Below are 434,771 nucleotides of genomic sequence, written 5' to 3' on the forward strand. Positions count from 1 at the left end.
ACCAGCAAAGGTTGCCGACAATTAGGGAGGAAGAAAAGGTAAAAAGCGACCCCCAAATGAATTACGGAGAATACTGAAAATACACAGCACGTATAGAAGGAGGAAAGGAAAAGAAAGGTCCCCTTGCCCAAAATGGCTCTGTGTCTTCGTCTTAGGTTTCTGTGTTTGATGTATGTACTGTCACACCCTATCCGGTATTTGTGTGTACGTGAACGTCCAATTTATGTTTTCCCTCGGCTTGTGTTCTTATACGTAAACCTGACCCGTGTTGCTCTATGTTGTGTGTGCACCAAGTAGCCTATTATCGTACACGTTTGTCTCTCTCTCTCCCTCGTTTTATGTCGTTCGTGTACCAAATAGCCTACTTAATGCGCACGTCTCTCTCTCTCTCTCTCTTTCTTTCTTCCTCACTGAAGGCCCCTTACCCTCTTTTATATAAATAACGACACTGTACCTCCTCGGTATATGTATAATTGGCTTAAACTCGACAAGGGTTCGAACAAATTAACAGAAGCAAAACGACCGTATCTTGCCACACTACTACCTCTCCTTTCTGTAAAATGATGGAACTTAATTGGCTGAGAAAGAAAGGACAGGTAAGACGACTGATGTCCCCCAATCTGGCCCTTATTACGGGAACTATACGTCAGTGGTTTTTGTTGTTTTAGAGCTCTAACAACCCCACCTCCATCGTTCAGATCGCCCCGTCTAAACACCCCCGTTCCTCCAGAATAGTCCCAGTTCTGTACTAGCCATCCCTGGATATTTTAAGAAATAGCTGATGACCTTGTTTTTGAAGATGCATCGCTTAAAACTGATAGAGGTTAACCATTGTCTCCAGCAAGAAAAATGTTTAGCTTGTGTTCCTCCCCGAACAGATACTTGTGAGCCCATGACAATAGCACCTCGCACTTTTTCATAAACTTAGCAGTCCCTGGAGAAAAATATGAATCAACAGGACTTGTGTTAGAAAGACGAGTCTCTGCCGGAGAAGCCGGTTCGAATTTTGATAAGCCAGGTAGTTGATAGATGTCAGACTTCTTGCCACGTTTGTAAGGTACAGGAATCAACACCTAGCAGACCTGATGATGGAAATTTGCAGGAACACTCGCAAACCTGCACCACAGCAATGATTTATGAGTTAGTAGCATACACCGATGTAAGAGTTAATAGACATCCACCACAGAGTGACCGATAAACGTTTCCCCGACTACTTGGGGTTGGAAGAGAGAATGAAGTATGTAAACGTCTTCCCTACCAGTTCTCTAAGATTTGTTTTTTGTACTTATTCAAAGATAACATGCGGTCATCGGAGGAGAGGGGTCGGACGTGACGCACAGCCTGGCTGCGGATCATGGAACATCTATGGCCTCGACCAAGGGGGAGCCACGGAGCAAAGAGATGCGGGACGAGGCACCATTCTCAGCATGGAAAGTGATAGAAAGAAGGGCTATCCAGAAGCCCCCTGCTCATTGATCAGCTCGTGCCCGAAGTCCCAGCCCGTCGAGCCCGATTGATGGGCTCATTGCTAAAAGATTCTGCTCTCCTTGGTCCGCTTTTGATCCGATCCCACTCCACCCCCTCTTCCCTCGGCCTCCCAAAGCACGCCCCTATTCCCCCCCTTTTCATATGGGATTTTGAACTTGACTTGACGAAAGAAGAACGAAATGCGGGTACCCCGTCTAAAGGTACCTATGATACAATTTGTTAAGGAACAGGACAAAACAGGACTGTGATCCAAAAGCAAAGAGTGGTCACACCCTGCAACGTGAAAAATTGGGGTTGAGCTGGACCTTAGCTCCACCGCCGGTGCTCAACAGTGCCAACGAAAGAAGAAGAACGATGAGAGCCTACTAGTGATGGCTCGCTTTAATAAGGACACTGGAAAGAAGAACTCCCTTTTGGACATTACCCCCCCCCCCCCTCTGACTGCAACTCATGTTGAGTCGAATTCCTCTCCCAACCACTTTCATATTGACTATATCCCAATCGAGTTTGAGATATTATATCGGTCACTTCCAACTGTACGCATAACTTTGTATAATGACAATTGTATAACATCAGCCGTGCACCTGAATATGCTGTCTAGTTTGATCCACACGAGGTCTAGGCCTTAAGTAATGTACGTAATATCCCTTGTTCTGCCAGAACGTTTTACTATCATGTTTTTATTCAAGCGAGTTTCTCTCCTTCTACCTCAAGGTCTGACGTATGACGCAGCTGATGTAATTTTGTATGCGCTACCTCCTCGCCTCTCACATCAACTACATGTAATTATGTAAGATTATTTCTGTCTGTGCTAAGACTCTGTATTGAGAAGAAAGAACGCACCCCCAGAACCTGCAGTGGAGGTAAAAAGCCTAGGCATCCATGTGGATGATAAACTATCCATGCGGAAGCAAGTCACCACGGTGGTAGGAACCTGTGTCGGCCTTCTCCGACAACTTAGAAAAATTGCGCCATTATTGTCCTTCTCCACCTTGGCGGTGTCCGCAATGATATTATCAAGGTTGGATTATGGCAATTCGCTTTATCTTGGACTGCCCCAAAAACTCTTGGACAAACTTCAAGTGGTGATGAATGATGCCACCAGGCTCATTTTTAAGAAACCAAGGAGCTTGCATTCGTCCCCACTTATGCGCGAGCTACACTGGCTGCCAGTAAGGCAGAGGGTGCTCTTTAAAGGGCTCTGCATCGCACATAAATCGCTCTATGGAAAGGCGCCAAGATATATTAAGACCCGCCTGACTCCATACAAACCGGGTAGGTTGTTAAGATCTGCTGAAGCAACTTTTCTTACCCAACCACGCTTCAGATTGGCTACAGTGGGTGGCCGCGCCATCTCCAACACTCTCCCAGCAGTCTGGAATAATCTATCGGTGGATCTGTGGAAGGAATCTAATTTGATGTCCTTCCGGAAGAAGCTGAAAACTGTTCTTTTCCAGAAGGCCTGGGTTGGGCTATAATTCCTGGTAGGGCTTTTTAGGAATTTCTGCTGTGCTTACCTGACAAGCGCTTAGAGACCCCTGGGTTATAACGCGCTATATACATCGAATAAAATAAATAAATAAAATAAATAAATAAATCATTTACGATGTCGAGGTTAAAAATCTTAATGAAGATGGATGCCAGCTAGACAAGCTGGCTAGATATGTTGAAAAGGGAGGACTGTTAAAACCTGGTTTGTGATGTCAACATAATCGGCACCACCTTGTCCCCACTCAGGCCTGTACGCTCCTGTAAGCAGCAGCCATTTTTAAAGCCATGGCCCCTCTGCCCCTCACCGATCACCAGCGCGTTCCCCTAGCACTGCGAACACCCCCCCTCCCCCGCACTCTCTGACCACCCCCGCTCTCTCGTGCATGGACCATACACCCCCCAGCGCGACCCTACCTCGGAAGCGCATTCCACCCCCCCGACCAACACCTCGCCGTCCCTTGATGAACCCCCTTCCTCTGCCCTGCCCCGCTCCCAAGCCACCACCTGGTCCTACAGCTGCCATTTATTGGCCCCCTTACAGTAAGCAGCTGCCCCGATTCAAAGGATCCCTGACTAATCAAGGCCCCCCCCACCCCGTGCGATCCGATCAGATACACCCATTATGGGAATCGACAGGGTATCGTGCTGTGGAATAGCCATCACCTACTGTGACCGGGGTGGGGACCTCTACTGAAGATATGTGTGGGAACGGGTTCAAAGTGGGGATTCCAAGGATGTCTTTCCATACATCAAAGCCTTAACAAGAATGTGCCACATGTAATAAAGCTATAAACCTGTTTATAAAAGGCCAGGCCTCAGAGATGCAGTTAGTGCACCTCCCGAAGACATTCTGTGTGCGTGTCCGAAATGACAGGCTCTCCTCATGAGAAATAAACCCTGTTCTTGGGTTCCAGCTTCCAGCGCCTGTCTCTTTATTTGGTAACTATTTGCTATGGGAAATTAGAGGCGTCCTTGCGCCAACAGCCTGGGCATTCGACAGTAACTGGCTGCTTTTCCTCAAGGCAGGGGTCGCTCAAGGTCCCGGGAAGGAAACTCTGAGTTGGCCCTTCAGGCTCCGCACGCGGAGCCGCGGGAGGAGCACTGCCTTCATCCCTTGTTGCGTCAGTCGACCGAGGGGGAGAAGTCAAAGAGCGACGATGCTTCTTCGACTTCTTCTTGTGCTTCGACTTACCTGACCAGAGTGCGAAGACTTAGAAGACGAGTGGTGATGGATCCGCAACAGGTCCCTTGACCTCCCTCGTGACCTCGAACGGCGCAGAGCCGACTGCCCGCGCTCAAGAAGCTTTCGGGACTGCTCCTGCAAAGCCTTCGGAGCCATGGACCTGCAGTCCGCGAACGAATTGGGGTCGTGGGCGTGCTCCAGGCAAAAGAGGCACACACGGTACGGATCCGGCAGCGACATCAGTCGGGTACAGGAACCACAAGCCTTGAAGCCGGGCATTCCTATGTGCACCAGGAGTCGTTAGGACTCAAAAAGACCAACAAAAGTCGCTCAAAAAGTTCAGTCAAAAAGTGACTGGAGGTAACGCTCTCTGTGCTGGCTGGTGCGGAAAAAGAAAGAACTGAGGGCGGCGGCTAAGTAGCTACCGCGACATCATCCCGGCGACCACGACGCCAACGACGAACGCAGAACGACCAACACCACATTCCGGCGCGCAGAGGTACTGCTGACGAAAAACTTTCCGGATTCAGTCTGACACCTGGGGGTAATTCTGAGTTAAGGAATCTATAACTAACTGTTTTTTTCAGATAAAATAGATACCTGCGCTGAAGTACTTTCCTGTAAGAGATACCTACCACTTGTTAGATGGTATGCTGAAAGCATCTTTACAATCTTCAGAGTTAATGAAGAATGCTATTGACTTTTTAGTCCATTCTGGTGAACTGTTTTTTATGCGCTGGAACTAAAATGCAAATATTTCTCATTTTGGGCTTTCTGAGGCATCAACAAAAGAGTCATCCCAACTGTTTCACTTAGCTAGTTGTTCTTAGTCCTAGAGGCTGTGAATGCTATATTATCCACGTGGCAACCGTTTACAGAACTTTTGCTGAGTGATGATGCCAAAGGCAAGGAATGGGAGGATTGTGATTTGAAAAAAAGTACACTCGATTGCATTCTTAGATTTTTTTCAGGAAAGCATGGCTGCTGTAGTGGACAGAATAAAAAAAATAGTTTGAAAACAACCTTGTCTACCTAGTTTTCAGCATAATTGACGTAGATGTAAAACATCTCCTTGAGAGTAGGCTGGGCGGCACTTTTAGTGACTTTGACACAGCAGCATATTCCATGTTAGAGTGATTGCCACTTGGTAAGCAAAGAAATGTTGAGGAGCAATTCAGGAACTTTTATTTTACAATGTATGAGAAATAGCCATTCACCAACCATGGCATTTGAAGTCAATGAAGCCTCACTCTGCTACTCTGCACAAGTTATAGATCCCTTCCGTAAAGGGACATTTTCCCGAGGTTTCAAAAGTGCTGCCTCATTTTTGACCGCTTCACTAACACTGATGGCATAATCGCCCATGTTCAACGCATATGTTGCAGAACCTGTTGCAGAGAATCACAATCTTCAGGTGCACCAGTTTTGGAGTGGAAAGCTATGTCAGTGGCCAGAGTTAGCAAATTGTATACTGGGTATTTTGGCGTTGCATTTCTCAAGTGCCAATGTTGAGAGGGCCTTTTCACAGATAAAAGTATACATGGGAAGGAAAGAGCGAGCATGCATGACCAAAGACTCACTGAAGAAGCATTGTATGGTGTCCTACGATAAGTTTGATTTGAAAAAAATTATATGGACCTCATTTACACTGTATGTACACTGTCTATATACCATGCACTGTCAGTGCACAAAGCAAGCAATAATAAAAGCAAAAAGTACCATACACACCAGAAAAGCACTGATTCTGTTGTTTTTAAAGGCGCGAAAATGTGTAACCTTTGATAAACATTGTTTTTATAAGGTGTTGAAATCACTTGAAAATCCCCACCAGAATTTACCAAAAATAGAAACTGAAAACAGCAAAGCCTAGACATAATGTATGGCGAAGGAAAGAAAAGATGAGTAATACCCTTGAGAAACCTATGTACAATAGGAGACTTGGGGTCTTGAATAAAGAGGGCTGATCAGGAAACTACAAGAAAGCAGAAATGGCACATAGATAACACTTAATAATGCTCAGAGCAGAGGCCTGCTGAGCAAGAGAAAGAATGAAAAGCAGAACTTCAGAAAGAGGGGCAGAAAGGGGATCAACAGATTTTTCTGAACACAATGCCACAAATGTTTTCAACGGCAGGAGTACACTTTGGTGGAGGGATGCATAGCTGCGAAGATGACATTACAGACTTAATGAGGAAGGTCAAAAGGTGTCAACTGATGCCACTCAATCTTCACGCAAGAAGGCGGAGAGTGGACAGGTTCGGTTGGAGAACCCTACTCTGCTGCTGGGACAGAAGATCTTCCCGAAGGGGCAGCCCGATCGGAGGGTTGACGGCCATACTCAGTAGCTCAGGATACCAGACTCTCCGTGCCTCGTCCGGAGCCACAAGGATGACTTGGACCTGGTCATTCTTGCTCTTCTTGATAACTCTGGTCAAGAGTAGTATGGGTGGAAAAATGTACTGGAGGCCTGCACTCCAATCGTGACAAAATGAGTCTCCGTGCAAGTGCTGCTTTGGAAACTCCAGTGCTCAAAACTACTGTCATTGCCATTCTCGGCGGAGGCAAACAGATAACTAAGGCTCTCCCCACTACTGAAAGAGGACTTACACCTCTCTTGGTTGGAGACACCTTTTGTGACCAGCTAGGCATCTTCAGCTGAGTTTCTCTGCTCTGGTGTTCAGAAAACCTGCCAGGTGTTGAACCAGCAGGGATATATGCCCTGCTGGTCCAGCCATGTCCAGAGACGCAGGACCTCTTGACAAACGGTCCACAACCTCACCCTTCCCGGTTTGTTGCAGTACCACATGGCAGTGGCATTGTCTGTGAACAGTTGTACCTCCCCACCTTCATCTCCCCCCCCCCCCCACCCCCCCCCGACTGAGGGCAGAAAGGCTTTCAATGCCGGTGGGATCGCCCGGAGCTCCAGCAGGGTGATGCAGAGTCCGAATTTCCCAGAGACCAGAGTTCTCTGACCACCACCTCTCCCCGATGGTCGCCCCATCCCAAGAGTGATGCATCTGTCATTACTTTGAGATTTGGTTGGGGAAGGGAGAGAAGACTGCCTCTGACCCAATTGCGGTTCATTAGCCACCAATGCAGATTATTTGCAGTTCCCTCTGAGATCTGGACCATCTCAGAGTGGTTCCCCTGATGCTGCACCCCTGAGGGGCGCTGCTAAGACCAAAAGAAAGCAAAACTGCTGACATTGTGTGTTCTCAGCCGTGGCCAACAGATCTAACCAAGGCTCCCCACTGCTGAAAGAGGCCATGCACCACCTCTGGGTGGAAAAGCTATTTGTCATTCGGTAGGCATCTTCGGCTGAGTTTGTCCCCAGTAGTGTTCAGAGTGCCCGCTAGGTGTTGAGCCACCAGGGAATTGCTCTAGCATTCCAGACATAATAAGAGATGAAAAGCCTCTTGACAAAGGATCCACGACCCCACCTTGCCCTCTTTGCTGCAGTACCACATGGCAGTGGTGTTGTCCCTGAACACATGCACAAGCCTTCCCTTAATCGAAGAAAGGAAATCTTTCAAAGCCAAGCAAATCACCCAAACTTCCAACAAGTTGATAAAGAGTCCATAACCCTACCCCGCTCTGTTTGTTGCAGTACCACATGTCGGAGGTGTTGTCTGTGTACACTTGCACCAGATGCTCACTGATGGAGGGCAGAAAGGCTTTCAGATCGCATGGAGCTCCAGCAGGGTGATGTGGAGCCCAGGCCCCATGCCAGAGACAAGAGTCCTCTGACCTCCACCTCTCCCAGATGGCTGCCCCATTCCAGAAGTGACACACCTGTCAGTACAGTCAGCTTTGGCTGGAAAAGGGAAAGGAGTCTGACAATGACCCAATTGCGGTTCATCAGCCACCACTGCATTTCTTTTGCAGCTCCCTCTGAGATCTGGACCATGTTTGAGAAATTTCCCTGATGCTGCACCCACTGGGACTTCAGAGCCCATCGCATAACCTACATATACCAACAGGCATGGGTCATTCTTCGCCACCTTCTTCGAAGAAAAAATCACCAAGATTGACCTCTCAGTGGACATCAACCCCGTCTGCAAAAGCCTGCCCCAGTGACAGTAGATAGCACGATCAAGCACCCCACAAAAACCTGGAAGTCCTTCCACCCCATCCCGGAAACAGAGACCCTCAAACTGATCTCCACCTCCAAACCAGCCTCTCACGTTCTCGACCTGATACCAACCCAACTGACCAAAAAACTCTCCATAGCCCTGTTCTGGTGCAAGATCATAAATAGCTCCCTGAGAACTGGCATCATACCAGAATGCCTCAAGTTGGCCAAGTCACGCTACTACTAAAAAAAACCAGGCCTTGACTCCAAGGAACTGAATAACTTAAGTCCCGTCTCCAATCTCCCCCTCCTTTCCAAAATCCTTGACAAATGCGCCCTCCAACAACTGACTCTGCACATGGATAGCATCAACCTTCTTGACCCCCACCAATCAGGTTTCAGTAAAGGCTATAGCACCAAGACTGCGATCCTTAACATCACAGGCGACATCCACAAATTCCTCGATACCGACCAATGTTGCCTCCTCATTCTCCCTGACCGATCGTCAGCCTTTGACACGGTTGATCACCAACTTCTCATCAAGGCTTTGCAAGCGAGGGTAAGTGCTGATGAGGTGGTCCTACGCAGGTTCTCCTCCTTCTTACACAGCCGCTCACAAAGGATAATAATAAAAAACTTTACCTCCGACCTACACCCAGTCGACAGGGTTGTACCCTAAGGTTCAGTGCTCTCACCTCAACTGTTCAATATATAAAAGGAATCCCTCAGCACCCTACTCAAAAATGCTACCATCCCTTTCCACCTCTATGCAGACGACACCCAGATCTATCTAGAAACCTCCTCCATAGATGACATTCACAGACTAAATGTCACTCTAAAAGAAATCCAACATTGGCTGTCGCTTAACCACTTAAAACTCAACCAAGATAAAAACGAAAACCTCCTCCTCTCCAACAAAGAAGAGAACCCTCATATTTCAGAATGGCTAAAAGCTTTGGATGCTCTTGACGGCAATCACAGTCTGACCCACTCCGTAAAGTCATTAGGAATCACCTTAGACTAAAAACTCAACATGGCCAAACACATGTAGAACTCCGCAAAGAGTGCCTTCGTCAACCTGAAACTACTTAACAAAATAAAACCATTCATCCCAACCAACGACCTCAAACAAGCCACCCAATCACTAGACTCAACTATGGGAATGCCACCCTCATTGGTACACCAAAATCTCACCTAGCTCCCCTCAAAACTACTCTCTACGCAGCAGCTAGAATGGTCACTGGAATCAGGAAGTACGACCACATTTCACCAGCACTCAGAGAATTAAAATGTCTCCCAGTCGAATTGCGTGCCAGTTTCAGAACTGCCTACCTCACACGCAAAGCCCTGCACACAGGAAAACCTGAGTATTTGGCTGCTAAACTAAAGAGGGCTGGTCAAACAAGGAACCTCAGGAGCTCCAGCACCATACAACTCATCCCTATGAGAATACGCAAACAAAAAACTGCAGCACGGTCCTTCGCCAGAAACGCGCCCAAAATCTGGAACTCCATCCCATTCAGTATCAGGACTATCTCTTCCTTCACAAAATTAAAAAAACACCTAAAGTACAAGTTACTTACCTTCGGTAACAATGTATCTGGTAGAGACGATTCTAGCCGCAGATTCCTTAACGTAGAATTATCCCCAGGCGGAAGACCGGATCCGGAATTTTTTCTTTGCAACAGCATCTCTGTGCGCAGTGGGGCAGTACCACGTGACTCCGCCCTGACGCCGTACGCAGGCGTGACATCAGCAAGGTCACATAAGCCCCACCCCAACGCACCAGCGTCAGTTTTCTTCGGAGAGCTTTTCCGCGCCACATCACGGAGCCATCACAAACAAAAACTGTGAGAATATGGGAACAGTGTGCGAAAAAATCAGATAAACAGAAAGGAAAGAAACAAATGTTGAGGAAAAGCACCATCCGAGAGAGTGCCAGGCACGATGGCACCGAAAGTCATAGAAGGGAAGAGCAGAGCACGGCTACTGCGAAGCAATCCTGCAAGTAAATACAACATCCTCCCTGGGGGCAGAAAAACATGTGAAAACGTCACAGCAGACGAAAGGGGCCTGCAACCCCAGTTTATAAACAGTGAGGGAACAACAAGGCTAGAAGAGTATCGACAATTCACCCAAAGACAACACCAGCAAGGAGAGGGAAATTCCCTGTAAAGAGCTAAGGGCGAGGCACAGCCAAGAGACCCCAACTCAGAGGACTGCAGAGGAGTCATACATTTCAAGCAATGAAAAAGGGAGAAGAGCATGAGTAGGCCCCACACTGGAAGACCAAGGTGCAGGGACGCAGAAGTACCCATGAACCCACCAACCAATCATCAGAAAGGAAGGAATGGATCAAACAAACAGAACGAGTATCCCACTAGGGAGGAAGCAAATTAGGGCACTTGTAGAAGACAAAACCACCAGGTGGCAGGCAAGTACAGAAGACCAAGCTGAAGGTCCTCGCAGAACGGGGAGGAAGGGCGGATCGTGAAGGAATCTGCGGCTAGAATAGTCTCTACCAGATACATTGTTACCGAAGGTAAGTAACTCGTACATCTGATGTACTACTAGCCGCAGATTCCTTAACGTAGAATAGATACCCTAGCCATACCCAGAAGGGAGGAGGGCTTGCGCTGAGAGCCTTCCAGTAGGAAGAAACACAGGACCCCAGGAGGGGATGTGTAATGGGGACAAGAAGGACGGCCAATCCCCCACCAAGCAGAAGGAAGCAAGGACGAGGTGAAGGGAGGCCAGGATACCCTAAGCCCATCCCAGGTACCAGGGACATCCACCAGAAAGCCCCGGAGGGACAGACAACAGCAGAGGAGTACTGAGGAAGAAAAGAATCACCCCCAAACTCCAAGGAGAAGAGGTAGAAATAGAGGCAAAGCCCTCCACAGGAGAACACACACAGTGAAGGGAACAGCTGAACCAGCCTCAGCCTCGAGTCAGCGGACAAGGCAGGAACGGCTCCACAGCCAAGAAAGGCAGGCGTGAGAAGAAAGACGTAGTCTCGCATGGCTTCAGCAGAACAAGAGGCAGGAGCACAAGGGCACACGCCAGAGTCCCTGGCTGTGGACCAGAAAGATTAGGCGTGCGCAACCGGAAGCAGGCAAGTACCATGAAACCGAGCGCCCAGACCAAACCGAGCGCAAGAGGAAGGCAAGGGCCAGGGAGATCCAGAACAACCCCAGACATAAAAAGAAGCCAGAAGAGAAGAGGAGAAATACGTAGGACGGACTAAAGCCGTCAACAAGAACATAGGAAAATACCAGGAAATCCTATCCCCCCTGGAACACCAGGCAGAGGACCAGGTCGAAACGCCAGACAAAGAAAAGGGCCGAAACACCACAGCACAACCCCGCAGATGGCATGCCAAAGCTGGTCCAGCGATGCAGTGGATATTGACAATGACAGGACCTGGAGCAGCGCAAGCTACGCCCAGACAAAGACCAAAGAAACCGCAACAGCCGTATACAGCAACACCAGGAAAGGCGAGGAACCCGCAAAAGGGAGTCCACACCCTCCCAGCGTCGGACAGAGCTATACAATAGCTACAAGTACCCCACGTAGGGTATGACATATCCCAAAGACAACATGGGAACCACTCTTAGGGAAAAAATCCCACCTCAGAGAACAAGAACATAAGACCTGCTGTAGAAACAACAGACAGCTTAGCAATCGGCCAAAAAATACACACTTGCCAAAAGGGCTGAACCAGCAGCCAACAGAAGACAGGGGCCAACCAAGGGACCCCAAAGGCACGCCAAACCACACTGAACATACAAACGGGCCGCTCAAAACACCAGATTCCAGGAAGCAGGTGGGATAACGCCTCCCATCAAACCCCGGAGGATCAACAAGCCAGCCTACGGAGGGAGAGGAGGAGGGAGCCGCGCAATGAGACGCTGAATGGCGGAGTCCGCATGAGTGTTAAACAAAAGGACCCTATCAAAGGGCATGTTAACCAGACACTCCCTAATATTCTCAGGAAAAACAGCAACTGCAGCCAAGAATGGCAACAGAGAGCCACAGAACTGGCCATAGCACGGCAGAGAGCATCAGCAACATCCAAGGCCACACGGAGAATAAACGCTGCCAACTCCCGACCATCCAACACATGGTGTCGTAGATCAGCGCAGGCACCCTCATGGGAGACATGAGAAAGAAGGGACTTCACAGAATCTCACAGGCTGGAGGTAGCCCTGGCCAACACACAAAGTGTTGAGCGCCCGCAAAGCAGCACTGGGTGAAGCGAAGATGTTACTCCCCCCCCATGATTCCAACCACTGGGCCTCCCGAGAAGGAGGAAACAACACCACAGGCAAGGACGGAAAAGCAGTCCGCAGAAGAGAGCCCTGAGTAGAAGGGTGGAAGGAAAGGCAGACTGGGTCGTGCGGAGCAGGGCAGTGGCAAAGCAGTAGCGGCTGAGGCACCGGATCACCTGTGGCAGGACGCCCCCAAGCCCCAGAAGAGAGTTGTGGAGCGACGCTTCGAAAGGAAGGAACAGCTCCCGTTTACCAGAGCCCTGGTGGAAAACTTCCAAGAGATTATCCGTTGGGAATGGAGTGACTGGATCTCCCATTCGCAAAATGCCAGCTGCCGTAAAAATAGCCGAACAAAGGCAACACTGGCCTCCGTATGGTGCAGCTGGGAAAAAAGCAATTCCTCCGTGGAAGACGGCTGCAAACTGAGACGTCCGTCCCCAAGTCCAGCTAGAGGGGAAAGCGGCCAACCCCTGACTGGTGGGGGATCCACGGACGAGTGGGGAACCTGACGGACCCCCGGGGAAGGCGGAGAAGCCGGTGGAGGAACCAACCGCGAGCTGCGGAAAAGAGGGTCTGAGGTGAAAAATCAACGATGCGGCGTCCTGTCTCCGAAGAGGAAGAGACCAGGAGATGACAAACCTACGGAGAGGAAGGAACCTTTGGAGACGAATCAAGGACTCGACGCCGGCACGGCCCCGTAGACTCTGCCAAAGGCCCCGGCTTGACGATCGGTGCCGGAGTGGACATTGGTGGCGCAGTCGACCTCCAACACCACCTGCTCCCTAGGAGATTGAGGGGGGGGGCGGAGCCGCTTTGGCTAGGAAACGGCACCTGCTTCATCTCACACAGGACAGCCGCCCGCGTAGAGGACCGAGAGGGTCTCTGGAAAGCACCTCAGGACCCGGCTTTCACCCGTGGCACCGCCAGGGCCGGAGAGGAAACTCTGGGAAAAGCCCTGAGCCCCAGCGACCTCCTGCAATGCCACAGGGAGCCCCGTAGGGATTTGCGGCGAGGCAGGGACGCCATGTGTCGAAGAGGGGAGCCCCGAAGGACTACACCTAGACGATACCACCCTCCAACTACCTTAAGCCGAACCTTTGTCGCCGGGGCCAAAGCCACCGGTGACTCTGTGGCAGGCCCCATGTGAGGCAAGGGATCCGCGGACCCTCAGGAGGTGGAGGAGGGGCCAAAGAAGCCTGCAGAGCCGCAGCGTAGGCTGTCATTTGGGCCGCCTCAACGCCAGGAAACGGTGGGTAGGGTGGCGACAGACTAGGGCGCACGTCCCGATGTGAACCCGCGCCCTCCACCGAACGAGGACAGGGCCTCTGAGACAACTGCAGGACCTACCAGTTGGCGAGCGACGCCCTTGGAGCGGTGGCGAAGGGCGATGTCGCAGTCGGAATCGGTGGCTGCTGGCTTTCGAGGTAGGGGGTGGACGCTGGGATGACACTGACCTGGATAAGAGGGCCTACAGCAATTTCATCCGGCGCTCCCGCCGTGACTTCGGTTTGAGGTGCTGACAGGCGTTGCAGTCCGTCAAGTCATGGTGCTCGCCCAAACACCACATACAAATCTGGTGAGGGTCCGTCGCCGACATCTGATGTGCACAAGAGGTACACGCCTTGAAGCCCGAAGGCATTCGCACACTGTTCCTCAATGCAAAGTGTGAAAAAGAAGGCCTGAAAACAGGCCAGGACACGATCTGGATCCGCGCGGCACAAGGAAAAGAGAAAAAACTGACGTCGGCGTGCTGGGTGGGGCTTGTGTGACCTTGCTGCCGTCACGCCTGCGGACGACGACAGGGCGGAGTCACGTGGTACTGCCCCCGGCGCGCAGAGATGCTGTGGCAAAGAAAATTTGCCGTATCGAGTCTTACACCTGGGGATAATTCTATGTTAAGGAATTTGCGGCTAGTAGTCTCTATCAGATAGTCCTTTTTCTCAACCGCTCCCTCCCGAATGGATAGCAACCATCTAAACGCAAATCCCTGCTCTTCGTTTCTCAAAGACATTGTAGCTCAAAGACTTACCTCCTCGCTGCTATTTGACCCATAACTGCTCCCTCCGCCCCCAAGTGGTTCAACCCCAAGACAACGTGCACTCTATGAAGTTCTCAGGACTCATGGACTACTTCAATGCTGCTTAGCACCCGTGGACTTCCGAACCTATATGTAGAATACTGCTTTATTGTATGAATCTTGCTCAAAAACTGTTGTGATGCACTTCGATACCCTCGGGTCAGGCTAGTGTATATAAAACTCCTTAATAAATAAATAATAAATACATTCTCCCCAAAATCCAGAATAGAATTATCGTAGGTGGATTACCCTGGACTCACCACTCAGGAGAAAAGGCACAAAACTGCACTGTGTTCAGACCAGTTCAGATGAAAACAAGAGTCTGAGAGGGAGTCAGGTGTGACTTCGGACATTGATAGTGAACCCCAGTGAGTGCAGAAGGTTCACCGAAGTCTGGAAGCAGGAGATGACTGCCTGTAGTGAGCCAGCCTTCAACAGTCAATCATGAGGTGGGGAAAGTCTGGAAGCCCTGAGCTCTGAAGTTGAGCTGCCACCATCGCCATCACATTCTTGACCACCCGAGGGGTAAGGCTGAAGGAGAGTACGGCAAACTGAAAGTGCTCTTGGTCCATTGTGAACTGCATGTAATGTCTGTGGGCAGGCAAGACAAGTGTATGAAAATATGTGTCCAGCAAGTCCAATGCAACCATCGAGTCTACTGGGTCCAGAGCAGACAGAACTTGTGCAACCAAGAGCATTTTGAATTTCTCCTTTGTCGGGTAAAAATTGACAAGGCCAGGTCTAAGCTATGACAAAGGCCTCTGCTCTTCTTGGGTACTAGAAAGTACCAAGAACAGGAACTATGACCTACTTCAGATGCCAGCGCCCTCTTAAACGCACCCTTGGTTAAGAGAGCCTGCACTTCCTGACGGAGCAAGGAATGGTGGTCCTTCGTTAATGGGTTGAGGGATGGTAACAAAAGGGATGGAGTAGCCCCTTTCGACAATTTGTAAAACGTAACGATCCAATGTTACTGACAGCAAGTAGTGCAAGTGAGAGCATATCCTGCCTTCCATCTGTAGACATATGATGGTCAGAGGGCAAACTAATGGGGTTTGGAGGCTGCTGGGCAGCGTGGTAGACTGACTCTGCCTCTGGCTATCCGTCCCACAAGACCCTCTGCCACGAAAAGACTGGGTAGTCTGTTGGCCAAGGTGGATGGTAGTTTAAGGACGCAGTTGGAACCCCTTTCAGTGGCCGCAAAAGGGGCGGAAGACAGACTGAGATTGACAAGGGACTGTAGAGAAGCCCAAGGATCTGGCTATAGCTCTGCTGTCCTTAAAGTGGTCCAGCACGGAGTTAGTCTTCTCTACAAATAGGTGAGGGCCATCGGAGGGTAATGACACTCCCCAGCACACGTCGAATATGTGTAAAGCTTGTTATTTAACAATCCTCAATATCAGCCCAATTTATACAGAAAAAAAAAAAATCAAGATTCTTTTTCCCTTCTTTTGTTCTTTTATTTTGTTTGTCTTCAGACAGCCGACACGTGTTTCGTCGCATACAGGGGAAGTGGTCCCATGACTTTTTCAAGGCTGTATAGGTACAAACAAAAAAAACAAAAAACAATGTACTTCCTTAAAAAACCAGGAGTACAGAAACGTAATACATCTCAATTGTTGAGTCGACTCAGGGTGAAACCAATCAACATGCATAGGATGAACAAGTCTTTCCCTCAAAATTTGGCATGACCCTAAGGAAGGAACACTCACCGCTGCTGAGACCCTAGATCTGCTGCTGCTGCTGCTCATACCGCCACTGCCGCCTCTGTGACACTGCTCCGCCTCCCGCGAGGAGGGGACTGCCAGAGTGCTGGAATTCACTTTCAAGCATCCTCTGGGGGCAAGCGCACCAGAACCTGACGCTGCAGCGCATAGGAGGCGCATAAAACCTTATCAGTGCTCCAGCAGTGCAGGAGCTTTTGCCACAAAATTTGCCACGACCCTAAGGAAGGAACACTCACCGCTGCTGGGACCCTAGAGCTGCTGCTGCGCTCACCACCACTGCCGCCTCTGAGACGCGGCTCCTCCTCCCGCGAGGAGGGGGCTGCCAGAGTGTTGGACTTCACTTCCCAGCATCCTCTGGGGGCAAGAGCACTGGAACCTGACGCCGCAACGCCAAGGAGGCGCATAAAATCTAGTCAGCGCTCCGGCAGCGCGGGATGCGCGCAGGCGAAGCCCGGGCCCGTCCGAGATCATAAGAGGCCAGGCAGGGGCACCTTATTAACAATTTGTGCCTTAACCCCTTCCACGCTCATGACGAGCTGGGCTCGTCATGGCGTAGCCTCCTCGCACGCTGATGACGAGCCCAGCTCGTCACGTAAAGTGCGTTTTTGAATATCTCAGCGCAGGAGCAGAATTCTCCCAGCGCGGATGCGGTTAAAATGTATATGTCTACAGTCTGTTTTGGGGGTCCAGTGTCTCTGGGGCAGGGATCCTTAATGGTACAGCTATATAGCCGGTCTGACTAGCGGACTACCCTCTGATACAGGACAGGCTACTACACTTCTCTACTTTCACTTAGTTACATCAATAAGATGAACAAAAGAAAATCCCTCACAGGACAGGGAGTGGTGGGGACTCTTGATGCCTTCTTGCTTCGTACAGAGTCAGCTCTCATCCATGAAATTGCTCTAACAGAGAGAAGACTGTCCCTGGAATCTAAATCTTCCCAGGGGCGGTCTGACCAGATGGATGCCGCTAGTAATATCGATCACCAAGACTGTCCTTCCCCTACCAGGACAGAGAGAAGTCATATCACAGAATCAAACGACAATATCACTTCGAGGGCTGCAAACGCCAAATCTATAATAAACACCAGGGGCCAGAAAAGAAAGATCAACCAGGGGAATAACTCCCCCACCCTACCCAGAAAAAGAAAGGTGCAGGGCCAAAGTAAACCTACCCATCCAGCTCCACAGAAAAGTCATAAAAGCAAAACCACGAGGGAGGAGTTAGTGGAGGTGGTTGAGGGGCACTCATCCGCAGTTAGACCCGCTACAATAGCGCCTTCTACAAGTCCCCCAATAACTCCACTAGGCACTGACAATTCAGAGTTCTGGGCAAAAATTGGAGGGCTGATTACAATTCTATTAGAACCCCTACACCAAAAACGAAATCGCATTGAAATAAGCATAGAAAAACTTGAGTGGCTGCAGCAGCCTTTGCGGAGTCATTTAGGTCCCCACATTAGCCAGCCCCCATTGACGAACCGTCCCAACAGCCCCAGAGAACACACAAACAATAGGAGATGATAGGACCCTTCCTACACAAACAGGACTCTCAAACTCTGGCCCAACGACGGCACTGCAAACAGGCCAACTGGCTCCCCAAACTACGAGTCAGAAGATGGCAGGTATGTCTACTGAACTTTATAATCCGCAGGCCCTAAGTTCCGTGCAGGAACGCTTATTAAGAATCCAAAACGAGCCCTCTTCTGTTAGAGCAGGACGCGATTGTTCAAGGAAATTACAATCAAGAAATGTACATCACATGGCACCACACATAACTAGTGGACTATCTGACTCAAATACGTTACACCTTCCCCCAGAAGCCACTCCCTATACAATAGTGCTGGCCAATGTCCTATTGTTGCAAGACGGCACTACGGAACATTGGTCTTCACTTAAAAATAAGGCACTGTCTTTGCTAAACTCAATGTCTGGAATATCCTCCCCATTCTTCTCGTTTTCAAAATGGTTAGACGGGTTGGTTGGATAGGCAGATCAAAAAAGGGGGGGGGGGGGAGTCTGTGTGTTGCTTTCTTTTGGGTCACCCAACCTAGTACAAACAATCCTTGACAGGGCGGGAACTTGGTCAGTTGATCAAATAGGGATTCATATTTTACCTCTGGGGTTTTTCTATAAGCCACCCAGCCATAACCAGATGCTATATGGGATGGATGATGGTGGGGGATGGACACAACCCAGATATAACATCACAGTGAACAATTGATTTGCAGCTCTAGGTAACATGGATGATAATGATTGACTGAGGCCACTCAATGACCAGACATCCCACACTGTCGGCATTGCATTGCCTCATATGCAGGGTCTGGGTCTAGTAAAGATAGATGGAGTTAGAAGTGGAGAATGGTAGGAGGCAATGGGAGTTTCTGCTCCCAATAATAATATTGCGGAACCATTATTCGAAATTTATAACACACAACAGCTGGTGAACCTACCTCATACAACCACAGAAATAAATCAACGACTCAGTTAGGAGCGACCACTGCCCTTCGGACAAGGAGCTCGAAAACCATAGTAATCCCACAAACCCCTCACCGAAGCTCCAAATTCTATCGTGGAACGTTGCCGGTCTCCATATCAAAATTAATAACGCGGAGTGGGGTACCTTTATCCAAGATTTTGACATATGCCTGTTCCAGGAAACCTGGGAGAGAGGGAGACCTTAGAATGATTTAGTGCAAAGGGTAGGCGAATGATATGCTTATTTGCAATATCTATTTCTTTATTTACAGAGGTTTCTACAGAGAAGACATAGGTATTCATGGGGCCTTCACATATCATGGGCTATATAGGGATGACATACTATTCTTTCCACAGACACCACAGTGAATTTTAGTTTCGGTAGCCTCACCCACACCAATCATATGTTCTGATTCACTTACACTACGTTTTGTGACCCACATGACTTTTCTAATAATCACTTACGTGGAGATTTGGCTGCGCATCCAAATTGACGGTGTGTAGTGGGTTTCCCTACTCCATCTTCCTTTCGGGTTATTTTATTCTCATTACGTTTATGTTACTCGTTGGATTGGGACAACCTTCTGGTTTTAAGAGGAATTTCCATATGGTGCATGTTCATTGGTTTCAACCCAAGTCGACTCTCAACAATTGAGATGTATTAAGTTTGTGTACTCCTGGTTTGTAAGGGAGTACATTGGTTTGTTTTATTTGTTTGTACCTATACAGCCTTGAAAAAGTCGCGGGACAACTTCCCCTGTATGCGACGAAACACGTGTCGGCTGTCTGAAGACCTACAAAATAAAAGAACAAAAGAAGGGGAAAAGAGTCTTGATTTTTTTGTATAAATTGTGCTGATATTGTGCACTGTTAAATAACAAACTTTACGCGAACAGGGAAGCCGTGAAGCCACAAGCACACCGACAATGAAATTAATCTAGCCAGGGAGTTGGTCGTGTCCAGTCAACATCATATGGTGAACTCTCCCATCATCATTAGCTTGAGAGATTATGGCACGGGTCTCCTCTGAGACTACAGACAGCACTTGTCTAGCCGAATCCGAGATCGTATGGGAATATCAATATCGGTCCAAAAGGCACGCAAGTGTTTACCAACCGCAATGCAAGTCTGGTGGAAATGAACATTCTCTTGCAAAAGGTATCTAGCCTCTTTGATTCACTAACCAGTGGAGTGCTATGTTTGCGCCAGTGTTGACTCTAGAGGTGAAGGCTTGGACCACCAAGCTCAGTGTGGGTTGCTGGGCATGGAAACCGGGGTCCTCAGGAGCTGGCGATGGGTAATTGTCCTTGGACAGGAGCGCCCTGTGCAGGGCTTGGTCCAGGCCCGACTAGGGCATTGGTAAGGGTTTCATTAAAGGGGAAGAAAGTTTCAGAAGGGGCGACTCCTGGCTGAAGAACCTCAGTTAAGATGTTAGCCCCTTCGCTGCTCATGGCGAGCTCAGCTCGTCATGCAGTACACTGGTCGTGTGCTCATGACGAGCTGAACTCGTCACCAGGGGTGAATTCCCTTAGCATTGATGTGGTTAATCTTGATTTCCACTGTGGGTAACTGCAGGTCCAAGACCTCAGCCGTCCCATACACCACCATAGCGAAAGAGGCTCCCTCCTCTGTAGCCACTGAAGGAGGAGAGACCAAGTAAATGTCAGGTGAGGTGTCTAACCCACTGGCCGCCTTCCATTTATCTCCCTCTTTGGGCCTGTCAAAGGGAAAAGGAACTGGCTTTGATCCGGAAAGCATAGTCCCAGTTGGTGCTGTCCAGCACCATGCGTTGGGAGTCGGGAATGAAGATCGGGATGGTACTGCAGTAGGGTGTCTGCCGAAGAAGGTCTCTGTGTTGCCGGCAGCTTCACTCCGGATCCCTGGGGCCCAACTGGCACAGAGGGAGAACTTGCTGGTGAGGATCCAGTGGGAGGCCCCGCCCGATCCCATGGGGACCGAGGTGATTCAGAGGGGCTGGGCTGCCAAAATAGGAGGTGCATGGCCTAATAAAATTCTTTAAACTCGACGGGGTCGCTTTGGGTCCAAGAAAGTCAAGGAAGCACAGAGCGGAAACTGACTTAGGGTCGGTCAAAGAGCAAAGCTTGGAGTGCCGACGTTCCCACACCTCGTCAGAAGACTTGACTTCATCGGGTGCAGAGAAGTCAACTCTTTGACTTCTTAAGTTTGTGGGATGTACCGGACGACTTCGGTTGAGTCGGTCAACTGGTGTGGCTCTGCGAATGGTCCCGGTACCTTTTGCATGACCAGGATTTTGACAGTTGCGGGTTTGTCTGATGTCAGGCGATGAGGAGCTTGTGTGCTTGCTCCCCCTCAGCGCCTTCAGGTGCATGGAATGACAGTCCCCACAGGTCTTGGGCTCATGGTCCCTCTTTAAGCATCACAAACAAACCAAGCGTCCAACCAGAACATCTGCCTATGACAGGCACCACATGGTTTGAAACCAGCCAGTTTGTTTGGGGACATCTAGTCACAACAGGAGAGAAAATCTCTCAAAAAGGGTTTGACAAAAAGCCAGTCAAAAACAACTGAGGGTAGTTCTTCACAAATCAACACTATATGGTGTGGAGAGAACGGACGTCAGCATTTGGGGGAGGCGCCTATATAGGTACCGCACACGTGAGATCCAGTGAGGACATGAACAAAGCCACCAAACGGCGTGCAGGGTGTAGGAAGCTGGCACACTATGTATAAAGTCCAGGTGACGGGGCGTGGCTAGCCAGCCAACATGGCAGACGTGAGCTTGTAGTGCTCTGGCCGTTAATCCCGTTATCCGGCATAAATCCCCTTCCAGTGCGCCATCCACGCCTGCAACCCGAGGGATTAACCCGCCGGGGAGCAGAGGAACACAGCGGACCCCTCGCTGTGCTGTTTCTGTGGCTGAGGACGTAAATACAGGTGTGGCCCATGTGAGCCGAGGCCGTGCGGCGGAGAACCCTGCTGGGCGGTGGCCGCTCGAGCTTATCGACCGAAGCAGGAGCAGCGGCAGCTTCTGCGACTCCCCCGCCCTGCCTCGAGGAGCGGATCAGCATACCATGCCGCTCCGGGAGGTGGGGAACCTGGCGGAGCCGCCCCCAAACTGAAAATGCGGAGTGGTGCGGCCTAAGGACTGTCATAGCAAGGACGCATGGAGCATCCTAGCAGGTAAGGAGAGAGGGCGGCCTCCGGGAAGCGTGCGGACCCGGTCAAGACAACGGCCTGAGTGGGGGGCGAGGTGACTGGTCCGCTGCTGGAGGTCTGAGGGGTCCTGCAATACTGAGTCAGGCCTGGAGGGGGGCCTTGCAGAGAGCGCAACAACCAGAGACACTTTTTCAGGCGCCAGGACCCCACAAGTACACAAGTACCAGATCCCATAAGTCCACCCAGGCTCGGAGAGGGGCCTTTCACAGAGCACAACAACAAAGAGGCAGTGGTGACGGGGAGTAGTGCCTCCAGGCCTGACTGAACAGGGCGCGCAGAGGGGGGGGGTGCCCATGTGCAGACCTCTCTGTGGCACTCTCTCAGGCACTAGGATCCCACAAGTGTACCCCACAAACCTAAAAGTTTAGCCCAGGCCTGGATCCCACAAGACTAACCCAGGCCTGGAGAGGGGCCTCTCAGGGAGCATGGCAACAAGAAGGCAGTGGCGACGGGAAGCAGCGCCTCTGGGCCCCACAGAATTGAGCATGCTGGGGAGGGGGCCCCCATGCACAGACCTCCCGGTGGCACTTGCTCAGGCGCCAGGACTGCGGACCACCTGAGGCAGCGCGAGTAGCAGGCGAGTGGAGCTGACGGCTGTGCGCACTCGCAATCACACCAAGGATCACGGTGATGACCTAGCCGATCGGCCCACATGGTGGTTGCGGCGAAGACCCACCCGATAGGACGCGTATACGGAGGAACGAGTTGGGGAGACCCATGGTTCAAGCGCTTAGGAGAACGCTCTGGAGGCAAGGTGGACGGCAGCCTGGGAGGCCATACTGGTTTAGGCCTATCTGGAGTAGACTGCGCATGAGGACCGCATCCACTACGGCTTCACGGACTAGCGCTTCCCGCCCCCCCATGCACCAACCCTCACCTAGACCCTGCCAGCTGTGGGTTTCCACCTGTAGCGGGACGGATACCTCCAGTAACCTGAGGGGCACAATAGACATTTTGGCAATGATAACTGCTGCAAGCGGTCGACAGTTCCTCCTAACGCAACACACCGCCCGGGAGCAATAGTCGAAGGGGTGCTCTGAGAGTTGCCCGCACCGCCATTAAGTCAGTACGTAGCTTGTGCTCGGCGCGCACTGAACCGAGTGGCCGCAATCACAGGTGCAGGGTTCCAATTGAAATGAGATGAATCTACCAGGAACTTAGGAGATGAGAGAAGCGGCGGACAATTTGACGTTGAGCACATCAAGCAGCTAACAGTCCCTCAGTGTGCGCCTAGTTACCAGGGGATACTGGGCGCAGACACGCCTCTGGAGCCGCCTTCGCTAATCCAAGTTGTTGCTGCAGCAGGGTGCATCCAACGGGCACTACATCTGGGGACTCCCTAGCACGATTATACTGTTCACAGCGGACTTCGCCAAGCGCCAACTGTAAATGCCCTAGGCGCAAAAACTCGTGAACTGAACCCCCAACACGGTTGTACTGTTTGCTGCAGGTCCCCGCCAAGTGCCAGCCGTGAATGCCCATGGCGCAACAACTCTTGATGGGCCGCATGAGGGCCAAAATGCAGCAGGGACTGCTGCAAGCCGGCGCCCCGAACTCCCCACACATGGAGAGCGAAATGGAGCCAGCGTCTGCAGCACTGGTGGCCAAAATGGATTGCGTCCTAGCGGCAGTGGAGAAAATAGGAGCCGCACTAGAACATACCAGGCCGTCCTTGGAAACGAGGATTGACAAGGTCACGTCAGACTTCATGCTCTTACATGCAAACCACCGCAAACTAACTGACAGGGTTGCTGCTGAAGGTCAAGTGCTCCAAGATCTCCAACCGGTAACTAACAGACATGTACCTGCATTACCAGACATGTACCTGCATTACAAGAAATGATGGAGCGGATACATACCCTGGAAGACGCTGAAGGACACCCGCGTCATAACAACATTAGAGTAGTGGGATAACCGGAAGGGGAAGAAGGTAGGCACCCTGAACAGTACACAGAGAACTGGCTGCGAGAACTACTCCCACAGGGAACACCATCGAAGCAGTTTGCGGTAGAAAGAGCCCTTAGAGTACCATCCCAGAGGCCTCAACCAGGAGCCAGACCACGCCCGTTCCTGTTCAAACAACTCAACTACAGGGACAGGGACGCGGTGCTATGGGAGACCTGGAAATTGGAAGAACTGACAGTAGGTGGGAACCGCATCATGCTTTTCCTTGACTATACAGCCCTGGTGCAGCTCCGTAGAAACCACTATACATTGGTGAAGCGTCAACTCAGAGAGCTGGAACTTCCATTCTCCCTGTTGTTCCCCACCAGGCTGAGAGTGGAAGCGAAGGGTAAAACGCACTTCTCTGACACACCAGCGGAGACATGGGACTGGCTGTAAGGATCGGGCCTCTGGGCAGGTAAGAGGCCGTCAGAACCGGATGACGGTGAGGCCACAGGAAGGAGAAACAGACGTCGAGTGTGCTAGAGGGCAGCTCGCAGAGCAATGGCTGGAGCGGTGGCCCGAGCCCAGAGAGGATTAGAATGGAACGTCAAAATGCCTTGGAAGCATTCACAACTCTTGGCAGACCGAACAATCAAGCCTACTGGGAGCCTTCCATGCAGTGTACATTGGTGTCGAGTGGATCGTCGACAGTCGACTGAACTTTCCGAGGAACTCTGTATGCCGGTGGTCACTCCCCAGACTGCAGACTGTATCCTAGGATAAGAAGGCCGATAACATGAACATTGTAAAGGACTGCACATGCAAGTACCATGTGGTGGGCTGTGCTGGTTTATTTGTGATGTGGGAGGCGCGGGAGGGGACTGGCAAGGTATTATATGCGCCCTCTGATGGGCTGTTGCTTGGGCTCTACTGCACTAATGTAAATACACCAAGCGAGTCTCGGTATGGGTGGCCCTTGCGAACACATAGTCAATCCACGTGGACACTCGTGGGCTGCTGCCTTAGGTACTGAGATAATGGGTTCCCGGGTTACTCACCGCATGCGTGGGACACAAAGGGGGAAGGTGTTGACAGATTGCTTTCTGTGCATACACACCAGGCCACACACTGACCTAGTTCTACCCTAAGCATGGTCACAGAGTTTGGACGGAAAACCTTGTGAAGTTCAACCCACGTGTTCTGCTCTTCATAGTTCACAAGTTGTTATGGTTACCACAGACCAGTTTGCACGCAACTGGACACGTCCGGTGCCTACTAAGATGCACCCTACCCCTGGTCTCCCAGCAGAAGGTCTACCCCCGCAATGCCACGTGTTAATATAATCACATGGAACATATGAGGAATGTACACACCCTCACGCAGATACTCCATATTTGCTTATCTCCAAAAGAACTCGGTAGGCATCGCCCTGTTACAGGAAACACACCTAAAACAGCCAGAGCGCGACAGATTGTGTAGGTGATGGAGGGCAGGTGTATTGCACAGTGTACACTCATTTGGGTGAGAGCGGGCGTCCCATTTGTTAGCACAGACACTGTAGTAGACCCTAAGGCAGATACACCCTGGTGCGTGGGATGCTCAATGGTCAACACATATTGTTAGCTTCGATCTATGCTCCGAGTACTTATCAAACGCACTTCCTGACAAGGCTATCACAGGGGCTCATCTCCAAATTGCTGGCAGCGACTTCAACTCAGTACTCGACATCCATATGGATAGATCCCCCCCCCCCTTTCCGGGTTACGTCAGCAAGGTCCAACGCACAGGCGCTCACGGACAAGCTCACGCACTGGACATTGCTGGATGTGTGGCAGGTCCTCCACCCAGCTGACCGTGTTTATTCTTATTACTCTGCGACACACAACCTGCATGTTGACTCGACAGGGTGGTGGGATCCCAGTCTCTGCTGCCGTTAATCGAGACCTTAGAATACCTAGGCCGGGCGCATTCCGACCATAACCCTTTGCGGATTCAAATCAGTTGGGAAGCTGATCGACCCCCTATTCCCACATGGCGCCTTCAGCCCAACGCGCTGGAAGACTGATTTCCGCTCGTCACTAGGGCCAGCCATCCTGACATATTTCGAACTAAACGAAGGCACAGCGAGTAGCGCAATGGTAGAATGGGATGCCTTCAAAGCAACACTCAGAAGTCATTGCTTGGGTGCCACTTGGAAAGTACGGAAACAGCTGATGCTTGCCATTGCCCGCCTCGAATCCCAATTACTACAATACGAGCGTGAGGGAGAGAGAGGGGGCAGACATTCGAACCGCCTAGAGGACCATATGACGCAGCCAGCGGAGCTCTTAGAGAGGCTGCGGTGTCACAAATACGCAGCCCCCACAACATGCATGCACACCACAGCAGACAGGGCGGGCCGCTTGCTTGCCTGGCTGCTGAAGCAGGATAACGCTTGTGCCCGATCGCGGCGATACCTACATGGGAAGGAAACTTGGTGTACACACAGAGGGAGATCCACAAGGTCATGGTGGACCACTATGCGCATCTGTACCGCTCCAGAGTCCGCTGTTCGGATCCCAAGCTAGAGAGATTCCTGGAGCGGATCCAGTTGCCTGTGACTTCGGTCGAACACCAGGAGACGCTTAACTGACCCCTCACCCTGGAAGAGATAGGAGAGGCTGTCGCATCCCTAGCATCTGGAAGAACGCCAGGCCGGACGGCATACCGGCCTTATTCTATAAGGCCTACCGAGAGTCCTTAGTGCTGCAATTACATGCGCTCTACTAGAAAGCACTGGAGGAAAACACGCTTCCCCCTTCAATGCGCGAGGCGTACTTGGTGCCCTGCTGAAGCCAGATGGAGATCCAATGAATTTGGGATCCCATAGGCCGTTGGTGCTTCTAAATGCCTACTATAAAATACTTACCAAAGTCCTAGCGGAGCGTTTGGCGCCAGTGGTCTCAGTTCTAATCCACAGTGACCAAAACGGATTTGTGCCTAAGCGGAGCACGTCCCTGAATCTGCGGAGGTTCTTTAGAGTGGCGGCAGAAAGCATACAAAAAAGTGTCCAAGAACGGGTTGACTAATGTTGGACCTGGAAAAGGCCTTCGAGTGTTTGGAGTGAAGGTACTGGTCTACGGTGTTGCAGCGGTATGAACTAGGAGGAATTTTTACAAATGGTAGGCCTCTTGTATAGAAACCCCATGGTCTGGGTAAGGTTGGGCCAGTACATATCTGAAACAGTGCTGGTATGTAGGGGCACCAGGCAGGGGTGCCCACTGTCGCGTTGGCTATTGAGCCTCTTGCGGTGGCCGTTTGTGCACTGGTGGGGGAAGGTATACCGCTGGAGGACACAACACATCAGGTGTCATTATATATGGATGACCTGCTGGTGTACGTGAGGGACATGGAGAATATCCCGGCTCAGCTGGCCCATATCCTGCGGGATTTCGCAGATGTCTCGGGCCTACAAGTAAATGCCAGTAAATCCTGTCGTTATGCGTTCGGAGGGGGGGGGGGCACGATCCGGGATATACCCTTAGTGGAAAGAGGACACCTTCCGATACTTGGGAGTGCAGACATACCGTCAACCACTGGACCTTTTTTATGGAAATCTGGGCAGGGCTGTTACGGCTATTAAGTCGCAAATGCGTTTATGGGGCACATTGCTGCTGACAGTCACGGGCAGGGTGGCACTGTCCAAAATGGTGATCCTCCCTAGATTACTGTATTACTTTGCCAACTTGCCATTGTATATACCGGCGTCCTATTTCGCCACGCTCTCTAAGTTGCTCCGGGACTTCATCTGGGGGAGTAGTCAGCATAGGCTGTCACTAGCGAAATTGTATCTACCCACAGATCAGGGGGGACTGGCGGCGCCCTGCTTGGAACACTACTACTTAGCGGCACAGCTGCAACGGGTTGCCCGCTGGTTTGCGGATAAAGGCCGGGAAGACACGGCAACTATGCTGCTCCAATACTCACTGGAGCGGTTCCTCACATTTTTTCACCCGCCTTTCAAACGTGCGACACCAACACCAATCCTCCTGACGGTGGCGTACAAATGCTATTGAAGAAGCTTATTCATCACCAGAGCACTGGTTCCCTATGCACCTGCGTTACCATTAGAGGGCTCCCCTAGCGGGACGAGGACACTCACCTCTCTTGCTCTGGCACCTTGGCGAGATGCTGGCGTTCAGACCTTAGGAGACCTGTACCGGGATGGCTCGCTGGAGTCGTACGACTCGCTAGTGGAAGACGAGAGACTACCGCCTGAGCAATTCCTCATGCACCGCTCGTTAGTTGCAACCTTGGCAGCTGCATGGGGGACATGTCCACAGAACCCAAACAACACCTTACCATACAATATCTCCATGTTATAGGGCGAGGTAGACATTTGGTCTGCGGCATCCTTACGCACACATGCAGCGATCACACTGGAACCTCTCCGGCACAAGTGGGAAACAGATCTGGGGAGGCCATTAGAAGACAGAAAATAGGAACAGGTATTGAAGGGACCAGTGCACATCCCCAGGAACATGAGGCTCCGACAGATTCAGTTATTCATAGTACATAGGCCATACCTCACACTGGAGGCCATCAACAGGTATTTCCACCAGGGTGGATGCAGTGTGCCCCAGATGCGCCGAACCTGGGGTGGGTCTTGTCCACATGCTATGGAGCTGCCACAGATTACACACGTACTGGCGTATGATCAGCAAATTGCTACATAATAGTAAAGGTCGCAACTTGCCCTTTGAGTGGGAGGTATATATGCTGCACCTAGTCCGCAGAACGCCAGCTACGAAAGAAACATCCCGGTTTCTAGATCTAGGAATGGTGGTTGCCAAACGATTGCTTACCAAAAGATGGAAGGCGCAGGACCCACCCCACGTGCATGCATGGAAACACTCGCTCTGCGCATGGGCTAAAGTGGAGGGGACCGCCACCAGAAGGGAGGAAACGTTGGGATTAAGGAAGGAGCCAATAGCTGCCCAATGGGAAGGTTTACTCCAAGCACTCCAGAGAGCTGATGAGAAACACATGGGGGGGGACACCCTGAGGGGAGAGACGTAGGGCAAGGGTAGACGCTGGAATCTATAACCTGGTGCGACCACAATATTTCATGTATGTGTTATTTAGCATCATCATCAGTGGAGATAACGAGAAATGGTGCTGGAAGGGGATAATAATCAAACTGCAAGGCTAGCTGGGAAAGCCACAATGGGAGAGGGGGTGGGGGATACTGCTACTAGTGCCAGTCTGAGTTGGATTGTAGGATGTTAACTGTTTTTACTCTACAATGTCTGTTTAGCAGTCCATGAGGAAATAGCAGAAGGACTTTGTTAGATTTGGGGGTCTCTAGTTGGCACAGGTAGGTACTTGTGACAAATAGGGACCCTTGCCTCTAGTCGGGATAAGGGGATTACACCCCTAAAATAACCCCTGCTTACCCCCTTGGTAGCTTGGCACGAGCAGACAGGCTTATCTCAGAGGCAGTGTGTTAAGCATTTGTAACTACATACAGTAACCAAGTGACAACACTACAGATGGACACCACAAAAGGTTTTTATATAAAAAATAGGTATACTTTATATAGAGTTACCACAAGACCATAAACGACAAAAATACACAATACTATTAGTTTAAGATGGCAGATTAAGCTTAGTTCAGTTCAGTCCTTAGATGCGACACTTTGCGCCAATGTACCTTAGGTTGCATTGCGCTTCCAGGACAAGCAATGTCGCAGCGCTGGGAAATGCGGCAAAGCTCAGATACAAAAAAATAAAGCGGTGAAGATCTTCCAGATGCGCACTCTTCTCGGGTATGTGAGAAGTTCTCGGTTCGATGCGTGGACTGCAGTGGTGACACCCAGATGATGTGACTGCAGCAGCTTCAGTGGTGACACTCTTCTCCCACGATGCGTGAAGCTTCCGCGCGATGCAATAACTACAGCAATGACATCCAAGATGCGACTGGAGCAGCTCCGACGGCTGTGCGCTTCTCGGGGATGTGAGGTGCTCTTGATCAATGTGGTGCAGTGCGACATTTCCAGCTGTGACACCCTCCTTTGGAGTTGCGACGGCAGGCACATCGACGGAGACACGCTCCGACCTCGTTGCGAGATTCTTCTCCTGATGCGGTGCAGTGCGACAACTACAGTGGCGACACCCTCCTTCGGAGTTGCGCGGCAGGCACAGCGACGGCGATGCAGTTTTTCTTGAGTCGCGCTTCCAGCTCCTTGCGACACGCAGTCCCTCGGAATGCCCAAAACAGCAGCAGGCACTTCCAAATAACTCTGGGGAGCTCGGGGTTGAAGTCTGTTGTCCCTGAGACTTCAGCAGTAGGCATGCTCTTTTCCAAGCCCTTGGAGATCCTTCACAAGTTGAAAGCAAAGTACACAAAGTTCCTTTCTCCTTCCTTTGGCAGTAAGGCAACCACTGCAGGCCAATCCCCCAAGCAGCACTTCAGCTTGGGAATAGTCTCTCCTCAGTTTCCTCTCCTCAGTAAAGGTTTCTTCTTGTAGTCCAAAAGTGATCTAATTTCAGGGGATCAGAGTCCCAATATTTATACCCCAAAATCCTTCATCTCTGAGGGGAGAGGGGCTTTTGCCGAGTCCAAACCAGTTCTGAAGCACTCTGTTTACCAGGCTTCTCCTTTCCTTTCACAATGCAGGGCAGGCACATCAGACGCCCCACAGGAGGTGGAGCCAGCATTGTGGAAGGCAAGTACAGTCCTGGAACACTTTGTTTACAGGACTCCTTCTCTTCTTTAAGTGTACAGGGCAGAGACATCAGACGCATCACAGGGGGTGGAGCCAGCACTGTGGGGGGCGGGCACAGTCCTATTCAGGTCCCAGGTGCAACTCCTCCCTCCCATCTAGATGCAGATCTCTCTATTCACCACTGGGCGGACTCATTCTGTCTCCTGGAATCCCCCAGCCCTGCCACTCAAACTCCAGACAAAGGAATACACAACCAAGCAAATACCTACTTTCTAAAAGTGGTATTTGCAAAACAGAATATTAAAACCAACGTCACTAAAAGATGTATTTTATTATTCTGAGTTCAGGCATAATAAACTCGAATTTCTACCATGTTCTCTGAGTCCGTTAGGATTATAAAATGTAACACTTCCAACAGCCCATTCTGGCCTATGGAGAACAGGTTGCCATGCAATAGTGAAAAACGAAAATGGCTGTAATTCACTATTAGGACATGCCACACACATCAGGGCTTGTCCTACATCATATTTACAATGCACCCTGCCCTTGGGCCTACTATAGGGGGGACTGATATGTAGAAAAGGGAAGGTTTAGAAACTAGCAAGTGGGTGCACTTGCCCAGTCAGCATGACAGTACCAGACTGCACACAGGCTCTGCAATGGCAGACCGTAGACACATTTTACAAGGCTGCTTCTGTGGGTGGCACAACCAGTGCTGTAGGTCCACAAGCAGCATACAACAGGTCAGGAAAAATACAGGAGGAAGGCAAAACATTCAGGGATGACCCTGCAAAAAGTGCCAAGTCCAACACACTTTATATATTGGACTTTCGAAACTATGTAGTCGCTAAATAGCGAAACATCCTATACATGAACTGAGCTGAATGTTATTCTTGCAACTAACTTGGTGCGACAGGCGTGTCATGGACAGCTACGAGGCTTAACCTGTGTGCGACGAAAATCTGTATCTATCGCTATCAAGTGCCACCATGCATAGAGTGTACACAGCCTACGATGCCTTTCATATATCTGTAACTTTTAAAATTTCAATAAAACAGATTTAAACAAAAAAAATAGAAAGTCTGGGTGACCCGTATTGGCTGACAGGGCTTAAATTATTAATTCCAAATGTTTTGTGGTAGTGTCAGCGGGTAGTGTATGCTTATCAGAGGGTTGTGTTAAGCATTTGTTGTAAACACAGTGCAAATAAATAACACACTCTGAAGAAGAAACTGGAGACCTATTTAGAAAAATTATGAATAGTTTACTTAAGTTCAATAATGCCTTATCTGGTTGAGACAGGATCTAGCCTCAGATTCCTTACCTTTGAATTACCCCCAGGCGCCAGACTGGATCCGGAAAATTTTCTACAGCTGTACCTCTGCATGTTGGTAGAGGGCGGCACGCGACTCCGCAGCGATGCCGTCCACTGAATGAGACACTGACGTCCATATAAGCCCTCCCTAACGCACTGACATCAGTTTTTTCTGTGACTATTTTCTGCACTAAAAACGCAGATCCACTTATAGAAACTGCTATGGCAAAAGTCTGCCCAAAAAGAATCATCTTTTTGTAAAATGTTTTTTTTCTTTTAAACCCAATGAAAGGCACAAGAGTGCTCAGAAAGGGATTTGGTAGACAAACGCGGGGAGGATAAAGCGTTACCAAAGGTAAGTAACCTATTCATCTGATCCACAGATTCCTTACCTTTGCATTAGATACCAAAGCAATACCATCCCAGGAGGAGGGTCTGAAAACTAATCACACTAAAGATCCCCAACTGGGGGGAGAGAGAGAGGGAGCCATGCACACACATACACACTGGCTGTCAGTAAGGTAGGTGAGGAAGAAGACGTACCAGTAGAAATACTGTGGAAAACCCGTACAGAACCGAAGTCCTTAACCATGGTAAAACATGGGAAGACAAACAAGGCAGAAGTATCAACAAAAAAAAAGATGTTGAAATGATCACTTCAATATCCATAATACAACATTGCTCCTCCAATAGCAGCCGGACCATTAGTGGATGGGGCTGAAGGCCAAGAACAATAGCTAATACCACTGAGCCAGAGCTCCTTGCCATAAAAACAAGTGATGTATAGAGCACCAATCAATGCTTTAAGAAAAGCAGTGGGACAAATAACAACAACATGAGCATAGACTACTTGTGGTCAAAAGAAACACTTTGCGAGAGAATTAAGCCTCTCTGGGACTATTCAAAGTAGAACCCACCAAGGAGGAAAGATTAGCCATTGCACAGCAACTAACAAATAAACGTCCCTCTAGGCAGTCCACAGGTGGCGGTGTGAGTGTTGGACGCTGTTCTACTATTTTTACCTCTGCTGATGTGAGAGCATGTATGATGACATTTTAAAACTTGCTTCTTAATTTGCCTACTTGCACAATCGGTCCGCGGCTGATTTCAAAAGCGCGCCGGACAGATCATTTTTAATTGCCCATTCTTACCTGTACTTGTGTCCGACGCATTGCCTGCACTTCATTGCCCTCGTGGTCCCGTTCCGCCCCGTCTTGTGCCGTTTGTTGCGGAGGACCAGTCCGAGGTGCGCACTTCCTGGAGGCTGACACCACTTCCGCCCTGCGCTAGTCCTGGCAGGTGAGCGGTCTAGTGGTCCCTCACCCTTAGTACTTAATGGGGACATGGAGGAAGCGCAGCGGACGAGCGCAGCGGGAGCGCCGACTTCGCGCCGAAGTCGCGCACAAGTCAAGCCCGTCTGCGCCCGTCCGCGCCAGCACGTGCCCAGGGCCCTGTCCCGCTGCCACTACCTTATTCACTTATACCTGTACTGCTCTACTGCGGCTGCGTGGCCCCCCCTGTTCTTCGAACTCTGTTTTTAACTGCCACAATGCTCCAACCTCCTGTCCTTCCTGCAACCTCTCATTGGATTCTGTTACATCTCGGATAGACCTCAAATCTTCTACCTTTTGGAACACTCCCCCCCGGCGAAGCTCCCTTCCCTCCAAACTACCCAACCTTAGTCCCCCGTTGAAATTTATTAGTATTAATTGCCGTTCTCTCGCCAAACATAAGAGAGACATTTTTGACCTCTTACAGGCAGTCAGCCCAGCTGCCATGTTTTTAACAGAAACATGGTTAAATGAGAGCTCCGGCCCTGACATCGCCATGGCTCTCCCCACAGACTACACCTATGTTGGGCGAAACCGCCCTCTTAAAGATGGCGGGGGAATCGCTATCATTTTCAGGAGAGAATTCTCCTGTAAATGGGAAGACCTTGAGTTCCCTAACTGCGAAGCTGGTCTGTTTAAGCTACTACTTACCCCGCATTTCTCTCTTACCGGCACGCTGATCTATCGTCCGCCTGGATCAGCGAGTAGCTGGGCCTCCTCCCTCCCTGACCTCATTGCCCCACTCCTTTCACAATCAAATAACTTTATGGTCGTTGGCGATCTAAATATCCATTTTAACTCTGCTTCGTGTGTCATTGCCACCCGTCTTTTACAGGATCTTGGAGCTTTAGATCTCCACCTTCACAACTCTGATCCCACTCATAAGGCTGGCAACCTTTTGGACCCTATTATTTCTAACTTATCTACCATTTCGTACCAATCTTCATTGCAGGTCCCTTGGTCGGACCACTTTCTCGTAAATTTCTCTATTGAAGTGGCTTCTTCCAGCCCACCTGCTCCTACCCTCCCCCATAAAGCCAGCAGAAATTGGAAACGTCTGGATATCGCCAAACTAAACTTGTGTCTCATTAATTCAATGCCTCCTTTGTCTGGTAGTTTGTCTACCAGGGAACTACCCCCGGTTAAACGGTGGTTGACTAGTGCCTTAGATTTTTGTCTTCCACTGCAAAAAAACAAATCTCATATCCACCATCCACCAGCTCCCTGGTTTACGGACGCCCTCCGATTGGAAAAATCCAAATGTAAAAAATTGGAACGCTTATGGCGCTCACACTACGATGTGGGCCACAAAGCAGAGTATAAGGCCGCTCTTAAAACTTACCACACTTCGTGTGATTGTGCCAGAGCCTCCTTTGCGAATACCACACTCCTCACGGCACAGAACAGACCTAAGGCCCTGTTCAAAATGGTGAAAGAGTTGTCAGGTGCATCTTCCGCCCCTAAAGCCCCCTGTCTTGACACCCCCCAGTGTGAAGCTCTGGCCAAATTCTTTGTTGAAAAGATTGAGAAAATCTATGACACTTTCAACTCTCCTCCGGTGTCCCCTCACCCCGTCCCTACTTTAGGTACTTTATCACCTGGTACCCCCCCTTGCTCCACTTCCGTGCCTCCGCAACTCCTCGCTTGGGAGCCCATTTCTCCTCTGCTTTTAAAAAAGTATCTACAGGACATACAATCTGGGTCCCCCCTTGATCCATTGCCTCCCCAAATCCTGAGCTCTCTGGATCCAGCCATACTTCTGATTATTCTCAAGGTTTTGAATGCCTCCCTCACTGAAGCTAGCATTCCCAATGATTGGAAACACGCTATGGTGGTCCCATTATTAAAAAAGGCCAACTTAGATCCTAATAATCCATCCAATTTTCGACCTATTTCTTTACTTTCATGTTTTTCTAAAATCTTGGAGAAACACGTTAACTCGTTGCTTAGTTCTTATGTGGAAACTTCTAACCTTCTTCATGGCTCTCAATCCGGGTTCAGGGCCGGTTTCTCGACCGAAACCACTCTCCTTGGCGTGTCAGAATCCATCAGGCAAAGGGTGGACAACGGGGAGACCGTGGCACTCATTTTATTGGATCTGAGTGCCGCATTTGACACCGTCTCCCATTCCATCTTATTGTCCACCCTGAGAGAGGTGGGTATCGATGGCACCGCCCTGGCCTGGATCTCCGACTTTCTGTCCAATCGCACGTTTCAAGTTTTTTCCTCTACTTCTGTCTCTTCTACTTTTCCTTCCAATCACGGTGTTCCCCAAGGTTCTATTCTTAGCCCCCTGTTTTTTAATTTATATGTGAGACCTCTTGCTTTTTTGGCGGAACAGGCAGGTCTCTCTATTTACTCCTACGCTGATGACACTCAGGTCATCTACTCCCTTTCTACTAATAAGCATCTCCCCTCTTCCTCCCTTCAAGCTGGTCTTAAACAGATCTCGGCATGGATGTTGGAGCACAAATTAAAACTAAACGGGGAAAAAACTGAACTCCTCCTGTTTGGCCATGACATTCCACTCTGGGGCCCACAACATTGGCCACCGGAGATGGGCCCTCTCCCCACCCCAACCTCGTCTGCTCGTAATCTTGGCATCCTCCTGGACAACCAATTGTCCTTCAAGCAGCACGTCGTGAAAGTTTCCGCCACCTGTACCACCATCATCAGGTGGCTTAGGAAAATCTCGTGGATGCTGCCTGCCGACACCCTGAGAACTGTAGTCCAGGCTCTTGTCATCTCTCGCCTGGACTATGGCAACATCTTACTTTTGGGTGCCTGTAAGGAGGTAACGAAGAAGTACCAGGTAGTACAAAATATGGCCGTTCGCCTTATTTGTAATCTACCCGCCAGATCCTCAGCCTCGTCCCATATGCGTAAACTACATTGGCTGAAGATCGAGAGCAGGGTCAAATTTAAGGCACTATGCTTCATGCACAAAATAATGTCCGGAAAAGCTCCTCGCTACTTATCTGTTCTGGTTCAGCACTATCTCCCACCACGTACGCTTAGGTCCTCTACCCAGAACAAGTTCCGGATTCCGCGCATCAAGAGAGCAAAGATGGGAGGGCGCTCCTTCTCCTTCCTGGCTCCCTCTCTTTGGAACTCTCTACCCCCCCCTCTGCGCTCTGAAAAGTGCTTCCTTACCTTCCGCAAGGGAATTAAGACCTGGCTTTTCGATCTGTAAAACTGCTGACTGGACTCTCCCACATTTTGCATACTGCTATTACTCCCAGCGCCGGGAAACCTACGGGTAGCTGTGCGCTTAAGAAATGTAATAATAAATAAATAAATAAAATGATGAAAAACGCAGTAACGTAAGCAAAAACTCACTCTCACCTAAGAAAGGCAGGATAACAGGACTGTTTACAGAGAACATATATAAAAGGTTGACTAAAATATATATAAAGCTAAATATAATGGCTCAACATCGGTCATGGACTGGTCATGGACTGAAGATGTGACAAGGGCGAGCCAGCAAACAGCCACATGGTACCGTATAAAAGAACAGAGGAGTGGAAGATATCACACACCTCAGAAAAATAAAAGCAATCGGTCATAAAACAACACTACCGATTGAACGGTTACAATCAGGTGTATGAGAGATAACTGAAAAAGAAAACAGCAGGTAAAAAACAACCCTGCTAGAATACAGAAATTAAGACCACTATCTAGGACTGTAAAAGTAACAAGTTGAACAAGGCCAAAACATGGAAGACCTATTCAGATAATTAGGCCTCATCTTAAGAAAGAATACAACAGAAAAAGGAAACCTGGCTAAAGCAGCGGATAAAAGACAGAGTAAATAGCTGTGGAAGAGGAAATGCCAAAAGTAGAGGTCCAAAACGAAAGACCAGTATAAGGAACAGAATAACTGATGGAGTGGCAGTGCATACCAAACAACAAAAGAAGAGAGGTCTGGTCAGTCGCAAGGCTGCCAGGAATATGGAGCAAAGAGATAAGAGGGTTTTTTGGTACACAGTCACTCTGATTGAGTAGGAAAGCCCTCACACACCGACCTGGTCAGTGTCATGCTTCATCATCGGGCCCCACCGAAGAGACCGAGTGTCTCTTCGGTGTGCTGCGACGCCAGAAAGACTGCGGAGCTGGTCGTGTGGGGAGGACGTGTTGTGAAAAATACAAAATTAAAAGTGCCTAACAGGGTATCAAAAAAACTTTTAATGAGTGATCCCTAAGACACGTGTGGGTGGTATATGTGTCTGAATTTACGTGCCAAGGTTGTTAGGATTTGGTTAAATTCAGCTAAATACCACGAGTTTTAAAATAATCAGTCAACATGTTTCTGCCGTGCTTGTGGTATGTATTCACCAAGGCATTCTTCAGGACTATACCCCGGCGGTATGGACACTCTAATAGTCCACCCTGACCTGGGGACGTGAAAGTGAAAAAAAAGGAAAAGTGAAAAAGTGCTTAAAATTTAGAAGAACAAATGCTCATTCCAAAAAAGCCCCAAATTCAGGGGTGTATCAGCACTTTAAAACAGGGGGCTACTAGCACCATGGGTCTCGGGAGGAGGATTGGAGCGCGCTTGGCACATCGCCCTCAGCGCTCACAACCCGCAAGAATCCTCAAAACCGGACCCCGACTATGGCAGTGCATACAGCATAACAAGTGTGGAGGCCATATAAGAAATGTCTTAATAGGCAACACGACCCATAAAATGGCCGGAAGGTACAATATAAACACAGCAAGAATGCTTTAGTCTACCATGATCATGGAGGAGAAAGAACCCTACTTCTACCAAGGAAAGATAAAGGAGAGAAAGAAAAACCCACAAGCAAAAAGAAATCCCCAGATTCTACAGGACAACCAGTGTCCAGTCACAATTCCTGCGACATCATGGGTGAGAATACTGGCGCCATCCACGATCGGCACTTTTCATTCTCATTAGTTCAAGGGATAAATAACCTCCCAAGGGTTAGGAACCCTATTCGCATTCACGAGAAGTGAAGGAAATGCTCTGGAAAAGAATCCAAAAGGATCACCAAACCTCCTTAACACCAAACCAAAGAGAGAGAGATCAAGGAACACAAGTTCTAGAAAAAACATAAGATGACAAACAGCCATAAACCCCTAAGAGGGGGAGAAGACCACATCAGAAGAACTACCAGTTCAGTAGCTAAAAGTTGGGTATGGTATTAGAAGTGTAATGGAAATGTTTCCCACAAAGCACAAAAACATTTCCCAAAAGTGAAAAGCAACAACAGCTTCGCACATGGCCGAAGTAGATTAAAACAGTCCATGAAGTGGCATTGAAGAGAAAAAAATCAGCAGAGTAGTCCACCCATGCTAAAATGCGAACAAGGAAAGTCTACAAGAAACCTTGAGAGTAATAGACATGAAGAGTTCTTCTTGCCCGTGCATAGCGTGAGCTAGCACAAGAGAGACCAAAAAAGGAATACTGCGTAGGTCAGGATCAGACAATGTACGCACCCTAGGGAAAATACTATACCCTCTTCACTTGCGTCTGCTAGGAAAGAGGGCACCAGATAGAGTGTAAGGATAAAAACCTTGGCTAGTGAGGAGAATGCACTCAACAAAATGGGGGGGGGGGGGGAGCATCTAGTAGAACCCCCTTGCACCATCTTAACAAAGAACACAATTTGAAGTCCCCTATAAGAGGTACGAAAGTGCCAGAAACATAAGTAGGAATACCTGTAAGGCATACAGACGAAGTACCCTGTAGGACAGGTAACAAGGCTACAATGCATCCACACAATACAAGCAAAATACCCCAACCAGAACGTGGGTAGAAAAGCAAAAGAACACCTTGCATCAACAGGAATTGACCCCCAACAGGACATAAAACGATAAGCGTCCCAAATAACAGGGATCATAACCTCCTGTCATTGACAGTGAACGAAGTAATAACAAGCATTTGCAATGCAATAGGTCTCATATTACTGATAGTTTGAGGTATTGGTGTCGCAAATAATAATGCAACGCCAATAGCTCATACTTTTTAGTAAGGCGAGACCTAGTGCATTGCAAATGTTTGCATAGTAAGCAGTAACCAGCATTGTAGGTCTCAGAGCAGTAACGCAAGCTGCTCCTAGAGGTCCCTACTGAGAAAGGCACCAGCACTGTATGTCTTGGTGCAGTACCGCAAGCTGCTTCTAGAGGTCCCTAGTAAGCAAGGCACCAGCACTGCATATCGCAGTGCAGTACCGCAAGCTGCTCCTAGACGTCCCTAGTGAGCATCATAAACTACCTAAGCGAAACAGTACACAGCTGCTTGAAATATACGCAATTATATGTGTAAAGTCGTATGGCGGTGGTGACATCAATGGGCAGCAGACCATCCACTATAACAAAATAAGCACTCCTATGTCAAGGTAAAAGAAAAGCACGTCCGCCATTATCCCATATGAGGAGGTCGTGCTGCTTAAATTAAAAAAAAAAGCTTTGAGAGAGAGAGAGATAGAGAGAGAACGAGTGTGTCCTGCGTGCAACAGCAGGCAGAAGAAAGCCAATTAAGAAAATAGTGCTCCCAGGCTTTAATTAAAGCATACCTGTAACAAGCACATTAAAAGGGCCAGTTTTCATGGGAAGTTACAAATGAAGACAAGGCGGTACTAATGAGGGATTGACAAGCCTATGAACCAATCAGAATCCAGCATTTACGAAGGTCAATGACAAATATGGGCAGAGTGTGGGCGGAGCTTCAAGTACATCCTGTAATACAGCATGCAGCGCATGCGCGCAAACTCTAGGCTTGACCTAAAAAAAAACTGCAGGAGTACCTCACCTGGTGCCACCCGTAGGTGAAGTCTGAAAGAAAATGCCAGCGGGCACTGCCCTAGAACGGCTGATTCATGAAAGAAATCAAAGAGACCATACCATGTACAAGCTCAGTATGGGAGGAAGAAGAGAAGCAGACAATACTGTAAAATAGGGTCCAGAAGTCTTCTCCACCTGGACTGTCCCAAAAACAGGGCAAAGCAGAATCGGTGTGAGCTATTAGCAGATTTTGACCATCGAAAGGCATATTCACCAAGGCTGATTGAACAGCTTCCGAAAAACCAGAGGTGCAAAGCCAGGCACGCAGACAAAGTGTCACTGAAAAACCCATGACAGCCTGACATAATCTGTGTTATGCATGGCACACCGAATCAACAATCTAGTGTCAGCCATAATGAAGTAGCTGAGTAAGACCATTCCAGGACTCATTCGGGAACTGAGGGGTGAAGGCAAGAGACCGAATCCCACAACACATGAGAAAACTGGCTTTGAAATCGAAAGGTAGTAAGTGACCTCAAAGCGGGACTGATGGCATAAAAAATGAATCAAGCAAAAGTATCAAGAACCATAGAATCCCTGTCTGAAGGGACGTCAGGAAGGGCGCTGATGTCAGGGGAGGCTGCAGCAGCCTGAACCACAAAGCTGTGAGGAATAGGTTGCCAGAGGAGGCAGGCTGGGTCTCCAGGGACAGGACAGTACCTATGATGTATAGACTGACCCACGGGCCCCCCGAAACTGGTTTAGCCCAAGAGGCCAAAAAAATATTAAATAGGGCTTCACTGATGGGGAGCACAAGCTCAACCCCTGTTTGGCCCTGATGAGGCACCTCAATAAAGGGGTCAATGGCCACCTCCACAGAAGAGAGCTGCAACTTCGGAACCACAACTACCCTCCTCAGAAGCTCAGTGAAAGCACAGCGAGCTTGAGTGGTGAGGCCGGGAGAAGAAAACAAGCCAGAGGAAGGGTAAGACTCGAGGCCACTCGACTCACCCAGTTCGAATATCCAGTTAACCTCCAGAGGAGGTTGAGCAGTCTCAGCCATGGTTGGAAGAAACCCCATTTCATCTCCATTTCCACCAAAACACTGGTCTCCTGATGGAGTAACAGTAGGGGGCTCCTCCAAAGAAGGAGGGAGGTAGCCCAAGGCAAACCGCTCCGCAGACGCTGCCCGCAGTCGATGTGGCAGTGCCTCGGCATCGGAGGAGAGATATAATAGAGTCGATCTGCATCACTGAAGTTGAATCCGGCTGATCAGACACTGGCATTGCATGTAGGAACCCCAAAAGGCGTCGACACAAATTCAACTACGCATCCAGAGGGCCTCATTGACGCCTGAGGGGGACACCGCTGGTGTGGTTTCAGTCACGGCTCCTCGGTCATCCTTGGGGCTGAGAAGAGTATCAGCTGGAGGCAGAGAACAAAAGATAGCATGAAGGGAGTAATAATATTCCCTCATCTGGTCCAGAGTCGCCCTGGCCCCAGGGAATACCAGAAGGCGCAGGGTAGACTCTTGCTTTGATTCCTCTACCGGAGAACAGGGAGGAGCATCAGAGATGCTGCGCATACGCAGGGAAGGCTGTGACTGACCGATTACGACGCAACTTTCCCGTTGACATCGAGTTTGAAGGACGGTTGCGGGAAGGACTTCTGGAGCAGGCTCTCAAGCGGTCCTTGGAACGTGAAGGTGACCGCGAATGACGTGGAGACTGCGACAACCGTGCCACCAAGTTTCATGCAGCGCTCCCGCAGCACCTTCGGCTTAAGTTGGTAACGGGAGTTGCACTCTTCAAAGGCACGGTGTTCGCCAAAACACCACATACAGTATATTATGAGGGTCTGTAGCCGACATCTGCCGTCCACAGAACTCAGTGTTTGAACCCAGAGGACATCTAGAAAAAAGCACAGTTTCATCGACAAAATGTCTAGACCAGTCAAAAACGGTAGGAGGCAACACTCTCCAGATCCGCCTTATAAGGGCAGAAAGGAAGAAACGTTAGCGCATCGGGGAGAGCTTATATGGACTCTGTCGATATCACATCAGGTGGACGGCATTGCTACGGAGTCGCTTGACGCTCTCTACCGAAACACGGAGGTACTTCTGTACAAAATTTTCCAGATCCAGCCTGATGCCTGGGGATAATTCAAAGGAATCTGCGGCTAGATGGCTCTATTAGATATGGATTTTTTGAGAATCTTTAACACCAAGAACTTAATAATCGGGTAAGTACCTTTTGAGTATTCAATTTTTACAGTAAAGCAAAAAGGTCACACAAATGCGCTTTTACTCAATAATGCTTTGCTATGGAGAAAGAAACAACCTGCATACAATATTTCGGGGGTCCCCATCACGGTCACAAGATCCACCAGCAGTTCGGGTTTACCTGCCCCGGAATGTCCAGGTGCTGGACGGGTTAATAGCCATGAGCGCTACACGGTTGACAAAGGGGAGGCACCTAGAAATTGGCAGCCGAACGGGGGCTTGGGGATTAGTCGGTGCTCCCAATGGGGGCTCAGTTCGGGGGGGACTCTGGGAGAACGGGATACAGTCGGTGTTTGTGGACCCAGGCTGCGGAGCTCGGGGGCAGAGTGCTTGGGTCAGCAATTGAGCAGATACCTTGTTTTAGGGAAAGAACACTGGCAATTGGGACCTGGTTAACATGAACCCTGTGCACTTCAGTCAAAAATTATATAAAAATTAGCAGGCAAAATATAGGTATGGTCATGTCAAAAAGGGGCACTTTCCTACACAGGGATACTGCTCAACAACTTCTGGATCCAGCCTGACGCCTGATGAATATTTCAAGGTAAGGAGTCTGGGGGCTAGAAGTCTCTTTCAGATGTTGGCTCTCATCCATTCCTCCATTGTTTTAGAGCTAGCCACAAGCTTGCAACTGTATTCGTGAGAGTCTCCACAGTATCTTCTGTGTCAGAAACCCTCCATATCCTTCCTCGGTTACTGTGTACAACACCTTTCACAAGTCCTGTCTCAACAATGACATATCTACTGTGACTGCCCCTATTCTGGTTTCCAGTCCAATTCGGCTACTAATTGCTTGGAATAGAACTACTGAAGATGAGGAGGAATATTCTCATTCCTTCTCTTTCTTAGGGTGACAAACTCTTGGCAGTTGGAGCTCCTGTTACCTGATAAGCCTTGGTAAATTTATCTAGCTTAAGCTGGTGGTGGATGGCAGTGACAGACCTTGAAAACTGGTAATGTGTTCACCTACTCTAAATAGGGTGGAAGAGCACATGACCAAACCGCCGATGGCTCTTACTCCAGTATTCTCCACTGTCTACATATTGAAGTTCTGCCCGGCTCTAAGTGAGATGGGTGGATATTCGCTTTAGCGGAGAGGGTACTCAGTAGCAACAGCGATGGAGTACCCTCTCTGCCAAAGTCTGTACCAGGCCCCGTTATATAATATTTAAAAGTTCACATTGTTAAAAAAAATGCCCAAATCCCTTCAAAGAAATCTTGTCTGTTGCTAGTTGCAAAGGTTACTCTGGTTAGAGTGGCTAGTTTGGTAGATTCAGATGGTCAGTACTCTGTGAGTACACATCTTCCCCTTTCTGTAAAATGTATTTCCCATCTTTACTGCACTTTTGGATTCACAGTTCCATCTCCGGTGGGGGTGTAAGCTAAATCAAGTTAACTGCAATGAACAGTGACTTATCATTTGACATTTTTTGGCAATATGAATATTCCCACAGAATTCCAACGCAATCAAACCAACATACGAATCCATACAATCAGAATAAAACAGAGATATAATAAAAAGGAGCATGTACACATTTTATTAAATAAGCAACTTGCACTTTCTGTATCAAGATGATTTAGTTATAGGTGGCCAAGTAGTAGGAGCTGCAGGTTCAGTGCCTGTAGTGGTAACTTCAACATTGTAATAGAAAGAGTAGCTTTCCAGGTTCATTTGAATGTAGGTCCTTCAAGTCAATTATGGCGCAGGTGATGTAGAGTATCTTTTTAGCTTGTAAATAAGCGTATATGTGTTCCAATGATCACCGTATATAATGTTAATCCTGTGGCACAGAACCACTTACCCTATATCTGGAAAATAAAGACAATAATCAAGAAAAATATATTGACATCTGCCAAAGGCTACCTAATTTCGATGGACAGTTGAATCTAGGTTAATAATACTGAGCAAACAAAGGGGCAATACTTATTGTGCAACTTTTTTATTGTTTAGAACTGCAGATTTACATGTACCCAACCTGCAATATCAAGAGGGAAATAAGCAAGCTTTACTTCTTGAATGATGTTCCTTACATCTGGAGGGCTAACTTGAATGTACCATAGGGCAAAAAAAAAGTTAAAGCTAACTTGTTTTTAGGAGTTTGGTGGAGCAAGTGGATACTTTTCTGGGAGCACTTAAGATGTCCTGTGAAGAGATAGACACATTATCAAGTAAGTCTACAAATATTAAAATAAATGTTACAGGGATAATGGGGGTAGAAAGCACACATGATATCTTCAAAGAACACCTTGTCAGTTAGAGATTGTAGATCAAGTTATTACATTTAAAAATATAGATCGCTAACTCAATGAGAAGGTATTTAGTCACTGTTGTTTACTGGTGTCGGTGGTACAAATGGTGTGGGACTACATGTTGGTTTAAGTCAGCCTATGGGACTCTCTAAAATATAAACAATAGACATATACATGTTAATTTAGCACGCATAGAAATTTAACACACTAATCTGAAAACATTTTCCTAGTCTACGGTACAATATAAAAACGACAACACTGCTGCTCAACTACCATGCATAGATACCCATCACGTTCTGTAAATACCGAAATACCACTACAACATATTTACTCGAGACACATATTTTTTTGCAAGACATGTGTCACACACTAGCATGCAACATTGTATAAGATGAGTATTATTTATTTTATTGCTCCAATTCCCCTCTGTATGTCATAGTGATCCATTTAAAACTATTCCAAACCGTTCCTAACTTTCTAACCTCAGTAGCTGTACTTCTAAAGTCTACTCCAAACTGTTCCTTTGGAGAGGAAGAAAGAATAGCTTGGTAACACATTCCACACAGTTAAATGTTCATGTCTTCACGGTATTGTAAACACTAATTCTCACTCTTTGAAGAGACTTCCCATTGTGCAGAAAAGCCTTTGGAATAAAGCAATTAATGTTTTGAAGAACAAGTTATTAGCCTATGGTAGCATTCTCTCTGGGTGGACACTTTATTTAACCACAGACTTTGTTCCATCCCAGAAGGGACAAACTGAGCTCCAGATCTGCGCCATCCATGTGTACTAATAACCATTTCTTACTTCACTATGTCCACGTCCTCAGAAGAAGAGCGCAAAAACCAACCAGAGTACCAGTGTGCAGATCTCTATCTTGGGATACTTTTAGATGGAATTGAGAGACCATTCCACACACCATAAGTAGGAGAGCAGTGTGGAATCTGCGGCTAGATAGGGCAGCCACAAGAAAGATCATTACAGAAAGTAAATAACTTGTCATTCTGATGGATTCTAGCAGCAGATTACTTACCTTTAGAATAGATACCAAAACAGTAACTCCTGAGGTGGAGTGTCTGTGGAATGCGCTCGGACAAAAAATCCTGCAGGATTGTATGGGTGGAGGGTCTTTCCAATCAGACCTAGCTTCCAAGGTTGTAGTGCTTCTTGTACGTGTGTATGGATGCCCAAGTCGCAGCCTGACAAATGTCAATAAACAGCAACTCTGCTTGCCAATGCAGTGGTATCAGCCTTGGCTCAGGTAGAGTGAGCCCTCAATCATTAGCAAGGCTGCTTCTTGGACAGTACATAGCAGATCTTGAAGCAAAAGACAGGACTATACACCTTTCCTGCACAGACTTGTTTTTCTTTTCCCCAGAAAACCCCACAAAAAGCTGACTGCCCCCGATAGTCTTTGGTGTGATCAATGTGAAAGCTTAAGGCTCTTTTAGGATCCAGACAATGGATTCTCTACTCTTTCGAGGCCTTAAGCGGAGACGAAGTAATCGTAACAAGGGGCACAGACTTCAGAGTCAGAAGAGACAATGAACAGATGGGCATTAGCTCAGAGAAAGTACACATGAGGATAGTCAGGACCAACCTGAGATCCCACTACAGCATCAGAAGGGGTTGAGGGGGAATGTGCGTTAAGCCTTTGAAAAAATCTCATCAAAACAGGAGATTCAAACAAGGGTGGTTGGTCCGGGAATACTAAAAAGCCAAAAGAGTTAGCAAATAAACTTTAATGCCGTCCACTGCAAGTCCTTGCTGGGCCACAGACAGAACAAACAATAAGATACCTGACAGTTTGGCTTGTAATGTTGGGACACCACAACAAGCCACAAATGTGTCCCAGCACCCGGCGTAAACTGACTTAGTAGAGGGACACCATGCAGTGATGATAACATCCACAACCTCCGGAGGGAAATCAACTACCACCGCTTAATCTACAAGGCCCAGATGCAGAACCTTGCTGATCTGTTGCGAAAGAAGGCCCTCACGAAGACTGAGCCTGACTACAGGAGAGATGCTCCTGCCCAGACATTTGGAGCACCACATTCTCTTGGCCAAATCTGGACATAAATTACTTGGGCCCAGTCATTCCAGATCTCCAAAACTCGGGGCAGGTGGGATAGGGGTGGAAAGGCTCATTTGAGTGCTGTGTGCCACTCCAGCAAGAATGTGTCTCCCAGAGAGAGCATTCTTGGGAACCTGTGCATGCAAAGTGTAGACACTGTGCGTTTTGGCCAACTCCAGAAGCAGAGTCTCTTGACACAGAACCCAGGACACCACCCCATCTGCAGTGTTGCAGTAAAACATGACCATGTTGTTATCAGTGATGACCTGTACCACTCTCCCTTTGCTAGATGGAAGAAAGGTCTTCAGCGCCAGGTGAATGACCTGCAACTCCAACTTAAAGTTGATGTGAACTCAGGATTCCCCTAGTGACTAGAGTCCTCTGGTCTCCACCTTTCCCACAGCATTGACACATCCATCACCACGACAACTCTGGGTGGGGAAGGGGTCTGCTGATGGGAAGCCAACACTGCAGCTATTTTGCAGTCTCCTCTGAAATATGGATTGAAGCAAACACATTCCCTAGCTGCTGGGTCAACTAAGACTTTAGGTTCCACTGCAGAGCCGGTATATAGTACTTGGCATAGTTGACATAGAGGATGCAGGAGGCAAAGAATCTCACAGCCACTGAAACTAAAAAATGAGGATGAAACATTGGGATCATAGCCTGGATGTCCTGGACTTGTTGTGATGGAAACAAGGGACTAAAGTGCATCATATCCAAGATGTTCCAAAAAAGAGAGACTCTGCAAATGAGTCAGGTGTGACTTTGGCACATTGAGTACGAACCTCACCAATGTCAGGACGGTCGCTGTTGTCAGGAGGTGGTCTATGACTAACTGTGGCAAGCTCGCCTTCAGCAGCCAGTCATCGAGTTAGGAGATAAATGGTATTCCCAGTCTCCAAAGGTATGTCATGACCATTATCACTCAAGTAAACACCTGAGGCGTACTTGTGATGTTCCTGACGTACGTACAATCAGAGGTAACGCCAGTGGCACTGCAGGAGAGGTATGTAAACATATATATCCTGATAAACCAGACAGAACCTAGGCCTCGTGAGCAACTTGAATGTGTCCTTCCACAGGAAGGCTTTAAGAGGGCAGAGGAATAAAATAGGACAACCAGTCCCTATTTCCAATGCTAGTACCCTCTGTATGGCCCTTTGGACAAGAGAGCCTGCATCTCCTACATCAAAACGGTCAGTGGTTTTTTGAAAACTGCTTTGGCGTGAGTAGAAGATGAGGCGGTTTGGAAAGGAATGGAAGGACATAGATCTGTTGTACATTCTGGAGGACTCACCTCTCTAATCAGATTCTTAGCATCCCTTAGAGAAAGTGTTGGATCAGGACTCCCCCACAGGGTGGTTGTGTGCCACGGAGGGCAAGCTACCACTGCTTGGAGGCTGATGCAGCAGAGGTGGGTGCTAAAATGGTCACTGTCCCTAGTGACCCCTCACATTGTATGCCCATACCCGTCCTCGAAATGATTGGTGTGCCTGCTGCACAGGTGGGAGAGGACATTGCCTGTTCGCCAACAATCTCTAGTATCCTCAAAAGGGTTGAAATTGCCTCTTAACCCAAGCTAGTGAGACCCATCAAAAGGCTTCTCCTTAAGGGTTGCATGGACATCCCCAGAGAAGACTCATTCAAGCGTGGTGGCAGCGCACCAAACTGGTGCAGACTGCCTGCACCAAGCGCTCGGTTGTATCCAGGCCACACCTGATGATGTATATGACCGCATCCTGACTATGCTGAATGGTATGAGGCAGGGGGGCACACAAGACTTCAGGGACTACTGGCAAGATACTGATGACCACGAGCCAGAAGGCGCGAGTACACCGGCCAAGGAGGCAACTAGCATTGACGGAGCTCAAAGCAAAGCTGTTCGATGAGAACATCAGCTTTTCAAATTAATCAACTCTGTCTGGGGGTGGATGGAGTGTGGGGGATCTGTGGGACATTAATTGGGGTTCACCTTGCTGGTGCAATCTTGAACCGCCAGACTCGAGTCATATGTTAAATAACAAAAAAATGGGTTGCCAGGTGCCTGTCTACGACATCTGGCAATATGTGTGTTCAAGACAAGAGCAAGTCCTCATTCAAGTGCCCATCAGAGCATTAGTAAGGGCTTTATTGAATGGAAGCAAAAGCTCAATGGACGTCTGCAACGCCTCTGTGAGCACATTTGTTTTTACCGCCACTGAAGGGAGTCATAGGTTCAAAACATCACTGTATCAATGAAATTTGTTTACTTTATTCGGTTTCAATTAGGAGAAAACCCTAAAAGTACATAAATGTCATATTAATACATTTACCAGTAGGAAAACATGAATTATTTCTTAAAAATACATTAGGTTAAATACAGAATGGTTTAAAGTTCCGATATTTACATTAAAAAATATACAGCAAAGGATTAAAATGCATCAATCTTCAGTTATAAGTTAGTTCTGTGACGGATACAAAATTTGAAAAACCTGGCTATATTTAGAGCTAGAGAATCAGACTCCAGAAGTTGGAGGACCAGGAAAGCGGGACGACATTGGCGTAGCCCCAAGCTTTATAAAATTGGTGCTAGCCATCGCTTTCCAAGTTTAATGTAAAATTTACAAAAAAGGGTCAAATGTAAAAGAGATTGGGGGGAAATGCCATCACAAGGGTATTGACATAGCAGCTGTGACCAATCATGAACAGTTGGAAATGTAACAAATCGGTGGAAAGTATTGAGCCTAAACCGGGTCAACAGAAATCCGTCATAGCTGCTTAAATTCCAGGTTAAATAAGGCTGAATCTCCGAAGAGGTTTGGATCAACAAGGAATGCTGAGAAGAGATTTTATTGGCTTCAGCTACCAACCGGAGATCCGCTAAGTGGGTTAAACATTGATTTTTTAACATGTTCCTAGAGATCTGTTCCAATTCTGGTGGGTTGTGGTAAAATTTCTCTAGGCCCAGATCGTAAAAAAACTTCTTGACATATTGGAGCCAACCGTTATTACTGCCGTTTTCAAGCAGAAGACAAGATCTGTATCCTTATAATATCAATGATGTAGGGGAGGCCTAGTTCTAAGTGACAACTGAATGCTGATGTACCCTGGGGAAAAGCGAGGAGGAACCTCAAAAAGCTGTTCTCCACTTTTTGGAGAGCTCCCGCCTGAACGTAGCCCCACACCCAGGCCCCGTAAATGGCAGTACCGATACATTTTGCCTGATAGATGCGGATCATCTCCTCGGGCAGTCTTCTTCCCAATCTCTGAGTAAAGTGTACTAGGGCCATAGTTGATTTTAAGAACAGCAGTTTTCTGGCCTCAATAGCTTTCCTCCAAGTGCCCTTTTCATCAATTAAAACTCCAAGATAGGGATAATTAGGGGTGTTCTCCACCCTAGAGTTATTTATATATATGTCTCTCCCTTTTCTTTGATTTGGGCCACAATACATAGTAAAAGTTGTTTTAATATTAATTTTAAATCTAGATTTTACATAAATGAATTATATCGGGTCAATGAGCGCTGGAGTTCGAGGGGAGTGCGGGCAATGATCACGGCATCATCCGCGTAAAGGAGAGCGGGGATCGGGCGATTTTGGATTTGAGGTAGGTCCTGGCACCCCTCCAACATGGCTTCTTCTAGGCCATTTGTGTAGAGAGTAAAAAGGAAGGGGGCCAGTACACAGCCCTGTCTGACTTCTCGCTCAACCCTGAAAGGTGCTGTCAACTCACCCCCCAGGCCAAATCTCACTCTTGCTGTAGAGTTGGAGTAAATTTCTCGAAGAAAGTTAACTAGCAGAGGGTCAACTCCCATTTCTGTTAAGATATCCCAAAGCTTTGAATGACCTACGCAGTCAAACGCTGCAGTAAGATCTACGTAGGCCATGTGCAGGCTCCCACCTTTCGCGTCTACATATTTACACCCGTGAGTAAAGTCAAGTTTAGAACCTGCTCAATGGTGCCCTGGCCTTCCCTGAATCCATACTGAAGGTCAGATATAATCTTGTTATCTTCAGTCTAATGCTGTAGGCGTTCTAGAATGATACGACCCACAACTTTTCAGAAGGAGTCCAGTAATGAAATAGGACGATAAGTTGGACTGAATCGATCGCCCTTTTTAAAAACTGGAACCAAAATAGATTCTGACCAAGAGTCCAACAATCCAACTTTACAGGTTGCTTCTAGTACCCTAAGTAAAATTGGGGCCCAAAGATCTGTTTTAAATTTATAAAGATCGATCGACACCCCATCGGGGCCTGGAGCCTTACCCCCTTTACCGGCATTTAAGGCTTGCTCGACTTCAGCTAAAGTGAAATCTAAAGCAAGTGGAATGGAAGAGGGCCTGGTACTGTTGCTATTCATCCCTGAGTGGCACTGATCTAGGGGCGTATTAGCTGTTGCTCCAAATATTTGGAAAAAGTGTGCAATCCAAGACGGTTCGTCAATCGTAGCTTCTATTGTTCTAGTTTTCCTAGGGCCAGACAGAAATTGAGTGTTTAACACCTCCCAAAAAGTGGCACTGTCGTTCCTTAAACAACTTTTATGTACTTCTGCCCATAGTTCCTCTTTCAGTTCTGATTTCCTTTGTCGTAGGGCCTTGTGGTAGGTTTTCCTAAGTTGAGTGAAACCTTTCCTATCTCTACGGGGTTTATTAAGGGTGTTTTTAAGGTTTGAGTACGCTTTTGTACAGGTGGAATTTAACTAGCCGACCTTATTATTTCTTACCCCTTTGGGTTTAGTATTTAAAGCTTCTTTGACAGATTTGTTAACTACCAAAAAGATGTCAATAATCTCCTGCGGGGACGATAAGTCGGCCAGACAGGCACTAATTGCAGTCATGGAGTTCTTGACAACTTTTTCAGTAATCTTTACCGGGTCAACCTGGACCCACTTAAGAGTGTAACCGTTTAATCTGTTCATAAACAAACTTTCTTCCCCATAAAGATTCATCTGCTTGCTCTTTCCTCGTACCAACGGAAGGGAAAGGGTAATTGAGATAGGTAAGTGGTCACTAAATACACAATCATGAATTGTAAAGTTGGAAATAAGGGAAGAAGCCCTACTTGCCAGAAAGATGAAATCAATACAGCTAGAGGCAACTCTACCATTGAAAGTTGGAGTTAGAGGAACAGTGGATGATATTAATTTGTTTGCCAAGACCAATTGCAGGATCAAAATCGTCTCATTCAAACAGGCCCCACTCTGGGTAAGGATAAAGTGAGTCATGTTATCTTTCTCGTCTAGAAGGGCACATGTTATGTTATCGTTGTGTGCACAAAGAGATAGATTAAAGTCACCACCCCAAATGGTAGTAGGATTTTTCCCTTGATGATTACTATTAAAATCTAGGAGAAATGTACGGATTTCCTTCAGAGTGACAATTAACTGAGAGTGCTGTAGATTATGATAGAAGTTAACTATCACAGGGAGATCCAGATTGTTGATATCTATTGAGATTACCTGATAATTAGCCTCGATTTTTAGGGCAGTAATTTCCAGCACTTGAATTAAGTTGGAGATGTAGACCACTAGGCCTCCTTTTGTGCGCCCTGATGGAGATGGCGTTGCAGTGGAAAAAAAAGGTTTTATAACCATTTAGATGGATAGGTAGGACAGCCCACGTCTCTTGTACACAAATAATGCCATAAGTCCGCGCGAAGGTAAGCCACTCGCCTTGATTGACCTTGGAGCGAAGGCCAGCAATGTTAAAAGATAATGCTGAGTGGAACTCCTCTCGTTGAATTAGTATCAGAGGAAAGGGCTGTTACGGGGTCTCAACGTTCCTTTAGAGGAGTTCTATCAATTTGGGTACCCATAGCTAGATCTAGTCCATTTGTTGTGGACAGACTCTGAGGGATAGATCCATTGACAAGATTAACTAGCAGGGGTACTTGCTTCCGTTCAGATGGAACCGAGATGGATTTGGAAGTTAGAGGCAAGGAGTTTACTGCCCAGTCTGCTACCATAGGAGATATAGGGGAGGGAATTATTAACTGAACCACGCTACTTCTCTCATTCAAACGGGAAGTGGTCCCAGAAATACGGGTTGATTGTCAGTCTACTTCCTCTAGGGGGGATAACAGCTCAAACCTATTAGAGGTTATAACAGAGCCGTTCCCTTCTCCTCTGGGTCTTGCAATGGGTTTATAAAAGAAACCCAAAGGAAGGGCCGTGAAACTATTGTAAAGCGGGAGGTACCTCTTTGTGGTTTAAAATAGAACAAACCATTCGGGGCGTCCTAAAGTTTATGACTATGCAATCACCTTGAGTGAACTTTAGTGAGGTGCCAACCCACCCCACTCTACGAACCATAAGTATTTCATTTATGTGCTGGGGGTTAAAATGCTTGTTTTTCGTCAGCCAGTCCACCACTTTGTTACGAAGGGAAGGCCAAGATTCGATCTGTCCCTGTTTTAGTGCTGGAACACCCGTTAAAATTAGTACATAGGGACAGGATGCGGGTGGTAAATCTAAATTGTCTATATTGGGTTGGACACTAGAGTTGGTTTGATACTCCCTATTGTCTTGCCCTTGTCTACTTTTGCGCTCCACCCTGGCGTTTACCTTTAATTTTGGATCCTCTGCTGCGTGTCTTGTTAAAATTTCTGGTTGAGGTTCCCCTAAGGAACCGGACGTAATCTCCTGGGTGAATTGCCTGAGGCCGTCCTTTTGCGTGAGGGTAGGATCCCTGCTACTGTGGGTAGTTTTTGGATTTTCTAGTGAAACGCTGACTGTCTCTACAGCCTCTTTCAGTTGCTCAATCTTCCTCTCTATATGGCCAAATCTTTCCTCAATGAGTGCGCTCATCTGGGTCATCATGGCCCTGGTGTGTGTTTCTAACAGGCCTCTAACAAGGTCTTCAATAGGAACCTTGGGGCCTTGTGAGACATCTTTAAGATTAGAATTGGGTACTTCTGGTTGCGATTCGGGGTGGTTGTGAGTTACCTCTGTTTGGGTTTCTGCTGAAACTGTTCCTAAAGAGCTTGAACGATGATCTTTTTTCCTTCCATCCTGATGATACCAGTGCTAAGGAAGACCACATAAAAGAGTCAGTCATCAATGTTCTTACCGCGCCTCAAGGGTAAGTCCTCAGAGACAGCACCCAAGGGGGGTGGCCCTGCCCTGCCCCTTTCTGGCCCTGAAGGGCACAGACGGGCCCACCCTTGGCCCGGCGTGTGTCCCGTGGGAGAAACTGCTTGATTATATCCTCCTGGTGGCGTGGAGGGAGGGGCTGCAACTCAGCTCTGAGCTGCGCTGGTTCCTGAGGCGTGTGGTTCCGTTCAAACATGGCCCCCGCTGCAGAAGCTAAGCGTCTCTCGCGTAGCGGGAGGCGCGAGCAGTATTTCAAGCTCCTGGTGGCGTGGAGGGAGGGGCTCCATTCAGCTCCGAGCCCCGCTGGTTCCTGGGGCGTGTGGTACCGTTCAAACGCAGCCCCCGCTGCAGAAGCTAAGCATCTCCCGTGTAGCGGGAGGCGCGAGCAGTATTTCAAGCTCCTGGTGGCGTGGAGGGAGGGGCTGCAACTCAGCTCCGAGCCCTGCTGGTTCCTGGGGCGTGTGGTCCCGTTCAAACGCGGCCCCCACTGCAGAAGCGAAGCGTCTCCCGCGTAGCGGGAGACGCGAGCAGTATTTGAAGCTTCTTGTGGCGTGGAGGGAGGGGAATCAACTCAGCTCCGAGCCCCGCTCCAGGATGTGGTCCCGTTCAAACGCGGGCCACGCTGTATCAAAGGAGGCACCTTCCTCCGCCGATGGTCTGAGAAGTGTGTGCAGGGGAAAACCAACCTCTTACCAGAAGTGTCCAGTCTGCTGGCCTCCTCAAAGCCCATGTAAAGCAGGGTTCTCCAAAGAGTAGGTCATATGCTAGTGGCTCTCCAGGTATCTGCGAGTAGCTCTCCTATATGTAGCCCAACCTGGCAAATAAAAAGCTTTTCTTTGGTTGAATTAGGTATGATTCTGTTGGGTTATTTACTTTGTATGTGCCATCTTTTTTCACCGTTCTTTCGCTAATATGTTTTGAAGAGTGGATTCAGAAATTTTGGATGCATTTATACTTCATGGAATAAAACTAATTTATCGTTTTTTTGAGACTCTTCCTTTTAATTTTCAAATTTGAATAGGATGTTTTTAAAATTAAAATGTCTATCCTCAGATGTGATAAGCTGATGTTTGCAGAACAAAATATATTTAAGGCAGATAAATAAATGGTAATTCAGGTTGTATTGGGGACCATTATTACTGATGTTCTTTCTTAGATGCCAGGGTGGTTGTGTATATGACTGCTACGACACAAAGAGGCATTAAAAATTAAAATTGATAGCTTTTTTTTCTTTTTCTTAAATATTGCTGGCGACTGCCTGATGCACTGAGGTGGTCACTGCTAGTAATCTTAAATGCAATATTCTGTAAGGGAATCCTGTCGGAAGTGGTCATAATTGTAACCAACAATTTTTGTTAGTAGTACAGGATAATTGTTACTAAACACACGTCGACCTCTGATGTAAAGATTGTCATCCTCATATGGGGGAGAGACAAGTCAGTCCCATAACCCCCTTTGTCATCTTAAAAGGTTTTCTAACTCTGATCAGAGTCAAAACTAATAAGTTGGTGGAGCACCGGGGGGAAACTCCAGGGTAGAGGTAGGGTTAGTTCTTTCTAAATCTTAAAGAATGGTGACTGGGTAAGTCAAAGTGGATTTGAAACTTTACTTTGGTCAAAGGTGAGGTGTGCTTGACTCAGAATCGGACACAAGTATAGGTAGAGGGTACTTCCCGAGAGCTGCCATCATAAGCTGAAAGGACGGGCCCAGTTTTGGGTGTCAGCAGTGAATGTGCTGCAGAACCTGAAAAGGGTTAGAGAGGCACAGAGGGTGCAAAAGACAGGTGGACTGGTGTGTTGGCAGAAACAAGACTGAAGGCCACAGCACATTTATGGGGCTGGAAGACATGCCAGAGGGAACCGGAAGAGACCCACAGATGGCCTCCCTAAAAGCTTTGATTTGTTCCAGCAGAGCCGACTGCCTGGAAACTTAGGATACATCCGGACCAACTGTGTAACCAGCATGCTGACTCCCACACAACTTTTCTGGAAAGTTGCAGAATAGGGACGAGTTCAGCTTAACTTTTTTTCTGTTTCCTCTTTGACTTCAATTTGGACTTACCCAATGACTTTGAATGCAACCAGGATCTATTGTGGAATCAACCTTGGACACTAACAAATCTACATTCTTGATTTTGAACGGACTGGGAACTTGTCTGGTGTTTCCTGGTGTTCAGCAACGTACAGCTTTCCTTCACATTTGTGGATCGCCTTCAGATGACTGAGGGCATATTCCTCACATTAGTTAGAGTTAAATTCTGAGCTCAAACATCAAAGACATACCTGGGACAGGTCTGTCACAGGCATTTGTTTGTTTACATTTGTTTGTTTAACCCCTTCCATGCTGGTGACGAACCCCAGCCGTCACGCTCTGCGGCGCTCGTGTGCTGATGATGGCTGGGGTTCGTCACGGCCCCGCCCTGTTCTTTTGTTTACCGCACAGCGGCAGAAACGGCCCAGCATGGAAGGGGTTAAAGCCTGTAATTTCTGCAGGGGAAATAATTCCCTTGTTCACCGGAGGAATCCGCAGTTGAAAGTATATCAGAAAAATATTTTTTTCAAGTCCCTTTTCCATATTTTGATCTCAGGCTTGGAATCATAGGATCAAAGTACAAAATATAGTGCTCACTTCCTTAGGATGAGACTAGTTTTGAAATAGGGGTGTAGAAGCCAAACAACATCTATTTTATGCCCCAAAATTAAATGGTCCTAGGCACAGAAAGGGAGGTTCATAGGATTCTGCTCAAGAAGAGAAACCAATTGTTAAAATAAAATGTGGGTTACTAATCTAAAGTGACCTTGCACATGATATGGAAAATGTTACTTACCTTGTAAGTATCTGTTTGTGGCATGTATTGCTGTAGATGCATTTGATGTGCATACTCCGCCATTCAGTGTTGGCCTCGGATATTTGCAAGTTGTTTTTCTTCTAAGAAGTCTTTGAGTCACAAGATACCTATAATCCACCTATTGATACTAATGAGCATGGGCATTGGCTTCATTGTTAAGATTGTTTTTTCCGCACACAGGGCAAGGACACGGATGGAGCATAGAGATAGAGAAAGAGGACCATGCGAAGAAAAGATTAAAGATGAAAGTTAAGGAGAAAACATCTGCAACACTGAAACATGACCAGGTAGGAGGGTGGCCTCCAGTGAATCTCCAGCACTACATGTCATGAACAGATGCTTACAAGGTAAGTAGCCCAGTCGGGCTTACCTCCAGATCCTTGCACTGGCTTCCGGTCAGAAAACGTATTATTTTCAAGACCTACTGCAAAGGCCCTGATGCGTGGAGCCCCTTTATATATAAAGGACAAATTGAGTTACTACTGTCCTTCTAGAATGCTTAGATCAAGTGACAAGGCGATCTTGATTGTTACCCGCGTCCGCACCACCAGACTGGGCAGTGGAGCTCTTTCCTTTCTTGCCCCTTTAGCTTGGAACTAACTTCTATACCATCTGCACTGCTGTCGGACTTTACCAAGTTTAAAAAACTTTTGAATACTTGCCTATTCTAGCTGTTGTGGTGTTTTTGTGTCGGCACAGAGCAGAGATATACATTTGGGTATGACTCGTAGAAATTACATAACAAGTAACATTTTCCGTTCCTAACATCTGTAGCTGTAGATACACATGCTGTGCATAGTAAAGCAGTCCTCCCAAAAAGCGGTGGTTAACTTGAGGATGCTGCAGACTTGGAAGAGTTTGCATAAAAAGCCTGACCAACTTTGGCTTGTTGGCGTGCTCAGACATCCACACACTAATTTCTTGTGAACGTGTGGGGAGTAGCCCATGTAGCGGCTTTGCAGAAGTAAAGTATAGGAATATACCCAAGAAAGCAATGAATATGCTACTTACCAGTATGCATCTGTTCTTGGCATGTAGGGCTGCTAACATTCATATCTTAGCATTAGATCGCCACCTAGTGTTGGGTCCGGATGATCGCACATTGTTGTCCTGGAAGAGTCTTCGAAGTATCCTGAGATGGGTGGCTCCTCCCCTGGACTACAGTGCGCATGGGCATCGGCTCCATCCCCAGATTGTTTTTCGCCATTGTGGCAGAGGATGGAGTGAAAAGTGTAAAGGATGTCCATGCTAATGATTGAATACAATAGTATATCTGCAGCTGCGACAGGCACCGGGGAGGAGGGTGGGCGATATGAATGTTAGCAGCCCTACATGCCAAGAACAGATGCATACTGGTAAGTAGCATATTCAGTTCGAGGCATGTGGGCTGCTAAATTCATATCTTAGCATAGAATACATAGCAGTCCCTCCATCAGCGGCGGTTGCCCGTGCCAGCTGCAGAAACCTGAAAAAGTGTCTTGAGAACAGCCTGCCCTACAGCCGCTTGCTGTTTGGAATGTACGTCAACACAGTAGTGTTTTGTAAAGGTATGTGGTGTAATCCACGTGGCTGCTCTGCAAATGTCCTCTAGAGGAATGTTTCCTAGGAAAGCCATGGATGCCCCCAACTTGCGTGTGGAGTGTGCTTTTGGGGGTATTGTTAAAGTGCGCTTGGCTTTATGATAACAGATTTGAATGCACTTAACAATCCATCTGGCTATTCCAGCTTTGGAAATTGGGTTGCCTTTGTGTTGTGGTGAGAAGGCAACAAAGAGTTGTTTCGTCTTCCTAAAGTGTTGTGTCCTGTCTATGTAGTACATCAATGCCCTCCGTACGTCTAACGTATGGAGCATTCTTTCTGCCACCGTTTGTGGGTTCTGGAAGAATGCCGGCAAATCGATAGTTTGGTTGAGATGAAAATGTGACACCACCTTTGGAAGGAATTTGGGGTTAGTACGTAGCACTACCCTATTTGGATGAATCTGAATGAAAGGCTCTTGTATTGTGAGCGCTTGCAGCTCACTAACACGCCTTAGTGACGTAATAGCAATTAGGAAAGCAACTTTCCACGTTAGGAACTGCAGTTCACACGAGTGCATTGGCTCAAATGGTGGTCCCATCAGTCTGGTGAGGACCACATTGAGGTTCCACACCGGAGCTGGCGGTGTTCTTGGGGGAATGACTCGTTTCAGACCTTCAAGAAACGCTTTAATGGCAGGCACCCTGAAGACCGAGAGGTGCTGCCTATTTTGAAGGTAAGCTGCGATGGCGGATAGATGTATCCGAATAGAAGTGAACGCTAGCTTGCACTTATAAAGGTGTAACAGATAGCAAATGATGTTAGGGATAGATGCATCTAGCGGGTTTATGTCATTGTCTGCACAGTAAATGACAAAACGTTTCCATTTTGCGGCATAGCATGCCCTGGTTGACGGCTTCCTCGCCTCCTTGATGATGCTCATGCATTCAGGAGGTAGGTTGAGGTATCCAAACTCTAAGACTTCAGGAGCCAGATCGCTAGGTTGAGCTGTTGCGGATCTGGATGCTGAATTTCTCCATGGTTCTGCGTCAGAAGTCTGGGCGTGAGGCGCAGTCTTTGATGCGGCACCACTGAGAGTTCGAGGAACGTGGTGTACCAGGCTTGGCGCGCCCACGTTGGAGCAACTAGGATGAGTGTCATCGAGTGTTGCCTTAGTTTTCTCGCCACCAGTGGTATCAGAGGTGTCGGGGGAAAAGCGTAAGCAAATTTGCCTGACCAGTTCATCCATATCGCATTGCCCTGCGATTGGGGGTGTGGGAACCTGGCGGCGAAGCTTTGGCATTTTGCGTTCTCCCTTGTGGCGAACAGGTCTATGTCTGGACGACCCCACCTTTGGAAGTACGGCTGGAGTACCGATGGATGTATCTCCCACTCGTGCATTTGATGACTGTATCTGCTGAGCAGATCCGCCATCTGATTGTCCTTCCCTGGGAGGTGTTCTGCCATGAGGAAGATGTTCCTCTGAATGGCCCACTTCCACATGCTCTGAGCCAGGTGAGACAGCTGTGGTGAGTGGGTGCCTCCCTGCTTTTGGATGTAGTACATCGCGGTCATGTTGTCCGTCCGGACTAACACCACCTTGTTGCACAGATGTACAATGAAGGACTTGAGTGCCATGAAGATCGCCATCAGTTCTAGATAGTTGATGTGCATCTTCTGCTGCTGCGTCGTCCATAGTCCCTGCACCGTGTAAGTGAGCAGATGAGCTCCCCATCCCTGGAGAGATGCGTCCGTTGTCAGGATAACCTGTGGCACTGGCTCCTGGAACAGTCGGCCCTTGCAAAGGTTGTGTGGAGTCCACCAATGCAGAGAGTTGTATGCCCGACTGGTAACCAACACTAGGTCTGTTAATTGTCCCTGAGCCTGTGTCCACTGATTTGCTAAGCACTCCTGGAGCGGGCGCATATGCAACCGTGCGTGAGGGACTATGAAGATGCAGGAGGCCATCATGCCTATCAACTGCATGAACACTCTTGCTGGAAGTGAGTGTCCCGCTCTGAACTTTTGGATTAAAGACTGTATGCCGTCTATCCTGACCTGGTTTGGTTGCGCCTTGGCCGTCAGGGTATTGATTGTTGCACCCAGAAACTGCCGGACATGTGCCGGCTGAAGGTGTGATTTTGGGTAATTCAACGAGAAACCCAGGTCGTGAAGGAGGTGAATGGTAGTCGACATGTCCGCGGCGCACTGCTGTTCCGACCTGGCTTGAACGAGCCAGTCGTCGAGGTAGGGGTAGACATGGATGTTCTGCCTCCTGAGGTGCGCTGCTACTGTCGCCAGACACTTGGTAAACACCCTTGGGGCAGTTGTGACTCCGAAGGGTAGGACTTTGAACTGATAATGCGTGCCCTGGATAGTGAACCTGAGGTACTTTCTGTGGGACGGATGTAGCGGAATGTGGAAATAAGCATCCTTGAGATCTAAGGTTGCTAAGAAGTCTCCTTTGTTTAACATAGGAAGAATCTGTTGCAGTGTAAGCATGTGGAAATGCTCTGACAGTATGTACAGATTGAGGGGACGGAGATCCAGAATTGGTCTGAGAGATCCGTCCTTCTTTGGAATGAGGAAGTACAGGGAATAAACCCCTGTGCCTTCCTCCCCCACTGGCACGAGCTCGATTGCCCCTTTTTGCAGCATCACCAACACTTCCTGCTGCAATAAGTGCAAGTGGTCTGCGGACATAGGTCTTTGCCTTGGTGGAATGTTGGGTGGAGTGGATTTTAACTCTAGACAATAACCGTACTGGATAAGCTGTCGCACCCACCTGTCTGTGGTGATGTTGATCCAGACGGGCAGGAACTGCTGTATTCTCCCCCCGACAGGTGTTAAGTGGTCGGGGGGCAGTGACAGAGAGTCACTGGCTGCTTGTGGCAGAGGAGCGTGAATTGTTGCCTCCTTTGCCGCGTCCTTTGTTGCTGTTTCCCCTGTAGCCCCTCTTGTTTTGTTTGGGGTACGAGGATTGTGCTCCACCTCTAGGGAACTGTGATTGTTGACCCAACTGTCCTCTGGTGACTCCACGGGCACCTGAGCGATGAAAATTATTGCCACGAAACTGCTGTGATTGTAGGGCCCCCATAGATTTAGCAGTTTCAGTGTCTTTTTTAATTTTTTCCAGGGTGGTGTCAACATCTGGACCAAACAGTCTATCCGGATTGACTGGCTGATTAAGTATGGTTGTTTGAATGTCAGGTTTGAACCCCGATATGCGGAGCCAAGCCTGTCTTCTGAGCATGACACTGGTGTTAATGGCCCTAGCGGCCGTGTCCGCGGCATCAAGCGCACACTTTATGGCCGCGTTGGAGATCAGTTGTCCTTCTTGTATAATCATTTTGGTGCCCTCTTGAAACTGCGGAGGCAGGTGTTCCACAATCTGCTCTAGTGTGTCGTAATGTGATCTATCATAACGTGCCAGTAGTGCCTGTGTATTTGCAATACGCCAGAAATTGGCGGCCTGCGCAGCCACTCTTTTGCCTCCTGCCTCTAGCACCTTGGACTCCTTATCCGGGGGAGGAGCTTCACCCGTTGTTTGGGAGTTGGCCCTTTTGCGTGCGTTTGCTACCACCAGGGAGTCAAGCGGCAACTGTCCTCGAATGTATGCAGGGTCTGCAGGCGCTGGTCTGTACTTTTTTTCAATACGTGGGTTGACCACCCTCGCCCTGGTAGGCTCTTTAAAGATGTCCGCAGCATGCTTGAGGACCCCTTTGAGCATAGGCAGTGTCTTTACAGTTCTTTCCGAAACTGAAAAGGTGTCGAATAGAAAGTCTTCCTCAACTGGGTCAGCATGCATGTCCACATCATGATTAGCAGCTGCCCTCTCAATGAGTGCATGAAAACCTGCAGAATCCTCTGTAGGGGATGCACGTGTAGTGAAAGTCTGTGGGTCTTGTCCCACATCTTGGGTGCCTTGGTCCCCAATGGCATCATATGAATCTGGCTGTGCATCCGGTTCATTGACTGGGAACGTGTATTGTTTGTCTTCACCATAGCCCTCACTTTCAGAATGGTCTGGAGACGGTGTTGGGCTCCTTCCCAGAGGAGGCTGAATAGGTTCCAGGTGGCCTGAGGCGTCCTGTGGAAACTTTTTCTTCTTTAGGGGGATGACATAGGATTCCACTGGCTGCGAAGTGATTTTCCTTTTGTAAAGGGTTAACTTCCCTGTGTCCGCGTCTATGAAACACTCCGAATCCTCTTCTGGGTCGAGCACCTGACCCGAAGATGCCCCTGCCGTCGAAGATTCCGACTTCTTTGGCGTCGATTTCGATGAAAAGGCCTTCGGCACCACTTTTGGCGGTAGAAGGAAGAGGAGTTTACTAGCGGGCTTGACCGGGACGTCTGCCACCTTCTGCGTCGATGGCGTTGGCGTCGACGAAGAAAAAGCCTTCTCCCTAATTCTTTGTAGTGAAGAAGCAACGAGAGATGCGTCGGTGACCGATGTCTTTGGCACCGACGAGGTGGCCTTGCCTTCGGATGCGACGTTCCGTTGGTCTTTTGGAGGGATGGACGGCGCCGACCCCGAGTCCTTGGAGCGATGCGCAGATGTCCCCGTTGGAGCCGGGGCTGTGTCGCTTGCTTTGGCTGGCTTTGCCGGCGCCGGCGCGCTTGTCTTGTGCGTGCCACCCTTTTTAGAGGATCTCTCCTCCGGCGCCGATTTTGACCCTGTGGAATCGCCGTGTTTCTTCGACTTCTGCGGACCTGAGGTCGACGGAGTCGATGAGGCTGCCGGTTTATTTGTTTTTGCTGTTACGACCGCCATCTTAGGGACGATTGAGTCCTTAACTTTCGGTTTCGGTTTCGGGTCGGCCATTTTAGGTGCTGTCGAGACCGTTGCTTTCAGTTTCGGTTTCGAAACCCTCGGCGCAGCAAGTATGTCCGTGGCCGGGCCAACAGGCGGGGCCGTGGCTTGCGCTACAGGGTCTTGGGTAAGGCCGACAGGCGATCCCGCGACCCTCTCCTGATGTCCGTCAACTTCGGGGCATAGCTCGTCCCCTGAGCTATCTTCCGCGGCCCCATAAACCATATCGTCGTCTCCTACCTCGTCGACGTATTCAAGGCCTTGACCCACGACTCCGTCGTCGTCATATTCCGGATCAGCCTCGACCTCCGTCTCAGGCGGGGAGATTTGAAGATGATGGCTCTGGTCCTCCTCTTCTTGGTCGTCGAATATGTTTTCTGGATCCGGGGCCGCCTGTTTGGCCACAAGGCGCACCGCGCGCCGAATCGTGAGAGTCTTCTTCGACCTGAAACTTGCACAGGCCCTGCAACTTCCTTCGTCATGGTCTGGCGAAAGGCATTTATTACAGACCGGGTGCACGTCTATATGTGGGTATTTGGACCCACAGAGCGGACAAAGCTTAAACGGACTCCGCTCCATGTTGGGAACTTGGTGTCGAGTCGCGATGAGAAGGCCTCGATGTCCGAAGAGTAGTAAAAACTCCGACAGGCGATCCCGCGACCCTCTCCTGATGTCCGTCAACTTCGGGGCATAGCTCGTCCCCTGAGCTATCTTCCGCGGCCCCATAAACCATATCGTCGTCTCCTACCTCGTCGACGTATTCAAGGCCTTGACCCACGACTCCGTCGTCGTCATATTCCGGATCAGCCTCGACCTCCGTCTCAGGCGGGGAGATTTGAAGATGATGGCTCTGGTCCTCCTCTTCTTGGTCGTCGAATATGTTTTCTGGATCCGGGGCCGCCTGTTTGGCCACAAGGCGCACCGCGCGCCGAATCGTGAGAGTCTTCTTCGACCTGAAACTTGCACAGGCCCTGCAACTTCCTTCGTCATGGTCTGGCGAAAGGCATTTATTACAGACCGGGTGCACGTCTATATGTGGGTATTTGGACCCACAGAGCGGACAAAGCTTAAACGGACTCCGCTCCATGTTGGGAACTTGGTGTCGAGTCGCGATGAGAAGGCCTCGATGTCCGAAGAGTAGTAAAAACTCCGCTGATTCCGGCTCCGAGAGACGGAAGAACTCGAGACCGTACGCAAACAATACCGACGTAAAGAACCCAAAGCCTTTTGGCCGATAAGATCGATGTTTATTCGGTTCCGTCGGAGAGACGTCGAGACCGCATCCGAACCCAATGGCGGAAAAAAACAATCTGGGGATGGAGCCGATGCCCATGCGCACTGTAGTCCAGGGGAGGAGCCACCCATCTCAGGATACTTCGAAGACTCTTCCAGGACAACAATGTGCGATCATCCGGACCCAACACTAGGTGGCGATCTAATGCTAAGATATGAATTTAGCAGCCCACATGCCTCGAACTAGATGCTCCTTTCTTGCAGGTTTAGTGGGGTTTGGGAGGAACTGCAAAGGACGTTTGGCTTTGGCATATCAAGTTTGTATACATTTAACTTTCCAGCGAGCAATATCTGATTTGGAGATTGCACACACCTTATGTGGTGTGGAGAAAGAGACAAAAAGTTGTTGTGTTTTACAGAAATGCTTTGTTCTATCAATGTAATCATGAGCGCTCTTTTGAGATTTAGTGTATGGCGAGCTCTTTCTGCTACTGGCTGTATATGGAAAGAACACTGGAAGTTCGATGGTCTGATTGAGTTGGAAGCTAGACACCACCTTAGGTAGGAATTTAGGGTTTGTTCTGAAGATCACCTTATCGCGTACCTGGAAGAAAGGCCCTTCTCAGGTGAGCGGCTACCACTGCAAGAAACTTTGTAAAAATACTGGGAGCTGTGGTTCCTCCAAAAGGCAGCACTTTGAACTGATAATGCTGACCACTTACCACAAATCGGAAGAATCTTCGATGAGCAGGGTGGATGGGTATGTGGAAATAGGTGTCCTTTACGTCGAGAGCGGTCATGAAGTCGCCTTGCTGTGACAGTGGGATGACGTCTTGGAGTGTCACCATGTAAAAATGTTCAATAGTATGTACTTGTTGAGTGACCTGAGGTTGAGAATTGGGCTTAAGGAACTCCTTTTTTAGAGATGAGAAAGTCTGAAAAGTGCACCCCTTTGCATCTCAAATGGGGTGGTACAGTATCTAAAGCCACTTTGCTCAGTAATGCATGCATTTCCTCTTGGAGGAGACGCTGATGATCGGAGGATGCCTGTGTGCGGGAAGGAATGATTGGCAGAATTTGTGTGAGTTTTAGGAAATACCTCATCGATATATATTGTGTCCAAAACCCACTCATCCAAGGTGTTCGCTGCCCAACTGGGCAGAAACCTTTGCAATCTTCCCCCGAAAGGTGTTGAATGGTCAAGGGGTAAGAGTGAGGAAATCACAGTTTTGCAGGTGCCGTCCCTTTGGGCGATCCACCCTATTCTCTGCCACTACTTTTGCTACCTCTATATCCTCCCTTCTATTATCCTCAGAATGGTGGTTGCCATAATTGGTGCCCGAGGTAGGACACAGAGGCCTCAGGGGAGGTGGTTTTGTCTCTGCCACAATATAGTGTGTGGCAAAAGGAGCCCTGGGCAGCTGGTGTTTACAGAGCAACCATGGGATTGGCGGTCTCTGTGTTCGTTCTGATTTTCTTCAACATCTCATCAACCTGCCCTCCAAAAAGGTGTTCTCCATCGAAAGGCAAGATGAGATGTTATTGAACCTCTGGTTTAAAGCCCAAAAAGTACAGCCATGACATGTCTGCGGAGAAGGACCATAGTATTGACTGCATGCATCTAGGGCGCACCAGATATTGGTGTTAGAAATAGGTTTCTATTCTGCCACCAGCTCCTGGCCACATTTTCTTTATTGGTCAGGAAGATGCTAAACCAGATCTTCTATTTTGTCCTAGTGGGAGTAGTTGTAGCGAGAAAGCAGGTCCATTTAAATGGCGATCTGCCACCGTGTGGCAAACACATTGGTGACTGGGTAAATGTTCTTGCTCTCCTGGTCTGAAGGGGAGCACCTCCTGTACCCTGTGAATCAGCATGCTTGTGTACTGTGTGTACCACCAGAGAGTCTGGTAGGGGTGAGAGGGGAGGCTTTAAATTTTGTATCCACCCTGAGGGAAATAACACGCACATTCCTAGCTCTTTGAAGAGGTCATGTGTGGGTCGAAGCTTTCCCTTGAGCATAGGCAAATATTGATCTATGCGTGGAGGAGACGGTCTTCATGAGGACGTCTACCTCCTCAGGATAACACACACACTTCCACTCACTCGTACACTGCGCTCTTAAACCGTACACTCTTGTATTCAATCGATGTGTAGATGACTAAAACTAAATATATGCCCCAAATCGAGATGTAGCATTTAACATGGTTTTATTTTTTATATAAAAAACTCTGTGCTCCAAAGTGTTGATAAAACGTTAACACATACACATAAATCAAAAAAATTCACACATGATATGCAAGAAGACTCCTGACAATACAAAATAAAAGTTAAAATCTGACTAGCAAAAAAAGTATTTTCAATAGATCAAAACAACTATGCTAGAGGATACTTTTGGCACAGTTACACATGAGCTGTTGCATAAGCAGATCCAAAGTATGACATCAGGTTAAAAACACTGGTAGGAAAACTATGTATTACTTCCCAGGGTTCCTTGTAGTTGGATTCTAGTGGATAGGCGCCAATGCTTTTCAGTGGTGTACAAATGAATTTTTAGAACCACCTTCTTCAGGACATAGAAAATCCTAGGCCCATCTCTGCTCTTTCTTTTTCTACAGCCAGGAGTCTGGTCTCTAAGTCTAATCTTTTGGTCAGCCTGGCTAGCAGGATGCCCACCTCATTGATGCTGTCCTCAATGTCCTCAGTAGTACCTGATCCATCTGTGTGAGATCTGGGTACTGAGAGGGTGATTCTTGGAGTCAAGGGTACTAGGACCCTTTTCTCCCTAGGAAGTGGAGGGAGTTGATCTACCAGGTCATCCCCCTCCCCTCCTTTTCCATCTGACTGGTCTTCACCATTTTCAGATGGGTGGTCCTTAGCATACCCAACCAACAGCTCCTGGAGCTTTTGTTTGGTGGGAAGGGGACCCATGTCTATGTTATTGAGTTTACATTGGAACCTTAACTCCTTAAAAGACAAGTGCAGGTAAGGGGTGAGGTCGAGCTCCTCAACCAAGTCCTCTATGTCATTGCGGTTATTTTTTACTAACAGCTGGGTTATTCTTTTGAGACATTGTTAACGAACCTTCTAACCCTAACTCCAGTGACTTTTTATTTTTCTAAAATTCTACAGGGTCTTAACCAAGGCACTAACAAGACTTTTAGTAATGTTGCAAAAATGCCAATTTGAAAACATCAGAATTCTAAAGACAATTTAGGAGTTTTGTTGTGTGATCAGGTGGTAACCAAGTAGTCCAACAAATGCAAAGTTGTATATCCCACCGCTGCCAGCAATCTAGGAAGCTGGCTCTTTATATACTACACCAAGGTATAGTGTGCACAGAGTCCAGTGGATCCCCAAAGGTAGACAGAGGTAAAGTTAGATAGCACCTCATTCTCTAATTGTGGTAGTGTGGTCGAGCAGTAAGGCATTATCAGAGGACAGTGGTAAGCATTTGCTGTACACACCCAGTCAGCAAATGAATACACACACTCAAAGACTGAACTTCAGACCAATTGTTTTTGTATAAAAATATTCTTTTAGTTATTTTATTTTCTAGAACCAAGTAAGCCTGGCACAGGTAAGTTGATAAATACTTTGCAGTAAATATACAGTTTAAAATGCAATTGTAAATGTACTTTGAAATGGTTACAGTTTGAATTACTGGTAATGCAATACTATGAAATGTTGTACATATACTTTGCATCAACTTTACAATGAAGATTACAGGTAAGTTACTTTTATGTTACGTTTGAGATCACTTTTTCTACTCAGTGTGATATGCCTAGATAGCACACTGGTATATTTCCAAGAGAAAAGGTAAGTAACTTCAGTTTTGCACAATAGTTATTTTTCAGGTTTCATAGAAATCAACACCACACTTAGAACATTTTTCAGAGGAAAACAGTCAATGGATTCCTATGGAGAAAAATGAAGTTAACGGTTACCAGGTAAGTAATCGGTCTTTGGAGTTGAACTTCCGGGGTTAGAACAAGGGTTCCTGCACTCTCGTTACACCCTCAGCGGTACTAGGGCGGCCGGGTGCCGAGTGCTGAGGCTCAATTGTGAGAAAGTGCCCTCTTTCTTGCTTGGCAGTTCGGGCTGGACTGTTCCCATGAGGCACAGGGTCAGACTGATTTGCATATAGCCATGTCTGAACTGGGGTGGCAGAGTGGGATAAAGAACAGTGATGGATCTTTTGACTGGGTGTGAGTGTTTGATTGATTCAGATGCTCCGTCCATCACCACCCCCTTTTGTACCGCTTTTGGCCGTCATAAGTGTGACAGGGTATGCTCAGACGTGAGTCCATTGCTCACTTTGCCACTGGATTCAAGCAAGCCGGGCTGAAGACGGCTGGAATGCCGTAAAACGCTCCTCGGAAGCTTGTTTCCGGTCCAGGGAAGACATGGCTTGGCAGTTCGGGCTGGACTGTTCCCATGAGGCACAGGGTCAGACTGATTTGCATATAGCCATGTCTGAACTGGGGTGGCAGAGTGGGCTAAAGAACTGTGATGGATCAAACCCAGATCTTTTGACTGGGTGTGAGTGTTTGATCGATTCAGATGCTCTGTCCATCACCACCCCCTTTTGTACCGTTCTTTCTTGCATGGCATGCCTCCTCTTTTTGCTAAATTGCTGATGTTCTTTGACTGAGTGTGCCCAGGGCCCCTGCTAATCAGGTACCCAGGGCCTATGTTCCTTTCCTAAAATTGCATCGAAGCCGAAACCCAATTGGCATCTCTGGCCACATGTCAGCCCCTAGTAAATGGCACCACAGGTACCCAGGGCACTGTGACCAGTGAAGGCCTCAAAGGGTTGCAGCACTTATTGTGCTACCCTTAGGAGTCCTGGACCCTGACACATACACTGCCTTTGCAGGCTGCGTGTCTTGGTGCAGAACAATTTTAGGGAAATAGCATTGGCCCTGGGTACCTGATTAGCAGGAGCCCAGGGCACACTCAGTCAAAGCACATCAGCAATTCAGCAAAAAGTTGGGTCAGCCATGCAGAAAGAGCACACTTTCTCACACAGCATCAGACTGTCGATAGATTTTGTTCATGACAGGTACTCTGTCCCCAAAGTCCAGATCATGGGTACACCAGTTTGTCTGACCAGGGGTTAAGGAAAAGAGCTTAGCATACTGCTGCAAGACTTGCTTGCAGTCAGCCTGATCTGGGCACTGAGGGTGTCTGAATAGACAACGACAACCACTGACCCATCTTTGCGGCTGTAAGAGAGAGGGTCAGGGAGAGGCTCACTCTTTGTCGCCTGATCCTCATTAGTCACCATCAGCATGGTGATGTCAGGCCCTGTCATGAAAAAGTTTCAGGCGGTTCACATGGATCAGCCTTTTGGGGGTCCTGCTTGTGCCCAGGTCTACTAAGTAGGTGACCTCACTTTTCTTTTCTAAGATGGGGTAAGGGCCAAAAATCACACCCTTTGCCCTATTTGGAATTCCACCAGTGCAGCTTTTTGGTCATACCAGTGCTTCTGGAGCTCATGGCTGGCCTCAAGATTTTTGGAATCCTTTTCCATGTACTCTGCCATTCTATACCTTCGGCCTAGTACATAGTCCTTAAAACCCTTTTTGGGTTCTTGGAGAGGTTTCTCCCAACCCTCTTTAACAGGACAGAGTGGCCAAACAGAAGTTCTAAGGGGAAAACCCTACTCCCTTCGGAGTCACCTCTCTGTAGGCGAAAAGCAAGCATAGCAAGAGGACACCTTGTCTCCTTTTGAGTTTTTCAGGGAGCCCCATAATCATACCCTTCAATGTCTTGTTGAATCGTTCAACAAGACCATTGGTTTGTGGGTAATAGGATGCAGTAACCTTGTACTGCATTCCACACTCTTTCCACATGTTTTAGGTATGCAGACATGAAGTTTGACCCTCGGTCTGAAACCACCTCCTTAAGAAACCCTACCCTGGTGAAGACACAAATGAGGGCCTTGGCTACTGCAGGAGCTGTAGTAGTCCTAAGGGGAATTGCTTCAGGATACCTGGTGGCATGATCAACAACTACCAGTATGAATTTATTTCCTGATGCTGAGGGAGGTACAAGTGGACCCACTATGTCCACACCTACCCTTTCAAAGGGAACCCCAACCACTGGTAGTGGGATTAGGGGACGTTTGGGTGTCCACCGACTTGACAGGTGACACAGGAGCTGACAAACTCCTCTACATTCTGGGACATCTGGTGCCAGTAAAAGTGGCTGATTAGCCTTTCCCATGTTTTGGCTTGGCCAAGATGCCCAACTAGAAGGATGTCATGAGCCTAAGTGTGTAAGAACGAATAGTTTCTTACCTGTCTGTGTAGTTTTGCAGCTTGAAGATCTTTCTGGATTCACTATGCTGTGCATTATTCCGCGGTCTTGTGGTTGGGTCCGGAATCGTAGTCTTTTCTTTGTTTTTTTTTGGTTTTTTTGTAGCCCAGGTGGGTGTCGACGTCCCACCCTTTGGTGTATTTCCGGTGACGTCGGCACGCTTCCTGTGGAAGCACCCACTCTTGGGCGCCATCTTCGGATTCTTTTTTCTCGTGTTCGTTCTGTTACCGAAGTAATGGCAATGTTCTAGTAAGTCATTCACCGCTTTAACCTTCAAGGTTTGTTTGTTCAATTAGTTGTCCATGTTTTTAAACCCCCTTCCTCTCCAGCCTCATCTTTCTGGCGGAGTTGGGTGGGTTCGCTAGTGAATCCAGAAAGATCTTCAAGCTGCAAAACTACACCGACAGGTAAGAAACTATTCGTTTTGCAGCGTGAATCTTTCTGGATTCACTATGCTGTGCATAGACTTTGTAGCGGTTTCTCATTTTTGTGGCGGCTGGGTGGAAGATGAGCGTTGGTTATTGAATATGTGTTGAAGCACCTTTTGTCCGACTTGTGCTTCCTTGTTCATCTGTATATCCACGCAGTAGTGCTTCGTGAACGTGTGCACTGAAGCCCATGTTGCCGCCAGGCATATGTCCTGAATGGGTGTGTTGGCCAGGAAAGCTATTGTAGCTCCCTTTTTCCTGGTAGAATGGGGCCGTGTCTCCCCTGCCAGTTCTTCCCCTGCCTGTTTGTGGCAGAATTGTATCGTCTGTGCGATCCATCTCACAATTGTTCCTTTAGTTACTGGCTTTCCCATGAAGCTCTTTGCGAAGGAAACAAAGAATTGCTTTGTTTTCCTGTGATCCTTTGTCCTTTCAATGTAGTGCATAACAGCCCTTCTGGCGTCTAGGGTGTGAAGAGCTCGTTCAGCGCTTGTTGTCGGTTTCTGGAAGAAACTTGGTATTTGTATAGTTTGATTCATGTGGAACCCTGACACCACCTTCGGCATGAAGTGTGGGTCTGTTCTTATTACCACCCTATCATTGTGAATTTGGATGTAGGGTTCCTGTAATGTTAACGCCTGAAGTTCGCTTACCCTACGCAGCGAGGTGATTGCTACCAGGAAAGCTGATTTTATTGTTAGCCTCTCTAGGGATGCTTTGTGAATTGGTTCGAAAGGATGTTTCATCAGTTCTGTTAGCACCAGGTTAAGGTTCCATGCAGGTGGTGGCACCCTCTTTGGAGGTGCAATCCTCTTTGCTCCTTCTAGGAATCTTTTAACCACTTGTGAGGTGAAGAAACTCTTACACGTCTCCCCTCTTGTGTAAGCGACTATCGCTGCTAAGTGAACTCTCAAGGAGGATGAGCTTAGTTTCTTGTCTAGTAGGTGCGTGAGTTACCTAAGCACCGTTGAGTCCTTTTGCATCTTATTGTGTAGCTTCTCTCTCCTGCACCATAGAGTGAATCTCTTCCATTTTGATGCATAGCACTTTCGCGTGCTGGGCCTCCGAGCCTCCCGAAGTACCCTCAGGGTGCTCTCTGGTAGTTTCAGATGTGCAAATTCTATGTCCTCAGGAGCCACGCTACCAGGCTCAGGCTCTATGGCTCTGGGTGTAGCACCTGCCCGTTTTGCATGGTGATCAGGTCCATTCTCCTTCCGAATCTGTGGAGTGCGCTCTGTGCCATCTACATGATCTGTGAATACCATGTCTGCCTGGCCCACTGTGGTGCGACCAGTATCAGTGTCATGTTGCTCGCTCTGCTCTTGCTGAAAACCTTGTGCATCAGCGGTATTGGGAGAAAACCGTAAGCAAATGTCCTCGACCAGTCTATCCATAGGGCATTCCCCAGGGATCCTTCCCCGGCCGCCTGGATGCGAAGCTTCGGCATTTTGCATTTTGGCGTGTTGCAAATAGGTCCACCGATGGTGTCCCCCACCTGTCGAACAGCCTTTTTGTCTACTGTGCATTGAGCTCCCATTCGTGGGTTGCCGATGTCTGTCTGCTGAGCCAATCTGCTTCTACGTTGTCCTTTCCTGGCAGATGAATGGCTAGCCGGTCTATGTTGAGAGGGATGGCCCAAGTCCATATCTCCTGTGCCAGCTTCGAAAGCGTGGCCGATTGTGTTCCACCCTGCTTGTTGATGTAGAACATCGCTGTAGTGTTGTCTGTCTGGATCAACACCCTCTGGTTGTACAGTTTTGTCTGAAAGGCTTTTATAGCAAGGAAAACTGTCTTCAACTTCAGGAAGTTGATGTGCTTTATCGCATCTGCTGGTGTCCACAGACAGTTTCTCCATGTGAGCTCCCCATCCCTTCTGGGATGCATCTGTGGTGATGGTCACCGTTGACGGCGTTAGAGGCTTCCCCCTTGTCAGGTTCTCCATGTTCCACCATGCCATTTCTTTCTGCACTGCGTGCGTTACAACCACTAGATCCTCCCAACGCCCTGTTGCTTGTGACCATTGCCCTTGTAACCACTCCTGCAAGGGTCTCATGTGCAGCCGCACATTTGGCACTAGGTGAATGCATGATGCCATCATGCCCATGATCTTGCTCGCTGTTCTCACTGTCCGAGCTTGCCCCCTCTGGTAGAGCTTCATCTCCTTCACCAGTGCAACTGACCTCTTCTCGCTTGGGAACACCTTGCTCTGTACGGTGTCGATCTGAGCTCCCAGGAAGATCTTTATTTGTTCTGGTTCCATTGAGGATTTCCCCCAGTGTATGGAGAATCCCAGGTCCATCAGTGTTCTTGTCACTCTCTGTGCATGCTCCTTGCATATCTGGTATGACCTTGCTTTTATCAGCCAGTCGCCCAGGTAAGGTTATACGTGTATCCCCTCCCTTCTTAGGTGTGCTGCGACTGTTGCTAGGCACTTTGTGAAGACCCTTGGCGCCGACTTTAGACCGAACGCTGGGGTTGTGAACTGATAGTGGTGTTCCCCTATGGCGAATCTGAGCAGATGTTTGTGACTTCTGTTCATCGGTATGTGTAGGTAGGCATCCTTTAGGTCTATGGTGACCATGAAGTCTCCATTTTTGCAATTGAGGGAGCACCTCTTGCAGGGATGTCATTTTGAACTTTTGCGTTCTTATGAATTTGTTTAAGAACCTTAGGTCCAGGATGGGTCTCATTGTTTCGTCTACCTTTGGCACCAGGAAGTACGTAGAATACACTCCTCTGTTCCTTTCTCTGTAAGGTACTGGTTCTATGGCTTGTTTTTGCAGGAGCTCTCCCACTTCCTTTTGGAGTAGCTGCAGCTCTTTCTTTGCTAGTTGCCTTCTCTTTGGCTTTCTGCTTGTTGGTGTCTTTTCCAGCTCTATGTAGTATCCGAACTGCATGATGTTTAGAACCCATTTGTCTGAAGTTATTTTCTTCCACTCCTGGAAGTAATGTTTTAGACTTCCTCCCACTGGTCTCACATGGCCGCAGGTACTTAGTGCACCTGACCCCTGCATGCTGTCCTCGTGCCTCACCCTGGGAGTTCTTATTTGGGTGGGCACACGTTGGCTGACCAAGTCACTTGGTGGGGGGTTGCTGACCTCCCCTCCTATTCTGGCCCCGTCCATTGCCTCTCCCGCGAAAGGGCTGGCCCCTCTGCTGGTATTGCCAGGACTGCTTTTGTTGGCCTTGCTGTGTTTGGTTCTCCGCCTGGTGGGATTGTTGGAACGCCTGGTGCGATGTTCCTGGCTGGTTCCCACCCCTGCCGTTGGGCCTTCGTGATGGGGTGCCCCTTTTGGACCCTCTGAACTGCAATGCCCCCATGGACCTTGCTGTTTCATTGTCCTTTTTTAGTTGGCTGAGCTTTTCGTCTACTGGGGCCCCGAACAAGGTCTGTCCGTTGAACAGGGTGTTTAGTATGCTGTGTTGTACTTCTGGCTTGAAGCCTGACACCCTGAGCCAGGCTTGTCTTCTTTTTGTGATGCCCATCATCATGAGCCTACTGGAGGTGTCCGCTCCGTCCAGAGCTGTCTTGATGCAAGAGTTTGCCACATTCTTCCCTTCTTCGACTAGGTTTTCAGCTCTCTCTCTGAATTCCTGAGGCATATTTTTCATCAACTTGCCCAGTTCCTCCATGATTTGGTACTGATGTCTGTTTAGTAGTGCGTTGGAATTGGCCATTCGCCAGTGCATCGCAGCATTCCTCTCAATTCTTCTCCCAACCAAGTCCATCCTCTTGCTCTCCTTGTCTGGAGGAGGTCCTGAGGTAGTAGACATATTAGCCCTCTTATTGCTGTGGCAGCAATGATTGAGTCTGCTGACACCGTGCCCTGGATATAGGCGGGGTCCTTGGAAGAATGTTTGTACTTCTTTTCAGTCCTTGGGGTGACTGCCTTGCATGTAGCCGGCTCCCTGAAGGCTTCTTTCCCTTGTGCCATGACACTTTCTAGCATTGGCAGGTACTGGCTCTTGGTCTGTGTGGGGAACAATGTCTCGAGAAGAAAGTCAAAAGAAGAAAATTTACCTATGCCTCTATGTACATAGTTGCAACATTTAATGTAATTAAAGAGTAAACCACACTGTTAGTCAACTCAGACAAATGATTTATGTCAGTTATTTATCAAAACTCATAAATGATTCATACATTTGTGGCAAGAGAAAAACACATAGTCAACTTGACATTGAACACACAAAAAGATTTTTGCAAGGGATAAAGCGAAACAAACAATATATGAACAAAAATTGCGTGGATTATCGTGAACAAATCAACAACAAGTGCAAATACATTGTACACAGTGAGTAAATAGTGTCAAAACAACGAACAACAGTTTGTCAAAAGTTATATTGAATTCAGAAAAAGCTGCAGGGGTACGTCTTATTCAATGCTTGCCCCATTGCCTGTAACACTATGGATTATAAATGCTATATTGTGTACAGGACAAAAAAATTATAGAACCCAACATGAATTTGGACCAGCCCAGAGTTTTGGGCAAAACAATAATGATAAATGCCAACGCGTTTCGAATGCCGATGTATGGTTCATCGGATTCTCATCAGGGCGTGGATTGAATCCATTTGAAACTGTTGGGGAAGAAAGACAAGGGAATCAATTAAAAACTAGGATTTTGACTTGAAGAAGCTTATCCCATGTGAATGCTTCAACTGTTGTGACATACCTTATGCGACCAAAATGTTTAGGTCGATTGGGTCTTTATTTGTGGAGACAGTTATCCTAAGCCGTGGAAGTCAACCTGTAATTTTAGTGACATTGGCATGATCAGTAATTGTACCATGATGCACAGGCAGGCACTGGTGTGTGCATGCGTATGAGAAATTATTACCTCTATGCAAGGAGCAGCCGCTCCGAGGTTGAGGCTGAGAAGGCGCCGAAAATAATTCAATGATTTCCCTTTGAATATGATCTGCAAACACAAAGGGATTGTGTGTTTAGCGAGGGGAATAGAGTCTCGTGACATGTAGAGTTTGATCACAAAAATTCTCTTACTTGTGTCCTTGAGCAAAAAAACGAGCTCTTCGTCGAGTTCTGTAAAGGAACGGAAAAGAGCGGGGAGCTGATCAATGCCCTATGTTTGACTTTCCCAGTAACAGTAAAAAATGAAATAACATTGCACCGGTTGGCGTCTTACCGTGAACTTGGACCCTCAGAGCATCGGGTCACCCGTCTGTTAGGACGGAATCGTCTCTTATGAGAAATTAATTCTGAAAAAAGGACGGAAAACCGAGCGCGTTAGTGCCACGGTCATGCTAAAAAAAGCGCGTGTATGTGCGCTGGTGGCCCGAAAAGGGTCTTACCTGGATTGTTTGGAAACCGTGTCTTGTATTTGGGTTCTGGGAGGACACAACAGTTCGCCGCTGCGGGTAAATTGGACTAAGTTAGAAAAGTTTGTCACATGATGTCGGGAACCAATCGGCTCCGGGAGCCCTCTAGCTAAGGATTGTGGGACATGTAGTTCTACAGAAAAAAGTTAAATTCTAGTGACTTCGCTAAGGACGTTAAGTCCATTATTAACAGTGTTGAATTTCATAATGAGGTAGGCCTCCTTACGTAATAATGCTGCCTCAATGTCCTGTATGTACTGTCGGGGGTCCGCCCATGCAAGGACCGTCCATTTGAAATCAAGTTCCCCATGGTCATGGCTCATGAAATGTTCGACCATGGGTGCTGAGCATACCTTTTTCTTTATTCGGGATCGGTGTTGTGTAATGCGTGAATTGATAGGTTGACAGGTTTTGCCTATGTACACTTTGTCACAGGGACAAACCACGGCGTAGATAACATTTTTTGTGCGACAATTGGTGAAACTATCATGTTTCCAAGTGACCCCGTCATGGTCAAATGTATTACCTTCCAAGGTAGAGGAACACGAAATGCAATTGCCACACTTGTGGTGCCCGCTTATAGGTTTTAGTTTCCATTGTGAAAGTAAATCACTTTTGGGTTTCGGAATATAGCTGTCTGCTCGAATCAGTTGTTGACCAATGCTTTTGTTCTTGCGCATGGCAAAAATGGGCTTTTGTAATGGACTTGGTAAATCTTCCAACAAATGCCAATTGTTTAAAATGATGCGTTTGAACTGATTCGTGTGTGCTCCATAAGTTGTGACACACACCAACTCAGCCTGTTCATTTTTGACCTTTTTCGTCAGGAGGTTTTCCCTGGCAGTGCATCTGGCTCGTTTTTTTGAATGGTTAAGGAGTTTTTTAGGATAGCCCCTTTTGGCCATTTCTGCGCAAAAGTTTGTGGCATGTTGATCAAAATCCGATATCTCAGTGCAGTTTCTTCTTATTCGTAACAGTTGCCCAAAAGGGAGGTTTTCTTTCAGGCACTGTGGGTGAGAGCTTTTAAAGTGAAGAATGGTGTTTCTGTCAGTGAGTTTTTTGTGTAGGGTCGTGGTTAGAGTGTTTTCGCGGACCCCTACTGTGATGTCCAAAAAAGTCATTTTGCTTGTGCTGGATTCAATAGAGAAGCTGATGTCTCTGTGCCTGGAGTTGAGCCAATTGTAGAACTGGTCTAGTTCCGTCTGGCTCCCCTGCCACAGGAGCCAGACGTCATCAATGTATCTTAACCATTGGGTAATATGGCCAGTAAATGGATTATTCTCGAATATGAACCTTTGTTCATATTGTGCCATATACAATACCGCCATCTCAGGTGCATATGGGCAGCCCATAGCGATGCCCTTTACTTGGATAAAAAACGCATTCTCAAACTTGAAATAGTTGCTGCGTAGTGTGATTTCAGCCAATGACAGAATGAAGGAGGTGGGGACCCGGTGCGGTCTTTCGCGTTGTTCAAGATATATTTCCAAGACCTGCAATGCCTCGTCCTGAGGGATTTGGGTGTATAGTGAGGTGACATCTAGTGTCACCATCAACTGAGTTGTTTGATCAAATGATTGTCCCTCTATCTTGTTGATGAAATCCGTTGTATCTCTGAGATACGACTTAACCTGCGGTAGAAAGGGTTTGAGAAAAAAGTCAATGTATTTTGAGACCGGTTCCAGTGCGGAATCGCACCCCGACACAATGGGTCGGCCAGGCGGTGTTTTGTCATTTTTGTGTATTTTTGGTAAAAAATACAGGACAGGTGTCCTTGGTGTTTTTTTGTTTAAGAACTCAAATTCCTTAGGGCCTAGGAATCCCTCATCAAGTCCTGTCTTGGTTATGTTAGCAATTTTGCATTGTATTGCATGAACAGGATCCTCCTTGAGTGGTCTGTACCAGTCTGGATTGTTAACATGCGCTGTTCCTTCCTCTAAGTACATGGTGCGGGGCCAAATCACGACTGCCCCACCTTTGTCTGCTTGCTTTATTAAAATGGACGTGTCGGATTTAAGATTTTGAATAGCAGATGTTAAACCTTTTGACATGTTCTTATTGACAAAATGTTTTTGTTTCTCAAGTTTTGAGAGGGAGGAAAGAACGGCTTGTTCAAAGGCCACGACCTGTTTTGGAATGTTTTGGGTCGGAGTAAATCTGGATTTGACCCTAAGCCCAGTGGTTTCTGAATTAGACATCACTTCTGAGTCCGCGAAAAACACCTTCAACCTAATCTTGCGGCAAAAGTCTAATGCCTCTAATTTAAGTTGGGTGAAGTCTGTTCTTTTATTGGGGACAAACTTGAGGCCCAGGGATAGAAGTGTTGTTTCATCCTGAGTAAGTTGCTTATCTGAAAGATTAACTATGGCTGATTTCTCTAGCTCTTGTAAGTTTTGTTGCGCGTGCGCATCTCCCATGGCTGTTTGAAACGGACCCGTGACTGTCCGCCTCTGCCTAAAAAAGGAGTTGATGCAGCAGCCCCTCGTCTTTTTGGATTATCTTGTCGAGACTCAGATGACGAGTCAGACGATGTTGTGTCTGAGAAAGTGAGGAATCTGTTCCTAGATCTGCCTTGGAATGATGTTAACGCTCCTCTTGATTCACCTGACGTGTAAAAATCTTCCTTCAAGAATGGATAGACTTGTTCCAATTTGAAGGATTTCGAGTCCCTTTCAAATTGGGCTACTTTGGCGTTAAGTGTGTTGTCCTTAAAGAGTTGTATTTCTTTTTCAATCTTATCTAAAAGATTCTTAGCTTCAGTCACCGTTTGGTTGTCAGATATGGCCTTGATTAGCTCCTCTATTTCTTTTTCTTCTTGGCTGCAGATGCGTTGGGCTGTCTGTATAGTGTGGACCATGAGGTCCCGACTACATTTGGTATTGATCTGACTAAATCCCTTTTTGTAATCTGCGTCCTCGGTGAAAATCACCGGGATGTTCTTTACCTGGAGTCCCCAAGGAATAGTCCCAGCTTTCAGGTGTTTAAGTAAAAAGTGGCCATGTAGTTCGGTTCGGATGTGTTTCTTTTGGAGACGGGTCAATTTGTCTGCCTCATTTTGTTGTTTGGCTGAGGTACTCAATGTAATGTTGGAAAAAGGGGATGATTCAATGAGACTCGCAATGTGGCTCTCCGTAAAGGACAGCGTGTCTTTCTCTGCCATGCTATGCAGGAGACTTGTCCCCCGCACTGGAGTGAATCAGTTGTTGATAAGGATGACGGTCAACGTCAGCCCCTACCCACTCGGGTAAATACCCGCACTAATAATGAAAAACAAGGAGGGGTTTGGCCCAGTAGGGAAGAGGGTAGGTAGGGCCCATTAATAGCAAAAGAAGAAAATTTACCTATGCCTCTATGTACATAGTTGCAACATTTAATGTAATTAAAGAGTAAACCACACTGTTAGTCAACTCAGACAAATGATTTATGTCAGTTATTTATCAAAACTCATAAATGATTCATACATTTGTGGCAAGAGAAAAACACATAGTCAACTTGACATTGAACACACAAAAAGAGCCAGACGGAACTACACCAGTCCTACATTTGGCTCAACTCCAGGCACAGAGACATCAGCTTCTCTATTGAATCCAGCACAAGCAAAATGACTTTTTTGGACATCACAGTAGGGGTCCGCGAAAACACTCTAACCACGACCCTACACAAAAAACTCACTGACAGAAACACCATTCTTCACTTTAAAAGCTCTCACCCACAGTGCCTGAAAGAAAACCTCCCTTTTGGGCAACTGTTACGAATAAGAAGAAACTGCACTGAGATATCGGATTTTGATCAACATGCCACAAACTTTTGCGCAGAAATGGCCAAAAGGGGCTATCCTAAAAAACTCCTTAACCATTCAAAAAAACGAGCCAGATGCACTGCCAGGGAAAACCTCCTGACGAAAAAGGTCAAAAATGAACAGGCTGAGTTGGTGTGTGTCACAACTTATGGAGCACACACGAATCAGTTCAAACGCATCATTTTAAACAATTGGCATTTGTTGGAAGATTTACCAAGTCCATTACAAAAGCCCATTTTTGCCATGCGCAAGAACAAAAGCATTGGTCAACAACTGATTCGAGCAGACAGCTATATTCCGAAACCCAAAAGTGATTTACTTTCACAATGGAAACTAAAACCTATAAGCGGGCACCACAAGTGTGGCAATTGCATTTCGTGTTCCTCTACCTTGGAAGGTAATACATTTGACCATGACGGGGTCACTTGGAAACATGATAGTTTCACCAATTGTCGCACAAAAAATGTTATCTACGCCGTGGTTTGTCCCTGTGACAAAGTGTACATAGGCAAAACCTGTCAACCTATCAATTCACGCATTACACAACACCGATCCCGAATAAAGAAAAAGGTATGCTCAGCACCCATGGTCGAACATTTCATGAGCCATGACCATGGGGAACTTGATTTCAAATGGACGGTCCTTGCATGGGCGGACCCCCGACAGTACATACAGGACATTGAGGCAGCATTATTACGTAAGGAGGCCTACCTCATTATGAAATTCAACACTGTTAATAATGGACTTAACGTCCTTAGCGAAGTCACTAGAATTTAACTTTTTTCTGTAGAACTACATGTCCCACAATCCTTAGCTAGAGGGCTCCCGGAGCCGATTGGTTCCCGACATCATGTGACAAACTTTTCTAACTTAGTCCAATTTACCCGCAGCGGCGAACTGTTGTGTCCTCCCAGAACCCAAATACAAGACACGGTTTCCAAACAATCCAGGTAAGACCCTTTTCGGGCCACCAGCGCACATACACGCGCTTTTTTTAGCATGACCGTGGCACTAACGCGCTCGGTTTTCCGTCCTTTTTTCAGAATTAATTTCTCATAAGAGACGATTCCGTCCTAACAGACGGGTGACCCGATGCTCTGAGGGTCCAAGTTCACGGTAAGACGCCAACCGGTGCAATGTTATTTCATTTTTTACTGTTACTGGGAAAGTCAAACATAGGGCATTGATCAGCTCCCCGCTCTTTTCCGTTCCTTTACAGAACTCGACGAAGAGCTCGTTTTTTTGCTCAAGGACACAAGTAAGAGAATTTTTGTGATCAAACTCTACATGTCACGAGACTCTATTCCCCTCGCTAAACACACAATCCCTTTGTGTTTGCAGATCATATTCAAAGGGAAATCATTGAATTATTTTCGGCGCCTTCTCAGCCTCAACCTCGGAGCGGCTGCTCCTTGCATAGAGGTAATAATTTCTCATACGCATGCACACACCAGTGCCTGCCTGTGCATCATGGTACAATTACTGATCATGCCAATGTCACTAAAATTACAGGTTGACTTCCACGGCTTAGGATAACTGTCTCCACAAATAAAGACCCAATCGACCTAAACATTTTGGTCGCATAAGGTATGTCACAACAGTTGAAGCATTCACATGGGATAAGCTTCTTCAAGTCAAAATCCTAGTTTTTAATTGATTCCCTTGTCTTTCTTCCCCAACAGTTTCAAATGGATTCAATCCACGCCCTGATGAGAATCCGATGAACCATACATCGGCATTCGAAACGCGTTGGCATTTATCATTATTGTTTTGCCCAAAACTCTGGGCTGGTCCAAATTCATGTTGGGTTCTATAATTTTTTTGTCCTGTACACAATATAGCATTTATAATCCATAGTGTTACAGGCAATGGGGCAAGCATTGAATAAGACGTACCCCTGCAGCTTTTTCTGAATTCAATATAACTTTTGACAAACTGTTGTTCGTTGTTTTGACACTATTTACTCACTGTGTACAATGTATTTGCACTTGTTGTTGATTTGTTCACGATAATCCACGCAATTTTTGTTCATATATTGTTTGTTTCGCTTTATCCCTTGCAAAAATCTCTTTTTGTGTGTTCAATGTCAAGTTGACTATGTGTTTTTCTCTTGCCACAAATGTATGAATCATTTATGAGTTTTGATAAATAACTGACATAAATCATTTGTCTGAGTTGACTAACAGTGTGGTTTACTCTTTAATTACATTAAATGTTGCAACTATGTACATAGAGGCATAGGTAAATTTTCTTCTTTTGCTATTAATGGGCCCTACCTACCCTCTTCCCTACTGGGCCAAACCCCTCCTTGTTTTTCATTTTCGAGAAGAAAGTCAGCTTTCTGCTGCTCTTCGTTGAGTTTCACCTTGAAGACAGCCACTGCATTCCTGATGACCGTGTTGTACACGCCAATGTCATCTGGCGGCGAAGGCCTCGAAGGATAAGTGTCGACGCTTTCTTCTGGACTCTCTGTGTCGACATCTTGCCAGCCGATCTCCTGACTTTCCGAGGTGGCCGAACCCAGGAGCGTCCTCCGGTCGTCGTCCTCCTCATAGTAGTCGAAGGCCTCGTCTTCGTCCGATTCGTCAAATGTTTCGACATTCCCGACTGTTCCTTGACTTCATCCTCTTCCTCCTCGACCACCTCATGCACCTGTGGCTTGGGTTTCGTCGGGATTATGTAGTCTTTCATCCTGGCGTCGAAATCCTTCTTTCGTTGCAGGATGTTTTCCATTTTGGGTTCGAGACGCCTCTTCTTCTTCTACATTTCGGCAGCCAGATCTGCGTCTAATGGGTCGGCCGATCACTTCGGCGGTAAATTTTGAGCCGAACCAATTTTCGGCGTCGAAGGTTTCGGCGCCGAGCTTATCTTCGGCGTTGGAGCCTTTTTCGGGTCCTTCTCCCTCGGCGTCGGACGTTCCTTTTCGGAGACGTTTTTCGACGGCTTTAGCTGATCTTCAGCTCTCTGCGCCGGGGACTCCTTCTCAGAGGATCCGCTGGGCCTGGGTTTAGGTGCGGGCGCCGAAGCTTTCGGCGCCGGCGCTTTCGAGGATTTTCCCTCGATCTTTCTAGACTCCTGGTCTCTCGAGGCTTTAGGGGCTGTCGAGTCTCCTACCTTCTTTGGAGTCTTTGTAATATCGGTCTCTACGACCGTGTAGCCGTTGTCTTCGTCGGCGGCGTTGTTGTCTTCGTCGGCGGCGTTGTTGTCTTCTTCGTCTGAAGATAGGCCCAGGTCTCTAAGGGATGGAGGCTGGCCCTTGCCCTGCATCGTGGCGTTAGCTACTCTTTGTCTCGCTCGGCCTCGAAGAGTTTTCGGCGTAAATACGGAGCAGGCGTAGCAGTCGCTGCTCTCGTGGTCTACTGGTAGGCAGAGGTTGCAAACCGGGTGCTGGTCCTTCTGTGCGTACTTGTGGTGGCAATTCGCGCAGAACTTGAAAGGAGTCTTGTACATCTCTTGCGTTCAGGGGGCCCCCTGCGCTCGCATTCTTCGATAGAAAATCTAAGTTCTGGAACTTTCTTCCCTCTTTCGTCGATCTTCTCGATGATTTAGTCTCCTGAAGTCTTCTCCAATGTTTTTCGTCCAAAAACTGCGTCTTTTCTTCTTTTTCTCCAAAAATGTCTGGAGCCCTCTCGGGAACGATCCAGACCCAACCGCGGAAAAAAGAATCTGAAGATGGCGCCCAAGAGTGGGTGCTTCCACAGGAAGCGTGCCGACGCCACCGGAAATACACCAAAGGGTGGGACGTCTACGCCCACCTGGGCTACGAAAAAAAAAAACACAAAGAAAAGACTACGATTCCGGACCCAACCACAAGACCGCGCAATAATGCACAGCTTAGTGAATCCAGAAAGATTCACTCTGCAAAACTCCCTGTACATTTGAGGCACTACCACTCTCCTAGTGGCACCAGGGCTGGGGTTCCTGGTCTCAGTGTACAGTAGTCCCTCCTCCCAATAGGCACTGTGGGTACCACTGACATATCCCTTTTCCTGTGCACTAGCTTGCTGCCTCAGGCTTTCAAGAGTTGGACAGGTCTACTGTCCAAGGCACATCTTTTACCTACTGGGCCCCCCTAGGCCTAAGAGCTCATCCTGGTAAGGGTAAGTTCTATGGGCTCAGTCCCTTCTGGGGCTTCCAAGTCCTCTCCAGGAGGAGAGGGGGTCCTGATTTTTTGTCTGTTAAGAAGCTGGTTTCCCAGTCTTCCTACCTTTCCTCTTGGTAGGTTGGACCTTTCTTTCAGGCTCCACCACTTCTTTTTCACCCTGCTTTCGACTCTGTGCTCTAGTCCTGATGCACACAATCTCAGGGATGTCCAGCATTGCTGCATGGGGTTTCAATTCTACTATAGCCCATGCTGTGGTCACCAGGTCATTTCCAAGCAGACAGGCAGTTGGAAGCTTTGGAGAGACCACTACCTGTTTCAAGTCAGTAACTCCCCCTCTAATGTCACCATAGCCATGGCATGGTTAATAGTAACACTGTCAGCGTTGGTGGCTGGCTAAGATTTCCCTATCAGGTATTGCTCTGGGGAAACCAGTGCGTCTCTCCCCATAGTGACAATGGCACTTGAATTCCTTAGGGCTTCTATTCTAGTCCCAATTATCCAGGGATATTGCAAATACTTCTTTTAGTTGGGTGGCCGCACAGCTAAAGTGGCAAACTCAACTTCACCCTCAGCAACTAGAACTGCTTCAGTGTGAACCCTGATTTGCTCTTGGCAAACTGTTGATCCCTTCTGGAGACTGACTACACCAGTAGTAACTGGAGGAGGACTAGGGGGCGTCTTGCTAGGGCAAGTATCCCCTACAGTTAAGTGTCCCAACTTCTTACAGTTGAAACTCCTGGCCTTTAGGGGATCAAAGTTCTTCCCTTTGTACCTACCCCTGGACTGGGAAGAGTGTTGGGACCCAACTCCCGCTGCATAGGTTTTTGGGGCCCTTTAGAAGACGCTGCCTTTTTGTCTTTGGGGTTCTCACCCCTTTACTCTGGGATGTTTGATAACCCCCTTCTTTTGGTCACCCCCATTGGCTATTCTTGTTATCCTAGTCTTGACCCAGTGGTCTGCCTTCTTTCACAAATCTTGGGGAGAAATTAGACCTAGGTCTACCAAATGCTGATCTACCTTTCATTAGTACAATTACTCAAAATATGTTCTTTCACAAAAAGATTGCTAAGTCCATTAAAAGCATGCACATTATTTCCAGTTAACCATCCACCTAGTGTCTTAACTGAGTAGTCAATAAAGTCAATTCAGGATTGGGGTTTGGTTTTGTGAGCCCCCCTGTATCTAATTCTATATTCCTCCGTTGTGAGCCCAAAGCCCTCAATCAGAGTCTGCCCCCCCCCGCAGTTACCAGTGAACTTTTCCAAAAGAAGTGCCCCCCAGTGAGACTTTCTCACTTTTCTCATTTCACAAGCTCTCTCAAAAGCTGTAAACCATTTGGTGATATTGTCACTTTACTCAAATTTCGGGATAATCCCTTTGGGGGTTTTGGGATCATAAGATTGTTCTCTGTCCCTATTAAGTATATTGCTGCCACCATTGATGGGAGCTAAGCCCATCTCTGCTGTTTCTTTTTCCAGATCCAGGAGTCTGGTCTCTAGCTCTATTCGCCCTGTCAACATCACTAAGAGGATGTCCACAATGGTCTCAGAAGTACCTGATCCACCTATGTGGGATTAGGTGCTGCGAGTTGAGTCCTTGCTCAGATGGATGGCCCTTAGCATACCCTACCAACAGCTCCTGGAGCTTTTGTTTGGAGGGTTGGAACCCCATGTTAATGTTTTTAAGTTTATATAGAGACCGTAACTCCCTGAATTCGAAGTGGAGATAAGGGGTAAGTTCTAGCTCCTCAACCACATTTTATATGTCATTGGTATTTTCACTAATAGCTGGGTTCTTGTTAGAGACATTCTAACAAAACTTCCAACCCCTCTTACCCCTAACTAAAGTGAGTTTTTATTTTTCTAAAATTCTAAAGGGACTTAACCAAGGCCCTAACAAGACTTAATAATTTGCAAAATTTGTCAATTCAAATAATTCAGAATTCTAAAGACAATTTAAGAGTTCTGTTGTGTGATCATGTGTTCACCAAGTCAGTCCAACAAATGCAAAGTTGTAGACCCCACTGCTGATCCGCTAATTTAGGAAGCTGGCTTTGTATATACTATACCAAAGTGAGGTATAGTGTGCACAGAGTCCAGTGGGTCCCCAAAGGTAGGCAGAGGTAAAAGTAGATAATACCTTACTCTCCATTTGTGGTAGCATGGGCGTGCAGTAAGGCTTTATCAGAGGGTAGGGTTAAGCATTAATTGTACAAATGCATGCAAGAAATGATTTCACATACTCAAAGACTGAACAATTTTGTTTGTGTAAAAAAATATGGTTTAGTTGTATTTTATTTCTAGAACCATGCCAGTTTTGGTACAGGTAAGTGAAATAATACTTTGCAAGGTTTATGCAGTGAATTACAGTTGAATGCAGGTTCAAATGCAGGTGATTGATTTATAGGTAATTTTCAGTTACTTTATAGATTACTGTGAATTTTACTTCTTGGATTACTTTTTAAGTTACTTTTGCTAATCAGTGTGATATGCCTAGATATCACACTGAGACATTTCCTAGACAAAAGGTAAGTAACTAAATTTTTACACATATGCAGTTTTGCAAGGTTTCATACAAACCAACTCCATACTTAGAAAAGCAGTCAAAGCAATCCTATGGGAGGAAATTAAGTTATCGGTTTATAGCTAAGTACTTGTTTGTGGGAGTTGGGTTTCTGGGGTTAGAACACCAAGGGTCGAGGATGCACACTCCAAGCACCCTCAGGTGCACTAGGGCGGCCGGGTGCAGAGTGCTGAGGCCCAATGTTATTCAATGGGGGATCGGGGCCTCCGGTTGGTGGCTGCTGACAAGCAGGCCACAAAGTTATGGGAGCAAAGTTCCCGGTGTTAGGCTCAGGGCAATGGGGGATCGGGTTTAGCACACACAGTGCACCCACAGCGGCACAGGGGGGTCGGGTGCAGGGTGCTGGTTTGGCGTCCTGTTGATTTCAATGGAGATTCTCTGGTTGCAACAAACACTGCAGGCTTTAGGATGAAGATCATTTGGAGGCCAATACCAGTTGGAGAGGTAAATGGGGATGCTGGGACACCATTGGTTGGGTCACCCAAGGCTGTTACAGGCTCCGGTTGCGTTCGGGGGATCCTCCAGAAAGGGGCTGCAGGCGTCGATTGGAGATACGAGGCAGATCAAATCACCAGATCTCAGGTCAAGATCGCCGGGGTGATCTCCTTGTGTTGTTGGGCCACTCGAACTTGGGCCATGGGCGTCAGGTGCAGAGTGAAGCAGACTCGTGGATTTGGCCGGAGCCAGAGTCTGTGGGTGAGCAGATCTGGTGCTCACAGGAGACAAAGTCTTGGTTTTGGAAGGTAGGGCAGGCCCTCCGGGTTCTTGGGGGCTGCTAGCTGCAGAACACGCCGGGGTTTCTGTGGAGCAGGTTGGGACAGGCAGGTAATGCTGGGACCAAGTCAGTGGGCGTCCTCCTCTTCTTAGTTCAGCACAGCTTCTTCTGTACTTCTTCTCGTCTGCGGAGGTACGGTTCGGGGTTGCCCCTAAATACTAGATTATGGTGCGTTACAGGTTGGGACCAATGAGTCCCTTCCTTGGGGTGGGTACACACCCTATTATGCCACCCTCCAGTGGGAGGGGGTCATAAGCCTCACTCTGGTTGGCTGGGTCCCCCATCTACAAGAATGCTGGGACTGAGAGTTGTGCTTCACCTTGTCTCCCCCACCTGAGGGACGGGGTTGGCAAAGGTGGGCACACCTCTCCTCCTAGCTTGATTTACCCGCTGATTCTCCCGCCCAAAGTGGGGGTCAGAACTGGTAGGGGCCAGTTGCTGGGAGCAGCAAATGGCCGGGGTAGCTCACAAAGATGGCAAGCCTTTGAAGCATCCCCTTCGTGGACCCTGCCCATCCTGGGGAGGAGGCTTGGCACCTCGTGCCAGGATGTGCATTGTTACAGGACCCAGAGAGCGGAAGGCTCTCCACCCAGGGGTCTAGAAAGATATCTGGTAGTGGCAGCTGGCGAGCAGCCACATTGCCAGGACACTAGAGCTTGGTCATTTTTCAGGGGGCATCTCTAAGATACCCTTTGAGTGCATTTTTCATTAAATCCCACATTGGCATCAGTGTGGGTTTAATGCGTGCTGTGAAGTTTGATACCAAACTTCACAGTTTCCAGTAAAGCCATTATGGTGCTGTGGAGTTTATGATGACAAACTTCCGGCACCATATACTCTTTATGGCATTACTGCTCTTGTAATGTCCAAGAATTGACTTAGCTACATGTAGGGGTACAGGGCTCATGCACCTGTACTCTCACCACTGGTATAGTGCACCCAGGTAGAGGGATGCTTACCTATGCCAGGGCAGTGGGTTGTAGGCCTTGCACACATATCCCTGTGTGCCATGCAGACTCTAAACTTTGTTCTGCACCAACACACGCAGCCTGCAATGGCAGTGTGTGTGTGTGTGTGTAAAGGTAAAGAGCCTCTAAGGGTGGCACAATACGTATTGTAGCCCTTAGAGGCCTTCCTTGGTCACAGTGCTCTTGGTACCTATGGTACCTTCTACAAAGGACTTACATGTGGCCAGAGAGTTGCCAATTGGGTTTTGCAACAGTACAGTTTAGGGAAAGAACATAGGCACTGGGTACCTGGTTGCCAGGAACCCAGGGGTACACTCAGTCAAAATACATCAACAGTTTGGCAAAAAGTGGGGGCAACCATGCAAAAAGGGGCACTTTCCTACAGGGGGCAGATGCTCATGCACAATAGTTCAGTTTAGAAGTTTCTTCTAGCCCAACTACTAAGATGACAAGGGCACAGGGCTTGTTGACCTTTACAGCTGAGGCAGAGGAGGGAAGGTGTATAGGAGTGCCCAAGAACCACTCCATCTAAAATGCATTTCCTAAGGAGAGTGATCTCAAACAGGTAAAGGTTTAAACACTGCGTCTTTCTAATAATGGTGATAAGATCTATCCAGGGCTCTCCCTAGTGTCTGAAAAATTCCTATCCTACCTAAAGAAGCAGACTCCATTTGTGATCTGGCAGGCACTGCCGCTGACCTCATCCATCCAGAAGTTTAAAGATCCTGACAGGTGGTTCATGATCAGGGAGATGCCCTGATGCTCCGGCCAACTGCAAAGGAACATCACCTCTTGCCACTGGTGCCAAGATTAGAGTCTGCCCTACTGGTTGCAGTACCACATGGCAGTGGTGTTGTTCGTGAGAACTTGCGCTGCCTCCCCTTCATGAGCAGCAAGAAGACCTTCAGCGCCAGACAAACCATCAGCAACGCCAAATGACTGATATGGATCTGGGTTTATGCCAAAGGCCAGAATCTTTTGATCTCCACCTCTGCCAGTAGGCCTTCCCGACCCAGCAATGACCCATCCATTGCAGACTGTGTGTAGCCTCCTTCTAAACCTGGATGGAATCTCTGAGATTTGCTTGGTGCTTGGCCCATTAGGACATCAAATTCCATCACAGGCCCACGTTTCCCACTTGGAAAATTCGACAAGCAGGGTTCAGAAGGGTAAAAGGGCTCTGCGGTCATTGACTTTCAGCACCAATGCTGAAATATAGGACTCATAGCGTGAAAGTCCTGGACTCCAACAGAGGGAAGGTCATGAATTGTAAAGCATAAAGGACTGCCTCAATAATGACAGCCTCTATAAAGGAATCGGATGTGACTTCAGCTCATTGATCGAGAACCCAAATGATGCAAGAAGGATCACCGTTGTCTGGAGGTGGTCTGCTACTAACTGTACTGAGCTTATCTTCAACAGTCACCCATCGAGATCGGAGAAAACAGGTATCCCCAACCTCAGACGATAAATGGTGACCACAGCAATCATTTACATGAACATCCAAGGGGCACTAGGGAGGCTGATAGGCAGCACAACAAACTGAAAAAGCTCCTCCGATACCCTGAAATGTAGGTAACATATGCTGGACAGTTATTTGAAAATACAAATCCTGCAGGTCCAAGGATCCCATCCAGTCCAGATAAGACAGAATCTAGGTCAGTGTGAACATTCTGAATTATTGTTCAGTAGGAAGGCTTTCAGAGGGCAAAGATCTAAAAGAGGTCAAAGGCCTCCATCCTCCTTCAGCATGAGAAAATAGCGAGACTAACAAGGCACCCCTATTTACAAGTTCATAACCCTCTCGATGGCGTCTAGAGAGCAAAACTAGCACCTCTTGCATTAGAATGCACAGGTGCTCCCCTGAGAGCCGCTCAGATGTATGAGGAAAATGCAGGCGGGGAAAAAAAAGAAGTGTAGGGCACAGCCACGCTGAACGATTTGGAGAACCCATCTGTCCAATTTGATGGACCACCACTATGGGAGAAAGTGCTAGATCCTTTCTCCCACCATGGCTTGTTGAATGTCAATGATGGCAAGCTACAGTGGCTTGGAAGGGAAGGAGAGAGGAAGTCCTGGCCCCCTTGATGACCTGTGTGAATCGTTCCCGATTCACACCCCCAACCTCAAAAGGATTTGTGAGATTGAAGCACAGACTGGGGGGACTGGCACTGCCTCTATGTCAGTTCCCTAGAGTGACAATGAAGCGTCTTAAAGTGAAGCGTAAACGGCTTGGCAGAGGCCAAAAGCCAGAGTGCTGTAGCTCTACTCTCCATGAAACGTTCTAAGGCAGAATCGTCTTTCTCACAAAACAGACGAGAACAATCAAAATCATATGCATAAGGGATACCTGTAGGCCTTCAGAATATCCTGTGTAGCGCATTCATGCATGGTGGTGGAGGACCACACCGGTGACAACTGACTGCTGAGAAATCAGTTGTATGATGTCCAGCATAATTCACATATTTAGCTACATCTTACCCACCCTGAATGGCTTGAGCGGAAGAGGCCTGGAGGTCCAACAGGACCACTGGCAAGAACTCCAGTATATGTCCCACAGGAAAAGTGTATATCAGCCCAATAAACAAACTGAATTGACTGATCTCAATGCTAGCCTGACAGAAGAGAAAATCAGTTTCCTTAATGCCTCATTACTCCTAGGCTCCCTCTCCAGGGGAGTTGCAAGGAATTCATTTGGGTTCGCCTTGCTACTGCAATCTTGAACAGCTGGATTCTCTAGAGTAGGGTGTTTAGTGAGGAAGTCAAGTGTGCCAAGTTGTGATGCCTGGCCACCTGCCTATTTACCGCTGGGCAAGGACAGGGCTGTGATTAAGGGTCCACCAAAGTGTCAGTGAGAGCTTCACTAAATGGGAGCAAGGGCTCCACACTGGCTACGCCTAAAGAACTTCTGCAAGGACGTTCATCTTAACCTCAACAAAGGGCATTTGAAAGTCTAGGGTCTCAGCTGTCCGTTTAATTATGACTCTATATGAAGCACTCTGCTCCGCTGAAGGACCAAACATGTGAATTGAAATGGTTATCTGGTGTGTGTGTTTGTGTGTGTGTGTGGGGGGGGGGGGGGCGTGGGGGGAGGAAAGGGGTTAGAAAGCCCACTATAATCTTGTAAGTCCATGTAAAACCTGACAATGCAATGAAGGGTCCAATCAACTCTACCCTCACCATCATTGGGTGGTGGTAAGCTTTGGATTCTGAACAAAAAATCCAGAGTGCTTCTCCACAGGATAAGATTGAGACTGAATGGGGACCAGTTGCGCCTTGTGGATTCATAGCACAGCCTTGTTCGGCGTCATGTCGAAGCCACATCAGGGTTGGACAACAGAACTGCCGCTGGGTCCTCCTGTGAGGAAAGGACCAACAGTCTGCACTAGGGTCGTGCAGAGCCTGTGACTATTCCAAAGGGTTCAGATTGTGCCGAGGAAGTACCCATCACCTCTAGTCCGACTGAGGTCACCAGATACACAAGAAGGAGCTGGAAGAGTGCTAAATATACACTACATGGCCTCCTTAAAATACCTGACTGTAGGAAGTTGGCTTTTTATGAAGTGCACCAAAATGAGGTACACTATGTAGAAAATATAGGCGTCCCTTATTGGCTTACAGGGCTTAAACTAATATGACTATTCTGCCTTTGGTATGCGACCCAGGCTCCCCCCAACCAGGGGAAATGCCACCTCCTGCCCCGGACTCATTTGGCACCAGTACAGCTGAGAAAATTAGTATCAGGCAAGTTCCTTGCCTAAGGTGGGCTATCTGATGTGAACACGAGGAATAGAATTCTACCATCTTGGTTTTAGGTGGAATTACATTCACTGGGCCATGCTTCCACCCACCTGCAAGCGCTCGTATAGGGGGTGTAGTCACCCTAAAGGTGAGTAGCCCATTGGTTACCACCTGTCACTCCCCTTAATGCCCCTAGATTGAGTATTTAGGTGGCACCCCTGTAGCCAGGAACTTAAGATTCAACAGATCCAGACAAACAGGACAAAGAATAGCCATGACATAGAGTACTGAAGACTTGCTTTGGACTGTTTTCCGGTGCTAAACCCTGCTTGCCTGCACCAGTCTCGACAATTGTGAAGAAACCGACTCATCCTGCAGCAGAGCCTCTGCCAAGGACCTTGGTAGACTGCCAGTCCTTCGCAAATTGCCAGTAATTTCCCTTGGAGTGGAGGAGCTACTCCCCTGCAGTCTGCAGGCACCAAAGCAGCAAAGTCCTGTATACTGTGCTGCCACTCCCCAGTCAAAGACACAGCAGCTGCCCAGGAAGAGGTCACCGTGCTCCAGAAGGTTAGATCCATCTCCCCACAAAGTGAGAAGATGTTCGAACGAACCCGAGCCACACAGCACCCATACCCAGGGTTTCGGAACCATGCAGCAACCAAAGCTTGTTCGAGTCCAATTCAGACTCCAACACCACCAAGAAGCCGTTGAGGGAAGTCAGCACCACAGAGACCCACTTACAAAGTGGCCCAGCTGTCCTTATTTTTGTACCCTCAACCAGATAGACCGACAACCGCAAGGTCCTATGACACACCAGCTCAGCTGACCTAACCCCTCTGCACCTGAGCACCATGGTCCGGGTTCTCAACAACAGACTGTGCTACCTGGCTACCTGAGCCCCCTATTGGGAGCTCCCGGAATTGTTCCCAAGTCCCCCTCTGCAGCCTGTGTTTAGGTGGTCTCCCTCTCTCCTTTGGTGTAGTGTGTAAGGCTACCAACCTGACCACCTTCTTTGCACCCGGACGCCCCAGGGCAGGTATATTCTAACTGCTGTTGGTATTTGGACCTTAACCCCTCTACCACCTTAAGTCCTGAAGGGGACCCCTGGAAACCTATTAAAAGTACCTGTATGCCGTATAGGTCTGTTTCTTTGATAGGAAAGTATTACGCATGAAGATGCATTTAAGTGAACATTTTACTTACCTACGAAAGTCCATATTTTAAAGAGTACTTACTTACAACGTTCTTGCAATCAAAATGTATATAAAAATACACATTATTTTTCTAAATTGGTCTTGGATTTATTCTCGGAGTGTCCTGTTAAGATGACACTGCGAGGTAAGATTTTAAGCTTTTTATTCAGCTTAAAGGATAAACCACCAACTCCTGCTGCCAGCCTGCTGTTACTCCTGAAGCAAACTGTACAACAGAATGCTACCATGGAGATAGAATAAAACAGGCGCATGCAGCTCATTTCAAAAGATCACAACACATCCCTCTTACAGAGGAAACAATAAAAGAGAAGAAAAAAATTGAACAAAGAGAAACCGTGTAGGTAATTCATAAAATGGTTGTACATCTATCAGAACATTGCAAATTCAAATATAACTTCACAAAAAAAAATTAGGTGAAGAAATTAAGACATCTCATAATCATCATACCTTTTCGGAAGACGATGAGTTCTAAGAGGGTGAGATGGAGAATCTCTATTGGAAAGTGCCTCAGAAGTAGGTGAAATATCTGGACATGATGGAAACAAAGATTTATCACTTTGAAACTTCACCAATCGAGACATACTCCATTTACCACTATTATGTACAGTGACAACATTTTTGTATACTGCAACAATAACAAAAGATCCCATGTAATCAGTGACTCCTTTCCTGTGCCAGCGTGGTCTCTTGACTAGTACCCATTCTCCAACTTCCCATTTTACAACTTTGGTGGATTTTTTTTTCATCAAATCTTTGTTTATACGAGTCTTGATACGATTTGATTTTATCACCTCTTCTTCACACAAAACTGGATTTTCAATAGGGGGTAACCAGTTTGGGTTGAGTTTAGAGGAAGTAACCCTGCCACACAATATCTGGAATGGGGACCTTTGCAAAACACAGTCAACAGTGGTACGATGAGCCCACCATGTGTCTCTCAAAATTCCTTTCAAAGGAAGTCTCATCACAACAGCTCTCTGTACACACGCCTTGACCACTCTGTTCATGCGTTCAGCCAATCCATTGGCTTGAGGCGAATACAGAGCAGTTCTTTGATGCACTATGCCATACTCATTGAAAAATTCATGCATTTTCTGTGAGACAAATTGAAGACCATTGTCGGTGACAATGTGTTTGGGAACACCTTCAACAGCAAATTCATCTTTAAGAAAATCAATCACCACCCTTGTACTTACTGAGCTTGACACACCTGGTAGAAACCCATTTCGACGAATAATCCACCTAAAGAATCACAAACCTGTCTCCAGGGCCTAATAGCTCAAAAGGACCCATTAGATCTAAACCCAGTTTAACCCATGGTTCCTTGGGAACATCAACAGGAGAAAGTGGAGGATTATTGATGACTCGGAACTTGTCACAAGAGCAATACTCATGGCACTCATGTCCATCCATTCTTGGCCACCAATACCTTTCTCGTAAACGAGACTTAGTAAGACTATTTCCTAGATGTCCTTCATGGGCCAAACTAATTAGCTTGGGTCTCAGTCCTTCAGGAGGACCGAGATCCACGCATAAGCGGTCCATGAAAAGGAGTGAGTTCACACCGGACTGCCCAAAAGGGAAGTAAATCAGAGTCCATACTTTCGCAGGTCCCCCCCCCCCCCCCCCCCCCCCAACCCCCCCCTCCAGCCAACCTTCAATAACAAAATGTGTTAAAGTAGGAAACAAAGGATCTTCAAGCCTTGAACTTTCGGACGATTCACTTTCAGGAATAGTCGACTGTTTAACCCAAGAAACACAAATGGTATCATTGTCAAGAGAATTCTCAGTGTACTCAACAGGTAATCTTGACAAACAATCTGCCACCTTGTTAGCAGTGCCAGGGTGGTACTCCACAGAAAAGTTATACTCTTCAAGACCTTCACTCCAACGCTTCAGTCTCGGATTGAGTCTTTCACTTTCCATGGAAGAGAACACTTGCACTAAGGGCCGATGATCAGATCTAACTAAGAAGGGAATGCCCCCTGAATAAAACTTAATTGTTTTCTTCTTGGAGTCAAAATGACCCAAGGTTGGCATTTTCCCAATAGTTTGTTTGATAATATTGAAAGCAGAAGCACATTCAGGGGACCAAACAAAATGTACTCCTTTTCTTAGAACACTGATATGTTCAACAATGGAGGCAAAACCTTGGATGAATTTAGAATAAAATTCTGCGAGGCCCAGAAAGGACCTAACTTGCTCTTTGTCTGTTGGGGCAGGAGCATCAGCAATACTTTTCGCTAAGTCTAATTTTGGTTGAATGCCCTCCACCGATCTCACATGACCCAAATATGCTACAGAAGATACACCTATTTTACATTTCATACGATTGACAGTTAAACCATTGTCAGCCAGTCTACGAAGTGTGCCTCTCAAGGTTGTGTCATGTTCAAGATTATCCTTACCATAAATTAAAATGTCATCCTGGAAAAACAGGACATTGGGAACATCTTTCAAAACTAATTTCATTATCCGTTGAAAACATGCAGCCGCAGAGGCTAATCCGAATGGCATTCTGATAAATCGTAAGGCCCTCAGTGTTGTAACGAACGATGTGAGGTGTCTGGAATCGGGATGGAGAGGAACTTGATGGGACGCTGAAGATAAATCTAAGACACTAAAAACTTTTGCACCTTCAAGTAAGGTAATCGATTCAGAGATATTAGGAAGTGGTTGACGATCTACACATATCCATTTATTTAAGCTTCTCAAGTCAACACACATCCTAATACTCTTCCCTCCATCCTTATGGGCAAAAACCACTGGGGCCAACCATTCTGATGATTCAATTTCCTCAATGATATTGTGAGAAACTAATCTTTTGAGTTCACACTTAAGAGGTTCCAACATCATATTAGGAACCTTCCTGACTTTATGTACTACAGGCAGAGCCGTTTCCTTAAGTATAATTCGGTGCTCAAAATTTTTAAGTAGACCTAAATTATCAGAGAAAACTTGGAGAAACTCGTCAGAGAACTTATTCGACGACAAATTGTGATCCCCTAAAATGACTTGTTCTGAAGGACAGCGACCATTGGGGTTCAGAATTATGCCGAAGTCTCTTTGGTGCCTTCATCGTAGGAGGTTGACACCCAGTTTTGCCACATACATTTTTCCAATTGTCTCTCTTCCTATAAAAAGAATTTTCAAAATGTCATAACCTGTTACATCTATGTGTGAACCGCCATAACTTACAGGATTAATGTCAGAAGGAATAAGTTCGAGATCAGGAAAAGTCTTATCCCAAATTTAATTTCCAATCACAGTGAATGGGGAACCCGAATCAGCCAAAACAACAAACAATTTATCCCCAATCACAACGTCACATTCTGGCATGTGAATATGCTCAGCATCTACAGCACCATTATTACGTACACTTAACATAGTCGTTTTGGTTGAAACACTTGTTCCAACATTCTCATGCGTGACATCAACAGTGCGTACCCTTCCGCCAGACTTACATACTCAGGCATAATGGCCTTTGATTCCACATTTACGACGTGGTATTTCTAGCATAATATTGAGGATAATTGTATGAATGATTGTTACTACCACATCTGTAACATTTCATTTTCGAAAAGTCTGAATGTGTCTTGGGTATAGGACCGCGGACAACATTGTAGATGTTATCTACAAATTCTTGAGGACGACTGGGACCTGTTTTTTTTTGAGTCACTTCATGAATGCTACTAGGTGTAGGAGTATCATCAGAATTGTTTTTTTGAGCTTTCATTTCTTTGACCCAACCAGAGGTGTTCTCCATTCCTTCGACAATAGCTACAGCTTCTTCAAGCGATGGATTTTTTTAAAGAAGTTTTTTTTGCACTCTGGAGCTGTTAGTACATCTAACAAGCTGGTCACTAATTAATGAGTCAGTTAAATCACCAAATTCGCAAGTACGAGCAAGGGTTTTGAGAGATGCTACATAGTTGCCAACTTTTTCATTGTGTTCTTGGACTCTCATGCAATATTGTAGTCTTTCTAAAACAACATTTTTATGAGGTCCAAAATATTTTTCTAACATTTTCATGGATATATCAAACACATCCGAAAGGTCAACACTACCTTCACCAATAGGAATTACGTCAATGCTTTCATAAATATTACGTCCTTCAATCTCTAGGTTGTGGAGTAGAATTGCTTGTTTTCTGTAAGCTGAGAATTTCTCACCACCTATTGCAACTAGATAAGAATCGAATAACAATTTCCATCTTTTCCAGGGTAAAAGCGGTTCACCTTTTTCACAGAGAAAAGGAGGCGGTTGACTCATGCTAGTTGCAGACATGTCGAAAAGAATGTTCACTTGATTTGTAAGGTGACGAGAAAAGTATTGCAAAGTCAATTAAAGTATGCAGTTAAAAGAAGAGAAACTGCTAAGAAAAAAATGTATGGAAACAGTTTGCAGATTAGCCAATGTAGAAATCTATGTATAAAAGAAATAAGCAAAACACTTTCCCAGTTGGTCACTAGATGGCAGACTTGTCAAGCAAATAACTGAGAGTAGTTTGTTATTATTGGTTCCAAGAGGTCAGATTTAAAACAAGCATTTGCAATGCAATAGGTCTCGCATTAGGAAAGTTGAGGTATTGGTATTGTAAATGATAAATTTTTTATTCATGTGTTGGGTTTGATAATAGCGAAATTAATAGCTTTGTCATTTACAATGCCAATAGTGTTAACTTTCGCAAATGTGACACCTATAGCATTTGTAATGCAATATGTGTTGTATTTACATGGCTTGGATGTATTAATATTACAAATAACAATTTCTTTTATTTTTTTTAAATAATTTATACTTAAATAAAAGTTATTGTAATTTATAATGGCAATAGCTTAAAACTTTTGTAAATAACTTTTGGGAAGATTATGTTCAGTATATTTTATTGTGATGAAAATCCAAGAACAGAAGTGAAATATTAACACCTTTTTGTGACATTTGTAATAAATCTTGAAACATTGAGAGAACATATTAGAACCAGTTGTTGTTGAATGGTTGCACAGAGTGATGCTGTGGCCTTCAGTGGTGCTGAGTGATGCTGTAGCCTTCAGTGGTGCTGAGTGATGCTGTGGCCTTCAGTGGCGCTGAGTGATGCTGTGGCATTCAGTGGCGCTGAGTGATGCTGTGGCATTCAGTGGCGCTGAGTGATGCTGTGGCATTCAGTGGCGCTGAGTGATGCTGTGGCATTCAGTGGCGCTGAGTGATGCTGTGGCATTCAGTGGTGCTGTGGCGTGGAGTTGTGCTGTGGCATGGAGTGGTGCTGTGGCATGGAGTGGTGCTGTGGCATGGAGTGGTGCTGTGGCATGGAGTGGTGCTGTGGCATGGAGTGGTGCTGTGGCATGGAGTGATGCTGTGGCATGGAGTGATGCTGTGGCATGGAGTGATGCTGTGGCATGGAGTGATGCTGTGGCATGGAGTGATGCTGTGGCATGGAGTGATGTTGAGTAATGCTGTGACGTTGATTGATGCTGTGGTGTTGAGGGATGCTGTGCGCTGAGTGGTGCTGTGGCGTTGAGTGGTGCTGTGGCATTGAGTGGTGCTGTGGCATTGAGTGGTGCTGTGGCATTGAGTGGTGCTGTGGCATTGAGTGGTGCTGTGGCATTGAGTGGTGCTGTGGCGTTGTGGGGTGCTGTGGCGTTGTGGGGTGCTGTGGCGTTGAGTGGTGCTGTGGATTTGAGTGGTACTGAGGGATGCTGGTGCGTTGAGTGATGCTGGTGCGTTGAGTGATGCTGTGGCGTTGAGTGATGCTGTGGCATTGAGTGGTGCTGTGGCATTGAGTGGTGCTGTGGCATTGAGTGGTGCTGTGGCATTGAGTGGTGCTGTGGCATCGAGTGGTGCTGTGGCATCGAGTGGTGCTGTGGCATCGAGTGGTGCTGTGGCATTGAGTGGTGCTGTGGCATCGAGTGGTGCTGTGGCATTGAGTGGTGCTGTGGCATTCAGTGGTGCTGAATGATTTTGTGACGCTGAGTGATGCTGTTGCGTTGAGTGATGCTGTGGCATTGAGTAATGCTGTGGTGTTGAGGGATGCTGTGCGCTGAGTGGTGCTGTGGCATTGAGTGGTGCTGTGGCATTGAGTGGTGCTGTGGCATTGAGGGGTTGTGTTGGAGAGATGATTTGGAGGGTGGAGCTTGAGTTGGAGGGTGGAGTTGGAGGGTGGAGTTGGAGGGTGGATTTGGAGGGTGGATTTTGGAGGGTGGATTTGGATGTAGGATTTTGATTTGGATGGTGTAATTGGAGGGTGGAGTCGGAGGGTGGAGGCGGAGGGTGGTGTTGGAGGTTGGAGTTGGAGTTGTAGGGTGGAATTGTAGGGTGGAGTTGGAGTCCGTAGTTGTAGTTTGCGGGTGGATTTGGAGGGTGGTTTTGGAGGCTGGAGTTGTAGTTGTAGGGTGGATTTGTAGGGTGTATTTGGATGTTGGAGTTGGAGGGTGGAGTTGGATGGTGTTTTTGGAGGGTGGATTTGTAGTTGGAGGAAGGAGTTGGAGTGTGGATTTGGAGTGTTGAGTTGGAGCGTGTAGTTGGATGGTGGAGTTAGAGGGTGTATTTGGAGGGTGTAGTAGTGCTTGGATGGTGGATTTGGATGGTGGATTTTGAGGGTGGAGTTGGAGGGTAGAGTGGTGGGCGGGTAGAGTGGTGGTGCTAGAGTGTGGGCGCTAGAGTCTGGGCACTACGTCACCAGGCGAGTCAACAAAACTGCATAGCCTGGCTTGCTGTTTGGTAAAGGAAAGTGTACACGCATTTTTTCCTCAGCACAAAAGCACAGTTATTTATGGCTGCAGAGGAGGAAATAGATTATTAAACATTTTTATCCCGTTTCCGTTTGCACATACTCCTTTCGGAAGTAAGTCTTGGTTACAGTCATGACACGTTAACAATAAAGTCACACAGAATATTCACACAATTTATACACAATGAACACACTTAAAAACAGAAGTCTGGATTGAAATAGGTAACACCATGTGAAATCTTGTGGAGTAAAATGTTTTCTTTTAACAATTTAGACAGCTTCCTAAAGTGTGGGCAAGCAGTTAAGGCTTATCCGAGGGTAGTGTTAAGCTTTTGCTGTAGACACAGATTCAATGAATGAGACACACTCAAGAAGAAACTCGAGAGCAATTTAGAAAAATATCAGATTTTTGGGTACTTTTTGACACCAAGATTAGGAATCAGGTAAGGACTTTAGAAGTTATCAATTTTTACCGTAAAAATAGTAGAAACTTACAGCTGTCAGATATGAGGCACGAGTCATGAATGTGTTAATGTTATCCTAAGGGAGAAACATACACTGCATAGGTACACCTACAGATGACTTACAGAACTGTTCTTCTGGACTAAAGGCAAGTAGGGGCCATGGTCCAAGACAGCAGCAAGAGTGCCCGGGGGTGTACGTGTGCAGAGGTGCTTTCCTGGTGGCAGCCTCGAATGCTACATGCTTCAGTCAATGGGAAAAGTACCTGTAAGAAAGAAGCTGCAGGGGGGGACTGAAGGCCCAGTACTGCAGAACCCAAGGGAAGCCTCGGCTCTTGAGGGTCTCAGGACCACAGACACCGCTGGTTTACGTGAGCCCGTGCTTGGGAGCTCTGGTGAAGAGGTGTTTTGTCCAGCAGGACGATAAATTAGAGACTCCCGGTTCTTGGTGTACCTGCAGAAGAGGGAAAAGAAACGCAGCAGGGCCACTCTCCATGTGGAGCTGCCCTCTCTTCAAGTCCCTTGAGGTACAGGTAAGTTTTGGTGGGTGTGTTGTTCCGACTGAACACAAACAAGCCTTGCTCCTTGGAACAGGCTCCAGTACCTTGGGTATTGGTGCTGGGCGGCTCCTGGAGTCGCCAAACTTGGCAACAAGATAGATATGAACTCCTGAAGCAATGAATGCCTCTCTTTGAGGCGCTGCTCCCACGGTGGGCCTGGGGATCAACAGAATGCTGTACCAGGCAGATGCAGTCAGTGTCTGCTGGTGCAGGGAAGTGGCTCCTCCACTTCAAGGGAGATGTTGCTGGGTCGATGAAGTGCTGGACAGACCTCCAAGGGTTTGGGGAAGCCATTCCGCATGTGAATGAGTCGGTGTCAGCGATTGTTGGGATAGCAGCGGCCATGCAGGGTTTTGCACCATGTTAGGTGCTGGTCCACATTTCTGACATCTACAGCTCTTCTTTGTCCGTCATCTTCTTTCAGGCAGACTAATCTGACTTCCTGGTGTACTAAATTTAGGGGAGTGAAGGGTAGTAGCCAATGGGCAACTTACCCCTGGGGTCACTACAGCCCATATACGACCACTTCCTGTGGTGAGTGGGCATAATCTGTACCAGAGCTCCTAATTCCACCAAAATTAAGATGGCGGAACCCTTCTATTGTGGAGCACATCAGGTAGCCCACCTTAAGGGTGTGACTAGCCTGGTGATGCAACACGCCTACTTGCATAGCTTATTTCCTGCCTGTCCTGGTGCCACATGGGCCTCAGGGAAGGGGTGGCATCTCTCAGGTCTGGAGGAAGCTGGGGTCGCATACCAAAGGCAGCTGGGGCTTTGAAGCCCCTGGCTTTAATATGCTAAATCACTAGCCATCGAGCTGGAATAGGTGTGAACACCTTTCTCCGCAGCAAGCACTGTTTCTGACCTCAGAGAGCACAGGTTCACGCCTTCAGGGGATCAGAAACCTGTCTATGGTGGCAGGCTGGATGGTACCAATCACCCAGCACACTATATACTGGTAGGTTTTTCAGGAGGCTCCTCCAAGGTGTCCTCTGGGTGCATGTTATAATAAATCTAGCACTGGCAACAGTACAGATTTATTAAGACAATGTGTTTGAAACCGAACACCATAGGTTTCAGTGAAGCCATCATGTAGCTGGGAAACCTGTAATGACCAGTGCCAAGTACATATTCTTTAGGCTTCCATTTTCACTTGTCCCATCTAGTAACTGAACTAGACAGCACAGGGGCATAGCTGCTCATACAGATATTTCCTCACATGTAATATAATTATATAATGGCTAAAAGGCCAGCTGTAGTGGTGATTACATATATTATACGTAGTGACCTTGGCATTGCACACAGTGAGTGTGCCATGTCTTTTTTCCACTTTTGGTTTGCACCAGGTATCGCAGCCTGCAATGGGAGGCTGCATGCAATTTGGGGGTTCCTTAGGGTGCCAAAATACATACTGCAGTTCTTAGGGACCCTCTTTAGTACCCATGCTCTAGGTACCAGTAGTACCATTTACTAGCGACCTACAGGGGTGATAAAGTGTGTGCCAATTGTAACACAATATTTAGGGAAAGAGCACTGGCCCTGGGACCTGGTTGGCATGGACCCAGTGCACATCAGTTGAAAACATTACCACCAGTGGCAAAAAGTAGGGGTGACCATGACAAAAAGGGGAACTTTCCTACAATTGCCCTGCTGCTGAGCTACTGATGGCCCAGGACACATTAAGATCAACTGTGGAATCTGCACCTTAATTGGAGATGGGGAGCGAAATAAGAGTGTAACTTTGACACCCTCTTAACTTCTCCTTTGATAGAAAAAGGCTTCGTTTTCTTGTGTTTCCTCTAAGATTTTGACTGTGATTGAGACTGTGATTTTTCCATGTGGTCGTCAACATATTGCTTTGCTTCCTGGTCCCAAGTTGCCTTCAGGTGCATGAGAGTGCAAGCATTGCACAACTTGGAATTGTGCTCTGAGCCAAATACACACCGCATGCTAGTCCGTCACTGTTTTCTGCAGTAGCGCATAGTTTGAAACCTGTCATTTAAGGAAGGGGCATTGTTCCCTTAAATATAGTACTTAATTGTCACTGAAGACAAAGGGAGCGAAGATCCTGATTCGCATGTAAAGGAACTGCAAGAAATGCACCAACATTGGCGAACAGTGGTGGTGCTTATATGCAGCTCTACCCTATCACTCGAGGAGGCAGAACGAAGTCCACAAGGTGACACACAGCACCACCTAGCAGCGCAAAGGAGTACATCTATGAAAAGTTTCAGAATCCAATTTAGCACCTAGAGAGTACATGAAAGGTGAGCAATCTGCAGTTAGTGTCTATCAAAGGTTTGCCAAGGTGGCTGGACCTTCTCTTGCAAAGTTTCCATGATCTGAGACTCGCTTCCATTTGCTCTTAGTGAAATGACATGCTATCTGAAGTTCAGGAAAGAATTAAATACCTGATTTTTCAGCTTTGATTTGGGATGTTGCCATTGTCTTCAGTGCCCGATGCCAAAGAACACCTGCACGCTTTATAATACCAATACATAAAACAATTAAAATGAAGGCAGTTTGATGCCAGCCTTGAGGAACGTCCTCTAGGGTGCCCCCATCTCCATCTAAGACTCATACTAGGGTCAACCTATTTTATGAAACCAGATGTATCGCTCTCTATGAATCTCAACAGGTAGAGAAATCTGCTTATGGAGGTACGGTCCTATATTACAGTGACTTTTTTTTAAACTCAATGATAAACTACAAAGCAGTTGAACACACAGAACCTCCAAGAAGATGTGTCCTGATTGTCCAGTTACTCAAATTCGACTGGGTAGGAGAGTAGGGTCTGCTTCTTACAGTTACCCCCACTTTTTGCTGATGTTTCACTGTTTTCGACTAAGTCTGGGTGGGATCTTGCTATCCGGGATCCCAGCCTAGCTGCTTTCTCCTCTAAATTAATTGTGTGTACTTTAGGTACACTCCAGATTGGATTCTGGGGTACCCTGTAAGAAACTGGCTCTATATATACTGCACCAAAGTGAGGAACAGTGTGTATAGAGTTCAAGGGTCTTCAGAAGTTTGGCAGAGGCTAAAGTTAGATAGAACCATACTCTCTAAAGTGGTAGCTTGGTCGATCAGTAAGGCAGTATCGGAGAACAGTGTAAAGCAGTTGATGTACACACTCAGTCAGCAAATGATCTCACACACTCAAGAACTGAACTCTAGGCCAATTGTTTTGAATACAAAAATATACTGTTTTATTTCTAGAACCAAGCAAGTCTGGTGCAGTTAAGCATAAAAATACTTCTCTGTAGTAAATTAATTGTATGAACACAGATCAAAATAGCTGTATAACTTGTACTGGTTTTGATTACAGTATTAAGAAAACAGTTTGCAACACATTGCAGGTATAGTACATTCAATTGAATGGGCTTTTTAAGTAAAATGCAGTTAATTACTTTTCAGATTACTTTTGCTAACACAGGACTGAATCCTGAATTCAGTCCTGGGACATTTCCTGAAAACAGGTGAGTAAATGAGTTTTGGTTAAAGGTACGATTTTTTAGGAATATTATTGTATTTCAAAAGTTGACACTTAGAAACTTTTTCACATAGAATCACCAATGTTATCCTATGGGAGGAAATTCACTTAGCAGGTAAGTTAGGTTATCGTTACTTTTTCTTACTCAGTGCTGGATCCTGGAGTCAGCACTGGGACATTTCCTGAAAACAGTTGAGAAAATGCGTTTTGGTTATTCGGCTGATTTTTAACCCCTTAGCTGCGGCGGCTATTACGCTGCAGCGCTAAGGGGGAGGCGGGGTCGCGCGGCGCTCCCGTACTCATGTCGGAACCGCTCCGTCACGGCCCTCAGGTGGGCTGTGCTTGTGACGGAACGGTTCCGTCACGGCCCCGCCCGCTCTTTAGAACGTCAGCGCAGGCGCGGAATTCGCGCCGCGCAGGCGCGGCGAGTGGGCCGTGACGGAACCGTTCTGTCACCAGCACAGCCCACCCAAGGCTCGTGACGGAACGGTTCCGTCACGAGCACGGAAAGGGTTAAGGAATATTTGCAGTTTTCAAAAGTCGGCACCAAGAAACTTTTTGGAAGAAAAAGTGTCAAAGTTATCCAATGAGGAAAAAGTAGTTATCGGTTTCAAGGTAATCGGTCTATTGAGTTATGGTTCTGGGGTTCGACTCAGGGGAGTGTTGTTGCACCCTCAGCGGCACTCGGGCGGCCGGGTGCAGAGCGTTGAGACCCAATGTTATCCAATTGGGATAGGGGGACTCCGGTTGGTGGCGGCTGGCAAGCAGGCCACAGGATTGTGGGAGCAAAGCTCCTAGGGTTAAGCTCAAGGTATGTTGGGGACCAAGTTAGCACCAAAGTAGCACCCTCAGCGGCGCTAGGGCAGCCGGTTGCATGGTGCTGTTTTGGGGTCGGGTGATCTGTTGATTTCAATGGGAAGTCTCCGGGACAAAGAAACACTGCAGGCTAGGGGACGAGGATCTTCCAGGAGTGACCACCACTTCGAGGGGGAAGTTGGGATGTAGAGGGATAGTTAAGCACCGCTGGGTTGGGCGCACAAGGACGTGGGGCGTTGGGTGCAGGGGTGCATTTGGACGTCGGATTTTCTTACCCGTTCTGGTCGCGGTAGGTGGGGCCCTCTGGATTGAGGCTGCAGGCGTAGTCTGGAGGCTTGAGGCAGGTCAGGGGTCGCCGGACCTCCTTGTAGTGTGTGTTCACTCAAACATGGGCTGGGCTCGGCGGGTGCAGAGTGTGCTGGATTTGCGGTTTCTGGTTGGCACCAGAAGCTGCAGTTCAAACAAGTGCGGTGTTCACGGCAGAAGCAGCTTGGGAAGTGAATGCAGGCAGGTCCTCCGAGGTTTGTGAGGTTGCTGGCCGCTGGACATGCTGGGATTTCGCAGGAGCAGGTTCGAGGGGAGACAGGCTTGTAGGGCTGGGACCAAGTCAGTGGGCGTCGTCCTCTTGTTAGCTCTGCACTCCACCACTGGCATAGGGCACCCAGCTAGAGGGATGACTAATGTATGCCAGGGCAGTGTTTTGTAGGCATGGCACACAGGGATGTGTGCCATGTCGACTCTTTGTTTTGTTCTGCACCAAGACACGCAGCCTGCCAAGGCAGAGTGTGTGTGTCAGGGCACAGGGCCTCTAAGGGTGGCACAATAAGTGCTGCAGCCCTTAGGGGCCTTCTCTGGTCACAGTGCCCTGGGTAACCAGGGTACCATTTACCAGGGGCTGACATGTGGCCGGAGATGCCAATTGGGTTTAGGCTTCAATGTAGTTTTAGGGAAGTAACACAGGCCCTGGGTACCTGATTGGCAGGAGCCCAGGGCACACTCAGTCAAAGCACATCAGCAATTCTGCAAAAAGTGGGCGCTTACCACCTTGAAATCATACCTCCACACCAGTAACTGGTGTGGGAGGTATGATTCCACCCTCGTAGAGGGAGAAATATGACAACACCGGTACACCCGGTGAACAAGTTACTTACCTTCGGTAACGATATATCTGTAAGAAACATTAGTTAGTGTTAGATTCCTTACCTTAGAATATCCCCAGGCGTCAGTCTGGATCCGGAAACTTTTGCGTAGCAGTACCCTTGCGCGTCGGTAGGCGTCGTCTGCAGGCGTCCCCTGCGGCTCCTCGTCCGTCGTCGGCGTCGTGCGCCGTGATGACGTCGCTGGAGTACATAGACGCCGCCTCCGCGCGCGGACGTCAGTTCTTTGTACACAGCTTTTCCGCGCCAGAAGACGCAGAGCCATGAGAGAACCAACACTGGTGCCATTTGAAACTAGGGCCCTGAAAGGGATGTCCTTAACCCTAGGTATCAGTTCGCAGAACGGGGAGGATGGGTGGGTTCGGTAAGGAATCTAACACTAACTAATGTTTCTTACAGATATATCGTTACCGAAGGTAAGTAACTTGTTCATCTGAAAGAAACACGTTAGTGTTAGATTCCTTATCTTAGAATAGATACCCCAGCAATACCAACCCCGGTGGTGGGTCTGCGAACCAATACAATACTACACCAGAAAGTCCTGGAGGACTGAACGGCCAAAGAAGCCATCCCTCCGGACTTGACTGTCCAGGCAGTAGTGCCTCGCAAAGGTGTGCAGCGAGGCCCACGTAGCCGCTTGGCAAATGTCCTGCAAGGGGACTCCCCGGCCCAGGGCAGTAGTAGCCGCCGTGGCCCGAGTGGAATGGGCCCTCAGCCCAACAGGAGGCTCCTTCCGAGCCAAAGAGTAGCACGCTTTGATGCAGAGAACGACCCATCAAGAGATGGTCCGTTTACAGACCGACCTTCCCTTCTTCGCACCCACGTAGCCAACAAACAGTTGGTCATCCACCCGGAACTGGCGTGTGCGATCCATGTAAAATGAAAGCGCACGTTTTGGGTCCAGACGATGGAGCCGCTCTTCATCCTTTGAAGGATGCGGAGGCGGGAAGAAGGAAGGGAGGGTGATGGACTGCCCGATGTGGAAAGCAGAACCTACTTTGGGCAGGAAAGAAGGTCTAGTCCTCAGAACCACCTTGTCAGGATGGATGGACAAGAAAGGAGGTTGGACAGAGCCTGGAGCTCACTGACTCTCCTGGCAGAGGTGATGGCAACCAGGAAAGCCGTCTTCAAAGTCAGGAGACGAAGAGGACAAGAATGAAGGGGCTCAAAGGGAGCACACATCAGAAAGGTAAGAACCAGGTTCAAGTCCCACTGAGGCATCACAAACGGAACAGGTGGATACATGTGTGTGATGCCCTTCAAGAATCTCGTTACAATCGGGGACTTGAACAAAGAAGGCTGATCAGGAAGCCTTAGAATGGCTGAAAGGGCCGAAAGGTAGCCCTTGATAGTGCCCAGAGCAGAGCCCTGCTGGGCAAGAGAGAGAAGAAACAGAAGAACCTCGGAAAGAGGGGCAGAAAGAGGATCCACAGCCTTTGCTGTGCACCATGCCACAAATCTGTTCCACCGACAGGCGTATACCGACTTTGTGGAGGGACGCCTGGCTGCCAGAATTACATCACAGACTTCAGGAGGCAAGTCAAATGGCCTCAACTGCCGCCGCTCAATCTCCAAGCATGGAGGTGGAGACTGGACAGGTTCGGGTGGAGGACCGTCCCCTGCTGCTGCGACAGAAGGTCCTCCTGAAGGGGCAGGCGGATCAGGGGACCGACCGACATGCTGAGTAGCTCGGGATACCAGTACCTTCGAGCCCAGTCCGGAGCCACAAGGATAACTTGGGCCCGGTCGCGCCTGATCTTCTTCAGCACTCTGGGCAGAAGTGGTATAGGCGGAAAGGCGTATAACAGACCGCAACTCCACTCGCGCCGAAAGGCGTCGCCGTGCGAGTGCCGTCTTGGAAACTACAACGCGCAGAACTGATGACATTGCGCGTTCTCTTCTGTGGCGAATAGATCTAACCAAGGCTCTCCCCATTTCTGAAAGAGGCCTTGCGCCACGTCCGAGTTCAGACGCCATTCGTGATCCATCGAGCACCGATGGCTGAGTTCGTCCGCCCTGGCGTTCAGAGAACCTGTCAGGTGTTGAACCGTCAGTCACCCCCTGACGTTCCAGCCACTGCCAGAGGCGCAGAGCCTCCTGGCAAAGGGTCCACAACCCCACCCCGCCTTGTTTGTTGCAGTACCACATGGCGGTGGTGTTGTCTGTGAACACCTGCACTACACTCCCGTTGACAAAGGGGAGGAATGCCTTCAGTGCTAGACGAATCGCCCGCAGCTCCAACAGGTTGATATGGAGCCGGGACTCCGCCGGAGACCAGATGCCTCTGATCTCCGCCTCTCCCAAGTGGCCTCCCCAACCCTGGAGGGACGCGTCCGTCACAACAACGTGCTCCGGTTGGGGAAGGGAGAGGGATCTGCCTCTGACCCAATCGCGGTCCGTAAGCCACCACTGCAATTGTCTCGCAGTGCCCTCCGAGATCAAGACGTGGTCGGACAAGTTGCCCTGATGCTGGGCCCACCGAAACTTCAGGTCCCACTGCAGAGCCCGCATCCGCCACCGGGCGTGATGCACCAGAAGGATGCAGGAAGCCATCAGCCCCAGCAGCCGCAGCGTCAACCTGACCGAAACCCGGGATAGCGGCTGAAAGATGGGAATCAAAGCCTGAATATCCCGGACCCGCCGTTCCGGAGGATAAACCCGGAACTGCGCAGAGTCCAGAACCGCTCCGATGAAAAGGAGCTTTTGAGAGGGACACAGGTGTGATTTCGGCACATTGATGGAGAACCCCAAGCCGTGCAAGAGGTCTGCCGTCATCTGGAGGTGGTGGACGACTGTCTGGGGCGAGCCCGCCTTCAACAACCAGTCGTCTAGGTAGGGGAAGACTGAAACCCCTAACCTGCGCAGATGGGCTGCGACCACCGCCAACACCTTTGTGAACACCCGTGGGGCGCTGGTAAGGCCGAAGGGGAGCACGATAAACTGAAAGTGCTCCTGGCCTACCGTGAACCGCAGGTAACGCCGGTGGGCCGCAAGGACAGGGATGTGAAAATACGCATCCTGCAAGTCCAACACTACCATCCAGTCTTGCGGGTCTAGAGCAGCCAAGACCTGAGCCAAAGTCAACATCTTGAACTTCTCCTTCCGGAGGAAGCCGTTGACGTTCCTGAGATCCAAGATAGGACGTAGGCCCCCTTTGTCCTTCTTGGGTACCAGAAAGTAGTGGGAATAGCAACCACGTCCTACTTCTGGCCCAGGAACGCGCTCGATGGCCCCCTTGGCCAAGAGGGCCGTAACTTCCTCCTGCAGAAGCTGCAAGTGGTCCCCCGACACACTGTGGTTCTGCGGTGGCATGGCTGGAGGAGTGGTCTCGAAGGGGAGGGAGTAGCCCCTTCGGACGATTTGCAGCACCCACCTGTCCGATGTGATCGTGCACCAGCGGGCGTGGTGATGGCGAACCCTGCCATCCACTGGCGTCACGTGGGCCTGAAAGCACGGACTAGGAGGATTTTGAGGCAGGGGGGGGGGGGGATGTGGCCTGACCCCGCCGTTGACCCCGACCGCCCCCACGGCGGTTTCCACGGCCGCCACCGCGTTGAAATGATTGCTGCGGTGCGTGGCTGGTAGCACGTGTGGGGACGCCCCTTCCGTGGCCACGAAAGGAGCGAAACGAACCCGTTTGCTGGCGCTGGGTCGAGAGACCTAAGGACTTTGCTGTGACCCTGGAGTCCTTGAAGCGTTCCAGCGCGTGGTCCGCCTTGTCACCAAACAAGTGACAGCCAGCGAACGGCATGTCCATCAAAGTATTCTGGACATCTGCCGAAAAGTTGGCGGATCTCAACCAGGCGTGGCGACGAATCGCCACCATCGTGGACATCGCTCTGCCTAGCGAGTCGGTCGTATCAAGACCACATCGAATAGAATATCTAGCTGCATCTCGGCCCTCAGCTACAGCTTTGCCGAGTTTTGCCCGCACCTCCATGGGGCATTCTGGCAGCAGTTCCGCGACCGTATCCCACACAGAGTGGGTGTAGCAGCCCAAGAGGCAAGCAGTGTTGCAAGACCGCAGTCCTAAACTCAGGGACGAGAAGACCTTCTTGCCATACTGGTCATACCTCTTGGATTCCCGGTCGGGCGGGGCCGACGGGAATGCGGACTGGGAGGTAGAGGCCTGGATCACCAGACTCTCAGGGGTGGGGTGGGTGGACAGGAACTTGGGGTCGTCCGGACAAGGACGGTGGCGTCTGGCCACGTTCCGATCAACAGGCGCACCTGAAGAGGGCCTGGACCACGTGCCCAACAGAACGTCTGATAAGGCTTCGTTAAACGGCAGCAGAGGCTCCTGTGGGCATGACCGCGGTTTGAAGACCTCAGTGAGGATGTTAGGCCTCACGGCCGCGACGGGGAGCTCAAGGTTTAAGGCCTTGGCAGCCCTCATCAACACCACTGAATAAGCAGCTCCCTCCTCCGATGCCACGGAAGGAGGAGAGACAAAGCCAGGGTTAGGAGAGTCATCCAAACCACTGGCGTCCCCCAAATCACCTGTCCAGTCCATGTCATACTGGCACTCACGTGACAGAGGGTCCTCAGACCCCTCCCAGCCCTCACCGCACTCCACATCATCACCATAGTCGGTGTCAACCATGTAGACCGGCTCCATGGGGTCGACAGGCCCCATCGGCGTCGAGCGACGCCGGTCCGACTCCGCGTCCGGATTCGGTGAGGGTATGGGGACGGCGCCCCCCGGAGCCGGCGCCGGAGCCCCGGTGCCGCCCGAAGCCGGCACAGACGAACCGGCGTCGCGCGGGGACGGCGTCGGGGGCAACCCCGATGGAATCGGCGCCGGAGTGGTTGGACGTCCATCCGGCGTCGACCCTGAAGGCCCTAGCGGCGCCGGGATCGGCGCCGGGGCCCGAGCACCCGACGGCGTCGAGGCAGGGTCAGCTGAACCGCTAGGGCCCCCGGACGGGTTCACTGGGCCCGTAGGCGCCGTGGAACCCTCCGGAGAAGACAGGGCCCTCATGGCCATGAGGAACGCCTCTATCTCCTCAGGCGTCGCACCTTGCCCAGGGACCTGAGGGTATGGGGCAGGCCGCGCCGGCAACTCCCGCGGAGTCGTAGGGTCGGGGTCACCCGAACCCCCGGCCGCATCGCGCGAGCGTCGGGGGGAGTCGGGGGTACGATGACGACGCCCCGACTTCTTGTGTTTCTTACCTGACGAACTCGACGAGTGATGTCGACTTCCGGAGCGGCTCCGCGCGGCTCCGCGACTGCTCCCTCGAACGCTCCCTGGACCTCCGGCCGGCCCGAGACCGTTCTCAACGTGGGGCCGACACCCGGAGCTCGAGTAGCTTGCGGGACCGCTCCCGCCTAGCTTTGTTAGTCAGAGCCCGGCAATCGACACAGGAGTCGACGTCGTGGTCGGGGCCCAGGTGATGGTCCGTGACAGACATCGTGCGGTCACAACCGTCACAGTTTTTGAAACCTGGCATCCTACCAGGCACAAAAGATAGATATAAGTTGTAATAAACTTGGTCAAAAGACCGGGTACCGCTCTTCAGATCTGCGTCCACTGGCGCGGAAAAAAGAAGAACTGACGTCAGCGCGCGGAGGCGGCGTCTATGTACTCCAGCGACGTCATCACGGCGCACGACGCCGACGGGGACGCCTGCAGACGACGCCTACCGACGCGCAAGGGTACTGCTACGCAAAAGTTTCCGGATCCAGACTGACGCCTGGGGATATTCTAAGGTAAGGAATCTAACACTAACGTGTTTCTTTCAGATACCAGCTTTCTCGACGTTGGCATAACAAGATGGATCCTGTCAGCCACGGACATGAGGCCGGCCTCCTGCTGCTGGACGAATTTTCAGCAAGGGAAAGCTTGACAATAGGTTTCCTGTTACAGGGAGGTGTGACCACCTCCCAGACAGGCTGTAGTGTATTGGGGCTGGGTGGGTGCACTCAGAGCGCTTTGATGTCTGCACTGGGGGCACATTTGGTGTCCATGTGCATAATCCAGCTCAAACAGGTTGCAGGAGCAATTTGCTCCTGCTCTGGCGCGAAACTGGACAAAGGACATGGGTGTAGCCACCCCTCTGTCCTGATCCTCCCATAGGTGGGTCCCCAGAGTTTGTCCCACCCCTTCCTTGGGTATAAAGTAGGAACCCCTGACTACAGGACTTTAGATATTACCTGGACTAAACTCTGTTACAGAATCCAAGTACTTCGACGATCTGCACAACGTTGGACGACTGAAGAATCTCCCTTGGAGCAAAGGAGTTACTCCTCTGCTAAGCAGGCACCTAAACGCATCTGACCGGTTTGCATCTACGAAGCTCCTGAAGGACTCCAAAGGTTTCTAAAATACAGCAGGTGGGTTCCCGTTGTCTCGGAGGTTGATCTGCGCTCTCAGCTATTCTGAGGCCCTTATCCCTCATGGGGACCGTGCAACCCGAACCCCTGGGCACCGTGTACTTTTGCAGACGCATATGCTTTCCGGCGGCCCGAGGCTGTGCTTTGGGCTACTTGTAGTCCTGACCCCAAGCAGTGTTTCCACCGAAGATTTCCGGCCTACACTCCACGAGTGTTCCATGGGCTGATATTTTGTGATTCCTCTCGAGGTCCTGTCACAATCCCTGGCCTGTTGACTTGTGGGTCCCTGTGAAGGTAACTTTAACTTTCAGTGGGCTTTCCTGGTTGTTCCAGATGTGCCCTGAATCTCAGCCTTGCTGGTCCTCACAGAAGCATCTTTCCTCTGACAGTGTGGGTTGCAGTTGCCAAGGCTTGTTGGTGTTCAATCCGGACACTGACACCCCAGCAAGCGACATCCTTTGTGGGACAGCTCACCTCTGGACTTTGGTCATCGACTTCTCTTGTCCCCGTGGCTGCAAGGTCAAGCTTCACCTCTGCTCACCTGAAACACCAGACATCGGTGGGCATTCGGCTATCGTGCCCCTGGTCACTGAAGTGACCCAGACTCTGTCCCCTCTGCTTTCAGTTCTTCTCAGCTCCGATCCAGGCTTGGATCACAGTGGACACTATCTTCCCGACATGCAGCACTTCTTCGCATCAGGCCACTGAAATCAACAAGCGTTTCCGGCACCACTTGACCCATATGCACCCGGCTTCCCTGGGATAGGTAACACGGGTACCTCAGTACTCTGAAGGGTGCTGGCCTTAGAACCTTCTATGTCCCAAAGGGTTTGCTTGAAGTCCTCTCCTAAATGTCCTTAATTAAAAAAATTCCAACCGCGACTTTCCCATAGAGTTTTACGGAGCTCACGGCTGTGCTCTCACACTGCACCCGTCCTCCATGGGTCTCCTACGTCACTATCTTGGGTGGTTCCTTGGGGTTCCACCGATTCTACGTGCTCTAGGCACTGTGTCTAGTCAAGTAGTGGTTGTTATACCACTTTCTTAGTATATGGTTTGTTCTCCCCCTGGAGCCCGCTGTGTATTGTGCTATTTACTGTCATTCTAGAGCTTTAATATTGTGTGCCTTGTTCTCTAATCTCATAAAGAGGTTAATAGAGAGTGTTTAGTAATAACTACAAATATTTGATATATTCCTTGTGTGGTTCTCCTTTCATTTGGTCATTTAGGAGGTTATAATCTGGTAAACCAAGCTGCTTTCCATTCCTTCAAGACTTAGCCTGAAGGCTGCTCTCGATAGCTACCGCTGGGATAGCTTTCAATAAAGGTTGCCTTTAATCTAATCATCAATAAGGGTTGTTTGGACTAGTGCAAGGTTCCAACTTTAACTAGTGGACAGCATATACCAGGCCAACTTCTCACAGACTGCAACAAATATTTGAGAGCAATATGGAAGAGATAATGTAGAGCTTCAGGAATTTTAGGTAATGCCCTACTATCCGACATGGAGTATTACAAATTAAAAGACTACTACAATGAAGAAAATTTGTTTTTTAGAATCACTTCAGAAAGTCGATTGAAGTAAAAAAATCCAATATGAAAGGGACAGACTTTACAGCAAAGCAAGGAATAAAGTTGCCATGAAGATATGATTTGTCTAAAAAGAGATCTGATTTTTTTTGCTATCCTCTAGCGAAAACTGGAAGGTTTACATTCTAAATTATTGTGACTACCTTGCCAGTCCTTTGACTTGTTACTGTAAATTGTGGAGGTGAAAACCTCTAACTCTATACCCTATTAGGACTTTATTGGAGTTGTATGGTCTTAAAACAAGCTATTTGGTTACCTCCTCACACAGTTTAGAACTGTAAGGTGGCACTTTCTCAGACATTAAAATGAAGTAAATGCTTTCTAATGTCCCTGTAATTTTGGTGGAAGCAACAATAACACTTAATCATTATAGATACAAATTACATGTCTTGCAAATGAGTCAAAAATTCAAGGTATCGGTATTGATAATTTCCATGTTTGAATGACCTTATCACTTTGATTAAAGTGGGTGAATTGTAGAAGATGGAACCACAAGCATAAATCCACAATGGATCAGAAAGTAACTGTAGCCCATGGAAGAGACACAAGCTAATTCTTCTGTATGCCAGCAAGAGTTTACAAATATTAAGCAATATTTCACACAATACACTGGGGAAAAAAAAAATCATGAGGATAAATCTCCACCTAACCCTTCTTAAAATGCATCATATTCTCTCTGCAAGTCTATGCCACATTAACAGTACACCTAGGGCTTCTTAACTGGCACGAGTTGTGCCTTTTTTTGTGTGTTTTATTTGTGGGAGGGTCCACCCAGTGGTGGTAGACAGCAAAACAAGGTGAGCGGGGGTACATTTTGCTTCTTTGTGGGACTGGGAGCACCACTGCACTGAGCCTTACCAGTGAGTTACTTTGAAGTATACAGAGAAATATTTGCCCAGGAAAAATCTTGGTCAAGGGGTTTACAGTCTGGTATATGAAGAGTTGCTTACATGAGGGTGGCGTTTAGATTCATCAGATAACTTTTTGTCCAAAAGTAAGATCGCCAAAAAGAAGAAATTTGTTCACTACTTTGAGTGGACGGGACAGAGAAGAAGGCCAACAGAAAGAGGTATTTTAAAAAGACACAAGGGAAATGCAGCCAGATGTCTATGTAGCATATACCATGAATGATTTGAGTACCAGGCCCAGAATAGAACATTTTATCCTAATTCATCTTGACAGGATGTGCTGCAGACCATGCTTGGCATGTATTAGAGCCCAGAGGGCAAACATGAACATTAGTTTTCTGCACATTATTTTAATTTTGTCACCAAGTACAAAAATAGAAAATGGCCTATAGTAGACAGGGGAGTGAGAGATTATGGAAGAATAGGAAATACCTGAATACACACAAACTGGTTGCTTGAGTTTAGTAGTATTAGATGCTTTCCCAGTTGTCCACAGCAAGAAAGTGGATTATTATTTGGAGTGGGCCTTCGCTCACCTCAAGTAATAACAAGTATTTGCAATGCAATAGGTCTCGCAGTAGTAAAGGTTGGAGCTTTTGGTATTGGAAATAGTAGTGCAATGTAAGTATGTGTAATGTTTATGTTCTGAGAGGCAATGGGAAAGAGGAACAGGTTAAAGTAATGCAAGAGAAAAAAGAAAACTAATGAGGGAAGGATCTTGTTTATCCAGTTGTCCTACATAAAACGGTAGCGTCAGAAATGTTGGAGATACGGTGTACTGATGTAGCCTTGTTTATATGTGCAGTTAGTGGACCTCTTTATCCTGTTGCTAATAGATTTCTGGGAAATGTGGGCTGTGGTTGGTATTATTAATCTAATTGCTGAACTACGGGTATAGGTTGATTATGGGGATTTGGGGGCATATGTGCAATATTGTATGCTGTTTGCATTGTTACAATTGTAGAGAAGAAGACGCAAAAAAACGGCCCTTGGCAAGATGGTAAGCACTATATTATGCACGTAGCAGGCAAAACATTGCAAGTTTTGTGAAAACAATAAGAAACGAGTGTGTGGCGGGAGAACCGTGGGGCCTGTGTTAATGCATAGTGGATGTGCTTTATTTTCGGTGGTTTTGAAAGCGCTGTGGCAAAAGCGGTGTTTTCGAATGCTTGCTAAAGAAGCAGTATGGCTTAGGGCGGCGGTTTTATTGTGTAAGTAACATGCAAAGGAGGAAGATATTGCCAGGAAATTGTAGGGCTGTGCATAACTGCAATATGATACCCAGTTTGTATTGCTTGTGTTAATGTACAGTTATTTTTTTTTGTGTGGCGAAAGTGGTGTTGTGAAAGCGGTGTTTTTGTATGGCTTTGGAGAAGTGGCCCCGTTAGGGCGGTAGCTTGGAGTGTGGACGTAAGGTGCAAAGCTGGAAAAGCTCGCCGGCAGATTGGAGGGCTAGCAATGGAGTTTCTGGAGTTACCGTTGTTCGGCAGCAAGGACGCACTTTAACGGTAGACGTTTATCGCGTATGGTAAGTACTATGCTACTTAATAGAATATGTAGCATTCTGAATCATGTGAGCTGCGGCGGAGTGGAGTGAATGTTGTAAGTATTGTGTATAGAATATGTAGCATTCTGAATCATGTGAGCTGCGGCGGAGTGGAGTGAATGTTGTAAGTATTGTGTTTCTTTTTTTAAAAAAATAGCTATTATATCGACATATATGTTGGTGTTGGCGCTTTGTATAGATAATTGCGAGGTCAAATTATGTAATATTTACTAGCTTTTGCAATGGAATTATTGTTTGCTGGTTAGTGTATAATTTGGTGTTTGAGGAATGTTGTTTGAAGTGGGCATGAGACATGCATATATAGTGAGAGGAGACGTTGTGAGCTGCTGGTGAGGCTGTGTAGGGGCTGATAAGGGCATTGACAGTGTTGGCGTTAACAGGCAGTGTTTGTAGGGTGACAGTCAGACGTACCAAAGGCGCCTTTCAGTCTGCCTGTTTGTCTTGTGTTTGAAATTTGCATGGGGACTTTAATGGGGACGGGTAAAAGCGCAGCATGTGGTATTGGAACCACAACAAGCTGTTTTTAGCGACTGAGGATGCACAATAGATCGTGTGGTAGATTAGCTTAAACAAATTTTTTAGTAGACAGTAAACACGGCTGTAGGCAGAGTGCCTGGTTTTGGAGAAATCTCTAGGACCAAATACGTTACTATGCCTCCAAACCTTTTCCCTCCTTACACAGGTTGTACGATATATTTAGGAATAACAACATGTAAAATAATACTGGTTTTGTTTGCAGTGGTGTATTGCCGGGTTGCAAAATAATTATGGTAGCGCTGTGGGCATATGCATTTATTGTATGTATGCTATTATTGTATGTATGCTATGTATTTACATATACTGTTTTTTAGTTGTAGCGTAAAATGTATATAGCGTGTGTGTATAAGAGTTTTTTTTTTTTTTAGTAATGCAACACAATGAAAGGCGGAAAACAGGATGCGGGTAAAAAGGGAGCTACCTGAGGTAGAATTGAAATTGGTACAGAAAAAAGTTTCACAGTACACGTGCTTATGTTGTGTCCTTGGACTTGTGGTAAGTAATATAGAACATAAGCCGGTATGTGAGTGCGTGTGAAATTAGGAAGCAAAACAACAAATGTTGGTGTAGTAACTAATATGGATCAAAAGACGATGTGTCAGTATGGGTAAGGATGTGTGATTGTGGGTGAGGTGAGATAACTAATGTAAAGCAAAAGTCAATGTGGGAATGCAGCCTAAATTAGTATGCGAAGTAGCACAAATTTGGAGTTGTGGCAACAAATGTAGAAAAAACAGAAGGTGATGTGTAAATGCAGGAGAAATTAGTATGCGAAATACCCAAAAACTATCAAAGGACAAGTATATATTTGTAAAATTATGGGTGAGGGACGCCAGGGAGCCACCGAGCAGGGCTGGGATCACGCAATACAGCAGAGGCGTGGATGCGTTTTTATTTAAAAAAAAGTATCATAGAGCTCGTGCACTTGTGCTGTCCTTTCACTTGTGGTAATGTCCCTGTATGCGTATAAGCAAGAAAGCAGAACACGTGTGGCGTAAGCTGGCGCATGCATATCTCCTAATTTTGGTTTTGTCCAGCAAGGAAGCCCAAGCCGTGGTAACGCGCTGTAAGCTGCCGGGTACATATGTGCAATCCTCTGAGTTGTTCAGCAAGGAAGCAGGAAATGCAGGATAAATTAGCATGTAAAATACCAAACTAACTATCACAGGGCAAGAATACATTTGTAAAATAATGGGTAAAGGACGCCAGGGACACAGCCAGCAGGGCATGTGATCACGCCATGCACCGAAGGCGTGGAAGTGTTATTGAAAAAAAGTATCAGAGAGCACGTGCATTCATGCTTTCCTTCCAGTTATGGTAACGTCCCTGTATGCGTATAAACAAGGAAGCACGAGACATGTTAACGCGGTGTAAGCTGGTGCGTGCATATCTCTTGTCCTTGTTTAGCAAGGAAGCCCATGCTGTGGCAACGCGCCATAGGCTGTCGCGTACACATGTGAAGTCCTCTCACTTGTTCAGCAATGAAGCAGGAGGCGTATTAACATGGCACCAACCGTGCACATGTCCATCTCCTGTCTTGCGAGTTGTTGAGCAATGAAGTAGGAGGCGTATTAACGCGGCGCCAGCCGTACACGTGCACATGTCCTGTCCTGCAAGTTGTGCTAACGCCGCCATAAGCGTTCACAACTGCCTTCCTTTGTACGCATGCACATCTCCTGTCCCCCTTCCGAACCCAAGTCGACAACAATAGATCTCCCAAAGGCAGACGGCGCAAGCGCTGCATTGCTAGGGGAGACCAAAAAACGATAACAGACCGGACAGGCCTAACTTGGGGCAATGTGAAAAGTACTAAAACAGTAATAACATTCAAATATCAAACAATAAAAATACCAAAGTGAATTAGAAACAGAGTACATTTTAATAGAACAAATTAACCAAAACTACAAAAATCCAATTAGAGGAACTTGCAATAGGAACTTCTAAAGATTAAAGTGGAAATACCATGAACAAGCTCTAAGTGCCAATGATAGTTTATAGAAGCTGTAGACCGGGACCTAGTTGCGATTTCAAGTTGACAGTGGAGGAGCCCCCGCAGGTCCTTATATTTTAAGAATGAAGCACAACAGTCTTGCCATATTTATTCCCAATCTAGCCCCCGATTCTTATTCCCAACACGAGATATTAAATTATCAGTGAAAAGAGGTGTTGTCCACACAATAATATTGTGTCTTGCAAAAGTATTAGGTGACTTGCAGAAAGCATGCTGTTCTTTGTCTATGCCTTTAAATAGGAAATAGACTAGGCAAAGACTTCCCATTTCACATACTGAGGTCATTTAAAAGTGCATGTCTCTCTCACAAAGGTCACAAACAGTCACTGTACTGTATATAGGACAATCGTTATGGATAACTTTGGAGAGAAAATTACCCTCACATTCTACACCTCCATGCTTGGAGTTTTAGCCGCAGCAGCCGACTGCCTTTGATCTGCCACTCAAAGTTGTGGTTGGCATGCATGTTGCCATGCGTCCTACAACAAAGTCAGTATATGTCGGGCACTGGAATAAATTTGTGACCTGGTGTGGATTTCCCAAGAAAACCCCTTTACAAAGGAAACTGTCAAATGCTTTATTATTTTTGTTTTTGGCTGAGCAAGGTCGGAAAGTGAGTACTATTAAAGATGGTTAGCCCTTTTTGCGTTTCTCGGACCAACATTTCTGGTTTAAATTAGCGGGGGGCAGTAAACTCCGCTCCGCCAACAGAGTTCTTGGAGTTTTGCCCACTTTGCTTGGAGCACGGAGTTTGGCAAAAACTCTGTCAACTGCAGCGTGGCAGAGTTTTTCGCACATGCGGCTCACCAACATTAAGTTGGCAAGCGCGAACAAACTAGCGCTAGACGCTTCCCAGAGAGATTTCACAAAGCGGGCTGTCGCTGCCGCTCACATTGGGAAAGTTGCCGCTTGCTCTGCAAAAGCTGCAGCTTGAATAGAAAATCTACTGGAGCGGCAGAAAAATACAGCACCCTCTGGCGTGCCGCATGCTGCAGTTTGCACTGATTTTACAACGTGGGACAAGCTCCCAGCACTACAAATCAGTGCAGCAGAACGGGATCCCGCCACTCACTGAGCTCCGTGGAATCTCATAAAGTTTTTAGGTAACTCCGCCCACCCCTAGTTTAAATCACCTGTTGTCATGCAGGTTCTTAAAGGTTTGACACACATGCTCCCTCTTAAACTGTTTGTGATGCAGCAGAGGGACTTTAACTTGGTATAGAAGTTTCTCATGTGTACACCCTTGAAGCCAATGCACAGGTTATTGTTGCATTGTGCGTCTTCTGCCCTTAAAGACTAACTTCATCATTGTGATCACTTCAGGCACTATTGATGCCACTGCCCTACACTACCTTTTCCCCCGAAAAAAATGGTGCTGTGGACTCAGGTGCCCTTCTTGCCTAGAAGTTGACTTCTTTCCATGTGGACAATCCATCACTCTCCCAGCGTTCCCTAGCCCTGGTCAGCTCTTGAAAGAGGAGGAGAGACTCCATTTAGTTGACCCCAAAATGGCTCCTGCAAGACCTTTATGTCTGATCCTACTCCACATATGATTCAACTTTGGGAGGCACTGCTTTGGTAGCTATTTTAAAGGTGAGAAAGATACTGTTAGAAGTATTCATCAGAAGTTACTTACCTTCAGTCGCATTCTTTCTGGTGGATACTCACAGATTTCTCAATACCCTTCCATATCCCCGTTCATAGGTCTGGCCTCTTCAGGCCATCTCAAAGGTCCGCACTGGTACAAAATATTGTTTCATGTTCCGTGTCTGGGACCGTAGAAAGAGTCAAGCAGGAAATTGAAGTCAGTGCACAAAGTAAGAAACTGATGTCAGTGCACAGGGGTGACACTTTTTGAAGCAGGTGCATGTGTAACCAGGAACTCAGCACTTAAGCAATACAAGAGGCCATCATTCCAGGAAGTTTGATTCTCACTCTCAGAGGATGCAAAGTCTGGTAGAAGGGAAAATAGCCTTTGGAACACCATCACTCTCTCTCTCTCGACTGGGGTAGGTTTTGCCTGAATTAGGAAACCTTTGCATTTACTGCAGACAAAGATATGAATTCTTCACGTTGATGGTAAACCATAATTGATGAAGCAGTCAAACTGCTTATCAAATGTAGGCAAGGCACTGTGTCTGACTGTTCACCTTAACTAATCACACAAATTGATGAAACTGCAGCAGAGACATGCTAGTGAAGACCCATGGGTCTGTTGTGACATTGATATTGAATTAATAATGAAATCCACTTACCACAAAACTTGGGTACGGGTGGTGACCGGGATGAATGGGAATGGGGAAGTATGCAATCTTGAGAACGATGGTTGCCATGCAGTTCCCTTCTTAAAGAAGAGAAATGATGTTTTGGAGATTTGTCATTTTGAAGCGAACAGATATAATACAGTTGTTGTGTGCTCTGTAGTCAAGGATGAGCTGTGCAGTAGTATTTCCTTGGAATTAGAAATTTGTATCCCCTTTGAAGGAGCTCTTGTACTTCCTCTAACAGGAGTTTGCAATACACAGGAGTTATGCTGTACAGGAATGATGCGGCAGGTGCAGCCTTGATTGTCCCTCAACAGGAGTTGGATGCTCAAAAGGAATGACCAGTTGATCAGTGTTAGGCAGCAGGTGCCTCTAATCTGGGCACGTCTTGCCTTACAGTGTGTGTTTTTATGTACTATACCTTGCTGGTATTGTCCCTGCTTGGACTGATGACTTTACTGAAAGGATTGCTGCTAATCCCTTTGCTAATAGTTTTGGATGCCACATGGGTTTGTGATCATGGAAACCCACTTTTGGGCTGCATAGTTTCTGCTTTGTCTGTAGCCTCAATTGTTTTCAAACAATGTATCCACCTGAGGGCTGAAGGGATGCTTGCCATCAAAGGACAAAACAATGAGCCCTTGCTGCACCTTGCGGAGAAAGTCAGAGACCCTCAGCCAACCATGTTGGCGAGCTGAATACGGATATCAATTTGCCAAGAGGCAACCATTACACAACAAATGTTTGCATTAGAAATCATTTTGCCCTCCTTCACAACATCTATATTCCTTTTCCAGTAGATGTCAGAGGTGTTTTGCAACTCTTCCATATTGTCCCAATGATCCCTGTTGTGGTTAGCCAGTGCCAATGGAGTTAGCAATACACCATTCAATGACAGCCCCTAATGCAACTTGTTTCCACTACCATATAAATCTTTTCACTATTCTTGTCTAGAGATGTATCGCATGTGCCATGCACAAGAGCTCTCCTGTGCATATATTCGGCAGCAAAGCTCTGATAGGCTATTCCAAGGGTGTCCTCATGAGAATCCGTCACATAAGAATGCCACGCATCCTCCGGTTTATCAGTGGATGCTGGTTCCCCAAAAGCTGGTAATGGATCAAATGAAGGCTTCAGCTCACAATGTGAATGTTAATCATCTGTGGACACATGCAAAGGTGGAAGCAAGACTGTATCAGCTTTATTCCTGTTCCTCAGAAACAGCCACCTCAAATTTCAGCTTCCTTTACTTATGTGGAAAACGGAGGGGAGGAAGGGGACCTCACAAACATATGACCACTGATAGGACTGATATAGATGGTGCACTGACTGCTGTTCATCCTCTTCTAGGGGAGGGTGTAAAACACAGGGCATCAAGAGAGTGATGGATTTCGATGCCTGTTTTGGTGTTGAAGATATATCCGTATCCTCTTCAACTGGAGCATCTGAAACTCAGTCTCAGTGGTGTTCTGGCATCAAACATGCCTTTCAACAATAAATGGTCTCAACATTAGTTGGTGGTGAGGACTGTCCAGCCTTTTTTTAAGGGCTCAGTTGGTTGCTATGCCAACAAAAATCGAACACCAATACACATAAGTAAGGGATACAGTAATCACTAAATAATTAATGGTATAAAATGAAGGTGCTATTGTGGTACTGAATACCTGGTCACCTGGGGTATATGTCTGCCTTGGGGGAAACTGAACAAAGAATAGGTTTTGAAGCACACACAAGAAGTCCGTACAGTTAAGATAAATAAAAGCAGGTAAACTGGAGTGAATAAATCTGTAAGGTCCATAGCATTCTTCTTTACACATAAATGGTTCTATTCCTTTACATTCTCAATAGCTTGGTATGTAAAAAGACAGAAGCAGCCAATATGTTTCGTTCTTTGGACTTTTTTATGGCTAAATGTCTCGTCAAATTAGCGCATACACAAGGAACTGCCTTTGCTTACTTTACGGGCGTGACATACGTTCAAAGGCTTACCAAGGCTTTTTTCGCTTCTCAGAGAGACGGACTTGGCCGAACAGCATATGCCGCTGACTGTTCCCCTACGAACTACACTCGCTTCTCTCTACGCCACTTGTTTGGATTACATACTGGGATGCATTACTTGCAGCAGCTCAGTTTCGATGCCCCGCATCTTTGATCCTCACAGTGAGATGTTATTTTAGTGACGTATCTGTCTCTATGGCCAGGTTAGGAACCTCCTCTCTTTTTGGGATGCAACATGGACAAGACATTAAGCCTTGAAAAAGTCTAAAGTACGAAACACGTGTCGGCTGGTTCTGTCTGAATAAAACCATTTATGAGAAAAGAAGAATGCTATGGTCCTTACAAGTTTATTCACTCTAGATTACCTGCTATGATTTATCTTAACTAAACGGACTTCTTGTGTGTGCTTTGGTACCTATTCTTTGCTGATTTTGAGGCTCAGTTCAGACCTCAGGGTGCGCATCTTCGGTGAAGGGATGATCCTCAGTAGATTAATGAGCAGTGTCTGTCTGAGGCCCCCAAACCTTGGTAACAGGGATCAATATCAGAGTCTGGTGTGGATTTCATGAAGATCCCGGGAGACTCTACTGCAGTGTCAGTCATACAAGAACATCATTTGTATACTCTGTTCCTGTGTGACTTCAAGGATATAAGATGGGCCTCCCTGTTGTTGTCAGAGCTGATGCCTCAATACCTTTGGCAACCGCAGCAAACAGTGACTCAGTAGAGTTGCGGTGCTGACTTGTGGAAGAATATACCCAAGTCCGATCACATTGGTGCTGAATGGTTTTCTTTGATTTAATGAGTCACAAGCCCAACACACACCTTTGCTGCTGTCCCTCTGTAGACGGATGTGGCAGAAGCAATGATGATATGACCATGGGACTTTATCATTGCAGAAAGGGCAGAGTTTAAAAGGTTTTCTCTCCATAGCCCCCCCCCCAACCCTGCAACACAATTCTCGTATGACTTGGCCGAAGGCTCTTTAGATTATTTGGTCCCAAAGCGTCAATGTTTATGAGATGCACTTGCTGGTTTTCACCAATGAGTCCCTCAGTCTTTTGGCACTGAAATTTAGTATTTGGTGCACAGTACCCAGAAACATGGTTAAGAAAATGCTAGAGTCTGTGTCCAGGACTGTTATGGGTTATGGAGAGGTTTGAGGAAGTGGGTTTTAAAGAGTCACCGCAAAAATGAAACTCCTTCGAAGAAGTTGTAACATTCAGAGCCCAACACTAGACGTCAGAATTACGGAACTCATTTTATCTACTACAACCTATCAAGAAACATATGAATGATATTTTCTTCTGATGCATATTTTATCCAGTGGAGGACATTATATGCTCTTTAATATCAGGAACAGTGTGATTGTACTGTTTTGTTCACAGCTGCATCAATTCCTGTCCTGTTGGGACACATTCTTTTTAGTAAACACTCTTGCTGGCCCAGTCAAGAGTATAAAGTAACAACATTCGTTTTTGTAATTGGTTTTTCATGGATAACTACTAAAACAAGCATTGGCACAGCCAATAGGTTTCGCCTGGAGGACCTTATAAGTTGTTAGTGATGCAGCGAGGGTAGGAGAGAACAGGGGCAGTGCGCTCAGGTACTTTACTCTGGGAGGGTAGGAAAGAGGTAGATGAGCTCGTGAGCAGGAGCACGGATTCACATTGAGGGTACTGATGCAGTATGTTGGGGCTTGCGTAGATGGTAAGTAGGAGAGGAACTTTATGGAACACCTATGCTGCAGGACAAAAAAGCATTATTAAAGCCAACAGGCTCGTTGGTACACACTGACGTGCACTAACTTGCACGCAAGAACTGCTTTGCCAATGCTTGTGTCTAGCTACCAGCTGAGCTCCGATCATAGTTAACCAGGAAAAGAGTGTGATATTTATCAAACCAACATTCTGCTGGTTTATTTAGGAATTGTTTCCTGCTGTCACACCTGCCTCGAGAGTCCAGTCACATGCCCTCTGTTACCTAACTGCTTGAGTCAGGTGCCTTCGTGTTCATGTACATGAGTATTGATGTGTGTTGTGTTTGGGTTGTAGGGCCTGAGGTCGTACTCAATTCGGATACATGCCAACTGCCACTGGGAAGACAGGCATGTGTCCGATAATTTGGTAAATAGATTAGACCTGGCAATTTACTAAAAATATAATGAAGGAATATATGTCATAAACTTTCGAGCACTATCTTTGCCAGCTGTAATAATTGTAGTGTGTGGCAGATCTTAAACAACAGCCCCTGGCTTTGGCGATTAGAGCTTCTGCCACATTAAACAGAGTTTCTAAAAAAAATGCAGTAACGCCACGAAGGGATTAAACCACAGGCTTTCAGCCACTGTGTCCCAAACGTTAAACTGAGTAACACAAAGAACCCTTACTGTTTGAACTATTTGAAACTGAAATCCAGGCGCAAATCAAGTAAACATCTCTAACACAAAAAATGTGTTTCGGATTTCAGAGCAGCCTGTTCTCTTTTGGAAGAGATGCGAACGCAATTAATGAAAATAAAAACGGAACAATAGGACTTCAACAGCTCAGAGCTTAATTAAAGAGGATCCGCATGCGGTGCACTTGAACTCGAGACCACAAAAGGGAGTTGTACATGTACAGCGTTTACCTTGCGGGAGCGAGCAGCAGCGCCATCTGTTTCCAAAGCGCGAGCGCGATGATTGCAAACAGATGGTGCAGCTGCTCGCTCCCGCAATGTAAACGCCGTACATGCACGAGTGCTCATTGGAAACAGTGCAGAACATGCACGATTTTCCAAAAAAGTCCCGAGTGATTCCAAAAGGTCACTCCAAAGCAGCGCTTGTGCGCTGCGTAGGCAGGACCTAAAAACCATTTGGGAACATGCATTACAAGTCAGAACAAGCATTGGCATAGCCAATAGGTCTCACCTTTGGGACCTTATAAGTGTTTAGCCATGCAACCGTTGATGTTGCACCAAGGATATTGTGCTCGATAACTAAACACTTATACGGTCCCAAAGGCGAGACCTATTGCTATGCCAATGCTTGTTTCATGTTTCACAGTCTTGTATTTGGCTATGTTCAGAAATCAAACTTGGATTTTATTAAATTAAAGCATTTTCTATACACTAGAATTTTTTAAAGATTTTGGTACACAAAGATTTTAGAATAATGCTTGAAGAGTAAGATTAAATAAAATAAATTGCTCTAATAACAAGGCTATGGCGCAGTCATGAGAGTTTTGCATTTGTAAAGTGCTTGTGAAAGCTTGTTTGGGGATAAATTTTTTTCTCTTTTCCTTTAAAATGGAAATATGTATTTAATGAATGCGTTCTTTCACTCTGTATTGATTTTTTAATGCCTATTTTGAAAGGTTTTTGTTCATGAAACTGTACATTGTGTCGACTTTGGAAGCATGACCTGCAGAGTCAGCCATACTTTGTTGTAAAGTTCACCTGCAGGTTAGAAGTACATATCCGGATGGGGGCTATCTTGGCAGCCAGTTTAAGATGAGGCACATTAAAAGCGGAGAGATGTGAGTGGATCAGCCGTCTTACTGCCCCAGTAAGTATTGTCTGGACACCACAAATGACGCCAAGGCTGCTGGGGGGGGGGGGGTAGAAAGCCCGGGAGGGAAGAGCCAGTTTTTCTCAGTCTGATGTGACATTGTTTATCAAGGCTCTCTGAGAGCATTTGACTTCAGATTCCCGTGTATTTGGTGCTTCTCTTAAAGTGCAAATGTTATTGTAGACCAGTTCAGATTTTGTTGCAATAAAGTGTTAATGTGAAGTCCTTCCCGGAGAATCCCAGCTATTGCCAGAAGTGTGAAGCAAGCCTTCGATGTGTTCTCTTGTGAGGAGGAGAGCTGGCAAGAAAGTGAAAGTACTTGTGCATGTATGGCATCTACTTTGCAGCTCCATCTGTTTCCGATTAACAAGCGCATGCGCGATAATTGGAAACAGATGGCGCAGCTCCAAGGTGGATGCCTTACAAGCACGAGTACTCATTGGAAACAGTGCAGTACATGCACGAGTTTCCGAAAAAGTACAGACCGATTCCAAAAGGTCAGATCCTAAGCAGCGCTTTCGCGCTGATTAGGCTCGACCTAAAAATCTGAATGCTTCATAATATTTCTGGATAAATAACATTATAAACATGGCATATACTTCACTGCCATGCCAAAACAGAAAAAACTCCATCTGTTACTACTGAACAATAAGTTACCATGAATTAAAAGTTTACAAAACATAACTTTATCTAGTAAAAGCTGCAACTCTTGCAGTTTACTGGCATCAGAGAGCTTTTCAAATGATAGAACAGTAAGAAAAAGACTGCGATGAACATTTTCGGATGACTAATTTAAACTCCTTCACATGTGTTATGCTTTGATACACAAACTCCAGTCGCACCACTACTGAAGGACATCTTTAAACCACAGACAACAGCTGAAAGCATTCAGACATAAGAATTACTTGGCATATCTTTTATAGGGCAGAAACCTTTGAGCATGTCTTCTGGCTTCCATCATCTTCTGTTACACAGCACCTAAAAATACAAAGAAACATGTAAACAAGGAACTTTCATTTCCATTTGTTCAGAACTGCACTGTAGATGCACACTGAACTTAGCAGAACATTTCAGATCCCTTAGATAATGATGTTAATTCAGAATCCAGATAACATGAAAGGCTGTCTGACATTTCTCTTGAAAAAACTACTGTACACAATGTGGCATCTCTCTGTGGGGTGTCAGACACACCAGATTATTATGAATATATACCGGAGTGACTTCAGGTTTGAAAACACAGCTAGTCTACTAGTATGGCTCTACAGATAAGGATAAGTCCTTACAAATCATTTTGAAAAATCTTTGCTTTCTTGATTACATTTTAATACATAAGTTGCAAGATAAAGAAATATTAAAGCTTTGAATTAGGCAGCCAGTATGCCCCATCACCTGAGAGCACTGCTCGTCATCTCATCTGTTGTGTGGGGTAAATCCCACCAGCAGAAACGTCCATGGTTGTACTCAGGTTTCCTATCCCGGACTGCACTAAGTGTACACATTTGTCCCAATTATGTGCCTTTATGGATCGAAAAATACTATTCATCACTTTAAAAAGTTCTAAAAAATCTAAACCATTGTCTTTCACAATATGTCCATAAACTGTAAGCAAACACACCAAGTTTCCAGGTGATAAGCACAAGTGCACTTTTGCTGGTTCGTTTCCCTTCACACAAAAAAAATCCAGCGTGTATTCGATAAGATTACCAATATGGTTTAGAAAACAGAAGGGTTCCCTCTAAGTAAACATATTTTTCAACCATTTTGATTAAACTGGTTGCTTATGAGCTACACATACTGTCAGAAATAACCTTGTAAGGAAGGCGAAGAAGGTGTTGCAGCGAATCAGACCCATGGAGAAGGCGGTGGGTGGCCTGTGTCTCGCTTTCCTTTTTCTCTCTTAGCACCATCGAAGGAAAAGTAAGAAAACAGCATAAGCATTAGTTAGACACAAGGACTTCGCTATATTGATAACGGAAGCAAAAAGTAACAGTATTTTTTCTTAATGTAATCATCACTACCACTGCAAAGCAGACAGATAGCTGTATATACATGTTTTGCTCAAAATAAGACTAACTCTTGTTGCAACTTCAAGGAAATATGCTTTTTCTAAAACAGATGGCGACAGTCCTACAATACTAAGTGCTCAATAATTGCTGCTAAATTTCCCTCCAATCATACAGAACAAGATACTGAAGAGCAACTTACCTGTAACAACATTTCTGTCAATAAGTATCTTCATTAAATTCATAAACATTGAATGCATCTACCCAGGTGCAGTAATCTTGAACACTTAAAATGGAGAGAAACTATCCCTCCAAATAATGCAAAAACAATGCCCTTGGTAAGTAACATATACTTTTTATTTTTATCTTTTACTCCAAGTGTATATAATAAACAATAACAAAAAGAGTAAAAATTGGTCCAAAACATATGTAGATGCATTTCCCTCTTTTATGAGTGAAAAAATTACAGAAAATTGCGTCCTTGAGCAATTAAGGTCTGAAGACAATTCTGCACTTTCAATTCCTACATCCAAGAAAGTCTTCAATTCAAACACTCAGAATAATCAAAATTACCCATCGGTTCATTTTAGGTCTACTGAAGGATAAAGGCTCTAAAGTCCCAAAACCTGCTTACTTTCTCGAGCACCACTGGGAAGCATGGATTAATGTTTATGAATTTAATGAACAAATCCATTATAAAGAGCTGGCATTTTTAGTTAAGTAACTCTTCTCCCTCATGAGATCTTCAGTAATAACTGTGGACCCTAAGTAGCATAGCAAGATCACCCTAACCTAAAGGTGGGGACCAAAAGGCAGAGACGTAAACAATGGAAACTGAACATATGCCATCTGAGGTATATGCACTGCAAAAAGGACAAGACACAATGGTGCTGGTCTTTCAGTTGCAAATGAGGTAGAAAGGTGCACGAATGCTTACAAACTGCTATTTCATAGTTCTGATTCATTAAATATATCACTACTATTTGATTCTGGCTGGAGGGGAAAAACAAAAAAAAAATGGCTATCTGTACCCTAAAAATACCCCTGAAAGTGCATTGCATAATCATGCTTTAGGGGTCGGGTAAAAGAATAAGAAGCATGTGGACAGTACGCCTGACTGCAGTACAGTATTGTTTTGCATAAACTGTTGTACTTCTTCTGAAGTCACATTATTTCAAAACTGTTTCTTCTTGTACTTTGAGAAAAGATTGTTACTGACAGTTGACTTAACATTGCTTTAAGACAACTGAAAACACGAGACGTAAATTTAAGTTTACATTCAATTTCTATTTGCTCAGAGGGAGAGGTATCATTCCGATCTTTGAAAGGGGGATAATTAAACAACTTTGCAGATACAACTTACAAGGGATGAGACAGTGGCTGGTTGAAACTATGTGCAGAGAGGAAGAGACACAAAGTTATGCTTTGATAAGGTTGTTGGAATGTGTTAAATCTGTCAGTGTCATCCATTTCAGGATATAATCGAAAGCTTACTTTTGAATTCTTCACACACACTGTTAAAAAACGAAGAAAAAATGTGCCAACATGGCTAGGCAACGCCACTGAAAGTGATATGAAGATGATATTCATTCTGATGAACTGTGAGCCATCAGTCCATATTATCATCTTCATTGGATTCTAGCAAGGCTACCAAAAAGACTGCTTCATCTAGGGAATTTGGACTAAACTTGCAAGAAAGAACAGAATAAAAAGATACTCCCCAGAAAGATGGCTCAGGTCTGCCAAAGCCAATTGTATCTGCATTATTAAGTTCAGGAAGACAAAACAAGATGGGCGAGATTTTAGGGTCAGAGCAGCCCAGCTTTGGAATCAGTTACCTGCCTTCCTTAGATCCTTGGCTTTTTGCACTTTAGAAAAGTCCTGAAAACTTGGCTGTTCCCTAAATAACCCCCTTTTCACATTTTAGTGCTTTTTAGTTGCAGCAGCCTTCTTTTTTAGTCCCGGTAGAGGCTCGTAATGCCAGGATACCAGTATGGTGACAGTGCGGTCTACAAATGTTTTAAATATATAAAATAAATAAAGTGCCACTGTCACTATGATACCATTGCACTGATTATCACCAAGTCTGGAAATGGAAAATGACAGAGTGAGATGCAATGCCCTTTGAAGTATGAGACAGACCTAAGAAAGAAAAGGGATCTGTAATAACCCAAGCATTATTCCATAATTAGAATCTGCAAGAAGTAGAATACATTCATTTGCCTGATTGAGCTATCTCTCTGAAGGCAACAGGAGCTTGATATGTTAAAATAACCTTTCCAAGGAAGAGGTTCAATGAGTCCTTAGGGGTCCTAGCATGGAACAATTAAGTCTCCTCTGTATAGAGCTGAGAATATAATCATGGACGAAACAGTGATATTAGACATTATTGGACCTCCTTCTCAGTCTGTAGTCCATGCCCCAATAAAGGTCTTAACTGGACTGAGACTCCCTTATATTTTGAGACCACTGTGATCAGGTAGAGCCAAGAAGCATGACTGTAGATTAGCATTTAATGACTGCTCGCTTTTATTGGATTTGAGCACACCGTGGGTATCACGTGGGGCACACAAAAATTCACCAAGCCTCGCAACAGCCATATCTTCTCCAGACTCCTAGGGTTACCTGGTTTTTTGAGAACCCGAATGTCTCTAAGGCCCTTCATTGTGGTATGATGGTTTCTTGGCATGCAAAATGTTAGATGGCTAGTCTTTTGAAAGCTCATCCCACGACTCTGGGGCTGCTCTTAAGTCATTGCTTTCTACGGCCTCGTTTTATGTTGGACAGCATTCTGGCACTGACATTGTTTTATTTCATTATCATCTGGAATTTCTTTAGTGCTCTGTGACATATTTTCTAAAAACAAGGTTGTTCAATAATATAGCACATAGCTACATCCCAGCTAAGTGTTCTTCTGGAGATGCCGAACCCCTGATATATCCTGGTGATGGTCCGGAGAGGTGTTCCTTTGACAAGCCTACTTGTTCACGATAATGGTAACTACTTTTAAAGCAAAGGCCATCAGCTCTACATTGAAGCTGCTGACTGGCCAAGGAAATCTCTATTTAGAGCCCGGAATCTGCAACATAAGTCTCGATCAATGTTGAGGACCCTGCTGTGATGCTTATAAAAAGAGCATCAAAAAGCCTATGAAGATATGATTGAGGTATTGGAGCTGATGGAGGGTTCAGAGAAGTTACACGATCTAATGCCACCCTTGCTGCAGCTACTATTAACACTTGCAGGAGCCTTGTGTTTGTTGAGAAAACACCCTTTCTGCTCAACAAAGAATACCCAATCACAAATTGCAATTGTATTCCCCATCCTAGCCTGATCATATTGATCACAGTTGAAAGCAATTCAGTTTGGGGTAAAGATGTTGAGTGAAATATTTTTAAAAAAGTCAGACAAAAAGACATTCAACTAAGAGATACAGATAAAAGGGCAACATGCAATTCTCATAACTATGCATACTGGCTATGTTACACTACATACCCATTCAAGCATTTTCTTTTTTTCTCAAAAATGAAAAAGGAGCAATGCAGCTACATCGTGTTTAACCCCATTCTCTTTCCCTAATGGTGTTTTTCTCTCTAAATGTCCAATAAGAAATAAAAAAAGGAAAAAACATTTTGCCTCTAAACAGGCATTTCCTTCTTTACTTGGCTGTGCTAGATCTCTCTGTTTTTGAGTCCACACATGGACATATTCTTTCTTTATGAGTATTAATAAAGATCCGATGATAAAGAAGCTTGGTTTGTGAATAACTAAAAGGTTTTCAAAGTAACTAATAACTTCTGGACTGCACTGCCAACATAATAATAAATATATAAAGGTCTTTCAGGGTTTGTTTTGCTAAAATTGGGGAATTAGCATTTAATTAATTTAAAATAGTGCTGCTATGTAAATACAGGTATACAGATGATAACGGTTTTGGTAAAGAGCTTACAAAAGAAAAAGGGATCTTGCAACAATCTCTGAATTACCTGACTTACCCGCACTGCAGACAAAATATTTTAAAAATGGCTACAAATGCCTTGTTCACAAAAGACTTTATTATCTAATGATACATTTTGAAAACATACAGAACTCTGCATGGTCTACTTAACGTGCAGCAGAAAAACTTCACTTTACAGTAAGTGAGTGCCAACTGGTTTAGGCAAGAAACACTCTGAACTCACTTTCTTAAAGAAAAGCGCCATTTACAATATAAAATAAAGGTAAAGAAGCAATTACCGCTTATAAAAAAGCAGCTGCTTTGTTTCTGTGTGGAAGTTTTAGGCCTGTATTGAAAGACAACATGATCACAAATAATGAAAAACAAACAAAGCACTTTCACCAAAAAGCAGTACACTTTCAAAAAGTGACATACAAATAGTTAAACATTTTATTTGTTTTGCCTGTATATCACTGAAACAGAAGGACTTTCAGAGTCTAACCCCAAAACCTGTAATCTGAAACGAAGAAATGTTCTGTTATGTCCTTTTTCTGCCCCCATTTCACTGTATTCAACAAAACGTATACAAAGTCTATACAGGGAGTTTATTTAAAAAAGACGAAAAAGGTCATTAGAAACAGTACACTGAAGGCACGCTGTCCATCAGGTGAGCACACTGCAAATTTGTAAAGGTAATGAGCTGAGCTGAATTTAAAGCTGATGCTGTACAATTCCACAGGTTGCAAAGCAATAAAAATAAAACCAGATCCTTTATCAAGCATGCAGGGGTTTTCGGTCACAAATGCCATCAACTCATTTGCCATCTGTTCCAGGAGAAATAAAATCTTAAAGACCAGTGACGTCGATGGTTTAGCTTACCTTCAGTGTACTGAAAGCTGTACACAACCTGCTTTAAAAGATGAGATCATCCCTGCAGGCAGGCTCAAGAAGGAACAGACCCCTTTCGGCACTGACTACACCAAGGGCATGCTGCTGTGGCCTGCACACAACCTAGGGAAATGTGAATATAAACAGCATTTATGCTGGTCTATTTGCCTTTTTCTTTTTTTCTTTTTTAAAACCAAAAAAAGTAAGCCAAGTTTGTGGGGGGGAAAACAAATCAACCTGGCATTACCTCTCCTTTATACAACAGGTACTTATATGAACGGGAACTGCATTAGCTCTTGCACTTTAAGCAGTCTTGGCAATTAAAATAAGTCTACAGGGAAAATCTATTTACAAAAAGACAACAGCAGATTTACACTATCTTTTTCCAAATGGAAATACCAGCCTCAGCTGTTAATTGAAATATATCATGCTTCTTCAAATCTGAGCGGAAATATTTATAAGTTTATATACAATAATAAATTGCTGTGCAATTTCTTCAGTCTTTGTATCTTAATTACTCAAACCCTTTGAGCTTCTTCGCCGGAATTAGATTTTTTCCTGGATGAACGCATGTTGCAGGGCCTGGTTGATGCTAATTCGCTTGGCTGGGTCTAGCATGAGAATCTGGTCCAACAAGTCCTTAAGTTGGTGCACTTTTTTACGCTGCTCTTCTGGAAGCCGCTGGCACCCAATCAAGTCTGCTAGGAGGTCCTTGGTCGGATTAATGGTGCTCATGACCGTAACTTTCTCCTGAAGAGATAGAGGGGGAAAGAAAAAGCTTAAGGGTCAGCTGACGTCAACGTTTTTCACCATTTTCCCTCCTACAAAACACGAAGAAATGGTCTCTAGGCATACAAGGCAAAATGGGGTACAATCAATGTATTTGTTCTTATAACCTAAATTAAACTGGTATTTATCAGAGAAGGGGTTGGAGGAGTTAGGGTTTGGAGGAGTAATGGGTGGAGGGAGCGCTAAGCTCCACTGACTGCGAACCTGTGAAAAAAATATATCTCAAGAAAGACACCGAGCATGATTGTACACGATCTTGGGAGAGGTAACAGAGCAAAGTCCTTAAAAAGATGGCTTCCTTCACTCGCTTTTCATAATAGTGACCCATTGGGGATTGATAACAGAGTATTTCTCTGATTACTTTACAAGAGTCATTAATGCAATCTGCATTGACTATCACCTGCAAAATAAAAGATGATACATATAGGGAAGCAGAGTTCTAAAGGGTTGAACAGAGTTAATATGGAAAGAGTAAGAATGGACATAAGCACAAGTGGGGTTTCCAACTCAGGTCGAAGCAATGTTTTAATAGAGGCTTAATTGTATTATTGATGAAGAATATGCTGGCAAATGCTTGACAATGCCTCCAACTCCCTCCTCAAAGATGGAATGTTCTTTACACTGGTTTGCATCATGGAGCTCAAAGACAAATTTGAGTGGCACCTGTTCAATCTCCTTGGAGGCGGAGTGGTCAAGCCCTGCTGCCAGGACCTGCAAGGCAAGTAAGGCAAAGAGGTTCTAACTGGAATAAGTGTAGCAGTTGAGGGGGTGGCTCAGAAGTGGCTTGTGAAGAATGGGAGAGGATAAATAGCTCACTTCACAAACTTAAACACCTATGACTGGTTTTAAATCTACTCAACACACAACTGCCATAAACGATACATAAATCTGCAGAATCTCATTTACAAAGGAAAAAATTATTGGAGACCATTAAGCATTCACTAATGGAACAAAAGAAGACCCGTAATACACTGGCAGATGATGATGCAGTAAAACCCTAGTGCATGCGCTATATTCAAGGATCTCTTACAACTTGAGATCTCAAATCATTATCCGGTAAAGTTTCCAAATGACTACAAAATGATGACCAATTACAGATATTGGACTTCTTAATTCATATGAACATAGAATCAACCTCAAAGTACTTTAGCAATAATGCAACTTGATTTATACATTCAACTCAAACAATTTTCCAAAAATTGTGTAAATGTTCCACACACATCACTTCAGGCTGAACCTAAAAACACAACCCTAAAAACCGATCAGCTTTTGATATACGCAACATAATGGAGGACTTACCCAACAGCAATGGTCATATTACTTAGGATCTAGATGACGTGAAAAACTAATTTCATTCCTCGTGATGTACAATGACCATTCTTGGATAAGGACTATACTCCCAATGCCAGGATATTGGGAGCGATCTACTTTGAATGAGGGTAAAAAGAGGGTAAAAGCTGCTACCCCCTTTCTTAACGATAATCCCTCCCACCCTGTTTCACACTCCTCTCAAAGGGATCCAGAACATATCCACACATTCCTCTAGTCTAGTGAGTACAAAGGACTAAGAACATCCTTGCCATACATTAAGACATGATCAAATTCTGATACCGTAACACATGCACACAGTTTCCACCATCCTCACACCACCTCTCCCTTTTATAGAAACATCTACAAGCAAATCTAGAACAGAACACACTATACAGATCATGAGTGCAATATAGTCCAGATGGTCTTTAACACCACTCACTACCTAACAATTACTTCATTTGCATTCTGTATGTTATGTAATGTGCATGCCAAAGAACTTAGATGGAACCCAATTGATTCGGTAAGACCTCATGCCACACTCCCTAAACACAAAACTCAATACCTTTTTAACGATTAAGACACAGAAAATTAAGATATGAGACATAGTAAACTATCTACAAATACATCCTTTTTCCTTTTTACAGCTTCAGAAGCCAAATAAGACTCCAATCTACAATAGAATGCTCAAAATACAAGTTAGAAACTATTAGCATATTACCAGTGCAAGGCCATAGTAATGCCAGGAGTGCACATCATACAAAAGATCAGCATATAAGAAATAAAAGGCCAAAGCTAGAGACCAACACAGATGATACTTCAAAATGTGCAAAGCGTGTGGAATGTTGTATTTACCAGTGCTTTCATGTTTCCCTCATTGGAACTTATTAAGTTGTCATGGTGCTTCTAATGGTGTTCTAATTCCACTAGTTGTCAGTTGATGGTTCCCTGTGCCAGTGTATGGTGCGGTGGCTCGTTTCTCTGAGATTAAACTCTCAAACTACAACTATTCCTGTTTCCTGTGTGTTCTTCAACCCACAACCCACAACATTATTTTGGCGACGAGGCGACCTGTGAAGAGAAAAGCGAGCCACTGCTTCGAGTTGCTTTCAGAAGAAATGAAAAATGACTTTTTTCCACCAAGTCTGTACTTGAACCTTTTGACCCTACTCCCTTCTAAAGCGGCTGTTATTTCTAAGGGAATTAATTTTCCCCAGCGGCTGTATCGTCAGATATTTATTTAAGGTGAGGAGGTCGCAGTGTGGGTCATTGACTTCTTTGCCACAGTGATTTGTGACGCTAGACGCTGAAAGAAGAGCCTTTCCGAAACGCTTTTCTTTGCCGAGTGAGTGCCTGCCTGAAACGCTTTTGCTGATATGACTTTAATTATTCCACTATCTATTTAAAAGTGTCTGCATTTGCAACTCAGCAGCCTACCTCGCAGACGTTGACCGTTGATCAGTGTCTCCCAGCGAGATCGTCTCCTCTTGGCTTCTCCGGTGAAATGATGACGCTGTAGAACGTTCATCAGGGATTGGTGATTGCTCTACGCGTCACTGTCTGTGTCAGCGCCTACGCATTGGATGTCTTGACGTGCGCTCAGTGTGACGTGTCAGCAAGTTTTCGATCGGTTTGTGGTGGAGTGTCTTTCCGTTTCTTTCCTCACACAAGTGATATCTCTGCATTTTCGTTATTTCTTCTGTGTCAGCTGTTCCAGCGGAAGGAAAGGAGTACTTCACTTCGTCTCTTCTTCAAGAGTATTTTTTTTTTTTTTTTGTTGGAATAAAACATATTTCTTTTCCAGGTTTGCATCACGAATGTCTCCAAAACCACATCAGCAGTAAGACGTTGACATTTGACTTTTATCTTACTTTGACAACATTTTTGTTTGCTGTGAATAGAAAAGTTTTGGTTTCTTTCTCGATCTTGTTTTTTTAATCTGGGATTGTTTGTGTTAGAAAATGCAATCTGTAAATCAACCTCCCCCATTTCTAGAAAGTCCAGGTACTCCCCAAATTCAGTGGAGGCAATGGTTTGATGGCTTTGAAACCTATATTGGTGCCATTGGCGCTTCCAGGTATAGAGCTGAAAGGAAGAAATATTTACTTCTGAATTGTTTGGGGTTTGAGGGTAGGGAGGTCTACAAGCATTTGCCTGATTTGGTTCTTGCTGAGGGAGAGGTTATTGACGAATATCAAGAAACCATTAAAAAACTTGTTATCAAATTTGATGTTCAACCAAGTTTGGTTGTATTAAGGCACAAGTTTTTTAAAAGAGCACAATTACAGAGTGAAGATGTTGATTCCTATTTGAGTGCTTTACGCAAACTCTGTGCTGAATGCCAGTTCGGCGATTTTAAGGATCAGTTAGTGAGGGATCAATTCATCGCCCATTGTAGTGACAAACATATTCAACAGAAACTGCTCACCATGGGCAATCCTTCCTTAGAGGAAATTATTAAAGTGGCTAAGAGTCTTGAACTTGCCCAAACGTTTATTAAGGAGCTCTGTAAGACTGATTTGCATAAAGAGAATGTAAATGCTGTTGTGTCTCCCACTTCTAGGTTTAATCCTTTAAAAAAAGAAAAGTTCAATGAAAAAAATTATTTTAAGAAGAACATGTGCTATAGATGTGGTTATGCCCCACACTCTAAAGAAAACAGTTTTTGCCCAGGGAAAAATGCTAAGTGTTATAAATGTGGGAAGTTTGGGCATTTGGCTAAAGTTTGCCAAGCCAGTTTAAGTAAACCAGAAAAGGTCAGTTGTGTGTTGGAGAATGAACATGTGTCCGACAGCGAAATGGTGAATGAATTTAAGGATATGATCGTTACTGTCACAGATGATGGGGTTGTCATTGGTAATCCTGAAGAGTGTGTAGATCCTTATGTAGACATTTTTGTGGGTGGTGTGTGTTTGAAGCTTCTTGCAGATTCTGGTGCCAGGATAACCATGATTTCTCTGGAGTTGTTTAAGCAATCCTGGTCTGACAGGGAATTGTTTCCTCCTGACAGAGCACCTGTTTCCTATGAGGGTCGCAAAATAGTTTTGGAGGGTTTCATTGAAGACATTTTGCAATTTAAAGATAGGAAGATTCAAGGGAAGATATATGTGGCTGTGCGCGGATTGAATATTTTGGGATGGTACCATCAAGGTCTTTTTGGTATGTTGTTGCGACCCAGTGCGAAGGAGCAGGTACTTGTTGTCCTAGATATGCCCGATTCTTCATCTCTTGAGAAAGAGTTTCCCAGAGTTTTCTCAGACTCACTTGGTGAAATTGTGGGATTTAAGCATCGGATCAAAGTTAAGTGTGATGCCGTTCCTGTGAAGCATAAGGTTAGGTCTGTACCGTTCAGTTTGAGGACTGATCTTAAAACTGAGCTTGAGAGGCTAGAGAAGAATGGCATCATAGAACCTATTGAATCTAGTTTGTGGCTTAGTCCTTTGGTCGTAGCACACAAAAAAAATGGGGAAATTCGTCTTTGTTGTGATCTCAGGAGTCTTAATAAGGAAATTTGGGTGCTCAAGACAAAATGGCCTCCAGGTTCAATGACAAGAAATCCACTAAGAGTTTCAATATTTCTCCTGGAGATATGGTGCGTGTAAAAAATTATAGGTCTGTTAAAAAAGGTTCCGACTCTTTTGGTGAACCTGTTCGTGTTGAGAAGGTGTGTGGAAATGCTGTCATGGTGGAGGGTGGTCATTGGTGGAATCTGTGTAAAGTCATTAAGCTGAATGCGAGTGATGGTGCTCATGTGTCTCAACCAGATGCTACCTGTTCTGACGTGAGACCTGCTCCGCCCTCTCTGAGCTTAAATGCTGATGTGTCTCATCAGGGAGATTGTTCTGTAAGGAAGTCTACACGTGTAACCCGTCTTCCTTGGAAACTTCATTAGTTTGTTGAAGCTCACATGATTTAGCTGTTCTCCTTGTAATTTGGTGTATTGCATTCTTTGCCTCTTTGCTCCTTGCCTTGCATTCTTTGCCTCCTATTGTATTTTAGTTTCCTTTCCTTTCTTTTCCTTTTCCTTCTTTTTGCCTTGTGATTTCCTACTTTCCTTTGGAAAAAAAAAGATAATGTTGTATTTACCAGTGCTTTCATGTTTCCCTCATTGGAACTTATTAAGTTGTCATGGTGCTTCTAATGGTGTTCTAATTCCACTAGTTGTCAGTTGATGGTTCCCTGTGCCAGTGTATGGTGCGGTGGCTCGTTTCTCTGAGATTAAACTCTCAAACTACAACTATTCCTGTTTCCTGTGTGTTCTTCAACCCACAACCCACAACATTGTCTACACAATCGATGAACATAGCATTGTTATTCAATAATCTTGCATAGGTGCTGGTTTAAAACACATACTGACATTCAATTGGAAGGTTCTCTCCAAAAGACGCGCCCCCAATACAAATGGCTCACGATGGCCTTCAAGACTATTTACAGAAAATCCCCCTCATGAATCTAATTATTCATAATTTACTTTGCAAATCAGAAACATCTGCAATACCAATGCTACAGTGTATGTTCTTTAGAGAGCGATCCTCTGAATTGCTCATGCCCTGTTTATAGAATGTCCTTCATAACCAAATACGAGCTAGGTTATCCCATCCACAGTTTAATGGCATCAACAAATAATACTCATGTCTAGGGAACACAGTCGGGTATAAGGGTTATGGTGAGCACTCCCTCTGACTCATTCTCAGATCACAGTCACTGAGGCTCATTAAAATACTCAAATCATCAGTTATGCCCCAAACCTTTTATCTAAGTCTCTACCACAGGTAATCATTCCTCGTTCATGAAATCACCCAGATGCACGTTAATATGCACCACTGTGTGCGTACAGCATTTCTTTTAAGAACAATTTTATAAACAAATATCCCATGAACTCTAGTGCATTCTGGCAAACAAAGCCCAGAGGCAGCCAACCTAGTAGTATGTGTAGTTTATCAAGAGAACCTCACTGGACTATTAGAACATTCAACTTAACAAATATCCAACAAAATTACTTACTAAACATTTGCCCTACAACCAAACACACATCATTAAATGATGATTCCAAGGTGTACAAAAACCCATACCTTTGCAGGGAAGCACACAGATAGACCATACCATTAACAAGGCCAAACCACTAGCAGAAATACACTACACAAATTCCAGAGCTCAGTAGAAGAATGGTGCTCTGTTTTTTCTAAAGGCTTTTGGGAATTCAGCCTTGCAGTCTTCAGCTGTGGCATAGACTACAATGATTTTAACCAGTAACAGTACACTCCGTGCAAATGTAAAGGATTTGCCTCATCCTGCATGGGACTATGATTGCAGTAAAATGTCCTGCAGACCTCAGTGGTATCTCCTGGACCACCACATTTGTTGCCAAAGGTATGCCAGAATTTGCATAAGACCTGGTGGGGAGAAGTGGATTAAGCAGAACAACATCTTATATGATGAATATGTTAAACCTTCATTCAACTCTATTGAGACCATCATGTTTACCAAAGTTAAGTTCATTGCTATTGGAATTTCCCTTGGATTGGTGAAATAAAGCTGAAGAAAGTTGTGGATGAAAAAGTGTAAATGAAGGAGGGGGATCTGGGTACATTGATAGAATATCGATGTCAAAAATATCGAAAAAATATATAGACAACAAAAATATCGACTTCCACACCTAAACAGGTGAGTACAAAAATATCAAATGAAAAATATAAAAAATATAGATGTAAAAAATATCGATTTAAATATATATTAATATATTATTTACTTTTAACAAAAGTAATTAAATGTAATATACGTTTTTACGCAACATAACAAATTAACTTAATTTAAAAAACTAAACACAAATATAATGTGTACATATAGATTTACTTTAAAATAATTAAACTATATATATATATATATATATATATATGGAGGCACAGCTGGGGCCAATCGTAATTGCAATAAATCACGAGGGAAATGTGGCCGCAATGAATTGGTTTCCTGTTATGCGGCCTCTGATGAGAAGCGAAAATGCTTCGAAACGCCTACGGTCAAATGATGAAATACAGGACTTAAGCTGCATGTTTCTCATTAAAGGTTTTGGGAACCAACCTGCGAGTGGTGTGCGGCCTCATATCTGAAGCAATTTTGGTAATGTGTTTACACAGCGGCTTCGGCCGTGGAGGGATCGCACTGCCTAGAACAAACAAAGGACCGCAGGAGAGGTAGAGATCCTCTTTTGCAATGGCGCGGCAGGCAGAAGAATTGAACATGCAGTTTCGAATCCTGGAGCACACTGGAGGACTATGAATATATCCTGAATGGGCATACAGGAAACGAACCCATCGGAGCGTACAAAATGCTTAATTGGAATACATTTCCCAGCAGACAATGTTTTGAAATGGAGGCCCAGCTGGGGCCAATCGTAATTGCAATAAATCACGAGGGAAATGTGGCCGCAATGAATTGGTTTCCCGTTATGCGGCCTCTGATGAGAAGCGAAAATGCTTCAAAACGGGTAAGGCCAAAGGATGAAATATAGGACTTGTAAGCTGCATGTTTCTCATTAAAGGTTTTGGGAACCAACCTGCGAGTGGTGTGCGGCCTCATATCTGAAGCAATTTTGGTAATATATATATATATATATATATATATATATATATATATACATATACACACACACAATAATTTAAAATATAAAAAATTCAAAAATAAATGAAAACATTAAACAATACAAAATTAATTAAACTTAAAATGCCCTTGACAATCACTGTACCAGTAGGCAAAGTGTTGGATAGCAAAATAATAAAATGTACTCTACCAACTCCAGTGAGTGCAATTGTAATGAAAATGTTGGATAGCGGAGGGGTACAAATTACTATTCTCACTCCAAAGAGTGCAACAGTAGGGAAGGTGCTGGATAGCAGAGGGGAAAAAATAGTATTCCCACTCCGGTGAGTGCAACAGTAGGGAAAGTGTTGGATAGTAGAGGGGTAAAAGGTACTGTTCACACTCCAGTGAGAACAACAGTAGGGAAAGTGTTGGAGAGCAGAGGGGTAAACATTTGTATTTCAACTCCACTGAATGCAACAGTAGGATAAGTGTTGGATAGTAGACGGGTAAAAAAATGATTCCCACTCCAGTGAGTACAACTGTAGAGGAAATGTTGATAGCGGAGGGGTAAAAATTACTATTCCCACTCCAGTGAATGCAACAGTAGGGAAAGTGTTGGATAGCGGAGAAAAAAAAATACTGTTCACAAACACTTAAAAAATATATATTAACAATAAAAAAATATAATGAATAAACAATATTTTAAAAATAACAAATATACATATAAAAAAGAATACATATAATATTAAGAACGTATAACAGAAAACTATAAATATTATATAAAATACATTTACAAAAGTATAATTCTTTTAAACTAGAAAATATTTACAAACAAAAATGTACGAAAAAATAAATGTATTTATTTTATTTCCTATCCTATAACACCACACTAATAACAAAATACTTCCAACATTTTTAATTAAATAATGCACATATTTAACATAATTAATAAATAAAAAAAATATAAATACAAAATTAACATTAATTGACTACACCCACTTTAACACTATAATATCAACACACACCTAAACTAAAAACGATAAAATAATAAAACTGAATTAAAACTTCTTTTAAAATTAAAAACTATTACCATTAACAACTAATAATCAAATAATTAAAATTTACTTCCTACCCTTTACTCCTACTAATACCACAACACACACCTTCAATTAATTACCTAATTACTAAAAGTAATAACCAAGGAATTAAAATTAATTAACTACGAATTATTACATCATAAATTAAAAATAAATTACTTCCCTCCCTTTACACCTATAAACATCACAACACACCTAAAATCAATCACACAATTACCATAATTAATTATCAATTAGTTACAATTAACAACCAATTATCAATACATTACTTTACACATTAAACACTATAGTGTCTCAAATAAACAAATAATAATAAATAAATATTAATCAATACATTTATTATTAAATTACTTCCCACCCTATTCCCCTATAAATCCACAACCTGCTACGGAAATAACAAGAATGTACAATGCAATGGTCTCGACTTTGTTAAAGTTAGAGCTATTGGCATTGCTCATGACATTTTTTTTGTTTTGAAAACATAAATAAATGGCATTGTCATTTACAATGCCAATAGCTTAATCTCTCGCAAATGCGAGACCTATTGCATTTGCACCCACACAGAGCCACCCGCACCCACACATACAGAGCCACACGCACCCACCCACACGCAGAGCCACACACACACACGCAGAGCCACACACACACACGCAGAGCCACACACACACCCACACAGAGAGCCACACACAGACAGAGCCACACAGACAGAGCCACACACACATACAGAGCCACACAGACAGAAACACACACACACACACACACAGAGACAGACCCACACACACAGAACCACACACACACAGACAGAGCCACACAGACAGAGCCACACACACACTCACAGAGCCACACACAGACAGAGCCACACACAGACAGAGCCACACACACATACAGAGCCACACAGACAGAAACACACACAGACAGAAACACACACAGACACACACACAGAGACAGACCCACACACACAGAACCACACACACACAGACAGAGCCACACACACACAATACACACACAGACAGAGCCACACAGAGCCCAACACACACACACACACAAACCCACACACACACACACACACACAGCCACACACACAGAGCCACACACACAGAGCCACACACACACAGAGCCACACACACACACAGAGCCACACACACACAGAGCCACACACACACAGAGCCACACACAGAGCCACACACACACACCCTCACCCCGGGGAGTCTCTTTATTTACAAATGGGTTATTCGAGGCCCTTACCAACCCCCAGAGCTCTCCTGTTGCTTCCCTCAGTCTAGGTCAGCAATGGCCCCTCTCTGCCCAGTAACGCCCCAGGGAACAGAGGCAAGAAAAAACGATCACAAGAAGGGAACAGAGGCAAGAAAAAACGATCACAAGCAGGTAACAGAGGCAAGAAAAAACAATCACAACCAGGGAACAGAGGCAAGAAAAAATTATCACAACCAGGGAACAGAGGCAAAAAAAACGATCACAATCAGGGAATAGAGGCAAGAAAAATTGATCACAAGCAGGGGGCAGAGGCAAGAAAAAACTATCACAACCAGGGAACAGAGGCAAGATTAGCGAGCACAAGCAGGGAACAGAGGCAAGAAAAGCGAGCACAAGCAGAGAACAGAGGCAAGAAAAACAAGCACAACCAGGGGCAGAGGCATGAAAAGCGAGCACAAGCAGGGAACAGAGGCAAGAAAAGCGAGCACCAGCAGGGAACAGAGGCAAGAAAATCGAGCACAAGCAGGGAAAAGAGACAAGAAAAAATACTAGCACAAGCAGGGAACAGAGGCAAGAAAAGCGAGCACACCCTGGGAACAGAGGCAAGAAAAACAATCACAACCAGGGAACAGAGGCAAGAAAAACGATCACAACCAGGTAACAGAGGCAAGAAAAGCTAGCACATGCAGGGAACACAGGCCCAGGGAACAGAGGGAAGAAAAGCGAGCACAAGCAGGGAACAGAGGCAAGAAAATCGAGCACAAGCAGGGAACAGAGGCAAGAAAAGATACGGTGACAGTCTTCAGGGCTTTTGCACGTCGTGATCGCTGGCCACTCAAATGCAGGATTTACCTAATTTGCGGAGGCAGACCAGAACAAAAAAAACACCACACAGAGGCAGCGACGGGACAGAACACTGCCTTAAAAAATGGGCATAAGAAAGATAAAAAAAAGACACACTGCTCTCCTGCTGCTATTTACCATCTGGGACCCTGAATGGGGTGATGGGGCTGCATGCGACAGTCCCGCGGGGAGGGGTGCTGCGTATATTTAGCATTTTTGTTTGGAGAGGTCATGTGTCCGTTACCCCAGCCACCCACCACAGTGCAAAGCCTAACTGAATGACAAAGGAGCCCATCGCTGATGCAGCACAAACCAAGTGTGGGGGGTGGGGGAAGCCGAGCCCCCAGCAACAATATATACAGAGAAAAGGCAAAGAGGGTTTGTTTGGGTGTTCGCACATGCTCCTATTTCTGCTCACTTTCCTGTTGCGAAATGTTTCTATTTTAGAACATAGAATTCTGTTGAAGTGGAGGACAGACCCAGATCTCCCGACCTGGCATTTGGACAGTCTTTCCATCATTTCTGTCCCCCTGCCCGGGGTTCAATGGACGCAGGAAAGATAATAACAGCGGCATCAGCAGAGAAGGGCCTGGTCTGGTTTACGGACCAATTTGGATGTGGAGGGAGAAAATTCCCTAGCCGGAAAAAAAAACGGAATGCAGAACTTACTGAGGTGACGTATTGCCTACGTAGGGGAGGTTTGTGAAAGGCACAATAGTGAATGAGGATAGATTCAGAGGGTGGACAGGGAAGATCTTGTGGTTCGAACGGCTCAACAATGAATAATTCCTTCTGTGTGCAGGTCGTGAATATTTGGTCCTACTGCTTGTGGTGGAGGTTGTCCAATGGACCCAACAAGTAGTATACTGTGATCAGCAGCTTCCTTTTGTGTTCATACCCCCCCTCGCAGACCCAATAATCTGCCACCGTACTCTAGTTTGTGTTCACTGAAATTACTTCAAATGCACATCTTCTCCCAATAAAGGGCACTACAGACTCGGGTTTACATTTAAACCCAGACAGATCTTGACACGCCAGGCGAAGAGAGAACACAAAGCAACATGTCAGCAAGGAAACAGATGGACATGTTGTGAGCCGGTGTAAACTAGACGCACAGCTATTTCTTTCAGCTCTGTTTTGTCTTAGCTTGCTTGTTTTAAGTACTGGGGCACAATGTGGAAGTTCTCGTAAGGAAAATCTGGCTCTCGAGCCGAGCAGGGCGCCTGCTTGTTTGGTTGCGATTCATTGCTCTAGGAGTCTTCATTCACATGGCATCTTAGCATTCTCTGGCAGGTTCCAGTCTGCTTGTCGGGACCAGCGATGCATCGGTTCACTAGCAGCCCTGCTCCTAAAATCACCCCACTGTCACAGCTACAGAGGCAGGAACATTTAAAAAAATGCACGAAGTGCCAGTGTGTACCCGCTTCCCACATACACTTTAACAATGTGTGTACCCTCAAACATGCTGAAAGCAGCATTCCTACCCTCCAAAGTGGCTTATCCACTAAAACTCTTAGATTACTCACATTAGGTGGTGTTTTCAGCTGCACCAACTTTCGAGCATACCCTCGGCTCCCACGGCTGTAGCTGTGGCCTGGTCTGGAAAGTTTCCACTTTGGGCCTTTCCTCCTTTGCCCCTGCAGTAAGCTCGTTCAGAAAGCCATGTCTGACCAGTAAGCTGATCCGAAGTGACCTGGAAGTCACAGAGCAGCCGCGCACACGTACTACCCAAATATCTCACTGTTACACAGAGCCTGGAGGTTCAAGCGCCTCTCGGGTTGATACAGTCTGAAGCAGGGGGTAGCGCCGACGATTCGTAAACTCTCCAGGTGGCGGGGGCACACATTTGTACGGCAGAAACTGCACCAGCTAGCACTGGGGGTTTACAGAGTAAATTACCCTTAAAATCAGATTCCACACAGCTTCAACTTTATAACAAGGGGGAAAGGACCACCATGTTTCTCTGAGGTCCAGCAGAAATGCCTCAGAGAAACGCCCCGTGATTTTTGGACTGGGGGGCATGTTTTTGTTTCTCTCCTCTTCCCATTGGATGAATGTAAAATTCCAGCCAATGGGAAGAGGAGAGAAAGAACATGAAAAAACACGCCCCTCAATCCGAAAAAGATGGGGCTTAAATGGACAGACGCCCCTCTTCTCCAATGGCTGGCCTCCGTTTAGGTAGCCAGCCAATGGAGAAAAGGGGCGGGTTCAAGCCCACTCTGGAAGACATAAAATCTCGCCAGCGAGACTGCGTAAGCGCAGCCTACGCAGGCCGAGGCCTAAAAATGTAAAATTCAAATATATTTTTTTAAATAAATGTAATATAATTAAATTACTTCCCACCCCATTCCCCTATAAACCCACAACCTGCTACGAAACAAAAAAATCAAAATTCAAATAAAAAATAAAAATGAATTTAATATAATTAAATTACTTCCCACCCTATTCTATAAACCCACAACCCACTACGGAACTAAAAGCCTCTAACATGAGTTTGTTTTATTCAACCAAGGTGGAAATGGTCAAAGCAGTAGAGGCCCAGTAATTTCTCAAAAGCAAACCTTATGTGGAGTAATTGGGTTTTATGAAAGGTATGGAAAGACATGCCAGTTCAACAATTAGGTTACGCCTCAGAAGCACCTATGTATGAACTGGCAATGCACTCAGAGCTGGAACTTGAGAACATCCTGGAATAAGGTATTCCTGCAGTTAAGCTAGTTACAGAATCTCTCCAGAGACACAGGTTCACATGTTGATCAAGATACCTCCGGCCGGAGTGCTATAAAACGAAAGGACTACAAACCTGAGAAAACGTATCTCGCTTGTAACACCCAAATATTCAGTGGTGTGGCAAAACAATAAAGGGGTTATATTACAAAGCTCTGCAAGCACAAATTTAGAAAGTCTGCTTCAGAGCATGGGTTTTGAGAGGAATGGCATGGTTTAAATCTGATTGACAACTGCAGGTGCTAGAGCAAGGAAAAGCCTGGGGAATTACAATGGAGACTAGAAAAATTGCAAAAACGAAGAACCCTTAGGCTGTGCCTGAACGCCTTACGAAAGGAAATATATGTGCTAGCTGATTCAGGGGGTGGAGTGGCGGGCTGTGGGAGCTTGTCATGCACAAAGGCTTAATAACTAATCTGCATTCCTCGCCTTTTGCAAGAGATATCTAACTGTAGCATTCTATGTAGAACCGTAGAGCTGCACAGATGCCTAAAACCATGGTATTTCAAAGCATAGTAAGACGGCTATTGATTAATTTGTAAATGACAGACATTAAGTATTGCTGAAATATGATGGCTAAGAATTACAGTTACTTTTAAAAGTAAGTAGGTTTCAGAAGCCAAGACACATGGCTCAATTTACTAACATGATGAAGTAAATGTGGAATTTGAAAATGGAGTGTTTCAGACCACAAGCCACTGTGAAAGGCAGAAACAACATCAAAGAGCATGGCTTTGCTTTTCAGGTCCCATCCATGAGGAGTGAACTTCATGACGAGCAGTAGATAAAGAACTGTTTAGGGTATTACTAAATTTACTTCTTCCATTTGTCTCAAATATTCTGCTTACATAGAGCAGCCAATTTGGAGACAACTCACATTCTACAAAAAATATTATACATACATCATTAAGAATCAACTATCAACTCATTATCTAAAAGAGCACAGAGAGAAGTTCCAAATAATACCAATATACAGTTTGCAACTCTGCAGCGTACTTAGCAGAAGGCACGCAATTTTTCACTATACATTCAGAAACTCCAGATATATAAAGAGAGAAAATGTATTGGTAACTTACCCTTTCTGTCACTTTATCTACTTCAATATACATGAAGTTGAGATTTTGATCAAAGTGCTGATCTTTGAACACACCTTTTCGGATCATCTGGAATACAAAAGTTAACATATTGAACTCAAGCTTCACTTCCATCTAAGTAATGTACCCAAACAACAATATTGCTTAGGCATCTTTTCATTTTATCAGTGTATCTCAGTTTTACCTTTTTAATACATTCACATCCATGGAAATGATTAGGATGACAGAACACAATCCATGGCTCTTTAGCTAGGTGAAACGGACTCATACTAAATAGCCACTCCCTAGATTATCTCTCTCTAGACCTCTTAGGAAGAGCATAAAAGAAGAATTTACTCAGTAACACCTTTTCTGGTAAAGGTTATCTAAGCACCAATTCCTCACCTTAGAATATTCCCCAGGCACCAGAATGGATTCAGAAAATCTTGACCAGTTCCTCTGCATGCCGTTAGGTGGTGTAGTTCAGCTCTGCGTGGCGTTGTCTGTGTCAGAAGTGACATTGTGGTGCCTATATAGATGCCACCTGGGCGCACGGACATAAGTTTCCTTTGTGATTAGTTTAGCGACAAAAAACACAAAGCCATGTAAAAGACAGTGTTATTTTCATGACCAGTGTGCAGACTAAAGAGAGCTTTGTGGATAAAGAGCCCAGTTTATAGAGCAGGGAGGATGAGAGGGTCAGTGAGGAATCTGCAGTTAGATAAGAGTCTCTACCAGAAAAAACATTACCGAAGGTAAGTAACTTGTTCTTCTAATAGAGATTTATACCCGCACATTACTCATCTTAGAATAGATACTGGAGCAATACCTCCCTGGAGCAGGGATCTGCAAACTGGCTTAGGTCAAAAAGTCCTGGAGGACCGAATGGGCAAAATTCCCATCATGACAGACCTGCCTGTGCATGCAGTACTGCTTCCTGAACATATTGAGGGACCTCCATGTGGCAGCTTGGCAGATGTCCAGGACAGGTACCCCACCTGTTAATACAGTAATGGCAGGTTTTGTCCTGGTGGCGTGAGCCCGCAAGCCCTCAGAGATCTGCTTCTTTGCCAGTACGTAGCAGAATTTTGTGCAGAGTACTTTCTGCCCAGTCTTGCCCTCCTTCGCTCAGGTGAACACAATGAAGAGCTGATCATCCACTCGATGATCGTTGGTGAGGTCAATATTGAATGACATAGCTCTTTTAGTGTCCAAACGATGGACCTCTCCTCCTCCGTGGACGGAGGAAGTGGAGCATAGAATGCAGGCAGAGTAATGTTTTGGCCTATGTGAAAAGGGGTGACCGCCTTTGGAAGGAAAGAGGATCACGTCCGAGGACCACTTTGCTAAGGAAGAAGTTGGTATATTGAAGTTGGACAAACAGAGCCTGAAGCTCAATGACCCTCCTGGACGATGTAATGGTCACCACGAACACTGCTTTCAGAGTCAGGGGCTGCATAGGGCTGCTACGCAGAGACTCATAGGGAGAACACACAAGAAAAGCAAGATCACAAGAGGAGTAGGCAGGAAAAAATGTAAACTTTTGAAAACCGAGTCACAACGTGTGACAAACAGGGAGGGTTGATCTGGCAGGCACAAGAAAGCGGAAAATGGTTGACAAATAACCTTTAATGGTGCCCAGAGCAAGGCCTTGTCAGGCTAAAAAACAAGAACAAATAAGGAAAACTTAGCAAGAAGTGTTGTATGGGGTCCATTTGGTGTAAGGAATACTAAGACACAAACTTATTCCAACCGCAGGCATAGACCGTTTTTGTGGAAGGACACCTTGCTGCCAAGATAATATCACACACTTAGGGAGGGAGATCGAAAACCCCCAACTGTCGCTGCTCAATCTCCATGCATGGAGGTGGAATGCGCCCAGGTTCGGGTGCAGGACCTTCGGTTGCTGCAATAGGAGATTCTCCCAAAAGCACAGCCTGACCGGAGAAAAGATGCTTATGCTCAGGAGTTCGGATACCATACTCCCCAGGCCTAATCCATAGCGACTAGGATGACTTAGGCCTGGTCGGTGCTGATCTCCTTGAGAACTCTGGGCAGGAGCTGTATTGGTGGAAAGGGGTACAGGCGTCCAGCGTTCTACTCAAGAGTGAACACGCCTCAGAGTGAGATCCGCTTTGGAAACTGCAGTGCTGAAGTTCAGAAATTGTGCGTTCTGGGCAGAGGCAAATAAATCGAGTTCACCCTAATCTCGGTAGAGACCCTGCACCACCTCTGGATGCAGACACCATATGTGATCCATAAAGCATCAACGTCAAAGTTAGTCTGCCATGGCGTTCAGAGATCCAGTCAGGGGTTGTACTACCACTCACTTCCGGCAACATCCAGAGGCTCAGAGTCTCCTGGACAAGGATCCACGACCCCACCCAGTTTATTGCAGTATCACATGGCGATGGTGTTGTCCGTGAACATCTGAACCATTCTTCCTTGGATGAATGGAAGAAACACTTTCAATGCCTAACAAAATGTATGTATCCATCTGGAAAGCCATTGGTGCTCATGTAAAGCGCTTGGATACCTTCGGGTCAAAAATGCCAAGAGAAAAGCTCTCAACTAACCCAAGGCGGGTGGGGGGCAGGGGGAGTGGGTGGGGAGGGATCTTCCGCTGAACCAATCCCGGCTAGTCAGCCACCAGTGAAGATCTTTTCCAGTGGCCTCCGATATCTGGACCAGGTCAGAGATATTCCAATTATGCTGCACCCACTGGGACTTCAGGTCCCACTGCAGAGCCCATATATGCCACCGGGCATGTTGTACCAGCAGGATGCAAGAGGCCTGGACTAGCCGCTCTGAAGGACAGGCTCGAACCGCACTGTGTCTAGAATGGTTGCTAAAAGTGAGCATCTCGAGGGTATCAGATGTAACTTTGGCATGCCGATAGTGAAACCACGCATATGTAAAAGGTTGGCTGCAGTCTTGAGGTGAGACGCTACTGCCTGGGGTGAGCCAGTCTTCAACAGCCATCCAGGGGAAGACTGGAACCCCTAACCTCAGCAGATGGGCTGCAACCATTGCCTTCACTTTTGGGAACACTCGAGGGGCACTGGTGAGGCCAAAGAGGAGTACAGTGAACTGCAAATGCCCATATCTCACAGTGAACAGCAGAATACTCATGTGGTATTAGGTTTATCAAGGAGCATGCCAAAGTTCCATTATATTTGAATTGCTCAAATGCAGAGTCAGCCTTGTCCCCCAACAGCTTTTACGGCATGTGAATAAAGGATGCTTTCAAGCACATGGAAAAGCATATGGTGTGCATCCAAGGATGACACTGATTTACCACCCTGGTCCACTGTCTATTAAATGTATTTGGTCATATCAGGTTTATAGCAGACGATTTAGACAAAGCTGGCCAAAGGGACTGCAGGACTGCTTAGGGATGATAGGCAAATCTCCCTTGCCATGACCCATGCCAAATATGTCAATGCACTTTGATTCCTTGTAAGGTGGGACCGTAGAAAAGGCATTCAGATTACTCTTGCTGGCTGAAGCATCCCCCTTAAGGCTCTTCGATGTCAGGTGCTCAGTAAAAAGGCTAATTCCAGCAACAGGCTTAAGGTGCCGCACAAAGGGCAACTCACTTGTGAAGCTCAATACAGTTTCAATCTACTGTTGCCAAGGTCTCATAAAGACTTCACTTAAAGGCAGCAAGAGCTCTGCAAGAACCAGGCTTTAAGAGTTTTGTAAGCAGCTTTGGTCCCCACAGTAGGTAACTGCAGTTCCAGCACATCCCAGGCTATGTGGACCACCAGCACACAAGAAGCACTTACCTTAGTAAGACCCCATAATGAGCATCAGTGAGAAAATGGAGTGCATTATATGGTGCGATTGTGACATCTCACCGTTACATAAACCCCATTTCCTCACAGCATCCAATTACATTTCAGGGGGGAAGTATCAGGGCTTCTAACACTTTTGCAGTCCAACTATAGACTAGCATCAGTATGGTGAAAAGATAGCAGGTTGTCCACCTCCCTTTTGTCATGTGGAGCTCTATGATCACCCTGAATTGCATCTGAATCTGAACCAAAACTGGCCTTGAGTTATTGGCAGTATTAATGTTGAGGCAGATGTAAAGTTGCAGGCTTCTCACATCAAGGGAATATGCCTTCATAACATCACAGCGAAACATAAGCTGAGATGTAGCTGAACACAGGTCTGGATTGGAAAGAAGTGTTGGGATCGGATCCAGTGTAGTCTTCGGCAAAAGTGTAGCACCAGCAGGGAGCCAGTTGAAAGCCCACCAGGGCAGGTCTCATCAGTTAACCCCTTCCAAGCTCATGGAATGAGCACAGGAGGAGAATTCTCTGAGCGCGGATGCGGTTAAAGTCCAACACGGGTGCTGACTGATCCACGGGGCTCAATTGTGCTGAAAAAGAACGGAGCATTTTCCCGAAAATGTGCAGCATCAGCTTCTAAAAGGCCTTGAAATGCTGCAGTCTCAATGATGGCCAAGGAACTTTGGGGGAAATCAGCTGGGAAATGAGTTCGGAGCCGGATGGCAGATAAGGAGTTGGGCTCTTAGAGTGCCAAATATGAAATCTCTTCCGGGGGGGGGGGGGGGGGGGGGGGGGGGAGGGGACCTCGGAGGGAAGGGGAAAAAAAAGAGAGAGTGAAAGAGGGAGAAATATATATAAATATAAATAAATCCCGGTAGATTCCTGCTTCTTGTGCTGAGGCTTGTCGCTTGACTTCGACAAGGACTTACCCGAGGACAGTCTCAAATTACACACGCCGTCAGGGCTTCATTTGTGGTTCAGCTGACACCGACACAGCCTCCATCTGCAGACTATGAATACCCTGATGGAAGGTACTTATTAGTTGTCTAGGTGGTATCATGTTAGGACTGCAGCGTCAAGCATTTGCTAACAATATTCTGTGTGTGCACAACGCAGAGCGCAGCCCTGCACTCATAGTGAAGGTACTCTAGAAGTGCCCGACGACACTGCGCTGCTGCCCCTCGGAGTGGTGTGCAGTTGTAACCCAGAGTAAAGGGGCAAGCTGAACAAGACTGATTCACCTGTATAGGTGTAAGAGACTTGAAAATGAGAAAACATACTGTTTGGGGATGATTATGATGCATCTGTGCTAAATCCACACTACTCCTGTGTACCCCTAGAGATATAGGGGGCCCAAAAAGAATCTGCAAGAGAGCCTCTGGACACTCACTTTTTACCAGCAGATAATATAATTTTGAGTAACAATGGGTAATTAAAGAACTTTCTCTCTTGAAAAGGTAAACACTGTGCTAGGTATTCACTTTATTAGGTTGTTGACTGACTGTTGAGCTCAGGCACCCCCAACAGCACCTCCATGAGAAGCCTGCGATTGCTAGTCTTCACTACCCAGAGAGTCAAGAGCATAATGGGATGGGTCAAAGGACATCAGAAGCAAAACAACCAGCATTCATGGTTGAGTCCCAGTAGCCACTACTTACAGTTTATTTTATTATGCTAAATTAAAACCATTGCATACAAAAAGGTAAAATGTCTTACAGTATACGATAAAATCATTTTAAAAATTCCCAACTTTTTATCAGCAGCAATAATTAGAATAACATGTAGGATTTTACATCACGTTAAAAAAAGTGTCCAAATTATTAAAATTCTGCACGTTGGCATTATTGACTGTAAATGATATTTTGACTGTGGCCGTTCTTATAAAGTAAGTTCAAATCGGTTCTTGTAATGTGTAGTCGTTTGGCCGCTCGGACTGCTGCTTCATTCAGAGTGAGTCAGAGTCAAAAATACTTTATTCGATTAGTTAAAATCATAAAAGTATACTACAAACACATATGAAAACATATAAAAACATATAAAGGCATATAAAGGCATATAAAGAAATATAAAGGTGGGGATGGCATTTCGTTCATATTTCAACAAATACGGTACATGGATGTGGTTGTGGTATACATATAAAACAAATTTTTAAAAGAGACATTAAAAGAACATTTATGCAGGGAAAATCCGGGTCAGGTGTTACTTTTTACTTTTTACTTTCCTTTTTAGAATAGATCAACCCCTTGATAAAACATCACATTTATGTTCTATAAGTAGTTCATTGGCAAGTTCAAAAAACATTTAAAAAACTATATGGTGCAAGTTTTTTATACGAATCTACAGAAATAGCTTGTGTAATATACTACACCTATATTTACATAAATCAATCAGGTGTTGAGGAGTTCATTGATCTGAGGCGTTTAGCTCTCATAGCTGCTACCAAAAAACTTGCAACCCCGTACATCACAATAGGGGTCTCCATAATTTGTAAAAACAACAGTGCGGGTTTCACTTGCATAAATCCCCTGTTTCTCATTAGTGGTAGTATATATTTTTTTCTCCCCTCCGCAAAAAAGGGACAGAAAAATACAAAATGGGTCTGGTCTTGGTCGGAAAAGGAATCACATTTACATGGGACGTTATCCCTTGGTTTGTTCCATTTCGGGTAATCTCCCAGAAGGAGGTGCATCTGGTTGAAGCGAAATTTTGTGAGAAGCCACCGATGATAAGGCCTATTCACTACCCTTAAATAAGGCTGGATTGACATGGTAGATACAACAATATAGTGAGCCCTAACAGTGGTTTTCTCTAATTCTTGCGCTTCACGCTGCATGTTCCTAGACTCTAAAAATTGTGTTTTAATCCATGTAACATCTTCTTTGCACAGCCTCTCGGGGTTACTATACAAGTCAACACGGCCCAGTAGGGTAGCAGCAGACTTAATATAGCTCAGCCATTTGATATCATTAGCTCTGTCTCTCCCCATGCAATCGGTAATAATTTGACGATTTAACGTCAAGTTCGGGTTCAACCACATTTTCACCCAAAGAAGTAGTGGGGCCAGGTTAAGAGTATCTTCAATGTATCCTTGCCCTAATTCTATCAGGACGGAAAAGATGGGTGTGGACTGTGGTAGGCCTAATAGTGAACGCATGGACCTATTCTCCTCCTTCTGTATCAGGGCCAAATCCCTGAATCCCCAAATCCCAGCCCCGTATCTAGCCAGAGCCAGGGTTTTGGCTCTATACAGCTTGAGAATGGCTTCCGTTGGTTTACCCCCCAGTCTTTTAGCGAAGCTCTGTAATGCTCCAAATGACCGCCGAATAGCCAATGCTTTATTGACAACCTGTGGAGTCCAGGTGCCCATGTCATCAAAAATGACTCCAAGGTATGTAAATGTTTTAACTTTGGTTAAAATCACTCCATTAAATCGCAGGGTTTTAGTGGTGTTCTTTCCTTTCCCTATGGACATAACGTGCGATTTATCCATATTTACAACCAGGTCTAGTTTTTTCATAAAAGCTCCAAACGAGTCAAGGAGCAGCTGTAGACCATTAGGGGTTCTGGCTGCTTCATTCTTTTTGCAGTTATGTCAAGAAATGTAATTAGCCAACAATTTAACTGGACCAACTCAGGGTTAAAGCACAGCATTACCGCTTGTCTGCACGATCTGACTCCATACTGTTTGAACACTGGCTTTAACAGAGTGATTCTTCCGTCTTTTAACATATTACAGGTACATATGACGTGAATTGAGCCTTCAACGCCGCTGCCGCATAAACGACAGAGCTGGGTCCTCCCTTTCTCTCCCAAGGCGGCATGAATTAATTGAAGGGGCCAACCCCCAGTCGGAATCTTAAGAATTTCTCCTTGATATATAAGATGATTCACTGGGACGTCCCGCAGCTCTGTTAAACCTAGGTGTGTAATAGATTCCTGAAGATAGAGACTTGCTGGTGATTTTCCTGGGTGGGAAAGTTCCGCCCAGAGTTGTTCATTCAGGGTTCCTTTTTCATCGCCTTTGATCTTACACCAGCATTTCGCATATGCTCCCATGCGTTCAAGTTACTGTTTTTGTAGCCCAAATTCCAATCGTATTTGGCAGGGGAGACCATTCTGGGTAGTTGAAAGATTGCACGGTATGAGTTGGATATTATATTGTCAAGGGTTGTTGCATCTTTGCCCTTCAATGTTTCACTCCCGTAAGTAATTGTTGGCTGAAGTTTTGCTTGCAACACCCTTAACAAAGGGTCGAACGTCAAGTCCGGTTCTTTAGGGGCTTTATGGCTAAGTAGGTTGTTACCCCCTTTTTCTGCAAGGATTCTATTTGCGGTTTTGAGGAGTTATTTTGGTCCAGTATTACCCCTAGGTATTTGTAGTTTGCTCCTTGTTCCAAACGGTGACCGTCGAGAAACCAATTAAGGCGCTTCTTCTTGCGATAATTAACTGCCATTATTTTTGTTTTCTTGTAGTTTATTTTTAGAGCATTTTCTTGGGAAACTTTTTGAGTAACGTTCAGTAAGTGCTGGAGGCCAATTGGGGTCCTACTTATCAAAACTAGGTCATCCGCATATAGCAGGTTTGACAGAGTGGAGTTCCCTAGTTTAGGTGCGTGGGGTGAGCAGCTATTTAGCTTCTCCGGTAGGTCTGCTAGGAAGAGATTGAATAGCATAGGGGCTAAAACACACCCTTGTTTTAGCCCTTTTGTTGTGATATTTTTTGGGGATATTTGTAGACCTTCGCCGAGCTTTATTCTGACCCATGTTTTAGTGTGTAAGTTCCTTATTTGATGTAAAAGATTTGAAGGGATCCCCCAGCCATCCAGTTTTTGCCACAGTTTTGTACGGTCATCGTGGTCGAATGCTGCAAAGAAGTCTATAAAACAGAGAAAAAGCTGGTATTTACCCTGTTTGGCTGCATCCATGATCAAAGTCAGGGCCATTATGTTTGTTATTGTTCCTTGCCCTTTCCGAAATCCCGTTTGTGTTCGTGGTATTATATGGTTCTCTACAGCCCAGGTGGTTAGATTGTTTAGGAGGAGCCCTGCAAAGTATTTAGCCTCTATGTCAGTCAGAGTTATTAGGCGATAGGTTTTCGGCACAGACCTCGCTCCTTGTTTATAGATTGGGCTTATAATTGAGCCTCTCCACGACTCAGGAATTGTAGAATTTCTGACTGCATGCTTAAAAACAGGTTCAAGTCCATTGCTCCAGTAATCCGGGTCGTTTTTGAACAGCATTGGTGGGATGCCATTGGGACCAGGGGATCCTGCCAGTCGACCCCTTGCTATTGGTTTCATTATCTGTTGGGCTAATTGGGTGGTGTACCCCTCACCTAGTCTCCATGCAGCATTTTGTGCAGGGGTTACAGATGTTACCCGTTGTTGTTGGTTTGGCACTGTTCTTCCGCTTTCCTCAGAGGAGGGTAAACAGAGTAATGTTGGCTCCACTGCGGTCCTGCTGGAGCTCTCGGATCCTAAGTATTTGGGGTGTGTAACTGTTTGATCTGTGTCATTAAAATGATTGAATAGGAAGTCTGACCAGGCCTCTTCAGAAATATGAGAGTTGATTCCGTGGTGATTTGGCCGATACAATTTATTTATGGATTGCCAAAATTTGGAGCTGTTTTTCTGTTTTGCATAGAAAAGAAGTCTAGCCCAAAATTCATTATTCATGGACGTTTTCCTGATCCATCTTCTTCTCTTAAAAAGGGCCTTTGAATCACGAAGAGACTGCTGCAAACTTTGATTTTCCGGTGCTCTCCGAAGTTGTAGTAATAACGGATTTATTGTTAATTTCAGTTTCTTGGAGACTGGGCTCTTTACTACCGTCATTGGAGGATCATTTGCGTTCTTTCGCTTTAGACCTGTTTTGGTGGGAAATTTATTGCCAAGGGTGCAAATGAATTTTCCCCAACTTTCCAATGGATGACTTAAGTTATCCTGTACTTGCTTAAACACTTCTTTTTCTGCAGCTGCTACTGTTTCTATGTTTATTGAATTACATCTTATACGTTTGAGGTTTGTTGTCCCTACCGAAATGATGGATTTGTCAGTCTCTTGGAGCAGTGTTGACGTAGAATGAAGTAGCCACTATTTGTCCAATGGTCCCCTTCAACGGAGCTCGATGCTTCTGTGGAATACTTTTCTATTAGACATTATCTCTGAATACCTGGCCAAGAATGAGATGAACAATAGTTACCTACCTGCAATCTGTGGTTCTACAGTATTGGTGTCTTTCATAGATTCCCATGCCTGAATCATTCCCCGTCGTCGGAGTGGGAGTCTCACGGTATATAAAAAGCAATAATATTGAATAATATCCTAAGAAAAAACTTGGTAATAACCAACCACGAAGTAAAGTAGCCCAAGCTACAAGAGTAAAAACTTCCACACATGACTATCCTAGTCAACGAACTCAGTTGCCGATGCACTCAATGGTATACAGTGTTAAATAACAATATACAATAACAAGTAACAAGTGACAGAAGTGTCTAAACAAAAACTCTCATGAAGGGTAAGTCTTGGAGTCTTTAATGCAGTGAACAGCCAGCCGACACGTGTTTCATCGCACTCGCGATTCCTCAGGGCTAGATGGCTGTATCCAGGTCAAATAAGGTCGCTCAGCTGGTGCTAATTCCAACCCAGCCGGGCCCTTGACCGTGAGGATACTCGGTATGAGTATATCTGTAGATCGATACGTTTATTGGATGACAATGTATGGTATCTCAGTCTCGGAGGTCTCTGTTAATTATTCATATCCAAAGTAGCCTACCGCCCACGTTAAGCAGAATGTGTGTTCTATGGCGGGAAAAGTTTTCATGTACCGTTGCTAGTTCTCGTATCAGTGAGCGCCCACGCCGTATCAGGCAGTGGAGCGGCAAACGACGTGTATCGCGTTTGGACCCCCGAGCCGTGTTCCAACAGGAACACGGCTCGGGGGTCCAAACGCGATACACGTCGTTTGCCGCTCCACTGCCTGATACGGCGTGGGCGCTCACTGATACGAGAACTAGCAACGGTACATGAAAACTTTTCCCGCCATAGAACACACATTCTGCTTAACGTGGGCGGTAGGCTACTTTGGATATGAATAATTAACAGAGACCTCCGAGACTGAGATACCATACATTGTCATCCAATAAACGTATCGATCTACAGATATACTCATACCGAGTATCCTCACGGTCAAGGGCCCGGCTGGGTTGGAATTAGCACCAGCTGAGCGACCTTATTTGACCTGGATACAGCCATCTAGCCCTGAGGAATCGCGAGTGCGATGAAACACGTGTCGGCTGGCTGTTCACTGCATTAAAGACTCCAAGACTTACCCTTCATGAGAGTTTTTGTTTAGACACTTCTGTCACTTGTTACTTGTTATTGTATATTGTTATTTAACACTGTATACCATTGAGTGCATCGGCAACTGAGTTAGTTGTGTAGGAGTAGTTTCTGCTGCTCTGTTGAGTGGTTAGGGTTTCTCCACTCGCCGTAATTGCACCTGGACAAGAGTTATACATAATTGTGTGTGTACATACGGGCAGTGCACCCGGAGCGTTTACTGGTCCAAAACCCTTCAGAAGCCTTATATGACTATCCTAGTCATTTGGTATAGTCCAAACTGCAGCCAATCAGGCGACAGCACCCACCAGAATGTTCTCCCCAGAGCCTCAGGCTCTCAGATTTTCTCGCACAGGAGTGAAGCTAAAACACCTAGCCTAAAAAGCCTCTGAGGGGAGGAGGGCGGTTTGCATGTGAATCTATGGAAGACACCAAAACTGGAGAACCACAGATTACAGGTAAGTAAGTATTGTTCTTCTCCAGTATTGGGGTGTCTTTCATAGATTCACATGCCTGAATTAGAGTAGATAGCAGTACCCAAATAATGCTTGGAAGACGCTATTTGTAACATAAATCTGTACATAGCAAGTATATACATTCACATATTAAAAATGCCAACATTCATATATGCATGAAAAAACTTGCAATCACATGAGAATGTACCCAAGATTAGGCATGGAATAAGCGTCTGGAAAGCAGTACAGAGGAGGAGGGAATCCGAGGCTCACCTTACCTGAAAAGATTGCGTAGAACCGCTTGACCCACTGACGTATCAGTCTCGCTGGCAGCATCCAAAAATAATGCTTGGTGAAAGTATATCTTCTGGACCAAGTCTCTGCTCTGCAGATTTGCTGAAGAGGAACTCCTGTGAAAAGAGCAGTCGAGGAAGAAACCCCTCTTGTAGAGTGAGCTCTTGGAGTTGTCTGCAAAGGTCTTCAAGCTTGTAGGTGGCAAAAGTTAATAGCTGCAGAAATCCATCTAGCTATGGTCTGTTTAGACACTGCTTGTCCTTGCCGTATCTTCTCATAGGCGACAAACAGTTGATCGGATTTGCGAATGGTAGAGGTCCTTTGCAAATAGAATTTTAAACATCTTCTAATGTCAAGGGTAAATAATGCCCTCTCCACAGGGGATTGCGGATTAGGAAAAACGTCTTTAAGATGACTGGTTCGTTCAGGTGAAAATCCGAAGGCACCTTAGGCATGAACTTTGGGTTTGTCCGCAGCACCACAGAAGTGGACATGAATTGTAAGAAAGGCGAATTGACGGTGAAAGCTTGAACATCACTGACTCTTCTAGATGAAGTCAATGCTAGCAAAAGAGAAACCTTCCAGGTTAGAAATTTGAAATCCACCTTGTGAATTGGCTCAAATGGGTGGCGCATGAGCTGCGCTAATACTACATTAAGATGCCATGATGGAGGCGGACGACGTACAGGAGGAAACATTCTGAATAGTCCCTTAAAGAACTGCTGTATTATTCTTGAAGAATAAAGAGAGGTGGTTCCATCCTGACGGTACCTTGAAATGGCTGCCAAAAAGACCTTCAACGTTGCATGAGATAAGCCTGATCTCGCTAAGTGCAAGAAAAAAGGTAATATCTGCCCCAGCGTTGCATGAAACGGGTGCACCCCCGCAGATTGACACCACATGTAGAATCTTTTCCATTTAAGTCTGTATGTCTTTATTGTGGCAGGTGCTCGCGCGTTAGCCAGTACCTCCTTACAATCTGCAGAGATATTAAGATGAGCGAATTCAGGGTGCTCAGGCGCCAAGCTGCTAATTTTAGAGAAGCCGGATCCAGATGGCAAATTTGACCATTCTGAATGGAGAGGAGATTCGGTATTGGTCGAAACTGTATTGGATCGCACTCCGATAGGAGACGTTTAGTGAAACAGTATTGGCGTGGCCACCTGGGAGCGATGAGAATCAAGCGACACAGCTCTTTCTTCTTCTCCGGAGAACTCTGGGAACCAACGGTATCAGAGGAAAGGCGTAAGCATATATTTGAGACCAGTTGATCTAAAACGCATTCCCCTGAGAGTCCCTGTGGAGAAGCGAGCTTGCAAAGAACCGGCATCTTCTTGGTCGCAAAGAGGTCCAGATCGGGATGACCCCACTGCTGGAAGATTCGATCCACTGTTGGCTGATGCAGCTTCCATTCGTGGGTGGACACCATTGACCTGCTGAGGGTATCCGCCAGAACATTTGCAACTCCCGGCACATGAACAGCCAAGAGATTGATCCTGTGTCTTATCGCCCAAGCCCAGATCTCTTGGGCTTCCTGAGATAGAAGAACCAACCTTGTTCCTCCCTGTTTAAGTAATGCATACTTGTAGTATTGTCTGTGCGAACCAATACTGTGGCCCCTTGAATGACTGTCCAAAAGGACTTGAGGGCTAAGAAGATGGCTCTTAGCTCTAGCAGATTGATGTGCCAAGCCTTTTGTTGAGGGCTCCATTTCCCCCTGACCTTCAGCCCTTGAAGATGTGCTCCCCAACCCTCGAGGGATGCGTCTGTGGTGATTGTGTAATTTGGCACCTCTTGAAGCACCGCACACCCCTTCTTCAAATGTCTTTCTTGGACCCACCAAAGAAAGGCCTCTCGCATCCGAGGAGTGATTTGAATGAGATCTTCAAATGAACCGGACACTTGCAGCCTTTGCATGTTGAGTTCCTCCTGAAGGGTCCTCATTCTGAGGTGACAATTTGGTATCAATGGGATGCAAGAAGAAACCATTCCCAGAAAGGACTTTAACTGTCGGACTGAAACTGACTTTCTTGATAGTAACATCTGAGCCATGTTTTGGATCATCTCTTGCCTTTCGTCCGATATGAAAGCTTGAACCAGTTGTGTGTCCAAGGTTGCTCCCAAGAACTTTTGCCTCTGGGAAGGAACAAGGTGTGACTTGCTGAGATTGATAGAAAGACCCAGCGATTGGAAGAGAGACAGACATCGTTGGACATGTATGTGTCTGAGAAAGAATTCGCCTTGATAAGGCAATCGTCCAGGTAGGGAAATATTTGAATCCCCTCCATCCGGAGGTGCGCTGCTACTGGAGCTAGGACCTTCGTAAACACCCTAGGTGCCGATCGTAGCCCAAAGGGAAGGACTTTGAACTGAAAATCCCTGCCAGCCGCAGGGGTGTGGAATTTATTGAACTATCTACTTGTCCATGGGGCAGGTTGCTTCATAAATCTACTTGTCCTGTAACTAAATCCACTTGTCTCTTTGGTGCCATGGTTTGTGGCGACAAATTATGGCAGCAATCTCATTATATAAGAGCTCTTGTATAGCCTCTCTCATTATGCCAGGGCTCAAATCACAAAAGCCACATAGCAGCACTTAATGCAAGGACATATACCAAGGGTGCACTTTTGAGACTTTCTTTAATAATTGGACCCCAAATTTGGTCTGGCGTTAACCATGACCTTTTGTGTTTATTAATATTCTCTAATCTCTTCTCTTAGTTTTGTTTAGTGCCAGTAAATAATGCCAAAACAAGTCACGCATCGCCAAAACTAAAAAGCTGACCCATTTCAGACCTACTGGCTTTGCCAATGCTTGTTTATTTGTAGGTTTCCCATAATCCTATTGAAACTGGTTACACTGATTTCTCAATATGAATATTTTTGGGAAATACTAGCATGCATCAACACATTTTACTAAATGATGATGCAAAGAAACAGGATCTGAAATTTTACAGTAGTTTAGCAAGACAATTTGCCCAGGTGTTGTCACCTCCTCCAAGCAGGATGGCTAAGTAATCATCATATCAAGCCAGAAGGCTTCAAAGGCCTCTGCTGCTTTTGATATGCAACTAAAGGCTTCCCCAGACAGGGGAAATACCACCCCCTGCCACTGGCCTATTTGGCACCAGGACAGGTGGAAACATTATCTAGTCAGGAGGTGTGTCCTCCTCTCACGCTGATTCCACCCCTAAGGTGGGCTACCTGATGTGGACAGAACTTTTAGAATTCCACCATCTTCGTTTTGGCGGAATTAGGCTCTCTGGGTCAGGGTTATGCCCACTTGCCACAGAAGTGGTCATAAAGAGGATGTAGACACGCTAAAGGTGAGTAGCCCTTTGGGTACGGCCTGTCACTCTACTCAATGTCCCTAAATGGATTATTTAGGTGGCACACCTGACACCAGGAACTCTGATTCAATGGATCCAGAAGTAGCGGACAAAGAAGAGTCATGATAATAAGTGAGAACTGAAGACGTGCTGTGGATTTTTGGCACTAAACCCTGCCTGTATGCACCGGTCTCAGCAATCGTGACCAGTGACTCATCCTGCAGCTGAGCAGCTTCCACGAACCCCGGGGGACTGTCAGTCCCTCGCAAATTGCCAACAATCTTCCTTGGAGTACGGGAGCATCTCCCCTGCAGCCCGCAGGCACTGAAAATGCAAAGCCCAGTTTACCAATTTGCCGCTTCCCGGCCAGGACGACACAGTAGCTCCCAGGAAGATCAGATCTGCACCCCGCAACATGAGAGGACAGAGGACCAACCAGAGTCGCACAGGACCAATAACTGGGGTATACCGGACCCTTTGCTCCCAAAAGGCAGTGAGAGCCCAATCCGGACTCCCACTCCACTGAGCAGCCATTGATGGATGTTAGCATTATTATTATTATTATTATTATTATAATATTTATTTTTGTAGAGCGCACAGCTACCCTAAGGTTTCCCAGCGCTAAGGACAAAATGAGCGAAATTACAAAGAGGGGAATAGTGAGCTATTGAGAACAGAGTTATTGGTTGAACAGCCATGTTTTTAGGTTCTTACGAAATTGAAGGTAACAGTCGTTCGTGCGAAGCTGAATTGGGAGGGAATTCCATAGGGAGGGGGCCAGGTAGGAAAAAGAGCGACCACCCTGTCTAACTCGATTGATCCTGGGTATCTGGAACTTGTGTTGGGTCGAGGAACGTAGGGTTCTTGGAGGGACGTATTGATGGACAAGAGTGCTCACATAGGCAGGGGCCTTGCCAGCCTTGATTCTATGCATGAAACATAGAGCTTTAAATTTTGCTCGTTGTTCGATACGGAGCCAGTGAAGCCTCCGAAGACCAGATGAGGTTGGGGATTTTTTTGGTAGCATGCATATCAGCCTCACTGCTTCATTTTACACTGTTTGAAGTTTCTTAGTGACATCTTTACATGCCCCCAGATATAAGATGTTGCCGTAGTCCAGTCTAGATGGGTCTAGCATTGCAGGGACCCACCTCCAGAGTAGCCCTGCTGTGCTGACTTTGCACCCTCAACCAGCAAGACTGAAGACCACAAGGCCCTAGAATGCACAAAGCCCAGCAAACCTTTCCACTCTGCACCTAAATGCCCAGGCTCGGGTACTGACAAACTGGCCTTATCCCCTGGTTTCCAGGACAGTTGTGACCAGAGCTCCCCTTTGGGAGCTTCCAGGCTTGACCTGAAGTCCCCTCTACAGCCTGTTTTGTAGGTGGACCCCCTTATTTCCAGCGGCGAGGCGCGAAAAACTACCAACCCAACCAGAACCTCTGCACCCAGACACCCTATGGCAGGTAACTAGTAAATGTTGGTGGTACTTTGGACCTTGGCTCCCTACGACCCTTAAGTCCCGAAGAAGATCCCCAGAAACCGACCGTAAATAACTGTATGCAACATATGCCTTTTCTCGCATATGGAAGCATTGCCGCGTAAAGACGCATTTAAGTCAACTGTTAACTTACTGTAGGAAGTTGGCTCTTTATGTAGTTGACCAAAATGAGGTACACTGTGTAAAGAGTACAGTCAAACCCCAGTTGACTGACAGAGGCACCAATGATAACCAAAATGCTCTTTTGTGGTAGTGTGGGTGAGCAGTTAGACCTATCAAAAGGTAGTGCTAAGCATTTACTCCGCAAACAAAGGCGGTAATTGAGACACACTCAAAGAAATCAAACACAATTTATAAAAATAGCACTTCTTTTTATATGATTTTAAATACCAAGATCATCGAAACCAGGTAAGAAGTTTTTGAGTTATGAATTTTTATTTATTTCAAAAGTTGACACTTACGGTGCGTAGGGGGCAATGTCAGAGGCCACAACAACAGCTCACCTCGGGAGGCTCTGCGGTGTCCAGATGCAGATGTGTGTTACAGAGTCAGGTGCCCCATTCACTTTAAAGGAGATCGGTCTGGTTGGAAAGAGGCTGCAAGCACAGACTGGGAGCCAGTCCAGGTGATCTCACATGAGGGCTTGACCCTTGAGATGCTCGGGCATGCAGGGACACTATTGGTCAACTTCTCCTTGGGTGCAGTGGTATCTTTTGGCCTCGGAATGTTTGCTGGAGTCACTCATGGTTGGAGGGGGCCAGCAGAAAGAGGCTGCAGGGGGTGACTGGAAGTCCAGTCTTGGCAAACCCAAGGGTAGGCTTAGCCTTTGAGGGTCTCGGACCCTGCAGGCACTGTCACCTACCTCAGTCTTGGGCTGTGGAGCGCAAGTGCAGAGGCACTATGGGGTGTCGCATAGTGGCGGTCAAAGGCTCACTCTTGGTCTGCAAGGCCACTGATGATGAGGGTGTCCTTGGCCTTGAAGTCCCTTGACGTGCAGTTCAGTTTTACTCGGCATTGGTGTCCGGAGTGCACACAACAAGCTTTGGCTGCTGCACCAGGTCCAGTACCCCAGGTACTGGTACTCGTACTGTGCGGCTCCGGTCAGTCCTGGCATCCCCACACTTGGAGGGAGGATAGCTCTGCTCTGTGTGATCATGGCTACCTCTTCCTGGGTGGCTGCAGTGTCGGTAGTCACAGTGAGAGACAGGAGGGTGAACTGGACCTTGCTTCTTTAGGTGTTTGAGGCTACTGGGGAGTAGATCCTCCACTCCAAGGGAGTTCTCTGTTGATTTGCGAAGCAGTGGCAACCCTCCAGATTTCTTGGTGTCTGCACTGAGTCAGGACAAGTTGGTTTCTCCATGAGGGTCGTGTGCATAGGCAGGCTGGCAGAGTTGGTGACAAGTCAGTCGTGCTCCTCTGTTCTCAGGTCAGCAAACTTCTCTTGGTCTGTCGTATCTGAAATCCTGGAATCAGAGGTGCCACCTAAATACTGTATTTAGGAGTGTTACAGGGAGTGTAAGGTAATATCCAATAGGCTACTTACCTTTAGGATGAGTGCACTCTCTATAAAACCACTTCCTGTGGGAAGTGGGCATAACCCTGACCCAGAGGACCTACGTCCAGGAAAAACCAAGATGGTGGAATTTCCCTTGTAGTGTTCACTTCAGATAGCTCACCTTACGTGTGGCACTAGCCTAAGGCTGAACACGCTCCTGACTAGCTAATTTTCCTGCCTGCACATCACAGGCGGTGGAGCATTTGAAACCTCCAGCCTTGATATGCAGATCACCAGTCTTCCTGCCTGGAGGAGGTGACAACATCGACTGCCAGAGCAGGCATAGTTTCCGACCTCAGAAAGCGTGGGCTCCCACTTCCAGGGGGTCAGAAACGCACCTGTGGTGGCAGGATGGGCAGGATCAGTCAGCCAACAAACTAGTGGCCGGTAGATTATCAGGGGGTACCTCTAAAGTACCTGCTGGGTGCATGTATTAATAACTCCATCAATGGAATCAATGTGGGTTTATTAATATAAGGCGTTTGATACCAAACACCATAGGTTTCAGTGAAGCCATTATTTAGCTGGTAAACTAGTTTTGCCCAGTGCTCAGTACATTCCTTAAGATGGTTCCCTTGTACTGTCAGTAATTGAACTGGCCAGAACAGGGGCATATCTGCTCATGCAGATATGTCCTCACATGTAATATACTGCAGCCTTCCTTAGGGCTGTAAGGGGTGACTTACAAATATTACATGCAGTGGTAAAGGACAGGGCATACAGTGTGCGTGAGGTGCCATGTTTTCACTTTTTAGAGCACCCTGTCACGCAGCCTGCAGTGGCAGTCTGCATGCGTTTGGTGCTGGGTCCCTTAGAGTGGCACAATATATGCTGCAGCTCTTAGGGACCTCTTTAGTACCTATGCCCTAAGTACCAGGGGTACCACTTACTAGGGACTAACAGAGGTGCTTAAGGCCTTTGTAGAAATGTGTGATTGTTTGTGCTTTTATTCACAAATTTCCAGTCAAAAAGCTATGATATTGCATAGTTTTCCAGCTCCTTCTCCCATTGCTTTTAAAACAACCATTGGTAAATCAATTGGACATTTTTTTTTTTTAATAATCGAAAACACCACTTCATTGTTTTGTATGTGTCATAGTACGACGGTGAGAGGCTAATTCTGAGAATAAGTAAAAGGATTGGCGAATGAAATGATGGATGAGTGAATTTAGGAATCAATGGGTGAATGTATGTACGGATGAAGATTAGTTTTTTTGAATGGGTGACTGATTTGGTTCATGTATGCATTGAAGAATGCATATTGTGCTCCACTGGTGGCACACTACAATGAAAAGAAACACACAGCAGATGAACTCAAGTGGAAAGTGGTTGAAAAAGCGGTCATCCCTGAAATAGGAGGTGATTTGACGCATATACTACAGAAGTTGTAGTGCCAATGGATAGATAGATCGTATTACTTCTATTGATCAAGGACTAAACAAGGCTGAGGAATGGTGTGGGTTTGTCTCCACCCTATCAAATTTAACTTTTAAAGTACGTTCAGATGGGATATAATAGAGACTATAAAGCTGGCATGAAGGGTTCTCACCGTGCTATAATGAACCTTGAATGAATTTTTGTGACCCATTCCACAAAATATGTAATTGAACTTCATATATGCTTTTTTTTGCTTCTCTGATATATGGATATATTTCTCACACACACAGCCTTTCGTATTATAAATATCCTCTTGTTACACAATTTCATAGACATAGTAAAAATCCATTCTCTGAAACACGTAATAATTTATGCATATTTTTAGTTTATCTGCCCTTCCTTTCAGTTTTTTATCCATTCATTTTTAAGGGCATTTCCCCTCCATTAAGCCCCTTTTCCAAATATTTTTCATGTGCTTTCATGAGGACATTGAATTGTTAGTGCCTCGTTCTTTCCTTGACCAGTACAGCGCGCCCTGTGAGCATAAAACAAGACCAATTCCCTCCGATCAGTCTGGTCATTTCACAACAAGAGACAGACAGTTGCAGTTCTCTCCACGAGGCGAGCCTGATTAATTAACACAGCTGACCTTGACACCTCCTTTTCGTTCCATTATCCTCACCAAACCGGGTAGGAGCACCTTCGCACCCAATTCTGATTTTATAGTTTGGAAATTTGGTGAATGTTTCTTTACTCGTTTCACTGGGTATTTTAAGGTAACCAAAAGAAGGATTGTCATAATTTCCTTTGAGGCTAATTTAGAGTTCAGCCAAATTACCAAGGTTAGGAGTCTTGTTTGAATTGACTAATATAGATATTGACCACCTGTATAACTACTGGGTATTTGAACCCTTCTATCAGAAATTCACGCACAACAGCTTTTCGCCCTTCTAGTAATTAAGGCTTTCAACCATGGGCGTTCCTGTCAGTACCCTCCCCACTACTGGGTAAGTTGAACTTATATTCACAGCTGGTGACTTCCAGCGTTAACCTTGTGTGCCAGTATGTATTTTAAAAATTCCTAATTTCTCGTCCCCGCAGTGCCCGGTTGGGCCCTATGTGAGTACACTTCTTCCTTTTTCATCACCATACGGTGCACACACCACATTATCTGACAGTCAACCCCAGGTATGATTAGCAACTGAAAATCTACCTTTTTGAAGCTTTTCTCCTATTTTTCACCACCAGACCATTACTGACGCTAGGTTATAATTTTTTTTAGGTGCCCCTTCATTGCTAGGTCTGATGAGAGCCCACATTGTTAAGTGACTAAGTGAAGCGAACCACTGTCAGCCACTATTACTGTATTAATAGGCTGCAAGCACATATTATGTATTGATTTAATGGATGCTCTTGTACATCTTTGATGAAACCTTGTTTTATATCACAAAAAGTCACAACCTTGATATATAGGTTTCACAATCACTTGGGACAACATGCACTGGATTTAAAATAATGTGATTACATTATATAAAACAACGTATTTTCATACACAATTCGTGTTGTATGCCTCTTCTCTATCAGACATCTCTTTTGTGTCGATTATTGTGATTGTGCTATTATATACTAAGTATCATTTGATGATTGTCCACAGAAACCATTGTTGTCTGTAAAACAGTAAAGTACTACGTGTGATGGAACTGGATTTATTCTAGGTTCCACTGAGAGTGCTTTCAAGGTGGTCGAGCGAGCTGCCTGTGCAATTAAACATTGTTTAGGTTCATAAAACGGACTTCAGCCACCCAGACTGTACCTTAGCTTTCAACACGTCACTGCTGTGATGCCTATTCAGAGGACTGTTGTTTGCCTTACAACCGGTCAGGATGCATTCTTGTTTTAATGTACCTCTTAATGTACCTGTTGTCATCATCATATTATTATAAAGTGAGTGATTTAATTTGTTCTTCTTGTGAAGCACACACACACATAGACGCACACACGTCTCTTACTTCTGAGCTGGAACGATTGGCTATTCTGGCTAAAAGGATGCCATTAATTCCAATCCATGTCTGCTGTGCTGCTTCACCACCTCCTCCGTGTTACCTTCCAGCGCCACCGGGCTGTCCATCACTGATGCAGGATCAGTTTTTTAGGGCTCGCGCCCTGCGTTGCACAGCGCAGCAGTGCTTGAGCAGGGGCAAGAGCACTTTTGTCCGGGGTCTGAAAACGGACCCTGGAATCGCACACGCTCGTGCGTGTGCGATTCCTTTTGGATTCCGCTATTGGGCTTTGTGTGCGTGTATTTTTAAAACGGAGCACGCAATAGGCCAAAGGCGGGTGCATTGCTCCGCCCATGGCCTATTGGTGTCTGTTACGCGCGCACAAAACCGATATGTTTTCAATTATCATGCCCAGACACAGGCGCGACACTTGAAAACATATGCTCGCAGTGGCGCGCCACTCGCGGGCGTGGTGTTTACTTTTACACTGAAATGCTGTGTTCCTGTTTTTTCCCAGCCTGTCGTGGTGCCCCACGCCACCTCCAGATGGCGCACTTGGCTTTATTTATATGCAGAAATATCCTGAGCTGCTTGAAAACTCGCGGATTGAAAGAATTGGAAACATTGGATATATCTATTCTTAAATTTCCCAGTGTGCTGTGTTGTCATCCAATGATTACATGATCTGTACCATTCTGTCTCAGGACCATCTTGTGGCGTCTTTTCACTTCATTTATCTCTGAATGTGTTTTTGAATTGTGTGATTGAGGTATGGGTATGTGTGATGAGATTTGGGAATATGTGAAGGGTTGAATGTATTGTATGAAACAGGAGTGTGGGACTTGATATATTGGAGTATTTTGTTATTGATGTCGGTTGTATTATTTATCATTATGGTAAGTATCTAACTTTTTTGAAATGTGTGTTAAAAACTAATAAAATAAATATGTTTTTTGTATAAATTGATGTGACTGACTTTTCCTGCACTTGATTTGCTCCGGCGACAGTGTGTTTATTTAAGGACCCCGCTCTGGGGCCTAGTTTAATGATTTGGGGCATGTAGTTTTTTTGCCTTTGGAGCTTCTGGAGTTCCCCTGTAAACCTGCCTTTATTTAGTCAGGGGTCCCCCTTCTTAGTTTTTTCTTCACAGCCTGGCTGCTGTGGGGGTTGCTTTCTTCTTGTGCCTGGAATAGCTACATTGTATGGTTCTATAAGTGAGTGCATGCTTGTTTGTTTGATCTGATCTGTTTGAATATCGGTGAAGGGTTTTCTGGTATTTGGGGTCTTCCTTATACGTTTGTGGCATCTCCCACGTTTATCTCTTGGGGGGTGTCTGAGTGTCGTCATCTTCTGTTTTGCGACTATAGTCACACCATTAGATGTCTCCACCGTGACTAGGATGGAGAGCATCAAAACCTTCGGGTTCTCGGATGAAGATTTTGCCAAAATGATCGGCTTAGCTGGAGGTAGTGATAAACAGTTTATTCTCTCCAAGGGTATCGAAGGGGAATGGATCAAACTCTCAGCCTTAAGAAAAAATCCAAGCACATTGAACTGCATGCACATTTTATGTTAGAGTACTTGAAGGCAGGAACTGTCCCTATAGGATTGAGGGTTCGCAAAATCACTGGGCTGTTTGTTGAGATCTGCAAATTCCTGGAGAAGTGGGCATTAATATCAAATAGATGCTCCAGGGATTGGATGATGCTCATCATTGAGACAGCCAGGGAAGTTTTAGCCATCCTCAATAAAGAAATAGAGGACCTGGAGGAAAAGATTAAACTGGAGAATGCGGTCGAATTGGGGAAAAAGAAACTGGAAGAAATATCAGCTGAATTAGATTCTTTCTCAGATTATCTTCTGAAAAGAAAAACGGAAAAATTTAAAAAGGATATCTGTATGTTCACTCAGGAGTGTGCCTATCCTTACCTGGCCGCAAACTTCTATACCAGTGCGGATGAGTCTAATCCTCGGGGTGGAGCCCCAAGATGGGGCAACCAACGAGTCACCACTTTCTCTGACACCACGGACTCGGACGGTGAAGGATCTAGTAACTATGATCCCAAATATGACACCAATTATAATGCCAATTTCAGGCCCGACAGGAGTCTTTCGAAAGAACAAGAGTGCCTAATCGTTTATTAGGCAACCGCAGAGGGAACTTTCGTCCACGGACTCGGACCCCTCAACAGAGAAATTACCATCAGGGTCAGGGACAGCCTCAGATGTATATCCAGACAAGACATCACCAGTACTGGAAAACATAAAAGGCATCCCTGTCTTGAACCTCTCTAAAACCAACATGGACCCCAGAACGGTGGGATTATTATCTCGTGCTTTATCCTTTGTCCCCTCTACTAATTTTAACAAATTTGAGTTTCTGAAAGATTTACATCTTTTCTTCCGCAAAATCAGATTAAACAAGTTTTTCTGTACTAGGCCTCCTTTGGAAACCCCGGACAATGGTTCAGGGCTGAAGCCCCCGTCTGATTTTACTCCCACCTTTGACTTTGTTGGACCAGAGGTGGGCATTTTTGAAAAAGCGGTCACCCTGAAAATGGAAAAGATCATCAAATATGTGACTATACCTAGGGGGAATCTACTTAAAGATGAAGTAAGTACTCTGGCATCTCTGAGAGGAGACAAACTCCTAACCATCAAGCCCTGCGATAAAGGTGGGGGTATCGTTATTTTTGACACCCCCACCTATATTGACAAAATGGAGCACCTTCTCTCCGCCACAGAACACTACAAGAAAATCGTGAGGAACCCAGAATCTGCTCTTAAACGCTGTATCCTTTTGATGGTTGAACGAGCAGTAGATGCAGGATTTATCTGCCTGAAGGAAGCTGAATTCCTCACCCCCAGCTTCACCCGGATGCCTATTATCTATGGGGTTCAGAAGACGCGCAAGAACGCCCTGGATCCTCCGCTAAGACCCATAGTATCAACCATTGGATCGGCGACTGAGCCTCTATCTAAGTATATTGACTACTTTCTGAAACCTCTGGTCAATAACGTGGATTCATTTGTTAAGGACACCGGCCATTTCATCACCCAAGTAGAGGGGACCCCCTACTATAATGATAGAGAACTCTTGGTTACCTTGGACCTCGAGTCTCTCTATACTAACATCCCGCAGGAGGGGGCTCTGAGAGTCGTGGAGGAAATCTTGTTGTCCGAACCTGAGATCAGTAACGCCCCCTTTATCTTGCAATGCCTCGAAGTTGTTCTCGGCGAGAACTACTTGGAATTTAACAACTGTTTTTGCCAGCAAATCCAGGGTGTAAGCATGGGGTGTCGTGCGTCCCCAGTATAGCGTGTCTATACATGGGACATTTTGAAAAGATTAACATCTATAACGAGATGGCCCCCTTCCATGAAAATGTTCGAGCCTGGTCTCGATTCATTGATGACATCTTTTTTTATATGGAAGGGGGACCAGGACTCGCTTAATGAGTTCATCCTATGGATAAACACGGCGGATTGTAATCTGAAATTCACTGCCCACTCCAGTAACAATAGAGTGGAGTTCCTTGACATCTGGATTGAACATCAACAGAATGAGATCTACGTGTCCCTTTACATCAAGCCGACTGCAAGGAACACCTTGTTGCAGTACGACAGTTTTCATTCCCGGTGTCATTAAGATAGTATCCCGTTTAGCCAGTTCCTTCGGATCCGAAGGAACTGCTCTGACTTGAAAGATTTCCTTCGGCAGGCAGACACTCTGAAAGAGAAACTCGCTCACCGCGGTTATCCCCACAAATTGATAAAGGAGTCCTTTAAACGTGCTAGATATTTTAACCGTGAGAATATTAGTGTATGTGTGACTAGGCATTCTAACATCAATTACAAGCTTAGACAGGCCATTAATTCCTGCTGGCATTTGCTGAATCTAGGTAATGGGGATGACCATCTCCCCAAACCCATCTTTGCCTTTAAGAGGAATAAGAACCTCAAGAACTACCTTGTGAGAGGTAAATTACAGGACCACCCCCCCCACCCCCCCCCCCCCATTTCACAACAGACAGCTATCTGTGGCTCTGGTCCTATTAAAGGCAATCGCCGATGTGGCAATTGCCATGCCTGCCCTAATGCACTAGTCGGAGACAAGATTAAGACCCCTGAACAGATAGTCTCCCTCACCAAGATGACCAACTGTCATACATCAAATCTTCTTCTGCGCGTGCAATCTCGTGTATGTTGGAGAAACGGGTCGGGAGGTTCGCACTGGAATAGGGGAGCACAAATCTAATATCCGGACCAGAAAACTAACAGCCCCCTGGTCACTCACCGGCATGAGAAGAAGCATTCTGAAGGGGACTTGAAATGGTCCGTCCTGGAAAAGATACAGGTTCATTCGGGCCAAGATCCACTGATTATACGGAATAAGAGAGGTATTATGGATATTACTTCTTAATGCAGTGAATAAGGGCTTGAATGAGAACTGTCCTTGGGAGAACGCCATCATCTGATGCACTCCCCCTATTTCCTCCCGACTTAGGTGATAGGTCTTCTATTCCGTTCCTTTTGGTGGAGAAAGCCATGAGTCTTGACCCCCGATATGGCCCTTCTGTCATTGACAAAGGGACCTGTTCACCCTGATTTTGTGAACAGTTCCTGCATGTAACTGTGACCCTTAGCTGACACCATAGGGTTATTTATGTTTTTATTTCTAACACGGGTTGGTGGTGTTCCCCCTCATATATACATATATATTTTTTTGCCGCCCTTCATGGGCATTGTTCTGTTTATAATCTCTATTCAGCAGCTTTCTGTATCTCACCATTCGGTGGCTTTTGACCCCGTATATTGATGGTGAAAATTGGGCCTTGAACTATCTTTGGTGTTGGAGGCTGTTTTCAGCCCCGTTTTTGGTGCTCCAATATGGATTGATTTCGATCCCCGCGCCTCTTGAGCTGGGCGTCTGTCCTCTTTCTATGGCGATGCTTCAGCATGCATAGTTACGCTGGGGGCTGAGCTTTCCTGGATTTAAATGGACGTAATCCACCTAGCCCCCCACGCGCTTCAATTTGATTTGCGAGCGACGAAGCCTACCGTTTGCGCTCCGTTGTGCAGCTGCTGCCTATACCAATTGGTAAGTGTGTTGGCCCTCTGCGGCGCCGGCAGACGTAGGGAAGATGTTGTTTGTAAATTTCCCCGCCTGTGATCTGGCCGCACCGCTCGACCATGGGCGTTTGGGGTGCCATTAGATGGGTGCTCTACCTGAGCCTGGGTTGTTTAGCGGGCATGTTTTGTTACCGGCAGCGGGAATTTTCAGCCGCCACTTATCCACTTGTATGACCGTGGCCTCTAGTGCCTGGCAGCCCTCTTGCGTTCTCTTGTGTAGGGCATAGAGGCATTGTATTTCTATTCCGATTGTTATTATTTCGGCTCCTTCTTTGGTGTGTTCCTTTCGCGCCCTCCCGCTGTAGAGTGCAGGTTGGGGAATGCCTAAAAGATGGGCGAGAGGTTGTCCCCTAGACTTGGGGGGGTTTGCTCCAAAAGGCAGAATAGAACGCCATTGGGCGTCCAGGTTCAATCTCGGGATCCTCTAATTCACGCCGTGGGTCTGTGCGCTGAATTCGTTACGTGATGGTGCTCGCACTAGATAGGGGAGCCTGGTGTACCGTTTGGTTTACTTTGTATTCAATTTGCCCTAGAACCTGCGGTCGAAAAATTTAAATATTGGAAGCCTTGGTTCGAGCAGAGGATTGGTGTCCCGCTTGCCCTGGGAAAAAAAGTGAAGGCCAGGAACGTTTTTAGCAAAGGAACGATCTAGAAATTACTAGGTATCGAGTTATTACATCTTGTGCTGGGCGGTTAGAAGGAGATTATATCTGTGCTATCCTCCCCAGAGAGCTCTAAATAGCTATTTGTTCTTTGAATTTATTTTTGTTCCTTAGAGCAGAGCGATCATTTTAAATCCATTGAGGCTTCCCTCTCAATGCCTTCTATTTTATATCCAGCTTTGGCGGATCACAGTCCCCCGCCTGTTGGTAGGCGATTTGAGACTTCGTTCTACTAAACCCCTTTGTTTACACCCATGGGTCTGGTGATGGGTTGGCAACTGCCTTGTGATATCACTGCTTCTCAGTTCTTAAGCTCTGTTCCTCAATTCTGACACATGTGCTACTCTTTTTGCTTTTGGTCTTTTTATTTTTTCCCTCTTTAGATATCTTGTTTGCTACTGTGTTGAAAGGAAGTGATTGATTTTATGCGTAAAGCTGTATGAAATGTTGGAGTTGCTGCCTTACGTTACTGACTATGGGCCATTCTTAATGTGCTATTCCAGTTGTGATATCTATTGTTATTGATTATATTATGGTGTTTCCGGAGCAAATTAAGTATGCATTTTATCATGAGATATTTATCTCATTGTTTGAAAAAAGTCTAGTCATTATCCTGAAAATGTGTATTTCTTTTTTCTTGTTCATATCTACAGGTATCTTGTCCCTCCCTCCATTGCTTGTTCCATTTCGCCCTGATGAAGGTGTAGCCCCAGCTGGGGCAACACACCGAAACGCACGTTGGCATTGCTCGTGAGGGGGAAGCTGGACTATATCTACACGTACTACCAAAACCATGATGATCTGTACCATTCTGTCTCAGGACCATCTTGAGGCGTCTTTTCACTTCTGTTACCTCTGAATGTGCTTTTGAATTGTATGATTGAGGTATTGGATTGTGTGATGAGATTTGGGAATATGTGAAGGGTTGAATGTGTTGTATGAAACAGGAGTGTGGGACTTGATATATTGGAGTATTTTGTTATTGATGTCGGATGTATTATTTATCATTATGGTAAGTATCTAACTTTTTTGAAATGTGTGTTAAAAACTAATAAAATAAATGTTTTTTGTATAAATTGATGTGACTGACTTTTCCTGGACTTGATGCACATGTTACTTACCTTCGGTAACAATATATCCGTAAGAAACAGTACTTAGTATTAGATTCCTTACCTTAGAATATCCCCGGGCGTCAGACTGGATCCGGGAAAGTTGCGTAGCAGTACCCCTGCGCGTCGGTAGGCGTCGTCTGCGGCTCCGCGTCCGTCGGCGGCGGCTCCGCGTCCGTCGTCGGCGCCGGGATGACGTCGGAGTACTTAGACGCCGCCCTTGCATGCTGACGTCAGTTCTTATACACAGCTTTTCCACGCCAGAAACCCAGAGCCATGATAAAAACCAACACTGGTGCCATGAAAACTAGGGCCCTGAAAGGGGATGACCTTAAACCTAGAGATCCGTTCTCAGAACGGGGAGGATGGGTGGGGCGGTAAGGAATCTAATACTAACTACTGTTTCTTACAGATATATCGTTACCGAAGGTAAGAAACTTGTGCATCTGAAGGAAACAGGTTAGTATTAGATTCCTTACCTTAGAATAGATACCCCAGCAATATCAACCCAGGTGGTGGGTCTGCGAACCAAGATCACACCAGAAAGTCTTGGAGAACGGAACGGCCAAAAAAGCCATCTCTCCGACTTGGCTGTCCAGGCAGTAGTGTCTTGCGAACGTGTGCAGCGAGACCCACGTAACTGCCTGAAAGATGTCCTGCAAGGAGACTCCCCGACCCATGGCAGTAGTAGCCGCCGTGGCCCGAGCGGAATGGGCACGTAGCCCAACAGGAGGCTCCTTTTTAGCCAGAGAATAACAAGCCTTGATGCACAAGACGACCCATCGAGAAATGGTCCGTTTGTGCACCGTCTGTCCCTTCTTAGCGCCCACGTAACCAACAAAGAGTTGGTCATCCACCCGGTACTGGCGTGTGCGATCCAGATAGTATGAGAGCGCACGTTTTGGGTCCAGACGGTACAGCCTCTCTTCCTCTTTCGAGGGATGCGGAAAGAAGGTTGGCAATGTGATGGACTGCCCGATGTGGAAGGCTGTGACTACCTTGGGCAGGAAAGAGGGTCGCGTCCGCAACACAACCTTGTCCGGATGGACAGAAAGGAAAGGAGGTTGAGAAGAAAGAGCCTGGAGCTCACTCACTCTGCTGGTAGAGGTGATGGCAACCAGGAATACAGTCTTAAGAGTAAGGAGACGAAGAGGACAGTTATGAAGTGGCTCGAAGGGAGCGCACATCAGAAGTCAGAACAAGGTTCAAGTCCCACTGAGGCATCACAAAAGGAACAGGAGGAAACATATGAGTGATGCCCTTCAAGAACCTATTTACAACTGGGGACTTGAACAAAGAGGGCTGATCAGTGAGCCTTAAGAAGGCGGAAATGGCAGAGAGGTAGCCTTTAGAGTGCCCAGAGCAGAGCCCTGCTGGGCAAGAGAAAGAAGAAAGAGGAGAACCTCAGAAAGGGGGGCAGAAAGCGGATCCACAGCCTTTGCTGTGCACCATGCCACAAATTTGTTCCACCTGCAGGCGTATACCGATTTTGTGGAGGGACGCCTGGCTGCCAGAATTACATCACAGACTTCACGAGGCAAGTCAAATGGCCTCAACTGTCGCCGCTCAATCTCCACGCATGGAGGTGGAGGCTGGACAGGTTCGGGTGGAGGACCGTCCCCTGCTGCTGCGACAGAAGGTCTTCCTGAAGAGGTAGGCGAATCGGGGGATCGACTGACATGCTGCGTAGCTCAGGATACCAGTATCTTCTTGCCCAGTCCGGAGCCACAAGGATGACCGGTCAAGCTGGTCGCGCCTGATCTTGTTCAGCACTCTGGGCAGAAGTGGTATAGGCGGAAAGGCGTACAACAGACCGCAACTCCACTCGCGACGAAAAGCGTCTCCGAGCGAGCGCCGTCTTGGAAATTCCAACGCGCAGAACTGATAACATTGTGCGTTCTCTTCTGTGGCGAATAGATCTAACCAAGGCTCTCCCCACTGCTGAAGGAGACCTTGCACCACGTCCGAGTTCAGACGCCATTCGTGATCCATCATGCACTGACGGCTGAGTTTGTCCGCCCTGGCGTTCAGGAAACCTGCCAGGTGCTGAACCACCAGGGTCATGCCCAGATGTTCCAGCCACTGCCAGAGGCGCAGAGCCTCCTGGCATAGGGTCCACGACCGCACCCCGCCCTTTTTGTGGCAGTATCACGTGGCAGTGGTGTTGTCCGTGAACACCTGCACTACACTCCCCCGGACAGAGGGGAGGAATGACTTCGGTGCAAGCTGGATATGTTGTTGTGGAGCCGGGACTCCGCCGGAGACCAGAGGCCTCTGATCTTCGCCTCTCCCATGTGGCCCCCCCCAGCCCTGGAGGGACGCGTCCGTCACAACTACGTGCTCTGGTTGGGGTAGGGAGAGGGATCTGCCGCTGACCCAATCGCGGTCCGTGAGCCACCACTGCAACTGTCTTGCCGTGCCCTCCGAGATCAAGACATGGTCGGCCAAGTTGCCCTGATGCTGGGCCTACTGAAACTTCAGGTCCCACTACACAGCCCGCATCCGCCACCTGGCGTGATGCACCAGAAGGATGCAGGAGACCATCAGCCCCGGAAGCCGCAGCGTCAACCTGACCAAGATGCGGGATAACGGCTGAAAGATCGGAATCAGAGCCTGAATATCCCGAACCCGCTGTTCGGGAGGATAAACCCGAAACTGCGCCGAGTCTAGAACCGCTCCGATGAAGAGGAGCTTCTAAGAAGGACACAGGTGTGACTTCAGCACATTGATGGAGAACCCCAGCAGGTGCAGGAGGTCGGCCGTAGTCTGGAGGTGGCTGACGACTGTCTGGGGCGAGCTCGCCTTCAACAACCAGTCGTCGAGGTAGGGGAAGACTGAAACCCCTAACCTGCGCAGATGAGGTGCGACCACAGCCATTACTTTCGTGAACACCCGTGGGGCGCTGGTAAGGCCGAAGGGGAGCACGGTAAACTGAAAGTGCTTGTGGCCTACCGTGAACCGCAGGTAGCACCGGTGGGCCGGCAGGACGAGGATGAAATTATGTGTCCTGCAAGTCCAACGCTACCATCCAGTCTCCCGGATCCAGGGTAGCTAAGACCTGAGCCAAAGTCAGCATCTTGAACTTCTCCTTCTGGAGGACGCCATTGACGTTTCGTAGGTCCAAGATAGGGCGTAGGCCCCCTTTGCCCTTCTTGGGAACCAGAAAGTAGTGGGAGTAACAACCACGTCCTACTTCTGGCCCAGGAATGCGCTTGATGGCCCCCTTGGCCAAGATGGCCGAACCTTCCTCTTGCAGAAGTTGCAAGTGATCCCCCGACACGTGGTGGTACTGCGGTGGCATGGCTGGAGGGGTCGCTTCGAAGGGGAGGGAGTAGCCCCTTCGGACGATTTGCAGCACCCACTGTCTGATGTGATGGTGCGCCAGTGGAGGAGATGATGGCGAACCCTGCCTCCCACTGGCATCAAAAGCTCGGACTAGGAAGGCTTTGAGGCGGTTGCTGCGGGGGTAGATGTGGACTGGCCGCGCCGTTGTCGCCTGTTACCGCCGCGACGGTAACCACGTCCGCCACCGCGCTGAATGTTAGTCTGCGGCCAGTGGCTGGTAGGACGTGTGGGGGCACCCCTCCTGTGGCCATGAAAGAAGCGCTGGGCAAAAGATTGCTGTACAAAAGTGGGTAGTGATGGACGGAGCATCTGAATCAATCAAACACTCACACCCAGTCAAAAGATCTGGGTTAAATCCATCACCGTTCTTTAGCCCACTCTGCCACCCCAGTTCAGACATGGCTATATGCAAATCAGTCTAACCCTGTGCCTCATGGGAACAGTCCAGCCCGAACTGCCAAGCCATGTCTTCCCTGGACCGGAAACAAGCTTCCGAGGACCGGTTTCTGACATTCCAGCCGTCTTCAGCCCGGCTTGCTTGAATCCAGTGGCAAAGTGAGCAAGGGACTCACGTCTGAGCATACCCTGCCACACTTATGGCGGCCAAAAGCGGTACAAAAGGGGGTAGTGATGGACGGAGCATCTGAATCAATCAAACACTCACACCCAGTCAAAAGATCTGGGTTGAATCCATCACCGTTCTTTAGCCCACTCTGCCACCCAGTTCAGACATGGCTATATGCAAATCAGTCTGACCCTGTGCCTCATGGGAACAGTCCAGCCCGAACTGCCAAGCCATGTCTTCCCTGGACCGGAAAAGGTTGCTGGCACGGGGCCGACAGGCCCAAGGACTTGGCAGTAGCCCTGGACTTCTTAAATCGTTCCAGCGCATGATCTGCCTTGCCACCGAAGAGGTGGCTGCCATCGAACGGCATGTCCATAAGAGTGTTCTAGACATCGGCCGAAAAGTTGGCAGACCTCAGCCAGGCGTGGCAGTGAACCGCCACAGACGTGGAAATCGCTCTTCCTAGCGAGTCCGTGGTATCCAGTCCACATCTTATAGAGTACCGCGTTGCGTCCCTTCCCTCCGCGAGTTCTTGAGCGAGTTTCGCCCGGGCTCCCTCCGGGCACTCAGGCAGCATGGCCGCAACCGTTTCCCACAGAGAGTGGGTGTAAAGGCCCAAGAGGCACAAAGTGTTGAAAGACCGCAACCCCAAACTAAGGGAGGAGAATATCTTCTTTCCGAATTGCTCATACCTCTTGGATTCCCGATCTGGTGGTGCAGTCGGGAATGCGGATTGGGAAGTAGAGGCCTGGATACTGGATTGCTGGCGCGGAAAAAAAAAAAACGGACGTAAGCGCGCGAGGGCGGCGTCTAAGTACTCCGACTACGTCATCCCGGTGCAAAAGACGGACGCGGAGCCGCAGACGACGCCTACCGACGCGCAGGGGTACTGCTACGCAAACATTTCTGGATCCAGTCTATGTGTGGGGATATTCTAAGGTAAGGAATCTAATACTAACCTGTTTCTTTCAGATTTGCTCCGGCGACAGTGTGTTTATTTAAGGACCCCGCTCTGGGGCCTAGTTTCATGATTTGGGGCAAGTAGTTTTTTTGCCTTTGGTACATCAGATGATTACGTCTAGAAGTAGTGGACGGAATGTAGATAATCAAGGGGAAAAAATACAAAAATTAGCGAAGGTATTTGTGAACTTGCGATAAAGTCTCCCTCTGGATATTTGTGTGAAATGCAGGTGAAAGTGTCTTTACAAGGTGAGAAAGGAAATGGTACTGTCTATTCAATTGGGGGTATAAAGGAAGCAGTTTCTTTACAAGGGATAAAAAAAGGCGCTTGCATCCTGAAAAGTAAAAAATCAAACTTCGACTGTGTGAGCTTGTAGTAAGTTTTCGTTATTTTGTGCAACGTCTTTTAATTAACAGAGGCCTACAGACCTTCACTAGGTAAGGACACCCCATGGTTTTCATGGGTGCTGCTAGTAAGGGGTAAAAGTCAACCCATTATGGATATTAATTTTCTCCTCGCTGGTTCCAATAAATAACTCATGCCTGGATTCATATTTCCTAAAGTTTGCCCTCATGTCCTGCAGGCGTCATTAAAATATGAATCAGTTTCTACTGCCAGGTTACCAATAGTATAATCACCTGCATGCTATTCATGCAGTAGTTGGCATCGCCTCCGTTCTCCTGCCTAACCTGACCTCCCCACTGCCCTCTTACTCTCTGGCCTAGCTTTCTTCCCATCAATGAGTACACTATCCTCCTCACCTTCTACTGACTTCCAGTGGTTTCCTTCCACCAGTTCATCAGCGCAATCCTGTCAGAGGGGGGCACCAAGGCCCATCACCCTCTTTCACAGCCAGACCTCAAACATCGCAAACCTGCGTCAGCAGCAGGGCTGATGGAGACCCCAGCAGCCACGGGCTTTACTGAATGGCTCCCTTCAGTTGCCGTCTCTTATTTGAAGGGGCGGGAGATGGTGCTAACAGACCTTCCTAAATTCCCATTCAACTCCTCGGCCAATGTCGGAATACCTCGGCTGGTGTCTGATCTTGCCACAGCCTGTGATGTCACCCGAAGCGGCGAGCACCACAAATCCCCATTTAACAAAATTGGCAAATGGCAAAGCTCCAGCAGTGGAGTGTGAGAGAACACTATTATTCCTGTGAAAGAGGAGGTTATGTATTATCTGGCCCACCTCACTTCCCACTGCAGTTAAACAATCTGCTCCTACATTGTAGTAATGTATTTTAACTGCAATGCTCTCCAAAGAACACTTCACTTGGAACACAACTTGTTCAACTGTGCTGTGTTGCACATAATACATCTAATATTGCACTATATTACAAAAGGGATTTTGCTGTGCTTGTTAGGTTTTCGAGCAGCTGTTTGCGAGTCTGTTTCTTGGCTCGGCTGTAAACTTGGTCTTAAGCGAGCTCTGCTGTTGACTGCCGGGCCTGCAGATAGATTGATCATTTCTGCATTTACTTAACCTGGCAGTGAACTGCGTGCGCTGTAACATATTCCACACTATTATTCTGTAATACAGTAAACCTACACTGTGTTAAAATACATTGTCTGCAGCATTATCTTACAAATATACAGACAGGCGTATTCTGCACTCTTTCAAGGGTTATAATCTATATTTATTGAACAATGGAGTGCCCTCTCTCTGTTTCGAGACTGAATGACAACTTTTGTGTGATATGTCCATAGCACACGGGTACTGGTGTGTGTTACAGTCTATGGTCCTTTCACCATGCATGCTGTGCTATGTGATTACAAAGCACAGGGTTTCTACTCTGTATTTCTGCAATGGGGGATTATGAGCTGTGTAACAGGTGGTTATGAACTATCCACCGCATATGACGTGTCTTGTGCGGTATTACTATAGAAACAATGCTTATTTTCACTTGTGTCTCAGTTGGACTGAGCTCTTTATGTGTGTATGATCTGCTGGAACACGTTCCTTATCTGTGTCTGTATTTCTCCCAATGTGTGAGTGAGTGTGTATGTAACACACATTCCAATGTCTGTTTCTTTACCATAGTGTGCCTATGTGTGACTGTCAATTTGCTTTTCTGCATGCCTTTCTTTTTATGTTTCTGCATTTCTGCTGCAGTGCATGAACAGCACACTTTCTCTGTGTTATGGCTATATGTCTCTCAGCTATTGCATATCCAATCCTTGCCTGTAGCAACTTAGGCTGTGCAACAGTGGTAAGGAAATAACCAGGTTCTAAAAACAACTCTGGCCGAGGGCAGTATAGTGGAGCCAAGCCGTTTAGCTTCACTGAGCACGGCCGATGCAGAAAAACTGAAAGAAAAGCTAAGGCCTCTGCAGTATTGGCTGAGAAATAACATTTTCTTTGGAGACTCTCCCACACAATTCAAACAAGTAGTGTTTCCAGAAACAGACTCCTGTTGTGATTTAAATTTAGTTGGTGGACTTGATCGCTTGTTTCTTGTGCTGGGATGCACATTTTCTGAGGTCCCCGTTACAAATTTCCGTGGAACGTGCACCTGGATACCATCAGGGTAACTAAAAACAGTTTGGGGTTTCCAGACCCAACATTTCTGGGCCCAGAAATACCAGAAATATGTTTACTGGGTGCAAATTCAGACCTGTTAACACCATAGGTAGAGCAGGAAAGGGGATTGGTGGAGTTCGGCTGAAGAAGACTTACGTTTTACAAGACACATTTGTTACTAACACACTCGCAACATTTGTTGATTTTACATCTCATCCGCACACTGCATATGGACTCTTTAAGAGTGGTAGATTTGCAGAGGAAAACTGTTTTTAACTTTGCAGGCAGGCTTAAGGAATCATTTTAGTGATTACTTTTAGCAGTCACATTAAAGACAGTTTAACCTACTTCACTCAACAAGCATTTGCTATGAAATAGGTTTCCCATTACTGAAAGTTTAAGCTATTGGAGTTGCAAATAATAATGTTTGCTAGACTTGTTTTTAAATGTTAAAATAAATCCAAACTGTAACATAAGTAAGGGTACAGTACATTATGGCTAATTGAGGTCCTACTACAACTTCACAAGGACACCTAGTAACAGCCTGTGGTACTGCATCCTTTTCTTGCTTCGTGGATTTTATTTTATTATTTATGCTATTGCTGGGATAGTTTTTAACAAAAAAAAAAATTATCATTTGCAACACCAATACCTCAAACTTTCAGTAGTGCGAGACCTACTGAACTGCAAATGCTTATGTGTTTGTTGTTGGTGGGTGTCAACATATCTCCATTTGGTGCACCTTCTGATCTTGTGCTTCCTCCAGAAGCTCCCACCTTTGGTCCCCATCTTCACATTCTTTTTTTTACTTTCTCTACCTAACCTCTCATTTTCATGGCAGAGGAGGGTGGGTTTGCTTGTGAATCCAGAAAATTCTTCAAGCTGCAAAACTAAACCAAAAGGTAAGAAACTATGCGTTTTGCAGCATGAATCTCTTCTGGATTCACATGCTGTGTAACGATTTTGTAGCAGTTTTTTTACAACAGTGGTGGCTGGGTTGAAGATGCGCGTTGCTTTGAAAACAAGTCTTGTAAGACCTTTTGTCCTACTTGAGCTTCTTCGTTCATCTTGAATGTCCACACAGTAGTGTTTTCTGAACGTGTGCATGGATGACCAATTTGCTGCCATACAAATGTCTTGAAGTGGAGTATTGGCTAGGAGAGCAATGGTAGCGCCCTTTTGTGTTGAGTGTGCACCAGGATTGCTTTTTAGTGTCACATCTGCATTTTTGTGGCATAACTGAATTGTTTGTGCAATCCATCTTGCAATAGTAAACAGTAGTAGGACAAACGTTTTTTGGAGAGGATTCAGGATGCAACCACTAGATGGCGGAATAATGCAGAACATATGAATCCAGAAAAGATTCACGCTGCAAAACTATTCGTTTTGAAACCCCAAACGAAACATCAAATTGTACTGACGCAGTGAGAAATAGCGAGCACTAAAGATCATGGGTATGAAAAAACGCAAGCAGGTCCGATCCATCACGGTTTCAGATAGTGTGGCCGGAGAGTAAATAGATGTTGGATGAGGTTAAATTAATCCTGCAAAGATTTTTGTCTATACCACCAAGAAACTGTGCTATCTCAGGCAGATAATAAATTGTCCTATGCACACGCTTAAGTGTTCAAATGAAAGTTCATCCTAAAATCAGAGCACATGAAAAAAAAATTGAATAATGTTCCTTGTAATTTTTTCTTTGTCTTTTTTTCCAAAAAAAGAGTCCAGCCAACAAGCATTTCATCTCTCGGGACTACCCCACGACTTCTTCAGGGCTGTTCTTTTCTGTAAGTATATTTCTTAACACCTCTCTGCCGGTTATACTTCCGACCCAGCTGGTCAATTATTCTTATTTCCATTTAGGATGCAATAAACTTTCCAAAGAATAGATCTGTGAACTTAATATCAAGGTTCAGTAGTGTGTCTTATAGATCGAGTCGATCAAAGAACAACCATGTATATAATAGGCCGTCGTGAAATACAAAATCTTAAGCGAGTAAACTATGTTTCAAATCATGCACCGTGTACGCACGCGTTCTGTACTGTAAGCTATCTCAGCCAGAATGCATTATTCTCCGTTATCCTCTTTGTTGGCTATCCCTTAGTTGGCAATGCAGAAGAATGCAGAATAGGACTGTTAAAGAAGTAAGGCTTTTCAGAGATAGAAAAGTAGGAAACTAATGAATGCTATCAATCAGCTAGAATTTATATCACATTTTTCCTGAAACCTAAACTGTTTTCATAAAACTTCACCAGAGAACTGATAGATTAGGCTCATAAACAAAGTGAAGTTAGACAGTTAGACAGTCTAAGAGGTGGCCAAATCACAATTCGATGGTGCTATAGAAAACAAAATCTGATTCCGCCAATTCTAATTATAAGGAAGACCTAAACATTGGCTGAAGAGCAAGGAAGTACATTTGAACCCTTTCGCTGCGGCGGCTATTCCGCGCGGGGGGGGGGGGGGGGGGGGGGGGTTTCGGGGGGTGGCGGGGGTAAGCTCGGGTGAGCTCCGCGGGTGACAGAACCGTTCCGTCATGGCTCGCGGGTGAGCTGTGCTCATGACGGAACGGTTCCGTCACGGCCCCGCCGGCTCAATTAAACGCGCCGCGCGAAATCAGCGCCGCGGCGGCCGGGCCGTGACGGAACCGTTCCGTCATGAGCACAGCTCACCCGTGAGCCGTGACGGAACGGTTCCGTCAATAGCCTGGAAGGGGTTAATTTCTTTTTTAAAAACTTTTCTTACCTTGTTAGGCATCTTTCCTTTGAGGTCCATGGCAAGTTTCAACATATGATTATTGGTTTTTCCAGCAAACAATATTTTTCCTGTGTAGAGTTCATACAGTGTGCATCCAACAGACCACATATCGATTCCATAGTCATATGTTTTTCCAATAACTGAAATATAATTTTCATAACAATATTTATATTTTATATGACATACAGTAAGATGGCATTCCAAAAGACATACAGATGCTTTGAATAACAAGAATTGGAGCACGGTTGGATATACATATCCTAAAATGATAGTACTAAACCAGGCATGTGAAAATGCAAAAACACCTACTCCCCAATACAAGCCTGCAAAAAGAATTTGTATAGGTCACAGCTTTTTGACGCACCATCCAAAATGCAGACTTTTTAATTAACTTACTGCTATGTTTTTATTTGGCAGATCTGAAAGCCGCTGTCAAATAGAAAACTTACAACAGTAGAAGATAACTGACAGCATTAAGTGTAACTTAAGTATTACTAGAGTGGCGCAATTGAAACAAAAGTAAGCAATTATTTTTTTAAATGGCGCCTGCATGCTTTTTCCCCCCTTCCATTTGTTTTCTTTGTTACAACGGCGGTACCCACTGTAGGAGGCTGGCTCTGTATATACTATACCAAAATTAGGTATAGTGTGCACAGAGTCCTGTGGAACCCCAAAGGTAGGCTGAGGTAAAAGTAGTTAGCACCTTACTCTCTATTTGTGGTAGCATGGGCGAGCAGTGAGGCTTTACCAGAGGGTAGTGTTAAGCATATGCTGTACACACTCAATCAGCAAATGATGTTACACACTCAAAAGATTGAGCTCAGACCAATTTGTTTTGTATAAAAATATTGTTTATTTTATTTCTAGAACCAAGCCAAGCGTGGCACAGGTAAGTGAAATAAATAGTTTGCAAAATCTTATGCAATGTTTTACAATTGAATGCAGATTCAAATGCAGTTGATTGAAATATGTGTAAGTCAAAATGTCGAAATTACTTTTCAGATTACTTTACAGTTCCTTCTCAGATTACTTTTTAAGTTACTTTTTCTACTCAGTGTGATTGATATGCCTAGAGATCACACAGGGACATTTCCTAGAGAAAAGGTACGTAAATCAGTTTTGTTACATTTTTTCAGGTTTTCATACAACTCAACTCCCCACTTAAAACATTTTTCAAGGAAAAACAATCAATGTATTCCTATGGAAAGAAATGAAATTATCCGTTAGCAGGTAAGTACTTTGTTGTGGGAGTTTGTATTCTGTGGTTAGAACCAATGTTCCCCCAGGGTGAAGGATGCACCCTAGAAACACCATCAGCGGCACTAGGGTGGCTGGGTGCAGAGTGCTGAGGCCCAATGTTATCCAAAGGTGGATAGGGGCCTCTGGTTGGTGGCTGCTCACGAGCATGCCAAAAGGTTGTGGGAGAAAAGCTCCTAGAGTTTAACTCAGGTCAAAGAGGGATCCAGTTTAGCACAAAAGGCGCACCCACACCGGCACATGGTCGGCCGGTTGCAGGGGGCTGTTTCGGCGTTGGTTTCCTTGTTGTATTCAATGGGGATTGCAGGTTTTGGATTTTGGCTGCAGGCTCGTTCCAGCAAGATTTCCGGGAGGAACAAACAGCTAAGCAGGTAAGTTGGGAGGCTAGGGGACATTCGTGCACCTTGGGTTCTCTTCTTCAGGGCGCAGGGTGGCTGGATACAGGGGTGTATATGAGGTTGGATTTCACCTTACCGGGCCACTCGAGGCTGGGGGGGGCGGGGGGGGGGTTTGGGGGAATCTCTGTGCAGTCCTAGAGAGGTCAACCCACGGTGTACTCGGACTCTGGAGCTCTGGAGGACCTCGCTGGGCCTGGTGGACCACTCAAGCTCGGCCGTGGGCGATGGGTTCAGTGGTACCAGGCGTCTGGTTTCTTTGTCCTCAGCAGGCTCAGAGTCTGTCTTGGGAGTTTTCTTTCGAACAGAGCTGCTGTTCACAGCAGATCTGGTCTTTGTTGAAGGCAGTCAGTCTTCCTAGGGGTCTTGGAGGTACCTGGCAGCAGGACAGGTAGACTTTTGGCGCAGGATTCCCAGGAAATTGCAGACAGTTCGGTATGGCTAGGGCCAAGTCAGGTCTTCTCTGCAGTCTCTTCTGCTGGGCATCTTTTTTCGTCCTTCTTCTTTGGTTGTAGGAATCTCTCTTCCTGGTTCAGGGCTGCCTCCTAAGTACTGTATTTTGGGGTGTTTGAGGGGTCTCGAGGTCAGTAGCCAAAGGGCTACTGATCTTAGGGCGACAACACCCTTGGTGTGCTCATCCAATGAGGGGCAGTGGGCACAATTCCTAATCCAGGTTGGAGAGTACCTGCCATCTGAAAGATGGCGGGCACTGAAGAGTGGCGAAAGTGGGTTTCACCTCGCCTCCCCCACCTGAGGGGTGAGGTTGGCAGAGGTGGGCACACCTGGGCTGTGCTCATTTTTCCTGCCAGTCTTCCCACCAAAAAGGATGGGAGACAGGGAGGTGGCCTGCTCCTGATAGCAGGAGAGGCTGGGGGTCGCATTACAAAAGTGGCAAGGCATCTGAAGCTCCTCTGCCAGGTGGCTCTTCCTGGCCTGGGGGAGGTGTGAACACCTCTGCCCAGGAAAGGCTTTGTTTCTGGGTTCAAGGAGCGAAGGATCCCACACAAGGGACCAAAAACATGTCTTGTGTTGGCAGGCTGGTGTGTACAAGTCAGAGAACACACCAGAGGCTGGTCGTTTTTCAGGGAGCATCTCCAAGATGCCCTCCGAGTGCATTGTTTACTAAATCTCACACTGGCATCAATGTGGATTTAATGTGCTGATATGTTTGATACCAACCTGCTCAGTTTTCAATGCAGCCATTATGGCCCCGTGGAGTTCGTAATGACAAACTCCTAGTACCATAAACTCCTTATGGCATTATGCACTTACAGGGTCTAAAAATTGATCTAGACACTGTAGGAGTACAGGGCTAATGCACCTGTACCCTTACCACTGGTATAGTGCACTCAGCAAGAGGGGTGACTGATCTATGCCAGGTGTAAGAAGCTGGCTCTGTATTGCAAATGCTACTTACCAGTATGCATCTGTTCTTGGCATGTAGGGCTGCTGACATTCATATCTGTGCATAGATCGCCGCCTAGTGTTGGGTCCGGATGATTGCACATTGTTGTCCTGGAAGAGTCTTCGAAGTATCACGAGATAGGTGGCTCCTCCCCTGGACTACAGTGCGCATGGGCATCGCCTCCATCCCCAGATTGTTTTTAGCCATTGGCTGAGATGGAGTGAACTATGTGAGTGATGACCATGCTATGAGCATATATATATATATGAATACTGCAGCTGCTACAGGCGCCGGGGAGGAGGGCGGGCGATATGAATGTCAGCAGCCCTACATGCCAAGAACAGATGCATACTGGTAAGTAGCATTTGCAGTTCGAGGCATGTGGGCTGCTGAATTCATATCTGTGCATAGAATACATAGCAGTCCTCCTATTATTGGCGGCCGCCCGTGCCAGCTGCAGCAGTTTGAAAAAGTGTTTTGAGGACAGCCTGGCCAACAGCTGCCTGCTGTTTAGAGTGCACGTCTACACAGTAATGTTTAGTAAAAGTATGTGTGGTAGACCATGTGGCTGCTCTACAAATATCCTCTAAGGGAATGTTCCCAAGGAAAGCCATAGAGGCCCCCAACTTTCTGGTGGAGTGGGCTCTTAGTGGAATAGTGAGAGTGCGCTTAGCTTTGGCGTAACAGATCTGAATGCATTTCACGATCCACCTAGCAATACCCGCTTTGGAAATAGCGTTTCCCTTGTGGTGTGAGGCAAATGCAACGAAAAGTTGCTTGGTTTTGCGAAAATCCTTTGTCCTGTCAATGTAGTACATTAAGGCTCTTTTAACGTCAAGGGTGTGGAGCATCCGCTCCGCCAGTGAATCAGGGTTTTGAAAGAACACTGGCAACTCAATTGTCTGGTTCATGTGGAATTGAGATACAACCTTGGGTAAAAATTTAGGGTTAGTGCGGAGCACCACCCTGTTAGCATGTACTTGGAAAAAAGGTTCTTGAATGGTGAGTGCCTGTAACTCACTCACCCTCCGTAGCGATGTAATTGCTACTAAGAAAGCCACCTTCCAAGTCAGAAACTGAAGTTCACAAGAGTGCAGTGGCTCAAAGGGAGGACCCATCAGCCTTGTAAGAACCACATTGAGGTTCCATTCTGGAGCTGGTGGTGTCCGTGGTGGAATGACCCTTTTGAGTCCTTCCAGAAAAGCTTTGATAGCAGGAACCTTGAAAAGTGATAGGTGTTGCCTATTCTGGAGGTATGCTGCCATCGCAGACAGGTGAATGCGGATGGAAGAATACGCCAAATTGCATTGGTACAGATGGAACAGGTAACAAATGATGTTTTGAATGGAAGCATCCAGCGGGTCAATGTCGTGGTTCACACAATAAATGAAAAACCGCTTCCATTTCGCCGCATAACATGCTCTAGTAGTGGGCTTTCTTGCCTCCCGAATGATGTCCATGCAATCGGGGGGAAGATTGAGGTAGCCAAACTCTAGGACTTCAGGAGCCAGATCGCCAGGTTGAGCTGTTGCGGATCTGGGTGCTGAATGTCGCCATGGCTCTGCGTCAGAAGGCTGGGTGTGAGATGAAGCCTTTGATGCGGTACCACGGAAAGTTCCAGAAACGTGGTGTACCATGGTTGGCGAGCCCACGTTGGAGCAACCAGGATGAGAGTCATCGAGTGCTGCCTGAGCTTGCGTGCCACCAGCGGTATCAGAGGTGCTGGGGGAAAAGCGTACGCAAATCTGCCTGACCAGTTCATCCACATCGCATTGCCCTGCGATTGCGGGTGTGGGGACCTGGCGGCGAAGCTTTGGCATTTTGCGTTCTCCTTTGTGGCGAACAGGTCTATCTCTGGATGACCCCACCTTTGGAAGTACGGTTGGAGTACTGATGGATGTATCTCCCACTCGTGCATTTGGTGGCTGTGCCTGCTGAGCAGGTCCGCCATTTGATTGTCCTTGCCTGGGAGATGCTCCTCCATGAGGAAGATGTTCCTCTGAATGGCCCACTTCCACATGCTCTGAGCCAGATGAGACAGCTGCGGAGAGTGTGTGCCTCCCTGCTTCTGAATGTAGTACATGGCTGTCATGTTGTCCGTCCGGATCAACACGACCTTGTTGCACAGATGTACTTTGAATGCCTTCAAGGCCATGAAGATTGCCATCAGTTCCAATACATTGATGTGCATCTTCCTCTGCCGTATTGTCCATAGTCCCTGCACTGTATAGTGGAGTACATGCGCTCCCCATCCGTGGAGAGAAGCGTCCGTCGTCAGGATAATCTGTGGCACAGGCTCTTGGAACGGTCGGCCCTTGCAAAGGTTTTGTGGATTCTACCAATGCAGAGAGTTGTACGCCCGACCGCTCACCAACACTAGGTCTGTTAGTTGCCCATGAGCCTGAGTCCACTGACGTGCTAGGCACTCCTGAAGCGGACGCATATGTAGTCTCGCGTGCGGGACGATGGAGATGCAGGAGGCCATCATGCCTATCAACTGCATGAACACCTTCGCTGGAAGCGAGTGCTGAGGTCTGAATCGTTGGATCAGGGCCTGGATACTGGCGATTCTCACTGAGTTTGGCTGCGCAGTGGCTGCCAGAGTGTCTATTGTCGCGCCCAGGTACTGCCGTACGTGGGCGGGTTGGAGATGGGATTTGGGGTAATTCAGCGAGAATCCCAGATCGTGCAGGAGATGAATGGTGCGGGACACGTGGTCGGCGCACTGCTGTTCTGTCTTTGCCTGAATGAGCCAGTCGTCCAGATAGGGATAGACGTGGACGTTCTGGCGTCTTAGGTGCGCTGCCACAGTCGCCAGGCATTTCGTAAAAACTCTTGGCGCTGTGGTGACCCCGAAAGGCAGAACCCTGAACTGGTAGTGCTGGTCTTGAATTGTGAACCTGAGGTACTTCCTGTGTGAAGGATGCAGGGGGATGTGAAAGTATGCATCCTTGAGATCTAGCGTAGCCATGAAGTCGTCTTGTTGAAGCAGAGGGAGAACCTGCTGCAACGTGAGCATATGGAAGTGCTCCGACAGAATGTACCAGTTGAGGGGCCTGAGGTCCAGGATGGGCCTGAGGGATCCGTCTTTTTTGGGGATTAGAAAGTACAGAGAGTAAACTCCTGTTCCCCTTTCTTGCAGTGGCACGAGCTCTATTGCCCCTTTTTGCAGCATGACTTTGACCTCCTGCTGCAACAAGTGCAAGTGCTCGCCGGACATAGGACGGTTTCTTGGAGGTATGTTCGGTGGTGTGGAAGTAAGTTCCAGACAGTAACCGTACTGGATAAGAGATTTGACCCACCTGTCCGTGGTGATGGATTTCCACGCGGGCAGGAACTGCTGGAGTCTCCCCCCGACCGGTGTTGTGTGGTCGGGGGGCAGTGACAAGGCGTCACTGTTTGTTGGTGGTGGAGGACCTGGAGCTGTTGTTTCCACGTCCTCTGCCTTTGATGTTGTTGCCCCTGTAACCACCTCTACCCTTGTTGGTGTATGGGGTTTGGGTGTTGCTTTTATAGTACTGCGTGGATTGTGATGCCTGACCCCTTGAGGTGCCTCTGTTATTGGAGCGGCGAAAGGAACCACCCCGAAACTGCTGTGACTGGAGGGCCCCCATAGACTTAGCAGTGTCTGTGTCTTTCTTCATTTTTTCAAGGGTTGCATCCACTTCAGGGCCAAACAGGTGGTCTGGATTAACTGTTTGGTTTAAGATGGTTGTCTGTATGTCTGGTTTGAAGCCTGATATCCTAAGCCATGCATGCCTACGCAGTAACACGCTCGTGTTCACAGCCCTGGAGGCGGTATCAGCCACGTCCAGTGCACACTTAATGGAAGCATTTGTGATTAGCTTCCCCTCCTGAATCAACATCTCAGCTGCCTCTTTGTACTGATCAGGTAAGTGCTGTAGAAGTGTTTCTAGGGTGTCGTAGTGCGCCCTATCGTAGCGTGCAAGTAGGGCCTGCGTGTTTGAAATGCGCCAAATGTTAGCTGCCTGCGCAGCAATACGTTTTCCTGAGGCTTCAAAGATCTTTGACTCTTTGTCTGGGGGAGGAGCGTCACCCGTGGTCTGCGAGTTCGCCCGCTTGCGTGCGTTGGATACAACCAAGGAATCCAGTGGCAAGTGTCCCTTGATGTACGTTGGATCAGTGGGCGCTGCCTTGTATTTTTTTGTCAATCCGAGGATTGATGACTCGCGCCCGAGTGGGCTCCCTGAAAACCTCCGGCGCGTGCTTCAGCACTCCCTTGAGCATAGGCAATGTCTTGACCGACTTTTCAGCCACTGAGAAAGTGTCAAACAGAAAATCGACATCCACAGGGTCCGAATGGAGGTCGACATCATGATTAGCCGCAGCCCTCTCAATAAGAGCGTTGAAGGCTGCAGAGTCCTCCGTTGGAGAAGTTTTCGCTGCAAAAAGCTGCGGTTCGTGACCTGACTGAGGGTGTTCAGGGTCGCCTCCAGCAGACCAAGGCTCATGGACCTCCTTCGGGTCAGAGTACGCTGGATAGTTGTACTCGTCCTCATCTCCATCACCTTCCCCAGCGTTAGAATGGGTTGGTGAAAGTTCTAGATTTTGTGGAGATGCAGGCTCTACAGGGGCAGCAGTACCTGCAGAGCCCAACTTCTTTTTCAGTGGGATACGAAAATGTTCCAGCACTGGCTCCGTGGTGATTTTCCTCTTAAGGAGAGAGAGTTTGCCCGTGTCGGCGTCTATGACAACCTCTCGACTTTCCTCGTCTGCGAGTGGCTGGATCCGAGGCTTCGGCACGACCAATGACGCTTTGGGCGTCGACACCAGCTTCAAGGGCACCCCGGCCCCATGCTTTGGAGCGAAAGCCTTCGGCGTCGTCTTCGGCGGCAGCGTGAAGTGGATCGGCGTCTGCGCCTTTGCCGGCTTCTGTGGAGGCTTCGGCACCACATCCTTCGGTGCCGGAGCCACTGCGTCCTTCCGAATCCGTTGAAGGGACTCCGTGACCTTTTTCGTTAAAGACGTGGAGGGCTGGACCGGCGCAAGCGAGTCCCCCTAGTCCGGAGTCAGGTCGGCGATCAAAGGCACGGTCTTCGGAGCCGACACATCACCACCCTTGGCCTTGACGACCGGGATCGGCGCAGCCAGAGCTTTGGGGTCGTCTCGCCGCTTCTTCGAGACCCGCTTCGGGTCGTCGACCTCGACCGTCTTCGGCGCCGACGCGGCCGCGTCGGTCGTCTTCACCTTCGGCTTCGACACTGGGGTCTTCGGGTCGGCCATCTTGGCGTGGCTCTTGATGTCGGCGGCCATTTTCGGCCCTTTTGGCGCAGAGGCCTCTGGAGCCTTCTGTCCTACCAGTGGGACTTTCACTTTCGGTTTTGATACCGTTGGTGTGGACCCTGATGGCTTCACTTTCGGTTTCTTCACCGGGAGTGGCGCGTTACCAATGTCCGTGGCCGGGCCCGGAGGCGGAGCCGTGGGACGAGTATTAAGGTCTTCGGTGAGGCCCGAAGGCGATCCCTCGACCTGGGCCGTATATTGGGGATCGACCCCTGAGTCAGTCTGAGGATGCTCCTCCTCCGAGCTATCCTCTACGGTGGCAAGGGCCCCGTCGTCGTCCCCTACCTCTCCGACGACTTCATCAAACTCCTCGTCCCCCGCGTCGTAGTTCTCATCCTCCGACGCCGGGCTAGAGTCCGAAACTTGAAATACATTGTCGTCTCCAACTTCTTCTTCGAAGATGTTGTCTGGCGGGGGCGCTGATAACTGGGCCTGGAGTCTAGCGGCCCGACGAAGCTTGAGAGTCTTCTTACACCGGAACTTGGAGCAGGCCATACACCTGGCCTCATCATGGTCCGGCGACAAACATTTGTTGCACACTGGGTGCACGTCGAGGTGTGAATACTTAGAGGTGCGCACCGGGCACCTCTTAAACGGAGTTTGTTCCATGTTAAGTAGTCTGGAGCGTCGTGTAGGCCCGTCCGCGTCGACAGCACGCGGAAGGGCAGCAAGAGTTCGGAGCTGAAGAACAAACAAACCCGAACGATGGACAATACCGACGCCAAGCCTAAAGACCTTTTGGTCTCAAGTTAGGAAAGTTAAACAACTATCGATTCCGACAGAGGGAACCGAAACACATCCGAACCCAATGGCGGAAAAAAACAATCTGGGGATGGAGGCGATGCCCATGCGCACTGTAGTCCAGGGGAGGAGCCACCTATCTCGTGATACTTCGAAGACTCTTCCAGGACAACAATGTGCAATCATCCGGACCGAACACTAGGCGGCGATCTATGCACAGATATGAATTCAGCAGCCCACATGCCTCGAACATACTATCCGAAAGTGAGGTATAGTGTGCACAGGGTCCAGTGGAACCCCAAAGGTAGGCAGAGGTAAAATTAGATAAAACCTTACTCTCTATGTGTGGTAGTGTGGCCGAGCAGTAAGGCAGTATCAGAGGACAGTGTTAAGCATGTAGTGTACACACTCCGTCAGCAAATTAATTCACAAACCAAAGACTGAACTTTAGACCAATTGTATTTGTATAAAAATATTCTTTTAATTATTTTATTTTCTTGAATGAAGCCTGGCACAGGTAAGCAATACATACTTTACAGTAGTAATGCAATTGAAATACAGTTTGAATGAATGAATTTGGGATTTGTATTGCGCAACTTAGCCCAGAGGCGTCAAGGCGCATCAGATGAAAACAGCTGAGTGAGGGGTGAAAACAGATGACGAATTACAAGTAGGCTTCTGTGAAAAGCCAGGTTTTTAGACCTTTGCGGAAAAGAGCGAGGGACGCCTGGCCCTTGAGTTCAACTGGAAGCATGTTCCAAAGTTTCGGGGCAAGGGAGAAAGAGGCCTTCCCTCCCCACCTGGCCTTGGCAGTTCGGGGGACAGACAGAAGGTTTTTGTTGGCAGAGTGTAAAGCCCTGCCTGGGGTGTTAAAGGACACAAGAGACCTAATGTCTTCTGCACCAGATCCGTGAAGAGCACAGTAGGTAAGAACTAATACCTTGAAATTTATCCTGGCCTGAACAGAAAGCCAGTGGAGGTTTTTTCTGATCAAGGAGCCTGATGAACGCCTGGGGGCATCAGCAACAAACCTTGCTGCTGCATTCTGGACAACTTGTAAACGACGGACCAGCCTTTTGCTAATACCTAAATAGAGTGCGTTACAATAGTCCAAACGAGGGGAGACAAGAGCCACCGAGACTTGTTTCCGGGCTTCCGGGGAGAGAGAGTGTGTGAGTTTTCTCAGGATCCTTAGGACACCACAACAGGTGGAGACAGTCCTGTTGACTTGCTTGTCAAAGGAAAGTGTGGTGTCGAGAATAAAACCCAGATTACGGGCGGCAAGGGAAGGCTTGAGACATATTCCAAGGGCAGGCGGCCACCAGTCAGCCGACCAGACATCTTGTTTACCTCTAAAGATGAGCACCTCGGTCTTTTCCCCAGTTAGTTTGAGGAAATGTGAGGTCATCCAGCTCATTAAGGACTTCTGGGGTAAGAAGAGGAAAATTGGACAGGTTTCCGCGAGGCACCATGGTCGAATCCTGCCAGGGGAGTAGAGCAGCAGATGGGGCAGACTCCTGATTAAGGTTGAGGGCTTCCAGGGCTGTGTAGATATCCACGATTTTGGTATGAAAAAACGTGGAGATCTGATCGCAAAGTTCTTGAGATGCAACAATGGGATCGGGGAGTTGAACAAGAGATAAGGAATCCATAATTTTAAATAGTTCACTGGGAGAACTAAGGGAGGCCGTCAGTTTAGTGAAATATGACTGTTTTTCTGCCTGAACTGAGGCCTTGTATCCTTTAAGTAGGTTTTTGTGTTTAATCCTCTCATTGGGGTCAGAATGAGCTCTCCAGAACCTTTCTTGCCTCCCGCACTCCTGCCTAAGCAGTCTAAGAGAGTCTGAAAACCAGGGGGCCGAAGGGCGTTTCCTGGCGCAATAGTGTGGCTTAGCCGGGGCTAGGATATTAACGGCCTTCGAGATAGTGCTAACAAGATCAAGAGCAGCCACATCAGTATCCATTTTAGGAGAGAACTTAAAGTTGGCGATAATGGGGTAGAGGGACTCGTTATTCAGGCCCCTGTAGTTCCTCTTCAAAACCCAGTTATTATGGTCCTTTAGGGGCACATAAAGTGGACACGATGTAAACTCGAAAGGGACTGCCATATGGTCTGACCAGAAAAGAGGAAGGGGGGGGACCTATTTCCAACCTAGAATCGTTGGTAAATACCCCATCCAATGTATGGCCGGCGGAATGGGTAGAACTTCCAACTCTTTGGGAAAGACTGCAAGAGGTCAGCGAGTCTACCAAAGATATGGTGTCTGCCGAGTTGAAGTTTTCCAGATGGAAGTTAAAATCACCAAGGATGGTGAAATTGGGCTTGTCAATGAATGGTTCCAGTATTTCGAGGAGTTCAGCGCTGAAGGCAGAATTGGGGCTGGGAGGTCTATAGATGAGGATGCCCGCAAAGGACACCATGGGAGAGGGGCTAAGGGAAAAGTGTAAAGCCTGGAAGGAGTTCTGAGGGGATGGGAGGCACTCAGTACGGCAATTTGTTGAATTTTTGTGTAGAATGACAATCCCCCCCCCCCCACCCCCCCCCCCCCACCCTCTTACGCCCTCTCTGTCCAATCTCACGAAGGCGTAGCCATCGGGGATGGCATTAAACAGTTCAGGTCCAAAGGATTCTGAGCCCCAGGTTTCGGTGACAAAGGCCCACGAAGGCTTCCTCTCTGAAATAAAGTCTCTAAAAGCAATATTGTTTTTAACTAGGGAACGAGCATTGATGAGAAAGCCCGTTTCCCTAGGAGGAGGGGAAGGGTATTGTTCCTTTGTCACAGTCGGAGCGCCTAAAGGTGTGAGTAGGGAGGCAGTTTTCGCGTCCCTGAAGCAACAGCACTCAAAACCGTCCCGCAGTCTCTCAGGTGCATACCTATGTTGACAAGTCTGCCAGCATGGCTTAAGCGATTTAAGAGTGCATAGGGAGTAGGTAAGGCTTACTGCGAGAGGAGTGTTTATAACGTCAGCCTCCCTGGAGCATCCTTGGCGCTGACGGGCGCAGACGGGCTGGACTCTGGCGTGACTCCGGCACTGATGCGTCGCGTCCGCTGATCGCGTCCGCTGCACGGAGACATGCCCGTCTCCTTAAGTAGGGAGGACTAGAGCGCTAAAGGTGCTGCCGCCTCCCACCCAAGATGGCCGCTGCCGGATTTCGCCGCCCGGGTCTCGGTATTCAGCCTCAAGATCGGCTGAGACCGCCCAAAAGGCGGGGAAAGGGATCAAAACAGCCGAGAACTCAGCAAGATAATGGTGAGTGACAGGGAAAGTGAAAATAAGATTTTTTTTAATTCGCTGCTTTTAAAAACAGTGCACAGCACGCTAGTAGTCAGCAGTACACACAACACACAGCAGTCTACCTCCCGGCTTCCGCCTCAGGAGGGTACAACCATTAACAACGTCAGACAGCAAGAGACTCGCGTCTGCCTCGGGTGTGCTCCTTAAGTAGGGAGGACTAGAGCGCTAAAGGTGCTGCCTGGAGCAAGGTTACAGAAGAGCAACTTAACTCCACTCTCACCCGAGACAACCACACCTGGGCAAAAGACGCAGCCAGAGAACTCCACACCTGGATCTTCGAATGCGCAGACAAGCTCACCCCGCTAGGCAACCCTGACAGACAACGCCCCAGAAAAGCCGCCTGGTTCACCGGCGCTCTACAAGAAGCCAGACACACCTGCAGAAGCCTAGAGAAGAAAACACCAAGACAACCAAAAACCACACCACTTACAAGGACGCCTCGACAGACTACCACAACCAGATCAGTGCCACCAAAAGGAACTTCATCCACAACTAAATTCTGGCCAACTTCAAGGAACTTTTCAGTGACATTCAAGAATTCACCAACCCATGCAGCAAAGACATAGACATCATCCCATCCCAAGACCTCTGTGACAAGCTTGTAACCTATTTCCACCTCAACATCAAAAACCTCTACGACAAGTTCAGCGACCATCCACCAGGTGCCACAGACGGCCCCCCGCCCCCCAGAAACTCCAGCCATCCCACCACCTCCAACTGGACACCAATCACAGCCGAAGACACCACCTCGACTATGAAAAGAATCCACTGTGGGGCCCTCACCGAACCCCGCCCACCACCTCACATCTACCACAGAGCCGCGGCTGCCATTGCACCCGAACTACAACGCACCATCAACTTCACCTTCAAAACTGGCACCTTCCCAGACGATTGGAAGCACGCAAAAGTCAGACCCCTGCTCAAGAAGCCCACAGCTGACCCCACCGACCTCAAGAACAATTGGCCCATCTCGCTCCTCCCCTTCGCAGCCAAAGTTGCAGAGAAAACAGTCAACAGGAAACTGACACGATTCATTGAAGAGAACGCCGTTCTCGACAAGTCCGAAATCCGGATTCTGAAGCACCCACAGCACAGAGACCACCTTACTCGTCGCCACAGACGACATTCGCACCCTCCTGGACCAAGGCCACTCCGCAGCCCTCATCCTACTCGATCTATCAGCGGCCTTCGACACCGTCTCCCACCGCACACTACTCGGCAGACTACACAAGGCAGGCATACAAGTAACCGCCCTGGACTAGATCTGATCATGCCTCACCGGAATAAGCCAAAGGATCACACTCTCACCCTTCCTCTCCGACCCCACAAATATCACCTGCAGAGTCCCACAGGGATCATCCCTGAGCCCTACCCTCTTCAACATCTACATGGCCCCACTCGCAGCCATCGTCCAACACAGCCTCAACATCGTATCCTATGCCGACAACACCCAGCTCATCCTCTCCCTCACCAAAGACCCCACCACTGCCAAACTTAACTTCCATAAAGGAATGCAAGACGTCACAGTCTGGATGCCCAACAGCTGCCTGAAACTCATCACCAAGAAGACAAAAGTCCTCGTCCTCTGTACCACCCCTCCTGTATAGGACAGCACCTGGTGGCCGACCGCCCTCGGAAGCCATCCTACCCCCTCAGACCACGCCAAGATCCTTGGCATCGTACTCGACTCATCACTCACTATGAACCAACAGGTTAACACCATCACTGCTGACTGCTTCAACACCCTCCTCATCCTCCGCAAGACCTTCAAGTCTATCCCCCCTGAGTCAAGGAAGAATCACCCATGCACTCATCACCAGCAGACTGGACAATGGAAACTCACTCTATGCCGGTATCAACAAGTCCCTACTCCAGGAAATACAGAACACCGGCGCCAGACTTGTACTTGGCATCCCCCGACACAAACACATCAGTCAACACCTATGAAGTCTCCACTAGCTCCCCGTGGAGAAAAGAGTCACTTTCAAAATCCTCAATCGCCTACAAATGCCTGCACAACAACGGACCCAAATACCTCAACGACAGAATCAACTTCCACGTACCCAAAAGAAACCTCCGATCTTCCAACCTCGCCCTGCCCGAAACATAGCGGATCCACAGAGCCAGAGCAGGCGGAAGATCCTTCTCTCACATTGCAGCCAAGACCTGGAACGAGCAACCGGCAGACATCAGACGCGCCCCCTCCTTGAACACCTTCAGGAAGTCCCTCAAGACCTGGCTCTTCGTCTAAACAGATCTGCGGATCTCTCCCCCACCCCTCCCAGTGCCTTGAGACCTTCACAGGTGAGTAGCGCGCTTACAATTCCCTAATTGATTCTTAATCCAATAGTCTGTGGTCCATGTAGTCTTTTAAATTCATTGCAATCACCTGGATCTTAAAAATGAGGACAGCAAACTCTTAATCAACCATTCATTCCATTCAAGTTGCGACTACACTAGTTGAGAAGAGGAGGACCTACATTGCCTCAGTGCAACTCGAGATATTGCACCTCACTACATTTATCTTGGCCAAAACCAAAATTATATAATTTCCCTCATTCATCGCTTATATGTACTGTCAACTCAATAGCATCCAATGCTTGCTTCAAAATGTATAGTAGCAGCATCTATCAAAGTCTTGCATTCAAGTCAGTAAAATATTATTTTTAGGCTTATATATTTGTATTGAATTTGTTCAACTTCTCCTATGAGACACATACCCCACATTTCCTACCACATTCTGGCTGGTACGCTGCACAAAAGAGAGTCTTATTAAAATGTTTCACATAGTCTTCAAATTAGTTCATGGAACAACTCTGCCCAACATTGCTCACATGATCTCTACACACCTACACACTGGACCATCACCTCCGTTCATAAATCCAACGGACCGTCTGAGAAAAACATATAAAAGCTCACCTCAAGATTGATACGCTGCACTTTCCTTACACTAGAAGCCACTTCAGGACTAACAATGTCAAAAGGGAAACTGTGCTTTCCGACAGACTCCCAAAAGAATAAACACCTTTGCCAGAACAAACTAGAGAAATGTACCTGACAACCTAGGCCACTCATGTTCCAAAACCACAATTTAACAAGTAATATTGTCTAAAGTTTTAAAATATGTTATTATGTACTGTCAGATGTTGCTTACCTTGCATATCCCCCAGTCCTTCTCCCACCCTAATTAAAGTGTAGAATTGTCAAGTTCGCAAGTACTAACAATAACTATACGTTGAGAACGTCTTGCAAAGATCTCAGAAATAAAATTATATAAATATATAATACTGCAAACAAATATACAAATAGAAGCTAGAAAGAGCTCAAGAAAGAAGTGGAGATCAATTAATGCACACAGACTGTATTTATACAGGAGTCCCAGTATTAACTCATTTACCATCAGTACTGGATATTCTCAACTCCGTATGTAGGAACAAAAGAGTGAAATCAGAGATCTCATTTTGTTTCTTGGTACCTTAAACAATTACTTGTTCAATTCATTCCAAAAGAGAAGAGTCGCTAGGAAGGCTTCTCAATTGGTACAGAAATCACAATCCTTAAATGAAGAAAACAGTCAAGTCGCTGCGGCTGCTGAGGTAAATGCTAAGTAAATAATCCCTTTCAATTATCTGTGAGGTGATGGACCACCTAGATGATCACTGGAGAAGAGCTCCACAGTTTGTAGTCACAGGTGGAGGATGTTTTGCTTCTTTGTGGATCTGGTGACAACTTGCAACTGATCGTAACCTTGCTCCTAAGAAACTCGGTGACTAAGAGGGAAGATAATGCTTACATTTATAAGTAGTGGGCCAGCAGCACATAAGATTATAAGGCAAATGCCCCTGACCTCTAGCCTAATGTCTACTGATGGACAGCGTTACAATTGTGTTACAAAGTTATTATTGGCAGTTGACCATAAGGTTTTTGAAAAAACTTTTTATGGAGTCCAGGCAGGAACAGATAATGGCATGAATAGCCAAGCCTCAGTAAGGATATGGTAAATATGGAAATACCTTGAAGGCATCGGAAAACATAAAAACACGCTTGGGCAACTCAGCTGAATAATAGAAAGAAGGCCAATGTATCTGACCGCTGCCACAGAAGTGGATGTGACTTCCAATATATTCTAAACAGTGGTCAGTAAAACAAAGGTCAATATGCAAACTGCAAACTTAGACTTTCATGTCTTTCACTTGAACCACTCATCAGCTAGGACAATATGGTTAACAGGAAAAGGTGGCTTCTAGTGTACACAGATCACTTAGGACAAAGATTGACTGAATGACATAGTATAGTGTGAATGCAAACACTGGGCATTCAGACCATGAAAATTGTTTAGTGGCATCTACTAAAATAACCTTTTCATAACTTTTTTGTAACTAAGAATAAGATCAATGTTGTGTCAGATAAGTAGAGTAAGTAAAATAGTATATTAAAATTCATGCATAATAACTTACCGATCTCAGGTGCTCGATAAAATCTGCTTACGAGATATGGTGTAATATCATTATCTGCAACATGTGAAGCAGAGCCAAAATCACAGAGCTTAAGAATAGTTTTAGATTCATTTACCTAGAAGAAAAAAAATGTCACAGCGTTAATAAAATAAAAAGGTGGACTAGCTATAAAGTATAAACTTTAAACACCTCTCGACTACAGCAATATGTAACCAGTTAGTGAGCATCAATAGTTTTGGATTAAAAATCTGTCGTTATAGAGATAATGTGATTTGAAAATCTCTTTTCTCGGGGATCAAGAATACAGAGCAAACAACTATGAAGTATAAGGTCAACAATCAAACTTGGATGAATGGATGATAATAGGCACTCAATAAGAAAAATAGAGCAAGGGAAATCAGGAGCAATAGAAAACATGTCATTTGCCAGATTTCTCAAGTTCTGAGGATGAGGGCAATCACAAAATGGGCACGCACTGAGAGTAAGGCCCTTACCTATTGTCAGATATACCTCAGTAACATTTCCTCTAGAACAGAGTTTGTAAGTAAATCCTTCTTTTACTAGTGCACATTTCAACTCATTTACACTAAAAAGCAATAGTACTATGTTAGAAAGAGTGTCTTCTAGAAAAACACTGATTCTAGTACCATATGTCAGGTTGGATTCCTGGAGTTCATTTGGGCCCGACACATGGACCGACTACATTTTGAAAAAGTCTGGCTTTTCTTAGCATTTACTTATCAGTAGCTGCTGGCTCTGCCCCGGGTTCCAAGCAAACGTTTAGTCATGATGTTTCACTACTTTGCCCTAAACCATACATATATGTTACCCCCTGAAGAAGGAAGAACCCTGCAATGCATTGGCTTGGATATTTAGGGGGGGGGGGGTTGAATTAAGATAGACTATTTTTAGATGTTTACAGGGATTTAAAATACCACAAGTCCAGCTTTCTACTTATTTTATAAAGGCTTGATTAACACATTGTGAATGTGAGGCTGTGCAGTGTGTAGACATGGATCGAGATTTATTCAGAGCACAAGTAACTGCCAGCATGCATCACAAATAGGCAGGACCAGTAGGCATGTGGATCAGGAATAGGGTGACAGAACAGTAAAGTTGAATGTGGAGATCATGTAAAAGGAGTTGAGTTGGTGGGGCATTGACAAGATGTTTTGAGAACAGGGTGATTGGGACTTTGTGGTTAGGGATAAGAGTATAAAGGAATAGTGGATAGCATTAGCCAAGTAAACTGTTAGTAGCTTTTTTTCACAGTTATAAGTGTGGTGTCTTTTTTGGGGGGCAAGGAGGGTAGGTGAATAAGGAAAAGTCATAAGCACTAAATAGTCCCACCCATGAGCAGGGATCCCGGAGCACATTATAAGTATACATATATGTATAACAACCTTCGTATCACACTACCTTGCATACATGTTTGCAGCCTAAAGAAGGTTAAAAATGGTCAGATTTCAATGAATTTTCATTTTAAAATAGAACAAATTGCACAGAAAGGCATCACTATAAAAAATTACCATAGGAAATCTTTCACAAACCTTTTTTAAAAGGAAAAAGAAAGGGAATACGAGACATTGTTAGCTAATAGGTTGCAAAGCCAAGCACAGTAAAGAAAACTGGCACTGCCTTTAAAATCCTCAAACCCCTGTATCCTATAATGCCTCATAGATGACAGTTCAGGTAATTTCTATGGTAATTTGGAATCCTGGGTGAAGCAATTGCTGGGAGCTGTATTTGTTCCTCCAGGGGAGGTGGGAGGGTTGCTCTAGCAATCCCAAGGTGCTCTCTTAGTGTGTTTTGTCCCTTAGGCTTAAATATGCCGTATGCTTATAAGAGGGGAGTGTTAGACATCTGCAATACACACTTGGTCAATAAATGGCACACACAACTCAATAGAGAGATCCACTCTATTTATAAAAATAACGTATCTTTATATATAGGCTCAAGAATCATCAAGATCAGATAAGTACACTTCAAGTTAGGAAAATGTACAGTTTTAAGAAGTCAACACTAAGTGCAATTTCTGAAGCTGTAATGTTATCCTATGGAGGAAAGGTAAATACTGTATACAGGTACGTTACATCAACGTACAGGACCAATCTTCCGGACATAAGGTCAAAGGAAGCACCAACAGTCACGCCAAACTCATGAAGTTGTTGTTTCGAGATAAGATATTTCCTAGCATTCTCTTCACTCCAAAAACCAAGAACCCTCGACCTAAATTTGGCCACTGTATTTAATAACTCCGAAATATCCTGCATGCCTGAGATGATACCTCTCATTAACCCACCTTCCACCCCCCTGGGCGCCTCATAATACCCAGCCAGCTCCTCCTTTTGCTTCTTCTGTAAGTATAAACTAAAACTGAGCACTTCCCCTCGAAAACAGGCTTTAAAAGAATCCCAAATTATACCAATCGGTGCAGACAACCTGTTTTGCAAAAAGAAGTCCCTAATCCAAATCTCCATATGCTCCTTGAATTTGTTATTTAAACACAATTTCCTATCAAATGTAAAAAAATGATACGGCTTCCTAACCCTAGTGGCCACAAGCTCTAAGACTACAGGGGCATGATCAGACGAAATCCTCGGAAATACCTGAATGGATGCGCCATTTAATAAAAAAAGAGGGTGCAAAAAAATGGTCCAGCCTAACTAATTTTTTATGTGGATGTGAGTAAAAAGAAAATCCCAACTGCTGTCCCTTTATTTTGCCCGACGCATCTACCAGCCCGTGATCCAGAGTTAAATCATAGAGTGCTTTGAAAACTTTAGGTTTCCGTCCAACATATTTCTGGGGCCACTCTAATAATGCCTGATTTGTCAAATTAATATTAACATCCCCACATATTATCAGGGGGGCTGGCCACACCGCTAATTCTGTGTTTAAATCATGCAAAATCCCTGGCTCATCCAAATTGGATCCATAAACCGTACACAACGTGAAATGACAACCTTCTAACCCACACTCCACAATGGCCCACCTCCCCAGCTTATCCGCCAACCTTCGCCCACATTCATAGAACCGCTATCCGCTAAAATTGCTACTCCCCTGGTTTTACCGAGCTGACTGGAGGCAGATAATAGAATAACCCCTAGATCTTTCAATATCGCTCTGTTAGACCAAGGTATATGTGTCTCCTGTATGCAGAGCAAATCAGGCCGAATTTGACGAACTTCCGCTGCCACTTTTTGACGCTTTGCCCAGTTGTTAAGACCTGATACATTTAACGTACATATCTTTATACCTTTACCCGTAATTGTCTAAGTTATACATCAATCCTCTCTCCATAGCTCCAACAAATCTATGACAGAACAAATAAAGAAAACAAAGAAACCTTGCATCTCCCTCTTGTCTTTTATAACCTCTTAAATATACATTTTGACATACAATTTGCAATTTGTACCATTTCCTGCTGCTTTGAAAAATGTCCCCCCTTTTTACCCCCCCAGCAAGCACACCCCAACCCCCCCTCAACCCCTTCACCCCTCAACCCTTGGACCCCCCCCCCCTCCCTGTCTGCCTCCCCCCCTCATTAACGAGGCTTTAGGACTTATGGTCCTGTAGATGCGAGCTAATCACCTTTACCCTAGGACCAAATACCATCCTTACGTCCTTACTATCGATACACCACGCAAAACAATAGAGAGAAAAAGAAGAAGGTTGGGGGGGAAATCCAGAACAATCAATAAATTATTTGGCCCTATAATCTAAGAACACAACATTCATTGTTATCTGGGTAACTAATTATGCTACATTAAGCCCAGAAATTCTTTAGCTGATCCAATTGTTATGAAAAAGTGTGTACGTTCTTTATGGATTATTTTCATTTTAGCAGGAAACATTAAGAATGCCTGAGCCCCCTTAGCTTTAAATTCAGGAATCATTTGACGATACTGCCATCGTAGCTCTACAGATTGTTTACACAAATCAGGGCGTACAAAAAATTTAAAGCCACCTTCACTTCTTTTCTTGTCCGGCCGTGCTTTCAAAAATACCTCCTCATGGGCGAGAAAACTGTTGAATGCCACTAGTATAGCTCTCGGCTTCTGGTCTCGCTGATCAGCTCTGATGGAGAATGGGAATCGGTGCGCCAGCTCGACCTCCCTATCCCAATCCCACTTTGTAACTTCCGGAAATGCTTTTCTAAAAAAGTCGATAATTAACCCTCGAGGATCTGACCCCTCCTTCCCTTCAGGTATTTGTAAACCCTCAAATTATTCTGGCGAGACCTGTTCTCTATGTCTGCTAGCTTCCAGTTAATATCTTCCTTGGTAGCCAAATGAGTCTCGATAACAGTCTTGTGTTGAGATACTTCATCCTCTAGGCTGATATGCGTGCCTCTGCTTCGTTTACTCTTGACAAACATTCAGCATGGGATTTGACCAAACGCCTAACCGAGTTCTGCAATTTCCGACAATAGTTCTGAGCCCTTTGGCTCTCTTCTCGACTCTCTTTCCGGTGCTGCATAATTGACTGGTAAATCAGCTCCAGTGAAATTTCATCCGGCTCTACCCCTGGATCAGATAATAAATCACCCTGCTTCGCGGGATTTTATGGGACCATCTCCTTTCCATTCCATTCGCATTCAGACACAGTTTTCTCACTGTTTGGACATCATTCCACTGTGCATTACACGTGACGAATGAACGCAACCGCGCTCAATCCGATTGTGTGCCTCACGGGCGCTATTGTCTGTAAACAAGGGAAAGAAGTGACACAGAACAAAAAAGAACTTGGTGCACAACTGTTCACTTTAATATCATGAATACAGAGGCATATGTACACATATTCGGTGGATGTACTTATGCTATGAACCTCAGCTACGTGCACTCTTACACAATGTATGCTCATATATGTATAAATATAGCTTTGAACGACCTCTATATGGTAAAAAATCTAATAACGCGATAAAGATATTAAAAAACATGTAAATAAAATAATTTACTATCATTTATATAAAGATATTTTGTTTTTCTAAAGGGTTTGTTTTAGATAAAGAAGACTTTAAGACTCTCTTTAGTTGCTAGACCTAAAGTGATGAGGATTGCAGAAGAAAAACAGAAAAGAAATGGTTTGATTTGCATAGAATTCTGACACAACTTTAGCTAGAAAAGAAGATTGTGTCCTTAGAACTACCCTGTTGGGATTGAAAATCAAGTAGGGTTTAGTGGATGATAAGGCTGGTCATCTGTTGACTCCCCTGGCAGAAGTATTTGGACTTAAGAAAGCAACTTTTCACAAAAGATGCTGCAATGTGTTTTTATGAATAGGCTCAAAAGGAGGAGACACACGTTTAAAAAGAACCAAATTCAGCTGCAATAGGGGAGCAAGCCTTCTGACTGTAAGGTAGACTTTAAATGCTTTCCGAAAGCCTTTGATGACTAGTATTGTGTAAGAATACCTTTAGTTTGGGCCTTTCCCGTATAGTGTACTTTCATTGATTTAAATTGCTGTCTTGAATTCGCCAAGTGCAGCAAATAGGGAAGAATTATCTTTTTCATGATAGATAGAGGGTCACGATTTCTACAAAGACACCAAATTACATATCTTTTTCATTTGAAAAAGATAAGCGCTCCTGGTAGATGGTCTATTAGCTTCTTTAAGCATTTCTTACAGCCCAGAGGTAAATTTAAATTCTATACTTTATGGCTCAGGAGCAATGCTGCCAATTTCATAGATTGCATCTGAGGATGAAAGAGTTTGCCTCCCATCCTGGACAGGAGGTTGTGGTTGCATGGCAGTCCCATGTGAGATATGAGCAAAAGATGAACTAGCTCTGTATACCACCATTGTCTCTGCACTCTGAGGCTATCAGGGTCATGGTCGAGGGAGAAAGTTAGAACTTGACGATTAGTGTCGGTATTAGGGGAATTGGTAGAAAAGCGTAAAGAAATCTGTTTGACCAGTTCAACAAAAGTTTCCTATTGATTGTAGGCCCCATACTTAGGACTTGTAATTTTGGCATTTACCATTTCTTTGTTTGCAAGCAGATATCCCCAGTCAAGGAAAACAGACTGCAAGACGTTGAGTTTCCACTTGTGGTTCCCGTGGAATGTCTGCTGAAGAAATCTGCTTTATTTTGCTAGCCCAGTAAGAGAACTGCTTCAAGTGATGGGTTTTTCACCAATAACCAGTGCCAAATTGCTTGAACTTCGAACAACAATGTCCTCAATATTGTTTCTCACAGCCTGTTCAAATACTAAATCTTTGAGGCATTGTTCATTTATATTAGAACTCTGTGAACAGTGATAGAAAGCTCTCAGAGTGAGACGGACTGCTTTTATTTTGAGAACTTTGATGTGGTAAAAAGCAGTTATTGTGGAGACCGCCGACTTTGAAATGTTGGTTTTCCTAAGTAAGCACTGTTCACTATGGCCTGTGTCAGATGATCTTGATTTAAAGGAACACCTTTGAGTATATTCGACTTGTTAAGACACCACTGGAAGGATTCTCAAGCTTATTGATTCAAAGTGATCTTGTCTTCCAAATCGCCTTCTCTCATGCCCACTTAGTTTCTAAACACTATTGTAGAGGTCTCATGAGGAAACGAGAGTTGGGTAGCAGAAAAATGCACACGGTCATGGAACCTACAAGCGAAAACACTTGCCTTACTGTTGGATTTGTGACATGAAGTAGCCAGAAACATTTTGAATAACAGAAGATACTCTCTCCTCCGAAGGACACACTAGTCCTGTTTTATTTACAGATGCTCCCTGGTCGGATAGTACTTGAACTGGAAATGCGGTAGAATGTTTCCAGATTTACTTGCAGTCCTAAGCTATTGATTTAACAGTGTACTTGAAGTTTCTTTGAGCTTGTATTGCTGTAGAAGCTTTCATTAGCCAGGGTCAATGAAGATCTTTTTCTTGAGAAGAAAAGCCAATACCACTGCTATGCAATTCAAAAAAAATTTTGGGGCAGATCTGAGGCCACAATAATGAACTCTGTATTGGAAGTGGGCTTTGCCTACCTGAAATCTGAAACACTGCGATGTATTTCAACAGGGAACGCAAAAATAAGCTCCTTAGATCCACAGAGCATATGCGGTCTTCTTTCATAGCTGGGGATAGATTTGATCCATCCTAAATTTTTGATACATCTGTTGACCTTTCTCAGATTCAATGATTCTTGCTTGGGGGCTGTGGGAGCGCAGGTTTGATAAACAGGCGTGGAGGCTGCAATAAGGGTTTAGAAAGGGGTTTATTGATAATAGGATGAGTTGAAACGGTTTGTTTAAGAGTTGGTTCGCCTTCTTCTTCAGATGTCTCTTGTGATGAATCGGAATCCAGGATGGTAGAGATGGTTGTGGTTTTGCTGAGTCTTCCGGACTGGAATGGTCTCTCCGGAGGTTCATAGAAGAACGAAAAAAGATATGGGAACTGTCAGTCTGATGTTTTATTATATTAGGGCTGTCTTTCCCATCACCACACCGTTTGTGCTTTCCTTTACTGTACTAAGGGGTTAGGATTATAGTGATTTCAATGCAATTGTCAGGAATATACCGTTCTTTTACGTGACTAGGAGGGGTAAGGTTCGTGAAGTAGAAACTTATTATGCTCAATACTTTTGTGCCAAAACGTGTCTACACCTCAAAAGATCCTTGATAGAAACATGCAGAACATTCTGTTATCACACTCGGGGTGATTATTATCCAAGGAGTGCTAGGGTGCTAGGGGTACTTGGTGTAAAACCGTGCAGGGAACACTGTATCACCCTCCCTTTCTTTTACACTTCAAACCCCCCCCCCCTCCCTTTACAATACAGTCCCCGAGCCAGTTACACTCACCAGCTCCCGCCGTAACTCTCCTGAGTCACGGCCGCCTTCCAGCCTCCTCCGGACACCACCAGTCCTCCGACCAGCTTTCCTCGTCCTCCTCAGGTCTGGGCTCCTCCGAACCGGGTCCCGCGTTTTCTCTTGAACCGGGTCCCGCGTCTTCCCTTGAACCGGGTCCCGCGTCTTCAGGCCAAACGGGTCCCGCGTCTTCTCTTTCGTCGTCCTCGATACTCCAGCGTCTTTCTCCTTCTTCCACGCTCGTCGCCCCCAAACGCTGACCCGGCGTGTTTATGATTGGTCCTTGATCAACCCTTCCGGGGCACAGGGTTGGAACTTCCGGGTTACGTAGATGCACAGCGTTTTCCTGTCCTATCTCCGTATCGGTTCCGTTCTGCGAAGACAAAGGGAGTCGTGATGATGGTATTCTTCGGGTAAGTGCTAGTCCTTTCTCACAGGGGCCTTATTGGAAACCAAAATATATCTAGAATAGAAACCCTCTCATCTCTTTGTGATGAAAGAACTGATTCTATTGTTTGTTTTGGATGGGTAATGAAACCTCCATATTTAGTTGAGGTAGATAATGTTTTTTTGGTGGAAATAAGTGAGGAGACTTGAATTGAAAGGTGAACTCACTGTCAAATTTTAAAGACCAATTTGTCTGCTGTGATTCTTCACTGTTCCTCCAGATCTTGTTACACTCTTATCCACTGGAGTAGCAAACAGCGCAGATGGAGTGTTGGTCTTATTGCTAATTTTGCAGGAGTTTGGTCTCTGTAAGGTTGCTGAGGCTGTTGACGTCTGCCTTGATATAACCATCATAAATACTCATGCTGCTGTGATCGATGTACTTGCTGTAAGGCGTAAAAAGGCCAGAGGGATCGAACCCTCTACTTCTGATAATGCCTGGCATCCCTGTGTCGAAACAGAGATCGGTAATATGCTTTTTTCTTTTAGTTGTGCCGCTTTTCGAGTCTTCAATGTTTTCTTCATCCACTCCATTTCATCATCCTAATGTGGACCAAAGAGTATAGAGAATGAAAACAAGGAATTCACAATTATTTTGTTGGCCATCTAGCTTCAAGATAGTGAGACAAAACCAGGAAGCTCGTCTGATGCAAATACTGTGACAGTAATTTGTCACTGCTAGATCTTTGTTTATACAACAGTGGCTCCTGCTATCCAGGCCCACAGTGCCAGGTCTCTTTCACTAAACTGTACCATTAGCAACCCCTCTAAGACTCTAGTAAGTGGTACCCCTGGTACCTAGAGCAGGTAGGCTAACGAGGGTCCCAAGGCATGCATTGTGCCACCCCTTAAGGGACCCCCATAGCACCAAAATGCACACTGCCATTGCAGGCGACATGTCCTGGTGCAGATAAAAGTGAAAACACAACATGGCACAAACCCAGGCAGTACAGGTAAGCCACCCATACAGCAGGACTTACAGCCCTAAGGCAGGGTGCACCATACTAAATGAGAAGATATGCCCCTGTGAGGTATCAAACACCTTGTATCAATAAACCCACCGATTCCAGAGGTCGATTTATTAATACATGTGCCCAGGCAGCACCTTAGAGGTGCCCCCTAAAAACCTACCAGCTCCTAGTGTAATGGCTGACTGGTGCTGACCAGCCTCCCACCACAGGCAGGTTTCTGACTCCCTGCAGGTAAGAGTTTACACACTCTCAGGACAGACACAATGCCTGCTCTTGTCACTTCCTCCAAGCAAGATGGCTAAATAATCCACATATCATATTATTCGAGAATTGCTGCTTTTCGGGGTTGGTACTGACAGGGAAAGTGTACAGAAATAATATCCCCAACGATATTTTATTTTTATGGCAATAGCTAGGTTATGTATTGCTACAATGTGGCTGAAACCAGAGGCCCCTGTCTTTGAAATGTGGAGAGCTAAGTTTTATAATGTGTTCTATCTTGAATTTAACGTATACAGCATCAAATCTGTGAGAAGAAAAACAATTAGGGCTGAAGATATGGCAACCAATGCTTCAACATTTGGAACTTTCAGTGTGTAAGTATGGTTTATGACATTTACATTATTATTGTTCTAAATTTCATGGTTGTTCTCGTTTTTTTTCTATGCTATGAACTGAATAATAAAGATTTTTAAAAAAATAATAATAATCCACATATCAAAGCAAGAGGCTTCAAAGGCCTCTGCCGCCTTTGGAATGTGACCACGGCTTCCCCAGTCTGAGGAAATGCCTACCCCCTGCCCTATTTTTACATCGGGACAGGCAGGAAATTAGATATGCAGGGAGGCGTGATACACTACCAGGGCAGTTACACTACCAAGGTTAGCTGCCTGACGCCCCCCTTTAGGTAAATTTTGCCATCTTGGTGATGGCAGATTAGAAATTTTGGGACAGGGTTATGCCCATTGCCCAAAGGAAGTGCTCATTTAGGGGGTGCAGTGACCCCAAGAGTAAGTGGACAATTGGCTACCACCCTTCACTCCCCCTAACACCCCTAAATTTACTATAAAAGGAGCTCCTGGCACCAGGAAAGCAGATTTTGACAACCTAAGGAGGAGGACACCGAAGAGAAAGAACTGAGGAGCAGCAACTGATTTGGTGTCAACCCTGCAGGTTTGCCAGCCGTAACCAGACAACTGCGCCAAAGACGACTCTTCTTGCAACTGCTATGCCTCCAAAAACTTGGGAGGACTACCAGTATTTCAGAGCTACTTCCCTGCACCCTGCAGGCACCTAAGAAGAACCGGGAGGACTCCGGACCGCGAAAGCCCAACACTGGAAAGCACCACAGCATCCGTGCCTCTCAGCCGGGTCGAAGTGGGCCTACAGTGCCAACGAGGTCATGAGAACCACCAGAGTCTTACCCCACTTTGGGTTTGCCCAAACTAGACTTCCAGTCGCTGCCTGAAGCCACTCTGTGCATGCTCCCTTAATCGCAAATGTTTCTTGCAGCACAGACCTGACGCCTAAAGACACTACTGCACCCGAGCCCTATAGCCCGAGGAGAAGTGGACCAATGGTGCCCCTACGTGCCCGAGCCTCTCAAAGACCGAGCCACCCTGTAGGTTCATCCAGACTAGTCCCCCAGTCCCAGCTTGCAGTCTCTTTTTCCCAGGACTGTCTCCCACTGAAATCAACTGGGCCACCGATGCTGAAATGCACCTATGCAACTGGACGCCCCAGAGCCTACTGAGGTGACCTGTTGGTGTTGCCTTGGGACCTTGCCACATACTTACCTTAACTCCAGAAGATTAGTCCTGTAAGTCGCTGCCAAGTACCCATATGCAATATATGTGGTTTTTCTCCATAGGATAACATTACCACATTACAGACAATACAAGTGACCTGCCTGTTTACTTCAAAACTGCTATTTTACCGAATAACGAAGTTCTTGGTGTCAAAAATTATATACAAGTACATGCTATTTCTCTATATTGGTGTGGATCTCCTTGTTGAGTGCGAGTGTACAATTTATTGACTATTGACTCTTGATCCATGTAACCTACTGTTTGCACTTGTTTGCACATGTGTATCACTATTGTTCACCCTCCCATACCCTCCTATACAACCATCCCAACATGGATCCCATCGGCAAGCACACATATAAAATCAACTACCCTTCCACACTCACCAAAAAAGCCGCTAAACGCTTTAAACACAACTTCCTGAGGTCTCACCCTGAAACCCCCTTTGTCGACACCTACTTCTCTCCGGTCAATGGATCCCTGAACATCGATATCATCTTCCACACCACACGCAGAGCTCAATGGAGAAAGGCGCTCCTCGTCTTACTCACCGTCTCAACCACCAGGAAATCCGCTCATGGCCTAACTCTCTCCATCACACCATCCCAACTCTTCCCAGGTAGAGTCACCATTACCATCTACAATAACGGGATTGTCCTAATTCAATCCACAGACAGGAACCTGGAACTACTAGACAACCTGTTCCCCACTTTCAAAGAGCACCTCTCCAATCCTCTGCTCTCCACACATATCCCCTCCAGTACTACCACCCCTGACTTCACAGCCCCCATCCACAACCCTCCTAACCCAGCTCAGCACCAGAACGTCACACATCTCACCTCTTCCCCCTGCACCCTTGTCAATCACCCACCTGCCGTAACCACCCCACACTCCTCAACCATAGACACAAATCTCTCCCCATCATACACCAGCCGCCCCCCTACCACCAACCCTTGGACACCCACTCATACCTCTCCCATACCTCTCTCCCCTGACATCACAGCTCCCACCCACAACCCCTCCAACCTAGCTCAGCACAAGAACGACACGCATAACGACAAATCCGACCCTTTATCCCCCCCCATTCTAAGCCCCCACTACCAACCGCTAACTAAGTACGCAGAGCACACCACATCCATTAACTTAACTCCCCCTCCCTACAACAGGAACATCTCCAATCTCATTCCCCCCCCCCACTCTCAGCCCCCACTACCCTACCTGCTCCCCCATCACCACTAATATACACCCAACCTCCACCCGGCTCACTCCGCCTGCCACCAATGCCCTCATCCACACCAATAACATCTTCCCTACCTCATCCACACCCATCCCTCCCAACTCCTCTCTAACACCAACCCGTACATCGAGGCCACGGAGACCTGCACAAACACCAACCCACCCCCTCACCCGCACGCTAATACTCAGGTCAGACACGCACCCATCCTTAACTCCAACACTTATCCCACACTGGACAATATTATGCTCACCTTGTTCCAGCTCAAAGAAGACATACACATCATCAAAGAAGACATTCACACCATCAAAGAGCTACTCATCTCTCATCCCTCATCTCTCATCCCAGACACCCCTCACACACCACCGCACCCCTCCCAACTTGCCCCCCACCCGTCCGGATGACTCTCACACTCTACACCCCCCACTTGGGACCGCGATCCCTGTCCACAATCGCAACTACCGCCCCCGTCGACCATACAACCCTCTTTCGGACATCGACACACTCACCCTCCTCCGCTCATATGACCCTGCTCCCCTAAATCACACAAACAACACTCACCTGTCCATTCCCACGATACACTCAAATCCACGTAGACCCCCCACACTAAACAACAGAATCTCCGTCCCTAATAACCTTAGAAAAGTCCCTCTCACTCTAGAACCCTCTACCTCCCCTGACTCACCCCGTCTCAAATGCACTCTCCTCAACTGCAGATCGGCCTCTAGACACTCCTCCGCCATCGCTGATCTCATCTTAACATTGGACCTTGACCTAATCATCTTAACTGAAACCTGGCTAATGGAATCTTCGACACCTATAATGGACATTCTGGTTCCCCCCAACTACCACATCATTAGACTTGACAGGCCTGGCAAGATAGGTGGTGGAATTGCATGCATATACAGGAACAACCTTTCTGTTGTGAAAGTCACCGCACCTTCCCTACCCTCCCTAACTTCCTTTGAATACATCTGCCTCGATATCGTTAGTGAGGGCAAACCGATATGCACTCTTCACGGCATCTACCACCCACCCAGGGACAACCTCCCCTTCGCCCAACAAATCATGGATATGATCTCTACCAACTCCGGACGACAGCTCACCCAAATATACCTTGGTGACTTCAACCTCCACTGGAACGATCACAACGATGCGGTGGTAAATAGTCTCAAAAATTTCCTCAACGCCCTTGACTTCACACAATTCTGCAACAGCCCGACTCATGAGAAAGGCTCTATCCTCGACCTTATCATCTCCAAAGAGGACGCTATCCAACCTGAGTCCATTCAACCCTGTGACTGGTCAGATCATCATATTGTCACATTCTTCATCAATGAAAAAGTCAAATTCAACACGGTTCAACCCTCCAAGACTAAAGTCTGGAAAAGAGATCTGAAAAAGCTCAACCCAAAATCCTTACCTCCGAACAGCTGCGACCTCCTACTCCCTCCTACCGGCGCTACGGACGTCCAATCACTGACTGACCACTATCTCAACGCCATGACCTCAATAATTAATGAGGCTGCACCCATGCAGTTGAAAAGAGTCTCCGCTAAAATCTCCAACCCATGGTACGACGGGAGTCTCAATGCGGATAGACGAACCATGCGAATTGGCAGAGATCAGCTCCCTCTGCACTGCATCTAAAAAACCTGAAGGAAAAGAGAAACGCCTATTTCAGGAAAATAAAGCGCTCAAAAGCAGCCTTCTTCAGCCTCCAGCTCGACCAAGCAAAAAACCGTCCGAGAAAACTGTTTGAGCTAATCAGAACACAGTCTAAGGAACAACCCCAACCACTCAGCACGGTGCGCGAATCACCCTCCTGTGAAGACTTCGCTGCCTTCTTTATCCAAAAAACTGACAACATAAAGAGTGATCTCCTCATTGATGCAAGCCGTTACCCCAAACCTCACGGCATAGCACCCACTGAATCAAAAAACAATGCTACATGGTCTTCCTTTCACACCTATTCTGAAGAAGAAATTGGCAAATTGCTCAGCACCTTGAAACCATCCAATCACCTCACGGACCCCCTCCCTGCTAACGCTGTCAAAGACTTCACTCCGTTGCTCCTTCCACTCTGGACTAGAATTATCAACAGCTCACTTCAACAAGGATCCATCCCGGACTCCCTCAAAGTTGGACAAGTCACTCCTTTACTAAAGAAACCTACAGCCGACCCATCTGATCCAAACAACTACCGTCCCATTACCAATATTCCCACTCTAGCCAAACTCCTGGAAAAATGCGCACAGCTACAATTGACTAAACACATTGATCAGTTTGATCTCCTCAACCCTCATCAATCAGGCTTCCGAGCAGGGCACAGTACAGAAACTGCTATGACTCACATTATTGACGACGCCCTTCAAATCCTAGATCAAAATGACACTTGCCTCCTCATCCTTCTTGATCTCTCCTCAGCATTCGACACCGTTAAACATGAGAAGCTACTTGAACTTTTAAACACAAGAATGGGTCTATGCTGGGACTGTTCTCAAGTGGTTCACTTCCTTTCTACACAACAGGACGCAGAAATTCAAGAACAACAACCTGATGTCCTCGCCAATACCTGTATCGTTAGGCGTCCCCCAAGGATCCTCCCTATCCCCAACTCTGTTCAACCTAGTCATGGAGCCTCTCACCACCTTGTTACAAGCATCAAATGTACTCTTCCACATGTACGCCGATGACACCAAACTATATCTCAAATTACAATCCCCCAAAGACATTGTACTCCTGAACACAACAATCAGAAACACCCAATCCTGAATTGCAGATAATCATCTCAAACTCAATGCTTTGAAAACAGAGTTCCTTCTGATCTCACCTCCCGCGAAGATCTCCACCGCTCAAACTTGGCTTAAACACCTAACTGCACTCAATGTCCAACCCATCATCGTGGACTCAGCAAAATCTTTAGGCATAACACTGGACACCAACCTCAACATGCAGCAACATATCAGCAAGGCAACTAAAGGAGCGAACTACCAAATCAATACCCTGAGGAAATTTAAACCCTTCCTCCCAGCCAAAGACTTCCAAACTGCAGTACAAGCACTAGTCCTCCCTCAAATAGAATACGGCAGCATAGCCCTCTGCGGGCTCCCTCTAACTTCTACCGCACCCCTTAGAACTTCTCTAAACGCGGCAGCGAGATTCATCACTGGATCAAAAAAGTACTCGCATATCTCCCCTGACTTGAAATCTCTGAACTGGCTGCCTTTTGAAGCCAGAATACAGCTGAAAATCGCCTGTATGACACACAAGGCTGTACACCTGTGCTCACCCGGATACCTCACCCAGAAGCTGACAATCTCTGGCGGTTCTAGAAACACTAGAGGCACAAACAATCTTCTGCTAAAACCTCGAAGATTCTGGAAGGAAAAAACTTACAAACGCTCCTTCTCAGGAATGGCTCCCAGGATTTGGAACTCACTCCCTCCGGAAACCAGACTCATCTCCTCCTTCGCACTTTTTAAGAAAGAAGTGAAAGCTATCCTCATGGCCAAATACACCTGATCTAATAACGTGGATTCTTAAGTCTCTGCACCTATCTGTATTATCTGCTCGATCCCTTCAATGATTCGTATTACTTGTTTTATTTACTTACCTGACTGTCTATGCTCACACTTATGTACTATTTGCATTATTAATGTACCTGCTTTACCATGCTCCCTCATGTACCTACCCCACCCCACTTATTATCTACTATTGCGCTATACCGAATGCCTGTTATGCACCCTCATGTTTGTATGCCCCGCTTTGTAAAGCGCTCTGATATCTGCAAAGATCTTGTTCGCGCTATATAAAACTATCAAAATAAATAAATAAATAAATATGTGTATGCAACAGATGTCAAACACTCCTCCTCGCTAAGCCTAAGGCTGCTCGACCAAACTACCACAAAAGAGCACCTTAGGTTAGTTAAAGCAAGCCCCTGCTAGTTCTGTAAATCCTGGAACTAGGGGCAGTACAGATCGTGGAGAAGCCCACGGCTGCAAGGTCTCCATGATGAGAGACTATTGTATATGGAACTTGTATTTGTATGTTTAATTAAGCTGCACCTCTGATCAGTATAACTTGAAAAGTTAAGACATCATCTACTGGAGATGGAGGAAGAGAAGCCCGGGGCGATGTTGGTGAATATTAGGTATCTGTGTAGTAGTGAGATGAACTTAGATGTTGGAGTTTTTCTCTTTTGTTTATGTCGGTTTAGTGAAAGAGGCACCCTGGTGGTTTGGAACCCTACGATGACCTTCGACTACCATTATTTTAATTGACTTCAGTGTGTTATTTTACCCTAGCAAGGATATATGAGACGGTACTGTATATGCCTGGTTCTCTTCTCTCTTGTAATCTTGCTGTTTTTCTGTGGGAGCGGTCACGGAGTGGACAGTCTTGCCAAGAACAGAGCGTGTGGGTGTGCATTCGAAGGCGTGAGAGGGAGAGAGAGGTGTGGAACGTGCTTTTTGGTTTCAAAGTGCAGTTTGTGAGCGGTGATGCACACATGCTCGGTGTTGAACATTGAGAGATAAAGTATGTGATGCTATAGGACTTTGAGAGATAAAATTGTGATGCTATAAGCAGTTGTGCAGAAATGTGTATTGTGTTGTACAGTTATGAGAATTATGAGTGCTTACTATTGGCTTTGACATGGCCTCAAGTCATCCTTTTTTCTGACTTTGCCTTGCAGCAGTTTTTGTGTATGCACAACAGTGCTTGCAAGTTGTTTGGGTTATGATAATTATGCTTACTATTGGCTTTGACATGGCCTCATGTCATCCTTTTTACGGTCTCAATTTTCTGAACCGACGCCATTTTCTGTGCTCGCACGTAGCTGCAAAGTGGGGAGGGCATGTTTCTGCTCCTCACTTGTTTTTCGCTCTTCACTGACCAGAGTGAACTGGATATTATCTGAGGAATGTACAACTCTGCCTCGGAGTCACAATACGGGAGCTAGGCCAGCCTCAGTCTTGGCCTTGACATAGACTGGTACAACCAGCTCGGTCTTTTCTAATGAGAAGGTGGCGAGGTTTTCTAGAAGTTTCCCCTCACGTTGAGTAATGATATTTAGACTGGAAACCTTCGAGGGCCATGTGGAAGTTCACCGCAGAATAGACAGATTGCTGTGGAGGTGACTGATCTCGAGTCTGATTGAACTCCTTCCTGGGCTGTTGACAGGCTTCCCCAGCTTGAGTTGGCAAGGATGATGCAAATTCAATAGGTGAGGTGTTCCTAACCATTATATATATATATATATATATATATATATATATATATATATATATATATATATATATATATATATATATATATATATATATATATATATATATATATATATATATATGTTCTACTCTTTGCTATTTGTATATACTGCATTCTATTTCAATTGTTCATTTAATTGTTCAGTTGATATTTGGGAGTCTGCAATTACTGATATATTCGGCCTGCATTTCTAAAATATTGCATTAATAAACTTGTGGGTTATTTTACATGCACCTGGATTTGTTTTCTTACCTCGCCTTAAGGGAGTGCTGGGTCTTTGCCTGGTCTTTTGGGAGTGTTGCTCAAACATATATTATTTAAGTGGTATATTTGCCTCCAAAGTTTAAGTGCAGGGTTTGGGTGTGGCTTATTGGTGAGAAGTCACATTCATAACAGCGGTCAGGAGATCATGGGGGAGGAGTAACCAGGTCTGTTGGTCCCAGAACAAATGAGAGTGAGTCTCCTTGCGGAGACAGAGGAGCTGTGTGTGTAAATTCCTCGAGGATTTCAGAGAGGAGGTAAATTCAAAGGCTGAAGAGGATCCTGCAAAGGATCTTCTGCTATAATAAGGAGCATTCGTATCTTTGGAATAGTTGGCTCATCGCCATAATCAACTGCTTCTTCCAATGAAGTGAAATGGATGGGATTGTTAACGTTGAATGTCTCAATGTCGAAGATCTCTGCATAAAAGGTGATAGACACCATGTCGGAGGTGAGATGTGGTGCCATTTTGATGTAGACGAGGGGGCTCTGGAATGCTTGGACATGGCATGCTGTCATTTAGGCATCATTGACATTGAATTGTTGAGGTCTGTCTTAACTGTGTTAAAGCAATGACTTGTTTAGGTGGCAGTGTTGACGGAAGCCCCCCCCTTTTGCCTTCGGTTTCTTCCTTTCTTCTGCAACTTTGAGATCCTCAAGTTTCCCATACTTTCCCTGTCACTGAAGGCTCTTTTTGTCATTCTGTAAAACAAAATACCCCATTCGTCATAGATGTGGGTCGGAGTCAGCATTCTTCCTTCAACAGGAGTACTTCACAAAAGTGAAAGTATTTTAGAAGAAAAAATACTCCTGATGATGATTTAAAAAAATAAATAATTAGGGATGATGTTCATGTCTTGAAAAGATGTTGAGTGAAGTATGAAAAGATTTTCTACTGAAAAAAAGTCTCAGAAATAGGATGGGTTTATCACCCTGAAGAGTTCTGAGATGCTGTCAATTCAAGCCAGAAAAAAAGAACTGAGACTGTGGCACACTGCCAGTAGTGCATGCTGGGTAATGCAAACTGCTGACTCTCGTAAAGCTACAGTCCATATTGAGTGCCACAAATGCACCTTTGACCTCACAAGCACCTTTCTCTTCATTATTCTCTGCAGGAAAAGCAGAGATTTCAGCTATCCTTCTTTATAGGATGCATTGCTACTTAAAATCGTGTAATGTGGTTTCAAAAGCATAATCCAACAATGCAGAACCACAATTGTGCTACTACAGCTAAGAAAGAGCACAATACAGTGGTAGGACTAAAACAATGAAGTGACTAATCTTTGGAGCCCCAATTACCATTACAGATAATAAAAGAATGCAGCTTTTAAAGTAAGCAATGTAAGAACATAAGAGAAAATACTGAAACGCAAATGGATAGGATGAGAACCCTATTCTCCTGATTGAAGGAGTTTCTTCCCCTGCACTGAATTTGGGTTTTAGGCTTAAGAGGCAGGAAGGATGGCTTTCTTAATTAATTAAACAAACACATGGTTACTTTTCATCAAATGAAAGGGGATGCAGGAAAAAAAGATCAACTGTTAGAATGTAATTGTAATCAAAATATAATGGTTATTGATAATTTTGAGTGGCTTTCTAAAATCGATACATTGGTTCTAAAAATATTTAAAAAGGAAATAATAGAAGTTCTGAGTTAATGCAACCAACAATCAATACTTACCAATATATTGTCTGGCTTAATATCAGCATGAAGGATATTGCATCTTTTAAGTAGTTTCAATGCCAGGAAAAGTTGCTGACTGTAAGATCGAACTGCCTTAATATGGAGACCAACATCCTTGCCATACTTTTTCAGTACCTCCCGCAAGTTCATACTTAAAGAGAAAAATAGTAAAATTAGCAAGGAAATAGAAGTATATTATCCATTTTTAACCACAAAAAAACCTATATGGTGTCTTACTTCATAAAAAATATTTGTAATCAAAGTCAAGTACAATAACAGGCAGGTGTCAATACCATTAATGTAAAACTGAAACATGAAAACTAATTGGTTAAGACCGACAGAAAGTTATATGTATGGGGGATGCTTCTTTTAATTGCTTATGATGCATCTAGTGGTGTAGTAGGTAGGACTATCACAAGTTACCAACACACTAATGTAAACCAAATATAACAAATCTATTTATATAAAAAAATATATAAATATAAAATATTTGGTTTGAAAAGAAGTGGCTGTCAACAGAAGATTACGTTATTTAGACTTCACTAATTAGCGGGAAGAGGGAGAGCGTAATGATAATATGACTGACACCTTGGACATAAAAGTTGACTACTTGAGAGTAAATAAAATGTAATCTGAACCACCAATACAACTGAAACACGAGTAGTACGAGGAATAAAGAGTTATCTGATTATGATAAAATGTTTAGTAAAACTGCCCCACCAAAGCTACACATTAGTGGTTTGAGAAAATATGAATGGAAGCTTACGTGGCAGCTTTACAGATTATCATCTTCGTAAAGTTTTGCAGGAAAGCAGAAACATTTAAATCTAATAAATGTTATAATGCATTTCAATATCCCTCCGGCTATGGTTCTCATTCTCATTGCTCCCTTATGGTCTGCATTAATGTTTGGAAACAAAGTAGACTTAAAGGGCATCATTCAGATTTAAAACTGAAGGGCTCTCAAGATCAAGCATTATTACCTTAAGATCAAGTGCTTCAAGGTACTACTACATTAATTCCAATACAAAGACAGTAACTAAATGTAGGAAGCTGGCTCTGTATAAACTATAAGAAAGTAAGGTATAGTGTGCACAGAGTCCAGGGGATCCCCAAAGGCTTGCAGGCGTAAACGTAGATATTACCTTTCTCTCTATTTGTGGTAGTGTGGGCAATCAGTTAGGCTTTTCCAGAGATAGTGTTAAGCATTTATTATACACACTCAGGCAATAAATTATGTCACACACTCAAAGACTGAACTCAGACCAATTGTTTGTATAAAAAAAGATATTTTTTCAGTAGCATTTTATTTTTAGAACCAAGCAGTACTTGGTAAAGGTAAGTAAAATGGTACAAAACAAGTCAATCAAAATATGAAAGCTGGATGAAATTGACTTTTGTTACAGGTTTGTAAAACATTTCAAGATAGTTGATACTTGTAATTACTTTGTGATTACTTTTTAGGTTACTTTTTCTACACAGTGTGGTATGCCTAGATATCACACAGGGACATTTCCTAGACAAAGAAAGGTAAGTATTTTGTCATTAAAACCCAGTAGCTTAGGTTTCCATACAAACAAACTCAGCACTTAGAGAACTTTTTTTGAGGAAAAACATCAATGCAATCCTATGGAGGAAAATGTGGTTACCGGTTTGAAGGTAAGCAATTATTCTTTAGGGTTGAGTTTCTGGAGTTAGAACAAGAGTTGCCCAAGGGTCAAGGATGCACTCAAAGAGCACCCTCAGAGGCAATAGGGATGCCGGGTGCAGAGTGCTGGGGCCCAATGTTAGCCTATGGGGCTAGCGGGCAGTTGGTTGGTGGCTGCTCTCGGGCAAGTGGGGGAGCAAAGCGCGCAGGGTTAAGCTCAGGGCAAACGGGAATATGAGTTGGCACACAAGGGCACCCACAGCCGCACGGGGCGGCCGGGTGCAGGGTAATAATTTGGCATCAGGTGCCCGATTGTTTTCAATGGGAGATTTCTGGTCAGAACAAAGACAGCAGGTTTGGGCAGGGGGGTTTCCTGGAGGTGACCACCCATTGGAGAGGTACTATCTAGCTCCTCTCCTGTGGGAGGGGGGCAGGAGCCTATCTCTGATTGTGCAGAGCTCCCCATCTTCAAGATGGCCGGGGCCCGGAGTTGTGCTTCACCTCGCCTCTCCCACCTGAGGGGTGGAGTTGGCAAAGGCTGGCTGACCCCCCCCCCCCCCCCCCCTTCCGGACGTAGGATTTTCCGCCAGTCTTCCCGCCAGAGTGGGGGTCAGAACTGGTGGGGGCCAGTTGCTGAGTACAGCAAGTGGCCAGGAGAAGCTCACAAAGGCGGCCTTTGAAGCTTCCCCCTGCCCATCCTGAGGGAGGAGGCCTAGCACCTCGCCAAGGATGTGCATTGTTGCAGGCCCATCTCTAAGATGCCATCTGTAGTGCATTTTACATTAAATCCCCCAGTGGCATCAGTGTGGGTTTAATGTGCTGGGAAGTTTGATATCAAACTTGTCAGTCTTCAGTGTAGCCATTATGGTGCTGTGGAGTTCGTAATGACAACCTCCTAGCACCATATGCTCTTAATGGCAGCACTGCACTTACAGTGGCCAGGAATGGCCCACGGTACTGTAGGGGCACAGGGCTCATGCACCTGTACCCACACCACTGGCAAAGGGGACCCAGCTAGAGGGGTGACTGATGTATGCCAGGGCAGTCCGTTTGTGGTCATGTGTGTGTGTGTGTGTGTGTGTGTGGTCACGGCTGACATGTGGCGAGAGATGCCAATTGGGTTTTAGCTTCAACACAGTTTTAGGGAAGGAACACAGGCCCTGGGCACCTGATTGGCAGGAGCCCAGGGCACACTCAGTCAAAGCACATCAGCAATTCAGCAAAAAGTGGGGGCATACCATGCAAGAAAGATAGCACTTTCTCACAATCGTTAGCTTACAAGGGGTCTAGAGTTTGCCTACTGCTTACCATTGGTTGGCTTTATTGTCTGTCTTTTACTTGCACACATTACTTCTGCCCTTCCGCTCCTCATTTTTGAGGTGAAATTATTTCTTTTGGTTTAAGCACTCCACAATAGTAAATATTTTCCAGCTATACTTCTCTTGCTCCCCCATGGCACTCTGCAATGCGGTTTCTCTCCTGCCCATGCGCATCACCCCTGCCCACTCCAGTTGCTCTCTCACTCACTTATTCTTCCTCTATCTGGTTCCACGCTGTTCTCTTTCCCAGTTAGTTTACTTCCTCCCCGCACAATGTGTTGCTTCCCACCTGTGCCCAATGCGTTGCTTCCCCCACCCAGTCCTCCTTAACTATGCTCCCCACATTGCTTTCACCCCGCCCTACTCTGCTGTCCCACTGCATGTTGCTCTCTCTCCTCGTTAGTTTGCTTTCCATCGGCGCACTCCATGTTTCTTTTTTTCATCTGTGAACGCTGTGTTGCTTTCCTCACCCCCTCCACTGTGACTCTGCACCCCTCTCCATGTTATTCTCTACCCTGTTGGTTTGCTTCACACACTATGCCCTCCGTGTTGCTTCCCCCCTTCAAGTTGGTTTAGCCCTGCCCTCCTGTTAGGTCCCCCAACCCCATCTTCTGTAACACTGTATTAATAATAAATAACAATAATCCACATAAGTGCAATTATATTGTTAAAATGTGTTACATCTTAATTTATTTTTAAATCTTTCTTTTCTCATATAAAATCAAACACAGCCTCAGCCAAGGCGTTTTGTTCAATAATGAACTTCTTCAGGTTGTTTCATTACTGTTATGTTTAGCCAAAGAAGAAAATGCCTCGTATCAAGTACAGTCATCTCCTTTTTTCCTGTATCGATTTCATGTTCATCTGTTAATTAAAGCAATCCTACATGATCGGGGCGCACCATATTCCCCAACATAATCCTCACAATCAGGATTGGACGTACACCATATTGACACTCGAATCAGTGTCTATTGTTCTGACAGGCACCAAAGCAGTAAGGAAACGATCTGAAGAAGCTAATTATCGAACTAAAAGTGGTGGCGGAGGCTGTGTTTAATTATATATGAGAAAAGAAAGAAGATTTGGATGAAAATAAAGACGATATAAGAACTTTTAACGGTATGATTGGACTTCTGTGGATTAATGTTCTTTATTTTGAGGGCACCACTATGCTCAATCTCATATTTGTCTGACTAGCGGAGGTACACTTGTCAGTGGGTACTATGTAGATTGTGCTCCATGTTTGAAAACCTGGGACAGCTTGGGATGTGCGATTAGTGGGACCAACCTGCCTGCAGTGTAATGTAGGGAAGACGGAGGTCATGTGTTTTGGACAAGCGGCGACACACTGGGCATCCGATTGGTGGCCATTAGAGCTGGGCCCTGTCCCTACTCCCAAGAGTACAGTCAGGAACCTGGGAGTACTTTTCGATCAGCAGCTCACTTTCAAGGGCCACGTTAACCAAGTTGCTGGAAACTGCTTCCGGGCTATTGGTATGTTAAGACGTGTCTTCCCCTACATACCGGACCATCATAGAAAGACGCTTGTACAGGTTCTTGTCATCAGCAGGGTTGATTACTGCAATGGTTTGCTCCTCGGAGCAAACGAAGAGCAACTCAGTAAACTGCAGGTAATCCAAAATACAGCTGCAAGGATTATCCTGAATGCCCCCCCAAGGACACCCTCACACCCCCTGCTGATGAGACTCCACTGGCTTCCAGTGAGGAAACGAGTCCAGTTTAAAACACTGTGTACTATCCATAAGAGTATGACAGGGGAGGGCCCTAAATACATGACCACTATTTTTCAGCCCTACGTTCCTGGGCGCCTTCTGCGCTCCAGTCATCAGCAGCTACTGCAAGTACCCAGAGTAAACAAGACCAGACAAGGTGGCCGTGCACTAGCTTATGCCGGACCAATACTCTGGAACTCTCTGCCCCCGGAATTAAGATCTCTCTCCAGCCACCTGACCTTCCGGAAAACTTTAAAAACCTACCTGTACCCTACAAATAATGCCCTGTAGTTTCCTTATAGGTTGGACACACAATTTATTCAGAACTCTCCCTGTTGCAGCAATAGCGCGGAGATACCCCTTCGGGGGTCTAGTCTGGCGCTTTACAAGAATATAAAATAAAATAAATAAAATTGTGTGCATTTGTGATTGTTTTGCTTCAATGCCCCTTTTCCCACGCTCCACCTTGCTATCTCTTGCCCATCTGTTCCCTTCACGCTCAAGCCCCAGAGAACCTGAGGATATCTGGGTCTGGTCTGCCAGGGAGCAAATGACGTGCAAGACCTTTGGATCAACATCGCTGGGGAGCAAATACTGCAGTTCCACTTCTAAAGGCGCATGGTGGCACCAAGAGCCCATGAGCCCCAATCATGGCCTGGGGTGTCACAGTTAAAGTGGTCACACATTTGGCTTTCTTTCTCTGAAGCGCATAACTTCCCCCTCTAACACGTAACTCAACTAATTTTAGATTTAACATCAAGGATGCCAGAGTTCTACAACATCAAAATCTTTAGGTCACACTTTCAGCTGTCTACAGGCAAAAGCCTATTTCGGGATAACAAAGGTTTTGGTGGGGGTGTAGCTTGATGGAATCTCTAAAGGGGGTGTGCCCTAAGTAATTAAGGCTGCACTTAAAACATTTAATCTACAATCCTGTGCTTTGGACAGCATGCTGCCCGAGTAGCATGTATGTGCCTCTATATGAGTTTTCTACTATTGCTTCCAGAAATATCCCAAAACATATGCTTAAAGAAATTCAAACCTAATGGCTTTATTTTTGTAAGCAGTTTGATACAAATGATTAACAACAATGATTTTGCTGTTGTAAATAATTAGAATCGGTCATTGCAAATTGTACATATGTGAATATCCAGTGCGCACTGGAGAGAGGCCAATGAGTGGATGGGCTTGTAATCTAAACATTGTTATGGCCTACTGACTCGCACTCCTTCGGCCTAAGCTCCAGAGCTTTCAATTGTGTGCCCCAGTTTAAAAACCCTCCCACAACTGAACTCACCTGGACAACTAAATGCGACTCAGCTCAAATGTACCATACAAGCATTGGAACAGTCCATAGCTCAGCCTTTTACTGCAGAGACATCTTGGCTTTGCCAATACTTTCTAATTACGCAAGCTAAACTTTCTTCAAAAGAAAGAATAAAACAAGCCCAAATTCAACCTAACAACAAAATTGTCCCTGGGCGCCTCAGCAAGGGCAAAATTGCACAATAAAAGAACACCAAAACCCAAAATAAATTGGGGTCAGGGCGGACGTTCATATATACAGAGGTAAACATCTAAGGTAAAATAAAGTGGGAATGAACACATTGTGGACACAAGGTGGACTTGACTGAGATAAGATACTAAGATGAACCGTTGGCTAGACAGATCAGCAATGTGTGCAACATGAAGTATATTGGACTAACCAACCTCTATTCATGCACTAGTTTCAACAGGATCAATTTTAGGTCAGTAGACACGAAATGATAGGGACAAGTGAAAGGGATGTCATGAGACCACAGTCTGAAGCAAATAGTAGGGCTGTCATAAAAAGATATATATTAAATAAATATTAGCACGTTGTTGCTAAAAAAGCTTTTGCAGGAATATGGCTAAACAAGCTTAGCGTAAACTTTTTTTCTTTTCAACTGGCCCTATTTGAAGAGGAGTGAAAATGGCAAAGAAGATTTCGCCGCATGCAGAAAACATGTGCGTTGTAACTTGCTACCTTTTTCATTTTAGTCTACTTTGGATGATGCATGACTATTGTGGCATTTCGGTGTGTGCAAATATTGAATGACATTGGCAAAAGCACGCTGACAACATCGTAGGGAGCCAAGAACATCAGGATTTATAAATTCACTCAACTAGTATTTCTACAAATCACTATATGATCATTCGGTTTGCTTCTTTCACCAGAAATTCTCCATTCTCGAGTCATTTCCACATTTAGGGTTTTAGAAAATGCGCCATTCAAGATGTTGAATACATATATAGAGAAACACTGCAGATAATTTTATGAGAATGGGGCATCCATCTACCAGGAAACAAACAAAGCAGTCAGAGCTTGAAGGCTTATATATCCATTTGAGTATTAAAAAAAAAGATACTGAATGCAGCAAAAATTCACACAAAGCAAACATTCATACAAGTCTAGGCTGCACTCAAACTATTCTGTAAACAGTGTTGACAAAAAGAACAGTACTGATATTTTGTCACGTTACCTTAGAGGCTCAAATACCAGACACAAGTGCTGTTTGTGGTAAAAGTGCCTGAATAACCGCAGACAATGGAACTTGTCATCAGGATCTGCATCATTGAGCTTCTTCAAAAAGTCAAGCTCTTTTAAGCCAGTCTTTTGCCTAAAATAAAAAGCAAGCAGGCTGTCTTAGTGAAAAGAAGTGTACTGTCACCATTGCTTGAATTAAAAGAAATTGAATTATACATGATAATGCAATGAGTACACGAAAAGAGTCATTTTTAGTTATACACATTTGAAAATAGTGACCCAAGAACATGTTTAGAGAGAGAGATATAGAGGGATTCTACCAGGTTGGTGTGGCAATCTTCATCCATCCGCCTAACCTAATACTTTTCATTAAAGAATCAAATGGCACAATGTCCAATTTCTACAAATATAAAAATATTTGAACAAAATCAACTTGATACAGCCACAAAATGATGTTATTAGGCGATTTATCTGATACGCCACATAAATAGATTTAGACCACAGCAAAATGTAGGGCACAGACTGTAAATCTAGTGTGGAAGGTGTGGTTACAGTATCCATCCGAAAAATCATTTACCGGAGGGAAGTAACATGCTCTTCTGATGGATACTTTGAAACATAGATTCCTCATCTTTAGAGTAGATACCAAAGCAATACCTTCCCAGGTGCTGGGTCTGTGGAACGGCTTAAACCAAAAAGTCGTGTAGGACCAAACAGCCAAAATTCCCATTATGTCAGACAAGGCAGTAGTGCTTCATTAAAATGTGCATTGATGCCCACTTTGTGGCCTGACAAATATCCAAGACAGGCACACAGCGTACCAATGCAGTGGTAACATGCTTGACATTGGTGGAATGCACCCAATTCTTCTGGAGGTTGATTCTTGGCCAATGTGTAGCATTGATGTGTAATGCATGGAGTTAACTACCTGGACGAAGCAGTTTTCGCACCACCTTGCCTTTCTTTGCCCCAGAGAACAAAAAGCTGACAATCCACAAAAAAGGTTTTGCTGCCATCGATCTAAAAACTCAAGGCTCTTTGGGGACCCAAACGATAAGGTAGCTTCTCTTTAAAGGCATCAATCAACCAGCCAGGGGCTTGTGTGAAGTGCGGCTACTCACCTGTGAGGGTCTCAAGACGCTCAAGGAATGACGGAGCAAAAATGTTGGGAATGTGATGAACGGTTGGATATGAAAGGGAGTAATAACCTTTGGTTGAAATGCCGCTCTAGTCCTCAGCACTAGTTTGCCCTGAAAGGTGGTGTCGCTTGGGTGGACATAAATAGCCTAAAGCTCACTTACGTGACGAGCTGAAGTTATTGCAGAGAGAAAAAAAATCAGTCAGGAGGCATACAAGGCAGCAATGTAGAGGCTCAAAAGGGTGCATATATAAAATGAAGGATCAAATTCTGATCCCACTGTGGCATCAATCAGGGATTTAGGAGAAAACATATGAACTAAGCATTTAAGGCACTGCATCACAACAGGTGACTTGAATAAGGACAGCTAGCCGGGTAAATGCAAAAAGGCTGAGAGGGCAGACAAATACCTTTAAGAGTGCCCACTGTATGTACTTGCTGGGCAAAAAATAACAAAACAATACATCCAATAGTTTGGTTTGCAATAGGCCTGTATTTCGCATATCAAACTAAGCTACAAACTTATCGCAGCGTTGAGAGTAAGCAGACTTTGTAGGAGGATACCTGGGCACAAATATGACATCAACTACTTTGGTAGGGAGATCTAATGCACTAATATGCCACTGATCAATCTCTACGCAGGGAGGTGCAGATTGGTCAGCCCTGGTTGCAAGATCCTGCCATGTTGCTGAGACAGAAGGTCCCTCCGTAGCAGCAGCCTCATTGGAGGACAGATCTCTATTCCCAGAAATCCTGGGAACCACACTCTCCTCGCCCATAGGCATAAAGGAGTATTCTTAGGAATTCCAGTGGGTAAAGGTGCTGACATTTTGCTTTCTCTGAACTGGTGAAAAAAATCAAGACAGGGTTCTGCCCAATGCTGGAAGACTATTTGATAGCTCCCAAGTGTTTTCAGCTGAGTTTGTCCATCCTGATTCAGCCAGTTCCAGAGGTATAGGCCCTCCCACCAAAGGACCCCTCTCTGCTTGTGCTTGTTCCAATACCACAAGACCGTGGCGTTTTCGGTGAATATCCGAACCAACCGCTCCATCACTGATGTCAGGAAGGCCTTCAACAACAAGCAAATGGCCCACAACTAACATATTGATGTAGTTACCCGTTTCCACTCGAGACCTCAACAACCAGCAGTGATGTTTCTGTCACCATTGTGAACTCTGGATGAGGCAGAAGCGGCATCTGCTATGGGTTCAATTGAGGTTGAACAGCCACCACTGCATATCTTTTGCTGTCTCTTCTGACACTTGGATGGAATATGACAAGTTCAATTGGAAATCAGGTCAACTAAGACTTAAGAGGCTGCTTGTGCCATTGGCATGGTTGTAGGAAGCTAGCTCTGTATATACTATACCAAAGTGAGGTATAGTGTGCACAGAGTCCAGTGGATCCCTAAAGGTAGGCAGAGGTAAAGTTAGATTGCACCTCACTCTCTATTTGGGGTAGTGTGGTTGAGCAATAAGGTAGTGTCAGAGGACAGTGAAAAGCATTTGTTGTAAACAGTCAGCAAAAGAATTCACACACTCAAAGACAACTTCAGACCAATTGCTTTTGTATAAAAATATTCGTTTAGTTATTTTATTTTCTAGAACCAAGCAAGCCTGGCATAGGTAAGTTGACAAATGCTTTGCAGTAAATATACAATTTGAAATACAATTGTAAATGTACTTTGAAATGGTTACAGTTTGAATTACTGGTAATGCAATACTGTGAAATTGTGTGTATATACTTTGTATCGATTTTGCAATAAGAATTATAGGCAAGTTACTTTTTCTACTCAGTGTGATATGCCTAGATATCACACTGGGACATTTCCTAGAGAAAAGGTAAGTAAAGTCAGGTTTGCACAATTGTTATTGTTCAGGTTTCCATACAATTCAACTCCACACAGAGAACTTTTTTCAGAGAACAGTTAATAGGTTCCTTTGGAGAGAAAGAACTAGTTACTTACCTGTACACTATGGTTCTACAGTATTATCTTTCATAGATTCACATGCTTGTATCTTCCCCGTCGTCATGGTGGGAGTCTCCCGGTAAATAATAATCATAGCAGTAGAAGAAAAAACTGCCTGAAACCATAGAGTAGAGAAACCAGAGGGTAACCTCTCCTCCTCATTATGTGGCCCAAACTACAGCCAATCAGCAACCAGCCCCAGCCTACACCATTCCCAGCAGAGCCACCATACCTCAGATTTCCTACCGCCCAAGAGTGAGCTATACAGGAAAACCAGAGATAAAAGGCGGTCTACCTAAAGGAAACGGGGAGGCGGGCGGGCGCATGTGAATCTATGAAAGATAATACTGGAGAACCATAGTGTACAGGTAAGTAACTAGTTCTTTCTCCAGTATTCAATCTTTCAGAGATTCACATGCTTGTATCAGATTAGATAGCAGTTCCTGTAGTTAGAGCGTTTCTAGGCTAGACCCCTTTCCTATCTCGGGCTGTGTGCCATAAATTGCTTCTATTACAAAAGAACTTTCCACAATACCAAGGCATGATCAATTAAACATTGTCATCATAATTATTTGCGTAAAGAGAAAAGCATATTATACAGTAAAAAGAAATTTGCAGAATACAATTCATAAACATGTACCTTATTTAAAGAGATGTCGCAGGACTGCCTGTCCCACTGCTGCATCTGCTTTCCATTCCGTGTCCAGACAGTAATGCTTGGTGAATGTATGAGCAGTCGACCAGGTTGCTGCTCTACATATGTCTGGAAGGGGTACTCCTGCCAGCAATGCAGAAGACGTCGCCATTTTCCGTGTATCATGGGCACGGACTTTCCTGTCGAGAGGTCTTCCTGCTTTCTCATGACAGAAGCAAATAGCGGAAGCAATCCATCTGGATATGGAGGAACGTGAAAGGGCCAGCCCTTTTCTGACCCCTGAGTAAGCAACAAACAGTTGGTTTGATTTGCGAAAGCTTTTTGTCTTTTCAATGTAAAATTTTAGGCATCTGCCGATATCCAAAGTATGCAAAGCTTTTTCAGCCGCCGTGGATGGGTTCTTAAAATATGTCGGCAGGATGACAGGTTCATTCAGATGAAAATAAGAGGGTATTTTAGGCACAAATTTAGGGTTGGTTCTTAGCATCATCTTATCCGGCTTGAATTGAATGAAGGGATCCAATATAGAAAAAGCTTGTATCTCGCTCACCCTTCTGGCAGACGTGAGCGCCAACAGCAAAGCCACCTTCCATGACAAGAATTGTAATTCTGATTTGTGTATGGGTTTGAAGGGAGCTTTCATCAACTGCGACAATACTGTGTTAAGCTGCCATGAAGGTGGAGGATGCTTGACAGGAGGAAACTTCCTGAACAGCCCTTTCAAGAATTCCTTGATTAGCCTGTTAGACCACAAGGAAGGGCATCCTGGTGATCTTCTATACCTGGAAATTGCAGCTAGATGGACTTTTATAGATGAGTGCGCCAGTCCTGATCTGGCTAAATGCAGTAAATACGGAAGGATTTGCTCGGCCGAGGACGTTAAGGGATGCAGTGCCTTAGTCACGCACCAACTACAGAATCGCTTCCATTTTGCTACATATGTCCTGTTGGTAGACAGTGCCACAGAACTTTGCAGTATTTCACGACATTCTGGGGTAATATCTAGGGACCGGAATTCGTGCTCAAAAGGTTCCAAGCAGACAATCTTAGCGAGGTCAGTTGTGGATGAAGTACTTGGCCTCTGTTCATGGAAATCAGATCTCTGGTTATCGGGAGCTGTATTCTCGGTTCTACCGACAACTGCAGAAGCTCCGTATACCAAAACTGCCTCGGCCATGCCGGGGCTATCAGTATTATCTGGCAAGGTTCTGCTCTCATTTTCCTTAGTAGTCTGGGAATTAAGGGGAAAGGAGGGAAGGCATAGGCAAACATCCCTGTCCATCTGAGGTGAAGAGCGTTCCCCCTCGAATCTTGTTGAGGGAACCTGCTGGCATAATGACTGCATTTTTTGTTGCTCAGAGTCGCAAACAGGTCTAGACCTAGTTTGCCCCACACTTTGAAAATCCGGTTCAGCTGGATCTGGTTGATTTCCCACTCGTGGCAAATGTCGGATGACCTGCTTAACAGATCCGCTTTTGTGTTGTCCACTCCCGGAACATGTTCTACTTGCAGCGATATTTTCTGACCCAATAGCCATTTCCAGATTCTTTGTGCCAGAATCGACAAGGGTTTTGATCTCGTTCCGCCCTGTTTGCGCAGGTAAAACATTGTTGTTGTGCTGTCTGTCCGCACCAAAACCGATGAACCTTGGATCCTGGGAAGGAAAGCCTGGAGGCCCAGAAAGACTGCTTCCAATTCCAAGAGGTTGATGTGACGTTTCGCCTCTTGAGGAGACCAAAGGCCCTGAATTTCTAGGTCTTGCAGATGAGCCCCCCAACCTCGCAATGAAGCGTCTGACGTCATGACGTAGCTTGGTGATTGTGGTTCGAATGTGAGGCCCTTTGTTAGGTTGCTCCTGATACCCCACCATGACATTGCCCGCTTGATCTGATTTGTTATGACCAGCTTGTCGTCGAAGGAACCCCGGGCTTGGACCCACTGCTTGTCCAGGGCTTCCTGTAACGGTCTCATTTGCAAACGGCAGTTGGGGATCAGCGGAATGCAAGAGGATATCATTCCCAGTAATGATTTGAATATCCTGATGGAAGTGAACTGTTTTGCTGCTAGGGATGCAGTCAGATTCAAGATTTTCATTATCCTTTCCTCTGAAGGGTAAGCTTTCAATTCTTGTGTTTTCAAGATTGCTCCTAAGAACTGTAGAACGCAAGTCGGGACAAAGGATGACTTCTCCTTGTTTATCCGAAGACCTAGACCTCGGAAGAGATCCATGCACTTTTGTAGAGATCTTCGCGTTGCTTGGAACGATGGTCCTTTTATCAACCAGTCGTCCAAGTATGGGAACACCTGTAGACCTTGTTTTCTTAAGTGCGCCGCTATAGGGGCCATGCATTTTGTGAAAACTCTGGGGGCGGATTTCAGTCCGAAAGGTAAAACTCTGAACTGGTAATGGCGCCCCTCCACCATGAATCGAAGATATTTTTTGTGCTTTTCGTGTATCGGAATGTGGAAGTATGCTTCCAGCAGGTCTAGAGAGACCATGTAGTCTCCTTTGCGAAGCAGTAGCAGAATTTCCTGCAAGGATAGCATACGGAAAGAAATCTTTTTTATGTATGTGTTCAGATCTCTGAGGTCCAGCACCTGTCTCCATTTCGATGACTGCTTTTTCCTTATAAGGAAGAAGTGCGAATAAAAACCTGTTCCCCGCTGGTTTGGTGGTACCTCCTCTATCGCTCCTTTCAGAATGAGTGATAAGACCTCTGCTTTGAGAGCCGTTAGGTGTTGATGAACTCTGCAGAGGGGTGGACGATTTGGAGGTTTTTGCGAGAATTCCAGGGTGTGACCCAGTGTAATAATGTCCAATACCCATCTGTCCGATGTTATGGACTGCCAATATGGGAGAAACTGAGAGAGGTAGTGGAACTGGTTGATCTGAAGCGGCAATAGAGGCGCCTGCGGAACATCACTGTCTGCGCCCAGAGTCCTGCTTTCCTCTGGCGGCGGACTTTCTCCTTCCTTGCTGCTGGAAGGAAGTGTTTGAGGACCGATATTGTTGGTTGGAGGGGTACTGACGGTAGCCCTGCTGGTTATACGGTTTGTACCGATTAGATTGATAAGAGGAACTTTGTTGTTGAAAGTGTCCTCTGGATCCTCGACCGCGAAAGGACTGATAACGGCCCTGTTGCAATGATCCCAAGGATCTAGCAGTGTCGGTATCTGCTTTTATCCCCTGCAACGCCTCATCAATCTGTTTTCCAAAGAGGCTTTCTCCATCGAATGGCATATCCAATATCTTAGACTGGCCTTCCGGCCGAAAAGACGTAGCCTTGAGCCATCCCTGCCTCCGTAGGGTTATCGCCCCGGCCATTTGGCGAAAAGCTATAGATGATATGTCCATTGCCACATCTATGGACTCCGACGCTGCTCTGGCTCCATCTTGAAGAATGGTAGTTGCCTCCTCTTTCTTGTCCTCTGGAAGGTGCGACAGGAAAGGCGCGATGTCCGACCACATCTGTCTATTGAACCGACTCAGCAGAGCCATTGCGTTGGTAGCTTTGATGGAAGCCGCTGCCATCACCGCAAAGCGTTTTCCTATGCCATCCATCTTCTTGCCCTCCTTATCGGGGGGCGCCACGCATGTGGCCATCGGGTTCTTGGAGCGCTTCTGGGCTGCTTGAGTCACCACCGAGTCTGGACGAGGATGTCCAATAAGGCATGCTGGAGCCTTCTCTACAGCGCGATACTTCTTGTCCAGCCTGGGTATGGACGCTGGGACTGAAGATGGATTCTTCATCAATTTGAGTCCTTCCTCCCAGATATGCTCAATGATAGGAATAGCTCTTACCGACTTCCTGGAGGACTCCTTAAAGTCATAAAGGAAGCAATCGTTTTCCTTGACTGGCATAGAAAGCTTGAACCTTGTAGCCGCTTTCTCCATCAGGTCATGAAAGCTGGCTATATCCGCTGGAGGAGAACTTGATTGAGGCAAGGGTGACGCCGGAGACGTTGGAGCAATATATTGGTTCCATTCGTCTCCCACTTCCTCGTCCTGAGCAATTTCTCCTTCTTCCTCCTCATGATCAGACTCATTCAGGTCATCACGAATCGTAATTACGTTTTGAACCTCCTTCCGAGGAGGGGGAGGTGGTTGAGTTATAGGCGCCTCTTTAACAGGTTGAGAGCTTTTCTCAGGGGCCGCAGGAGCATTATCTTCTGGAAAACGACGATAATAGTTGTCTATCATACTCCTTAAGTCGGAAATTAAAGAGATTGGCACCGACATTGACTCATCTCGCGCAGGCGTATCCACTTCCTCCTCATCATCATCATCATAGTGATAGGCCTGGTGGAAAGACTCATATCTCATTTGGCCCCTGACCGGCCGGTCTGTAAAGGCATAGTCCTCCTGTTGATCTTCCTCATCAGTGTCCTGATGCTTAATATGGAGCTGCGAAGGACTGTACGCCGCTCCAAAAGATCCTTCCTCCTCCGATTCCTGGCCATCTAGAATGGTGGAAGGTAGCAGAGGTGATATCTTTGGCGTTGAAAATTCTCCTTTTCTGCTCGTCAACCCCCCCGTCGACGGAGCAATCCTTTTAACAGAAATGTAAGTTGACGTTATTTTCGTTGGAGAAGACATCTTCAATGATTTATTCGCCGTCGACGGGGCCGTCGACGGGATGCTCGTCGACGAAGATCTCGCCGTCGACGAAGACTTAACACTCACCGTCGACGGAGTCGTCGTTGTCATCGTCGTCGACGAAGCTGTCGACATCGAGACTGTCGTCGTCGTCGACGGACTGGTCCTGGTCGTCGACGGAACGGTCGTCGTCGTCGACGGAACGGTCTTCGCCGCCGTCGTCGACGATCTCGTCGTCGATCTGACTGGATTTTTAACAGATCTCGTTGACGGAAGTGACGACGGAGCCCTCTTTTCTGAGGAAGGCTTGAGAGGAGTTGGAGGGAGTGAAGTAGAAGGTTCACCTTCCTTAGATTTTCCTGCTTTTTGCCTCACATCTCCCTTTTCCTCAGAGGACCCTCTTAACTTCTTAGAGGAGTGTCCCATGGCTTCTCCTTCAGATTCAGAGTCATGAACCTTCCTTTTCTGAAGCCATATTAGGAGGCGCCCTTCCCTATCCCTCAGAGTTTTGGGAGGGAAGTTCTGGCAGTACTTGCAGTCCTTAGGGATATGCTTGGGGTACAGGCAGTACAAGCATTCCTTGTGAGGATCCTCAGAAAAAAGTCTGGCCTTGCCACAGGATCTGCAAGCTCTGAAAAGACTCTTCTTAGAGCTTTCAGACATCGTGACTGAAGTAATTCCAACAAGAAAAAACAGTACCTGAATCCAGCTGACAAAGGTCAAAAGTTCAGTGAAGAGAGAGAAAAAAAACTGAGCAGAGCTCAGGGAGACTCCTTCTCACACGAAGGCGGTTAGAAATCTGAGGTATGGTGGCTCTGCTGGGAATGGTGTAGGCTGGGGCTGGTTGCTGATTGGCTGTAGTTTGGGCCACATAATGAGGAGGAGAGGTTACCCTCTGGTTTCTCTACTCTATGGTTTCAGGCAGTTTTTTCTTCTACTGCTATGATTATTATTTACCGGGAGACTCCCACCATGACGACGGGGAAGATACAAGCATGTGAATCTATGAAAGATTGAATACTGGAGAAACAAAGTTAAAGGTTACCAGGTAAGTAATCGGTCTTTGGAGTTGAGCTTCAGGGGTTAGAACAAGGGTTTCCCCCAGGGTCAAGGATGCACTCTCGTTACACCCTCAGCAGCACTAGGGCGACTGGGTGCAGAGTGCTGAGGCCCAATGTTATCCAGTAGGGGTTAGGGAACCTCCGGTTGCTGGCAAGCAGGCCACTTGGGTGTGGGAGCAAAGCTCCTGGACTTTAGCTCAGGGCAAATGGGGTAGCAAAGTAGCACCAAAGCTGCACCCTCAGCGGCACTAGGGTGGCCGGGTGCAGGGTGCTGTTTCCATGTTGGGCGACCTGTTAGTTTCAATGGGGAAGAAAACAAGTTACTTGCCTGTAACTTCAGTTATCCAGTATTGGTATCTTTCATAGATTCACATGCCTGAATCATTCCCCATCGCCGAGGCGGGAGTCCCACGGCAAATATAAAAGCAGTGCCAAAAGTAAACCATGGTAGTAGGCATAAGAGAAAGGCATGAGGCCTAAACTGCAGTAGCCTATCTACCTCCTTATGCCAAAAGGTCCAAAAACTTTGTCCCAGCCAATCAGCTTACAGCACCCTCTAGAACCCTCTCTATAGAGCCACTTCTCCTCAGATTTTCGTTAGCACAAGTGGGAAATGAGTATCCCAAAATTAGAGAACTGACTCTCTGAGAAGGAGGGTAGGTGCATGTGAATCTATGAAAGATACCAATACTGGATAACTGATGTTACAGGTAAGTAACTTGCTTTCTTCTCCAGTATTGGGGTATCTTTCATAGATTCACATTCCTGAATCAGAGTAGCAAGCAGTATCCCAGGTGAAAGTCGGTTGCGGATGGTGGGAGACCTATAGTGATACACTCCCATAAACATTATATTTAACAACCAACAATTGTGAAGTAAGTACATTGCTAATGATGAACATGACTAGATTCTAAAGAGTAGTCATATATTATTAATCAGGAAATTTTAAATCCAAAAACGCCGAGGAGACCCTACCCGTGGAGACCCTACCTGGGATGTTTCTGCTGTTCTCCTTTCTGCCATCGACTCTACGACTTGCAGCACCCGCTTTGCAGGTGCCGCTGCGCGGCTTGCTGTTTGCCGCTTTGGGATCTTGCTGACTGTGCCTGGGGCAGAGGAGACATCGTACCAGGGGTGGTGCGCTGCAGGGACTCCATTTCCCAGGAGTCCCTGCCTGACCTGGGTCATCTGGTCTGTGCCCCCTGGTAGCCCCGCCCCCAGGACGGCACAACCTACAAATCTCCCAGCACTTCCTGAAGCAGGCGGGAATTTTAAATCCAAAAACGCCGAGGAGACCCTACCCGTGGAGACCCTACCTGGGACGTTGCTGCTGTTCTCCTTTCTGCCATCGACTCTACGACTTGCAGCACCCGCTTCGCGGGTGCCGCTGCGCGGCTTGCTGTTTGCCGCTTTGGGATCTTGCTGACTGTGCCTGGGGCAGAGGAGACATCGTACCAGGGGTGGTGCGCTGCAGGGACTCCATTTCCCAGGAGTCCCTGCCTGACCTGGGTCATCTGGTCTGCGCCCCCTGGTAGCCCCTCCCCCAGGTCGCCTTAGAAAACAATCATAAAAGGTCCAACTACACGCTGCGCGGGAGCGTCCGGGGCGAAGCCCGGGCAAAGGGTGGGCCGTCTGTGGCCGTCCGGGGACGACGGAGGACGGGACGGGCCACCCCACTTACATCCATATTATCCCACAAACCCCAAACTGACAACAGGAAACTTAAAGAGAACTACTTGCCTTAAAATCTATTGTTTAGCGGGTGACCACTCCCGATAACAACCATCATGTCTACAAGGGGCAGCCGGAGCAAGACTGCGGCAGGAGGAGGCAAGGTCACCGGCCCAATTGACAATTTCATTACAAGGGCCAATGAGGCAATCGACCATGGAATATCACTCTTGGAACGCAGAGTTACTTTGGATCTGGCACAAGCTAAACGCTCATCATTGGGCCTTATTGCCTCAGCCAACACCCCAAACAGGGATACTTTTACCGGTGATACATCTGTAGTTAGAGCAGAAATTCATACTATGCCCAACATAGTTGACTTATCAGCAACACAGTTACTATCAGATTCACAGTTGAGTCTGGAAAAATCCCCAAATCTAGATTTAACTGAAAATTTTAACACACAACTGGATCTTGTTACCAATTCGATCTCAGCTGTGAGCCCAGCTCAGAATCAGGTCTCGATCTCAATAACCGAGTCTAAGTTACCCTCCACTCTGACGACGGATACCACACATGTCCCCGCCACTGACTCGATTGTGATCGTAGATTCTGATCTGGTGGCCGCTAATTCTATCCCTCCTACAGATCCAGTCACTATTCATACACCGGAGGAGCCAACCCCAAGTCCAGGAGCACTGAGAGGTCTAAGGGAGGGAGCCATACAGAAACAGCTTAGAGGTTCAAGCACATCTATACCCAAGGGGAACCCTCTACCACAGAGAAAGCAGGGGAAAGGCCCACCTAATATCTCAAAAAAAGGCAAAAAGAAAGCAAACACAGGGTTGGAACACATAGGGGACTCGCCTATCCTGGGGACACTATATAAAGATTGTTCCTCAAATAGCCAACTGATAATGAAAGTTGGGGAACTTATAAGCGCACATTTGGCAACCATAGATGCTAGACTAGGGAACATAGAAAAACAATTAACTGAATTAAGTACTCTAGTCAGAAGTCCCCCTATAAAAGTAACGCCCACTATAGAGGTAGCAAAATCCCGTACGCCCCAATCTCTGGGCCAACCCGTAAAAAAACCCGTGGTAGTTTCAAACATCACACCCAAGCCATCCTTGGCTCCTACGGATGTAGCAAAAAGATCAACCCCTCCCACTGCAAACACAAACTCGCAAGGGAATCCACTAAATCCATCGAAATCGGAGGGCGGGAGTTCCATTAACAACAAGGAGGGGAATAAAGGAAACAAAGAGATTTGCCGCCAATCTGCCCCCAGGCTCAAGTCCTTTTGTAGTTGTGATGACGGGGGTTCCAGAGACATTAGATAACACTGATGAACCTACTTGGTCCCTATTAAACAAAGTCAATCACTGGTTAAATAATAACAGACCCCTACCACCATACTGCAGAAGTAAAATTTTAACAGTCAGGAGAGTACCGTGGGTGGGCCACAAGAGAAAGAAAAAACAGGGCGACTGTGTGATTATTAATTTCGAGGACCCACGCACAGTAGATTACATCTGTTCCTGGAGAAGTGAGGGGTATAGTGAAGGCATTGAGACAAGGCACCTTTCCTTCTTCTATCCATCTAGGAACCATGCTAGGCTTGATTACCATGACCAAGGCTCCGATGGAGGATGGTGCCGGGTGGGGCAGAGGGACCCGGGGAACAACTGGGGAGAGTGGGGGAGAGACAATTACAGAAATCCGCAGAGAAACATAATAAGTAGGGATGCCCACTGGGGAATCCCAGTTTTTAACAGATTTAGCAGCCTAGAGATGGTTGATTGACTTCTACCACCGACTGGGCTGCAAAATATTAAACTGGATGGAGTTAATCAGGGCAGTCATAGTAAGGTGATGAAGACCAAAGAGGCCTGTGCCGAGGAGGCTCCCATTATATCCCCAGGCCTAATTAGCCGAAGGATGGCACCGACAAGGGAAGAGCAAGTAGGTGGAATTATTAATGAGCCCGTGGCACTTGAACCCCAAGATCTAAGTAACGCCCAAAAAGTCCTCGATGTACACACAACTTATGGGAAACAACATCTAAAAAAGCGATCCAACAATGAGCTTAGGATCATTAGTTGGAACGTTGCAGGACTTCAACAGCGGGTGTCGGCTTCGGAATGGTTAAACATCCTATCCGAAAAAGATATAATAATGCTGCAAGAGACATGGGCTACCTCTGCTGTAGCCATAGAGGGCTTCCACTGCTATAGTATTAATGCCCAGAAACCAGTTTTTGGACGTCCCATTGGAGGTCTTTTGATCGGGTTTAGGATAACCTTAGGGGGGTCTATTAAATTAATACCCACTAAAAGTCCTAATATTCCAATAATCGAGTTTACACGTAGGCTCCCTTTGTATTTGATTAATTTCTACAATAATGATTTCCATTCTATTCCTAATAAGAATTATATAGAATTATTTGGAAATCTATCAAAAATAGCTGAACCCTCCAACAACTGTGTGAACAATGGGATCATCTTAGCTGGGGATTTTAATGCGAAGTTCCCCAATGCTAAAGTGGGTATCACACAAATGGACAGGGCCACTAAACGGGGCAAGGAACTAGAACATTTTATCAACGCACACACCTTAATGGATATAATGGACATAAATAAGACCAATGTATCCACATATATCCCAACCTTCAGAGGCAGAGACTTCTCTAGCACAGTGGACTATATTTTCATGTCAGCAGAACTAATAGACAGAGTCACTATGGCTAGAATTCTAGAAACCGCCTTTGGTGACCATAACGCACTGGAAGTCAACATCAGACTAGGATCTTCCCATGCCCCTGCCTGTACTCCTGGAGCTAGGGATATCACCCCCTCAACTAAAACCTTAAGGCTGAAATGGAGGGGGGTGGATAGTGGCTGTATCATGAATACAATTATAAACAACCACCGACCCATAGTTGACTCCTGTTCACTTACTGATGGGAATCATCAAAGGATAGTTAAAGATTTTGTTAATCTCTGCAATATCATTAAGACCCTTTTAAGTGTTCCCAACAAAAGGTCTAACTATGAGCCCAGGTGGTTCGATAGTCGTTGCTCAGCAGCAAATAAGGCTCTCCGTAGGGCTCTAAACTCTAAACCCAGATGTCAAACAGAAGTACAGACCGCTAGACAAAATTATAAAACAGCTATAGGGATAAGGAAGGCTGCTATAGTGGAAGAGCACTGGGAGGGATTAACTGTCTCCGCCGCTGTGGGGAATGGTGCTACCTTTTGGACTGCAGTAAGAAGGATACGGGACACGGGTAAGCAGTTATCCCCAATAAGTTGCACCATCTCAAGTCAGCAATGGGAACAACATTTCTCCACAATATATGCTAATCCGGGCACCGCTACAGAAGACTATAGCCCCGATAACTTGTAACCACTAGACATGGGAGGTCATCGTGGCCATTAATCAGAGCCTTGGAAACAAGGCGCCTGGGCATGATGGCTTCCCAATAGATATAATCAAACACAAGCCGGAATTCTGGGGACCTATCCTTGTAAATGTTTTTAATAGTCTTTCGCTGGTCCCCATTCCTGACACCTGGTCAACAAGTATAATAGTCCCTATTTATAAAAAGGGCGAAAGATCTGACCCCGCAAATTACAGGCCTATTTCGCTCTTGGATAATACCTTGAAAATCCTGGGCCGGGTATTGTATAATAGAGTGAATGATTGGGCTGAGGAAGCCGGGGTGCTGGATAGATGCCAAATGGGCTTTAGAAGCAAGGTCGGGACTATTGAACAATGCCTGAACTTAAATCTTATAATTAGTAAATATAATATAGCTAGGGCATCGCCCATTTACTTAGCATTTATGGACTTATCGTCCGCATTCGACTTGGTAAACATGTCTAAATTGTGGCCGATCCTTCTGTCTTATGGTCTTGATGAGCCCCTAGTGCACTTTCTGGCCTATCTACATACAGATACAAAAGCGCAGGTACGGATTGGCATGGAGGGCGCAATTTCAGGGGCAATTAAGGTTGAAAGAGGTGTGAGGCAGGGGTGCGTTTTAGCACCCCTGTTGTTTATTATTTATATAAACGGACTGAGTGACTCTTTGAAGAGGGTGACTACTGATGCCCCCAGAATCCAAGGGAGATTGCTACCCGCACTTCTGTACGCCGACGATGCGGTGATTATGGGATTAACACCAAATGCCTTACGTGCTTTGGTCAAGAACTTTGTACACTATATGGGGAATCTGGATCTTAAAGTAAATTAAAAAAAATCTTTTATAATGTCCTACGGGCCGGGGTCCAAACAACTTAATTTTATTTCTGTAGGACAGGATAAGTTGTATTCAACAAAAACATTCCCCTACTTAGGCATGGTTTTTGCTGTGAACGGCCTGTGGAGTGGGCACCTTGCCCACGCCACAGGCAAGTTCTCAAAGGCCATAAATTCAATTCTTTCCCTCCCACGGCCAAAGAGGACTGAAGCAACAAAAGCAATTTTAAAGATATATAGATTGCAGTGTTCCCCGGTAGCAACCTATGGTGCCGAGATTTGGGGGGTAGTAAAACCCCCCAGCCTGCAAACAGAAGAGAACCGGTTGTGCAGGAAACTACTGGGAGCTCCAATTTCTTCATCTGGGTACATCTGCCATGCTGAACTAAACTTACCCTATATAAATGACTTCATCGCTGTAAGGCCTGCCGTGTTCTGGTTGGCTACTTGGGCCAATGACTGTGCTACCCTAACACAGGACATTCTGAAGGAGTGCTTGGACTGTGATAAAGAAATGAGCATTCCATGGCTTCGGGCGACGCAGGAAAGTCTGAACAGTGTAGGCAAAGGCCACCTCTTTGATGATCCTTCCCAGATTAAGAACACTGACAAAAAGGAAGTACAATCCGGACTATATGCCCTTTTTAGGAAAAAGAGGTTGGAAGAAGAACTGCAAAAACAAACTGTTGAGTCCTATGTGAATAATGTAAATAATGACTTATCCTTACAACAAATCCCTTTATATTTAAGACTCCCAATGACTAATTGGGAGAGATCGCTATTATTCCGTATGAGAGCAGGGACTATAAAATTCTCACTCTGTTTTCCTCTGGGCCATAGTATGATGAACTCTGGAAGTATGCCTTGCCCATGCGATGGAGTTAGTAGGCAAAATGATTTACATTTCTTTTTTAATTGTAAATTTTATATGAAATACATCAAATGGTTTTTAGCCCCATATTTTAAAAAGCGCAGACCACTTTCCCTGAATCAATCCTATTCTATGCTTCTAAAACTAGAAAATGATGAATTGATTTTCCGTGCAAGTTCTTTTTTGAAAGTTATCTCTCATACTCGTAAAACGATGGAATGCCCCTGAACTGTTTACGTGAACTGTTATGTGTCTCACAGCTCCCAAAGCACCTTGCACTTTAGTAACTGATTTATACGGAATGTTTACATTTGTGTTTGTATGCATTTTTCGTAGTACATCGTTTTTGGGACAATTTTTAACTTTTACAATTTTAATGTATTCTAAATGTGTTGCTTTTATGGATTTACTGAAATCCGAATAAAGATTTTTGAATTGAATTGAATTGAAATTAATCAGGAAAAGTAACATTGTGCATAATAAGTAGGTAATCTGTAATACGTTTACATCTTTACATACACAGATATATTGAAAAGCATAGTTTGATCATAGAATGAAGAAAACACTGGTTACCTGAAGCTGTTCTTATGGAAACAGATGGCGTAAGACCGCTTGACCAACTGCCGCATCTTCTTAACTTGCTGATTGCAGGCAGTAATGTCTTGTAAACGGGTGGACATTCTTCCATGTCGCAGCACTGCAAATATTTTCTAACGTCACTCCTGCAAACAATGCTGTAGACGCCGCTACAGTTCTTGTAGAGTGAGACCTGACATTTCTTTGTAATGGCCTGTTGGATTTGACATGACAAAAATGGATCGGGAGGCTATCCACCTGGAAATTGTGGCTTTAGTAACTGCTTTCCTTAGCGTAGCTTGGCCATAAGCCACGAATAACTGATCTGATTTTCTGAAGTTTCTTGTTCTTTGAAGATAAAACTTCAAACATCGCTTGATGTCCAAAGAATGTAATGTTCTTTCCGCTGAAGTTGTAGGATTTGGGAAGAAAACTTGTTATTTCACTGGCTTGTTTAAATGGAATTGAGAAGGCACTTTGGGTATAAAAGTTGGATTCGTTCGAAGAGTGACATAATCCTGAGAGAAATGCAAGAATGGTTCTTTTTTAGTGAAAGCCTGAATTTCTCCTACTCTTCTGGCAGATGTCAGAGCTAGAAGTAAGGAGACCTTCCATGTTAGATACTAGAGGTCGGCTTTGTGAATAGGTTCGAATGGGTGCTTCATCAGTTGTGAGAGGACCGTGTTGAGCTCCCATTCCGGTGGGGAAGGCTTAATCGGAGGATAAGCCCGGAAAAGACCTCTCATGAACTGTTTTATTAACGATGAAGAACATAGTGAGGGAATGTCAGCTACCTTCCTGAAACTGGAGAGAGCCGCTAGATGGACCTTTATTGAAGAAAAGGAAAGACCAGAGCGGGCCAAATGTAAAAGGTAAGGAAGGATTTTTTCTGGAGGAGCTTCAATCGGGTGTAAAGTGTTTGAGATACACCAGGAACAGAATCGCTTCCATTTAAGACGATGAGTCTTCAATGTGCTCTGGGCTCGCGCCCTTTCAATATGTCCCGGCAATCCTGAGGAATTTGGAGGTGCTGAAACTCTAAGAAGTCGGGAGCCATGCGTGTAATTTGAGAGATTGAGGATCTGGGTGAAGTATCTGACCCTCGTTGCATGACAGCAGTGTTGGAGCAGGGAGAGGTTTGATTGGAGGCTCCTGTGATAGCAACATGAGCTCCTGAAACCAATACTGGCGGGGCCACCTCGGAGCAATTAGGATGAGACGGCAGCTCTCCAGCTTCATTTTGCGCAACACTCTTGGAATCAACGGGATCGGAGGAAAGGTGTAAGCATAAATCCCTGACCATCGCATTCCTTTTTGAACCCTGTTGAGGGTATCTGCTGTCGTAATACCGGCATTTCTTGTTCTGTTGAGTTGCAAATAAGTCCAACGTTGGCTTGCCCCATGCCTGGAACACTCTGACCAATTGAGTCTTGTCCAGCTCCCATTCGTAGCAATCTGACAAGGATCTGCTGAGCTTGTCTGCTACGGTGTTGTGGAGGCCTCTGACATGTTCTGCTTTGAGAGTTATGTTGTGAAGTCCTGAGCTTCCTTTGATAGCGTAGATGATCGTGTTCCTCCCTGCTTGTTTATATAAAACATGCTGGTGGTATTGTCCGTTCGGAACAGGACTGAAGATCCTGCGATTCTGGGAAAGAACGCTTGTAGGGATAGAAAGATGGCTCTCAATTCCAGACTGTTGATGTGACATTGTTTGTATTTCTGAGACCATTTGCCCTGCACTTGTAAGTCTTGGAGATGACCTCCCCAGCCCTCCATGGACGCGTCTGGCGTCAGAACGAAGTCCGGAGTATTTTGCAAGAATGTGAATCCTTGTTTCAGATTGCGCAGTTGCGCCCAATATTGAAGAGCATCCACCATGCATGGGGTTACTTTGATGACGTCGTTGAAGGAACCTGTCGCTTGCTCCCACTGAAGATGTAGCTCCTCCTGCAGAGGCTGCATTTTCAGACGTGCTAGTGGGATGAGATTTATTGCCGAAGAAAACATTCCCAGAAGTGAAGCGAACAGAAAGTGAATTTCTTTTTGACACTTGTATAGCTAATTTCTGCAGACGGAGTTGCCTTTCTTGAGACAAGAATGCTCTGCATTGCATTGTATCCAGACAAGCGCCCAGGAAAGGCAGGATTCTTCTTGGAAGCAATTAGGATTTGATTTTGTTCACAGTGAGACCCAGAGATGCAAAGAGATTGCGGCACATTGTTATGTCGTTCTGCACTCTGTTCTTTGAGGGACCTTTGATTAGCCAATCGTCCAACCACGGGAAGACCTGGATTCCTGAAGAGCGTAGTGCTGCCGCTACCGGAGCAAGGCACTTCGTAAAAATCCTTCGAGCCGATTTGAGGCCAAATGGGAGTACTTTGAGCTGATAGTGGGCGCTAGCCACTGTGAAACGGAGATACTTTCGATGTTTTGGGTGAATTGGGATGTGAAAGTATGCATCTTCCATGTCCAAAGAAGCCATAAAATCTCCCTCGTTCAGGCAGCTTAGAATCTCAGAAAGAGTGACCATGCGAAAATCCTGCTTCTTGAGATATCTGTTGAGATTGCGCAGCTCCAAGATCGGTCTCCATTCATCTGATTTCTTCTTTATGAGGAAAAAACGGGATTAGAAGCCTGTCTGCCTCTGATGAACTGGAACCTCTTCAATAGCATTCTTGAGGAACATATAATGAACCTCCTTGAACAGTAAGTGAAGACGGGGGGTGGGGGGTCCCCTGGGCGGAGTAGTTGGTGGTTTGGTGACAAACTCTAGGGTGTGTCCATGTTGAACGAGATCTAGCACCCATTGATCGGATGTAATCTGTTGCCACCGGTGTAGAAAGCCAGATATTTTGGCACCCACAGGGAGGGAAGGAAATAAGGGTGGCGTCCCTCTGATCTCACTGTTTTCTGTGAGTATCTCACTCTTGATTGTTGGAGCGTTTTCGGCCTCCTTGGCGAGTGAAACTAGCCGTACCAGACTGGCGGTAGGAAGACTGATAATTCTGCAGGTATTGAGGCTGGTATTGTCTGTTTTGTTGGTAATAGCTTCCTCTAGAGGAATATCCACATCCTCTAGCTCCTCTAAAAGATCCCCGCTTGTACTGCAGGGAAGCCAGGGATCTTGCGGTATCAGTGTCCGTTTTGATTGCCTGGAGGGCTTCGTCTATGTGTTTCCCAAACAAATACTCGCCAAAATAGACCATATCCAGAATTTTTAGTTGGACCTCAGGCCAAAAGGTGGTAGCCTTTAGCCAGCCCTGACGCCTGAGAACTGCAGCCCCTGCCAGTTGTCTAAAATTAGTATTGGCAACGCCCAAAGCGCAGTCAATGGTTTCTGCAGCTGCACGCTCCCCTTCCATCAAGATCTTCCGAGCCTCCTGTCGTTTATCTTCTGGGATTAGATCAATCAGACCAGCCATGTCTGACCACATTTGGCGATCATAACGTCCTATGATCGCCAGGGGTCCAAAAATATGTCTGGTGGTATCAGTCGTCAGTGTAGCAATTGTGGTGCTGTGGAGTTCGTGATGACAAACTCCCAGCACCATATACTCTTAATGGCAGCTCTGCACTTACGTCTAAAAATTGACTTAGACACTGTAGGGGTACAGGGCTCATGCAACTGTACCTTCACCTCTGGTATAGTGACCCCAGCTAGAGGGGTGGCTTATTTGTGCCAGGGGAGTGGGCTGTAGGCATGGCACACAGGGAAGTGTGCCATGTCAAGTCTTTAATTTGTTCTGCACCAAAACATGTGGCCTGCCAGGGCTGTGTGTGAGTGTAAAGGTATAAGCCTCTAAGGGTAGCACAAGAAGTGCTGCAGCTCTGGCCTTCCCTGGTCCCAGTACCCTGGGGGCCGGTGGTACTATTTGCCAGGGGCTGACCAGTGGCCAGAGAGTGCCAATTGGGTTTGGTCTTCAATGCAGTTTTAGGGCAAGAACATAGGTCATGGGTACCTGATTGGCAAGAGCCCAGGGCACACTTGGTCAAAGTACATCAGCAATTCAGCAAAAAGTGGGGGCAACCAATCAGAAAGAGGTCACTTTATCCCATGTACCTACCCCAAGGAAGGGACCCATTGGTCCCAACCTGTACCTACCTGAAATGCCCCTAAATTAGTACTTAGAAGCAACCCCGAATCTTGCCTCCTCAGACAAGCAAGAAGAAGACTGACCGAAGAGCCTTGCTGAAGGAAGAAGAGGACACCAACTGCCTTGGCCCCAGCCCTCCCGGCCTGTCGCAACCCCGACCTGCGTCAGCAGAACTTCGGTGTGTCCTGCAGACAGCAGAACCCGGAGGACCTGCCCTGCGCTCCCTACAAAGACTTTGTTTCCCATGAGCACCGGACTTGCTCAAGGACCAGACTCTGGCTCCCATTAAACCTGGGTGTCTGCACCACTTTGCACAAGATGCCCATGGCCTGGGTTCGAGTGGCCAACCACCACGAGAAGGTCCCTCCAGCGAACCGGACCTGTGCTCTGATGATCCCTGACCTACCTCAATCCTCCCGACGCCGCCTGCAGCCTCTATCTGGAGGTCCCCCCCGACCGTGACCCCTGCACCCAACGCCCCACGGACTAGGGTAGTCCAAATGATTGTGTCCAAGCCGCCCCCTGCATTCCACTTACCTCTCCAACCAGTGGTCGTCTCCAGGAAGCCTCCCTGTCCAGACCTGCAGTGTTTGATCCGACTGGAGATCTCCCATTGAAAGCAACAGGACACCCAACGCCAAATCAGTACCCTGCCCCGGTCCGCTTCTGTGCCGCTGTGGGTTCACCTTGTCTGCTAACTCGGATCCCCCTTTGCCCTGAGCTTAACCCTGGGAGCTTTGCTCTCTCAACCCTGTGGCTAGCCCGACAGCAGCCACCTACCGATGCCCCCCCTAGCCCATAGGCTAATATTAGGCCTCTGCATTCTGTACCCGGCTGCCCTAGTGCTGCTGAGGGTGCTCTTTGAGTGCATCCTTGACCCTGGGGGAACCCCAGAACCTCAACCCTAAAGACCGACTGCTTACCTGCTAACTGATAATGCCATTTTTTTCCATAGGTTTGCATTGAATGTTTTCCTCTGAAAAATGCTCTAAGTGTTGAGTTGTGTTTGTATGGAAACATAAGCAACTGTGTTTTAATGAAAAACGGGTTTACTTACCTCTGTATGGGAAATATCCCAGTTTTATATCTAGGCACAGAGTAGAAAAAGTAAACTAAAAAGTACTCTCAAGAGTAATCTGAAAAGTAATCACCAAGAAATTACAAATTCTTATTACCTTTAAATATTTTACAAATCACCAAGAAATTACAAATTCTTATTACCTTTAAATATTTTACAAACCTGTAAACAAAGTCAATTTCATCCAGCTTGCTTACTTTGAACAACCTATTTTGAAAAGAACTGCTTGGTTCTGAAATTATAATAAAACCAACTAAAGACATATTTTCTAAACAAGCAATTGGTCTGAATTCAGTTTTTGAGTGTGTGAAATCATATCTTGCCTGAGTGTGTACAATAAATGCTTAACACTATCTTCTGATAAAGCCTTTTTGCTCGGTGACACCACCACAAATAGAGAGTAAGGTATTATCTACTTTGACCTCTTCTTTGGAGTTCCACTGGACTCTGTGCACACTATACCTACGTTGGTATAATATATAAAGAGCAGGCTTCCTACACTAGTGTGCCACCACAGACTGCTTTCTGCCCCCCTGCAGATGAAAACCTGCGCTCTTTGGAGGCAGAAACAATGCCTGCTCCGGCTGGAGGTGTTGTCACTTCCTCCAAGCAGAATGTCTAAATGATCAGCATATCAAGGTAGGAGTCTTCAAAGGCCTCTGCTCCCCAGCTTCCCTAGACACAGGAAAATACAATCCATGCAGCTGGTCCATTTGGCACCAGGACAGGCAGAAAAATTAGCTAGTCAGGAGGCATGCTCCCCATTTAGGCTAGTACCACCTGAAGGGTGGGATACCTGACTTGTGCTCGACTTCTAGAATTCCACCATCTTAGTTTTGGCAAATTAGGCTCTCTGGGTCAGAGTTATGCTCACTTCCCACAGGAAGTGGTCAATTAGAGAATGTAGACACCCTAAAGTTAAGTAGCCCATTGGCTACTGCCTATCACAACCCTAACGCCCCTAAATTGAGTATTTAGGTGGCACCCCTGAAACCAGGAACTTAGATGTGATGGATCAAGAAGAGAGGAAAAAGAAGAGCCGCAAGAAAGGAAGACTGCTGTGGACATTTGGCACCAAACCGTGCCTGCCTGCATAAGTCTCTACAATCGTGACCAGTGACTCGTCCTGCAGCTGATCAGCTGCCAACAACCCTGGGAGACTGCCAGCCCTTCGCAAATTGGCAGCAATCTCCCTTGGAGTAGAGGAGCTACTTCCCTGCATTTCGCAGGCACCAAAACCACAAGGTCCTGTCTACCGAGTTGCTGCTCCCCAGCCAGGCCGGTACAGTAGCCTCCCAGGAAGAGCACTCTATGCACCTGAAGGTCAGATCTGTCCCCTCACCAAGTGAGAGGACACCAGCACCAACCGGAGTGGCACAGGACAGATACCTGGGGTACTGGACCCCTTGCAGTAAAAAGCGCCATTGAGCGTCCAATCCGTACTCTCCCTGCAAAAAGACCAAGCAGCCTTCAAAGGACGTCAGTACCGCAGACACCCACTTCCATAGTGGCCCAGCAGCCAGATTTTGCACCTTCAACCGGCGAAGAAAAACAACCGCAATTACCTTCTACCTTTCTACTCTGCACCCGAGCGACCCAGCTCGTATATTGACGAACCGGTTGTGCCCCCTTGTGACCCGAGTGCCCTGTCGGGGGCTCCTGAACTTGTCCCCAAGTTCCCCTCTGCAGCCTGTTTCTAGGTGGCCCCCCTTTTTTAATCAGCACAGCGACCAACCCAACCAGCACTTCTGCAACTGGACCCCCCAGGGCAGGTAACGAGTAACTGCTGGTAGTACTTTGGAATTTGGCCCCTTACAACTTTAAGTACCGAAGGAGACTCCCAGAAACAGATTCCAAATAACTGTATGCAACATATGCCTTTTCTCCCAAAGGGAAGCATTGCTGCGTGTAAGACGCATTGAATTGAACTATTCACTTACCTGTAAAAATTCATAACTAAAAAAAGTACTAACTTGATAATGAAATTCTTGGTATCAAAAGGTATATAAAATAGGAGTTATTTTTTTTCTAAATTGTCTCGGAATTATTCTTGAGTGTGTCTTATTTATTCCCTTAGAGTACAACAAATGCTTAGAACTACACTCTAATAAGCCTAAATGCTCATCCACATTACCACAAAAAAGAGCATTTGGCCTCTGTAAACCAATTGAGGTTTGCCTGGACTCTTTATACAGTGAACCCAATTTTGGTCCGCTAAAGAGCCAGCTTCCTACACAGGCATGTGATGATATTTTGCCCACCTATGGTGTTAAGGATGTTAGTCTTAACCATGAGGACTGTTTCATAGATAAATCATGACCAGCTGCTAAATCTGCTGATGCACAATGGATTGCCTTGTGAGGCGTAACCATCACCCAAGTTCAGAATTTCAAAAAGTACTCTTATGTCATTACTGGGATGCAAATTCCTGAATCCGAAAGCTCTGTTGTATCAGCATAGCAGAGCTAATATTCCTGCCATATTTCTCCAGCCATCTGTCTACTAGCTGGATGGAGGGCAGAGCTACTTAATGCTTAGAGGTTTTAATAACCCTGGAACCAGGCCTACCAATTGCTTAGCCCGTGGTTTCATATGTAAAGTTTCAAACATGATAGAAGGTTCAAACATAAAAGCTGATGCTTCCTTGATGATCTGTTAGTAACCTCAAGGACTGAGACATCATCAGTCCCTGGTAAAGCACTATAAGGTGGAGATTTTGGTGCACTGGCTAATATAGCTCTCTTATTTAATGGGGAAGTGGTATCTCTTCAAGGAGTAAGCACCCTGGACCTTACTAGGAGACTCTCTTTCCCTCAAAGGATGAGGGGTATTTCTTTTCCCCCGTTGGTAAGTGGTGAAAGCTAGTACTTTTCTTTCTCTGTTCATTATTATCAAGTGTTCTTGGCAACAAGTGAGGCGCTGGAATTGTACTAACATTTTTGAAATTAGAGTAGGAGGCATTCTGGAAGGAGGTGAACCCTCCTGAACTCTGGGTTATAATGAATCATCCTCTGCTGATGGGATGGGCTAATTGAGGTTCTGGAGAAGGTGGGAGACTTGTAAGATACTCCTGCAGGATCGCACCTTCTCACTAAAGGTTGGCATCTCGCTACAGCGATCCAAGTGTAGTTCTCTCAGATGTCCTTGTCTTTCACAAATACCTGAACAAGATGAGGCGTCAGACGCCAATGGCAAGTTCCTGACTTACTTGACATCAAATATCAAAAGTACCTGCTTCACCCTGAGGTGAAGCAGACCTAGGTCTCTGTCCAAGCTACCTACATTTTGCCAAATATAGATTTTCTCCCCTCATCATGGAGTGGGAATCCAGAAGACAATACACACGTGTTTGTTGTTGGAAATTTACCAAAGTGAGCCAACATGGAGAAGTGAAGAGAAAAGCATGGGAGGAATAAAGTCAGGAAATAATACTTCTGTTTCTGGTAGAAAATGTAAGTAAACCTTAGAAAACGTTGAAAAAAGCCAAAAACATTGGTGGTTTTCCATCCTAAATAAGTCTGCAGTGTTTGAGGATCCTTCTATAGTAAGCCATAACTGCCTTACTTTCATGTCTCTGCAAGAGTGGAAGTCTAGCAGTTTCTTGAATTCTTAAAAGTGTGGTGTCAATTACCAACGTGTGAGCTCCTTGTATTATAGGCCACATTTGTTTGATAACCAAGACAAGTGTTAAAATGCACCAATTGATGATAGTCTACTGTTATCACATTTATGAGTATTACACTAATTATACCAAAGTTCTATAAAGCTTAAAGACAATAGCTGGTTTCAAAGTGCAGACCATAGGGGATCTATGGGGAAACAATTGGTGATAATCCTGGGACAATCAAGTGTGTGCCTCAAGAGGAATTGAGCTATCACAGTATACAATAGTTGCATAAGGAATCTAGAAGTGGAATAAAAACAAACAACTAAAAATCCAAGTTGAAAGTGTAATATTTTTTAATTGATTAGCATATTAAAATGTATATAAATTAAGGTTAAGTCAGGTTTCCAACGCATTTTCCCATTAGACAGGAACCGTGACTAATGCTACTGGTGACAGGACCTGGAAATTTTAAAAACTGTGTTGTATGCGTCTTGGATTCCAACATATCTGAGCAACCGCCTCAAACGTTTCCATAAACAACAATATCCAGTCTGATTCTAAAAGTTTAAGAAGGGGGCTTTTGTAGCCAATAAACTCAAAAGGCCAAATGTACACAACTCCATTTGCAAGAAGTTGTATGAGCAAACAGAGTAGATGCCCAAAACTGTGTTCACTAGAAGAAGCGCCCTGTATCTCGTTAACATTTAGTTTTTAAACAAAAGGCAGAGTCATGTTATTCATGGACTTGGGTATGCCTTGCACAACACAAACTGTGGCCCCACTGGCACCAAAAAGGCTACTGTATATTTTGTAGAAGTTATTTTCCAATCCTCCATATTGAACAGGTTTCTGCTGTAGGAAGCTGGCTTTTTATGTTGTGTAACAAATTGAGGTACACTATGTAGAAAGTCCAGACGACCCTTTTTGTTTTACAGGGCTTAAATAATAATCCCAAATGCTCTCTTTTGTGGTAGAGTGGGAGAGCAGTTTAGGCTTATCTGAGGGTAGTGTTAAACATTTGTTGTATAACCAGAGTCAATAAATAAGAATCACATTCAAGAAGAAACACAAGATCAATTTTAGAAAAAAAAATTAATATCATTTTTGACACTGTGATTATCGGAATCAGGTAAGCACTTTCAACGTCATCAAATTTTACAGTAGAAATTGTCAGTTGTCAGGTTTGAGGCATGAGCCTCATAAGCAGTATTGTTATCCTTTGGGAGAAACATACACTGCATGGGTACACTGCATGGGTACACTTAAAGAGTTACAGAATTGTTCTCCTGGACTTAAGGTAAGTAGGGGCCAAGGTCCAAGAAAGAACCAAGAGCTCAAGTTTACCCGCTCTAGGGTGCACAGGTCCAGAAACGCTTTACATAGCCTCAAACACTACCCGCTAACATCAATGGGAAAAGCACCTGTAAGAAAAAATGCTGCAAGGGGTGAAAAAAGGACCAGTTCGGCAGAACCAAAGGGGTCTCGGACCCCTGAGGGTCCCAAGGCCACAGAGACACTGTTGGTTTACATGAGTCCCGGGATGGGGAGTTTGGATGCAGAGGTTTTTTTTTCTGGTGGGTCGGTAAGTTAGAGGCTCTCACAGTTCTCTGTGTTCCTGCAGAAGAGGGAAATGAGACACAGCAGACCACTCTCTATATCTGGCCTCTCGGAAACCCCTGAACGTGTAGGTACGTTTTGGCAATGGTGGTGTTCGGATTGAATGGAAACAAGCCCTAGTGCTTACAGCTGGCTCCGGCACCTACGATATTGGTGCAGGGTGGGTCCTGGCGTCTCCAAACTTGACAGGGAGATGTATATGACCTCCTCGAGCGTGAAGACCTCCACCCGGGTGCTGCTCCCTCAGTAGCTCAGAGGGTCAACAGTCCGGTGTACCAGGCAACTGCACCCAGTGCCTGCTGTTGCAGTGGAGTGGCTCCTCCACTTCAAGGGAGATGCTGAGGGGTCGAGAAAGTGCAGGGCAAAAATTCAAGGGTTTGGGAAGGCTGGTCTGCTTAAGGATGAGTCGGAGTCTGTGATTGTCGTGAGAGCAGCCGTCAGGAAGGGTTTTGTGCCAAGGTAGATCCTGTTTCACAGTTTTCACGTCTTTGGTTCTTCTTTATTCTTCTTCTGCAGGCATATGAATCTGAGTTCCTGGAGTCAGGGAGCCACCTAAACACTGAGTTTACGGGCATTAAGGGGAGTGAAGGGTAGTAGCCAATGAGCTACTTACCCCTAAGTTCACCAAACCCACTATATGACCACCTCCTGTAGGGAGTACGCATAACCCTGTCCTAGAGTTCTTAATTCCACCAAAAACAAGACAGTGGACCCCTTCGTTCAAGGCCCCCCTTAGGGGTGTGACTAGCCTGATGGCGCAACATGTCTACTTGTATAGCTAATTTCCCGCCTGTGCTGGTGCCAAATGGTTTGGGTGGCATCGCCTAGGTCTAGGGTAAGCTGGGGTTGCATATCAAAGGCAGCAGGGGCTTTGAAGACCCTGGCCTGGATATGCTAAATCACTAGTCCTCCTGCTGGATGAAGTTTGAACATTTTTCGCCAGAGCAGGCATTGTTTCTGGCCTTAGGAAGCATGGTCTCTCACCTGCAGGGGGTCAGAAACTTCTCTGTGGAAGCTGCTGGACAATACCAGTCAGCCAGCATACTAGATACTGGTAGGTTTTTCAGGGGGCACCTCTAAGATGCCCTCTGGCAACAGTACAAAATTATTAAGACAAGGTGTTTAATACCAAACACCATAGATTTCAGTAAAGCCATCATGTAGCTGGGGAACTCGTAATGACCAAAGCCCAGTACATCTACTTAAGATGGCTTCCCTGTTCACTTGTACCATCTAGTAATAAAACTAGAAAGCACAGGGGCATATCTACTTATGCAGATATGTCCTTACAATTAATATAGGGCTATAAGGCCTGCTGTAAGGGTAACTTAGATATATTATATGCAGTGGCTTTAGCATGGCACCACAGAGTGAGTGTGCAATGTCGTGTTTTCACACATGGTTTGCCCCATGTCAAGCAGACTTCAATGGCAGCCTTATGCAATTTTTGTGGGGGTCCCTTAGGGTGGCATAAAACATGCTGCAGCCCTTAGGGACACTCTTTAGCACCATGCCCTAGGTACCAGGGGTACCATTTACTACAGAATTACAGTGGTGCTAAAATGTGTGCCACTTGTATCATAATTAGACCATTTTACCTTGTCTTTGGGGAAAAATGACTGCCATTGGAACATGGTTAGCAGGGACCCAGTGCATATCAGTCGATAAAAATCAGTACCAGTGGCAATAAGTGGGGGTGACCATGACAAAAAGGGGTACTTTCCTAAATATACTCTCCCATCTCGTCAATCTCGGTCCTGTTGTGACCCTTGCCACTCCACATTCTGAAAGTTGTTTTCGTATGCATTTAGACACTAGTCAAGGTTCATTTGGGTACCAATGATTCACAGCAACCACCCAAACCACTGTGTAGTAAAAATGAGGTAACTTGTGAACAAACCACAGTCAAAGTAAAGATGAGGAAGCTTCAAATATGGATGTTAATAGATGAAAAGTGATATCTCTGAAGAGCATCAACTTACATAAGTTCATTGTTCCTGATGATCTTAACTGCTACTTCTTGATTTGCTCTGGCCATATCTCTGGCTCGCACAACATTACTAAAGACACCTTGGCCAGTGTAACCGTACACATTGTACCGTTTATCTAAAATTTCACCAATGTTCACACCTTAAAAGAAAACAAAGGGACATTTAGTGACAATTTTATTAAATCCATTGCTATGCAGTACAAATAACTTTTTTTTGTGATTTTAAGACCAAACATACAACGCAGCAATGTAGCATAACACGCATGTTTACATGTGCATTGAAAAAAGGAAAATGTTACTTGCCCTGTAAACATCTGTTTGCAGTCTGTAGTCCTGTAGATTCTCAATTACTGCATAGCGCTGCCATCTACTGTTTAGGTCTGACAGCTGCATAGCAGTTTTTTGAGTAACAAAATGCATTGTGACTACTCCTTCAGTGGAAGATGAGTATGTGGACTGACTCCATGTTAGACTGTTTTCGCACAGCAGGTTAGAGTTTGTATGGAGTGAATGTAGCATGGTGTGCCATGTGTATTGTGCAGTGTCAAATAGGTAACAAACGATCCGGAGAAGACACAGGCCCCCGGGAAGGAGGGTGGGTGAACTTGCATCCATTGCACTACATGCTATAAACAGATGCTTACAGGATAAGTAACATTTTCTGTTCATAGAATGTTTGGATGTAGAGAAACATGCTCTACTTGGTCTGTAAAAAAGGTACCCTCTGTAAGCGGTGGTTAGCCTGTAGTTTTGGTAGAAGTGTGTGGGGTTCACCAGGTAACAGCCTTGCATATGTTGGCTACAGGATATTGCCATAAAAGGCCACTGCCATGCCTTTTTTGAGGTTTGGGTATGCTCTGGGTTGCAGAGTAGGAGAGAGGCAGTATCTGTTTAGTTTTGAGTTTGTGGGTCTGGATGCATTCACATATCTGTAGAAAAGTGGCCATTTTTTACATGCCCCCCCCACACAAACACTTCTGCCTAGTATCTGATGAAATTTTTACAGAAGTGCACCAGGTTTCTGCTATCCAGGTTCCTAGTGCAGGATCCCTTTCCCTGAAACTGTACGATTGTTCCCCCAATTGGCAATACCTTTAGTGCCCCTTGTAAATCCCTTGTTAATGGTACCCAGCACCTAGGGCAAGGAGGCTAAAGAGGGTCTCTAAGGGCTGCAGCATGTATTGTGCCACCCTAAGAGACCCCTCAGCACCAACATGTAGACTAACATTACAGGCTACGAGTTTGTAGCCTGTAACTACAAACAACAGTTTGTAGTGAAGAAGCACTGGCACAAGAGACCTGGTTGGCAGGAACCCTGTGCACTACAATCAAACCACATCATTTTCCAGGCACCAAGTGGGGGCTAGCCATGTCAAAAGAGGCACTTTCTCACAATGAACTAAGAGGCAAGCCAGTGATCACTGGTATCTTATATGCGGCTAGATTGCCATTCTATATGCATCAAAAAAGTTTAGTCTATTAAATCAAAGTAAAGTGTTTTTTTGTACAGCAGATATGCTGAACTCGAGTATTTGAAGGTGCTCTCATAAGTGATAAAGAAGAAAATGGTGGCTCAGTGAATTAAAATTTGTGCCCTCAGGGTGCATATCTTAATAAATGTATTACTGGCATCAGCATGTATTTATTAAGACAAGGTGTTTGATACCAACACCATAGGTTTCAGTGAAGTCATCAAGTAGCTGAGGGAACTCGTAATGACCAGTGCCCCGTACATATACTTAAGATGGATTACCTGTTCACTTGTATTATCTAGCTTCGAACGAGACACCACAGAGCCATATCTGCTCATGGAGATATGTCTTTGCATGTAATATAATAAACCCTGCCTTAGGGCTAGAAGGCCAGCTTTAGGGGTGACTTACATATAATGCATGCAGTTTCTGTAGGCATGGCACATAGGGTGTGTGCCTTGCCGTATTTTCACATTTGTCTGCACCATTTCATTGCATAGTTACTTTGTTTTAGGGAAAGAGCATTGGCCCTGGGGACCTGGTTAGCAGGAAGCCAGTGAACTTTATTCAAAATGACCTCAAACATCAGGCAAAATGTGGGCGTTGTCATATCAAATAGGGGCACTTCCCTTCACCAACAGAATACTGATAACGGCAATGAATTCCAAAAGATCACAGAATACTTAAGCCCTAGGCAACTGCCCATGCTGGGCATAAACTTCTTCTCTATGTGCAGCAATTAAATCCCAAGGTATTTGAGAGGTAATCTGGCTTCCACCTAACACCCAATTTGGATTTCTACTTCTTTGTAGCCCTCTCAATACCCCCAAGAGGAAGAGTCTGATTTCTGTCCAGTTAATGTGAAGCCTCAATACATTCCCAAAAGTTCCAGTTCTTAACTTAATATAGAATTATAAATAGAAAAATGAAAAATACTTACGATAGTAGCCTTCAGCATCAGTCCAGTTATCTCTGAGGTTGGGGTTTTCTTTGAAGTCTTTTCCAATACCAGCAGCTCTGAATCGTGCACTCTGAGAAAAATAATGTTAATATATTAGGTGTTTACTTTGTATTTATTGAATATAGTCACATACAGAATTCTGAGTCCTCAGGCTTTGCATCCCAACACCGGAGGAGAAGCGGGGTCAAAATCAATTAAGAACAAACACAAGTAGAAGTTGAGAAAATAATCTACATTTGAATCTGAGCCTAGCTTAAGAATTTGGAGAAAGAAAGCATCCTTCATATAAAGCGCAAGTTGTTGTTCTCTGCTGGAAGACAGAACCATGTATTAATGAACAAGTTACTTACCTTCTGTAACGCATTATCTGGTAGAGACTATCTAGCTGCAGATTCCTTACCTTTGAATTTCCAAGGTGTCAGGCTGGATCAGAAAACTGTTTCTAAGCAATTACCCTTGCGTGCGACGTCGGGTGGCTCCTTTCGGCTCTGCGTGACGTCGTTAGCTTCGGTTATGACACTGCGGTGCCTATATGGGTGCCACCCAGGCGCGTGGACGTCAGTACTTTTCCACACCACGACAGAAGCACAGAGCCACAAAGTAACTGACAACTAGGGTCCTGAAAGGGGAGTAACCGTAGCCTTACAATTAAAGTCCGCATAGCGGGGAGGCCTGAGTGGGGCTGTAAGGAATATGCAGCTAGATAGAATCTCTACCAGATAATGTGTTACCGAAGGTAAGTAACTTGTTCATCTGATAGAGACTTTTAGCTGCAGATTCCTTACCTTTGAGTTAGATACCCAAGCCATAGCATCCAAGAGGTGGGTTGCGGACTCATATCCTATAATAGGAAGTTCCTGCAGGACTGAACGGGAAAATGCCTGTCTATGCGAACCCGCTTGTCCCGGCAGTAATGCTTGGTAAGCGTGTGCAAAGATGGGCACGTTGCCGCCTGACAGATGTTTTGGCCGTTGCCGTAGCCATTTCCCTGGTGGAATGGGCCCTTAATCCCTCAGGGGGCTGCTTCTTTGCCAAGGCATAGCAGATCTTGATGCAGAGAACGACTCAGCGAGAGATGGTCCTTTTCTCCACGGCCCTTCCCTTCTTCGCTCTCACGTACCCCACAAACAGTTGGTCATCCACCCGGAACTCTTTTGTGCAGTCAAGGTAGAACAACATTGTTTTTGGGTCCAGCGGGTGGAGACGCTCATCTTCTTTTGAATATGCAGGAGAGCAAAGAAGGTGGGCAACATGAAGGACTGACCCAGATGAAAAGGGGTCACAACCTTTGGTAAGAAAGATGCCCATGTGTGAAGCACCAACTTGTCCGGAAAGGACATAAGATAAGAAGACAAGCAAGTTAACGCCTGCAACAGATGTAATCGCCATTAAGAAGGCTGTTTTGATCGTCAGCAGCTGGAGGGGACAATTGTGTACAGGCTCAAATGGAGAGCACATCAAGTAGGTGAGGACCCAAATTAAGGTCCCACAGTGGCATAAGAAAAGGCGTAGGTGGAAATAGGAGAGTTAGCGCTTTTAGAACCTATGTACAGTGTGAGATTTGAAGGGAGAGGGTTGGTCTGGCAGCTGCAAAAAAGCAGACAGCTCAGACAGGTAACCCTTGAGAGTTCCCGAAGCAGAGGACTGTGGGGCAAGAGTCAGAATGAGACGTAGAGAGAGAAACATAAAGGGGGTCAATAGACCTTTCTGTACAGTATAATACAAATTTCTGCCAAATGCAGGCGTATATGGCCGCCAGAATAATGTTACAGACTGCGGGAGGAAGGTCAAAAGGGATCAACTGTCGCCGCTCGAACTCCACACATGGAGGCGTGGAGTGGACCGGTTCGGGTGGAGAACCCTCCACTGCTGCCGTGACAGAAGATCCTCCCAAAAGGGCAGCCTGATACGAGGATCAATGCTCATTTTCAGAAGCTCTGGATACCAGACTCTCCTTGCCCAGTCTGGAGCCACAAGGAAGTCTTTGGCCTGGTCGCTCCGGATCATCTTCAGAAGCCTGGGCAGGAGTGGTATGGGCAGAAAGGCATACAACACGCCAGAGCTCCACTTACGAAAAAAACTTTGCCAGCGTGATAGCCACCTTGGAAACTCCAGTGCGCAGTACTGCTGACACTGCGCGCTCTCTTCAGAGGCGAACAAATCTAACCAAGGTTCTCCTCACTGCTTAAATAGACCTTGTGCCACCTCCGACTGGAGGCCCCATTTGTGATCCGCTAGGCCTTCGACGGCTGAGTTTGTCCGCCCTGGCCCTCAGAGAACCTGCCAGGTGTTGTAACACCTGAGTAATGCCCTGCTATTCCAGCCGAGTTCAGAGACGCAGGGCCTCTCAACAAAGGGTCCACGACCCCAAACCGCCCAGCTTGTTGCAGTACTACATGGCGGTGGTGTTGTCCGTGAACACCTGCACTAGCTTCCCCTTGACAGAGGGAAGAAATGCTCTCATTGCTAACCGAATAGCTTGAAGCCCCAACAAGTTTATGTGGAGCCCTGTCTCTGCCGGAGACCAGTATCCCCTGATCTCCGCCTCTCCCAGATAGCCACCCCATCCCACAAGTGGTGCATCGGTCACGACTGTTAGATCTGGTTAGGGAAGGGAGAGGGGTCTGCCACTGACCCAATTTCGGTTCGTCAACCACCACTGCAGATCTCTCGCAGTTCCTTTTGAGATCTGGACCAGGTCAGTGAGATTTCCTCGATGCTGTGCCCATTGAAACTTCAGGTCCCACTGCACAGCCCACCTATGCCACCTGGCTGGTTTTACTAGCATGATGCAGGAGGCCATGAGGACCAACAGCCTCAGATCAGCTTCACCGAAATCCAGGATAGAGGCTGAAATATCGGAATCATAACCTGAATATCCTGGACTCGCTGCTCGGGAGGATAAAACCGAAACTGCTCTGTGTCCAGAACAGCTCTGATGAAAGGGAGGCATGTTTAGAGAGAACCCCAGCAAAGGCAGGAGGTTTGCTGTAGTCTGAAGCTGGGAGACGACTGCATGGGGCAAGGATGCCTTCAACAGCCAGTCGTTGAGGTAGGGGATGACTGACACCCCTAACCTTCGCAGATGAGCTGCGATACCAGCCATCATCTGGGTGAACACTTCGACTGGTAAGTCGAAGGGGAGCACGGTAAACTGAAAGTACCCCCGCTTACCTTAAACCACAGGTAACGCCTGTGGCCCGGCAGAATGGGATTGTGAAAATACGCATCCTGCAGGTCCAAAGCTACCATCCAGTCTTCTTGGACTAGGGCAGACAAGATCTGAGCCAGAGTGAGCACCTTTAATTTCTCCTGACGGTCCGAAGATTCAAAATGGGCTGCAAACCTTTGTTCCTCTTCGGTATCAGAAAGCAGCGGGAATAACAGCCACTGTCTATTTCTGAAGCTGAAACCCTTTCTATAGTTCCCTTGGCAAAGAGAGCTGTAACTTCCTCCTGGGGCAATTTTATGTGATCCACCGTCAGCCGTTTCTGATTTGGCAGAACGAGGGGAGGAAAAGAGAGGAAAGGAAGAGAATAGCCCTTCTGGACAAACTGCAAGACCCACTTGTCCGAAGTTATGGATCTCCAATGGGGGAAGATGATAATGAAATCTCCCATCAACTAGAGTAGTGTGGTCCTACAGTCAGTCTAGGAGTGCTTGGAGGCTTCGGGTGCTGGGGGAAGTGTGGTCGAAGACTTCTGGCTTCCATTCCGGGATCGGAACGCACCGTGTCCATGTCCTTGCACGGCTTGGGCAGTCTGTGTGGGACGGTGGCTGGGATAGGGCTGACGAGACTGGAAACCCCTTTCATTGCCATGAAAGGGGCGAAAGGAAGACTGGCCAAGAGCGGTAGAGGAGAGGCCCAAGGATCTGGCCGTAGCTCGAGAGTCCTTGAACCTGACCAGGGCAGAGTCTGCCTTTTCCCCAAAAAGACTTGTTCCATCAAAGGGCATGTTCATCAGATTGGCTTGGACATCATCGGAGAAGCTAGTTGTTTCGAGGACACAGTCAATGAAATCGATCTGCCCAGTGAAGTGGTCGTATCTAGGCCTCACCGTATGGTGAATTTTGATGCATCTCACCGGTCCATGACTGCTTGGCAGAGCACTGTTCGGACGTCCTCCGGGACTTGCGGCAGCACTTGCGCAACCGTCTCCCAAAGGGAATGGGAGAAACGGCCCAATAAGCATGCAGTATTCACCAACTGCAATGTTAGGCTTGAGGAAGAAAAATTCTTTCCCAATGAGTCCAGCCTCTTGAATTACCTATCAGGAGAGGAGGAAGGGAACGTGCCCTGAGACGTAGAGGCCTGCACCACCAAACTTTCAAGGGTGGGGTGTTGGCTGAGGAACTTTGGGTCACCCGGAGCCGGGCGGTGGCAGCGTGCAATCGTCCTACTCACATGTACAAGGCTTGGACCACATGCCTAGAAGAACGTCCATAAGTTCCTTAAAGGGCAAAAGGGGTTCGGAAGTGGAAGCCCCTGGATGAAGTACCTTAGTCAGGAGATTAGTCCTGACTTACACGGAGGGCAGCTCCAGTCCAAGGACCTCAGCTGCCCGCTTAACACCATAGCATAGGATGCCCTCTCCTCCGTAGCCACTTTTGGCAAAGAAAGCATGCTAGTATCTGGCGAAGTGTTCAGTCCACTGGCTTCCTCAAGTTCCCCATACTAGTCCAAGTTCTCCACAGAGACATCCTGGTTTTCCAGAAAGTCTATAGACCCCTCCCATTCCTCTCCTGAGCCTAGCACATCCTCAAAGTGCTCAGGTGACAACATAGAATCTCTGGGTTTAATTGAAGTTGGAATTGGCATCGAGCAGATTCGTTCCAGCTACGTTTCGTTGGGGATAAGGACGGGGCTGGCAATGCGGATGGGCACGGGAGGCTCCGCAGGCACCGACTTCGGGTCTGACATCGGGGGAGGTTGCGGTGGTAGAACCGGCATCAACCCGGATCGGATCCCTGAGGCACCACCGTCGCCATGACCAGAGCCGACCGCGTCAAACCCAATGGAGCTCCTTACGATTCCGTTCGCCCGGGTGCTCATCAGCGGGGTTGTTCAGCTCAATTATACAGTGCATGGCCTGGTAAAACTCTTATTTGAGCAGTAGTCGCTCCGGCTCCCGGAAAGGGGGGGGTGGGAGGTGCAAAGTCGACTCTGGCTCTGCGGAACCGTGCCTAGAGTGTTGGTGCTCCTTACCTCTCTCAATGACAGATGTCAGTCGTGGCGAGGATAAAGTCAGCTTTGACTTCCCAGAGAGTCCCAAGGACCTCGAGTGGAAGGAAGAGGATGAAGGGCTCCGGGAGCAGTACCGTGACCTCCTCTTCTTTGATCGGGACCTCTTCTGAGTCTCGCTGGATAGTGTCAACTGCCGGGCCGCGAGGAGCTTCATTGTCCGCTCCCTCAAGGCCTTGGGAACCATGGCATGGCAGTCTGATCATGACTTCGAATCGTGGTCGCGCTCAAGACACCAGAGACAGACTAGGTGGGGATCGGTGATCGACAACATGAGCTGGCAGGCACCGCACAGCTTGAAACCTGTCTTCCGCTGAGACATCCCTTGCACAGAAAATGGGGAAAAAATCCTGAATTAAAACAAAAGTCGAGAAAATACCTGCCAAAAAGCAGCCGAGGGGTAGCTTCTCCTGTATCAGCGCTTAACTGGTGCGGAAAGAAAAGAACTGAAGTCTGTGTGCCTGGATGGCTCCTATATAGGCACCACGTCATAACCAACGAGATAACGTCACATGGAGCTGAATGGAGCCACCAGACGTTGCATGCACGGGGTATTGCTCAGCAAAAGTTTCCGGATCTAGCCGGACGCCTGGGAAATTCAAAGGTAAGGATTCTGCATCTAGAAGTCTTTATCGGATCCATCTTTCAATAAGGACATGTTAAAGATTATTCATAAACAAAAATACTATTAACAAAGTGCTGAGGTGTCCAACAAAGTAAGAGGGGGCCCTGCCTCTAGACTTCATTGATGAAAAAGTTGAAAAAGCACTAAAGGGAGGTACAATGTGTTTACTTGCAGTTCTGGAGCAGGCAGTGGCACACGGAACTGTGTACCACCGGGTTTGCAGGGACATTAATATCACACTCAAAATGGATAATAAAGTTACTTGCTCTAGGCCCTTCAAATCCCACTGATAGCGATACAGAACAGTCAAGACTTAATCAAGAACATGTATTGAATTGCAGATAACATGACATAGTAATCAACCATTAAAAACAACGTTCAGTCATCGCTTTATCTTTAGAGACGAATAGGGCATTTATCATTACATAAATCAAAAAGAATAGTTACAATTAAGAATTTGAGAAAAAAACTATAGGTGCAAGCACTTTTGTGACCTAAGATAGGAGCTTAATAGTATAATTGTGTTTACATGATAATACATTGGCAGTATTGAGACAGTATTTGTAAGAAACGCGTTACCTGTAGCACCCAGTTTTACACTTGCAGTCTTGCAGATTCACATGCTGGGCAGGCTCCGGCCCTCCGAGATTAACTTTGAAAAATGAAAAGTTGTTTTTCTTTGAAAATTGCTTTTGGTTTGAATCGTGCAGTGAATGACTTCTGATCATGTTTCTAACAGTCGGGACCAACAAGGATGCAGACTTCACCTTACATGGTCAGCAGCTTTTTCCCCCATTGGGAAAACAGTCTCTCAATGCTTAATGTACCTAAAGGGTAGTGATGCAAGATGGTGGACAACCTCCAATTGCCATGCTTCCAAGGAAGTGGAGGAAGGGGGCATCTGGGAAGGGAAGTGGCCCTTTTTGACATTGTCACCCCCACTTTTGCCTGGAAACTGATGTGATTTCAAATGAAAGTGCACTGGGTTCCTGCTAATCAGGTCCTCGGTGCCAGAGCACTTTTCTAAAAACAGTACAATTGTTTCCCCCAATTTGCAAAACCTTTAGCACCCTCTGTAAGTCCCTAATGAATGGTACCCTAGTACCTAGGGCCTGAGGTACTAGGGAGGGTCCCCTAAGGGCAGCAGCACAAAGTGTGCCACCTCAAGGGACCCCTCACCAAGCACATGCATTGCTGCTATAGCAGGCTGCGTATCTTGGTGCAGACAACAATAAAAGCACATGTTGCACATCCCTGTGTGCCATGTTCTGTAACACTGCATGTAATATTTGTAAGTCACCCCTACAGCAGGCCTGAAAGTCTTAAGGCAGGGAGGGTGGTGAATATTACATGTGAGAGCATACCTGTATGAGCAGATAAGCCCCTGTGCCAGTAAGTTCCATTACTGCCACCGCAAGAGGACAGTGAAGCCATTTTAGAACATGTGCTCAACACTGTAGGAAATGAGCTCATCAGCTTCTTGATGGCTTCACTGAAGATAGGGATGTTTGGTATCAAACATCTCGTTTTGATGAACCCACACTGATTCCAGTGTTGGATTTACTAATACATGCACACAAAGGACATGTTAGAGGTGCCCCCTGTTAACCTACTAGCCTCTGGTGTGCTCACTGACTGGCTTCTGCCAGCCTGCTGCCGAGACACTTTTCTGACGTCCTAGGGGGACCAGAACAAAAGCCTGTCCGGAAAGAGGGTGTCACACCCCTCCAACAGGATGCCCTGTTGATTTGCCTCCCTAGCTGGCAAGCTTCAAAGAGCTGCCGCATTTTAAATGCGATTCTGGCTCCCCTTACAGGAGAGGAAGCAGACCTCTTCTTTTCAGAGCCTCCTTGGCACCTGAACAGGAGGTAAAATTTGCTAGTCAGGTAGGCGGGCCAATTTTGTGATGGCATACTCAGGAATTCTGGGACAGTGGTATGCCCACTTCCATAGGAAGTGGTCATATAGGGGGCGTAGTGACACTAAGGGTCAGTCGCCTCCACTCCACTCCACTCCCTTAATTGAGTATTTAGGGGAGCCTCAGGCACCAGAAAAGCAGATCCGGAAGACCTGAAGAAAGAAGACTGACAAGAAGAGTCTTACAGCAAGATAAGAAGGCCCAGCAGCGGTCTTGGCGCAAACCCTGCTGGCCTGCCTGCGGACGTCGCCTATTGCATCAACAGTCAAATTGTTCTCCAGCTGCTGAGTCCCCAAAACTGGCATACCTGCCAGCCTTGGCCCAGGAACCAAGACCACTTGAGGGACACCAAAACTGCCCCTTGCATTCTGCAGACAACAAAAGAAGGACCAAGAGGACTCCGGCCCCACCAAAATCCAACGCCACCAAGCACCGCTGCATCAAGAGCCCCTCAGCCTGTGTCGAGCTGGGCCAATGGTGTCCGTGTAGTCCCCAAGCCCTCAAGGCTGAGTCCACTGTGGAGTGACTCCTCAAAGTCAAATTCAGCCTCTATTAGCAGGCCTCCTCAACCACAAGTGTTGCTGGATTAAGAAACCTGACATCTCAAAGAAACTCTGCACCCGGACGTGCTGTCAAGAGGAGCAGAGGACCAAATGTGTCCCCACGCTCCTCAACATTGCAAGAACCAATGCCACTCATTGGTTTCACCGCTCTGGTCTATCAATCCCTTCCTACAGCCTCTTTCTACTGCGACCTTTCTCCTTATGATAAAACTGGGCACACCACGCTGTTTTGCACCTCTGCACTCTGCTACCCTAGTGCCACAGGTGGTGTCTGCTGGTGCTGCCTTGGACCTTGCCCACTACTCACCTTAACTCCTGGAGAAGGATGCCATAAGTCACTGAAAAGAACAAGTAAACCGCATATGATTTTCCTCCAATAGGTCAACAATACAAAACTCGGAGATTGCCCTTAATGTCAACTTTGTAAACTGAAAAGTATTTCTCGTCAAAAACATACTTACCTGAACGATTTTCTTCTGATGCCTAAACATATATAAAGATATGTGTTATTTTTAAAGGTATTGCACTCCTCTGTGTTAAGCCTAAGGCTGCTCAACCACATTACCCACGAAGACAGCACCTTGGGATTGTCAATGCAACACCCTATACACTCATAAGGGAACCAATGGATTCTTTACACAATATATCTCATTTTGATAGATCATATAAAAGAGCCAGCTTCTTACAACATGTATCTACTTATGCTAGTTGCAAACAAAGTAATGTATTCCATTTACTGCATGCGTTGCTGCAGAGCACCTGCAGGATAGTGAATCTTCTACTGTAAAGCGATGCCTTACAGGAAGTAAAGATGGTAGAATTAACATCTGCTTTCGTATGGTTTGTTCAACTTGTGCTTCCCTTTGTGCTTATGTATAGACACAATACTGTATAGTAACTGTGTGTTTACTGAGGGCTATGTTTGTACTCTGCGAATGACAGCTAATGGTACAGTCCCTAAAAAGGTAATTAAGACAGCTTCTTTCAAGCAGATTGTGCTTTAAGGATGCTAGTGTGTGCTTAGCTTTAGCTTAACAAATATGAATACACTTCACAATTCATCACGGGGGAATGGGCTGTGAAATGTATGTCATTTCCTATAAGTGAATGTGCAAAAGCAACAAAAGTTGATTAGTCTTTCTAAATATGCATGTATGCTCCACGTAATCAAGGAGAGCTCACTGTACATCTAGCAAATGCAAAGATCTCCCTGCGGGTGTTTGTAGTTCAGTGAAAAAGATGGTAATCCAATAGATAGGTTGACATGAAAAGTTGGAACAACCTTTGGGAAGAAACATGGGTGTGAGCATAGCACTGCTTTGCATTTGTGCATCTGAAATATGGTTCTTTCATGAAGAAAGCTTATAATGCAGCAGTAATAACTAAAAAAATATATAAAACTATCCTCCATGAAACTAAGTCAAGTAGAGTGCAGAGGCTCAGAAAGTAGTCTCATAAGTGGAGTTCATACAACATTCATGCCCAAAACTAACTGTAGGTGTGACAATTCTTCTTACTCCTTCAATAAAGGCCTATAAAACTGGAATATACAAAAACTGGCTCCAATTCAGTTGCTGTAGGAAGCTGGCTCTTTATATAGTGGACCAAAAAGAGGAACACTGTGTAAAGAGTCCAGGTAAACGCCAGAGGAATTACAGAGGCACAAATGGCACCCCAAATGCTCTCTGTTGTGGCAGTGTGGGTAAGCAGTTCGGCCTGTCAGAGGGTAGTGCTAAGCATTTATTACACACAGAAAGGCAGTAAATGAGTCACACACTCCTCAATAAAGAAACCCGACACCAATTTATAAAAATAACACATACTTTTATATAAATTTAGATATCAAGATCGAAATCGAGTTAAGTACTTTTCGAGCAATTAATTTTTACAATTTTCATAAATGGACACTGTGTATTTTCCAAACCGACATTGTTATCCTATGGAGGAAAAACATGAATTGCATTAGGGCACTTAGCAACGACTTATGGGACTGTTCCTCTGGACTTAAGGTGAGAATGGGGCATGGTCCAAGGCCACGCCAAGGACTTGGCCGTAGCTCTTAAATCGCTCAAGCGCATGGTCTGCCTTGTGGCGACGGCCATTGAACGGCATGTCCAGAAGAGTGGCCTGGACATCGGCCGAAAAGTTGGCGGACCTCAACCAGGCATGGCGACGAAGCGCCACTGTCGTTGCCATCGCCATGCCCAGTGAGTCCGTGGTATCCAGCCCACACCGGATGGAATACCGCGCTGCATCTCGACCCTCCGCAAGTGTTTGGGTGAGTTTTGCCCTGACCACCTCCGGACATTGTGGCAGCACGTCCGCGACCGCGTCCCACAGGGTGTGGGTATAGCGGCCCAAGAGGCATGCAGTATTAACTGACCGCAGTCCCAAACTGAGGGACGAGAACACCTTCTTCCCGAACTGCTCATACCTCTTGGATTCCCGATCAGGCGGAGCCGTCGGGAATGCGGTCTGGGAAGTGGAGGCCTGGATGACCAGGCTCTCGGGGGTGGGTGGACAAAATGCAAGGGTCGCCCGGGGCCGGGCGGTAGCGTCTGGCCACGTTGCTATCCACAGGCGGACCTGTGGCGGGCTTGGACCAAGTGCCCACAAGAACGTCACACAAGGCCTCATTAAACAGCAGCAGAGGCTCACTGGAGCTTGCCTGCGGTTTAAGGACCTCTGTGAGGAGGTTAGTCCTCACGGCCGCGACAGGGAGCTCAAGGTTTAAGGCCTTGGCTGCCCGTGTCAACACCACACTATAAGCAGCCCCCTCCTCCGTAGCCACAGTGGGAGGGGAGACAATTCCAGTGTCTGGCGAAGTGTCAATGCCACTGGCCTCCCCAAGCTCATATGTCCAGTCCTGTGGTGACTGGCACTCCCGTGCCAGAGGGTCCTCAGACCCCTCCCAATCACCCTTGTCACCGATCTCCTGTAGTACAGGTTCAACAGATGGGTCCTGTTCCTGGAAATAGAAATCTCCAAATGCCGTCGGTAGCGGCGCCCATCGGTGCCGCTCCGGCGCCAGAACCGGACCGGGGGTAGGATCGGGGACGGCGCCCATAGCAGGCGCCGGAGGCGACACCCGTAGGGCCGGTGTCGTCGAGGTCATGAGGTCGAGCGGCGACGACCCGGATCCGGAAGCGGATCCAGAGAGGGCCTGCGGCGCCGGGACCAAAGACGCCGGCGGCGCCGGGGCCAAAGCACCCGACCCGCTAGGCCCTTCAGCCGGGGTCGTTGGGCCCCGGGGGCGCCACAGAACCCGGCTGAGGAGGGAGGGACCTCAAGGCCATGAGGTACCGCTCGCTCTCCTCAGGCGTCGCGTCCTGCCAAGGGGCCCCACGGTGTGGGGTCAGCGGCGACGACTGAGACTCCGGCGGAGCCGCGTGGGTGGTGTCACCCCGAACCCCCGGCCGCATCGTGCGAGCGTCGGGGTGGGTCGGAGGAACGATGATGTCTCTCTGACCTCTTACCTGAGGACTTGGATCCTGACAACTGATGACCACTCCTGGAGCTGCGAGGGCTCCGACCCCGCGACCTGTCCCTCGACCTCCCGTGGGACCAGGACTGGGACCTGGAGCGGCGCGGGCCGACTGCCAGAGCTCCAGTCGCTTGCGAGACCGCTCTCGCCTAGCTTTAGTCGTCAGGGCCCGGCAGTCGGAGCAGGTGCGGTCGAGGCCTAAACACGTGAGGCGCCGGCGATGGGGGGTCGGTAACCGACATCAGTCGGTCGCACCTGGAACAGGGTTTAAACCCGGGCATCCCTACCGGCACCGTTGGAGTCGAAGACTCGAGTAGAGAAATGATCAAAAAGATCAAAAGGTTTAGTCAAAAAAGCTAAGGGGTAGAGCTTCTCCGGATCTGCGCAAGCTGGCGCGGAAAAAAGAAGAACTGACGTCAGCGCGCATGGGCGGCGTCTAAGTACTCGGACGACGTCATTCCGGAGCTAACGAAGCCGACGACAGGACGCCGGCGACGCCTGCCGGCGTGCAGGGGGTATTGCTACGCAAAATGTTCCGGATCCAGTCTGACGCCTAGGGATATTCTAAGGTAAGGAATCTATCACTAAAGTGTCTCTTTCAGGTGGGTGATTTACCTAGGTCTCAGGCAGTACTGAGCTGGCATGACACACAAGGATATGTGCCATGTCGACTATTCATTTTTAGCTGCACCAGAACATTCAGGCTGCAATAGCCACGGTGCATGTTTGTGGTGAGAGGTCTATGAGTGTGGCACAATACATGCTGAAGCCCTCGGAGCCCTTTCGCGGTCTACCAGGCCCATGGTACTATAGGCACCCCTTACAAGGGCCCTACAGGTAGGTCAGTGCCAATTATGGGAACAATAGTACAGTTTAGAGAAAGAACACAGGCCCTGGGGACCCGATTGGCAGGGACCCAGAGCACACTCAGTCCAATTGCATTAGGAATCTGGCAAAAAAGTTAGGGGCAACCATTCAGAAAGGGCACTTTTCTAATGCAATCTATGTGATTAATACAATAAACTTGATTAATACAATAAGTGTCTCTGTGCTCTTCCTTTCAACACGATGAAACATAGCCCGAAATTACCTGAGCTTCAAGTCCCTAATATATAGTACCTAATGTATAAACAGAGCCTATTAATTAAATGTTACCATTGGGCTGCGTGTATCTGGAGGTGAGCAACCCAATATACCCTTGCGGGCTTGGGCAGAAGGATAAACAATAAATTGGGCCAGCAAGGGATTTTTTATGTTTTGAGACTAGGGACCAGTAAGTGCGGAACTCAATTAAATTGTAAACACACACTGTTCTTTGTTTGTGACTGGAAAAATAAATGAACGCTATCGATCTAAAATGTTACCACACTAACATTCTATAACAAATAGCAATAACACAAAAATCAGGTTGTTGTGATCTTAAATATTTCTTTATATTTTAATTTTCAAAAGGAGAATTAATCACTTGTGCATAATTACGGGTACAGAAAGAATGCAGAAAGGATATACTTAAACAATGTTGTTCAAAAACATGGTATATCAGAAAAAAGGTCTAAGCTGCTGTTGAATAATAACTTTGACTCCAAACAAAAGTGATATGTAAGTCAATAATGTTGTATAAAACTATAGCAGAATTAAGACAATGTTGTCGACGTTTCGGTCTTTCTTTTGAATTCACAAGACCATCTTCAGGACAGAAATTTAAAAAGCATTGGATCGAAGACCCTTTGTAGCTTGGATGAAAAATGGCTATTTTCTTGAGCCAAAGAAGCTATGTCACAGACGGTAACAATCGACCATTCAGAGTGACCTTGCTGTCAGACAAGTTCAGTTCTTCTAATGTTTATAACACAGTAGGTGTTGACTTGGAGATTCAGGTCTGTATTTTTCAAATTTTGAGGTAAAAGGAAAATCGGCACAGCATGTCTTGTGGCTCGAAAAAACGCTTCTCTCGGTCAGCAGTGAAGGCGTCTCCTTACCGGAACACCTTTTTTCCGATATACCATGTTTTTTAACAACATTGTTTAAGTATATCCTTTCTGCATTCTTTCTGTACCCGTAATTATGCACAAGTGATTAATTCTCCTTTTGAAAATTAAAATATAAAGAAATATTTACGATCACAACAACCTGGTTTTTGTGTTATTGCTATTTGTTATAGAATGTTAGTGTGGTAACATTTTAGATCGATAGCGTTCATTGATTTTTCCAGTCACAAACAAAGAACAGTGTGTGTTTACAATTTAATTGAGTTCCGCACTTACCATTGGGCTGCAGCATATATTGTGCCACCCAATGCAGTGACAGGACAAACATGACTGGAAGCCTGTCATGCTTAGGACAGTGGTGCAGGTTTTAACTGAAAATAATTCAACCTGACACGCCTTACCACATCTTTTAAATATTATTGTCACCCCTAAGCAGGCCTTACTCCCCATTAAGGAGGGATGCATGGTATTTAAGAGTAGGATACGTAAATGTTTAATGTTAAATGTGTCCTGACAGAGGAAAGGATCCTCTTTGACAACAAGCTGCCTCATCCTGCTTGAATATCACATCCTGTCTTAAAGGTCTCCAAGAGTTTTTTCCATAGAACACTTGGGGCACACTTCAAAGAGGTCTCCCCTGTCAAAGCAAATGTTAGATGACACTTAGGCAGGGCCCTTCTTTTGTCCTGTCAGGCCTTAATCACAGTAGGACTCTATTTGACATTACAGTGTCAAAGCTAGTTTAACAGGTCTGCTGAGTTTACATATACCATTTGGAGGGCACCTCAAAGGAAAGAAACACTTTGTATGTATCCACTGTCTGGTTGCTGAAAGCTCAGCTGAGAAATTACCAGACTTCTGTGCCCGAGTTTGAGGGGGTAAAGACACTGTCTAAAATTGATGTGGGAAGCCACGGGGATTACCATAGTACACTCCCAGCAACCAACTCCAGCCCTAGGAGCCCACATTTGGTGTGGTGGAGGACTTCAACCATCTTGAAAATGCCCAAAAGCTGGTATGGTTAGGCCTGGGAACCTTTAATCCCCAGGTTGGGGTGTCTTCAGGGGTCATTCCCACTCACTACCTTTTGCCAGGCATAAATGTGATCCCACCAGGCATTCATTTCAGAACACTTCTTGACCTTTGGAAGATCAAAAGGAGGTCGAAACTTGCCTTTGCAGACCTTAAAAGAGATTCGAAGACTTGATCTGGCCTACCTCTTGTACTCAGGAGAAGGTAGTGAACTCCCAAGTGGCATAAGGCTGACCTTCTGTTAGAGTTACAGGGACAAAACAAGCTACAAGAGGCCTTTTCCTGGAACTGCCCAGCTGATCAGTGGCAACTGCTTGTAACCCTGAGAGTATCAAAGTGCCTCCACGGAAGTCCTGGAGGGCTTTGGATGTGTATTCCTATGGTAGATTGGGACTAAAAGAACTAAAGCCAGAAGGTAAAACCTTTGACCAGGACAAACCTTGCTAGTGTACCTGACCAACGCTCGACCACAGATGGTCTCAAATTGTGCCTAGGCTCCGTTCTACAGCTTCCATTGGCACATTGGGCTACTTGATGTTATTTCAAATTAAAACGTGAAAATTCATATCTCCGGTTCCCCTTTTTAGATTATTGGTGTAATTTTATTTATTAAATTGTACTTTATTTTTCTAAATGGGTTTTGGATTTAAAAATAATTATTTTTCATTTAAACTTTATCACTGTTTTAGTAATGCATCAATGGTTTAAACATTGCCTTCAAGTTAAGCCTATCTGCTCTGAGCCATAACTACCAAGATGTGGAGCTCAGTTATATTTGGTGACTTTAGTGGTTCACCCTGATGAAGATTGTGGTTATTACCCGAGGTGGATACCTACCCAATAACTAAATTTCTTACACATATCTTTTAAATATCTTATTTTAATCATGAAAATGTGTCTAACGTAATGAAATTGGTCTTTACATATCCCACAGAAAGGAAAATGCTACTTACCAGTATGCATCTCTTTTTGGCATGTAGGGCTGCTGAACCACACACTATTGCATTAGATCACCATCTGGTGGTGGGCCCGGATGATTACACTTTGTTGATGTCTTGGAAGAGTCTTTGTCTGTTGGATGACTCCTCCCTTAGATCGTAGTGCGCATGGGCATCGACTTCATCTTCAGATTGTTTTTGCCATTGGGCAAATTATGGAGTTGTACGAGTACATATAGAGATGACCATGTATTGTGCATCTAAATAAGATAATACTGGAACAGACATCGGTAGCCGGGGATGCAGGTGGGCGTCTGTGGTTCTACAGCCCTACATGCCAAGAACAGATGCATACTGGTAAGTAGCATTTTCCGTTCGAGGCATATGGGCTGCAGACCACTCACTATTGCATAGATTGCACAGCAGTTTCTCCCTTAGTGGCGACCACCCGTGTCTGTTGCCATTGTTTGAAATAATGTTTTGAGTACAGCCTGGCCCACACTTGCTTGTTGTTTTGCCTGCACATCTACACAGTAGTGTTTTGTAAATGTGTGCAGAGTAGACCATGTAGCTGCTTTACAGATGTCATCTAATGGTATGTTCCCTAGGAATACCATAGATGCCCCTAATTTACGGGTAGAATGAGCCCTAGGGGGAATGGATAGAGTGCGTTTTGCTTTTTGATAACACATTTGAATGCACTTAACAATCCATCTTGCAATGCCTGACTTTGAAATTGGATTTCCCTTATGTGGAGGAGAAAGAGACACAAACAGTTGTTTAGTTTTACGAAAAGATTTTGTCCTATCTATGTAGTAGAGAAGCGCTCATGTTACATCTAATGTATGTAGAGCTCTTTCTGCCACTGTTTGTGGTTGGGGAAAAAATAATGGCAACTCAATAGATTGATTGAGGTGGAAAGGTGAAATGACCTTTGGCAGAAACTTTGGATTTGTTTTAAGAACCACTTTATTATGATGAAGTTGTATAAATGGTTCTTAAAAAGGTAATACTTGCATCTCACTTACTCTTCTAAGTGAAGTTACAGCTACTAAAAAAGCAACTTTCCATGTAAGGAATTGTAATTCACACTTATGTAATGGTTCAAAGGGAGGACGCATAAGTCTTGTGAGAACAACATTTAGGTTCCACACTGGAGAGGGTGGTATTCTAGGAGGAATTATTCTTTTAAGTCCTTCCATAAACGCTTTGATTGCAGGTACTCTAAACAATGACAAATGTTGTCGTTTTGAAGATATGCTGCTATAGCAGCAAGATGTAACCTGATTGAAGAATACGCTAAGTTAGATCTTTGCAGATGTAACAGATAGCATATATGTTTTGTATGGAGACATCTAAGGGATTGATGTTGTTATTTGTACAATATACAACAAACCTTTTCCACTTTGCTGCATAACATGCTCTAGTGGAGGTGCGTCTTGCTTCTTTAATGACATTCATACAATCAGGTGGTAGATTTAGATATCCAAATTCTAAGACCTCAGGAGCCAAATCGCTAGATTGAGCTGCATTGGGTCTGGATGCATAATCTCTCCATGGTTATGTGTTAGTAGATGTGGAGAGAGTTTTAGTTTGTGATGTGGTACTACTGACATCTCTAGTAGCGTGGTGTACCAAGGTTGTCTTGCCCATGTAGGTGCTATGAGAATCAATGTGAGAGAATGTTGCTGTAGCTTTCGTATCACTAATGGAATTAGTGGGAGAGGTGGAAAAGCGTACGCAAATTTGTTTGACCAGTTCATCCATACCGCATTGCCTTTGGATAATGGGTGTGGGTATCTGGCGGCGAAGCTTGGGCATTTGGAGTTGTGTTTTGTAGAAAACAGATCTATCTCTGGTTGACCCCACTTTTGAAAAAATGGCTGAAGAACTTGATGATGAAGTTCCCATTCGCGTATCTGTTGTCTTTGACGACTTAACAGATCTGCAACTTGATTGTGAACTCCTGGTAGATGTTCTGCTAATAGAAAAATGTTCTGAGGAATGGCCCATCTCCATATGCTCTGTGCCAGCCGGGAGAGCTGTAGGGAATGTGTTCCTCCTTGTTTTTGAATGCAATACATTGCGGTCATACTGTCCGTCCGGACTAGTACAACTTTTGTTTGATAGGTAATGCTGAAACGATTTTAGAGCTAGAAAAATCGCTAGTAACTCCAGATGGTTTATGTGAAGTAGTTTTTGTTGCATTGTCCATGTACCTTGTACTGTGTGATTTTGTAAATGCGCTCCCCATCCTGTGAGAGATGCGTCTGTGGTTAGTATTATCAGTGGAACAGGATCTATAAACGGCCGGCCCTTGGAAAGGTTCTTGGTGTTCCACCATTGGAGAGAGCGATATGTCCGGTCGTCTACCACCACCAGATCTGTTATTTGTTGCCGAGCCGGATTCCACTGACTTGCCAAGCACTCTTGAATGGGGCGCATTTGTAGTCTTGCATATGGCACTATGAAAATGCAAGCTGCCATCATTCCTACTAGTTGCATAAACACTCGAGCTGGTAGTGAGTGTTGTGGCTTGAATGTTTTGATAAGATCCTGCACAGTTTGCATTCTTGCTGGGTTGGGGTACGCTATTGCTTTGGAGGTATCTATTGTAGAACCCAGATACTGCTGAGACAAGGATGGTTGGAGATGGGATTTGTTTTGATTTACTGTGAATACCAGTTTGTGTAGCAGACATATTTTTTGATGCGTGTGCTGTACACATTGGTTGTATGACTTGGATTTTATTAACTAATCGTCCAGATATGCGAAGACATGAATGTTGTCCCTTCTTAAGTGTGCTGCTACTACTGCTAGACATTTTGTGAACACTCGAGGTGCTGTAGTTACTCCGTAAGGGAGTACCTTAAGTTGGTAGTGTTGACCTTCTAGAATGAACCTTAGGTACTTTCTGTGCGATTGATGTATGGGAATGTGGAGGTAGGCGTCCTTGAGATCTAATGTGACAAGGAAGACTCCCTTCTTTAGCAACGGTAGAACCTGTTGTAGTGTGACCATATGAAAGTGGTCCTATTGTATTTACAGGTTTAGGGGCCTTAGATCTAAAATAGGTCTGAGGGACCTGTCCTTTTTGGGTATGAGAAAGTATAGAGAAAAAACTCCTGTGTTTTGATGTTCTGTTGGAATTGGTTCTATTGCATTCTTTTGCAGTAGAGATTCCACCTCTTGTCTTAGCAGTATGAAGTATTCCTGTGACATAGGACGCTGTCTGGGTGGTATTGTTGGAGGAGTGGAAATGAGCTCCAGACAATAACCGGACTGAATTATTTTCTTAGCCACCTGTCTGTGGTGATGGAGTTCCAGACAGGTAGGAACTGTTGTAACCTCCCCCAGACAGGAGTTGAATGAACTGGGGGGATGGAAGGGAAGTCACGGTTTTGGAGTAGAGGTGTTACGATTGTAGTTTCCTCTATAACCTCTTCTATAATATCCTTTATTAGGCGAGGTTTGGTTGGGCACTTTAAAAGAAGAGGAGGTATTGTCTGTTTGGAAACCCTTAGAGGCGCCCCTATATGAGGAGCGACGAAAAGAAAGTCTATGGGCTTGTGTTTGTAAATCTCCCATGGATTTTGCCGTGTCTGTATCTTTTTTCATCTTTTCTAGTGCACTATCAACTGATGGACCGAAAAGATGTTCTTGGTCAAATGGCTGGTTCAAGATACTGGCTTGTACTTCTGGTTTAAACCCAGAGATGCGCAACCATGCATGTCTACGCAACAATACCCCTGTGTTTATTGCTCTAGAAGCTGTGTCTGCTGTATCTAGTGCACATCTTATGGCGGTATTTGTAATAACTTTGCCTCCCTGTATTAGGTCAGAAGCCCTGGTTTTGTATTGCCCTGGCAAGTGTTGCATGAGTGACTCAAACTCATCATAATGAGCTCTATCATATCTTGCTAACAAAGCTTGAGTGTTAGCAATCCTCCAGACATTAGCAGCTTGTGAAATGGAGCGTTTTCGCGAAGCATCTAAAAGCTTAGACTCTTTGTCAGGAGGTGGAGCATCTCCTGTTGTCTGCGAATTAGCTCTTTTTCTCACATTTGACACTACTAGTGAGTCCAATGGCAACTGTCCTTTAATGTATGCTGGATCAGTTGGAGCCGCTTTGTACTTTTTGTCTAGTCTGGGATTAATTACCCTTGCTCTGACTGGGTCCTTAAATATTTCAGGTGCATGTCTTTCCACTCCACTAAGTATTGAACGTGTGGTTGTGGTCTTATGTGATGACATTAAAGTGTCCATTAGGAAATCTTCTTCCATTGTATCTGTGTGTAGGTCTACCCCATGGAAAGTGGCTGCTCTATGAATGAGCTGCGTAAACCCAATAGTGTCATCTGGGGGAGATGGTCTAGACGGGTATACATCATCTTGTGGCAGATCTGGTGCATCTGGTGCATTATAATCTTCCCATGGGTCACCTGATGGCCCAGGAATATCATCTGGGTCATTAATGTCATCCATGTGATGTTTACTCTGTATGTACTGTGAGTAACTATCCCTATCATCCTCATCTTGTGGTATAAGACTGTGTACTAGATGGTGAATGTACAGGAGAAATTTCTACTGGTACTTATCTTTCTGGTGAAAGGATCCTCATTGGTGAAGTTTGAGCATGCTTTTTTAGAGGAACTGGCGGTGTTTTAGGATAGTCCATTTTCCTCTTTTCAGGCACAGAAGTGACGTGTCCAGTTTTTGGATTAATATGAAGAGATTTTTGCTTAGGATCGGGTTTAAAAAGCTCTTCTACTGGCAAATCTTTTTTCAGCGCCGATTTATATGGCATGGGGCCGAAATGCTTAGGTTTAACAGTGACTATTGTCTTTGGAGCAGATTTTAGTTTCGGCTCTGAAGACTTTCCTAGGATCTGTACTCTTTGGATCCGGAGTTTTTGTTCCCGGAGTACGTTTCGACTCATCTACCTTCGGAGCCGAAGTAGGTTTCGGTACCAGAACCTTCTTTAGGTCCACTTTTTTCGGAACCGGGGTGGTTTTCGGTTCGGTAGCTTTGGGAACCTCTTTTGGTGTTGACCTTGCTTTCTGTTCGACCGCTTTCGGTACCGAAGGATGCTTTGGTGCCGGTGTTAATTTTGGCTTAAGGACCTTCTGCTTTTCGGGACCGACAGACTGACTCGAGCCCGAGTCGACTGGAGGCTTTTTTGTATTCTTCGCTGCCGAGCCAGAAGGCGGGGTGTCGGAAGGTTTTGGTCGATGTGCACCTGGACCCGAAGGTGGAGGTGGAACCGAAGCCTGTCCCGGTATGGTGGGGTGAACAGGGTCGACATCTGTACTCACGACCTGTTGACCAGCTGGAAGATCTTCATCTTCTGATTGGTCCTCGACTCCAGAAGCTGAATCCTCTGCTTCGGAAGTGATGTCTTAGTGCTGCTGTTCTTCGGCGTCTACTTCAATTGGAGCCTCGTCTATGATGAGGTCTGGTGTCGACGAAGATGACTGCGCCATTACTCTTCGAGCTCGACGGACCCGGATTGTTTTCTTGGACCGGAACGAACCGCAGGCTTCACAGTCTCAACTCTCGTGCTCTGGAGATAAACAGAGATTGCAAACCTCATGAAGATCGGCGTGAGGGAATTTGTGCCCACACCGAGGGAACTTCTTGAAGGGTGTTCTTTCCATGAGCTAAAGGCCCAATGGCGCAGTCGGGCCTGACGAATGCTGGAATCGAGAAGTGAAGTCTCTTTTCGACGCTGGTAACCGGAATCAATGTCGACGACGATGCCAATGGTATTTAGATTGATTTATGGATTCAAAAAGAGATCGGTAACGGGACCGAACGATGAACACATCCGAGCCCGATGGCGGGAAAAAAAAAATCTGAAGACTGAGTTGATGCCCATGCGCACTACGATCTAAGAGAAGAGACATTAAACAGACAAAGACTCTTCCTAGACAACAACAAAGTGTAATCATCCGGGCCCACCACCAGATGGTGATCTAATGCAATAGTGTGTGGTCTGCAGCCCATATGCCTCGAACATACTTTTTTTCCTTAATCACTGTGCTGGTATCTAGCGATTTTTGTGTACCTTTTAGAGGGGACAGGTTTCACATGTCTGTTCAAACTGAGAAGTACTTAAAAACCTCACTTAAAGATGGTTAGCGGCAAAAAATGTAATTCGTACACAAAGCTGCCGGGGGCCTATTAGATGCTGATATCAGAACATTCAAACAGTAATGTTATGTAAGCTTCGCTAAAGATACAACTGTGTTATATGTAATCACTTTGCCTGCCCAATTGGAATGGGACAATGTTAGTGTTGGACAACTATAATGTTTTTTTGTTCTCCTTTTTTTGTCTTGGCCCCTCATGAGGTTTGTATTGAAGTTAAATGAATAGTTTATGTACCTTGATAATTCCTTACGAAGCTATATTGTTTCTTGTCATATCCGTCCTTTGTAAGGTCTTTAAACAAAATCAATAAAACTGTTCATAAAAATAAATAGTTCGCATTTGTTTCATCACTTGAAAAACTACATATTGTAAAAGACAGTTTTTTTGTCAAAGTTGTGAAAACAAGCCTCTCTCAAACAGAAAAGGCAGCAAGCACTAACAATACAGTACAACACATAGTAGCTCATCTTTAAAAATACCTACATCAAAGAATGCGGCAAACATATCATCAGATTCTGTGAACATGTCAGGAGCCAAAATCTTTTTCTGTGTTGTACCTTAGATAAGGAAACACATGTTAAAATGATATTCAATCAGATCTACGTGGTTCAGGTCATTAATTAGTGAACAAACTATACATCTTCAAAAATTAATAATTTTTCTTTTCGGTGTGGTTTAACATACTCTAATTTCAGTAGCAACTGTTTTCTGAACTAGCCATATTAACAGAAGTGAATCAAAACATGAATAAGACGTCGTAACAACTGGATTTTGTAAAGATTACCCTCACATTAGCGAACAAGAGTATGAAGCAAGTGCACCTGGTAAGAAACAGGATTATGATAATGTTCTGAATCATAACGTACATCAGGCTTCTTTATCATATTTAACAACTTAAACTCTCCGGTCCACCTTCCTACAGCAGAGCATCAATCCACAAACTTCACTATAGTAATGCTTAATTAAAGAGGCCAATGATAAGTTGTGTATGAAGGAAATATTACGTACTTGTATTCCTTGTTCTCCATCGTGGGAACCATTGTTGAAGGCATAGCTACTTGTCTGGCAAATGGGCAGGGAACTGAAGTACTTGTAAACATCTATTATACAAACAAGCACACACAATCTCCCGCCTTTATATCCCCCAGTTAGGGTGTACAATCCAGCAATCAGTACTTACTACGATGGGATAGACGACTAGTTGATTTAGTCATAATAACACACAGGCACACCTCAGCATAACGTTTCGGCCTTCACAGAGGCCTTGGTCACATGACGCATGCAGGGGAGGAGGCAACATTTAAAGTGCAAATGCTATTCAAAATGTAAAGCCATTGGAGGAATATGGTCACATGTAAGGTGCTCTCAATGATGGACACAGACAACATTTTAGCGTTTGCTGCTACTTACATTCCGGGATAATCCCTTAAGTAGTTTGTAAAACATTTCCGCATTATGCAAGATATCAATAAAGTGCAAATGCAAAGTGCTGTCGGCATTGTACATAAGAAAGCTCTCATCTCGGGATAATCCCTTAGAAGGTTTCGAAAGTGCAAACTCGGCAATGTGCAAAACGTCAGAATAAGTGCAAATAGTGTCATGTAAACACTTGGGATATCAATAAATAACAATCTTATTTATCATCTATAACACAATGTTAAAATCAAAGTGTAAAATATATATATACATACATCAATAGTCGATATATATACACTAACTATATACACTGGATGAGATATCAGGTAGTCCGTATACTTAGATGCATAAATGCATTGGCTAGTCCCTGAGATCGCAGCATCCTGACTCAAACATAAATATTGCACAAGCCCGCAGTTTGTCTGTGTCCTAAGGGGAAATAGAGAAGAGAGGAGATATCCTTTTCTGAACCGTCTAAGAATATTGCAACCTCTCTTCTCATTCTCCTATATTGAGATATGCACACATCATTTAACAATCGAATAATAGCATTTGACGTGAAAGTGAGTAGTGTAAATCAATTTTTTACTTTTTCTATCATTTTGTCTAGTTTTTTGTATTTTTACCTTTGATTCTTTTTCTCATTTTGAGTACTACTTAGCGTTTGTTGAACAATCATGCAGCCTAAGCCTAGGCTACACTACACAACTGGGCCATATGCAACCCTAGACATGCATGGGACATAAGATAATCTGGAAGTATCATATTACCAGGTCTAGTTCAACACCAGGACAACCAAGCACAATAAATGAATAAGCAGATTAAGATGATAAGGTCTTACACAGTTGTCACTATTTACTTTGATAGGGAGGTTGGGAGATCCAGATCAGAAATTTTAATCAGAGAGATAGATCAGAGACAGGTGTAAAACTCTTCCTTTAAGTTCAACCCCCCCGGGGATCTGCTATCCATTTCCAGTATGTACCTGGTCTCCAGCCTCCTAAGTGCTCCCTCCCTGTCTCCTCCTCTTCTGAGTGGGCCCACACTGTCTACGGCATAGTAGCGCAAAAGGGTGCTATCATTGTTGTGGTGCTCCTTGAAATGGCGGGCCACCGGATATGCCGGGCCACTGGTATTGATGGCCCTTATGTGCTGGAGTATCCTCTTGTGCACCTGCAGCTTGGTACTACCCACATACCGCAGGGCACACGGACACTCCAGCACATAAACCACGAATTCACTTTTGCAAGTCAGTTGTTTCTTGATCTTGCGTGCACTGGCGGTGAACGGGACTGCATATTCTGTTTTATTAAGCCCATGTTGGCACGCTTTACAGGAAGAGCACTTCCTGAAGCCTTTGCTCTCATCTAGCCAATTCTTAATGGTTAAAACCTCTGGGCTAGATTTGACCAATGCATCTTGCATTGAATATGCTTTTCTATAGGTGATTGATGGTGTAGCTGGAATGTTGTCACCTATAATAGGGTCACATCTGATTAGACCCCAGTGTCTGGAAATAATCTTACTGAGCACCCTATGTTGCCTGTTGTAGGCCCAGATCAGTCTGACTGTCTGATCTTGGGAGCTGGTTGGCCCTGTAGTGACTTTACGTTGTAAGGTTTTGCTTCGTGGTAAAGCATTGGCCTTGGCAATGGCCTTGTCAATTAGCCCAGGATTGTACCCCCTTGCCAGAAATCTAGTCTTGCTAGCCTGCTGAGCAAGATGACATTGAGCTTCAGTGCTACTCAGCCGTCTGATACGCAGCATCTCCCCAAAGGGGATGCTGCGTACGAGATGGGCAGGATGGTGGCTACTGGCATGGAGTATTGTGTTGCCTGCCGTGGGCTTCTTGTATAACTTGGTTTCAAGTTTGTCCTGTCCAATTGATACTGTCATGTCTAGGAAATGTACCTGTTCCTTAATGATTTCAGAAGTGAACTGCAAGTTGTAGGTATTACAGTTCAAAAGCTCGATAAACTGCTCAGCTTCCTGACGAGTGCCCCTCCAAACTAGGAACACATCGTCTATGAAACGATACCAACGTACAATAGACCGCATAGCAATGTCCGAGTGTTCACCAAAGAGGACCTGCCTCTCCCAATAGCCCATATGAAGGCAGGCGTAACTGGGAGAGAAACAGGCCCCCATGGCTACCCCCCTGACTTGTTGGTAGTATCTGTTGTTAAACATAAAGAAATTGTGATGTAAACAGAATGAAATCATAGACAAAAACATACGATTGTGATCTGCCATTAAAATCGGTCTCTGTCCCAAGAAAAATTCTGTAGCTCGTAGACCATCTTGGTGATTGATACTAGTGTACAAAGACGTAACGTCTAACGTAATTAGCCATAAATCAGGGTCCCACTTTATGTCCTCGATTTTGCGCACAAAATCATTAGAATCCTGAACAAAGGATGGTAGGCTTTGTACATATTCTTGCAAGAATGAGTCTACATAAATAGTTGTCTTTTCTAGCAGACCCCCGCAAGCTGCAATTATCGGCCTTCCCGGGGGTTGACCGGGTTCTTGTGAACCTTTGGGATTAAGTATAGGACCGGCATGATCGGGTTGGCATTCTTTAAGTACTTGAGTTCATCCATACTTAGCAAACCAAAAGATCTCCACCCCATCAATAATGAATAGATGTCTGCCTGGGCTTTCTTCACCAGGGTGATGTCACTGTGTCTATAACAATCTGAATTGTTCAATTGAGAGAGGGCTTCCTCCAAATATAGTTTTCGCGGCCATAACACTATATTGCCCCCCTTATCGGATTGCCTGACAATGACGTTTTCATTTTGTTGGATCTTTTTGATGAGCTTCAAGTATTGATCATTCTGTGTGTATTTCCTACGTTTGGAGTTGAGCAGTTTCGAGTGTAGCACCTTGATCTCTTTAACAGCTGCATCATGGAAGATGTCAATATTGTCATATAACATCACAGGAGTGTATGTGGAGCGTGGTTTGAACGATGTGAGGCCCCCCACCTTGCTTATAGTCTGAGCCGAGGCTTCTTGAGATATTGATTGTTCCAGTCCGAGGGATTCCATAGCCTCCAAACATGGGGCATCACGAGCTAGGAGCCCCAGGTTAGTTGTTTCCGCCCTCAACGGGGTGTTACGTGTCTTACCACCCGAGAAATGTTTCTGCAACTTTATCTTGCGGACAAATTTATATAAATCGATCCTCATGTCCACATAATTAAAATCACAGGGAGGACAGAATGTGAGACCCATCGATAGGATGCGGAGTTCGGACTGGGACAACACCATATCAGTAAGGTTGATGACTGAGGGGGCAGTACCAGATGTTCTTGAATGATCGCTCACTTCCTGTTCCATTTCTTAGTGCTCTTTTTCTTTTTCTGCTGATTTTTTTCTTCTTGAATTGGCATCGCTTGGCATTGCGGATTTTGTTCCTGCAGTCACCTGGATTCTCGGGCGTAAGGTCTCGCGCCTGTCCTTCCGTAGGCATTCGAGCTCTTCTGCTGGTGTGAGTCTGGTAAACCCCAATTGCGCATCTGCTTGAGACGTATTGGAGTCTGAGTCGCTGTTGATGCAGGAACTTAAATTTGACTCTGAAGAATCTTCTTGCTGTGCTGCCCCTGACCCACCTCTTTGGGTAGAGCGGCCTGAAATTGACACATTCTAGAGTCTTCTGCTGGCTTTGATGGCTTCATATTTTTTAGCAAAAGTAAAGATGCGCCCCTCAGCATAGTCCGCCTTATCTCTTTGGAATTTAAAGGCCTTTCTTTTGCTAATTGCCTCCTCTTCTTTCTGAAGCCTTGCCATCATATCACCACGTAGCTTTGTACATTCAGTGGTGAGCTCCCCACAAGATGACTCAATCTCCAGATTCAGTTCCTCTATTTTAGTCTGTGTTTTCAGACGATCACTTTCTGCATAGCGTACAAGTATCTGTACAAGTCTGCGCGAAGACTCAAGGTTGCATTCTGCCCATTCCCTGAGCATCTCCGGGGCCGGATCCTCATAGCTAGGGGCTAGCATCACACGCAGTCCCCGCAGTATTCTATTCACCTCCAGGTAGCGGCTCAGGGAGCGGTGCTCCTACCATTTCGAAAGTTCCCGCTTCATGAGCTTTTCCAATCTTTTAAACTTATCACGAATACTGCCAAGTTTGGTTACAGGTACATTTTGTGTTGCTGGCCCAGATGACCCCCCCGCCCGGGAATCATCAAACGTATTTAACGCTGCCAGTTCCCCCGCCTTTATTGCGTCTGCTGACATGCCGCTTTGGGATATATATATATATATATATATATATATATATATATCCCAATACTAGTGCTCACGCACTAGCAACGCCTTTTCCTTGCCGCTCATTACGGCGGTCCGCGGCGAGGCAGGCAAGCCTCACCATATCAGTCCAGAATGCTGTTTCCGTTTCTCGCAAAACACAGCAGCCGCGGACACCACAGAGGACTTTAAAGCAGCCAAATGTATTGCACTACAGATTAAATGGCAAACTTTCAACACTCAACGCGTTTCGGGACTTGCTCCCTTGTTCACTCGGCTGCTGTGTTTTGGGATAAACGGAAACAGCATTCTGGACTGATATATATATATATATATATATACACACACACACACACACACACACACACACACACACAAACTATTTTATATAAATAAAGAATGGTACGGGGATCCTTCCATTACACAGGAGATGGAAACTGAAGCAATTCCACATAAAAGGCATGATTGGAGTTGGGCCTGATGGATAGCTCAATGATGAAGTAGCAAATTTGAGATCTCATGCTGCCACTTGTTCAACTCCGTTTTTCTAATTTTCTTTTCTCCTTTCACTTAAGAGGATTAAATACATTTGAATTTTGAACCGACAACTGCTTATTTTTCTTTAAAAAAAAAAGATTTATAATGTTGTAAACTGTTCAGAGATCCTGCAAAGGGAAGAACAAATCAAATGTTTATGTCTATCAATGAAGATCTCATGATAGAGAACAACTGTGGAGTTTAATGTTTTTGTTCTTAAGAATAGAATGCTTCCACTGACAGATTTTTAAGGTACAAGTAGGTAGAACTAATCATGACAACTACAATTATATTGCCATGCTACATATACGACATAAATGTGCATTACAACGAGAATCCTGTAGCCTTTTGCCAAGGGTCATCATCAATTAACAATAAAAATGATAAAAAGATCAGTACTACAAGTGTCTCTTATAATATATCTAAGGTTGTGCTTTGGTGGCCTCTGGGGAGGCCTCACAGATCCACCACTATAATATCTGGCTTAATATTGAAAATGTTTGCATGAGCAGCCTCCGAGTTACTCCACAGTGTGTTTCACACATGTTTAATAGTGGTTTCTCTCATGTTAGAGATAATTGCATTAAAAATGTACTTGTGGCTTATCTGTGCCTCTATGGTTTGGGCTCCTGTTGCTCGTGGGTAGGATTTGCTGGAGGCTCAACATTGCATCTAACAGTCTGGCTTTTGTCTCTCCTGGATAAACGCCATAAAGTATTTGCTGGAGGGTTAACAAGGACTCTGGAGGTAGGGCGTCTATCACTCCTGGGTGGACTCAATAAAGCATTTACTGGTGGCCCAATAGTAACTTCAGGGGTTGGGCCTCCATCACCCTAGATTGGATTGCTACCAAAACCTGCATTGTGGGAGTGCCTTATCTGTCCAGAAAATCAAGCCTGGGAGTATGCTCCCAAAAAATAAAAAGACATTTATAATTCAGAGAAGCAAGAAATACCGGATTGTTCTAAAAATCAAGACTCAACTGACTCAGTTTCAAACTCGATACAAGTTTGTATACACAGCTTCAAAAAGCAATGACACACTCCCTTAGCTTCCTGCACCATGCTCAGAATGCCACTACATGCCTCTGTGCTAAGTCTGGAGCACTTCTCCAGGCTTTACGCAGGACACCAAAACACAATACTAAGAGGAGACACCACAACCAACACACTTTTAAGACAATATATAAATAAATGAAGTTGCTACTTATTCTGCCAAAAAGAACAGTATATGTCTTGTCAAAAGGTAGAAAAGTTTTATAGAACGCAAATACCTGCTCCTTCTAACGGGTTATTTTTTTCACATGGGAACAAGCCTTCAAAACAAGAACAGGTATGGATAGATACAACTAAGTATGATTAACACCTGGGTCTCGAAAGGCAAACAGAGTTTGATTTGTGATCTTCTGCTTTGCCTTTTCCTGCATGTTTTGAACTCATTACAGTAGACTTTTGTAATATGGCAAGCACCCTGTTAGAAAGAGTAAAACCATTTAGTACTCTAAAGTAGCAAATAATCTTTTAAAATGGCAAGGTACTACCGTTATTCTGTTCAGACACAAGGCTGTGCTTGGCTTTCATGGCAGCCTCGAAGGTATCTACATTTTCCCTTTCATAGGCCTTCACATCTGCAGCTACACGCTCAAGGACATCATCCGGGGAGGCAGAACGGCTGCGCGCACTGCTATGAGGGCTACTTGGCTCCGAAGGCACGGACATGCCACTGTCTTCATTCTGATACCGGTATTTCTGTAAAGAGAAGATCAGGGAGGCATCATTAGAAATCGAAGCAAACAGGAGCCATCACTTTGAAAGATAAAAATGCACATGCCATCATGAAGAGTTAGATTGGCAGATACCTCTTTTATTCAAAATCAGGAGGTAGTCTCAAACAGTGGTGGAACAAAGGCATCTTTAACTGCTTTGAGGAAAAAAAATTAAGATAAAAATACCAGCACAAAATGTTGCCAAATTTACGTCTTGAAAGAAGATTGTAAAAGAAGAGAAAAACTACTTGCATGCAATTTTAGTTCACCATAATGTGTATTTTCTTTAAATTAATCTTTGACTAGGGGTGGCATGCATTAAAACAAGGAGATTGGTAAAATTTCTTATTTTTTAGAATAAGCTTGCAGAGACTAACAATTTCAATTTTTAAAAAATAAAACTCTTATGAAAAAAACAAGTAAACAAGCAGACACACACTATTGAAAAAAGAGAATTGCGACTACTACATGCCTGTGGATGGATGGCAAGTGTCTCAATGTCAAGGAGTCCCTGATGACAAAATACAGCTAAAGGCTAAACACCTAATCAGCCAGGCCCCCAGTATCAACTCTAAGCAGGAATTACGATAACGGCCCATCTGTATGATAAACAAATTCTGATAGAGAAATCACCATCTCTAGGGCTTTTGGAGTGGTGAAATCCCCAGGCCGATAGTTCTGGTCTTTTTTACCCCCGAAGCCCTAGTGTGACCCTCAAGCAGTAAACAGGCTTTCTTTAGTCACTTAAATTACATTGAATGGCATACACTACAATCGAAAATTGTCTGAGTCTGGAGCGCAAACATAAAATGTGTTCACCCTTGTAGGAAAGTGAAATATTATGTGGTGTGGTTGAGAGACTTTGACATATAATAATGTCACAATCTTTATCAGGTCCAGTTAGGTGTTTGAAAAACCTTGGGTCAGAGCTGGAAAGCATTTAGGAGTACCAAATAAGTTAAGAAGACGAAAACACGATAAAAATGTAACACCAATATATAAAAATAGATTGTATTTTTAACTTAAAATAGACACTGGCATGACAAAAATCTTTCAAGGGAAACAGGAGGTTAGATTTTTTCAAAGAAAACCTAAACCACTGTAATTCAAAAATGCAATACATTGTTCTAATATATTGCGATTGCGATTTAGGGTTAATCACAAACAGAAGGCCTGGAAATGCGATTAGCAAGTACTTTGACTGGAAAATCCAATAGGAAGTCTGTAAGGGTGACCCAAAGAACGAGAGGGATAGTTACCAGTGCCTTGAAAAGTCGCTTATCAGTTTCAGTAGACTTCCTTTAGACCACCAAAGAAGTCAACGGTAGAGGTCCTGATGCAAGGCAAACAGGATATTGTGGATGTGGTTGCTGTGAAGGATGATTGTGAGAAAGTGCCTCTTTTGACATGGTTAACCCCCACTTTTTGCCTGGAAAATGGTGCGGTATTGATTTAGTGCACAGGGTCCCTGTTAAACAGGTACAAGGTGCCAATGCTTCTTCCCTAAAAACTTTATTCACTGCTTTTATGTCTTCCTTATTTTTCTACACAATTTTTCTCGTTTTTGCCCCCCTTTTCTTCACCACTGCGCCCCTTGGGTACTCATTCCTGCCTGCTGCCCATTTTTCCGCCTCCCACTGAACCCGCCAACCGCCTTCAAACACCTCTCCCTCCTCCCAGGAGCTTCTAACAGAGGCGCCAAAGGCTAGCCCGTCGGCGCCTGGACAGCACCCAGCGCTAGGACCCATGGTTCCCGAAACATCCAGATATAGTGACACCGCCTTCTTCATCCGGATTACCAGATGACGAAGGAACACTGCTGCCACGCCACACATCACTCCACGGTAGGACTGTCCTCCTGCGCCAGATACACCTTCTGCTGCACCAGCACACCCACCGTTACGCCACGCAGCACAATGCCAACCTCTCACTACAGCACGGCAAAAGCAAAAAAAATAAAGCAACATACCAACTCCTCTGCCTACTCCTCCACACACACTCGTTGCGCAAGGACTCCACTGAACTTTGAGACCTCAGCACCACCCTCACACCAGACATCCTCTTCCTCACCAAAAACCTGTCTCAACCCCACATCCGCCCAGAGATTGTCACAGCATTCTCCAATGGATATAAAATCATTCACCAGATCACACCAACAAGCCAGGAAGAGGAACAGCCATAATCCACGAAGAGACCATACAGTGCACCACCTACACCAACAACATCAGCACCTCAAATCGAAGCTCCGCACAGACAATAAGACTATCATTAGAGGCTTTCTAGAATACCAACCCCCGGGCACACTCCAGCTTCTGTAACACCATTGCAGACTTCATTGGGCTCCTAGGCTTAGACTCCAAAGACTGCATCTTCTCGGAGACTTAAATTTCCACATCAATGACCCACACAACACCACCACACATCTCCTTGCCTTGGTCTGACCCAAGACACGCTAGACGCCAATTTCACCTCCAGCAGGAATGTCAAATAGAGCCACATCACCGAACTCATGTGGACCGATCCCTCAATCATCCACTTCAGCATCTCCACACCCGGCACCGCAACCTCCAAGACAAGCAGCGCCCCCCAGCGAGCGTGGAGTAAAATGTCATTGGTACAAACTGGACGGATGCTGTCAACACCACCAGCCCCGCCACCACCACCGACCTTGATCAGGGAGTAGAGAATTTCAACACCTGGGTTACCAATTGCGGAAACAGCATTGCACCAATCAAGGGCAAGATGACAAGATTGCATCCTTATACAGAAACTTTGAACCCTAACCTACACCTACAGACTTCATCAACTGGGACGCCACAACCAACACCAACCACAGACTGACCACCTGAAAACGTCTCTCGACCCAGGACACCGCATCCACCATGAAATCCATCCACTTGGGAGGCCTCACAGACCCTTGCCCACACACACATCTTCAATTTCGGAAACCAAAGGATCAGCCAGGAACTCACCACTCTACTCAATACTTTCATCACCACCGCAAGATTTCCTGATGCTTGGAAACACGCAAAGTCAAACCACTACTGAAAAAGCTCCCCCACAGACCCCAGTGTACTCAGAAACACCAGGCCAATCTCCCTTCTCCCATTCCCAGCAACTGGAAAATGTCATTACCAAGCAACTCAACATACCTGGAGAAGCACCAGCTACTCATTGCTTCCCAATCCTGCTTCCACAGCAATCACAGCACCGAGACAACCCTGAACGTACCCACCGACAACATCAGACCCCCTCCCTGACCTCTTGCCAGCCTTTGAAACCGTATCCCACTACACACTTATCAAAAGACTACACCACATCAGCATCCAAGGGGACGCACTCAGATGGAGCACCTATCCTCACTGGAAGAACCTGCAGAATCCACCTGCCTCCTTTCACCTCTGAATTTCAAGATATCACCTGTGGTGTCCCCCAAGGATCATCCATCAGCCCCATGCTTGCATCCCTCAGACAACGCATATATGTCCACGCTGGCCAACATCGTCAGATCCCACTGTACCGACATCATCTACTATGCAGATGACACCCAACTCATCCTCTCTCTCACTGACAATTCCACCACAACGAAAACCTACTTCCATATATGTATGACGAGCATTGCCAACTGGGTGAAAGCCAACAGCCTGCAGCTAAACACAGACAAGACTGACGCTCTAATCTTCGGCGAGAGCAGCAACACATGGACCATCTCCTGGTGGCCTTGAGAACTAGGACTTGCACCATCTCCCTCTGAAAATGCCAGAAGCCTCATAATCATCATTGACAACAAGCTCACCATGAAATCACAGATCAACGCTGTCTCCTCCAACTGGCTACCACTGCAATTGAGATGCACCCTGACTCAGGCACTCTACTAGCCGACCGGACTTCAGCAACATCCTCTACGTGGGAATTGCCGCACACCTCCTACAAAGACTTCAGACCACACAGAATGCCACTACCAGTCTCATCCTCAGCCTGCCCGACGATCCCACATCACACTGGCTGCTGGTGCATTGGAGATGCCAATTCAAGCTGCTGGCCCATGCACACAAAGCTCTACACGGCCACGGACCTGCCTGCATTAACCACCGCCTAAAATTCTACCAACCGTCAAGAAGACTACGCCCTGCCTCCCTATCACTTGCCCACACTCCTCGTATCCACCTATGCAGAAGCGGAGGACAATCCTTCTCCTTGATAGCAGCAAAAACCTGAACAGCCTCCCCATGGACCTTGGAACCATCAACTCACTTCTGGAATGCCCTAGCTCCATCAAGACCATGTTGTTAGACTTAGCCACAGAGACCTGCAAGCGTCTGGCTAATCGTGCGAGTGATTAGCTGTGCTTTATAAATCAGATTTGATTTATTGATCAACAAAAAAAGAAAACAACAAGAAAAACAATAGAAAGTGCCGCTGATATAGGCATGTTTATATATAAATTTAAAAAAGAAAACGCTAAGCATTCTAAATATGTTAAAGGAACCCTGCCCCCTTCTCCTCCGCAATACGAGTACAGACATTAGTGCGTTTACGAACAGCAAAGATTCTCCCATGCTGGAGAAACAGTCCATTAACTCAGCCACACTTGAGGCTTTACATACAAACCAAGCAGTAACCATGCTTGCACCAGAAAACACCATTGGGATGGCACTGCCACTAACCTGTCCTCACTCTGTACTTTGCACATGAGAAACACTATAATGAACCATCACACGTTCATCATAAAAAGCAATTTCGCCCCATTGCATCAACTCCTAAAAGGCACCTTTATTTAATAAGCTTAACATGGTGCTCAATGCCCTTTCCACTAGATTCTTCTCTAGGTTTGAAACTTCAAACTCAATAACGCCAATCGCTCCAATGGCTCCCGTTTTCACAACTGGTTTATAACAGTTGGCTCAGAAACATACACTTCTTGCCCAGAAAATACAACTGCACATCCACAATACAAGTCAATGTACCTGTTCTGGCTTAGTCTTCCTCCTGTTGTGTAGTTAGTCAGGCACATATGAAGCTGAACCACTCACACTACATCATCTCCCTCAAGTTCAAAAGCATCCATCCTTCCCTGGAAGCTCTCCATATCAACCACTCTCCAACTCAGACTGTTGCTATCCCCGGCCAACGAAATCTAAAACCAGCATGCACGGTTACATTCACAAATAAATCGAATGATTTAACACAATGAAATTACAATGTTTCTTTTGATGCCATCATGTTAGATGCAGGAGACTTCTTGCAAAAACTGTCTGCTCTATGCAAACCCACACCTGACAATTTATAACCATGTAAATTCTTATTCAAATAATATTTGGCATCCATTTTGCATCATTTATGGCGAAAATCACTAACATCTGTGCATCCAAACTGACCTCCTGCTTGCTTTCAATTATCTCTATTCAATATGTTTCTGTAAGCAATCCCTTAAACCTAGCCTACATATCCCGGTTCTATTAACTAATTATATCCCGAGGGGCGGAGCTTGCCTGCAACCAAGATGGCTGCTTAAGCCGAGAGCTCCCCCGTCTCATCGCCTATCTGACAATAAGAAACAAGATACTTACCTGTAACTTTAGTTCTCCAGTATTGGTAACTTTTATAGATTCCCATAGCTTGTATCATTCCCCGTCGTCGGAATCGGAGCCTCGGTAACGAATATGCTACTTACCAGTATGCATCTGTTCTTGGCATGTAGGGCTGCTGACATTCATATCTGTGCATAGATCGCCGCCTAGTGTTGGGTCCGGATGATTGCACATTGTTGTCCTGGAACAGTCTTCGAAGTATCACGAGATAGGTGGCTCCTCCCCTGGACTACAGTGCGCATGGGCATCGACTCCATCCTCAGATTGATTTTAGCCATTGCGGCCAAGATGGAGTGAAACTCAGTGAATGATGACCATGCTAGAAGTATATGTGAATTCTGCAGCTGCTACAGGCGCCAAGGAGGAGGGCGGGCGATATGAAGGTCAGCAGCCCTACATGCCAAGAACAGATGCATACTGATAAGTAGCATATTCGGTTCGAGGCATGTGGGCTGCTGAATTCATATCTGTGCATAGAATACATAGCAGTCCCTCCATTAACGGCGGCCGCCCGTGCCAGCTGCAGCAGTTTGGAAAAGTGTTTTGAGAACAGCCTGCCCTACAGCTGCCTCCTGTTTGGAGTGCACATCAACACAATAATGCTTTGTAAATGTGTGTGTGGTAGACCATGTGGCTGCTCTACATATGTCTTCCAAAGGAATGTTTCCAAGGAATGCCATAGAGGCCCCCAACTTCCTGGTGGAGTGGGCCCTTGGTGGAATGGTGAGAGTACGTTTTGCTTTCAGATAGCAGATCTGGATACATTTAACGATCCACCTAGCAATACCAGCCTTGGAAATAGGGTCACCTTTCTGGTGTGGTGCAAAGGCGACAAAGAGTTGCTTAGTCTTCCTAAAATCCTTGGTCCTATCGATGTAATACATCAGGGCCCTTTTGAGGTCAAGGGTGTGGAGCATTCTCTCCGCCAATGACTCAGGATTTTGGAAGAAAACAGGTAATTCAATAGTCTGGTTGATATGGAATTGAGACACAACCTTGGGAAGAAATTTAGGGTTAGTGCGAAGCACCACCCTGTTAGAATGAATTTGAATAAATGGCTCTTGGATAGTTAGGGCTGGTAGTTCACTAACTCTACGTAGCGATGTAATCGCTATGAGGAAAGCCACTTTCCACGTCAAGAACTGAATCTCGCAGGAATGCAGTGGTTCAAAGGGAGGATCCATCAGCCGGGTGAGGACCACATTGAGGTTCCACTCCGGAGCCGGTGGAGTCCGCGGAGGAATGACTCGTTTGAGTACTTCCAGAAAAGCCTTAATGGCAGGCACCCTGAAGCTGCCTATTCTGGAGATAAGCGGCCATCGCAGATAGATGTATGCAAATGGAAGCATAGGCCAGATTACATTTGTACAGATGGAAAAGGTAACAGATGATATTCTGAATAGACGCATCTAGCGGGTTAATGTTGTGGTCTGCACAATAAATGACAAACCGCTTCCATTTTGCCGCATAGCATGCTCTGGTGGTGGGCTTCCTTGCCTCCCGAATGATGTCCATACAGTCAGAAGGCAAGTGCAGGTAGCCAAACTGGGTGTGAGACGTAGCCTCTGATGCGGTACCACGGACAGTTCTAGACATGTGGTGTACCATGGTTGGCGAGCCCACGTTGGAGCAACCAGGATGAGAGTCATCGAGGGCTGCCTGAGCTTGCGTGCCACCAGCGGTATCAGAGGTGCTGGGGGAAAAGGGTACGCAAATTTGCCTGACCAGTTCATCCATATCGCATTGCCCTGCGACTGTGGGTGTGGGAACCTGGCGGCGAAGCTTTGGCATTTTGCATTCTCCCTTGTGGCGAACAGGTCTATCTCTGGATGACCCCACCTTCGGAAGTACGGTTGGAGTACTGATGGATGTATCTCCCACTCGTGCATTTGGTGGCTGTGCCTGCTGAGCAGGTCCACCATCTGATTGTCCTTGCCCGAGAGGTGTTCTGCCATGAGGAAGATGTTCCTCTGAATGGCCCACTTCCACATGCTCTGAGCCAGATGAGACAGCTGCGGAGAGTGTGTTCCTCCCTGCTTCTGAATGTAGTACATGGCCGTCATGTTGTCCATCCGGATCAACATGGCCTTGTTGCACAGATGTACTTTGAAGGCATTCAGTGCCATGAAGATCGCCATCAGTTCCAGAACATTGATGTGCATCTTCCTCTGCTGTTGCGTCCATAGACCCTGCACAGTGTAATGGAGTACATGAGCTCCCCATCCCTGGAGAGAAGCGTCCGTCGTCAGGATGGTCTGTGGCACAGGCTCTTGGAACGGTCGGCCCTTGCAAAGGTTTCGTGGATTCCACCAATGCAGAGAGTTGTATGCCCGACCGCTCAAAAACACTAGGTCTTTCAACTGCCCGTGAGCCTGAGTCCACTGACGTGCTAAGCACTCCTGAAGCGGACGCATATGTAGCCTCGCGTGCGGGACTATGGAAATGCAGGAGGCCATCATGCCTATCAACTGCATGAAGACTCTTGCTGGAAGCGAGTGTTGAGGTCTGAATTTTTGTATCAGCGATTGAATGCTGCTGACTCTCACTGAATTTGGCTGTGCTGTGGCCGCCAGAGTGTTTATGGTCGCACCCAGATACTGCCGTACGTGGGCGGGCTGGAGGTGGGATTTTGGGTAATTCAGTCAGAATCCCAGATCGTGCAGGAGGTGAATGGTGTGGGACATGTGGGCGGCACATTGCTGGGCTGACTTCGCTTGGATGAGCCAGTCGTCCAGATAGGGGTGGACGTGGATGTTCCGTCTCCTGAGATGCGCCGCCACTGTCGCCAGGCACTTTGTGAACACCCTGGGTGCCGTGGTGACACCGAAAGGTAAAACCTTGAACTGGTAGTGCTGGTTTTGGATGGTGAACCTGAGGTATTTCCTGTGCAAAGGGTGCAGTGGAATGTGAAAGTACGCATCCTTTAGGTCTAAAATTGCGAGAAAATCCCCCTGCCTGAGCAACGGGAGCACTTGCTGCAGGGTCAGCATATGGAAGTGCTCCGACAGGATGTAGTAGTTGAGTGGCCTGAGGTCCAGGATAGGCCTGAGTGATCCGTCCTTCTTTGGTATTAAGACGTACAGGGAGTAGACCCCTGTGCCTCTTTCTTGCATAGGCACAAGCTCTATTGCCCCTTTTTGCAGCATGACGGTGACCTCCTGCTGCAATAAGTGCAAGTGCTCGTCCGACATAGGACGGTGCTTTGGGGGCGTGTTGGGTGGAGTGGATGTTAACTCCAGACAATAACCGTATTGGATAAGTTTTCTGACCCACCTGTCCGTGGTGATGGACTTCCAGATGGGCAGGAACTGCTGGAGTCTCCCCCGGACCGGTGTTGTGTGGTCGGGGGGCAGTGACAAGGCGTCACTGTTTGCTGGTGGTAGAGGACCTGGAGCTGTTGTTGCCACGTCCTCTGCCCTTGGCGCGGTTGCCACGATATCCACCTCGACTCTTGTTGGCGTAAGTAGTCTGGGTGTTGCCCTTGTAGTATTGCGTGGACTGGGAGAGCTGACCCCTTGAGACGCCTCTAGTGCTGGAGCGACGAAAGGACCCACCCCGAAACTGCTGGGACTGTAAGGCACCCATGGATTTTGCAGGGTCAGTGTCCTTTTTTATTTTTTATAGGGTGGTGTCAACCTCTGGGCCAAACAGGTGATCTGGGTTAACCGTTTGGTTTAGGATGGTGGTTTGGATGTCTGGCTTAAATCCAGAGATTCTCAGCCAGGCATGTCTCCGGAGCATAACACTGGTGTTTATAGCCCTGGCCGCGGTATCAGCTGCGTCCAGAGAGCACTTAATGGAAGCGTTAGAGATTAGCTTCCCTTCTTGAATCAGCATCTCAGCCCCTTCCTTGTATTGATCAGGCAGGTGTTGCAACAGGGTCTCTAGTGTATCGTAGTGCGCCTGTCATAGCGCGCTAGAAGCGCCTGTGTGTTAGAAATGCGCCAGATGTTGGCTGCCTGTGCTGCCACCCTCTTTCCCGAAGCCTCAAAGGCCTTGGATTCTTTGTCTGGGGGAGGAGCATCACTCGTAGTCTGAGAATTGGCCCTCTTCCGGGCATTCGAGACGACAAGGGAGTCCAGAGGCAACTGTCCTTTAATGTAGGTAGGATCAGTAGGTGCCGACTTGTATTTCTTGTCAATTCTAGGGTTTATCACCCTCCCCCTGGTAGGTTCTTTAAAGATCTCAGCAGCATGCTTTAAAACACCTTTTAGCATAGGCAGAGTTTTTACAGTCTTTTCTGATACTGAAAAAGTGTCAAAGAGGAAGTCCACATCCACAGGGTCAGCATGCAGCTGTACATTGTGATTGTTAGCAGCCCGTTCAATGAGGGCATTGAAAGCAGCAGAGTCTTCTGTAGGTGAAGTCTTTGCAGAAAAGAGTTGAGGGTCTTGTCCTGAATGAGGATCCCCAGTGAGGTTCCGTGACAATTGTAAGTGGTGTTTTCGACTCGCACGAATATGGTCAAGTCTGGTATCTATGAACCGCAAATGACGAGTTTAGCGAGTGTACGCGTTTTCGCTATGCTAGCCTAAAACATTCGTTTGTTTCGTGGGTTTCTTCATCTGAACCCACGGGTTCCATCTTAGATACGGCATCCATTTTGTTTCTTGCCCTTAAGTAGCCAGCGAACGGACGCTGTCCGCTTTGCGACCCTGGGATTCCCAAACTCTTGCGGAAGACACGTTTCCTTTGAAGGTGTCTTTATGATGAGGGGGATGACACTGTAAGGCAGATGGCCCCGCTCGAGGCTCATCTTGCCATGCCGGTCTATTGTCTCAGTTGTGCATTCATTAGGCACGTCCCCTTTGATGCCTGCAACTCGTGTTTCCTGATACCACCCCTTTTACACCCTCTCCGATCTGTTCACTGTCCTCGTCTTCCTCTGCACCTGTTTCTGTCTCTTCCTTGATTCGTTTACTGCCGAACGGAATGTACTAATGGTGGGAAGATGTACTTTTATAGTTGGGAACTGCCAAATGCTACTGTAATTATGTTCCGGGCCCTGAATACATGAAAGCGACCCCTTATGATCTTTACGATGGGAACCAGGTTGTAATCCTTTGTGCACCATGTTATTCTATGCTCAAAAACGGTATAAGAAGAGCGATCCACAGATGCAATTTGAAGCAGTCTCCGTGAACTTACATGCTATGTACTTCTCGTGACTTCTGTGTTCCCTGCAGTAATAAACCTCGAATCTTTGACGCCGAAGGAAGTGTTCCGTGTCTCTGTCATTTGTACGCCGGAACAGGTTACCCACGAAGGTTTTAGGTGTTATCCCTGGCACCGCTGGGTCTTAGAAAAACCCAGTCCTTCAGTTGGCGCCCAACGTGGGGCTGCATCAGTGGTACCGGTCCAAAGCCCGACGATCGTGAGGAACTTCGTGTGAAATCTCCGAGGGAAGGTGCACCCCGCTTCATCGATCCTGTTGTCGAAACAAGTGGCCCGACGACTTTTCCCGCGAAGATCCCCGCCTCCTGGCGGCTGCGACGGACTGCTGCCCTGACTGTAGACCTGTTTTGGCGCCTGGCGTAGACTTTGGTACAGCGAGACGATTGACGGGTCTTCCTGGTGACGCCACTGATCTTTGAGTTAAGTATTTGTGGGTCGCTCCCAGAGTCCTTTGTTGTGGGTGCTTAGTTGTTGCATGGTTCCATTGCATTTGTGGTTCTTGGTATTTTGTTCTTATTTTATTTTTATTTTGAGTATTTATAAAGCGCGGCTGATACCTTGCAGGCTTCCTGGCGCTGGAGAATACTCTGCTGAGGATAGACCAGAGTAACTAGCAGGCGGGTAGAATTTTAGGGGAAAAGCCAGGTCTTGATGCGCTTCCTAAATGGAAGAAGTTGTGAGATCTGGCGTATGTCAATGGGCAAGCTGTTCCATAACTTGGCCGCTGCGACCCTGAAGGATCTGCCCCCGGTTCTGGCTTTGTTGAATCTGGGCACCTTTACCAGACAGGCTGAGGATGATCGTAAGTCTCTGGTGGGAATGTACCACAGAAACAAAGCTTGCAGGGGTCTGGGCCCGAGTCCATGCAGAGCCTTAAAGACAATGCAGAGGGACTTGAATGCCACACGCTGCTTTAAGGGTAGCCAATGTAGCTCGGCCAGGGCTGCTGTGGCCGAAGACCTTCTCGTCCAACCAAGAGCCAGCTTGGCGGCGGCAGATTGAATTCTTTGAAGTCGGTCCGTCAGCGTGACTGGAGACTCAAGGAGCAGGGCGTTACAATAGTCAAGGCGACTAAGTATTGTACACCTGACTATCGACGCCCGGGCTTGTGCAGGGAGAAGTGGCATGATTTTACGCAGGGAGCGTAGCAGGGCTGTACAGATCCCCACTGTTTTTGCTACCTGGGTTTCCATACTCAGCTTGTTATTGAGCATGGCTCCCAGGTTGCGGACCGAGGAGACTGGCAGAGGTTTGTCTCTAGTCTCTGGAGGCCAGAATTCACTCAGAAACTGGCGGGGTATATTGGTGCCAGCACAGAACAGAACCTCTGTTTTGGAGGAATTGAATTGGAGGGAGTTTCTGTGGAGCCACCCAGCCGTCTCTCTTAAACAGTCGTGGAAGGTGGTTAAAGGAGTGGAGTCTTCTCCTTCCCAAGAGAGTATGAGCTGCGTGTCATCAGCGTAGTTGATCGTTTTTATCCCAAAATACTTAATTAACGTGATCAGCGGGATGAGGTACACGTTAAAAAGAATGGGGCTGATGGAGGAGCCCTGGGGAACTCCCTGAGGCACCGGTGCGAAGGTGGATTGGAATGGGGGGAGGGAGACAGCCTGTCTCCTGTCCCGCAGGTAGGAGTGAAACCAGAGCAACGCTGTGCCATCCACACCTGCTTCACCTAGTCTCTGCAGCAGCGTTCTGTGGTTGACCGTATCGAATGCGGCAGACAGGTCCAGCAGTATCAGTGCTACTGGCTGGCCCCTGTCTGCACGCATGCGAAGGTCCTCCATGGCTGTCAAGACCGCTGTTTCGGTGCCGTGGGCAGGACGGAATCCGAACTGGTGATCGTCTAGAAAGTTGTTCTGTTCTAGGTGATGGGAGAGGCAAGAACTGACCCATCGTTCAGAGACTTTCGCTGGAAATGGTAGTAGGGAGATGGGTCGATAGTTAGATAGACAATCTGGACTCAGGGAGGGTTTTTTTAGGAGTGGGGTGACAAGCGCCTGTTTCCACGAGGTTGGGACATAACCACTGTGCAAGGACTGGTTGCATATTTGGCGCATGGTGCCAAAAAGTTCAGTTCCAAAACTTTTCCAAATTTTTGGAGGCAGGGGGTCGAGCGGGGAACCCGAGGTAATTCCAAGCGCCAGTCTTTCGAACTCGGAGACCGAGATAGGAGGAAATTCCCGTAGTCTGGCCGTCAGGCCGGAGCCTAGAGGCGTCAAGTTTTGAGAGCTGGTGCTGGGTCCCTGAGTGTTGGGGGCTCCCAGAGAGGGGGGTGTTTTCAGGTTTTGAATGATGGTGTTTATTTTGTTGATAAAGAATGCTGCAAGATTATCACAGAGGGCTTGGGTGGGGGGCTGCGTAGAAGTGACACAGTCTGGATGGGTTAAGTTTTTAAGTATCTGGAAAATACTTTTCGAACTATTGGTGGCATTGGTAATGGTGGAACAGTAATAGTTGGCCTTATTTTGGGCAATGGCAGTTTTGTACGCCCGGAGGTTATCTTTCCGAAGAGTTTTGTTGGTGTCAGAATAGCCTTGCCTCCATCTTCTCTCTGCTTGTCTGCAGGCTAATTTGAGTGCTCTCAATGAGTCGTCGAACCATGGGGCAGGTACTCGTCTCTTTGGTTTGCCCTTTTTCTGAGGGACGAGGCGTTCGGAGATGTTGGAGATCCTTGTGCAGAGGGACAGATAGTTGTCCTCTACCGACTGAGCGATGGAAAAGCTGTCTTCCACCTCAAAAACCGGGCCGGTCAGTTTTAGTTTATCCAGAGCTTTCCAGTCTCTATACAAAAAATCGGGGCCGGAGCTGAGTGACGGTCTGCTGGCCCTGCTGCCGGCTATGTGAAATTTAATAAGCGCATGGTCGGTCCAGCACATAGGCAGAATGTCGCTCAGGAATACTAGCTGGGGAGAGGAGAAGATTAGATCGAGCTGGTGCCCTGCGGAGTGTGTGGGTTTATTGACCAGCTGGGAAAGTCCCATACCTTCACAGGAAAGTAGAAGATTGTTGAGAGCGGAGTCTAGGCTGCCATTAGGCCATAGGTTAAAATCGCCCAAAACGATCAACTTATTATGAGAGGTAGCCATATTGGTAAGGGTGGTGAGGAGCGACTGCTGCTGAGTGGAGTTGAAGGCTCCCGGTGGGCGGTAACAAATCACAGCAGTGAAAGTTGTTCCGGAGTGGCAGTCGATTGAGAGTCCAAGTATTTCCGTACCGGCCACTGGGTCCATATCAAGGGTTTTTATGGACCAGGAGGCTCTATATATTATACCGACTCCACCACCCCGACCCTTAGGTCTAGGGAGATGCAGGATTTTAAAGTCTTGTGGACAAGCCCAAACCAATTCTATATTACAATCGGAGTGGGTCCAGGTCTCCGTCAGGAATAGAGCGTCAAGATGGTGATTGTCGATAAGCTGAGAGATTTCGTTAGCGTGTTTAGGCAATGACCTGACGTTCAGCAGGCCACCCGACAGTAAACCTTTGCAGGCAAAGTCGTGCAGAGGATAGGCGGTGTCTGAGAAGGACAGATGGCCTTCATGAGCGAAGTCTCTGAGACGGAGTAAAGACTCGCGCGCCAGAAGCGGAGGGCTAGTGGTGGACAGGGGGACAGGAGCCTCGGGGGTCGCTCCGGGCGCTGCCGAGGCGCGGACGATCGCAGACGAGCTTGCCTTATGCGCGCCTTCGGCGCGCATTCGTCGCGCCCGCTGCGCTCGGCCGCTGCGCTTCCTGCAAGAACTCATGATTTGTAGTGGAGGTCGGTGCGTAGGAGGGGGGCGTGGCCAGCCGCAGAGGGCGTGTCTGGCGGGTCCCTCGAGCAGGGAATGGCGGCAGGACGCGATCAGAGAGCGAAGCAACAAGCTGTCTGCCGCTACGCTCCAGACAGGTGATGCCAAGAGTTGTTTTTAGTGCAGGAGTATTAAAATCACAACAAATACACTGTAAAACGATCACAATTTTTAAAATTAGCTACTCCCGGCTTCCGCCTCAGGAGTGATTCTCAGGATACAATGAAGCGCTGGCGCTTTGGCGCTCAATTTATACAAAACTGGGAGGGGGGCGTGGCCAGCCGCAGTGGGCGTGTCTGGCGGGTCCCTCGAGCAGGGAATGGCGGCAGGACGCGATCAGAGAGCGAAGCAACAAGCTGTCTGCCGCTACGCTCCAGACAGGTGATGCCAAGAGTTGTTTTTAGTGCAGGAGTATTGAAATCACAACAAATACACTGTAAAACGATCACAATTTTTAAAATTAGCTACTCCCGGCTTCCGCCTCAGGAGTGATTCTCAGGATACAATGAAGCGCTGGCGCTTTGGCGCTCAATTTATACAAAACTGGGAGGGGGGGCGTGGCCAGCCGCAGTGGGCGTGTCTGGCGGGTCCCTCGAGCAGGGAATGGCGGCAGGACGCGATCAGAGAGCGAAGCAACAAGCTGTCTGCCGCTACGCTCCAGACAGGTGATGGCAAGAGTTGTTTTTAGTTCAGGAGTATTAAAATCACAACAAATACACTGTAAAACGATCACAATTTTTAAAATTAGCTACTCCCGGCTTCCGCCTCAGGAGTGATTCTCAGGACACAATGAAGCGCTGGCGCTTTGGCGCTCAATTTATACAAAACTGGGAGGGGGGGGGGGGGGGGCGTGGCCAGCCGCAGTGGGCGTGTCTGGCGGGTCCCTCGAGCAGGGAATGGCGGCAGGACGCAATCAGAGAGCGAAGCAACAAGCTGTCTGCCGCTACGCTCCAGACAGGTGATGCCAAGAGTTGTTTTTAGTGCAGGAGTATTAAAATCACAACAATACACTGTAAAACGATCACAATTTTTAAAATTAGCTACTCCCGGCTTCGGCCTCAGGAGTGATTCTCAGGATACAATTAAGCGCTGGCGCTTTGGCGCTCAATTTATACAAAACTGGGAGGGGGGGGCGTGGCCAGCCGCAGTGGGCGTGTCTGGCGGGTCCCTCGAGCAGGGAATGGCGGCAGGACACGATCAGAGAGCGAAGATACACTGTAAAACGATCACAATTTTTAAAATTAGCTACTCCCGGCTTCCGCCTCAGGAGTGATTCTCAGGATACAATGTGATATTTGACGTCTGCAGTCGCCAAAAACCGAGGGTTTTTGCTTTTTGCAGGGACATTGTAATCCTATAACCCTTGACGTTTGGGATACTCGGTTAGTGTGCACGATGCCTGGCCGTAGTACTTTGTTCAGTTGCTTTAAAGGTTGTGGTGCGGATTCCCGACTGGAGGACTCGTGTCCGATACCTCCGGTTGGAACTCCAACTTACGAGTTGTACAGTCGACACGGTTTGGGTCCAATTACATTCAATGAGTGTTGGGTTCGTTACACTAAAAAAGACGGCGTCCTTAGTTGGCCACCTCATGGTAGTTTTGAGGCCCCGATTTTAGATAATCTTGAAGCTAAATTGTTCCAAAGGAAAGCAAGGCCGGCCATGTTTGATTCCTTTCGGTTGTGGCGTAAAGAAGCCAAGCGGAAAAAAATCAAACAGATTAAACGTAATAAGAGAGAAGGAATTGTTACAACGGTAAGAAACGCAGAGCAATTCCAGCGCGATAAGGAGGAAAAGGAAAAGGAAGTTTTTGATAGATTGCAGCGCATGACTGTCGATAAATGTTACCCCGCTTTACCGACGGGTACGGATAAGACGGAGGAAGTAGTAGAGGACCCCTTGTTGTCCTATCTCTTGAAGTCACCACCTCCGTATGCACAGGGTACCGCAGTTCCTGTGGTTCCCCCTGTCCCTGTTCCTCAACCTGCCCCTGTTCCTGTTCCCCAACCTGTTCCCGTTCTTCAACCTGTTCCCGCTCCCTTACCTGCTCCTGTCCCTACTGCTCCCCCGCTTGTACTTCCTCATACTCCTGCTCCCGCTGTTTCTACTGTTCTGGTTACTCCTGCTGTCCCTTCTGTTCCTGACACTTCTCTTGTTACCCCGTTGTGTTACTCTACTACCCCATCTGCTCGACGTCGTGTCCCTTCTGTTGCTGCTAACTTCTTCACTTCTCTTGGACCGATTCTTGAGTCCGCTGGTTCTGATGGTCCCCAAAGGCGAAGTCAGCTTCCTGGTAGTAGGGAACGTGACTCGCTATATAATATGGCGATGGGTTGGAATAGATACCCCCTTAGGAATCCTCCACGTGTGGTGCTTGATACGTTCTCCCAATTCAACGAACCGACACAGAGGTTCGTGTTTGAGGAAATGTGCAAGCTTTTACGTGATCAAATATCGGCTGATGCGTCCGATGATGTATTGGCTGCTCTAACTAATCTTCAGCTCCAGATTGCGAGCGGAATAATGGTGGGTAGCAATGTTCGACGTGCTGTCGAGCAGTTGCTATCTTTTCGTCCTTCTATAATGCCTTGGGCATTGTTTTTAGAAGACATTGATGAACCGCCAGCAGCGCCTGGTCAGTATCCCATGCGCGAAGTTCCACCGGTGTGGATGCCTGGCAATCCTAATGCTAATCCCATTATTCCGCCGTATTTCCAGAGAGTGTGGATACATCTTCCGTGGAAACGGTCAGAAGTTTTGCAGGTAAAGCAATCTTTGCCTGACCCTCGCAAAAACCCTGCAGGGTACTATAAAGAATTGTCGCAGCTCGTGGATGCTACGATAATGAATCTTGCTGACATTGATATGCTATTTGGCAATGTCGTACCACAACCGGTATGGGCAAAGATTCGTCGGGAAGACCATGCGGCAGAATTAGGCGGTGACTGGGCTGCACTTCTTGCTGCGGATGCCTTGCAAGTCGGTGGGACTAAGCCCGAACAGTTGATTGCTAATCTCCCTCAGAGAATAATAACTCTTATGAAGACGCTTATGCCAGCTATGAAAGTAAACTGGGACAAGTTGTCTGCTTGCAATCAAAAGAAGGACGAGAGTGTCTCCGATTTCTTTACGAGATTTGAAGAGGCGTTCATTGATCATAGTGGTCAGGATATGGGCACTGAGGGAGGTCAGAGGTTGTTCGTGGACAAATTTGTGTCTAATTTGTTGCCGGACTTAAGCAACAAATTAAGGAATTCAGAGAGTGAGTGGGCTGTTTCCACTTCTGCTCAGATATTGGCTACGGCCCAATATTATGAGAATAGGGAGAAAGAGGAAAATGATCGTGCTGACAAAAAAACGAAAGAGCTCAAAACTAAAGTGTTGTTGCAACAAGCGTATCCTCCACGCTCGAATCAGAATGATTCGCAACAGCGGAATAGATCGCAGTCTCAGTCGAATAGGTTGCAATCACGAAATGACTCCCCTTCGCAGAGATCTACGTTGGGGTACAATCAGTGTGCCTATTGTAGGGGAGAGGGTCATTTGAAATTCGATTGTCCAGTTTTGCGTGATCTAAATAGTGGTAATTCATCTAGAGGAGGTCGTAGTGGTCCTCAACAGGCCTCGCGTGGTAGAGGTCGCAGTGCTCAAAATGATCGTTCTAATAATTCTTCTGATTTTAACAACTGTTTCGATCAGCGCGGATCGTCGCAAGGCAGATCTGCACAGTACAATGTGGACGATTATTACGTCGATCAGGGCACTGACGACGGTAATTACTAGGACAGCCATAGACAAGGAGAGGGAGTAGTATCAGTTCCGGTTGATCAGAGAGGGTCTTACGTCGCAGTTGCCACCTCGGGCGTTGTTGAGCCTTTTCTGTTGGACACTGGTGCAGCGAAAAGTTCCATCATGCATTCGAAACTCCCATGCGCACCTTTGTCTGGCTTAACAAATGTTTCCGTTGGATTCTCTGGCGCCCCTGTTAGCAATCCGGTTTCGCGCCCTTTGCCCCTTGCAATTGGGCCTCGTGAGCTGAAAGCTCCTTTGATTTTAACTACTGGTTGTGGTGAAAATCTCTTGGGACTGGATTTGCTGAAACGTCTGTATGCGACTTTGTATTGTTCTCCTGCGGGAGTAAAGCTTACATTGGGTGAGAAAGTTATCTCTCCTATGTACTTGTCCATCGACAAGCTCCCACCGGAATTGAGTTCTCTTCCTGCATCTTTGTGGGCAACGGGTCCCAATGACGTGGGCCTGCTTGATATCTCCCCTTATGTTGTTCATCTGAAATCCAATGTGCGTTTGCCACGTATTCCCCAGTATCGTATCTCCCTTGATGGTGAGCGAGCGCTGTTAGCAATCATCTACGATTTGATTGAGAAAGATGTTATCGAGGAGACTCGGGGAAACGTGTGCAATAGCCCTGTGCTGCCCATTCTGAAGCGCACCGATCCATCAAAGCCTTCTGTTTATCGTTTTGTCATCGATTTACTGGAGGTGAATAAAATTGTGATTCCTCAGTTCCCTGTGATGCCCGATATAACGGCTCTACTGACTCTGATTCCAGCCTCTGCATCTTGGTTCTCGGTGATCGATCTGAAGAATGCTTTCTTCAGCATTCCGATTGCTGAGGAGAGTAGGGACCTTTTCGGTTTCTCTCTTGGTGGCCGTAGCTTTAGGTTTAAACGCGCTCCTCAGGGCTACTGTGAAAGTCCATCGATATACAGCCAAGCCTTGAAGAGTCAACTTGATGCGTTTGTGTTGCCGGCCGGTGCGGCCTTGATCCTATATGTCGATGACTTAATGGTGGCTGCGGATACTCAGGACATTTGCAAACTTGCTACGGTGTCGTTGTTGCAGCATCTCTGTGACTTACATCACAAGGTGTCACCTTCTAAACTGCAATATTGTTGCCAAGAAGTAACCTATCTAGGTCACTTATTGTCAAAGGAGGGAAGAAGGTTGACCCCAGAGAGAATTGCAGCGATTGCTCGAATGACTGTGCCAACAACTCAGAGAGATGTGCGTGCCTTTTTAGGTATCACGTCATACTGCAGGCAATGGATCCCAAATTTTTCATTGCTAGCGAAACCATTGGTGGCTCTTACGTGCAAGGATGTTCCAACTCCTTTACCATGGACGGAAGAATGTCAGAAAAGTTTTTCTGAACTACGTGATGCGTTGTGTTCGGCCCCTGTGTTAGGTACCCCTGACTACAGTAAGCCGTTTACACTATACGTTCACGAGAGGGAAGGTTGTGCGTGGAGTGTCTTAACGCAACAATATGGTGGTAAGCAGCGTCCATGTGCATATTTTTCCTCGACCTTGGACCCAGTAGCTAGAGCATTGCCGAGTTGTTTGAGAGCAACAGCGGCAGCTGCGGTGTCCATCCGACAATCTGCAGGATTGGTCATGGATAATATGCTCACGGTGATGGTTCCGCACGCAGTTGACACTCTCTTGAATCGTACGAAAACTCAACATCTGACGAGTGCAAGGTTGTCTGGTTATGAGTTGACGCTTTTGGCAAGTCACATTCAAATAAAACGCTGTAATGTCCTGAACCCGGCGACTTTGTTGCCAATCAGTATGGAATCAGACGAAGTAGCACCTCATGATTGCTACTTACGAACTGAGCAGGAAACAAAAGGTCGTGTGGACCTGAAAAATACTCCATTGGAAAGCCCCGATGGGACCCTGTATGTGGATGGGTCGTGTTTTCAGTTGCCGAATGGTTATGTGACGACTGCGTATGCTGTGGTAACATTGAGTACGGTTGTGGAGACTGCGAGATTGAATCGGAATTCTGCGCAGGCGGCAGAGCGGATTGCCTTGACTAGAGCGTGTGTGTATGCAACCCACCCTACGCGAGGCTACATTGGTTGCCATACTTAAGCCTGGAAAAGACCCGGGGGATTGCGTCTCATACCGCCCCCTGTCGCTACTAAATGTAGACGCAAACATTTTAGCCAAATTGATTTCCAACCGTCTTAGCCCCATGGTGGCCTCCTTGGTTGCCCCGGAACAGGCTGGATTTGTTCCCACTCGTAACCCCACGAATAATCTCCGAATGGTCTTTGCAGCGTTTCAACGTACTCGCCCTGAAGTTCCTGCGATCGCGGTCTTTCTAGATATGGAAAAGGCCTTCGACTCTGTTAAATGGCCTCTCCTGAGACAGGTTCTTGGCGCATGGGTGTGGGGGAACTGTTCTTGCAACTGCTAGCTTATATTACTCTCCGACGGCACGTATACGTATTGGGTCTCTAACCACAGACCCCATTTTGATAGGGAGAGGCACGAGAGAGGGGTGCTCCCTTTCTCCTATCCTATATGCACTGGTGGCAGAGCCGCTTGCCTGTGCGTTGCGTGAATACCACAGCTATAGGGGTATTCGCTTTCTTACATATAATCTGATAATATCAACATACGCGGAGAGTGAGAAAGTGAGAGTTGAGGTTCTGAGGGTAGACTTAGGAGTCCCCCAGGGTCAGGGATACACTCTTGTTACACCCTCAGCGGCACTACGGCGACCGAGTGCAGAGAGCTGAGGCCCAATGTTATCAAATGAGGGACAGAGTGCCTCCGGCTGGTGGCTGCTGAAGAGCAGGCCACTTGGTTGTGGGAGCAAAGCTCCTGGACTTTAGCTTAAGGCAAATGGGGAAACAAAGTGGCACAAAAGGCGCACCCCCAGCGGCACTAGGGCAGCCAGGTGCAGGGTGCGATTTCGGCATTGGGCACCCTGTTTGCAACAGGGAACCTCCAGTTTACAAAGGTACTGAAGGCACAGGAATGAAGGTCTTCTGGGTGCACCATCACGCCGAGAGGTAATTTGGGGGTTGATTAGGCACCGTCGGTTAGGCCACCCAAGGACATGGGGCGTCGAGTGCAGAGTGCCTTTTAGGATCTTTCTACCAGCTCCTGGTCACGGTTGGGGGACCTTCCGGATTTAGGCTGCTAACGTTGGCTGGAGGTTTGAGGAAAGTCAGGGGTTGCCGGGTCTCGGTTCAAGATAGCCGGGGAGACCTCCTCGTGGTGTTCGCCCACTCCAGCTCTGGTCGTGGAGGGTGGGTGCAGACTGGGACGAATTTGCGGTGTCCGGCCCAAAGCCAGAGGTTGGCGATAAACCAATCCGGTGTTCACGGGAGACACAGTCTTTGTGGTTGAAGGCAGGCAGGTCCTCCGGGGTTTTTGAGGTTGCTGGCTGCAGGACACACCAGGTTTTCGCAGGAGAAGGTACGAGGTGGAGACAGGCCGGCAGGGCTGGAGAAAAGTCAGTGGGCGTCTTTCTCTCGTTAGCTTTGGCACGGCTGTTCAGTCCTTATTCTTTTCTTGTAGTTTCTTCTGGCCTGAGGAAGCAAGGTTCAGGGGTGCCCCATAATACTAGATTTAGAGGTGTTACAGGTAGGTAAAAGGTTGGGACTAATGGGTCCCTTCCCTGGGTGGGTACACCCCCTATTATGCCACCCTCCAGAGTGAGGGGGGGCGTAAGCCTTTCCATGGTTGGCTGACTCCCCCCATCTCCAAGATGGCAGGGACTGAGAGTTGTGCTTCACCTCGCGTCCCCCACCTGAGGGGTGGAGTTGGCAGAGGTGGACACACCTCTCTCCTCCCCCAAGCCAAGAAAACCATGGTTCAATCCCTCGTGCTTTCAAGACTGGATTATGGTAAAGCGCTCTACTTAGGAGCCCCGATCTCAGTAATTAAACTGCAGACCGTCTAAAACTGCGCAGCTAGACCACTCTCTGGAACATCTAAGTTCCTGTCCGCAAAACAGGTCCTCCGCGGCCTGCATTGGCTACCAGTGAAGGAACAAATTACCTTTAAGTCCCTCTGCATTGTCCACAGATCCTTGCAGTGAATGGGGCCTCCCCTTATTTCAGCCATGATTCTCCTGTACAAAGCGAAGAGAATGCTTTGGTCGGACGAACTCAACCTAATTGATATACCTAGTATTTGGCGAGCTAGAAGTGGCGGCAGATTTTTTTCTGTGAATGCCGGAAAACTGTGGAATTCACTGCCACTCCACCTACGGAAAGAGCTTAGCCATCCTGCCTTCCGTAAACAACTAAAAACCGTTCAGTTCCCTAAATAATATCTACTCCACTTGTTAATCGGTCATGCCTAGCGCTGGGAAGCCTCCTGGGAGCCATGCGCTTTACAAATGCCCTTTTCATTTAATTTCTTCCTCACTTGTTTTTTCTGCCGGTTCTACCGCCCAAAGCGGGGGCCAGAACCAGTGTGGACCAGTTGCTGAAAGCAGAAAGTGGCCGGGGGAAGCTCACAAAGGCGACAAGCCTTTCAAGCTTCCCCATCGTGAACCCTGCCCATCCTGGGGGAGGAGGCTTGGCACTCATCCCAGGATGTGCATTGTTTAAGGCCCCTGAGAGCAGCAGGCTCTCGACCCAGGGGTCCAAAAACATGTCTGGTGGAGGCAGCTGAAAGCAGCCACTCAGCCTGGACACTAGTGATAGGTTAGTTTGCAGGGGGCATCTCTAAGATGCTCTCTGTGTGCATTTTTCATTAAATCCCACAGTGGCATCAGTGTGGGTTTACTGTGCTGAGACTTTTGATACCTAACTACTCAGTTTTCAGTGTAGCCATTATGGTGCTATGGAGTTCGTAATGACAAACTCCCAGCACCATATACTCTTAATGGCAGCACTGCACTTACAATATCTCAGAATGGACTTCAACACTGTAGGGGACAAGGCTCATGGACCGGTACCCTCACCACTGGTATAGTGCACCCAGCTAGAGGGGTGACTGATCTATGCCAGGACAGTGGGTTGTAGGCATGGCACACAGGGATGTGTGCTATGTCGACTCTTCACTTTGTTCTGCACCAAAACACGCAGCTTGCAAAGGCAGAATGTGGGTGTGAAGGTACAGGACCTCTGAGGGTGGCACAATAAGTGCTGCCGCCCTTAGAGGCCTTCTCTGGTCATAGTGCCCTGGGTACCTGTGGTCCCATTTACCAGAGGCTGACCTGTGTCCAGAGATGCCAATTGGGTTTAGGCTTCAATGCAGGTTTAGGGAAAGAACATAGGCCCTGGGTACCTGGTTAGCAGGAGCCCAGGGCACACTCAGTCAAAGCACATCAGCAATTCAGCAAAAAGTGGGGAAACCATGCAGAAAGAGGGCCCTTTCTCACATACTGTACTAAGTGTGATCCTGAAAACAAAATCTTTTTCTGTCCTGAAAAACATTTCATGCACATGCAGAGGAATTGATTGATGCTATACAAATCTATTTGCAGTATCTGAAAGTATTGCAAATGAAAAGTACTTACTTGTAAACGAGTTCCACTTGGTTCATAGATATAAAAGTAAACAAAGTAATATTTTCCTACAAACATTGGCCTGGAGTCAGTCCTTGAGTGTGTGTTCCTGACTTTTATGAGTATGCACACCAAATGCATTCACACTACCCTCAGATAGGCCTAACTGCTCAGCCCAGCAACTACCACATTGAGAGTAAGGTATTATCTAATTCAATCTCTCCCAAAGTTTTGGGGACTCAATGGACTCTGTGCACACTATCTATTTTTGATAAAATATATTTAGAGCCAGCTTCCTACTGCTTATCACACCCCTGTGCACCAGTGAATGACCTTCAGATCGTTACACTAATCCAATCAAAAAACAGTAATCCACCAGCACTGCGAACTCTGCTTTTACAATTTTTCTATTCCCTTGTCAGCATTGAGTGTTTCAGACATGCAGATGCTGAAATAAGAAAAATCAGCAAAACTAGTAATAAAATTGACAAGCAGAAATGAAGTTCAGCTTAAATCAAAATGCTTTGTAGCACCAACTGTCCCAATCTGATAACCTCTGATGTGGAAACATCAAGAAAAAAGTGTGGCTTCAAGTCTCTCCAACTCATTGGCTGCTTTGCAGGTCAAGCAATGAGGCAGATACGCTGCACATACTTCAGCATTAAATGACTGGGATTCTGCCACTGCCAATGCAATATTTATATTGAGGATTCCAGCCTCATATTGGGGAGCAGTTGGAGCAAGCAAAACTAGGAACGGTCCAATGGAAGGGAAACATCCTCTCACTGGACTGGAAGTTTATCGCCCATTGACTGTTTACCCCCCCCCCCCCCCCAATTTAAAAGGGCCCTCAAGAAGCGCAATATCGACCAATAAGAGACACATTACAAGTCCCCGACCTGCACCAGCATCATATGCAACAGCAGCATTATTGATACCTCTGGAAGAATGATACTGCTGCACATTCTGTTAATACGTTCAGTCACATAACATCACTAATTGCCCCCATCCATATTTTCTCTGACCACATCTTCAACCAAATGCTCCAATTCATATGTACTGTCTTGTCTAAATTAGGCATGGTAATTATTGTCAGTCTGCTCTCTGTAAATAAATAATAAAAATCATGATATGCTGATTTGTCATGGATAACAATATGGATACTCAGGATGACTAACACTGTAACCTACATATTCAATTTCCTTTACAGAATCACAAACAAATTAAATGCATTAATAAAATAACATACTTGAACAATTGCCTGCCGCTGCAGTCTCCTTTGCTCTATTACAGCTTCCTCGTCTTCTTCCTCCACATCAAAGTCTTCAAGACTGCCAGAAAATATGAAAATGGTTTAGAAGTTAAAGAGGAGCCCATGGAAAACATTCAGTGTTAATTTAGTCAACGGTTCAGACTAAAATGCTGATGTGTCAAATAAAGTACCATTGAAAATAAAATACTAAACCACAAAGGTTAGTATACATAGTGTGGGAGTAAGGAAGGATCCTGAAACATGCACAAGCTTCCCCTCGAGCAGTTGAAATATGGATTTAATCTTCTGGATTCATAGCAGAGGACCACTGGGACCAGTTACTTTGTTCAGGTAACAATGCATATAGCGTTTAGAACACTCAAAGTGTCAACTCGAGGAAATTTACAAAAATTACTCTTCTCAACATAAAATGTCTTAATGTAGTCATAGCAAAGAAGCATCCACACAGGAGATAAGTTCAGAGTACAATATTAATATAATTGAAATACAATTTTAGAAAGATCAGTATGTCAAAACATTTCCAGAGTAGCATAAAAGGGTACATTTCAAGGAACCAAGAATAAAAGAGCTAATATGAAAAGCTACATTACAAATATAGTATATTCAATAAATCCTAATAATATTAATTTCATGTAACATTAAGATAAAGATAATTGGCATGGGTGGAGATGGGTACATGTTTAAATGGTGTGGGCAACCTCTCGTTAGAATACGAAATAAGAGGTACTGATAACCTCTTTGTAGAACACATTTACAATGCATAACTATCACTATGCACTTTCTCAAGCAACCAGAACAGCTCAATTGTACTTTTGTCACAATTAGAGAAACTATAACATTAAAACTGCTAGTTTTAATAAAGAATGAGAAATATCCTATGCTTTATGTGATAAGGCAAGGGGAAAGAACATGCCAAAACTAGACCGGCTGTCGATTTTACCTTGATGGGTAATGTAGGATGATGGCTCTTTACAGAGTATATCAAAAAGAGAAATACAGTGCAAAGAGTCCAGGTATTCCCTTCTGAGTGGACAGGGGCTTTCTCTAGCAATCCCAAGGTGCTCTTCTAGGTGGTATTGTAGTCAAGCAGCCTTAGGCTTGTCAGAGAGGAGCGTTAGACATCTGCAAAATGCACACAATAGTCAATAAATGATGCACACAACTCAATAAGGAGTTTATATTCATAACAAGCATTTGCAATGCAATAGGTCTCGCATTAGGAAAGTTTGAGTTATTTGTCCTGTACATGACAAATTAATTATTTATGAGTTATTTTTGAAAATTGTGAAATTAATAGCTTTGTCATTTACAATGGTAATACTTTTATTTTTTGACAATGTGACACCTATAGCATTTTTAATGCAACATGTTTTGTATTTACGTGACTTAGAAGTATTGTTTTTACAAATAACAATGTTTTTAAAAATAAAATTAATACTTAAATAAAAGTTATTGTAATTAATAATGGCAATAGCTTAAACTTTTGTAAATAACTTTTGTGAAGATTATGTTCAGTGTATTTTATCGTGACTAAAATATAAGAACATAAGTGAAATATCAATATTTTTTGTGACATTTGTAATAACGCTGGGAAACATTGAGAGAACATATTTGAACAAGTTGTTGAATGTTTGCACAGATTGATACTGTGGTTGCGCTGAGTAATGTTGTGTTGGCGACAAGTGATGCTGTGGTAGCGCATAGTGATGTTGTGGTGCCCCCGAGTGATGCTGTTGTTGTCGATAGATGGAGTGAGGGCGATAGATATTTTATTTTATTTATTTATTTATTTAAACTTGTATTGCGCACAGCTACCCTCAATGGGTTTCCCGGCGCCAGGGATAGATAAAAGAAAAAAAAAAAACAGCAAAAGGCCCAAACCAGAACAAACAGTGCAGAGGGATCAATTAAACAGAAGGGTCTTCAGTTTTTTTCGAAAAGGAAGGAGATCAGTCTCGGCTTTCAGAGCCGACGGAAGAGCATTCCACATCTTTGGACCAAGATAAGAAAACGAGTGGCCGCCCATTTTGGCCAGTTTAATTCTGGGGACCAGGAAATTGCCACTAGTGGAAGATCTTAAAGTGCGACCAGGCTTATAGACTTGAACCAGGTTCTGCAGGTATTTAGGAGCAGAACCCTGCCGGATTTTAAAAAGAAGGCATAAGGTTTTAAATTTTACACGGTTCGGGACCTTAAGCCAATGAAGGTCACGCAGAGCCTGAGCTGCGGAAGATCTCCGGGGTACATTACACAGTAAACGAGCTGACGAGTTTTGCACCACCTGAAGCTTATTTATTGTGGCCTTATCGGCCCCAAGATAAAGCACATTCCCATAGTCAATGCGGGAGATCACAAGAGCCTGGACGACAGTTCTCCGAGTGGAGCAGGGTAGCATCCATAGGATCTTCTGCAACCATCTTAAGGTGGAGAAACAGATTGCAGCGACCTTTTTTACCTGCTGTCTCATAGAGAGCCTATCGTCGATTAGGAAACCGAGGTTGCGGGCTACGGGGGCTGGATTCGGCAGAGGACCCATATCACAGGGCCAATGCCGAGGGCCCCACAGATCTTTATTCTTGCCCAAGATAACAACCTCGGTCGTGTCACCGTTGAGCTTGAGCAGATGGTGGTGCATCCAAGCAGCAACGCGTGACAGGCCATATTTCAAGGCAGAGACCTCATGGCCCTCACTGCTGGAGAGAGAGAACACAATCTGAGTGTCGTCGGCATACGAATAGATTGTCAAACCGGCGTCCTCCACGATGGTAGCAAGGGGTCTGATATAGATGTTAAACAGCAAAGGGCTGAGAATCGACCCCTGGGGGACGCCGTATGCCGATGAATAGACAGCAGATTCAGCTTCTGTCGAAAACCCCTGAAAGGTGCGCCCACCTAAAAAGGAGGCAATCCAGGCCAGAGCAGATCCAGCAACACCAAGGGAGCGGAGAGAGTCAAGAAGAACGGAATGAGACACGGTATCGAACGCTGCACTCAAATCCAAAAGGATGAGTGCAAAGGTCTCCCCCGCGATCGATACCGTGCCGAAGCCTCTCCGTTACCCCGAGGAGTGAGGATTCATTGGAATAATGAGCGCGAAACCCGGATTGGGACGGATGAAGATATCCCACGTTCTTGACAAACAAGTTAAGCTGGGTGTTCACATGTCGTTCCAAAATTTTAGAACATGCAGGCAGCAGGGATATGGGCCTAAAATTGGCTAAGTTAGTGATGTCCGCGCCGGTCTTTTTCAACAAGGGAACGACCATGGCATGCTTCCACTCCTGTGCCACAATAGACTATGTAAGAGATGTATTCAGAAGTCTCATTAGGACTCTCCGTGGCTCGAGGTCCAACAGTTTTAGGATTTTCATAGGCACAGGGTCCCGAGGGGAGCCTGACCTAATACTGTTCAGGCACGATAAAAAGGTGATGTCATCAAACAAAAGCCAGTCGTTGATGAGCGTTGAACGGAGGGGAAGAGGACTGCTAGAGATAGATAGAGTGAGGGCGATAGATAGACAGAGTGAGGGCGATAGATAGACAGAGTGAGGGCGATAGATAGAGTGAGGGCGATAGATAGAGTGAGGGCGATAGATAGACAGAGTGAGGGCGATAGATAGACAGAGTGAGGGCGATAGATAGACAGAGTGAGGGCGATAGATAGATAGAGTGAGGGCGATAGATAGATAGAGTGAGGGCGATAGATAGATAGAGTGAGGGCGATAGATAGATAGAGTGAGGGCGATAGATAGATAGAGTGAGGGCGATAGATAGATAGAGTGAGGGCGATAGATAGATAGAGTGAGGGCGATAGATAGAGTGAGGGCGATCGATAGATAGAGTGAGGGCGATAGATAGACAGAGTGAGGGCGATCGATAGAGTGAGGGCGATCGATAGAGTGAGGGCGATCGATAGAGTGAGGGCGATCGATAGAGTGAGGGCGATCGATAGAGTGAGGGCGATCGATAGAGTGAGGGCGATCGATAGAGTGAGGGCGATCGATAGAGTGAGGGCGATCGATAGAGTGAGGGCGATAGATAGAGTGAGGGCGATAGATAGAGTGAGGGCGATAGATAGAGTGAGGGCGATAGATAGAGTGAGGGCGATAGATAGAGTGAGGGCGATAGATAGAGTGAGGGCGATAGATAGAGTGAGGGCGATAGATAGAGTGAGGGCGATAGATAGAGTGAGGGCGACAGATAGAGTGAGGGCGACAGATAGAGTGAGGGTGATAGATAGAGTGAGGGCGATAGATAGATGTGTGTGGTTGTATGCATGTGCGTGCATGGTTGTATGTATGTGAGTGTGCGGTAACAGAAGGATGTATGTGGAAGAGAGCAGCAGATCAGCATATTATAAGAGAACAGGGAGTTCAAGAAGGATGCATGTTGAAGAGATCAGCAGTTCAGCACAGGAGAAGAGAACAAGGAGTTAGAGATGTAGGCGGTGGAAGGGAACAGCAGATCAGAACGGGAGAAGAGAACAGGGTTTTGGAGAAGGGGGCGGGGTGGAAGAGAGCAGCAGATCAGGATGGGAGAACAGAACAGGGAGTTAAAGAAGGAGGCGGTGGAAGAGAGCAGCAGATGCGCACAGGAGAAGAGAAGAGAACAGGGAGTTAGAGAAGTAGGCGGTGGAAGGGAACAGCAGATCAGCATGGGAGAAGAGAACAGGGTTTTGGAGAGGGGGGCGGGGAAGAAGAGAGCAGCAGATCAGCACAGGAGAAGAGAACATGGAGTTAAAGAAGGAGGCGGTGTGGAAGAGAGCAGCAGATCAGCACTGGAGAAGAGAACATGGAGTTAAAGGAGGAGGCGGGGTGGAAGAGAGCAGCAGATCAGCACAGGAGAAGAGAACATGGGAGGTAAATAAGGAGGTGGGTGGAAAAGAGGAGCAGATCAGCACATGAGAAGAGAACAGGGAGTTAAGTAAGGAAGCGGGTGGAAGAGAACAGCAGTTTAGCACAGGAGAAGAGAAAAGGGAGTTAGAGAAGGAGGCTGGTGAAAGAGAACAGCATATCAGCACAGGAGAAGAGAACAGGGAGTTAGAGAAGAAGGCGGATGGAAGATAGCTTAAAGATTATCACAGGAGAAGAGAACGTAGAGTTAAAGAAGGATGCGGGTGGAAGAGTGCAGCAGAACAGCACAGGAGAAGAGAACAGGGAGTTAAAGAAGGAGGTGGGGTGGAAGAGTGCAGCAGATCAGCACAGGAGAAGAGAACAGGTAGTTAAAGAAGGAGGCGGGTGGAAGAGAACAGCAGATCGGCACAGGAGAAGAGAAGAGAACAGGGAGTTAGAGAAGTAGGTGATGTGGAAAAGAGCAGCAGATCAGCACAGCAAAAGAGAACAGGGAGTTAGAGAATTAGGCGGTGTAATACAGCAGTAGATTAGTATGGGAGAATAGAAGAGAACAGGGAGTTAGAGAAGGGGGTGGGGTGAAAGAGAACAGCAGTTTAGCACAGGAGAAGAGAAAAGGGAGTTAGAGAAGGAGGCGGGTGAAAGAGAACAGCAGATCAGCACAGGAGAAGAGAAAAGGAAGTTAAAGAAGGATGCGATGTGGAAGAGAGCAGCAGATCAGTGAGATTTGGGGTGGATTTGAAGGGTGGATTTGGAGGGTGGAGTGGGAAGGTGGATTTTGAGTTGTAGGGTGGAGTTGGAGGGTGTAGGGTGGAGTTGGAGTTGGAGGGTGGAGTTGGAGTTGGAGGGTGGAGTTGGGTCGTTTTGGAGGGTGGAGTTGGAGGGTGCATTAGGAGGGTGGAGTTGTAGGGTGGTGTTGGACGGTGGTTTTGGAGTTGGAGGGTGGATTTGGATCGAGTGATGGGCGGATAGAGCGGATCGAGCGGTTGGTGGATCGAGCAGTGGGCGGATCAAGTGGTGGCGGATCAAGTGGTTGCCGATCAAGTGGTTGCCGATCAAGTGGTGGCCGATCAAGTGGTGGCGCTAGAGTGGGCGCGCTAGAGTGGTGGCCGATCAAGTGGTGGCGCTAGAGTGGTGGCGCTAGAGTGGTGGCGCTAGAGTGTGTGCGCTAGAGTGGTGGTGCATAGAGTGGTGGTGCATAGAGTGGTGGTGCATAGAGTGGTGGATAGGGTGGTAGAAGGCTGTACTGTGTGAGAGAGAGAGTGTGTGTGTGTGTGAGAGAAAGAGTGTGTGTGAGAGAGTGTGTGTGTGTGTGTGAGAGAGAGAGTGTGTGTGTGTGTGTGTGTGTGTGTGTGTGTGTGTGTGTGTGTGTGTGTGTGTGTGTGTGTGTGTGTGTGTGTGTGTGTGTGTGTGTGTGTGTGTGTGTGTAAGAGAGTGTGTGTGTGAGAGAGAAAGAGTGTGTGTGTGTGAGAAAGAGTGTGTGTGTGTGTGTGTGTGAGAGAGAGAGAGAGTGTGTGGGAGTGTGAGTGTGTGTGAGAGAGAGTGTGTGTGAGAGGGAAAGAGTGTGTGTGTGTGCGTGTGAGAGAGAGTGTGTGTGTGAGAGTGTGAGAGTGTGTGTGAGAGAGTGTGTGTGAGAGAGTGTGTGAGAGAGTGTGTGTGAGAGAGTGTGTGTGAGAGAGTGTGTGTGAGAGAGTGTGAGAGTGAGAGTGTGAGAGAGTGAGAGTGTGAGAGTGAGAGAGAGTGTGAGAGTGAGAGAGAGTGAGAGAGAGTGAGAGAGAGTGAGAGAGAGTGCGAGAGAGTGTGTGTGAGTGAGAGCGTGTGAGAGAGCGTGTGTGAGAGAGCGTGTGTGAGAGCGTGTGTGAGAGAGCGTGTGTGAGAGAGCGTGTGTGAGAGAGCGTGTGTGAGAGAGCGTGTGTGAGAGAGCGTGTGTGAGAGAGCGTGTGTGAGAGAGCGTGTGTGAGAGAGCGTGTGTGAGAGAGCGTGTGTGAGAGAGCGTGTGTGAGAGAGCGTGTGTGAGAGAGCGTGTGTGAGAGAGTGTGTGTGAGAGAGAGAGAGAGAGAGAGTGTGAGAGAGAGAGCGTGAGAGAGAGTGTGTGAGAGTGTGTGAGAGTGTGTGAGAGAGTGTGTGAGAGAGAGAGTGTGAGAGAGTGTGAGAGAGAGAGTGTGTGAGAGAGTGTGTGAGAGAGTGAGTGGGTGAGAGAGTGTGTGAGGAGTAGAACTGGGGTACGATGTTGGGCACTGGTTGAAGCCAACGAGACCTAAAAAAACTTTATAAACTCTTAACATGAAGATAAACAAAATACTATTAGGTTTCATGAACACAACCCACTTTAAATAATTCTGCGGCACTCGAGGTCCTAGGATTAAATCAAAGTCATGTTATAATCCCAGTAAACTTAAAATTTGACATCATGAGGATTGCCATCATTACACAGGGAGGTAAAATAAAAAGGATGCATTGAATAACGTGATCGCCTGGAATGAGGAAACTGAGAATATTTGACATATTTATTTCCTTATAAGAAAGGGTGCACGGATTGTTCATTTTAGCCGTATTTGAACAATAAATACTTTATTTAGGTGAAGTAAATGGAGGACAAAGAACGAACTGTGACTCTTGAAGTGCATTTCATTAGTGTGCACTGTGATCTTTTTGAGAGAAATATTTTGTCAAAAGTCTGTGATACTTTTAGCTGGAGGATGGTGACCGTAAACACTGGAATGTCGACAGAATTAGGCTTTACTAATTGGGTCTTTGGAGCGTGCGACTTTAAAAGCATTCAAACATAACGCAGGCGTATTTTGCTGAGTAAAAAGTAGATGCGATGTTTGAGAATCAGTGCGCTCGAAACACAGCAGTCAATATGAGTCCATCTTACATAGACTAACACGCAGGGTATGAGCTGGCTATTGAAGTAAGACATAGAATTGGGTTAAAGTTTTAGCTTTCAGGGCTTATCGCATTATTTTGACACCTCCAGTGAGCGTGGTTGAGGGCATCTAGCTCTACACTTATCATGCATCTGCTCCATGTGCAGGGCTTCAATTGAGAAGCAGCTTTATTTCACAAGTCTGCTTGTGAGACCATGTTTCTTAAAATCAGTGACAGTTTTAAGTCAGAATACCTGGCGGCAACACCGAGAAAGAATAGACGGGATGCAGATTAAAGACAAGCCTCAGAGTTTAAACAGTTTCCTTTGCGGAGCGCCGCGCTTCAAGAGCTTGGTGTGGGGTCGGGGGAGCGAGCGAGTGGGGAAACTGAGAATATTTGACATATTTATTTCCTTATAGGAAAGGGTGCACGGATTGTTCCTATTAGCCGTTTTTGAACAAGAAATACTTGATTTAGGTGCTTGAAGCAAATGGAGGACAAAAAACTAACTGTGACTCTCGAGGTGCATTTCATTAGTGCACACTGTGATCTTTTTGAGAGAAATTTTTTGTCAAAAGTCTGTGATACTTTTAGCTGGAGGACGGTGATCGTAAACACTGGAATGTCGACAGAAATAGGCTTTACTAATTGCATCTTTGGAGCGTGTGACTTTAAAAGCATTCAAACATACTGTGCCATCTCAAAGTGAAAGTGGCATCAGATCTAACAGCCTGCTCGAACCTGCTACCACAACGCTGTTTTGCGCGATGCGAACTATGTATATAAATAGTAAATGGGGCATGACAACATAAAAACCGGTATTTGAAATAATGTACGCCACAGCTTAATGAAGGGAAAGGAAAATAACATGACTCTTGGAAAGTAAACACGGCATGGACACGCTACGTATAAAAATTGTAAATGCAACCTGAGAACATAAACAAGCTCTTGGCATTGCTGTGGGGGGGTGGAGCAGGGCAGTGAGCGAGTGGGAGGGAGCGAGCATATGGCGAGCGGCGGGAGAGCAGAGCGCGTGAAAACTATCACTTCAGAGCAGCGCATTGCTTTGAAGTCTCATAGCGGGGGAGCAGATTGGGAGCCATTCCATTGAAGTCTGGTGCTGCGAGGCTTGTGGGTTTGACGTGGACGCGCTTCTCACAAGACTAGGTCACATGAACTGCATGTAATCTGTTCGGAATCCGCTTGGTCAAAGAGTTTGTTTCAACTACTATAGATCTCGACATCAGAGGTCGAGACCAAAAAATCTTTATGTTTAGGCAACAGAGCCAATACGATCAGGTAAGTACATTTTGCAAGAGCAATACTTTACGTTTTCAGAAGTCAACACTTTAGCTACAGTAGCTGTAATATTATCCTATGGGAGGAAAAACAAAAGTACAGCATTCAGGTAGAGTATAGCGACTTACAAGACCAATCTCCTGGACTTAAGGAGAGTACGGGGCAAGGTCCAAGGTAGCACCAGCAGGTCACCTCCAGCGACATTAGGGCAACCAGGTGCAGTGGTGCAATACAACGTTGGGCGTCCAATGTTAGTTTATGGAATTGCTATTCGGGGAAAAAGGCTGCAGGCTTTGACTGGGAGGCCAGTCGAGCTGAACCAACAGAAGGAGCAGGCCTCACGCTGCTCGGGGACTCCTTTGGTCCTTTTTTCCATTGCTGATGGGTGCAGAGGTGTCCTTAGTTGTTGGGTGTTTGTCACCAGCAGCAGTTGAGGGGGCCTGCAAACAGAGGCAGCAGGTAGCTTAGAGAAATCCACAGCGTGGAAATCCAAGGTGGACTTTGAGTCTGGAGGGTCTGGGGACCAGGTTGACACAGTTTGCCGATTCCGGCTCGGGCTAGGCTGCTTGGGTGCAGTAGTGCTTTCTCAAGTCCGGTTTTCGCGGTCTTGGAGCCTCACAGCTCAGTCTTTGGTACCTGCAAGATGCATGGGAGCAGCGTCGCTGTTTAACTGGAGTTCCTGGTTCTTGGGCGAGGTGCAGGCAGTTATCCCAGCTTTGGAGACACAGCAGCTACAGGACAAGACCTCTTTGGCACAATTGTCGAAGTCAGTAGACAGGCAGGGTTGACGCCAAGTCAGTTGCTGGGGCTACTAGAGACTCTTCACGTCCGTCTTCTTTGTTAAGGTCGGCAGGATCTGATTTCCAGGTGTGAGGGTCTCCCCTAAAAACTGAATTTAGGGGCATTAGGGGGTTGCAGGGTAGTAGTGAATAGTTTCTTACCTGTCGGTGTAGTTTTGCAGCTTGAAGATCTTTCTGGATTCACTATGCTGTGCATTATTCCGCGATCTGGTGGTTGGGTCCGGATTCGTAGTCTTTTTTGTAGCCCAGGTGGGCGTGGGCGTCGACGACCCACCATTTGGTGCACCTTCGTGACGTCGGCACGCTTCCTGCGGAAGCTCCCACCCTTGGGCGCCATCTTCGGATTCTTTTTTTCTCTGTCTCTGTGGTGAATCCATGGCTATGTGTATTAAACTTTCCTTCAACGTAAACTTCTTCATGTATATTGTCTTGTTAAACGTTCCTATCTTACTCTATGTCCTTCCACCTTCTCCAGCCTTATCTTTCTGGCGGAGGTGGGTGGGTTCGCTAGTGAATCGAGAAAGATCTTCAAACTGCAAAACTACACCGACAGGTAAGAAACTATTCGTTTTGCAGCGTGAATCTTTCTGGATTCACTATGCTGTGCATAGATTTCGTAGCGGTTTTGTCACTCATGTGGCGGCTGGGTGGAAGATGAGCGTTGGTTGTTAAAGATATGTTGAAGCACTCTTTGGCCCACTTGTGCTTCCTTGTTCATCTGCACATCTACGCAATAGTGTTTAGTAAAAGTGTGCACTGAAGCCCATGTTGCCGCCAGGCATATGTCTTGGATGGGCGTGTTTGCCAGGAAGGCGATCGTTGCCCCTTTCTTTCTGGTTGAGTGGGCTTGTGGCCCCTCAGTGAGCTCCTCTCCAGCTTGCTTGTGGCAGAGTTGTATTGTCTTGGCAATCCATCTTGCTATGGTGTTCTTAGTCACTGGTCTACCCAGGAAACTCCTTTCGAAGGACACAAAGAATTGTTTCGTCTTCCTGTGTTCTTTCGTCCTTTCTATATAGTGCATTACTGCCCGCCTTGCGTCCAGAGTGTGGAGCGCCCTCTCCGCGCTTGACGTGGGCTTCTGGAAGAAGCTAGGTATCTGGATACTCTGGTTCATGTGGAATTTAGACACTACCTTGGGCATGAAATGCGGGTCTGTCCTCATCACGACCCTGTCACTGTGTATTTGTATGTACGGTTCTTGCAGCGTCAAAGCTTGTAGCTCGCTTACTCTGCGTAGCGATGTTATTGCTACTAGAAAGGCTGTCTTCATTGTCAGCATTTGTAGTGATGCTTTATGGATGGGTTCAAACGGTGGCTTCATGAGTTCTGTCAGTACCACGTTTAAGTTCCATGCCGGCGGCGGCATCCTCTTGGGTGGCGCTATTCTCTTTGCTCCTTCCAAGAACCTTTTAACTACTCTGGAAGTGAAGAAACTTCTCCCTGTTTCTCCTCTTGTGTATGCCACAATCGCTGCCAGGTGAACCCTAAGCGAGGACGAGCTTAGTTTAGCTTTGATCAGGTGCGTGAGGTATCTAAGTACTGTAGACTCTCTCGTCAGTTTTCTCTGCAGGTTCTTCCTATGGCACCACTGTGTGAACCTCTTCCATTTTTCCCCATAGCACTTCCGCGTGCTGGGTCTCCTGGCTTCTCTCAGCACCCGAAGTGTGCTCTCTGGTAGTTTTAGATGTGCAAACTCTAAGTCCTCAGGAGCCACGCTGACAGGCTGAGGCTTTCTGGTTCTGGGTGTAGAACTTGTCCCCCTTCCATGGAGAGAAGATCTCTTCTTTTTGGGAACTTGTGTGCTTTGCCCTGCGACATCTCCATAATCTGAGAGTACCATGTCTACCTCGCCCATTGGGGAGCCACCAGGATGAGAGTCATGTTGCTCGTCCTGCACTTGTTCAGGACTCTGGGGATCAGTGGCGTCGGTGGAAAAGTGTAGGCAAATTTCTTTGACCAGCTTATCCATAGGGCATTCCCATGGGACATCGGTTCCTGTTCCCTCAATGCAAAGTGTTGGCATTTTGCATTCTGGCGTGTTGCAAACAGGTCTATTGTTGGTGTGCCCCACCTCCTGAACAGTTTCTCTGTCTCTTGGCTGTTCAGCTCCCATTCGTGGGACACCAACGCTTGCCTGCTGAGCCAATCCGCCTCCACATTGTCCTTCCCTGGCAGGTGTATGGCAAGCAGGTCTATCCTGAGTGGGATCGCCCATCTCCATATTTCTTGAGCCAAGCTCGACAGGGGGAATGACTGAGTCCCCCCTTGCTTGTTGATGTAAAACATTGTTGTGGTTTTGTCTGTCTGTATCATCACCCTTTTGTTGTAAAGGTGTTTTTGGAAGGCCTTGAGGGCCAGCAACACTGTTTTCAGTTCCAGGTAGGTGATGTGCTTGACTGCATCTCCTGGGCTCCACAGACCCCTCACTCTGAGCCTGTTCATGTGTGGACCCCATCCTTTCTGGGATGAGTCTGTGGTGATGGTCACAGTTGGGTCCGGTGGCGTTAGAGGTTTCCCCATCGTTATATTCTCCTTCGCCACCATTTAATCTCCTCCTGCACATTGTGCGTAACAACCACTAGATCTCCCCAACTCCCTTCTGCTTGTGACCATTGCTGTTGCAGCCACTCCTGTAGTGGTCTCATCTTTAGACGAACATTGGGGACCAGGTGGATGCATGACGCCATCATCCCCAAGATCTTGCTCACCGTCCTCACTGTCAGAACTTGCCCCCTCTGGTAGTGACGTTTCTCCCTCAGCAGGCTGAGTGTTCTCTTCTCGCTGGGTGTTACTCTGCATTCGACCGTGTTGATCAGGGCCCCCAGGAAGATTTTCACTTGTTCTGGGTCCATGGAGCACTTTCTCCAGTGGATGGAGAAGCCCAGGTTCGTGAGCGTTCTTGTGACTTGTTCTGCGTGAACTTTGCACCTCGTGTAAGAGCTTGCTTTCACGAGCCAGTCGTCCAGTTAGGGGTACACATGTATACCCTCCCTTCGTAGGTGTGCGGCCACCGCCGCGAGGCATTTGGTAAAGACCCTTGGCGCTGACTTGAGTCCGAAAGCCAGGGTTGTGAACCGGTAGTGGTCTTCGTTCACCTTGAATCTTAACATGTGTTTGTGTTTCCTGTTCATGGGGATGTGCAGGTATGCGTCTTTTAGGTCTATGGTGGACAAGTAGTCCCCGGCCCTTATTTGTGGGATGACCTCTTGCAGTGAAGTCATCTTGAACTTTTGAGTTTTTACGTAGGTGTTCAGGAACCGTAGGTCCAGGATGGGTCTTAAGCTTTCGTCCACCTTTGGTACTAGGAAGTAGTTTGAGTACACCCCCTTGTTCCGTTCTCTGTGCGGGACTGGTTCTATGGCCTCTTTGAGGAGCAGTTCTTGAGTTTCCGCTTGGAGCAACTGCAGTTCTTTGCCCTTGTGACTCCTTCTCTTTGGCTTTCTGCTTGGTGGATATCTTTCCAACTCTATGCAGTATCCGTGCTGTATAATGTTTAGTATCCACTTGTCTGTGGTTATTTTTCTCCACTCGTGTAGAAAAAATCTCAACCTTCCCCCTACTGGTGTTGTGTGTTCTCTTGAGTCGTGTCCGTGTGAGCCTCTCCTTAGCTGTTGGTGCTCTCCCCCCGGAGGCTTTGGGTGGGTGAGCGCCTCCTTCCTCATGGAGTCACTTTTGGGGGGGGTTGATCACCACCTCTCCGTCTCTGGCCCCGTCCGTTTCCTCTCCCTCGAAAGGACTGGCCCCTATTCTGGGAGTTCCAATTCTGCCTCTGTTGACCCTGGTGCCATTGGTTGTCACTCTGTTGGTGCGACTGTTGCGAATGTGATTGCTGGTTTCCACCTCTACCATTTGGTCTCCTTGTGGGGGTGCCTCTCCGCATCCCCCTGAATTGTAGGGCTCCCATCGATTTGGCTGTCTCATTGTCTTTCTTCAGCTGAGCCAGTTTGTCATCCACTGATGCTCCGAACAGCGTCTCCCCGTTGAAGGGGGTGTTCAGGATGTTGTTCTGCACTTCTGCCTTGAAGCCTGATATTCTGAGCCAGGCCTGCCTTCTCTCAGTGATACCTATGGCCATCAGCCTGCTTGATGTTTCTGCCCCATCTAGGGCTGTCTTCAGGCATGCGTTCGCTATGTCCTTTCCCCCCTCCACGAGGTGGGCTGCCCTCTGCCTGTACTCCTCAGGCATGTGTTTCAGCAACTGGCTCATCTCATCCCAGTGCTGATATTGGTGTCTATTCAGGAGTGCATTGGAGTTCGCCATCCTCCAATGCATAGCAGCATTTCTTTCTATTTTTCTTCCAGTGAGGTCCATCCTCCTGCTTTCCTTATCAGGTGGTGGCCCAGATGTGGTTGGCACGCTGGCCCTTCTCCTGGCCGTTGCCGCGATTATAGAATCAGCTGCCACGGTGCCCTGGATATAAGGGGGCTCCTCGGAGGAGAACTTGTATTTCTTCTCCGTCCTCGGGGTCACTGACCTGCATGTAGCCGGTTCCTTGAAGGCTTCAGTCTCTTGGGCCATGACGCTCTTCAGCATGGGCAGGAAACTGCTTTTCGTCTGTGAGGGGAGCAAAGTTTCTAGCAGGAAGTCTGCCTTTGTCTGTTCCTCCTCCAACTTCACATTGTAGACTGTTGTAGCCTTCTTGACGACCTCATAGTAAGCCCCGATGTCGTCTGGCGGCGAAGGCCTCGAAGGGTATGTCTATACAGGTTCCTCGGGGTTATCGGCCTCGAGATCCTGCCATTCTTCCTCTAGCGACGCCGAGGATTCTGAGTAGTCGCTCTCGCGGAGGTAATCTCCTTCCGAGCGGTAGAAGTCCTCCTCTTCTCCCTCATCTGTGGGGTTTGGAGTTTTCTGCGGATCCTCGGCCTCGAAATCCTCCTGCACCTCTACCTCTTCGGCGGCCGCAGCGGTCTTCGAGGGAATCAAGTAGTTCTTCATTTTCTCGTCGAAGTCTCTCTTCCTCTGGAGCATACTCTCCATTTCGGCCTCGAGCCTTCTTCTCTTTTTCTCCATCTCTGCCGCATGCTCGACGTCGAGCTTTTTGGCTGGTCTTTTCGACTGTACCTTCGACGTCGAGGCCATTCTGAGCGTCTTCTCGCTCGAGGGTCCCTTCTCGAGGGTCTGCTTCGACGACCTTTGCTTTTCGCTGGTCTTTGCCATCTGGGAGTCCTTTTCGAAGGATCCACTGGGCCTTTCGGAGGATGCAGCTTCGGACGTCGAAACTTTCGTCGCCGGCGCTCCTTTCGAGGACTTAGCCTCTGTTTTTCGGGGTTCTCCCTCAGGCTTTCTAGGCTCTGTCTGGGTTTTCGGGGTCATAGACTCTCCTACCTCTTTTGAAGGTCTCACATCGGTCTCTGCGACCGTGAAGTCATCTGGTCCCTCGGCGATGTTCTCCTCTTCGTCGGAGGAGGCACCCAGCTGGTAGAGGGTCGGCGTGGTCCCTTTCCCTTGCATCGTGTGGTGGGCCACCCTCTGTCTCTCTCGAACTCTCAAAGTCTTCGGCGTGAAGATTGAACAGGCGTTGCAATCCTCGCTGGAGTGGTCGATCGGCAGGCAGAGGTTGCAGACCGGATGCTGGTCCTTCTGCGCGTACTTGTGGTGGCAATTACGGCAGAACTTGAATGGAGTGTTGTCCATGTGCTCGCTCAGGGGGCCCCCTGCGCGCGCTTTCTCCTTGGCCGTCGAATATCACGAGGTTTTCTCCTCTTTCTTCGTTCTGGCTCTAGGAGGTCTTCTTCTCCGACTTTCCTTGGTCCTTTTCCCTCAAAAACTTGGTGTATTTCCTTCTTTTCTCCTGAAACTTCTCCGGAGCTTCATGCGACGATCCAGACCCAACGGCGGAAAAAAGAATCTGAAGATGGCGCCCAAGGGTGGGAGCTTCCGCAGGAAGCGTGCCGACGTCACGAAGGTGCACCAAATGGTGGGACGTCGACGCCCACCTGGGCTACAAAAAAAGAAGGAAAAAAAAGAGAAAAAAAGACAACGAATCCGGACCCAACCACCAGATCGCGGAATAATGCACAGCATAGTGAATCCAGAAAGATTGACGCTGCAAAACCAATGGTTACCTACGGCTGGGGTCACTACACCCCCTATAGGACCACTTCCTGTAGGAAGTGTGCACAAACATGCTCTAGAGTTCCTAAATTTACCATCACCAAGATGGCTAACTTTGAAAATTTCCCTCCACTTCAGGTAGCCCGCCTTAGGGTTGGTAGTAGCCTGAGAATGAACACGCCTATCTGGCTAGCTAATTCTCCTGCCTGTTCAAGTGCGAAAGGGCTCTGAACAAAGGAGGTCAGCTTCTTCTCCTGCAGGGAAGCCAGATTTCCATACCAAAGGGGGTCAGCTCTTTGAAGCTCCCCTGCCTTGGATTGCTAATCTGCAGGTCATCCAGGTGAGTAAGTGTAAACACCCTCTGCCAGAGCAGGCTTTGTTTCTAACCTCCTGAGAGCAAAGGCCCTCATCCTTGGGGTCAGAAAAGCGTCTCTGGAGGCAGGCTGGTGAAAAACAGTCAGTCGGCACACCAGTAGCTGGAAGGTATTCAGGGGCACCTCTAGGGTGACATATGTGTGCATGTATTATTAGATCCAACACCGGCACCAGTGTGGGTTTTATTAATACGAGATGTTTGATACCAAACATCCCTATTTTTACTGAAGTTACCATGTAGCTGGGGTACTCTTTTTCACCAGTGTCAAATAAATGTACTTCATATGGCTTCCCAGTTCATTTGAACTGGCAGCAATAGAGCTGACCAGCACAGGGCCATATCTGCGCCGGCAGATATGTCCTCACATGTAGTATGGTGCATCCTGCCTTAGGGCTGTAAGGTTTGCTGTTGGGGTGACTTACCTATACTGCATGCAGTGTCTGTGGGCATGACAATCAGGGATGTGTGCCATGTCGTGTTTTCACTTTTGTCTGCACCAAGACATGCAGCCTGCAGTAGCAGTCTGTATGTGTTTGCGGAGGGGTCCTTTAGGGTGGCACAATTTGTCCTGCTGCCTTTAAGAACTCTTTTTAGCCTCCTTGCCCAAGGAACCAGAGGAACCATTTACTAGAGACTCACAGGGGGTGCTAAAGATATTGCTGATTGGGGGCATAACTGCAGTTTGGGAAAGAGTACTGGCTCTGGAAACCTGGTTAGCAGGAACCCAGTGAACCTCCAGTCGAAATCACATCAAATGCCAGGCAAAAGGGTAGGGGTGACCATGTCAAAAAGGGCACTTTCCTACAGGTAAGGGAAAAAGAAATGCAAGAGTAAATAGTTCATTTCAAGTTCTAAATAGGCCACAGTCCTGCAAACATGTGACAGGCTTAGTTCCCATCAAAACAATAGAATTAGGAGTCATAAAACAATGTTTTAGAAGCCATTTGGTCCTTTCTTAAAAGCAATGAAGCAATGTTATCACGCACATGCTGCTGCACAGAAGAATTACATGCAACAGACAGATACTTATCAGAGCACAAATAGGACACACTTCTGCTTACTTGTCATCAGAAGACTCCTGCTCAAACTTCATCCCTTCGGAAAGACTTCCTTTGAATTTATCCTCTTTGTCTCTTCCTCTACTACGCCTGCGTCCACGGCCACCTCGTGACCTCGACCTTCGCCTTGCCCGAGATCTACTTCTCCGAAGTCGGTCCCTGGCGACAAAGATAGAAATGGCTTACATATTTAAAATACATTTTGAAACTATGAACTGAAGACTAAATACAATAATTGGGCTAAAAATATACTTTGAAAAAATACATAATTTAATGAGCCAGAGCTATTAATGACAAAGCTACAATATGGATAAGCGATGTCGATTTGGGTAACTAGTCATTTAGAGTAGATTATAAATGGTAAATCAGTAATGTTCCAGTAATACTAATAAAGACAATAGAGCCACTGAACACAGATCCTATGGGAAAACTGGTTGCCTAGACTTTTATGTTTTCGGACAGCACTGTATTGTACACCACTGTTAGTTTAAAGTATGTTAATCACCTCATTTTCATCAATATCTGTAGTGTCATTAGTGATGCTGTAAAAAAAATTTCTCTCAAAATGTTGCTGAAAAAAAAAATCCATCCTTGGGCTCCAAAACATGTCATGAAAAGCGATGGAGTGGCTACATGTTCTAAAATCTCACTAGGAGAGACTCCACCTACTGGCTGGAAATAGAATTTAAGGCTACATGTCTTACAACGTTAAGCTTAATTTGGTTACCACGCCATCATTAGGCATGGGGAATTGATTAAGGAAACAAAATAATCAAGACAGGCATATCCTGTGCAAGCGGTTGACTGCAACGTCATCAGAGCTTTACAACACAGAATATCAGCTGGCTGTTAAGCAAAGTAAGTTGTATTTTTGCTAAATATCATATATTGTATAGGTATATGTACATTAAACAGCAAATCTAAACCCCAAAATATATGCCTTAATCAAATTTATACACAGAAACTAAGTCCAGTAGTTCTCCATAGGCCTCGCAGAAGGGAACAAAAAAATAATTTCCCAACACTATCTACTCCTATTCCGTGACTAGGGAAATAGAACTCTTTCGGTTTGCTCACCATGTCAGAGCAAGTATAAATAATGTACTTACTACAAGTCCATATTGCATGGAAAAATAATTTTTCTACATGTTTACCTCCTAATAGGTGACCACCTTCTCGGAGACCTGCTTCGTCTTAGTGGAGATCGAGATCTCCGCCGGATGGGTGACCTGCTAAGTCGCCTCCTGGAGGGGGACCACCTTGGTGGGCTAGAGTCTTTTGTTCTTTCATGCCGCGTGAGTAAATCATCTCGAGCTCTTATTCTAGGAAAGGAAAAAAAGAAAAATGAGGTGGGAAAGAAAAACGGGAAGTTACAATCATTGCAAATTCCCCAGGGCATAGAATCTACCAATTTAAGTGCCACTTTAAGATGGTCAACATTTTCCAAATCAAAAGCATGCTCACTGAGGGTATTATAGCAGTATATTTATTATCACATCCCATTTTAAGGCTCACGGCCTACATTCCTTAAACATGTTCAAACATAAACCATCATTACGTTTTTAAAAATAAAGATACGAACAAAAATGAAACATCTTATGCTTCCTACCAAATAATGAGTGATATTCAAAGTTCACAGGCTTTCCTAGGCCTCTGCTCAAAACACCACCATAACGTACTGCATTTTACAATGCAGGATAAAATTATAAACAACGTTCTTGTTAGGAGTATGTTGTGTTACCTTTGACACAATAACACTTAGTGAAAACAATCGTTGAGATCCAAGAAATATGCAATTTCAAACACAAGATCAAATTCAGTATAGTTTCTCCCTCGTTCATCTCTCTCAAAACATGCATAAGCATAAATTACAAGGTCAAAATAATATTGAAAACCGTTTACAAAATGTGAAAAATGTCTCAATCTGCATCTACATCTTCTCAACAAACACAAAAATGCAATTCAGGAGCACTGCTCTGAATTCCTTTTGTGGGGAACAGAAAACATGGGCCCAGATCACAATATGGGCCTGATTCTGAGTTTGGCCCTAGGGAGAACATTGACTGCCGAGTTACGAGAACACCGACCGCCGAGTTACGAGAACACCGACTGCCGAGTTACGATAACACCGACCGCCGAGTTACGATAACACCGACCGCCGAGTTACGATAACACCGACTGCCGAGTTACGATAAGACCGACTGCCGAGTTACGAGAACACCGACTGCCGAGTTACGAGAACACCGACCGCCGAGTTACGAAAAAACCGTTAGAGATGCCAAAGATAGAAAGAGCCTGAAGCAGCCACTTGCACGTTGGTGCACTGTGTACAATGTAGTCCATGGCGCACAGTGCAAGCACAACAGTGCAAACAGAGGGAAGCACAACATGTGCCCCCATTCACAACCACCAACGTACAAATTCGCCCTGAGGCACGGTTTCAGGCCCCTTCCCTGCCTTTCCGAGGACCTTTTCATGCGGGGTCCCCATCATGAAAAGGTCGGTGGAAAGGCAGGTTGTGAACAGCACCGCCGTCATTGAACACCGAATTCCCCACCACCGCCCCATCGGGATCCAGGATCCTGGCAGTGATCTCGCGTCGGGCTTGTGGCAGTCTGACCATTAATCTTGTAATCAGGCGGTCAGACTGACGAGGAGGGGTCGGTCGGCCCGTCACCACGGGTACGATGGTCTTGGGATCACCGTACACGTAATGAGGCCCCAAGTGTCCCAGGGGCACAATGAGCATCTGTGTCTGCTTTCTGCATCTCTGGGACACTTTGTAATTACAGAAGTGGCCGCAGATACTTATGCCGCCACTTCTATACTACAAATCAAAACCAGCATTTGCAATGCAATAGGTCTCGCATTAATTAAGTTTGAGCTATTGGCATTGCTAACTATTGCAACACTAATTGCAACAAAAGTCTATAAATTGTAGGCCAAAAAAGTGTACTTATTTTTGTAGCAATGGCAGCATGCTGCGCTTTAGATGAATATGTTTAAAAGTAAAGTGCATATCAAGAGAGAAAGAGAGGACCAGATAGCTAGTCCGAATCCCCAGGGGTATTTATATGTATCAAAAAGAACTAGCTATGTTTGACTTGTATGGGACTCTGAAAAGTCATGTCCAGAGGCACCGGTTGGGTGTCTTCATGAAGCCCTCACCCACCAACCTAGTTGATGGCATTCTTCATCATCGGGCCCACCCAGTGACATCTAATTTGTCCCGGGTGTGCTTTGACGTCTGATTACAGCCGAGCAGGTATCTTACTGAGAGTGCAGCGTAGTGAGAATGGTGAAGTGAGATTTAAAACAGCTTGGCAGGAGACCCAGTTCCTGAGGGCTAAATTAAACTTTAATAAATGGGCTCCTGTCAGTGGTTAAAAACAAGGCAGGGTGGATGTGATGGTGGCGAATTACGACCTCCTGCATCCGGTGTTGGTCGACATGTTTCACCCAGTGCCTTCTTTAAATCTGGCTTTCCTCAGGACCGTTTATAACTGTAGGTGCAAATTAAAAATTACAAAATTAAGTGAGTGTAGCAGACTATGTGTCGCACTCACTAAGGTGCTATAGGTGTTAGAGGAGGGGATTCCCTCCTCAAGCATACCTGGACAAACAACATTTAAGAGAGAGACATGACATATATAGAGAAAGTTTTAGCAAGTTGCACAAGTCAAATAAAGTACTGTAAAATTGCAGTTTATAAGTGCTGTGAGTAGGTGCTTACAAGCGGCAAAGGTGTAACAGTACTGGTGGTAATCGGTTTCTAAATGTCGTGGTGATGCTAGAAAACGAACAGCTCACACACATTATGTGGAGAAAAGGACGGGGGCGTAAGGGTAAGTAATCTCACGCTGACTATTGGCCTGCGGTGCTTCCAGGAGTGGGTCGGCGAAGGAAACGACCCTGGAATATAAACGTGGACCACTGGTTTGAGAGGGACCTGTATGGGAAGAAACGCCTACCAGGGTGTAGTGTAGGTAGAGCAGCGTACTCACAGCAGTCTTGGTCAGGACCTGCGGGATACCTGTGCGCCTTCCTCGTACTCCGGGACCTATTCGGAGGTGGCGATCTGCTTTTATGAGTGATTCAATTGCCTGCACCTGTGTGGGAATAGCAATGGAGGAGAGACTCGCCCGGTGGCGTGAGAGCTGCGCTTGTGGGTGGCTGAGACAGCCGGGGATGTCCGTGCATGCGGGGTTAAGCCGCGTGTCTTATTGGCAGAGCAGGGATTTGCTGGAAAAGGAAAATAAGGCTAGGGCTCATGTCTGAATGGCTCAAATTGGGAGTCGGATGAGCAAGGGAAGGATTTGCCAATGCCTTGAAGATGTTAAAGTCAAGTAAAATAAAATAAATTAAAATAAAATAATGACGTTCAGATTGGAAAACGGGGGCAAGAGGTCATGGCGTGCTGGCAATCTGAACGTCATTATTTTATGCGCGAACATCCCCGGCTGTCTCAGCCACACACATGCACAGCTCACACCACCGGGCGAGTCTCTCTTGCTGTGAGTACACTGCTCTACCTACACTACGCCCTGATAAGCGTTTCTTCCCATACAGGTCCCTCTCAAACCAGTGGTCCACGTTCATATTGCAGGGTCATTTCCTTCGCCGACCCACTCCTGGAAGTACCGCAGGCCAATCGTCAGCGTGAGATTACTTACCCTTACGCCTCCGTCCTTTTCTCCACATAATGTGTGTGAGCTATTCGTTTTCTAGCATCACCACGACATTTAGAAACCGATTACCACCACTAACAGTACCACCAGTACTGTTACACCTTTGCCGCTTGTAAGCCCCTACTCACAGCACTTATAAACGGCAATTTTACAGTACTTTATTTCACTGGTGCAACTTGCTAAAACTTGCTCTATATATGTCATGTCTCTGTCTTAAATGTTGTATGTCCAGGTATGCTTGAGGAGGGAATCCCCCCTTCTAACACCTAAAGCACCTTAGTGAGTGAGACACAGTCTGCTACACTCACTACACTCCCCCTCCTGCCTGCCTGCCCCAGCTCCTTGTTTCCTCTGTACCTCCGCTGCCTGCTGTGTTCTTCTGATTCCTACCTCCTCTTTGACCAACCTCCCTTGCTTCTAGGACGGTCTTCTTGCATCCCAACTCCGTCCATCTGCCCATTTCCCTGCCTCCTTTTAGTCCATTCAGCCTCTGCCTCTTATGTGCTCCAGTTCACAACCTTCTTTTTATCCACATTTCCTATTTGCCCCAGCTCCCTTCTTCCTATCTGCCCCAGCTCCCTTCTTCCTATCTGCCCCAGCTCTCTTCTTCCTATCTGCCCCGGCTCCTTTCTTCCTATCTGCCCCAGCTCCCTTCTTCCTATCTGCCCCGGCTCCCTTCTTCCTATCTGCCCCGGCTCCTTTCTTCCTATCTGCCCCGGCTCCTTTATTCCTATCTGCCCCGGCTCCTTTCTTCCTTTCTGCCCCGGCTCCTTTCTTCCTTTCTGCCCCGGCTCCTTTCATCCTATCTGCCCCAGCTTCCTGATTTCTGTGTGCCCAGCTTCACGATTCTCGTCTTCTCTACCTCCCTCCTTTCTGCCCAGCTCCTTGCATCCTCTCTACCCGAGCTTCCCGCCTCATTCCTCCTACTTGCCCTTTCACCCTTTCTGTTTGCTCGGGCTCCCTGCACACCCACTCTTGTCTGCCCCAGCTCCCTGTCTCCTCTCTCAGCGGTCTGCCTCCCCTCTACTACTGCTTCATGCTTCCTCTCTGCCTTACTTCACACTTGCCCCATCAGCTCTATTTCCCTGCATCCAGGCTGTCTCCCCAGACTCAAACCATCTATAAACCCCTGTTCCCTGCCTCATATCTACCCCAACCACCCTGCCTCCCCTGGCACCCTCCAGCCTCTCCTAGGCCCCTGCTTTCCAGCTGCCTTAGAGTCCCACCTATCTCCTCCACCAGTTCCATGTTTTCATTTCTGTATCCCTACCTTCTGTCTGTTCCACCTTCGCCTACTGCTTCACCCCAACTTCCTGTTTCTTATCTTCTTCAGCGAACAGTTTCCATCTGCAGCTGCAGGGAACCCTGCACTCACCCTCATGTTTGCTCCAACTCCAAGCTTCCTACCTGCCAGCTCCTGCTGTCCGCCCAGCTCCCTGATATTTGCCCCACTGTCCTCCTATCTGCCCCAGCTCCCTGGCTTCTACCTCCCCAGCTGTCCTAGCTGCATGCGTCCCAATTGCTGCAGCTTCACGTAGACTTCAATCGCTGCCTGACTCCTGGGTTCCCCAGCTACCGCGGGGGTCCCAGTTCACAGTTCTGCTTCACTTCCGTGCTATCTGCCCTGGCCCCCTCTCTACCCAGTTACCAATTTGACCCTTACCCATTCTATTTGTCGCGACCTCCTCCCTCCTATCTTCCCCCCTATCTGCCCCTATGATCTTATCCAGCTCATTACTTCCTGTCTACCGCAGTTCCCTTCTTCCTACCTGCGGCTACTCCAGGCTTCAGACCAGGCCTTAGCCAACGGTTAAAGTGATAGGTTTTGAGCGCCATTGTAAATTGCGCGCAGCGATAGTGGAAGGGAAACTCAGATCCCAGCTGCTGCAGAGGAAAATGCTTCTGCTTCATCACCGTACGTGACTGCGCAAACTCGTGGAAGGCGAAGAAGGCATGTTCTTTACGAGAAGGTTTAAAACAAACACTTTGAGTTGCAAGCAATTCCAGCTTCTTTGTGTAAACGCACTTCTACACTATGGACTTAAATTCCTCAGACCAGGGGAATTGCAGTCACACTTCCTTAGGCCAAACGTCAAGTCTGGCAGCAGCATTCCCATAGACATGGCATTAATCTACTTGGATTAGAATTTCATTTTCGAATAAGCAGGTCTATGCTATTTGAGACATATGGGATCAGGAGTAAGGTTTGAGGCAATATAGATGCCCAGGTTCTGTTCTTTGGCTAGAGGGGGAGGGGGGGTGGGGGTGGGGTTGGGGGGTGGTGGGGGGGAGGTACAGAGTGACAATCCTAGAAAGGTCATGCTCAGACCAGCGGTGACCGCTGGTGATGTTAAAAGCGTCTGTGTTTTACTCCAGATTAAATGTTGCTGTTTTGCAGCATTGGGACTATCTGACAACAGGACCCTCGGGTACAGCACAGATTGTCATGAGGGAGAGAGTCTGGAAAGGAGCTGCGTACCATCTGCATACACATAACATCTCATACCCAACTGAGGTGGTTTAGCTAGGGTCTCATAGAAATTAGAGTGATGGTTATAGAACGGATTCCATGGGAACCCGGGAACTTCACAGTTGGTGGTTTTAGATTCTGAGACAAAAGTTGGAACTGGAACATTTTGGTAACGATTGGTCAATAATTTGATAAACCACATCAGTACCACACTATTTAAACCAATGTATTTAAGTATTGAAATAAAGCACCCCATGGGCAACAGTGTCAAAGGCTGCTGAGAGATCCAGGAGCAATAGGGTCCCTGGACTCTCTGCATCCATAGAGTGCAAATGTCATTTAGGACCAATACAACAACTAGTTCAGTACTTTTACCATGGCGAAACCTCACCTGATGCAATCAAGATTAATTTGAGACTCCAGAAAGTTGAATAACTGGAAAAAAGTAGCTTCTCCCACACTTGGACATATAAGGAAGGAGTGATATGGGATAGGACAGAAATTGCTCAAGCCAGTTGGGTCCAGGGAAAGTTTTAAAGTAGTGGTTCACTCCCAAAATTCTTCCAAGCTTGTGGAGCATTACCTGTTTTCAAAACTAAAAAAAGTGTGACAGTACTCTGCAAAATAACACAATCATTTTCTGCATATACTTTGCTGGACAAATGTCAGAAGAGGAGCGAGCAGTACGACCGCTTGGCAAACCTCAAATCAAATGTGATTCGAAAAGAGGTTGAAACTCGTTGAATGAAAGATTTACAATCTAAAGACAGTCAGACCCATCTGCCCTGCTCCCTTCCTTTTTAGGTCTCGACTATTCTATCCAGTTCTAGCTCCTCAGTACGAGCTTTTCCCACGTACAGCTCGGTTGGCGTTCAGATCCAGATCGCCTTTGGCTACATCGCGGAGTTTTGATCGCTGATGTTACTATATCAAGGGTAAGCCCACTTTACTGGATACCGAGCCACATCCAATGTTATAGGACTCCGTCTGCAATCCAATTGTTCGGAAAATTCGGCGGTTTTGAAGGATCACTTAGGCACGTCCTTAGGTTAACGCTTGTCACCTAGGCACTATATTGACCTAATTTTGTTTGTTGGGATCGGACATCACATGATCCTAAAACAAGCCTTTTAAAATTCTTTTAGGTTGACCAACGGGCTACCCTCTGGAAGAAATCACCTTCTGACCGATCCCTTTGTAAGTAACCTTGAGCGACTCTCGTCATTTTTTGACGTTTTGTACAAGCATCTCTCTGATACCTGTTCCTTTGTTTCCAGCCCCCCCCCCTGTCTTGATAAAGACCCGCCGCGACTACCAACTGGAGCGCAACCTGGGTCGAAACGTCGACGCTCTCACTTTTGGCCAAGTTAACTCCAGGAATATGGACACTAACCACTTATCTTCCCTGGAACATTTACTTATATAAGACTGGCCGCATAAACGATAGAAATCACATCGTTTTAAACCTCCCCCGGTCCTGATTTTATTGTAAATGAATGTTTTTGTAAATAAGTGTCACTAATAAATGTTGCACTGGTCACTTGAATCACCACAGTCACTACTCACGTAATTGCCAAGTAATTGACAGTAATGTAGTGGAATGAAGTAATTCCAATTATATTGTTTCTTTTTTTCTGTTTTTAAAAAAAATATAAAAACTTTGACTATCAGAGAGTTTTGCTTGTTTGTGTGCTTTGGAGCTGCCCACAGCCCACCCCAAAGAGATTGTCTATACCCAACAGAACCACTTGTTTGTGAATCACGTATACCCAGGTTCTGAGGGACACAGGGTCACCCCATTTTGTTAAAACATTCTTTTGCAAGTGCAGACTTGCGAGGGTTCTTTTCCAATTAACTTTCTTTATAAGTTATTTTACACCAGAACATTTGTATTTAATGCACGTAAATCAAAATTGAGACATGTCAGATAAAGAAACCTTATCTTACACAGAGGAATACATTGCGAAGTTGATAGAAGACCAAAATTCCTCCAGTTTCCTCCTTGGTTCAGACAAAACAACTTCGGATGTAACACTTAACGAAAAATTGATTAAAATAGAGCGTTTGGAAAAGAAACTAATCCGCTCCAGACTTCATGGACACGTGCTTACTAAATACCTGGCATCCAACATAATTCCTAAGGGACTGCAAGTAAGAAACGAGCCCGGAATCTTCATTGATGTACCTAAATTCCGAGAAGGCTTCAGTTTTGTGGCCAATAACTGCTCTAGGCACTGGATGGTGCTAGGGGTGGAAACGGCCATAGATTACGTTAAGAAACTAACACAGGAGATTGCTGACCTAAAAAAGGAAATTTTGGAAGACTGTGCACTTGCCAATGCCAAAGAGGCATTAGAGAAAGCGGAAAAAACACTAGCTGAGTTTAATACAGTGACATTGAATAGGAAACTAAACAAACTCAGTAAGGACATCCGCACATACGATAAAAAAGTCACTTATCCATACTTGGCAGACGAATATTACCAGCAAGACGACCAAGGTTTCTATACCAACAGAGGCAGACAAGGTCCCAGAAGATTCGGAACATTCTCAGACTCATCTGCAGGTAGTGGATCAGACTCAGAACAAGAAGGAGCATCAACCAGCAGGCAAGCACTGGAAGCCCCTCAGCAACATTTTTTAGAACAAGGCTACCGTCAGTCCAACCGAGGCGGCACTGCCCAGCGAGGTTGGACACCAAGAAGAACATGGAACAAGTCGAAAGGAGCTCCGAGAGGGAACACGAGAGTGAGATTTTACCAACCAGAGGTTCATAGGGAGATCTCAACCCGCAAGCAAACGTACAGATGGTAACTTTGTCCAAAGAAATAAGTCCAGAAACAGAGAAAAACACTGATCGGATTGATGACAATAATTCCAACATAAACGAAGCTGTCTCAGGATCAGAACCATCCCTAAGAATAGTAACACCTGTGGCTACAATGGGGGAAACCATACAGAATAACCTGGAAATCCAAGTGGATGTTCCTCCACCAGCAGATTGCATTATAAATCTCTCCAACCATCAGATGTCTCCTGCAGAAAGAAGTGTCCTCAACAAAGGTCTCTCATTTGTGACTAGCCATCGACCGGATGCCTTCACGACTAAATTGGAACTGCAGAAATTCTTCCGCAAAGTGAGGCTGCAATATTACTTTGGAAGGAATGAATACACCCCGAAAATGGCTGCCACGCCATTCAAACCACCATCCACTTTCACTCCGGGTTCATACTGTATGAGCCAACGGATCTTGGCATTTGAACAGATTGTAATGCAAGAAGTAATGAAGAGCATTGAAGAGAGGCATTACATACGATATAACCTCACCAAGGAAGAGGCACTTGCACTCAAAGAACTCAGCAATAACACCTCCATCATCGTCAGAGCAGCGGACAAGGGTGGTGCTGTTGTCCTTCAGAACACGGAAGACTACGTGGCTGAAATCAAAAGCCAGCTGTCTATCACGGAAAGCTACCAGCCGATACCCAGGGACCCTACTACCAGCATAAAAGCGCTGATTGAAACACTGGCAGAGGATGGGGTCAACAAAGGCTTCCTGAGCCAACCGGAAAGAGACTTCTTGATCAAGAAGGAGCCCCGGATTCCAACAATTTATACCTTACCAAAGGTACACAAGAGGTTGAATAACCCACCTGGAAGACCAATAATATCTGGCTGTGGTTCAGTGTTGGAACCAGTAAATCAATTTATTGATCACTTTCTACAACCACTTATACCTGAAACTAAATCCTATGTGCGGGACTCAATGCACATCATTCAACTTCTGGAAGGGCAACCATATGACGAAACCACGCAGTTTATGGTTACACTTGATGTTTCTTCGCTGTATACATCGATACCGCAAGACCATGCAATTAAAGGCATCCATGACATATTGGAGAAACGTCCTGCTCCCCACTGGATACCTACATCCTTCCTGATTGACCTCCTTGAAATTGCCATGAAGCGTAACTACTTCGTGTTCCAGCAACAATTCTATCTACAATGCAAAGGGGTAGCGATGGGAGCGACTTATGGCCCGAGCCTGGCAAACTTATACATGGATCAATACGAGGAACGTCACTTATATACAGAAGAAAATCCATTCATTGATTCCATTGCGATATGGAAACGTTACATCGATGATGTGATAATGATTTGGACTGGATCAGAAACGTACCTACAAGATTTTTATCTCTGGCTCAATGCGAGAAGTACAGACATACAATTCACTATGAACTATGACAAAAAAAGCATTGCATTTCTGGATCTTGTCTTCAAATCAGAAGAAGGTGTAATAATCTGTGATCTTTACAGGAAACCCCTGGAGAAAAACACTTTGCTGAAATATGACTCCCACCACCCACGCAATCTACGAGACAATTTGCCGTTTGGTCAGTACCTGCGGATTAGACGCAATTGCACTAAGAAAACAGACTTCTTCAATGAATGCGAGACCCTCACTGAACGCCTACGTGAACGTGGCTATCCGGTGGGACTCCTAAAACGGGCGAAGAAAAGAGCTTGGTACTGCCCGAGAGAAGAACTTTTGACCCCAAAAAACAAAAGTCCATATTCTGTTGGCCTGGTTTGTGTCACGACTTTCCATTCAAAGAGCAAAGTGGTAAAAAAGACAATAAAGAAATATTGGAACTTGGTGGCATCTGAACTAAACACTGAAACTACTCCACTTTTTGCATTCAAAAGAGGGAGAAATATAAAGGACAATGTAGTCCAAGCCTTCTTGGAACCACCGAGACCATTGACTCTTAGAGACCATTTAGGCTTACCACCCATAAAAGGACACGTCAGATGTGGAACCTGTAAGGCGTGTCCAATGTGTATGGATGGACCGTCTTTTGTCTACAATAACAAAACCTATAATTTGCCCATCCTGACAAACTGCAACACCTCCAACGTCGTGTATATCATCCTCTGTCCCTGCAACAAACCCTATGTGGGACAAACAACACAAAAAGTAAAAACACGCATATTGCAACATATGAGCAGGATTCGTTGCAAAGTACAGGGCGCACCAATGGTAGATCACTTCCTCACCAGTAATCATGACCCCCACAAGCTTGCGCTGGCGCATCCTAGAAAAAATCATTGTTAATCCGAGAGGTGGTTCTCTGACCACCACATTGAGCAGAAAAGAATGTAAATGGATCCACATTTTGAATTCTTTAAGCCAGGGACTGAATGAACATGAGGAAATCTCGAAACAGATGGCGCTACTTTAACCTGTAAAATGTTGAAATTAGCCCCGTTTTGCTGTTACATGGTTCCATGCGATAACACACAAATGTCAATACTTTTACTCCAAATATGTAATCATTATGTAAAACCATGAACCGTGTGTTGTTTTGTATGTAATAGCTTAATTAATCAGCTTTCCCGCAATTTACCCTGACATAAAGACTACGCCCCCTTCACACCAAGCGTAGGCCTTTCTGTTGCATAGCAACCAGACGCACTCTGCGTCCTCGAGGAGATAGACTTCACGTCGTCTCAGGCTACGCCTCCACTCTGATTGGTCATGCTGAATCTAGTCTAAACTTCCGGTTTTGGGTTGCCTGGATACGAGTATACTTAATGTTCCAGTTCTAGCTCCTCAGTACGAGCTTTTCCCACGTACAGCTCGTTTGGCGTTCAGATCCAGATCGCCTTTGGCTACATCGCGGAGTTTTGATCGCTGATGTTACTATATCAAGGGTAAGCCCACTTTACTGGATACCGAGCCACATCCAATGTTATAGGACTCCGTCTGCAATCCAATTGTTCGGAATTGCGGCGGTTTTGAAGAATCACTTAGGCACGTCCTTAGGTTAACGCTTGTCACCTAGGCACTATATTGACCTAATTTTGTTTGTTGGGATCGGACATCACATGATCCTAAAACAAGCCTTTTAAAATTCTTTTAGGTTGACCAACGGGCTACCCTCTGGAAGAAATCACCTTCTGACCGATCCCTTTGTAAGTAACCTTGAGCGACTCTCGTCATTTTTTGACGTTTTGTACAAGCATCTTTCTGATACCTATTCCTTTGTTTCCAGCCCCCCCCCCTGTCTTGATAAAGACCCGCCGCGACTACCAACTGGAGCGCAACCTGGGTCGAAACGTCGACGCTCTCACTTTTGGCCAAGTTAACTCCAGGAATATGGACACTAACCACTTATCTTCCTTGGAACATTTACTTATATAAGACTGGCCGCATAAACGATAGAAATCACATCGTTTTAAACCTCCCCCGGTCCTGATTTTATTGTAAATTAATGTTTTTGTAAATAAGTGTCACTAATAAATGTTGCACTGGTCACTTGAATCACCACAGTCACTACTCACGTAATTGCCAAGTAATTGACAGTAATGTAGTGGAATGAAGTAATTCCAATTATATTGTTTCCTTTTTTCTGTTTTTAAAAAATATATAAAAACTTTGACTATCAGAGAGTTTTGCTTGTTTGTGTGCTTTGGAGCTGCCCACAGCCCACCCCAAAGAGATTGTCTATACCCAACAGAACCACTTGTTTGTGAATCACGTATACCCAGGTTCTGAGGGACACAGGGTCACCCAATTTTGTTAAAACATCGCTGTAGACAGCAGCGCTTCACGCTGCTTACGCCAGCTCGACCTGAAAAGGAGGCTTCCTTATTTCTATGGTGTTGTAGCCTCACGCAAATAACACAGAAGCAAAGAAACAGTCAGAAGAGTTCCATAAAGAAGAGGTGCACAGTCAGTGTCCCTCCCACTTCCCCAAAGGGTAGACTTCAAAAGTGGCAAAGAGAGTCTCATGGATTCCACAGGTAACCACTGCATGTGGATGCAATACCCAAGTGCATCCTCCTGCAGGGAATCTCTTCTGCCCCACCACCCCTTGAAGTGCCAGCTATGTGCCGCCTGTACTGTGGAAGACCAGTGCTAAGGAGAAAAGGTGGTTTGACGGTACCTGCTCGAAGGCCACAAGAATTTAATGAATGCCCTAAAGCAAATCCTGAGGGACGAGGCAGGGGCCGGGTCCTGCAGGAGGGCCTGCAAACTTGCATTCCAACAGAGGAAGAAGATCAGTAGGGAACAGGCATGGGAGGCCCTCGGTCAGGCAAGTGTGCTGACAGACAGCACTATGTTCTGGGAAGTGGTCAACAGTCCCATTTTTTCAGAATCGCCAAACTCTACAATAGATTGCACTATAGCTGTTGAAAGATGGGTTCTCCACTTTGAAAGAATGTACAGTGGTGATGATGAAGGGGGGTCTAACACATCGTGGGATATTGGGGGAGGGGGGATTGGTGGGGGTGGGCAGGAACCAGATGGGGTTCCATCGGATCTGTATAAAGCACCGCTTTCTGTTAACCAGATTCAGATTGAATCTCATACACTGGTTATTAGCCTTTCCTAAAGGCTTTGTGAAGCCTGCTGATCAAAAGCCATGCCCATGCGACAGTTTTTCTGATCGGGACACTTAATATTTTATTTTCTTCTGCAAATTTTATGTCTGCCTTAGGAAAAAAAATAATTCTTCCGCTTCTTAGACTGGGTCAATTTGTCCAAGTAAGGCCTGCATTATGATACTTACAAATGCTTTCCTCGCCTATGGTCTGCTTTGGGGTTGCAAGTCTTTTATCAGGAGCTTTAAGAATCAGGAAGAATCACACGTACGAGGAAGGTGGCTTTGAGACTCCCAGATTGGACCTCTACTACTATGCAGCGCAACAGCATCACGCCGCTGGGTGGTTTGCCAAGGGGACAATTGGGAGAAACAGCTACTTCAAGACAGAGTTCCAGGTATTGACCTGCCAGCGCTGTTCTTGGGGGGAGTGGGTGCCTTTGATGCGGCTCCGTTTTGTGGTCGGGCAGACAGTGCGCATTTATCAAACGTTTGTGGAGCGAATCCTCAGATTCACTCCACATGAATCTATATACTTTTAATGTACTTATGGATCTATATATTTATCACTTTCTTCTAATTTAGCATTTCCAATGCACTTCCATATTTCTCAGCCTATACTTCGCTTAATATATCCTCTACAACCACTCTCTCATGTAACCCCAAACCCCATACCACTACTATGATCCCCAAAATAACCCTTTCTAGACTCTCTCCTACTCTACCCCTCCTTGCATCATCTTACATCTCTTTTACTATACCGATACCCCAAAACAAACCTTTCTAAACTCTTCCCTCTTTTCTACCCCTCCCCAACACTTTGCAATCCAAATCACTGACTAACATATCCACCACTAAAATCACTTTCATGTTTCACCATACTAACTTAATACTAATCCTGATGGGTTCCAGAGTAGCGTGCTACTTGCGCTTCAAAACTACATCAGGTTCAACATCCATCAGTGGTAACAAGTGCTATATGAATGCAAACCTTTATTCCCCTTTTATCCCTCCGCTATCCTTCTCACTCCAAATAACTGACTAATATCCACCACCGAAATTACTTTCATATTTCACCATATTAATTCACCACTAATCCTTTATGGGCTTCCTGAATAGCATGTTTCGACACCCCATCAGGGGTAACAAGCGCTATATCAATACAAATCTTTTTTTCTCCTCTATCCTTCTGCCATCATTTAAAATCCAAATAATTGAATAACCTATCCACCACTTACAATGTAGTTGCATGTTTCAGTATACTAATTCAACACTAATCCTCTACGGGTCATCAGGGGTAGTAAGCGCTATATAAATGCAATTACAATACAATTACAATATCATGAATGTAGGATTCTAATGCTGGACACTGAGTGCACGCTCATGTTATTTTCTATGTAAAACTTTACATATAGTTTTGGGGGAAAAAAGAATCCGGAAGATGATGCTCTTTGTCTAGTGAGCCCAAACTCGACCAGTGGTCTCTAGTAACTATATCTATATCTGCCCATTTTGTTAAGGTTTTAGGTAGGACTTGCAAAAAGAACAATTGATTGAGAGAATGCAGACCAATGTCATACAATCACCCCAGTACAGAGATTTGGGCCTAAATCCATCGTTTTTTTCCTACCCATGCCATTCCAGTTTGAACCCAGCCATATGCAAATCAGTGTTGACCCTGCCCACAATGGGAACCGTCCACCCCAAACTGCCAGGCCAGATCCTCCTTGGACTGGAAACAAGCATCCTAAGACCGGTTTCACGTTTCACCCCTCATCAGCCAGGATAGCTTGACTCCAGGGCTTGAACATGTTTGCTTAATATGTCAAACGCTATGCCACTTGGTGCTTTAGTTGATGAATTTTATAATTCAAGCTACTATTCGTATTTTCTTTTAATAATCAGTCCCAGATTAACCTATTCAGGCAAACTTTACCTGATACCTATCTATGGTCTTCTTTTAACTTTTGCATTTATAAGTGTCTTTGGTATAACTGTTTCTATCAGTCTGCTTTTATTGGCCGAATAAAGAATTTTTGACTGTCTGCGTCATACATCATTCTTCAATCCTGTTAAAAGGTGTGCAACGGCACAAACAGGGATAGTGCACTCCATCTATATAATATGCCCCCTCAGGTGCATAGTTTATCGGAATGCGCACACAAATTGTCAGAACATGTGCTTTACAATCCATAATCACAAAACGTAACTTAATATGTGAAGACCAAGACAATTGATACTAAGGAAGGGAAGAAGACACTTTTGAAAAGTACATTTAGTATTTCGAAGATAGGCTACATAGAAACTCCACAAAATCTGGGAATATCTACAGTGCCAGGTGGTTGGACAGCAGTTATATAAAGAGCAATATTCAGAGTATCAGTACAGTAACAATCGGAGTCGAGATAGGTCATGAAGTCAGACAGTAATCTATAGAAAGAGAATTAGGCTACACATTCCTAACCAAACTGTCCAGGGTAAGTTCTTGTAGTTCCTCATCCATTCACGTAAACAACGATTTATCCAGTAACCTGTAGAGAGGTAATGTTTGTTGATCCTTCGTTTTTCAAACTTGTAGTGAGCTGGAGGCTGCAATCAATCGCAGCAAAATCCATTCATATCAATTCGGAAGACTAAATGTAATACCCATGTGTAAGAAAGTGCCCTTTTTTGTCATGGTCCCCCCCCTTTTTAGGTCTCGCGTGGCCTTGCAGGGCAGAGCCCTGCTCCGCCTCTGCGAGAGATTTAGTAAGAGAGGACTTTCAGAAGAGGGCGTTAAGCCCCGCCCCTCATTTCCATTGGCTGACGTCACTGTTTATGCTTAACGGTGGCCTGCCATTGGAAATGAGGGTTTTCTGTGGACGCCCTTTCTCCCCGAGCCAGACTAGCTCGCCTGGTTTACGTCTGTCATGAAGACATTTCATTTTTTTTTTATTTCAAATCATTTTTATTGAAGGAAAATAAATGAAGACAATGAATCGACGATTACAGAAATTGAATCATGTGTGCTATCAAACAAAAACCGAAATAAAGCTAAAATACAGTTATCTGATGTTGTTGGAGTCAGAGCTACATGCAAGTAAACCGGAAAATATAAGTAAACCACATAACAATAAATAAATAAATGTACAGTACATACAAATATAAGCTGCTGTCAGTTAGGTCAGGTATGAGAGATCCGTAGGATTAAGTCGAGACACATATAGAGTGGGTCTACATTCAGGTTATCTACACTTACAGTGAATCAAGGCGTGGTACATAAGATGCCCAACATAGAACGCATTGCAAGAATACAGTAATAAGTCACGGGGGATCAAAATTAAATGAAGACGCATCAAGAGAATTCCATAGTTTCTTGTGGAGGAGCGCCAAGGGGAGGAATGCAGCGCAGGGTTATCGGCTCCTCTCAGAAAGGATAACCAGTCCTGCCAGATTTTAAAACATACCTCTGATGTATTTTTCCATTTACACAAGACCACCTTACATGCCAATGTGAGCATCAAGTCCAGTAGCTGGCGATCTTGTGCATTTGGTAGGTTCGGATCAAGAGCTCCCAGTATGACATATATAAATTCCCTCTTAGGTTTTAACCTGAATACATGGTCAAATCAGTCAAAAAATTTCCCCCAGTATGTTTGTAGAGAGGGGCAGTTAAAAAGCATATGGACTAGGTCGCCTACTTCTGAGTGGCAATTCCAGCAAGTGGGACTGTCTCTCAAGTGGGTTTTAAAAAGTCTATCCGGTGTCCAGAATGTCCTATTTAGCAACATGTATTTAGTCTGGGAGAGGGTTGGGGATACTTTAGTTGAGAGGGCAGTGCTGTGAATTATGTCCCAGTCGAGCGTAATGCCCGTAGAGTTGGGTTCTGCTTCCCATTTGGCTTCATTTCGTCTATGTGAATTCCTAGGCAGAGGGAGGAGCAGCTTGTACACTCTAGAGACAAAGTGACCGGCTGCTAGGAGACATGGTATTTGGGTCAGAAGCCAGGGTGTTTGAGGTGCGAGGTGGCGTGTCGAGATAATGACTTTCAGCTTCAGGAAGTCATAGAAGTCTAGGGGTGTTAAGTTATGTAAAGCTTGGAGTGAGACGAACGATAAGGGTTGTGCCTCTTCAAAGAGGTCGCTCACCAGGTTAATGCCTTTCACAGACCAAGATTCCCAGTAGAGGGGTTTGCCGTCCAGTTTAAAGGAAGGGTTCCGCCATAGGGCCATCATTGTGGATTTTCTAATTTTCAAGCTGGATTTGTGGGCCTGGTCAAGTCTTAAGAGAGCGCGCCTGATGTTCATCATAATGTATTTAGAGTGGTTTAAGTGGGAGAGGTCCATAGTGAGCAGGGCCAGTAGTGGGGAGTTATCGATGAGAGATTTCTCAATGTCTATCCATAATGGGGTATAGGTTGGGGTCGCAGCAAGCCATTGTGCCCCTTGTTTGCAAAGGAACGCTGTCTGGTAATTTCTAAAGTTGGGGAGACCCAGGCCGCCTTTTTCTATAGCTAGTTGTAGCTTTTTCATGGATATCCTGGCTTTCTTCCCCTGCCAGAGGAAAGCACCAAACAGTTTATCAACTTTGCTCAAGAAGTCATTAGTGAATGTCATAGGTAACATACTCGTCAAGTAGTTTATCAACGGTGTCACCATCATTTTGAGGGTTTCCGCCCTGCCCCACCAGGAAAGATACTTGGGTGACCATCCGTCCAGCAATGTGGAGATCTTTTTTAGAATTAGATTTTCGTTGATTTTTAAGTCCTTATCAAAGTCTAGTCCTAGGTATTTGAAGCAGTGTGGCTACCAAGTTAGTCCGGAGTCACCAATGCCGCCCATATTGTTTAATAATTTGACCTCCGTTTTATCTTTGTTCAATTTATATCCTGAAACCCTCGAGAACTCATCGATAGTTGACATAAGAGCAGGTATGGCCTCTCCTGCCTTCTCCGATACAACCAGCACATCATCGGCGTAAGTGGTAAGTTTTATAGTACATCCCTTGAAGGGAATACCAGCAATGGCATTGTTATTTCTTATATGATGGAGGAACGGTTCGATTGCCGATAAAAACAGTGAGGGGGAGAGGGGGCACCCCTGTCTTGTACCTTGTTGGAGTTGGAAAGAGGAGGAGAACGAACCCCCAGCTCTTACCCTTGCTGAGAGGCAGAAATATAGGGACATTACCAGTTTCGTGAAGGTTTTCCCGGGATTGAATTTATTTAGCACAGCCTCCAGGAAAGTCCAGTCCACTTTGTCAAATGCCTTTTCGGCATCCAGTGTTATTGCCGCTGTGGGTGTGTTAAGGAGTTTCGCCTTCTCCAGTACATGTGCTAATACTCTGGTGTTGTCACTGGACAACCTGTTTTTTTTTAAATCCTGCTTGTGAGGGGTGAATTAGTTTTGGGAGGACTTGCTGAAGGCAAGTGGACAGGATCATGGCGAGGATTTTACAGTCAAGATTAATGAGGGAAATGGGCCTATAATTTTTAGGAAAAGTCGGGTCTTTCACATCTTTGGAGAGGACCGCAATGATAGCTTCAGAGAGTGTGCCTTTTAGTTCCCCGGTGTCATTGATTTCTTGGAACAGATGATGTAGAGGTTGTACCAGAAGAGATGGGAAGGATTTATAGAATCCAGCTGAAAACCCATCAGGGCCAGGGGCCTTCCCGCACTTTAGTGATTTAATTGCTTTCTCTATTTCAATGGTCTCGATTGGCGCATTAACGATCGATTGTTCCTCAGGAGAAAGCGTTGGAAGATCCCATTCATTTAAATAATCTTGAATTCTAGCCTCTTCTAAAGCTTTATTTTTGGCATACAAAGTCTCATAAAAATCTTTGAATACCTCAGCAATCTTGTCTAGCTCCGAGTGAACCGCCCCAGTATTGTCTTTGATGGAATTAAATTGTGTTCTTCTGTACTTTAAATTTCAGGTACTCAGCCAAGTGTTTGTTTCACACAATTTAAACCTTCTTCTCCTATCTAGCCAGACCCCGGCTCTTTTACTTATGATTTTGTTATATTCATACTTCTTGTTAGCCAATTTTTTCAGCGTTGTAACGTCCCGATCTGTCTAATGTTTATTCTCTAAGATAGATATCTCACTTTCAAGGGTTTCTAGTGCTTTGTTATAGACTTTATTCATTGCTGACCTAATCTTGATGCATACCACCCTAATAGTGCTTTTTAGGGCTTCCCAGCGAATGAGTTCAGAGGTGTCCCCCTTTTTATTAAGTTCCAGGTATGACTTAATAGCAGGCTGGATGGTAGTCCGGTGCTGCTCCTTCTCTAGTATCTCTTCATTTAACCGCCAGACCGATTGTCAGGTTGAAGGTTTCACATTGATGATGGATAGTGAGATGCAAGAGTGATCAGATATAACCCTGGGCTCTATTGTTGTATCTTCTATTCTTGGGATGCCATTCTGTGTGATGAGGAGACAGTCAATACGTGAATAAGAATAATGAGGAGAGGAATAGAATGTATACTCCCTTCCTGTGGGATTCTGCAGTCTCCATGAATCCACTAAGTGGAAGCGGGTACACAGGTTAGTGAAGGCTTTATGTGATTTATGGGGTCGGAACACACACTTGGAGTCTCTATCAAGGGTAGGGTCCATCGGGAGATTAAAATCGCCAGCCAGAACATGCACAGCTGAATCGGGGATAGTTTCAAATTGTTTAGTTAGTTCTGACCAGAAGCTTAGGTCGCTGGTATTTGGGGCATAGACATTTGTGACATAGAATTCCGTGCTATCTTTGATCAGCCTAGCTATAACCCCATCTCCCTTTATTATCAGCTGTAAATGAAAGCATTTCAACATTTGATTTCTTCGCCATCAATGTTAGAACTCCATTTTTTTTGCCCACGGCCTCAGACCCTACCACCTCGGAGTAGTGTTTCTTCCTTAGTGTATTGAACTGCTTAGCGTCAATCTTAGTTTCTTGCAGGAGAACAATGTCTCCCTTCTGTCTACGCAGATAGTCCAGTATCATGTCTCATGATCGGCTGATTCAGGCCCTTTACGTTTAGGGACAGTATTTTCAATTTGTTTATTCTGGATATACCAAGTGGTGTACTAATTGTGGAGTGCGCCATCTGATATTATTAACGAATCATGTTGTGTTATAGTTGTGTCTCTTGGTAAAGCATCAGCTTCTCCCCTATGTAGGTGAAGCTAAGGGTTTTAGGACATCTATGGAGCACACATATCCTCCCTCTATATGCCGCATGTTGTACCCAGTTGTGATTACCATACGTGGATATATGTGAATAAAGAATCTCAACCCCAAATAGTGATGTTATTGTACTCAGTTCTGCGCGGGATCTCTCTTGTGTTTCTTTGATGACGTCATTTAAGTCGATGGTAAGTAAAGTGGCCAACCAGACTAGACAGCAAATAATAGCAACGTACAAATTAAACAAAACACCAATCAAACACCCTTCCCATCCCCCTCCCCACCATTGCCCCCTCCCCAACATTCCTCAATCCACCCACCCCACTCTTTCTGAATCTTGCAGGCATGGTGACGAGGGAAAAACGGCGTCCCTCCCATGGCTTAAACAAAAATCATTGTAAAGTTTGAACCTGAACTTGACTAACCTACAAATCTTATAGGTGCCTAAATTAGTGAACCATAAGCACGGATCACTGGTGAATTCTAGTTAAAAGACAAACAGTATTAAGACCCCAGCGTGACGGGGAGAGAGTTGCTGCGGGCTATATTACTAACAAATCCCATAAGGGAGGGTACTCGTGTACTACATTAGTATCTAGCGGAACATAACTAACTATATAAGGTGAGACATCCTGTGAGCAAACAGGCCCCATTGTGAGTAACATATGAATGTGTCCACATATAGAAATAGTTACAGTGACTATCACGTTAATTAGTGAGGTGAGTATAATAAGAGTCTCAATTATAAAAGATCTCTCATGGCCGCTCTGGAATGTGAGACCTGGAAAAGAAGCCTAAATAGTAAGATGTAAACCATAAGACAATATCTCTGTAAGGATACTATGAAGTTACAGATGTGGAGGCCGTTGTCGTGTCCAGAGTGGTTTCCTCTGGGCCATTCAGGAGTCTCTTTAGCTTCAATGGATCGAAGAATATCTGAGGAGAGTCTCTGATGAATACTCGGAACTTTGCAGGGCCAACGAAACCAAACTGGTAACCCATCGTGTGTAACATTAGTCTAAGTGCAAGGAAGGCCTTCCTGACATCTACTGTTTCCTTGCTGAAGTCCTGTGAAATGTACACCTTACTTGACTTTCATAGGATATGATTATCTTTCCGTACAAAAGCCAGAATTTGTTCTACATGTTGAAACCTCAAGGGTTTACAGATGATCGGCCTAGGACCTTTTTGGTTCGGAGGTATTCTGCCGGGGACCCTGTGGGCCCTGTCGAATTCGAGTGGTTGATGAAATTTGAGGTTAGTAGCTTCCGCAAACAATGTTTCTAAGAAGGATACACACGATCCATGTGATTCCCCTGAGCCTTCCAGTATTCCAAAGATGCACAGGTTTCCCCTACTGTTTCGGTCTTCCATCTCCGACAGTCTCCTTGACATGTGGTCTGAGGACACGGTGAGATGTTTGAGGGTCCTACAGACGTTCTTCTCAGAGTCCTCCAACTGACTTATCCTCGTTTCCGTCTCAGTTAGTTTAGAGTTGGTGTCACGAATATCTTGTCTTATGGCCGTAATTTCCTCCTTTGTGGACTTTGTCAGGTCGTGCACTTCCGCCAGTTTGTTCAGAATCATATCCAGCGTTTCGTTGATTTCTTTTTCGCCTTTGACAGGCGAGACCGGCGTTGGCGGTTCTGCCTTGAGTCTCTTAAAGGTTTTTCTCTACTTTCTCACCCATGATGCCATGGGCGATTGCCTGGAGTCGTCGGTATCGGGTAGGTGATTATTTAACTGGCACATGTGCGGCTCTTGAGGTTATGGCTATATATTGATGAGTATCGATAGGAGTAGGCGCACTGCTGTATGCTGTATCGACTGGGAATCAAGGCTATGACATAGGCAGTTTATCGGTGTTTCCGGTGTTGTGATGGTGAGCTCAGACTGTTTCTAGCATGTTTCCAGCTTATCTTTGGCGGCGGTTGCAGTATAAACGATACTTCAATCTGTCAGTGTATGTGATTCTTTCATCCGCCCTTGCCTCAGTATTCGCCTCAATATTCGCACTATTCGCACTGATTACTCTTCATACGCCACCTATATGACCGACATGACCAATCCGACCAGTCTTGTCATCTATGTGCCTCTGACGTCCCCTCACATTTGCAAGTAAAACACAGTCGTTTGTTTCCTTATATTACGCTCACCAAGCAGCCTGAAATGACTAAAATGCCTCCAAAGCTTTCAATGATCCCATCATATTAGGCATTGAGTGAGAGTTGTACATTTCTTTGTGCTGCCCTTGCGGATAGTTAGCTAATGCCGTTAAAACTTTGATGCCTTCTGATGCCACCTTGTACTTCCACTAACTCGTCACTCATATTCCTTTTAGCAATGTGGTCTCATGGTACAGTGCGCTCGCCTTCATTAGCCGCATTTACTAATATATTCTTGACCCAGCATTACTCAAATAACTCTCCTGTTCGAGTCATAGTGATATCAGTGCTTGCGTGCCCTCCATTTTGTCTTGTCAATTTCACATGAGGGTGCCCGACAGCAGTTACTGCGCGTCCCTGGCGCTTGGGGTGATCGGACCGTGTATTTAACAGGTTTTGAGTGGCTGCGCGAACGCTGCACGGAAGCAGAGCACCATTTACGTGTATAGCACAGGATTCGGAGTCTCTTCCTTCAGACTTCCTTCATACTGCAGCCGCCATTACGCAAACGTGATCTAGCGTGAGCGCGCTGATTTCCGACTGACTAAAACGCTGAGGTGCTGAGCCTTAGTGCTGAGCCTTAGTGTCGGCAGTGGGCATTAGGAGAGTAAGTCTGGCCAATATGCGCTCCACTTACTGTTGTCTGGAAAGTCACGTTTCGATTTTAATCTCTGCCGTCCGCCGAGCCCAGTTGCCTCATGGGCGCCGCCATTACTGTCTCTGTGTTCCGTGCCCTGGGTTGTCGGAACGCTGAGATCTCCGTTAAGGGACTTCAGAATTCGCTCAAAAGAACAGCGGCTTGAAGCCCTTGCCTTCCGATCTTGAAATCCGTCACTTAGATCCGAAATGCACCCGTATTAGCATATAGGAACATCAGGAACTGTCCGCCACGGGAGGAGGAGAAGTACTAAGCCGCCATTTTCCGTGGCATCCAAACCACGCGCCGTCATGAAGACATTTCTTATCAGCTTGTTTATTTAACAAGTTGATAAGAAATATCTTTACAAGAGCTGTGAAGGAGCATGCACCAGGCGTCCTGCAACCACGCTGGCTTCACGCCAGGAGCATGTGCCAGTCAGCACTCTCATTGGTCCGTCGCTGGCTGGTGAGTGGACTTCAGGATTTTGGTTAGTTTGCATCCAGGGCGCCGCCCTGAAGAGGCTGCTTCAGGACACCAGCACAGGACACGGTCTCTGCTCCTCCCCGCCTGTCCTGCCACGTCAAGTTCCCTCACCCCGCCTCTCCGTCCCAGGACGGCTTCCTTCCTCCCCTCTGCCTCCCTCTCCCTATCCCTATCCTTACTCCAGTCCCCAGTCCGTGTCTCTGGCTCCATTGCTGGTCTAGTAAACTCCTTTTCTGTTTGTCCCATGCCTGCCTGCTCTAGTTCTCCCTCCTCCTACGTAGCTGCCTTCAACCGCCACCTCCTTCCTCCCCTCCCTCGGTTCGCGGTGCCCTCCCACCTCTCTAGGCGCCCTTTCTTCTCACTCCCTCTCTCGGGTTCTCTTCCTCAGTTCCTCCTTGCCCTGGTTCTCTATCCTCCTCCCCCACTCCAGGGCCTCGTCTCCTGTTCTACCTCCCTCCACCCAACCAATGCCCTTTTGAACTGATATTCTATTTATTGACTTGCAGGGGTCCCCAGGGGCCGGCGCTTCCTACAGAGATGGATTCGGAGCACTCTGGAGCAGGAGAAGGGCGGCAGAGTCGGCCGCGCACAGGAAGCAGCAGGCTGTGTGGACATGGAAAGTGTGTGTGCGCGCTCACACATGCACACAAACACACCACAGACGCAGGGAGCTTGCGGCTGCTACGAGCACCCACTCTCACTCACTCTCCAATACCGAAGCCGGTTCTCCCGGCCCGTGCACATGTAAGAGGCCTTGAAAGGGCGTTGAGGTTACTCGATTTTTTTAGGGGGTGAGGGTTGGGGGGCTGCACAAAACAGACTGTGCCCCCGCCGTTCATTGCAGGTGTGACGCCAAGAACGCCCAGTCAACAGTAAGGTGACGTGAGTGGATATGGCCAAAACTGAACAAAGGAATTTTACAATAATGTTATTTTAATCTACCTACACTGTCTAGGGGGTCCCACCCACAAAGGAGGCAAGTACCATACACGTTGTTTGCACAGTAAAATGGACGGCGTATCACCGGATTCCCATTTGCTGGTCAATGACTGACCATTTTGTGGCACCTTAATTCCACAAGGAATTTTAGAAATGGCTCCATGAATGTGGTAAAATCCTGTGTTTGTAGGAACTGCTCTGTTGCATAATTTTCCTCGCTTTTACAGCAAGGTACTTACTACTTGTCCAATGGCCCCAACTCTAAGAGTATAATAACTACGTCACAGCAGCAGTAAATTATCTAGCTCCTAAAACCAAAAAGCAAGAAAAGTGCCAACTTATAAATGGTTGATTCAACGGGCACCCAGCCAGATGACTCTTTCCTTTTGCCAATAGGAACAGTGCTGGACTTTTCCCACTGGCGCACTGCCGAGACAGATTTGCATGTGGCTGGGTCCAAACATAGGAGTCATGGTTTGTAAAATAACAGTGGACTGGTAAGTGGCCCGAGTAATTACTAGTGGCCAAGAGTAATTCAAGCATTGCAGCTATCACTTTTTAAAAACTTCAGTTTGACGCCCTAGGTTGGACGGCAGGGATGTGGAATTCCTATAGCCCGACACCCAGGACCTATTGTTTGGGGTCAAGGGCAAGTTTTAATGTGCATTTTGTCCTTGGGACAAGCAGGCCCAACCCCCTGAAGCACAGACCCGTTGGCTGCCAGTTTGCAGTACCACATTAAGGATCAAGGAAGGGCACTGCCTGCAGTTAAGTTAATATTTGTGTGCATATGTTAATGCCTTTCAAACTTGTATTTATGGTTCAATAATTGAGAGCCTTTATTATTAGGCTGAGCGCTCTCAGTAAATGTAAGTTTTGACTGCACTACTGACATTGGTTCCAGTATAAAAAATGTGGACACATGGTTTCAAAGTTTAGCAATATGAGGCTATGCATAATGCTCTCTGATTAGATGCAAATATTTGCAGAAGCTTGAAAGCAAGATTAATTATTCTTTGCTTTCAATATAAAATGTCCCTAAAAAATGAAAGTAGAAAAACATTTTTTTTGCTACACTACTGTACAATTTCAGGTACCATTTCTTTGCAGCATCATTTAGTAAAATGTGTTGATGCATGCTAGTATTTCCCCAAAATATTAATATTAGAAAATCAGTGTAACCAGTTTCAATAAGATGTTGGGAACATAAAATTAATAAACAAGCATTGGCAAAGCCAGGTGGTCTGAAATGGTGGTCAGCTTTTTAGCTTTGGCAATGCGTGACTTGTTGTAGCATGGTTTTTGTAAAACCTTATTGATGTGAGAACTGCAAGACCCTCACCATTATAACAACCATTGGCAAAAGCAAAATTTGCTTTTGGTCTAAAAAAAGCACACACTTCCAGATTAGTTACTGGCACTATACAAAACTACTTTGTGCGCCGATATGCTCCTTATGAAAGAGCAGAATGATGTCACTCACGTGAAGCCAGCCGATACAGAGAGATAAATTTAATAAACACTAAAGGTCATGGTTAACACCAGACCAAATTAGGGGCCCAATAATTAAAGAAAGTCTCAAAAGTGCACCCTTGCTTATGTCCTTGCATTAAGGGCAGCGTTATGGCTTTCGTGAATTCACAAGAATTTACAGCAGTAGGACAAGAAATAGTACTTCTAGAAAATATTTCTGAACTGCATTTTAGCATGATTAAATATGCATGTGCTCATGCAAAAACCTGAGTGTTTGCCAGTTTATATTCCCTCCAACCACTTTTTTCCCAACTCTGGAAGAAGGTTTACGTCTGCCATTGTCAGGAGTAAATTTCCAACATTTCTCAGTATTGGAAAAAATTAGAGAAGAGTTGTTGAAAACCCTTAAAACGTGCACGTTAGTAGGTTTGCACAGACTCAAAAGGACATACCACCCCTGGAACTTTTGTTTACCACTACCTTCAGTCCCAGTATGAAGATCTGCGGAAACGCAGCAACATAAAGGGATTACTAATATTCAAACACTACTATGGTATGAGCCCTGGCATAGTCAAAGAGGCTATATAAGAGCTCTTTTATAATGAAATTGCTGCCATAATTTGTAGCTGCACAACATGGCACCAAAGGGACAAGTGGATTTTGTTACAGGACAAGTAGATTTATGAAGCAACCTGCCCCATGGACAAGTTGATGTTTTAATAAATTCCACACCCCTGGACGGGTATGCCCAGACGAGGGTTTGGTGCAAACTGTAACTGGAAGCAAGCTGTACCCAGCTGATGAGCCCCATGAGGGTAAAACCAGTCCCGGTTTGCTTGTGCTGTGGTTTAGGGAGGACCTAGTTTGGTAGTTCATGCTGGACTGTTCCCATTGGAGCAGGGTCAAGCCTTAGTTGAAGATGGCCGAGTCCAAAACAAGGTGGCGTGGGTGGTGGTTAGAAAAGGTCAGCATAGTTCAAAGATGCGGAAACCACACATCTGTACATAACAAGCATTTGCAATGCAATAGGTGTCGCAGTTATGAGAGTTTCAGCTATGGGCATTGTAAATAATGCCTTTTATTTATGTTTTTAGAAAAAAAGGCATTATTATTTGAAATGTCAATAGCTCAAACTCGCATAAATGAGACCTATTGCATTGCAAATGCTTGTTTACATTGGTACTGATGTTTTTCAACTGATGTGCACTGGAACCCTGCTAATCTGGCCCCAGTACCCGTTCTCTTTCTCTAAACATTAGGTAAAATGGTTTGTCACACAATGGGAACACTCGTTAGCATCCATGTAAGTCCCTAGTAAGTGGAACCCGAGGTACCAAGCGCATGGGTACTAAAGAGGGTCCCTAAGGGCTGCAGCATGTATTATGCCACCCTAAGGAACCCCCACACAAATTGCATGCATCCTGCCATTGCAGACTGCCTGTCATGGTGCAAACCATGAGTGAAAACACGACATGACCATCCCAAAGTCACTGTATGTGATATATGTAAGTCACCCCTAGAGCGGCCCTTGTAGCCCTAAGGCAGTGTGCATTACATCCCATGTGAGGACATATCTGCAAGAGGAGATATTCCCCTGTGCTGCCTAGTTCAATTACTAGATGGTACAAGTGAACAGGGAAGCCATCTTAAGTATATGTACTGGGCATTTGTCATTATGAGTTCCCAGTTGCACGATGGCTTCACTGAAACCTATGATGTTTGGTATCAAACCCCTTTTTTAATAAATCCACACTGACCCCAGTATTGGCTTTATTATGACATGCACCCAGAGAGCACCTTAGAGGTGCCCGGTCATGTAAAGCTGCTGGTTCTCTAATGTGAAGGCTGACTGGAAATGTCCAGCTTCCATCACAGACAAGTTTATGACACCCCTGCAGGTCAGGTGGAGGCCAGAAACACTGCCTCCACCTGAGGAAGGTGTTCACACCTCCTTCAGCACAATGGCTAGTGATTTAGTATATTAATGCTAGTTACTTCAAAGCCCCTGCCGCCTTTGATATGCAAACCTGGCATCCCTTTGACCTAGGAAATGCCATCCCTCTGCCCTGAGGCCCATTTGGCACCAGGACAGGCGGACAATTAGCTATTCAGTACGTGTGTTGCACCATTACGCTAGTCACATCCACTGTTCCCAATAAGCTGCGCGGGTGAGCGCGCGCCCAGAGCAGTCACCCGCAGCGCGCAGTGCACTGTATTCAGCGCGCACTCCCTGACACCGCCGCTTTCAAAATGCGGGAGGGATTTTGTATTGGTATTCGTGCTTATTGCAACTCACACCAGCAACGGTGCACTGAAAGACACGCAATGCAGAGTGTTAAACACGCCACAGTCGCATTGGTAGGAAATCTTACAACTCTTCCTCACGGTTCGCGAACACCACACACTTTAGAAACTTATTTCCTCAGTTAAGATCTATGGAAGCGATCTCTAATAATATGGACTTCAGACTTTCGATTGCAGCTCACACGGACAGAAAAAGTAAAAACCATTCTTACATGCAGTAAGAAAACGTTCGGCATCTCCAACTCTAACAAAAGCATATGGCTGGCTGTATAACATCACAAAATAACAATCGAAAGATGCACAGGCAGACGCATTCTTCCTTCGCAATAAAGCATTCTCAGGAGATCCTGGGTAACTCACGGCTATAAAAATCTGCATCGCTGAAATCCGGAACCAATCACATTCAGCCTGCCTTTTCCTAACACACACGGATTCCCTGATCTCGAAACAGACAGAGGACAAGGGGCGTAACACAGACCCCCACAGCCCCCCGTGTTGTGGAGGGAGGGGGCGGGGGAGCACGCTCCAGGGGGCCCTTCACTTCATCAAGGAGATTTAATACACTTAATTAAGTGGTGCATTGCACACGCACGCCTAGGCCCCAAGGGCCAGGCGATCTCTCTCAATATATTTAAATAGTGCAGTGTGCACGAGCTGCCCCAGCCGGGCCTCTGCCCTGCTCTGACCTCTGAGCCTCATCATTCAGGAGATAGGTGACAGAGATTAAGATTGAGAGGAGCGAGGTGAGGCCGGTGATGAGTGAACAAGTAGAATGAAAGGAGAAAGGAGTGATGAAGATAGAGGAAAGAAAGAAGGGGAGAGGCAGGTGCAAGCAACTTTATTTAAAAGCGCTGCAATAGCTTTACAAGAACGTTTATTGAAAACACTGCAAGACATTTATGTAAAAAAGAAAGTGGCAAAATATTTGGGGAGACAGTCTATCAAGCACGCAGCAATAACTTAGACACTGTCCACAATGTTCACAGACGTAGCAGTTTGAGTATGCCCCCACCCCCAAGTAGATATTTCTGCACTAATATTTTAATCGTAACTCTGTTCCTGTTCAGTGTAAGGGCAACTGTCAGTCAACAGCAATTGGCTTTAAGTCAAAAAATGATCAAATCGGACTCAAGGTAAGCCTAGAGTATCTGTCAGACTAGGGAGTGAAGTAAAATATAAACCTGCAACAACAAAAAAGGTATGATTAACGAGTACATGCTGTAAAGAAGCTGGAGTAATTGGATAAACAGGGAAATAAAAAAGTTGAACAAAACGGATTTTGGGGGCCTGGTTAGACTGTAGCAACATTGAGTGATAAGGATGAGATGAAGCGTGCCATGGAAAACAAAATTGCTAAACATTAACTTTATGCTGTTGATGGAAAGATTCTTGGACTAACAAAAAGGGTGCTTGGTGGCTGAGGCTGTGAATATTTTGCAGTGTGATTCTACTCAGGATTCACATGCAATGCATTTTTCCACCAGCTGGTGGGTGGGTGAGGAAAAAGCATCAAAAAAAGTATCATTTTGCATTGGCCATAGGTGCAGTCTGTATATTTAATAAAAAGGTTTCCCATAAGGCCAGGGTTCCCTACTGAGTGCCCATTAGCTTCAGTTTACATTTCCCACCATACTATTCAGAAGCACTATCCAAATCACGAACAGCAATAATTTTCCACTATCAGTCCCAGAAAGAGTTTATAGCAACCCTTGAAAGAATAAAACAGAACAGGGGCAAAAAAGTGCAAAGGATCTGAAAAACACTGAAAACTGGCATAAGACAATTTTTTCCAACCTGCTGCGAGAAAACAGGGTTATGTTTAGTGTCTGTCTTTTCAGGATGTTTCATTTTCTGTCTCCTACTGTGTAAATGATGTTACCTAAGTAAGGTTTGCATGACCTCCCTCTACCTCTCCCTCCCTCTACCTCTCTGTCCCTCCCTCTCCCTCTAGCTCCCTCTCCCTCTGTCTCTACCTACCTCTCCCACTCTGTCCCTCCCTCTCCCTCTCTGTCCCTCCCTCTCCCTCTACGTCTACGTCCCTCCCCCTCCCTCCCTCTCTGTCCCTCCCTCCCTTTCCCTCTACCTCTCTGTCCCTCCCTCTACCTCTCTGTCCCTCCCTCTCCCTCTAGTTCCCTCTCCCTCCCTCTCTCCACCTACCTCTCCCACTCTTTCCTTCCCTCTCCCTTTCCCTCCCCCTCCCTCCCTCTCCCTCTAGTTCCCTCTCTCTCCCTCCATCTCTACCTACCTCTCCCACTCTGTCCCTACCTGTCCCTCCCTCTCCCTCTACCTCTCTGTCCCTCCCTCTACCTCTCTGTCCCTCCCTCTCCCTCTAGTTCCCTCTCCCTCCCTCTCTCCACCTACCTCTGCCACTCTGTCCTTCCCTCTCCCTTTCCCTCCCTCTCCATCTACCTCCCTCTCCCTCTAGTTCCCTCTCCCTCCCTCTCCCTCCGTCTCTACCTACCTCTCCCACTCTGTCCCTACCTGTCCATCCCTCCCTCTTCCTCTACCTCTCTGTCCCTCCCTCTCCCTCTCTGTCCCTCCCTCTCCCTCTACCTCTCTGTCCCTCCCCCTTTCCCTCTACCTCTCTCCCTCCCTCTCCCTTTACCTCCCTCCCTCTCCCTCCGCCTCCCTTTACATCCCTCCCTCTACCTCCCTCTACCTCGCTGTCCCTCCCTCTCCATCTACATCTGTCCCTCCCTCTCCCTCTCTGTCCTCCCTCTCCCGCTCTGTCCCTCCCTCCCTGTTCCTCCCTCTCTATCTACCTCTGTCTACCTCACTGTCCCTCCCTCTCCATCTACCTCTGTCTGTCCCTCTACCTCTCTGTCCCTCCCTCTCCCTCTCTGTCCCTCCCTCTCCCTCTCTACCTCCCGCTACCTCTACCTCTACCTCCCTCTGCCCCTCGCTCTCCCTCACTCTCTACCTCCCTCTTCATCTACCCCCTCTCCCTCCCTCTCTCTCTACCTCCCTTACCTCCCTCTCCCACCCTCTACCCCCTTTTCCCTCCCTCCACTTCCCTCCCTCCCTCTACCTTCCTCTCTCTCTACCTCTCTATCTCTGTCCCTATCTGTCTCTGTCCCTATCTGTCTCTTTCCCTTTCTGTCTCTTTCCCTTTCTGTCTCTGTCTCTTTTCCTATCTGTCGGTATCTCTCCCTATCTGTCTCGGTCTCTAGGTGCAATTGTCCAAATTCTGAATGTGCTTACATCCAGGCGCGCAACGCCCATTGGGCTGAAAGGGTTTATGACCCAGCCCCCCCCCCCCCCCCCCCCCACTTACCCATTCGTTTGTGGCAGCCCGGGCCTGAGTACTTCACAGGTCTTCCATTTACTTGTTAATTAGGCTTTGTTGTTTTTTTCACTCCTTCTTACAGCACATGCATCTCCACTTTGCCTAGAAACGAGAAGACAAGGTCCGTGTGCCGCCAATGAAGGCCTGCCGAGCCGCTGGCGGCCCCTGCGCCATACTATGAGTACCACTGATGTAATTAGTTTACCCAACTTTAAAATACTTTTTAAGTGCTTTGAACTTGTATTTGCTCTAAAATTTACGGCAAACCTAACCACACAACATAGTATAGTTTAACGTGGCACTGTATGTGTCGAAATGCACCATCTTTTCAGATTTTTAAGCAAAATTTTGGAGGAATATTTGGCGCTACACACACGCACGGTCTGGTTCCTGGCGCACATAGCCATGGCTGCAGCGCACAGAGACCCTACGATGCCGTACACAGAGGAAAAAAATTAGAGGGAACATTGGTCACATCCCTAGGGTGGTTTACATGATATATTCCACGAAAGAAGGATTACACCATTTTTTTGTGGAATTAGAACTCTGGGACAGGGTAATGCATACTCCCCACAGGAAGTGGTTAAATAGGGGGTGAAGTGACCCCAAGGGTACGTAACCCATTGGCTATAAACCATCACTCACCTTAACGCCCCTAATTTCAGTATATAAGTGGCTCCCTGACACCAGGATCTCCGATTCGACTGACAAAAGAAGAAAGAGGACAAAGAAGAGCCGATGAACACAAGTACCATGGGCTAACATGTGGACTTGGCATCAAACCCTGCCGGTCTGCTCCTGCCTTGACAATTGCAAAGACGCGACTCATCCTGCAGTTGTGCATCCTCTAAAAGTCTTGGAGAGCTGCCAGCACTTTGTAAACCAGTCAGCACCTCCTTTGAATTGGAGACGCCACCGACAGCATCGACCCGGTTCACTATTCTGCTGATGGTCCACTTAGGAAGCAGCATCTCTGGATACACCAGGATCCACCCTGCACCAATAGCCAGAGTACCGGGAGCCCTTGCAGCAGACATGGCTTGTTTAGTGTCCATCCCGGACACCAACACTGCCAAGACTGACCTACCGACATGGAACGTCAGAATCAAGAGGCCATCATCGAAAGTAGCTCTGTTGTTCGGTTTTGTCCCGATCTCCAGGCCAACCTAAAAAGTGAGAGCCTCCAATGCAAGCAACCGGCCACAAAAAACACCTCAGCACCAGAGTTTACCGACGGTGCACCCTTGCTCCCGAGACTCTAAAGAGCTGAGCCCCTTTGGGTTCTGTCGGACTGGTCCCTCAGTGCCCCTTGAAGTCGTTTTCTTGTGATTGGTTTTCCCATTGATATCAGCGATCAAGTTTGAGGCTAGCCTTGTGACCAGCACCTCACCACCAGACACACCAGGGCAGGTAAACCGAAACTTCTGGTGGTTCTAAGGACCTTGGCCCCTCGATCTTCTGGTAGGTCGCTCCACCCCCCGTTGCAGCTCCGCCTGCACCCCCGCTGTCGCTACTGCCGCCGGAGTAATCGAGGCCCACCACCACCCGCAGGCTCCACCTGCGTCTCATCCCTGGTGGCCAGTGGTGGCCTTAGGTACGTTCTCGCTGCCGCCTGTTGTCTTGCCCGTTTCTGTCTGTGCCCCCTTTCCCCCGCTTGCTCTGTGCCCCTTTTATTCTGTACCCCTCACCGTCCTCTTTACCACTGCGCTGATTCTGTGCCCCCGTGAACTTTGTGCCTGTATCTGTTCTGTGCCCCTTTATATTCTGTACCCCTCGCCGTCCTTCGCGCTGACTTTTGTGCCTGTGACCCGAATTGTACACTTTCTCTTCTGTGCCCCGGTCTCCGATCCCCCGTCCCCGCTGCTGCCTCCCCTACGGCCCGCCCCCTCCGCGCCCATTGGTCAACCCGTCCCTCGCCTCCCAGCTGCTCCTCCCTCCCCACCTTCCCATATATGGCGGCCGTGCGCAGCAGGCGTGCCGCTGGCACGCCGAAGGCGCTCCTAAGGCAAGCCCGTCTGCGCCTGGACCTCGCCCAGCGCCAGAACCCCTGGTCCCCGCAGCAGTCACGATGTCCGCCTCCGCTACGACGCCAACACCCTCATCGCTCTCAACCCAGCAAGGACCTACACCTGCTGCAAGGCCGCCCCAACGCGCACCCACAGCCCCTTCACCTGCCGGAAATGCAGTTTCTCCTGCCACAAAAGCGCCAAGACACCCACCACAACGGAAGCCAATCAGCTTAGATGCATCCTGATCAACACCCGCTCCGCACACAAACACGCCGTCGAACTCTGGAACCTACTCGACACCACATCACCGGACGTCGCCTTCCTGACATCACCATAGCCATCCCAGATGGGTACAAGATCACCCGCAGAGACCGCACCAACAAGGCAGGAGGAGGAATTGTCATCGTCCACAAAAACACCATCAAGATCTCAACAAACACCAACGACACCCTCAGCACCGCCGAACACCTGTACTTCCAGATCCACACGAACCCAAAGACTACCTTAAGAGGCACCCTCGTCTACAGACCTCCAGGACCCCGGCCTCAATTCTGCGACTATCGCCGACCTCATCAGCACACACGCACTAACCTCCACCGACTACATCCTCCTCGGAGACCTGAACATTCATCTGGAGAACAACAACAACTCCTCCACCCTGATCGACAATCTCGTCAACCTCGGACTGAAACAGCTCGTCACGACGCCGACCCACAACGCCGGCCGCACGCTAGATGTCATCTTCTCCTCAAGCCCCCACGTCACCTTCAGCCACGCCACCGAACTCACCTGGACAGACCACCACTGAATCCACTTCTCCTTATGAAAACCACCCACACACCACCACACCCTACAGACCCCAAGCCGCCACTGGGGCAAAATCACGGAAGAACAACTACAGACAAACCTCGCACTCAATCCCCCGACGACCCCAACCAACCCGGATGAAGGAGCACTCTCCCTCGAACGCTGGATGAAAGTCTGCGCCAACACCGTCACTCCACTGAAAAACCCCACCAACACAGACACCAGCAGAAGAGTCAGCTGGTTCACCTCGGAACTCCTCAACTCCAAATGCACCTGCCGAAAACTGGAAAACATATGGCACAATGAAAAGACGCCAGACAGCCGCACTGCCCATAAAGAAGCCATCCGCAACCACCACCACCTCGTCTGGAGCGCCAAAAGAACCTCCTTCACGGACCGGCTTGACAACAACGCACACAACAGCAAGAAGCTCTTCACCATCGTGAAGGAACACTCGACCCCGAGCTCCAACGCCAACGACATCCCACCATCGCAAGCCCTGTGCGACTCCCTCGCCACCTTCTTTCACCGGAAAATCACTGACATCCATGACAGCTTCGGACCCCGGACGACCCCTACTGACCACACCGCACCGAACCCACCGCCCACCACACCCTGACAACCTGGGCCAACGTGAGCATCGAGGACACAATCAAGACCATGGGAACAGTCCACTCCGGATCCCCATCGGACCCTCTCCCGCACCACATCTTCAACAAAGCCAGCAAGTCCATCGCTCCACACCTGCACAAAATCATCAACCTCTCCGTCGAAACCGCCACCTTCCCTGAGATCTGGAAACACGCAGAGATCAACCCCCTACTGAAGAAACCCAAGGCGGACCCGAGCGACCTCAAGAACTTCCGGCCCATCTCCTTGCTTCCATTCCCAGCTAAGGTCATCGAGAAGATAGTAAACACCCAGCACCTTGAAGACAACAACATCCTAGACCAGTCCCAATCAGGATTCCGCAGCAACCACAGCACCAAGACCGCCCTAATCGCTGCCACAGCTGACATCAGGATCCTACTAGACAATGGCGAGACAGCGGCCCTCATCCTCCTGGACCTTTCCGCTGCCTTCGACATCGTCTGCCACCACACACTACGCACAGGCCTCCACGACGCAGAGATCCGTAACAAGGCCCTGGACTGGACCACCTCCTTCCTCTCCGGCAGAACGCCGAGAGTCCGCCTCCCCCCGTTCCGATCCGAGGCCTCCGAGGTCATCTGTGGTGTCCCTCAAGGATGCTCCCTCAGCTTGTCGCCGTTCAACGTCTACATGGCGCCACTAGCACGCCTCGCCCGACATCACAACCTCAACATAATCTCCTACGCCGACGACACTCAGCTGATACTCTCCCTCACAAAGGACCCCCTCACCGCCAAATCCAACCTCCACCAGGGAATGAAGGCCGTCGCCGACTGGATGGAAGACAACCGCCTCAAACTGAACACAGACAAGACGGAAATCCTCATCCTCGGATCCAACCCTCCACATGAGACGACTCCTGGTGGCCCACGTCACTGGGGTCCCCCCGGCCCCCACCGACCATGCACGCAACCTGGGAATCATCCTCGCCTCAAAACTCTCCCTGACCAAACAAGTCAAAGCAGTCTCCTCCACCTGTTTCAACACCCTCCGCATTCTCCGCAAAATCTACAGATGGATTCCGACCAACACAAGGAAAACAGTCAACCAGGCCCTAGTGAGCAGCAGACTACGGAAACGCCCTCTACGCCGGAGCCCCGTCCAAGCTCATCAGCAGACTACAGTGTTGCGTGCTTATCTAGGTTCCTGATCGATACTGTGACCTTATGCCCCTATTCGGCTATAAATCCATTTATTCCCTATATTGGCATAACCGTTCAAGTGCGATTTTCTGAAAAGTCATCTCTGGCCTCACACGAACAGAGCCACATTCCAGCATGACTCTCTGCTACTTCCTTTGCGACCAATTAGTGCAATGACAGTGCAGCAGTCACTATCTGATATTCCTAGATAACACTCCGAGTTCTTCAACAAGATAAAAACTTAGCAAACCTGGAAATCCCCGCTTGCTATGTTTTGATTAGTAATGGAACTCTAATGAGCAACTGATAACTGTCACTTCCTAGTGACATCTTTAATTGACGTCTTATGTCCAGCAAACTTGCGTCAAACCAGGCACCTGTCAGGTATAAATATTACCAACGTTGCCTTAAGCAATGTGAGCTGTGAGCTGCAAGCTACTGTTGCTGATGCTGGCTGCCTGCATGACCCTGTGTTGGTAAAAACTAGCACTCTGTCGCTGCAGCCTGCTATCCTGTGGTGGTGAAGCTGCTGATTACCATTATCGCCGCTACAGCGCGAACTATGGTGCAGTACGCTTAAGGAGCTGAACAGCCGTCCTCTGCGAAGACATCCAGCCGATTCCAGCTGCCCGCGGACGCTGTCACCCCTCCTTCCTCGACGCGCTGAAGAGAGCCGCTGCCTTTCTCGTGCAGAGAAATCCAGTCCCGGCGCTTCCGGTTTACCCTCGCGGGTGACTGGGATATCGAGAGAGACCCCTGAAGGAGATACCAATCCTCCATCATTCTATTCAGAGGTATGGTGTTGACTAAACCCTTAGACGAGAATTCTTGAAACAAACCTTGGCAAAACCAACTTAACTTAAGCTACTTACTTACTCCCCTTCTCACGTGTTAGGCTTAGGTCAGGCACACTGGGGTAGGCTTAGTTAGAAGCACCAGTTGAGTATGTTAGCCTAATGTATATATGACTGTATATATGTTTTATTACTTTTAAACCATTGTATGGCTAAGAAACCATATCAATGCTTTTACAGTTCTATTTCGCAATACTTATCTTACTGTACGTACTTTTTATAATAACAATTATTGCAATTGTGGCAATACATTTCTCTTGTACGAGAAGAAAGGCTGTTCAATAAAAGTTAACTCTTTATTGACAAACGCCCGTCTCTCTATTCTCTACATCTCGTGAAAGTAAACTGCACTAGACTGACTGAGTGAAATACATGTCTATTGTTTCACACGACCCTAGAGATCGACTCTTGATCTGAGGAGCAAAGTTGTCATGTTGCACGGTTGTTGGAAAACTGAATCCCTTCTTGTCTGTGCCAAGGAAGCTGATCACTTCCTATGCAGAGAAGAAAGTTTCCAGTGACCTCTGAGCTAGTTGGTAACACAACCCAATTAAGTTTAGCATAGTCAGTGGAGGCCTGGAATATAAGCAGTTCCACGTCGATACTACTGTTTATGTTATTCCAATGCGCAGGGCCTAGTGGGAAACTAGGAACTACACTACATGGCGCCCTAACGTTTGGTAAGGCGATAAACTAACGCAAGACTTGTAGAGTAACTCAGTCGTGCATATTTCACACCCCTTTCTCCCGTAAATACTCCAATAGACGTCTGGAGTGGGTGAAAGGTTAAAATCCGCCCGACCTTAGTAGGAAGAGATTCCTATGTAAAGCTCTAGTTTATTCAACGTTGAAGGATACAGTGTTCCAAAATATTGTGCATCTAATCTTTGTCTCCTTGGAGACCTACTCTGCAAAAACTGCATTTATACAATGTCAGTAGAAAACAACGGCACCACTGGGGCCGCAGCAGATGCGACTCAGCAAGGTCCCGAATACACAGACCCGGGTGCTATTATCATCCCGGTCCAGTTAAGAAGATCTATAACTTTAAAACTTATAGAAAACGGACTGACACCTCAAGGTGGTACAGTAATTTTCGTGATAGAGGCTCACGAATATCGGCAGACAGAGGTATTCTATTCATGGATAAACTTTCCAGCGGTAAACGCTATAACACAAGAGTTTCACTATTACAAAATAGAGAAACCTCCGGAAGAGTACGCTCCTTTCGAGGAGATTGAAATTCCTCTTAAATTTCAAGAGCACCTGCTCTGGTTTAATGGCGCCCTAAAACATAATGATCACATAACTAGGCTCGGTCCACTAGGTAGACCAGGAGCCACGTGGCCGGTTCTAGCCAGCTACACACCACATCCTGACATTGCAAAAATGTCTAAGGAAGAGCTGTTAGCACAGCTCAAAACACTAATTAAAATACATAGGCAATTAGTCCAATATGTAATGCGGACTGCAACAGTCCAGCCAGCTGTTAATTCACACCAGCTGACCCCTCATCAGGGGAACACAAATAAAATTACACCACAGAACATACAGTCATGTCTTGGTAAAACACCCGTAAAACGGGAACAAATTCCTTTCTGGTTAGCCCAGAAAATCACTCAAATAGAGGCAGTATTTCTTGATACTACCCCTATTGAGAAACACAGAATCTTGACCATCTGCCTTCCTATGGGAATCGCACCACACGTGGAGGACTGTGACACTTGGGGTACAGTCTTTGCTTCCATTTACACAAAAACACACGGTGTTCCGTCTATGGCGGTAATACCAGAAGTGCTAAAACAGATTCAAAATGAATTCGGTCCAGAGCCCGCTTTAAATCTAGGTATGAAATTACTGAAAGACTTCAAGCAGGTCACGGCTATATTATTAGCCAACATAAAGGGAGAAGCAGCATCTGTGGCGATTCGCCAGAAGTTGAGGGAAACAGATATAAAAGATCCTGTTGAGCTTGCAAAAATCAAAGAAAAATGCTATGAAGAATTAGGTAGAGACAGCTTGGGTGGGAAACCAGTAAAGCCCCAACTGCTCGAAAATCCTGAAAAATTATTTATTAAAAATAATTTAAACACTCCTAAAAAGAGCTGGGATGGAAATAAACAATCCACTCCCAAGGAAAAAGTTTTCCAGTCCAGAGGAAGGTCTCCTCGGCGGAGGGAAAGAACTCCGACTCGAGAACGCCAGTCTCCCCAGCGGGAGCCCTCTGAGAAAAGATATAACCTTAGAAATAGGGATAATATAAAAAAACCTGATAGATATCAAAGTATTGATACACGTCCCTCTCGATCTTCTCCACAGAATTCGGAAAGAAGAGGACGGTCAGACCCAGGAGAGCACACCAAGTCCAAAGACAAGGAACCTGCTCAAAATAAGAAATCTCAATTTCAGAAAAAGAAGGTAGCCAGTATTAGAGTAATCAACCATGCCGAGAATACTGAGGACACAGTTGAAAAACGGGGAGTGGGCATTGACAATGTTGGACAGTGCAGCAGAAATCAGTATAGCGCGCAAGATCTTGATGAGTCATCTGGAGACAGTGGACACGAATGAATACATTCAGGTTGAAACTGCCGACGCCAGACTTAGCGAGCCCCATAAAATATACGAAATAACATTGCGTATGGAGGGTGATAAGACTAGGAAAATTAAGGGTCTATTTTGGGATAAGCTCTCAAAAGGCTATGATATTCTGTTAGCTGAAAAAGATTGGCCCCCGGAGTTTGTCAGGGAGTGCCCTCGTGGCGAAGAAGTGATTATGCCTGCCTTCTCGAATCACATACCGATTCACAAAAAATACACATATGCAAGGAAATGGGCAGTAGCCCAGGCACCTGCATTGTATAAAAATCATGTAGGATGGGATGAGGATTCACCGCCTCACAAAATCCAACTAAAAAGTGAACCAACTGCCCAACGGCAGTATCCCATAAAGCAAGAAGCTAAAAAACAAGTCAGGGAGATCTTAGATCAACTTGAGTACCAGGGGGTGATTGAAACATGCACCTCTCAAATGAACAATCCTTTGTTTCCTGTCTCCAAGCCAGACAATTCATATCGTCTAGTTTTGGACTACAGACATCTTAATACATGTTGCAAAACTTTTGCAGTACAAAACTCGCATAGTGCAGCCCTAATGAATAATATAGTTAGGAAAAAATATAAAACGACATTAGACATTTCTAATGGTTTCTTTTGTCAAAACATTGCACCGGAAAGCAGATATTTGACCGCTTTCTCTGCATTTGGGTCACAGAAAAAATTCTGTCGACTCCCACAGGGGTTCAAAAACAGCCCAGGACTATTCTCAGCTAGGGTAACAGAGTTACTACAAATCTATGATGATGAAGCATTGTCTTACGTAGATGATATTTATCTCACAGACGACGACTTGGATACTCACTTGAAAAGAGTGAACACCATTATACTTGGGTTCGCAGCAGAGCGTTACAAATTCAACTTTAAAAAGTCTCGAATTGCCCATCTGACAGTACTATTTTTAGGGTACGAATTATCAAGTGAAGGGAAAAGCCTAGCGGACAACTTCTTAGAGAAGTGCGCTGTACTCCAAGCTCCAAAAACGCTGAAGAATTTACAATCCATACTAGGTTTTCTGAATTTCGGAAGAACTTACATACTAAATTACGCAGAGAGGGTTAAACCTCTCTACGAACTAATAAAACCTGATTTAAAACAAATCAATTGGACTCAAAAACACACAGAAATTTTGAGATCACTGCAAACAGACATGTTAGCAAAAACAAAATTAGATACACGTGACAACACGATCGATCTTGTAATCCGAGTCATCCAAGGAAGATGCGGATTCACGTACCTGACCTCTAATGAGGGAGAAAAGGTACCTATTTCAATTAAATCTCACTTGTACACACAAGCAGAAAAAGCATTCAGTCACACAGAAAGAACTGTGAACGCAGTGCAAATCGCATTAGCAAATGAACGAGAACTAGCACACGGCAAACGGATTAATATCCTTACAGCGGAATCCGCCTTCGAGGCGCTATTCAGCCCAGTAAACCTGCCTACAGTGTCACTGGATCCGAAATGGATACAGTGCATAGATTCTCTAGGAGCGGAAGACGTGAAATACTATTTTGCCCCGCAATTTGAAGAACTGAATGATTTAGAATATGAAGAAGAATATCCTCTGCCAATCGAAATTCTGCCTCTCCCACAATACGCCTGTATAATCTATACAGATAGCTTTGTACAGCATTTCAACGTAGAGAGAAAATCCTACGATGCAGCATGTGCGATCATTAAAGGTCGTTGGCTGTGCGGTACATTCAGACCGAAAGTAACAAAAACTGAATCTGTAAGAAACTGTTCGGTTCAGAGAACTGAAATCAGATCTTTAAAGATGGCGCTCGAAAATGCAGAACGTGAATTCCCGACACTTATCGTGTGCGATTCTCATTTTTGCGTCAACTCTTACAACAATAAACTGCAGAGTTGGATCGAAAACGACTACAAAGATGACACAGGTGCCACAATAAAGCATAAATTGCTCTGGGAACAGGTAGCTCTTTTACACAAAGAACTACAAAAGACTCACGTGATTCACGCACAGAGTCTTCAACGTGATGGCGTTCACGTTGCAGGGAATTCATTGGCTAATACAGCCACCGCGGAAGCAACTAAACAGGCTTCCGTAGCCACAAAAAAGCGTACAGATAAGTACATAGACGGGGAAACCATGCTAGCAGTAAAAACGACCGTAAAAGGCGACTGTGCAGCACTACCCGTAAACTATCCACTCAATTATGCATACATAATCGATGCAAACTCCGTTCCTTTTGCTCGAATCCCTGGAGTGGGGGACAGAGTAATTCCAAACATGAACAGGAGAATATTTTTAATAGCAGACGCACACATGGGTTTGGGTCTAAGGCACAGATAAATCAAGGAATCACTGACTGAATTACAATCAGTATTCTGGTGGCCGGGGATGAGTGTAGAACACCAAATATATGCAAACAACTGTGAAAACTGTAATAGGGATCGCAGTAGCGAACCTTGCTACCGGCTACCAGTCAGAAAGAGCGTAACGCTGCCGACACCCCATCCTGCGTCCTATTAATAGTTAAGACGAAAAGCACTTAAAAAATGAGGCCTCCAGCGCTCGGCTGACGCTAGAACGGTTATAAAAGATTTGCGAGTCTTTATCGGCACATACGCAATTACCACGTTCCATTCTGACCAGGGTCCTGCTTTCAGCTCTCGAGCTTATAAGGAGGCCATGGCCAGCATGGGAATTGGGTTGCGGTATTCTTGTCCGTCGCACCCCGAAGGGAATAGTGTGGTAGAAAGAAAAAACCGTGACATAAAGCAATCTATAACAGCGAAGGTATTAGGTTCAGGCGCTGGGTGGGTCAAACATTTAATAAGTGTCCAGACTAGTCTTAACAACATGCCAAGAAATTCTCTAAAAGGTTTCAGCCCATACGAACTATTGTTCGGAATTAGAATGAACGTTCAGGACCTCGATAGTCAGATGTCAGTGGTACAAGAAGAAACAACGCAGTTTGATGTAAAAGACCGTTTGGCTGTTTTACAGGAACTGAATGAAACAAGAAAATCATTAAGCAACATAAAGTTAAAGCAACAGCCAAGTACCACTGACGAGGCACCACCCGCAACAGCCCCAGCAAGGCCTGTCTGGATTCCAAAGATTGGGGATCTAGTCAGAGAAAAGATCGCGGTTAAGAAGGAATTTGGGCCTTCTTACAGAAAAGCAGTACCTGTCTTGGCAGTCACCGGAACAAGATCAGTTGTGCTACCGCCCCTTGCTGGTAAAAAGGAGAACAGAGTCGTGTCTATCGATCTGGTAAAACCACAAGCATGTGGCCTATAATCAACAGTAGGCCCAGTGGACTCCCAAGAAACAACAGAATACCCAAACTTGCAACAATCCAAGAGGTTCAAACTGAAAGACTAATCACATTCGATCAGCCTGCAGTGCACAATGAAGGACTATGCAATAATGCCATGGAACTCGTGCCTCTTGAAACACAGATTGAAACAGTTCGTCAAGAAACAACACCAGTCTACAATGATGTGGCATCAGAAAGTGCTACCGAGAAGCAGATTGAAAGAACAATCCCATCAATTGACAGAACTGCCTCTGGTTATTTCATCAACTTCGACAACTTCTCTGAAGATTTAAATGACCCCGAAGTGATGCCAGAAACTAAAAAGTATTCTAAAGAAAAAAGAAAAGGACTCCTTCAACAAATCAAAGAACTATATCTGGATTCACCGTTGATTGAGCATTGGATTATCTCAGGGGTATTCATACTCCTACTATGCCTAATTTTAGTTTTAATTTTAGGGAAGTTCATTACAATTGAATGGACACAGCAAGTCAGAACATCAACCTAGTCCTGAAACCACACAGATCATCCCACGTGAAGAAAAGAGAACTGTCAACAGTAAATGTCACAGCAATTCCAATACCTGGTGGGGTAGTATGGGAGAAAACAGACTATGAGATATATGGTCCGGTCGAAATCCTGAAGTATCCTCATCAACTAAAGGTTTCCTTAAGTGACTTTGTGACACCTAGTACATTCTCTGATGATTGGGACTTTAACAGTATTAATGACATGATGTCTGATTTAGTAATGTCAGCTAGATTCACAGATCATGATTATTTACAAGGTTCATCTAGTTATGAGCAGTTATTCTGTTACACCCATTATGGGGATCATTACTTGCATAAATCTGCACAGCCTAGAAATGTTTTTATGTATAATCAATGGGAACATTGTTCTACACCACCTAAAAGCAGTTCTAAAGCATTTTTTGAGAAATTCAAATACTTCTCAGGGTTTAACACCAGTGATGCAGAAACGTTTTATTATAAACTGTTAGACAAAACAGGAATGAAAACAATGCTGACAAATTCTAAATTGATATATTCAGAAGCATTTTATGACAAAATGATGACATTTGGTTTTGAATATTGGAAAAATAATATTGAAACGAAAACAATTTGGGGTACAAAAGATTGGCAGGTGCAAGGCATTGAAGCACTATTTAGAACCTGCATGATACCAGAACAAATGTTATTTTTAAATGACACTGTACACCAAACATCTTGTCTTGGCCTAGCCAAGAACAAAGACCTTAAAACACCGTCTATACCGAAGCCAATACCTGAAAATGCAACAGCTGATATTGAGTTAGACGTGTCACAAATTTTACATTTCAACAGAACACATCCTGATTGGAAAAAGTGGTTAATCTGGCCTACAGACACAAATAGCTGTCAAGATAGGTTCCTGAATAAAACACAGGGGTTAAAAATGACCAGATTAGACTCAAGATATTCCCAGAGACAACATCCAGGAATTATAACAACATACAGTGTAGGGAAACTCTGCCTAGAATGGCTAACTACATCCACACTGGCTGAAATTAAGCAACACTTGTCTTTATTAAAAGATGGTGCTGATTTGCGCGATTTCATTCTTGGACCACGCAAACAGCGTCAAAAGCGTTTCATAGCGACCAGCATCTATGCTGCTTACAACGAGGCTTGGAAAGTAAAGCAAATTGAAACTGCTGAAAAAATACGAGAAATTGATCGTATTCATTTGGAGAAATCACTTTCTGTAGTAGACAATGGGTTAATGACTCTGTCTTCCAGAATATATTCTTTGGACAATATTGTATCCTCTGCCTTTGATGTGATAGACAGAGATTTGCTTATGTTACAACATGGCCAATCTCAATTACGCTCTATTATAGAATTAGGCTGGACGCTGCAAAATCTTCGTTCAGGCTATGTGCCTTGGCGTTTAATCAACACAACGTCATTATTTTCCAGTTTTAACCTTACTGATAAACAGATCAGTTTGGCACAGAAAGGAGCAGACTATACAATCCTGAGCATCGAAAAACTCGAGAGATTATCATTGACAATGTCAGAGAGTCCTGTCATTGAATGGATAATACACGGAATTATCACAATTCCGATAACAACTTTCCGATTTCATAAATGCCTTGAGTACATACCTGCTGGCCAGTATGAACAATTGGGTAAAGGATATGTAAAATCCGAATGGAAATGACCATACACTCATTCTTGCTATAGTGACAGTGACAAAAATATATTTCTTAGTGGAAACAACTGTAAACATTCACTAAGCGGTATACTTTTGTGTCAGGGTATTAATTTACACGGAGCATGTGATGGAAATTCAAACAACCTTTCATGCCACCAGCTAGTCACACCTGCAACTCAGATAGAGCCCTTCTTTATGCAACTCGCAAACGGGAGTTACATTCTTAGAACGGATCACAGGTGTTGTGGCCTCGCGCCAGGGAAAAGTTATCTAGTACAAGTAACGTCCATGGTCAAATGTTGTATGCAAGCATTGTTCCCGAGCGGGCCTCCAGACATAGTGACTCCCCTCTGGCCTCGTCTGAATCTCTATTCTATACGAATTGATACATTAAGCAAAATGAAATCTGTGCTTTTACAGACAACAGTGCCTATAACGTCATCTAAAGAGACGTATGATCTTCTAGTCGCAAGGACGGCTACTGAAGTCCATGACCTTTTATCAACAAATTGCCCCGTGCATTTCGTAGAAATGTTCAGCCAACTCCTTAACATGTCTAGTGCAACAAGCATCCCAGGCATATTTAAGACAGTCTTTACGGGACTGCTAACACCCTTCCAGGCAATTTTGGGTATCTTTCCTAATTTTGTGCACTCCATTTTTGGCGGCATACCACTATTTTTGGGACTCGTTGCAGGGATTCTATTTTTGACCCTCCTGCTACGTTATGGCAAGCCTCGGCTCAGACATAGCTCCCATGGGAATGGAAGAGACAATCCTAGCAATGCGCTACAGGGACAGGATAACTAACGTCCTCGGATTGGCCAGGCTGAGAGATCTAAACATGACCTGGTTCCTTTCATTCAGACCGATATGGCAAAATTGCATTTTACCTGTGCTACGGTGTATGCTTTGCGGCGATGAATGCGTGTTGGACATCTGTCTTTCACTTCCATCAGCAGTACCAATGGACGTCGATACTTTGCTCAGTCCAATAATGGCTCACGCATTGTGTTGTCCCCAGCGGCTACCAATCCTGATGACGGCATTTGTGGAGACTCCTGTACTACAGCCAAGTGGTAACAGTGGAGCGAGTGACAAAAGCAACATCATCCAGGTACAACGTTCTGTGAGCATTGCTGGTCCTGCCTTCGATGACAGCAATCATTCTCACACCTGCCAAGTTACAGCGCTATCTAATTTGGTTGAACTATCACCTGATTTTGTAGACCAATTCTTTGAGAGCCTGTCTGATACGATGTTCTCACCCATAGAGAAACAATAACTTTTGAAAAGCTTTCCGACACACAGTGTTCCCATGAACTCTGAATTCGGCCTTCAGTTTTGATCAACAAAGACTGCAATAAGCTCTGGAACTCTATGTTTCCCCGTTCAAGCATAAAAAATTTTTTTTTGAATTGGACATTTTTAATAATTCACCTTTTTTGGCACGAATAATTCTTTGCTTAACGTAAAAACTATTCTTAGAGAACAGAAGCTTTGCACTTCTATTTCTAAACACATCTAGAGACATAACAACATTACACCAGCCTCTAGCACACATGTTATTACAATGCATTTTTATGTGATGATTTATCTCGCATTTCTTCTGTCAGAGATACTTCATGTGTAATTCTTTATGCATAATCGTTCATTGATTTCATATGCAATAATTTTTTTGAATGATTACTATGCTTTAAAAAACGTACAGTACCTAAATTCCATGTATTACAAGTACGCCTATTTCGAATGCATTTATGTATTTTGGGGTGGGCAATGTTACACATGCATCTAATTGCTTAGTTTTAGTAATTTTGATGGACATGAAAACGTGGAGTGGGTGTTGCGTGCTTATCTAGGTTCCTGATCGATACTGTGACCTTATGCCCCTATTCGGCTATAAATCCATTTATTCCCTATATTGGCATAACCGTTCAAGTGCGATTTTCTGAAAAGTCATCTCTGGCCTCACACGAACAGAGCCACATTCCAGCATGACTCTCTGCTACTTCCTTTGCGACCAATTAGTGCAATGACAGTGCAGCAGTCACTATCTGATATTCCTAGATAACACTCCGAGTTCTTCAACAAGATAAAAACTTAGCAAACCTGGAAATCCCCGCTTGCTATGTTTTGATTAGTAATGGAACTCTAATGAGCAACTGATAACTGTCACTTCCTAGTGACATCTTTAATTGACGTCTTATGTCCAGCAAACTTGCGTCAAACCAGGCACCTGTCAGGTATAAATATTACCAACGTTGCCTTAAGCAATGTGAGCTGTGAGCTGCAAGCTACTGTTGCTGATGCTGGCTGCCTGCATGACCCTGTGTTGGTAAAAACTAGCACTCTGTCGCTGCAGCCTGCTATCCTGTGGTGGTGATGCTGCTGATTACCATTATCGCCGCTACAGCGCGAACTATGGTGCAGTACGCTTAAGGAGCTGAACAGCCGTCCTCTGCGAAGACATCCAGCCGATTCCAGCTGCCCGCGGACGCTGTCACCCCTCCTTCCTCGACGCGCTGAAGAGAGCCGCTGCCTTTCTCGTGCAGAGAAATCCAGTCCCGGCGCTTCCGGTTTACCCTCGCGGGTGACTGGGATATCGAGAGAGACCCCTGAAGGAGATACCAATCCTCCATCATTCTATCCAGAGGTATGGTGTTGACTAAACCCTTAGACGAGAATTCTTGAAACAAACCTTGGCAAAACCAACTTAACTTAATCTACTTACTTACTCCCCTTCTCACGTGTTAGGCTTAGGTCAGGCACACTGGGGTAGGCTTAGTTAGAAGCACCAGTTGAGTATGTTAGCCTAATGTATATATGACTGTATATATGTTTTATTACTTTTAAACCATTGTATGGCTAAGAAACCATATCAATGCTTTTACAGTTCTATTTCGCAATACTTATCTTACTGTACGTACTTTTTATAATAACAATTATTGCAATTGTGGCAATACATTTCTCTTGTACGAGAAGAAAGACTGTTCAATAAATGTTAACCCTTTATTGACAAACGCCCGTCTCTCTATTCTCTACATCTCGTGAAAGTAAACTGCACTAGACTGACTGAGTGAAATACATGTCTATTGTTTCACACGACCCTAGAGATCGACTCTTGATCTGAGGAGCAAAGTTGTCATGTTGCACGGTTGTTGGAAAACTGAATCCCTTCTTGTCTGTGCCAAGGAAGCTGATCACTTCCTATGCAGAGAAGAAAGTTTCCAGTGACCTCTGAGCTAGTTGGTAACACAACCCAATTAAGTTTAGCATAGTCAGTGGAGGCCTGGAATATAAGCAGTTCCACGTCGATACTACTGTTTATGTTATTCCAATGCGCAGGGCCTAGTGGGAAACTAGGAACTACACTACAACAGAGAATTCAGAACGCCTCCGAACGCCTGATCCTCGACATCCCGCGCCGCGACCACATCACCCCCCAACTGAGGAACCTGCACTGGTTCCCCGTCGACAAAAGAATCTCCTTCAAGCTCCTGATCCACGCACACAAAGCACTCCACAAAACCGTCCCAGCCTACCTCAACAGTCGACTCTCCTTCTACGTACCCAACAGGAATCTACGCTCCGCTGACCATGCCCTGCCCGCGGTCCCACGCATCCGGAGAACCACTTCGGGAGGCAGGTCCTTCTCCCATCGTGCCGCCAAGACCTGGAACACCCTCCCCCTCGACCTGCGACAAACCAAAGACCTGCTGACCTTCAGGAGACAACTCAAGAGACCTGGCTCTTCGACCCGTAACAGCACACACACACACGCGCCTTGAAACCCTACCGGATATGTAGTGCACTTTACAAATTATGGGATTGATTGATTGATTTATCTTAAGTCCAGAAGAACAACCATGTACCTTGATGCACGTAGCCCTATGCAGTGTATGTTTCTCCCATAGGATAACATCACCACGTATGAGGAACATGCCTCAACCCTGACAGCGATTTCCAGAAACAGAGAAAAGTCTTCTAACATGAAAAGTACTCATCTAATCTTGTAGTTCTTGGTGTCTAAATTAATATAAAAAATCTGTTATTTTTTTAATTTGTGCCAGATTTCCTTATTAAGTACTTGTCTCAATTATTGACTCCATGTGGGAAACAAATGACTAGCACTTCCTTCTCAAAAGCCTAATGCTGCTTGACCACACTACCATAAATAGAGCACCTAGGGATTGTTAAAGCAATCCCTGAACACTAGTAAGGGATACCTGGATTCTCTGCACAGTGCACCTGGTGTTGGTACACTATATAGAGAGCTAACTTTGTACACCACCTCACAGCTAGAAGCAGGCCAGGTAACTTTTAAAAGCATCACTCAATGTTAAAAAAAAGTCACTCCAGTATCTCATGTATAGTTTACGGTACAATGCTTCTTCCAAATACTATAATCTGTTGTTCTGCTGTATATTTTCAGCCATAAGACCCATACACCAAGGGAAACCTTACTAATCCATCCATTTCTTAAAAGATAACAAGTTTGGGAGAGCAGGGAGCAGAGTACCAGGCAGGAAAATACCAACTTCTCCATTGAGTTACAATAATTACTGAACTTGGCAAGAAATCTCTGGTCTTGTTTTTGTTGTACCATCTTTATGGCCTTAAACAGAAAAAGCGGCACAGCAATTCACATTGGCCTGTTTTTTGAGAGGGGGGTAAGACTGATTTGGCTACGGTTACTTCCTATCTGCAGAGGCACCGTAAAGCCTAAAATAAAGCACTGGAATGCTGTGCAGACCAATTAGAAGTGGCAGCATTTATTTATCTTTACTTCATTTTCTAGAGTTCTCAACTGCCTTCACGGTTCTTAAGGCTTAGAATGCAACAATCTAAAAGGGGCTAACTATCCAAGTAAACTTTGGAAATCAACTCTTGGGGAGAACAGCTAAGTTATAGGTTTCCGGCAGAAAAAAGGATAGGTAGGCTGGCCAAAACACAAATGCATGAGTGTCAGTTAAAGACATGTCGAGATGAGGAACATTTAATAGGCCTGCCTTGGCTTTTCAAAGTTGCTGAGATGGCAGGTATTGCACAAATTCACTAGCTTTTTATTCAAAACACAAATCCATGTGTGTGCTCAGAGGCAAGTTAAAGAGCCTTAAACTTTGCTCTGTTTTTTTAATCAGAAGCCACTGTTGACATTCGAATAGTAGTGTGCTCCAGTGGTCTAACACGTTTCAGATTTCTAAGGGTGCTGCAGATAGCCAATGAGATACTGGGATAGACCCAAATATAAACGTTGCAATAGTTTATCCTTAATGGGATCACAGCAGTAAAAACAGTGTGTCTCATTCCTGTGCGGCACTTTTATTGAGTGGGCGGGTTCATGACGACCCCCAGCAGTCATCAGCACACGCCCACTGTGATGCAGGACGGACGGGTTCCGTCATCAGCATAGAAGGGGTTAATGCGAGGAGACGGGGCCTAGAGGATAGCACTGTCAAACTTGTAGCTGAGCGGACCAGGTTCGAGTCCCAGTCTCAGCTCAACTTCCATTGATTCTGGATAAATGACAATCTCCTTTTAAAACAAATACAAAGTTTAAAATGTTCTAGTGCTCTTGTAAAGCGCTAAATGCCCTCATGTGAGGTCTGTGCCATATAAACCCACAAAAAATAAATACAAATTACCTAAGAGAATAGGCAGAATCTTCCTCAAAATACTGTTCCATGCCTCGAGAAATCTACTCACCCACTCACTATGGTGACTCAGATTTGATCAAAACAAGCCTTTTTCTTAGGGCCTACTGGCCTGTCTGGCAACAGAGCTTTGGCTGACATAAAACAAGTCTTCTGTTCATTCAGAAAAGTAATGAGCAATAAAGATGCCTTTAAAAATTGTTTTTATCTTGCCACGTTTGCTGTGTATTCGAAGGCAGATCAAATGTCAGCTTATGTCTTCTTACAAATTGCTGCTTATTTTATCCTGGAGATTGGAGTATACTTTTCTTTCTCCAACGGCATAATTAGAGGATTTTGTAAAGTGAACTGTCTGACACTGTGGCTAGGCACACAATAATTAAATAGTTTGTAATTGAATTGTACACATATTTCAGTAGTTAGGAAAGTACTTTTTTGTAACGCTGAAGGGAGATGGAAACAAAGATTTTAATAGAATCGGAACAAATCAGAATTCTTTACTCTGTGATGTGCAAATGATAAATATTTGCTGAAACGGAGTTCCACACATTATCATTTGGACAATATGTAGTTTTATCAACAAAACTACACATCAGTGGGAATGTTTGTGGCCATTTTATTGGAAAATGTCTGTCTATGACAGTGTGCTACAACATCATGCTTTCACAGCATAGTTATTAAAACTGAGTTTTTAAATATAAAAAACTGAGAAGCACTCCTGTTTCTGTCCGGATGACAATTTTATGAGGGAACTAATAGGCAAGTCAGGGGTGACGGGTACCCTGCATGTGGGCTAGATTTGTATTATACATGGAGCAAAGGTTTAGTCTATTTGATAAAACAAACTATTTTTGAGTACAACCGACATGCTGAATTGCATAATGTGAGGTGTTATTGTATGTGCTAATAGAGAAAAGGCGGATCGATGAAATAAAAGATTTGTCTAGGATCACACAATTTGAGAAGCGTTTATGGAACATGAGCATTGCACTTAGGTCGAGTAGGTTATTCAAGTCACTAGAACCACAGGTCTGTAAAAATATTTCTGATTTTTGATACGAGTGTAAAAAATGAAATGATCGGTTTATTACAAAGGATCATACACATTCACACTAATCAGTTAAAACCTTTCATGTGACTCCTTGTTCCAGAAGACAAGGAAAACCAGACACAAATGGAAGAAACTTCACCAGGATTGAAATGTGTTTGAGCGTGGAAGAAGGCAGCACTTTAGTTAGCTCTGGTGTCTTGTCACGAGTGGTAGTTACATCTGAGTGAAACCAGTAAGTTTAGTTTTTGATGTATCCGGGAACACGGCGCACTTGTACATTGTAAACACGCTCTCAAGCTCCCACATCTTACTGTAAGCAATCTTAAACAGAAACACAGAACAGCTTGCAGAGTCAAATATGCATTTCTGCGATGATGTGTTAGCAGTGGCGAAGAGCAACATCAATAGATTAAAGAATCCTTTGATATCTCCAAGGCCTCCACCTCCAGGTCCCTGACTTCATGGGGGCGAAGACAGTAGCTGAAAGAAGACTGGTTGTCAGAACAAAGAAGTGAAACACACCCTCAACCTAAATGCAGCTCCAAGGAATTGTGCTCAATCTTCTACTTCCTATACTCTTTAGATGACGTCCAGTACACAAAACTGCTCTCTTATTTCTCAGTAAAGCTCAGAAATCTAAGGCAAGACCACTTTTTTACAAATCGTTTTCTTCAAGCTCTCAATCTTCTGCAAAAGTAGCATTTAAAGTCTTACTTTTCTTTTTCCGTGCATAAAAGAACAGTCTGACAGACCATGGTAAACTAACTTTTTACACCCATTATAACTAACAGCAATACTCCTCAGGCTAGAGTATCAAAATGCTACTAATTAAGTAATGTTTCAACACATACATAATGAGAACAGGTGGCCTATACACAAACAACATTGTTCGGCTGCAATTTGGACCACCGATGTATCCAGACTTTTGCTTGGTGTTACGACATGCTCCTCCATCAACAACGCCACCATGGCAATGCAAAACATAAAATTAAGCACTTCATGAGCTAAACAAAAGGCTTGGTGCAAGACCTGCCAAAACTGGTGTGCCATCTGGACGGCATGAGGTGACAAGACCACACGCCTTTGGTATACAAAACACTTCTGTGTCTATAAACATTAACACAATCTGGAGACAGTGGTCTTTTCCTTTTGTGAATCCAGAAATAATCTTGCTACAATTTAAATGTTTTATTGTAGAAACAAAAAGGAGCGAAGAGACTGAGATGCACAGCCAGTTTCACTTTTGAGGCCTGTCAATTTTTTCGTCATTTCTTCAAATCTACCTACCCCCAAAATCCAACCATCTGTACTATTAGGATCTAATTATTTTGAGTTCTTGATCCTGTTTGTAAACCACTGTAATGACTTACCAGAAAATGTCTTCAGTGTCTACATATGTATCGATTAAACTTAGTGAGTAAACTATAGCACTGCAGAAGTAGCAGTATTAGACGATGATTATAAGTGGAGGAGTTTTTAACAATCCTTTTGTCACTATCAAGGTATCATAGATTGCTGCTAGTTGAAATGTTTTACATAACACACGAGTCAGTGAAGGAAGCTTCCGTTAAACTCCACTTTAGTGAAACAACATTGAAAGATGGCCTATAAACCCCAGCACCATTCGAAGATGTCCTCATACAGCAGCCAAGGTCGCTATCAAACAGGACACCATTTCATTATAATTTGTTGTAAAGCAGGGTAAGCAAATCTCAATATTGGTACACATATAATAGGATTGCGGTTTGGTATCAATGAGTAATACAGTGACCAAGTATTTTGTAATACATGCATTGATTTTTGAGGCAACAAAAAAACCTAAGTATCCACTATATATTTTCAAGGCAGTAAAGAACTTAGGGCAGCCGCTGGGGGTTGCAAAACTAGTTAGTAAGGAGGAGTATTGTTCATTATCTGAATTAACAAGACAAAATCGATCCACCAACTAAGAATGGCCTTGCACCGCCACTCTCAGAATCGAGACAGAGCTATAAATCTGTCAATACTTTCCATGTCCGTTATTAGTTGGTGGAGCAATTTGTCTTGTTAATTCCGATAACAAAACAGACACCTCCATGCTAACTAGTTCCTTACTGCCTGGAAATTAGATAGAGGATGCTTATGTTTTACATTGCTTACTCTGCCTTACAAAAAAATAATTTTTAAAAATCATATTTGTGGGCATAGGGGTATTGTATTGCCCTCCTTGGGGTAAGCAAACTTTTAATTAGCCAATAATAGTTAGCTTAACTCTGTAATTTCTACCCCTTTTGAGACACTCGCCATTACATTATAGCATTGCATTATTACATTGCGCAGCTGTCGTCAGTGCGTTTTTGGAAATTGAAAACCTTGCGCAGATTTTTACATTACCTTCCTATGGATTGCCGGCATTCGGTGGTACATGCCACCATTACCTCACGCTTGGATTATGCCAATAGTCTTTTTATTGGTTTACCTGAGTACCTGATTTCAAGATTCGAGCTTATTCAGAACACGACAGCCAGAATCATCAGAAATATTCCTGTAAGATATAGTATATCCCACCATCTGGTGAGTCTTCATTGGCTGCCCATAAAGAAAAGAGTTTTGTTCAAAACCATGATTTTGGCTCATCAAGCCCTTCTTGATACTGGCCCTAAGTATGTCAGAGTTAGAATTCAGAGATAATTACAAACAAGAACTTTGAGATCGAACAGTCAAAACCTTCTCAAAGTTCCCAGATTTGCTAAAAGTAGGAAAGGGGGCCGTGCTTTTTCTGTACGTTCCCCCATGGTGTGGAATTCAATGCCGGAGGAACTCAGAAGGATAGAAAAGGATTCTCCTTTTAGAAAGGCCTTAAAAACCTGGCTGTTTCGACTGAATTAACTGTTCTGCCATGTTTTGGTTGTATTTTTGTAGCATACCGGTTTTTTTTAGGAAACTGCGCCGGGACACTTCCGTTGGAGGTAGCTGTGCGCTATATAAGTGTTTAATAATAATAATAATTATAGCCATTTCCAAGACCAGCTTATTCCAGTGAATGGTTACTCTTCTATAGGTATATATAGGATATTCTTCAGCTTGCTTCTATTCTTCTCTCCTGCTCTAGTTCTACCAGTTCCACTTCTGTATCTGTTCAAAACGAGTCAATTCTGCAAGATTTGGTTCTACTCCAGTCTTGAACTTGCCAGTTCTTGTATTATCAAATGGTTCAGCCATACAAAAATAAACCTGCAACTGGGATTCAGCACTTTTGACATTTTTGGATCCTTTGGGGTTTTTTTATTTCCTTCTGCTGCTGTAAATTATGCCCCACACGGAACTCACAGTGTGGCCTTTGTAAGTGGTTGTCCATTTATCAGGGCCACTAAAAAGAGGCAAAGAAATAACCCTATATTCAGCCTGTGATAATAATGATCTGAAGGAACACATTATATTTTGACTGCATGCGTCATTGAATAATGGGTCATGTATGATGTCACAAATGACAACACAAATAAAATGTAGATTACATCACAGATTACATCACCAGTGCATCACTGAAGCAACTCAAAGACACTGCAGCTCTAAACACTTGACCATACTCAACTAACAGGCTGCGAGAGCAGCTGGTGAGGTGAGAGTCCACAGGGTTCTGGCCTTGGCCCTAGAGTACCCTTCAGCTGGGTAATGCAATTGCGGGTTTGGGGGGGGGGGGGGGGGGGGGGAGAGAGATTGCAGACATCACAGCATACTCTGGTCGTCAAAGAAAACAAGCAGTGGTTGAGAGCCAAGGAATATGTTAAAGGTCTCTATTCTCGACCCTCGCCCACAGCAGTGACCACGGAGTGCAGGCCTTCAACTTTGACTAGGCTTTGCACTCAGTACACAATCTTCAGGAACCACTGAACAAAGTCTCTCAGGTATGCTTATCTGGCAGTGGGTGCAAGCTCCAGAAAAGGTAATGTACTACTATTTGTACCCCAGACACTGATGGGCATGACTGCAAAAGACACCACTCTTATCGATGGGAAAACAATGTGAGAATCCATAAGCTATGCTACCCTTTGTGTTCTGGGTGATAGGCCTGCTTTTCCAGGGCCTGAACTCAATCCCCCTCCTTCCTCCCGCGCACCCCGGGAACCCACTACTGGGCTTCTCCTATGGTAATGTCCAGCAGCCTCAAAGTACAGAACATAACTTTTGGTAAGGTTCTAAACTCAGTCACATTACTGATAACCGCATCAGCAATAACAATGATGCCAATTGTGATATCATGAGTGAAGTCAGTGATTAAGCAATTTATGAGGTCACCTGTATTGTCTCTCGCTGAGGCCATGGGAAGTCAAATGAGGAAGAGGGAGAAATGGTTATATACCTCCTGATAAACGTACGTCAAATTACAGTGCTATTTAGCTTCTAAAACATAACCATATTGAACCATAACTTTTTTCAATTATGTTTTTAAATATATACCTTTGTTCAGGTCAAGGAATTAGGAGTACAGTCCACCTGGAATACAGAGGTCAACAACCTATGTTGATTTTATTAGTTTGCTGCTTAATGTACCAGTCTACTAAATTGCTAGACAGTGGCAGAATGTTCTACTGAAATGAACAACTATAATGGATAGTAAAGGTTTTGATTTGGTCAAAAGACTAAAATTACCTTGGAGAAGAAAGTCGCCTTCTTTCCGGTTCTTTCCTTTTTCTTTCCATGGATCTGCTTTTTGCTCTGCGTACAGGAGAATGAGTTCTAGGAGGAGACTTGCTTGGTTTAGGCCGTCGATCAGTGAGTAAAGGAGATCTGCTTAGTCTCAAAGGCCTTTCCCGCAATCTTGGTGATAAACTTCTACCTCTGGGGCTGCGGCCAAGTCTTTTACTTGGGGACCGATTCTCTTTTCCTGAAGAGGGATCTTTAGAGGGAGACTTTCCTGGCTTTTTGTCTTTTTCAGTCTCAGATTTTCTGGGTTTTCGATCTTTGGACTTTGACCTCCTTTCTTTGGATTTACTTCTCTGCTGTCTGGGAGATTTGGATTTTTTACTTTGATCTTTACTTCGGTTTTCATTTGGTGGTGGAGACTTCCTGCGTTCTCTTGATTTAGATTTCTCATCAAACGGGGATTTGGCCCTTGCAGTTCTCTCTTGCGATCGTCGTTTCAGTATCGGTGAACGCGATTTTGGGGCCTGATCTTCAGACTTTGTACGTTTAATTGGGCTCTTTGATTTTTTCCTATCTTTGGACCTACCCTGGGCTGGTTTCTCTTTGGCAACATCAGTAGCTGCCTTGCTTTTCTTCTTTTCAGATCTGTGTTTAGTCCGTTCTTTTGATTTGCTTTTACTCCTCTTCTTTGAACCTGTTTTAGAGTCAACTGTGTCATGCCTCCCTCTAGTGTGTGCTGCTCTTGTAGCAGATTTAGTCCCATTTCTCACTTTTTCATGAATTTCCCCCTCTTCCTCAGAACCAGATTCATATCCTTGCAATATCAAACTCATCCCTGACTGGACCTTCCCTTCCATAAGTTCATTGTCAAGTTCAGCTTTTATCAAGGCTCTCTGCTTCTCCAAGTCTTCAAGCAGAGCAAAGTCATCAATTTTAGCTTTTTTACTTGGTGATCCATCTTCCTTTCCAACATCCCCAAGCACTTTTCGTTTGTGCTTCTTGTGCTTATGGTTGTGCTTATGCTTATGCTTTTTGTCTTTATCTTTGTCCTTGTCCCCCTCTGGAAGGTGCTTGTGCTTCTTATGTTTACCCCGATGTTTGTGTTTCTTTTTTTTGTGCTTGCTGTGCTTATTCTGGGTTGGATCTTCAACATCAATAATCCCATTCACCTCAATGACACTTTTTTCCGACCCATCACCATCATCTTCCATTCTGAAAATACAAATTACATGGGTTACCAAAGGGACAAGTAAACAAAGCACATCTGCTCACAGTTTCTAGTGCTGACAAAAATCAAACGTGATACTCCATATTCAAACCTACATAATAATAGAGGAGCATTAAAAAAAATCTGAAATTGCCTACCTATTTTGTTATATTTTCTTGGAATTTCTTTCCTAATGCTCCAAAGGGCACAAACTAACGGTTTTGCTCACTAGGGACCTCTGGGAGCAGCTTGCTGTACTGCACCTAGATAAGCAGTGTTGGTGCCTTCCTCACAAGGGACCTTACGGAGCAGCTTGCAGTACTGCACCTAGACGTTCAGTGCTGGTGCCATGCTCACTAGGGACCTCTAGGAGCAGCATGCAGTACTGCACCCAGAAATGCACTGCTAGTGCCTAGCTCACCGGGACCTCTAGGGGCAGCTTGCAGTACTGCACCTAGACGTTCAGTGCTGGTGCCTTGCTCACTAGGGACCTCTGGGAGCAGCTTGCTGTACTGCACCTAGACAAGCAGTGCTGGTGCCTTCCTCACCAGGGACCTCTACGAGCAGCTTGCTGTACTGCACTGCCACATACAATGCTGGTTCCTGGCTCACTTAGCAAGCATTTGCAATGCACTGGGTCTCGCATTACTGAAATTATAAGCCAAGGCGCTGCATTTTTATTTGTATTGCCAATACCTCAAACTATCAAGAATGCAAGACCTATTGCATTGCAAATGCTTGTTTAAAAGCAGGCAGTGGTCCGTGGGACTACTGCCTGCTCTGAAAAATGTTTTTGTTGCCATTCACAAAGGAGAAGGGGTCCTTTGGGGACCCCTTCCTATTTGCGGATTGGTTACCATTTACCTGAAGTAGGTGGTAAAATGCGAATGTTTTGCGACCGCATTCAAGGTCACAAAACATTCATACATACCATTAGGATTCGCTATTTGGAAGAGACGCCCTAAACATGCCCCTTTCAAATAGTGAATCGCAAACCCATTTTGCCATTCGGTAATAGGTTACTGAATCGCAAAATAGGGTTTGATATCACTGAAATTCAGATATATTCTTTTTTTCTAATGCAATCCAACAAATATTACTTTTCATGCCCTTTTCCAGAATGGAGTATAATCATCTCATCGAGTGGGTTCACAACGTAAAATGCATTAATAACCTGCCTACAGAGTCAGGCAAAGCCAACGAGTGAATAACAAAGCAAGGCCCAAGCTTCTTAGGGTGTCACTTAGACTATGTATTAGCATCTTAGATACACAAACAAAAGAGTGGGGTGCTATTTGCAAAGCCCACTGGCACAGGACCGAACGGCAGTATTTATTCTATATTTTTTAAGACAAACTTACATAAGAGAAAGAAAAATGTGCTCCTAACCCCTCAGAAAGACAGCATTCTTTGAAACCCGACCGCTTCAAAAGTTTGATGAGAGCCTAATTTGGTTCCCAGACAAAATAATGGGACCTTTTTATCCCTAGCAGTGTGAATTCTCTAGACCTTTTCATCCCAAGAAGTGTGAATTCTGTACAGTTAAGGAAGTGTGAAGACAGGTGGGAGTCTTCATCCAGGGAACTTAATCGGGCAATAAAGTTCAGCTTGAAAGAGGTGATATATCAGCAAATCGCTTGGAGCTCCTACCATGCTTTGCGACTGAGGATGTGAGAGGAATGCCGCTCGTAACAGAGGAGTGAGGAATCTGCGTAAAGAACTTGTGGTGCACCAGGGAGGAGTCGGGGCAGCAGGAGGATCAGCAGATATTGTGACCCTGCTTCAGAGGAGCTTACGCACAGAGAACTACAGCAACACCCCCACCAAACTTCAAAACTCTCTGCGTTTGGGGATAGCCTCCCCTGCTCTTTAGGCTATGTACAAGCTCTGCTGAAGTAGCCAAAACTGGTGTAATGGGGTAGAGGAGCCAGTCAATCCGGACGTGTCGCCACTGAAGGGGGAGCGATAAACAGGCACCTATAGCGACAATGGGAAGGAGGTTTGCAGGGAGAAACAGATAACTGGCTGAAACTTGAAAAAGTAGAGCTTCGGGGTTTCGCCTCCTAGAGCCCAGTTAACAGTTGGGGCGATGTACTCCTGTCCCTTGACAAGGAGTTAAGTAGCTTTGGCAAAAACAGTGATTTAGGGAGGGGTTAAAGCAACCTGTGGGGGTGAGGGGTGGGGGCAGGGGGCCTAAGGTCCCATTGCAGCCGAAAATTACCAGGAAATCGCAAAGCAGTCTGTGTAGCACCAATGAAGCTTATTTTTTCCAGTAAACTTCTGGCGTCTCCTTTTTCTTGCACACAAATCAGCAGACTTCACAACAAATACCAATGAACCTCAAAGAAATCATCAATAAGAACCCGTGCTTTAAGGAATCCCAAAACGAACAAGGGCAGGCGGCTGTCCGCTTATAGTACAGTCAATTTCAGTTTTCAACCAGGAGCGGAGTAGCCATTGAGAATTTCAAACCAACAAGCCAAGGTGTAATTAACTCTTCAGTCAAAACAATCTTAAGTCCTGGTGATATGGATCCCAATCGGCCAACAATGGTTCCACAATCATCTTACCTGCAAGGAAAATTAGTTAACATACCCCTTATTCCCTATAGCTGGCCCCAAGGAGGGCCAGACGGTGTCCACGCAGAACCATAAAGCACAATAAAAGGCGCAGGAAAAAGATGAAGACCCAAGCAATATAGTAGGGTCTGCTAAAACTATAAATTTGATCCTCCCACTGGCAACCAGAAATTCTAAGTCAAGTATATTCTCTCCAACTGAGGCACCAGTGCTGGTACAAACCTCTTCATTCGAGAGAACACTCAACCAGATACTATGTGAACTGTGAGAAATGAAATTATCTCTGGAAAAAGCAAATAGAAAAACAAACAAACAGGTGGGCTAGATCAGTACCAGTATACAACTCTCCTCGCATATGACCCAGGTGGAGCATAGGGTTTCTTTGTTGGAAGATTCAAATAATGTTCAGGGAGGGGCCAATACTAGAATCCAAGCAGAGTAGAAAGAGCTGTAGCTGAAGCTAGATGACATAGAAAATAGATCACGCCATGCTAATCTAAGGTTTGCTGAAATTCATGAGGATCGGGAGGCTGGACTATCCGTCACAACAATAATATCAAACCTCATCTTCAAGCATGTTCTTCCGGATAAATCATCAGAAACTGATCTAACAAACACAAGGGCACATAGGGTTCCAGCAGTTCGGTCAGCAAATGCTAAGTACCCTAGAACAATTTTGGCCAATTTTTGGGACTTCAGAATTAAAGAAGGAATCTTATTTTGTGCCATCAAGCAGAAAGTTTTCACCACTTCTGACAACTTTTTTTTTAATTTTTACAGACATGTCCAAAGAATTTGTGGCCTTAATTGAAAACTTTATGCGACATTGAGCTCCGGCCGCAATCCAAACTCAAGGTTTGATCAAAGGACATGTCCACGTTTTTCCAATCCATTGAACTAAAGGAACTTTCTGCATTCCATCATGAAAGACGCAGGAGGAGGAGGGACAAGTAGCAGAGCCTCCTAAAGGATTATAGATGTTAAAGGCACCAGAATGCGTACATTAATTTGGAGTATAGGGAGGGTCTGAGGACCTTTATTCTTTGTATATTAATTTGTGTGTTTACAAGGAGCTTTTTTTCTCTGCCACATCACCGGTAGCAGTTTCTAGAGTGCCATGCCAAAACACTCATGTAGGGGGATGGGGCGGAGGAAGAAAGTGGGGTGGGTTTTCAAGGCTCAAAGGGGGGGCGGGACTGATCATGGGGGTGACAAGAAAGGGGAGGAAAAAAAGAGCAGGCAGCTCAAATAGTAAATGTGTTACAAATTGTTGAATCAGAGTACATTAAGAAGAACATTTTAAGGAAACAAAGCTCAAAAGAGAAGAAGCAGACACATAGGCACAGGAAAAGTGGGATGTCAGCACTTGTTTAAATACTTACCACATATCTCGCATCATGAGTAAAGATTTTATATAAATTTTGGCGTGTAATATTAATGGGGCAATAACCAGGTCAAAAACAAATCTACACTTCAATGGCTTGTAGCAGCCCGAACGCAGATAATCCTACTCTAAGAAACAGATTTAAAATAACTATCGAAACTACCCCAAATGCCAAATTCTGTCTCTCAAGCATTCTTTGCATCTGCGAATGCTGTGATTAGAGGGGAGACCATTCTGATTAGTCAGACCTTTACGGGGGAAGTTTTACAAGTCACTAGACACCCTAAGTTATGGGTACTCAAAAACTTTCTCTCAGGGGCCGAATTTACAGCGTGGTTTTTGGCCAAGAGCCGCACCGGTGGAGGAGGAGTCAATGGGGGAGACGGGAGGGGCTGGAGAAAAAAAGAACTGTGACCATGAGGTTGAACACCGGACACTGCCGCGGACGCCTTCGTCCACTGAGCCAACAGACCCGGCATACACAAATCTCTCTCTCCCCCTCTGTCTCCCTCCCTCCCTCTCTCTCCCTCCCTCTGTCCCTCTCTCTCTCTCTCCCCCCCCGTCTGTCACACTCTCCCTCCCTCGGTCTCCCTCCTTCCAACTCCCTCTCTCCCTTCCTCTGTCGGTCTCCCTCCCTCCCTCCGTCTGTCTGTCTCCGTCCCTCTGTCTCTACCTAACTCGCTCCCTCTTCTTCAGTTTCTCTCCCTGTGTCTCCCTCTCTGCCTCCCTCTCTCTGCCTCCCTCTCTCTGCCTCCCTCTCTCTGCCTCCCTCTCTCTCTCTCTGCCTCCCTCTCTCTCTCTCTGCCTCCCTCTCTCTCTCTCTGCCTCCCTCTCTCTCTGCCTCCCTCTCTCTCTGCCTCCCTCTCTCTCTGCCTCCCTCTCTCTCTGTCTCTGTCTCCCCCTCTGTCTCCCTCTCTCACTCCATCTCCCCCTGACTCCCTCCGTCTCCCTCTCTCCCTCACTCCATCTCCCCCTGACTCCCTCCGTCTCCCTCTTTCTCCCTCTCCCACACTCCATCGCCCCCTGACTCCCTCTCGCTCTCTCTCTCCCTCACTCCCTCTCCCCCTGACTCCCTCCGTCTCCCTCTCTCCCTCACTCCATCTCTCCCTGACCCCCTCAGTCTCCCTCTCTCTTTCTCTCCCTCACTCCATCTCCCCCTGACACCCTCCACCTCCCTCTCTCTCCCTCACTCCATCTCCCCGACTCCCTCCTTCTCCCTTTCTCCGCCTGTCTCTGCCTGTCTCCCTTTTTCCGCCTGCCTCCCTTTCTCCGTCTGCCTCACTTTCTCCGTCTGCCTCCCTTTCTCCGTCTGCCTCCCTTTCTCCGTCTGCCTCCCTCCCAGTCTCCCTCCCTCTCTGTCTCCCTCCCTCAGTCTCCCTCACTCTCTCAGTCTCCCTCCCTCTCTCAGTCTCCCTCCCTCAGTCTGCCTCCCTCTCTCAGTCTGCCTCCCTCTCTCAGTCTGCCTCCCTCTCTCAGTCTGCCTCCCTCTCTGTCTCCCTCTCCCCCTCACTCCATCTCCCCCCGACTTCCTCCGTCTCTCTCTCTCTCTCCCTCACTCCATCTCCCCCTGACTCCCTCCGTCTCCCTCTCTCTCTCTCCCTCACTCCATCTCCCACTGACTCCCTCCGTCTCCCTCTCTCTCTCCCTCACTCCATCTCCCCTGACTCTCTCCGTCTCCCTCTCCCTCTCACCCCATCCCCCCCTGACTCCCTCCGTCTACCTCTCCCTCCCTCTCTCTCTCTCTCACTCACTCCATCTCCCCCTGACTCCTTCTGTCTCCCTCTCTCTCTCTCTCCCTCACTCCATCTCCCACTGACTCCCTCCGTCTCCCCCTCTCTCTCCCTCACTCCATCTCCCCCCGACTCCCTCCGTCTCCCTCTCTCTCCCTCACTCCATCTCCCCTCCGGCTCCCTCCGTCTCCCTCACTCCATCTCCCCCTGAATCCCTCCGTCTCCCTCTCTCTCAATCCATCTCCCCCTGACTCGCTCTGTCTCCGTCTCCCTCTCCCTCTCTCTCTCACCCCATCTCCTCCTGACTACCTCCGTCTCCCTCTCTCTCTCCCTCACTCCGTCTCCCCCCCAACTCCCTCCGTCTCCCTCTCCCTCTCTTCCATCTCCCCCTGACTCCCTCCGTCTCCCTCTCTCACTCCATCCCCCCGACTCCCCCGTCTCCGTCTCCCTCTCTCTCTCACCCCATCTCCCCTGACTCCCTCCATCTCCCTCTCCCCCTCACTCCATCCCCCCTGACTCCCTCCATCTCCCTCTACCTCATTCCATCTCCCCCTGACTCCCTCCATCTTTCCTCTCCCTCTCTTCCTCACTCCATCTCCCCCTGACTCCCTCCGTCTTTCCTCTCCCTCTCCCTTTCTTCCTCACTACATCTCCCCCTGACTCCCTCTGTCTCCCTCTCCCTCATTCCATCTCCCCCTGACTCCCTCTGTCTCCCTCTCCCTCATTCCATCTCCCCCTGACTCCCTCCGTCTCCCTCTCTCTCACTCACTCCATCTCCCCCTGACTCCCTCCGACTCCCTCTCTCTCTCGCTCTCTCACTCCATCGCCCTCTGACTCCCACCGTCTCCCTCTCTCACTCCATCTCCCCCTGACTCCCTCCGTTTCCCTCTCCCTCTGTCCCGCACTCCATCTCCCCCTGACTCCCTCACGCTCCCTCTCTCCATCTCCCCCTGACTCCCTCCGTCTTCCTCTCTCTCTCTCCCTCACTCCATCTCCCCCTGACTCCCTCCGTCTCCCTCTCTCTCTCTCCCTCACTCCATCTCCCCCTGACTCCCTCCCGCTCCCTCACTCCATCTCCCCCTGACTCCCTCCGTCTCCCTCTCTCTCTCTCCAACACTCCATCTCCCCCTGACTCCCTCTCTCTCTCCCTCACTCCATCTCCCCCTGACTCCCTCCGTCTCCCTCTCTCTCTCCCTCACTCCATCTCCCCCTGACTCCCTCCGTCTCCCTCTCTCTCTCCATCTGACTCCCTCCATTTCCCTCTCCCTCTGTCCCGCACTCCATCTCCCCCTGACTCCCTCCCGCTCCCTCTCTCCATCTCCCCCTGACACCCTCCGTCTTCCTCTCTCTCTCTCCCTCACTCCATCTCCCCCTGACTCCCTTCCGCTCCCTCACTCCATCTCCCCCTGACTCCCTCCGTCTCCCTCTCTCTCTCTCTCTCCAACACTCCGTCTCCCCCTGACTCCCTCCGTCTCCCTCTCTCTCCCTCATTCCATCTCCCCCTGACTCTCTGTCTCCCTCTCTCTCCCTCATTCCATCTCCCCCTGACTCCCTCCGTCTCCCTCTCCCTCCGTCTCACTCTCTCTCCCTCATTCCATCTCCCCCTGACTCCCTCCGTCTCCCTCTCCCTCAGTCTCCCTCTCCCTCCCTCATTCCATCTCCCCCTGACTCCCTCCGTCTCCCTCTCTCTCCCTCATTCCATCTCCCCCTGACTCCCTCCGTCTCCCTCTCTCTCTCCCTCATTCCACCCCTGTGACTCCCTCCGTCTCCCTCTCTCTCCCTCATTCTGTGGTAAATATTTTACCGTATAGGAGTTTGCCATATAATTTCAGACAGGTAAAAAAAATAGCTCAATCAAATGAGAGGCAGAGTCCGTGGTGTCTGAGTCATAAGGGCTTTAATCATAAATGACTCGAGTCAATGGAGATCTATTCCATCAATACAAGGATTCGGGTATGCAATGATGGCAGGAAAAGATGTCAACGTTTTATTAACAGTACATGACATATATAGTAAAATGACACAATAGCATTGAATACAGTAGGCGTGACAAGTGAAATGTATATGATAAGAACACATGTGCGTAGCAAAAAGGCGTGAACATGGGTGTGCACAGAGGCGTGAACTAGAAACGTCACAGAAAAGTGTCATAAGTGGGTGGATGCTTAGAGAATTTTTGCGGAGTCAGCTGAAACCTGTGTCCTGGATGAGCGCGCAGCTAATATGACGTGTGATTGACGTGTATCTGGAGGAAGCTAAGGGTCTGACTTTTAACACTAGTAGAAGAGACAGAAGTCTGGCATGTCAGATCGACCTGTTCCTAAAACATATCTGATATCTTGTGTTTGGAGGATGTTTAATCTGTAGTAAAAGGTCTTTCGGGCAGAGGCTATTCTATACTGAATGTATGCGTGTCTAGGTGCAAGTGCTCGGAGCCAGGGGCCTACCATGGTAACAGGAGCAATGAATTTCATGAGGGAGGACAGGAAGGCTTGGCCCTTGTTCTGCAGTCGGGGATATGTTTTCGTATTTCACTAGACAGGAATGTGTTTTCGAGGAGCTGAGCTGGCTACGCTGATAACTTGAAGGCAAAATACTGTTTTTGGCAGGCAGACCAGGCCGAGCCGGGCACCGCTCGCTTGGCAGGAAGTAAGGCAGAGGTCAGGGATGCATCTCCATGCTGCAGCTTTCAGAGGCAGAGGTGGCTTGAAGACAGAAATCAGGGCCTAGCTCGGCAGAGCCAGGAAAACGTGGGAGCGCACCACATAAAGACGGTGGCACTGCATACTTAGGAACGGAATTATCGATCCATTCATGGTGGATCTGATAGAGGACATGTTAACGTTGGACGCAAATGTATTTGCGTCATCAGATTCGGTTGTGGAGGGAAGTTACATGCACTTTAAACTCGTACATGGAGCTGATGGGGTACACGTTAGGGGACACACTTGACTATAAAAATTCCAATTACCGCAATTCCACCCCTGTGACTCCCTCCGTCTCCCTCTCTCTCCCTCATTCCATCTCCCCCTGACTCCCTCTCTCTCCCTCATTCCATCTCAGCCTGACTACCTCCATCTCCCTCCCTCATTCCATCTCCCCCTGACTCCCTCCATCTCCCTCTCTCTCCCTCATTCCATCTCCCCCTGACTCCCTCAGTCTCCCCCTGACTCCCTCAGACTCCCTCAGTCTCCCTCATTCCATCTCCCCCTGACTCACTCCGTCTCGGTCGCTGCCTCGGTCGGTCGCTGCCTCGGTCGGTCGCTGCCTCGGTCGGTCGCTGCCTCGGTCGGTCGCTGCCTCGGTCGGTCGCTGCCTCGGTCGGTCTCTGCCTCGGTCGGTCTCTGCCTCGGTCGGTCTCTGCCTCGGTCGGTCTCTGCCTCGGTCGGTCTCTGCCCCTTTCGGTCTCTGCCCCTTTCGGTCTCGGTCTGTCTCAATCTGTCCATGCCTCTAGCTCCGTCTCTCTCTCTCTCTGTCTCTATCGCGGTCTGTCTCTACCTCTACCTGTCTCTGCCTCTATCTGTCCCTGTCTCTGACCCTATCTAGCTCAGTCTGTCCCTGTCTCTATCTGTCTCAGTCTCTATATGTCTTTATCTGTTTCTATCTCTATCGGTCTCACCTCACCTGGCTCTCACTCCTTGCTGCCATCCCACCTCACCGAGCTCTCACTCCCTGTTGCTCTCCCACCTCACCCAGGCTCTAATTCCCTGCTGCCCTCCCTCCTCACCGGGCTCTCACTCCCTGCTGCCCTCCCACATCACCCGGGCTCATTGGGCAGAGTCCACAGAAGTGAGGCTATGGTTGTGTAAATAGTTCTAGGTAAAGTAGTACAGAGTGATGAGCAACACTGCTAAGTCGGAGAATTGGGAACAGCTGAAGTGAGCAGGAGGGGACACTTATTGTATGTTTGCACACATGGTGGACGTGTGCACACATGATGGAAAGTGTTGGTGTGCAGTGTCAATCTTTCCATGTTGGACCTGTGCAGAGGGTAGTGTTCATGTGCAGGGCGGAATACAAAGTCAGGATGACGGTTTGTGGACAGTATTACAACCTGGGTGTGCATGGTTCTTACTGCCGAGCATAGACAGCTGTGATATTGATGGGGTGACTAGTGTTTAGTGTGCAATGAGTCTGGAAATCAGCATGACATATCAGGTATACACACACACACACACAGTGCAAGCCCTCACCTACTTCACAGAACCAGTTGCAGGCGCCTCTTGTTAGAATTTTATTATGCACATATACACACAATGTGCGAAATTCTTATTGTGCAGGGAGTGACTAGGTGATACATGCTGCTGGAGTTGGTATCCCTCGTGCAGGAGGTTAGTGTGTACCATGGCATGTCATATGTGCAAACGCTGCCCGCAGCCCCTCACATAGCTCACAGGACTTGTCGCAGGGGTGCAGAGGGCGGCTGAGGTGGTGCAAGCCACTGGTGTTAATGCTCCGTGTGCAGGAAGCCACGCGTGCACACGCCGCACGCAACCCCTTATTCAGCTCGCGTGACTTGTTGCAGAGTGTGCAGTGGGCGGCTGGAGTGGTGCAGGCCGCTGGTGTAAGTGCCACGTGTGCAGGAGGCGAGTGTGGTGCACACAACGCGTGCTGCCCCTTACCTAGGTCGCAGAGCCGGCTGAGGTGGTGCGGATTCCCCAGAATGACATAGCAGTTACAGTGCTCGTTTGATTTCAGTGTTGTAATTCAAAGTTTTTCATCATCAGCTAACAGGCCGCAATAATCAAAACATTTGAGCATATGGCAATGCCTGCTATATCATGGCTTACTTAGAGTTATAAGACTGCTTTATAGATTCTACATTTAACTGCTGAATTTCAAAGGTGTAAAGAAAAAGAACATGCATTTTAAGCAGTTCTCACTTGTGTTTCAAACGTCAAAGAGCCTAGAGGAGATTGAGTTTGAAGACCAGAAACATAAATGAACTCCCTCCTTTCATTTTTGTATAATAATGGTTTACGCATGCAAGCTCTTCTAATCTTCATATTATTTGCTACTTCCTGGAACTAGCTGCCTAATGAATGCAGATACTCCATAAAGGTTTGAGGCAAGCACACACAGCCGCACCCCAGTACTTCACAGGTCTTTAATAGACCTTTTGCATGTTAATGAGGTTTTCTTCACCTCTTCTTAGCGCCCCTGCAGCTCCACTCGGACTGTGGCTGGGATCGCCCGGCCGGCCCCACAGAGCAGCACCAGCGGTGTTTGCAGACACTTGGAAAAAAAAAAACACAGGTATGATGTCTGTAAGGTCTGCGGACCGCCATGGAAGGCTTGCTGGGCCGCTGGCGGCCCGCGGGCCGTACTTAAGAGTACCCGTGCCCTAAGGCAAGATGGATCATTGTCAAGGTAAAACTAGGAACTCAACTCTTTTGCATCATCAGCTTTTATGGCCCCATAGAGGACATCATAACTGCTTTTAAATAACTACATGAGGCTTTGCTTTTGTTCCCTGACTTTTTGGCGTTCGGGGCGATTTTATTATCTTGCAGGATTTAAAGTTGGATTAATCTTGCAAAAATAAAGTCCAGAATAAACCCAGGGACTCTAGCTCAGGAGTCTACCTGTTTCTCGAAAAGGTTCAACTCTGCCTCCAGTTTAGACTTTCTCTTAGATAGCCGGCCAGTACAAAAAGCTCTGGTATATAACCGATAATAAAATTGCCACCAGATGCACTTTATTACCTGTGTTGGTAATTTCACTACTGACAGCAATCCCAAATGCAGAATAATAATACTGTCCAGAGCTGATAACAATTACTGCTCATCACAAGATTATCTCTGAGCAGATTGTAAACAACTAAAGTCCATCACCAGCTTCCCCAGCCTAAATCTCCGATTGAATGATAAGTAAACACTCACACAATACAGAAGTTTTATCCCAGTTCCTAAAACTTAAATGCATATTTTGGGAATATGTATTTTTAATATCTACTTATACTTTGGCACCTGGCAGCATATGTTTAGCTGGTTACATACAGGGAAATTGCATTCACTGGCATTACTTCTCCAACTAGCTGTAATTACCCCAGTAGTATCCACCCTTATAGCATTTCATTAACACCACCAGAATCCCACACTGCAACGTCACTAGGTGCTGGAGATGTAATTTACCATTAGCGACATGGAGTTCCGCAAATGGCAAACATGCATGCAAGCTTAAGTGTGACATGTAATGTACTAAATATAAGAGAGATGCAGGTACTAAATTACTGTACTACACATGTATAGGTATGGAAAGGCAACAAATGGCATGGACATGCCGAGTACAATGACTAGCTACCTTTAGTAGACCAGTCAAATACGGGCAACTAGATAGGCAAAGAGTCTAAAGAGTTAAATCACCTATTTGGAACAAGCAGGCTAGCCATGGACTGAATGGGTGGACACTTCGCCCCCGATCCACAAGCGCAATGTCTTGTTAAGAGGCATCAACTACGAATCCAACTACCTGTCAGATATCCACACATACATCTGTCATTCCTCTGTTTGGTCATCTGTCCCACTATACATGTGTGCCTTTGATTTGTGATTTTTAGGTCTTGCGTAGAGTTGCAGCGCAACGCGCTGCACTGTTTGCTCTGCGAGATCTCTTGTGATGAAGGAAATTTCAGAAGGGGAGCTGAAGCCCCGCCGCTCATTTTTTTTGGAAGGCGTCATCGTTTATGGTAAACGGTGGTCTCCCATTGAAAATGAAGCTTCTTTGTAACCGCCCTTTCGCATTTTGGAACGGTCCACCCGGACTGGATCGTTTGCGTCACGGCTGTCATGGCGATATTTCTTAGCTATATGGGGCATGTTATCTAAAAAAGCCGTGAAGCAAAGGATTCATTCTGGATGGGCCATCACAAAAGGAGGAAGGGCTGCAGGCAGGTACAACGCGCATGGCGCGCTTTCACTTTCCGATTCCATTGCGTGGCATCAGCCCCGGTCTCGCTTCCCTTGGTGTTATTTTTTTTTTTTTAAACTCTTTATTCGTGACTGTCACAGGATATCATACATTTCTGTACATATTCTTATCTCAGCTTACATCAGTCTTTTCCGTTTTCATAACCATTAATTTGTGGGAGCAGTACATTACAGATATAAGTTGCTTGTCAGAGCAATCCCCGGATACGTCCCATATATACTCTGTAAACTCCAGAATCATGTCTTACATAAGTATCACACCCCAACTGTCCCTCCCTTCCCACCCGCCCACCCGCTGTCTCCTGGTCGTTCTCACTTGTGCACCCCCCATCCTGGGTCAGGGTGGCTCTGCCTATTTGTAATTTGGTAAAAGCCCTAGGTCTGGTCTAGCCCTTGTGAGTCGCAATGGTGCTCGTGGTTCTCGTCCCCCTCCCTTTACATATGTGAGGTCACTCCACCGGGTCTCCCGAACTATCTAGGTCTGTCTCTTCCAGCTCCAGCAGCATTACGTCCCATTCCTGAGCTATGGGATATTTGCGCAGGCCCTTGCTCTCCTCTTCTCGCAGTGCCGCGGATTCTGCTTTACCCCATTTCAGTAAGTCGCTGCGCCATATTTCTATTTGTGGGGCCCTGGGCGACTTCCATCGCATGGTGAGCACCCTGATCGCCAGCACTAGTGCCAGATCCATAAGTCTCAGCTGTGCCTTGCATGTCTTGGGCCGTTTCCTGTTCCCCAGTAGGCATGGTGTCGCTCCCTCAGGGATCTGGAGTGTTGTTATGGAGTGTAGCGTATGTTTGACCGTTCCCCAATATGTGTGCAACTTCGGGCATGACCACAGCATGTGGAGAATATGTGCTTCGTCTTGGTAACATCTCGGGCAGCAGTGTGCGGTGGCGGGGAACATCCGATGCAACCTCTGGGGTGTAAGGTAAGCCCTGTGGAGAACCATGGCCTGTATGAACTGAAACTTAACATTCCTGGACACCCGTCTATGATGGCCTAGGATAATTTTCCACTCCCCGTCTGTTATGTTTTCGCCCGAGTCTGCAGTCCAGGTCTCCCTGAGTGTAGCAATCGGCGAAGGTACATGTTCCCTATTGCCAACATATAGCCATTTCACTAAGTGTCCCCCCGTGCCCATGTAGTATAAGAGGTGTACTAATTCATGTTGCTCCGGTTTTGCACGTTGTGGGGCCCAAGCCCGTCGCACGTAGTGCGTCACCGAGGCGTGTAGTAGGTATAAGCGTGAGGGTGCTCCTGTGGCTTGTACAAACGAGGCGTGGTCCAGCATGGTGTCGTCGCCGAACAGGTCTCCCACCCTGTCCACCCCAGTCTCCGTCCAGGGTCGTAATCTGTGCAGTGTCAGGGTCGCCTGTGGTGTCGGGAGTCCCAGAAGTGGTATATTGTCCGCATATGGGGCGGTCCCAGTCGAGTATGACAGTGCTTTCTTCCAGCAGGTCAAGGCCACGTGTAGGAGGGGGTGACAGTCCCCAGGGATCCTAGCATTGGGCAAGAGGAGGGAGTGCAGGTCTCCACGCGCTAATTTGTCCGCCGTGTAAGCTATCTCATGCAGGTCCCTACCCGCCACCCATCGGGTCAGCCATTGGAGTTGGCTGGCATAGTAGTAACTACGCAGGTCCGGCACACCCAGGCCGCCCTGTCTGGTGTTCAGTTGCAGTTTTTTAAGGCTGATCCGTCTTCTCCCCAAGCCCCATATGAGGCTAACCAGTAATTTATTTAGCGTGGTAAAGATCTGACGCGGGAGCATAACCGGCAGGTTCACAAAATAATACAGTATGCGGGGAAGCAGGACCATCTTCGAGACCGCCACTCGTCCCATCCCGATAGGGGTAAGGACGTCCAGAAGCCTATGCTACCTCGCAGGCCAGTAATGGCCTTACCGATATTACCGTCAATCTGGGCCTCAGGGTCCCGGTAGACCTGTATCCCGAGATATTTAAACGTGGTCGGTGCCACTTGGATTTCGTAGGCCCCGAACTGTATGAGGGGGGGCTGTCGGCCATCTCGAAAGAAGAAACCCAGGGACTTCCCTGGATTTATAGCCAGCCCAGATATGACCTCAAACCGTCTAAAGATATTCGCCAGGACCGAGTGGTCTCCTCGCAGGTTCCGGAGGAACACCAAGATGTCGTCGGCATATATTGAGATCATGTGGTCGGTGCCTTCCACCGGTATGCCGTCCTCCGCATCTCTATTGCGAAGCGCGATAGCCAGGGGTTCCAGCGTCAGCACAAACAGTAGTGGCGACAGTGTGCAGCCTTGTCGGGTGCCCCTATGGACTTCATAGCTGTCCGATGTGTGTCTCCCCGTGCGTGCCCTAGCCATCGGGCCCGTGTATAATAAGCGGATCCATTTTATAAGGCCGTCCGGGAAACCAAAGCGATGCAGGACTTCGAACATGAAGTTCCACGTCAGGGAATCAAACGCCTGACGGAGGTCTAGTGCTATACAGCCGGCGTGTGGTAGGTTGTGGGGTGTAGTTGTCATGAGGGCATGGAGTCGCCTCGAGTTCTGGGAGGTACTCCTCTCTGGGAGAAAGCTGCATTGGTCAGTATGGATCAGGCCAGGGAGGTGGTGTTGGATCCTCATGGCAATAGCTTTACTAAGGATCTTATACTCCGTGGAGAGCATGGAGAGGGGCCTGTAATTACCTACATCTTGACTGTCCCTGCCGGGTTTCGGGATAGATATCACCAGGGCCTGCATGGTGGTAGCCGGGAGATGGCCAGCCTCGTACGCCGTGAGGTATATTTTCTCCAGGACAGGGGCCAGCACATCGGCATATGTTTGATAAAACTCCCCTGGTAGGCCATCCATGCCCGGGGTTTTGCCCCGGCTAAGCGAGTGGATTGCTACCTTTATTTCCTGCTGTGTTATAGGCCCGGCTAGAGCCGCCTGGATTCCAAAGGGCCAGCACTGGGAGCATCAGTTCGTCCAGGAAGTCCGTCAGTTCGTCCCTATCCACTACAGAGGGGGGGGAGCATAGAGGTTCTCTAGGTGGGTCTTAAATACATTGTTGATCCCCAGTTGAGTGTGTATCAAGTCAGCCGCCACGTTCCGGATAGACGTTATTGTAGGGCTCTCAGGGGCATCCCGGACCAGCCGGGCAAGCAGAGCGCCGGACCTGTCCGCCTCCGACTCTTGTCGTTTCAAGTAGGCCCCGTAGTCCATCACTCTCAGGGTCTCTAACAGTTCAGCATGTTCGATATTACACTGCTGTAGATCAGTCTGTCGGCCAGGGTCCAGCCCTACTGCATTTTCAAGGTCACGCAAGCGCTTCTCCACCTCGCATAGCCTACTGTGGATCTCCTGTCTGGCTCCCACTAGGCGGCCTATAGCAGCCCCCGTATCACAGTTTTCATCGCGTCCCATACCACTAGGTTCGAGGACGCAGAGTACCAGTTTGTATCGAAGTAGCCAGTTAAGGCTTCAGCTATGTGTGATCGAAACGGGCCATCCTCGAGCAACTTAGGGTTAAGCCCCCAGGTAGGGACAGGTGAGGGCACTCTCCCCCAATGTAGGTCAAGTGTTAGCGGACGGTGGTCTGAGAACGTTTTAGCAAGGTAATCTGACGAGTCGCATCTAATCGCGACTGAGGTGGAGCATACAAATCTATCTAGTCTGGTATGTAGGTTGTGTACAGGGGAGTAGTATGAGTATTCTTTATATGTTGGGTGCAGTGTGCGCCAGATGTCAGCCAACCCCCAGCCCCGAAGCCACGTCCCAAACAGTTCAGACAGTTTATGTATTCCCGCCGCCTGAAGGGGGGGGGTGCGATCTGTCAAGGGCCACATCTAAGATCATGTTCCAGTCACCCCCCAAGATCCAGGGGACGTCCACCCAGTCCGTCAATGCCCATCCCACTGCAGCTAGGAACTTATCCTTTTCGAAATTCGGGGCATAGATGCTGCCCAGCACTACCACCTCTCAGTCTAGGGTGCCCCTCACCAACACATAGCACCCTTGTTCGTCTGTTCGTCTCTCCAGTTCTTCAAATGGAGTGCCGTGGCGTACCCATATTGTGGCCCCCCTGGAGAAGGCAGAGTATGTGGTAGAGAAGATAGTACCCCTCCATTTTTTCCGTAGCAGGAGTGCTTCGGAGTGTGTCATGTGTGACTCCTGTAGGAACACTATCTGCGCTTTTTGTCGTAACAGGAAGGCATGCACCCTGTGTCTCTTCTGCACTGCCCCCAGCCCTCTCACATTCCAGGTGACCAGCCTGTACTTGCCTTGTGTTTCAGCCATAACCCCATGTAGGTGTCGCAAGGAGTATTCCCATATGTCTTAGTGAGTGATTCGCCCGTGTCAACCAGGAGACAGTACCCTCCCTATCCCAAACCCCAACTGTGGAGGCGCAGCCTCTGAACTCCGCTGTGCCAAACCATAAACATTGTAACGTAATTAAACAGGTAACGTTGCATACGCTAGTGGGGGGTGGGCCAAGCGCTGGCCGTGTCCATAGTGCCATGCCTGGTCAAGTCGCCGGCTCAACGGCGCCGCCGGGAGAATTCTTTCGGGATTGTTCGGTATATGTGTCCACGTCTTGTGGGAGGGAGGGGGGGGGAGAGGAAGGGGCAGGGGAGGGGGAGGAAACAAGGGCAGCTCACACTGGTACAGTTAGCAAACAGCGGCCAAGTGCCGTAGGATCTCAGGAGATGCAGGAGTCACTTCTCGCGGTCCCCGCATCTAAGTTTCCTTCCCTACCCATGATTAGGCCACGCAGTGTTCGCCAACAATGAAGGGCCATATACATTTTCCGAGCAAACCCCCTTTCGCCCCCCTCCCCCTCTCCCCTTAGCCCACACACACAAAAAAAAAGGATATCGTAGTGTAGTCCAGCTTCAGGTCTGGTCCATAGGAGGTCTTACTCTTGGGCATTGTCTAGAAGTTCATCCGCGGCTCTAGGTGTCACCGTCGGGAACAGGACCATACTGCTGTCCGAGTCCGAGTGGACTGTGCTATCCTCAGTATCAGTGTTGATTGTCTCTCGGTCGTCTCTGAAGGAGCCCACTGCTGCCACTGCCTCCACCTGGCCCTGCCTCTGCTGATGGGCAGTCGGTTTACGCTGTCTTGGGTGATTGCGTCGGGCGCCGCTCCAGTCCTCCTCCTGAGGCTGGCTTTCCTTGGACCTGCTGTCCTCGGAGGTCTGTGTCGGGTCCAGTCTTTCCTCAATGTCCATCACCTCCATCCATTCTTCCACATCTGTGGGGCTTTCAAAAAAGCGGGTCTTCTTGTCATGGATTACCTTCAGGCGCGCAGGGAACAGTAAGGCATAGCGTAATTTCGCCTTTTGGAGTTTCTGTTTCACCTCATAATACGACGACCGTTGTTTTTGCACTTGAGTGGTGTAATCCGGGTACAGAGATATGCTTTTATTCTCCCACGGTATGACCGATTTTATTCTGGTCTGATTTAGCAGCATGTCTCTGTCCCGGTAATTTAGGATCCGGACAATGAGTGGCCGTGGCGTCTGTCCCGGTTTAGGCTGGCCAACACAAAAGAACGGCGATAGACCTTCAGGGGCAACGTTATCTCGGAACCACTGTTCCATGAACTCTGCCGGACGTGATCCCTCGCTTCTTTCCGGCAGGCCAATAACGCGAATGTTATTGCATCGATTGCGCCCTTTTGCATCCATCACGCGTTCAATCAGGGTTTTGACTTGACGCTGGATCAGCTGGATGGAGTCCGTGTGTTCCGCCACTGCCGGGGTAATTTCAGCCAGCGAGAGACCTTGGTCCTTAACTTTGTCCGCTAGTTTCTCGTGGTCCGCCTTAAGCAGGGAGAGGTTAGTGGTGAGGGTGCCCATCTGCGTCTCCATCACAGCTCTGGAGTCTCTGATCTCCTTAAGTATAAGGTCCAGCTTATCACCTTGTTGACTCTCTGAGAGGGTGGAAGCCAGCGTCAGCGGCGCAGAGCCCCCGGGGTCCGCATCTTGAGTAGGGCCCGTGACCGGTCCTTCCTTGCCCTCCGTGTTCCTCACGCCTTTGCGCACCATGGTAAGTGCCAGGTGTCCAGGTGGCGGCAGGGGCGCGCCCCAGGGCAAACCCCAGCCGTCCGGGGCGTAACTGTTGTCCTAGTAGCCCCCTCGTTGGCCTCTCCCAGCACTCACATCCCGGGGTATCCGTTGAAGGTTGCCGTGACCCCCTCGGGCCCCGTTCAGCTTATAAGGGCGTCGGGGCTCTTTGCAGCGCCAATCACCTCGAGGCGCTATGTCGTTCTCCCTACCCAGCTTACTGTAAGGGCCAAGAGCGGTAGCAGGATCAAGTGGGCGCCGCCCCGCCTGAGTCTCCAGCACTGTATGGGCGAAGTGCAACCGGGGCCTTGCCGATAATGGAGCAGGGTGGGCGTCTCGGGGGTACCAGCAGCCCCGGTCCAGGCCTCTCCAGCACTCCGACCTCTAGTTCGCCTCGTGGGGCAGGCCCACACCGCCTCAGCCCCACCGCGTCACAGCCGGGCAGTCAGGGCGTCTCAGCCGGTCCAGGCCTCTACCCCAGGGGTCTCCGTCCACCCTAGTCCGCCCTCTTCAGGCTGTGGGGCAGCAGCGCTACCCCAAGCCCCGGTCCTCCGCTCAGCTCAGGACTTCCAGGGGTCCCCCCCCCCTCTCCTACGGACCTCTCACCGGCAATCCTCGCGGGCAGGGGGCAGATCAGGCGGTGGGGCACCGCATCCAATGGCGCCACCGGCGGCGGGAATATCCGGGCCACAGCGTCCGCGCTCCGGCGCCCCTGCCTGCAGCCCCCGACCCTCCACTCAGCACTCGGGGTCACAGGGTGTCGTCCGCTCCTCTCGGCCGCCGCGGGGTCGGGGTCCTCGTTCCAGGGGTCCACTTCCGGTCCCGGGGCCTCCGGCGTGCCGCCCCCTCTCAGCCCTCGTCCTCCGGGTGCTGCTGTCACCCGAGGCCCCGGTCTGCAGCGCGACACCAGGCCCCTCCTTCAGCCACGGCGCACCTCCGAGGTCCCTGCCGCCAGAGCTTCAGGAGTTTCAGCGGGGCAGGCGGGGGTTAGGAGCTTCAGTATGCAGCCGTTTTTATGTGTGAACGGCCCCTCGGCGTGGGTTGCAGGATCAAACCTCCCCCAGCGGCACCGGAGCACTAGCAAACTCCGTCCGCCATGTTGGCCTGCTAGCCACGCCCCCCCTCGCTTCCCTTGATGTTATGAGGCCTCTTCTCCTCTTGCTCCCCACACTGCAACCCTTTCTCCGACCCCCTCAATGCAAGCTCTCTTCCACAAATCCGTGCACGGCTCTCCTTGTGGTTTTTGGCGCACACTGTATCGAGCGCATCGTGGTATCTTGTAATCTGGGATTAGGCACAGTTCAGTGTGCTGCCTGTTCCCAGGACCCCTCCACTCTAACTCCACCTCCTTGCCCCCCTGCGGCCCCCACCGACCTTCATAGCAGAGACCACAGACACTGGCAAACTTCAGAGGCCTGCAGATGCCCGGAGGCTGCGGGGACGCCAGCAAGAGACAGCTGCAATCACAGGTCTGATAGATCCTCCTCCCACCTCCACTTCAGCGCACCCCACTTTCTCATGGCCCCGCGCTTTCTCCCCCTGAGACAGGTTCTCTCAGCTGTGCCCACAACCACCTAGACCCCTCATTAAGACGCTTTCCTGGAGCCCTCACATCCCCTCGGCACCGGCGGCTGTGCCCGGCTCCCCGGTACAGGCTAGGATAAGCAGTGGTGGGGCTCGGCTGGCAGGGGCACACGCATTGACGAGGCGGGCACAGAGAGCAAACCATGGCAATGGGTGTGGGAAGGCCTAGCAAGGGGTAGGGTGTGCCATGGCTCACTGTAAGCAACGGGGGCACAGCCCACAAAATAAAATAAAAGGCACAGGGAGTGGACCATAGCAAGGGGTGGGGGCACATGGGGCTGGAGGTGTGCCAGGGGACAATGTGAACATTTGGGGCACTGGGGTTGAATGGGTGAGGTCCGCGCATTGAATGGGAGCGGAGTGGTGACACAGGACAATGTAAAGAATAAAGGGGAAAATGGAGGGTGAATGTCACAGGTCACGGAAGTTAGCAGGGACCGGAAGGTCAAAACTGACCATAAGTAAAGAATGGCGTGGGAGGAAGCACAAGAAAGATGTCAACAGTGGGGAGATGAGGGTGGGGAAAATGCAGTTGTCGGTAGTGGCACAGCACAAAACATAGGTAGCACCTTTGTTTTTAAGTAGGGGGAATATGTAAAGCCCAAGTATGTTGCAGTTTCGTGTATGATAGCAAGACCATGCGTCAACGCGCTTACTTAATATGATTTTGTCTTCCATTAGTGAGTGCATTCTTGCCGCTTTATACAGTGTTTGTTGAAAAGACGAGAACGGTAAGTTCAGTTGTAAGAGGCCTATCATGTTTGTGAGCTTTAAAGAGGACTGTAGGTACTTAGTGAAAACAGACTGATGATCATCTTCTATAGTGCCTTCTAGAGAGCGTTGTTGAGTGTGTTTTGTCGATGGATCGAGATTTTGTACCATGTCTTTCATGATACATATCTTCCATCTAGATACTCCTGCTGCCGTCCAAACTCCTGCTGCCGTCCAAACTCCAACCGGACAGTCGCCGTCCAAACTCCTGCTGCCGTCCAAACTCCAACCGGACCGTCGCCGGTGAGGAGTTCCGAGGTAGAACAAATACTGTTTTGTAAGTCCAAATGTGAAGAGTTTCCAGGATTGCTGCATCCTTCCCATGCTGGACTACACTTGCTTAGGCCAAGGTTGATAGAAGTTTTGATAGCTAGTAGTGGCGCAAACGATGGCCCTTTTAGGCTCTTTGCAATTGAACAGAAGGCTAATATTAGGCCATTTCCTTTTTTTATTAGATACTCTTGTATTTGAAAAGTGAGTGTCTATGTGTACAACCAGGTGCTTGTAATTGCTGATTGTTTCTGGATTTATATTGCCAAGTTTGAATGGAGGTTGTTTCTGGGCACGACGACTTATGGGAATCACTTTTGTTTTGTTGTGTTTATTTCTATCAGATTTGCCTTGGCGAAGTGTCCCAGCTCATTGATCGCTTTTTGAAGGCCAATTTTTGTATAGCTCAACAGTACTACATCGTCATAGGTGTGTAATGGGTAATATACCCAAGCATGGGGGATGCAAGTTAACCTGCTCTAGCATTGGCGAGATATCAGCCATAAAACGGTTTACCAAGTGAGGTGCTAAAACGCAGCCTTGTTTTAGTCCAGCCTCCGTACAGATTTTCCTCGTCAGCCTTCTGCCATCAGCCATTTTAACAGGCATCCACATATTTGAGTACAGTTGCATTATGGCTATGAGAGTTGGTTCCAGGAGACGCCAAAGCTTTAGTTTGTTCCATAGAAGGCCTCTGTTAACTCAATGAATGTGGCCTTAAAATCTATGAAACATAAATCCAGATGTTTTCGCTGCTGTAGACTCTTGTCTGCCATTAGACCTAGGTCAAGGATATTTGTGGGGGTGCTGGAGCCCCTGAGGAATCCAAACTGGTTAATAGGGATTTTAGGTCTCGTGGCGATTACAGCACGAAGCGCTGTCTTGCCAGAGACCTATTGTGAGCGACGCTGCTTTCGAGGAGACAGCACCTGGCCACGCGCATTTCCTCTCCGAGAAGACAATCGGAGCGGGCCACTCGCACGCGAACGCGCTCGCTGTGGCCAGCTGCTGTCTCCTGGGAAGCTCCAAGAACACACACGCATGCGCATACACAGAGAAACACACACGAGCGCCCATGCACGCACGCACACATACATACAGAGAACCCCTCCCACCACCGCCGTCGCATACATACACACACGCGCACACACACACAGACACACACGTGCACACATCCCCCTCACACCCCACTCACCAGGTTATTCTCGCGTGTCCCTCCGCAGCCAGCGGGTCATTCTGGGCAACAGGCGGGGGCCGCGGGGCTCTCCACGAGCACGGGAGCCCCGCTAGCTGAGACGCAAATCTTCCGGCGGGCACAGGAGCGCGGGGTAGGCTCCCGTCTGCTTCCTGTATTTGTCCGGCCCCGCCCCCGTCCCAACAAAGGTTGCCTGGCTTCCTGTTGAAGCCGGGCTGCGGCGGTGAGTTTGCTTGTTTGTTTCTTGACTAAAATTTAAGACAGCGTATTTCACTGGGGACACAAATCCCTTGGCTGGACATATAACTAGAAGGACATAGAAGTCATATTGCTAAAAGTGTTTTTAAGAATCGAAATTAGCATTGTGTGACTAGGAAAAGAGGAACACAAGCCTTTTTCGCATTGAACATAGAACCGACACTCCAATTGCCTTTTCTTTCACGGCAACAAACAAGGCGACACCAAGCATGAGTTACCAGGAATGTGTTTTGTTAATTTTAGCCACAATTACTTTTTTTTTTTGCATTCTTAAAAAAATCCGAAAAACACAATTTAGAGGCTTACAGGTCGAGTGTTCGGTGATTTTTCTATGACAGTGGTATTCACTGGGAAGGCGCATGCCATCCAAAATTATTTGGAAACGTGTGTCTCGGGCAGAGAACCAGCGGCACATGGCAGTGGTTGAGACAAATATGCGTTCGTGGAAATAGGCGTGCATTTGCCCCCCGCTCCTCTGTGGTGCACACGCACCACTGGTTTCCATTAATAATTGCTGGAAGACACCCATTCAAACAGCTGCAGGGCTAACACAGCATCCGCAATTCCGTTTACATTTAAAGTACGGCTCCTGTCTATCTTTCCATGTGCATACTCCTGTCTGTTCTTGCCTTTGTTTCCCTCCGGCTGCGTGACCCCTTTATCGCCCTTCCATTTGTCCCTCTGTCCCTGCCATAGTGCCTGTCCCTGTCCTGTTGTCTGTGTGATTTTACCTATATGTGCCTGGGTCTGTCTTTGCCTCTGAGGACGTCTGTCTGACTGCTCGGTGTGCGTCTCGGTATGCCCTTGTGTGTCTTTTTGTCTGTGCGTCTGTTTACCCGCTTGTGTGCCGCTCTTACCTGTGTGTACCTCTGTCTGTTACTTGTTTTATGTCCTTTGCTCTTTCGGTCTCCGGCAGGCCCCCTCACCCCCACCCTTGCACTCCTTCCCCAAAGCAGGATATGACTAATAAAAATGAGTCTTCCCAACCCTCCTCTTCGCTCAGCCCTACTACTGCTCCTTCAAAAACGTGTGCTTTTTTCTTGCAACGTTTTGATGTTTCTGAACATCGGCATATTTTCCTAAGAACTCACAAGGCAACTAAATAGGGGGAGGGGACCCACCCACTATGCCTGGCAGTGGGGGTTGGGGTTATTGCTCTTCAGACTAATGATAAACACTCTTCCAATTGAAAAAAAGTCTCAGCTCATCCTCTGCCCTGTTGTAAAATGTTAATTCTGTGGCTTAATACTCACTGAGCAAAAACCTGTGTGCCGGTTTGTGCCCATAATAAACAAGTGCATTTCCCAGTCGCAGCAAAAAGGGTTCGATTGCAACGAAGGACAGACTGCTAATTTTAGGCTTGCACTTCGACTGTGTTCCATATTTTTCTCTCATAGATATGATCACAATAATGCGTCTCTTTAAACATTTATTTCTGTATTTAAGATATATAAGATGTTGCCTTTCTGCCCGTCTTAATTTGCTGCTCCCCATGGTCAATGTTTGTGTGGAAGTCCCCAGTCACTGTTCCTTCACGAGACCGTCCTCTGGGGCACAGATGGCTCCCTCCGAACTCCAGACACAAAGGGCAGTCGGCACTCCTAGAGCAGAACGGGGCAAGGGTCAAGTTTGTTGGTGCTTTGGGATGTTTAAAAAATAAAGAAAACAGTAAACCAGTGGAAGGGTTGATGTGAAAGAAGGAGAGGTGAGGAGTGTTAAAAGTACTCTGTGCTGCTGCATTTCTACGTAGGGCTCTGCCTTCGCAGAGCTTTCATGGCTCTCGTGGACACCCTTGGTGTGTGTGTTTCCTGCCCTTTCCTGTGACCCTGTTGCTTTTCTGTTTAAGTGTTTTCTGGGGGCCTACTGAGGAAAGGAGTGGGATGTGTCAGCCTTCCTGCACCCAGCACATTACTCGCACTAACTATCACACTCTCACAGACTCTCCCTCTCTCACACTCTCACTAACACTCTCACTGTCTCACTGACACTCACTCACACTCACTCACTCACACTGACTCTCACTCACACTGACTCTCACTCACACTGATTCTCTCACTATCACTGACAGACTCTCCCACTCTCTCACTCACTGTCAATACCAGACTCTCACTGACTGACTCTCCCACTCACTAACTCACTCACTGTCCAGACTCTCACTGACCGACTCACCCACTCTCTCTCACTCACTAACTGACTCCCTCACTCACTGACTGACTCGCCCACTCATTCTCACTCACTGACTCACTCACTCTCAACACATATTGCAGTACAAATCCAATAGGTGTCACATTTGCGAAAGTTATAACTATTGGCATTGTCATACACAATGCCAATAACTCAAACTTTAATGCTGCGAGACCTATTGCATTCTGACGAGTCTACAAGATCGTTGAGGATCAATGAAGCATAGTATTTTGCTTCCGAGTCTATTATGGCGATCATTCTGTAATTTGCTGAATCTAGAAGCATATTTGTGTTGCCCACCTCTGGAACAAACGGGACAACAGTACCGCCCAAAAGTAAGGGTCCCATTTGTAGATCGCTTGCGGTATGCCACTCGGACCTGCTGCCCCGTCCAGTAGGTCCGATCTTATTACTTTGGATATTTTCTCTCCTGTGTATTGATTTCGGGATTGCTCCATTGCTCTTAAGATTCTTTAAATATCTTAATCGTTGTGTGTGCAGATTTGGCCTGCTCTGTTGAACTAGCCGATTCTAAATATTTTATATGAGCACATTGTTTTTAGGGGGGGATGATTGACAGGGTTGTTATACTATGATCCATGGCTAAAGAATGATTGGATGTCCCAAAGCATCATCACTTTTGTTGGCCACTTTAATGAAGGTGAAAGTTTAGTAAAGTGTCCAGGCTGGTTCTGTGACGCAAGCAGCACTGATTACCTTTGGAGATCTTGTAAGGTCGTTTCCTAGCTCCCGAAGGCTCTCGCATTTGATGGTTTTGCATTAAATAGAAGATTGGACCAGATGTTATCTGATTGGGTTCTTTTATCTTCCCGGATTTGCTTTTTGTACTGCTTCGAGGTTTTTAATGTTTTCCCACGTAGCTTTAGATACAACTGTGCCCCTGACAGATCTATTTACGCCTCTTAAATCTTTTCTTAGGCCCTGAATTTTTTGCTCAGTCGTTTGTACTGGCTGTATCTTGATCCTCCAGACTGGTTTACTATGAGAGCATCCTTTAGTAGATTGGTCTTTCAAGCTCTCTCCTGTAGCGTACTCTTATCAATTTCTTTGCCCTGGTAACTATTTCAGGGAGTAAGTTACTCAACCATCTTAGGCATTTGAGATGAATCTCTGTTATTAACCCTGCCTCTGGTGGTACGGTTGTGAGTCTTGGTAGGGAAGTTATCAATTCAAGATGTTGACACAAATAATCACTTTTGGTGGTGTATTCGATTGGGCAAGCAGTGGTAGTGTGAGAATTGTGTAGTCTATTACTGACCGGGCAAACAGGCCGGGATATGGGCAGGTCGGGGTCTATCCTGCTGAGTTCTTCCATTTAACACTCTCATACCAAAATATTCTAGGTCTGTAACTAGTTTCTGCCCACTTAAATCATGTTTCAGGATTGAAGGTTTTTGAGGTTGTACCGCCCATATTGCATTTGCTGCTGTTAGATTATTATCCTCCTCTGATGTGTGTATTCAATTTTAGTTGAAATTGCCAGTTAAACTTATTTCCCATGTTGAGTGTTCAAACCTTGATTCTGTCATTGCACTTGTCAATTTATTGAAAAGGGCTTTTTTTGTTTTGCGGCTCTGGGTGTGCATCAACATTGATAAGATTGATTGTGCTTTCTACTTTGTTGGTCCATTTGTATCATCTGCATCCATTTGTATCATCTGCATATCTGTTGTGGTAGGCATTTGAGCAGATGCGATGTTCAATGCAGTGGAGATGTAAATGGCAAGGCCACCCTTTGGTCTACCATATAGTTGGGATCTTGTTGCTTTCACATGGTGGAGAATGTAACCTGCTATTTGGACTGGGGTGATCAGCCATGTTTCTTGAAGGGCTACTAGTTCATAGTTTTTCCAGTAATCCAGTGGCTAGTTGTACTCAGTTTGGGCTTTGCAGCTGCAATATTCCACAACAAAAGGTTTAGGGATGCCTGCTGGGACATTCTGCTGTTATTACGGAGTCATTCTCATCATGTGGCTTTTGTTCTCGTTATCCCAGATTGTATTCACATCGCTCACAGAGGGCTGCATCCTGCAATCTGTGGGGGTTCATTGTTTCCTTTTGCATATTCTTTGTAGGAAGCCCTCTACTCAAGCACTTCTCTTTTGGTTATTTACGCAATATTTAACCCATGGATTCTGCGGTTAGAGAATGTGTTGCGTCCAACATCGAGGTATCCTTATGAATATTTTTGGGATCTTCCTTGGCTTCTTGATTTGTTGCAGGGGTGATTGAATTTTGTTTCTTCTGCTTAAAGTTGAAGATTGGATAAAATCTGTTCTCCTGCTGATCTTTCTTTTGATTGTGCTGTAGATCCTTTCTGGCCTTCGTGGCACGTCTCCTCAGCCTTTTTGTTTGAAAATGAGTTATCTTTGTAGTTTTGCTGGTTTGATTGCTCAGTTAAGTCTGGGTTGAGATGACTGAATTTATGTATTCTAGCCAAGCATTGCCTAATGTACCATCCTTCCTGAGTGCATGGGCCAGTTACTTTGGTGTTTGTTATTTACTTTGTTTTTGTGTGTTAGTTTCGGGTCATTGCTGTTCATCTACTCCAGCGAGCTTGATATTTTGATTATTGTTTGTTGTCAGGTTGGTTTATTATTGGAATACTGGTTCACGTGTCATCTGGGTTCGCCGTTATGACCTTAATGCCAGCATTAAATACCTGGTATTTGTATGGGAGATTGACTCAAGCCAGGAGGCATTCGGTTTTTCCATATTCGAGTTATCCCCCTGTATGTCCGCCTTCAATATCTCCTGCCTTGGAGTAGAATGAGCTGCTTTTCTGGAGTGCACTTGGGCATAAGTAACTGTCCTTTTGCTATTGATGTGATTTGTTTTTAATTCCTCTTGCTGGGTGGCGGTTACTATGAAACTGATTTATGATGTGGTGCGGGTCTCTTTCAGTTGCTATTAGGCTCTGCACTAAAGATTAAGTCCTCTTCTTATGAAGTGCCAAGCTTTTGAGGCATCAGTGGTTTGGGTAGGCCCGTGATTTTATCTGTTGTTGCATAAATGACTGTGGTTGGATCCTTCAAGAAGGTGGATGGTCCACTCTGGTTTATTGACCCAACAACTGAATGTATGGGTGAGATTATTGTACCAGAGGTTTGTATTGGCTGTGTTATACTTTCCTGGAGGGTGTTAACACTTTTTGAAATTTACTTTTGATTTTATGTTTTTTGTGTTATTTGTTTTCTAGCCTTCCCAGATCTCATTTTCCTGCAGCTGTATTAACTTGTCAATTTTGTTGAATCAAGCGCCCACAGGCTCTCCTTCGACTTGCACCTCTGCTGTCTTTTTGGAACTGTTTTGTCTTATGCCAGGTTGTCCAGACTGTGGTTTTATGACTTCTTGTTTTTCTGGATGACTCTTTAGTGTTTTGGGCGTTCCACGCCTTGCTGTAGTTGGCAATAGCTAGTTTTATACAGGAGGGTGATGGTGGATGAGGCCCTGCAGAAACCACTTGCTTGGTGCTCCACACCCTGCAGCAGGTTAGGTTTGTCTTTGCTTGTCATTTGTCGCGCTGGAAAGGTGTTGCAGTTTTTAGGTCTCTCGACCTATCAATGCGCGCAAGCGCATTGAGCGGAGCGAGAATTCAAGTCCTCAAAATCCTCGTCAAACCAAGGGCTTTTTGCTGCGGTTTTCTTTAAGTTCACGTGAATCACGTGACCAAACAAGCACGTGCATCAGCCTCCCTCCCTCCCTCCTACTTTCAGTTTCTCCTGCCCCCATCCGGCCTCTCTCCAAGCGCATCGCGCTTTCGCACACAGGCATTCCGCCTGCCACACTTCTCCTGCCTCGCATTCCCGCCCCCCCACCAGGCTCTCCCGCCCCCATCCGGCTTCCCTTCGGCCTCTCTCCAGATAACTCAGCCTCCAAAACGTACAAATCTTTGAGCCAGTCTGTTCCTTACATTTGCTTTGCTTTCTTGTCAGTCTCATGTGTATGCTTCTTATCCAATGGCTTTCCTTCTTTTAGCATGTGACCCTTCAAAGAAGCATTGGCTCTTTACTAGACTTTTGATTGGATGACATGAATTGTTTCCTTCCACTGCTTACTTTCTGGAAACTATTTTTTTTTCTTTTTATTTCAGGACTCCATCAGAGCGCATGTTTTATCTCTCTTGCCAGGATATGCTCCATTTCTTCCCTGCTCCGCCTCTTACCCTGTGACGTGGACCCAGTGCTCACTCCCTGAAGACTCAAGGTGCACATCGGCAACACGAAAAGCAGCCAAGTACTCCAGAAACATGCGTGACTCGCTGCTCAGAGTCTTGTGGTTTCTTTGCATTCCGGTGCTTGTGGTCCTAACTTTATAATGTGATAAACAAGACTGCACGTCCCAGAATGCAAAGAAAAGGCCTAGACTCCACGAGGTACTTACTTAGAAATGGATGCACGCATGGCGTGGGAAACTTGGAAGTTCTGGGATCAGCTGCGTGTGGCTAAACACCACAGGCAGGACTGGCTCTCAGTTGTTGTAATGTCCTCCTCAGTGGCACTCGAGGTTTGATCGTTCTTAGAAGGATGAAAGCCCAAGATGACCCTGCATGGATGCATGCCTCTGTTACAGGGTGCAAATCTTTATCGCGCTTTCGCACACAGGCATTCCGCCTGCCACACTTCTCCTCCCTCGCATTCCCGCCCCCCCACCAGGCTCTCCCGCCCCCATCCGGCTTCCCTCCGGCCTCTCTCCCCGTGAGCTCCTCGCTCACATTCCCGCCCCCCCACCAGGCTCTCCCGCCCCCATCCGGCTTCCCTCCGGCCATTTGCCACACTCCTTGCCTCTGCCACAAAGGACTCCTCCCCCCCGTCACTCTCCAAAACAGCTTTGTGCGACGTCTGTATTCATTACTGGGATATGTTGGCGCTCGTAATTGCTTATTGGCCTTTACTAGGACAGTGAATATTTGTATTATATGGGGGGTCTTTTGCTGTTTGCCAGAGAGTCACTACACTCACTGCACCCTACCTCACTCACGGATCGGTCTTCACTCACCAAAAATACCATGCAGAAGTACAGTGTTACATGGATATGTTGCCTGGGCACGTTCTATTCTGTGCAGTGATACATTGCAATAAGAGGACACAGATGTACAGAAACATACGTGATTGCTCGGCTTGTTCAGTTTGTCGGGCGCTATTCTGTTTCCTGGGGGAGACGGGACCAGATCCCAGTCATCTGGTGGGTGATAGCGGCCGATATAGCGCTTGGCGCCTGACGGTGACATAGCACTACTGACAGCACCGCCGGCGCCCAGCCTGACAGCTATCAGCATAGGTTCCCTCCCGCCCCAGCCAGTCCCAAGATAATTTTAATTATCTATGATGCAGTAGGACGACCATCGCTCTAAGCCCCAGAAACCTATTATTGAACTTAATCAACCTCGGAGTAGCAAGGCGGGCAATCTGCTGATGAGCCTGTGGTGTGTAGGCCCTTCGATGGGCCGCTTTTGTGCCCGTCTCAGTCTCCACTGCAAATGACACATCATCAAGGCTGTTAAAGCCTCTACATACATCTAAGCACCTTGACGGCGATGCTAGTTACTGATACTTAAATAGGTATATCGGGTTATATATTTTTTGTGATTACTGTGTAATTTGAGGTCTCACGCCTTCATCCTCACAACACCACACACCATCGGAATACACACACCCTCCCCCTCACACCACCTCACACACACTCACCCTCACACAAAATTACACTCAAAGACCCATACACACCCTCAATAACATTCTCAAAAATCACACACACTAACACACTCAATACCCTATCAGCATCACACATCATATCACAATCAATCAAGCTTTTCAAACACACTCACACTCTCTCACGTTACACAAATGTCACAAAAAGACGTTAATATTTCACTTCTGTTCTTTTATTTTCCTCACAATAAAATACACTGAACATAATCTTCACAAAAGGTATTTACAACAGTTTAAGCTATTGCCATTATAAATTACAATAACTTTTATTTAAGTATTAATTATTTTAAAATTTTCATAACCATTGTTATTTGTAATATCAATACATCTAAGTCACGTAAATACAAAACATTTGCATTACAAATACTATGAGTGTCACATTTGCAAAAGTTTAAAGTATTGGCATTGTAAATGACAAAACTATTATTTTCGCAATTTTCATAACCAACACATAAATATAAAATGTGTCATTTACAAAACCAATAGCTCCAACTTTCCTACTGCGAGACCTATTGGCAACGCCAGTGCTTGTTAGGGGAGTGTTGAAGCGTGTAGGGGCAGACCAAACCAACTGCAAACTGTGTTCAGGAAGATTTGGTGGATGGAGCAGAGTGGGAGCATACCACCCCACCCACTAGCAGCACCCAGTCCTAGCTGGGCCGCTTCCGTGGGGGCCCGGATTCCCTCTTGAGGGACAGTAGCTACTACCGCCTAACTTGTGCCCAGATCTTACCACCAATATCACCAGTTGTCGCCGGACAGCTAGAAGAGTTGATTGCGGAGACTAGAGGTGGACTAGGGAAGTCCTAATCCTCTAACACCTCCCATTCTGCGGAGTGCTATTTTGGATCTGGCCCCTTAGCCCCACACTGCACTGGAGAGGTAAATGGGAGGGTGGGAAGTAGATGGAGTGAAACCAGGCCAGCAGGGCTCAGAGCAAGACAGGGCTGCAGAGTACAGCAGGGTTTCATCCTAGCAGCTCTCTGGCTCAGACTTATTCACCCCCACCTGCCTACAAGCCTCCTGTGAGCACGCCTGTACATGGTTTCTCCTGCTCCTACTCCTGCGGATGCCACTGGTCACTTCTGGGCCCAGAACTCCCATGTGCTGCCTCTGCCTGGATATGCTGCAGCTCCGCAGACCCCTGACTAATCAAGGGCACGTCACTACCTCAAGACATGGCTTCAGTTGTGGCAGTAGTGTGCAGGAGAAGAAGCTGCGTGCTGTGGCTGTCGGGGGCAAAAACTGAAAAACCGGCAGCAGTATGGGCGACGGCTCTCCGTGCTGCACTGCGATTCAGGACCGCCCACTCATGAATGACGTCAAGAGGTACGGGTTTGCTTCACACCAGTTTCCAAAAGGTGATGAGAGGTTCAGAAGGGCCGCTTTTGGCCGCCATAAGTGTGGCAGGGTATGCTCAGACGTGAGTCCCTTGCTCACTTTGCCACTGGATTCAATCAAGCCGGGCTGAAGACGGCTGGAATGCCAGAAACCGGTCCTCGGAAGCTTGTTTCCGGTCCAGGGAAGACATGGCTTGGCAGTTCGGGCTCGACTGTTCCCATGAGGCACAGGGTCAGACTGATTTGCATATAGCCATGTCTGAACTGGGGTGGCAGAGTGGGCTAAAGAACGGTGATGGATTAAACCCAGATCTTTTGACTGGGTGTGTGTTTGATTGATTCAGATGCTCCGTCCATCACCACCCCCTTTTGTACAGGTTCAGAAGGGCATCACATCTGTGATGTTTTTTCAGGACGGCATCCTAGTTTATGGAGAAGACAACATTAAGCATGATGCCACACCAAGGGAGGTTCTCATTAAATTAAAAGATAGTGGGCTAACCTTAAAGAGGGAGAAATGTAAATTTAAGGTGGGTACTGTTTCCTTTTCAGGGCACACTATCTACGGGGACAAAATCACTCCAAAATTGAAATTTGCAAGATCGCAGATGCACCTACTTCAGGATCAGTTGAGATCATTCCTTGGACTTGCGGAGTATTACTTAAAGTTTGCGTCCAATTTTGCTAGTGTCATTTAACCCTTGGGGTTACGCTTGAAGAAAGGGGAACATTTTGAGTGGTCTCTGGAATGTTAAAAAGCTTTCAGAGAAGTGAGGAGTAGGATTGGAAATATGCATACACAGACATTTAGATTCTACTCACAACTGATGCCAGTATGAAAGGACTAAGATTTCTCTCCCAGGAAATTGAGGGCGAGGTGAAGGTTGTGGCCTTTGCCTCATGATCACTCGAGGGTGCGGAGGAGCAATATTTTGCAGTTTCAGTGAGGCACTTGCCTGTGCTTGGGCAATGGATCATTTTAGTTTTTTTCTGTGGAGTTTACCTTTTGTTGTGAGGAGTGATCATAGGCCTCTTGTCCAGTTATTTGCATGCAAAAATGTTGAACACCGCTCAGCTTATGGATTTCAATTTCCAGGTGGAGTATTTACCGGACAAAAGGAACGTTCACCCAGATTTTCTTTCCAGATTGCCTCTTGAAGGGGGTAAGATTCCAGAGGCAGAAGTTCTTGTGCTCTGAGTCAAGGAATCCGCCTTAAATAAGAGAGTGAGGGTTGGAGGTTGACAAGGATACTGCTCGTAAACTGGTGTATGGGTATGTCATTGGTGGTTGACCTAATCTAAATGCATTTCTAGACAACGCAAGGGGGTTTTGGAGTTTCAGAGAAGAATTGAGCATAGTTAGAGGTGAGTTATACAGAGGAGATAAATTGGCTCCTCCAGAAGCATTGTTTGAAAAGATCAATCTGGTCCATCCATGAGGGACACTTGGCCAGATCTCTTACGAAAGCTAGAGAAAGCTATTGGTGGCCAGGCCTTGACAGGCAGGTGGAGGGTGTTGTGAAAGATTGTCTGCAATGTGCTGGTAGCAATAAAACGAAAGTGGTTAGAACTACTCCCCTATCTCTACTAATGTTCCGGGTGAACCTAGGTATAAATTAGGTCTAGGTTTGATAGGACCTTTCGATTTGTTATTGCCCAATTAAATATTAGTCCTTGTTTTAGTGAATTTGACTTCCAAATAGGTCACGGCTTGTTCAGTGCTTTCAGCTAACACTAGAAATGTACTAGAGTTTGAGAGTGAAGGAGTTCCCAAGATAATTGTGACTGGCAATGGAGTTCAGTTTACCTCACATGAAATGAGAGATTTTCTGAATTATTTTTCTATCACTCATTTCCGCACTGCTCTCTATGCCTCCCAAGCTAATGTCCTGGGGGAGAAAATGAATCAACTGATGAGGGCCAGTGTGCAGACTGTTCTGAACAAGAGACTACCACTCACGGTCATGATAAAAGCTATGGACACATAGGAAAGTGCCTAATAGTCTGACAGGGTTGTGTCTTTTTCAATCATTGAAGGGAAGAATGACTGGATCGAAACTGAACCGACTGTGGTTGTGTCCAAGGAGAGGTGGAGAATCTGTTGTGACTGATAAGGTGATAGCCAATCAGGAAAGGTATAAAAAATGCTTGGATGAAAAACAGTGTGTGTGTGTGTGTGTGTGTCAGTGAGTATGGAATGTTGGTGATTTGGTGTTCGTTAAAAGGCCTAGTTGGTGTCCAAAGAGGGGAGTCCAAATTCCTCAGATCCAAAAATTAAAGGAGGTACAAAAACGTGGCAATACTGGAAGGGGGTGAAGTTTGGAGTATGTCACGCCCAGCAAGATTTTCAAGTGAGAAACAGGAGGAACTTGCAGGGTTTTCATGGGAGGGACCTGAGAAGATATGTGGTAATGACTGTAGGCCAGTGAGAAGTTTGCGTACACAAAGACGACCTGTTCATTTCAGGGATTATTTACCAAATCGGTTCCATGCTTACTAGTTCTGAATGTATGTATGTGCTTGGTGATTATCATAGAAGAGAATTGTCTGGAGTTACATTATTCATCATCATCCTAAACCCTGTGACTTGAGTTAATCCATGTGATTCTATGGTCCATATCATGATTCATTGCTCATATCGCTTTTGAGGATTTAAACTGAACTTTTGTATCCTTGGTCTCTTGATAATTTTCCATATTTTCCTTGTTCCTCCCCTTTTCCTTTCCTCGTTAGGTTTCCTTTTGTCTAACATAATGCAAATACAGTTCTCATGATCAAGGGGGCGGGGGAAGATGTGTTTTTAGCCTGCTGTCCCTTCAACTGCGAGGTTTCATCAGGTGGAAACCTGTGTGTCAGAGATTCCTAATGAAGCAGCTGAAAAGAAGATTACGACTTGATGGCTGTGTACGGAGTTGTCGTGAGGTGGATGCAATAAATGACTTAATCCTGTTAAGTGTTGGAGCACTTCGACAAACACCCATAATTCACTAAAAGGTGATGCCAATATCAAAGAGGTTTTTGCTTCAAACTTGGTGTTTTGCAAAGCTATGCTCTTAAACCACTGATGAACTTACAGATAAACTTAAAGCATAAGCGTCATCTGTGAAACATGCATTATTGAGACCATAAAATGTGCTTTCTCAAAATCAATCAAGAAACTTGAGATGAATTCACTGTTATTTGAAAGATAACTTACTTGTCATATATTGCATTATGGAACTGCAAAGTGATAAATGGTTGGGCAAAGTATACATCATTCAACATTAGAGAACAGAAGAAGCTGAAGCAACCAACAAAAGAACTTCTCTGTACACAATAACTAACTTAGCATCAACAAATGAAAGCAATTTAAAAATTAGCAAAATATGTTGGCTTCTCCCACACAAATAAAATGTATGCTGGTAGTTTGGATAGGTTTTTTTTCTTATATACTTACTGGATAATTGTTGGGTGTCATGTTATGTGACGCTTCAAGGCAGATGCACACAGTTCAAAAAGCACAAACTATTTAGAACATTATATAACATAATGAAAACACATATTAAGTTCTGTATGTCAGTTTGGATTCAGAGTGAGCTGTAATATTTACTAAAGCAATGCAAATATTAAAGAAAGCATGGACAAAACCAGTAGATCTGTGTATCGAACTGAAAGCTTTTGAGTGTCATGAATTAAAGCTGAGAAGGCACAGGAAGATCTCAATGTACGCAGGAAAAATCTGTGGCACCTTGCCCTATACACTCTTACATTATTTAAAGTCTGATTAGTTCAAATGCCTCATGTACAATATCCATTAGGTCAAAATATACAACTAGCTTCAAACCTTTCATTGCTATTCAAAATAAATCTACTACAAACAATAGATTCTAACCGCTGTCAGGCACTCACTCATAAGAGGTTTCTTAAAATGATTAATGCAAGAGTTTTTACAGGCACCCATGAGCAACTAGAACCAAAGTCATTCCAAGAAATCTTAAGACGTTCACAGAATACATGTTATTTTTTTACTTTAGCATTTTTGCTAGTATCAAATTGCTTTCTCCGTAACCAGAAGCTCTATTTTGAACGCACTGCATTAAGACTTTGAATATTACAAATTTAAAACTATGGCCATGTGTGGGTTTTGCCCACAATTTTAATGGACTGCTGGTATTCGTAAGAGGTTTCTTAATGCAAGAATTTCTGTGGCTGCTTTGATTCAATAGAGGTTAGCGTCAGTATCATTGAACGTTTGGCTATTGAAGTACATTCTTCTAGTGAAGCTATTATATGGAGACCTATTAAGCAAGATAGTTTATTGAGGTACTAATGAAGGCCTTAGGAAATATTATACCATATAAAATACAGTGATGTACACCCGAATACAAAGATCACATCAGTTTGATATCTTGGAGAATGTGTTTTTTGTGTGAAGAAGATTCCACTAAAAAGTCTGTAGGCATTCTTTTTAATAAGAGTTTGATTGTTTGAGCAACTCTAAGACTTGGACAAGATCTCTTCACCTTCTAGGGCTCTGCTGCGAGACAAAAACAAGCATGTTAGAGACTGTTTTATGTTACATATACGAGATGCTATATGAGTAGAAGGAGGGGGTTTCTATAAAGTAACGGATTGTCTGTAATAGATTTAGGACAGGAATAAAAGTTAAGATACTATTTGCTTATATTTGGACTAACAAATGCTGCGTTTGAGGACATTGATGCAACAGGTACAATGGATGCCTGTCTCGCTATAGCCCTATTTAAATTGGTTTGCCCCCATTTTATGTGGAACAGATAATTTTAATATAGTGTCCCAACTCAATCTGCAAAATTACTTTGATAGCAAATTCAAACAGGGTGGTATTGGAACCGTAGAAATATTTAAAGAGATTAAAACACGATGCCCCAGATTCTCAGTAAAAGAGGCTGCTATCAAAGCACAAGTTGTGTTGCCCATTATACACATATTATGAAGACCACATCAAAACTTTGAAGTACATGAACAATACACCTATATGGAGATCACCATTTTTACAAACAAGAACACTAAATCGCATATACTTGTCATACTTATACTTGATCTAAAAAATAAACACATGTTTCTGTTACCATGTGATCATATACGTAGCAGGAATTTTAAGGAGAAGAAAAAGATATACAATAATCATCACATTACCATGAGTTTCAAACAATCGTTATGCTTAGCACATCTGGCACATACCAATGTCACAGATAAGAATTATATTTTAACAGTGACCCAAGTTTATAGTATAAATTAATACCAGTGTTTGTACTGCAATGAGCCCTGGACAGTTATATTGTAAACATCAATGTGTCCTGGGGTCCTTCCTAGTAAATGTTCTATCATCAAACTTGCACAGACTTAAGTAATTACAGCCCAGCTTTCATCTAAGTCATTCATCCCGGTCACTACTGTTAAGTTTTTCGATCAGCCCTGCTTCTTGTATGTTTTGAGTCCTCTCTATCCGTTCTTTACTCAGTCCCTGCTTTACCACAAATCAAACAAACCATACGAGTTTTACCAAACTGCACCGTTTGTACAATTTATGTTTTATTGTACGGACAGGTAATACAGTATATGACATTTCTGGTGTTGCAATTAGAGAATGACATTTGTTTAATGTACATTGCATTCAGTATCAAGCTTCTGGTGTTCGAGGTAAACTTACGCGCCCAAGTACCCACCATGATGAACCCCTGACCCCGCCCCCCAATAACGGCCCTGTAGTTGTATGCAGTAATATGTTTTATCTGTGCTGGTTTGAAGGTGACACACTATTTGAGGTACCTTTGCTGGCCTTCCATAGCAGCGTTGGAGTGCACTTGGCAGTCGCTTACCGGCCTGAGATGTGAACTGCTCAGTACCCTGAACTACACTGACATACCTGGGCAGGGAAGGGTAGGTTAGGAACTGTATGTCAGTGTACGCTTATTTATTTGTGTATACGGAAAATACTAAAGGAAGAACAATGTTAGAAAGTAACCGATGCCTTAGTCGGCTCGCTAGAAGTTACTTACATGTGAAGACGTTGCGCTGAACTCATGCACAGTTTGAGACCTGTGATATGTGTGTACTTATAATAAAACAATTAAAACATCCTCCGTAGAGAAATTTAAAGCTTCGATGCCATTAACACAATTACGCTGTTACTGTGTACGTACTAACAAAATGAGTTACTCTGTAAACTATCCGACAAAAATGTCTACTCTTTGTATACAAGTGGATCTTTCATTGGTCATAATCCTCTGCAAATTTCTATTATTGGCTTTCAAAGCGCACATCCAACTTAAATATCACTAGCCCCATAAAACAGTTCTGCACAATAACGAGAACCTCCCAAGTTTTCATTAGTTCGCTGCATCGCGTCATCTGCCATGCGTCCTTGTCACAATTCGGAATGTGGTATCCAAGGCGTCGAAAATGAAAAGATTCACTAGAGACCAAAACGAGGAAGGTTTAACTGGTTTCATTTACGTGGGATATATTGAAGGTACCCAAAAATGTCAACAACGTAACTAGAGGCTTCACATGAATGAAGGGAAAGGCAAAGCTGCCCACGTCTCCTATTTGTCAAACAACCCCCAGTTTCACCTTATCCGCACCCAGAATACACAGTTCTTCTATTCCAAAGCCTTATACGCATGACTACCAATCGCTCTCCGACACCCCTACTTTCCTAGATAAGGACCACAGGCAACGAACATTCATGATCACATAGAGAATGCTTACTCGAGATCCACCAGCTCAGGCTCCTCGGCAGCCATTTTCAACCCCCGAATGTCCTCGATCGCGGACTGCGCATGCGTCACAGGTCAGTGTCACCAACACACAAATCCGAAACAAGAACGACCACCTTTGAAAACAAACCTAAAACAAAATATACTAATGCCGATTGAAGGCCATCAATAACACAGCCATCAAAACTCAAGAAAGCAATTTATAAGGAATGACGTTATCATTTTCTTTTCAACATGCTCCCAGTTGTTTTTCTTTCTAGATATGCTGAACTGTTGTGTTGAGTAGTAATATTCCGATTTGAATTACATTTATGTGATGTCATCTTGCGTTATTAAAGTTACATTTGACAGTAGAAACCGGAAGAAAACACCATTTTAAAGTGCTTTTCCCCTCAAGTGACGTTTGTCATAAAAGTAAACCTTCACGTTATAATATGGCCGCCTTGTATGGTGCTTTGTGAGTTACAAGCTGATTCCACCACTTCGCATTCATGCACGCATCTGTTTAAACAGTCGGCCACGAGCCTTGTTGAGTTGTTGTTAGGTCGGTAGCCAACATATGCTGTCATCAGAACAGATGAGGGGATTGAGCTGTGATATACAAGCCCAAATATTGCAACAAGCGTTTGAACAAATTTATAAGTGGCGCGGAGTAAAAAACGCATTGATATTTGTATGACACTGTTAACTGCAATTTACGGCAGATGACCCAGGGCCCAAAAGAGAAACTGCGTATGGTGAGAAGCTGGCTGGAAAATCTGTACGAGCATTTAGACGAAGAGGATGTATCATTGACATTTCTGAGTTGCGGAATTCCCGAACTACAATAGTTATTTTTGCGAAATCCTTGTGATGTAGAGTTTGCTATTTGCAGAAAATGCCAACCTAAATAAATACGCTTATTTAAGCGTGTTTCCAGTATTAATCAAAAACGGGAATATCATTCGCTTAAGTGATT

General features: G+C 46.3%; 1 protein-coding gene across 4 annotated transcripts; it reads right to left on the reverse strand.

Moving 5' to 3' along the window:
• Positions 1 to 43,776: 43,776 nt before the first annotated feature.
• PRP4K (pre-mRNA processing factor kinase PRP4K) lies at positions 43,777 to 433,874 on the reverse strand. Of its 4 annotated transcripts, none has more exons than XR_015309884.1 (20): positions 433,806 to 433,874; positions 393,882 to 395,087; positions 337,132 to 337,299; positions 335,981 to 336,136; positions 318,642 to 318,723; positions 293,331 to 293,538; positions 286,062 to 286,135; positions 263,615 to 263,705; positions 261,195 to 261,342; positions 232,008 to 232,145; positions 224,801 to 224,954; positions 205,321 to 205,435; positions 188,453 to 188,604; positions 149,766 to 149,852; positions 134,656 to 134,881; positions 133,543 to 133,589; positions 129,112 to 129,199; positions 128,209 to 128,281; positions 93,787 to 93,865; positions 43,777 to 44,063 (listed from the first exon to the last, which is right to left on the reverse strand). XR_015309884.1 is itself a non-coding variant. In XM_086965045.1 (15 exons), the coding sequence occupies exons 1-15, from the start codon at positions 433,838 to 433,840 to the stop codon at positions 134,678 to 134,680; spliced, it is 3,018 nt and encodes a 1,005-aa protein (XP_086821171.1). In that variant the 5' UTR covers positions 433,841 to 433,874; the 3' UTR covers positions 133,343 to 134,677. The 4 variants fall into 4 exon arrangements, 1 of the variants encoding a protein (XP_086821171.1); XR_015309883.1 differs by having other exon boundaries at positions 128,236 to 128,281; positions 134,123 to 134,881; XR_015309882.1 differs by lacking the exons at positions 43,777 to 44,063; positions 93,787 to 93,865; positions 128,209 to 128,281; positions 129,112 to 129,199 and having other exon boundaries at positions 133,343 to 133,888; positions 134,146 to 134,881.
• Positions 433,875 to 434,771: the final 897 nt, after the last annotated feature.

Source organism: Lissotriton vulgaris, chromosome 4_1, assembly GCF_964263255.1.
Source record: "Lissotriton vulgaris chromosome 4_1, aLisVul1.2, whole genome shotgun sequence".
Lineage (NCBI taxonomy): Eukaryota > Metazoa > Chordata > Amphibia > Caudata > Salamandridae > Lissotriton > Lissotriton vulgaris.

Bases quoted from the DNA above. Each gene is read 5' to 3' on its own strand.
- PRP4K (XM_086965045.1), bottom strand. From the start codon at position 433,840: ATGGCTGCCGAGGAGCCTGAGCTGGTGGATCTCGA. The intron at 286,136-293,330 runs GTAGTACCTTGC...TCCTTATCTAAG, and splicing joins TGTGTCTGAACAGAATAACG to GTACAACACAGAAAAAGATT. The intron at 188,605-205,320 runs GTAAGTTATTAT...ATTATATTTCAG, and splicing joins TTATCGAGCACCTGAGATCG to TTATTGGAAAAACATATGAC.